Raw genomic sequence first — 570,724 nt, forward strand, 5'->3', positions numbered from 1 at the left:
TTAGTTTGAATATCCGAACACACTGAGGAACTTCCTCCTTTCTTAAGATCCCCTTTTTGCTCCATATGTCTTCCTCTTATCATATAAATAGCAGTTTTGAACATTTCTGTTGCTCAGAAGAGGGTTTGTCAAGATTCTGTTGACCTCTGACCTTTCCTAGTAGCACAAGAAGTGGTACAGCACTTTTTTGTTTGTTTTTCAAACGGGAAAAAACCAAATGTCATTATCTTAACTGAATGAAAAGACCGACGGCTTGTCCCTTCAGGGGTTCGTCACAGTGGAACATGTTCCGCACGTTGATTTTGCATGTGTGCCCTTCCTGTCCCAACGCTCACATTTTTTTGCGGGCTCGAGCTCAGGACCGGCACCAAGGTGTCCATGAGTGGCAGGGTGGGGCCACACCTGGTGGGGTGGGATTCGAACCAGCGGCCTTGTGCATCCCAACCCAATGCTCTACCACGGAGTCACCAGACCCCCATCATCTATCTGAACCTATTTAGATTTTTGCATGAAGATTTAACATATTGGTACAAATTTAACAGTTTCACTCTTAAAAGATCACAGTCATGCAGGTAAACACATGCAGCTTGAGCTTTGAGGCCAAAGCTCTGCCAGTGCAGGAGCTGCTCCCTGCATCCGTGAACAAATGAGGCCCAGCTGGGGAGGCAGGTGGCTGAGGACACAAGCAGTTAGGTGATCATCAGAGAACAGGGCTGGAGAATAACCCTGACCCCCCTAGAGACAGTAAAGACAATCTGCTATCAGCAGATAGGGGGAGGTGCAAACCACAAGTGGCATTAAAATCACCCTCCTTCTTATCATAACTCCATCAGATCTGAGGACACACACGACATACGTATGTTTCAGATTCAGTGTGACTCATTTTCTTTAACTGCACATATTCCTGTTTAAATCTTCATTCTTAAGGCTTTAACCCAAAGTTTTACCAAATCCCGTACAAGCACCACGTGTTTCAGAGTTTCTGCTTCACATCTAAATATTCCTGGAATCTCTCGAGTTTCAGTCACGTGACTTTAACAGCCTCTACAGTAACTGATTCGTGACTGACAGTGATGTGTTAATGAGTCACTTGTGTAAGTGACTCAGTGGGTGGAGACCAGGAAGCTCTGCAGTCCACAATCATAAACTATGACCTTTTCAAATAACTGGGATCATGCTGCACATACAAAATTGCATCCTATAGTTTGCCTTACATTGGTTTGTTAATATCTCTCTGTATCTATTAGCAACAGTAATAACATATTGTTCCTGCCATTATTATCCACGTTTACACTATGTGTGTCTTCTGTAACTCTTGCACTGAGACTGTTGTTGATTTAGTTTGGAACTGTCACCGATTCTGATTCTGAATGTAAAAGTTTATTATTTATTGACCTTTATTATTTCCAAAATTCAAAACACCCTCTTTCTAAAATGGGAAAATATTCTGTTTAGTCTTGTTTGGTTTTCTTGACCATTACAGAAATGACAAATTATATCTAACAAATTTTATTTTACTTATGGCCAAGTTATATCTTCTTACATGTAAAATATGAAACTCTAAACCTTTTTCTGCTTTAGTCAATAAAAATTAAAAACTATATATATAATATGATATATTTTCACTTTCGTTTGTAAGATTTCCCCAATAAAGATTCTTTTTTAAAAAGAAAGCATTGAATCATGGTGACATCAGCTGGACAGATCTTTGGTACAAGGTGTGAAAGGGCAAAATATATGAAACAGCTGGGAGGCAACTGTTGTGCTGTTGTCCAGCAAAGATATATGGTCTCTATTAACATCTGAAAATTACAATAAGCATTAAATAAAACAAATAATTTTCTGAAAATTATGAGCCACAAATTGTGTATTTTCCTATTTGTATATGCTTTTGTAAATGTGCGTTTAGTGAAGGGGTTTCCGAGAGCCCATATATCACACCTGTTGGTGACAGGTTCATTAATGCTGGTGAAAAGCTAAATGAACAATTAGGAAGCTATAGTTGAAGAATCACTGTTCTCAAATACTGACACAGTATTAATCTAAAAGTTACCGTCAACACGTGCAAATTAAAATTTAATTTTGTTAATAGATCACTATTCAGAGATCCTACATAACCATCTCTTGTGTCAGATTATTGCATTTAATCGACGTCTGATTGCACACTTCCCGACTCTGAAGGTCCCTGAATGATCCCTAAAAAGAGGCACCATCAGCTGAGAACACGACTCACAATTTCCACACTGGTTTATTCGATGAGAAAGTGTTGCTCACATAACAAAGGAGACAATGGGCAGGAGTTAAAACACGTTGTTTTGACACCGTTAGTACATGGAAATGCAGACACCTGTCGGCTGCGGTGTATTTACTCCACTGGTCTCAATTATAAGGAAAACATACATCAAGCAACAGTGCATTAAACATTTATGGCTGAATCCTATTTTGTCTCTTTGTATGTGTGCAGACTTTACAACAGAGGGAAACTGGTCGTCTACTCTTTTCTGGATTATTACAGATCTTTAGGTTTGCACATTTGCTGGATATATATGACACATTTCATTGATCCTGACTGATATAACGTGTGGTATGAAAGCATTTGCATCGGAACAAAAAAACAGCTTTATAAAAAATAAATATCCCTTTGTGAAGGTGAAAAATGTGATCTGGAAATATCGTCGTAAAGTGAGGAGGCTACAACTCAAGTGCTATGGGTTACAAATAAAATCAGTGGAAAGGAAAAACAGAACATTTTCCATATATAATAACTCAGTGCTCTCAGATGTCAACATATATTTTTGACTTAGATCACCAGATAATGGTAATTACTCTGATGAATGCTGTTTCTGAAAAGTTACTGCGATATTTAAAACACACGAAACCTTGATCTCATCAGTATTAACACTGCTTCTCAGGTACTCGAATTGCCGACGTTTTGTCATGATCAAGGAAAATAAGGGAAAAAAAAGAATGTCTCCTCAAAGTAGTTCAGATATATTTTCATGCACAATCACAGTGGTATCACAGATAAATTCAGTTGACTGAACCTTGTCATTTGCATTAAACATGTTTTATTGGCTGTTGTGCAGCAAAGCTTAGTTGTATTTAAAGTGTTAGTTCAACAACACGTTTTTGAGTAATTTGCGTGAACCGACCCTTTAAGTTCGCTTCATTAGCTTGCTTCTTTTTATTATATTATACATCATATTTATATCAATACTGCAGCCTCTACTAGCCAACAAGTCACGAACAGCAAAACAAATCTAGACAAATTTGCATCTCTGAAGTCACCTTTGCCTCAATACAAGCGTAAACATCCAATATGGCTGCCAGAGAATGTGTTGCTGTCCTGTATGTCACCTGAGCTTAAATTAGGTTCAACATGTGGGATAATCCTGTATAGCACCGTATAAGAGGAGATAACATATGTAACCTCGTTATTAATTAGAAAAATCCTATTTACAAAGCAACACACAAGGTACGAAGACTAAATGTGTGTGTGGAAAAAAGCCAAACTGACAGATTTGGAGTTTCCCTTTGTCCAGTGAGTGTGTCTATCTCTTGGACTGGCCTATGTAGCTGTTCTCGATGCACAGCACGACGTACGAGCTGGAACAGCTGCTGGAGTTCTGCTGGACCAGACTGCCGCTCTGCAGCGACGATGCCATGCCGCTCACCGCCCGGTCGCCCACGCGCCACGTCTCGCAGAAGCTGTCGACGTGGCGCTGACCGATGCTGGTGGAGCCGTGCCACACCATCTTCTCTGGCCTGGGAGACAACACAAAGGGTGGAATTTTAAAAAATTAAAAAAGTTTTTAATGCTTTTAATACGGAGTTGTATCATTCTTTTCTACTGTTTTTTGCTTTATTCTCAGAATATTAAGAAACGCTTCCATGCAGCTTGTTGTTGTTGTTGTTACTAAATAGACTAAAGAGTCAAAATGGACAAATAGTATTGTTTTTATTTCATTTACTACTCTAGCTGGTTTTTTTCTTACTTATTGATCAATAGTTTGTACCCGAACTTGTCTATTGTCTTGGTTTGGTGGAAGTTTCTTCCTTTCTTTTCTACTTTGTATGTGGAGAGCAGCAACACAATATCCCTATGGGATCAATAAAGTTGTCTGAACCTTTGAATCTTTGTTGGAGTATTGTTATGACATAATTTCAGCCTCACCATGTGCTGTCGGTGAGAATATTCTTGCCATCAAAGGAGTATACCGGCACGTTGTCCTTCATCGTGCCGCCATTGAAGATGGCCTCCCAGGTGTCAAACAGAACCTCATCCTGAAAAGAATCAGATGACAAAATTAGCTCAATAGACCTGGTAATTAATACATGCCTACAAACACACCAAAGAACTTCGACGAAGAACTTGGAGAAGGATCTTGAAAAAGGATCTTTCATCAAGGACATCCTTGATGAAAACCTGCTCCAGAGCGCTCTGGACCTCAGACTGGGGCGACATTTCATTTTCAGCAGGACAAGAACCCTAACCACACAGCCAAGATATCAAAGGATTGGGTACGGGACAACTAGGTGAATGTCCCTGAGTGGAGCAGCCAGAGCCCAGACTTGAACCCAATTGAACATTTCTGGAGAGATCTGAAAATGTTTGTGCACCAACGCTCCCCATCCAACCTGATGGAGCTTGAGAGGTACTGCAAAGAAGAAAGGGAGAAACTGCCCAAAAATAGTTTTTGCATCTTACTCAAAAAGACTTGAGACTGTAATTGGTGCTAAAGGTGCTTCAACAAAGTATTAAGCAAAGGCGTTGAATATTTATGTACATGTGATTCTTTCGTTTTTTGGTTTTTAATTTGCAAAGATTTCAAATAAACTTCTTTCATGTTGTCATTATGGGGTATTGCTTGTAGAATTTTGAGGAGAATAATGAATTTAATTCATCTTGGAATAAGACTGTAAGAAAGCAAAAGAAAGCAGATGAAATGGATGAAAAAATGCTGATAACTACCTTCAGGTTGATTATTGGCAAATGGTCCCTGTCAGCCCTGCGGACAATGCTGTAAAGGTCCTGGAGTTTAGCAGACAGGAAGGCCCGGAAGGTTCCCTTCATCCCGATTGCCTGAGCCTGGGTGAAGCACAGGAAATCTGCGCCGCGTATGCCCCGCATGGAGCCAGTCTGAGGGCTGTTCAGGGCGATCAGGTGGAGCTGGGGAAACGTCAATATGCTTGTCAGCTCCTTTATAATAATAATTTCAGTGTTAGAGGAATTAAGTGGACTGTCTTACCCCTGGACCTGAAGTGTGGTGATGGACTGGAACATGGGGCACTGGTGGAGGTGGTCTTCGTTGAGGAGTGACTGCATAGTGAGGGTTTAGGCGGTCAAAGAAACTGGGAAACCTCGGATCGGTCTGTGCTGGGTATCTCGGATCCGGCTGATACTGTGAGTCAGGGTAGTATCTGGGATCAGGGATTCGAGGGCCTGTGTGTGTTGCGTGATTTGGATCTTGCTGTTGGACTGAACTGTCGGCAGAACTTTGGGAGTTGTGTGTGAAGGTGCCAGTGTTGGACTGGTTTTCTGGGTAGTAAGGGACGACTGGTGGGGGCTCCACAGCTGCAACCTCATTACCCTGCAGATAATATGCATGATATGTTTTTAAACAAAGTGTGGGATGTGTTCTAGAGAAAAGACAAACTTACACTTACATCATCACCGGGCAAAGCGATGAAGGTCCCGAGCTGTAAGGACATGAGACAACTCCATGAATACACGTGGGAAAAACCGAGAAATTACCATTTTAATGTCTTTCCTGCTGATTAATCTTTAAATAAAAGGTGGGAATTATACTTGGACTTGGCGAACTCCATTTCGGACCCTAAGGTAGAGATCTGTTTGGTCTAGAATGTAGACCAGAGAGCCCTCGGGCTGTCTTCTGGCAGTGGCTGTCATTGTCTCATAAGACCTCAACACTGTCACCTGAAAACACAAAAACAAAAGTGAACCAAACTGATTAACGGAATGTTTATTTTGGATTTTGGTAACAATGTGTAGCTTAAATATATATTTTAACTAAATGATGATTCAAACTGTGTGAGTCACAGTATGGGGTAGTGTTAAACATAGGGTCCCCCAGATTTAATTCACAATGTGACTATCCCACCCTACCCACTGCTGAATACATGAATCAGGTGTGTTCAATTTGTCAAATGCCAGAAGATCCCATTTTACTTTGTCTGTCACAGGTCCATTCATCAAAGTTAGTATCGTCTAGCTTCTTATTATAATGTGGAATAATAAGAAAAATAATAGGTGATAAGGAAATAAAGCTGAAATTGATCAGTAAGATCTGTGTCAGATGTATTCTTACCCCTGAGTGTCCAGGTGGTCCAGGTAGTCCAGGTGGTCCCGGTGGTCCAGGGATTCTGATAGCTTACATTTAAAGGAATCACATAAACTCAGATGAGATAACAGACAGATATAAAATATATTAAATAGGGTTGTTCTTATTATTCTAACTCACTCTGTGTGCCTCTATATATCTCAGGTAAAGATGGTCCTGGGGGCCCAGGTGGCCCTGGTAGTCCAGGTTGGCCATCGTAGCCTCTTCCTGGTGCCCCAGGAGGCCCTGGTGGCCCCTGAGGACCTGATGGGCCGATGATAGAATCCCCTTTAGGGCCCTGAGAGGATAAGGATAGTTTGGTTTTACAGTATGTTAAATGTAAATTATAACGAAAAATAACATGCGGCCTTTGTCTTTGTCCCACATGTGGACGTTAAGTGGCCTTCCCAAAGACAACTGTGGGACAAATTTACTACAAAAGGAAGGTCTGTTAAAAAATGCCAAAACATGGAGGCAAATAATAGTGAAATAGCGTTATCATTTATACACTTTTGTCTCACCGGAGGGCCGGGCATTCCTGGGGCTCCAACTCCACTACCTCCATAGCGAGGATCGTAATATCCTCCCCCTGGCTCTCCTCTCTCTCCTTTTAAGCCCGGACTGCCTGGTTCACCTTTCAGCTCATTCTGGACACAGACACAGTAATAAACAGTCAAAGAATACAATCCAGTTCTATTTAAAAAAAAAAAAAAGTAACTAATGAACAGTTGAAAACAAAAAAGACCTCTAAAAAATCTTAAAATGTGGAAGGTTTAAAGATTTGACACTTGCCTTGAAAGCGTAAAGGTCAAAGTTGGACCCGACACCTGAATCAGAAACAAAATGGTTAGCGTTGACTTTGCCTATATACTGAAATCCTAATACAATGCATTTAATGTAATAGGTTTGTCTGTACCTGGAATCCCTGGTAGTCCACGGTCACCTTTTTCTCCTTTGAGACCTACAAATAAAAATAACAGCAACAATGTATTACGTTAAATACCCATAAAAATTATTTGCTATGCTACATGCTGCTGGCTATAGCTTCACGCTTTTCATCGGTTTTCTCTACTAACTGCTGGCACAAAGCAAAAAGGCGTTTTTCACAAAGTCTAAACGAATCCTTTCAATGTTCATTACACCTGTGGAACTTTAAAAATGAGGCGAACCTACCGGGGTGATACCTGGAGTAATCTTCATATCTCTGAAACAAAATAACAAATGATAATACAATTTAAAAAAAATTTATATTAATATCAAGATATGATATTTAGTTGTTAAAGCAGCAATATATACCCACAAATGTTCTCTTATGGACCCTTCTTGGTATTTCTACATGATGTCTGTATTACTTCTAGTGTTTGGAAAACAGCTTTCTTTAATAGTCACTGCCTTCATTAGACCATGACCTAAATTTCCAATTTAATTTATTAAAATGTTAATTTCAACTCACTCCAAGTCTTTCGAGAGCAGCAGTTGGCCCAGGAGGTCCAGGGGGCCCTGGTGGACCTGGAGGACCCTGGGACACGAAAACATTTGGATTCTTAACAGCTGCACACGTACAGGAACTACAATTCAGGCTCTGGTAAATCAACCCGAACGTAAACAAGCCAAAGTCTGTGACACTTACCGGGTAACCGTATCCAGATCCAGTCCCTGAATCTCCCTTTTCCCCTTTGATGCCGTTCAGACCCGGTCGACCCTACAAATAAACGTGCGCCGCATTCAGAATTGGAATTAAACCCTTTCAAGTAAAATGTTAACTTTAGAGACATCTAGTGGTACTATAGACTTGATATCTGCAGAAACCTACTTACTGGTCTACCTGGAAACCCAATTTCTCCTTTGAGGCCTGGAGGACCATACAGACCCTGAAAGAAAAATTCATTAATATAAGCTTACAATACTATTATGGTGCAGTAAGCTCGTTGCACATCTTTAAAAGCAGTAAGGTTTTAAAATGTGCTACATACTGGAGGACCCACTGGGCCGGGAGGACCCCTCTCACCCTAGAAATGAAAACATATGGACATTATAAATGTCACAGAGAGGTATGCAATTATTCACTTCTACTGAGAAATGCTAAATATCTTCTAAAATTAATGTAGTACAAAATAACTACATGTGGTAATTCATAAAGCTGTTTACCGGCTGTCCTGCCAGGCCACCCAGGTACAGAGGTGTCCCATCAGGCCCCAAGATGATACCAGGCTCTCCTTTCTCTCCCTGAACAAACAGTTTTAACACAAATGTTTGCAAATACCACTGCAGGAATGCTTTTGAGAAACCGATAAAAAACGGGAAGAGCCATCACTGCCCATCATCTATTACTGTGAACGTTTGAATGGAATTGACAGTACGGTGCTGTTAAGCTTGTAACGCTACTTTAGTGCTAACATACATTAAAACATTGTTTTCCCAAAAATCTATATCATAAAATCTGTGAAATTCTCATTTCAACATAAAAAGGTTTAGTCACAAGAGTGCAATTTATTGATGTGACTCCCTTTATCTGGTGAAATCATTTGCAAAACATTGAATTCATTAAATTAGGATGGTATCATATGTAAATTGTATAAGAAACAATGTTTGTGATGAAAAATTAATAAGTTTCAGGAATATCAGGAATATGAAGAACGTATGAGAAATCATGGCTGCTCTTAGTTTCCACTCACCAGGACAATAAAATAAGGATTTATTAAAACAAATTATTTCTGGATGTACAGTCTACAGAGAGAATGAATACATTTTGCAAGTAGACAAAGTTACACAAATACATAGAAAATGTATATTCTATCGTGTAAGTACATTTAAATGAATTCATTTAAATGCACTTATGTTACCTTAGGTGCATATCCTGGAGGTCCTGGGTCTCCTTTGTCTCCTTTTTGTCCTGTGGGCCCCTACATCAAAAAACATAACTGAATTCATTCAATAAATAATTGAGCATTTTCCAATTGGACTGTGTGACAATGACAGGGATACATACTGGAAGTTCTGCTCGACCTTGAAGACCAGATCCTCCCTGAAGAAGAGGAACAATAAAACATTTAAAAAACGATCAAATGTAATATTTCCCATGTTAAACATATTAGCACTGTGAGAGTAACAGTGAGGTTGGTTAGGGCCTCCACTCACCTGCAACCCTTCGTTCCCATTTAAGTCGTTATACTACAGCAAGACACAGTTAGGTCAGTTAGTGTTTTAGGTGAACATGCGATGAAATCAGCTGTGACCGTTGAGCAGTGAATATTAGTGTCTGAATGAGTGATTCAGTAGTGAGTTTTACATCAAAATATTAAAACGTGTGCAAGAAACAGCCTCTCTACGTGACTCACCTCGCCTGTTGTCCGGTAGATGATCTCCCCGGGTGGTCCAGGAGGGCCTGGAGGTCCAGGTGGTCCGCCATCTCGTCCAGGTGGACCCTGTGACTCGAGTATGCAGGAAAATTGCATGAGAGGAGCGAAGAATTTGAAATGATCTTGAATAGAGATTTTTATTTCATCAACATAATATCTAATCCACATTCAGCCAGTACAAATGATCCTGCATCAGAAATTAAAGGTCATTTTTTGGCATAGGATGCACACAGTACATATTGTGTAAAGAACTTAGGAGAAGATATTTTAAAAACATCATACAACATGAATATATACTAGCAACGTACAAAACAGCCTTCGTGTTTTGAACGTTACGTTTGTAGCTCACCATCTCTCCTTTCTCCCCTTGATATCCCTTTGGACCCTGAAAATTGAACACAAGAGTTTATTAGTGCAGTGGCACAATCAAACAGTCTAGTGGTGGCTTAGTTATATATTACTAGGCAACAAAACCCGATTCATGCAGCCACATACTGGTTTTCCAGGAAATCCTTCCACACCTGGAAGCCCAGGTGATCCTCTTGGTCCTTCCGCTCCTTTGTCTCCATGGTTACCTGGTAAACCTGGTTTACCCTGTAACAAAATAATGAAAACGTCACTAACACAAACATTCAGCACAGGAGGGAGTAAATAAAAGTAAGACATAAATTCACCGAACTTCACCAGGACATTGATGTTTCTTATGAACATAAACAAAATAATCGGAGGCTTATTGGATTTACCACATGCCATACTGTTATAACAGCTGCACTCAAACCCCACAGTACTTACGGGCAGACCTGCAATACCAGGTGGACCCTGGAAGACATAACAAAGGATCAAATTTGACACTGCGTGTACTGTGCAGAAAACGACAGAAATGTCACGAATTGTATGTGCAACTGGGTACCTGTGGTCCGGGTGGTCCAGGCAAGCCGTTGATCAACTCATATCCATCCTGGTTACTCTGAACAGAGAAGATTCAAAGTTAAGAAGATGATTCTAGGAACTAAACATCCCTACATGACAGCCAGGATTTTTTTTTGCCGAGAAATTTCTGACCTTCACTTTTGAATTGATTCGGGAGCTAATAAGATGAGTGCTGAACTGTAAATGTCACCGACTGAATGGGAGGTTTTTGCCTTTTGAAAGGTTATGATTGGCACTATGCACAATCTGTACCACTGGACCAGACTTTGAGTGGAACGAGTACGTTAAGGATGTGAGCTATTGTTGGTATTTTCAGTTCAGCCATGGATGTATTTGCCCTTTAGCCAATCTTTAATCTTAGAGATGAAAAAGGAGTTGTGTGCCCTTTTTAGGTGAAACACCGGGAGACTTAGCACTCGGTGCAAAAAGTATGTTACATTATCCACAAACTTTACATATGAGTGTTTATGACCTGTATTTGGTGGCATTGCATCAAATATTACTGCTGTCACCTGCACACACACACACACACACACACACAATCAATGGTATAAATGATCAGAGTTTTAAGAAGCCCCTACTCACAAAAATGTGGTTATTTGGACCTGGTGGTCCGGGAGGTCCTGGAGGTCCAACTGGTCCCATGGGACCAGGAAGCCCCGCCAGCCCAGTCTGTCCTGGTGCACCTGTCTGTCCTGGGTTACCCTGAGCACCCTGACGAAGGACAGAAAAATAAAAAGTCTATTTACTGAAAAAGGACAGTCAGTCGTGTTCAGTACCACTGTAGGAGAACAAGAAAAGCTGGGCAATACCAAAATAGATGACACACAGGAGACACAGGCAGACAGCTCAAAGACAGAGGACAAAGAGGTTAGAGTTATCCATCGCTGTATCAACAAAAATGCAGAAATGTGGAAAAAAGGAAAGAAAATCTCCAAAAGCAGAGACCCATCAGACACCGTAGAGGTTGAAGCAAAGTGAGAGAGCAGCGGAAAAAAAAGTCGGAGCATCAAGTATTTTGCTTGACTAAAAAAGTCAACAATACGAGTTTTATTGATATAAACTCAGCTCTAACTCACCTTTTCTCCGGCGGGTCCTGGAAGACCCAGCTCCCCAGAGTCGCCCTGCAAGAGAGAAACGAAAAAGACAAAAATAAAAGCATTAAACATAATTATCAGACAAGCTTGTAACGCAGTAGAAATATCTTATAAAGGATTATAATAAATATTTCACTGGTGGGCATGAGTTTGCTGATCATCTAAAGTTATAGTGGAAGAAATATCTCAACAACCTGTACAAAAGGAACTATGGTACAAAATAATCCTTTAACTTTAAAGTTTAAATACCTTTTAAATGATCACATTCACATCAGTCTTACTTAATAATTCTCACAGTAGTTAGGGATAATGTTAGCTCAAAGCACAGCGGTGAGCACAGCTGCTGCTGAGACTTAGCCTGGTTTAGTGCCACTAGAAAGATCCTGGCCAATTCTCAAGTGGGGTAAATCCATGTCTGACTACAACGCAGTCCACAAACAACATAAAAAAAGTTTCCATCAATCGTCGCAGCCTCACCTTTTCTCCTGTGGGTCCAGGTCGACCAAGAGCACCAGGAGGACCAGGAGGACCCTAAAGGAGCCAACAGGATATACAGTCAGTCATTTTTGGTCATCACAGTTCTGCCAATTACAGACAACAAAAGCACCAAATCTGCTCATTTAAGAGTCTGGAAACATCAGAAACTTGAGATTGTTTGTTTGTAGTTTTGAATTTTTTTAGTAAAGAAAAACATCTCTGCCTCATAAAACTGGAACTGTATCCGCCAAACAGGTAAAAAATACTCACTGGTAGACCAGGGGCTCCGTCTTGTCCAGGTGGTCCAGGAGGTCCAAATGCAATTGGACCATTGGCTCCCAGTGCCACTGAAGTACCAGGGATCCCAGGAGGGCCTGGAGGGCCTGGGGGACCTGGACGACCAGGAGGACCCTGAACATCAAATCACAAAACCTTAGTTAAAAACTCAACTTTATTATTGAATGTGTCAAATGTTAAATAATAATCAACAAACCTGAATTTTGTCCAAGTCAGGGAATCCTGAGCCCTCCATGTCAACAAATGTCTATTGAAACAAAAAGAATGCAGAAAAATACAGTCACAAGTATCTCTTAACAATTTAGAAATAAAAGTGTCCACAGTGTGGACTTACTGAGCCAGCGCCAGGTCCTGGAGGACCCGGAGGACCTGGTGGGCCTCTGGGTCCAGGTTGACCCTCTCCATGCTCACCCTGTGAGGATTTAAAGATGAAATATGTTTACACTCAATGAATGTATGATTTATCACGTCACAAAAAATGACTGATTCACTTTGTACCACACCTTTTGTCCTTTAGCTCCAGGAATTCCTGAACTTCCTGGGGCACCTGGTGGCCCAGCAGGGCCCTGTGAATAGAAAAAAACAAAACAAAACTACATTGGTACGTTTCCAAATTATGTAGATCATTCAGATTTCAGTGTGCTCATTAAAAGCAAATGAACCTACAGCTTTTCCATCCTCTCCAGGGTCCCCCTGAAAGACAAAGACCAACCATTGAGTAATCTCTGAAAAACACAAAAATCTCCAGAATCAGGATTTTCCCACGACTCTCGTCACTTACGGGCTCCCCATCAGCTCCTGGAGGTCCTGCCGGCCCATCTACCCCTGGTGTTCCTGGAGGCCCGGGGGGTCCAGCCACCTGCTGCACGGCAGACCCATCTCCGAGCCGGACCACCTCAGCCGCTGGCCCTGGAGGACCAGGGGGCCCAGGAGGCCCCTGAGCTCCACGTTCACCTTTATTCCCAGGATATCCGAAGCCAGAACTGCCCTGGTGAGGAACAAGTAAAAAGGAAAAGGAAAAACTTCAAACAAAGTTGTAGTGATAATATAATAAATGAGATTATCTGACAGAAACACAAATTTGAAAAAAGACAAATGCTCAAAAATTGGAATGAAAATGTGATGCTTATGGCAAAATCGACAAATAAAAATAACGTTCTAGCTCCTCAGCTTCCTCCATCTTTATTTACCACAGTAAATGAGAGTGTGTCAAACGCCAGCAGGAAAACAGCTTTTCTCTAAAGTCAAATTGACTCTCAGACACTGAACATACCTTTGCTCCTTTTTCCCCCTGAGAAAACAAACACAATTTATTGAATAAATTGTGGCATTCATCTCTTATCTTTATATATAAATCTTGCCCACACGAATGTTTTACCTTCTCCCCACGTTCCACAGCCTTTGCAGAGACAGTAGAGCCAGAGACGGACATTGAGTCTCCCTTCGGTCCCGCTGGGCCTCTGTCCCCCTTTGAGCCTTTGTCTCCTCTGTCACCTTTGTCACCTTTAGCACCGCTGGGACCTGCAGGACCTGTTGCATGGAACAACTTATTCAGTGGCCCTTAAATACACCGTGCACAGGTTGCTGAACACCCCACCACTGCAGCTGCATGCTCAAAATGTCATTTATGAACACCAGTGATTCGCATAGCTGTAAACCACAAACTAGCCATTTCTGAAAAAGAAAGGGTAAAAAAGCAGAGTTTACAATTAATAATAGCAACAATGACAGCAAAAACATGAGGCAAACAAGAAGCTGCAAAGAGGGAAGACGAGGACGAGGACGAGTTCGTCTGACATTTATGTGGATGTAAACTGACTCTGTGTGAGTGATAGTTGGAGCTGTTTTTTCACAGCACTATTCCACCATCTAGTGGCGCTAATGTTGGTCGGTGCAAGCAGTGAAGCCATAACAGGAGATCTGCAGCAGTGGCTCTCGATTAACAACTGAGTGCAGTTGTACGTGTTTTTCTCTGTGTTTCACATTTCAGTTGAATGTAGGAGCTTTAAATGAATGTAAGACACAGTGAGACACAGGTAACTCTTCACTGTTTGTGTTTTAAACTCTTTGAAGGGAAATTTTGCTAAAGTTTGTTTTCAGAATGTCCCTTAACAACCTATAAGTTGCTCTTATTACCTTGTCTGTATAGTTTTTGGAAAATTTGACCATATTATTTGCTAAATCTCTAATTGTAGCAAATAATCTTGATATCAACTTTTTATTTGGTCTTTGTGGTTTTGCATATCACCTTTACACAACTAATTGTTCACATTAATGTCTCTGTGTGTGAGATTTGTAAATTCTAGCTGTGTAATCTGTCTGGCTAACTCATGCATATGTTTATTTTTTTTCAGAATTAACCTTTAAGTGTTTAAATACCATGCAATCCATCATTGCTGTACTTCTTTGCTGTTATGTCAGACACACTGTTGTCTCCCTTTAGAGCATGTCAGAGCTGAACTTTCTGCTGACATTTGCTGTCGCGCCAAATGCCGTCTGTTGCTGCACTTGCTGTTGCCTTGGTAACCACAATCGCAGACTGCAAAAGGAGCAAAAACCCCATGCCCCGCTCCTAAAATGAGAGACGGGTTGCTCATTCTATACCGGGATAGAATGGCCATATGCGTTTCAGAAAAAGCCTAATCGGGCTCCTTTTGCCCCCAGATACCCACCTCTTGGATCTGGTGATCCATGGAGGCTGTAGTCCAGTGACGGCTGCTGATACTTGACATCTGGGGGCAACATAAACAACTTTACCTGCAGCTCAGCAGCTGGAACACAGCCTCACTCATGTCTGTGTGAACTCTTTAAAAGAGGCGATGGAAGCACAACTTTAATGTGGTCACACCAACTCTTTAAAACGAGATTACAGAGGCAAAAAAACTCAGTTTCCTTTGACTTATGAGACACTGAAGTGACAGAATAAACCAAAACGCACTGAGTTCTTAACGTTCCACAAGGGGGAGCTAATTCATTTCACTACATCAACATGCTAAAACCCTGCAGCAACCCTCCACACAGGTTCAGGTCCAGACAAGTGCCCTTCTGTACATATTTCTGATAACAGCACGAGACATTTCTTTGGCAGCAGCTGCTGTATGATTAAAAACTTCCATTACACCTTTATGCAGCAGTGTATTCACTGCGTTGAGCGACTTGACAGCTGCACGCTGAACATTTGCCACTGGTGTAGGGAAAAGCTGTTACCGAATTCTTTGAGCGTGGCTCCTTGGGAGGATCCCAGCGGGGGTTCAGGTACTGGACGGGAGGGTGCAGGAGTCACCTGAAGACAAACGGGATCCAAATGTATTTTTAGTTTTTAATTGCCAGCATGAATGAGCTAAATTTAAGATTATTTCTTAATCACGTGACACATTAAATAACGGTGTGTTCACACTGCAGAGTCATGAGCCTGAGGCATGAAACATGAAATTCCCTCTTCATTAATTCCAATAATTAATAAATCTGTCTGTTATCAAAACTAAATGTTTTCTTTTATTCAAGCTACAAGAGAATACAGCTGGAATGAAATCCTTCTTCATGAATTAAAGATTAAAAACTGACAAAGTGCCAGATGATCTTCATGGTAAATGTACCATGATTGCATCAAAACCTGAGCGTATGAGGTTGGGATGAACTGTGCCAACAAAAGCCTGAGTTAAAAAAACTAGATAAAACTCAAAGATAAAACTTGAAGTTACTTGATTGTATTTGAAACGTTACCAGAACAGTTTAGTTGTTGCAGCTCTGGAGCAAATTTAGTTCGTTGATACTGACTTTGCAAAAACCACAAAATGCAGCAAACATTAAACATTTCTCTAGAAATGTAATATACTACAGGAGGCTGTGAGGTTTGTTCAGCAGTATGTATCAAACACACAAAAAGGTGGATCCTTCAATTCCCTCGTCTTCCTCAATGCTCACTTTATTAAAACGCTACACTTATATTTATGTTTTTAAATCTCCTCCAGAAGTTCAAAAAATAACACGTGACTGTTCCACATGTTGTGAAGTACTTGCACACATCTGCATCCTCATGCTCGGTCCCACCCATCAACTTCTAACCATGTACTGTAAAGCAGTTGTCTGTGCAAAAAAAACAACAACAACAATAACAACAAACAAAAAACAACAACAAGAAGCTGACGTTTACCATCCTGCTGTCATCGTCACCGCTGCCAAAGTCACCAGAGGCACCAGAGGCCTGAGAGACAAAAGTTAAGATGTTTACTGAGCGGCATCAGACGCCATGGCTCATCTTGCACTCACATATTCACACACAAACACTCACAGCATCGGCGTCGTCCTCGTCGTCACACAAGCGCTCAGCTGCCCGAGGGTTCGCCACCACTTTCAGCTCTTTGAACTCACCCTGAAAACACACACAAACACAACATTTTATTTCATCTTGATGAAATTAGTTTCCCCCTGAAACCTCCAAGGTGAAGAAATGCCCTTTCAACATTCCAAATGATCTTAATGGGCTGGATGATCTTAATGGGTTGGATGATCTTAATGGGTTGAAAAGTGCATCTTGCACAACTGAGACCAGTTTGTGCATGTAAAGATGCATCTGAATGATTTTGGCAGAAAGAGTGAAAGAAGGTGATAAAAATGGAATGAATGACTCATTTAGTGTAAATATATAATTTCCTTCTCAACATTTTTCCATGAGAAGGTGTGTGACTGCCACATTCAATTCCCTGAAAGGTCAAAGGTCATATAATAAATGTACAAGAAAGTGCAGGGACACATCTGCCCTCCTTCACCCAGGGACCCATGGAGATTTTAAAGCGTGATTCCGACCCGATGATGAGGTCAGACTTCCACACACACCTGCTCCTTAAGCACAAACTGTATTATTCTGACTTTCCCCAAGTCTCCTGAGTGACATCTGGATGAGGACTCGCTGCTGTTTTTCATTACTTCCTGTCAGAAACGTGATGAGCATGAGCCTCTCTTCAGCACTTTAGCATTTCCTCTGCTGGTACTCTGGAGTTTAATGTGAGAATATGAACCTTTCTTCCAAATGTTAGAATGTAAAAAGAATATAATATATTTGTTTCTATAAAGAAAAACCCAAACAAAAAGGCCGAATCCTATGTTCTTCAGTGAATCCGTTTGTATAACAGGAAACATATACTTTTAAATACAGTTGATTTCAGCATATTTGAATATGTTGAATATGCACCACTTCTGATCATGGAACCTCCAAAGTCCCTCTGACTTAGTTACTGTCTAAATTAGACCAATAAAAAAAATATTTTAGGATGTAATGAATGGAGGCTAGACATTAAATTAGCTTTTCGGTTCCTTTTTATTTTAAAATATTACTAATAATGTGCATGTATAAAAGTATTATTGTTTAAATGTTCCAGGTAAGATTCAAATCCATGAATCTTCCTTCAGGTAAAAAGGGAAAGAGTGAAAACTGTACTGTCATCAAGGTAAAAAGATGATATTTTGAAGGTAAATGTTAAAAAACAAACAAAACATGATTGAGCTAATTCCGCTGTAGTCAGATTAAAGGGCAATTCAACATTACCTGGAACTTATCAGGATCAGCTTTTCCTGCCTGACCCACAAAGATCCCCGCTGCCTTGTCAAACTCCATTGGGTCCGGCGAGCGCTCAAACTTCACCACCTGCGGCTCAGAGTCACAGCCCTGGTAGAAAGTCACCTGCTCCTCGTAGATGGCCAACGAGAAGCGACTCCAGGTGTCCACCAGACTGGGCACGTCAAAGCTGGCTGCCTCGTATGAAGCCTCGGAGTCGGGCTCGGTGTAAAAGAACTGCACCTTCTGACGGCCAGACTGCACCTTGCTGAGTTTGACGCCGATGTTCATGAGCTTCTGGGAGCCGTCGACGATGGAGAAGAGGACGGAGGCGTCAGGAGTCGACGGCTTGATGTTGAAGAGCAGGGAGAAGTGGCGGTAGAAAGGACTAGGGACGTAGGCCAGAGCCAGCTGGCCTACAACTGCAGCGGAGGAGAAGCCGTAGACGGGCTCACCTCTCTGCCCGTAATTCACGGTGACCTCTTCAGGTAGAGGGCGGCCGATCAGGTGGATCAGAGAGACGATGCTGTCCTCTGCAGGAAGAGGGAAGACAGGATGCAAGCCAACGGGTCACAAACGTAAAGAACATACCATACAGTACGAGCCCTGCCTTCAAGTGCAAAACAAACTTGATTACAAGATGTTTCTTGTCATAACGGTATGTCCCCGTAAAATGTGAGACGTGCACAGGAAAAAAGCCAGTTTGAAGCACAGAAATGATCAGCAAATGACAAGTTCTTTAGAAAGGTAAGCACAGTACTGTTAATCGTTTAGTGCAGCAGAGCATATTGTTAGGAACGATAGCAATAGTGCGAGAAAACAGTAAATTAGCAGAAAGTGAGATAAATATTTAGTTGTGATTACTTCAAAAAGTTTCTTTTGATTTAAGAGTAATTTTATAGGTTAGGATGTATTAAAACTTTTAAAAGTGTGAACATTTCACTGCAAAAAGGGGAACAAAGCCAGGTATTTCTGTTCAAAGGCCTCGATGTGCTTCATACTGCGTACAAACCTCCACTCACACCTTTCTGACATCGGAACCAGGAGCAGATCAACAATCAGAGAGTAGAGACGAAAATGTATCACTTTGGGACTTTTGAGTGTACAAATCATATCTTGGTGAATTTGAACGATTTTCCATTAGAAGATTGATGATCTGCCACTTTTACAGGCTGATGATGTATCAATTTTTATTTCTACTAGTTTTTCTACTATGTGTTTATTATAGAGGCCATAGTGGGTGGTGGAGTCATCCTGGAGTGCTTTAAATTAACATGCACTCATTATCAGCCCTTAAATGTATAATATATAAGTGGGTTATAATGCTTCTACTTTTACGCTACAGTGCGACACTGAGGGAATTGGTCAAGTTAATGGAAAAACCTGCTGATGCTTCAGTTCCCACGGACTGAAATAACCCAAAGACAAGCGATAGCCTGCTCATAAATCCCCACCATAGGGGAGAAAATGCTGTGGCCTGGTGGACACTCCTAAGGGATGTCCCGTGGGCGGCGTGTCCTTTCAGGGTCACAAAGGAAAAAAGTAGCTAAAAAGTATATTGTGTGCATTAAAGGGTCACAGAGGTCAGCAGCTGTTGAGTTTTCCCAAAGCCTTTAAAATTATGTGAAAGTATCAAATGCAGCAAAGAGGCCCTTTAGAAAACTAACATCAAAATCAGCTTAGCATTAACGTAGCCGACTAACTGCTTGGGTTGTCTGACCATTAGTGGAAAGCCGCATGTAAATAGCCACTAACCCAACACTGTGTCCATGTGACACAGGTGGTGTTGGCATTAGGTTGCCCCAACCTGCACTGCCACTAGAACGTGCAACCATGAGGATTACGTGCACCTGGAGCTCTAATGGGACCAGCCGGGTGGTCAGCTTCCCACTGAGGCCACCTGCTGTTGGTTAATCTCACGTGGGGACAGCTGCTGCAGCTGTTCCACAAATCAGACGGGCAGCATCACGTGTATACAGTCGAAATAAACAACAAGCATCTTCCTGTGCATTTCTTCTGTAAAGCTGTTTCTTGCTCTCATTCAAGGACACTCTGATGATTATGATTTTTTCAAGCCCAGTCCTGTTTTGACTTATTCACATCTGGAAGCTGTTCAGTCCAAGCACATGTTTAGCTCACCCACTAAACAGGCAACAGTTAAAGCTCCCATGAACATGAACACTATCTTTGCCAAAACTTCTGTAAAACTAGCCACAACATTGCATAACAGTCACACAACTTTTCAATTTCTTTATCAGAGCTGCGATCTCAGTCTCAGGCTCTGAATTTAGTTTGGTGTTTCTGGTAAACCAAAATAAGCTGAGTTTGGGCCAAAAGTGATCAGAAAATTAGAAAAACCCAGACAAATGCAGGAAGGTGCTTTTCTATTAAAAAAGCTTAATTGGTTACAATATGAAAAATAAATTCTTATTATAGGGCTCAAACGTACGTTATGCAAATTACACTGTGACACAAACATACTTTCAATTTATGTAGGTTTCAGTTTTTACACCTTGAGAATAGCTTGAAGCAATATTTATGGCTGCTTTCCATTAAACTTTCAGAGCTCTGGTTTTACTAACTGACACTGTTGACATTTGTTATATGAAAGGAAAACACTTGCAAAATGCATCAGTCACAGCCGACACCTCTGCTCCAATTTGACAGAGTTTTTTAGGTTAGACGTCATGTGACTTGTTTAGCGATGCAGTACCTACTGAACATTTTTGGAGATGTGAGTCTTTTTGGAAAGCAAGTGGAATAAATGGGAGACTGGAGATGGAGATATAAGATCAGCTACTCGGCATTCTTTATTTAGTTTATTCTATATTTGTGAGGCTTTTTAATCTTTTGCCTAATTGCCTAATACTTTGTGCACATTTGGTTCTTTGAATAAAACTCAAAATAGAGTTGGTGAAACAGGAGGGTGGAGCTACAGAGTCTGGCTTTGTGGACATATAGAGTAGTGTATCATCTGCATAACAGTGAAAGTGTGTAGTGTATAGACAGCTTGACGAATGTTTTAGAGTCATGTGCTGAATCTGATCTTAGATTAGATTCACAATCTGACCTTTGAGACTTTGACTTAATTCTGATGTTTCCCACTGACTCAATGCTACACACCACAGCTATGGGGCGACTGTGGCGCAGGAAGGTAGAGCGGTTGTCCACCAATCTCACAGTTGCTGGTTCAATCCCCGGCTCCTCTGGTCACATGTCGAAGTGTCCTTGAGCAAGACACTGAACCCCAACTTAGTTGCTCCTGGTGAGTGTGGCCAGCTGCATAGCAGCTCCCCCATCGGTGTATGAATGTATGTGTGATTGTGAGTGTGAATGGGTGAATAAGAAGCAGTGTAAAGCGCTTTCAGTGCCAATAGGTAGAAAAGCGCTATATAAGTGCAGACCATTTACTTAGTAATATTCAGCTGAAAACGTAATGTGTGGCCATATTTATGAAACTCAATCTGTAATCTGAACATGTGAATAAAACTCCTAAAATAGTGCAGAATTTCAGTGTATTTCTAAGGTTTGATAAAATACATCACAGATTTTCCAAGTGCTGTCACTTTATGTGGATACAGCAACGCAGCGATTTTCTCCTGTTCACTTCTTCCACTCAGCTGTTTAGCTCGGCTGACAGATGGAAGCTGGCATGGGACCCAAACATGGGAAACCATCCTCATGTTAAACCCGATGTCTGCTCACAGGATCTCGTCGTCCTGCTTTTGTCTCCGTGCACGAACAACATACAGCTACGTCTCACAGCCCTGAAGGGACCAACAAGTAAAGCAATGACCTCATGTATTCTTGTTACAGAGGACCGTGTGTGCATTTTCCAACAAGTCACCCAGAAGAAATTCAATGCCTGTTTTACCGTGTGAAGAAAAACATTTCTGCCAGTGGAGTGAGGCACACAGAGGCAGGAAGGAAATGAGTGTCAAATGTCCATGGGAAAGTGGACCATGTGGGATTCTATCAGAAGGAAATACAGACCCAAAAGCCTGTACGGACTCAACATGCGAGTGTAAGCAGGCTGAAATATCACTGTGAAAGTAATGGACTCTTCCAGAGAATAAGTGACTCGTAGTTTAGACAACAGAAATAGATGAAGGAATAAGATACTGTGTGATGTATTATAGTTATGTTCGGTCTTTTTTTAACCCGGGTTTATTACAGTTAAATCAAGTTGGACTCCAACACATAAATTAACTGACTCAACATTAAATTGCATTAATATGATGGACATTTAGTGTTTGAAACACTGGAAATAGAAAAAAATAGCTGTTACACACTGTTATTACCACCCAACGAGCGATTTCAGGATCTCAGGTGGAAAAACGACAAAGAAACTATTTGCAAAGCTGTGAAAGACCCGGAAAGATGTGACGGTGTTCAGCGTAAAAAATTAGAGATTAGCAAAGGAGCAGGACAGTACCCCCCTCAACTCTAAATATTTGGTGACTTTGTCCATAATAGACCCCTGCAGCTGTTTTTATGGCAACATTGAAGAGTTTAAGAACAACCAGCGCGAAAGCGTTACCAGTATGAAGTCTTGAATTGGTCTGTTGGATGATAAAGCGACAGAAATGTCCTGTGGTTCTATATGAAGGAATCGCCCACACAAAATCTGCAGCACAAGGACTCCAAAAGGATTTGTTATATTCTGGAAAGCTTGCACTTAGCTCTCCTTCCAGCTCCAGTAACCCTCCTTTTCTGCTTCACCCACTCATTCCTCGTCTTTAATTAACACAAAACTCCCATCTGACCTCATGTCTGTGTGAGTGAGCTTAGTCATTTTAGTCTGCTGCAGGAAAAGCTTTTGAGAACATTACACCCTTGTCAAAGTATGCTTCAACAATCTTCACCTCCGTCTGAAAGCCGTGGTCCTTATTTGGAAATAAACAGCAGCAACAATTTATCTGTGCACCGATACATCATCAGGAATCTGAGGCATTTACACAGCTCGAACAGTCTGCTCCTTTACCTTCAAACAACACCGACATTCAGAATTCTGCAAAGCCAAACACGTTCACACATCAGCCAGCTGGACTTCACATGTCTGTGAAGCATCCGTTCACAGCTGTGACGGCGTCTGTCTCCTCCTCAGTCAGGCCTCAATCCATCTTTGAACAAGCTGAGAGTCAATTAAACTGGAGTGATGGGGGATTTGAAGTGTCTGGGTTCAAATGACATCAGCTAGATTCATTTGGTTTGTTCTCATGGAGGATCGGGATCTGTAACGGTCAGCGTCCTTGGCAAATATTGTCCCGTAAAAAGCTTTGTGTTGGTCGAGAGCTGCAAGCAGCACCACTGACTTTTATTCGCTTTTTGTTTTTAAGCCTACAAGTTGACAAGACAACAACTATTTTAATACACGTGAGGCTGATGGAAGTTAATATTTCATTGACACGTACTGCTTAAACTACTAAACTAGGAAGCAAATTGGAAATCCATGGAGTCGCCCTACTCCCACCAAAAAAGCTGTGTTACAGATAATGTTGAACTTACATCTCAACTGCTTTTACTGCTTGGAAAACACTGTGATCCAAAGCGGCTCATGAGGATACTGTATTTGTGTTTTGTATTGACTACACACAGTAAGTCTACATCAGCAAACCGATTTTACTGTAATTTACTGTGAAAATCTCATAGCCACTAATTTACTGTAAACCTGGAGTGAAATATTTTACAGTGTGGAGATGACTTCATTAAACTGGCAAATGTGCCAGTTTTTCTTTTTTCTCTCTCACACACTGTTTTCCACCTTTGTTTCTGTTGCCATGGGCTCAACCAGCTCATCGCTTGGTGAAAAATGCTGATTTCACTCAAACAGGAAAGTAATCAGGGTCAATTTTAGGCTCTGATAATTATATGTAATTGGGAACATTTAAACCGGCCTCACTGTGTTTTTGAAGATGACTGTGTTTCATTTAGCCTGAAATAGCGGGTAATTCCCAGCATGCATAGAAGTCTCTCTCAGACTTTGTCCTGCTCTGCTCATTTTCTGACTGGTCGACCACACATTGAACTACCACCGCTCGAGTGTTAATGGTTTTGGGGGGGTGGGCGACTGCCCCTGCCCTTTGACCCCTGGCACGGAGTAAGAGCCGCCCCGTCTTGCCCGAATCACAAGGCTCTCTTGTTACCGATTGTGACACTGCTGCCCTTTTTCCCAAACCGAGCACACAATCGCCACACTCTTTCTCCAGGGCAGACCGTTTTCCAAACCCACAAATTCGCCTTGAAAAAAAAATAAATGAATAAAATACACAACAATCGACACCAGCTGATCAGAGTTTGTGACTTGGAGATAACCCAGAACAGAAATGTGTGAACGGCACGCAGAAGTAGGATGTGATGACAGCTACAGGGGGACTATTGCTCAACCAGAGTTGTGCTGAAGGTGGGAAACCAACAATTCTCTTGTCCAACCAAGAGAAAAGAGCTCACAGACAATGAGAATGAGGCCATTTTAAATGCAAAACACAGATTCAGTAAATCTGCCATTTACATTAAATATTCCTGTGGGAACACGTGTGATAAAGATGGTTTTAAGTCCAGACTGAAGAACACACAAGATTTATGAAGCCACAAAAAGGCTCCAAGAGGGTCTCTGGAGAATTCCCTGTCCTAAGGATTTATGCTTCAGAGAGAAACTGCATGTATTGTATACATTACATGCACTTTGTATGTTTTATAAATGGCCTGATCTGAATTATGTTTGAGTGTTTGCTCCAACCAGAATAACTGGGGACATATAGTGAATGGAATATTTTGTATTTCTAAACACTAACTACCACTTTTTCAGAAGGACCTGATGCTGACTTGCCAAGCACAAAAAACAATTATGCTTTTGCAAATGCAGTTCTGCCCTGTGACAAGACAAACACATCACTGCGGCATGCAGTCTATAGGACGGTGACGTGAACTGCATGCATCACTGTGCCCAAAAACCCGCTCTGGACACGTGCAGCAGACAAGTGAAGTGACACCACAACGAGACCCACAATGACTGCAAAGCTAAACACACACACACACACACAAACACATATGTTTTGCATGTTTTAACCCATTGAGTGCAGATTGACTGTATTTTAAATTACTCACAAGCCGAACATCCTTTGGTTTCTGCTGATGTTAGTATGTGATGCAGAAACTTGATACCAGCTCGAGCGAAGACATTCATCACAGCGAGCATCAGTTTGCTTTTATTTCTTGTGGTATATACACATTGATGCATCAATAGTTATAATGCCGCCGTATTAATTGTATAGAACAAAGGCCATTTGGGGCTTTGTTGCACAACTTTTAGACAGTGCATGGGAGGAGAGGAGGCTCCAGTCCATCCTCATTAAGAGAAAACACAGATTCCGTGATGGCATCTTGCACTGCATGATGTGCACTGACCTGCACCCGTTTTTGTGTAGGTTTAATAGTAAATCACTCAGTCCGGTGGTCTGAATCTGCACTTACTAACAAAAGCAGGACCTGATGTTCGCTGTGATGCATAACCCCACACGACTGCCTGGGTAGATGTAAAGACCATTTTGAGGCTGTAAAACAGTGCAACACTGTTTGAATGACCAAGTCTGTGTTTGCATTACAAATGGCAAAAACATGCAAAATGCTTAAAGTGTATCAGGGGTGGTGGGCAAAGATATCCAGAGCGGCAAAACTCTGCTTGTTTGTGTGTAAACTAAACAGACACAACTGCACAAACACACTAGAGCGGAGACATCAGTGACGTGACATCGGATTCAAAATGTATCGCCACACAGGATACATTCTAACCCGCCGGGGTTACCTTTCCGGTTACTAACTGACACGCACGCAGGACGCCCGGGCTCCTGCGCACTTTCAGGTAGGAGGTGACACTCCACCGGGAGACGCCCATTTTCCAGGGACGCCCAGCAGCTGTCCTGCAGCATGTGGCAGAAGCTGCGACATGGCAGGTGCAGGGGCAAGGCAGCTGAGGGGCAACCGGGCACCAGCAGGAGACAGAGGAACCACTCTACACCGTTGTGACACCCCGCCCTCGTGAGCCATGCCCACTCCTGTAGGACCACTCCCACTTCCTCCACAGATGTGTGGTTGAAGAAGTTGGGCAGCGAGAAAACTTTGGACTGTTTGCTGGAGCAAATGGACCAATCAGAGGGCACGGGGACACAAGGTGAGTCTGGGCTGGATTCCAAAGCACTCTCAAGGGTCCCACTGAGTTTAGGGACTTTGTCAACTCTCACGACTGTTCCTACATCTGACCCAACATAAGACCAATCCCGTGCCCTAACCTCAGATCCCGCCTCCTCCCACTCCCCTCTAAACCTGTCTGATGTAGTAGTTGTGTTAGTCTTCTCTGTCAGGCCTCCGTTAGTAGTCTCAATGGTTGGGGTCGAGTCCCAAGACTCGACAAACTTACGAATTCCTGGGCTCACAGTGAAGGTTTCTTTCTCAAGCCGAGACAAATAGTCATCTTTATCTACTTCCTCTGTCTTTGTTGCACTGGGCTTTGTGGTAGTACCTGTTGTGATTGTTGATAATATGACTGTTGGCTTGGTTCCGGTTGGCATCATCTCAGTTGGTGTTGCTTCAGTTGGCAATGTCTTTGTGGACACTGTCCATGTTGGCTTGACCTCCGTTGGCGATGTCCCTGTTTGGTTTGCCTCTGCTAGCCTTTTGTCCGCTAGTGTTGCCTCCGTTAGCGTTACATATTCGGAAGTTGTCTCCGTTTGCATCTCCTCTGCTAGCGTTGTCTCTGCTAGCGTTGCATCTTTTGGGGTTGAGTCTGTTTGAACTTCTTCTGCCAGCTTCATCTCTGCTGGTGTTGTATTTGCCGTTGTTGCATTTGTAGTTGTTGCCTCTGTTGACACTGTCTCTGAAGTTGTTTCAACTGTTGGCATATTCTCTACTAGTCTTGTTTCTGCTGGTGTCTCCATTGTTGGCATTGCATCTTTTAGAGTTGTCTCTGTTTGCATGACCTTTGCTAGAATTGTCTCTGCTGATGTTGCATTTGATGTTGCATTTGTTGCTGTTGCCTCTGTTAGCATTGTATCTTCTGTCATTGCCACTGTTGCTGTTTCATTTGTTGGCATATGCTCTGCTGGTGTTGCATTTGCAGTTGTTGCCTCTGTTGTTGTTTCACCTGTTTGCATATCCTCTGCTAGCCTTGTTTCTGTTGGTGTTACATTTATGGTTGTTACATTTGCCGTTGTTGCCTCTGTTACCAATGCATCTTCTGACATTGCCACCGTTGTTGTTTTATTTCTTGGCATATGTTCTGCTAGTGTTGCCTCTGTTGGCATTGCATCTTTTAGAGTTAACTGTGTTTGCATATGCTCTGCTAGTGTTGTTTCTGCTGGTGTTGCTTTTGACATTGTTGCATTTGTTGTTGTTGCCTCTGTTAGCATTGCATCTTCTGTCATTGCCACTGTTGCTGTTTCATTTGTTGGCATGTCCTCTGCTAGCGTTGTTTCGGCTGGTGTTGGATTTGCAGTTGTTGCCTCTAGTAGCGTTGTTTCGGTTGGTGTTGCATTTGCAGTTGTTAACTCTAGTAGCGTTGTTTCGGTTGGTGTTGCATTTGCAGTTGTTGCCTCTAGTAGCGTTGTTTCGGTTGGTGTTGCATTTGCAGTTGTTAACTCTAGTAGCGTTGTTTCGGCTGGTGTTGCATTTGCAGTTGTTGCCTCTGCTGGTGTTGCATCTGTTGGCTTATCCTCTGCTAGCAGGTTTGCAGTTGCATTTGCAATTGTTGCATTGCTTGGCGTTTTCTCTGCTAGAGTTGACGCTGTTGGTGTTACACGTGTCTGCCTTGATTCTGTTAGCGCTGTCCCTGCTGGCATTCCCTCTGTTGCTGTTTTCTCTGTGGGCCTTGTCACTGTTACCACTGTCTCCACTATCGTTGTCTTTGTTGTCAAAATCGGTGTTGTCCCTGATGCTGTTGTGTTTGTCAGACTTTTGGTTGTGGGCTTTGTTTGTGATGACCCAAACCAGGCCTCCAAGCTCCCGGCACAGAGAACCATGAGCAGCAACCTTGTCTCCATCCTCAGCATCCTGCTGGCTCTGTCAAATGTCCTCGTAGTGTCTCAGCGTGCAGCAGTAATCCATGCAGTGCTCAGACGCACCACCTGTCAGCCAGCCGGTCAGCACCTAAATCCAAGCTGTTCGAGGGCCACTGAGCATCCACTAAATGAAAGCAAGGAATAAAAACTCACACTCTCGGACCCTCCCTCTGCAGCTCCCAGTGCAAAGCTGCTGAAAACTCTCTCATGAAATAGCATTTACAGGGACAGGGGGAGACCCAAGTATGGAGGCAGGCTCGTTGTACTGATGATGGAAGTGACTGGGTCCTCTAAAATGAAGGCTCCACCCATGTGTGACTTGATGAGTGGGTCCCCGAAGACCTTTTCTGGAGCACGGAGAAAAAGCTGTGCAAGGGTGGCTGTTACCGCAACGACACACCCATTCTGCACAGAAATAACCCCAGAAAAACACGGAGGTTTAAAACGTCTTTGACCATAATAAAAAGGTTTTGTTCACATTATGTTTAAAGTCCAGGCTTTCGTTTATCTGAGCTGCAGGAGCCCAGTCCACAGTGTAGAAGTGTCGTTTTAGCAACAGATAACAAGACACGACGGGTTAATTATTGAGATTCAAAGGTATCTGTGGTCATATGTTTGGAATTTTTGAAGAGTTATTTGCACACTGCTAAAACTAACTAACTAACCAGCTTGATAATTAACAGACATAAAAGCATTATCAGCAATATGCATAATTTACTAAATGTTAAAGTAATTCCTTATCAGTTTAGAATATTTTAGGAGATTCTCCGCATGTCACATCAGTCAGTTTAAGTGCAGAACAAGCCTTTAGAAAATTATGCAGGAGATGCAGGAAGTTTTCCTGATGGTTTTGTATAGATTATAAAAATTGCAAATAACGAAAACAGTAGAGCTGTGTTTCCCTATCTGAGGCTGGATTCGTGCATCTTGCAGAAAGTGAAAAAAGGTAAAGTGCAGTAGAACTGAGCAGCTGTGCTGTTACGTATAAAGTTCTGACAGAGTCAGGGAGCAGCCTGCTGTTGTTTTGCATTAACAAGAAGATGGAGTTTGTGCATGGTACCCTGCAGGGTATATGTACACTGTAAAGGGGTTTTCTGCAGAGGTTTAACTGAGACCTGAAGGCAGGCATGGGAAGGGAAGGGGGGCTTTGTCGAAAACATGGGTTCAGTTACACAACAACACGAAATTGTTGGTCTGATTTACTGTCCTGTTTCAAAGAGTGGAAAAACCAAAACTATGACGAGCTCTCTGTGTTTTCCTGGTGATTAATAGCTCGGTGGTGAAGCAGAAAAGCTGTATGGTCAAAAGAAGTGGGAAGAGACGAACATGAGCGAGCGGTGAATGAGATCCAGCAGCTGAGTGAGTCGAGCTGCCAGGGAGGCTGGATCTGATTGGATCCGAACTCTTAAGCTGCTCTCCCCGGTGGGGACCGGCTCCATTGCCTCATCGAAGAAAATCCTCGGAAATCACGCCACTTCCAGGTTCTCACAGACGGGTGATAAGGGAAGCAGGGATCTCCCACGCGGCCGCGAGTGCCCCCCATCATCCAGCTGTTCCACATTCCAGCGCTCAGACCTCCCACGCCTACGCTGCATGACATTTGGAAACTGTCACATCTTGATAATCCGGGCATTCATCCACGCTGCTCCTGCTGCAAACGATTCTCCTGGACACGGAGTGGGAAGACAGAAAAAGAGGAGCTTTTGTCTGTTTGGAAAGGGACAGGATGCTTCAGGGACCGTGTGGAAACCAGCTGTCACTGAGTTTTGCCTCGTCGCTCAGATGCCAAACCTTTCTTCAAAGCCTGTCACCCACTGTTCAAATGAATCTTGGCTTTCACAAAGAGTCTGAACTCCGACTCCTACGAAAAGACATTTTCTCATAATGCATCAATGAATTTACATTTTATTTATTTTTGTCCTTTCAGCTTGTCCTGTGAGTCCACGGTCGCCACAGCGGATCATTGGTCCGCATGTGGATTTGGCACAGTTTTTACCCCTGATGACCTTCCTGACGCAACCCTCCCCAGTTTCTACCGGGCTTAGGACCGCCACTGCACGGCTGGGGATGGGGATGGGCTGTCAGGGGGGTTCAGTGTCTTGCCCAGACATGTGGTCGGGAAGGCGGCCACTCTACCAACTGAGCCACTGCCGCCTCCCCACAAATGATTTTACATAAATGGCAAATTGTTAATATGTTAAAGAAAAGGGGGAAACTTTCCTGACCATGTCTTACTTTTCCTTTCCTGCTTGACACCATCAATTTTGTGTGACAGCAGCTGGTCTGGGTTAGAGAGAGATTAAAATCTGGTTTAATGCGTCAGACTGTGATACGTCACATAATGTCAACACCTAAACTGCCGTTAAACTGAGACACAGCAGGCACAAAGTATCATCTACTACATTTTAACAAAAGTGCAACAAATCTTTCCGACTCCTCATATCAACTAATATGTGACATCTGCATCAAGGTTTAGAGTTTTTTTCTTCTTTCACAGCAACGTAATGAAAAGTTGCGTTAGAAACTGTTGCATGAATCCCAAACAGGAAAAACATGTGGAAATAAAAAAACACAACACAATTTGTTCATGATCATTGCGGACGGTGTCTGAATACTTTCCCTCACTCTTTCCTCAGGGCAGCACACTCCCACAACACGCAGCTTGTTCATGTTCAACACCTTTCATCGCTGTCAGCCGCTCCAACCTGCACGGGGCCACGAGTGGGTTGAGCAAACACAGCAGCATTATGCTTCACCGAGTCCATCACTTTTCGATTTATGAAGACACCTGGAGTGTCATGCACGCACACACACACACACACACACACACACAGCACATATGCATGCACTTACACATGTACAGCACATTCCAGAGGTTTTTAGTTCACTGCAGCTGCTGCAGTGTAACGTCTACTTAAAGACTGCACCAATTTTACTGCATTTTCCCCAGTAATTCCTAAAATATGTGCAGGTGCTGAACATGCATGAGTTCCTTTAGCGATATTGGAGAGATCCAGCTGTTTTTGACTGGTTTTTCTTAACGATTATTTGCTGAAAGCCTCACGTTGGACCAACAGAATGTGCTACGTTTAAAGGAATAGTTCAAAGTCTTGGGGACCACGCGTGCACCCATATTCTCGCAGAAATAAATGTAATCACTTTGTAATTAGTCAGATTTATAGGTCCCGATATTACAGCTATGTGCAACATTCAGTGACATTCCAGGCTTGTGTTTCCCATATGCTAAGCTAAGCTAAGCCTGATGCTGACTGTTTACATTCATGTTAATCTACAGATGATGAGCTGCATCTATTGTTTTCACTCAAAAAAACAGAAAAAGAAAAAAAGAAACTTGTAACGTAGCCATTGTTGAGTGTAGGATCCAGGACTCGTTCAGCTTGACCCAAACTATCTTTATTAATTATGTTTTAAAAGAATGTACTTGTTAAAATGTTTGTCTCAGGGAAAACCAACAACAATAAACTTGCTACATTTAAATATGATGCAAATATTCAAGTTTAAAAAGCTGGAACCTGTTAGTTTTTGGCATTTTCATCTCTTGCTTCATCTAACTTAAGGTAAAGGAACAAACTCGGGCTCAAATCCACATTAGAAATTTGCAACAATAAAATACTTAAATGAAACTCTCGTTTTGACTCGTATCATAATAATATTACACATACTGTACATACATTATAGTTTGCAATACTTGATGTATACTGCTTGTATACATTGTTTATGAAGTTTCATTTTTACATTGTGTCTGAAATTAAGATTTATAGGATAAGAGTGAGGAGGTCTCTGATGAGGAGAAGGAAGAGACAAATGTTTCTATGACGACCGCCACTACACATAAGTTCCCCATAAGTGTTGGTGGTCTGTGCAGTTACAGCTGTTGTAAAGATGTAAATGCAGCTAATCTGTGCAACTATCTGTCTGGTGACAGATATGAACTCGGTACCTCCTCCTCCTCCTCCTCCACGAGTTGGACAGAAACACAATACCAAATATGGAAATGTTATCGATTAAGAACTAAAATCTTATCAGGAAACCTCAGATGTTACTTAATCACTTATTTCACCTGTTTCTAGACGAGTATCCTAAAATGTAGCATGTAGCCTAACACACTCTTTGTCTACCAATTATACAGCACGGCCACAAGTATGTGGACACCCCAGTGCAACTGTGAGTGTAGGAAATTATAAAGAAAACATCAGAAAAATATGCTTTTTCTTGTTGATTGTTACAAAAAAAAGTTTAAAGAGTGACCCTGGCTGTGTCAGAGTCATGTGCAAGGCTTAATGTCACGAAACCTGCTTATCACATATGGGTGTAATGTTCTGCTGTCCACTTACTTATGGACACTGTATGTGCTGAAAATTCTTCTGTGAACCAGCAGATGGCAGCAGCAGCAGCATCAACAGAGGATTCGGGGATCAGATCGCAGCTTTCAGTCATAAGTTAAAGGAATTCATTCAGTTCAATGTCACATGCTCACAGCAGACTGATGCTTTGTTGGACACTTTGTTTATGCTCCTCTGCACTAAATACAAACATACAAACTATGGTCCGCAGTGTTCTCCTGCCCATAAAAACATTGGCAATGTGCAGACACACAATATGAAAAAACAGCGGATGTGAATTACGAGCCAAGATTATTATGAGCGAAAGCAAAATCCGTAATGCTATTCAATGCTCTTTCTTGGGAGTCAAAAAACTGCACCAAAGTTATTGCCCAAGTGAAAAACTGTGCTAAACTGACGATTCCGTTTATAAAAGATGTTCTCGATGCAGTGCATTACAAAATAAATGCTGCCACCAGTTGTCTGAAGTCTGTATTACTACGCACACAACAAAAAGTCTCTTTGCATCAAATGTGTGTTCCAGTCACAGCAATACAAACCCAGAAATGTCTCACACACTCTGTCATGAAATAACTCAAATGACTCAAAGCCAAGCAGTAAAAAGTTCCCTGCAGGGCATCTTGGCAGAGAATGATTAGAAACCCACCCCCATGACTCCTCCGTTACACCCTGCGGTATGTCGGAGTGGGTTTCTGGCACAGACAAAGGCGAGACATTTTTCAGACAAGGGGCTGTGAGACGTTGTCGAGCTTGAATGCGCGATTCACTGAGCAACACGGGAGCCCGAAGACGAGACAGGAGACCCCTTGTGTGGACAGTCCTCGCCGTTGAATGAGGACGTTTGTTGTGCGGTGGTGAGCACGACACCCAAAAAGCCAGAATAATAAGATGACGAGGAACAGAAGCGTGTGATTGACAGCAGAGAATGAAAAGTACTCAAAGCCAGTTTTACTTCTGTGCACACAAATTTAAACTTGTTCGGCTTTAGTTTAGGATGTAAATGGGCACAAATGCTTGTAAACCTCCCTCTGATGTTAAAATATGTCTCTGCTTGTCATCATGAGGGGTGCAAATGATGTCATCTGGGGCAGGTCGACCCGATTACAAACTCCAAAGTATGAGCAGCGAGATGACATAAATCTGAACTAAAGGTTCCTCCCGGTGATGTCATCTGGAGGCAGTTTTCAACTAGAAGGAAAAGAAACTCCTTTGAAACAGCTTCACACACACGCGCCTCCGTGTTATCTTAGCACAGCCTCGTTTTGGCAGCTCTCACCTGTCAGGTGGACATTTTTGCAGCATGAGACTAAAGAGACGTGACACTCGTTTTCAGAGCAAAAGCCTGGAGGCGAAGCTTAAATTCCTGCAGCTCCCAGATTTTGTTGTCAAGGCCAAGTTCTGTTCATTACCCCAGTCATGCTTCGAGCAAGACGTCACACACAGTCTCAAACCAAAAACCACAAAAACTCCAGAGCGGCTACTGCATGAGGGAGGAAACTGAAGTCACCAGCGTGAACTTTTCATTTTTAGAGCACGAAAACAAAGAAATAAAAATGATTTACAAGTTCCCTTTCAGCCTGACTGTGAAAACTCTTCTTTCCTAACGAGTCATTTATTTCCACTTTCAAGCAGCTGAATTAGTGAAAGTGTCCCACGAGTCTCACTGCTCTTTTTGCTTTATGCGACACAGTCAATAATAGCGTGATGATGACGATACAACCTTAACATCAGATATGTCTTCATTAATATGAACTTTTTGAACAGGAAAGCTACTTGCTGCGTATTTCTGAGGTGGATTTTGGGTGTGTGGGCAAAAAAACACTTGTGTCGTCAAAATGATGAGACGGTCGTGTCGGGACATCGCATCCGTGCAGGACAAGCTGCAGGTTGGACAGCTGCCTTAACAGCTTCACTGTTATGGGTTTTAACTGCCCTCTAGAGAAACAGGAGCCACGACTGGCTAAAAATGTAATGAAAGGTGAAGCAGATGCAATTCTTTGTTAAGTTCTTGCAACAAAAAGTGCAACTGATTAACGTCTCTGCACAAAACAAGGTTTGTGATTTGTTTGTTTTTTTTTTTATTCCCGAGTCACGATATGAATTCATCTTTTAAAAGCCAGTGGAAACGGAAGTAGAATTAAACCCAGATGGGGAAAAAATTCAGTTTGAGTGTCGATGTGTGTTTTCAAACGGTTGATTTAAATCCACCTTTAAACACCAGGATGCTCCAAAACACGCACATTTCACACACACGTCTAATAAAATCTCCCTGATGTGACCCGAACCTGCAAACTGACTTCACCGCAGCTACTTTTCCCTCTGCACCTCCTCTTGGCTCTTTGACAGCTGCATGAATCACAGCTCTGTGGCTCCCTGCGTTGGCTGCTCACCAGCCCCTTGTGCACGACCGTGGAGCATGTTTGGCCTCTGCGGCGGAAGAAAGAGCAAATCAATAAAAACATGAAAACATGTCGGTGCCTGGGTGGAAAAGACGACAGTGGATCTGCAGGTTGCGTCGGGGTTGAGCTCGGTTCAGTATCGCGGAAACAGCTTCAGGCCCACATTTGTAAACAATGAGCAGCGCACCAACCTGGTAAAGCAGCTGGAAACAGTTCATTCTGAGAGTAAAAAAGTTATTTCGAAACTTCACTGACAACATCTGCAGGGTCTCAGTCATGTAAACACAGCTCTGCAAGCTGTCGATTCATCTTTATTTTACAGTTGTAGTTACTTTTTTGAAGACATGGATTCTTATCAAATCGAATAATCTAATAAATGATGATGTACACTCACTGGCCACTTTATTAGGTACAGCTGTGCAGTCTAATGCAAGCTGGAGTTCATTAGAAGAAGAGGTGGTTCTAATGTTTTGGCCAACGTATATAAAATGAATGAGTGCTGTAACAAGTTAATTTAAAGGGCACCAGTATGACTCCACTACCCACTTTCACGTCAGTTATAAAGATTTATAACTACAATTATCACCTTTCTGACAGAAAGGAAATTGTACAGGTGTTCCTAATAAAATGGCCAGTGAGTGTTTCATTATGGTTTCACCAGCCGTCAGCCGAGAAAGTGATTCAAATCAGCTCCACCCTTATCAGCTGCAGCACTTTTTACACTTTAATGCATCAATAATATGCATCATTCTGAATAACAAGTACTTTTACTTCAAGTATATTTTGATACCAGAAATCACAGGAGGCATCAAGTTCAACAGTGTTTGAATACTATTCAATACTTTTAGCTGATGAAGCAGCTTTAACTTTCCCAGGAAGCAGATATTAGTTATTATTATAATCTTAACTAATATAATGTTTTCTTCATAATCATTTAGCTGACGTCAAACAACGAGCAAATAGATTTCAGGCGTCACGTGAAGCTGGAAAAATTATGTGAATGACTGCTAATTGGATCCTCAAGAGCAGAGCAGGTGGAGGAAGCGGAGCGCAGCCTCCATTATCACCATCATCACCAGTATCACCAGTATGGGCAGCGCTGCAGCTGGGACAACAAAGCATTCCCCGGTAACACATCAGATAGGCTGCACGGAAAGATGGAAGATGGAAAGCAAAACATCCTCTCGCCCCCTCAGCCGCCGTCTGGAAAGGCTTTGATGTTCAATTGGTTAGGAGGCGGAAGTGCAGCGCTGCTGTACCTATGCGGCTTTTCTCATTATTCCACTGCGACGCCCTTTGGTTTTCATTACGCCAACTTCTTAACAAGTCAAGACACTTGGCAACGAAAGTCGCGAGATTCTTTTGGTTCTATTGTTTATTTTGCGTTTAATCAAAGCAAACTGCTCCGTTGTTTTCTTAAATCTACAGTAGAAGAGGTTCCCGCTTTCTCAGTGCGAGTCAAAGCTAAAGCTGCTGATCCAGACACGTTTTTTCCTGCCAAACAACGAGTTTAACATCATCCAGCAGCTTCACGCCATAATTAGTGGTTAAACTGCAAAGGAACCGCAGCGTGATGTTTCCACAGATTAGAATTAAAGGCAGCCGCTGACATGAAGTAATAATCTGCTTTGATTGGATGTAAATAAATGTCTCATCCCGCCTGATAACAATCAAACACGGAATTAACTTTGTCTTTTGACGACGATTTCATTTAATAAAACATGTACGAGATATTCACTTTAAAGTGCCACATATTATTTGATTATTTTCCTTATTTACATAAATCCTGAATTATCCTCTTCCTCAGTTAATGAAGAAACCATCAATTTTGATCATCATCATCAATACAGATCATCGGTGTCTCTGTCTTCTCCTTTTGTCCTCTGTACTATTGGAACAGGGTTCTTCATACACTTATAATTTTTTTTTTTAATTGACCGTTTTCTCCACCTCTGACAGACCAAAACCTGGCGTTTATTTGCCTTTGTTCTCGTTCTCACTACAAATACTTGATGTCAGAGTTGTGTCAACTTGTTCCACAGCCAGTCGACCACAGACCTGAAAAATTCAACAAAATAAAAGGTCTTTTCAACAGTTTTTAACACATGGCCCAAGCCTGAATTCTTGTGTTTGTCGAAGCACTTCTGCATTGGCAGAACTATGTCTCTACATGAACGTGTGGACATGCCCATATGATGAGTGCACGCTGTTTTGTGTATTTGTGTGCACTTTTTTGTGTGTGTCATGTAAAGGTAGGCTGAAGATGAAGTGTGTCTGTTCATCTGGGAGGGAGTGACGAGCCCTGAAGAAGGGAAAATCTGAGCTAATCACTGCAGAGGGACCACAAACAAGCTTACGATGAATCCCACAAATGTGCAGAAATGAACCACAGAGACAAAGTGAGTGTGAAGTGACACAAAACACGCACATAAAGATAAAAAAGGAGCAGGACGGGACACAAAATAATAATAATCACAAGGAGACAATCTCAGATGCAATACGAAGCAAAAGATGCAAACAAACAAACAAAAAAAGCGGCAGTGACATTTGTAGTAATTTGGCGTATTAATATGTGGGCTCTGTGTCTCTGAGGGGGTCTGGGGGCTTTCGTCCCCACGTCGTCTCCATCCTCAAACACCAGCAGGGAGGAGGCAGAAAACGAAGGAGCATGAGGGAGGAGAACAGATCGCTGCAGAACGGGACGAACGCAGAGGTTTGGACTCATCTCATTTAAACCCACTTTTACAAACGCAACAAAGACCACCGTCAAAGCACAAAGCTGTGACGCTGTGAGCTATTCATGAGCCCCAACAGACAAGTCCAGACATCCACACTGGAGCGCAACCTCATTCCTGCTTGCAGAAAAACCACGCGTTCAGATCAAGTGTCAGCACATAACAGGCGCGTTATTCACACTCAGGGGAGCGGGGTGGGGGGTGGGGGGGATAAAGTCAGAATTTACATTTACTAATTAAAAGTGTGGACAAACATGTGCTGCAAACATGGTGCTTTTACAGCAGTTTGGAGCGTTTTTATAACAGAGTTTCTTTTCTGCACGTTCAATTTTCAAAGTGGATTAAACATGCAGCATCCGTTTACCTCTTTTCTGCGACTGCGTCTGTGCGACCACCAGCAGGATGAAGATGCAGCTCTGCAGGCTCAACATCGACCACCTGCCGCGCACAGGCATCCTCCACGCGCCTGTTAGTTATGCCTTTACAGAAATAAAAAGAAAGGAAAAAAAAACAGCACAATAAAATCCTTTCAGAGGCTCCTCGGGCGAGTTTTCATTTCCAGCAGAAGCTCCCCGCGACTTGCAGATTCACACCCACCTCTCGTCCACCTGTGGAGGATGTGAGCACCTTTACACACAGCGCTCTGCGAAACGAGCGCCGGGCGTCAAGCTGGAGGGAGCACTAAGCTACTTCCTGTGTAGGGTGTTGTATTTTCCACAATAAAAGCTCAATTACAGAACTTTTTGCACCTTCAACTTAAAGTTCTGACAAGTACTAAACGCCATATACAAAATACAGAGTAGAAGTATTAAAGCAAAGTATGAAAGTAATTTTAATTCACTAATTTTATAAATTCATTCTGTTGATTAACACCATTGTTTGAAACAAACAAACAAAGGGCTTTAATTTACTTTAGTTACCTTTTTTCCTCAGTAGTATTCAGCCTCATCTCCAACCAGCTGAGAAAAAACAAACAATGTGTGCTCGCTCACTCAAGGCTGAGATGGTATTTTAATGAATTAAATCAAACCAGGAATCATCTGACAAGCATTAACTGCAGATGCACACAAACACACCCTTTTACAGATGTGAGTCAAGCACTCACATGTGCGTGACTTGTATCGTTCTTAATTTTCCCCTTCTTCATTGTGCAATGTTGTTCATCATGTTTATACCACTAACAAAGTTTAATCTGATGAATCACATTGATGATGAGTGTGTACTGCTAACAGCAACCAAAAGGATGTAAAGGAGAATCTAAGTGGATGTAAAGTGATTTAATATGTGTTCTGTAAGTGAAAGCACTCAAACACACAATGAGCGTAAGCAAAAGTCACAGTAGTGGAAGGGGCCTGTGGGGCTAAACTAGTCCTGACACATGGACGTTTCTCTGAGCTCTGCTTAAAACTTGTAGACAGATACCCAACATAAACACGACCAACATATCATAAAAGAATTAGGAGCAATATTAACGGGTCAGTGGAAAAAATGTGGTTGTTAAAGCATCACAAGAAAGAGAATAGACGGTGTGTAACTATACATGGTTTCTAGATCCCACTGACTTTTGCAAAGTGCACTTTAAAATGCTAATATCAATGCCACTGCTATTAAATAATAATCCCAGTATTCTGAATCTGTTTTGTGTATTTTGTTACAACTTTTTGCTGGCAGGCTCAGCTGAAATTGCACAATATCCCCACCAGATGTCCCCGTTTGTCCAAGTTTACTGCTGAGTATGTGTTGAGAACTCAAAATGAATTAAGCTCATTTAAGTTTATTGCAAAGGCCACATTTTGCGCGTTCTGTTGATGTGGAGAATGTATCAATATCAGGCAACATTCTCCTTGTTTTTCAGTTAATAATTCGAGACATCTATTCACATGTCCCCGTAGCACGTGCACTTCTTTATGTATTACTCGGGGTTTTTCATTTGTCTTCGCAAACATGAAATATTGTTTTACCCAGAATTTCCCTCTTATGTGGAGAAGTGTCAAAATAAAATAAGAAACATGTTTATGAAACTTTACCAAATGTTTGCTAGTTCACATCTGGATGCATAGTGTACTGAGCGTGTTTTATAACAAAGGCAAAACTATTTCTATTGTTAATGTTTTAATTTTTCAAAGTGATGATACTAAACACACGCACACACGCACCCTCCATGAAAGAGTGCACCACAAACACTAGGTCCTGTTTTTGTAATCTTAAAGACAGGACTTAACGGAAGTAACGCAGTCCAACAGTCAGGACAATGACACCAGCCGCAGCAGCAGCAACACCAACGGGCACAGCTTTGGAAAACCAGCCCGATGGACTGTCTCGCCCCTGCCAGGGAGACCCAGCAGCATCTGTCTCCGCTTCTCTGCCGTCAACAGAAGTCACTGGTCCTTCTGTGACGTCCTCGGTGTCTGCTGGCGCGTTTTCCTCCACCGACAGATTCTCAGTCTGCGCCAACAGAGGTCGGTTCTCAGGTGTGGAGCTGGTCTGCAGAACAACCTCCTCTCTCTCTGCTGTCCCTCGTCCCACCTCTGTGGAAGCCGCTGCCTTCCTCTTTGAGCGGCCCATCATCATATCTGCCAACTTGGTCGTCATCCCTAACGCCAGACTTTCCATCACTAACGCCTGATATTCCGTGTCTGCCAGCGGGGGGTCGTCACCTGGAAAACTGTCCTGACCGGATGTTACGTCAGCGCACAAGGACCGTCGCTTCCCCTCGTTCAACAGTTGTCTAAATTTAACATCAACAATCAGAGACAGTTGTCCAAAGTTTTCAACTAGTGCCCTTTCATATATTAACTGCACCTTAAGCATATTTAGCTTTGAGTGGAGGTAGTTAATCCTGTCATCCAACCTCCACTGCCTCTTTTTACGGTGCTGTCCCAAACAACTGGGCGCGCAAAGGAAATTGCAGTCCGAGTGTTTAATGCTTTTGGCTACTTCCTGTTCGACCTTCCCTATGACGGCCGCCACCTTACGCCCCGCGTCCCTTTCGATCAACGCGCGGCAGCTCTTTGTCTCGGTCAAACAATGTTCCAGCTCCGTCAGCAGGTGCTCGTCGTCCCGTGTACAGTCCACGTTACACTCGAGACGGTGCCGAACCGGTCTAACGTCGGGGTCGCACCTACACGAGCTTGGACGCCGCTTGAGCTTGTTTATCGTTTCCTCGAATTTATCCACGACCTTCAGAAATAGTTGCTCATATTTGTCCGTGTCGCATTTTTCATATTCTAAGATGATCTCGAGCATCGCTAGCTTCGATTGAAGCTGAGCTATGGTTTTCTGGGACTCCGTGGGACTGGACGTCCTCTTCTCGCAGACTGTTGCTGAACTGGGCTTCTTCCCCCTCTGTGCCAACAGGGTTTCCCCCTTTGGCGACCGGGGGTCGTATTTAAACGCCAATTCCACGTTAACCTCGCGCATTCGGTCATTCAAATTGTAGATCACCTGATTACATTCGTCTACGATTAGTGTAAATATTTTTTTGTAATCTGCCGATTTGACTCGCTCGCATTTTATGAGCATGTCAAGGAACCTTATGTTTATTTGGAGGTAATTCGTAGTTTCTCTGTCCCCCTCCGCCACCAGGTTTGCGGTCTGCGCCAACAGCTCGGTCCTCTTTGCCGACAGCTTTTCCACCGCTGCCAACAGGAAGTGGTTTTCGCCGCACTCACCTGTGTCCCGGCTCGCGGTAACGCCGGCGTCCAGCGACAGTCCTTTCGAGTATTCTTCGAATTCCTTGTTAGCGTCCAGATATGGCTCTTTAAAGAGTGTAACCCTTTTTCTGGCAAATTCTATCTCGAGCTCAAAAAATTCTATGCCTCTTTTGAGGCAGCGAATTTCGCGCCGCGAATCCATTGTACTGGGTCAGTACGACGCTTCACACTTCCAACAAATCCGCGGATAAATGCGCGTACAACGCTAAATAATAAGAAATTAAACTGACCTGTGTAATTAGGCTAAGTTGCTTCCTAAAAGGCCTTTGATGCCAGGTGACGTCACCTGACATCAAAGGTAACATGGTTTTCGAGTCTGGCCCAGGTTTAGTTTTTTCCTTTCAAATGAATCAAGCAACGACTGTTTTGTGAATTTTATGTGGCTATGTTGTGAATATAATGCCGATTTCGTCTCCTTTCAACTTTAGGAACCACAGACTGCATGTATCCTACTGTGGTGACGTCTCTGTGCGGCTACGAAAGTCTCTTCTCGCCCAGAAACGTCCAGTTTTCTTTCTTTCTTTCTCTCTTCTACCTGCAGATCATCTGTGTTTTCTTGCAAATGTTCTGTCAGGTTCTCATAGAATCGTATTAAAATGTATATAACTAAATCAAACGCAAAGCAAGAGACCAAATTAATCCAAAAATAAGAAACATTATTGTGTAATAAGGGTTATTGGCTAAAATAAGATTTTCTAATAAAATAACAAATAAATATAAGTCACTAATAGCCTAAAAATTAGAACATGGAGCTGCTGGATTTCACACTATTAATGAGACAAAAGATGGGATTAGAATTTTTATTTCATATAGAAAAGTAACAAGCAGAATAGAAAAAAGCCCACATAAGCCAGAGATGGAAACTGTGTCATGGTCCAAATATTTATGGACCTGCCTGCAGTCTCTGCTCAGACATGTTGGGCTGCAGTGTGACACCTGGCTCTGGTCTGGACTAACAACTGCATTCCTCACACACACGGAGAGAGAACGTCTTCTCATGAGGACAGATGCTCCACATCAACACACACACACACGTCAGTTCACTCATGGACGGATTGTGAGACAGTGGACACAGGCAGGGGAAAGTCCCACTACCCACACAGCCCCACCACACCTTCAGCTGAAAGGGCGTCAAGAAGTGGAGATAATTTTATGCATTTCATTGCTCTTTTTCTGTTTCCTTGTGATAATTTGTGGCTCATTTCTGTGCATCCTTTCCACTTTTCATGTATTTTACGAGGAGCAGAAGTTGCTGTTTTGAACAGCTCACTAGGCCAAATTAAAGTGAATGAGAGAACTGTAGAGGGGTTTGAAACAACATGTACCCCCCATGTCCTGAACCTCATGAGTGCACAGAAAAACCCCTTTGACAAATCCCTTTGGTGGTCTGAACCTCATTATAGTGTCAAAAGCTGTCTGCACATGTAAAGTTCTGCAGTGCTCTCAGGGCATGTATTGTTGTTATTAGGACCCCCCCGCCCCCCCTCTTTCTCCACTACCTCTCCTTCTCGAAGCTGTTAAAGCTCAGTTAGAGACATTCTGAAGGTGAATGAGACCAATGTGCACCAACATCTGTCATTTATGTCCAAACACTCAATGTGAGAGTTTATCTTCTGGACACAGAAAAGGGTTGTTCACCAACAGCTGCCAGGTGATAGAAATCTGAACTGCTCATGACAACTATTTTAGACAGGCAGTCATTAGGACTTATGAACAAACTTTACATTAAATGTAATAAAAACCAACTGCATATTTTATACACATGGTTTACAACAATTTTTGAAGAGAAGCATAATGTATCTGCACAGGAAAACACAATTTTACCAGGGTCTAATCTGGTGTCCAGCCAGTTTCCCAAATTTGACAGCACCGTAACATTAGCTTAGATTGCGTGTACAGGGAGAACAGGTGCAGTCATTTCCAGGTGCACTTTCATCATTTCATATATTCATAAGAAATAAATCAAATGTGTCAAAAGCAAAGGCCCAATAAAGTCTTAAGTCTGTGGCACATGAGGTGGTGTCATCAGCATATAAATGAACATTACACACTAGCCCAGTTGGTAAGGCATGTCCATGGACCACAGGGTCAGTGGTTTAATCCCCTGTCCCGGGTATATGTCGAAGTGTCTCTGGGCAAGACAATGAAGCTTTTTACCCTCCGTCCTGCTGAGTTTACAGAACATTTTACACACCTGCTTCATTCGTAGCGTCTGTCAGGACCTGGTCTGGTGATGCTCCAATGTCTGAAATCAGTGATGACATCACTGTCAAAAGACCCAAGAACTGTTCTCTGTTTCCACACAAACCGTCCCCAGGTTTTACCGTCCTAGTTTGTCCAGGATATGTAACAGTTCACTCACCGGTTTCACTGCTGGATTCTGGAGCAGCATCCGATGTCGGGTCCTGATTGGATCCTCCAGGAACCTCTGAATTCATGAACAACATGTAAGTATACAGCACTAACCCAGTGACCATAATGCGTCTTCCAGTGGAAGGTGTAGTTCTGTGCTTTCAAAACTTCAAAATCTAACAGTATCTAAAAATCTGGGATTGATGTGTGGGGTCTAAGCAATGCAGCAAACCATCTTCAGAAAACAGCCTTAACATTTCTGTGTGACCGGTATTCTAGATTCTGTCATTCAAACATTTTTATAATCGAAAATAATAAAAATATAACTCACCTGTTTCGTTGGCCGTATCCTCGGACGCAGTCTGGTTTGTGTGGACCTGGAAGGATGGTACCTCTAAAATTGTCTCTGAAACTGCAAATGATGAAAGAACCGTCATGGTGAAAATGTTCTTCTTTCTTTTATATCAGTGGTCTCAAACTCAAATTACCTGGGGGCCACAGGAGGCAGAGTCTGGGTGTTACTGGGCCGCATCATGTATTCCACAAAAAAACTAACAATTCTTTAACTTCAATGAATTCTTCTGAACATGGCTTCTCTTGCCTACGTCTTGCTGCCAGAGACCTGTCAGCACTTCCTCTCACATAGGTGAGCCACATTTGGCTTGAGGGAGGAAGCAGTCTAGGCCCTCAGTATGGCTTGAAGATGATCGTCAGTAAGTCTGGACCTGTCCTTGGACTTATTGAAGTTTGAGAAAAACTTTTTGCAAAAATATGGGCTCACAAAAAGGCACATGGTCCGCTTGAACATTCTGGAAAGCCCAGGGGAAGCGGGGGTCAATTCTCTCAAAAATTGCCCAAGCTTGTCTGCTTTTCTACTCTCCTCCCTGAACTTGGCTTTGAGGTCAGAGTTGCACTGCAGGTCAATGAGCTCCATTTGAAGCACAGGAGGGGCATCTTGCACATTAAAGAAGAAGGGGTCATGTCTTATGATGACATGAACATCATAACATTTGTAGATGGTAGAAAGTACCAGGATAGCGAGCGCAAAAAAATGGATTGCTCCCAGGCTGTTCATTATCAGCTGGGACAGTGGGTCACCATTATTTATTTATTATATACAAACAATGGGATGCAGCCACGGAGGTGTTATTTACTGGCTTTTATTTCTTATAATAACCCCTTGGATTCAGCGGTACGTCCTAGCCAACACTAATGTTCTGTTGACTATATAACGGAGGCGAGTAAGAACCCGATGAGGCTGCAGCCTGACTCCGAAGGGTGACGGCGGGCGGGAGCAGGCCCCATCGGAGTTCCATTCCACTCGGTGACATCGTCAACGGAATATCGGTGTTGGCCGTTAATTTGCAGATTTGTCACGATAACAAATTGTCCATACGGAGAGTGGCGGTCATATCGTCATCAACTTTCAAACAAATCAGCCCATTTCAAATGATGAAAAACCAAAATACTTTAACGGCCTGGCTAGTGGGTTAGTTTGGGGGCTGGCACAGTGAGCCCCGGGGAATTATGAGTAATAGGCATGTTAATAGTTCTATGTGTTTAAAGTGTTTAATGCGCATTATTTGTGTCAAGATTAGTGTTATTAGGTGTGTTCAGACGTTCTGGTTTTGTTATTTGTGATGTTTGTGTTGGCCATGAGGGAAAGTGCTGTGTATAGGAGTAGCATTCACGGTGACCGGCCACTGTTGGAGTGTTCAAAAATAAATAAAGAGACAATAATTGTCCTATTATTGCTTCCTGTAAAGCAGCTTGAGACACTTGGAGTCGTGCGGTGTATGGGGCACAAGTGCTCTCCCTTCTTCCTGCCATTTAGACAAGTTGCTCTCGTATTAGCCTGCTAGCTCCCATGCTAGCCGATTAGCTAGTTAGCTAAGTCAGTTAGGGTTAGCCTTAGCTTCCGCTTCGTCGCCTCCCACAGTTGCTCCCATAAGCCGTGGGGCGCTACAGTACAATCTGCATTACGGCGAATCCAATCCCTGGTAACACTGACTTCGTCCAGCTCAAGCCAAACATGCTCGTTTAACACACAGTAAAAAGTAAAAATTCTATGAGGGTTATGTGATGTTACACAGGCGCCTGCATAGCTGTGCAAAGTTTCTCTGCTTGCATCAAGTGTGGCCGATGGCCCCGCCCCCAGGAGCAATATACTCCACTGTGATTGGTAGGTTAGTTCAGCTCCAGCTGGCACAAAAACGGAACCTTCCACCCACACGTGCTAGAGTGCCATTTATATAAAACTAGCGGGCCGTACAAACATTAAACTTTCATATCATCACAAAATATTGTCTCGCGGGCAGCAATTGGCCCCTGGGCCGCGAGTTTGAGACCCCTGTTTTAAATGGTTTTAATAGCTTCCACCTTTTACACCCATTTCCTCTCATCAGAGTTGTCTGTGAGCACTGTCACTTACAAACTGCAGATGAATTTGTGTTTTTATCAGACTAAACTAAATACTTAGAAATTCCCATTTAGTAAAAATGAGAAAGAAAAACACAGTGGGACTCACTTCCTCATTTTCCTCATTTTCCTCTTAGATCTGATAACATCACACTCACCATCTTTACGGCCGGTTTCTGAGGGAACATCAGATTCTGGGTCCCGGCTGGATCCCATCAGAGACTCTGACATCAGTTAAATAATCAGTCAAATAATGCAGTAAAACAGGTCAACAAAATGTGTGTGTGACAACTAAAACAATCAAACTGAAAAATCCTTCACCTGATCCCCATCAGTTCTTCATAATCCACTCACCTCTTTCCTCGCTGTTCTCCAGGGGGGCAGTAGGTGTCAGCACGTGGTTCATGGATACTTCAACCTCTGAAACTAGTAATGAAATCACAGTCAGATGTCCTATTCAACATTCTTCTTCTCTGCTTTTAAAATCTCACAACTTTTATCATAATGTCCTGAACACAAAACATTTCACTCACCATTTTCAGGTCTGGTCTCTGAGGGACCATTAGTTGCAGGACCATGGTTGGATCCTTCAGGAGGCTCTGAATTGATAAATAGCAAATGGTCTGTACTTAAATATCACTTATCTATTTCATCAATACCTAAATCACAGACACCACAGCTGTAGAAAGCACTCACCTGACCCGGGAGCTGGGTTATCAGCGTCACGTTGACAGCAGATGTGGCTCAAACTGCCAAACAAGCTCTGTGTGATCACTCGCCGTACTTCATATCAGTGACAAAACAAGTCAGATGAGTTACCCATTTCTCTACAATACATCTGGTATGTAACATGTTATTCTAGCTGATACAGACTGATGGACATCTTTTAAATATTTAAGTTAAATTATAACTATTATTATTTATAATTAAATGTTCTTGACAAAAGTACAGAGCAGACTGGACATAATATTAACTGATGTGGAAAATATGCAAAAAAAAAAGTGACTAATGAAAACTGTGTTTACAAAGTATGTAGTTCTTACATTCTGCTGTTACTTGTTTTTTTCTGTATTAAAAATAAATAAATGTATAAAACATAAAGTTCAGAAGGTTTCAGTTTTCTAATGTTGAACAATAGAAAGTTCCTACAGTCTTCACAGTGAATCTAAATCACTGTCATTTTATAAAATAAAGTAACTCCTAATAACCTCAAGGTGCTCAGACGTCCAGATATTGGGGGACAGACTGTCACTGTGGGTTCTGGACACTTTAGTAGTGAACTTGTAACCTGCATAACCTGCGTCTTTGTTTAGGACTGATACTTATGGTAAACAGAACATGGACACACATGATCCACAACTAGATTCTCAGTGTAATTGACATCATTTTGTGGCTTCTTACCTCTTTCATTACTTTTGTAGGAGATGAAAAGGATGAGACCAACATTCAACACCATAGATCCATAGATGAGCACATCATAATACCAGTCATCTTCAAAAAAGTGAAAAAATAAAAAAACAACAAATGACTTTTGTGGACACTGTGTTCCAATGTTGACAACTGGTCCTATGTGTGATAATGTAGGTTAGTACTGTAGAAAACAAACTCAAAGCAGGTAGAAGGTGCTTTACTACATTCACATGTTGTTGAAGAGGATTTGTGAAAACTCACAAGTGCTGAAAACTGTGTTTACAAAGTATGTAGTTCTTACATTCTGCTGTAACTTGTTTTTTTCTGTATTAAAAATAAATAAATGTATAAAACATAAAGTTCAGAAAGTTTCAGTTTTCTAATGTTGAACAATAGAAAGTTCCTACAGTCTTCACAGTGAATCTAAATCACTGTCATTTTATAAAATAAAGTAACTCCTAATAACCTCAAGGTGCTCAGACGTCCAGATATTGGGGGACAGACTGTCACTGTGGGTTCTGGACACTTTAGTAGTGAACTTGTAACCTGCATAACCTGCGTCTTTGTTTAGGACTGATACTTATGGTAAACAGAACATGGACACACATGATCCACAACTAGATTCTCAATGTAATTTACATCATTTTGTGGCTTCTTACCTTTTATTCTGTTGCTTTTGTAGAAGATGAAATAGATGAGAAGACAAATCAACAGCAAAGATTCGAAGGTGAGCATTACATAACGCAATTTCCCTTCAAAAAAGTGAAAAAATAAAAAAACAACAAATGACTTATGTGGACACTTTGTTCCAATGTTGACAACTGGTCCTATGTGTGATAATGTAGGTTAGTACTGTAGAAAACAAACTCAAAGCAGGTAGAAGGTGCTTTACTACATTCACATGTTGGTAAAGATGATTTGTGAAAACTTACAAGTTCTGAAAATGGTGTTTACAAAGTATGTAGTTCTTACATTCTGCTGTAACTTGTTTTTTCTGTATTTAAAATAAATAAATGTATAAAACATAAAGTTCAGAAGGTTTCAGTTTTCTAATGTTGAACAGTAGAAAGTTCCTACAGTCTTCACAGTGAATCTAAATCACTGTCATTTTATAAAATAACTCCTAATAACCTCATGGTGCTCAGACGTCCAGATATTGGAGGACAGACTGTCACTGTGGGTTCTGGACACTTTAGTAGTGAACTTGTAACCTGCATAACCTGCGTCTTTGTTTAGGACTGATACTTATGGTAAACAGAACATGGACACACATGATCCACAACTAGATTCTCAGTGTAATTTACATCATTTTGTGGCTTCTTACCTTTTATTCTGTTCTTTATGTACAAGATGATAAAGATGAATAAGATGAGAACATCAGTCACCAGTATAAATCCATAGAGGAGCGCTGTATAATACAACTCGTCTTCAAAAAAGTGAAAAAATAAAAAAAACAACAAATAACTTATGTGGACACTTTGTTTCAATGTTGACAACTGGTCCTATGTGTGATAATGTAGGTTAGTACTGTAGAAAACAAACTCAAAGCAGGTACAAGGTGCTTTACTACATTCACATGTTGGTAAAGATGATTTGTGAAAACTCACGAGTCCTGAAAACTGTGATTACAAAGTATGTAGTTCTTACATTCTGCTGTAACTTGTTTTTTTCTGTATTAAAAATAAATAAATGTATAAAACATAAAGTTCAGAAGGTCTCAGTTTTCTAATGTTGAACAATAGAAAGTTCCTACAGTCTTCACAGTGAATCTAAATCACTGTCATTTTATAAAATAAAGTAACTCCTAATAACCTCATGGTGCTCAGACGTCCAGATATTGGGGGACAGACTGTCACTGTGGGTTCTGGACACTTTAGTACTGAACTTGTAACCTGCATAACCTGCATCTTTGTTTAGGACTGATACTTATGGTAAACAGAACATGGACACACATGATCCACAACTAGATTCTCAGTGTAATTTACATCATTTTGTGGCTTCTTACCTTTAAATCTGTCCCTTATTAAAAAGATGATAAAGATGATAAAGATGAGAAAGATGAAACACCCAATCAACAGTGCAGGGCAGGTGATGAGCACTGTATTATACCATTTCCCTTCAAAAAGTGAAAAAATAAAAAACAACAACAACTTAGTGAGCTTTCTTTCACATTACCTGAGTTTCCTCAAACACTGTCAGATACAAAAACTCTTATTCTCCTCTAAGCTGAACTATGGAAACAGGCAACTCACCAGCTGTTGCCTCTGTAGCATTAACACGTCATCTAGTCCAAAATGAGCCACTACAATCAAACACTACAGTTTTATGCTAAGTTGACACCATTCATCATTTTATGCAGCTAATAAAAAATGAGAGCAAACCACTAACTGATCCAGGAGCTTCATTGTGTCACAAGGTATTTGAATGATGATTCAAACTTCATCAACTTTATACACAAGTGTTTTTGCGTTTGCTTTGCCAGCACCTGGCATCCTGACTGTGTCTTTGTTTAGGACATCAGAACATGGACACACATGATCCACAACTAGATTCTCAATATAATTTACATCATTTTGTGGCTTCTTACCTCTTTCATTACTTTTGTAGAAGATGAAAAGGATGTAAATAACATTTAACACCATAGATCCATAGATGAGCGCATCATAATACCAGTCGTCTTCTAAAAAGTGAAAAAACAAAAGAACAACAAATGACTTTTGTGGGCACTTTGTTCCAATGTTGACAACTGGTCCTATGTGTGATAATGTAGGTTAGTACTGTAGAAAACAAACTCAAAGCAGGTACAAGGTGCTTTACTACATTCACATGTTGGTAAAGATGATTTGTGAAAACTTACAAGTTCTGAAAATGGTGTTTACAAAGTATGTAGTTCTTACATTCTGCTGTAACTTGTTTTTTCTGTATTAAAAATAAATAAATGTATAAAACAAAGTTCGGAAGGTTTCAGTTTTCTAATGTTGAACAATAGAAAGTTCCTACAGTCTTCACAGTGAATCTAAATCACTGTCATTTTATTAAATAAAGTAACTCCTAATAACCTCAAGGTGCTCAGACGTCCAGATATTGGGGGACAGACTGTCACTGTGGGTTCTGGACACTTTAGTAGTGAACTTGTAACCTGCATAACCTGCGTCTTTGTTTAGGACTGATACTTATGGTAAACAGAACATGGACACACATGATCCACAACTAGATTCTCAGTGTAATTTACATCATTTTGTGGCTTCTTACCTTTTATTCTGTATCTTTTGTAGAAGATGAAACAGATGAGAAGACATATCAACAGCAAAGATTCGAAGGTGAGCATTACATAACGCAATTTCCCTTCAAAAAAGTGAAAAAATAAAAAAACAACAAATGACTTATGTGGACACTTTGTTCCAATGTTGACAACTGGTCCTATGTGTGATAATGTAGGTTAGAACTGTAGAAAACAAACTCAAAGCAGGTAGAAGGTGCTTTACTACATTCACATGTTGGTAAAGATGATTTGTGAAAACTTACAAGTTCTGAAAATGGTGTTTACAAAGTATGTAGTTCTTACATTCTGCTGTAACTTGTTTTTTTCTGTATTAAAAATAAATAAATGTATAAAACATAAAGTTCAGAAAGTTTCAGTTTTCTAATGTTGAACAATAGAAAGTTCCTACAGTCTTCACAGTGAATCTAAATCACTGTCATTTTATAAAATAAAGTAACTCCTAATAACCTCATGGTGCTCAGACGTCCAGATATTGGGGGACAGACTGTCACTGTGGGTTCTGGACACTTTAGTACTGAACTTGTAACCTGCATAACCTGCATCTTTGTTTAGGACTGATACTTATGGTAAACAGAACATGGACACACATGATCCACAACTAGATTCTCAATCTAATTTACATCATTTTGTGGCTTCTTACCTTTTATTCTGTTCCTTTTGTAGAAGATGAAAACGATGACAAAGATGAGAACATCAGTCACCAGTATAAATCCATAGATGAGCGCTGTATAATACCACTCCTCTTCAAAAAAGTGAAAAAAAACCAAAAAAAAACAAATGACTTTTGTGGACACTTTGTTCCAATGTTGACAACTGGTCCTATGTGTGATAATGTAGGTTAGTACTGTAGAAAACAAACTCAAAGCAGGTACAAGGTGCTTTACTACATTCACATGTTGGTAAAGATGATTTGTGAAAACTTACAAGTTCTGAAAATGGTGTTTACAAAGTATGTAGTTCTTACATTCTGCTGTAACTTGTTTTTTCTGTATTAAAAATAAATAAATGTATAAAACAAAGTTCGGAAGGTTTCAGTTTTCTAATGTTGAACAATAGAAAGTTCCTACAGTCTTCACAGTGAATCTAAATCACTGTCATTTTATAAAATAAAGTAACTCCTAATAACCTCACAGTGCTCAGACGTCCAGATATTGGGGGACAGACTGTCACTGTGGGTTCTGGACACTTTAGTAGTGAACTTGTAACCTGCATAACCTGCGTCTTTGTTTAGGACTGATACTTATGGTAAACAGAACATGGACACACATGATCCACAACTAGATTCTCAGTGTAATTTACATCATTTTGTGGCTTCTTACCTTTAAATCTGTCCCTTATTAAAAAGATGATAAAGATGAGAAAGATGAGAAAGATGAAACACCCAATCAACAGTTCAAGGCAGGTGATGAGCACTGTATTATACCATTTCCCTTCAAAAAGTGAAAAAATAAAAAACAACAACAACTTAGTGAGCTTTCTTTCACATTACCTGAGTTTCCTCAAACACTGTCAGATACAAAAACTCTAATTCTCCTCTAAGCTGAACTATGGAAACAGGCAACTCACCAGCTGTTGCCTCTGTAGCATTAACACGTCATCTAGTCCAAAATGAGCCACTACAATCAAACACTACAGTTTTATGCTATGTTGAAGTTGACACCATTCATCATTTTATGCAGCTAATAAAAAATGAGAGCAAACCACTAACTGATCCAGGAGCTTCATTCTGTCATAAGGTATTTGAATGATGATTCAAACTTCATCAAGTGTTTTTGCGTTTGCTTTGCCAGCACCTGGCATCCTGACTGCGTCTTTGTTTAGGACATCAGAACATGGACACACATGATCCACAACTAGATTCTCAATCTAATTTACATCATTCAGTGGCTTCTTACCTTTTCTTTTCTTCCTTTTGTAGAAGATGAAACCGATGAAAAAGATGAGACCACCAATCACCAGTGTAGAACAGATGATGAGCACTGTATTATACCATTTCCCTTTAAAAAAGTGAAAAAACAAAAAAACATTAATTGACTTATGTGGACACTTTGTTTCAATGTTGACAACTGGTCCTATGTGTGATAATGTAGGTTAGTACTGTAGAAAACAAACTCAAAGCAGGTAGAAGGTGCTTTACTACATTCACATGTTGGTAAAGATGATTTGTGAAAACTCACAATTGCTTAAAGGGTTGTGGACCGATTCACTCATCTCGGTGCTGACTGGATTCCTCAGCTCACAGTGGAACAGCTTCTCTGACTCGTCCTGGAAATTGGTAGATAATTTGTTTAGAAGCTAATAAACCAAACGTTCATCTCACATTTTTATTACGTTACATGAAACATTTCAAATTCCAAACCAATACAGTTATGCAAATATTAGGAGTGAACTGCATTGAGATAAACAATTGTCCATCTGGATGCATTGAAACCATCACAGAAGTAAGAATAAAAATACAAAAAAACTCAAGCCACATTATATAAGAAACAAAATTATAGACAGGACACGTCCAACTGCAAATAAAGTGAAAAAATGCACAGACAAAGTAAATATAGTAAATATACTATGTGTAAAAGTTGGCTTATATCATTTCTTTTGAAGGCATTTGGACACAAGTATCACAATTCTGAGCTGATGGTGACAAATGTGTGAAACATCTACTAAGACATTTAGAAACCAGTGCAGTATGAACATGCACATCACAAGAAAGGCTCTAAATCAATATGTATGAAAGTACTTTATCTAGCTGTATGTTAGTACGTTCATCAATCCATTTACTGTACACAAAGAGCTGAACTTGTTCCTGATGAATGAATCCACATTCTAGTGGGGTTCTTGCAATGCAACCTATCATTTGTGGATGTGATTCACACATTAACATTATCATCATGTTTGTACCTTTGTTATACTGATTTCCTTTGTTGAAGTCCATGACTTGTCCTCTGCCATCCATGAATAGGTGACTGGTTCAGCAGTGGTGTCGTTGCTTTCACAGGTGAAAACACAGTGGTCAGCGTCACACTGTGTGGAGACGGTGGGTTTAGAGACACGTGCTGAGGAATAAGGAGGAAAAAAAGACAGTTTTCATTTGATTTCAGGAGGAAAACAACCGTTATGTTACTCAAAGTTCATTCAGGGTCACGGTACTGACAGATAACCAGGAGCTGAGTCGTGCCGGTGACTTTGTTGTTGATCTCTGCTGTGTAGCTGCCGCTTTCACCTGGAGTCAGTCCAGTGATTGTTAGTGCTCCGGTTGTAACATTGAGGCTCCCGCGTTCTGAAAATACACACAATTATGGTTAGTTTCAAAACCGAAGAAACAATTCTTTAATAGTGAGCCATAATAGTAAAAACCCATTAGAAAAAAAACATTATTTCATCTTTTCATCTGTACTATTGTGTCTGAAAAAAAAAAAAAAAGAAAGTGGGCTCAGACACAATCTGCTCTAAATGGATCAGTTTTTCATGAGGATAAAGTGTAAGAGATGGCATCAAGAGAACTAGATGCATTTTGACCCCATAACATCCTTAATGTACCTCACTTCATAAACTGATCCATAATGGGAAACCTAGTTTACACATATTATCCAAACAAAACAATGATTTCCAAGATAAATAAACATAATTACATTACGGTTTTGTTGGCATATGATATTAAAGCAGGTGATTCTCTTCCATCAAAGTTCTTATAGATTTTATTTATTCATTTTTGTTAAATTGATTAGATTCCATACTTCATAGGAATTAAAAAGCTTTAGACCTTAATTCTTAGGATTCCTACCTCTAAAACACTGATCCTTACGGGGAAATCGTCAATCAGTTCCACACGGCGAGTCACAGTTCTGCGTGACAAACTGATTTTTTCTAACTTGCCTTGGCTCTCCGGACACAAGACACCATGCATTCTTTTAAAAACTCACCTTCAGAGAAAGGCTTGCTAGCTTTTGCTAATTTGAATGCCAACTTGCCAAACTTGCCTTGGTACTTGACTCTGGTGAACAAAATGTTGCTGAGTCTGTAAATTGGCTGCCAAACTCTGAGCCGTAGACGCCCGTTCCTGCATTGACTGCTTGCTAGCGTAGTTACCATGCTTCATAGCAAAGTGACGGCTGATATTATCTTTAAAAACCGCGACAGTTTCTTTGCATATTAGGCAAACAGCCCTTGATCGGACTTCAGTGAATAAATATTTTGTTTTCCGCTCTGTATTAAACACTCGGCGCTCACTATCCACTTTTCTTTTCTTTGATAAGCTCATTTTTCCAGAAAAGCTCATAAGAGAAGAAGAGAGTAATGAAGTTGGCAAGTTTTACGACTGGATTCACAACATGATTAAGCTGCAATACAGACTTGCAAAGCGATTCCTGATGGATGATGCGGTGAAGGAAAGTAACATCTTGCTCAGGGTTTTTCTCTTTCACTTTATCCTGGATTCTTTTCAGCAGCCCAACGTTTTTTCCAGTTAAATTTGGTGATTCATCCGTCGTGACATTGGCAAGTTTACTCCAAGTTAGCTTATGACAGACACCGTGTTATATAAATCCTTTTTCCGAGTTGTTCCCTTCAGGGACTCCATGCTCAAAAACTCTTCCGTGATCTCAAAACTACCATTAATCCCTCGGATGAAAATTAGGAGCTGAGCAGTGTCTTTTAAGTTGTTGCTTTCATCCAGTACTAGTGAATATAACTTGACGAACTCCGCTTTTTTGCTTATTTGGCAACAAACTAAAACTACTACTACTACTTTCAGGGTTAAACCAAGGATTAGTCTGTTTTATAATGAGAGTAAGATGCTATTTTACACAGACAATCTTCTCTGAAGTTGCCTGAATGTACCTTTAAATTGTCTGTAGCCTTCAACAGGTCCCTGATACCACTCTATGGCAATGTCCTGTCCATGCTTCCACGTTATGCCGGTGATGGGACCCTGCACAGGGCCCGGTTTGAGGACAACTTCATCTCCCACTGCGCTGTAAACAAGTTCATCTGCAAAATAATATATAAAAAAAATGTTAAAGTTAAAAATAATATATATATTTTTTAAAACTTGGCTTTTAAAATGACTAATTTAGTAAAATTACTAAACAGTAGGACGGGATTGTACTGTTACAGATATCAGTTCCTGGTTTCCTGGTAGCTACAGCTAACGTAGCTGTGGCCTAGTTGTACGGTCACATTAAAAAGTAAAAGAAATCTCACAAACTGCAGGACAAAACATTCCTAACAAAGCTCATAGACATTAATAACAAGGACATGTTACACCTGTATATTCTAGATTCAGACAATATATAAATAGGAATAGATTCCTACATACAGAAGTAGCTACGTACCAGACTTCACAGTCCTCAGTGACAGAGCAATAAAGAAAACACAGATCGATGTAAACATCCTTTTGCCATTAAATCAAAAATGGCGACATTGAAAACAAAAGTGGGTCAGGTCTTGTTTAGAAGTTTACAAGCATTTAGTACAAGCTCTCGATGAAAAGGAGCAAATCTAGCAAACTGACTGGGAAAGTCAAAGTCACAGTACAGTACAAAGTTCGAGGAGGTGTGTGTGAAGAAGGTGTGGCTGGAATAACAAGGGGTTAGAGTTAAACCTTTATGTATAAAAGTACTTTAATGTCTTCAGTGTAAATACATAAAGACCCCAGACATACTGCACCATAAATCTTTATCATTTTATTCTTTGTTCTCATGATTTTACAAATATGATACTTCTGCAATTCAACTTTTAACTGTGCAACACAATGGCATTATGGACTGTTGAACGGGACGTCCTGAGAGACGTCTGAGACTCCAGGGACCTGTGAATCCTGCAGATCAAGAGTTAAGCTATGAGTGTTGTGAGACTAACTTTGCAATTAATAGGCCGCCCACTGGGTCTCTGTCTGCAGGATTCACTAGCAGCACACACTCACAATTTGTCACCACAATGACGGCTACTGTCGGGGGGTGTGGGGGGGGGTTGGAGGAAGCCAGGTCCCTCTCGTACCCCTACAGGTCAGAGTGTCTCCTTGGACGTGGGGTTGAAGTAAAGTAGTAGTCTCTTTGGATGAGGCAGGTGGTACCTGTTCAGAGCTGCAGGGCTGCCTGCCTTTTTAGAATGGGGGATCTCGCCACATGGGTTTCTGGGACACCAGTATAGAGAATAACAATGGCATGCAAGACTCACATACAGACCCACTTGTTATTATTATTTTTTAATAGAAAATAAAGATTTTGACATAAGTAGAAGCACTGAGCCCTCGCAAACACCCAACAGCCAAACATTTTGGAAATGGTACAGAGTTAAAAAAGTTAATAATAATCTTTAATAAATCTTCCTGAATTCACATAAACACTACAAACGATTAGCCGCGACATTTGAGCTAATGCACTTTATGACAAGACCTACAGAGTAAGACTTCAAAATCCGGGTCATTGTGCGGTTGAAGACCTCTCATCTCCTCTTATTTGAGGGCTGGATGACGATTCCTTCACCTGAAAAACGCACACTGGCCAGCAAAGTGAAGCATGTAGTGATTAAATTCATCCCTTCGACTTCAAACTCACCCTCACACGGCGCAAAACATTTCAAATAATCAAATTACTATTTTTTTGTCCTTTCGGCTCATCGCGTGAGTTCAGGATCGTGGCCGCATGTTGATTTGGCACAATTTTACGCCCGATACCCTTCCTGATGCAACCTTCCCCAATTTCTACCGGGCTTGGACCAGCACTGCACAGCTGGGGAAGGGAATGGGCTGTTAGGGATTCAGTGTCTTGCCCAGAGACACTTTGACATACAGCCGCGACCGGGGATCAAACCACTGACCCTGTGGTCCATGGATGACTGCCTTACCAACTGAGCTACAGTACTTTCAGGTGCAGTTTTATCAGAATTTAACATATGAAAAAAAATGTGTCAAAAGCAAACCTGCAAAGGCCCAATAAATAATCAAGTCTGTGGCACATGAGGTGGTGTCATCAGCATAGAGATGAACATTACACTTTGGAGTGGCAGAGATAATATTATTACTTCATATATATATAGAGAGAGAGAAAATAAGGGAGGTCTATGAACGGACCCTTGTGGACCACCCAAAAGTAAGACCACCTGCTTTTAAACAGAACTAGCTGTACTCTGCCAAAGAGATGATGGTCACACACATTTAATGGACTGTTCCCCTGATCCTAAACTAGTGTAGCTGGTGTAGAAAAAATGGTTTTGACAGAATCAAGTATTTCACATTGTTCTTTAAAAAAAGTGCAGCTACACATTTATTTTCCAGGACATCAACAGCATCATTTAGAATATTATAGTTATTCAAGTCACAATGATGAACACTTCACCCAAAGAGGAACAAAACATTCATATCTTTCGCATTGTTATCTTTCATTATCAATAATTGTACAGTTAAATTTGAAAGACAGCAGCCATTTGGTCAAAATTAAGTCCACTTGTTACCTCTGGTTCTGACTAAGCATTAAAAATCCTATCGTGAACATGTAAGCAGGGAATCCTTTGCAAAGTCAGTTTTTTCCAAATTCTAAACAGCTATGATGCAGCTTCAGCAACAGTCTTCAAAGTCACCAAATCTTAAACACCAGCAGCTTAAAGACTGTAGGAGGACATGTAGTGGTCAAATAAGTAACAGCAAGCAATGGACACCAAATCTAACGCAGAATACTGATAAATAACTGCTTAATAAAATAAGAGGTCACAGAATAAATTACAGCTTAAAAATATATGAAATCTTTGGCCACATCTCCGCATGGAGCATGTCAGGTCATAGAAGTCAAAAGCCCCTTTGGTGAAGTCGTTAAGGAGACAGGAATACTTCAGGGTTTCAGGTTTAGGTCTGGTTTTGTCCATCAGCTGCCTGCTCCTGCACTGGTGAGTCTTGGACACTTGGGATGAACGTTGATTCTTCTGTCAAACAAAACAAGAGGGTTTTTTTAGCCACCGACACAGATCTGCCAACAAGGTGCCAACTTCCTGTTCACTGTGCACAAACACTCACATCCTCACTCTGATTCAGTATGAAAACACTTTACTCACCTGTTCTGTTGGTGCTTTCTGTGAGTGCAGAGGTTTCCTGGTTGTGAGTGGATATTCCTTGGTCCTTTAAACAGTCACTTAACTTCCCTACAGAAAAATAACTCCCAATAATGGTTTTTAGCCATTTCTGTTTGTCCATCATCTACATGTTCCCAAATTTTTCTTTATCATTCTAACCAAAACATGCAGCTCCCAGGAAAAAGGACAATGGAAAAACATAGTGGACACTGCTCAACAAAGCTGCACCTGAATAACTACTGCAGTTTTTACCTTCACTCCCACTGAGTTTGATGAACATTTTACACACCTGCTTCATTCGTAGCGTCTGTCAGGACCTGGTCTGGTGATGCTTCGATGTCTGAAATCAGTGATGACATCACAGTCAAAAGACCCAAGAACTATTCTCTGTTTCTACACAAACAGACCCCAGGTTTTACCGTCCTAGTTTGTCCAGGATATGTAACAGTTCACTCACCGGTTTCACTGCTGGATCCTGGAGCAGCATCCGATGTCGGGTCCTGATTGGATCCTCCAGGCACCTCTGAATTCATGAATAACATGTAAGTATACAGCACTAACCCAGTGACCATTTTTTATAATCGAAAATAATACAAATCTAACTCACCCATTTCATTGACTGTATCCTTGGACGCAGTCTGGTTTGTGGGGACCTGGACTGGTGGTATCTCTAAAATCGTCTCTGAAAAGTCAAATGATGAGAGAACTGTCAAGGTGAAAATTGTTCTTCTTTCTTTTAAATGGTTTTAATAGCTTCCACCTTTTACACCCATTTCCTCCATCAGAGTTGTCTGTGAGCACTGTCACTTACAAACTGCAGATGAATTTGTGGGTTTTGTAATTGTTGTATGTTTTTATCAGACTAAACTAAATACTTAGAAATTCCCATTTAGTAAAAATGAGAAAGAAAAACACAGTGGGACTCACTTCCTCATTTTCCTCATTTTCCTCATTTTCCTCTTAGATCTGATAACATCACACTCACCATCTTTACGGCCAGTTTCTGAGGGAACATCGGATTCTGGGTCCCGGCTTGATCCCATCAGAGGCTCTGACATCAGTTAAATAATCAGTCAAATAATGCAGTAAAACAGGTCAACAAAATGTGTGTGTGACAACTAAAACAATCAAACTGAAAAATCCTTCACCTGATCACCATCAGTTCTTCATAATCCACTCACCTCTTTCCTCGCTGTTGTTCAGGGGGGCAGTAGGTGTCAGCACGTGGTTCATGGATCCTTCAACCTCTGAAACTACTGATGAAATCACAGTCAAATATCATATTCAACGTTCTTCACTGCTTTTAAAATCTCACAACCTCATAATCTCCTACACACAATAACATCTCACTCACCATTTTCAGGTCTGGTCTCTGAGGGACCATTAGTTGCAGGACCATGGTTGGATCCTTCAGGAGGCTCTGAATTGATAAATAGCAAATGGTCTGTACTTAAATATTACTTATCTATCTCATCAATACCCAAATCACAGACATCACAGCTGTACAAAGCTCTCACCTGACCCGGGAGCTGGGTTATTAGCGACACGTCGATAGCAGATGGGGCTCGAACTGCCAACCGAGCTCTGTGTGGTCGGTCGCCATTCTTCAAATCAGTTACAAAGAAGTCAGATGAGTTACCCATTTCTCTACAATACATCTGGTATGTAACATGTTATTGTAGCTGATGAAGACGGATGGACATCTGTTAAATATCGAAGTTATAATTTAACTATAATTATTATGTTTTTCATAATTGAAAATTAATTTTATTTCTACACTGAACTATTGAAACAGGCAACTCACCAGCTGTTGCCTCTGTAGCATTAACACGTCATCTAATCCAAAATGAGCCACTACAATCAAACAGTTTTATGCTATGTTGAAGTTGACACCATTTATCATTTTATGCAGGTAATAAAAAATGAGAGCGAACCACTAACTGATCCAGGAGCTTCATTGTGTCACAAGGTATTTGAATGATCATCAAGTGTTTTTGCGTTTGCTTTGCCAGCACCTGGCATCCTGACTGTGTCTTTGTTTAGGACATCAGAACATGGACACACATGATCCAAAACTAGATAATTAATGTAATTTACATCATTTTGTGGCTTCTTACCTTTTCTTTTTTTCCTTTTGTATAAGATTAAAATGATAAAACCGATGAGACCACAAATCAACAGTGTAGATCCATAGATGAGCACATCATAATACCATTTCCCTTCAAAAAGTGAAAAAAACAAAAAAACAACAAATGGCTTATGTGGACATTTTGTTCCAATGTTGACAACTGGTCCTATGTGTGATAATGTAGGTTAGTACTGTAGAAAACAAACTCTGACTCTGATGATTTGTGAAAACTCACAAGTTCTGAAAGGGTTGTGGACCAATTCACTCATTTCAGTGCTGACTGGATTCCTCAGCTCACAGTGGAACTGCTTCTCTGACTCGTCCTGGAAATTGGTAGATAATTTGTTTAGAAGCTAATAAACCAAACGTGCAACAATTTTCCATTTGGATGCATTTAAACCATCGCAGAACATGTAAGAATAACAAGATTGGAAAGACAAAGAAAACTCCGGCCACATTAAATAAAAAGAAATTATAGACAGGACACGTCCAACTACAAATAATTAAAAAAAAATGCACAAATATAATATAGTATGTATATGTACATAGTATAATATAGTAAATATACTGTGTATAAAAGTTGGCTTATATCATTTCTTTTGAAGATATTTGGACACAAGTCTCACAATTCTGAGCTGATGGCGACAAATGTGTGAAACATCTTCTAAGACATTTAGAAACCAGTGCAGTATGAACATGCACATCACAAGAAAGGCTCTAAATCAATATGTATTAAAATACTTTATCTAGCTGTATGTTAGTACGTTCATCAATCCATTTACTGTACACAAAGAGCTGAACTTGTTCCTGATGAATGAATCCACATTCTAGTGGGGTTCTTGCAATGCAACCTATCATTTGTGGATGTGATTCACACATTAACATTATCATCATGTTTGTACCTTTGTTATTCTGAGTTCATTTGATGAATTCAGTAACTTGTCCTCTGCCATCCATGAATAGGTGACTGGTTCAGCAGTGGTGTCGTTGCTTTCACAGGTGAAAACACAGTGGTCAGCGTCACACTGTGAGGAGACGGTGGGTTTAGAGACACGGGCTGATGGATAAGGAGGAAAAAACGGCAGTTTTCATTTGATTTCAGGAGGAAAACAACCGTTATGTTACTCAAAGTTCATTCAGGGTCACGGTACTGACAGATAACCAGGAGCTGAGTCGTGCCGGTGACTTTGTCGTTGATCTCTGCTGTGTAGCTGCCGCTTTCACCTGGAGTCAGTCCAGTGATTGTTAGTGCTCCGGTTGTAACATTGAGGCTCCCGCGTTCTGAAAATACACACAATTATGGTTAGTTTCAAAACCGAGGAAACAGTTCTTTACTAGTGGGCCAAAATAATAAAAGGCCATTAGAAAAAAACTGATTTCATCTTTTAACCTTAATTTCATGTTATAGCCATTAATGGGATGTTAAGGGTCTAATTACTCCTTAAATCCATTTATTGTGATATATTAGGGATTTAAGTGGTAAAAAAAAAACTGAGCGTGAGCTGAGACACAATCTGCTCTAAATGGATCAGTTTTTCATGAGGATAAAGTGTAAGAGATGCAGACTAGCATCAAGAGAACTAGATGCATTTTGACCCCATAACATCCTTAATGTACCTCACTTCATAAACTGATCCATAATGGGAAACCTAGTTTACACATATTATCCAAACAAAACAATGATTTCCAAGATAAATAAACATAATTACATTAAGGTTTTGTTGACATATGATATTAAAGCAGGTGATTCTCTTCCATCAAAGTTCTTATAAATTTTATTTATTCATTTTTGTTAAATTGATTAGATTCCATACTTGATAGGAATTTAAAAGCTTTAACCCTTATTATTAGGGTTAAATTATTAATTATATTAATAATTATTAGTCTGTTTTATAATGAGAGTAAGATGCTATTTTACACAGACAATCTTCTCTGAAGTTGCCTGAATGTACCTTTAAATTGTCTGTAGCCATCAACAGGTCCCTGATACCACTCTATGGCAATGTCCTTCCCATGCTTCCACGTTATGTCGGTGATGGGACCCTGCACAGGGCCCGGTTTGAGGACAACTTCATCTCCCACTGCGCTGTAAACAGGTTCATCTGCAAAATAATATTAAAAACTAAAGTTAAAGTAAAATTACTAAACAGTAGGACGGGATTGTACTTTACTGTTGCAGATATCATTTCCTGGTTTCCTGGTAGCTACAGCTAAACTAGCTGTGGCCTAGTTGTACGCTCACATTAAAAGTTAAAAAATCTCACAAACTGCAGGACAAAACATTCATAACAAAGCTCATAGACATTAATAACAAGGACATGTTACACCTGTATATTCTAAATACAGACAATATATAAATAGGAATAGATTCCTACATACAGATGTAGCTACGTACCAGACTTCACAGTCCTCAGTGACAGAGCAATAAAGAAAACATGGACAAATCTAAACATCCTTTTGTCAAGACGCAAAAATGACATTGAAAATAAAAGTGGGTCAGGTCGTTTAGAAGCATTTGAAGGATATAAAAGCTGTGAAATACAAGCTCTCGATTAAAAGGAGCAAATCTAGCAAACTGACTGCGAAAGTGAAAATAAAAGACCCTTTCAGAGTTTGAGGAAGCTTGTGAGGAAGGTGTGGCTATAAGAAGCCAGGTCCCTCTCGTACCCCTACAGGTCAGAGTGTCTCCTTGGACGTGGGGTTGAAGTAAAGTAGTACAGTCTCTTTGGATGAGGCTGGTGGTACCTGTTCAGAGCTGCAGGGCTGCCTGCCTTTTTAGAATGGGGGATCTCGCCACATGGGTTTCTGGGACACCAGAATGCACATAAACACTACAAACGATTAGCCGCGACATTTGAGCTAATGCACTTCATGACAAGACCTGCAGAGTAAGACTTCAAAATCCGGGTCATTGTGCGGTTGAAGACCTCTCATCTCTTCTTATTTGAAGGCTGGATGACGATTCCTTCACCTGAAAAAATTCATCTAAATTAAGTAACTAAATTCATCCCTTCGAGTTCAAACTCACCTTCACATGGTGCAAAACATTTCAGATAATCAAATTCACTTTGGAAAAAAAAAACCCTTAATTTGGATGTAGTGGGAGTCAGAGTAGTACATTTCTGTAAAATGTCTCTGGAGTGTTGAGGAGAAAAATGCAGCCCCTTCATCTGAGGCTGTGACACAGAAATCCAGACCAAATCCTTCTCAACAGCCACATCTACCTGCTCATCACATTTCCCACTACAAAGTCCAAATAAATAGTGTTTAAAGTAAGAGCAAAATGGTGAAAGAAAAATTAATAAAATTAAATTAAATAAAAAAATTAAAAAAACTTCAAAGTACAATAAATCTACAACCATCCAGTTCTCAGGCAAATAATGAACCCGGAAAAAAATATATTTATAGTTATTCAAGTCACAGGGATGTGCAGGTCTCCTAAAGAGGAACATTCATATCTTTCCCATTATCAACTTTCATTAATAACAATAATAATACAGTTAAATGTGAAGGACAGCAGCCATGGGGTCACAATAAAATCCACTTGTTACCTCGGGTTCTGACTCTTTAAACATCCCATCGTGAACCTCTTAGCAGGAATCCTTTGCAAAGTCAGTTTTTTCAACACAGTGATTCAGTTTTCTAGTCAGCTAATGCAGAGTGCTAATGCTAAAGTTAATGTTTTGTATATTAAATACAGGATTTCTATGATGCAGCTTCAGCAAAGGTCCTCAAAGTCCCATCAGCAGCTTAGAAAGTGTGGGAGGACATCTAGTGGACAAAAAAGTAACAGCAAGCAATAGGAACCAAATCAAAATTAAAATACTTGTAAACAATTGTGTCTTAATAAAATAACAGGTCAAAGAATAAATTGCAGCTTTAAAATATGTGAATCTCAATCTTTGGCCACATCTCTGCATAGAGCATGTCAGGTCATAGAAGTCACAAGCCCCTTTGGTGAAGTCAGTAAGGAGACAGAAATACTTCAGGGTTTCAGGTTTAGCTCTGGTTTTGTCCATCAGCGTCCTGCTCCTGCACTGGTGAGTCTTGGACACTTGGGATGAACGTTGATTCTTCTGTCAAACAAAACAAGAGGTTTTTTTTAGCCACCAACACAGATCTGCCAACAAGGTGCCAACTTCCTGTTCACTGTGCACAAACACTCACATCCTCACTCTGATTCAGTATGAAAACACTTTACTCACCTGTTCTGTTGGTGCTTTTTGTTGAACAGTAGAAAGTTCCTACAGTCTTCACAGTGAATCTAAATCACTGTCATTTTATAAAGTAACTCCTAATAACCTCAAGGTGCTCAGACGTCCAGATATTGGGGGACAGACTGTCACTGTGGGTTCTGGACACTTTAGTAGTAAACTTGTAACCTGCATAACCTGCGTCTTTGTTCAGGACGGATACTTATGGTAAACAGAACATGGACACACATGATCCACAACTAGATTCTCAATGTAATTTACATTATTTTGTGGCTTCTTACCTTTTCATTACTTCCTTTTGTATAAGATGAAAAAGATGAGACCACCAATAAACATTATAGAGCAGATGATGAGCACTCCATAATACCATTTCCCTTCAAAAAAGTGAAAAAAACAACAAATGACTTATGTGGACACTTTGTTCCAATGTTGACAACTGGTCCTATGTGTGATAATGTAGGTTAGTACTGTAAAAAACAAACTCAAAGCAGGTAGAAGGTGCTTTACTAGATTCACATGTTGGTAAAGATGATTTGTGAAAACTAAAAAGTTGTGAAAGGGTTGTGGACCGATTCACTCATCTCGGTGCTGACTGGATTCCTCAGCTCACAGTGGAACAGCTTCTCTGACTCGTCCTGGAAATTGGTAGATAATTTGTTTAGAAGCTAATAAACAAAACGTGCATCTCACATTTGTAATAGGTTAAATGAAGCATTTCAAATTCCAAACCAATACAGTTATGCAAATATTAGGAGTGAACTGCATCGAGATAAACAATTGTCCATCTGGATGCATTGAAACCATCACAGAAGTAAGAATAAAAATACAAAAAAACTCAAGCCACATTATATAAGAAACAAAATTATAGACAGGACACGTCCAACTGCAAATAAAGTGAAAAAATGCACAGACAAAGTAAATATAGTAAATATACTATGTGTAAAAGTTGGCTTATATCATTTCTTTTGAATGTATTTGGACACAAGTATCACAATTCTGAGCTGATGGTGACAAATGTGTGAAACATCTACTAAGACATTTAGAAACCAGTGCAGTATGAACATGCACATCACAAGAAAGGCTCTAAATCAATATGTATGAAAGTACTTTATCTAGCTGTATGTTAGTACGTTCATCAATCCATTTACTGTACACAAAGAGCTGAACTTGTTCCGGATGAATGAATCCACATTCTAGTGGGGTTCTTGCAATGCAACCTATCATTTGTGGATGTGATTCACACATTAACATTATCATCATGTTTGTACCTTTGTTATTCTGAGTTCATTTGATGAATTCAGTAACTTGTCCTCTGCCATCCATGAATAGGTGACTGGTTCAGCAGTGGTGTCGTTGCTTTCACAGGTAAAAACACAGTGGTCAGCGTCACACTGTGTGGAGACGGTGGGTTTAGAGACACGGGCTGATGGATAAGGAGGAAAAAACGGCAGTTTTCATTTGATTTCAGGAGGAAAACAACCGTTATGTTACTCAAAGTTCATTCAGGGTCACGGTACTGACAGATAACCAGGAGCTGAGTCGTGCCGGTGACTTTGTTGTTGATCTCTGCTGTGTAGCTGCCGCTTTCACCTGGAGTCAGTCCAGTGATTGTTAGTGCTCCGGTTGTAACATTGAGGCTCCCGCGTTCTGAAAATACACACAATTATGGTTAGTTTCAAAACTGAGACGGCTGTAGCTCAGTTGGTAAGGCATTTGACTATGGACCACAAGGTCAGTGGTTCAATCCTCCTGGCTAAATGTTGAAGTGTCCTTGGGCAAGACACTGAATCCCAAGTTGCTCCTGGCAGGCACTGCCATCTGTGTGTGTGTGTGTGTGTGAATGGGAATCAACATTGTGAAGAGCTTTAGATAAAAGTGCTGTATAAGTGACAATTTTTTTTACCCTTTAAAACCGAGGAAACAATTCTTTACTAGTGAGCCATAATAATAAAAGGCCATTAGAAAAACACAGATTTCATCTTTTACCTTAATTTCATTATCCCATCATCCCATTTATGGGATGTTAAGGTTCTAATTACTCCTTAAATCCATTTATTGCAATATACAGTCATGGCCAAAATATCAACACTCTTGCAGTTCTGTCAGAAAATTGTTCCAATTGCAAATGTGTTGGTATTCATGTGCTTATTGTGTTTGTTTGCCCTGGATCGACACAAAAAACAGAGAACAAAAGTCAAACTTGTGTGTCACACTGAGCATGAAGAAAAGACAGAAGTGTAAAGAGAAGTCTGTGGATTTGAAAGAAAGAATTGTGGAAAAATATGGACAATCTCAAGGCTGCAAGTCCATCAACTTCCAAACAAATAAAATCTGATCTGCAAACAACTGAAAGTGATCTCAAACACAGTTTGCTCTAAATGGATCAGTTTTTCATGAGGATAAAGTGTAAGAGATGCAGACTAGTATCTTCTTCTGCGGGGCGGCGGGAACTTAGTTGCTCCTGGTGTTGACTAGTTGCATAGCAGCTCCCCCATCAGTGAGTGTGAACAGGTTAATAAAAAGCAGTGTAAAGCACTTTGAGTGCCAATAGGTAGAAAAGTGCTATATAAGAGCAGAACATTTACCATTTCTTCTTCTTCTTTTCCTTTCAGCTGTTCAGGTGTCGCCACAGCGAATCATGTGCCTCCATCTAACTCTGTCCTCTGCATCCTCTTCTCTCACACCAACTAACTCCACCTCAATCTGGCCTCCCTGACTTTATCTCCAACACATCTAACATGAGCTGTCCCTCTGATGTCCTCATTCCTGATCCTGTCCATCCTCGTCCCTCCCAAAGAGAACCTCAACATCTTAAGCTCTGCTACCTCCAGCTCTGCCTCCTGTCTTTTCTTCAGTGCCACTGTCTCTAAGCTGAAAAACATCTCTGGTCTCACCACCGTCTTCAACAACTTTCCTTTCATTCTCGCTGATACTCTTTTATCACACAAGACACCTGACACTTTTCTCCACCCGTTCCAACCTGCCTGCACTCGCCTCTTCACCTCTTTTCCACACTCACCTTTGGTCTGAACCGTTGACCCTAAGTACTTAAAGTCCTGCACCTTCTTCACCTCTGCTGCCTGTAACCTCACTGTTCCACCTGGGTCCCTCTCATTGACACACATGTATTCTGTCTTGCTGCGGCTAAGCTTCATTCCTCTGTTTTCCAGAGCAGACCTCCACCTCTCTAGATTTTCCTCCACCTGCTCCCTGCTCTCACTACAAATAACAATGTCATCTGCAAACATCATAGTCCAGGGAGATTCTTGTCTAACCTCATCTGTCAGTCTGTCCATCACCAGAGCAAACAAGAAGGGGCTCAAAGCCGATCCTTGATGCAGACCCACCCCCACCTTGAACTCCTCTGTCACACCTACAGCACCTCACCACTGTCCTACAGCTCTCATACATGTCCTGCACCACTCTAACATACTTCTCTGCCACTCCAGACGTCCTCATACAATACCACAGCTCCTCTCTCTGCACCCTGTCATACGCTTTCTCTAAACCTACGAAGACACAATGCAACTCCCTCTGACCTTCTCTGTACTTCTCCATCAGCGTCCTCAAAACAAATACTGCATCAGTTGTTCTCTTTCTAGGCATGAAACCATATTGCTGCTCACAAATGTTCACCTCTGCCCTTAGCCGAGCTTCCACTACTCTTTCCCACAACTTCATTGTTTGGCTCATCAGCTTTATTCCTCTGTAGTTGCCACAGCTCTGCTCATCTCCCTTGTTCTTAAAAACAGGCCCCAGTACACTTCTCCTCCAGTCCTCAGCATCCTCTCACTCTCCAAGATCTTGTTAAACAAGCTAGTCAGAAACTCCCACTGCCACCTCTCCTAGACACTTCCATACCTCCACAGGTTTGTCATCAGGACCAACTGCCTTTCCGCTCTTCATCCTCTTCAACGTCCTCCTCACTTCACTCTTACTAATCTTTGCTACTTCCTGCTCATCCATCAACTCTTCAGAGTTTTCCTTCCAACTTCCCATCACACCTGTCAATATATTTCCATCCTTATCTTTAATCACAATAACCTGCTGCACATCCTTCCCATCTCTATCTCTTTGTCTGGCCAACCTGTACAAATCCATCTCTCCCTCTTTAGTGTCCAACCTAACATACAAGTCCTCATATGCTCTTTGTTTGGCCTTTGCCACCTCTACCTTCACCTTACGCTGCATCTCCCTGTACTCCTGTCTACTCTCTTCAGTCCTCTCAGTGTCCCACTTCTTCTTAGCTAACCTCTTTCTCTGTATACACTCCTGAACTTCCTCTTCCACCACCAAGTCTCCTTGTCCACTTTCCTCTTTCCAAATGACACACCGAGTACCCTCCTACCTGTCTCCCTGATCACATTAGCTGTAGTAGTCCAGTCACCTGGAAGCACCTCCAAACCACCTAGAGTCTGTCTCAGCTCCTCCCTGAAAACTACACGACATTCTTCCTTTTTCAACTTCCACCACTTGGTCCTCTGCTCTGTCTTTGTCCTCTTCATCCTCCTCACCACCAGCATCATTTTACACACCACCATCCTGTGTTGTCTGGCTACTCTCTGCCCTACCAATACTTTACAGTCACTGATCTCTTTCAGATTACAACATCTACACAAGATGTCGTCCACCTGAGTGCTTCTACCTCCGCTCTTATACATCACCCTATGTTCCTGCCTCTTCTGGAAGAAAGTGTTCACTACAGCCATTCCTATCCTCTTTGCAAAGTCTACCACCATCTGTCCTTCTGTGTTCCTGTCCTGAAGACCAAATCTGCCCATCACATTCTCATCACCCCTGTTCACTTCACCTACACGTCCATTGAAATCTGCACCAACCACCACTCTCTCACCTCTGGTGATGCTCTGCATCACTTCATCTAACTCACTCCAGAATTTCTCCTTCTCTTCTAACTCACATCCTACCTGTGGTTCATAACCACTAACAACATTGAACATCACTCCTTCAAGTTCCATCAACCTGTCTGATACTCTTTTCACCTTTAGAACATTCCTCACCAACTCCTCTTTCAGGATAACTCCTACTCCATTTCTCTTCCTATCTGACCCATGGTAAAACAACTTGAACCCTGCTCCTAAGCTTCTAGCCTTGCTACCTCTCCACCTGGTCTCATGGACACAAAATGTCCACCTTCCTTGACTGCATCATGTCAGTCAACTCTCTAGTCTTTCCTGTCATAGTCCCAACATTCAAAGTCCCTACTGTCAGTCCTACATTCTTAGCTTTCCTCTTCTCTCTCTGCCTACGAACACACCTTCCTCCTCTTCTTCTTCGTCTTCAACCAACAGTAGTCCAATTTCCACCGCTACCCTGTAGGTCAACAGCACCGTCGTTGATAACGTGGGCCCCGACCGATCCGGCACTGAAGTCTTTGTCACAGACTTGGGACTGGCACAAGAAGACACTGGCTTGTGCCCCCTTGTGGTTGCATTAGATTGCAGACTAGTATCAAGAGAACTATATGCATTTTGATCCCATAACATCCTCAGTGTACCTCACTTCTGTGGAACATTTTACTTGAGTGTGCATTAATATTTTCACTTTATTTGTGTTAATAACTCATATGAAACATGTGTTATTATAGCTAAGAGAAGTGTACAGAACATGACTAGAATATTGTACAAGCGATAGTAAAACTGAGCATAGTGAGTGTGTGCGTGTGAGATATAGGGTGAAGAATGAATGTGGGTTGTTTTGCAGAAGGCAGAGGGGGGTGGCAGCTGAAGAACAGGAACCAGCCTCAACGTATATGTCTCCAAATAGGGAAGAAAACATTGAAAGGGGCACTTCCGGAAGAAGCTGCAGCAGCAATAAAACAGACTGACTATATAAGATTGGGTCAAGGGAGAGACAGGCTGTCAGGCTTTGTGCCCTGACACTCTTTGTGTTGTTGCAAGGGACAAACTCTGACTCAGAGCTCCGATTATATTTTCTCATCTGTTTATATATTTCATATTCAGATGAATTGTAACCAGGATTGAACTAAAATAATAAAATCTCGTTCTGAGAATAAAGTCGTAGTCCTTCTCATCTACTTTGGACACGCTACAATTCATAAACTGATCTATAATGGGAAACCTAGTTTAAAAATATTATCCAAACAAAACAATGATTTCCAAGATAAATAAACATAATTACATTAAGGTTTTGTTGGCATATGATATTAAAGCAGGTGATTCTCTTCCATCAAAGTTCTTGTAGATTTTATTTATTCATTTTTGTTAAATTGATTAGATTCCATACTTCATAGGAATTTAAAAGCTTTAACCCTTAATTCTTAGGATTCCTACCTCTTAAACACTAATCCAGACGGGAAACACACTAAAAACCCATTAATATGTTGTGATTCATTGAAATTAGCTTATTAAGGGTTTTTATGTTTTGATCTGTGCCACACACAACAAACTAAAACTACTACTACTACTTTCAGGGTTAAACCAAGAATTAGGCTGTTTTATAATGAGAGTAAGATGCTATTTTACACAGACAATCTTCTCTGAAGTTGCCTGAATGTACCTTTAAATTGTCTGTAGCCTTCAACAGATCCCTGATACAACTCTATGGCAATGTCCGGTCCATGCTTCCACATTATGTCGGTGATGGGACCCTGCACAGGGTCCAGTTTGAGGACAACTTCATCTCCCACTGCGCTGTACACAGGTTCATCTGCAAAATAATATTAAAAACTAAAGTTAAAGTAAAATTACTAAACAGTAGGACGATTGTACTTTACTTTTACAGATATCAATTCCTGACTAAAGTAGCTGTGGGCTACTTGTACGTCACAATAAAACTTCTCACAAACTGCAGGACAAAACATTCATAACAAAGCTCATAGACATTAACAACAAGAACATGTTACACCTGTATATTCTAGATTCAGACAATATATAAATAGGAATAGATTCCTACATACAGATGTAGCTACGTACCAGACTTCACAGTCCTCAGTGACAGAGCAATAAAGAAAACACTGACAGATGTAAACATCCTTTTGCTAACTAACAGAAAATTTGTCATTAAAAACAAAAGTGGGTCAGGTCTTAAAGTTTAGAAGCATTTGAAGGATATAAAAGCTGTAAAATAAGAGCTCTAGATGAAAAGGAGCAAATCTAGCAAACTGACTGGGAAAGTGTAAGTAAAAGACCCTTTCAGAGTTTGAGGAAGCTTGTGAGGAAGGTGTGGCTATAAGAAGCCAGGTCCCTCTCGTACCCCTACAGGTCAGAGTGTCTCCTTGGACGTGGGGTTGAAGTAAAGTAGTACAGTCTCTTTGGATGAGGCAGGTGGTACCTGTTCAGAGCTGCAGGGCTGCCTGCCTTTTTAGAATGGGGGATCTCGCCACATGGGTTTCTGGGACACCAGTATAGAGAATAACAATGGCATGCAAGACTCACATACAGACCCACTTGTTATTATTATTTTTTAATAGAAAATAAAGATTTTGACATAAGTATAAGCACTGAGCCCTCGCAGTTAAAAAAGTTAATAATAATCTTTAATAAATCTTCCTGAATGCACATAAACACTACAAGCAATTAGCTGCGACATTTGAGCAAATGCACTTTGAAGCATGTAGTGACTAAATTCATCCCTTCAAGTTCAAACTCACCCTCACGCAAACATTTCAGATAATCAAATTCACTTTGGAAAAAAAAAAACTCTTAATATGGATGTAGTGGGAGTCAGAGTAGTACATTTCTGTAAAATGTCTCTGGAGTGTTGAGGAGAAAAATGCAGCCCCTTCATCTGAGGCTGTGACACAGAAATCCAGACCAAATCCTTCTCAACAGCCACATCTACCTGCTCATCACATTTCCCACTACAAAGTCCTAATAAATAGTGTTTAAAGTAAGAGCAAAATGGTGAAAGAAAAATTAATAAAATTAAATTAAATAAAAAAATTAAAAAAACTTCAAAGTACAATAAATCTACAACCATCCAGTTCTCAGGCAAATAATGAACCCGGAAAAAAATATATTTATAGCTATTCAAGTCACAGGGATGTGCAGGTCTCCTAAAGAGGAACATTCATATCTTTCCCATTATCAACTTTCATTAATAACAATAATAATACAGTTAAATGTGAAGGACAGCAGCCATGGGGTCACAATAAAATCCACTTGTTACCTCGGGTTCTGACTCTTTAAACATCCCATCGTGAACCTCTTAGCAGGAATCCTTTGCAAAGTCAGTTTTTTCAACACAGTGATTCAGTTTTCTAGTCAGCTAATGCAGAGTGCTAATGCTAAAGCTAATGTTTTGTATATTAAATACAGGATTTCTATGATGCAGCTTCAGCAAAGGTCCTCAAAGTCCCATCAGCAGCTTAGAAAGTGTGGGAGGACATCTAGTGGACAAATAAGTAACAGCAAGCAATAGGAACCAAATCTAAATTAAAATACTTGTAAACAATTGTGTCTAAAATCTTTGGCCACATCTCTGCATAGAGCATGTCAGGTCATAGAAGTCAAAAGCCCCTTTGATGAAGTCGGTAAGGAGACAGAAATACTTCAGGTCTTCAGGTTTAGGTCTGGTTTTGTCCATCAGCTGCCTGCTCCTGCACTGGTGAGTCTTGGACACTTGGGATGAACGTTGATTCTTCTGTCAAACAAAACAAGAGGTTTTTTTTATCCACCAACACAGATCTGCCAACAAGGTGCCAACTTCCTGTTCACTGTGCACAAACACTCACATCCTCACTTACCTATCTCATCAATACCCAAATCACAGACACCACAGCTGTACAAAGCCACTCACCTGATCTGGGAGCTGGTTTATCACTGACACGTCGACAGAAGATGGTGCTCAAACTGCCAACCAAGCTCTGTGCGGTCACTCGCTGTACTTCATATCAGTTACAAAGAGGTCAGATGAGTTACCCATTTCTCTACAATACATCTGGTATGTAACAAGACTGATAGACATCTTTAAATATTTAAGTTAAATTATCACTATTATAATTTATAATTAAACATTCTTGACTAAAGTACAGAACAGACTGGACATAATATTAACTGATTTGTAAAATATGCAAAAAAAAGTGACCAATCTCATGAAAACTGTGATTACAAAGTATGTAGTTCTTACATTCTGCTGTAACTTGTTTTTTCTTTATTAAAAATAAATAAATGTATAAAACATAAAGTTCAGAAGGTTTCAGTTTTAAACAGAACATGGACACACATGATCCACAACTAGATTCTCGGTGTAATTTACATCATTTTGTGGCTTCTTACCTTTTATTCTGTTCTTTATGTACAAGATGAGAAAGATGAAAAAGATGAAACACATGAAACCACCAATCAACAGTTCAGGGCAGGTGATGAGCACTGTATTATACCATTTCCCTTCAAAAAATGATAAAACAAAAGAACAACAAATGACTTTTGTGGACACTTTGTTCCAATGTTGACAACTGGTCCTATGTGTGATAATGTAGGTTAGTACTGTAGAAAACAAACTCAAAGCAGTTAAACTCCTAATAACCTCAAGATGCTCAGACGTCCAGATATTGGGGGACAGACTGTCACTGTGGGTTCTGGACACTTTAGTAGTGAACTTGTAACCTGCATATCCAGCTCTAATTAAGCCAGTCTCTGATGCTGCCACTAAAATACTTAGTGAGCTTTCTTTCACATTACCTGAGTTTCCTCAAACACTGTCAGATACAAAAACTCTAATTCTCCTCTAAGCTGAACTATGGAAACAGGCAACTCACCAGCTGTTGCCTCTGTAGCATTAACAGGTCATCTAGTCCAAAATGAGCCACTACAATCAAACACTACAGTTTTATACTATGTTGAAGTTGACACCATTCATCATTTTATGCAGCTAATAAAAAATGAACCACTAACTGATCCAGGAGCTTCATTGTGTCATAAGGTATTTGAATGATGATTCAAACTTCATCACCTTTATCCACAAGTGTTTTTGCGTTTGCTTTGCCAGCACCTGGCATCCTGACTGTGTCTTTGTTTAGGACTGATACTGATGGTAAACAGAACATGGACACACATTTTGTGGCTTCTTACCTTTTCTTTTTTTCCTCTTGTATAAAATGAAACCGATGAAAAAGATGAGACCACCAATCAACAGTACAGGGCAGATGATGTGCATTCTATTATTCAGTTTCCCTTCAAAAAAGTGCAAAAAAAAAAGCTCATAGACATATTAATAACAAGAACATGATAAACATGTATATTCTCCTTTATACATAGATAAATAGGAATAAATTGGGAGGCAGCTACGTACCAGACTTCACAGTCCTCAGTGACAGAGCAATAAAGAAAACACTGAAAGATGTAAACATCCTTTTGTCAAGACGCAAACATGACATTGAAAACAAAAGTGGGTCAGGTCTTAAAGTTTAGAAGCATTTGAAGGATATAAAAGCTGTGAAATACAAGCTCTTAATGAAAAGGAGCAAATCTAGCAAACTGACTGGGAAAGTGAAAGTAAAAGTCCGTTACAAAGTTCTAGGAGGTGTGTGTGAGGAAGGTGTGGCTGGAATAACAAGGGGTTAGAGTTAAACCTTTATGTAGAAAAGTACTTTAATATCTTCGATGTAAATACATAAAGACCCCAGAGATACTGCATCATAAATCTTTATCATTTTATACTTTGTTCTCATGATTTTACAAATGCAGCTGGATGACGATTCCTTCACCTGAAAAACGCACTCTGACCAGTAAAGTGAAGCGTGTAGTGACTAAATTCATCCCTGCGAGTTCAAACTCATTTCAGATAATCAAATTCACTTTGGAAAAAGAAAAGCTCTTAATTTAAAGAGCTCTTCTCCTCTTAGTCACTACTCTCTAGCTTTGTAGTAGGTTGTAGTGGGAGTCAGAGTAGTACATTTCTGTAAAATGTCTCTGGAGTGTTGAGGAGAAAAATGCAGCCCTTCATCTGAGGCTGTGACACGGAAATCCAGACCAAATCCTTCTCAACAGCCACATCTACCTGCTCATCACATTTCCCACTACAAAGTCCAAATAAATAAAGTTTAAAGTAAGAAAAAAAATACAAAAAGAAGCAAATCAATGTAGTGTTTTTTTAATGTACCCATAAACCCATAAAATTAAATAAAATAAAAATACAAAAACAAAACTTCAAATTACAATAAATCTACAACCATCCAGTAACAAACGTGCACATTTCCCAAAAATGAACATAACATTCATATCTTTCTTATTATCAATTTTCAATAATAATAATACAGTTAAATGTGAAGGACAGCAGTCATGGGCTCACAATAAAGCACCTTGTTACCTCTGGTTCTGACTAAGATTTATAAAATCCCATCGTGACCCTGTTAGCAGGAATCCTTTGCAAATACAGTTTTTTCAACACAGTGATTCAGTTTTTGTCACAGCTGTGAGGCTGATTCTTGTTGCCCTGGTGATCAGCACTCTCTCGTCTCTCCTCTGTTCTCTTGGTCTCTCCTGGTCCCCAATCAGCCTCACTCCGTCCACCTGTTGGTCCTCTTGGCCAGAGAGTGTCTTGTTGCTCGGGAGAGACGAAAGACGATCAAATCTGTCAAGTCAAGTCGTCTGTTTTTCTGTGATGTTTTTGGGGATTTTGTGTTTTTCTCTGAGTTTCTGTCTTTTTTTTCCCACCCAGTAAGTGACTTTTTTACTCTCTGCATGCAGATCAGAACGTAGTGGATTATTATTCAAGAAGAGGATTTTGTGCAACTCTGAGGGTTTGAGTTTCCTTCTCCCCTGCACATCTTCAGTTTAGCGTATTTTAGCTAATGCACAGTGCTAATGCTAAAGCTAATGTTTTCTACGTTAGAAACAGGATTTCTATGATGCAGCTTCAGCAACAGTCTTCAAAGTCACCAAATCTTAAACACCAGCAGCTTAAAGTGTGTGGGAGGAAATGTAGTGTTACAGCAAGTAACAGCAAGCACAGAGCCCCAGATCTAACGTAGAACACTAGCACTAGTAAAAGTCACCAACAATCTTCTCTTTGCTTCAGATAATGGACTTGTGTCCATACTTGTCTTACTAGACCTTAGTGCCGCATTTGACACCATTGTCCACAACATTTTATTACAAAGACTGGAACTTGGATTTGGAATTAAAGGAACCACACTGCATTGGTGTAAATCTTATCTGTCAGACAGATTCCAACTTGTTCGTGTTAAGGATGAATCTTCTTTCTGCACAAAGGTTAGTTATGGAGTTCCACAGGGCTCTGTGCTAGGACCAATACTTTTCAATCTTTATATGTCACCTTTAGGCAAAACTATTAGGACACATTCCATAAACTTCCACTGCTATGCAGATGATACCCAGCTCTATTTATCTGTGAAACCAGAAGATACTAACCAATTAGTCAAACTTAAAGGATGTCTAAAAGACATAAAGACCTGGATGTCCTACAATTTCCTTCTTCTAAATTCAGACAAAACTGAAATTATTCTATTTGGGCCTAAAAACATGAGAAATATGCTTTCTAACTATGTATGCTTTGGATGGCATAAGTCTGGCCTCCAGTACTGCGGTGAGGAACCTTGGAGTTATTTTTGACCAGGATTTGTCCTTTATCTCACATATAAAACAAATCTCTAGAAAAGCCTTCTTCCACCTACGGAACATTTCTAAGATTAGGAGCATCCTGTCTCAAAGTGATGCCGAAAAACTGGTCCATGCATTTGTTACTTCTAGGTTGGACTACTGTAATTCCCTACTTTCAGGATGCCCCAGTAACTTCCTAAAGACCCTGCAATTAATCCAAAATGCTGCAGTTAGAGTGCTGACTGGAACTAGCAAGAGAGATCATATTTCACTTTCACTAGCTTCTCTCCATTGGCTTCCCATTAAATCTAGAATAGAATTTAAAACCCTGCTCCATCATATTTAAAAGATCTCATAGTACTGTATCGCCCGATTACAGGCCTACTTGTGGTTCCCAGAATTTCCAAAAGTAGAATGGGAGGCAGAGCCTTTAGCTATCAAGCTCCTCTCTGTGGAACCAGCTTCCAATCCAGATTCGTGGGGCAGACACCCTCTCTACTTTTAAGACTTAAATTGAATTGGTAAATAACGGTGCCTTAATGACCTAAGAGGTCACAGAATAAATTACAGCTTTAAAATATGTGAATCTAAATCTTTGGCCACATCTCTGCATGGAGCATGTCAGGTCATAGAAGTCACAAGCCCCTTTGGTGAAGTCGGTAAGGAGACAGAAATACTTCAGGGTTTCAGGTTTAGGTCTGGTTTTGTCCATCAGTGTCCTGCTCCTGCACTGGTGAGTCTTGGACACTTGGGATGAACGTTGATTCTTCTGTCAAACAAAACAAGAGTTTTTTTTTAGCCACCAACACAGATCAGCCAACAAGGTGCCAACTTCCTGTTCACTGTGCACAAACACTCACATCCTCACTCTGATTCAGTATGAAAACACTTTACTCACCTGTTCTGTTGGTGCTTTCTGTGAGTGCAGAGGTTTCCTGGTTGTGAGTGGATATTCCTTGGTCCTTTAAACAGTCACTGACTGATGTCAGGTCCTGATTGGATCCTCCAGGCACCTCTGAATTCATGAATAACATGTAAGTATACAGCACTAACCCAGTGACCATAATGTGTCTTTCAGTCTCTAAAATCGTCTCTGAAACGTCAAATGATGAAAGAACTGTCAAGGTGAAAATTGCTCTTCCTTCTTTTAAATGGTTTTAATAGCTTCCATCTTTTACACCCATTTCCTTTCATCAGAGACTCTGACATCAGTTAAATAATCAGTCAAATAATGCAGTAAAAACGGTCAACAAAATGTGTGTGTGACAACTAAAACAATCAATCTGAAAAATCCTTCACCTGATCAACCATCAGTTCTTCATAATCCACTCACCTCTTTCCTTGCTGTTCTCCAGGGGGGCAGTAGGTGTCAGCACGTGGTTCATGGATACTTCAACCGCTGAAACTACTGATAAAATTACAGTCAAATATCATATTCAACGTTCTTCACTACTTTTAAAATCTCACAACCTCATAATCTCCTACACACAATAACATCTCACTCACCATTTTCAGGTCTGGTCTCTAAAGGACCATTATCTATCTCATCAATACCCAAATCACAGACACCACAGCTAGAAGCCAGAGCTCTGCTCGCCATTTTCATATCAGTTACAAAGAAGTCAGATGAGTTAATCATTTGTCTACAATACATCTGGTATGTAACAAGACTGATAGACATCTTTTAAATATCTGACTTAAATTATCAGTATTATTTTTTATAATTAAACATTCTTGACAAAAGTACAGAACAGACTGGATATAATATTAACTGATGTGTAAAATATGCAAAAAAAAGTGACCAATCTAATGAAAATTCTGTTTACAAAGTATGTAGTTCTTACATTCTACTGTAACTTGTAAAGAACTAGTTTGTCCAGGATATGTAACAGTTCACTCACCGGTTTCACTGCTGGATTCTGGAGCAGCATCTGATGTCGGGTCCTGATTGGATCCTCCAGGAACCTCTGAATTCATCAATAACATGTAAGTATACAGCACTAACCCAGTGACCATTTTTTATAATCGAAAATAATAAAAATCTAACTCACCTTTTTCGTTGACTGCATCCTCGGACGCAGTCTGGTTTGTGGGGACCTGGACTGGTGGTATCTCTAAAATCGTCTCTGAAGCTTCAAATGAAGAGAGAACAGTCAAGGTGACAAATTGTTCTTCTTTCTTTTAAATGGTTTTAATAGGTTCCACCTTTTACACCCATTTCCTCCATCAGAGTTGTCTGTGAGCACTGTCACTTACAAACTGCAGATGAATTTGTAGGTTTTGTAATTGTTGTATGTTTTTATCAGACTAAACTAAATACTTAGAAATTCCCATTTAGTAAAAATGAGAAAGAAAAACACAGTGGGACTCACTTCCTCATTTTCCTCTTAGATCTGATAACATCACACTCACCATCTTTACGGCCGGTTTCTGAGGGACCATTAGTTGCAGGACCATGGTTGGATCCTTCAGGAGGCTCTGAATTGATAAATAGCAAATGCTCTGTAATTAAATATCACTTATCTATCTCATTAATACCCAAATCACAGACACCACAGCTGTACAAAGCTCTCACCTGATCCGGTAGCTGGGTTATCAGCGACACGTCCGGTGTAGGTAAAACTGCCAACCGAGCTCTGTGTGATCACTCGCCGTACTTCACATCAGTTACAAAGAAGTCAGATGAGTTACCCATTTCTCTACAATACATCTGGTATGTAACATGTTACTCTAGCTGATACAGACTGATGGACATCTTTTAAATATTGAAAGTAAATGATCACTATTATTATTTATATTTAAATGTTCTTAACAAAAGTACAGAACAGACTGGACATAATATTAACTGATGTGTAAAATATGCAACAAAAAATGACCAATCTAATGAAAATGGTGTTTACAAAGTATGTAGTTCTTACATTCTACTGTAACTTGTTTTTTTCTGTATTAAAAATAAATAAATGTATAAAACAAAGTTCAGAAGGTTTCAGTTTTCTAATGTTGAACGATAGAAAGTTCCTACATTCTTCACAGTGAATCTAAATTACTGTCATTTTATAAAATCATCATCTATACGTGGAAAAATTTTTCTTTATCATTCTAACCAAAACATGCAGCTCCCAGGAAAAAGGACAATGGAAAAACATAGTGGACACTGCTCAACAAAGCTGCACCTGAATAACTACTGCAGTTTTTACCTTCACTCCCACTGAGTTTGATGAACATTTTACACACCTGCTTCATTTGTAGCGTCTGTCAGGACCTGGTCTGGTGATGCTCCGACGTCTGAAATCAGTGATGACATCACAGTCAAAAGACCCGAGAACTGTTCTCTGTTTCTACACAAACAGACCCCAGGTTTTACCGTCCTAGTTGGTCCAGGATATGTAACAGTTCACTCACCAGGTTCACTGCTGGATCCTGGAGCAGCATCCGATGTCAGGTCCTGATTGGATCCTCCAGGCACCTCTGAATTCATGAACAACATGTAAGTATACAGCACTAACCCAGTGACCATAATGCGTCTTCCAGTGGAAAGTGTAGTTCTGTGCTTTCAAAACTGTTCAAAAAGTCTAAAAAGACACTGGGATTGATGTGTAGGGACTAAGCAATGCAGCAAACCAGCTTGAGAAAGCAGCCTGAACATTTCTGTGGCCTTATTGTAGATTCATCATCATTCATTCATCCATTTTTTATAATCGCAAATAATAAAAATCTAACTCACCTGTTTCATTGACTGTATCCTCGGACGCAGTCTGGTTTGTGTGGACCTGGACTGGTGGTATCTCTAAAATCGTCTCTGAAACGTCAAATGATGAGAGAACTGTCAAGGTGACAAATTGTTCTTCTTTCTTTTAAATGGTTTTAATAGCTTCCACCTTTTACACCCATTTCCTCCATCAGAGTTGTCTGTGAGCACTGTCACTTACAAACTGCAGATGAATTTGTAGGTTTTGTAATTGTTGTATGTTTTTATCAGACTAAACTAAATACTTAGAAATTCCCATTTAGTAAAAATGAGAAAGAAAAACACAGTGGGACTCACTTCCTCATTTTCCTCATTTTCCTCTTAGATCTGATAACATCACACTCACCATCTTTACGGCCGGTTTCTGAGGACACATAGGATTCTGGGTCCCCGCTGGATCCCATCAGAGGCTCTGACATCAGTTAAATAATCAGTCAAATAATGCAGTAAAACAGGTCAACAAAATGTGTGTGTGACAACTAAAACAATCAAACTGAAAAATCCTTCACCTGATCACCATCAGTTCTTCATAATCCACTCACCTCTTTCCTCGCTGTTGTCCAGGGGGGCAGTAGGTGTCGGCACGTGGTTCATGGATCCTTCAACCTCTGAAACTACTGATGAAATCACAGTCAAATATCATGTTCAACGTTCTTCACTGCTTTTAAAATCTCACAACCTTCATCATAATCTCCTACACACAATAACATTTCACTCACCATTGTTATGTCTGGTCTCTGAGGGACCATTAGTTGCAGGAACATTGTTGGATCCTTCAGGAGGCTCTGAATTGACAAATAGCAAATGGTCTGTACTTAAATATTACTTATCTATCTCATCAATACACAAATCACAGACACCACAGCTGCAGAAAGCACTCAGCTGACCCGAGAGCTGGGTTATCAGCGACACGTCGATAGCAGATGGGGCTCGAACTGCCAACAAAGCTCTGTGTGGTCGGTCGCCATTCTTCAAATCAGTTACAAATAAGTCAGATTAGTTACCCATTTCTCTACAATACATCTGGTATGTAACATGTTATTGTAGCTGATGACGACTGATGGACATCTGTTAAATACTAAAGTTATAATTTAACTATTATTATTTTTCATAATTAAAATTTGATTTTATTTCTACACTGAACTATGGAAACAGGCAACTCACCAGCTGTTGCCTCTGTAGCATTAACACGTCATCTAGTCCAAAATGAGCCACTACAATCAAACACTACAGTTTTATGCTAAGTTGAAGTTGACACCATTCATCATTTTATGCAGCTAATAAAAAATGAGAGCGAACCACTAACTGATCCAGGAGCTTCATTGTGTCACAAGGTATTTGAATGATGATTCAAACTTCATCAACTTTATCCACAAGTGTTGTTGCGTTTGCTTTGCCAGCACCTGGCATCCTGACTGTGTCTTTGTTTAGGACATCAGAACATGGACACACATGATCCACAACTAGATAATTAATATAATTTACATCATTTAGTGGCTTCTTACCTTTTTTATTCCTTTTGTAGAAGATGAAAATCATGAGAGAGAAGATACCACCAATCAACAGTACAAGACAGATGATGAGCACTCTGCTATACAGTTTACCTTCAAAAAAGTGCAAAAAATAAAAAAATCAACAAATGACTTATGTGGACACTTTGTTCCAATGTTGACAACTGGTCCTATGTGTGATAATGTAGGTTAGTACTGTAGAAAACAAACTCAAAGCAGGTAGAAGGTGCTTTACTACATTCACATGTTGGTAAAGATGATTTGTGAAAACTCACGAGTTCTACCAGTTTTGAAAGGGTTGTGGACCAATTCACTCATTTCAGTGCTGACTGGATTCCTCAGCTCACAGTGGAACTGCTTCTCTGACTCGTCCTGGAAATTGGTAGATAATTTGTTTAGAAGATAATGAACCAAACGTGCAACAATTGTCCATTTGGATGCATTTAAACCATCGCAGAAGAAGTAAGAATAACAAGATTGAAAAAGACAAAGAAAACTCCGGCCACATTAAATAAAAAGAAATTATAGACAGGACAGGTCCAACTACAAATAATTAAAAAAAAATGCACAAATATAATATAGTATGTATATGTACATAGTATAATATAGTAAATATACTGTGTATAAAAGTTGGCTTATATCATTTCTTTTGAAGATATTTGGACACAAGTATCACAATTCTGAGCTGATGGTGACAAATGTGTGAAACATCTACTAAGACATTTAGAAACCAGTGCAGTATGAACATGCACATCACAAGAAAGGCTCTAAATCAATATGTATGAAAGTACTTTATCTAGCTGTATGTTAGTACGTTCATCAATCCATTTACTGTACACAAAGAGCTGAACTTGTTCCTGATGAATGAATCCACATTCTAGTGGGGTTCTTGCAATGCAACCTATCATTTGTGGATGTGATTCACACATTAACATTATCACCATGTTTGTACCTTTGTTATTCTTATTTCCTTTGATGAATTCAGTAACTTGTCCCCTGCCATCCATGAATAGGTGACTGGTTCAGCAGTGGTGTCGTTGCTTTCACAGGTGAAAACACAGTGGTCAGCATCACACTGTGAGGAGACGGTGGGTTTAGAGACACGTGCTGAGGAATAAGGAGGAAAAAAAGACAGTTTTCATTTGATTTCAGGGGGAAAACAACCGATATGTTACTCAAAGTTCATTCAGGGTCACGGTACTGACAGATAACCAGGAGCTGAGTCGTGCCGGTGACTTTGTTGTTGATCTCTGCTGTGTAGCTGCCGCTTTCACCTGGAGTCAGTCCAGTGATTGTTAGTGCTCCGGTTGTAACATTGAGGCTCCCGCGTTCTGAAAATACACACAATTATGGCTAGTTTCAAAACCGAGGAAACAATTCTTTACTAGTGGGCCAAAATAATAAAAGGCCATTAGAAAAAAACAGATTAAGTGGTTGTTACTTACTATTATGTCTGAAAAAAAAACTGAGCGTTAGCTCAGACACAGTTTGCTCTAAATGGATCAGTTTTTCATGAGGATAAAGTGTAAGAGATGCAGACTAGTATCAAGAGAACTAGATGCATTTTGACCCCATAACATCCTTAATGTACCTCACTTCATAAACTGATCCATAATGGGAAACCTAGTTTAAAAATATTATCCAAACAAAACAATGATTTCCAAGATAAATAAACATAATTACATTAAGGTTTTGTTGACATATGATATTAAAGCAGGTGATTCTCTTCCATCAAAGTTCTTATAAATTTTATTTATTCATTTTTGTTAAATTGATTAGATTCCATACTTCATAGGAATTTAAAAGCTTTAACCCTTAATTCTTAGAATTCCTACCTCTTAAACACTAATCCAGACGGGAAACACACTAAAAACCCATGAACATGTTGTGATTCATTGAAATGAGCTTATTAAGGTTTTTTTTGGTTTGATCTCTGTCACACACAACAAACTAAAACTACTACTACTACTTTCAGGGTTAAACCAAGGATTAGTCTGTTTTATAATGAGAGTAAGATGCTATTTTACACAGACAATTTCTCTGAAGTTGCCTGAATGTACCTTTAAATTGTCTGTAGCCTTCAACAGGTCCCTGATACCACTCTATGGCAATGTCCTTCCCATGCTTCCACGTTATGCCGGTGATGGGACCCTGCACAGGGTCCGGTTTGAGGACAACTTCATCTCCCACTGCCCTGTAAACGGGTTCATCTGAAAAATAGTATTTTAAAAAAAAATATTTAAGTAAAATTACTAAACAGTAGGACGGGATTTTACAGATATCAGTTCCTGGTTTCCTGGTAGCTACAGCTAAACTAGCTGTGGCCTAGTTGTACGGTCACATTAAAAGTTAAAAAATCTCACAAACTGCAGGACAAAACATTCATAACAAAGCTCATAGACATTAATAACAAGATGTTACACCTGTATATTCTAGATTCAGACAATATATAAATAGGAATAGATTCCTACATACAGATGTAGCTACGTACCAGACTTCACAGTCCTCAGTGACAGAGCAATAAAGAAAACACAGATCGATGGAAACATCCTTTTGCCATTAAACCAAAAAATATGTCATTGAATACGAAAGTGGGTCAGGTCTTAGGTTTAGAAGCATTTGAAGAATATAAAAGCTGTGAAATACAAGCTCTCGATGAAAAGGAGCTAATCTAGCAAACTGACTGGGGAAGTGAAACTGAAAGTATGTTACAGTTTGAGGAAGGAGTGGCTGTAATAACAAATGGTTAGTTAACCCTTTGTGTATAAAAGTACTTTAATGTCTTCAGTGTAAATACATAAAGACCCCAGACATACTGCACCATAAATCTTTATCATTTTATTCTTTGTTCTCATGATTTTACAAATATGATACTTCTGCAATTCAACTTTTAACTGTGCAACACAATGGCATTATGGACTGTTGAACGGGACGTCCTGAGAGACGTCTGAGACTCCAAGGACCTGTGAATCCTGCAGATCAAGAGTTAAGCTATGAGTGTTGTGAGACTAACTTTGCAATTAATAGGCCGCCCACTGGGTCTCTGTCTGCAGGATTCACTAGCAGCACACACTCACAATTTGTCACCACAATGACGGCTACTGTCGGGGGGTGTGGGGGGGGGGGTTGGAGGAAGCCAGGTCCCTCTCGTACCCCTACAGGTCAGAGTGTCTCCTTGGACGTGGGGTTGAAGTAAAGTAGTACAGTCTCTTTGGATGAGGCTGGTGGTACCTGTTCAGAGCTGCAGGGCTGCCTGCCTTTTTAGAATGGGGGATCTCGCCACATGGGTTTCTGGGACACCAGTATAGAGAATAACAATGGCATGCAAGACTCACATACAGACCCACTTGTTATTATTATTTTTTAATAGAAAATAAAGATTTTGACATAAGTAGAAGCACTGAGCCCTCGCAAACACCCAAACATTGTGGAAATTGTACGGAGGACAAAAGGCGCCTAAACTGATGGCGCTCATTAGTGTTGGGGGCTTGCGACGGTTAAAACCCATTTCAACACAACAGCTGGCTTCTTCTCGTGTTCAGTAAGTCCCGTTTTTTACGACGTAATATCTCACATTTATATTAATTCTTCTTCTACACCGTTTTATTACAAATGTATGTGCTTTTGATTTAAAACAACTTGGGAAAACTGAAAAAAAAAAAAAGAACTAAAGGGAAAATAAAGATTTGAAGTTTAAAGACAATCCAACCCACTCTGGCCAATTTATTGCAAATGAAGTGATTAACCTCTGAACAGCAACACACACTTCAACATGGCACAAGCATCTTAGAAATGACCTAAATGCATTGTCATTGTGGGCGAATATCAAAACCAAACCACAACATATCTAAAAATATTAAGACATTAATCATCAGTACAGCAGAAAAAAAAAGATTATCCTCATTGAGTAAGACTTCAAAATCCAGGTCACTGTGCGGTTGAAGACCTCTCATCTCCTCTTATTTGAGGGCTGGATGACGATTCCTTCACCTGAAAAACGCACACTGGCCAGCAAAGTGAAGCATGTAGTGACTAAATTCATCCCTTCGAGTTCAAACTCACCCTCACACGGCGCAAAACATTTCAGATAATCAAATTCACTTTGGAAAAAAAAAAAAAAGCTCTTAATTTAAAGCACTCGTCCTCTTACTCACTACCATCTAGCTTTGTGTGTCACGTTAAGACATATGATGTGCTTATTTTAGTGAATGTCAGCTTTGGCACACTCCCTGCCGAGGTACCTAATGCAAAGTTTTGTCAAGTACGGAAACTAACATTTGTTCCCTCCGAGGATACTGTTGTTATATAGAGTAGTAATTTTCTGTCAAACGTCTCTGGAGTGTTGAGGAAAAACAAAAAAAATACAGCCCTTCATCTGAGGCTGTGACACGGAAATCCAGACCAAATCCTTCTCAACAGCCACATCTACCTGCTCATCACATTTCCCACAACAAAATCCAAATAAATAGTGTTTAAAGTAAGAGCAAAATGGTAAAAGAAAAAAATAAGAAGCAAATAAGTGTAGTGGCTTCTTAATGTAACCAAAAAAACAAAAACTTCAAAGTACAATAAATCCACAGCCATCCAGTCGTCAGTAAAATAATGAACCCAGAAAAAAAAAATCACAGGGAAAATATCTAGAGTAGTGGTTGGTTTACAATGTCGACTATTTCGAGAGAATGACTGGACTTCAGTTTGTCATGTTGCGACTTCTCCTAAGAAATGAGTCCTCTTCACCCTCGTCTCGCTTTCCTCTCTTCGCCCGGAGGCGATTATGCTGTCTTATCAACATTTTTTTGACCTTCAACACACAGTTCCCCTCCCTCCCCGTTCCTTTTCCCATCTAAACGCTCCTCCCAGCTCCTCCGCTCAGAGTGGTTGGGGTTGGGATTGTTCAGTCGGCGTAGTGCATGATGGACTCGACGTAGTTGCCGGGGAAGAGGCCCGTGGTTCCGTTCATCACGCCCTCAAACCAGCCGTCGTCGTTCTTCTTGATCACGTAGATGATGGCCCCCTCCTGGAAGGAAAGCTCGTCGTCTTTGTCGCGAGCGTAGTCGTAGATGGCCACCACTGCGAGAAAACAGGAGGTGGTGAGCGCCGGCAAAACAAGCAAACAAAAGTGCATTTACACCTCTAAGAAGTATTTAATCTGAAGTAATCATGATGGTGTCACAAACACTCTTGGGACTGTGCTCTACTTCTGTCTGGTTTTCTCTAACTGGGATTCCTTAAAATCTCAACTCCTTAATGCTTCGGTATTTTCTGGTGGACTTTTCTTTTATAAAACTGGCAGTAAAGTCAGACCTTTCTCCAGGTAGCTGCGTGGGGCCCAAGGTGGGTCTTCCTCGGCATAGGGGTCACTGTACTCCACCACCGCGGACTCTTCTTCGTCCTCATCGTCCTCGTAGTCCTCGGGCGGCGGCGGAGGTGGCGTAGGCTCCTCAAACACCGGCTCGTCGGCAGGTGGAGGTGGGGGCGGCACGTCTGAGACTTTAAGTAGTTTCGGGCCGATGGAAGGAAAAAGGAGAATGAGTTAAACGACACTAAAAACGCCTGCAGTTTTTAGTGACTCATGTCTGACTGGTGTTTCCATGCGTTTAAGAAGCAGCAGAAACAATCCATGGTGGGTTTAGTATTCACTTGATAGTACTTTGTTTTATCCATTGACATTGAATTTGTTTTTTTAAAAATAACACAGATTATTGTACATGCTGCTTCAACATGCATTTAGAGGCAATAGTTTAGAGAAAACACTGAACACACACACACACAAAAACATGCCTCGTTGTTCAGATCATACTTTACATGTTTACAAGCGGTCAAACACCAACATTTGCTGCAAAAGGGACCTGGAATTACCTCCCACCCCACTGCATTTATTAGAACAGTCTCACTAACACCTCTTTTCATAATGCAGCAGCACAAACTACAATCTTCCTGACAGGTCTTAAAGACAGTTCGGAAAAAGATCTTGACAGCTTCATTCAGCTTTGTGTGTAAAAAACTGACAGCTGAGCGTAAGCAGGTAATATTATAGCTTCTCCATCACTGACATATTTACACAGATAATTCAAGATGAGGGTACATAAAGATTGAAGATAGCGACAGCAGATCCCTGACTGAGCTGATGTTGGCAGTTGATCACTTGTTTTGTCCAATAAGGAAATGTTACTCCCCAAGAGGATGTTTTCCTGACTTTAAAATGAACGGCGGTCATGCAGGGGGGGGGGGGGGGGGAGCTAAAAGCCACTTACTAGTCTCCTGAACTCGGGCCACAAAGCCCATCAGAGGCAGCTGAGGAGTGATCTGCATGGAGGGGGGAGGGGGCGCGAGTGGGCCTGCTATCACCAAACATTGTCAATACACAGAGACGGAGGTCGGGTCCACAGAGAGCGACAGATACAGGAACAGCAGAGACATGAAGATGAGACAATAAGGTTAGAATAAAGAACAAAAGCAACAAAAGAAGAGTTAAACGACAGGAAGAGTGTTGAATAAATGCAACAGTTGTAGTGTGTGGAGCACGATTTTAGCAAAGCACAGAACCAATAACACTTTCTTATTTTTCCTTCCCACCTGTGGCAGTGGGGGAATAACACATAAAACTTGTAGGACAGTAGCCCCACACAAGGCTGCAATAAATGTTTCTTCAGAAAAAGTGTGAAAATCGTCAGAAATCCATCAAAATTTTGAACTTTTATCTGCTGACTAATAAAAATAAAAAAATCACTTGCAATCATTTAAGTGATCAACTGACATAATTGCATGTTTACACATACCCTGGTTCTGGGCGAAGTGTGGTCCACCATTGAGCTGGCTCTGGTTGTGGGCCACGTTGGGCTGACCGGTGACGGACGAGGGCCGGCGGTACGGCAGGGAACCTCCCACCTGTGGGTTTGGTGGTGGCTGCACAGGGCGGTTCATGCTGTAGAACTGGGAAGCACCTGAGGAGACACCACCAGGGGGCAGCAAAGACTAGATTAACAGGGGTTTGGAGGGGAACAGGTTTGATTTTCCCCTCTGGAGTCTTAAAGTATATGATCGAGTGACTTTAGCTTGGGGAGTTTTCTTTTCATTTTTTTAATACAAGTAAAGCCACAGAAATTTGGTTGCACACAATAAAGAAAAAAATAACAAGAAATAAAGAATTCACTGAGTAACAAATTCTCCACACGGCTCATGCAAAGCACATCATCCTCACAAAAACAGGAAGCTGATGAGATGCTGTGACGAATGAAAAGTGCAGGATCCAGCAGCATTGGAAAATGAAAAACGTCGGTAGAAGGCAGAGAAGCTGCACAGAAGCCAAACATGTTGCTTTACTGAGAGTTTAACTAAACCCAGATACAAAGTCACATTTCTAGTAGAATTTATTTTTCAGGACTCCAAATTTAGTTGTTCACGGTTTTCAATGCTCTGCAAAAAGGATCACAGTATTTTGTTAACCTGCATTTTCTGCAGCGACTACTGTGTTGTTTTATTGCTCGATTAAATGTGCAGCTGTTCAGATGCAAACATGCCTTAGTATGAAGCGAAGAGCCCCCAGTTTAAATCAGAGCAGGAAGAATCTACTGCTCAGAACTGCTCAGAAAATAAAAAAAAAAACAAAAAAAAAACTAAATACAATGAATTCAGTAGATGCGACGTGGTTTCTACTGTTAAATCTACTACTAAATACTTTTTACACAGTAAAACTGTTTTTCTTCAACAGAGACACGCTGGGTATCTATGGTTTATTAAACCTGTTCAAACCAGATTTATCACCGACCTTCAACCAGAGGATACAGACTAAACTGTGACTGAGCCATAAAATCTTTAGTAGGCCTTTAATCTTTCTCCAATTACAGCTTTTTGGACTATAACCTCTTTTGCTATTTTTGTTTAATACCGATAGAAATTCAACAACTTTGCGTTTGGGTTCATGACTTATAAAATAAAAAAATATTTGCCACGTACATTGAACATTTGATGTTTTCTAACCAACCGATAATCAAGAAAGTAACAGCTCTAAGGTTTCACATATTTTGTTTTATTTAAGACTTAACATTGGAATCAAATATCATTCGTTTTGCTGATTTGATCAACAAGACAGTTTAGTATTCTGGATTCACACAGTTTTTACTTGAGGCTGATGTGGGAGTTAAGAACATCTGTCTCATGTCTGGCTCAATGCAAATGTGCCCTTAGAGCGTGTTTCCAGGAGAAATGTAAAAACTTTATGAGCAAGTACAGTGGATATGAGTTGCACGCTGTCAGAATATCCCAGGCGATGACATGCCAGCAGAAAACAAGCAGGAGGATGAATGCAAGGGGAGGCAGGATACAGGGTGTGCAGAGGAAACACTCACCTTGTGCAGAGTTGCCATAAGCGGCAGGGCCTGTGCCAGTGGGGGCTGCAGAGGCGGGGAGTTGGGGAGGGGGCGGGGGTACAGGCGGGATCTCTACAGGGGGATTAGGGGCCTGCGGTGGTCCATCCAGGGCAGAAGTGGGGGGACCAGGGGTTGTGGCAGAGGTGGTAGCATTGGGGAGAGGTTTAGTAGGGTTGGACGGGGCGGGGGCTGAACCCGAGGGGCGTAGGTTAAGGTTTTGAAAAGGTCAAAAAGGTGAGGAAGGAGAAAACAGTCAAGGAGGTTAAGACAAGATAAAAGTGAGAAGGGAAGAAAAAGGACTGCAGAAGATCCAGGCTTCCTACACACTTTTACTTTGGGTTTGACACTGTTCACTGAAGTGTGTAGAAATCCTGGACATTAAGCAAATGTTAGTCAAGTTAATTCACCCAGAGACGCTGCAGTCATCAGCTTAGAGCAGAAACAGGAAGCAAGGATTACCTGGAAAGGCCGAGGGCGGGGCCGGGGTCGGCACGGCGATGGGGACGCCCACGCTGCCACTGCCGCTGTTCTCCCTGCTGCTGCTACGACTGCTGCTGGGGTGGCTGCCTCCGCTGCTCCCACTGCTGGTGGTAGGGTGGCAAAACACGTCAGACCAAAGACAGACATGCTGTCCCAGATGTACGCTCACCTAACTAGTGGGTCCCCCAAGCTAAAACTCGCCTTTCTTTTAGTAGAATATCAGTACAGTTTCAGAAACTACAGAGCCACAGGTACAAAACTCAGCAACTTAAGTAGCATCTAGAAAAACACTGAGTGTCAGTGGAAATATCAAAAGGCCGTAATGGTGAGAAAAATGTAAGTGAAAGCAGCAGATTCTGTGTTCGTCTTTCGTTTGGGAACTGGATGCAAAGTAGAGTGAAAGGTCCACAATATCACACAATCTGCTGCTTTGTTTTACATGGCTTTTTTTTCTGCTTTAGTGTGTAATCGTGTCAACAACATTTGTTTTGTTTTTTTAACCTTGTCCACACTGTCAGCTTATTTGTAATCTCTCATTATCTTTCAATATATAGACTTGTCAAAAAAAATCAAACATAGCAATGTTCTAGCAGACTTTCATGGTATCAGAATCTATGGTAGAACACAAAAATGTACATCAAAAACCATGTGCTCAAAAGGTGTTTTTTGCATTTGTTTCATACACAAGTACCAGAAATACTTTTATGACAGATATTTGCTCAGATCGGTTTGTCAGTTTCAAAAATGTACAGATATCTTCTGAACCAACTTCTCAAAACAAAGTTCTATAGAAAGCTTTTTAAAGCCTTTGTTTGAACCACACAGACAGATTAACACAGGAAAGGGAAGCAGGGACATGAAGTTATTCCTGGCCTCTGCTGATAGGAGCAAATCACACAGCAATGGATAAAAAGTTCCTTCTGTCACGTAACTTTGTACCCAGTCTAACTCTCGCGGTGGATGTGCAACACGTTTAGAGAAGCACAGTTAAAATACACTAATCGGGTCAGAGACTGTTCGTAGCTTTTCGTGAGCACTGAGGTGTTATCATGAGCTGTTATGCCTTTGAAATGACTATGTGACAGTAATAAAGAAAAAAAAAAAAGAGCAGCTGGAAGCCTCAAAGACATGACACAGGTGATGCAGTAGCGAGACGAGACAAAGACACATGACGCGCCGTGAAAGCAGGAAGCATCCACACACATTGGGCAGACTGTTTAGACAACAGAGGACAGAGTGCCTGGCTGAGTGATGATGGGAAATGAGCTGAGGATGGAGTGGTGGAGATCAAGACTAGTGCTGAGAGGAGAGCTGGGGAGAGATGTCTAAAACTGCAGACCAGGAGAACATTTGGCCAACAGATGGGGCGCGCTGACGAAGCGTTCCATGTCGATCCCCCACGTGCTTTTACTTCTCTCACGGTAGACGGGGGGAACCTATGAATATCTCTGTGTTAGGGATGAAAGAGTCTTTGGAGACAAGCAGATGCTGGGTTGACAGGACTGCGGGGGCGTCGCTGCCTTTTTAATGACTATTGCCATAGAAACCTGCATCTGGCTGTGGTAAATAGAACTGTTAATCTCTACATCGTCCTCATTTTACTGTCCTTCTCTGTGGACCAAGTGTACAAGTGAAGGATTTTGTAAATGGATCTGTCAACCTGTGCTGCTGCAACTGTCGCACAAAAAAAAAGGTTAATGTTGGTTAATTCTGCAAGTTCAGCTGAAATAAAAAGGGCCATTTTAGAGATGTTCAGAAGATGGCTTGAAGCATTTAGAGTAAGGGGAAGAGAAGAAGAAAAGGGGAGGAAGTAGAGGAGAAAGGGGACGTGTTTGACAAGTGTAGCGAGGCATGCTGGGGAGGGGGAGGGGGGGTACCTGTACGTGCGGTTCCTCTGATTAACCGATGCAGTGCGTGCAGGGCTCTGCTGGGGGTGCGCCAAGTTGCGCGTCGGGCTCGAGACGTAGTCGTTAGGGACAACGGGTGGACGCACCGGCTCAAGCGTCCTATAGGGGGAGTGGCGCCTGCGAGAGGGTCAGGAGGACAGGAGTCGAGGGGAGGGAGGGGGGGGCATCCACAGAGAAGTGTGGGGGGGAGAGGGAGGAAGAGGAGAGGAGCAAGAAAGAAACAAGTGCAAACTTAAAAAATGGGGCATGACAGGCAATGAACACTGGGATTGGCTGGGGTCCACAGGTGGCATCAGGAAGAGAGGAGGGGGAGTCGGGACAGAACGCTGCCGTCTCTTAAAACCCGCACAAGATGCAGGCTTGTCTAGTAAAAACACACACACTAGAGAACAGGCTCACATTAATTACTAACATTACAACTGACCTGCACAGGTTCAGTTGAGATATCAGCAGTAATCTAGTCACATGTCTTTTCTAACTAACAACCAAATTTCATGCAAAACTATTTGCATCACCAGCTGGATTTCAGGGATTAAATGTTCAGATAAAAGCAGAGCTAAAATAAAAGCCGTGGTTGCAGGTCTTTCACTTTAAGTTGCACATTTACAAATGGATTTTTGACGCTGTTCAGCAGCAGCTGTAAAATTACCTGCAAACTGAAGTTTCATTCCTTTTTGAAAGCAAAGAACTCAAATACTCACTCGATTTGGCTTCTCAAATTGGAATATTTGAAGGATTTCTCTTCTGTCATCCTTTTCTACTGCTGCCTGGACAATTAAGTGTATGAAAAATGTCAAATAAAGAAAACTCTCTTCCACACATTATAGTGTCCTGTGAGTCTAACACCTGATGCTCAAAGAGGCTTTAAATTGGGGTTTAAATTTAATTTTTCACCTGAGGACAATCTTGTTCAAAGCTGGATCAGTATGTACAATTTTAGGTTGAAGCACGGTCATTTTTTTCCAGCAAATTCACTTGTTTTGTACCAAATCTTTTTTTTTTTTTTAACACTGACATTTCTCTGTTTTCAGAAGTAAGCTGCGTCCAATGAGATTCTTTAAGGAGATTAAAGTAATAAAAAAAAGGGAGTCTGTTGTGTCAAAGTGCCCTGAACAACTTTATACTATACTCTGTGCTAAAAGCTGTAAATTAATTAGATAAAAAGACAATTTGTTTTTTAAACTGACAGCAGCGAAATGCTTATGACACCCTTAGTCTTTCAAAACAGGGGGAAGAAAACTATAATCCTGAAAGGTCTTGACCTGGGCCTACAAAGATGTACTGGCATGTAAATCTCCCAGCTGACACGCTGGTGTGACCCATCTGAGTGCTGTTGCTATGGTGAAACGTTGCTATGAGGAATATGGGGCAGCCAGGAGTGGGCGGGCTGGGTCACAAAAACACAACGGAAAGTAAATTGGAAAACAAAAACAAAACAAGGAAGTTGAACAACAGAGCAGAAACAATGAATTAAAAATCACAAAGAAGATGTCCGCACATAGCCACAGGCTGCGGCTGAAGGTGCATCATGGAGGGTTGGCGCTGTGGTTGATCGACATGCGTCTTGAAGGGACAGAGACACAAACCCACACACAGACACACACCTCTGACACCAAAATGAAGTCAGAGACAGACAGTTCCAAAGGATATAGGTTATATTACTCACACACACACACACACACACACCTTAACACCCAGGAAGGTTCCAAGGGTGTCAAGAACCCAACATTTATGTGCTGCACTAGCATTAGTCCCTGTGGGATAAGAGACACCTTAAACAGTCAGGACACAGAACAGAAAACATTAAACACCTCTGCATCTTTGGCTTCATGAGCACTGACAGACTAAAATATAAAATGTAACAGAACTGTCTGGAAGCAACAGAGAATAAAACCGGGCGACAAATGATCACTGGAGTCTTGTCTAACGACTCCATCACCCAGTTAAGTAAGGCAACAACGTCGTATCAGGCTTCCTTCCTGATAATATATTAATAATTAGTGGATATTTAATGACATAAATATATATATATATAATATTAGGGCAGCAACCTACAGATTATTTTTTGCTGATTAATCTATCGGTTTTCCTATTAAGCTTTTTTATTTTCCAATTAATATAAATATTTATTAAAAATACAAATTGAAATTCATCAAATATTTATATTCCAATGTTTTGTTCAATCATCTTTTTAAAATAAATATGTCCAAGTATGCACAGCCGGACATAATTCAAACCTTCTGATTGACATAGTGTGATGGAAATACACAGTACACAGTCCCGTTTACTTTAAATACTATTAACAGCTAAAAATATAACTTTTTTTAAAACTTATATTAATCAGCAGATTTCTAGATCACTTTGTAGACACAATTATGTCTCAATCTTTACCCACTTCCAACTTTAACCTGTGTCTGCATCTACATCTGCAGAGCTGGAAAGTGAGTAATCAAGAGCACGAATGGTTACAGCTACAGAAGAATCTGATTCTTCTAAGTTCTCGCTCAATCTCCATAGGGTCTTGTAAAACTCATATCCCGCACTTTGAGAACACAAATATATATTTTCACGCTCTATTTAACCTTTAACAACTTAATGTGAGCACTATGAGGAAATTTTCTTTGTCCCAAAATTGTCCGAATCTTTCTGTCTTAACCCTGTTAAGTTCGAGTCCTGCTTGCGACGCATAGATGCACGTTATATAAAAGCAGCGTATTTTCGTAATCGTTGCTTCAACGCGTTGCCCCAGCCCTACATGATATAAACGTTAAGTTTATGTGAGCTAAATGAATTCATTGTTCCATTATTGTTTTGTGGTTTTATTCTATAAAGCATCTTTGAGTTTCCTAATTAGAGCCGATTGTTGTCGTGGCAAAACCAGACTTTGAGATCAACTGTTTGTTTTCATTTTCACTATTTTTTAACCGTCTTTTACCATTTTCACCAATATTCATCATCCACAGGTTTAACACAAACAGAAAAAACACCTTTTCAAATATTAAATATTAAAATTCACACAGCACAGAATACATAACTCCAGTTTCATGCTGACTAACAATATTTCAGCTGAAATGAGTCATAGCAAGGAACTGGCTGGACAGGCTTTCCCTATAACTGCACACGTTTCAAGGCTCGGACTGTAACCACTTCTCTTAACATCACTCATTCATTCAGCTGCTTGTAGTTTTACAATCTGATGATAACTGCTGCCATTAAAATCCAATTGAATTTTTGACATATAATGTTCCTTAGGCAAATCTTGGGGGATTTCCACAACTAACCGAATGAATTTTATTTAGTAAAACCTGCTTGCTGAAGACATTAAATGTGTTTGTGATTTTCTACAGAAGCTTTCACACTGCATTTGATGCTCGGACAGGGCTGGAACCGGAGAGTTTTGCATCTTCGTGTGTAATCAAGACACTTCCTGTGCCTCCTGTAAATAAATAAACGAGGAAGTCACCCTGGAAGGGCAACAGAGGAAAAGTTTCTCATTTTAGAGGGTGTGCAACTCCACCCAGAGAGTGGACATTAAAACTAGGCCAAGTTACCTATGTGTGACCGCTGATGCATTAGGACAAAGTTACATATTTAGGTGCAAAGAAAGTCTTGATTAGGAGAATTTTCCTGTCACAGCAGAAGAGAATCAGGCCTGTATAGGTAGTGAGTTAATTCATGAAATCAGTTGTTTATGGTGCTAACACCACTGACTTGTCAAGCACCTAAAAATGTCTTTAAATAAGTATGTTGGCAAAAAGAGACTAAAGTGAAGTTTCAGCACAAATCTCTCCTGCGTATCCACAGAAAGGGAGAAGCTTCCTTAACAATACAAAAAGGAGACACTTACGGCCAAGTCTCACCAGCACAGATGAAAAGCCAAAGCAAAGTTACCAGTGTGATGTGAACTGGCCCTGAAACGCATTTAACCCACCCCCCCCCTGGGGTTAATTAAACACAGAGGTAAAGGGGTGATGATGAAACTGGGAGCAACAAGGCCCATCTGAGGGGCTTGTGGCTGCTTTCCCAAAGCCACAAAGGCCGTTTTAGCCTCTGACGGACATCGCTCTGCTTCCTTCTGTCCATCTGAACAAGGCGCCAGTGCAGTTTACATACCCAAGGGTCCCTTTCCCTGTCAAAGGCGGGCTGGGGGGCTTCTGTGTCGGGGGGTTAGTGCGAGGGAGCCCGCCTCCTCCTGCCTTCATGTTCTGAGCGCTGGCCTGTGAGGGGGGAGGACATGGACGAGAAATGCTTATTACTTAACCACAGAACATTTGAAAAAGGACCATTTACAGCAGTTCCAAGTGGATAAAAGGAAGAATTATACTCATTTACTTTCCCTCGAGTTTATTGAGATACTGTCATATGTATTTAATGTGCCGCTGGAGTCGGGACGGCTAGATCAGTTTAGCCAATTTAAACAAAGACTGATATTCTATATTCAACAAGAAATAATTGTTGAACTACTCCTTTAGCAGCAACCACACACACACACACACACACGGGCAAACGACAAAAAAAAAAAAAAAAAAAAAAAAAAAAGGTCACAGCAAAACAAAAAGGATTCATACAGAAATCACAGAACAAGCTCTTGTGTTTGAGGCTCTCATTTTAAAAGTCTTACCTTAAACCTTTGCAACCACTATGGTTGGCAAAAGAGACAAAATTAGGCAAGCAGAAAGGGAAAGAGGAAATCAGACGATTAGTGCGTGAAGGAGAAAACAAAGCAGAGCAACAACCGCCCAGTGTTAAGACATGAAGATTTTTTTTTCTTTTTTCTTTGGGATCTGGAAAACAGGCTTGTCTTTGTTTGAAGGGTCAAAGTTAAGGAAGCTTTAGAAATTCAGCAACTTTGACCCGTGAATGAAATGATTCAAAGGATGTGAAGTTGTTAGCAGCTGCAGCAGCAGGTGACAGATTTACATTAACAGGGAACATATTTAGCAGAAATCCCACCCTTTGTGACATATTGGTTTCCCACCCTTGTGGAAAGACAGACTCATTGATTTTTTTCTAACATTACTCATCAGCGAAACCCATCGGCAATTGTTTGACCTCTAAAAGTCCTTTTCATCGGATTTATGTGAAGTAAAAAGTCGATGTTAATCACACTATAAAACAGATCCTCTGAACATGACAACAGACTCAATTTTGAACACTTTGAGGTCAGATTAAGGGAATTGTTCCTAAACCCTTTAATTATAAAATCCCAATGCAAGAAGCATTTATGAATTTTATGCATTTATGAAGCATCGAACTCCAACAATCTTGTGAAATAAGGAAAGAGGCTAAATATACAGTCTTGGGCAGAAATATTTAGATTCATTCTAGCACATCATTCACGGTTTTTCCCTGTCTAGACAATTACAAGGGGCCACCTCCATTAAATTTCATGCCACCTCCACCTCAGCACGACTGTCATGTCTGGCCTTAGTTCTCATCCACATGCGAGTGGGGATGTAAAAGCTTCGCCTGTGTTAATGGTTCAGTTAAGCTTTGCGAAAAGATTACAACAAATCAATAAGATCAATGTTTAGCTCTGGACCAGGACCATCAGTATTTGGTGAAAAGAGCTGTTGGAATAAAAGACGTCCCAAAGTCAGTGGGCTGTGAGCATCTATGGCTCAAACAATCCTTTGGGATTGTTCTTATGTCCAAACATATTTTATTTGTAAAAACAACTTGATTAAACATGTATTTACAGCCTACAGGGTACAGTACACGTGTGTTGCATGATGAGGATAGTACCACATTTGCCTCATTGTTTACCAAGAAAAACCCTTTTATAGCAACAGTCTTACAAACCTTAATTTTATGTGCTACAGGTTGTTGTTTTTAATGTCTTCACCCATGTGCCTTTACAGAAAACCATAAATATGCTGCTAGTGCACACAGAGCTTAATTAGGACCTTTGGGACTGGTATTACTGATTCTCTTACACAATTAAGTGTAATTGCTTAAATTAAGGGGGAAAAGAACAAAATCACCACCTTGACTCCGTGGCCCATGTCGTCCAGCAGGCCGTAATCAATGGGCTTGCGAATGTAGCGCACAGGCCTCTCTGGGTTGGCGGGGGCGATGATCTTGTGTGTGCGGGATGTGTTCTTATTGGTAGTGAGGATGCCAATCTCCCGCCGGGCCACCTTCTCTTTGTGGATGTCCACTGTCTGCAGAGAAGCGGCACAGGACAAGATTTTATTTTGTTCATAACTCACTGTATCCCTCAAATCTTAAGAGCTTGCCCTGCTTTTTTGTGAGGACAATGTTCAATGAGGCCAAATGTATGTGAATACATACAAGCACCCGTTGTCTGTTTTATTCACTGATTTTATTGAGAAAGTGTGGAGGGATCATTACTGAACCTGTGAGATGTGGTTGATGGAGGACTCCATGCGGCGGAGCTGCGAGGCCTGTATGTCCAGCATCTGCAGGACATTGTTGGCCAGCGTGTTGATCAGGTAAGCTACGCTGGCCAGAGACTGGGTAGTGTAGTTCTTGGTCTCCTCCAGCGCCCTCTGCTTGTCCGGAGACTGAAAGAAACCATACATTTTAAAATGTACAGACAAACCTGCTGATATGTTCACATTGTGCTTATATCCCGTGCACCCTTCATTATTTAAGATATTGAAAGGTTTTTTAAAAAGTTTTTAAAGTCACCCATGTCCTTCTGTTCAGTGATACAGCGGCAAATAATAATTTAAAATGACCGAATGAAATATTTTCTAGATAAACTGATGAAGATGGGATGTTAGTTGTGTTGTCTGATCAGATGGTAAGTCAGTAGGCAGCAGTTTAAAACCCATCGATTATCAAAAATGTAATTTTTCTCCTTAAAAATGTGATAATCAAATGTCTGTTACAGCTTGGTGTGTAATGATTTCTGATATGACAAATGTCAACAGAAACAGAAATTTCTGGCTTTTTGCCTTTTACTACTTATGCAAATGGATGATTTGCTCTCAACTGTGGAAAAGAATGAGGTTAACGCCAGTGTTGCACTTTGCTATGAGACTGAGAAATCAGGTGCTCAATGTAAATATAAGTCACAGAAACTGCACTATATATAGCCAACGCAGAAAGAACGATTGAGGAGCAGAGTGTAATTAATTCAGTAGCCTGGATGAGACTTATGTTATGGCAGAAGGATGCAGGGAAAGTGCTGCTTTAAAGGTTTCAGTGCCAAGAGGTAAATTCTTAGTGAAGTAAAAGGTAAAAACATAATTGTCAGGAAGGTGAGTAGAAGGTAATGCAGCTGCAGCCAGTGTAGGAGGGGTCTTCTGAGGCAGGTGGATGGGCTGTGGGCTCAGCGTAGGCGCTTCATCAGGAACCTCACAGGGCACACGGGTCTGCTAATGTTTCTGCTGGGAAACGCTTTCTCACCGACTCTGCACGTAAGGCCACGCTGTTAGATCCTAACAGAACACTGCATGTGCACACTCAACACGACTTCTTTGATGCTCACATTACTGTCAAAGTCGTTTTTTGAGTGACCAAAAAACAACAACAAACTAATACCTGCTTGTTTTGCCTTCTCAACTGTAAAAAAAAAAAAAAAAAAAAAAAAAAAATACTGAAAACAACTTTTTCCAGCCCTACTATTGACAACACGGACATTAAGAATGTAGAAATAGTATTCAGTACAGGTTAGTATTTCTACTGGACAGAATACTTTTTTGGTCGCCACTGTGGGACGTGATCCGCATGCTGACATGACATGAGCGTCCTTCTTGCTGCAACCCTCCCGTTTTATCCGACTTGGGACCAGCACCAAGGTAAACCTTGATGGCTGGGCAGGGCCACAACACCTGGTGGTGGGGGATTCAATCCCAAGGCCTTCTGCATCCCACCCCAAGGCTCTACCCATTGAGCCACCAGGCCCCTTTTCACTGAACAGAATACCTCAGTTTTAATGTGATATATTACTTATAGTGTTAACACATGACAGCTGAATATTTTATATTATTGTTTATCAAAAACTAAATTTCTTCCTCATTATTCAAACCGACCAAACACTTTATGATTCCAGCTTCTCAAATTCTGCATTTCCTTTTTTTTCGGTATTTTATTGCAGCACTAAAGCAAAGCCATTATCTATTTTCACACCAGCATACATTTCATTCTGCGAGCACAGCAACAGATCAATTGCCAGACGGACAGTAAACATACTCTGAGGTCACAGCAGCTGCCTGACCATGATTAGATATTGACGGATTGATTTTATTTGTTTCAATTTCATACTACAGCTGTGCTGCTAACAGTGTTACAGGGTCAAAGTGCTCCAGTGATTCCTTCCTTTCTCTGTCTTAAGATAAAACCTGTTAAACGTTTGATTCAGAATGAACATCAACCTGAAATTTTTGGCTAAGATTCTACAAAAGACGAGGGAGCACCATCCCGCTACAAGCAGGGTTTCCCCCTACTAGTTGAAACCGCAGCATCTTCGGGGGCAACGTGCCTGTGATGCCAAGACGCATGTCTGTGGAATTGTAAAGTGCAATCCAATCCAACAAATCATGTCTGCAAACAAACAGCATCACTGTAGAAGAGCGTGGAGGGTGCAGTGCTGCCGGAGTATGAGGACAAACAGGTTATGTGGCGAAAATGGAGGAGAAATTTCTGTACTATTGCAGTGGTAGCTGGAGAGGGTGGATAAATGTACCCGTAACTACGAGCACCACAATATAATATTTGGCTTAGGGTTGTACCAGATTATGAAATCACATTTACGCAGGGTATTACGATCCCAGTGATTAATGGGGTCTGCAACCTGCTGTGACCAAAATCAATGTAGCTGACAGTGGAAGCAAGGGATGTTTAAGATTTTCATTACTGAAGAAATTGGACTGGTTGGTCACATCCAGTCCTCTAAATATGGCCCAGATACAGATCCAGTGAAGCTCAATAAGCCTCCCGTCAGACATGGGTGATAGGATGTTAGATCACGTTTCTTTTAGGTTTGTTTAATAGTAGAAGATGCTCCCGGAATAATTTCAGGGAGAAATCCATCACACCATGCTGCGAGGACATAACTACAGTCAACGACGATGACTCAGACAAGCTTTGCAATCGTGAACGCTCTTCCTACACCTGAATGAAGGAAGCCCACCTCACTCATCAGGTGGCTGTCAGATGCACGTGAAGCAACAATGCATCATGAAGGGCGGAATTTATTCCTCTATGACTAATGCGACAAGACACCTGGCTTAGAGAAAGACACGGCAGGACAAAGACGTGAAATATCTGATCAAACATCCCAACAAATGTATCAGCCTAACTAATCTATGGAGCGGCAGTCGTCATCTGACAGCAGCTGGGAAAACTCTGCATGGAGAGAGTTAAATATATAACTCAAATAAATAAATAAAGAGAGCAGAGAGCCAGACAGCAAGATGCCAACATCCTAGAGCCACAACCACCCCCTCCTTCACAGGACAACCTGCCAGACCTGATCAGCCGTGTTCAACAAGGATGGCAGATTTCAGTATCACACCTTGTCAAAACCCATCTTCCTATTAAAAGGGAATTTTCTCACCCATCAAAGCAGGACTTTTGGGGATCACAGATCACGATCAGGTTCCAAAAAAAACCCAAAAAGCTCACATCTGCAGTTGATCATAAATCTATTTATTTTTTTTGAATGGGGCAGATTGCAATCACACAGACACACAAGCGCAACAATGTGCAAATCAACAGCCATTTTTAAAGATGTTGCTCGCACAGAGATGCAACATCAGCCGCAGCTTTCCACCTGAAGCTCGAGACGTGAATGGAAATAAGTCATGTAAAGTAAACGTACTTTCGAGATGTGTCTGAAGTCAAAAACAAGTCGCCCTGCATCAGTCGGATATTATCCATCCGACATTGTTGGGAACATTGTCACGGAGGTTTAGATTCTGTCAACCAAAGCTCGCCGGAGATTGATCTGTCTTAATATCGCCCCCCACATCTCCGGACGGTGCATGATTATTCGGCCACTACTGCGGCACTGATTGATCCCACTGGGGGCACGGAAATTGATTATTTATTTATTTTTCACTGAACCAGTTTGGTTTTTTTTTTTGTTGTTGTTTTTTTCCCAGGACCGTGGGTGATGCCGAGCGGCTGACTAGCAGGCTAACTGGCTAACGCGCTACAGCACGATGAATGCCACAAGTGACCCCCACACACACTCATACCGAGGGGGATTTAAACCTCAAAGAGCCACTAATGCGTGTTTGCATATACAGAGCAACAACATGACAAATTATGCGGTTGTTTTGTGCTAAAAAAAAAAAAAAAAAGCCCAGACAGCGGGTTGTTTTGCGTTAGCCGAGGCTAGCTAACACGGCTGCATCACATTAGCATGCGCTAGCCTAGCGCCAGTTCGCCCCACCGAAGTGTCGCCAGCGAACCAACGACACCGCGGTTTCTTCCACACCTGTGGCCGCCTACCTGGACATAGTTGCTCTCGCAATATTCCGCGACTCTCTCCAAATTGGTGAAACTGTCTAGTAGTGCGCTTCGTCCAGCTGGAATCTCCTCTTCCAGAAGCATTTGTAGCTCCGCCATTTTCACATCTTTAGCGGAGCGGCGTGTGTGTATGTGGACTCGCGGGCGGCACCGCGGCCGAGTGCGGTACTACAACGACTCTCCCCCCGCAGCCGGAGCGGGAGCTCCCGCAATTAATGAGCTTTCAAGCAGAAACGCTTTTAAACGGATTTCCCGCTGGAAAAATGCGTTTGTGGTGATGCGGTTTGCAAAATAATAATGTAACTGCACGTATCAGGTCTCTTTCAGTCATTTTTGTATTAATTTTCAAATTGGAAGTGTTGCACTTTTATGCTTCGTGAATAAAATACTCGTAATAAAAATCCGACTTCATTTCTTTTCCTTGGATGATCGCTCCTTTATTAAGAATCCCTCTTTACAGGCTCAGTTACGGAGGAGCAGAAGTTTTGTCAAAACTTATTTTTATTAAATTTTATTGGTTGAGTTTCTTCAAGCTCGCAAATATTAAAAGTGTGTTTTACCAGTGTGTTTGTCATTCTATTCCTTGTAACAATTATACTATCAATAAATGTCATCATTGTTCATAATTGTACGAGAGAAATTCGCTGCGGGCTAATTTGACACGTGCCGATTCAACAATGGAAATAATTTGCACACACGGTTGAAACACTGCAGTCAGGTTCTTACCCGTCTGGCCTAAGGCAGGTTTTTGGCAGAGGGAGCAGCGTCAGAGCAGGCGTTAAACAAACAGTGACAACGGCCTTCATCCTGTTCTGACACCTTCCTGGTGACTATGGAGCTTTTCTGCAGTCCAGCAGTTTGACTCTGCACTTGACCAAAGGATTTGTGGGAAGGTCCACAATTCTTCTCCTCCTCTGGTAAAAGGATCTGTCATGTCACCTGTAGAACATCCTTAGGTTGCATGAAACGACATGAAATTAGGACTTAAACACATGTAACATAGTTTGACAACTATTCATGCTGTTACACATTTTTTAAAACCATCCCTGGGTTGTTGACGGGTGTAGATCCCCTGCTGCACACACCTGTGTGCTGACCAGGTGTCGCGCTTCTGTCCTAGAAACGTGTTGCAAAAGATTTTTTTGCTTCTATCTCCCTCTCAAAAAAAATAATTTTAGGTTGGAGGTCCTGAATTATGTCTTGTGGAACAATTGTAAAGAATCAGTGTATTTCCTCACGCAGGTTTTGTAAACAAGAGATCTTTAGCAACATTCCTGTGATTTCAAGTGACGTCAACTGGCATCACAGCCGTAACATGCCTTTGATAAGTCTGACGTCATAACAAATGGCCCACGTTATTGCAGGGGCGAAGTCAAACGTTATAAACATTCGGGGCTTAGTCCAACCCCCCAGCCTAAACCAAATAGAACCCTCGCTGAACATCCAACCTGGATGCTGTTGTCATGGAAACCAGAGAGCCGACAGCTGACAGAGACTGTGTTGGTGTTGGTGACACTGAGTGTTGTAGTGTGAGAATCAGGGTCTCGTTGTGCTGTGTGATGCAATTCGACACTGGGATTCATTTGCACACATAGGAAAGAGAATTATGGTCGAAAAACTGCCTACGGGTTCTCATCATATGGTTTGAGGCAAGTTGTGGCAGCGAGAGACGCTTCAGATCAGGTGTTACACACAGTGACAGGCGGCCTGGTCGTGTTCTGTCACCTTCCTGGTGACTATGGAGCTGTGCTGCAGTCCAGCAGTTTGAATCTGCACTTTAGCCCCGAAGTCACGAGTCACGCTTAGTGTTTGCATCCCTGATCTCTTTAACCAAAACTTTAATGCGTTTAATGTTTGATATCGGCACAACGAGGGTCAGATATTTTAACTAACGTTGGACTGAAGATTGTTGCTTTACAGTTTTTTTTTTTTTTTTACCTTATAGCTCTGTGTAGACTATAAAGCCAGTATTGTCTGGGCTTCTCCATCCAGAGTTTCATCCTAAATCTGTGCTTCGTTTGTCTTTTTCCCTTTTCACTTAAAGTTACTCTATGTATTTGTGTTTGGCGGAAGAACGCGATTCATAGTTTAAGACTGACGATTTACTGTTGAGCAACTCATACTAGAAGCAAAACACTTCAGTACTTGCATCAGTACTCGGTGTCAGCCAGTACTAATATATACGTAGTTGTACTCAAGACTGGGAAAAACTGATATGGGGACCTCCCTACTTAATACTGTACCCTCATACATAATCAGTGCAATATGTCACAAACGTCCCAAATGATGCCCTGGTCTGTAACGTGACACCTTTTATTGTGATATACAAAACACAACACGTTCATCAACAATTCAGTTCTTAATTGATAATCCAACATCTTGACGTCATAACTCATTTCACTCCAGCTGAAAGACGCTTCCTCGAGCTTCCACTGACGTGCTGCAGCCGGTGTTTCAGATTTGCTCGTCACCACGTTAGCAGGTGACCAACTTCCGCATACGTCGGCGGTCGCTCATAGTTACGGCAGCCGCTGAAACCCGGAAGACAACACATTTCAGCCGTCCTCTTCCATGTGTCCGCTGTCCATTGCATCACCAAAACGCTTGTATTGAATGGTGGTTTTGAGATTTGTATTTTTCCGAGTACATTTTACAATTAACATCCGGACGGAGTTCAGGTTGATTTTGAGGTTGAACTCCAGCGTTAATGACAAAATAAAACACTAGACAATATTCACATTTAAGGACTACAACAACTCAATGAATGAATGAATCAGCAGAGAATTACTCAGTAACACTTTTCATAATGAGATAACAATTTACGGTGTAAGTCACACACATCTACCAAACAATTGATGGTTCCTAATTTTCAAATGTGAGAGATTATGATGAGTATGTTACTGTCGTTGGCAAACTAATCGAAAGGGACAATAACACCATTAGCCGCAAGTAGGATTTCATTGAAATATTTCCATTTCCGTATTTCAATGTTATTATTTTAGGTGTACTTGGTGGGTAAGCAATGACACATATACACAATTAATCTTTATACATATTTTATTAAGATCTTTAAAAAAGGAACAAAATGTCTAAATTACATGTTTATCTGTTAACGTCATTAAAAGTTATGACTCAAGGCAGTTCAATGAATTTTGGAATAACTATTGGCAACATAAGTTGTTCTCTACATTGTAGAGTCCTAAACCACAGATTTTCCTCTTTTTTTTTTTAAAGAGCCAGTCTTTACAGTCTCTGTGGACCAAGAATCTGCTCAAGGTGTCAGCAGAAAGTCAACAAAGGGAACATGCTGGTATATGCCAAAACTCAGAACAGTCAACATTCAAAAATACTTAGCTGGTAATTTCTTAAATTAAGATGTTACATATATTTCCAGCTCCCCTTCCCAAAGACCACTTCTAGCTTCTCTTGCTGACAGTGACCCAGGTTTCATCCTTAGGCGTGGCCACCAGCTCAGATCTGACCTCCATGACCTGTCCCTTCAGCTGGTGAAGCTTCAGCTGCTGCACCAAGGTGCTGAGCAGGACAGTGGCTACAGTGTAGGCAAACCTGTGAGACACATGAATGTAATGAATGGAAAAGCCCTAAAACTGCATCTAATGCTATTAATTTCTTATTTTATTTATTTTTTTCACATCTATAATGGTCCCATGGTTTTATCAGTCTTCATTCAGAGTGAAATAATACAGATTAGGCTATTTTTGTGTTTTTTTAGTGTTCACCTGAGCTCTGGGCACGTTTGATTCCCTGAGAATCCCAGCAGACAGAAGCTCTTCCTGGCTGATTCCTCCTCAAACCGATCTGGGTCAAACCTGAGGGATGTCAGAGTGAACGCTGCATTAAAAAAAACCCAAAACTGGACAGCGATGGATATTTGAACTGGCCACCACTGGTTCCAGATGTTGCTGTCAAATCTAAATGTCACATGTACTGAGCATGAACCTGTATGGGGTGCTCCAGGTGTCCGAATCTTGCAGGACCACTCCTAAAGCATAGATCACCAAAGTCTGAAATTAAAAAAGGGACAAGGTGGTTATATATAATTTTCAATTTCTTTGAGCTCTAACCCCCAGAAAACTGTACAACTATTTAGTTTTGACACATAAATAAATCCCTTGATTAAAAAGGTTACATACCAACAAAAGCATACAACCTTTCCATTGCACTTATTCTATCTTTAATTTAATAAACAGACTCTTGGTAGTTCGACCCACATTTTGGCCAAAACCAACTGGGAACAACTAAATACAGATCTGTAATTTGCTTTACTCGTGGCTTTTCTACAAGAAATATAACAAAAAACAAACTGGAAAAAAAAAAAAAAAACATACAGCAGGAAACCAGATACCTCTTTGGGGATGACATGCTGATCGACTTTGCCCTCCACTTCCTGAAGCCGAGCCGCGACAGGGGTCAGCTTGGCAGTCCTCACTGTCTCGTTGAGGACCTGCTGGCAGTATCTGTCCTCGGACAGAAACGTGAGAAGATCAAACGTGTGGGTCTAAGAAGCTCGGATTTAAGGGTTTTTACATTTGTGGGCTCAGGCTAAAGCCAGGACTAAAGGTCTTACCTGAGCTGAGGTATCTTGTCAAAGGAAACTTTATCAGAGCCTAAAACATCCTGGAGCTCCTGGTACAACTTGTCCTGGACTTCCTCTGAGGTGGACAGGAAGTGAAGAGCCCAGGTACACACTGCCAAGTCCCAGAGTTTTACATTTAAGTTAAAGGGATTTGTAGACTAGACAACTGACACTGGATACGTACGGACATGCTGATTCCAACATGTCAGGTTTAAAAAAATTATTAAATATCAGTTTAAATTACTTATTGCTTTAAAAGTCCATAAAAAGAAAATGGTTATAACTTACAGTTGGCAGTGATGATGCAACCAGCCAAAGTAAAAACCATACAGTCCTCCATGATCTGAAAAAAAAAAAAAAAAATCATAATAGTAAAAAATATATAATAACTGCTACTTTTGTGGGACCCGTCAAAGTTTTGGGCTTTAAAGCGAAAGATCATCAGTATTCACCTGTCGCTCTGTGAGGCTGGACTGAAGCAGCGTGTCCACAAACACTGTCTGCTTCCCCTGAGCTTTTCTCTCCTTCGCCACTGACAACAGCATGGACTCCATCTCTGCCAGAGCTGAACAGAAGGCAACACAAACAGTGACCGTCAGCTGATTTCAGTTTCGTAAACATCAACACGAAGCAGCCTGGCAGAGTAAAAGATGCATCTTAAGGCTCCATCTTGCTTCCTAGAATCCAAAATAGACCCACTGACGAGTGTCTGTGGCAGATCATGCAATAAAAGTTCCAGAAAAAGTGGCTGTTCAGTGATTAGCGTGACAACACTGGCTAGTTATGTCCAGTCTTTGTTGTCCCACAAATAAAACCTGAGCCTCTGCAAATGTTTCCTCCTGCTTCTCCACTGCTGAAAAATAGAAGCAGCCCGACACTAGCGAAGCAAACCAGACTCACCCTTCTCATAATGTCCTTTTCTGCTGGGGCTCTTCTCCAAGGATCCGTCCAAGTAGCCCTTCCCGATCTCAGACCAGATCTGGTGCCATCAACATAAGTCAGAAGACAAAAAAACCCAAAACAAACAAAAACAAACAGCCCATTTCTGTACATTCCTGGTTTATTGGACACTTCTACACCCCAGGGAAAACACAAATACAGCCCACTTTGAGTATGTTAAGTAGTATAAAAGTAATTAATAACCAACATGCTTCAGATGTCCATTCTAATTTTGCTTAGGACTTATGTAGACACAGATACAAAAGAACATGTTTTAAGACCCACAGGAGTCTAGCCTACATAAATCCACTAGAAAGAGTCTTGCTGCGCTGTCACTATGGCTCCCTTGCTACAGACACATGATATCTGAGGCGTTTTATGTCTCACCGCGTCGTGGTTCTTGCGAAAGGAAATGACCTCTGTGTCGCCTCCGAAGCCCTCACCCAGAGCCAGCTGGGTGACGGTCTTCATGGACAATCCCAGCAGGTGGGCGCATAGTGGGATGTGCTGAGCGTCTGGGAAGGACTTCCACTTTCCCACCAGCTCCTCCACCACCTGGTTAGCAAAAGAATCACAGTTAAGTATCTTAGTTAATGCTTACTGCCTTCACACTGCATATGTCGATGTTCATGCAGAAAGGGTTTTGGCATTTCAAACCTTGAGCATAATAGGAAAGTTGTTTTTCAGAGTGTCATTGATGGCACTCTCGTACACCTTCTTCCTCCTCACAGTCTCGATAGCCCCACCTCCCATCCCTGACTGGTAGCCTAGCAACGACTTCAGCATCGTCTCAAAGGAGTCAGCTAAAAAGAGCCAAAGAAGAGTCATAGTTTGCATTGCGTGGAGCTTTAAAATGTACTGTAGCATTATTATTTTCCCATGTTGCTGCACTGACTGGTGTGGTTGGGGTTGATGTGTTGTCGTAGCTGGTTCACAGAGCCCAAGCTGACCACCGGACGCCTGCCGAACCAGAAAGACGCCACAGACCCGAAATCCTCATGCAGGCTGACGAGGAACTCGTGCAGACTGCCTTTGTTCACAATGTCCTGCAGGTTCCCATCTCTGAGAGAGCAAAAAAGTCAGGTTGTGCCATTTGCCACACACTGCTCTAGGTATGTGATGTGGCGCTTGATAATATTTTGACACAAGTTAAGTTTAACACAACTTAACATGTGATTAGTGCTGACAAAAGAGAGCACATTCATCAGCAAGTTAATTCATTTGAGTTTAATTTTAACTTGACTCATAGGGTGCCAAGTGTAAATTGCGTAAATACTTTTTTGCAAAATCCTTTCAGTGTATTAAAGTTAAAAGCTGCTGCAAAAAAGTAGAAATAAACATGACCACTTACTTCTCATCTGCAGGGTTTAGACCTGGGATGCCAGAGGCCCTTCTGGATGACTGAAGGATTTAAAGGATTTCAATTAATCCCGGTGAAGTGATAAGTGATTTGCTGTTTATATGATTTTATATATATCACACACACAAAGTTGATAGATCGGCTATGCTTTTTTTTACAGTCGTATTGACTCCCATTGAACTTATGTTGATTTTAACATTCATAGCTTAATGGCAACTACACCGATTCAAAATCACCAACTAAGGTCGTTTGATGAATTATTCGACCCTTGGGATATAATCGGCACAAAACAGGTCAACTTTGCAGCGCTTTATTTAAAAATGTAACGGTATTAGATAATCTTGACACATAGAGCCCTGCTGACTGCGAGTTCTTAAAGCTGTGCAAACCTGAACCAGATTCCTGACTGGTCCATTTAATCATAGCCGAAATTACAGAGCCACAGTAGGAATATTAGATGTTTACGAGTATCCATAAGGGAAAAAGCCTGAAATGAACACTACTTGAGGAGGAAACTGGGATAACAACAGCCTGCTACGTAGCCAACTTTAAGCTAACTTCAAACTTGCAGTGACTTACCGGGTACAAATAGAGAACAGCGCCGAGCAAAATGATGACAAACGTGACTGCAAAGATGGCAAAGTCCAGCATGACTGCTCGCTTTGAAGAGTGCAATTTCTGCAGAGTTTTACTTATGAATATCTGGAGAGTTCAAGCCAAACTGAGGACAGTCCCCGTTACCACGTCAACATGAGCTGCTGGGGGAGAGATGGCCGCTTCTCTGTGCTCGACTACACAGTCTAGGTAACAGGCAGGAGAACTAATCAAAATATCGATTCTTTTACTAGACAGTTCAGCCGCGTCAGAATGTTTTTATTGTTTACAGACCAATAACACACTAATTTATTTGGACTCTTGTGGTGTTTTAATTCAGACATTTTAACCGTTATTATTGCATTTTTGTGCATCCAAATAAACTGAACAACAAATATTGTCACTTAACCCATTAATCAGTTGACAAACTATTTCTCAAAGAAAGAAGCACTTCGGCGAATATGCTGGATAAAATCCTTTATTCAAAAACAGACGAGCGCATCCATTATTCAAAAATACAAAAATAATCTACAGTACAACACATTCACTGTCTGCTGCTAAAATTCAGTAAAAAAAAAGGTGCAAAATGACAACAAAGCTGTAGTGTCGAGCATAAGTAGTTATGGTTTTTCAGGCATTCATTTTCAATTTGTCCTCTCGATTTGGAGGCTCAATCTCAATGGCTCTGAGATAATCTGAGGAAAAACAAAAGCACACGTTTTTACTGTTTTTTTTGTTGTTGTTGCTGTTTTCAGGCCTTCATATGTGATTTTCCCCAAAATGGATCTTAGCGTAGTATTTTACACAGCGTATTCTCGCTTACCCTCAGTATAGTCTTTATTAGGTTGGGTGGAGATGAAGATCCAGGCCAGGCCCACCAGCAGCGCCACCACCAAGTTAACTGTCACCCATGGGTGGAGAATCTGGTGCTCCCTCCCTGGAGGCCTAATAAGGACCAAAGGTTTACTTCAGGTTTCATATCCAGGCTTTGTAACCTCACTGAAGCACAACACGACTTCGGTTCACTCACCATAATGTTGTGTTGACGGATGAGTAGAGGTTGATTCGATCACTGGTCATCTGCTGGCTCAAACATAGGACCAGCGCTGAGAAATACACTGTGGTGGCAGGTGAAACCAGATGAGAGGAAAATAAGCAACAAGTGTAAGTTGAACCCAACCAGACAAAAAACAAACAAGTTGTTACGCCTTTAACAACAGGGTGGACTCACAGAATGAGGCCAGAGCTACAGGGTCCAGTGTGATGAACTCCCGCAGAGCAATGGCACCTTTGGCCAGATTCAGTCTGAGAACACAGGATAGTTTTTACAGAATGATGTTAAGATCTTCCTCTACGTGTTTGCGTGCATTCTCTGCCGTGTTCTCTACCTGTCAAAGGTGGCCACGGTGCTGATGGCCAGCTGCATGTAGAGCAGAGACTGGGAGGGGTAAGCCAGCCTCTGGTACTGCTGCAGCAGGTTGGTCAATGTGGTGAGTTGCTGCCCAGCTAACATGTAGACCACCACCATGTTCCACACGGCGTAGCCGGCCAGGAAGCCGTGACAATACAGGCCGAACACCCTGAGCCAGAGAGAGGAGGGAGACATGTTGAGAGGAGAAACACACGCCCGGTTGAATCTTTAGCTTTGTAGAAAGGGACACTTTGTCGCACCTGAATCCTTCGTGCACCCTGATAGAAAGGTCTCTGGCGGTCCAGAGCATCTCCATGTGCTGGATGTCTGTCATGCTGTCCCCCTGGTCGCTGGCCTTCCGCCAGTCTGAGCGATCTGCTGCCTGGAAACGACCTGCACATAAACGCACACGTTGGGACGACCATTTAACGCCACTCAGGACAGGAGCCCGCAACTAGATCTTCTTCTTTGGTTACTCACTGTTCCCCTCTACAAAGACCTTCCTGACGGTCTGGCTCTGACCCAGCGGAGCTGCAAACAGGGCATGTTGAGAGAATGGAGGTGGGGTGTCTGTGATGATGTCATCCTCGTCTACGTCCAAATCATCAGGAAGTTGCGATTCAATGACTTTTGACTTTCTAAAGAGAGAAAATAGTTGGTGAATTAATTTATAATTTAAATACTTGCAACTTTTGCTGATGTTTCACTTTTTGTTGTTTCTTTGAATTTCTTACTTTTTCTTTCTGGGCTTTTTGACAACTTCTTCTGCAGCTGTGCTGTAATCTGCTGCATCTCCATTTGCCGCGTCGGCTCGGTCACCTTCGAAATCTGATACCCAGACACAGTCATGAATTTACACAACTTCACGTCATGATAAACAGGTGGGCTACCAACAGTGAAGTTTAAAACTAGTTACCAATCCACAGATCAGACAAAAAGTACATTTCACTTTCACAGAGCAGAGTTTTGAGAGTCTATGTTGTCTGACTTCACCTATAGTGGCGGCTTTCTTCTTCTTCTTCCTTCTCTGTGGGGGTGCTTCCGTTGGTTCCAGGTGAAGCTGCTCCACGATCTCAGATGGCCTCGGGCTGCTGAGAACTCCCATCTCCATCCCCTGATCTGAACAGGAAACGGCAGAAGAATTTGAGGGGTAAAACAGAAATGACTCCCTCACAGCAGTAGACCGCTGTGCTGTCTGCACTGATGCATTAGAATGTAGTTTTTTGTTGTAGTTTTTGAGATAGGGGTCAGGTACCCTTTGAATTTCAGGCCAATGAGAGAATTATTGGGAGACAATTAAGGATTGACAGGAGAAGGTTGTCAGTGCAAAGACATCGGACATGTTCGTGTATTATGTACCGTGCATGTCTTCAACTTCATTTGTCTCTTTTTTCACTCTTTTCTTCTTGTGTTTTGGGGTCGATGCATCTCCTGCACAAAATGAAAATTAAAAGCTTCAGCACGAATAAAATAAGTTTTCAACTTCACAAAATATAATTTTTTTTAAAATCCTGACTCACCATTTGGGTCGTGACTTCATGTGTCAGTGCGTATGAAGCGAAAGAGAACACAAAAACGTGTTGATTGTTTGACTCTGTGCTCTCGAAATAAGACATTATATCACAGTAACTGCTCTGTATAAACACATTTACTACCTTGGCATAGTGGGAAGTGTTCGCTGCCCTCGCTTCAGAGACAAAGAGAAACACAATTTAGTTCATTTTAAACTTTAGGTAGCTTCAAACCCAAGCAGATTCCATTTTAAAATATTTTTGTGCTTTTTCATTTTGCTCCTGCAGGGTTCACCAAGTTAAATCAAAAGCCATTTCAGATATTTTAAAGACCACATTCATTTCAAGTGCACAAATATTTATTAACATAATATTTACTTTTTTGCCAATACGTCCTACAGGCATCGATAATGAATCATTAAACACGACCTGATCCGACCGGCAGCAGAAAATGAATGAACAACAACAACAACAACGATTAACAATTAGAAGTTTGCATATGTTTTAACATAAAGTTAGACGTCAAAGGAAATGTACTGGTCTTTTCAAGCCAGTTTTGTGCTGAAGTTATAAGCAAAAACTAATGTCATTACATATTTAATACATTGTACAATTTTAGAAAATTTCAATGGCATCTAAGACTTGTTTTTCTAATTGAAGCCTTTTTAAAACCTGTCCTGTTTTATAGGCCGTTTTCTATAATATAATCTTAGTAATCTTTTAACATTTTGTAATATGCTTATTGGAATTAAACAAGGCAAAATCAGCAGCAAATTCTCTTAAGAATCACGTTGAAAAATGTAAACACCTGCTCTCACAAAATTGCCGATAACAATCAAGATCAGAATCAGAGAATAAAACTACTATATTTTAAATAAGCCTTTTAAAATCTCTACATCTTTATACAGTAAATTCAAATATGAAAGACAAGACAAAATCTTACCATTGTTTTTCTGGCTACTCAAAAATCTAGTAAGAGTTGAAGTGCATCCATACATAACATTCTGTCTGTTAAATCCACAGCTAAATCTGTGTTCACTGAGGATTAAGTCAGAGCGGAGGTCAAACCTTTTTCAGACTCTTAGAGCAGCGACAGGGTTTATGTTTCCATGAAGTAAGTGCATCTTTGTATCCTGCTTTAATCTGACGTGGTACATAAACACCAACATTGTGTAATGTGTTTATTGTCTCACTTTGACAACTTTGAAAGCTTTAATCCAGCAAATTTTCATCACATTTGAATTGTGATAACTTGCTACTCTTATGTTACAAATTAATAACTCAAATAAACTTAGTGTTGAAGACTTTTGCCCATTTCCGTTGAGTCGACTACACTTTTTGAATACTACAAAACCTGGTTAGTAAGTAATGTTCAGCATTTATTAAGTAAAAATACTGATTGTCGGCTTCATGTGCATCAAGAGTTCCTTGACTTCATATAATTATTAATGGTGTGGTGTTACATACTATTATCATACTAATCTGTGGTGGAGGAGGTAAGTAATCAGATCTCCTACTTAGGTAAAAGTATTATTACTACAGTGTAATTCAACTCTACTCAAGTGAAAGTCCTATATTGAAAACAGTTTTTCCATCAAAACATTGCTGAAGTACTTTGGTACATTCATGGGATGTTTTGGAAAAGGTGGATCAATTTTAATTACTTTACATAATAACAGGTGATCTAATTTATAACATTAGCTCATAATACTAAATATTATAACCTCATAAATTAAGTATGTGCATCTGCAATTTAATTAAAAGCTGTAGAGTACAAATGAATACACTGTGGCAGGAAGTAAGATATTTAAAAATAAAATAAATAAATACAATAAAAAGGTATGAGAATAATAGAACCACAGTATCTGCTGTCGAAGCAAAAACAGCCTAGAACACCTGGATTTGATTTACTCACCTGTGGAAGCGGCGGAAGCTCCCTGGGCCGTATTTTCTATAACGGAATAAAAACATGAAAGATTTACACATATAAAAGGAAAAAAAAAATAACACAGCTTTCACATTACGCTCAATTACATAAAACATGCAGTAAAAATATATTTAGCGTCAGTTAGCCGGCTAACAGTTCACGCGAGTGTAACGTTACCTTTATGTGAGAAAAGAGCACAAGTTAGCTAACGTTACCTTTGAGCCTCCCGCCTCCATATTTCCAAATATCTCCTGAAGTCACGTCTTTTGTTATGCGTCCATTTAAATAGGATATGAAATCCGTGAATATGAACGTTTAAACCGTTTAAGAACCAGAGGCAAGTTACTGGTTTGCGTTATTTACCCATCGCATAGCAGCAAGTCGTTACCCGGGCGTGTTCACGTGCGCGACTTCCTGGGTTTTCAAAATAAAAGAAATAGTACACTTCTTCAAAATAAAAGACAAAAACAACAACAAACAAAAACATACTAGCAGATCTGGTTTATTAAGCTCACAAATATGCACAAAGAATAAAATCTTATTGCTTTGCTTGCACACATTGAAAAACATGATTCTCGTCACACAGCTTCAATGAAACGACACACAATCATATTTTTTGCCATGCAACGAGCCATTAAATGCTAACAAGTGACAGAAATGGCAAAACATTTCATAACGTATTTATGTTATCCTCCTAGTATGTAAACATCTTTTTTTTTTTTAAATGGATAAAAAACATAAACAAAAAAAAGTCCTTATAGGACTTTAAACACCCCTCAGTTCCTATTTCGAATCTATTAAAGAAGGCGCCTCTGGCTTTAGGGTCACTACTATTGTTTAAAAATGGTTAATCACACTTCTATAGTTAGAGAAGGAAATGAAAACTGACAATGTTTCAGGGATTTCTCGTGGCTGGAGTTCATTTTCCATCTCCTCTTTGGGGATTTGATGTGACCAGATCGAGCATGCTGCACACAACTAGATCGAGCCATTTATATTTCTATGACTCGGCTCTGGGTCTTATCCAGGTGGCAGGGAGCCACTGCGGCTCATCCTGGGCTTTCCTCACCGCCATCAGCAGCTGGATGCAGGAGTCCTGCAGCTCGTCGTTAACAATCACGTGGTCAAAAAGCTGCCAGTACTGAGACTCAATCTTTCGGGCGGATTCTTCCATCTCCAGGAAATCTTCATCCTGTTGGACAAAATAAATAAATAAATAAATTCCATCTTTAGTCTGATGTGATATTATAAATCATATACATCATAAATGTACATTTAAAGTGAATAGGTGCACATCACTGAAACACTCAAGAGACAATGTTCACTGTAATGTATTGAGAAACACACTGGCAGAACTTACTGTGAACGGCCGGTTGTCGTAGTAGTTGGTGGTGATGTAGGAGTCTTGTCTAGTTTCCCTGAGGCGCTGCAGAGGTGGAGGCTTCACATAAATAATGTAGGCCCTCAGTTCATGAGTCCTCACTGCCTGAATGGCCTAAATGAAGCAAGGAAACACAAATATCACGATCTAATATTGCAATATACAAAAGTGACATGAGGCCACTCATGTTAGAGGTACTTTGATTTCTGTTCTACGTTAATTTGAACATTTATTTCTCTCCGTGTTGTACGTGCATTTGGCTCGATGTCAAGGACACAGATCTTTCCGCTGTTTAAAACCTCCCTCGCAGACTCGACGCTGGTGCCGTACAGATTTCCTTTGTGTTCCCCGTACTCCAAAAACCTGCAGGACATCACGGAGTAAACGCCAAACAAACAGACGGAAACTAGCAGCAAATCGATGTGTCCAGATTTAAATGAATTTTGTGAATAAACTTATAAGTTTGGTTAAAAAAAAAACACCTTTCTACAGATGCAGTTGCTTTTCACACTGCACAGCGACACAAATGACTAAATGTGAAAAGAGCTGTGATACGTGCAGACAGAACTTTTTGATATTTAAGTGGGTGTAACGGGTAACACAACTTATTCAGAGATTCACGTCACAGACAACAGTCGCACCTGTTGTTATAAACCATGTTGTCAAAGATTTCTCGGCCGATGAAGAAATATTCTCGTCCAGACTCCTCATATGCTTTGGGTGCTCTTGTGGTATCTGGTTAAATGAAAGAGAACATCAGGTTTGATCAAAATATGCCTACATGTTTCATCATTTAACAATGGAACAAACAATAATCATATAAAATCCATAAAACAAACGAAAGAAAAAATTGTTATGTGTTTTTTATGCGGTAAAACTAAATTGAATATTTAGTTAATTGCAAATTCATGGTATTCCAGAAATGTGTACAAACGAGCTATGGCTCCCTGGAAGATGCTGGGGTTCATGCCAATCAAGTGCCTCCGAAGTTCATTCACACCAACACCAGACGGACCTGAGAAAGACAAGATCTTCAGGTTTTATCTTTTTTTATGTATGTTTGCATAATGAATGCTACAAAGCCCGGTTTTATACAATAAGCCACAAGAAGACTAACGTACGTCTAAAAGATCTCCTGTACCTGTTAGTGCGATGAGGCGGTGGGGGTCCTGCGGGAGGCGCAGGTGGCGCACCACCTCCTCGTAGGGGCAGTTGAGGGCACTGTAGCAGCTGCTGGGGCAACGGGTGTGACAGGAGGGCTGGGTGGTGCTGTGAGCCCGCCGCCTGCACAGACGCATGCTGCGCCTGAATCCCGCTGGGGGAAATGAAAAAGAAAAGAGAAATGATTCATTTAACTAAACCTTGAGGATGATTAATACCAATACTGTATATAAATCTTAACTTATTGACTTCAATGTGAGTGCAGGTCAGAGGAGATGCTATTTTACCCATGTAGATTCCTTTAATATTGCTGTCGAAATCATCGTCCTCTGGTTCGTCACGAAGAGAAGCCAAGTCAAATATATAAACGGAGGAGAAAATGGGGGTAAAATGACCAAATATTCAAGATACTTAGGCAGCACGAGTCATTGAATAATGAATCTAAATCACAGCAACTCAGTGCACAGAAATTCACAATAAACCACAAAAGAGAAATCATCTATGAACTGCAACTATCAGGAAAATCTTTTGTGACAAGAGTCTAAGAATTCACCAACTGGAGCTAGAAATATATGCAGAAACTAATACCGCAATGTCTTGGACTTGATATAAATAGTATAAACATATTTTGGTTAACAGTACAATGAATAAATAGCAAACTGTCATAGAGAAAAAAGTTTGTTGATGCACAATTACATAAAATTTGACAGCAAAAATATAAATTAATCGTGTATAATGAGTGGAGCAAGTTGAGAAAATACACATTAGTTTGGTCATGTTTTGTCCTCTGTAGTTTTAAAGCATGTTTTTAGTTGATCAGTTGGCTTCGAAGGCGGGTGAATATTTCTCACCTTCTTTTAGCTCCTCTGACATTTCCCCGTCAGACAGCACAAAGAATTGGAAAAGAAATGGCGACAATAGCTTCAGAAGAACTGGAAAAGATAAAAATCACGCTGTGCACTTGTAATAACAAATTCAGACTTACCTACCGGATTCAAATGCCTCCTCGTCTGCCAGGGAATAAAAAAAAATAAAAAAAAGCCCACCCGGGGAATTTAATCACAAAGCAGCAAAAAGGGAAGCAGAGCAGGTAAGAAAGCAGGAAGTGAGAGGTGAAGCTTTACCTGCTTCGGTGCATTTCTCATCGATGGCCATCAAATCCTCCTCTGTGGGAGAACAAGGACCATAAAGAGGTTTATCTGCAGCAGAGCATGTGAAAAGCGCGTGTGTGGTTTTGCCTAAAATACCAGACGTCCACATACCTTCATCTACTGTGCTCACTTCAGCAAGCATGGGGTCAAACACAACAAACGCTTAACATTTGTACCAAGACGGTTTGCTCTTTTATACAAGTTGCAGAGGCTGGACTTACAGGTCTGCATGCAGATGTGTGGCTGATAGGGCTGAGACCACCAGGAGTCCCTCTGCTTCCTGTCACAAACAAACAGCACTTTTATCTGCACGACAATTAGGAAGTCAGAAGAAAAAAATATTTTTTTAAATTACCAAATGTCACATTTTAACCAAATGACACCACAAATATTCCACAACTAGATCGAAAACTAACAATTAAACTGTCATTGAATTAGTAATGTATTAAACTTGTTTTTGGATCCGGGCTTTAATCTAGTTTGATCAGTGTTTGTCTGTTTTTGCAGATGATCATGCTTCAAGTTCCTTAAAGTAAAATATAATAAACAAAAAATATTGAGAGTAGGAGAGTGATGCATTACTGTACTTTGCCTCTAAGAAAGCATGAATCAATTCCCCCTGCAGCCAACCTAAGAATACTTTTCTAAGTAAAGTAGCAGGGGGGAAAAACCCCTCTCTGACCGTTTCAGCAGGTTGGTGGAGGGGATGAGGCCGGCGCAGGCCGTGGTGCAGGGCAGCTTCTTGGCCTGCCACCAGAGAGCGTCCGTCTGGTCCACAATCTCCAGGATGTCGCCTTTCCTGAAGCTCATGCCGGCGTCGGCACAGGGGATGGCTGGGTCCTGCTGAGGGCTGTAGTCGGCCATGGCCCGGACGTACAGCTGGCACATGGAAAGGGAGTTAATAACAGTAACACGCAGGCGATTTCACGTGTATAGAACACGAGGGAACATCACCATTTACCATCGTCTGGTTGTGGACCGGCCTTTCTGTAATGGGAACCACCTTGAACATGACGGTGCCTTGTGTCCTTGCTTGCTGATTGTAGAGAACAACAGTATTTTTCCTCATATGTACATGACAGAAATTACAACCAGTTGTGCTTCGTTTACTTCATTAATCATATTTATTACAGGAGGAGCCATCAAACAACGGCCGTACCACAACTTGAATAACTTGCTCGGGCTCCATCCCGTCCACAGGAAAACCGTTCACTTCTAAGATCCGGTCCCCTGCATGCAACAAACCTACAAACAGGGACACGCAGAAATAAAAACAAAATGCAACAGCACATATTCTCAACTTACTTCCAATGGCTTTAAATTGAGTACAATCATTTTCATTACGTCGAAACTTCCTCCTTTTTTTTTACAATATGCCTCTGCATCTAGGTGAAAAACTCCAATGACATCATCAGAAGGGGTTTACAGATCAGATGAGGGTAGAAGCAGATAGATGTTTTAAAGCAAGGAAGGCAGAGGGTGAAAGTCAACTGTACCACTTCGATCAGCGAGGCCTCCGTGAATCACCCGAGCAACAAAAATCTCCCCTGTGAGCTCGTTTCTCTTTATCGTCGCTCCCTAGAAGAGTATGCAAACACAGAATAAATAAAGCTGCCACCATGTGGAGGAGACACATGTTGGTCAAATGAAGACAAATCAAACTGATGTAGACTGTAGGAAATCATGAAAGGATGCAAACACACAGGTTAGCTCCAGACGAGCACTGAGGAAGGAAGAAAACGGAGGCGGCGAGGCAGAGAAATGAAATGGTCATTGGCAGAGAAATGAAATGGTTGTTCTCCCCAAAGGTGGAAAACGGTGAGAAACGCACCAAAACAAACATTAACTACCGCTGTGGGAGTTTGCAGGACATCTGCTTCAAAGGACACAAGAAGCCCACTCTTTGGAGTCGTTCATGTCGCCTTCTTCCTCCTCTTCTTCTGACCTCCTTTCACAGCCTTGCTCGCCTCCTTTGGCACATCCAACAGGCCGTTCGTCAGAGGAGGCTTAGAGGATTGGAAATCAGCGCGCTCCATCTGCGGCAAAGGGGCATTTTTGGTTTTTGGGCTCGTTCGCGGTGACACAGGGCAGGAAATGGACAGAAAGCTGGTCCCCTGAGAGGTGGAGGGAGCGTCTATGAAGCTGCTGAGGGCGCTGGAGGAAGAGGAGGTGGAGGAAGGAAGTGAGGGGAAGAAACATCTGGATTGATGTGTTAAAGACGGACGCTCCCTTTGTGTCTTCTGGCTTTTCTGACATGTGCCGTCTTGCTCAGGTTTAGGGACGTTGAGTTCAGTCCTGGTGGTGGCAAGAAGCATCTGCAGCCGCTCCACCACCTGAGTGAGGAGGACCAACGCCTGCGAGTTGTCCTGCACCACCTCTGTCATGCGTTTCGTCGCGGTTGCCATCTTCTCCCCGAGCAGCTTGATGTCCCTGGTGCTGTTGTCCATGGAGCTGGCGGCCAGCTGCACGGTCGTCTTCAGCTCGTCCAGACTCACCTGCTTGGCGAGCTCCGCCGGGGGGGTCTCCATCACGCGGCGGGGACGCACGGGGCTTGGGGGAGCTGTGCGGATGCGAGGGCTTTGGCTTCGGAGATGGGAAGGCAGGTTTAGCTGGAGGTAGTCATCTGGGTTGGAGCAGCAGGGTACAGTGAGGCATGGAGGCGACGTGGTCCAGCGTTGACAGGATGCAGGAAGAGGAACGGAGTCGCCAGACTCTCCCGCCTCATCATCATTTCCACTGTCTACTCCTTTTTTGACCTCATCTCCAACAATAAAACAGACATTGTTAATCCATGGAAAGTCATTGTTAAAAGTTATAGTAGACATGAAACAACGAGGCCTTAAAGCCATTTAAAAGTCTTTCAAATCCCTCAGTTCTTCTAAAGCTAAAAAAAGTTCCTAGTGTTCACTCAGAAGATGCTACCAGCATTTTAAGCAGCTGCAGGAGGAGGTAAACAGTTTCTGTTTGTGTTGTGGCTGAGGCCGGAAAGACCGACCACAAAAATGGTCAACATGGGGGTCGAACAGCTGACTGATGTGGTGAGACCCACTTTAAGGCTTTATAAAGTTAACACTGGCAGCTAACTCATTGTTATTAGAAGAATATTTGTTAAAAGTGCTTAAATATATTAAGTTACTGTCTTCAGCGTCACCCCTAGACCCAGAAAACACATTTATTAACACTTCAAGTACTTTAATGCTTTAAGAACTAAGATGGATGACTTTTGGGAAAATGAGGCCCATATCTTCTCTTACCAATGAGAACAGAGCTGGAGAGTGAAGATGCAGAGTGGTTCAGACTTTGCTTGCAGAGCAGGTTGGTGTAGCAAATTCTACATTGGCTCCTCGACGTGCCGCAGCAAACCTGACAGTTACTCGTCGGCAGATACCGGCAGCACAGAGGCTCAGTTTGAGGGCAACTGCCTGTGCGGAGGCTACACCACAATGAATCTGTGACATCTGAGCTTCCAGCAGTGGGACTCTGGACCTCGAACGCACCGCCTTGGCGAAGCCTCTGCTGTGTCCGATAATTTGGGGGGTCCCACCTATTGCACACCTCTTTTCTGGAGTTTTTCACGCAGGGAGGGGAGGCACTGGGCGACAGCAGCCTGACTGTGTGGCAGTCGCACAGCTGTGAGACGACAGAGTCACTCAAAGGAAGAGGAAAAATGCAATGTTCAAACGCTCGAGAACCGGGAACGTAGCTTCACTATCTGGCAGAGCAGATAACAAACGTGTATTATCTCCAAACTGTTTCGTCATGGTGGAAAAGGGTTCTCCTTTGATGCTATCAGGAAATCATATGCAACAATCACAGTAATGAGAGATTATAAAGTCAAACATCTGCTCTCTGCTGGATCCAATCAGCTGGTTGTTTGAGGTTTGGCCTAAAAGCCTCCTGTACACATTAACATATTTACCAGCACCGGTTTACACAGCTCTGGAATAACAACTGCATTATAGTACAGCTGCTTATGGACTAAAAACTATATTATCCCTGCTAAAAACTTGGACCACTTTTGTGTGGGAGGTATGGACACACGTCCCCCAGACTCACAGGTACACAAAGGGACTAGAAACCATGCAGTCATGCTGTGTTTTGGAGATGTACGTTTTATTCTGTTCATCTTTATGACTTTGTGCTGGTTTTGGATTGGTTTGCATCTATTTGCGGTCGTGTTGCATCTCGAGCTTTTCCCTTCTTCCCACATCCTCCTATGCACAGTAAAAACAATTCAGGGACACAGTAAAATCCGAAACGTTCGTGTCATTTGGTAAATTAAGCCACAGAAACCGTTTCATGCTTATCGACTTCTGTTTGAAACCAGGTTGAATTTACCAGTTGCTACTTCATGTACTACGCCGGTTTACTACCCAGCCCTGTGAGTACTGAGTACAGCTGATGCATTTGGGTCTCACTGTCACGCATGCGTACAAAGAAATAGCTGCAGCACGGACACATAATGGCCTTGAATCCGAACTTCCTGCATACTGTGCTTTGCCTCAGTCACATTAGTAACAGCAGTATTTTCATAGCATGGCTTCATGGTCTGAAGTCTTTTCTGTTGAGGATCCCTATAACCCCAGTACGACCCAACAGTTTTCTGTCAAAAAGGACTAAAAAGTACATTTCACAACCTCATACTTACAAGTGGCAAATGCGACTTAATCTTCAGATCAGAAAGTGCCTAAATACTTAGTGTATCTGCCTTGAAGAGAGCATAGAAATAGATCTGCAGACCGAAGTTCATTAGAATGTTTTGTATCTGAAATATTCTTCAAGCTTGAGAGAAGCATCGGCAGTGTAGCTCACCAGAGGCTGTTTGTTTTTGACCAGACAGACGATCCGGGTGGCCTCCTCGTCGTCCGGCAGGTCCTCGGGCATCGGCGGCAGCACTGGGTCGTAGTCCTTCTGGGCCACCGTATCATGAGCTGAGAGAAGAGCCTAGAAAACAATGCTCAGACTGAATTAAAAGGCATGTTAACGAAAATGTGGGGGGGGGGGAAGATTTATTTTAGATTTTAAGTTGATGCATATAAATCAAATTCGGTTAAGCACCCTCTCATCTCTCATCTTTCCTTATCATTGATGCATGCAGGGATTATGTTTCAGCACGAGCTCGGCCAAATTTCTCAATTTAACAAAGTAAATGATTAAAGCATTCAAAGTTTTAAAACCTTTATACGTGAAATAGGCACAAACATGTTAGATGTGGTTTCTTACCTGCAGGTGCGGCTGCTGCAGGAGATAGTGGAGCTCTCTGGCCTCTGCTGAGCAGCCCGGCAAAGATCTGATGTCGATCAGCAGCTGCACACACAAGAAACCACATCTGCACCGTTAAAAAAAAAAAGACTTTTACAAAATCTCTACAACCAACATGCTGTTAAAACAAACAACCTGCAGAGAAAGTCCTGAAGCGTAGTCCAGAGCAGGTGCTGGAGAATCTCTCAGGAACCTCTGGAGACATTCGTAAACCTGAAAACAATTTTTGCAAATTAGTTTGACATACAGATAAAAGCTAAAAGTTTGGTGGAACAAACGTGATATTTTTGCTGCTATATTTCCTGGTAACTACAGGTCAAATATTTTCATCGCTCAAAATAAATGTGGAACACTGCTAAGAAACGTAGCAGATGATGCACAGTGCAGAAGTGGACTGTTATCAACTGCAGAACAACAACAGAGGGTCTTCTTTCAGACCCCGAGCAGCGACTGCAGCCAGGAGGCCTTCAGGAGACTGTGGAGAATCTCTGCGCCGTCGATGTCCTGGTTTACCGACTGCCTCACCTCCTCGATCACGTCGGTCAGGATCTGATGCAGGCCTATGACATACACACACACACACACACCAAAGGCTTATTAGGCTGTATACAGAGTGGAAGTGATACAATAGTGATGCAACAGTAAACTGACCGTGTTCTCCGAGTTCACTGAGGGGGTTTGACACCTGAGCCTCCACCGCCTGCCTCATGGTCAGTATAATTGACCCTCGACCTCTTACTCCAACCTCTGAGATCAAACGACAAACAAAAGGAACGTATGTAAACCCTGATCTCGCCATTGGAAAAAAACTGCTAATACAACAGTGTAATACTGCAATCTTCTTTGTTCATAAAATTTTTTTATTTTTTATTTTTTTAAACTGACAAGAAGCTTTAAGACATCTGAGCCTCCCCAGTTTGGCCAGTCTGTAATCCACCAGGCTGTGATGGTGCAGCGGGATCACAGAGAGAGTGGCAGTCAAAGCAGCATCAGTTGTTACTGTGAATGGGGTCAGGGGTTAATGGCACACACTTCACGGCAGCTTGTAGCAACGGAGACATGTGCACCACATATCTCTGTGGACAGGACAGCCAACAAATGCTTACGCTTACAAAACCGTCGCTGTATTTTCACATAATAGCGTATGTGAGATGGTACTTTGCCCCACATTAGTTTTAGTGCCTTTACATCCTTGATTGTAACTGTAGATAATCCATCAAAGGCTAATTCAAAACGGAGGAATCAAACGAGAGGAGCTGCTCAGGATGCATCTGGGAAATTTGTGTAATTAAAGACAAGAAAGAGGATGATGCTCCTGGCCTTCCTCAAGCCCCTTCTTTCTACACCATCAATTAGATGCACCTTACCTTCACGTCTGAATCGTTGCAGATGGTGCAAGTCTTTATCATCCAGCTCCTGCAGGCTTTGGCACTAGTATTCCTGCACAGAAGCTAAATATATGATGGGAAAATATTCTCGGGCGACTGGACGGAGCAATACGCTTTCATCGAGCTACACGTAGAGACACAGAGGGCTGTAATCTCTCCCGATCCCACTTAATCCCGAGCAAGTGAGCTGCCTGCTTCTGGTCACTGGGCGCCAGGTCCTCCCTCACCGGCTGGCTGGTTACTGCGAGGCTGCCAAATCTTCTTAACTCTTTCAGCTTTTAGTGGCATGCAGGAGGAAGAGGAGTGATGAAAAGGGAAGAAAATGTAGGCGTCAACTCACAGAGTTCAAAGAAAACAGAGTTCAGCATGTTAAATTTGGGAGAATCTTTTGAGATTCCAGCTCTCAGTGGATGGAAATGTGTAGTGGCAGTGCAGAGATGCAAAAAACAAAAGATAAAAATATAAATGATTAAAAGAAAAGATATTAAAAGATGTGCTAATCTTCCTCAAAAGCTGGAGTTAAGGGGGAGTGGAGATTTATGTAGAATAATCAGTTGGGAGCGGGGGTAATCTCCGGATTGTAATCTAATTCCTAAGAAAATTCCCCCCCCAAAAAATCTGCCCTCCCTCCTTCTGACAGTCCTAAACATTGAACCCAAAACACTGAGATCATCCCTTCTGTCTTGCCAAAAAAGGCTCAAGGCTCCGAACACAAGACGTTTGTGTTTGCTGGTTCATTCTCACCCGCCCTCAAGAGCGAAAAGAGCAACGCTTAGAGGATTAGTACCCACCACCTCTGACATGTGAATGAACGGCTGCTAATGACCTATAAAAAAAAACAAAAAAAAACAGTGAAAAGTCAATTGAGGGGCATTTATCACATAAGCGTTAAGTGTTGTTGTACTTAAATGAAGGGCTGCAAATAATAATCCTAAAAAGGGATTGTTTAGTACACATCAATCAATATCCAGTTTACAGTGACAGGAAACCGCAAAAGTCCACAACTGAGAAGCTAAAACCGGTCAAATTTGGTTCGATTGTTTTGTATAATACCTCACAAAAACTATTCTGAAATAGATTTTTTTTCTCCATAAATTTGACTGACTGGTTGTTGCAGCCCTACTCAGCCCTTTGTGTAATTTCATGGCAATCCAAACAATAAATGCCTTATTTGTCCAACTAACAGTTGAAATACATGAAAATACTTACTTCACACAGATATTAGGGGAAAAAATGAGCATTTGAGAAATTTTAATACAGCATCGTTTCACCAGAAACCACAAGGAAACGTCAGGACTGATTAGTTAGCAGTGTCCATTACATGGGTTTATTGCCCAGTGCATTTGACAGCAGGTAAAAGAAACACAGGTGGGCGTCATGTCAGCCAGCTGAAAGACCGAACTTCGTTGACAAAACAGGTATTTTTACATAGAACAGTATCTGCAAGTCTGGGGCATTTTCATAATAAAGATGTGCTGCGGTCACCAAATGGACCAGTCAACTGAAACATGAGTTTATGTACAGTATCTTCAGTTTTATTATGTCCAGAACCATTTAGTACAGTTTCATGTAAGGAAGTCAGTTAAAATAAATGTCCCGGGCTTTGCAAGTTAGTTTCTTTATGAATTAGAAGAGTTGAAGTTGTTGTTACCGTTGCTTTAAATCATGAAAACCGTAAGAATTTACCAGAAAGAGAATTTCTGGTAAATGTATTAGCAAACCCTGAAGCCTAAGAGTAATAATGACTTTGTGTCATTATTGTCACAACATTTCATCTCACATCGGTTGAGGGAAACTTTTAGTTCTAGTTAACAGCAGCTTTAAAACTTCTTAAATTCAAACCATTTGAAAATCTTGGAAATGCTGCAGCTTCACCCACGTTCCCTCCTTCCGTCTGAGGAACTATAGCCATGTGTACTCTGAATGAACTCTTAAGCCTTTTTACACACACACACACACACACACACACACACACGATGTAACTTATGCCTCTGATAATTCAAGAAGTGTTTTTAAAGGGGGGGTGGGTTTATGGAGGAATGAGGCCTGTAAAATAATAGTTTTAGTTTCATTATACTCAAAGAAACACTCGATCCTTCATGCAGACCTGTGCGGGCATCCATTAATACTGAAGTCGGAGGTCAGATAACATGTCAGTGTCGCTTCGATTGTCTAAAAAGTCTCTTTGCTTCATTCGTTTAGGCAGTTTAAAGACTGTGCCGCTCCTACAAAAGGTCCAAAGGGAAAAACCAAACAAAAACAAGTCACTTTCACAGGGTGGGTTCATGTGCTCTCGAGTCAGTTGTAAGTCAAGTAAAAGACATTTTTGCAGCTGGATCCTTAGGAACACGTCATGGTGAACGTCTTAAAATGGACATCTGGAGCGGAGGGACATTTTCAACCACCATCCACGTTTCTTAGTATTCTTCTGTAGGTGGCGCATCACAGGAATAATCCTTTAATTTAGTCAGTGTGTGTTTGTCCACAACATGCTGCACAGAATGTCTCTTTACTTTTCTTGTTTTTTTTTTTTTTCACACCTTCTAAAAACAGCTGCTTCCCTGAGCTTTTCACACTCATAGCTGCAAGACCCAATGCAGTGGAAGAGACAGAGTGGACCTCGCTGTAAACATACAAGACATAAAATATTTTCATGAAGTTCACGAAGAGTCCTTTAGGAAATAAGTTCCTAAAGGACTGTTTTGGAAGGAAAGGTTTAAACCACACTTTATGTTTCTGCAATCGATCCTGCTGCTGACGATGTTGATGTTCACTGGGTTTTCCCCAAAAATGACCACACCAGGATTTCCAGTGTGGCACATCCCATACAGACGTGCACATATCCCGTCATGATCCAAGTGTTTGTCCTCATCAGAGAACGGGGAGGTTGTCTCCGGGGCAACCTACTCATATGATCCTACGCTTCCCGCCGGCCGCTGCACACATCAGTGATCCTGAAGCACTGCGGATCCTGGCCCTGTGATTGGCTGTGAGGGGTGGGAGGGGGGGGTGAGGTGAGCCAGCAGCATGCAGATCACAGAGGGTGGGACGGCGAGCTCGTCTTAGGTGATCTTTTCATGCTGAATCTGGTAGTAACATGCCTGCAGGAGGACAGGAAGCAAAGCTTTTAAGGTCCATGTAGAAACTTACGATTCCCCGCATCAGTCGAAACAGCACAAATAATGATCGAACCAATAGACACACGTTCTTGTGCAAATTCCAAACATTTCCAGCCTATTATTCTCTATGGGAAGTTTGTTCTCCATTCTCCTATAATCAGGACAGCTTTATGTGAATCTTCCCGCTAATTCACTGCCACCTTCTAGGAAAATAAAGCGCATTTAAAGTAATGAGCTGCTGTTTTACCTTGAGTGTAGTGAACATGATTCCGTGCTCTCCGTGCTGCACACAGGGGTCCATGAGGTCTTCAATCAGGCTGACCTCTGACCCCAGGTTTCTGATTCTGGAGCGGGGGAAATAAGAGCTGATCAGTGTCATCATAGTGTGAACCAGTTATTAAATGACACAGAAAAATGTTTAGTTATTTGACAATCAATTACTTAGTTTCCCTTTTCAAGCAAAAAAACCTGCTTGTTTCAGCTTTTTTAAATGTGAGGAATTGATACTTTTCCAGTAGTAATTTAACTATTTTGAATGGATTTCCTCCAGCTTCACTTCTACTTTTGTGATGCTATAACCAACAGAATTGTCCTTTTTTCTTCTCAACACAACACTACGCTCTCTGTCTGTTCTGTCTGAATGTTGTCCGGGTGGTCTTTTTTTTTTTCGTTCTGCAGCTGACCTAGCTCGCAGCACCACGTAGAGAAAGACAGGGAACAGATCATCCATCGACCACAAGAAATCCTGCTTCAGCAGCGACTGGACTTCCTGTGTGATCTCCTCAAAGGTGAGCTGGATCACCTGCAGCTTGTCCGATGGCGTGAACGTCGTGCTGCAAAACAAAAGAGAAAAATTGATCGTGTGCAAATACAAATCTGGAAAAAGAAAACACTGTACAGTTTAATCAAGATGAAAATGCAGAAAAACACTCGACGCTAGTTTTTAAATAGAGCTGAACCTGATCTGCTGTAGTGTTTCCACTGCAGAGGCAAAGCAGGCATCCTTGGTGCTGGAGAGAACCTGGAGTCACAAAACCAGTGCAGCTTACATGCTTTATTCTAATAATTGAGCAAACTCTTTACACGGTTCTGCTCTCAGCAGAAAAAAACAATATTATGATATTTTAAGTCTGTATCTGCATAAATATTACATAAATGTCATAAACCTAGACAAAGCTTTCAAACACAATTCAACAAAGGGGACAAATAAATCCCACTTGTTCAATCATTTACTAGGAAAAATGATCTTGCAAAAGTGAACCACTTTATAGATTATAAATTATTCTGATGGGGAAATTAGACTCAGCTGTTTCACTTGTTGGCACAGCAATTAGTTTTTAAGTTTAACCATAGAATCGATGCCGTGCATTCATTCTTGTTATTCCTGTTGGGCTATTATCTAATCGCTGACAAACATACACACCTGCTGTTTCTCCCCCAGCACAGGAACTGAAACAGGCCAAAATTTCCTAAACACAAAACACACAACAGGTCACAGATTTGCACAAAAACGAAAGAAATAAGGTGGATTCTGTTCAGGTACATACTCCTGGACGCCCAGGAAGGCGAGCAGGGCAAGATCGGTCTGCTTATTGAGGCGGAGGACACACTCCCAGTAGACGTCGTCCTCCTTCTCTTTGTCCAGGGCGTACAGGGTGAAGAGCGGCGGGTAGAGTCGAGGCAGCAGGACCGGAAGCAGCAGAGCCGAGCTGCTCACCACATGGCTGAGGAGAAAAGACACACAGACAGGAGTCAGCGTGGTCTGATGACGTGTGGCCATTCAAGGCGACATCGCCCTAGTTTGTACCCAGGTTTCGGTGACTCCGGTGGGGCATCACTGGAGTCTTGCTCCTTTCTGTCCTGCAGGCTGGTGGTTGGCTCTGGAATTAGACCGCCCTCTTCTGGCAGGTCTGGGAAAAGAAACCTAGACACACAAGCAAAACTTTAAAAAAACAAACAAACACACACACGGAAAAAAGAACTTATTCATGTGACTGTTACTACCTGACGGTCTGAAAGATGCGGTTCAGGTAGGATTTGATCTCGCTAACAGCCTGATGCAGGAGACGGCGGTTGGCACCCACACCCACGTAGGTCATCCTGTAGACTGCCACCAAGGTCTCCACCAGCCGGCCCAGAGGGTGAAGAGGGGTGTCACACGCCTCAAAGAATAAATATGGAAAGAATATCTTTTACCTAAACCCATAGGGTGATAATTATGGTAGACTGTGTATGTGTGTGTTACAATTTTGGACTGAGATATGCTTAAACCAAGTAGTAGTAATGTCGTCGTAGTAGTAAAGCAAATAAGTTAAGATGATTTAAAAAGGAAAACGCGTGTTCGCTAAGAAGAACCCATGAAGACCGGGAGTTGAGGAGTGCTGGGTGAGCTCACCTTGATGAGGTAGAGGTGGATGGTGTGATATCGCTCCATGGTCATCGGCCCTGTGTTCTGGGGGATGACCTCCAGACCCTCCAAGGTTCTGCTGTGACTTCGAGACAACTGCTCTGGACTGAGAAAATACACCAAGCGCACGAGGGATTCGAAAATTGCAGTAAAAACAAAGTAAAAATGTGACCTACAGTATTTTGAGGCAACTATTATATTTTCCATTACCTTTACTTGCAAAGGCTGAACATTTCAAGAAAACCACAGAAATCCCACCTCAGAACTGTTAAATTGCGAGTACCTGTCCAGTATTTGTCTTCTGGTGTTGGCGAGTGCAACTGCAATGTTCTCCCAGGCCTTCCAGTTCTCCCCTTGACCCGGTTCCTCACAGCCCAGCTGTCTCCAGCACTCCTCAAACACTGCCTGCCACTTATCCTCAGCACACACGCACAGACGCCCGAGCTTCCTGCACCATCACAAACACACACACACTGTAATTACAGTACATCATAACAGAAACCTAGGACTCCACACTCTTTGGTAACTTACACAGCGCGGGTCTTCTCCTTGTCAGTGTCAAACAGGTGTGGTTTGAAGTAGGAGCCGGTCACTTTGAGGCCGGAGCCCCATTCACCACTAAAGGAGCCTTCCAGGTAGTCGCCATTCGCCATGGTCAGCACACCCTGAGGAAATTCCCCATTGGCACAATAAAGTATTTTTTTACTGCAAATACTTAAATATATGTGAAAATGTTGCCTTTATCTTTTTGCAATCCATTTTAGTAATTCATCGGCATATTTATAGCTAAAAAATCCTGACTTTAATTTAAAATGCACCACTGAAATTAAACGCCCCTTGGCGAGAATCTGTGTGCTGCATTGTTTATACCTTTCCACTGAGGGTCCAGTCGTCAGAGAATTCCCCCTCATATGTTGTGTCGTCCTCGGACAGGAGGATCCCAGTGCCCTAAAGGAGAGAGGAAAAAGAATTCAGTTTTTCCTCATCATTTCTCTCCAAGCTTGATCGGGAAGTGAAGCTTTTAAATCGCGTATAGCTGGAAACAGTAAATAGAAGGCGTAGAAGTAAAAACAGCTTTAAAAAGGCCACTGTTTCTTTGGAGCCTCCCTGGTAAGATGAGTTAAGACTCTAAAGAGGCTTTGAAATCCAAACTGAAAAATAGTTTATGTGCCTTTACATTTTTTATTGTTATCCAGACACCGCTGTTTATTGGATATATTCTTCACTTCCTGTACCTATATAACTGTATTTACACTTTGTCCCACTTCCACCATATAAAAACTTGATACATGGCTTAAGCAACTTTTTTTGTACCTGCCGAATCTATCAAACCTAGTATTACAATGTAAGTCCATGATCATAGCGCTTCCTTCTCCTGCTTCCTCTCATCTGTCCTCTGGTGAGAACTTCACAGAGAACAGGGGAACTGTAGAAGACGTTGTCCTGTCTCTGGTCACCCTCTCTGATCATATTCTTTGTATAATTAGTTTATAATCAATAATGCTGTCATTCTGATAAGATGCTTGCTCTGTTCATCGTGAAAGAAGGATCAAAAGGATCAGAAGTTGGTGTTGGGAAATTACCAAATCCTGCTAAATGTGTTGAAACGTAACAATGTTTGCGCCTTTACGCGGCATCTTGACTTTTACCCGATGTGGACGTGAAATGTTCAGGGTGATTTTACAGTCAAAGAGTTTCCAATCCAGTTCATCTTCCGTCACAACTTTGTAATGTACCAGACTCATCTGGCCTCTCTCTCTCTCTCTCTCTCTCTCTCTCTCTCTCTCTCTCTCTCTCATGTGCTCACCATCATTTTATTGTCTTTAAAGGTTCCTTCGTAGTACAGGCCAAACTGTGTGACGACGACCCCGGTGCCTTGCCGTAGGTGGTCCTGCCACATGCCCATGTACTTCTCCCCTCTGTGCCAAAAACAGAAAACAGCTCTCACCACAGCAGACAAATGTGTCATACATGCCCTGCAGATCTGAGACTAGGAAATATTCGTCTGACATGAGAAAAAAGGTTGATTCAAAGCATTCAAACTAAATCCTCCTAACATGACTGTACTGACGTCACACTCATGCCGTGTGGAAAAGGTGCGTAATTGTTCCCATTTTTAGCGAGACTGTTGTTGCAACCTGAGGCGGGTGATGGAAGTGGACGTACTTTGTGATATCGTCGAAGACTCCGTAGCCGGTCTTCTTGTCCTGCAGCCACTGGCCGATGAAGACGCTGGGGGAGGAGGTGTTGAGCTTGCCGCTGCGCAGCACGCCGTGGCCGTGTCGCATGCCGTCCTGGAAAAATCCATCGTAGACCTCTCCGCTGGCATACCTGCAGAAAAATGTTGGATGTGTCTTTCTCTTCTCCTTCTCTCAGTGCTAATTCATGACTAAGTACTTTTCTCCATATTTCTCATACACAAGCACAACACCTCATTTGAGAAAATTGGGCTGAAATAAAAGACCTAAAAAGGATGACAATCACTTGATTACCTGCAGACTTCAAATGTAATGTTTATTAGCAATCAATCTGCCAAGCACTTCCTGGATTTATGGATTATTATGTGGATAAGCTGCTGATATTAGCTCACACTCACCTATATTTCCCGAGGCCGTGCATCTTCCCATCTTTCCACTGTCCCTGATAGTAATCGTTCTTGTTGAGCATCTTATTTGGAGCCTCAATTTCACCAAAGCTACATAAACAAGAACACGAGAAGGACAAATATTTAAACTCATTCATATTTATGAACCAACTACACAGTAATTTTCAAGCGTTCAGCTCTCACCCGTCCTCTAATCCATTCTTGAACTCCCCTGTGTAAATTCTCCCATCGGGCCATTTTAACAGTCCCCTGAAAATCACAGCCTACATCAATATCAATATTTAAAAAGCTCCATCAACAATCAAAAACAGACAGTGTTGGTGTCCAACCTGCCGTGAGGTTTGCCGGCAAGCCACTGCCCTTCGTACGTCGCGTCTTTCAGACGCCCTTCCTTATAGAACGTGTAGGAGGCCGTCCTGGAGATGGGAGGCTCCAGCTTCTGGCCCGACGCTGAGCTAAGTGACACCGTTTCCTGCCCGGCTCCACTTAGAGCCTGATCCACCGCCTGGTTGATGGCACGAAGCCACTTGGTCTAGGAATGAATACACACTGTCCTGAAGAGCTCCGCCACATGAACATTTAGTTTTAAGGTTAGGATAACATGTTTTGTCAGTCAGGATAAGTTAAACATAGTCTACCTTCTCCATGGGAGAAGAGGCCAGCAGGGTGAACGTCTCCTCTGGTGTGATCACCTTTAATCCATATCTACGCACAAAAAAATACATTTCATACTTACTTCATATTGTGCAAAATATTGTTGGAATTTATTTTGCTCACTGTGGTGTGATTTCATAATTGTGTTCGCAATAAAACAACAAGAATGTGTGCATGGATGTGGCCGCTGAGACTCACATGCCAGTGTTCTCCTCCGGGATGGGCTCCACCCACAGCGTAGCCAGACGGAAGACGTGATGGGTGGAGAACTGAAGACGAGGGAAGAGGAGGAGGAGAGGAAGAAAGAAGAGAGAAGTTGAGTGTTTAGAAAAGAGACAGAAAAGAAAAAGATCAATGATTTATACAATTGTACCTTCTGCTACACTAAACGGGGAAAGACCTACTTCTACGAGGGTATGAATGTCATGTTCTTAATGCATTTTGAGCAGGTTTCCAGTAAAAAACCTTTTAGAACGTTGCCCTCATTGAATCTTTTTTCCTGACATGTTCCGGCAGTGGTTTGTGGAACTGGGTGTTTTGTCAAATATGATATGAGGCTAAACATCACAGATCAGACTCAACTTGACACCGTATTTATGAATATATGAAAATCTGAAATCTTGAATTTTAGTAAAAACCTTGTGCTCTAGGCATCATCAGGAACAAGGTGCAGCTGCTGCTTGTTTGTCATCATCTGTTACAGGACTTTTCCCATATTCAGTGGTGCAAATGACAAAATGAAAGATAATTCTCTTCGCAGCCCTTGTGGATGCATCATTTTGTCTGCACCTGTTATTACAGATCATTTGATATATTATAGGCCAATTAGAGAATCAAAACAAATGTATATTTTTAGTTGGAAAGGCTAAATAAAGAAGTAGATTAACACTCAGGTTGGTTCCACACTTTTACATTGTAGAAAGATGATAAAAATTACCAATATGTCTTATTGTGCACTTTCTGCACATTAGTTGGTTTGTTTGAAGCCTTTTTTCATCATTTTAGGCGTAAAATGCTCAAGAAACCTGGTGGAACAATGCATCTTCTTTCTCGTTAATGATGCCAGAGGCAGTCATGCAGGACAACATACAGTACTTGCCACTTTTGTTTTTCACAGCTCATTTGCACACACTCACATCACAAGACACTAAGCTGCCACTGAGTTTACTGCAGTAAACCAGATATTAGCAGCTGCTGCAGAAATAGCAAGCTTGAATTTCTCACACACACCCCCTTTTTAAAAGAGACCAGACTGTTTGGCATTGACAGAGTCGCGCAGTCAGGGAGGAAGGGAGGCCAAAATGTGCATGTGGGCGAGAGACAGGGATGCAAAAAGGAAAGATAGTGTACTACAGTGGAGGGGGAAAAGAAAGCGAACAGGGAAAGAGAAAAGGGAACTGCTTTGGAGAAATGAACCAGAAACTGATAACATTTATAGAATTTGGTAGAAAGGGGAATTTCGGCTAAAGCAGACTTTCAAATCCTCCGGTCACATGTCTGTGTACATGTGAACCAACAGCTAGAACCCAAGGCTTTAACAGGGCAAACAAAGATTTTCTACTAAACAGAAGAATACTTAAGAGTAAAAAGAGCCAACAAGCCATTCAATCTGCAGAGCCTCAGTCAGAGTCAGTTCACGCTCCAGTGCAGTGTCCCACAGGTAGAGAGCATGCAGAGTCAAAGGGCTGAAGATCAGTGAAAATCCTTTTGAAAGTCCACCAAGTACATGGGCAGTGCTGGGACTGTGGTTTTCTTTGAGCAGAGCTACGCAACCAATAACGAGTCAAATGATGAATAACCCAAATTACATAGCTGCCGGGGGATCATACATTATGTACACTCTCCAGCAGAGTCAGTGGAGAACTTGCATCTTTTTATGTACACTTTTTACCAGTTTCTGGAAACTTTGGAATCTTTATTATAATAAATTGGTGCGAGTGTGAAGTTTGAATTCTTTAGGACAATATGAACTTAGATCAAACAAAAACACTTAAACCAATAAACCACACTGCTGCTATAATTAATTCTTTCACCTGATACAGACAGAATTGTTTGGGCTTCGGTCATCTATGGTCTCACTTTTTAATCTCTACGTGGTCATTTTACATCTTTCAGGTCATTCTTTATTCCATTTTGCTTGTTCTGTCTGCATTTGTGGCCATTTTTTTGCTCCTTTAAGTCTGGTTTTCTCTTTTACCTAACACTGACCATGGGCCCGGGCCCATTCAGTAATCCACTCATGGTGTTTGTCATGTATTTAAATGCAATTCAGCTCCATCGTGACTGATCTTATGACACACAACCCTAAGCCCTGACTGTCACACATAAGGAAGAAGAAGAAGAAGAAGAAGAAGAAGAAGAGTGAAATGGGGGAGAATTGGGGATGTGTTGACATTTGCTGCTGGCTGCATACTTACGAGATTTTTATAAGGCGCCACGCCCTGACAGCACGGAGGCAAGCACACACAAACGCTTGAAACACACCAGGTTACAGTGTCGGAAATATGGACGGCTTTTAAAAAAATTAAAAATAAAAGTGCGACAGCTGAAGGAGTGAAAAGAGTTTGTGTGTGGGGCTGACCTGTGCATGGACCAAAGCATCGTTGAAGAGGATGAACCAGTTGACGGAGAACCTCCCGGCGTTCTGCAGGGTCAGAGCTTTGTTGCTGCTCTCACAGATAAGCCGGCGTTGAGGCTTCCTCAAGGAGTCCTGGCGACACAAAACGCCACTGTTCAGCCCTACGTGACACATCGAACGATGCCTTAATGGAAAAACAAACTGGGTTTACCGTCATTTTGCCGGGGAAGCTCTTCCAGAAGTGAAGGGTGTACTCAGCCTCTTTCCTTTTTCTCTTGAGCTGCCGCTCCAAATCGTCAAATTTGGAGGAGTTGTAATGCAGCTTCTGGTAATCACTGGAGCTCTGACAGAAACAGATGCAGTGACACGTTCAACACGGTTTTCGAAAGGGCGTCAATTTTATGTTAATCCAGTCATTAAAAGAGCTGAACATTTTTAAGACTTAATTGTTAATTTTACAGGTTTTCTAATAATTTCCTAAACAGACAAAGGGATGTAACTGGTAATTATTACAATTAGTTCCTGAACATATAGATTGCATTGACTCCTATCGTCTATACATGTCTGTTTGCCCTACCACTTCAAAGCAGGTGGCCAGTTTGAGCAGCAGCCGACTGTACTCGTGAACGTGCCGAGTCGGGAGGTAGAAGAGTGCCGCCAGGAGGTCAGCCATGGGGGGGTTGTCTTCACTGCACTCCGACAGCCTCTGGAGCAGCTCGGGACTCTTCCCGAAAAAATCTCTTTAAAAAGAAATTTTAATTAATACACACCAAATCGTCTGATTTACATTTAAAACTTGCGTTGGATGAGTGTGCACTCACAGCGAGGGCTTGGTGAGTGCCTGGAAGCCCCCCATCACCTGGAAGTTGCAGAGAGAGCTGCAGTACCTTCACAAAGATAAAAAGCGAGAACAGTAATCAGTGTTTTATACATTGCTCTTGCAGCTATAATATATCGTTTAAAGTAGTAGGGGCGTAATAGGGGCGTACTCCTTATGACAGTCGAGGAAGATTCCTGTGTGGTCGAGTACAACCAGGCTGTTCACGTCGCGGCCACGGCGCAGGTTGGCAGTGAGGCTGACAGCATGCTGCCCTGTCAGGTGACAGAGGTAGCAGAATCGGCCTGCAAGTTTCTGCAGGAGCCCAAGGGCCACCTGGCCAAGAGCTGAGCTTAGAGACTCTGGAGGAGAACGAAATAAATAAATGAAAACCAACATAAAAATGACCTAAAGCTAAAGTTTATCTCGCTCTTACCCAGCTCCAGCAGAGGGGATATTATCTGGGACTTGATGTTGCACAGCTTGCAGTAGAACTTCCTCTCCGCTGAGGCGAGCTCGTGGAGGCTGGCGATGAAGCCCATCACATTCCTATCCGAGAGCGCCATGCACCGACGGCCACCCGCGTACACGCCGCTCACGTAACCCAGCTGGAACACACATTAAACGGAATGAGGACGTGCACGCAACCTAAAATGACGTGTTCATAAAACTTCAGTGGGGTGTGAATAAAATGAGGGACTGAATTTATACTGCGTTAACTAATGTTTCCAATAAAGTTATTACAATGTTTTTATGACTTGTATGTACGTATGAAAGCATCAGCTAGCAAAATGTCTGACACCTGCAATAAACCAAACTCCCTTTTTCCTTCATTAATGTTTGTAAATGACTGAATATAGGCTCTAATGTGTGATCTTGTTTTTTGATTAATGTTCCTTCATTTCCTGTTTATTTATATAGAGATTTTGACTTGTTTGAAGTATTTAAAATAAATAATGTGTTCGTATGGCATTTTGCTTTTGGCTTCATTTCTAAATAAAAAAAATTTATGAATCAAATATTTATATTATATACAAATTGTAGAGGTGATCTTACTCGAATCTGACACTTCAGCACATGCTTCACTCCGGAAATCGTTGTTAGACAAACATTGCACATTTATTGTACTTGCTTCTCAACTTAGCGGATGACAGATCAATTGTGCAAACAACTTTAAGCACATTGATCTCACAAGCATGTTCACTAGCAGTTTCATCAAACAAGTTTCTCAAAGTATGTGCGAACTCACAGAACACGGTAAGACACCGTGTGTCTACAGCTACACACAGAACCTTTTCCTTCTACCTTGTTGCGACCTTGCAGCCAGTTCCTCTGCTCCAGCTACCGTGTCACGTCTGCATCCTTCAGTAGCTGAACCGAACAACATCTCTCTTTAACAAACCCTTAGCATTGTTTCCTTGACCACTGCTCAGCAAACTACAAAGGCAACTATCAAAGCTATATGGCGTCACTAATGACATCATCAGTACACAGACACATCACATAAAACAAATAACTAAACTGTGGACCCCTGGTTGGCTCATACATAATTACTTTTCGAATTAGCATAGATTTTTTTAAAATTAATTAATTAATTTAATTAATTAATTAATTTAATTATCGAAATTGACTAAGTAAATATTTCTACATACTTTCTACACAAATCTACAAATCCACAAATCTTATTTGTCCTTACGTTCATGCAGAAGGGTAGCAGAACAGGCTGTGGGGTGTAGCCCCCTCCCCGCTCCCCCTCGTCTTCTGCTTTATCCTGCTGACACATCTCCTTGGCCTGGCCTGCCTCTTTCTCCTCCTCCTCCTTAACCTGCTGTCCACTGTAATAAATGATGGGCTGGATGCAGTCTCCATCTGCGAGCAGGAGGGTGTGTCTCTTCCCAGCACTGATGTCCCACACACGGATGCCCTCTGACAGCTGGAAGAGGAGGAGGAGACAATAAACATAAATCTCATGGATTTGTGTGTTTTTGTGGATGGTTACTGTACAGTACTGTATATACTGTATGAGGTGGCATCCTCACCTTGGCAAGACGAGGAACGGTGCTGGGTGTCTCCATGTGTCCGAGCTGACCAGAGCTGTTACTGCCCCATGAAAATACCTGCGGGATACAAACAAAGATGCCTACACGTTTTATATTCTAATAGGCAGATAACAGAACTTATTTTTAATAAATAAAACTCTGACTGACCTGAGACTGAGCGGTCAGAGCGAGGGAGTGATGACTGCCAGCTGCCACCAGCACTACTTCCTTATTGTTGAGACTCTTGATGCACATTGGCTGTAATCTGCAAACCAAAACAATGTCTCTGGGTTCTCACAACGCTGCATTAAACAACAGCAACACATCAACATTATCATTACATTTCTTAGCGGGACTACAAATAAAATAACCTTTACATTTTAGCAGTGCAAGTTCTTTACATTGGCACCTTGGCTGTGGGCAAATAGAGGTTTCTGCTCCTTAGCCCTGTACAAACATCTTCCCTCGAACAAACACAAGCTACTACCTGGCTAGGTTGTCTCCTTGCCCCAGCTGTCCGTGTTCACCGTGACCCCAGCTCCACACCTCCGTCTGCATGGTGGGCAGCACCTCCTGGGCTTCGGGGATGTCTCCTCTTAGAGGCGTGAGAGCAAACGCACGCATTCTGGGACGACCGGCTTTCCTCAGCAGCCGTGGGGACACTGTAGTTGCACAGAGAGAAAACAACATCTCCTGAAAGTCTTACCACTACTACTTACATGAATGAAAGAAGTTTAAGTGAAAGTTATGGAAAGTGCCTTTAAATCCAACACAAAAAAAATAAAATAAAAAAGAAAGAGAACAAAAGTGCGCCTGCACAGAGATGGTAGCACCATTGAGATCAGATCACAACCTGGTCATGCGGTCGGTCACGCAGCAGACAAACGATGACAAAAAGCCTGTAGGCAGCAGACACAACAAACACTGAGTCTTTATGTAATCATCTTTGTAAATAAAGTTAAAAGTGAGGGCGGGTGCAATTTTGGTGCTTTTTGCCTTTGTTTTAGTATCGGTTACACCAGTAATACTGCAACTGGGGGCAATGGTCATAGTTTCATGTGGCTGCGTGGAAAATGTGGAGCCGAGCTTAAATGACGTGCTTTTTGTCATAAAAGTCATGTAAAGCAAAAAAAAATAATAATTAAATGTGCATCATATCCTTGAATGTGCCGTTTCCAAAAACCTTGTTTTAATAACCACAGAATTTCAAGTAACTCAGACAGTTACTACTTTCGTAACAAACCAGGGTCAATGGTTGTCAGTAATAATAGTATTGTTTTAGTAAAATATTTCGCTTGTGTCAGTTTTAGCCTTGTGGACAAAAAAAAGGAGCCACTGCTAAAAGGTAAAGGACTAAAAGTACCCACACACACGTCTGTGGCCTCCAGCAGTGATCTGGTCGCCCAAAGGACACAGACCAGCTGGCCGACCGAGTCAAGTCCACCCACCTATCCACAGTACCTGTTCATTCTGGGTAACAGCCACAATATTGTATCTGCTGTTCAACCTTTAGATTAGATTAGTGTAGATTCAACTTTATTGTCATTACACATGTACAAGTACAATGCAACGAAATGCATCCTTCTTGTGAAAAACAGGCAGAGAAAAGGCAAACTTCCACCACAGCCCTGTCTTTGTCACCTCTGACAGCTCGGCTAGAGGCATAATAAGAAGGCCAAACACTGATCTGCATTCCTTACTGCATTCCTCAGTGTTTTAATCACACAAAGGGAACCATTCAGAAAGGCTAAGGTCGCTCAAACTACACCTACACGTAACTGTCAAAGCAGGGCGCACAGACTAATGCTTGACCTGCCATGTTGTGTGAAAGCACAGGTTTCATCCAAACATTTTTTTTTTTTTTGGGTGCATTGTCTTGACACAAGCAAAGTCACTGTAGCTGCATGCAGGACTGTAATCAGAAGCAAGGTTCAGCTGCATTTAGAAATAAGTTCTGAAACTGTGCGCTGGACACGAGATGTGCAAAATGTTTACAGACTAAATTTGCATAAACCACAATGACAAGCGTCTGCATTGAATAAAGCCTAAAGCAAAAACAAACACGGACAACAAGCTGACAATGACCTGCACACGAGCAAGCCGTACTTACGCAGCAGGGAATAGGAGGAGGATAAGAGGTGAACAGCGTATCTACCCTGTGAGAGGAGTCCTGGCAGCGAGAGGCGGCGCCGCAGACATTCCGCCTCCTCCTCGCGGATGTCGCCCGTGCTGGAGCTCTTCTTCCCCTGCATGGAGTCCTCCTGGCGGACACGTTCAGCCGTGTTGTCCCCCACTGCGGGGATGGCACCGGTGAGCCCCGCTGCTCCTCCTGACCTCAACACTCCTGACGGCAAGTATGAGTTCATGATCTTTTTGAGGGACAATGCCTCGTAGGTAGAGGCGACCCGCTCGCTCACCGCTGAGGCGCAGGAGGCCACCAGGTTGTTGAGTGTGGAGCTTGGGGTGGTGGTAGTTCCACCTGCTGAAGGCTGGAGGAGAAACAGAAAAAAAGTCTGTGGAGTTTCCTGAAGTATTTAAGCATTCTGCGTTTCACATCAGAGAGTTTCTCTTATCCTGCAGATCTCATATCTGATGCAGTCAGACTTACCAGCAGAGAGTGAAGCCCCCCAGCTGTCAACTTAGCGTCCCCCTGTGCGCTGTCTGACAGTTTCTTTAGGTAGTCTTTCACAGCCTGCTCATCCGGATAGGGTGAATTTTTAACCCCGGCCACAGCGCCGTCGTTCCACTGAGCCGCGGCGTCAGAGGACGAGAGCACTCCATTAGCTAAGGCCGATTCTCCTTTCTCTGAGTTGTGGAAGGGGGCGGGCTCACCAGGGGCATCAGAGTTATAGATGGAGGTTTGGGAGGGGAGGACGGGTTCAGACGGGGATGTTTTGAGTCTTGGCGTGGCGGCAGGCGCCTCCAGCCTGCTTTCATCCTCAGTTAGCTCGACACCGACTGGGCAGTAGTGACTGTCAGAGATGATGACATGGTCCTCTTTGTCTGTCATGGTGAACAGCAGCTGGTTACACTGTTTGCATTTGTCCACTGGGGGCCGATGAACGTCTTGAGGGCCCAGGCAGCGCACCAGAGCCAGACTGTGAGACGCCCCGCAGGCCACCTGCAAGACATACCTCCCTACTAAGTGTTCAACCTTTTGTGGTTTCCAGACAGGAAACACGAGGGCGTTGACGCCCAGCTGGCAACCACTGCCCCACGTCCACACCTCCCGCTGCACGGACAGCGCCAGCGTGTGCTTCTCCCCACAGGCAAGCTCCAGCACTGCTACCGTCTGTGGAGGACTGGTGGCAGAGTCCAGGACACCCACTGGAGTCGGGTTCGGGACGGAACTGAGGCCAAACAGCCCACATTGTCCCGCGCCGTTGTCCCCCCACATGTGGACACCGCCGTCTTCTGTCACCGCACCGCTGTGGAAACTTCCAGCTGCCACAGTGACCACCTGCTGCCCACTGAGTGCGCTCTCCAGTGTGGGCGCCGCAACCTCGGGTCCTTGACTCTGCTTCCATGGCAGCTCCCCAAAACTGTACACCTGTCCTCCTGAGTCCAACACAGACACAACGCAGTTAAAGAGGAACAGTTTTCTCATCACAAGGCTGGGCTTCAGTTCTGTCCAGAGAATAAGCTTCAACTAAATAAATGAACGTTAACGGTCAATAAATGTCAGTTCAAAATGTCCAAAGTATTATTTGCATATATATTTGCATTGATTTAAGCGTAATCAAGCACTGATTAGCTCCACTGAGGAATGTTATTGGATTTCTTTGTCACCTCACTGTTTTCCTGCCTGTTTAAAGGACACTAAAAAGGGCGAAAAGGTTTACCTTCCACCAGCAGAACTCCGTGTCTTTCCCCAAGGGCGACCTGAAGGACCGGCCGGGGCAGAAGCAGCCTCTCTGGGGTTAAACTACAGGAGTAGCCTTTCCAGGTGTGGAGCAGGCCTCGCTGTCCAACACCGTCATCCCCAGAGCTGCGAGATCAATCCGAAACATAATGATTAGAGGTGTAAAGGTTACAAAAAAAGTTATCTCAAGTGCCACACAGTATGTTAGTCGATCACACTTCACATTTGTTTATATGTTTATTTTGGTTAGGGAAACGCACCTCAAAGCACAGGAATATTACATGTGTAAGACTAATGCACAATTGAGGGGGATCTTAAAGCACAAAGAGACGGTGAAGGTGTGTGGGCGGCAGAAAAAGCAGAAGCAGCATTTCTCCCCCCTTCGATGGTAGCAGCATTACAATTAAATAACAGCAGTGTTGTGAGTGAAAGCAGAAGTGAGCACAACTCCATCTGCAGGCGATGTCACATGGTTGATCACATCTGGGCAGCCAGCCAGCCTGGAAAAAAAAAACAGTAATCCCCTTCAGAAGAAGCGTGGAAAGACCCACCTTGTCCTCTGGGTTTCCATGAGAGGGGCTTATTTCTTCATGGCCGTGTCATGCTGAAGGCTGGGGTCACTCCTGAATTGACACCTGCAACACATTTCTCGCTGGCTCACATCTTGCGGTCAGTGCAAACAAAAGCGTGTCTGGCTCCGTTATAGGGGGAAACCCGTCAGTTAGCAAGGTGAGAGGTCAACTGGGTATTACTTTCATTTTCTCCTGTTAAAACATATTATCTTCACGTTCAAACTCCTTTCCCCCTCCTCGACTACTTGACGCCCAAACAGAACCCAAACATAGTCGGTATACGGTGCACGGAAGATCTGTCAGGTGTTTCCATCAGTTTCTGCAGGTGAACAGTCCCACTGCTAACGTAGCTAACATTAGCTTCCCGTTCAGGCTAGCTACCTAGCCAAAGCGCTAGCTCAAAGCCCTATTTCTTATTCATTTCTAAGGATAAAGAGCTCTTATTTCCTACCAGCCGGTCCTTGTCACTTCTCCTTAAGCTGCTCACACAGACAGACACGCGACACAAACGTCCTTTTGCTCGTCAGGACACTAAACGACGCTTCTCGTTAAGCATTATCTTTCAATGTTGACACAGTGCCGCGGACGCCAGAGATCGTCTACGCACAGAGACACTCACTCCGCACCGAGACCGAGGCACGACAATGGGGGCGTGCATTAAAGTGATATCACACTTTTCTTTTTTCTAAACATGGTGAAAGTTCGAAATATGAGATACTACAGTAGATAACAGTTAGCAACTGAATCAATAGTGAATTACTCAAAACATATACAATGCATTGATAAAATTAGTCAGACATATTTTGTAAACCATGTATCAAATGCTACTTTGCTATGAGAGACTTTCCCCACATTTTTGTCCATGTGAAAAATACTTTTAAATGACTTTAACTTTTTAAATAATCCCATTGAGTAAAATAAGTTTTAATGGAATTCTCTTCCGTATATAGACTGTGCTCTACCGCCAAGACAACACACAATATTATAAGAGTTAAGTGGTATGTTAAACCTTAGTGATGACACAAATGCAGTTTACAGAGGTTGAATGAAGATAATTAATCACATGTAGGATTTTCACTAATTAGTCGGAGTCATGGTTTCTCATATCTAACGAGGGAACCAGTTTAACAAGCTGCTGTGTGACATCACAGGTCAAACCATTCACTGTGATTTAATAAAAATAAAAAAACAGCCAACCCTTATTTATAGGGCACCTTTCTTCCAAGATCCATGGGGAACAAAAAAAACCAAACCATCTAAAATGTGTTGGATATGATGCATTTGTACAGAGAAAAGATTTCAAAGGTGCCAAAATTATTAAAAAAAAAAATGTAAACTGTCCCCAACGGGAAAACACTGTGTTTAATAGCAGCAGGCTGTGAAACATATACAATGGTTGGCGTCATTTTCAGTCACCAGGCGCGAGACGGGAGCCATAAAATCCCCGCGATGATGCTCCATCCGCAGACGCACACAGAGCCGGGCGCAGCTCACAGCACCTGAGCCAAAGCGCACCGGGGCTTCGTGCTGTTTCCAATGGAGCAGAAACGAGGTTTGATGGCGCTTTGCTGTTGCTGGATCCTCCTCATCAGCTCCGGTGAGTGAATCCACTAAAATACAGTTTCTCAGAGTGTATAATTTAAAAAACAAACAAAACAACAAAAACACGTGTGTGATTTGGTAGGAACGTGTTAAAATATTTATAAACACCAACTTTATTCACCTTATTAACTTTAATATAAAGTATATTAAAACACACTTTTAATAATTTGGACTTTTAATAGCTATTTTTATAATAGCTATCAGTTACTTCCTCTGGTGTTTTTTTCAGGCTTGTATAACAAAAAGGAATCAAAGACATTTTTTTGCATGTCTTTGATATGTTTGGGACACAGACAGTGACTGCAAAGACACACGAATTGACTGACAAGACACAAAATGACTGCAAAGACAAAAAGCTGTGGTCTCTTCACGGCCAGTTGGATTTTACACCTGTTCGAAACCAGACGTCCACATCTTCAGAGACTCTGGTGATTCCACCAACATCCAGCCACGTACAAGCAAAATTAATCAAAACGTCATGTCAACACTATAATTACATTTACGGAACCACAGAATGGTTCGTTTTCACGTCATTTACTTTGCATTTCGAATTTCTTGTCATTTTTAACACATTTTTATCACATTCATTCATTCATCATTTATGGTTGTTGTTCTGTCTCCTTATTTGCAATTTTCTTGGTCATTTTCTGTCTTTTATTCTCTCCACTGTTGTTTTAAGTGTCTTTGTTTTCATTTTGCATCTGTTTTTTGTGTTTGGGTTGATTTCTGTTTGGGTGCATTTAGTCTTTTAGTAATTTTTCAAATATTTGTAGTAATTTTCATTACTTCGGGCTCATGGTTTTGACTATTTTGTCTCACTTTTGATGTTCTGACATCATTTTGTGTCTTTTTTTTGGTTATTCTCTTTTCCCATATGGTCCCTTTTTTGTGTCTTTGTGATACAACCAAAAAAACAGCTACCATCACACAACATGGGCATCCTCGCACGTTTGCACAGCTTGGGCTCTTGGCTCGTCGTTTCTTGCTCAGGATAATCCTAAATTGCTTAGTCGCCAAACCAAACCTCTGAGACAAATAAAAACACAAAAGGATTTAAACTGCGAGCAAGAAATGATGTGTCAGACAGAAAACTTGAATGTTGACTTCTTGCCCAAAAAGATCAGCCTGTAATGGAGCAGATTTCAAAGGGCAGAATTGTCCCTTGAAACAACCTTTGGAGAAGCAGAGGGTTTAACAGAGGGTGAGTTACTTCCATCAGACTCATGAGGACTTCTTCTCCTCTTTGTCTGTGTGTCTGTGTCAGTGCTGACTGAGGACTGGACTCGTGTCCACACTGAGGACGAGCTATTCAGGAGCTTGTTTGGACGCTACAGCAAGTGGACCCGTCCTGCACGCAACGTCACCGACATGGTCATCGTCAAGTTTGGCCTCGCCATTGCTCAGCTGATAGACGTGGTGTGAACATGTGACTGCACACACAGGCACACACACACACACACACGCGCACACACACACACACACACACACACACACACACACACACACACACACACACACACACACACACACTCACACACTAACTGCTCGTTTTTGTCCATCTCTGTTTCTGAGGATGAGAAAAACCAGATGATGACAACCAACGTGTGGCTGAAGCAGGTGGGAAACAGACTGAACCTGATTTAACTTTAAATCTTGTCGCAGAAACAAATCTAAATGAAAAGTGTTTGTGTGTGTGTGTGTGTGTGTTGACAGGAGTGGACAGACTATAAGCTGCAGTGGCGTCCCTCTGACTTTGACAACGTGACGTCCATCAGAGTCCCTTCTGAGCTCATCTGGGTGCCTGACATCGTGTTGTACAACAAGTGATCACACACACACACACACACACACACACACACACGAAAATACTGCTTCAGCTTCAGAATTGTGCCTTTGTTAATCCATCCATGGATATTAACATTAAAACACAAAACACAAAATCATCAGGAGAAAAGGTTTTTTAATGTTTGGCAAAGCAAAGAGGATTTCAAGGCATTATTTTAACTTTGCATTAAAGAAAAGGCTGTTTTTCTCAGTCCGTAAAAGGCAAAGAACTCATTGCAACCTGTGAAAAGGCCTGTCAGTGTTAGGTCTTCTATGCACAGACGCCTAAACAAAGTCAGTTATGAGTTTGTGTAGGTGGAGCTGGAAATTATCTGTAGAGATCAATTACGTGCTTGATCCATAACAATGTCCTCATCTGCTGAAGAGTGAACAAGGAGGGGAGGTCACGCGCTGAGCCGAGCGTCTCGACGGTAACCCTCCCGCAAACCGCTTTGGTGAAGCGTGCGGATTTTCCTGTTGAATAACTGACCCCGATCCCGTTGTAGCTGCACAGCGTTGTTGCATCATGCAGCTTTAGTCTGGTTTCCTCCGCTCGGGGCTCCAGGAAGCTGTAAAAGTACAATTTTATTCTGGGCTGAGATGAAACGTTCACGTCCTCCAGTGTTTGTCTAAAGGAGCTTTCATCAGAAACAGTGTGGTTAATATTCAGCCATCAATTATTAAAGAGGGTGTCTGCAAACGGGCGCAGCTCCAAGTTTGTTGGTTCACTTTTTGAGTTTGAAACATCACAAGAGGGAAACAATCCATTTCCCCTCTTGGTATCTTCTTGCAGTGCAGATGGAGAGTTCACCGTCACCCACATGACCAAGGCTCAGCTGTTTCACACCGGCCGTGTGCGCTGGGTGCCTCCGGCCATCTACAAGTCGTCCTGCTCCATCGACGTCACCTTCTTCCCCTTCGACCAGCAGAGCTGCAAGATGAAGTTCGGCTCCTGGACGTACGACCGCGCCAAGATTGACCTGGAGCCCTTTGAGAACAGCGTGGACCTGAAGGTGGGAACGGGTTGTGCCACGGGTTGTGAGGCCGAGCACAACCTGACAGTATTTAAAGACGAGGACGTGAGTGGAAGCAGGAAAGAGGACACTTACCGAATTAAAAGGACTTTTTTTGTTTCCAGGATTACTGGGAGAGCGGAGAGTGGGCCATCGTCAAGGCAGTGGGCACCTACAACACCAAGAAGTACGACTGCTGCCACGAGATCTACCCCGACATCACCTACTACTTCGTCATCCGCCGCCTCCCGCTGTTCTACACCATCAACCTCATCATCCCCTGCCTGCTCATCTCCTGCCTCACCGTGCTGGTTTTCTACCTGCCGTCTGACTGCGGCGAGAAGATCACGCTGTGCATCTCCGTGCTGCTGTCGCTCACCGTCTTCCTGCTGCTCATCACGGAGATCATCCCGTCCACGTCGCTGGTCATCCCGCTGATCGGGGAGTACCTGCTCTTCACCATGATCTTCGTCACGCTGTCCATCGTCATCACGGTGTTCGTGCTCAACGTGCACCACCGGTCGTCGGCGACCCACTCCATGCCTCGGTGGGTCCGGAGGCTTTTCCTGGGCGCGGTCCCGCGGTGGCTGTGCATGAAGCGGCCCCCTCACGGCTTCAGGCCTGTCAGGTGGGACACAAAACTTCAATAATTTCTCACAAATATTTTTAAAAAATCTGCTGAATTTTGTGCTTTTGTTCCTCAGGCGGCAGCACCTGACTCCCCATCTCTCCCACATCACATCCACCTGGACCACGCAGGAGCCTGACATCCATCTCCATGGTTACCGGGAGGATAACAGTTGCCACAGCAGCCAGCATCTTAAATCTTTGCACACCGGAGATGGAGTCCACTTCTGTGACACGTTCCCGTCCCTCGGCTACACCCTCTTGGACTGGAAGACCCCTCCCGTGCAGCAAAGCGTTCTGTCTCCTGCTGTTCTGTCAGCCCTGGAGGGGGTCACGTACATTGCAGAGCATCTGAGGACAGAGGACGCAGATTTTTCAGTAAGTGTCACGACCATTTTGTAATCAGCTGTTGGGACATTCTCAGTCTCTTCTTGTTCTGTCCACAGGTGAAGGAGGACTGGAAGTATGTAGCCATGGTTGTGGACCGGATCTTCCTGTGGATGTTCATTATCGTGTGTCTGCTGGGCACAGTGGGACTCTTCCTGCCTCCGTGGCTCTCTGGGATGATTTAGATGTGCGTTTAATGTCCACAGACCCTAAAGAAAAGTTACAATCGTATGAGGACGGAAAGAGAGACAGAAAGACAAACCGATGAAGATACTGCCCAAAGTGGATCTGAGCATTTTCAAAGTGACTAGAAAAGCACAAATGAATGTGACTCCATTGCACATTCTTGTCTAATTACGTAAAGAGAGACATGAGGAGGAAAGAACAATGAGAATGAATGAGTTATTTAAGGTCTGTATTGGCTAATTGTGCTGCTTTTCTTCAGTTCTCACTGTGATGTCTTTTTATTACCAAGGTGACACATTCAGGTCAAAGCAAAGAACTTTTTAAAAACTGCAAATAGTCACAAACGACCCTAATTAGTCTGAACTGATCACATTCAGCGGGTTTATGATGGGCGTGACAATAAGTTGGTGAAAGCTAGTTGGGTGCAGCAGCGTCACATTTTACTAAAAAACCATGTCGTCACACTGACACTGGGTTGTTTTTACTCACATCGGCGCTGATGTAACTCATTAATTCAAAGAAGGACAAATTTGTTGCTGCTACAGATTTGTTGCCTTTTTGCCAAATGCCTCCCACAGGCGTCACCAACTGAGCACACACACACACACACACACACACACACACACACACGTGTACATGAAAGCATTTCTAGCCTCACTCTCAGAAGTCAGCGTGGTAATTAAAGACATTCACAGCAGTAGAATTTGTAATTACAGATGTCTATAACTTTGATTTTTAGTAGATTACATTTATGTGGTACTGTACAGACAACAACGGTGTAACCAGAGGGATCCAGGAAGAGCTTGGTGATCCTGCTGAGACGAGCAAGACTCAGCTTACGTACCGGCTAAAAAGTCACGTCTTACGTAGCAACGCTGAAGAATTTACACCGTGAGAATTAGTGTTGACTGGATGGAAAAACGAATCCTTTTTTTTTTACCAATTCTAATGGTACAGCACTGGTAATAGCATGGGAACAAACAAGGCCCCTTTTTAAAGTCCAGCTTCATCGAATTGAATAGCTATGAATGTTCTCAGTATTTGAGATGCACAGTGACACAGGCGGAGTTTGTTACTAGAGATAGCTTAAATAAATGATTAACTAAACCCTTTATGATGATCAATAACTGTAATTTATTCCAAAGTACTACTCTAATCTCTTGATAGTACATATTTAAACGCATTATGTACATAATCAATTTTTACTTCAACTACTGAGTAATAAAGCAGGTTGCACACTTTACTAGGAAGCTCCATGTTACCATCAACCTCAAAGGCTCAAAGTAGAGGTTCTTCTTAGTATTTCAGCTGTAGTTTCTAAATACTTACCTACTTATTACATGTGGTGATTACAGAGTTTGTACTGCATGTATTTACAGGGTAGCTGTTTTATTTGTGGAGTAAATTGAAATCATGAATGTCATTGCAGGCAGTATCCTCACTTCTACAGTCCCACGGCTGAAAATCAACTGGATTCCAATGATCTACTCTTAATTGTCTACTTCAACAAATGCAGCCAGTTTGGATGTTGTGCATGTTGTGGCTCATTTTACCACAGGCAAAATCGTTGTACAGCATGTGTTGAGAGTGTGTTGAGAGTTTGTGTGGGACATCTGGACACATAACGTTACTGTGAACACTTCTAGAACAGAGATGTGGGAAACATGGCCACCAGGTCAAACAAAGGAGGCTTTTTGTTCATCTGAGGCACGAGATGTATTTTCTGTCTCTGGCAAAATCAGTTAGTGAAGCGTGTCGAAGCATGAGAGACTGGGTTGTGGTTTGGTTTTATGAAATAAGTCAAACTGAGAAAATGTTTTGGGACTAATTGTTGTAAGAGTCTCTTGGAAACAACATAATGGCTTCAAAGACAGACATAACATCAAAATCCAAACTTCAACCATCTTTAAAACCCATCTTCAGAAGTTTTACTTTTGAAACTTCTACTTGAATCAAGAATCAACTGAATACATGTTACACAAAAGAACCACTGTTTTCTAAGAAATGGCAGATTACGCCACCAAAGCCCGAGACAACTCAGCCATTTCCAATTTTTGCAAATTGACCTTTTCCAGTTTTGCATCTGGAAAATAAACATGACTGATGCTTGAACTAAGGACATTGCCTGACACATTTATGTCTATATTATATAAATAAGTTTTCTCCCTTTGCTTTTTTTAAAATTTTTGTTAAAAATAACAATTTGAAATTATTATTCTTATGTATTATCTTATGGTCACAGGGTGACAGTGTTAACATGTTCATTAAAAACACAAATAAAAATACTATTAAATAAAGTATTCTTACGTTAAATTTTATTAAATTTTTATGGTATTTATTTTATGCATGTTATGTACTTACAAATGTAAAAAGAAAACTACTTAGGGACTGTATTTATTTATTAATATTAATTTTTTATAATTTTCTCTGATGAAAGTTACATAAACACAGATAAAGGCTTATGTATGTATGTATGTTCACACTATTATCATTACATGTATAAATGATTAGAAATAAACAGAGAGACATGCAGGTCGAACTTTTCACACAGTTATATTCACTTGAATGATTCTAACTTTACAAAATATGCAGAAAAGGGCAAAACACAAAGATTCTGACGGCAGTTTAACAACAAAACATTTGTTCCTATTTGGCGTAGAGCATTTCTGTTCTCGTTGCGTAGATGGAGCTCAGAGAAAACGCAGCGTCCGTGATGAAGGTGGGCAGAAAAGCAAAGAGGTGAAAGAAAAATGTCTCCATCGCAGAGACCAGGAGGTATCTGTGTTTGGGCTGAGTGGACGTGACTGCGTGCAGCATGGCGTTAACGACTGGGTTGGCGTCCTTGAAGCCCGCCGTGCACGCTGACAGGAAGTGCTCAGTGGCCAGCTCAATGTACTGACGGTTGAAGATCTGCTTGCGCTCGTCGTCAAGTTTCTCCCAAATGTCCAAACCGCTTTTCAGCTTTAGGATGTTGGTGGCTTGGCAGAAATTACCAGGCTGAATGATACTGACCTAAAAGTAGAAAAACATTTATTTATACATTGAATCAGTCTGTATATAGTCAAAGCGTTACGTTTTAGCTTTGGTTGGCCATTTTCTTTCTTGGTGAGATTTAGATTATCTGGCTTCTGCTAAATGACTTCTAGTAATTCTACTGTACCAATCACACAAAAAAAGTTACAGCGACTGTTTCATTTAACATTTCAAATGAAACCGTAAAATAAAATGTGGTCTTATGAGGACAAATAGTACAAAAATTAAATAAATATATATATTTTGGATATTATAGTTAATTGTTTCATTCAACATAAGTTGACCTTCCTATTTTCCCACAGGCCTCGTTCTTTGCAGCGTTTCACCCTCATGTTTCAGTTTCAGTTTCCACTCTTACCTTCACCCCAAAACTGGCCATTTCAACCCTCAAGCAATCTGCAAACGCCTCCAGTCCTCTCTTTGAGACACTGTACGCTCCCAAGTTCAAGCAGTTGAAGAAGGCAAAGATACTGGACACGTAAACAACCCGACCTGTAGCAGTCAGGACACATAAAACATTGGGTTTTAACCACATGATCGCTGCAATGAGAAAGTTAGCAAGTACATTACTGTACCTTTGGAGGCACGAACCAACGGCAGAAATGCGATCGAAGTCCTAATGCTGCCAAACAGGTTGATGTCGGCCACTTTGCGGAAATCTTCAATGGTGCTCCATTCAATCTCTGCCCAGTGCGAAATCCCAGCGTTGTTCACAACGGCCCACAGACCTGACAAATTCAAGTAGTCCCAAAAAGAAAGACATTTCTGGTTGTGGAAATTGGGTGTGACCAATGACTAATTGCATCACTGTGTGTGATCTAGCAGCTGGTAAACCGAGAAAGTAAAACATTTCCTTTACGTGGCAAACGATGACTCCATCTTTTCCAAGAGACTTAAGACGTAAATTTGGGATTATTACAAATCAAACTTATTATGCAGTTAATCCGAATTTTAGCATCTAACAGAACTTTAACGAGACAACGTGTTGACTTCTTAAAGTCAAGTATATTATTTACTATTTTACGATCTCAAAAACAGAATTCATTGCTTTTTAAAAATATTTTAATTATAAAAAGTATTAACATTAGACCTTAAACTTCACATATATATCAGTTTAGAATAAAGGTATATACATATCCTGGTAAATCAAATTATAGGACGGTAAATCAGTCTTTTGACTTTTCATTTTATCTTATGTGAAATGTATGGACTATTTTTCTAAACTGATTATTTGACTTTAAGTGTAACAAAGTAATTTTTACTTAAAATTGAAAGAGGAAGTAAACATTTACCACTTATTAGGACCTTACTAATAAATCCTATTCAGAATATTTAAATAAAAAGGAACAATTTTGACTTGCATTACTTTTTGGCATAAAGGAGCTTCCATACACATTAAAGCTGCATTGTGTCACCCTCTTACCTTTCTCTGGCAGGTTCTCCTGGACCGTCTCCTTTGCCTGCTGGACGTCTTCATCACTGGTGACGTCCAGTTTGAGGATTTTGAGATTACTGGAGCTTTGCAGGATCAGACTCTGGGCTCCGGCTCCTTCTGGAGACAGACACCCGGCAAAGACCACAAACCCTCTGAGGTCCAAACATCGAGCCAGGTGGTGTCCGAAGCCACTGTCACAGCCGGTTATGAGCACGGCATAGCCATGACTATGCTCCACCTGGCTGCGGCGGTGGCGAGTGAGCAGCTTGGCAAGGACGAAGATTACGATGGCAGAGATGGAGGCAGTGCCAATGATTTGGCTGACAAGGCAAAAGGTGTTCATGCTGACAAAGCGTCTCTGAAACACTCTCTGAGGACTGTCTGCCCACTCTCAGCCCAGAGACAGTTCACTGTGAGCGCCGCTCGATTCTAATTCACACCATTTCTTTGTGGGGAAAAACCAAAGTCAGCCTCAGGCAATTGTCTTGCTTCGAGAAATCCACACCGAATTCCAAGAATAATGACATTTTTCCTCATTGGCATTTTCAAAGCTACCGGTTGTAAATAGGGTTTGACTCATTCTAGGCCTGAACATTACTCAGTCCCAAAAGAAACCAGTATTATAAAACAGAGAACTCACAATTCGGGAACATTTTAAGGCTAAAGAAACTCATATATCTATCACAGTACATGTTTTCTCTTAAGCATACAAAGCCAAGAGGCGTCTAAAAAACATAAAAAGCAAAAAAACTTTTTGATAAGACTCTGCCAACTTGTTTGCAGGCAGCTTCTTTTGGACCAACAAACACGGTTTATTCAGCAAGTTTAATATAAATTCGACAACAAAATACAAACCAACTCGATTTCAGTATCAGATATTAACAAGTTACAGTATAAGACACAGCGACTTTAAAATATTATTCTATCTATTCTGAGAACCCAAAAAAATTTAACTTCAAATAAAATGGCAAATACACATATTAAGAACAAAGAATGTTTGGATGGAAATAAAACACTTTCTGACATCCAACTAAAAGATGTATAAATGTACTTTTAAGCTGACAGGCGCTGGATCGGCGTCACTGAGTCTGACAGTGCGCTTTATGTTACACTAAGATGAATTTCACATGGGCTGAACTGTGGAAATGTACAGGAAGTGAAGAGCAGTGACTGGCCTGTGTGGTACAGATGGATCAACGGCGGTAAATGTCGCAGTGTTACACACATGACAGCATGGGAACAACAACAAGTAAGAAATTGCACACGATGTTCATTTTCTGTAGTGGGAAACGATCGAAATGCGGTTTAGCTGCAAAAATGGTCCTAAAATACGCAACTCATACAATCGGTCGCTTTAAACAGAAATGAACTACAACAATGCAGAGTTGCTTTAATCATGAGTAAAAAAAAATTAAAAAAAAAGCATCTAAACAAAGTGTTGAATAAAGAGTTTCAGTCTGTGAAGTCAGATATATAATTTGTTCAGCTGTGCATGTACATTGTCAACTGTTCCTTGCTGCCTCGGCCTACGCTTGAACAATATTTTGAATTCATTTTAAATCTGAGTTCTTTTCACCGTCGTAAACTTGCCCCCAAACGGTTAAAATTATACGGTTGCTATGAAGAACTGAAGAAGAAGAAGATATTTGCTAAAACAAAAGTGTCCGGGTCTCATTGGGCTGAGTACAATAGAGATCAACACAATGTTTTGGTCTTTTTATGGGATTTGACAGTAATTAAAATACGGAATAAGCTCAATGTTATTCTTTGATTGCAGTTGGTCTTTGCCACAATAGAAACATTACAGACCGTTTAATACAAGTCTTAATGTCATCTAACCTCAGTCAATCATTTCCTGTGTAGTACAAAAAACAAGTGTGTGTCCAGAGTGACAGTCCTGGCCTGCTCGTGTACATTTTGGTGATAAAAAAATAAAACCCAGAGCTCCTGAGAGTTTTGCTAACAAAGAAAATTCTTGTAATCAGTGTGTTGGACCTATTACTACAAAAGCAACTAATACAGTACTTAAAACTGGGATTATACTAAGGTGGCAGAAGGCTGCAGGTTTTTCTGGAAGGTACTATTGGTTTTTTTAGCACCTACGTCTACTCGAATCCCTCTGAAACCCGGCGACATGATGGTCACTTTACACAGTGTGTTGACTGCACTCAGTCTGATTGTGGCCTTCACAAAAGTCCAACAAAATAAAGTGTCTGCGGTCCAATCAGGTTTCGACTTTGCCATAGGTGCCGTCTGGTGGTCGGTAGTGTTTAGGGAAGGCCTTGAGTTGCAGCGAGTTAAACGCGTATTTTCGGCTTCCAACGTTCTTCACAGTGTTTTCTCGTCTGCAGCCCTCGCTGAGGAGACACAGGGGAAGGAGGTGACAGAAAAAGGAGACATGATGCTTGGTGTGAATGTGATTTGTGTATTGCTGCGTTTCAAAGACCAGCAGACTGTTGACTTCTTCATACAGGAGGAACACAACAAATGCAAGCATGGAAAAACACACAATTTACACACACAAGACAAAAACACACGTTGGACACATGGGGGGGGGGGATACAAAATGTACTGACAGAGGACAGGTCCCTAACGTTTGGAGCCACCTGGTTAGTTTCTATAAAACATAGCTAAGCTGACGTTGTTTAAATCTTCTCAGCTAGAAGTGAAACCACGTAAAATAAGATTATCATGCTGACATATAACGAGTGCATGACATCACAACATATCACTGGAGTCTGTTAGATAATCTGCAGGTGGAGGGAGAAACCATTTATTATAGCAGGACAGTGACAGTGGCTGGCGGTTCTTTGATGGTCTGTGGTACAACAGATGGAGCGGGACACAGCGAGGCTAAAGCTTTTAGACAATAAAGTAGGAAAGTGTGCGGGGAAAAGGACCTTTTAACGTTAGAACCATGATCCCATTTATACTATTTACTTTCATCTAACATTACCTTAAAAATAATTGGGGTTTAAAATTTCCTGGAACCCGTTTCGTCTACATTTTAATGAGAGAAAACCCTTAAGCCTTTTTCATAAAGTAATAAATAAAATCCCACATTGAGTTATGATATAAAGTGACAACAGCATGACCATCATGGCACTAGCATAGTTGGTGTGTTTTGTAGATTATTTATACTGTATATATATATATATATATACACAAACACTCTGGCTTAGAATAATACATATAACAAAACCTAAGCATTTAGACAATAGAAGCATTTAAATACAATCCATGTCCAGCAGTATAGAATATATCCTCTCATACATCTGTAAGAATTAAGAAAAAGAAACAATTGGCAACACTGAGCTGTTTAAGGTCAATGATATAATAGTGTTAAATCAATACTGGAGGAAGCACTTAGTATAATTACACATTTAAATATTGTGAATTAATGAAATTGAAAATATAACCTCCCTTTAACTTTCTCATCGTCATGAATTTACAAAAAACCCCAAATCATTTCATCCCATCCCTGCTGCTCAGCAATTATATATTTCTTTTTAAAAAATTAATTTATATATGACAAAGCAGCTCAACACATAGCTTTTGTTTCACAGAGGTAGTTTTCAATGGGAGAGAACAGATAAAGATACTCAAAATGAAAAGTTGTGAATACTAACATAAAGTAACAGGTTGATAGTTTGGGAAACATATGTTTTCATTTCTTGTTTTCAGAATAAAATGAAAAGATTCATATAACTTTGATGTCTGCGTGCTGAAATTGAAGCTACTACCAGTGGCTGTTACCTACTGTAGCTAGTTGTCCATTTCTAAATGTTAAATCAGTAAAGCACACAATTTGTGGTTTTACAAGATGAACAGCTGCAGGACAAATATGTTCAGAGTGATAAACTTTTCATGTAACTCTCAAAATATCAACCCATTCCTTTGAACAACAAGCCCACTAGAATCAAATGCATTTCTACGGAACTTATTCTACTACATTTCATGGAAGGTCTTCTGCAGCAGCCTGAAACAGTGCTTCTCAGCTGGTTGTTGTTGCCCCACCCACTGCTGATCACCTGGATCAGGTGTGCTCAGCCAACCAGAAGCTGGAAGATACAAATTCCCCTTGTCCTCCTCCACTCCACCTTCATCGGACATGGCATCTTCCAGCTGCTGATCAACTTTCAGTTGGCACCTGATGCAGTGGGTAGTTGGAAAACAAGCTCCCCTTTTACTCGAGGACCAGGATTGAAAAACACTGGACTACAACACGCCTCTCTTCAAGTTTTAATCACTTTACCTACACAGAGTTTTTAACAGAGGAATTTATAAAGCAACACATATATAGAAGCGTATGCGAGAACATGGAGAGAGGATCAATATTTTCAGGTTCCAAAGGAGCTTAGGAGTGACTGTATGTGGAACGTGTTTGTGGCTATAGGGACCCTCAGAGCGGGGTAACATCCCAGTGGAGGCTATTTTGGTCTGATCCATTTCCTTACTGGGTCGATCCTAATGAGATGGAGCCTCAAAACACTGTAAATGTTAAGGTCACGTTCATTTCGCTTCATGGGCTAAAGTATTGATTTTTCTTTCAATCCAGGTTTCCAATGTGTAAAGCAACCTGACAACTGCTGCTTTCCTAAACTACGTACACACTTTTTTTTAAAATTTAACACAGCTTAACACCTTTAATGAACCACCTCCAGTATCTACCAAATAACAATAGAAATGTGTTTAAAGAACAACTTTCTGAGGGAACAGCAATAATCTTTTTGGCTTTGCCCACTTGCCTGGGCTGCCCAGCAACAAATCCACTACCTTAACAATGATGTCCACCTTTACACCACCGTATACTACTTTATAAATAAGGCAAACATGGGCGTATCACAATCTAACACTTTTTTTCCATGGAAGCGCAATGTAAACTGCATAATTAAAACAAATAAAAAAACTAAGTTAGCAAGTTAGGCTGAGCTTAGAAATAATACTAAATACTTTTGGATTTGGATACATAGTTGAACCTAAATCCGAATACGTCACAGATTCTGCTGAATTAAAATCGCTACGTTTAACTTGTCCAACATTTTATAGAGACGAGAATGAATGGATTGACAACACGCAATTAATCTAATTATATTGTTATAAAGCAACTTGAAATCACATGTACTGTGGCTCCATCTATTCACAAGCACAGATCCTGCAAACCTGAAATCACCTGACGCAAACCTGAATAAAGGATTTGGCACAAGCATAAATATAGTCCTCATTCCTTCATCCATCTGAGTTACAGAGTCAACTAATCACGTCATCCATCACATCTAAGTAGACCCGTCACTCTGAGTAACTTGATAAAGCTAATAGCTGCAATCACTTTTACTACAAAGTGTTTGAATCCTCTAATCGATCACTGCATAATCAAACACAAGTTCCCTGAAAATCCTACAGTCATACATTCCAAAATCAGCCAATTTAGGAGCTGCATCCTGAAAAAAACAAAACCAAACACAGATTTAACTGTGTTGGTCGGCGAGACAGAGCAAATCCTCACTGCACTGGCGTGAAAGCTGAAGACAACTGCCCTTCACTGTCAGGTCCGGCCTTTAGGGCAGGTGAAAGCACATTACATGAACGATGCTACTGCCTTCACAAATGAACTCAACACATAAATGACACATCAGCCAGGGTAACACAACTCGAGGGCACGTAGGAGGTAAAACACCGTACACAGTACGCAACTGTAAGACTAACAGGGGGTATTTGTGGTTTCTGCTACAACTTGCTGCACAGGAAAATGCACATTCTGCCCCTCAATCACACAGCTCCTTAGCTTTAAGAGAAATGTCATGCATGTTGTCACCGCGCTTGAACGCTGTTCATTTGCCTATGTGAGGTAAGCAAGGTGTTTAACGGGACAACAGAATCAGGGTAAAGAAGACTTCATGTGAGCAGCATGTTTTCATTGAACTGGACGTGTTAAAATCAACTGAGCCCGGCTGATGCTTCACTTCATTCATCTCTGAGGTTTATCCATCGTTGAATGAAGTGACTATACATGATCTGTTAACTGCTAATCATTTTAAAATAAAGGCTGGTGTCAATAAAAAAAGTAAAGGCAGGAAGACTTAAAGAAAAAAATAGTATACATACTGCAGCAAATGCATATCAGCCAATGTGTGCTTGTTTTTTTTTGTTTTTTTTTAAAGCTTTTCTCCATCTCAATCTGAAATGTAAGTGCAAAGGTACATGGAAGACAATGATAAATGAAGCTTAATGCATTGCACAGATAAAACAAGCCAGCTGTGCAAAGCTTAAAGTACAGATGTTGTCATTCTCATAGCTACTATCAACAATGCCTCTTTTCAGAAAGCAAAAATCTATAATCTGCATATTTTTATACGTATCACAACTCAGTAGTGATTTTTGGCCTGTGTTTCACACGTGTACAAACTGTTTGAGGCAGAAGACTCGCAGACAGTCACACAGATCATAAAGGGTGGAACACAATCGGTCCATTAGAGGGCGCTATCCACTAAAAAGTAAAAATCATCATGAGCCATATGGGCATACAGGGCTCTGGGAGGCTGTAATATCATCCACACTTTTCCTGCGGCTTCCCAGGGTTTGAACATTTCTGTCAGATTCATCCCGACAGCAGATGTGTAAAACAGCTGTTAGCGAGCTATTAGTGACAGGCAGTGGCTCAGACTACGTTCACGCTGAGCTGGCTGAAGTGGAATCTATCTTTAGGACTCTGACCGACAATGTGATCAACTTTGCAGCACAGAAAGTGTAGTTAAATAAATTTAGTAGTTTTCTTTGTTAGTGGTGGAGTCGTCCTACAGAAAGCAGTATGAGGAACCTGAGGAACCTCTCCCTGAGATCAGGAACCTTTTGTGGAACTTTAGGCCTCTACCTGCAATTTCACAGCAGAACTGAATTTAGTTTCTGGCCTGGAGTCCTAGCCACCAAAAAAGTCCCTGATTTGGGGGTAGTACTTTGTGAAGGTTCAGACTGTCGGGGTGGGGTCTGCAGTGCTGAGTGTCACTGATTAGTCAGATACCACCCAGCAAATTTGTGGCATTCTTTAAAGCTGTCTGAGCAAAGAACATGTCTGAATTCAAACCCTGGGGGTGTGAAACCATAATTAAAGTAACCTGTGACTTTTAGATAATTGTAGTAAAAAGTACAAGACTTGCAAATAAAAAGTAGTGAAGGAAAAGTATTAAGTTGCATAAAATATTAATAATAAACTACAAGCGCCTCAGAACTTTGAGGGGACTTTGAGTAGAGGGCAGTACAGAAATAGACTCAGTACAGTGAACAGAGGCTTGTTCTTTTCAGACCAGCATAAGAAGAAGTTAAAGGAGGGAGTTTGTGGATTTCCTGTAAATTCTACAAGTCCAAGTTTACAAATCCAACCTGAAATTTAGAGCCAACACAACTTTAGCCAGCTCAGTGTGAACTGTGTCTTGAGTTCAAGTGCATGCGGTCTTGGACCTTAAATAAGACACAACATTTTTCCATCTGTGGGCAGGTGTTTGAAGCCGGATGAAGAAAATAAAAAAAGGTAGTGAAGTGTCCGTAGAGGATGGGGCGTTGGTTGATTAAAGCCCTTGGTCGGGGAGGGTGTACATGCTGTACAGTAACACGGCAGTGGCACAGTTTCAGGAAAACACCACAGGAGTGAACGTGGAGTCTCCCCACCCCTCCTCAAAACGATGGCGGTGCGCTATGTTTCGGACCCAGTCCAGTTCAGCTGCAGCGGATTTTGGCCAGGAAATAGGCCACGCTAAGGAAGATCCACACTACCAGGAGGTTGGGGCTAAGAGCCAGCAGGGGCAGTGAGTACAGGAGGCTGGGATCCAGCCGGAAGTCACGCACAGGCAGCAAGCCGCTCAGGTTCTTCTGGATCACCCCCTCCCTCGTCCCAATGCTGCCGAGTCACGGACATAGTGGGGAGGAGGAAGAGGAGGAGGAGGAGGAGGAGGAGGAGGAGGAGGTGTGGAGCAGTGAAAAAAAATGCAGGGGAGGGGAACGTTTGAGGGAGAAGAAGAGAGATGGTAGAGCGAGGGAAAGTTGGAAAAAGGAAATGGAACAGGCAGGAGAGAGTTAGAAAGAAAACAAAAGACAGAAAGAACCAAAGGGAAGGAGATTCATAGCAAAGGAGCGCAACAAAGCCAGAATGAACAGATGGCATGCACAGAGGTGAGAAGGGCGAGAAAACACAGCATCGATGAAGAGGCCATGGCCGTGATGAAGATGATAAAGAAAACGAATCACAACAGTCGAACGTAACAAAAATCATGTTGAGCTCACAGCAAACCAGAATAAAACAATCCAGCAAAAAGTGAGCCAAATAAATAAAGAAATAAAGAAATCATAAATCATGTCACAGGAAACAGAGGACAAGGAAGAAGAGAAGAGAGAGAGAAAAAGATAAATTAAGGCAGATGTTTTTGTCAGAAAAGGAAAGAAGATAAGAAAACACAGCAATGGCTCTCCATGTTTATATAGTCTAAGACATGGGGTAAAAAAAAGAGGGAGGAACAGAGGGAGCACCCTTTGAAGTAGGTTCATTCTGGATCAGTGAGCTAACGAAAGCTACCCAGCTGTTGCCTTTGTCATAGAGAAATGACAAAAATGCAGACTTAATTTAAAAATGTATTTCAAGGGTGTATTTTCCATTGTCATCTTAGTATGGATATGAGGTAAATTTCAAATTAAAATAAAAAAAAAAATAAAGGTAATGCAGGGAAAATTCAGGAGAGAGGGGGTAAAAGACCTCCAAGCATTTAGCATGACAACTCAAAACGGGGATTAATTTCAAATGGTCCAAAAGCCATTTTCATGCTTGTCGGCTGTTGAGGCAGAGGAGAGGAAAACAGGGAGAGATGTGAGGAGATACAGGGGGAGGAAAAGGTGGAGAGACATCGTATCATGCGAGTATCTGCAGGACTGCAACTTTTATTGAGCACATGTACAGGCAGACAGGCGGGATTACATACTTGTACAAGGGTTTAAACAGCAAAATAGTCACAACAGAAAAGAAATCACAAAAATTTGAACACACAACATTTTAACAGAATAACGTTAAAAACTCCCATGTTGTTCCTGAGAGTTTCTGATACTTGTAAAGATTCAATAAATTCTGTGACTGTCCTCTGGCAAGAAACCACATTTATAGGAGTCAGTAACACTGTAGATCAATACCAATAATGCTCTGCTCAGGGACATAAATTCCCTGCACGCATCTGTCACTTTGTCTCCTGCCATGGCCTTCAGTGTTTTATGTCGTTTCTAATGTGGTTTGTGTTAGTAGACAAATTGCACTGTGTACGAGAAACGCGCGGGAACGGCGACATTTTCTGACGCCGGTTTGTTTCCTTTTCTTTTGTGAAGTTTGGCACGTTTGAAAACTACAAAGCCTGAACTGAATTTACGCAGCCTGAAAAGGTAACAAGCGCTAACAACGCTCTGAACTGAAGTGTTTCTTCATCTTCTTCCAACAGGTGGGGGTCAGACGTAAAATGAATGAAAGACTGGACAGGCCTATGAGAAACTCACACTGTGACACAGGGGACAAGCAGACAGAAAAGACAGACAGACAATGTTGTACGGACAAGAGAGACAAGCACCCACATGGTCCTTCCACCTAAATAACGGTCAGGAACTCTTCTCCAGACCCTTGTCATGTCTGAGTCTCCGAAAAAGAAGGAGTATTGATTATTAACAAAAATGGGACCTTTTTCCAACAAGAGTCTGTTGAAGTAAGTAACTAACTGGACTTGAAAACATTTAAGTTTCCCCACTGGGAAGAAGGAAGGACATTTAAAAAAAATCACACATGGGCAAAACCTCTTCGGTGTTTCATTTTCTCTCTTTGACCTGCTCAATATCTATTACAGACCATAATATCCTGTAATATCCCTGTTGTCCTTGGACAACATTGGACCCCACTCGAGTAAAGCAGAAGGGAAAGAACGAGGAGGTCAAAGTCTCCACTCTTCTGCCCAGGTGTGATTTGTAGCCATGTGTTTTTCATTCGGGCAGTGTTAGAGCCTCCCTACCTGCGCATGCAGTCGAGGGCCTGGGTGAAGACCTGCGGCGCCATGCCGTGTTCGTGCTGCAGGATCAGGCACTGCTCCAGGGTCACCGACATGGCCGTGCGGTCTTTGGCGCTTTTGCAGCTGGTGAAGCGAACCCCGTTCAGCCGGCGACAGACCTGCGAGACGCGTGTTTAAAGACGTCAATTTTAAAGGCGAAATTTTTAATTAGTCATCGTATTTTATGTGCAACGGATACGTCACCTCGGCAGCCTGCCAAAGGATGTCCACGTTCTTGTTTTTCCTGGCGTGGACGTTCTGCCCCAAAAACCTAAGCAGCTCAGGGAGACAGGTCTGAGAACGAGACCTGGGGAGGCCTGAGGGAAGGACGGAAATATAGGTGAGGTGAAAATCATTTAAAAAGAGGGCAAAGATGCTGTTCTGTAGCATTCTTCGGTACTTACAGTCCTCAGGGAGGACTTCTTTGAACTGTTCGTAGTACGAGCTCAGCCTGGATAAACTCTCCAAGTTAATGATCTCTTGCAGGGATGTGTCTCCAAACCTGAACAAGAGAGAGGTTTTACAACATTTACATTTATTCATCCTGACAGCAGCTGCAATCAGTTACTTATCCGGCACACTCACTTCTCGGCCAGCGTCTGCTGCTCATTGATGCCGACGTTGAAGTGCACCGGCTGGACCCGTAGCAGCATGCCGCTCTGGATCTCCCGAGGCAAAGCGTCGAACATGGTTCCCGGCAGTGGGATTCGGACGTTGAATCCGTCTCGGTTGCCGGTGATGATGGGCAGCATATCGGGAGCGGAGGTGCCTGTGGCCTGCGTCACCTTAAGGGGACGTAGAGTATAAACCTGCTTAATAATTCCTGAGCAGGATGTGCTGCTACACATTCAGCAGCTTCAGTTTTTTATATGTCTGAACCTTCTTTAATATCCGTTTGCACCGATACAGATACTCTGATTCTCCCGTCTGCAACACAGCCAGCAAAAATAACTAACTTTATAACAATGCCAATGAAAGTGCTTTCTAAATATTATCTGTACCTTAAAGGTGACATTACGCAGATCCATGACTCCCACACTCATGTCCTCCAACATGGCCAGCTCCTCTCCTAAAATACACACATGTATACTGGTCAGGAGGAATAATCCACAACATTCAAATAAGAGTGTTTTGTAGTACGGGTGATATACCTAGTGAGTATTTATCATAATTGCTTTCATTAGCAGCTGTTCCTAAGAATATTTTGCTAATAGAATAAAATAAATGATAATGACCTGGACCCAAGTAGGCGGCAGAAAATAGACAGATGGATTAACCAAACAACAGTAATTTGTTCAGTCAAGACTTTACTCATCTAAAACCTTTAAGCGAAAATAGTAAGTATTTAATGTAAGTATTTGTGTTAAATATAAGAAGTTTAGTCCCCTTTAAGGCAAGTGGAATAATAAAAAAAAATAAATGCAAATATTCTTATCATTTCTAAAGGATCTAAAATTGAGAAGACGAGACTTTACTAATGAGGTACAGTAAGAACCTTTGTATGCAAGTGTGTGTGTGTTTGTACCGTAGGTGCTGAGCAGAGACTCAAACTGGGCGAGGAGGCCGATGGTGTAGAGCTGTCGGAGGAATCCGTTGTCACGGAGACAGTTTCTCAGTTTGATAATGAAGCCACAGATGAGAGCAGTGAGCTGTAACACACACACACACACACACACACACACGTCATAACACAGGGAAACTGCTTTTGATCATCAGATGTTTCTGTGTGTGTACATAGATCAATCATGCAGTTAATTCAAAAACCTTTTTCTTAAATCATACACTGCATCCAATCCATTCCTTATTTCAAAGTCATGTCAAAAAAACCCCCACAAAAAACACATCAGCATCAGATTATGTAGAAATCACTCTTAAATTCACAGCTAATCTTTCACAGTAGTTATAGATTATATCAATTTCAGTCTAGAAATAAAAAAAATTACCCCAAATTCAGTATCTCAGAAAATTTGAATATTACTTAAGACCAATACAAAGAAAGGATTTTTAGAAATATTGGCCAACTGAAAAGTATGAACATGAAAGGTATGAGCATGTACAGCACTCAATACTTAGTTGGGCTCCTTTTGCCTGAAGTACTGCAGCAATGCGGCGTGTGGCACTGCTCAGGTGTTATGAGGCCCAGGTTGCTCTGATAGTGGAACTTCAGCTCTTCTGCATTGTTGGGTCTGTCATATCGCATCTTCCTCTTCACAATGCCACAATTAAGGTCAGGTGAGTTTGCTGGCCGATCAAGAACAGGGATACGATTGACCTTGGACCCCAGAAAACACAGTGGAGCAACACTGGGTTGCTGTAGCTCAGTTGGTAAGGCAGTCAACCATGGACCACAAGTGGATCGATCCCTGCTCCTGGCCACAGGTCGAAGTGTCCTTGGGCAAGACACTGAACCCCAAGATGCTCCTGGTGGGTCAGGTGAGCACGTTGCATGGCAGCCACCGCCATAGATGTGTGTGAATAAGTGAATAGGAATCAACATTGTAAAGTGCTTTGGATAAAAGCGACTATTTACCAGCAGATGACACGGCACCAAACCATCACTGACTGTGGAAACTTTACACTGGACCTCAACGAACGTGGATTCTGTGCCTTCTTCTCTCTTCCTCCAGACTCTGGGAGCCTGATTTCCACAGGAAATGCAAAATGGACTTTCCTCAGAGAACATAACTTTGGACCACTCAGCAGCAGTCCAGTCCTTTTTGTCTTTAGCCCAGGTGAGACACTTCTGATGCTGTCTGTTGTTCAAGAGCAGCTTGACCTGAGGAATGCGACAGCTGAAACCCATGTCCTGCATACGTCTGTGGTTCTTGAAGCACTGACTCCAGCTCCAGTCCACAATGTGAATCTCCCCCACATTGTTGAATGGGTTTCGTTTCACAATTCTTTGAAATTGTTTTCCTTCCCTTCGCCTCTCTATTAATGTGCTTGGACACAGAGCTCTGTGAACAGTCAGCCTCTTTTGCAATGACCGTTTGTGTCTTGTCCTCCTTGTGCAAGGTTTCAATGGTCGTCTTTTGGACAACTGTCAAATCAGCAGTCTTCCCCATGATTGTGTAGCCTACAGAACTAGACCGAGAGACCATTTAAAGGCCTTTGCAGGTGTTTTAAAGTAATTAGCTGATTAGAGTGTGGAAAAATCCTTTCTTTGTAATTTTCTGAGCTAGTGAATTTGGGGTTTTCACTACTTGTCAGTTATAAAAAAAAATCATCAAAATTACAAGAAATAAGCACTTAAAATATATCAGCCTGTGTGAAATGAATGTATACATTATACAAGTTTCACTTCTTGAATGGAATTAGTGAAGATATTCAACTTTGTGAAGATATTCTAATTATTTGACCAGCATATAACTCTCTCTCTCTCTCTCTCTCTCTCTCTCTCTCTCTCTATATATATATATATATATATATATATATATATATATACACACACACACACACACACACACACACACACACACACACACACACACAGAGGCCCAAGTTTGCACTGGATTCAAGCCTGCATGCAAGTTTTATATTTAAACACATGCTGCTAATGAGATTATGTAAGCAGATGCATGTTGTTAAGTTTATGTGCATCCATGTGTACAGGAAATCCTGTGCAGCTTAGTGTTCGTTTCTACTTGACAGACTCTTTATTAGATTTTTTTTTTTTTATTAGACTGGCCTTCCTGTGGCTGAGTCCACCTGCTTAAAGCAGATTATTTGAAGTTAATTTGGTTCATGACAGCGGAGTCAGATGATCAGACATGTAAATAATTCAGTCATCAGTATCAGTCATTTAAACTATGGGAAACTTATTTTCATCAGACCACTTCTTGTGATTAATCACCTTGTTTACAAAATGTCGCAAAATACTGATAACTGTCCACAGGTCATCAGACTCCTTTTAAATGTTATGTAATTTCTTATTTTGTCCTAAAGATTTTCAGTTTACAATAATAGAAGTGATGTTTAGAGGTTTGCCTTACAAAACACAATGAATTAATTTGTCAATTAGGAAAACAGTTACAGTTAGATTATTTTTTGATTAGCTGACTAATAATTGTAGCTCTTTTTACCTTTCTCTGCTGATATCTTTATGTTTATTCATTAAATGTTTGGCCTAAAAACTCCAAGTGAAGCCTTTGTTTGAACCAAACTCAACAGATAAGCAGATCAGCTGCCAATTGCTTACCTGTCTTTTACCAGTTGATCTAGACAGATCTGACTGAACAAACTCCTTTTGTTATCACTGGACCCTGACTCTTACATACATCCATTCAAGACCTTTTTGGGCTCTTAGAAACAATGTATTTCTTTTTCTTATTTGGTATTTGTCAATTGTATTATTGCTGTTCACCGTGCTTCCCTTTGTAAAGTAAAAATGGGACAAATCCACTACCTCTGGACACAGAGGTAGTGGATTCTGTCCGATTCTGTCCGTGCCCTTCCTCTTTACTTAAGTCTTTATTAATAGTTATATAAATATGGTAAATCCACTAAGTGCTGACCTTTTCATGCCCATGTCTTCAACATTTACAGATTTATGCACTTGTTGCTTACTCCCTCGCTGTGAGTCACAGAACAAGCACATTATCTTACAGCCAATTGTGTACATTTATGTAAATGCTGTTTTAAATGTGTGTGGGTGAGAGCAAGTTAAGTTGTGTGTGTGTGTGTGTGCGTGCGCATGCATGTGCGTACACTGACCGTCTGGCAGAAGACGACGTCACGGCGGAACTGCAGCGACAGATCCATGGCTATAGTCGGGGCGCTGTCCTGCATCAGCAGGAACACCATCGACTTTTTGGCCTTGTCGCTCATCATGGCAACACACTCAGTGAGCGTGGTGAGGAGGGGGTACAGCGCCTCGCTCCACTCGCCTGGGAAACACACACACACGTGTAGAGTGCAGGTAGAAACATACATTAGCTCATTTAGGGTGTTATTTTATAAGGAATAATGTCATTATAAGTGAATTTATTCAAGTTTCATTTAATCTTAGAAGACGTCTAAGAACAGAAACAGGGACCAGATGGAACAAGAGGACAACAGAGAAAGCAGAAGCGCTGATAGAAACTCCAAGACGAGACATGTCGTATTTTGACTCTTTTTTTTTTTTTTTTTGGCATTTCAGAAGATACCTCCAGGAATAAAAAGTGGATATTTTCTACACGATGCACTACATTGCTCTATATTAGTTACTTCCTGATAAGCAAATCTAGCCTTACCTCCAATAACTATTAGTGGTGATGGCCATTTTCCAGACTTTTAGATACTTAACTACCGTTGTATAAGTACTGTAAATCTTTACAGCTGTAATCTGAGTTGGGTAAAGGAGAGAAGCATGGGCAGCGAGGCAGCTCTTACCTGGATATGCCTCCTCAGCACTGGGGCTTCCATCTGGAAGAGGGGATGGAGGTGCAACATGCATGATTAGCAAGCGCTATAAGCCACACAAGGCAGAAGAGACAAACATAGAAAACACTGAACTGCTTTACTGATCAATATAAAAAGGTGCATAGCGGATTTTCCCACTTGTTGGAATTTACACAGAAAGAGCGGGTTGCAGATTCCACTAATTAACGCTACTCGTGCAAAGGTCCACCCTGAGATACAGGTATTGGTTTTAAGATTTCCAGCTAAAGAAAACAGAGCACTGTTGTTTTTTTTCCCTCTCTCACTGCCAAGTGCGTCTGTTTTTCCTGCAACATGGTCGATCAGCTGGGTCAGTTACAGATTTCAGGGCAGAAAAAAACTATACTTCAGAGTCTCAGTGGCCATTAGCCATTGTAAATGTCCACACCGAAACCTTTCTGAAATCCCAGCTGTATGCACCATTTTGCAAAATAAAAGTTCCGATAAAATTTGCAACATGGTCCAAAGCAAGATGTACAGCAAGCACAGAATCTCGGTAAAAGGGCTGGCTGCGTTCCTATCCACACAGCCATTAAAGGGTGACGGCGACACTTAAAAGCAACAGAGAAAAACAAGGTTGCGTCTAATTTTTTTGGCTCATACCTACACTGATGCTGCAATGCGGGGAACTTTGGACAAACAACAAAGACACAAACTAACTGCTGAACATGTTGGCCAACAGAGAAGGATGAGGCTTTGAAGAACTTTGTTACTGATGTACATAGTGAGCACTCAAATTCACCCCAATATAATAATAACAACGGATAAAACAGAATAGGAACTCAAACAAAACAAAACAAAAAACTCATTCAAGTAGAACTAAAATAATAATAATAATAATAATAAATGATAATAAAAAATGTAAAATAAACATACAGGGATCTTGATCAGGGCTGGGGGGATGTGCAGCAGAGAGGGTGGTTGGAGAAGAAGAAGTGGATGGCAGAGATGATGTTGATGAGGCTGATGATGGTAAAGATGGAGATTCCTGTGACGTACTTCCTGGATTGATCCAGAAAGCTTGTCTTTTTCCTTCAGCTTTTTAACACAGCAGTGTTAGTTCACTACATGTCCCATGTCTATTTATGTTATGTCCATGTTACCAGTTTAAATCGGAAAATCTTAAACTGAAATGTATCTATTCAAACATCAAATTACTGTAAAATAAATGATTAGGGTTCTGGATAAATGGTAGGACTAATGTTTTCATGATTAAAGTGAAAAAGGAAACAAAAGGAAATGAATCAGGAAAATTCTGGCTGACTGATGCTGTACATGTGCAAATATCCTCAGACACTGTACAAATACATTCCTCTTTCACTGTATGTAACAGAAATCACAATATTATTCACATTAACCACATCATCAGCACTTGCTTAAAGTCTAGTATTATGCAGAAAACAAGCTGACAGGCTGCAATTACTTTGTAGTTATATAATACAGCTGTAAAACTAAGAAATGAAACAAAGAGAAATTGCAGTTTGTGCATGTGTGCGTTACCTTTTTTACTGCTGGTGCCCTGCAGATCACTGTGGAAACTGTCCTGACTGCCATTGCTGGGTCTTCGCTCTTTCTGAAGCAGTTTGTCAACACGCTCGATGATGCACTCCAGGGACTTATCCACATTTAGCCAAACCTTCTCCTGAGGGGGGCAAAAGAGGCAAACATATGCAGAACGTCTCAGTGTTCTGTTTTGTGATATGGTTTCATTAAGAATAAAAAGCATTAGCAACAAAAAATAGGCAACACTGGCCAAAATACAAAAATGAATCATGTTAGAAAGGCTAAATAGCTATTAAAAGAAATCAGAATATAGAATAAAGCCAGAGGACAGATGAGATGAATCCCATTAGTATACAAATAAGGGAGCAGGCCACAATTTTGCCAGACAAAGATTTATGTAATCGCAGCTCTGATTCCATTACATAATTACAAACTCTGGTCTTTAGACTAATGTTTAACTACAGTTTTAACTTACTAAATAAAATCACTGGAAAATAAAATAGAAACTAAGCAAGAGGTTTAACGGTTTGCTTGAGTGAATCACATCAGATTTTAACATCAAGCTATTTCTGCTTTAGTTAGCTCACCCATTCCTCCTCATGCCAGTCGACATGCAGCGAGGATCGGCTGTTGCGACCGCTCCACTTGGCCAGCAGCGTGTCCTGGTCGTTTCGGAGGACTACTTGCTCTGAGTCAGCAGAAGGGGACGCTTTGGAGGCGATGTACTCAGGCCGTGCTGCGTTCAGGGCCTGAATAGCTGAACCCAGCAGTTTACAGTCGCATACTGTCACCAGCTGACGAGTCTGAGAGTAGGAGGGATAAGTATTAGGGGTTTGACACATGTCAAAGTGGAAAACAATTTTAGCTCTTCCGGTGATATGTCTTTCTGTGTACCGAGATAAAAACAATAAAGATAATTTCCACTATTAGGCAATTCCCGGTTACTCCACATCCTCACCTTGTCAGCCAGAATAGCAAGCGTCCTCTCTAGTCCGCTTGCGGATCTGTCCTTGGCGGCTCGAGAAAGCCTCTCTGCGTAGTAGCTGACCTGAGTTTTCAGCGTTTTGATGTGAGCAATAATCTCTTTGGCTCGCACGATGTCCTGGGGTATGTAGACAATGGACTGTGAGCTGGAGAGGGCACTGCTGCAGAGACAAAGAAAAGACACATGGTCTTTACAATTAGTTGTTTTCTGACTGTATGCTGATGACACTCTTGTATTCTCAAAATCTAAAAGGCTGACAGTTTTGTAGTAAAAGCTCCTTATAAAATGAAAATCCCTTATGCCTGCTAAGGTGGAAAATATTGAAATGGCCTCTTTTGTCATTCGAATCATATTTTGTCAGTTTAATAGAGTTACAGACAAACATTTACATGCACATGCCTGTTCTTATTGGCCTTACCTGGTCTGCCACAGCTAAACACAAAGACAATGTCAAACTTACTTCAATTAAAGAAGTGGTGACAATACCACTCATTTTGAAATTCAGATACAGCTTTATGGGAAGTAAAGAAATTCAAATCAGTGATTCAATATCAGCTTTGTTTATAGAGGGAAGCTTAGATGTTTTACAATATTAATGACTGAATTAACAAAATGAGTGGAATTTCACACACACTATTTACTTTCACACTTAGCACTGCAATGCATCATGTGTCACCTGCAAACAAGTCATATCTGAGGTGCGTGAAGATCTGATTCATTGACCCTAAACCGGCTGGCTTGGTTATGTACTTTGCAATTAAGTGATAACATGTTGATTCGCATACTGACAGTAAAAGTCAACTGATATGGTGCTGCAAGGCAGTGAGAGGCAAACAATGTACAAACTAATAAAATCAAGCAAAGCAATGCAACAACTCACCATCCCTCCTCATATACGCTGAACCAAAAAAAGTAACACAAACAAAATTAAAAAGGCAGCCATAGAAATGTACTGCAAAGTTAAGGCAAAACAAATACTGCATTCGTTTTATATGTACAACAAAGTAAAAATGTATTTCTTGACTCAAATGAATCACCTGTCTCGGATCTGAATATCTGATTTGAAATGATAAAAGTCAAAGAATGAATGAAGCAAAGAATAAATTCAAGACAGCGGACATCACTGCAGCTCAGGAGAAAAACTGGCAAAAAGGTTGTTTTTTTTCCTTTTAATTTCCAATTACATGGTCATTTTTGCATATTTTTTCCAAGCCGACCGCTCTGGACTTACTGTTTCTTTGCCTCCTCAAACTTCTGGATGAGTTTCCTCAAACCATTATTCTTAAAACCCTGGCAATGAGCCGCCGGCGCTCCAACGGTCACCACGTCGTAGGTGTGTTCTGCAGGGGACGTGCACACAGAACCAGAGGTGTTTGTCAGAACAAATACAACAAGAGCCATGAGTTGTTTCTTGTTTGTGTCCGCTTGTCTCACCAAAGCCCAGCTCGTCCTGCACCCTCATCCTCTGCACATGTAGGTTGGTTGGCATGAACTCCAGCTTCCTTTCTGCCTTTAGGTTACTGGCTTTGAATGATGGTCCTACCGTGGAGTTTGCAGGATGTGGCAAATAAAAGACAGGTTTAGGGCTTTGCCAATTAATAACAAAGATGTAAATCTCAGCAGAACACTAACCTCTGTAGTTGTTGAGATCAGACAGTGTATCCTGGTATGCGAGTATTATGTTTTGGTACTGAGAAATGATTTGTTTCCGTAGATTCTCCCAGCAGGGGGATAACTCTCCTAGTTCCTCCAGCTCACACACCCTAGAGAAATAACTGAGAATGTCATTTTTTTGTTGTCTGCTACGATACATGTTAAAATATCCCAGTAACTAGTTTCATAAATAAATAAATACACATTTCAAGTTCTTGGTCGGATGTAAACGTGTTTGGTTTGGCCAGCAAACAAATGCATTTGAAGATAATATTTAAAAACTGGAGACATCAAGAGATTTTACGAAGACGAGAAACTAAACTAAGACACGTTTTAACTAGAGTAAATGTACAGATGTATGCACCTGGCTGTGTCCTCTTCCAGCAGCAGTTTCACAAACTGTCTGGGTATGTTGAGAGACAGGACGCTCTCAGCCATCTGCTCCAGCACCCGTAGGTGGTTCCCATCAGTAGTGGGGAAGCGATACATTCTCGACATCGTGCCACCAAACACTGAAACCGGAGAAGATTCAATTAGCCTTTGCTGATATCATACTGCTCATCTAAGCAAGTTCATCTTGAGAGTTTAGTGTAATCTTCAAATAGATTTGAACTAGACAGATTTAGGTGTTTCAGGCTAATGTTAGTTTAGTTTCCACTTTATGTACCAAACAAATCCAACAGTTATTTTTGGACCTGCCCCGGGGTAAACAAATACCTCCCCCTCCAGTGCCAATCAATATATTCCTACATGATAATAAGATTCTCGTCCTGATGTATCGGTAAACATGGAGCCGTGTGGGCAACAGAGATGGAGGATGGCGAGACGGGAGAAAGCAAAGAGGGAGGAGAAGAAAAAACGTGGGCAGTGACGTGCAGTTTGAAATTCATTTTGTCAAAAGACAGTTTGACCAAGCTGAAGATTAGCAATTTTCTTGAAAAAAAAAAAAGGAGCATCAAAGCATTGGGATGCTGCTGAAATAATCCTATTGGAGATGATGATTTATACATTTCTTTTTCAGTATGACTTTAAAAATATATTTAAGAAAACACGGCCTTTTCACCTAACTAAGATCTATTTAACATCTATGTACAGTGCATACACATGTTTATAGTACTGTACAACTGAGGAAGGCTGTTAAGATCTAACAACTGCAGTAATGAATATAAAGTACACCGGCAGTGTACATGACCGCAAGGTGGATTTTTTCCACTCTAACATATAACAGTAACATGTGGAAAAACATGTGAAAACATGTGGAATTTGATGTTGGACTTTCTGTAGAAATCCCTTCAATCTGCAGGTAAATGGATGTTTCAAATTGAAGAAATGTCACCAAACTGAGTAAGAATCTACGGTTAGTCTCATTTGTAGTTACAAACTCAGTGCATTTTTATATTACGTTTTTTTTTTTTTTTGGATTATTTCAATATTTAAAGGTAGGGTGTGTGTGACAATAAGTAGAGTAATACCTGAGCGCAGCAGGGGGTCTTTGCATAGCGAGGCATATTTTATTCGGGCTCCCATGGACTCTGTGAGGCTCTCGTCAACAGGCAGCACCGTCTGCAGGATACAGGAGAGCAAAAAGTCTACTTTCTGCCAACATCAACAGCCGCCTCCACCTATCGGTCCACTCTCACCTACACCACACTCCAACCACGCTGACAGTGCTCCTACACAAAGCCACATCCACTGAGATAAACCATTTCACTACCAGGTGACATGTTTACTAGGACGTAAAGCAGATTAACTGAGTTTTGTTGAAATTTTAAAGGGCTAAACATATACATGGATAAACAGCGAGGACTCTGGGAAACACGTTTTCATACTAGGCAACAACTAGAAATCAAATACAAAAAAAGACGACACTGACATTCACATGCAAATCTAGACTGGGACAATAATGTTAAAAAAATAGGATTTTTCCCACCAAAATACTAAAATGTAATCTCCACATCCCCCCACCAGCCTCTCACCCGGCCGTTGATGCTATCTGGCAGGCGGCTGACAGACATCCTCTGATCTGCTTTTTCCTCCATTTGCCACGCTGCTATGACAATGTTCCCCACCTGCACGTTCTCAGCCGACCTGTCGGTTAAAGCAGAGTTTACAAATAACTGCATTCGGATGGAAATTAACGGGCATTTTAATCACCAGACAGTATCTCAGTTGCGTTTCGGACAATCAGCATAAAATGAAAGCAGAAAGCAGCATAACATCATCTGTAAAGTAAAGGGCCAAATACAGAGAAACTTCTGTTTCCACACCAATATGCATATTTTATTCCTACAAAACAGCTCCTATCAAACACCTCTCACTACACTACATGCTACTTCCTTTGCACATTTTAATGCTGATTCTTTTTGCAGGAAATATACAGAAAAAAGAACTGAGATTTTCAAAATAAGCATTACATATGCATGTAAATCTACATTGGTCATTAGCATCTTTCCATCCAAAACCCTCTCAGATGTTGATTCATTTCTAAATACAAACTGAATTTCTTTCAGACCATCAGGATAAAGTGAGAACAATGGGTGTGAGTGTGTGTTACCTCAGTGTGAGCTCTAATTTGTGGCTCTTCTCCTGCAGCAACTCCTTTACAGGAAAAAGCGCTGATCCTAACATATACATCTACAGACACACAGACACAGACAGACGACGGTTTACACTAAGGCTCATATACATATATTTCTTCTCCAAAAAACAGTTAATGTGCTAAAGTTACAGTAAGTGCATTCAGATTTATTTCGTATAACAAAACCGGTGAGTTCAATTGAAAGCTGGATGATTGCTAATAACAGTGTAAATGCATCAGGGTTTCTAAAAATGTATCAAATCACAACAACAACTTTAAAACCTTTTACAAGTTGTTTAAAACTTGTAAACAGCTACAAAACTATAATAACAGTCATTTTTAAGACTTTTCAAGACCTGCAGAAGCAGTAATGCAAACTTTTCCTCCCTATTTCAAGACAAAGTTATGAAGTTTGCACAAACACAGAAGTAGATTAATTGCAGTGCAACACAGCGTGTGTAAAAGGTATCTGAACGAAAAGCCGCTCGTACCGTGCCCTGCGAGCGGTCCTTGACATCGTAGACGGCCAGTTTCACCTGCGTCTGCTGGTTGATGTTGGACTCCTGGAAAAAGGCGATGCTGCTGAGGAAGATGGGATTACTGGTGCCCTGTGGACAGAAGCAGGGAATTAGGGTTTACAATTAACACCTCAGCTTTCTACTATTATTAAAAATATTGTGCTACTGCACTGTGTACTTCCCTATTATTGCAGCAACAACACTAACAACTCTACACTCGCTAAGTCCCACCTGCTTTTGAGTGATAAAGTCATCTGAACTGAATCTGTAAAAGCAACGTGCGCTGGCACATTGTGGAAGCTTTAGATGCTCTGAGTGCTGCTGCACTGTGAGTTTGAGACAGAGGATCGACTGGGAGGACAAAGAGTCTGACCTCTATGACTTCGGTCTGGGCGTGTTTGGTCCAGAAGGCCTGTGGTGGTGTCGTGCAGCTCACTGCTACGAAGCTGCTGGGTTTTCGGTCCAGAGAAGGAGTCACCAGGTCAGTGCAGACTGGATGACACACACACACACACACACACACACACACACACACACACACACACAGTTTTACAGTCAATACTTAAAGAGCCTACAGGCATGCAAACACTTCAAATCCATCTTGCCACTTGTGTTACTCACTGACACTGAACTCCAGCACAGGTTCATCCGGGTCCTGACTATTTCCTGGAAAGCAATCAACAAGTGAACATTAGGCTTCCAAAAGCAACATTTGTGGCTTAAAGCAGCTTTACAATCATATGATTCTCAGTGAGATATGCTGACAGGTGAAGAGCAACCGTCTGGCCTCATAGAGAGAGATCGCAGAGGCGATCGACTCTTGATTGACTTGTTTAGTGCTACAAGCGGCCACAGTTCCAACATTAACCACGTGCTGAAGTTGGTCGTAGGTTATGCGTTTACCTACGTATGCCAGGAAAACCAGGACTTTTTTAATTTCACAAATTTCCATGGAACAAACTCCAATTCTTCAACATTAAAAACCTTTCAGAGCCAGACTTTTCATATGAAAAACCACAACTTTATATCTTCATCATAAAAATGATATTGAGTTTGATTAAATTGTTCATAATAATAGCGCATATTTTTAGACCATTTTTTTGTTGTGCTGTACTCACCTGCGAGGGCCAAGCCAATCATCTCATCGGATAGCTCAAACGTATTGGCCCGGTACACTGACCACGGCCTCTGTGTTCGTGAGCCGCGCTCTCTGCCCCCCGCCATGACTGTTTGGGAAGAGCTGGCGGCGGCAGGAGGCCTGAACACACACGCTCACACACACGGTCACACACTCCCATGTGATGTGCCCCTTTTTCGAAGTCGATTCACAGCTGCTCTAGAAATATGTTTGCCGCTAAATGAAAAGAGACACAAGAGACAGGAAGGAAATCTGTTTATATTACTATTTCATACCTGTTAGTTTTATTCTCCAATATCACAAATTACATACATTTAAAAGACAAACGCAAATGAAGTAGGTTCAAGCTGACACATGTTCCAGTAGACAATGACCTTTTACCTTCGCTTGTTTATCATGCTATTTGATCTAGCATGAAAAAGCATAAAAGCGTGTCCTGCACTGAGTCAACATTAGTACGGTATTAGTAATTCACGCAGTTACACGCCTATGTGTTGCTGTTAAAACAAAAAGAGGAAATTCCTCAACACCACACTGCACACAAGATTTGAAATGCATGTTGCATTGATGAGGATGCTCTTGCGTCTTGTGGACGACCACGGCAGCGAGAAAGGAAAGCATGAGGAGAACAGAAATAAGGAACAGGCTACAGAAAGTAAAATGGTTACAAAAAGAGTCACAAGTCAAAGCAGATATGAGATATAGAGAGAGACAGAAAAACTGAAAATGTATAAAGTGCCCACCACTTGTAACACGTCAAAGTACAAAATGTAAGAAGCAAACTTACAAAGTCAACAAATTCAGTCTTTGTTCACATTTGCACATTACCCTCATAGTCAAATCAATCTTAGCTTAATAAACCAGTTAGAAATTAGGAAAACAAGCTCATGATCATGTTTACATGAGAGACACGACGGCAGTGTCACTGAGTCGGACAAAAAAACATTCCTGTGAAGCATCTGGATGAAAGCGAAGATAAACGCTCACTTTGTTTCCCCTTCACTGTATTAAATATAATATCATTACCTCCTATGCAGACAGAAAAAGAACTAGGAAACACTGTGATAAGCTTCTCTCTTCCTGTATTTTTCCCTTTATGAATGCAACTGGAAGGAAAAACACTAATATCTGAGCAAATGTGAAGCGAATGAAGTCTTTCAATGAGTTTTTCACGTTCTGGCTCTTACACAACAGGCAGAAGAACTTACTGTCCAATAAATCCAAAGAAGCGTATGTATCAGTATACTGACAGGAGAGTGGGCGAGTGTCTGTTGCACTCAGAGCTGACAATAATTAAGGTTTGACTTATACAGTGTACAATATGTATATATTTATATTCTATAAAAAAAAAAAGAGAGAGAGGAAAAACTAACTGAGAGACGTGTCTGTCTGCATGTGACTGAGCATCATCTGGCAGCCTCCTGAGGGCTCCACACATCTGCATGTGTCTTTTGGTCTGCAGCAGCAAAATGCGGCTAGTATGATTAAATGAAGGTGTTATTACAGTTATATATGAGGTTAAATTGTTTTCGTGAGTGGCGATTGTGGTTGCAGAACATTATATTGACTCACTATTTTTTTTGAAGTTATTAGAGAACATCGTTCAGATGTTTTAAAGAGGTGTTATAACTGTATGAGCTTTTTAGAAAATATTTGCACTGCATTAAACTGACAGAAATAAAAGCATGGTGTCAGTGGGTGCTGTTGCTTGCTTCTACATTTATTTGCATGTGTGTGTATATGTGTCTTCACACTCATGACCTTTGCATTTCATGTGCCTCTATGTGCAAACGTATTAGCATATGTTGATGTTGCTAAGAAACTGTAGGTTTTTCCTACAGTTTTCTATCTTGTCTTTTATCGTCCCCCTCTCAATTCTTTGCCTCCTCTCAAAATGTCCATTCTACATTCTGCTCCCTTCCTAGTTTTGGGATTAAATCTACTAGTTCTGTGCTCCATTTCCTCCCCCAGCCAAATCTTAGGGGAGCCGTTTCCCTAACGATTTCAGCCTGTGGATGAGTGACTGTCCCACTCTTGCAGTGCTTCCGCTTTCCTTCCCTCTGTCCCAATTTGTTGAAGAGCAATTAGCCTATTTGCAGCAACACAGTTAACGCAAGGGACAATGACTGACTCCGATGGAGAAGCACCGTGGTCTAGTTAGACAATATGGCGATGGACATCTCAGCTGCCTCTTTTGGAAGAATTGTCTGTTTATCAAAGACAAATGTGATTCGTTGATAGAGGTTTGGGTCACAGTTACAGTAAGTAACAACGTCACCTGGTCAGTATCATACCAGCTTCACCTGCTTTTTCTAATACATATAATTTAAAAACTATTTTAACTTTTAATCTAATCTAACGCTAACGTGTTGAAACTGTAAAATGAACCTTTCTTCAGAGCGAGCTCACACTCGAAACAATACATCTCTTACACAGGCCCAAAGAGGGATCTGATTTTAACTGTGCTTCTGGGTTAATAGTTGATGGCCTACTTCTTGATATATGGTCCACCGCAGATCTCCTGGCAGTGCGTGATATGCCCCATTTTGGCCAGCTCAGATACACGTACCCTACATCTGTCAATGGCAACATCTGGAGCACTGATCAAAGGATTTCTGGGAGGGGGAGAATCTGCACGATTTTATGTACAGTTGAGTTTAGTTTTTGAGTTTTAATGTTTGCAGGTTCTGGGGGATGTATTTTCCACTAATATCTACTATAACCATACCATCACTATCGACTGGTGTCCAGTCCAAATAACAAAAGCAATTTCTTTAACTGTCATGTCAAACCACATCGCAAAGTTTGGTTATTTTTGCTTGGAAAAAAGTGATCAGATTGTGTCGGTTGTCTTTTTATTCTGTCACAAATATCTCTCCAGTAACTGCCGATACGTAGCTGTAGCCAGAATGTGAGAGAATATGCAATATTCATTAGGTTGTGGTCCCATGGGTTGGGGGACAACGTAGAGGCCACACCTTCAGCCGATCAGAGTATCGGCTCATGAGTAACTCAAACTTTTGATTGTAAGGTCCAATAGTGACAGCAATTGAATTCATTTTCAAAGCAAAAATCCAGTTTTCCAAATGTGACTGTGTGGTTGTCTCTTGTCACACATGGACACAAAGGTACACAGAGGTACAGGATGTCCTCTGGCAGCAGTAAGGACCACAATGCAAATGTGGAGCAGAGAGAGAGAAAAAAAAAGGGGACACAGTTTTAAAATGTACAGCAGGATGAATATGTAAGAATAAATACATGTGACTGGAATTTCTTACAAATCTGCCACATCTTTGGCGAGAGCATCGAGTCGTTCCTAAATGAATTCATTATTAATGTAACAACATGAGGTTTGACAGAAGCCTGGGAGGCAAAGGCAAACAACAAGTGTACTCTGCTCTGGTTGGATGGAGCCGGGGTGAACGCAGCTCAGCTCATAAGACGTGTTTTCACGTCAGCTCTGCTTCACGTACGCATCTCATCAGCCTGTGAGGGAAACAGTTGTGGTGATGGACAGAGTTGCCAGCAAGTAAACAGGAAGAATTAAAAGAAAAAAATAATTAACAAGAAAAGAAAATCACTGTGTGTGTGAAACAGGGACGACTAGAATTGGGTAAGAGTTTACAAGCTTCACGTGTGTTTTGCTGAAAAGAGATCAAGAGAGACAGTGTTCACGCTGTCAAAATCAGGACAGAAGTTGGGTAAGGATGAGGTTAAAGTAATACTATGACCGGTTACTTTGGCCTCGGTTTAATAAAGCCACTGTATGAATATAAGAAATGATTTTGCAATGATACTTGTTTAAACGTTTGCCCTTTTGTCTGCGTTTCTCTGCAGAACTATATTCCTCCAGATATGTGTAATCAGGTAAAAGGCTGGAGAGGATCTACGACCACTCAAATGCAAGCTGAGCAAAATAACAACCCCAGCTAAGAAAACAGATCTGATGAATCAGGAGTCTACAGTGAACATAGAACATACAGGAAACACATTAATGTAACCGAAACAGGAAACACAAACTCCCCGTCTCTCTCACTTACACACACACACACTTAAAAAGCTGTCTGTGTGAGTATTTCTATAGCTGTGAAGCAGTCAGTATGGCTCCAGCGGTGTCTCGTTATAGATTCAGATTTGCTGACTCTCTCCCAATATTCAAAAAACTGCTGAAAACTAAACTCTTCCGCATCTTCCTATGCACTTAAATCTCTTGGGGAAAAAATAAAAAATAAAAATCCTTTCTGCTCTCTTGCAGTTGTATCTCGTGAACTGTGAACACTTTTCTGATAAGACTTTGCTTTGATGTTTTCTCCTTGACTTAGATTTTTGCTGCCTTGTACCTCACTTGTAAGTCGCTTTGGATAAAAGCATCTGCTAAATGACTAAATGTAAATGTAAATTTACTTATATGGTGTTTTGATAGATACACAGGAATCAAGTTTGTGATAAGCTACAACTTCTTAGGTCAAATTATGAAGATGTCAGAGGAAACAGGTGCACAAACTGACATATTAAACATAAAACTGTTTAAATGCAGCATTTAAGCTCCAGCTAATTAACTGTTTCGCCTTCCAATGAGTCAGTTCCAATTTTTTTTCCCCAGTAGTACAGTAGAACTGTAGAGTGCAGATTAATTTAAACTAGGTGGTCAGGAATCAACTTTTAAACTGATATGGAAAAAAAAAAAAAAACATTCTTTCTTAGCAAGATGAAAAATAAACAAGCCATACATCTTAGCCGTTCACTGACACACAGTGAAACCAGTGCACTTCCTTTTATCTCGAGCTTTCCAATTGCTTATAAGAAAATGACCAGACTCAATTCTTCTCTGCTCTTTGTTCCCAAACCTGGCTGGAGGAAATTTCCAGTCTCTTAGCCAACTGGAGTCACATTTTCCACTCACAAAGCCAGAAAAACACCATAGTTTGCGAGGGCTTTAAGATGTGCACTTGCTTCCAACTTTCCTTTTCATGAATGGGTTCATACACACCATCCATTCCAAGCCTACAAAGATGCTATCTATAAACATAGGTAGCACATTTTGTCTGTTATCTCCCAAAAAAACACAACAACAACAAAAAAAAAAAAACAGTACCGAACAACTTCACCTCACATTCTGTGCAAATCCCTCCGCATTTAACCTGTAACTGGTAACAGATTTAACACTTCAAATCAATTAACAGTTTCAGCAGGGCCAGATTTACTATCTTGCCAAACCAAGTCCCGTGCTGCAAAAATAAATAAATAAAAATACCACAAGCAGCAATGACAACATGAAGTTTTCAAATTCTTCTCCAGATCCATTGCTGAACAGAAACTTCACCAAGGGGGGGAAAGCACCATATAAGGGAGCTCCAAATTTAGCTTGCATGGCTGTGTGAGTGTATGTGTGTAGGTTTGTGAGTCACACACACACACACACACACACTCTGCAGGCCATGGTTAATCCAAGAGCATGCTCCTCAAACACAAAAGCCCATTCCAGGAGTCACAAAGTGGGATTTTGGTTTAATAATGGTAAAAAAACAGTTCTGAAAATGTAAAATCGACAGCAGCTATGAGAGGACTTACAACGAATTCTATTCTCAAAAAACAACAACAAACAAAAAAACAACCCCATGATCCTCTTATTCTGTTCTTTCAGTCTGATCTGATAACTGCATTAAACTTAACGCTGTTACACATTTAAACACAACTAATGCCAAGAGTGCAAAGATTCAACAGGTCGTTTGTCCTTAAATCTGATCACATGAAACAAAAATTATAAACATTTGCTGTTTCCAACTACTCAAATGTGAATATTTCTTGCTTTTCTTTATCTTAAAAGGTAGGTTAATACTTATCTTTGGGCCTTTAATATGACTTATCAAAACCATATTTTTGGCCATGTGACTAGTTTTTGACACCTTATAGACTAAACGATCCATGAATTCATTTAGATAATTCCTGGCAAACTAGGTAAAAACAGAATTAAGTGAACGTGTTAATAATGACTGTTATTATGATAATTGTAGCCAGATAGGATGCATCTGGAGAAGCACAAGTGCTACGTTCAAATTATCTGTCCTCACAGTGCGCACAGACACCCCCCCTCCCAACTTCAAAATATTTAGCCAATTAAGCTCCCGCTGCCTTTCAAGGTCAAGAATCAACTTTTAATCCCACATCACATGAGCTGCTTTGCAAGGTCAAGGACACATAATCTGGCTAACGTGTTGGAAAAGCAGCACCACTAAAGTATGAGCTTTTCAACGTATGCAGCCTGCAGATGCATGTTGTGAAATCGGACGTTTAAAGACAAGCGTGAAAAAAAAGAGCGGTGATTAAAAGCACAGGGGGAAATCAAAACAAGATCCCTCATGAGCTTCAATATAGTATGAAGAAGAGCACAGAATAAGTGAGAGTGCAGTAGAGACTCAGTCCAGTTGACCATACATGGAAAAACCTGATTTTAAAGGGTCCTCTTTGCCAAGAGGCCTTTCGCAGACTAAAGACGATGCATCACACAAAAGTTCATGTGTGAAAATGTCATTGCTTCCAGTCACTTCCAAATGTGGCTCTTCCTCGACTCTTCTCACACAACAGCAAACACCAGAAACTGGAACAAAATAAACACTCCAGACATCTATCTATTTACCGAGGACAAAGCAGAGACAAGACATCCAGAAAACCTGGAAAGTCAGAAGAGATATATAATATCCAACATGATACCACACTTTATACGTCACTGGTTTTCACAGACGTTTCACTGCACGAATCTCACAAGCATCCCGACCTCACGTATGAAGTGTAGAACGGTTGCAAAGTGCTCACAACACACAAGCATTATTTGAAAAACTGGTGCGACAACAAAAAGTTACATATCAACCCTGCATACAGCAAGAGCTGACGGTTGTAAAACACTTGACGGTACACAAAACACTTGGGTTATAGGGAAACTTGATTTCTAGCGTTACTAACAACAATAAGTCGTGTGACTTACTCTACCTTGCTTTTTTTAGCCATATGGTAGTTTTTTGAATGTTCTAATATTGTATAAAAAAAAATTCCAAACATACCTGACTAACACCCGAAGGGCTGTGCAGAGTCTAGTGTCATGCTACTGTCACGACTACCAAAAGCTTCAGATTCAGCCTCATCCCTACTTTAAGTAATGACACTGCAGAAGGTGACTGATCTCTCTGTCCTTTAGCTCGTCACCTGCAGACGCATCACTGTGAAGATATTATCTGAATTCTGGCCTAACTGGTTTACAAAGCATTTTTTTTTTTTTTTTTTTTTTTTTTACATATAGAGAATCTAACTGAAATGTTTTCTGTGAACACAAGGTGCTTATTGCTGTGGCAAATATGATGGCATATCACGAGGGTGATATTTGTTCTATGATAATAATGTTTGTTTTACACAGTCCATTGATGGGATCAGGCAAAAAGGAACTCAGCTGACAATTTTGAATTTGAAAACAGCAACTTTTCATTTGGTCTGCAGATTGTATAATACCCGTCGGTTCTACATTTTATATTTCCAACAAAAAACCTTCGCTGATTTATCAAATGCTTGATGTTTGTTTATCCATAGAATTTTACATTTCTAAGACTGAACTGGGGCAAGTATTGCTTCACAACCTGGACATTTTGTATTGCTCACTTTATGTCACAAACACATTTTCTCGATCGAGCCAATACCAAAGGTGTTCCTTGTGTGTGTGTGTGTGTGTGTGTGTGTGTGTGTGTGTGTGTGTGTGTGTGTGTGTGTGTCAGCGCACCTGTATGAGCACTGGGATCTGCATTAGAATAAAGCATGAATAATTTTTGTGTGGAACGGAGCAGCTGTTGCCCTTTCACATGAAAATGAGCATGGCCAACACCCCAAAACCCACATCACACACACACACACACACACGGCTATACTGAGCTCCTCTTTGCTCACTCTCAGCCATGTTATTATCACCACACCACTTCTTTATTATATTTGTATTACCAACTTGTAGATATGATTATCTTCAAAATTGCTGGCAGCAGTTTCCAGCACTACCTTTCTAGATAAGTGTAAAAAAAATAAATAAAAAAACATTTTATCACCAAATCGCAGAATAGTTATGACATCCATTCCCAGTCCAGCTAAGCCAAACCACCCAGATGAACCAGTTTGGAGCATGTTGTTTCCTGGTGTTAGAATATTTCATTTAATTTTCACTATTTTATCTAGAAGCAGCTGACTAGTTTACAGTTCACTCTGACAAAGTTAAGGTGTGAACCATGTTATGCTCCTACTTCACATTATAACTGGACAAACACTGGGCGGAATTACACAAATGTTGGTCACAGAAGTCACTGTGTGTTAATAATTGGTAAATTTAAAACAGCTCTATGTTTGGAGCAGTTTATGGGTGTAACCTGTTTAAGTTAATGATGCATTAAACTTGGTCATCAGGTGTGTTTGCATGCATGGATGTGTATTACTTCTTTTGCTTTATAAGGAAGTGTCTTAAAACAGTCTTTACACAATTTACATACATTTGCATAAAATGAAGAAGGAAAGGCCACTAACCTCCTCCCTCACCTCCTTTAAGAGCTGGTGTAAGAGTCAGAACCACACCACTAACTAAACCTCAATAATCCACAAGCAGCCTTTTAAAGAGGTGATGCCAACAGAAAATATATCCATATTCAGTAATCGAGGTAACAGCTGCCACCATCACACCACTAAAAATGTTCCAAGTATAATAAACATAAATGTGGAGGATGTCATAAAAGATGGGTGGATAATTACACTCTCTGACCACATTAACCACATCTAACAACACCTGTCAGAGATGGAGAGGATAAGCCTCTGCTGCGTTCACACATGACGCAGGAGAAAAAAAATGTCTCGTGTGTAAACTCGTTACTGAAAGCAGAAGTGAGCTGGACATGTCAATGTCTCTCTTTGACTGGCTTCGAGTGCCCCAGCTCCCACAAAATGTAGGAAGTGGCTCGTCAAGACTTGCTGATGATTAGGCAAAAGCTTCAGCCACCGCTTTACCCAGAACCATGTGACTAAAAGTGTTTTGTTTTGGATCCACGGCAACAAAATATCTTTTTCGATAAAGTGTGTGTCTGCTCTTATCCTTAAGCTTTAGGTTTCGTAATTCCCAAACAAATTTTACCTTCAGATACAACGATGGTAATTATTGGTTATGCGTAAGTGAAAACCTGTTGTAAACTAACAGACATGAGCGGGTGAATGTATTTACAGGTGAAAGCTGAAGGAACTCATTTTCCATTTGGATCAGTTAGTTAAGACTGGTGTTAACACACAAAGACTTCATTTCAAGCTCTAACTGTAAAGTATGATTTTATGGCTACATGAGTTGCCAAACTGCATTTTTTGATAGTGCTTGTTCAAAGAGAAAATACAATTAAGCGGATCCACATAATAGTACCTGCCCTGAGGAGCTGTGGGCAAAAGCCAACAAATCATAATCAAATCAAAAGTAACTCCATGCAATGACTTGCCTCACTGAAGTCATAGATTAGTGAGAACTGGATCCGTTTTCCTGGAATCGTTTATGACTAGTGTGAAATACTGTGGAATACTGTGGAATTGTTTGTGTCAGTAACATCACAGGGCTACAGGTAATTCTGACTAAAAGGACACGTAACACATTAACATAGTTTGAATCAAGGATGTAATATGGCCACAACTTTCTGTTCCGATTAATTTCTCATATAACAGATTAGTCATTTGTCTGAGCCAACAGCCCCAATCACTAAAATAGTGTTGTTTTTAAAAAAAAAGGCATCTTTAAGGTGTGGCGCTGCAGTTTTAACAATATATTTACGGAGAAAATTCAGATGAATTAACATTAAACTATTCATTAATTACTGCCTTAATCATAATGGCATCTTACTGAAGTCGCTCTTTCTATAAAATAGTTTCAGCTCTAACATTTATCTTTATTAATAACACATTCAGCAGGCTGATGTCCTCCTCCTCGGTCTGCCTGCAGCCTTTTAATCTAAAAAACTGGGCAGCATTTCCCAGAAGTCGGAGTCACGGTGGAAGTCATTCACCTGCATCCACCGGCGACGACACTGCATTTAGCTACACCCAGTATTCTGCTGTAGCACTTACTATCTGCATCTCTGTTTTGCAATTACTTGGAGCAGACGACCAAAAATGAATGTCATGATTGGTTAAAATCTAACAGCATGATGGTGCATTTTGTCCCCAACTCACAGCTCAGATCCTTATGACATAAAAGCAGCATAACAGATAAGCATCTGTGGTTTTTTTATGGCGGCCGTTTCACGGAGACCGCGGTCAATATGCAGCTACACAGATGGCAGCCTGAGTTCACACACGTACCGACGGACGTCTGCTCCGCTTCGTCCGCTGCCGATGGATGTAAACAAAGTCACGCTGCAGACGCCGTCACGAGGCAAAGAGTCTGCAGCAAGCCCTCACCCTGTCCTCTTCCTCCTGGTCTCCCCATCTCTCTGTCCTCCTCACCCTTTTACTTTCTCACTCGCTCTCTCTCTCTCCCCCCTAACAGCTTGCTGCTTCCCAAAACAGACGAGCCAATTAACTGTTTCTTTACCTGGTCTGCAACAAAAACACTGTATCAATCCCTAATGAAAGAGGTGACGTATTTGCTAGTTAGCCTACAGTTCAGGGGTGGACAAAATAATAGAAATAACTAAACAGAAGTTCCAAAAAATTATATATTTATTTTGTAGGCGTACAATGCTTGATGATATCAATATTTCTTACAGTGTGGAGACGGCTTGTACAAAAACCACAGGGAGACAAATCAGATTTTTTTATACATGCTCTGTGTGGTGGTCCCATCTTTGGCACCACACGCAACCACACTACACGCACCCTTCGCTCCTCCTGTTGATGCTTCTCCGTTTCCCCCCAGTGCTCATCAATAATTAAATAGACAGTTGCATGAGAGCACCCATTATCTGCCGACCAGTGAGGATACTGTATATGCTGCAGGTCAGTCCACCATGGCTGGATATTTGTACACCTTAGTGAGATGTGTATGCGGTTGTGAATCTGTGTGACTGTGTAAATAATATCGCGTTACGCATGAGAAAACAAAAAGCTCTAAATATAAACTGATTGTGCAATCAGTTGATATTATTGAGAACAATTGTTTTCATGTCTCATAACTGTATTGCTTAAAAAGGTGACAAATTTACAGATTTCAGCTTCTCAAATATTAATATTTAGTAGATTTTTGTAGGTGCCGTAGGTTTTAAGAGGAGACCTTGTGGGGTCAGTGGTGAGCATTGGGTTTGGGTGCAGAAGGTTGCGGGTTTGAATCCCACCCCACCAGGTGTAGCCCCGCCCAGCCGTTAAGGGCCACCTTGGTGCCGGTCCCGAGCCTGGATAAAAATGGGAGGGTTGTGGCAGGAAATCATTGCCCACACCAAACGCACTCATGCAGCCCCATATCATCAGAGATGCAGGCTTTTGGACTGTCCACTGATAACAAGCTGGATGCTCGCTCTCCTTTTTAGTCCACAGGACACGGCGTCCATGGTTTCCAAAAACAATTTCTAATTATAAACTCGTCTGACCACAGACCAGATTTACCTCAGCACCATATTTATTTTCCAAACTGTTTCATATTTCTAGGTAGTGTGTGTACTAGTAATTACCTAATCTGGTTACATATTTGTACTTTCACAGAATGTTTTCTGAATAAATATGACCTAATGGGGGGTAAAAGGCTGTGCAAAAACCAAGCAAGTGTTTATCCTTATGTAAACTATATGCTTCTTTTTCTCCTCCTCCTCCATCTTTTAAAAACAGAAGAGCAATAAGACATCTGTAACGTCTCTCACACAAACACACACAGGCTGTACAGTTGTCGCTTGACGTGAACAAGAAAGGCAGAAGCAGTAGAATCAACAGGCTTCAGCTCGACCCTCTGGAGCTGAGTGGGAGTTTGATGAGTCACCGCGCGTGCACACACACTCTCTCTCTCTCTCTCTCACTCACACAGACACACACACACAACAAAGACAGAGGAAAACAATAATCATGAGATTTCAAATTGACAAAAACAAACGTCGCCATGTGAGAATCGGCTGCTTTTTCAGCTTCTTACATGTTAGAGGCGGCTGCTTCTCTGTATGATTTAGTATTTATGTATCAGCTCTTAGTACAAAAAAGCCATCTAAACCACATTAGATATTATCTGAAATTTGAGCAATCACACCAACTCATTGGCAGATTAATTACCACTGAAACTGTTATTTGCATCCGTTAAAGTCACCCTAAATACCTCATTTGCACCTAATGCTCAACACCTAGACATGGAAGTACAGACTGTTTTGTATCTAAATGCAATTAATCTGGTGAATTGCTACTGATCTTGTTATGTGCAAATATAGTCAGCAAAATCAATTCATAATCAGATGAAACAATATAAAGGGGAACATCCTTTTATTTGAGAAACTGGAACCTGCTAATGTTGCTTGATAAATAAGTAACTAATGGATGTCATGCTGGCAGCAATAGTAAGACAGAGAAACAAAAATACCCTGACACTTTGAAAATACTATTGTTGTCAGAGTTGGAAAAGCCTCTTATTTTATTCACCTCGTCTCCCAAAGCGCGAGATCCCACGTCAAATCTGTTACGATAATTTCTCGACTTGTTAAAATCACTCTGTGCCAGCAGCTTTGAGCCAGGAAAAGATGGATGTTTGTGCTGTCGAGACAGGGAAGGTGACAGGCAAACATTTATTTGCAAATTCAAGAGAAAATTTGGAACGGTGGGGTTTTCCGAGACCATGAGGAGTATTAAACCAACACTGGGTAAAACTGCTATTGACTGCACAAACTTAAGATGCAGAACAACTTTTGAACAGTTGGTTTCAGATGAACAAATTTAAACCAAGCTGACATTTTGTGCAGTTCCTTGATTCAATTTTTTTTTGAACTGCTAAATATTTTATTTCAATCAGGAAGGACCTGATTAACAAAGACTATAAATGGCCTGTGGCATGCAATGTCAAAAGCTGCACAGAAACAGGATACAGTTTACCACATATCTACAGTATTAAGCATCTATTATGATACAACCAATCTGTCACGCTTCCTATGAGATGTGGTTACAGCACCACCGAAGACACATTATACTGTGAGACAAACATTTTAGGCTCTAGAAAAATGTTTCAACAGAAGAGAATGTGAATTTATTTTAGGATGGTTGTTAGGTTTTTGCTAGGTGTACCTAATAAACTGGCCACTATGTGCATTTCCTGGTGCAATAAAATGTAGGTTAACTAAATTGGGTAGATTAACTGACAAAGGAACTAACCCCTGGTTCCTTAAGGTTTAATGTATATGTTAATCTAACAAATATTAAAATGCCTTTTGCATTAAACAGACTTTTAACCAGTAGCTCTCTTATCATTACTATTACTAAACAAGATTACAACTTTAAGTTGAGCCAGCTGTCAGTATTTAATAGCTCAAAACGTGGAGTCATTTTGGTTGGGAGTGAAAAGGTAACAATCCTTAAACCTACCAATGCCCATCACTTTTTGAAACTATTAAATGCCAGTGTCCCTCACTGATATTTATTTCTGCAAAATATCTAAAAAGGTAACGTATGATTAATTATGTTTTACGAATGCAAAACTAAGTAAGGAATAATTTGAATTATTGTTTAAATACACAGTTTAAGTCCTTGAGGAAATGGTTAAAGCCATTAAAGATACATTAAGTGCTTACTAACAGTTATAACAACTTAAACCATAACGTACCAACTTGCTTATAGCAAGTAAGTTATTGACTAAGCTCCAATGTCCATCATATCACATCAACAGCCCAGCAAAGGCCTTTTTCTCAAACAGGTCCCTCTCATCCTCACATAGAGCATCATCAGCTCTTCGTGGAAAAGAAACCCGCACCCAGCTGACCTTGACTCCTGCACGAGTGAAACTCAAAACCAGCGGACAGGCAGCCAGCAGAAAAGACTGCAGTGAGCCTGTGTGCACCACATGCAAACTCACGCAGAGGCTGATCAGCAGCAGCAGCAGCAGCACATGTGTGCAGCCACAGTCAGCATGCAGCAGCACACAGAAACAATCTGTGATTACACACTGCGCATTTGTGTGTGTGTGTGTGACAACTGCAACATACCATAACGCCAGACAGCCCAGTCATGACATAGCAAGAAATAGTGGGGGTCTTGAAGGAAAATGCAGTTTCCTAACTAAGTTACGTAACACCGGCGGCCGCTGGGTTTCTCCAGGCTGTGACCCGCCTGCCACCCTCAAACAACCGCTTACGCATTTTTAACACGTCTTGCCAAAGAGTGTGGTTCGAATTTAAGGGCACTTTGCTGCTACTAGTTTTAGCTGCGCGTTCTGTCCTTACTGCTGCCCCTTTGATTCTCGTCCCTTCTTGGCGTCGGTCTGCTGTGGTCTCACGCTCTCTGCTTCCCCTTGTTTTCACGTTATGTGGCCAAACACGAGCCCACGGTGTCTTGGTTACTTAGCTTAAGTACTTCGCTTCCGTTTACCAACTTATCGCTAAGAATATAACTAAACACCGACAAAGCCGCAGCCGTTAGCTCTCTTTAGCCGACAAACACGTCATTATGCGACATATTCACAATAACAATTGAGCGTAAATGACTCAAACCTACCGATTCGGCTGCGCGTTGTGAGGAATTGTCCTTTTCTTTAATAAAAGATAACTGTTATAACGAGTGCGCCGCTCTCACTGACGCACTGTTTCACTGTCGTTCTCCCTGTAGCCGCAACAGCGTCAACCGCAGGCCACGCCCCCAGCGCACGAAGCAGGCTACGTCATTACGCATGCACGCACGAGTCACGTAGAGCTGTTTAAATAAATTCCGGTCCCAAATAAAACCAGTCAGTGACACTTTTCTAAACATTAATATCACTATAATTATTTTTTAGTAGTAGTAGTATTAATAAAATAGCACTTTTCAATAGTAGCTTAACATGCTTTACATTGTTGAAGCAGGATTATTACATTTCAAGGCTGCAATAAATCGAATGCAATGAATTAAAAAGACAGATAAAATATATTTTGCATTTTAAGACTTTTTAATGCTAGATAGAAACTTACTCCTTACACACACGGGTGTGATGTAAGTAGGTAGAAAAAATATGATGCTAACAAAAAACTAAAGAGAGAGATCAATTGTCCAATTAAAATACATTTGGTAGCAATGTAAGTAAATCTGTTGTCTGGCAAGTTAATAAGAAGGATTGGAACAGACTGTGTTACTAAACCCTCTTAAGATTTATTGGATTTGGTCAAAATGTTGGTCAATACATTCAATTAAACAAGAAACAATTTTTCCCTAATAACCACCTGATGATTTAATTAATGAGTACAGTGAAATATTTACACAATATGGAAAATCTGGGGTGTTCTAAAGCTTTGCAATGACAGTGTTGAAAGTAAGCCTTAAATTATTACTAAAATATTAATAATATTTTCACCATAAAAACTGGTATTACTATCAGACCAAAGATAACGATGTCGTCACAATGACTTCAGCATCACACTTGCCTCGACATTAGCTGTAGGTGTGTAAAGTGTGAGAGAAAATTTTCCTTCAAATGCAAAATGCCTGTTGACGGTGACCAAATGCTACATTCGCACCTCAGCAGACCTTCTGTCTGCACTGTCTTTAGACAAGAGCTTCATCAGGAAGCTGTCCCAGCAGGGAACTCATAGGAGACGAGTGGTCTCAGATACTTGCTACTTAGATTCCCGAGCACTGTGTGTATGTTCTGTAAGGTTGATTTGCATTGAGTCATTCCTTTGTGCTTTTATGTAAATTCAGCTGCTGAGCCGAGTGGTTAAAAGACACCATAACCTGTAAAACTTTGTCAATCTGACTGACCCACTCATGAGTGTAGTTCTGTTCTGCTCTGCATGTTTCTCTGTCTTGCTGATTAAAGTCACCATAACCACGACTGTGAGCTGCCTTTTGCCTCCTTAACTTTCCTTACAGTTTTTGCCACGACATAAAGCATTTCCATCAGTGTGTCTGTTTGTTTTACATCAGCTAAATATGTTTTCAAATCTATTAATAAAGACTTTGTTTGACTTAAAACGTATGATATGCCCCGTAGCTACAGCCACTGCTCCTGATTAACACTGTCATCTGCCTCCATCATGTGGGAAATATCTGGTATTACAAGTTCCAACACAAACACTCAAAACTGCAGAGTTAATCCCAAAATCTAAGGAAATCCTTCAAACACTCTCTTCAGTCCAGGAGAACATGGTTTGCCTCCATCACCTCAGCTGTGGATCCAGTGGCTGCTCTGAGATTTAGTGAGAATTTTCACTTTGCCAAAAAAACAAAGCCTAATGAGAAGAAATTCAACTTACTGAGCTGCGTTTTAAAGCCTAAATTTGTACCTGCTTTGTAAACTTGGCATCCTTAAAGTGACGCCAACATCAATATTAGCGCTTCCTATATTTTCTCTTCTTTCCTGGTTTAAAATCTTTTACTAAATGACGACTCCTGTTCCAGGTGCTACTGTAAAACACATGTCTTTCTCTATTGCACCTAGGTGATAAAGCATGTTAGTGGCGTTGCGGACGATGGAGTCACTATGACAGGAAACATTAGTCATTGCCTGTTTGATGATGTATTTTAAAATAATTAGGATAGAATTTCTTTTGCCATCTTTCCTCCTCTAATGTGAACTGATTCTTCCTGCAGCTTTAAACTAATGTGCCCATCAATGTAGATCTAGATAAATAACACCAAGCCTGACTCCTGATGATCCCTATTCCATTGGTATCAGGGTTAAGTTAAGTCTAGTGTTTTATCTCTGTACAAGAAACAGTAGCTGCAGAACATCACTGGGTAACTGCATTACATTATAATTAGTGGCACAGTGACACAGTTTTGTTATTTTGTGTAAATCACCACATTTTAAAATGAAACAATGAAAATATGCTTAAAGCTTTAATTTAAGGGTTTTATTAAAATAATTGTATAAACTATGCAGGAATGTGTGGCCATTTTTACACATACTGTTCAAATACTCATGAATGGGAGAAAAAGGTGGAAGGAAGCTTTATTAATGATAACTAAAGTCTATATTAGTTGTTAGTGGTCATTACTCTGCAAACAAAGAGCTTTACAACCTGGCAACCTCAAAAAAGCTGCATTAGTGATGAGACAATGTTCTACGCAGCAAAATGTCTTTAACTAAGTCTCTGAAACTGTATCTGCTCATTTACTAACAGCATGAGTACATCGGCTAAATGCACGAAACATTTATACTAAATCTAATTTCGCAGGCTGTCTCGATGTCTTAAAGTCATAAGTAAACATTATAGTTGATTAATATCTCTTATTTGCTGTTAACATCCTGTCAGTGATGAGAGGAAGATGGGATCTCAATCAGAGAAAAGGTTCCTGGCTGCTGATGTGAGACAATACAGAGAAAGATTATTTCCAAGAAGATACACCATGCAAGATCAGCCAGAAGTTCAATCAATGCCAAACCTGCAGCGAAACCTCCAAGAGCTAACGGGGCCCTGTGGCTAGATTTGGAAGACAGAAAAGGACCATAAAGAGACGTAAATGACCAAAAAGATACAGCAAATTATCAAAAAGTGATGAAACAATAAAAAAAAAACACAACAAATGACTGCAAAGAGACAAAAAGGACAGAGACAAGGAGATAAACATTTTCTCTGAAGAAACAAACAAACAAACAAAAAAGACCACAGTGAGATAAAATGAGAATAAGAATTACCAAAAAGGCCCATTAAATAGTCTCCTTCCTTTTATTAGTCCATCTGATTCTCTGATGAGCTCCCACACCAAGCCTCATCTTCCTTTCTTCATATTTATATATCTGCCAGGCACAGAGAGCAAAAGCCATAAATTTTAATTTAATTTCTGTTGAGATTTGAGTTGAAATTCAGCGAAAAAAGATTGGAAGATCTCTCTCTCACACACACACACACACACACACACACACACACACACATCAAAGTGTTCAAAGTCCAACTAAAACATTTGGAAACAACTTTTCTGCTGACACGAGAGAAAAGGCATTAAATTTAATTTGACATCAATGCAGGAGTGGAGGGATGTGAATCTTCAAATATGAGTAGATTTTGTTTAATCCTGCTAAAAAAGTCACTGTACTTTTTAATAAGTTGAACTTTGAGTTTTATATTTCTTTTGTGGAGTGAAGAAATGCAGTTAAAATGCATTTTTATTCATAAGGATACTGTAGAGAGCCTACTCTACTGTTTGCAGATGACATTGTGATTTGTAGTGAGAGCAGAGAGCAGGTGGAGAAACATCTAGAGAGATGGAGGTCTGCTCTGGAAAACTTATGTACGAGGACCCTAAGTTAAGTACTTAGGGTCAACGGCTCAGAGCAACGGTGAGTGTGGAAAAGAGGTGAAGAGGCGAGTGCAGGTAGGTTGCAACGGGTGGAGAAAAGTGTCAGGTGTGTTGTGTGATAAAAGAGTATCAGCGAGAATGAAAGGAAAGTTGTTGAAGACGGTGGTGAGACCAGCAATGTTGTTCGGCTTAGAGACAGTGGCACTGAAGAAAAGACAGGAGGCAGAGCTGGAGGTAGCAGAGCTTAAGATGTTGAGGTTCTCTTTGGGAGGGACGAGGATGGACAGGATCAGGAATGAGGACATCAGAGGGACAGCTCATGTTAGATGTGTTGGAGATAAAGTCAGGGAGGCCAGATTGAGGTGGAGTTAGTTGGTGTGAGAGAAGAGGATGCAGAGGACAGAGTTAGATGGAGGCACATGAATCGCTGTGACGACTCCTTAAAGGAAACAGCCCAAAGGAAAAGAAGAAGAGAAAGCCTACTCTACAGTATGAGAGCCAAGAGTTCACGAGGCCCCAGGTTGAGAATGTCAGTTTGAAATGACTGTGAAATAGTTTTGTTGGAAATAAAAACACTGTAAGAAGAAACAAAAAGCCAAATGTGATACAAAGTAGTAACAAAAGACATTCAAAACAACCACCAAGACACACACACACAAATACACAACTGACCACAAATGTACACAAAATGGCTGCAAAGAGAAACACAGTGACTGTAAATAGATTTATAAGAGACCACAATGAGACCAATGAGATGCAAATTGGCCATGAAGAGACAGAAAACAACAACAAAGAGACACAGAATGACCACAAATTGTTGCAAAAACCCAACAGGCGCAAAATGAATACAACAGCAAGCCACCCACAGACAAGAAAACCCACCATAAAAGATAAAAATAGACGGCACACATACACAAAACATCTACAAAGAGATACAGCCCAGAGATACAGCCCAGAGATACGGCCCAGCTAATGACGAAACTGATAAAAACTGATGAAAAATGCTAAAACGGATCCAAAATGACCACAGTCAGATGCAAAATGCACACAAAAAGACACAATATTGATTACAAAGAGACACAAAATGACGGAAAACACAGCATGGGGCACAGCGTGACCTCATGATCTGTGGTCCTGGGTTTTGTGTGGGTTCCAAATTTGGGACGAGAGGCCTCACATGTCTGTACTTAAGAAAAAAAATGAGGTGTCCTCTGCAGAAAAACAAAAGTTGGCTTAAAGTTACAAAGTACATTTCTATCAGCTAAACCCGGCTTTAGTGGGTGATATCTGAGATGAAAAACCACCACAGCTGTTATAAATATGTTGGCAATTAAATATGAAATTGTGCAATTTTTCACACACAGTTCTCTGTGTTTGTCCCGCTCAGCTCCTCTGGTTCCAGATATTTCACTGTGATTGGTGAGATTTTAATGTTTACTAAAAATCACTGCAGTATGAAATTAGCAATTTTCATACGTGGGTCAAGAGAAACATAAATAACACTGGAAATATTGTGAGTAGTGGGTAAAATATGAAGACAAATCACATCGAGCTAAAATTATGCACATTATTAGTCTTCGTTGGGTTCAGAACGGGATGTTACAGTGGTCCCTGTGGTTCAAGACAAGGCTGGAAAGGCCACAGCTTCTTTTTATTTATTGTCTTATTATAACATGCGAAAACAAATCTAGTGGCATTTCAATAAATATCTACGCTATTTATCAATTGTGTCAGATTGCTTAGCATGGAAAAAAAAGCTTTGCACACACTGTTCTGCAGACTCAGTGATGTTTCAGTGAGCCTCAGTGAGGCTTTTCGCACACATTCCAACATGGTTTTGTGAGATAGTTTTCAAGCAAATATGAATAATTATAAGGCTGTATTCGAATAAGAATTGTGCTGTAGATAATGAGCATTATCACGATCACATACCGACCGTGTGGTGTAAATGCTTCTTGTATTGCCTGGAAACTCATATCTGTTAAAGCCTGACCAGAAGGCGTCTGTGTTCAGATGCCATTTCCTCAGGCAAACAGTCAATCGATAAAGAGCACGAGCTGGAAGCTGGAAGAACCTCCAGTGTGGATGAAGCACTTTATAACCTTTGACTTTTTTATGCAACACGAGCAAAAATCCAATAAGAAACAGAGCTGGAGAGAGCTGGTCATGATAAAAGCTGCACATGTTCCATGAAACCTGACAATGAGTAGGATTAGTGGCATGGATGCATCAAATATGCATCATGGACATGCATTTTTCATTATGAAAACAGTTGTAATGTGTAACAGCATCTCCGGTAGAGGCATGTAGCTTTAACATACTATGGATGGATGGATGAGCGGATAAGGGGCTTATTTCAGTGTTCATAAATCTTGTATGGGAGTTTTACAAAAAAAAGAGATGGCAATTTAAAAAAAGAAAAAAGTAAAGGAGTAAAGAAGTATCTTAACAGCATGTTTAATGACCAATCTTCTTTTCTGATCATTAGATCCATGGCTCCACCGGCAGGTTTCCTAAAAGCTGGCCAATCAGGGAAGAGACAAGGTGGGTAAGAAGAGCCTTAAAGAGAAAGGAGCTAAAACCAGCCATTTCACACAGAGCTAAAGAGGAAGTGCTGCATAAAGGCCTGAGCGGTTTTTGGAATTGTAATTAGTCCAAAACTGCAGAATAGTAAAATGAACTTGAAGTTATTCACAAAAAAAGTAGCTTTTGAACCTTAATCCTGATGTTTGGAATTGCATGTTTGTGATTGTTTGCATGATGAGAAAGCTCCTGTATGCAAGCTACAACATGGGACACTGCCTTAAGAGACGTCTTCATAAACCTCCTGGTTCTTTGGTCGAAGGACTGCACAGCTCGTCCCAATTCCTTCAAATGGTCACAAAAGTCCACAGCGACTCAAGGATGAACTGGTTAGATTTTGGTGAACAAAGGTCAAAGGTCAAGGCCACTGGGATCATGACAGCCGCTCATGTCCCGCATTTGGCTCAATCTGCTAAAGATGACAGTGACCTCATGTCTGACTCATTCTCGCCCGTTCTGGTCGTGGACTTAAGTCTGATGAGTTTAAATACACATGCATGCAAACTGCAACTTTGGCCCAGTCAAAATCTGAGCAGTGTGCATTTGTCACCAAGCAAAAAACGGCACATCTTTGTTTTTTGTTTTAATGGAACGAAGAGCAGCGGGTTCCTGAAGGCTCAAAGTTTTAGCTCAACATGAATTTAGCAGTGTGAGGTGGAAAAGAGGCTTTCATCCAAACACTAAACCCCTCTGCCATAAGACACTTTGAAAACCAGCGTCAGGCAAAGGCTTTTAAATGTAAAAGCTCCCACCGAACGCCTGCGATATCTTTGCCACGGAGCAAATTTGCATTCTGATCAAGAAACGTCTTGGTATGTGGGAGGCACTGGCAAACATCCTGGTTTATGAACTGTCTGTCAGCTGCACGCTCGCTATAGAGGGAAAGAGAAGAAGAAGAGGGGGATGATCACAGAGGGAGGGACCGTGTTTAAATGTGGCACTGAGACCATTTGCTGCCAGAGAGAGATACAAAGGACGGGAAGCAGATTGTGCATTTGTTGCCTCTGGTGATACAACGAAGAGAAAGAACATTTCTCGGTGTCATTAGTGGAGCGTCAGTTCGGGAGCTGCGAAGCGGCAGGGGGGGAAACTTCAGAACTGAGCTGCCGGGAATCCCTGACTGACGGCCGTGTTTGGGGGGGGGGTTTTATTTTGGTTTCACGTCAAGAAGCGGCGTGAAGCCGAGCGGCAACCATGAACCAAACTGCATCTGTTTCTCATCAGATTGACTGTCAGCCAATCAAGGACACCAAGGTAGGATGGATCAGTTACCGTGTTTGATCTTTGTTTCATCCTGACAATACTGTGTTTTCTTACACACTGCACCACTGACCGATAAATGAACCGACAGCATATTATACTTGAAATATGCCAATATTTACCTTTACTTTAAGGCAGCGAGAGCCTTTTTAGAGCTTTCACACTATCAACAAGTGCTGATTCGTGTTTCTAACACTGCACAGCGTCTATGAGCGTCTGCTCATATCCAGCTTTATTTTTTAAAAGTGAGTTTTAATTAACATTTGTGGACCTTCTTCTTTAGACTAACACACAGTTTGACAAAATCTAATCAGCCATTATCTGACACTGGGAGCCTATCCCATCTGTCGTTGTGGGCGGGAGGCGGTGTGCACCTCTCACACCTTTGAATTCTAAATTGTATTAAACTTAATTCAGACGAATTGTGAGTAATTTGTTTTCAGGTATTTTTGGAAGAACATACACTCTTAGAGTGTGTGAGCATCATCAGAAAGTACAATAAACCACAGAAATAGGCTGAAAAATAGAATGAGGATGCAATATTTCTTTGGTGATATGTTGTGTCTTTGACGTCTGATTTGCTTGCTGAGCCATTTCCAAATCACAGAAAAAGACTTAACTCTTCCTTAGACTTTTGCAACATGCACACTCGACATTCATGACATGCATTTAGGTGCAACAAACCTCAAAACTATGCAGAGACAATATGGTGTGACACAGGCCTAATTACATATTTCCATTAGTTTAATGTGGACAGTTTAAATGACAATGAGAATATGAATTTTGTATCAGATCATTCAGAGGCAGAGTTGGAGCAGAGCAGAGAACAGGAAGTGGTTGCAATGGTCACAACACAGTAAGTGTGATTTGAGTCACACACTTTGAACATTCTGCACTTACTGATGCTAGTGATGAAGCAGTGTGACTGAAACCAAATGTCTTAAAACCTAGTGTGAAAGTAAATGTCAACTGTGCCCATTTGTAGCTCAACGAAACTGTGGTTATTTGTCTTTTTAGAGTTTTAGCGTTTGCTTATAGACAATTTTGAATCTGAATAAACTATCTTAATGCCAAAAATGAAACATCCATTAGGTTCAGAAGTAAACTTTATATGCTAAACTGCACTTTATCTAATGACGAAATCATGTGGTGCAGGTTACTACCAATTAAAGCTCATATTGCAGCGTCAAAATACATTATATTGCAGACAAAGCTTCAGAGTAGGAATTTGAATTATCCCAAATAAGAGGAACATCACGTCATATTTTCACGCTCACTTAGTCTACTAAGTGACAGCCATAGTGGAAGATCCAATTGCACGGTGTGTTTATGACTCGTGTTTTATAGCTGATAACCACAGTACAATAGAGGGCGAAGGCATGAAGACGCCGACATTCATTATGGATCGAAGTGTATGCAGAGCGCCACTGCTGAACTGTGCTGCTGTAACAAAGGACATAGTTTCAGTTGCTTTTTTACTTATCGGACACGGAAAATCAACAAAATGTAGGGGTAGGAAAAATGAAAGCCTCGTGAAGCATTGCACCAGCAGCTGTGTTGAAGGTGGTGCAACGACACATTTAAACATGACCACATCTGCTGGCCAATTTGTTGGTATTACATGTGAATGGGAGTCATTGAGAATTCAAGCTCTTCAGACAAATCAAAGTGAAACTAAACAATAATGTTAATATTATATATTAAATGATGACTTTTCAACTTGCTTTCTACGGCTATTGTTTAGGGTGTTAATGTACATTAATGCTTTGAAACGTATTAAAATAATTCTATGCTTCTAGCTGAAAAACTCTTCCCGATGACATCGTCATGAGGAGTTTCTCAACGTTAGGAGTTCAGATGATGTAATCCGGAGGAGTTGACGGTGATTACAAACTTTAGAGTATGAGCAACGAGATGACATGACATGAACCCCTAATGTTGAGAAACTCCTCTGGGTGATGTCATCTGCAGGAGTTTTTTCAGTTAGACGTAGAGAGATATGTTAATATAGTAAAATCAGAGGGAAGGTAAATGGTATTTATTTACATTTACTACTCAAACGAGGTCCAAAAGAAGCAAGTTAAATATCAGTGAAGGTACCATTCGGTGTGTTTAGACCTATAGAGGATCCTGCTAGAAACACTCTGCATGTATCTCAAATGGCTTTTCTATAAAATGTAAATAAGTTTGTATAATATTCTATTAGTGAATGAGAAAGACGCATTCAAGTTTCTGTTGCCCACACTGAACCAGCTCTCAGATGCAAAATGACCCAAGTGGTTTAAATTGAGCAAAGGGTGTAAAATGTGCATAAATAAACTGCTAGCATCTTATCAAACAGAAGCTCAGTTTGAAGTTTTCTGTGTTTCCAAGTTTGTGAGTTCATTTTTCCGCACGTCACTGTCTCTAAATGTTGTGCATGTTGAATCTGTTAAATCCTAGAGGGCAGCTGGTAGTAAACGCCCCCATATTACGTTCATCAGTCTTTTTTTTGCTTAAGGCCTGGTCTTACAGGTCTTCTTTTACATCTGAGTGAATGAAACAGATGTTGTTGCCTCTGTCCTGCTTGATTCCAGTTGTGGTTTGGGATAAACAAAAAGTTTACAGCTGCCTTCAGAAAGTCCTGTTGGATCATCCTAAATAGTTTTTTAATGTATTCCAGCAGCACTGGTGGCAACACATTGGACAAAAAGTAAAAAGAACTAAATTGAAAATATGTGGAATATCCCGATTCAAATTTAGATACTTAATTTATTTTTCAATTCAATTGGTCTTTTAGTGAACAAAATGTCAGAAAATTGTGTCAATTGGGGAAAAACAGGATTCCCAGGGTCCAACATGGTGTCTTCAAATGTGTCTGAATCAGCAGAAAAGTGGCAGTTTCCACAACTACAATTATGTTCAAGCTAAATAACTTCATAACTTCTATTTCCTAATTGATTAATCTATCAATTGTTGCAGCCCTGCTGTTATGGGAGATACTTGGATATTTCTCCCAGGGGCTGTAGTTTCTAATTGAACAAATCAAATTTTATCTCATGTCATAATTCATTATTATTTCCAAAAGATTGGTTGTGTATAATAAACTTTACACATTATGTTGCAGTTAAGCAGCATCTAAGCTCATTTGACTTTATCTTATATTATATTATATACTGTTATACTTCAGTTCAGAAATGTTTGTCTCCTCATTTTCCACTGGTTGTTGCTAAGTAACTTGTTCTTCCTGCACATTTTTATCATATAGTATATGTATCAGTCAGATCCCATTTTGTAGGGTTGAGGTCAGAGGAGTGGGAGTGTGTGTTCATGCACCCGTGTTGCAGTGAATCAGTTGAAGAAGTACTGAGCGAAATGGTTTTGTCTTTAGATCTGTGTGTTGACATCCGTCTTCAGTGATCTCTTACCACTGAGGTGTACACTTCTTCTTCATGTAGTGAATTACTGAAAAAAATGTGCCTTCTAAAACTGCCAGACTTGATGTATTTTGAAAACTTGTTTACCTCCTGGTGGCAATTACATATATAGCAAGCAGCAGTAATTATATTCAGTTTGAAGGTATTAGGCAACGTTGTCTGGGAATTAATAACCTTAGCAGTTTCAATTTGTCATCTACTTAAGGGATTTTAGAAGTTTTAATTTGCTGTAATTTTTCCATTGCAAATAGTTTACTTCGAGTTTACTTTCGAGTTTCCTTCCAGTTTACTTCGATTCGATTTGCTCCGACACGTATTGACTTTGTTTATCTTTATCAGATTTATCTGTTCACCTATGCTGGAGGTCACAAGAGGTTTAAAGTGATACAAACATAGGAAAAAAATACTTTTTTTTATTTTTGTGTTAAACTAATGCACAAATGAATCTTCCATAATGGGCAGCTACACCGGTTTTGAACTTGGAGGTGTATTTATAGATTTCAAATATTTAATATACTTTCTTAAATTTAACACACCACATTGCTTCTAGCTGAAAAGCTCCTCCAGATGACATCATCTTTTGAATTTCAGATAAAGTCACCTGGAGTTTTGGAGGTGCAGCTCAAGCAAGATTGCAGCTTTTGTAGTGTTATTGGTCGAGATGACATCTGAAATGAAAAAAAATTAATAAATAAAACTCCTCCCGATGATATCATCCAGATTTCACCTGCTGAGGAAGCAGACAGATCTGATCATATGGGGAAAGGAGAGGGAGGTTTAATGCCATTTTTAAAACAAAAATGTTGAGGAAAACCTGGAACCTTTCCAGTTATTATTGTTTCTTTCATTTCATTGTTTGATTTAAAAGGCCAAAAAATGAGCAGCTGTTATGAGGAAACACAGAAAAAAACACAAAAAAACAGTACATATTACTTAGAGGTGTTTTGTTACTTTTTACCAAAGCTCCACTAACTATTTACCTTAATTTATTTTAGTCTTTGTGTTAAAGCTAAGTTAAGCAGCTTTTAATTATTGTGTGGATTTTTGTTGTACATAAAACAACTTTCTCACTAATTACCTGCAGAAAAACACATTTTTCTAAATTGCCAAAACTACATTTTCTTTCATTTATAAACTCAAAAAAAAAAAAAAAAAGATACTGAAATGAAAGCTACTTCACCTAAAAGCCAGAAGTTGAGAGTGAATTGAAAAAACGCGCATCCGTCAAACTGAACAGAACCCAACAGGGTTTAATCAAGCTGCTTAATATTCACGTTAGCCTGTGTCGTCACGGTCATCTGTTACCGTGGAGACAGGCGAGGAGTAAAGAAGCTCGTTAGGGTGCGAGCGTGAGTGGAGGAAGATGACTCAACCATCCTCATCATCACTGACCTCACTGCACCGAAGATGTTCATAGACCTGTGATTAGCATGTTGCCCTTTGGCCGCTGTTATGCTTCACTGGCTCATTTTAACACTTCCCACTCGCTCATACTTGAACATGCTGTACGGTAAAGATAAAAACAAGAATTTATGAGTTATTGCTGCTCCAACAGAATCACAGTTTGGCTTTACAGAACATTTGTTGTGTAGAAATCCAAAAGCACGGAGCAGAGCTGTTGGCACGTTCACGGCCTGCACTGTTATTGTGTGAAAGCCTGGAAGAGTCACTCTGCCAAATTTCTGATGCAGTGCACAAGATACTAACACTGCAAATCACAAAACACAGATTGTTACAATTTTTTTTAAAAAATAGTTTAAATTCTAAATTTCTTTAGTCAGTGAAGCTATTTGTTTCTCACCTTCTGATTTGTTTTTATTTTGTACTGTGTGTGAAATAGCTGCTTCTTTTACAGCCTTTATCGACATATTCACATCAAGTCAACTTCTTCCACTGCCAGCATAAAAAGTCACACAAATTAAACTACAATGATACCTACAATAACAAAAACAGGGTCCTAGTATGTTCCAGTGGCTGAAATTTAGCCATGTGTGATGTACAATCTACAGTACTATTACTATTCATTGAAATAACTGCATTGGTTCAGATTGAGAGCAGTATATACATGAGTGCAGGTCTGTTTTTCTGTCAATAGAGGACAGTGTTACTCCAGATGGTTCAGCACTAACTGTCAGGGAATTTCTACTGGCATGTGATGTAATGAAATGCTGGTGAGTGAGGGATCACTTGTCACACTCAATAGAAAGAAATGGTGAAAAGGTACAGGGAGGAAAGGGGGGTTTCCTTTTAAAAATGACTTCTGCAGCAGACCTCATTGTGGCACAATTGCATTTCTGCTGCACGGCATTTGCATCATTTTTGTCACATGTACAAAGTGAGCAGGGACCCATTAACCTTTACCTTCAAATCGTACAAACCAAATCATCAAGATTTTACTTTGGCACATCTGCTGAAGGATTTTCACTCTTGAGGAAATCACACACATGTAAAAGTTGTTTTCTTTCCCCCCTCCCCGATATGCTCTCACCTGTTTTGCATATGCCTGTTTTTTACCATGACAGGTTATTTTTAAGGTCAGTGAGTCAGACTGGGGCTCATACATTGCTGAGCAGCACAAAGAATTCGTCCCAGGTTGGACTGCTTCGAAATATAATTGCACAAACCAAGGTCAGTCCAGAGGCTCCACATGCGCTCGCATTGCTGTACGAGGGAAACTAATGTGTTTCTCCTGGGCTGCAGCTGCTGAACTTATAATATGACACCGGGTTTGAAGCCTTGGTGGTGTGTACATCGGTTTCTCCCCCTTGGATGCTTATTACAGTTTCATGTGAATGTGGCATAATTACATTTAACAATTTACTCCATATTGAGGAGTCATCTGCAATTTGCCATCAATGCCATCGGCCGTTTTTCCATTGACTCTGAGTTGCTGCGGAAAGTTAGCTCCGTGCAGCCCATTTTCATGACTTCTGGAGCCAAAACGCAATCACCAGAAGCAAAAGAGCTATTGAAAGGACGTAAATAGCTCCAGGATTTAAATGCTGGTCCTCCAGCCAACTTTAGTGAAGCTAGAAGGATGAGTGCCAGAACGCTTCCAACTCACCCGTCACTGCACCGAGGTAATCTGAGCTTTACCTCCACGCCACCACCTGTAAACTTCAAGCTTGTAATTTGATGTAGCACAGTATTGTAGGGTGGAGAACCACACAAAGAGAGTCGATTGCCGCTAATAATGCTGACAACCTTCAGACAAATTTTGGCAAAGTTTGGTATAAAAAAATAACCTGACGTCAGGTATTTAAATAAGAAAAAAAGCAAATTTATTGTCAGGTCTCAGGACTCTCGTGTCAAGAGTTTGTTAAATGCATTAATAAACACAGCTGGATATTACAACTACAGTATATTTCCTATGAGTTCCCAGCTGTTTCTGCATCTTTGTCTTCGCCAGACTTGTGATTCATGTTTTTTTGCAAAGTGTGAAGACAGAGACAGAGAAATACGCAGATGTGCAGTTAATTGCTGCTGGCTTCTGGTCCAGTATGGAGCTGAGCAGGACAGACTGAGATAAGGACGGTGCTGAGCAGCTCCGTCACACCTCTGACCCGTAAAAGCTTTTCTCTTAATCAGTAATGAACACTGTTATCCGTGGCTTCTCTTCAGGTGGTGAGTGTGTGTGTGTGTGAAGATGTCAAAGCCCTAATAAACTCTAGGGCTTTTAAATTCTTTAAAAGTATTATTTTGTATTTTTTTTTATCTTTAGCTTGGACATAGCCAGCTTTTCTTCATGTAAAAGTTTGAACTTTTTTTTTTTTTGTGCCTTCTTTGGTTTGTTTGTTTGTTTGTTTTTGCTGTTGCTAAATTAGCTTAAGGCTAAAGTCTGGAGAAAGTACTAGTACTAGCTAGTTAGCTTAGCATAGTTGTTAGCTTCCTTTATTTAGCACTGCACCGCTGGGGATGGAAATGGGCTGTTAGGGCTTCAGTGTCTTGCCCAGACACACTTTGACATACAGCCAGGCCCGGGGATCGAACCACTGCCCCAGTGGTCCGTGGACAACTGCCTTTACCGACTGATCTTGTAGATTGAGATTGTACACAAGAAACTGCCTATAAAACCCAGTTTTTATGTCCTACTTAAACCTTAAAGCTAGTTAGCTTAGCATAGTTGTTAGCTTACCTTAACCGGGACCTGGATGATGACACAGAAAGAAAAAAAAAAAAGAGTCTCCTAATGTTACAAAGTTTGTCTCCCAGCAGCAAAATCCACAAATTCACACTCTTGTTTGTTTGATGCGCTGGCATTTTTCCGAACACAGAAACTGACAAGTTGTGCTGGTGTTCTTCAGTCTTTACAGCAGCCATATCAAATAGGCTAACAAACTAAGCTAACAGGTGGCTGACTGTTGCTTTATTTTTATGATATAGTCCTGATTTAAGTCCTGCTTTTAAAGTTATTTTAGTTCATGTCTTTTTTTTTTTTCCTGATTTAATTGAGATTTTAGAAGAAAGCACCGCGGCAAACGTCAAGGCAAATTAATTAAGGAGTTATCTTTGCTCACAGCTCCGCCACAAAGCGTGTAAACAATCGGGGCTTTTCATTTAGATGGTGTCTCACTCGGTAACATTGCTGTGAAGTCGGCATCAGGCAAACGCAAGCTCACCATTTTCTCCTCCAGTACAGCAGCAGCCGTCCTTACTTTAATTTCTATAATCTGTCTAAGCAGGTTGGGTTGACTTTGGGCTCCTGCTGTGCAGCAGAGCCGGTTGTCGCGGTTTGAATCCCTCCCTCTGGGCTGAAAGCCCCAGCAGGCTTTTTCTTCCCGGCCGGCCGCCTTCCTGCCGCCTTCGATACCTTGATTTATAGATGTTTTTAATCTCCTCTGAAGAGAAAGCTCACGCAGCATCATGGGTCTGGTCTATCAAAGTTACTAAACATCAGGTCCAGATATTTACACACTACAGCAGTGTTTTATATCAGAAATATAACATTACACGTTATGCACAATACATCAGGCTCTGTGGACCAGAATGCTTTGCTTCCCCATCACACAGGTTGCAGTGTTTATTAAGCCTTCGTTAGCTGCTCTTTTTATGGCACAGAAGCTTTGTCTAATTGCTTCCACTGAAATGCACAGAATCACCAAGCGAATGAGACTTGGCTCGCACACGGCGCAGACACCACCGCCGTGTAAATTAAAGGATAATACCGGTGTGTTGCAACGCTGGGCCTTTTGTAGGGTGATGGGGCCTCAAGCAAGCTGTGGGGGTACAGTCTCAATCTGAAGTACTGTTCTGAAGTAATCAGCTTTTACAATTAGATTATTTGCCGACTTGGACACAGAGTTTTATAAGTGTGGACATTGTATGAGCTCAGAACTGGATCCAAAATGGAACCAGCTTCATAGGACTCCGTTACCAATTATTGGTGGATTGATTCAATGAGTAATTGAAAAGAAAATGGAGAAACTGACAGGAAGGCACATGAAGAGGGCAATAAGACATAAAAATATAGGACACTGAGACTAGTGGACACAAACAAAGAAGATACATAAAATACATTTTTATATAACCAATGAAATAAATGATTAGAACAAAACAAAAGAAAGTAGAAGATAAAATAAACGATCCAGTATGTACAGAAATACAATAAATGAATGGTGCACATAAAATATTTTAATCAAAAGACTAAAAAGGTGAGTTTTTGTTGTTCTGATCACAATATTAAACCCCCTTTAAACTCACAGCTGTACACAAAATGTGTCAACCCTAAAGCAATAACTGTTAGTGGATTTTCTGCACCGTGTCGTCATCGTGTCTCACGTACGAATCGCTGACCTGTTTTCAACAATAAGGAAGTGATTATGGCCTCGTTGCCCTGGAAAATAATGACAAAAATTGATATTTGTTTTTAGGCTTTTTTAAAACGGCATGCAGCCTGATCGTGCGTTTGACACAGAAACCGAATCAACTGAGCTCGTCGGGCCTCAGTTTAACAACCACCAGGCACAGAATCACATTATCAGACTAACGATGCCAAGTGAAACTGGGTTGGCTGATTTCACTTATGAATGACACCATTTTTGAGTAAAATCAGAACAGAGGGGTTTTGTGTGTATCTGTGTGTGTGTGTGTGTGTGTGTGTGTGTGTGGCAGTCGTCTGTTTACTCTGAAGAGAAAAGCCAGACAGACACGCTGTCGGCAAGAGGAGGAGAGGAAACCAGTTTTTCCCAGCTTGCTGTTGTTTCTCTCTCCATTGCATTGCAGAACAAATGCATTTTTTATTGGGTTTTCTTTTTTTTTTTGGCCAACCTGTCTCCACCCTTGAGCTTGTGAAACACTTGTGGAGGGACGCTGCTTGAGTTTGATGTTCATGGTACAGTGTTTTGACTGGAGAGGCGTCAACATGATGGACCCAGAGCTCAGGTTCTTGGAGGTGAGGCATCGAAATGCTCCTATTTATAGAGACCACCATGCTTTTCTCCTAACGGGAAGGTAGGGAGGGGGTGTTGGGATGTGTGGGCCTTAAGCAGTGGCTGAATATTTCAACCGAAGGACTCCTGAAGTTGGAGAATCAAGTCTGACGTAGGACTGTTTGAGAAAATGTGATGGACATTCTTTACCAAGAGTGGTGTGTTTGTTGTGAATTCCCAGCGGTGCCTGCTGCCTCCAGGGAGAGTTGGGGCTCTAAGAAACAGGAACATGTCCTCAGGGACTTGAAGTGTGTCGGGACTGATGAATGGGGCTGTGGAGTTTGTCTCTGTGTGATTTGAACATATAGGGTGTTGAAGTTTCATGCTTTAGACTTCAGTCGCTGGAAAAACCAAATACCAGTCGTCTCAACTGGCTTTTGTTTCGAGCAGACACGAGACTTTGTTGAGGAGGATGCTTTATTCATGTTTTTGCTTTATATTTTTGGATGCTCGTCCCACTGAAGCCCACCCAGGGCCTCAGCTGGTCAGTGAGTGCTGCACATGTGGTCAAGTCCTAAACGTTGACCTAATTTCTTCTAGGTCTTGGGTAGTGGATCCAGTTTTCCTTGCACATCCGTCACTGGTTTTCTCGTGGCACGTTCGTGTTCAGTGGATCGTTCACCGGTGTGCATTTGTTTGTGTCTCTTTTTTTTTATTGGTGGTAGTTACAATACAGATCAGACGAGTTTATTTCAACTTCAGATTTATATAAAATGCCACAGTTTGCTTCAAGGCGAACACGAATAAGAAGAGCACATTTTTAGGAACGCAGCTCTACAACATTACAGCATTTTCAAGGTGGCTGATTGATTCAGGTTTTGTTTAAATTTTTCTACGAAAAAAAAAGCTACGAAAACTAATTTTTGGTGATTTATTCTTGGTGTGAAAAGCATACTCCGCCATTTATGTGCAGCGTTTGATGGACACCTTATAAAAAAAATAGTTGTACTATGATGGAAAATCAAGTAGGAATAATTTCAATGCTTATGTTTTGTCTAGTTGTAGTGATAAAATGTACTCATTGTACTTATGCAGGATGTTGTGACACTTGGTTTGATATACAGGTTTTTGGAAATGTCTGCAGAAGTGCTCAAGGTCAGATATATGGTAGACTGTCCACACGGAGACGTCTCCGAGTTACACCGGATTCCTAAGTGCTTAACGTATGTTGGAAAAGTTACCATAAAAGGAGAAAAGCTGGAGGCAGCAGCCTGGGGGGTACAGAGTATTATGCCCTGCAACAGAAGGATATAAATTCATGTTTGACATGTTAAGTCCTTAGAACTGCACTGGATGGAGGCTTGAAAGTCTGTTGGTGCACTTCTCACTTGCAAGAAAATAAAGCCCTTAAAGACATCCTGGACGTGGAAGCTTCTTTACTGATTACACTCGAGGGGTCTGTCACCAGTAATCGTCAAATATTTCGCCACGACACGTACAGATTCAAATATTCATGTGCACTATGTTGGCGATGACTAATATGTCTTTGCAGGTACATGGCTGTGTTCCACTCCCACTCACAGCTTATTGTCATTGCGCCTTTGCTGTTTGCAATTTAACATTTCTATAAATGGACAGTCAGACCACAGGGAGATTTGAAGCATTCCTGCAGTTCAGTGTTTAAGGCAGCTCTCTGCCATTGTGAAAATTGTGAAATTAAAGTATTTATCAAGTATATTATGTTTAAAGAATTTGTGTAACAAGTTGATTCTTCAATGATGATTATTCACACATTGTTTTAAAGTAAGTTCTGCATCTTTGCATGACAGTTGGTCCGAGAAAAGAGACTTGTTCACATTTAGGAGAAGACCCCACTAACCAGACCTCACCATGTCAAAAAAAAAACCTACAAAAACCTTTGTTTCTCTCCAAATCTGAAGTCAAGGACAATTAGGAGGTAAAAATCTATCATTAGGCTACTTACCACTTTCCTTTAGCTTACAGCTTTTTGTCTTTCCTAAAGAGGGAGGGGGAAAGAAGCACCGAAGCAGTGTTCCATCAGGGCTCTGCCTCGGACTCTTCAGGGTCAATGCCAACCCACTTGGGAACCTTCCTTATCAAAAGAACACTGTCCCGCCAAACCTCGGTTGTTCCCAGCTCAGCCCTGCAGGTTTCCATCCTGGCATCAGGTTAATTACATTCACCTGGTGTCCCAGATGTAAATCGGTCCCTGTTAGAGTGAGACCCAGACAGGAGGAGGAAGCTCAGCTGTGTGGCAGTGGTAGTTGGAACTTTGGGCTTAATATATGTAAAGACTGTTGTGAGTATGAATAGTTTGTGTAAATATATGCATTCTGATTTAATGCAAACATGAAAACACTAGTAGAATTATTCAGTGAGACACAATTGTGGATTGAAGATTTCTGCCTTTGGGACATTAGCAAACTTCTTAAAGTAGCAAAGGTCAGGGAGAAAGCAGGAGCTCGTTTTAATGTCGTCTCTGATTCCACTTGTTAAATATTTAATGGGAAGAGAAGAGTGTCGAGGCTTTGACGATGTTTTCCTCCTGCTCCTTTTGCCATTTTTCATCTGCATCCTCATCTCCTAAGTTTTCCTCAGAATCATCAATCTGCAGCCACTCTTCCCTTGTTCCCTGCTTGTTGAACTGTTCCTCTTGTCTGAGCACTAATGCTGCCTACACTGCACTTGTACAGATTTTTACTCCATACACTTTCTCAACTTTTGAATTTTACTCCAAGTGATCTGAATTTTAAGATGCACTGGAGTCTGGCCCACTGGCAGGCAGAGAATTCAAGTATTTTCTCAAATTGTGTAGTTTAGATGTTTATAGGATCAGTGTTTCTCTTTTTAGAACCTCCCAAATTTTGACTTCTGCTATCTTTCTGCTATCAAGTCAGACTTGATGTCAAAATGTGATCTGTCTTTGGCTGTGTACAGTTTGCAAATGGTCCTTGTGAGCATGTTAGGTTTATTGGTGACTCTAAATTGACTGCAGATGTGGATGTGAGTGTGAATATTTGTCCGTGACATTTACAGTAGATCGTCTAAGTGCATATTTAAGACCATCTTTTGAGGCTAGTTGGCTAGAATCCTTACAAAAACAGTCAGAAATGGCCTTTTTTAGCCAACGCATTGGAGCTAATTTTAACTTCATTTACTAGCAACAGCAGCTGGTGAAGTCTTCCATTACCATTTGTTATTTGAGCTGGAAAATTTTGATAATTGCCAGGTAGAAATGAGGGGCGTGCATCTGCTGACTACAGATTTGGAGTGGTAAATTTTAGCAGCATTCACATGTTAAACTGCATTAATTTCGGGTTTGGACTGGGAAGACTGTTGTCTCGAAAGGAAAGATCGGGTTCTGCAACGGAATGACTGGTTTCTGGATGTGACCCTTGGCCAGCGAAGTTGTCAGAGTTCCAATATGGAAGTGGCAAGCGGATCCCAGTTTTTTCCTGACATTATGGGAGCATTTGGTCCTCAGAAATATAAACACAAACACAAGGAGACAAATATCCCCAGGCTGGTGTGTCTATTATGTCTACTCCATCTTTATTTGTTGCCTTTTTTTTTCTTTTCCCTCCTGTTGTCTTCTCTATTTTTAGATTGTGAGTGTGTTTTTTATGTTGGGGAATGTGTGTGTGTTTGTGTGTGTGTGTGTGTGTGTGTGTGTGGGGGGGGGGGGGGGGGGGGGTGTCTTCAGGGCTTTCTCTATGACACCTATCAGTTTGCATCCACTCATTTGGCAGCAGGAAAGGCCAGCTGGTTACTGATCTGCCCGATTGTCTCGCTTCATTCTCCTCTGAAGGGATTTTGAGATGAAGCCTCAGCCCGGTCCGTTCTTCGATGACACGCAGAACTATAATCCTATAACTCATTTCTGAGGGATATTTTAATACTAGATATCACAGAAGGGCTCTCAGTCCCTGAAGTGAAACTGTAAGAATAGTAAGGTGACGTCATCGGGGAGAAAAAAAACACTGCAAAGTCCTCACAGATGCACTTTAAGTCTCTATGGGAGGTTTACACTGTGCAGTAGAAATACTAATCCATAAGAAAACTGAAGCTATCAATAGAAATCCGACCTGGTTGTAAAAGGTACAGTGCCCTCTAGTTACATCATCAAAATTGTTTTCACCCTTCCAGCAAATTAAAGGCATGTTTTATTTTTTTAATGTGAAAAATGTATACATTTATTTCCCAATGTACAAAAACATTATTTTGATGATGATGATGATTTTTTAGGGGCCCCCATATAAAAGTGCCATACAGAAATTTACTCTAAACTTTAACTTAAACGATACACTTTACAGAAGTTCTGTTAACAACTTGATGGGATTAAACTCAATTACTGGAAGCAAAACAGATGAATTTAACCAGTTAAATTACTGACTTAAACTTTAATTCCAAACTGCCAATTCCAGCTCTGTAACAAAGTGGGATCATCACAGGACGGATGTGGATTCTGGACTATGGGCAGCACTACCCGGATTCGATTTTTACAACTAGAATAAACGTTTCAGCACCATGGACAGTGAAATAGCTAAAAAATAAGAAATACACATGAAAGTAAAAAAGCGAAGCGGGATGTAATCCAATGATTACCAAAATAAAAGCCTCTGCAAAATCAAATTCCACTGTTGCTAAAGCTTTCGCCTAATAACAATGTTAACATATATAGTTTGTTTATATTCAGCACAAAGTAGATAAATTAAAATAAACAATAGTAGTGACAGAAAATTAATTGGCAATGGTTTTGATTATCTGTTAATTGTTCAAGTTAGTTTTTTAAAAGTTTGTATCATTGTAACCTGAATCTTTGTGAGTGTGACGTTGTTGGACAGTCAGAAACCAGACATTTGAAATTGTCACTTTATTCTTCAGGAAATAATGAGCAGTAGTTGCCCGTTTGTGTTTGGAGACTGAAAAAAAAGTTACTTATAAACAAAATAAATTTAAACATCTTCAGCAGAAGAATGAATAACAGCATCCAAATAAAGTAAGCAACGGGTTTTTCGAGAACAAAAATCACGCTACACGATAAGAAGCCTTTATTTTGAAAGTCATTCAAGGAAGTGGCGGCTGCCCTCGTGGCGACGAACCTGACGCACCTGTCTGCTAAAGGGACGCGCCGACAAGCTCTGCACGTTCTTACCGGGAGAGCGCGTGGCTGCGGCGCAATGACGGCGTCCAAAGATCCGACCAAGAAGAAGCCGAAAGAGGCGCAGCAGGACGAGGTAGCGCGCGGAAACCTTCGCAATAAATGTGTGTTTGGGAGATACTTGTGTGCGCGTGCGTGCGGACAGGACAGACGCTGGAAGGACGCTGTTGGGGAAACTGGTTGATAGATGCTTGTCGCCTGTGCTGTTTACAAGCCCCGGGTCTTTCACAGAAGATGGACATGTCCTCCGTCTCTGTGTTGTAGTAGCAAACTGAGTTTTGTCTCCTGAGGTAGTGTCCGGTCTGCAGAGCGATTTCTGTCTTTGAAATGATCGAGCAGGTAACTTCACTCTCACATTGTGTGAAGCGAGTGACCGATGGTGGCACAATGCAAGTTCAGTACACTTCACTGCGTCCACAGGAAGCTCATAATCTTCAAATATTGTTGTGAGCGTGCACGTGCGATATGTGTTTATCGCGGAGGTTTATGTTACACTGCAGTAATACTTTGTCCTCCCGGTTTACACGGGTGAACAGGAGCAGGGAGGTAGAAATACACCATGTCTAATTCCATGTCTAAAGCTGAGATGTACTTTTAATAAAATGTCAAAATCTATTAAAATGATGTCAAATCTAACAAATTATGTATAAATATCTGCCAAAAGTATTAAGAAAATGCCTGTCTCAATCTCTAAAATGACTGGTATCATAGAAAGATTAGGACAAATCTGTTGATAATGTCTCTTAAAAAATCTGAAAAAACTCTTTGTGGAAAACGTTTTTTTTTTTTTTTGAAGTGATAGAACACAAATGAAGTGTAAAAAACACAGGAACAACATAAAAATAAATTAATTTGCAGGGAAATATGAGCCTCTTTGAGAAAACGTCCAGAAAGTGTTTTGATACTGACAGGCATCATGAAGCCTTCAGGGCAGAGCATCTGTGTAGGTCTGCATTGGAGTGCAAATTAAAAAAAAATCTTGGTAAATTTTCACCAAAATTAGGTTTTAAGTCTTTTTCTTAATATATATAATCTTTATATTGTTGTGTTTTCATCATATTGTCTTGCCATTGCCGGCGTCCACAGACTCTTGCAGTTAGTTGGGCAGTGAAGGAGCCGGTTGGAGCCTTTGTAGCCAGTTTTGAAACGGGGCCGCTTTGTTTCGACCTACTGGTCTTCAAATGCATCCTTCAAAGGATGCAGCCCTTTGCCGTGGACGTCCACGCTTTGATTTAATTTCTCTTTGGCTTTGATTCGCTCGAGTCCAGACTGTGTGGCGGCTTCGCTGCGGCTGTTAGAACGGATGCCATTGCTTGGTGTGTATCTGTGGACTGCGAGGATGTTTATCAGTCTCAGGCTTTCAATAGAAATCACTTCCAGTATATTTGCGTCTTCCCGGCATCGATGAACAAGTTAAAAAATGCTTCTCAAGGTCTCTGTTACTCCTAATTATTTTCTCCATCTCCTTTTAAGTATGGGCTGTTTGTGGAAGTTCAATATCCTGTTCTTTGCCAGGTTCAGTATGTCGATTCATTTCTGAGTTTTTATCCCCTATTGTCTCTTTCTCAAATACAACACACACACACACACACACACACACACACACACACACACACACACACTTTCTACTCGCTTGCTTTTCTGTCTACTGAAGTGAGTCAGATCAGCAGACTGTTGCAATGAACTGTTTCTGCTAAAGCATGCACACACACACGCACACACACACTGAGCATGCAGAGAATTAGCTCGGAGATGTTGAACTAATACTCGGAGAGGAGTCGAGTGTGGAGTGGTGTGCAGAGACGCCACTGATGAGCGCGCGTGAATCAGTTTTTCCTGCTTCATTAATTAAACAGCTTCCATGCACCACAGAGTGCTGCACACACATTTGTGCCTCTTATCTTCAGTGTGTCCCATTCGTAATGCATTCATCACCACAAACCATGAGACATCCACTGGAGTCATTTTTTGAGCAGAGACGTTAAGAATTCTGCAGTTTCTCTTGGGTTTGGACTCCTGACTCCTGACTCGGGCTGTTTGTAAAGACGTTTATACACATTAAGGCGTTGTCATTGTTACGGTATTATAGAAATTTTGTGCTACATTCCTTAGTACTAAATGTTTTTCTTTTAATAAAAGTTGCAAATTCCACAAGACTTATTTCCGCAAACAACCCATCAATTATCTGTAACCCTTTCTGGTCATGGGGGGTGGGGGGAGTCTGTCCCAGCTGTCCTGGGGGTAGAGTTGGAGTTAACTGAACAGTCTCCAGTCTGTCTCAGGGCCAACACCGAGAGACATACACAGACAGACAACCATTCACACCCACATTCACACCTATGGGCAGTTTAGAGTCACCAGTTAACCTAACATGCATGACTTTGGGCTGTGGGAGGGGGCTGGAGAACATGCAAACTCCGCGCAGAGAGGCCGCAGCCAGCCAGGGATTCAAGCTGGGGACCTTCTAGTTGTGAGGCAGTTGACAGTGACTGAAGACCGCAAGAGATGAAGATCATTGTGCTACTTCTCAACCATTTCTCTACGGGCATAATGCATCACACACGCCGAGCAAGGCGTGTTTGTCGCTCGGCTGTTCGGTGTTTTACGGGAACAGGATCCACGCGTATGTTTCACAGAGGAACAGTGCTGCTGGAAACTGCCACGTTTGATGTGTGAAGGAGGCTTCACACTGTCTTCCTTGATGTTTTTCTCTTTGTCTCTCTCTCTCAAGCCCTAAAGAAGGTGAATTAAACCCCACATGTCAGCTTCCTATTTCAATTCCCTGCAGTGTCGCCGCTGGAAGCTCGCGAGCACACGTCGGCGCCCGTTTTCTGGCCAACATGGAGGTTGAACTAAAAACCCTTCCTTGCATCATTTTCTTCTTCCCTTTTCTTGTTTTTTTTTTTTTTTTTTTTTTGGTGTCACTAACTTTCATCATTCGCGCCTAAAGTAAGAGTGAAAAGATCAGTCCGGAGAAATGATGTAATCCTTCTCCCCCATCTGGTCAGAGGTGTCATCACATGAGAAAACAGTTTGTGCCGTCCACCCCCAATTGAAGTAAACTGCTGAAGCATTATCTGTGCTGAAGGGAAAAGCATTGTCCAAAAGTCGGGAAATGAAAAACATAAATCTCAAATTACATTTTTTTTTGTATTTATAATACAAAAAAGCTTCAATCTGATGGCTGTTTCGGGAGGATAATCGCCGCTCTGTCTAGACAGGATGAGTGTAAGCTGCACAAGTCTCCCCTCACTGTCCAGTCAGAGGAGCCAGACTGCTAAATTCCAAAATCAATTCATGTAGTAGTGGGATACTAGACATGAATGCTAATAACTCTGCTTGAATTATTGATAAAAATACACTCACTATCTTCTGTGTTTTTATAGCTGCTTCTTCATCAAAATGTCTGGGCAACAATGGACAACAGGAGTTGAAGCAATCAATAGTTTTCTGATTTGTGTTGCTGTTGTCAGCTTTACTTAAATTAGTTTATGATCAACAAAATTTGGCAAACAAAGATGAAAATGCTCTCTTAATGTGCAGACCCAGTGCCCCCTCCCCCCGAAACATCAGCAGCCGGTCCCACGTTGAAGTGCAGCTTGTTAACCGCCTTTTTTGGATCGTTTTCCATGTGTGTTTGCAGGAGTTTGTAGATGTCAGCCCCCCGCAGAGGAACTGGAAGGGCATCGCCATCTCTCTGCTGGTGATCGTGGTGGTCTGCTCGCTCATCACCATGTCTGTGGTCGTCCTCACACCCGGTATGTCGACGTGTGTGTGTGTGTGTGTGTGTGTGTGTGTGTGTGTGTGTGTGTGTGTGTGTATTAAGAAGCAAAAGTAACTAAAAAAATGTGGGGAAAAAATAAGCAGAAACACCTTTGACCGTGTTATACATAGAAACTTCTGCATGGAACCATCTAATTACTATCTAGTTGTTTTTCTGTCGTGTTCTTGTTTGATTATTGTTGCTACTGTTTGTTTCCACTGAGGTGGAAACACTGCACGTTGCACCGAAACCCCTTTTCATATAAAATGAAACGTGAAACGCATTCTACTCAAGTGTGACTGAATAAACAAACAAAAAAAACATTTCTTTGCGTATCTATGCTGTGGTGAAGCTGTGAACATAAACTGCGTTTGATTGTGACATTTCTGTGCCCCCCCCCCCCCCCCCCCCCAGTGGAGCTTCCTGGAAGCAGCAGATCCAGGCTGACCGTGGCAGATCTGTTCAAACCCGAGTTCAGTGTTCATGATCCAGAGGCCACATGGATCAGTGGTGAGTGTAACGTGTCTTGTCATTTGCTGTTAAAGTAGCTTTTTATGGAGCGAGACACCACCCACCTACATAACGTTTCCAGCTTTATGGATGCAGTGCGGATCAGTGTCATAGCTACGAGTTTGCATCAAGGTCATGCAGAAATTCCATTAGTGTGCTCTGCGGAGAAAACCATGTACAGTAGTTTAGGAGGAGAAAGACGGCGTGAGGACACTGTGACATTGTGAGGACAAAGGGTGATGTGATGCAACAGAGAGTCGTTGGGTATTTTTATCTTCTAGAAATTGAACATGAGTGAGAACAGCTGCACATGTTGAGGTTAATTTTTATTTGCTCCCAACTTGAATTTTTTTGAGCAGTCTGAATCCAAGTGGCAAAACAAACAAACAAACAAAAAAAGACTACCTAGTCTTCAGTGGCTTTCAATACAACTGAGTTTCAGTTTTTCAATGTGTCTCACAGGCATTTAATAAATGCACTTACACCTACTCTAAAACTCACACAGCTTGTAGGGAAGCTGGAAGTAGAAACAAGCCATGAACAGGATCATCACCTTTAAAGAGTTGCTCATTTTCACCAGTTAACTGTTTTAACGAGCACAATGGGCATTTGTGTGTGTCCACCTGATGAAATAAGTCCAACTATTAGTCTCTTTTAGTTCTGTTTTGGGTCTCTACCAACGCCTGAGGGGAATGTCTACATCTTTAGCTGCTAAATATCACAAGGAAAAGTGATGAAATGCACTGACAGTGAAGGTTTGGCTCACTTCTGTGCGATGTTATGTTAGAAAAATACGAAAATGGGTGACGTGATCCGTGATAAAACAAATTCGATGGAAATAATATATAAACATGTCTGGAGACATATAGATACTTCGGAGAATGGTGGGAAGTGCATTAGCAGAAAATGAGAATCTGTCCACCTGAGATTTCATTACAGGCTCCAAACATTTGTCAGTGACGAGAGGTGGCCAGTGATAATTCACTTTATATTAAAGCCATTTATTTCCCAAGTTTCTAGTGTGTTTGAGGAACTGTGAGCCATGTGCAAAGTTGCACTCCTGATAATCCCATAAAGTGCAGGAGGCCTTTTCTAGACAGGTTGGGAAACTCACAGACGTCTGACTGTGTCTTTTCCACAAATGAATGTCTTTATTTGACTTCTGACAAACGCATCAATGAAACATCCACACAGCTGAGACGCCTTCTTGGGAATCCATAATGCAGCGTGCGTGCAGTAGAAATACCGAGAACATTAATCCATATTTCCCCAGCAGAACCTCATCCACCCGTGAAACCTTGGACTATGTAATTTAATGCTTACTGAAAAATTCAAAAAATGTTTAATTTATTAAATAAGAAACTATTTTTAGATAAAAAGAATAGAAATTAAAGAAGCTAATTTGTATAAAATCGTACCTTAGGACAGAAACATCAAATAAAATATTCATGAATTGTTAAGGTGAAATAAGAAAATATCAAATACAAATGATCATATTTAAATTTAACATGAAATAAGAATAATCTAATAAATAAACTGGGCATTAAACAATACATAAAAATGAAATGGAACAGCATAAACACAGAAAGTAACTCCTGCTGACCCAAACACAGATGGTCTCGCAGTGTCTCGTTGAACCAAGAGCATAACAGCCTACAGTGACGGAGGGTCAAATATCATAACCTCAACCCGAGATAAAGCAGATTTTAATATTGATAATAATAATATTGCTACGTTACATGTGAACCTGCAAACTTGGTTGCACCTTGGTTCAGATGGTTCAGATGTTGAGAGGAAATGTTTCACGATGCCTGCTTGGTTTGTCTGCAGCCCCATTTCGATGTTGCTTGAGATGTTTTACACACCGAATACGCGTTTGCAGCTCGTTTCCACGTGGCACCATATGCTTTGTGGCTCTGCTTTGAACACCATCAGCACATTAATTGTAAGAGGGGAAAAAAAAGGCTCTCTTGGTTTCGAAAAATGAAGACAATTGTGCACTTTTAGATGGATGTTTAGTGTCAATGCCGGAGGCAGTGGGCTATAAATAATGAGAAGGGAAAGAAGTTTTCCAAGGTTTTTACCATTTATTGTATTTCAGTACAGGTGATTTTTGCACTTCCAAAAGTATATTTAAGGCTTCAAGGATGCAACAGGCTCTGCTAACAATAAATGTAAAGAGCCGGGTTTCTTAAGTTGGTAGATGTGGTAGCAGTGGTGTATAAAGTACTCAGACCATTTAAAGTAAAGGTATCAATACCACAGTGTACCACATTAGAAGTAAAAGTCCTGCATTAAAACTGTTACTTTTGTAAAAGTACAAAAGTGTTGCCTCAAAAATACTTGGTTCACTCTCAATCAGAGGGATGTTATTGTATTAGGATGATTAATGTGTTCACTGTTTTGATGGTAGCATGTTTGGAGAGTAATAATGATAATGTTTAATAACTTTATGTGCTGTGGGGATGAATAAAATCTTAGAATTAAGCTGCATTTGGTTTTATTAATCTGGTTCTTAAAAGTAACTACGGTTATCAAATAAAGGCAGATAAGTAAAAGTACGATATTTGCCTTTGAATCATAGTGAAAGTCAAAGGATTAAGTACAGTAGGACAAATGGACAAGCTCAAGTAAAGAAAAACTGTAATTTAGTACAATACTAAGAAAACATACTTGGTTTTCAACACTGTGTACTAGTAGTAGTGATAGTAATAGCTGTTAGTTTTAGTTAGCAGAGTTAGTGACAACAGTGGTAATAGTGGTCATTGTAATAATAGTACTGTAGCTGTGATAGTCGGGGTATCAGAGGTAGTGTTACTGGAAGTAGTGGTGGTAGTGGGACACTCTCAGAAAATAAGGGCAACAACGGCTTGTCCCTGGAGCTGTACTCTGTGCGAGGCCATATTTGTAGCCTTCACACTGGGCTGTTCTTTGTGCCCTCGTGGTAACAACTGTGCTCGTTATTCATCGTGCCAGTTGAGTGCACGTGTCATTTGCTTCTCATTTAACTTGGTCAACGATAATTGCATTACTTAAAATTTTCACATTCACAAATCAACTTAATAATTAGACACTGTCTGCTTGCATTGTACCTCAACTGAATAAATACACATATACATATACTCTTCCCTCTAAAAGTATTGGAACAGTGAGGCCGATTCCTTTATTTTTGGCTGTAGACTGAAAACATTTCGGTTTGACATCAAAACATGAATATTAAACGAGAGTTCAACATTTCAGCTCTTATTTACATCTGGATCTGATACACAACTTAAAAGACCTAAAATGGACTGAAACCCGGTGAAGGCAGCTCAGGTCCCCAACCTATTTTCATTTGTATTTTTGTACTATTCCATCGTTCCGCTTGAGTTCTTTGCTTCTTTCTCCAACACCTACACATGACACTGACTTCCCACGTTATATGAGACACTCTGCTAGAGGCACTGCAACCTTGACCTTTGACCAAGGGCTTTACGGGGTCACAGAGAACAGGGAGCAGACCGTTCCTCCACATGCTCTCGTGCTCTACTCCCAAATGTGACGAATTCGAAATGTCTGTCCAGATTGTGTTTGCGTCTGAGGAGGACAGAGAGGAAGGGTAAATGGCAGCTGTAGAACTGAACGGGCGACAGCTAAATGACTACTTTAACGACACATTCAGGAGGTTAGGCGGCTAAATACATCTGTAACACCTTTCTGGAGACTAGCTGGGAGACAGAGAAGGCTTTAGGAGAGGGAATGACGACATAAGGACAGAGGTGGAGGGAAACGGTGAAGTGGCCTTCATGCTCTGGATTTGTAACAGAGATTCGCTGCCTGCTGCGTCCTTCACATCCACAGGGAGATAATACTAATGACTTGTCCCGCGGCCTGTGGCTTCCCATTACAGGCTCTGGTGGGAATGTCTGTGACACAATAAAGTGTGAGATGAACCCGTTCAGGTCGTCCATTGTTCTCAGTCTGCACAGCAACTTATAAAGCATGTGGAGCGTCAAAGCTGCTATATGTAATATTTTTATATTGATGACAATCATATGTATGCGAACGGGTTTGCTGAGAGTGTAAATCACCCAGTTCCTCACTGAGATATTTAGCCTCCTGAAGCTTATTGTTTTGGTTTTAGCCACACTCGTTCCCTCTCGCTCACAGCGTCATTTTCACCTACGCCTACCGTTTTCTGCAGAAACAAAATCCTTTGTCGGACATTTTCCAGCGTGCAAAGTGAGCCACTGGGACGGACGCATTAACCGCTTTGCTAAATTTCATCTCAAACCTTCGATATGTGTGAATCCAATTACCTAATGTTTGTTTTTCTATCTGGACACAACAAAAATCACAGGGGAAAACTGCAAAACAAATTGTTGTTTTTTAGAATCGAGAGAGGTCACATCCATTCAATTGATGATTGTACATTTCACCCACGTGTTTCTTTCATTTTTGCAATGTTGTTATGTCCCGTTAATGCAACATCCCCGATTCAGGTTCCAGGAGACGTGTCAAACATCTCTACAGTTTTGCTCTCTAGTGTAATGTGCATTATTATCATGTGGGGTTCAGCGTTACGTCCCCCTACATTGGAATTGCATTTAGGGGACTGCAAACTTGTATGGTAATCACCAACTGATGACAGCGCAACTGAAGGAGACCTACAGCAATTACAGCTTTTCTCTGTTTTTCTTCTCAAAAGTTTATTTTTACATGTGATTACATGACCTTTTTGTTAGAAGTGAAGTGCATATTTCCGAATCTGAGGTGCAGAATTTACTGGGTTTACCCGACATCTAGTTCAACAGCTGTACCTGACCGTGGCTTCAGTTTCTGAAGTTGTTTTACCTTTATTTCTCTACGTAGGCTCTGTAGTCTGTGATCTCGCTGCTTTTTTCATCTTTTCTTCTGTTATGTCCAAGCTGTGCTGTTGTTAAAAAGGTGTCAGGTGTGTGAATCAAAATGAAATGATGGATTGTATATTATTAGCTTTAAACCCAGTTAGGTGTGACGGATGCTACATTACATCATCCTGGAGAGGGAGAAGTATTTTATGCTGTTGTGCTACAATAATGATTTTTTTCAGCCCAACAGGGTCAGCCATCCCATTAGCTGTTTGCTTGAGATTGATGATGAAGCTGGGAAATTACCGTCTGACATGCAGTGCGGTGGAAATCTAATGTTAGACCCGGTGTGATGAGAGCTGATGGCCCAGGTTGCCGAGCATGGTCTGGATCTGAATTTACTGCTGGGCCTCCTGGAGGTGCTGTGGGTATAATTCAAACATAATGGAAATTACTTCCTTGACAGCCCCCAACTCATTTCCTCTTCCCACCTTTAACATCCAAGTCGGGCTTCAATAGCAGCTGGCCCTAGTTTAATAACCGCGGGGACACTTACATCTTATTTCTTTCTTATATAGTACTTCAAGAAGCAACAGACTCACTAAATAACTCCCAAAAAAATAAAAAAATGGGACGTGAGATTGCATTCCCTAGAAATCTGTGGCTGCTACAAACAACAACAGCTGAATCTCCTCCAGATAATATGTCATCTCCACCCCATCAGACAACCGGAGCAAAACAATCAGAGAAATCTTTTTCCTGACCGCGCAGAGCACGTTCCTTCACAGTAAATTACACCGCAAACACAAATGAAGGATGACTGTCATCAAGCTCGTAGATGGATTAGATCCTTGGTGGCATTAAGTAGGAGATCATCATAGTTTATAGTGTGATCAAAGTACTCATCCAGGTGTTTTTTAATGCCGGGTAGAGTGTGTATTTCTGTGTCTGGTGCATCTATTATCGTGAAAAGTTCTCATGCCCTTAAGCAACATGGGCACAGGGCTCTTCAGTGCAAGTTTATCAGCACGTCAAATTAGAGCTATAACACGTGTCTAAACATTTAAAACGCTTCCTTACTTTCTGCCTGAACACGAGCCGAACCCTCTGGAACCGACAGATGCGGTTCGGTTTGGCTGCACCAAGGTTTTATGAGCATGAGCATGAGCTTCAAGAGCACAGGTGAACTCCCACTTTTTGTTGAATCTTGTTTTTGCACAAAACTGGTCACTTCCTCACACGCTCTTGTCCTTCAGTTCAGGTGCTGCTCTGAACCTCTATCGTTCGCTCTTCTCCCTTTTTTTGTCTTTCTCAGACTCGGAGGTGGTTTACCGGAACAGAGATGGCCACGTCATCAAGTTCAACTTTGTCTTGAACGAGACGGAGGTCATTGTGAGCAACAGCACATTCGTAAGTGTTGGCCTGTTTTTATTGGCTGCGGCTTCAATGTGAAAGGGAAATATTATTTTAAATAATTCATAAGCTATTTAACTCTCCTATTGGTTTCTTTTTGATTTTCAAAGATTTGTTTTTGAAAGGAACCGGTCCCACAGTCAAGCTTCCTCAACACTGCTCACAAAATTCAACAAGAGATTTTCGGATAAATTGAACAGCTAATAGACAAAGAGTTTATTCATAGTTAGTAATTTGTGCAGCAAAATCTAAATGCTAAACGTCTAAAATGTGACATTTCCTTATGACATATGGTATATAAATACCTTTGGGCTTTAGAGTATTGGATGGATAAAACCAACCGTTTAAATGTGTCAACTAGGCTCTTGAGATATTTTTTCAACTTCTAACATTGTACTGACAATTACTAATTAAATAATTGAGGCTTATGCAGGTGAATCATAAATGAGAATATTTGCAAACGCTTTTAACATAACATAACTGCTAGATGGAAATAAGAAATTCATACCAATTTGCAGTTAAATTGACCTCTTCTTATTCTAACCGCTAAAATTCTGTCTTTTGGGAAAAACATTTGGACGAATGGTATAAAACTTTTGCAAAACTAAATATGCCTCCGGATGACATCATCGAGAGGAGCTTTTCAATTCAGATGATGTCAACTCGTTTCGCCTAGTAGTGAGGTTGTAGTCTTAGTTGACCCGATCCTTCAGAACATCTTGAGATGACATCATCTGAACTATTGATGATGGAAAAAACTTTGTCAGCTTACGGTATCTGGAGTCTGAATGCTGTAGTATTTACAGTATGTTCTCCCCAAACTGGAACCATTGGGAGCAGGTTGATAGTTGGAGAGGGTGTCATGTCCAAAACTGTTACAGGTCAACATTAAAAGTTTGGTTTAAGCAAAGCTTCATTGTCCCTGAGGGAAATTCTGTCTTGCACACATAAAGCTTAATCAAATATATAAAATGTGTTTCACAAGCTCACACATGTGATCTGACACTCCACCTTTCAGAACAGAATCGAAATCCAGAGGTGCCCCTTGAAGTCCAGAACTCATCCAAAATTGCAAATGATACCAGCTGCAGCATCCAAACCAAGTGCACTATATAGATGAGGGAAGAGCTTTTCTTAGAAGGGTTTATTCAGTTGCAGTTTTTTGGCATTGTCGTGGGATGGAAGCCAAATTTACCGCTGAAACAATGTTAGTGGACAATCATAGCCCGTCAATAATGAAAAATGTGTCACGTAACTTATGTTTGTCTTCTATTAGGAAGTGTGTGTTTGGTCAGCGCTTTGCAGTTTGCGGAACATTTCTACGTAGTTTGGGTGTCGAGCTGTATTTCGGAACTTACCAGAGTAAAATGCCGCTGTTCCAGTCAAACGTTCCACAGGAATGTGATTTTTGTCATGAACTCATTGATCGCATGACATTAAGCTTTGTGACATTTACAGTAACACTTCAGCTTCTTCAGTGGCTCTGCATGTGTCCAGCTGTCTTAAGAGGACAACTGTTTCTTTTTCCCTCAGGTGTCTTTCAAGGTGGCGAAGTACTCGCTCTCAGCTGATCTGAAGTACGCCCTCTTCGCTTACGATGTCAAGCCAGTGAGTTTTCAAATTTAAATTCATCCCGAATCCAGGAACAAAAATCAATCTTCCGAACAAACACACACACACACACACTCAAACCAGCTGGTGTTTTCTTCATCTGCATCCTTCTCACAACCACACAAGCCGGGGTTGGAGTTGCAGGATCATCGTCAACGTTACCAGCCTTTGTTTGTTTTCCTGCGGGCTGTCATTTGCACGGTGGTCCTGTGCTACACCCGAGGGTGCTGACTCATCTGCATGTGTACGCACACACACACACACACAAACACACACACACAGTTTTTAGCCCTTCAGCTTTAGATTTGTGATGCTTTTTCCAGGTTTTATGCTCTTTAGTTTTGTGAATAGCTTCTGTCTCTTTTAAAGTGGTAAAATTGGAATTGACTTGAATTAAAAACATGACCTTTTTTGGGGAGGATAGTTTGGATCCTGCATGTTTCCCTTTAAACAACAAATTCCAGCTCTTCAGTTTTGTCAGCCTTTACGTGGTTTTTACTTCTCATTAATACTTTTTTTTTTCTCCTGCTTGTTACCCTTCAGCCACCCTTAACGAGGCTTTGTTCTCTCCCTCACAGTCAAGGTTTTTCCCATGGATTTTTAGATTTGTCTGCAAACAGAAATCACTGCAGCGCCTGAAAAAGCAGTATGATCTGTAATGACTGCCCGGTCAGAGGCACTTCTCGCTTTAATGGCCGCTCAGTGGGACAGATGCCAGTTTGACACAAAGAAAGAAACAAGTGTGCACCTTTTATTTTTATTTTTTTTATTTTTTTTTAAAAACAACAACATGAGAGCCCCTCGGGGTAGGATGTAACACCCCGGAGAGAGATTTTTAGTTGCTCTCAATTGAAGTTAGTGCGGCAGGCTCTGCTGTGCAGGACATTCATTGCACAGTGCATCTCATCTGGCTGTGAGGAAAGAGAGTTAAAGTTTCAAGGAGTTCAGGCCCAAAACTTTCAACTTCTATAAAAACGAAACCCGTCAAGCTGAATTTAGCGGTTTTCATGTGTGATGCTATCAGACGGTGTATGAGATGATTTCTCAAACTTTGCAACTTCCAGCTGTTCGGGGAGGTTGACGAATACTAGCAACTGAGAAATGAGCACGTTCTTTCTTTGATCTTCATCTTTTCGGGAGTTTAGCACAAACTAAACCACAGGCGGCTCGTTTTCTGCATTTAAACTTGAGGCTTTGACACTGCACACATGGCATAAAGTAAAGCATTTAATTGCCGCTGTGCACCATGAACACAAAGTACGCTGTACATGAAAATATCTGAAAGTTAGAGGATGCTTATGTGTAGAAATGTTTGGATGCTTCTTGCCTGCGTTTGAGTTGAATGGCACTTTGAACTCTCGTTGCAGCTGTACAGATGTTCATACAGGGCGTCTTACATCATTTACAACATCTACACGAGGTGAGTGTGCTCTTTCCTGCTGCTCATAGATTGAAGGCAGTTATGCATCCATTAAGAGATGGTGATTGTTAGTGTGTGTGTGTGTGTGTGTGTGTGTGTCAGGGAGGTTTGGGAGCTGAATCCACCCGAGGTTCAGAACGCAGTGCTCCAATTTGCAGCTTGGGGACGACAAGGACAACAGCTGGTAAGGCTGAGTGTGTGCGATCCATCTCTCTTTTTTTTGTTTTTCATCTTCCTCTCTGCTCTCTCTGTTTTTATGAATTCACGCTGCCTCGTCTCTCCAGACGAAATTGATCCCAGCCGTGATCTGCTGCTCTGCTGTGATTGTTTTTGCTGTATAGCCTGTGTTTACATACACGCTGTGTCTTTCTCCCTCCTCTGCTGCTGACCTGATTCTGCTATGAGACGATGTGACATTATGGTTTTTCCACCAGTTAGGACTCCAATTGGTTGAGCGGACTTTTCTATCTTTGTAGTTTCCTAGAAACAATCTGTACTTTGGTGTAACTGCAGCTAATGTCCTGTGTACTTCTGTGAACTAAATAATTATTCCCAGTGGTTAGGATGGTTCTTCAAATGTCGTTTTGGATTTTAAATCCTTGGTGCTTTGTTTGAAATGTCCAGTCCTAAGAATTTCTCCAGGAATGTGATGTTAAAATCCAAAAGTAGTTACTTCCTTATAAACTTCCTTTTTAAATTTTCTCCAATTGTATTTGTATTCTACTTTCAATTACTCGTTACTTACTCGTTTATTACCAATAAGTACGAATAAAAGAGCCGCACTTGCTCAGACTTGACTGTCCCAATGTGAATGTGACAATTGAAAATGGCTGTTTTTTGAGGAAGGACAAATAAAATATGCAAGCAGCAGCAGAACTGGAGAAAAAACGCAAATAAAGGATGTACGTGAGATTGTTTTTCTGAATTTTTTATTATTTTTTTTTTCTCCTCAGATCTACATATTTGAGAACAACATCTACTACCAGTCAGATGTGAGGAGTAACTCTCTGAGGATCACGTCCTCTGGGATGGAGGGAGTCATCTTCAACGGACTCTCGGACTGGTTGTACGAAGGTCTGCGCCGTTCCGCACCGAGCCTCTACGTACTATTGCAGACAGTGAGGTCGTGTTCTCTGTGTCGTTTGCGAGTTTGTGGGATTTTTAAGACCTAGAGGAGCAGTTTTCAAACTTACTAAAACAGTCAAGGTACAGCGTAGTTGTCTTGGACATACTCTCAGTGAGGTGAAGAGACATCAGAAACATGGACCCAACCACTATTGAGGCCACTGAAGTCCAGGTGTGGTTTTTCATAAGAGCATTTGGTTAATCACATTTGGTTCTCTGCTATTTGCCGACGATCTAGTTCTGTTGGTTTCATCATGCCAGAACCTTCAGCATGTCCAAAGCGGCTCGGTTCTCTGGTGGAAAACAGGGGCTTGCTCCCTTCCTAGCTGGGGTTAAGGAAGTCTTGTTCATGAGTGATGTCGATGTGGGTGTTGGACGAGACTAGTTCCTGAATAGTCCCCACTTAAGAGGCTGGTTTTCTCACACTTCAGGATCCCTCATTGTGCTCATCTTCAGTTGGTGCACAAAAAAAAAGACCAAGGCTGTGACATGTTTTTAATGAGTCGCATTTCCATCGTGTTTTCTGCGTTGATATTTGTATATTTTTCCTCCACCAGAGGAGATTCTGCGCTCGCACTTGGCTCACTGGTGGTCTCCCGACGGAGAGAGACTGGCTTTCCTCACTATCAATGACACCATGGTGCCAAACATGGTGCTGCCCCAGTTCACTGGCAGCACATACCCCCGAGGACTACAGTACCCTTACCCCATGGTAACACTACAGCCATTCGGCAGTTTTTTTTCTTGCCAAATGTAATGTTTTTGCAGGATTTGTATGAGTAAAACATGAGGAAATACCCTGAAGGTCATTGCACTCAGCAGACAGCAGCATAGACTTCATTCAGAACTCTGTGTGTGTGTGTGTGTGTGTGTGTGTGTGTGTGTGTGTGTGTGTGTGTGTGTGTGTGTGTGTGTGTGGATTATCAGGTTACAGACAAACTGAACCATCTTCGTTCCTTCTTCCTCCTTCTCCTGCTGCTGAAAAAGAAATGTGATGCGTTTCTGATCTTTTCCGGTCCATTTATGCCTTTTGCAGTGTCTCTTTGTCTCCACAATGAGACATCTGTGCTGTTTATGAGAAAATCAACAACTGTATATGAAACCATTTACGTAAAATTATCATAAATTTTATTATCTTATTATTTCTGGGGACAGATTTGCCGTTATCACACTCGCACTCAAATCCCGCAGAGGTTAATTTTTCAATCCACCTCTCGTGTCTTGTTTCCGTTTTGCTCCTTCAGGCCGGTCAAACAAACCCCGGAGTCAAGTTGTCGGTGGTCAACCTGTTCGGAGCGACCCACACTCAGGAGCTGGAGCCCCCGGATCAGCTCAGGCTCCGGTAACAAACAGGAACACGCATTAATACACATTAGATACACAGCACTGGCAGCGAATGGCCAGCTTGATTCTCCTCTGCAGGGACTTCTACATCACCATGGTGAAGTGGATCAGTAACTCTCACCTGGCAGTGCGGTGGCTCAACAGGCCGCAGAATGCATCACTGCTCACAGTGTGTGACTCCACCATAGGGGTGTGTGCACAGGTGGGTGTTTTGTATTTGAGATGAGGCTGTCTGAAGTTGGCTACGGGTGCGCTACATCTTTTTGTTTTGTCTTCAGAGACACGAGGACTCATCAGAGACGTGGCTGTCCAGACAGGTAAGTCTGACGTGTCCCCCTACAATCTAAGCACGACACACAAAATGACTTTGCCGCCACCCACACACCGTGTACCCCCCCTCGCAGCAGCTCCACTGAGGCAGAATGCACCTGAACTCATTCATGCATAAAGTGTGTCACCTCCAAAGTGTGTGTTCCTCTCTACAGAGACAGGAGCCTCTGTTCTCCAAGGACAGGAGCAGGTTTTTCCTCACTCTGCCCGTGAAACAAGGAGGTCAGGGAGATTTCCACCACATTGCCATGTTCACCAAAAAGGTGACTCTTTTTGTATAATTCACATTACTACATAAAAACAGTTTTTTGTGTATTTTCCTGCATCTTCAACCCTTCAAACTGGTTCTCCTTCAGTTACATCATGAACAAGTCGAGGTTCGCCACCTAACGTCAGGAGATTGGGAAGTGACAAAAATCGTAGCTTACGATGAAAACAACCAAATCATGTAAGTTTCACTAAGGCTTGAATTCATGTATTGTGTGTCTTGCGTTCTGAGCTTCATGAGCGTATGAATGTGTGTTTAGCTGCCATATGCAGAGCCAGGTGAAGGCAGATGTTCAATGGATCAATGACCTTGTCCTACTTTAGCTGCTGTGCTTCTCTTCACAGATACTTTCTGAGCACAGAGGAATCTGCACAACAGAGACACTTATACAGGTACAACCCACTCACACGCGGAAGAAGAATAATAATAACAAGAAGAAGAAGAAGAAGCACCATATTAAACACGTTTGTTACTTTTCATGACAGCGTTTCGACCCTCGGCCTGTTTCCACGGCAATGTCTCACCTGTGGACTAAAGGAGGAGTGCACGTTTTTTGACACGGACGTCAGCCCCGATGCACAGCGTGCCATCCTGCACTGTAAAGGTCAGACAGAGTCCATGCGTTATGGCTGCAATTATGTATGTGGGATACAGAATAATTTTTTTGCTAGAAGGACTCATTATTTTTTGTTGACACTTTGATTCAGCTCTATGATACATTATATACCTCCATACCTACAGGACCATATACACTAAATGCTGCTTCTCCAGCTTGTAATGCTACATTTGCCACTTTATTGTCAACAGTGTGTAAAATCTGCCTGCGGTTCACCAGACATTTAGAAACATCACAATACACCAATGTGAAACAGAAAAATGCAGGACTTTACCTTAAAGCTACAATATGCAATTTAATCATGAGAATCACAATATATCCACTGTGCTCTGCCTGCACCTGGTGCAACTCTGCTAGCGTTTTCTAAGGAAGGAGGGAGGAAACCTGCACCGCTGCAAGTGCAACTATATTTCCCACTCATGCAGCACATGTTAAACAAACCATGACTAAAAACAATGTGACCAAATGTCATGTATGACAGATGTTGGATATATTAGTTACACAAGTAGTTATTACATGGTCATTTTTAAGGTGTGCTTGGTTTTGAAGTGGCCTTAAATGTCACATTAATTGGTCCAACTGTTGACAAAACCTCTCCATAATATAATATGATAGGTTTTGGGACATATTTCTACCAAAGTATCCACAAAAGTGGCTTACTGCAGCTTCAATTTGCATAGGCTTAACTGCACAGTGAGACTGAACCACTCTTCTGTTCTACATCCTTATCTTGGACAATGAACTGATGAAGTTCAGGTTTCAATCTCAAATGTTTAACACACGGCTGTGTGTTAGGATGTTTAGAATGTTTAGAATGCAAACGAAATCATTTCCACTTCATTGCAGGTCCTGGAGTTCCCACTGTGTTGCTTCTAAGTTTGGATGACGTGGACTGTGAGTATGAAACCATTTATCTGTTGATGTGACGTTTGATCTGGGAAATAATTGGATGAGGCGATGGCACCTATTTGCAGCAAACATGGGCAGATGTTTGGGGCAAATTCTTGATTTATTTGACAAACTATTTTAGCGATAAGTGAAAAATAGTACAAATAAACTTGCTGTACTACAGTACGTGGATCAGTGGTTATAGTTTAAAAATGCAGGCATATCCTTCCATTACTGTGTTTTTTTTTTAGAGGAAGCGCTGAATATTTTATGTGTTGTCTGTTGTTGAACTCAAGCTTCAACTTTGCATCTACACAGGAGAAACATGATATGGGAGAAAGAGTTGGTTGGTATTTTGTAACTGAGGAAACAGGATGGTGTGTGGATTGATGGATTTTGAGCAGCTTGTCCACAGAGCAACTGACTAATTGAAAATCAACCCGACAGATAAATAATGAAGAGAATGCACCTGAATCTGGTCTATGACCTGGAACCCGGCGCAAGTTAATACAAAATTTCCAACTTGACCTTCAGCGAGCTTCATAGCTGGGTCGTTTTGGTCTTTAGTTTAGCAGAAAGTCGGCTTTTGGGCAAATAAACGATTGTTCTACTTTCCTCCAAACCTGTCAAATGTGTCATTTCACAGCGTATTTCATCTTGGAGGACAACCTTCCTCTACGGTCTGCGCTGGAGACCAAAAGGATGATTCAGACTGGTTTCCGGATGATCACCAATGACAACTTTGGTACAGATTACACAAGTGTGTGTGTGTGTGTGTTTGCACCTGTCTTCCTGTTGGTGTCTTCTGTCTACTTTATGCCTGTCGTCTCCTTGGCTGATTTTCTCGCCTCGCTCTGACTCCTCTCTCACAGAGCTGCCTCTGAAGCTCATCTATCCTCCTGACTTCTCAGAGTCCTACCTCTATGGCCTCCTCCTCATTGTGTAAGCACATTCCACCTTGATTACATTTACATTTTTTTCATTTACGCTCCCTGCAGCCCTGTGAGCTTCAAAGGCCAAATTCAGTAAGGAGAGCAGAAAGTGAAACACTTCCCTCCTCTGCAGCTGCAGGCTTCTGGTGCAGTCAACAGCAGGAATAAGCTGCAAGCGACCAGTGCTTTTTACATCACGCATGGATTCATGAGCGGATCCGCCAGGCACAGAGCCAGGACCCCAAGGGGTCAGGTAGCTCCTGGTTCAGAGCATCTGGATGAAGGCAGCGTCTGAAAGTCACAGAGCTCAGTTAAAACATAAAAAAACAGGCAATCAATGACCACAAAGACAGAAAAACCATGACATCACAAACTGATACGCTGTCGGAAAATGACCAGGGAGAGACAAACAAAATGATACAGCTACTAAATATGTATGTAAAATGACAGAGAAGCGACCAAACAAGGCTCTTTGTGGTCACTGTTTGTCTTTTTGGTATCGATTTCCGTTCATTCGTGGTGATTCTGTGCAGACTTTTACTTGTACAGTGTCTCTTTTTTGGTCTTTTTTTCCCCTGTGATTTGTGGAACGTTGTGTTTTTGTGGGTGGTTTTTTCCTCTTTATGATTTTTAATTACTCTTTAGGTTGTTTTGAATATGGTGGTCATTTTGTGAATGCGTTGGGTCTTCTAGTGTTTCTATTCGGTCATTTTCTAATTTGTAGAGGCTCTTGTTTGTGTTGTGGTCATTATGCGCATACATTTGGTCCTCAATGTGTCTTTTCGGTCATTTTTTACGTTTTTGTTGGCTGTTTATGATCATTCGTCAACATTTTGTGGTCATTTTTTTTTTCAGCTTTTTCCATGACTTAACAGAGCTTTGTGACTTTCAACAACACGCATTAACACTCGCTTCATCCAGAGGAACAGGACCCTTGGCCTCCCAGAGCCCTGGGCCTGTCTGTGCTTGGTAAACCCCCCTTCAGTAATCCATTCATGGTGCAAAGCCTGTAAGATCTGGATTTGACAGTGGGAGTGAAAGCTACTGTACACAGCACAAGAAAACAAATTGAAAAACTGTGGACAGGAGCAAAAAAACTGTTGTTAAATGTTAGCAAAATAAGATTTGGGGTTTTCCATGGCAGTGGCAGTTCTCCAGGCGAACAGACGGTGACAGAAGAGTTCAAGTTGGACTGGGACCGAGTTCTGGTGGGAACGGAGCAGCTCATTGTGGCACGACTGGATGGCAGAGGATCAGGCTTCAGAGGTCAAAGGTACTGTAGCTACATACAGATAAATATTCAACGTACACAACCAGCTCTGAGCTTCACTGTGCACTTAAAATGAAACCGCAGCACTTCAAACAGCCCAGTTAATCATCTTCATGATGTTTGTCTCTGTCACAGGGTTTTAGAGCAGGTCCATCAGAGGCTTGGCACCGTGGATGCAGAGGACCAGATCGCAGCTCTGGTGTATGTAACACGTCTGCAGACTTTTGTGCAGTGTGTGTGTGTGTGTGTCTGTGCGCATAATTTTAAGTACTGTGAGAGTGAGAAACACAGTGGAGCTAAGGGAGCCGTGTTGAAACGAGGTTTTATTAACTCTGCAGACGTAATGAAAGGACATCAAACTTTAAAATGCAGACTAACTGTAGCTTTGCAGGCACAAATTCGGTTTCCTGCTTCTAACATTCGAATATGTGCTCAACTTCAGGGTTTTCTATGTCAAAGGCAACTTTTGGGGTTAATTAGGAACAAAACGAGACATTCGAAGATGTTTATCCAAAGCTCCAAAGAGCAAAGGATTAATCAAGAACATTATTCAGTCACTGAAAATAGCTGTTAGTTGCAGCTTCAATGCTTCCAGTGCTCATTTGAAGGTAATTTAAGGTAAAGTGTACAGATATTAGAGATTAGCGTAAAGATTACATTACCGCAGGGGGTCGGAAAGAAGTACTGTTTGTGTGTTTAACTGGGTCATGAATTATAACGAGCTGCTGTGGGATAAAGAGCTCAGAACTTGAGCAACAAATCTACTTTGGAATAAAAAAGCAGCAGTATTTGAAGACAGTTTTTTGACATGAACTGTGTGTGTGGGGGGGGGGGGATGGATTTAGCTTGGCACAACTGTACAGGAAACCATTTTTGTCTCATTCGCACTGTCACGGTGAGAATAATAGATGATTATCCTGTCGCCACTTGGTTGACATGACAACAGTTTCCTGTCTGTTACGCAGTGGGGGCTGATGTGCTGCAGCAATCCTCTCCACGGTTTTCCAGCTCATGCAGTATCGTCAGGATTTCCCTGCAGCTGTGACCTTTTCACCCCCACAGTCGCACATGTGTGAATTGAAGCTGAATTGAAGTTGCTTTAGCTGAGATTCAGGCGAGCGTGTGACGCGTTTCTGCTTCTGCTGTGTTTCAGCCACCTGACGAAGCTGCCGTTCATCGATCGCACTCGTGTCGGAGTCTTTGGAGAGGTTCGTGAACGAATCACAGCTTCCGCTCCCGTGTTTTCCTGAATGAGTGAACGTGTGTGAACGTCTGTGAGGTTGAAAACAGGGTTTTACTACTGAACATAATCACATTGGTATGAAACTGTCGGTGTCTTTCCATGAAAAATATTCTCTGAATTAACTGGCAAAGGTAATGAAACATTCTAAGAAATGTAAGAAATAAAAGAAATAAAAATCTGACAGTGACTGTAATTTCCTCTAACTAGCATCGTGTCTTAAATCTTCATTTAAACCATTATAAAGTAGTCATTGTTGTTTAGTTTGGGTTGTAATATTTAAACTATTCAAACTATAACAAAGTCCATTTTTTATTTCATTTCTTTATTTAATTGTTCTTTTCCACATATTTGAGAGAAAATGTTTCTGTTTTCTTGCACGAGTACCAACAGTTTTGTCCACGTCTGTGAGCACTTCACAGTTTCAGCCTTGTAATACTGTGAGAGTCATAACTTGAGATGCTCATATTAACGGTGAATAATCGATTCTGATGAAAATGTTAATTTAGTTTAATGTGAAGTTACTGCGATACCATGGAAACACATTTACTGTGCATGTTGTGTGCCTCTCTATCAGGATTACGGCGGCTTCCTCGCGCTGACGATGCTGAAATCGACAGAGGGGCTGATCCGATGTGCTGCAGCTCAGGCTCCCGTCATCGACTGGACCACGTACGGTGAGCAGGGGTCCAACACTCACTGCTGGGACCTGGAAGTAGCTTTTACCGACTCTCATTCCCTCATTCACAGCCTCTGAATCCGACATCATCTTTTCCATAAGTTCTCTCTTTAATTATCCTCGGCTTCTGCTTTTGGGAATTCAGGCTTATTGGATTTTAGGATGAAAAGTTCTTCCTTGTGTCTATGAGCTGCTGCTGTGTGTGTGTGTGTGTGTGTGTGTGTGTGTGTGTGTGTGTGTGTCTGTGATGAGAGTTTAATAGAGGTGTGTGTGTGTGTGTGAGAGAGAGTGTGTCTGCTTCAACACTCCACTGTGCAAAGCTTGCAGGAATATTTTCCAACATGCTTAAAATGTTGAGTGTGGCTGCAGTTTACCTTTAACAATATAGTGGGAATTAAGCAGAAAGGTCGTGATTGTAGTATATCATGTGCAGCAGATGAGGAAAAGCCTGAACTCATTAACAAATCATTCAGAGCTACTTCAGCTAACACCCAACACAAGCTGCAGGGCAGTCGCACACAGTAAACCATACACCTGCCTCCCAAAGTTTCCTGGTGGGCTTCAAGTAGCTGTAGCTGACAGAGCCCTTGAGGTGATCAGCATCCATGTGCACTGCAGACCTCCACCAAAACCTTTTTAGCCACATGGTGTGTTTTTGGTTTTTTTTGTTTTGTTTTTTTGGAGGGCAAATAGACTTAAATTTCTCCCCTTAAAGCTTCACTGTTTCCTGACTTGCAGAGCCTGTGTGTCTTCTTCCCTGTGTTTCTTCCAGCCTCTGCCTTTTCGGAGAGGTACTTCGGCTCGCCTTCGACTGAGAGCAACAGATACCAAGTGAGCAGCTTTTTCCACTTGTCCGTCTGTTGCTAACCTGTTATCTCATTGTATCCATTTAGAGACGCAAGAGCAAAAATGGAAAATGTGTCATTTAGAGGATAAATCAGCCAAAGACCTAATACGTTCTGAATCCATAGCTTAAAATCCTGCAGGCCCGGTGTAATTTTCCATCCTTTTAACCTATTTTGAAAAAAATCTGCTTGCATCTGTATTTTGGCTGCCTCAGAAACTGCCATTAAACTGCAGTTGTATTATTTCAAAAGCCAATTACATAATTACAATCACTTTTTATGTTGCATTTAAGTATCAAGATTTTTATTTTTTATTTTTTCAGAACTTTGTCAGTTTTCTAAAGCAGGGCACACACGTCTTAATGAGACCCTCCTCTGTTGTGGTCCACTTCACAAACCAAACAGTCCTCTTGTGTTAAAAAGAAAAGAGAGAAAATGGCCGCCAGTGTTTCAGGCAACGCTTCAAAACGAGGAAAAGGAAAACATCCACCTCCAAGTGAAGGTTGCAGTCGCTGTGTTTTCCTGCTAAGTGGGTTGTCTCTAAATGGGCCAGAGGACTCTATTTTTACGTGTGTCGCAGAAGGAGGGGACGTGTGCCTCAATGACACCTGAAGGAAGGAACTGTGGCTCGTTCGGATCAGACAATAGTCAGCAGGACATCCTCACTCGCTACGTCCTCCGAGACACGGACGCGCAGTGAGAAATGGGATAGCAAATGTCCAGCTTGTTGACATGGGGACGGGGAATTGTGTGAATCCCAGCTGGAGAAACCGAACGACGGCTGTGACAGGTCGAGACATTATGTTATTTAGGTGCTTCAGCAAAATCTAAACACAATTTCTCATTTCAGAGAAAACACAAGACACTCACGAGTTTGCTTCTGGCTTTGTGGCGATTTTTCAATCACGTTTTTTAATCTCTTTATGACTTTGAAGTTGCTTTTTTCGAGGGAGGGGGGTATTTTGGTCTTTTTATTCTCTCCAATCATCATTACTTTTGGTTGTTTACTGTCTTGTTTCGGTCATTATTTACATTTCTTAAACCAGAAGTTATAAGTAATAAAAGTTCAGGGTCTCAGGATTGCAGAATGTACAAAGTTCCCCCTGCTACCCAAAAAATGTCATTTACAGCAACTGAACTCTGGTTGAATTGAAGCATTTCAGTGTTAATGTTTCCTCTTTGCCTGTGTGTCCAGGCCGCCAACGTTGTGTCCAACATGAAAGGTCTGCAGGGAGGGACTCTGCTCCTAGCTCACGGCACTGCTGACGGTACACTCTGTTTCTCTGACAGCTTTTACTGCGAGCCGCTGAATAGAACTAAATGTTTTCAGCTGGTGCTCGTGTCCCTTCCCGTATGAACCCCTCTGTGACGCAGAGCTTGAAAACTTGGCTTTGACAACACCCAGCGCCTTTATGCAGCGGTGAAATTAACCCCGCTGACACTTGTTTCCATGCTTTGATTTTGTCTGCAGCAAACATTCACTTCCAGCACTCGGCCGAGCTCATCAAACACTTTATAAAGATTGGAGCCAACTATACTATGCAGGTAAACGCCACACGTGGTTGATTTTAAATGGGCGAAAACAAGTGACTTTTGAGGTTTACACATATCTTATTGATTATTTTTACACGTTCTTTTGTTTTTATGGCACAGATTTATCCAGATGAGGGACACTTCCTGTCGAGACGCAGCCAGATTCAGCTGACTCACTCCCTAATTGGATATTTTAGAGGATGTCTGCTTGACTCGTCATCTTTGGTCGACCACCGATGGGATGACGAGTGAAAGAACCATCACTGGACGATGCTGGACAACTGTGTGTGCTTCAGAGCGAATGTGCTGCTCTTAGACTGTGTGTGTCTGTGTTTTTACCCGTAGCACAAAGTTTGACGGACAAAACGAGCTTTTCCCTAACGTGCCGTATCTGATCTCGTCTGCAGTGATAGTGAATGTCCTGATGCAGGTCCAGCTGTGGGGGGGGCGCTACGTAGCAGTGTGGTGGACGACTGTCAGGGGCTGACTAACAGATGGGTTTTGCTTCTTTCTCCTTGACAGCAGAGAAAACTTCACAAGATGTTTATTCGATTCAGTCCTCTCTGTTTTTGTCCCCGTCATACTAGTTGTTTTCTCACTGTCTAGTCGCGGAAAGTGTTTTAGCCGTCACTCTTGCTTCTTAGGCTACTCGCAGGCTGCTGTTCCCTTTTCCAGGGACGCTATGTTGTAGCCTGAAACGAGTACTTAGAGTACATGTACTCACATTAGCCAGTAGCACACCCTGCAAACTACATTTTTTTATTTTGAAAATCTTGAAACAGCAAGTGGAACATCTACTGTAAATAATCAAAGCTGTAATGGATAAAATCCGGTTCTCTACAGGTGGTAGGAAAGAGACACAAAAGTGATGACGTAAATTAAAGGTCATTTTAATCAGGTTCACACAGCCTTTCTGTTCTATTACCTAAGAAAAAAATGGAAATAAAATTTCTACTTTAACAAAATCCTCACCTCTTAGCTCAAATATCCTCAAAATAAACCTTTTATTGGTAACAAAAAGCAAAGACCACAATGGAATAAGAACTTTATATGTAGATAAATAAAAGATGATGTGTAATTTCTGCTGTAACGTCCTTATTCTTCATGTGCAATGTTTTATGCGTTAAGTACAGTTAACAAATGGGACATTATGCTTTTTAAATAATATTAAAATCACTGGATCACAAAACCGTGGATTCTCTTTTAGTATTATTTTTGTTCTATAAACTTCTATTTAAAGCCTAAATTAAAAGTTGGTTTAAAATGTATCCAGCTGTTGCTCTGGTGATTTAAAAACTCAGCTGCACTTTAATTAACTCTCCAGCTGCATAAAATGTGTGTTTTTGCAGCACAGCTTGGAAATTCTCCCAGGTTGCAATGTTCTCCATAAAGCACTGCAATAAAAAGCATCGCAAGTGTTGTAGCAACACGAGGGTGTTGTTCACGATGGCTGTCAGCTGCACAAAAAATGCCCATTAATCACAGTGATGAATCCTGCGCAGCTTGAATCGAGGGGAGACGATGCGTTCAATGTCTGCAGTTTAATTTTCAAAACTGTTATGAACTTCTAAGACGATCGGGAAAATTATACCCCGGGAGATGAGTCGTGATAATGCCCTGAAGTGTGGCTATAGCAATTGGTTGCCATGCCAACGGCTGTTGTAGCCGTGGATACAGATATGCTGTGATAATATAATGATGAAAGACGCCAATGCGACCCGCTGGCGTCCTCCACATCGACCAATGTTAAGAAACGCGAATGAAAAGTTTTTATATGCTCCTGCTCTTTGGTTTTCACTTGTTGCTGTGGCCACAGATGTAGGTTCACTTGTCCCTCCTCCACCTCCTAGTTATATCTTCATCGCCATGGTTACACGTGGAGGGATAACTACTGTATACGGGCTACAAAGCACCGAGCATCACACAAAGTGATCCCAGACACGCAAAACATAGACGAAAAGAGACTCAAAATTAACCCAAAGGCCCAAAGGGCGACAACAAGTAGACACCGGTTAACTCTAAAGACACCAAATGACTAAAACGATTCCAAACCGCAGTAACGGCCTGATCTGTAGTCGTTATCCGATTCCTCACCTAATCACTTTGGTCCCTGTCATAACTACTCCAGCTGCTAAACGCTGCTTAATTATGACACACGTCAGTGATAAGCACCTTCTAGGCGGCTGCTGTTTGCAGTTTGAGAACTGCCACCTAATGCTGCTCTAAGCCCGGGAATCAGCTCCTCCAGCATCTCACCTGGCTGCCTGCTTGTTTCCTTTTTTAACTGATCACGGTGCTGCGTTGCCAGGTTTGACTCATTAGTTCGGGCAGACACTGAACAGGAAGCTCTCCCTCAGGTGTCCCACAGCCGACGTGCACAACACCAGGACCCAGAATCTTGTCCGCCTGCATGGAATCTTTATGTAATAGTAGCACACAGAGCCCCGAAATGTGATGTGATGAGCAGCTCATAATTTATTGAGGCAGCACAGGTAGAATCCAGTGTACAGTTCCTCCTGTTTGGAAGTGTCGCTTGTGCGATCAGAGGGGGAGAGTTGGCAGCCTTTGATCCTCACAGTGTGTTTAGGGTGTTTGGTGTTTAGTTTGTGTGAATCCAGTGATGCCTGTGCCATCTGATGGAGCTGTGGAGGAGAGGAGGGAGGGCGCAGCCTCTTCTGTCAAGATGTGAGTTATCCAGAGCAGCTGGGAGACCCTGATTTGGAGGAGCTCTGGCATCCTTTGCTTTTTCCTTTCACGCATTTATTAAACCCTGACAATGTCGTGGCTGTGTCAAGCTAAAGGTGCTGTTGTTACAGACTGCGGACGTCTCAAAAAATACCACGTCACAGGCGTCAAATCCTGTACTTACTGATTTCACGAGGCCTTGCAGGCTCAGTGGGAGCATGCATCAAAGTGTGGGAGTGCAAACAGGAGGAGGTTTAAGGTCTCTCAGACTCGACAAATGTTTTAGTTTTGCAGCCAAGGTGAGGACAAAACCGAAAAACGTTCTTTCTTTCCGTCTTTCGTGACCTTTGCTAAATCCCCTGTCCACACCGCCTGCTCCAACTGAGCCTTAATTACATAAAAGCAATTACAGAGCCAAAATGAAGGCCTCATCCGCCGAGGCAGGGGGTTCGGGAAAGTCTGCAGGTCTTTGGTGGCTCTTCACAGAAAACCTACAAAGAGGAAAGTGCTTTGTAGATTTTCTGCAGTCCCAAAATCCACCTTAGTTTAAAACACGAGTTCACACTAATTAGTCCATGCAACAAAACTCCAGCTGCTCTGTGGGACGACCATGACCTGGATGACTCTCACGTCTGGTTCCAGTGCATTTCCTTTGATGGTTCAGATTCTTCTGACAGTAACACCGCACTGCCACCGTGTGGTGGAGCAGCCACAGATCATCTAAGTAGCCTAAAATCAGCCCCACTGATCACATTGGATCAGGTCTCATCATAACCTTTGACTGCATCATCACCTGCCCTCCAAATATATAGAGCCGATCGGTGGGTGTTGATTGATATTATCTTTGATATTTACTTTTGCAAGTTAAATCTGGAGCAGTTTCAGACTGTTTATTGGCCCTGACAAATTAACTAATGGAGAAAATACAGGGTAAAAGCACCAAACTGGTTAGTTGGTGTGATGTTGGACGTCCACGTCTCCCAAATCTCTAAGCTCAGTGTGTCCTGCAGTTTGTCCTCTGCTTTATCTCTGGGGTTGATTCAGTATGTTTGTTGCCCCTGATGAAATTAAATCAAACACTTAAAACATGTGTGTTTATATTGAAGAAGAGTGTAAAGACAGAAAACCACTGCGAGTAAAGTTTTGATCACAAAAGACGAAGCACTGTAGCTTTATTTAGAAAAGAAGGTGGAGAAACATCCTCTCATACATCATTTTCGAAAAAAAACCTGGGACAGAGCTTCGACAAACTGCTGATCAGCAGTAATATTGTGTTTATTAGTAGTTTACATCCCATCAGCTAAACTGGACATTAACACTCTTTGCACTGTCTCCGGAGGACACAGTGAGAAAATCATTTACTTTTTAATACTCTTCGCCATTTTCATCCTCCTCCTGTGAGTCCATGCCGACCTCTTCGTAATCTTTCTCCAGGGCGGCCATGTCCTCCCTGGCCTCTGAGAACTCTCCCTCCTCCATCCCCTCGCCGACGTACCAGTGGACGAAGGCCCTCTTTGCGTACATCAGGTCAAACTTGTGGTCGAGTCGGGCCCAGGCTTCGGCGATGGCCGTGGTGTTGCTCAGCATGCACAAGGCCCTCTGGACCTTAGCCAGGTCTCCTCCGGGGACCACAGTGGGAGGCTGGTAGTTGATGCCTACCTTAAACCCAGTTGGGCACCAGTCCACAAACTGGATACTGCGCTTGGTTTTTATGTTGCTGATTGCCACGTTGACGTCTTTGGGAACCACGTCGCCACGGTACAGCAGGCAGCAGGCCATGTACTTGCCGCGCCGAGGGTCACATTTGACCATCTGATTGGCTGGCTCGAAGCAGGAGTTGGTGATGTCGGCCACAGTCAGCTGCTCGTGATAGGCCTTCTCTGCTGAGATTACGGGAGCGTAGGAGGCCAACGGGAAGTGGATACGTGGGTAAGGCACCAGGTTGGTCTGGAACTCTGTCAAGTCCACGTTCAAGGCCCCGTCAAAGCGCAAGGAAGCGGTGATGGAGGAGACAAGCTGGCTAATGAGACGATTCAGGTTGCTGTAAGATGGGCGCTCGATGTCCAGGTTCCTGTGACAGATATCATAGATGGCCTCGTTGTCCACCATGAAGGCGCAGTCTGAGTGCTCCAGGGTGGTGTGGGTAGTCAGGATGGAGTTGTAGGGCTCCACCACAGCTGTGGACACCTGAGGAGCCGGGTAAATGGCAAACTCCAGTTTGGACTTCTTTCCAAAGTCTACTGAGAGACGCTCCATAAGCAGAGAAGTGAAACCGGAGCCGGTTCCACCCCCAAAAGAGTGGAAGACCAGGAAACCCTGGAGCCCCGTGCACTGGTCAGACTGAACGAGAAAGGAACAAATTAGCAATGTAGCAAGAATTCTGAATGAAACTGTTTGGTGTAAGAATAGAAACATCTCTCGGTCATCTTGCCCCTCGTTGCAAAAGACGGTTCCTTGCAGCTCTTCTTACCAGTTTCCGGACTCTGTCGAGGACAGCGTCGATGTGCTCCTTTCCAATGGTGTAGTGCCCGCGAGCGTAGTTGTTGGCAGCATCCTCCTTCCCCGATATCAGCTGCTCGGGGTGGAAAAGCTGGCGGTACATGCCTGTACGAACTTCATCTAAAGAAAAAGGGAGATGGCATGTTACATTCCAAAGAAGCCGATTCACTTTTAGTTAAGGTGTCAAAATATCGTCCTCAGCTATCGCATCCATTGTCTTTGGACTAGCAGTTATTATGTGGAATGATCAGCCAGTTTATCTTTTATCTTTGTAGACTTTGTCACTTCCTACCCTGAAATTTTGTATCTTCAAAGACTTCGCCAGAGAGCTGGTTCTCCTTAGTGAAGTTACAACATCAGCTGCCGCCAATCTGGCAACAACACCCCAAAGAAATTGCTTACCAATGACAGTTGGTTCCAGGTCAACAAAGATGGCTCTGGGGACGTACTTCCCAGCACCAGTCTCACTGAAGAAGGTGGTGAAGGAGTCTTCGTATCCTTTTTTGGTCTTGTTGGGCGGCATTTGACCATCAGGCTGGATGCCGTGCTCCAGGCAGTAGAGCTCCCAGCAGGTGTTGCCCATCTGGACCCCGGCTTGGCCAACGTGTATGGAGATGCATTCGCGCTGCAGCGGGAAAACAAATATGACATAATTATTTCAACCCTCTACACTTTTTATCACTGAATTCATCGTGCACAAGCAAAAAACCATATTGATTTCACTAAAAACATGCCTTAACCTGCTGTAGGTAACAGTTGAGAGCTATGAAAACTGGGTGTAACCAACTTGTCGAGATTACTTTCCAACTCTCTTTTTTTTTTTTTTTTTTTTAAATCGTTTGCATCACAATCTGATTCTGCAGACGGGACAAATAGACAGTCACTGGCCTAGATTACAAAGTTGTGTTGATTAAAGAAGTCATGTCAGAATGTCTGTAGGTGCCAAAGGGTTGCCACACCCTGCACAAGTATTTCTAGTCCTTTGCAAATGATACGGGTGGTGCCGGTGGGAAGCAAAGGGTGCATGCACGCTGCGGACTAAAACAGGTTTGGTCTCTGAAAGGAAACTTTGGCCAGGGGGGAGTTTAGGATGCAATGCAGTTCTGTTTGGTTAACTGGTCTTTGAGGAGGAGATGGATGTGATAGGAATGCAAATATGTGAGACATAAGGTAGAAGGACAGCTATTCCAGCCCACACAGGGTCTCTTTTAACATATCTAAGTATAAAACCATCTTGACGAGGCAGGTGGTCGTGTATTTCCAGTGTGACGTCTTTAGTAATACTTACAACCAGATTCCAACAGAACATGTCTGAACACCGCAGTTCAGAATCATGTTGGTTTGATTCGAGTGACTGGTTTTGTTTGAAGACAGTCACACTCTATGAAAATGTATGCCTTGCCGCATGGGAGGATATTATCCTAAAAAAGAATACAAAATGTTACCCTTAAAAAGTGGCTAAACCATTGAAATATTTTGCTAAACTGAATAAATGTTTAAAATCAAAATGGCTGAAATAACAAAATAATTTGAATAATGTTAAAAATGGTTAAAACTGATTTCATGGGCTGGTTAAAAAAATAAAGGATACACTGCTTTAAAAAAAAAAAAGTAAGTGGACAAATGTTTAAAATAGCTGAAACTGGATAAATAGCTTAATACAATGTGCTGGCTAAAAAAATAGCTCACATTGCGGAAATATTAGTAAAAAATGATGGCAAATAAAAAAAATGGATACATGATTGAAACTATGGTTTAATCTAATGGGTAGATTAATAAAATTACTACCCAAAAGAAATTAATAAAAAATATTAAGCTAATGGCTAAAAGTAATGGATACATGGCTGAAATATTTGCAGTAACTAGCTGTAATAAGTAGTTAGCCTACAGTTTAAATGCAAAAAAACCCCAAAGAAACTAAATGTAACAGAAAATAGATACTTAAACAAAAAGAAAAAGTTCTTAAATAGCGTAAAATTATGCTTAAATAAAATACATACTGCCAAGTAATGTTGAAATAGCAAACCGAACTTAATATAATGGAAGCTATAAGTTATCAAACAGTTGATATTGTTAAAGCAAAAAGTCATTAAACCTTCATTTATGTAATAAAAATGTAATTACACTAAACAAATTCACTCTGTAAATCAGACAAAAATCTAAGACTTTCAACTTTTTCCATTTTTTAAATCCTTTGACCCCTGCTCCCCCCCCCCCGGTGACATGTGATATGTCGAGCATGGCCGTGTGAGCCAGCAGCTATTCTGAGTAAAGTGTCGATACATGTGACGCACACAGACACACACCCATGCAGCTTGTTTTGGTGAACAAGGTACAAGTACTCACTAAGGTGGGTCCCATGCAGTATAATAGTAACCCACAGATTGTTTCTATAGTCACCAGCACGAGCTTCTTTATAGTTTGGACATGTGTTGGCCAGATCTGAGCAAAGTAGGAGTGGTGGCCTGTTTCCTCCGGGAGTTGCAACACACCACCGTGGCTCGTGTTTACGAGACACACAGCTGGTGAAAGTGACCATACTTCCCGCTAAAGTGTGGCTCTGCATGTGTGTGTGTCGTTGTCTGTGTGTGAGATCTGTATCGACTTGTGTATCCCAACACTGGGGAGCACACAAAGTGCAGCACTGCGTTGAAAGTTTTGAGGAGTTTCAAGGATTTGCGTGTGGGGACAAAAAAAAAAAAAAAAGTAACTCCAAAAGCAAAACGCACTTCCTCAGCTCTGGTCGTACGTTGTGCAAAAGACGGACACGCAAATGCAGGAAATGTCAAAACTTTCAAACTGTCAAAATTGTTTTTACACTCCTGCTATAAAAGTGTCCAATCACTGTCCCACAGGGGACAAGGTCTGCAGCTCTTATTAGGTTGTGTAAATGTTGATCAAAGGTTGTAAAATGCTCATGTGCCCGGCCTCGTGTTTACCATCAGAAATATGCGCGTCGCAGGAATTCAGCAGCGTATCTGCACGGTGGTGAAAGTGGCGGCGGGAAACCACATCACCGGTCCCAACCGGCTTGACAGACAGCCAGTGCCCAGGCCCCCAGATGGAACCAGTTAACCTCCACATGCCGAATAGCATGTTTCCAACTCAGTCACTTGATGTTTTCCACCATTTGAAACATATACCAGCTTTTTTTTTTATGACCTGTGGCTGTGGTCCAATCAAAGAAAAAACCCAAAAAGTCACATTTTAGAAGAAAGTACTAGGAAAGTAATGACCATTACAGTTTTTCAAATACACACAAAAGAATAGAATCACTTACAATGACACAGAGGGACAGAATACTCACCATTTTGTCCTTTTTTTCGGCTGGATGTTCTCACAGGGCACCTATAATGAGATCTCCGTGAGTGAAGTCCTATCTGCGTGTGACACCCACACCCTCTTTTATAGCTAGTACAGGCGGGGGCGGTTGGAGGAGAGGTGGAGCTCCTGGAACAGTCGCAGTTTAAATTCTTTTGAAAGCCACTTCCTGTCTGTTTCACAATAAAAGCTGAAGCTCTCATGTAAAATGATCACAACATACAAGTGAACACATTTTCTCACTGCACCTTGACAAGTGGGAAATATGAAGCCGTCAAACCGACACTTTTGACATGTTTAAGCCTTAAAGTATCAAATATATGTACACAGTACTGGCAGCCATGGGAGGCCGTGACCTCACGGGGATAAGCCGAAAGGACTGGAGGCACCGGGAGGAATTAGGCTTATGATGTAACTTGGAACTTTGTTCCGTGTACACAGCTCGACTGAACAGAGCCTCAGCGCTCTGGTTCCTTTGTTGTGGATCGTCTGAACCGGCAGTGCAGATCACAGCCACTAGATCACGTCCTCCTCATTTACATTTTGTCTCCAGCAGTAACAGTGGGACCTGCACCTGTTTCCTGCAGCTACACACAGACTTGAGTCTAGATTCTGAGAAGTGTTTTTTAGGGCACAAGGTACAAGTACTTACTAAAGTGGGCTACATGCAGTATAATGTAACCCACTGACCCGTTTGGACTCCAGATTGTTCTATAAAATCATGTCAAACACCACTACGAGCTTCTTTTGTTGTTCAGAGTGAACTACTTGCTCTTGTGAGCAGGATAGTTTGGACATGTGTTGGCCAGATCTGAGAAAAGTAGGAGTGGTGGCCTGTTTCCTCCGGGAGTTGCAACACACCACAGTGGCTCGTGTTTACGAGACACACAGCTGGTGAAAGTGACCATACTTCCCGCTAAAGTGTGGCTCTATATGTGTGTGTGTGTGATCTGCATCGACTTGTGTATCTCTACATTAGGAAGCGCACAAAGTGGAGCATCGTGCTGAAAGTTTTGAGGAGCTTCAAGGAGGGAAAAACAAAAGCAACTCAAAAAGTAGGACAAAGCTCCTCGGCTCTTTTTTATTAGGTTGTGCACAAAATGGACACGCAAATGCAGGAAATGTAAAAAAAAACATCAGACGTTTCTTACCCTCCTGCTATGAAAGCGTAACCTGTGAACAGGGCACAATCACTGTGTGCATCCATGTTCCCACAGGGGACAAGGTCTGCAGCTCTTATTAGTTTGTCTAAATGTTGATCAAAGGTTGTAAAATGGCCGTGTGCCCGGCCTCGTGTTTACCAGCAGAAATACGCGCGTCGCAGGAATTCAGCTGCGTGTCCGCACGGTGGAGAAATGCAAAAAAAAAAAAAAAACACAAGTGGCTGCCGGAAACCACATTACCAGTCCCAACGGGCTGGACAGACAGCCAGTGCCCAGCCTCCCAGATGGAACCAGTTAACCACCACATGCCATGTTTTCCACCATTTGAAACAGATACATGCTTTTTTTTTTAAGAGCTGTGGCTGTGGTCCAGGCAAAGCAAAGAAAAAACCAAAAATCACATTTTGAGAAGAAAGTACTAGGAAAGAAATAACCATTACAGTTTTTAAAACACACACAAAACAACAGAGTCACTTACAATGACACAGAGGGACAGAATACTCACCATTTTGTCTTTTTATTTTTTTCGGCTGGATGTTCTCACAGGGCACCTATAATGAGATCTCCGTGAGTGAAGTCCTATCTGCGTGTGACACCCACACCCTCTTTTATAGCTAGTACAGGCGGGGGCGGTTGGAGGAGAGGTGGAGCTCCTGGAACAGTCGCAGTTTAAATTCTTTTGAAAGCCACTTCCTGTCTGTTTCACAATAAAAGCTGAAGCTCTCATGTAAAATGATCACAACATACAAGTGAACACATTTTCTCACTGCACCTTGACAAGTGGGAAATGTGAAGCCTTCAAACCGACACTTTTGACATGTTTAAGCCTGAAAGTATCAAATATATGTACACAGTACTGGCAGCCATGGGAGGCCGTGACCTCACGGGGATAAGCCGAAAGCACTGGCAGCAACGGGAGGAATTAGGCTTATGATGTAACTTGGAACTTTGTTCCGTGTACACAGCTCGACTCTGTGCAGTGCAGTTCACAGCCACTAGATGACGTCCTCCTCATTTGGATCTGGTCTCCAGCAGTGAGAGCCGGCCTGCACCTGTTTCCTGCATCTGCTCACAGTCCAGAATCTGAGAAGTTGTTTTTAGGGCACAAGGTACAAGTACTTACTAAAGTGGGTTACATGCAGTATAATGGTAATATGGTTTAGAGGGCATGTGTAAAATTACTTTGGTATTTTATTGAGGGCACCATTTCCCAGTCGGTGGATGTTGTATTGTGTTGTGCTTATTGTACTCAGACATTTCTAATTTTACCAAGTTGTGCTATTGTAAAGGTTTTAACCCTGCTTTGTATTTCTGCTCAATTAAAGTTGGATTATTGTTAACGCGAGAACTGTTTACGATCACATTTGTGCTTCTATACCCGCATCCTGTCAATCACTCTTTGCAGAAATGCGGAGCTGTCAGAGGCCTTCAGCTATGGATGCATACGTCCTCATAATCCTCAAACAAGCCCCTGAGTCCCCCAGAACACAAAGCTTCTTCCCCTGAGCAGCTCGGTCCTCTTCAAATGCTCCCCTGAGCGTCTTTTTGGAAAGGTGAGATGGAGACGGATAGTGGAGATCTTTTTCAAGTGTTCGTCCTCCTCCCCGCAGAGGTCTGCAGATTATTTTTCCATCATATCTTCCTTGATGGTGAAAGTGTTTCTTTCTATGATTTCTATAAATAAAAACCGGTTAAATTAAAGTTAAATTCTGACCGGTTTGAGCACAACAGCATTTGCTGTAGACATTTACATTTACACACTTTTATCCAAAGCGACTTACAAGTGAGGTACAAGGCAGCAAAAGTCGAAGTCAAGGAGAAAACAACAAAGCAAAGTCCTATCAGAAAAGTGTTCACATGTACTTTTAGTTGCTCCCACAGCCATTGGGAGCAAACTGTCAAGAAATAATTACAAAATAAGACACAAAATGTCCAGAAACAAAATGTTTTCATGCCACAGTGTCCCTCTGTCCATGAGACGAATGCTCGATGCACAGCAGCAGCCACGGGTTCCTCTGGGTGTCGTTTCAGGAGTTGTGCTTTGTGCGTACAGATGTGTCCACTGTTCACTGTGGTCTCAGTCCATCACACACACACACACACACACTAACACACACAGACCTGTAATTGCTCAAGAAACCATGTTTGATCTGTCTGTGAAGCACGCGGAGAATCAAACACAGACGCTCTTTGTGTCCTCTAATTCCTGAAGTGGCTTCTTGCAGAGAACCGACCAGTGATGTTTGCACCTCTGGCTCAAGTCCCCATTTCAACAAACCAAAAACACGACTAAACTTTCGTCTCTAACTGTGCAGCAACACAACAAATATTACAGGGACCAGTTCAGGGTTTTCTGAACGCGTCACGTGGGATCGAGTGTGTGTTTTGTCTGCAATAATCCAATCTTGGGATTCAAGTGTTTAGACGACTGTTTGCCGTGTTAGCACAGAATGCTAATGTGATTTCTTGCAGACTCCCTGAAGGATTTACCCGCAGAAATCAAGAACTCTAATCCCTTCCAATTATGATCTGTCGATGACACGAAGACTTAGGGTTGCTAAGTGGTCTCTTCGTCTCGATAATCTCCTCTTTCTTCGCTGGGTGCCCGAACAAATGAAGCTCTCAGGAAAAGAGCCCATTTAAAGAATTTGTACCAGTCATGTCAGTGTAGTACTGATCGGACCGAACCGGATCAGGATGTTGGTTTGAGCTTTGTTAATGTTAATAGCAGACAGCATGGATGCACCAATGGTTTGAGGAATTTTCAGTTGTTTTGTAAATGTTTTGTCTATTATTTTATTATTGGTCATTTTGTGTTTTTTTTCTTTTTTTTGTGTGTGTTTTTCAGTCATTTTCTGTCGTTTTGTATCTGGGTTTGTTCTTTGTGTTGTCTTTTTTGCTCATTTTGGTCATTTTGAGTCTGTTTTTTGTGTCTGTTTCATGTTTATTTTGTGTCCGTTCTTTTGTGTCCATTTTGGTCATATTTTATCATGGTTTGAACAGATTTTTTGTTTGTTTGTATGTTTGTTTGTTTTTTCATTTTATGCTTTTTTGGTCATCCTGTGTCTGGGTTTTTTGTCCTTTTGTGTCTGTTTTTTGATTATTTTCTATATCATTATTGATGATGATCATTTTTCATGTGTTTCTTTTTTTTGCATTTTGTTTGTTTTAAAGGATTTTTCATATAAGAAATATGAACAGTAACTCCAGACACTCTGGTCCATGGGCCTGTTAGGCCTTTTCAGTGACTCACCCATAGCATAAGTTTCTATTTGTATTCATTCATACGTGGTTAAAAAGGCTGATTGGATGATGATTAAAACAATGTGCATCTAATAGAGAACAACTATCTAAACGTTAGTATTTAAAAAAAAAAAGAAATTAGTCTCATACAAATGAGTGCAGATTGGAGGAGCTGCCTGACGGGGATTATTTCAAATGGAAATCTAGAAAAAGGTTACTATCCCATTCGTAAAATAATGAAATAAGAAACGCAAAAGGTTTAGCTGTTTAGCAGATGTATTAGCCAGGCTGGCTGCTACCAAATTCATTTATAATTAGAAATTATTGAAGAATCTGACCAATCCTCTGCAATAATCTATAAGAGATTACATGTTGAAAGTAAGAGGGGGGGGGGGGGTCCCTGTCTGTAAATCTGCTCGTAGTCTCTGGGCTGGCAGCGATAAGGGTTAAGCTGTATTGAAGCTGGATGGATGCAGAGACCAAAGTCGGTGGTCAGAGCCTCAAAATCCCACAAATCGTGCTCGGGAGATAAAACATTTGCTTCTCCTGTATGGTGACATGCAGCCTGACGGCTGAGAGGCCGAAAAAAATGACAAGCCCACCTGTTTAAGACAATCACACACCACTAAAGAGTTTTTTGGATTTTTTTCAATTTGCATCTGTAAGAACGTGGCTCATACATTTCTCTTTGCACATAAGACATGACACTAATTGGCATTTTGTATGTTTAATGGCCCAGAATGAACCTTGGCCCCAAATGTTGAACTTGGCTGCAGCGACTTTCTCTCATTCAGCCACGTGGGGTTAATGAAGTCCGGCACTGACGTTGGGTGATAAGGTCAGGCTCACAGTCGGTGTTCCAGTGCATCTGAAAGGTGTTGGACGGGGCTGAGGTCAGCGATCTGTGTGGACGACTTGAGTTCCTTCACACCAAGCTGTGCAAAGCACTTGGATATGGAGCAAATTCTGTGCGCGGCAACAAAAACTTAAATTTATGGTGCTCAAAAGTGACTTTATTTTCACATTTATCCCCAGAAAATGCTCTATGAGCTACAGCAGAGCTGCAGCTTTAATGTCTCTATCTGTCAATCACCATCATCGTCTGAATAAATTGGACGGTCATCGATTCGTTTCTATCTCTGCCTGCCACGCTGGAGCATTGAACACCCTTCGCGATTGATCTGCTGGCCTATTAAAACCCCCCTTGTTGTTTTATTTTATTTTTTCAGACCTTAAACCATAAAATCCATTTTTTTTGTGCAAGCAGAAGAGGAAACACGTCACATTGATGTAGACGAGGACAAACCAGCCCCTTGTTTAGTTTCTCCACTACAACCTGATTAGGATTTACTATTTAAAGTACTCAAATGTTTCTGGAGCAGCATCAGGAGCGCAAACGGTTTTATATCCCACAGTAATCAGCAGCTTTGTGTTCGTTTATTTCCCATTTATTATTATTATTTTTCCGGTGCTGAAATTGGGGGTTAGATGGTTAATGTCAGATATCAACCAAAGGGCTGCAGAAATGTCAGGCAGCCAACGGCCATAAAAGACACACACACACACAAAGACACACACTTAATTTGTTCAGGATTTGGAAGATTATGTATGAACTTTATCAGCTGTTCTGTCTTAGAAAAAACAGCCGATTCTTCTGTCTAACTTCTCACTGTGTGATTGTATTTTAGTTTTTGCACGGATTCTGAAGAGAATCATTTATAATAATGCATATGGTAGTTTTCTACAGGTATTCTTAATGTTAGTTTGATAAATAGGTAATATAATGAACTTAGGTACCAAACAGTGAATGTCAGTAATAGGTTATTTAAATGTAAAAAATAATCTCTATACATTATTATGAAAAACCACTGTTGGTCTATATTTGCAGACAAACAATATACACCACACCTCAATATGACAGTAAGGTAAAGAGCAGATAACTATAGGTAAAGCTTTCTTCAAATAAAAGTAATTAATTGCAAAATAACCTTTGTAGTGTACAAACCATATTTACCAAAATGTGACACATGACTGTATGATTTTAAAATGTGTTTGTACAGTATAAACTCGGTGCAAAGTTTATTTACTTATAACTAATCTACTTGTATTAGGTTTTCCTGTCAGTGAATGAACATCGGTGAAATCAAGATTTGGAAAAACATTTTAAACTCAAGTGGTTGGATTCATACATACAAGAAATAATAATAACTGAGACATTGCAAAAGTTGCCTAAAAGACTTCCTCACATTTCCTCAAGTCACCCACAAGCACACCAACAATATTAATTAAGCAAAATCATAAGGCTCAATAAAAAGGCTTTTATACTTAAATAAAGGTCCAGCAGTTCAGCAGCAACGTTCTTTATTTATTAAAGCATGGACAATGACAAATTACTCTGAAAACACAACAGACCATTATAAAGTCTACCAAGTATTATTATAGGATATATGTTAAACCTAAATATGATGAGTCACACCTGTATCAAAATGTCTCTGTACAAGCTGAAAAGGAGTAAATCACAGCTCCTGGCACCGTTTTGGTCCCGGCACGTGAAATCACATTTAAATAAATAAAATAAGACAAAAGTTCAAATTTGGGGAATTTATTTAAGTGGCCCTTTGTTGCTCTGAGGGGGAAGCCAGCAGGCTGCAGTTTCTTTATGCATGAGAGCGTTTGAAATGACTCCAGACCACACGACCCAAAAACAAAAGTTACTAAGTGGTTGTAATTGTTTCATCGGGTTTTTGTCCACAATGGTTTGACTCGTTGTCAGGACATTGGGATTTAGCAGCTTCTAATTAGATGTTAAAGTGTCACAGAGGTCAAACTGTCCGGAGTGACAAAACGTAATGTACCAGTGCCGTCTCTGGCAAAATAAACACATCTCTTATGTCTCTAAAATGGCAACGTGTCGAGGAATAACTTATCTATTATGGCAGGCGGTGGCACCAGATCCTCCAGCTTCAAATAGAAAATCCTCTGCAGGCCCTGAATGCACAAAGTGCGAAGTTCGGGCAGCTTTTCCAAAAGTCTGGACAAATGGTTGGACCAGCAGCTTGAGGCTCCATCCGTCCCCGTCCCTCCTCCGTCCTTCAAGCACCCGATGATGTTGTTCTGCAGCTCCTCCACTTTCTGTGGCTCCTTCAGCCCGTGTCGCTCTGCAGGTCCGTAGGTCACAGGTCAAACAAAAGTGTAGGTGCATTTTTTTAAATGAGGTAACATATAAGCAAACCTGCATCCATTTCAGGTCACGTTAAAAAGTGCAGTAACGTCACAGTAATCTCAGATTCTTAAAGGCTTTATTTTCAAATAGATCGAACCATAACAGGCTACTTATTTATATGGAGATTTCAACCATTTATTCATAATGTTTAGATAACTTCTATTAGCCTTAGTGCAACTGTTCAACGTGTTGCTGACTTCAACTTAACCACTGCTTTTAGCCTATTGCTTGGTGACGTCAGCTGCCTCAATTCTTCATCTGTTAACCTACTTTTAACGTTCACCAACACTTTTATCATTACTTGCAATCTATTTTATTCATTATCCTTCATTTCTAAATATTTTGAGTTTTTTTTTTAATGTATCTATTTATTTGTATATTTAAGCTGTTTTGAGTTTTATTGCTAACTGCTAACTGTCCCTACCACTTATCAATTAGCGAACTTTTAGCTCTGTCAGCTACGCATTACATCTGCCTTAAGTCTAACTTATTTCAATGACTATAATCCACTATTTCAAGCATTTAGCATCACTATTAACTATTTCAAGTTTATCTATAAATCAAAAATAGGCCTAATAGTTTCAACCAAATTCAACTCAATTCCTCCAGCCATTTGTCCCTTTCACTTAAATATTTTAATGAGTTACTCATTATTCAACCAGTTCCTTCCGTTTTTATTCCTTTAATCTAGTTGAAACAATCTATAATATATTCCTTGCACCACTGACCTGAGGCACACACTCCCACTTGGAAAGTAAAGTAAAATTTTGACTCAAACTAAATTCAATACAGTATTTCTGAGAATTTCCGATATATCCTATATATCCCATAAAAATATTTCTTTCTATTTAAAGTTGCTCACTGTGTATGAACTGAATCTACTTCTTCTGCATAATTCATGTTGTTGCACTTGAATGCAGCATTAATTGTTGGATGGAAATTATGTGGAGGGACTAAAATGCAAAGTGATTGTTCAGTGTCTCACCAGTGATGAGGGCGAGGCTGCAGATGCACGAGAAGGTGGAGACGTCCAGGTTCATCCTCTGCAGGTTGGCGGAGAATTCGACGATGCTGTCGATCCACTCGCCGAAGCCCCGCAGGCACTGGAGCCGGTGCCACACGGACCCGTCGCAGAAGATCAGCTTCCCTTCCTCTGGGTTGGATCTGAAACAGTTTGACAGTCTGCGATAAAAGACACAAAGCTGAAAAGTTGGGGTGAATTTAATGGCTGGTTGCTCCGGTGCAATGGCCTTTGCAAGCATCCATTATTGATTCCGTGTTTCAAAACAGGGGCACAGCTTCAAATGTCATCTCTGATGATAGAATGCTGTGTATTGTCGTTACGATAAGACTGCTGGAAAATGTAGTTCCGAGTCCAAATTAAGAATGAAGTCAGCAGACTGACTGAAAACTTGCATTTGCTTTTTTACCTGTATGACAACCGTAAAACAAAGAGCTCCAGAAAAGCTGAATAAAAGAGAAGTTCCTGATCATGTCTGGGCAGGGAGCCAAAGCCGGGGATCTTCTGCGCCCAACCTCGAATCACCTCCATTGATCTGGACAGGAGGTCGTAGAACTGCCGGACGTGCTGTGCGTCGTCGCCCAGTGGACTTCCGGGATTCTCCTTGAACTACAGTGAAAGGTCACCAGTGGGGTCAGGTAGGAAAACCCACAAATTACAGCTCCACTGAGCGTCTTTAAACTAACAACGGAATATTTGCTGAGAACCAACACCAGCTCAACTTACTTTGGAGTAATCGAGGCGAGAAGGCGCAGGGTTTGACTCTACGTGTGCCCTGATGAGGGCGCTCAGGAGGGAGCTAACAGGTGAAGATGAGTCTGGAAGCGCCTTAGGTTTGGAGGGCAGACGACCCCTTCGACCCTTCAGACTGTCTGTCCTCACCACTGCAGAGCAGGAAGAGCAAAGGAGCTGAGCTGGAATTATGTTTCCCCAAGTGTTGGACGGGAAAACGGGGTTTTAAGGGTTTACCTTCTTTGACCATTCCCACTGCAAGGCACTTCTGGAAGCGACAATATTGGCACCGGTTCCTCCTCCGCTTGTCCACAGGGCAGCTTTTGGCAGCCAAACACACGTATTTGGCGTTTTTTTGCACAGTGCGCTGTGGGCAAAGACACAAAATATTCACATTTTTTCCAGAAAATAAAGCTTAAAGCGAAATACAGTACCTGCACCTGAGACACCTGATAAGATAACACCCGCATTTCCAGTTCGCTCCAGTAGTTCGCTCCCTGTCTGTTTGACAACACCACCAATCAGTTTTCAACATGCAGTGTTCATAGAGGATTGTGTCTAATACCTAAAATACTGTTTCACTGTGCAACAAGCCCAAATTACACACATAGGAAACATAAAACTGCACACAGAACCATCTGAGTTTGCTGTACTGTTCTTGAAACCATTGGAATGAAAGACCAGCATCCTGGTGTTGAAGTTGCATTAAAAAGTTCACTATTTGGAAACCAAAACTTGTGAGAGATGATCGAGTCTTTTCTGCACCAGAATATGGGACAGCAATGTCTTTACCAAAGAAAACATCAAGAACAAACCCAAAGAAAAGTTGCACTTTAACAAATAAGGGGGTTTAAATGGTCCAGCGTAAAGAATCTATTTCCTTGGTTGAGACATTAACAGGCTTAAATGGTCTTTTTAAAATGAACAGCTGAACTCTTGCTCCTTTGGGCCATCCGGGGCACTATAAGGCATTCAGCAGGCGGACAGCGCAGTCTGGGTAAATACAGGGTCGTGGTCACTCATAATTTGCAGAACAACCCCCGCGGGAACCCCCTTCAGAGAGAAGAGGGGTCCGTTTTTATTCATGGCACGCTAGTGGCCATTTTCATACAGGACATTTGGCCCTGAAACGCACGGGTCAAGAGATTGAAAACGTGCGTGAGAACTATAATGTCCAATTCAGGGTCCCCCAGGGTGTGGGATTTTTACATGGTGGCCTGTTAGCAGAGGTTTCATCGGGTACAAGTGATTATGTTAAATGTATGGTATTTTCAGGTTTCGCTATATTGAAAGGGGAGACAGGTGCATTCTAAAGAATAATCTCGACAGAATTTTTTTTTTTTTTTTTAAATTCCAATTTATACCCGGCAGCATCGGCCGTTTGCAGCTTCCCCGCTTAAAAGTGCACTTTTTCAAGCAGCTTTAAGAGGCAAAAAAGCGGCGCGGAGAACCAACCTTGAAGAAGCCCTTGCAGCCCTCGCAGGTGCGCACTCCGTAGTGCTGGCAGGCTGCGTTGTCCCCGCACACCGCGCACAGCCCTTCCGTGCTCAGCTGTCCTCGGCCGGGAGCGGCAGAGGTCTGGTAGTCCATAAAGTGGTGACCGTGTCCGAGGTGCAGCGGGTGAGGGAATCCCACACCGTGCTGCTTTGCCACGCTAGCGGAGCCCCAGACCGCGGGGCTGTCCGGCGCCTGGCGCGTTCCAGCTGCGTCCAGGTTCATGGACACGTGGAGAGATCCGTCAAATTTCATCTGACAGCTGGACAAGTTCTGAGCGCCGTGTTGCGCGTGTTTAATAGAGAACACTGAGAATCTGGATAGTGTGTTTTTCCTGTGCGCCGCCGCCAAATAGTCTTGACGGAAACTATACAGACACCCAGAGTCCTCCCACGGGTGTCCCGAAGCAGTCTGGAAGCTGGATGTGACGGGGGTGTGCGGCGACGGAGAACGGTAATAGTAGACGGAGCCAGGGGAGGAGAGCAGCTCGTCGGACTGGTGTGGGTGATATGGATTTGGCTGATAGCGCGGACACCCATGCGCGTCTTCCAGCTTGACGCACGGGAGCTCCCCCTGCACCGGCACTTGGAAGAGACACGGGGGCTTCACGTCGTGCCCGGAGCTATAAGTGTCCGCCAAGGGGCCAAACGATGTTGCAGCTGATATTTCACTGTTGGTTAAGTCCATGCTGAACTTGACAAACTCCGGAGTGAGGAAGTCGCAGCTGCGCTCTCTGCCGGAGCTCTGAGAAGCCGGACTGGCTCCTTGTGGAGAGGTGCCGCACTGGGTCTGGACGCACGGCATGGCCACTGCAAGCATGAACACACAGTAATGTCAGTCTAAAGTAGAAACGGTAGGAAACATCTTCCAAGGTGCCAAGAGTCTCTTGAATTCTTGTCAGTAACAATGCGTTTCGTTTCACATCAAGTCAAACAAGGCGCCTTGTGTCCAATATTAAACAATAGTTTCATTGCTGTTTCTTCATCATTTTCAGTGAAAGTCCACTGAAAATTGCGCCCCTCCGGAGATTTTCACTTGTTGATAGAGAGATACTGTACAACTTTATGACAGTGCGTGTTTTGCAGTATGGAGCCCGGAAACATGCAGACCACATTATAGTATTATATTATGTTACCTTAAGGCGTATGTTTTCTTATTTTCCAGAGGGTGTTATTGTCCGCTAGAAATACTCTAGTATGAAACAAACAAACATTAGAGCATCATTTGAGAGTTGATTTATTTTTGAAGATCAGCAGAGAGAAGGAAAAACATGCAATACCTCAAACCTCCATCCAGCGCAAGAGGACAGTGATCATTAATCCCATCTCTGCTTCGTTCGCTGTAGCTGCAACCACAAAAGTCCATTCGCTGTCTGCGGGGCACAGGAAATGACTGTTCACTCCTCCCACTCTTGGCTTCCCGACTGGCTGCCCGTGACACCGACAATGTGCTTTTGTTTACGTGGTGCGCGCCCGTGTGCCAAACCCTATTACGCACAAGTCACAGCGGGGCGGAGTGGTGTTGGGGACTCTGCGTGCGTCTGCGTGGGCACAGAAAGTGGCTCGCATAATTTGTTTGGGGCCCACTTTCTGGCAGCTCGCAGCTCATCTTTGTCATTTATGTGCAAATCCGAAACAAGACTGTTATGCAATGATGTATTTTGGCATTATTGGGAAACGAAATAGATTAAAAGAGCCGATATGTTTAAGATAGAGAATTAAAACGTATCTTTTTGGCTCATCTTCGTACTTGTTTTTCGTCTTTACATGATATTCTTGAGTCTCACGTTTGTTTTGCATGTAGTTGTGGATAAGTTTTTTGTAATCTCTCCTCATTCTATGTGTTTTAATGGTGGTTCTCGCCTCCTTTGCTGCGGTTTGGGTTAATTTTGCATGTCTGTTAGCTTTGCAGGTCATAATGCTCGTTTCGGTGGATTTTCGGCGGTTTTGCATCTTTTTGTGTTCCTTTCGCATCTCTGTGGAAGTTTTACTTTATGACAGTCTTGTTGTAGCTCTTATTTCTTCATTGGACTGTTGAGCATCTTTTAATGGTAATTTACATCTCTTTATGACCCATATGTGTCTTCTTTAAGATCTTTTAAGTCGTTTTGCAGCTCTCTGTGTTTCATGTGAAACCCAGGTCACCTTTGCCCTTTATCAGCGGTTAGTAATCCATGGCAGAGGGGGAAGATGACAGCTGGTGGGACTTCTCTGTCTTTAAGACCTTCCTCCTTAGCGGAGACAATGCAGCGTTGCGCAAGATCGCCCTCGCTGACGTCGACAACGTGGCACCGCCTTCACTCGAACGCCATTGCGCCTGCGCGGCAGAGCGCTGCGCTCCGATTGGCTCTGCGCGACGCCAGTCGGCGACATCTCCGTTTCCTGGTCGTAGCTGTCAACACAGCTAACGTTACCGCGTAGTTACCAACCGATGTCTTCGGTCGCCGCCCTGCGTCGCCCCGAGCGAGATTTATTCAACCACCCAACAAGAAGTCCTGTAAGTGGGGAAGCCTGTCGTTCCACCCGCTGGTTGTAGGACAATTCAAAGCTGACGAAGTAGCAATTGTGGTTTGTGTTGTTTGGTACGGAGCCAAATATCGGAGCAGCATCTGTGAGTTCTCCTTTGCTAGCGACTGTCTGACAGTGATTGGATAACGTTTAATACCCAGTTGTTGTAGAAACGGGAAAGTCGCGCATTTTCTGTGTTTTGTTAAAAAAAAAGACACAAACAGAAACTAGTCTTTGCCGGTAAGGTTAGCCCTCACTCTTCCTGCCGCTAAACCAGATGTTTAGATCTACCATCAAAGAGTGTCGGTTAAGATGAACTTGAGCTTAATTACAGATGTTCTAATCAAGAACAAGATGTCAGCTTACAAAACACCCAGATTTCCTCAGGTGTAATGTGTCGCGACCTGGCACCACAAGTTAATGTGCCATGGACCACCCGCTGTTAAAGGCAAAGCTTTTGGCCGAGTTGGCCATGTGTTTCTCACGTCACAGTCAGGAAGAACCCCCCCCCGGACTCATAATGAGTCCGCAGTCCGATGTGTGAATGAGGTGGGGGAGTCCCAGTAATCTTATACTGAGAGAATTGAAATTGAACCTTAAATGTCTCCTCTAGAGATCTAACTGTGATTATGTCTTATTAATGATCAATTCATACATGATTATTATGATTAAAGCAAGTTCATCTCAGAATCCAGTGCAGTGCCCTCGAATGGTTAAGTTTGTCTAACCAACCCCCCCACACACACACATTTGAATTTACAGTAATAGAAGATGAAGATGAGCGACACATTCTCGCATTTAAAAGCCTTAAACATGCAAAAAATTTTGAATTGTCTTCTTGAAGAATAGCTTAAAATAAAATCCAGATAATTATTAGATATTTTATTATTATTATTACTGATTTGTCATCTAAATGAAAAGTTTGTTAGCTGTTGATGGTTTTATCCAGGTAAAGATTTCACATTTGACAACTTGTTACTGATTAATTAGGCAATAGCTTGCTTACTGCAGCTGTCTGCAAATTGACAGATGGGACTAGAATAGTTCCTGAAACTCTTTTATGAGCATCACTGAGCAATAGTTCGTCTGTTGCCACACTTACAGTCAGTAGAGGGACGTAATTGTGTTTCACTTCACAGCTTTACCATCCAATGTTAGAGGTTGCAGTTTTCCTGGCATAGTTGAGTGTTTCTGGCTGAACCAAGATAAGCCAGATGTTTGCATTTGGATGAGCCGGACACTCTAAAATCCTGCCGTGCATTCTTAAGTCCTTTATGAACAAAACACGTCAGCCATTTGTCGGTTTTCCGAAAATGTGAGGCAAATGAAGGCTGTTTAACACTAATATTAAGTGATACACATTTTACAATTTGGCTAAAAGTGGGCATTCGGTTGTGACTGGGATATTGGTGCTAATGGTGGTGCTCGTAGCTCATTTGTTAGACCACACTGGTTATTGACATTTGTGCCATCTGTAGCTGTGTTTTATGAAAATGCATTAGAATCTGCTTCAGTGTATGCTGCTCCCTGTGGAAGCCTGTATTCACAGTGCACTGACTGCGGTGGGGATGCATTCACTGTCTGGGCAGCCCCCTAGTTGGAACTGGTATCATGTTCTGCTCATTATGGCACATAGGGAATATTGTTTATTATTTTTATTATAAACAACAACAGAGATGAGATGTTATATCTGTTCATGTTGTCAGATTGACAATGTAGTGCATTTTGCACTCATTACCCTTTGCCCTTTATCAGTAGATTCATTTGTGTATTAAATAGAAATGAACCAATATGATAGAAAAGGTATCTTGATAACGCTTTGCTATATTAAGGTATTTTTATGCAAAAATGCCTGTGTGTTTTGGAGATTTGCTGCTGTTTGTTGTTTTATATAATTGGAAAATATATATATATATTTTTTTTTTTACCACAGATTTTGATTTGCCAGAAAAAAAAATATGTTCACTGATCACATCTAGTTGACACCTGTCACCTTAATAAGTATTGACTCTGATACCAGTCCAGCAGATTGGGTCGATGCAAATGTATTTTTTTTTTTTTTAATGAGGTTTGAAGTAAAATATACAATTAAGGATGTGAATGAGAGTAAGTTATATGATACAACAGTGAATGAAATGAGTAAATTCTGCACTGCTGGACATACATTGTGCAACAAAAAATCATTTTCCTTATGGATTAACATGTCAATTAGTGTTTTCAAATAATCAATGCGTCTGATGATGTAGTGTTTTAAATGTCAGCACCTGGTAACAGAGCAAACAAGCGTCCCAGAGTAGTAAAAAGAAGAAAAACAAACATAAAAGTGACACTGAAACTGAAAAACTTTTAATTGCATAATCATAAGACACAATAAAGTCAAAACATAAAGTTGTTGATAAAAGTGTCCTCTCTGTACTTGTACTTCTCGCAGGGCCAATGGCGTTCAGGAAGGTTCTGAGGCGGACGGCGATCGTAGGCGGTGGGGCGGTCGCCGCAGCTTTCAGCCTGTCACAGCTGCTCGAGTACAGAAAGAAGCAGGTGAGTTTGTAATTGAAGTCTCCTGTCAGCTTGTGAATGTCGTGGCCCAAGTGTGTGCAAAAATTCCAGGGTGCAAGCAGGATTTTACTGAATACTTTTAGACTTCTCTCTTATTCCCCCAGCAGGAACCTTTTGAGAATTGTATTTCTTTTGGGCTGAAACAAAGCAGGGAGGGACTGCGTTTCCAGACACGTCCTGTCTAGAGTTTGGAATGTTTCCTTTTTGTTCCCCCGTTTGTGTGCAAGATTCTGAGAGGCTTAGAAATGATGACAGAATGAAAATGTTTTGTTGTACCACGACTCTTTTCTTTATGATCTTATAGCTAATCTTCTCCTGGTGTTTGTTTTCTCCTTTTTAAACCAATACATTTTATTATTTTCATAAAATACGACTGCTAAACAAGCAGAAAATATAACCTAAAATAACCTCCTCAGTCCATTTGGTGAAACATAAAGTAACATAACAACATAGAGGAACTGAAGAAACTACTTCAGGCTGTGAGGTTTGACTGCTTTCCTATTTGTCCTTTTAGAACAAAGTAATAAAGTCAAGTGTTCATCTTGTGGTTTGGCAACTCAGTCACCATGCACTTGGACAGATTCGCTTGTTTCGAGTTTACGAGTATGGGAAATAATTTAACTGCACCCTAATGTGAAGTAACATGTTAAGAAACAAGTGGTGGCAATTTTGCAGACTTTGCTTTCAAAGTCTTAAAAGATTTCTGGCCTTAGAAGTCTGAAATTATCTCATTTCATATCACTAGCCAATTAATATTACCTGGGTAATACTCACAGCAGCTGTATACAAATCTTAATTAATGTACTTTAGAGATGCTTCTTGACAGCATCGCCTATTGTGTTTCCTAACGGTTATTAAATTGCATTACTTGCGGCGGATCTGGTGCACCCTGGAGTTTTAGTCAAAGTCTGAATCATTCAGTGACTGCAGACACAGTCAAGCAGCTGTGTCTCCCCTGACCTCTGACCTGATGTAGGCTCATTTCGGTGACGCCACATAGCAACAAACCATAGATTATTTGACTGTACAACCTAACGTGTACTCTTGTTTTGTGTCCCGACACGAAAACGTCCTCTCTTGCCCATCGTCACCCTCTCGCCCAAGCGTGGATCGGTAAGCAAGAAGTCAACCCTGATGAAATATAATCATTTTCACAATAGTTTGTAATCACGCATGCCTCTAATCCCAGTAATTGCACTGCTGATGAGATGAATGTCCGTCTTGTCTCCTTTAGCAAGGGCGCATGGCTTGGAGAAGACACCGGCCGATTGGCTATTAGCATGGGCCTTGCTGTGCCTTTCACTGACTTAACTTGATTACTTGGGGGGGGCTGGCACTTAATTCTGTGGTGCTGTTTGTCTGGATCCATCATCAAAAGCAGACAATGATTATATCATCGTCTTGTTCGCCGTTGCAGGCCTAAATTACAAGCGCCTGCTACAATTTGCAAGTCAAATGCAGCGTTTGCCTCAAAGCAGTTTGATGCAATCATTTAGCTTGAGCTGCTAAGTAGGAAAAAAAATGAATAAATATTTCATTAGAAGTGAAATCCAGCATCCACGTATCAGAGGGGAGCTGTTCTGTTTTTAAATTAATTATTTTTCTAATCAGACTGTGGGTGTAAAGGTGTTCACAGGCTGGAATGTGGTTTATGTTCTGGGGTTTTTAAAGCCGAGCATCACGTGGCAGCAGGTAGTAACCCTTAGCACATTTACTATGCTTCTACTCAGGAATACGTTATTTTTATGCTTTGCTTTTGGTAACTAAAGGTGAAAATGAGACATTACAAGCACATTATATTCTCACTTTCCACGTGCAGACAACAACAGGTGGTGCCACATTCAGTTTGTCACATTAATACTTGTAGTAAATTAGGCGGCAGTGGCACCTTGAACTTACAGTAAGTGAAAGGAGTATTAAAATATTAAAAACATAAAAACATGTGTCAGGAGATTTTCCTAGTGTAACTGTCGGGTAGTTTATTCAATAACACTGCAGTAGAAGTGGAAAAGGTTTCTGCATTTTATCTACATTTCCGTTTTTCCAGAGGTGGTAGAAGTACACAAACTCAGTACTGAAGTATATATGAGCAAGTGCACATTCCTAGAAAAAAAAAAGTACTTCAATACAAGTACCACTTCAAGTTCTCTACACAACTAGATGCATTAAGCACATGCTCTAAATTGTACTTAAAAATATTTTAAACACTAATGAAGTTGATGCAGCTGACAAGATAAATAAACATGTCTAGTCCAGATTTCAAGGAAAAACATTGCAGAAACATTTTATCTTAAAAAATATTTACTATTAAAAATGTAAGACAAAGCTCTGTGTTAACATAGAGACCAAAATATGATTTTATTAATGGGTCATTACTTTATGTACTGGCAGCTGATTCATTCATAATAGTACATCGGCATTTATTTGTATAATAATCTATGTGTTTAAAGCTGTAAAATAAGTGTAGCTGAGTAAAACGTACTACTTCTTATTGTACGTTAATTGTTCTGGAAGTACAGTAACAGTTACAGTACCATAAAATGGACATAACCGGTACACGTACCTGAAAAGTACAGTAGTTGATTGAATGCTACTTTTCACCTCTACAAGAAAAACGCATCAGCACATGACGTGCGAAAGTGTTTGCGTTGTGCTTATAGTCTTTCACAATGCACCTTATTTACGCTCTGACGTGGACAGGAATTTTCAAATGTACTTCTTCTAACCTTGTGTTTCTTGCATGCCTTGCTGTCTCTAGTTGGTGGACACTGCTGGAATTAGTACATTTCCCATTGGGACGAATTAATGTAACGTCGCGTTGGTGGAAGAATTACCTTCTACTGTTTTGCTCACTTTCGGGATTCAAAATGAGCCTTTAAGTCTTCAAATGCTTTGTGATGCTCGTGTTTGTGTGCAGGCCCGTTTAGCCGAGGTGGCAGCAGAAGGCGAGCTGCAGGTTCCCTTCGCGGATGAGCTTCCCTCTCGGCAGGCCCAGCTCGCTGCGCTAAAAAACACCGAGGAGTTTGACGTCCTGGTTGTTGGCGGAGGGGCCACGGGGGCAGGATGTGCCTTAGACGCTGTCACACGCAGTAAGCGCTCCGTCAACAGGTCCTCTCTGCGTTCACCAGCTGGGAACACTTTGTTGTGGTAGTGTTCCAGAATCGGCTGATGCTTTGTCAGGCCCAGAAGTCAATGTTGGTCTTCACCTGTGCTCATTCTAACCTGTCAGAGCTGCCTGACAGACACTGCACAGGGCTATGAACTTCCAAGTCAGCAATTACCAAGTGTAGAGCAGCGAGAGGAGTATTTTTGAAATCTCTTACTTTTTGTGCTTGGCGTCTAGAGATCTCATTTCAAACTTAGATCTCCGACTAAACCAAGCGAAACTGGACCTAAATGTAATTTGAAGTAGTGCAGGAATAACATAGAAGCGGAGGATGAGGTGTTTAACAATTCCTTAATGATAACAAGCTTTTCAGACTCAGCAGGTGTATCAGCTTATATTCTTATTGTCCTCCCCAGATCTCAAGACTGCTCTCGTGGAAAGAAGCGACTTCTCGTCGGGCACGAGCAGCCGCAGCACCAAGCTCATCCACGGCGGAGTGCGCTACCTCCAGAAGGCCATCATGCAGTTAGACTATGAACAGGTTCCTCTTCAGGTTTTGTATTTACCATCTTCCTCTCGTCTTGTTGCTGCTTCTGTCACCATCTTTTCATGCTACGTCTCCAACAGTACCTGATGGTGAAGGAGGCCCTGCATGAGCGAGCCAACCTGCTGGAGATTGCACCTCATCTGTCTGCGCCGCTGCCCATCATGCTTCCTGTTTACAAGTGAGTGTTACGGATTTCCTCATGCTAACATAACGCCTATACTTTTGAACAAAAATGGAAAATTCTAATGACATTTAGTTAACTTGAGTCACTTTTCCAAGATGGTGGCAGTTGCCTTACTACTGGGCAGGCATCAAGATGTACGACTTGGTGGCTGGGATCCAGTGCCTGAAGAGCAGCTACGTCCTCAGTAAGACCAAGGCCTTGGAGTTTTTCCCCATGCTGAAGAAGGACAAGCTGGTGGGGGCCATCGTGTACTATGATGGTGAGTTAATATGACCACAAAACCCAATTTCTTATTACCTTCAGAATTCTATACTCAACGGTCCCTCGTTTTGCAGAAAAAACCCCTTGCTGCGTGTTCTGAATGCAGTAAATTGTAATATTGAAGCGACCGTGTCAAACTGTAAAATTAAACTTCAGACACTCAGACGAGATGAAAGGTTGAACACTGTTACAACAGGCCTTGGATGTAGATGTAGCCCGTGGCCTTCGCGTCTCCACTGGTCCCTACCAAAATGTGTTGACAAGCTGCTAGATGCCCTCTCCTCCCTGTGGCAGTGAAGGTGACGTGTTCTGTGGATGGGAACTGAGGAGAACCAGGACATATGCCGAGCGTCCAGCTGTGTGTGAGCAGCTTCGAGCCGCCGGCGTCTTTTCCTTTCCACCAACCAAAATAACAACTTTGTCTCTGCGGGCAAAGTGTGTGTTAGTGTAGGCTTGACTGAGCATCAGCTGCTGTTTCTGCAGAAATAAGACAATTTACAGAGGATCCAATGTCTCTTATTCATAATACTCAACGTAATTATTCTTTAGACTCTGCATGAAAACACTTTTTACTCTCCAAACGTTAAATAGAATCGCAGTTACATCTGAGTGTACTGTAGGGAAGCAGCATATGTTTGAATTCCACCTCCCCTCACCCACCATCATCTGCTCTGAGGTGGAGGCAGCAGCGGGATGGTGGAGGGGTGGGCCGTCTTTTCTCCAATTATGCCGTCTGGAACAATCACGCCTGTGACATTTTGAAATCTGACCTTCTCTCCCGGCGGTGTGGAGCGTCGTCATCGGTCAGAGCGGCTGAGCAGCAGCTATTCCTCCCTCTGTCTCCTGCTGCCACCAACAACAGCACAGGCTCTGTTTTTCCCACTAACTTCATCTTTTTTTTGTTTTGCCTGCGCTGGCTGCTATATAATTTGTTTATCTGCCTCCAACGCTTTGAGAAATGAAACTACAGTATGTGTGTAGATTCAAAATCAACAGAGGCTTCACCAGAAAAATACCATCAGTTTTTCACACTTGGGTTTACAACCAGTTGCCATATCATATGCACAACTGTATAATTTAAAACAGTCCATTAACTGGCTTCATGATACCTAATAATGTTCAGTTTTCGTGAACACTTTCATAGAGGTGTAATTATGTTTTTCTGCTCATCAGCATCTAAGCAGTGTCAGCTTTGCTGTTGTGTTGAATTGGATTATATTGTACAGGTGTACTTAATAATCCGGCCCTATATCACCCACATGCAATAACCTCAAAATGTAAAAACAGACGAAAAGTATTCGGACCCCAAATTTATTACTGTATAGAAGCAGCGATTAGAGCTTCAAGTCTTACTTGTCAAAACATGTCCAAAAGGAGTAAAAAGGCAGTCAAACAAAAACTTTTCAAAAAGGCACAAAAAAAAGACTAGATATACACACAACTCAACCAAAACACAACCACAAAAAGACTCATAATAGAAACAGTAATTGTGACATGAAAAAAAGACACACAACTAATCTCAAATACGTAGGAACTCGAACACAAACATGAGCAAAAAGATGGAACGATGATAAAAAGTGGACACAAAATGACAGAGACAAATGTCATTTTAAATGCAATAAATGATCCCAAAGACGCCACACTTGGGTGTTGCCAAAAGGAACTATATACTACAGAGCCAAAAGAGAATCAAAAATGGACACGCAATTGCCCAAAGGACACACAAAGTTGACCGAGAAGAGGCGGAAAAAACATTACAAAGACACGATAAAGTTGCGATGCGTCTTGATGTTGGACGTGTTCGATCTCTGTGTCTGACCTGATGAGGTTTTGTAACGCAAGTGATCACGTCCAGGTCGACTCCTAGAACCGTCTCCCCTCTGTCCTCAACAGGGCAGCACAACGACGCCCGTATGAACCTGGCCATCGCCCTTAGTGCCGCGCGTTACGGCGCCGCCATCGCCAACTACACCGAGGTGGTTCACCTGCTGAAGACAAACGACCCGCAGACGGGCAAGGAGAAGGTGTGCGGCGCTCGCTGCAGGGACGTCGTCACAGGTGAGACACGCGGGCGTAACCGTGAAATACCTACCTTTACCCTTGTTTCTGTCCTCCCACGTTTTACTTTTTCCTCTTCTGCAAACAGGACAGGAGTTTGACGTGAGGGCCAAGTGTGTGATCAATGCCACGGGGCCTTTCACAGACTCCCTAAGGAAGATGGACAACCAGGAGACACAGAACATCTGCCAACCCAGCGCCGGTGTTCACATCGTCATCCCCGGCTACTACAGGTACTGCAGTGACATAGTACCTCACATTTTCCGCCCAAACCCACATGAAGCCGTTCGTGACGTCTGCTACAGCAAATGCATTAACTTGTAAATATTTCCTGCCTGTTTTCTCATTCTCATGTGTAAACACTAATGCTGCTAAACTACCGTCTGACCTATACCTGCATGCATACAGCCGACCCCTCTGGTTAAGATACCAGCGCAGAAGCAATAGAGTGGTTTTGTCGAAGTTGGGGGGGGCGGGCGGGTGGAGGGGGGTTTTAAAGTTCAGCGGAGCTTATTGAGCAGAAACCCGAGGGAGTTCGAGCCCTTTGAACAGCGGCAGAAATGCCAACCGCCTAATTCTCCTCCCCCCTTTCTCTCGTCTTCCTCCTGCCGCTATCTGCCACCCCCCCCCTCCCCACACGCACACACACACACACTCACAGACACACTAACACTCGCACTCCTCTTCCACCCACAGTCTTTTTCTCCTCTTCCCCTCATCACCTACTCAATTAGTCTCTCTCTTCCACACTTGTTCTGTCCTTTTCTTTATTCCACACTACTCTTCCTCCTCCTGCTGCTCTCCATTGTTTCTCCCGTCACTTCCTTCTTCTCTTACACACAAATCAACTCATTTAGACACTAATTACTATCACTTATATGAAGGCCACAAATAAACACAGTGGGAGTGATAACCATTTCCCTTTCTACTCACCTTTATTTGTCTGAATCGTGTTTTTTGTGTCTCTCTTGAACACAGCCCTGACAACATGGGCCTGCTCGATCCGGCCACCAGCGACGGACGTGTCATCTTTTTCCTGCCGTGGGAGAAGGTGACCATTGCGGGAACGACCGACACGCCCACCAACGTGACGGCCCACCCCATCCCCGGGGAAGACGACATCAACTTCATCCTAAGGGAGGTTCGCAACTACCTCAGCCCTGACGTAGAAGGTACAGTAGTGTCCTCTCGGGGACGCAACACGTTGAGCTCTTTCAAAGGTAAAACATGAGCAGTACCGTCAGAGGCTCTTAGCTGATTGGGACCCCTGAGCTCTTGGGCCCCTGGGTGGGCTTGTTTCAGTTCATGTAAACAAAATACCAAACTGTATTTATGAAGACTATGTCCCTGTGTCTCCAGTACGTCGAGGAGATGTGTTGGCAGCGTGGAGCGGCATCCGTCCCCTGGTGACCGACCCCAGCTCCAAAGACACTCAGTCCATCTGCAGAAATCACATTGTCAGCATCAGTGACAGTGGACTGGTCACCATCGCTGGTCAGCTGCTTTAAAAGACATGTCTTCTTAAATGACTGCACTGAAAATCGGTGTTGACCCCACACTAATTGTCTTTCTCCAGGTGGGAAGTGGACTACCTACAGGGCTATGGCTGAAGAAACACTGGACGCAGCCATCGGAGCTCACGGCCTCTCGGCTGACCCCTGCAGGACTGTTGGCCTGATGCTGGAGGGGGCCAAGGGCTGGACACCGACTCTCTACATCCGCCTGGTGCAGGACTACGGCCTGGAGAATGAGGTAAGACACACATCAGCTCTACGTGGATAAACGCATCAGTAGGCCGACTTCTGTAAAGTCATTGCACCAACCTCCTTGTGACAAACTTCAGGATGCTGCACAACAAATCTCCAGTCTCCGTCCAGCACAGACTCGCTATGATCACGTGTCATTTACTTTGTTCTTTATTTTTCACATATTCAGAGGTTTTTTTTTTTTTTTACTTTACTTTTTTGGCCAACAATTTCTTGTCACATTGTGTCTAGTTTTGCCATTTTTTCTGTCTTAGGGTTCATATAGTGTCTAGTTTCTGTCTTTAATCTACAAGCTGTCCAGTTCGGTACTTACACTACACTGTACACAGATCCCTAAAAAGTTCCTAAAACTCTTTCTTTCCTAGCACCAAACAGTTTGACATAGATTTCCAGCACGGCGTGCTGCAGACCTTTAAACTGCCTACTGTACACGGGACCAGACACACACACACAGACAGAGAGCGATCTACAAACAAACCTGCAGAAGAAGTTCCCTCCTCACTCCTTCCTCCACGTTCTCTGTCTCCTTCACCAGCAGCAGCAGCAGCAGCAGCAGAGCTGACATTAAAGTCGCTGCTGTAACAACGCTGACATTTCTACTACACAAAAGACTGGACACATGCACCGCGTGCTGTACAATGTATCAATGGCATTAAGTAAGGGCACATTGATTTACATCAGCGACATGCCATCTTTCCAATAATTAGCCTAAGCGTTTTCATTAAATCCAATAGGACACGGTTTCAGGAAGAAAAAGTACTTGCGCACCGACTGGCTGCAGTATACTTACTCCTCATTAGAGACGTTCGACAGCGACTCTGGTGTTCTCTTGAATATTTCGAAAAGGTCACTGTTGATATTTGGACAGCGTTTGCCCTTTCGCATGATTGGCAAGCCAACGATCTGAATAGCAAATAGCCCTCTTGTGTTCGGTAAACACATGACACCTCATTGACAAAGTGGCGCCAACACTTATCGTTTAAGTGCGCGGAGGTGAAATCGATCACGTGAATACCAGGAGCTAGAATCCGCCTTGTTTGAACCCATCATTTTTATACTGCGCAGGACAAACCGGAAACCTTCACTGAGACAGATATTATAAGAATGAAGCATAGTAGAGAGCAGTATAACTGCTAGTTTGATTAGAACTTATTCCAGACAGCAATAAATAGAAAATAAAATTGTATTTCATAAAAGAATACAAAAGAGATAAACATATTTGATATGTGTGTATTGTGGGATTAATGTCTATTTATAATGTACTGTTGTACTGTGAACAATAATAATAATAATAATAATAGTAAAAATAAAAATAATACTATTTTATTATTATTTTTTATTTTTGCAGACTTTTGGGATGTTAGATTGGGCTATTCGTGAATAGCTTGAATTAATTCCTTGTTTTTATATTCAGACTTGTTACTAATATGTTGACATGTTAATAAAATTTTTAGATATTTTAACATGTTAAATTATTTATGATGAGATTTTATGAAGTTTATTATAAATATTCTATAATATAATAAATATTTTAATGTACGTATGTACGGATATATGTGTGTGTGTGTGTGTGTGTGTGTGTGTGTATATGTATATCTCGATTGTTTTAACATTCTGTTGCAGGCTGGTTTCTGTGCAGGGTGAATCTTTCTTTGTACTTTATACCTTGTATTCTCAGGTAGCCCAGCACCTGGCCTCTACATACGGTGGGAAGGCGTTTGACGTTGCAAAGATGGCTCAGGTCACAGGGAAACGTTGGCCCATTGTGGGAAAAAGATTGGTGTCCGAGTTTCCTTACATCGAGAGCGAGGTACAGTGGCATCTCATCGACTGGTCGTTGTAAGTATTTCAGGGGCGTAGCTTTGGCAGTGTGTGTCTTCTCTCTCAGGTCTTGTATGCCATTAAGGAGTACGCCTGCACGGCTATTGACGTCATCGCCCGACGCACGCGTCTGGGCTTCTTGAACGTGCAGGCGGCCGACGAAGCCCTGCCTCGCATCGTCCAGATCATGGGAAAAGAGCTGGACTGGAGTCAGGAAAAGAGAACGGTACAATTATACGACAACGCCACATTTGACATAACTAAGGAGAAAAGGTTTGAAAGGTTTTCGCCATTTGTGTCACTGGTTTGTGGGATATTTGTCCCCTCCCAGGAACCCACTTTGGTTGGACATAATGCTTTAATCCATGCAGTGTTTCTTTTTTTGACCTGTGCACAATGGAGAGGTCCACACCCTCTTTGCCTTCAGAGGGAACCCACTGTGTGTGTGGCACAGATTAAGTGATAACCTACTGTTAACATCAAACTGAAGTATTTCAAGGTTCTATTGTAAACTAGCAGAGCAAATCTGCATGTGCAAGTACTTCAGAATTACTTCAAAACTAATCACATAAATATTACAATACAAATAGAAGCACAGATGGCAGATGTAGTTATTTATAAATCACAAAATCATGAATTTGTCTTTCTCCAGATAAGTGGTGGCCTACAGTAAAGCAGCAGGAGCACTGGGACCACGAGGAGATGTAGAAATAATTTGATGCATTTATCAACCAAACATTACAGTAAATGTGCTGTTTACCTTGAATTGTATGTGATTTTAAATAAAACATCTTGGAGTTTGTGGCTCCTGGTTGGATAGTATCTTGAATTTGGAGACACTGGGATGGGACACTTTTGCAAATTCTGCAATTAAAGAGCCTTAAAAGACAACAGTTACACACATTCAGAGAAAAGTGACAGTTACCGTAATCTACAACCAGGATTATTACCATATGTATTTAGATTTCATGTGATGAAAAGTCACGCAACAAGCTCAACCCCTCTCCTCTCTAAAACCCAGGCGGAGCTCGAGGCCGCCAAGAAGTTCTTGTACCACGAAATGGGCTACAGGTCTCGTTCTGAACAGCTGACCAAGACATCAGAGATCAACCTGGACTACCAGGAAGTAGTGAGGTGAGTATTTCCCCCTCTTTTTACTAGCAAACACTTCCCAGGCGTTTTGGCAGAGTTTGTCTAACTAAAGTCTCATGTGTCTGACAGGTACAAGAAACGCTTCTACAAGTTTGACAAAGAAAGCAAAGGATTCATCACCACTGTTGATGTCCAGCAAGTTCTGGAAGTGAGTTTCATTCTCTCTTTTTTTTTTTCTTTACACATCTGTCGTCACTGCGCCGTGTCGATCACCGGCCTGGTTTTTCTCCTCTGCAGAGCATCAATGTCCACATCGATGAAAATGCGCTCCATGAAATCCTTAATGAGGTTGACCTCAACAAGAACGGACAAGTCGAAATTGATGAATTCCTGCAGGTAGGCAGCAAACACGATACGTCCCCATATTTAACATTCACAAGCTGTGTAGAGACATTTCATAATTAACCTACAATATAATATGTGTTTAAGCATATTTTGTGTTCATTTATGTCCAATATTTCTCAGCAATTACATCTGATGCCTTCGATAGAACATTATTTATTCAATTGTCCTTCTTTAACTGTGTATAGTTGGACATTGTCGCACGTATAGTGGTAATAAAGTAATAATAATAAAAAGTGGTATAGTGTAATTGGACAGTGGCAGCATCAAAAGTTGCTCAGTTGACTAAATTTCACACTTATCAGCTACATAAATCAACACATTCCTCCTTGGACTTGTAGCGCAGACTATCCCGTCCTTACACCGTGGGGACGGTTGATATTCGTTCCTCCAAACAGGAGGTGCGAGGCCTCAGCTCCGATGGCCGTAACCAGCAGGTTTGAGCAGATGAAGCTAATTACAGGGGAGAACGTCTGCGAGCGGGTTGAGTAATGAGGCCTGAAGAGTGTCCGGAGCTCCTGCGTCCGTCCGCCGCTAAATTACTTTCTCACTTGACAACAAAAAGAGTCATTACAGGGGAGCTTGATGACACTCAGTGCTTTAGTCTTCATTAGTTTCTCCACTGCGCTGCGAGTCTGCCAGGCCTGAAGAGCCAAGTTAACATCTCTTTGAACCAGGCCTCTTATTTTTGCCCGTCTTCTAGTAGACAGTCGCTGAATGTTTGTCCTGCTGACAGTTTATAAAGGGCGTCATCTGACATTTCAACATCTGAAGGGACAAAAAGTGTCAAAATAGGCTCAAAAGAATTAAGGGTCTACGTTGCAGTACATTAAACATCAATCGACAAGAAAATGACACCTTATGTCCATGCAGTTGCACAGGATAACAACCTTTACTAAACATAGGAAGCTGATATAAAGACTATACTACTACAACTCGACTGAGAAGTGTATTCATCCACTGCTGAAAATAGTCCCACCTCAGTTGTGTAAAGTCGTAAGCAGGACTTGAAATTCTCTCCTCTGTCCATTTAGACCTTTCCAGATGTTAGGGTTCACTCTCTGCTGTTTCCTCTCTAGCTGATGAGCGCCGTGAAGAAGGGCCAAGTGTCGGACAGCCGCCTGGCCATCCTGATGAAAGCGGCGGAGGAAACTCTGGACATGAGGGGCCCGGTGACGGTGGACCGCAGTGGGGGTGGAGTCTAAGAAAACACTGAGAGCTACACTGCTAAAAGGGGGTAACGACATCAGAAAGGAAGGGAAGAGACGGAAGGGGTCCCACACGAACTGAGTTATTTGAATGACGATATTGCAGTCGAGCCCACGGTTGCATGAATTTAGCCAAATCAAGTGAAGCCTGGCAGCACTTCAGTGCGTTTCAGGTGAGACGGTATCTAATGATCGAAGCTGTCAGAGAGCCGATCTGTTTGCGTCTGACATGTCACAGCACGCAGTTTTATAACGTCTTTTAAACAAGCTTTTGATATTTAAACCATGACATTAACACTGCTGCATTTTTAACAGGACACTGATTGTTTATGTGTAAATACTGCACGAGAAGCTTTGCCTTATCGGCTCCTGAGCTTTAGATGGTGCTTCATTCTACAGGTGCATGATTTCCTAATTAGTCCCTGAATGTTTCCTGGAAAGAGATTCGATTCCTGGAAAGAATCATTCCTAAAGAGGAACCTGGACTTGATGCTGGTGTTTGACAAGAAGGCCAATAAATGCCCAAATTTAAAAAGATTTTAACCAGACCAGATGACAAGCTCAGTAATTCACACTTTTTATGTTTGGGTAAAAAATATTGCAGTGCGGCTTGTAATCATTCATACAACCGTCAGAGGGATCAAACACTGAGCTTCGCACCGAGCCAGATTCGCTTGTTTCCAGTCTGTGTGTGCTAAGCTAAGCTAAGCTAACGGCCTCACGTTTAGATCATAAATCTGGACATATTTCAGTTTTTGGTCTTTCTGTGCAAAAAAGACAAAAAAACAAAACAAAAAACCCAAACACATCCATCTGCTCAATGAAGAAGCTCTGTGCTTCCTGTGATGCTTTTTAAAGTTTCCAGTGGTTCCAGTACTTTAGTGGAAGGCAGCGTTTGTCTTTCCAGGAAACGTGCTGTTGGGAAATAATGTACCTCCGAACTTAAAGCCTCACCGATCATTTCTGGATTGTTTCTGCTCTTAGTTTACTACAAGCACTAGCTTATTGTGAAGCACAGCTGCCCACAGCAGCTTTTCAAAGGCGCCTTCTTGTCTGATTGATGCGAAGCAAAGTCCGTTTTAAGGCGCACACAGTCTGTCTGATGGCAGCATAGTCCTGCATGCTGTTAGCTTTGAAACCTGTAATGTAAGCGTGGGATGGTTTGTCCTTTGAGGTGGATGGAGAGACTGTATGAGTGTGTGATCGATGCCCTGATGTGCCTCAGATTTAACCGCGTTTACCCGTTTTCTACAGTCCCTGTTAAACCAACACAGGGACTGAGGTTGAGAATGTAAAGATATTTATATCAGTAACTGTAAAGTAAATGTAAAGCAGAGTATTGAACCTTACTGTTTAGTATTTGTAAGAGCGGAGGCTTGTTGCTGGAGGCAGGAGGGAAGTTTTCACTATCGCACTTCACTAAGATCACTGCATCTGTGTGGTGGCTTTTCGCACACACTCAGTCGTCACACACTTCTGAGCACGGACAGTCCAGTTATGGGCATTAATAACTTTGCAGAATTGCTCGCCACCGTTTTTAAACGCGTTTTTCTTCGTACTGTTTCACTTTTTAACCCTTTGACCATCATAAACACTAGAAGTTATGGTCTGACTTCACTATTGAATTATTAGATTTTTGTGGTTGACATTCCTCCAACATGGGACCAACGCTTTCTTACCTCTGTTAAAGGTTTTATATTGTGAAAGGAGTGTGTGTGTGTGTGTGTGTCTGTGCCTTTGTTGCCTTTTATGTAATGATTTATGATGTTGAGATTTTTCCTCTCAGTAAACAGATTCGTGCTTAAACGCTGAAGTTGTGTGTGTATCGGTGTGTGTGTGTGTGCTACAAAAACCTCCACAATGACGAAGCGGCAAGCTGCCGATTGGCTTCCCGGGCAGCACGACATCAGTCCTGATGTTTGAGCGTCTTCTTTGGATGAAATTACAGCTTCATCCAGACTCAGAGAATCATGTTCCATCTTCTTTATTTCCTCCACCAGTACTGTAAGAACACTGTGAGTCAGTCTAAAAAAAACAACATCACAAAGCAGTTATCTAATTAAATGTATCTGGTTGCTTGCAAAGCTTAGTGTGTGTTTGTGTGTATATGTGTGTGTGTGTGTGTGTGTGTGTGTGTCTTGTGAACATCATTCATAACTGTCATAACACTGTTTTACTGTATGAGTCTTAGTTTTTTGGTTTTCTTCCTAATAATGTTTGAATTTGAGGCACAAATATTAATTGTTTAATATCCAGACAACAACAAGGCAGCACTGAAATTAATAAACACAGAAACTGAGAATGTAAATAATTGTTCCTTTTCTCTGTTTTATAACTCTGTAAATGTGGGTACTTTGTTTTTTTAAATGCTTTATTTATATATATATATATATATATATATATAATAGAAATATATAAAATCTATATCACACACACATTTGATAACCAACAATTAACGCCCCCTTACTCCTAAATACTTATATACTATGTAGCATTTTTTAAAGGTTTTAAATTCAAGCTCGGAAAATTTCACTGGCAGCAGTAAACTGTTCATACTGTGACATGATGACTCGAGATTATCTTTCTCAAATTATCTTAATTTCCACCTAATCTGGATGCATTTTATTATAAGAACTCCACCGTAATTTTACATAGCTGTGCTTTGTGTCACAATGAAGGACGTGAGGTTCGAAGGGATTTGGTTTCCTATGAAGTGTTACCTTAGTGCGATTGTAAAAACACTGGCTCAGATTGCATCCGCTCAATAAATCCTCCTTCAGATCAGTTCACACACACACACACACACACACACACACACACACACACACACACACACACTCTGAACTTCATCACTGCGAACTGGGTGAAAAACAGCCTTTCCTCCCTAAAGGTCAGTGTGAGATTTGAATGGCAGCTTTAAGTCCTGCGCTCATATTGCAATCTGCAGTGGAGACACTTCCTGGAAAAGGCTGCGAGAACAGGGAAGCAATTAATTGTAATGAATAATGGGACAAATCTGGTTGGCATATGAGCTCTGAAGCTGCTGTTTTTTTGGTCCCTGGAGGATTAGGACGGTGATGCCAGTCGCACCGAGGTGTCTGCTGCACACTAATTGAAAAGTGTGAGCACGACACTGTTGTCTTACTATTGTCCTCTGACTTGTCTTTTCCTTAATTCCAACGGGATCCAAAATGCCTCCGGTCCATCTGATTCTCAGCAGCTGTTCGGCTCCTAATGCTGCGAAAAGAATCTCAGACAAGACTGTGGAAAAACTCTGGAGCTCCCGACTTTATCACTGGCCTTTCTGACTGGTTAAACGAGTTAGAAGGTTTTACGCACCTATAATTAAGTGGAAATTGTTAATAACGCGTTCGTGTGATTGTTCGGTGTAAGAAATGCCAAACGCTGGCAAACAAACTTTGTGTTTTACCATTTTTTTAGAGTTGAACCACCTTCAGCGTGCACTATCCAGCTGTTTTGGAAATTCTTTGTGATGTTTTAAACGGACACTGTTTAGTCGGGAGCTGTTTTTAAGCATTTGAGAGTCATAGAGAGCAGGAACAATGGAAAGTCGAAAGCTTAATGTGAGATTAGCGTTAGCGCCTTCCCCAACCCATGAGCTCGAGTGTCAGCGTTAGTAATTAGAATTTTTAGAAGTGGAAGTTATCAGCCATTTCCCCCCTGGCTTCCATCAACAAGTTGCCACGAAATAATGACGGTTAGATGGGCTTTAATTAGAGCTGTGAGGAAGAGCACTGGGACCACGCGGCCCCACAACAACTCGGCAAACCCGCGCTTGTTCGGCCAATAATTATGGTAAATAAGTTCATAATTAACTGACAACTCGGGAAATTAATCACATCGACCTCTTGCAAGGAAGGAAGAGTTCAAATATTGATATGGGAGAGTGCAGGTTGGGAGCTGCTTGGACTGGTGCATTATTATTATTCGGTGCTGTTTGTAGCTTTAATTGCAGGTGAAAATCGTTAAGTAAGGCGGCTGTTTTTTTAAAGAAATACATTCGAATGACCCACAGCTTTAAATGGAATCTCCAGAGTTCTCTCTGAGACTTTGACAGGACTGAGGAAGACTGCGTTAAGTGGAAATAAATGGCTGGTGAACCCATAAAAAAAAAAAAAAACCCTCCTCATTGTGGGGTGAAATAATGGTTCAGACCTTTCGGGGCCACTCTTCAACCTCCTTTGGCCGCACAAAAAAAAAAAAAAAAACCCATTCTGCAAAGGTGTTCTGACATTTACCTGGGTCATTCGCAGGCTTTGTGCCCATCTTTGTCTGGACAGGAAGCTCTTTCAGCTGCATTTCAATGGAAACCTGCCAATCAACCCAAACACACAGGGAAACATGCCACAACGCGTGCGATGTAAAATGAATAGCAATATTACATTATTTTAACCCATCTCACAAAACAATAGAATTATGAGACAGAAAACCAGAAACAAGTCGAAACATCAACTGTTGACGCAACTTTTTGTTTCACAACTACAGTATAAATAGAACAGCAACAGAACGTTTCCTATCGTGAGTAAAAAATAGCCACATTACCATTTGCTGACTGACTTGACTTGAGACTCGTGACCACACTTGGACTTGGAGGTGATTTGCTCTCCTCCTCCTGCCCAAACAGCAAAAGACGTGCAGAGAATTCATTTAAATGACACGAGACAGTAGAAGACGTCTTTGTGCTTCTTGTTACGCGTCTTTCAAAGGCCCCACAGTTTCCTTAATGCCAGGTTAATGTTTTGAGCTGCAGATGTTAAAAAGCCTTGGATTCACATTTAACCAGCATTTTCTTTTCTCTGCTCTTTGTCTCATTCTCTGGTTGATGACTTGTTTATGTAGGAGACCTAACGCTCAGGAGTTGGATTTCGTGTGGAACTTGCTGGTCTTGACTTATGTCTTGATTTAGGACTTTGTATTCAAGACTTCAAGACAAACCACTATGAAATACAGATTTAGGTTGTTATCAGAACCTTGTCAGCTGTGATGTCAGTCACATAGCCAGTTGTTTGCTGCAGGTCAAAGCTCAAATGGGCGAAATGCTCATTAGTATGAAATCAGTCTTAACCTGTGCAACACTGCACGTTCTTACGCTGGTCTGAAACCTCCTCCTTCGAGCTACAGTGTGCACCAAACTACATTTTTGTAGAGCATTCAGACAAAAAGCAAAGACATAATTTACTGGCATTGCGGCCCCCTCGTTCTCACCCATCACCACTTAATGACTTCTTTAAATGTCACCGTGGAGGGGCCCGTTATATACGGATTAAAATCTCATTAACTCGGAATGAGATCCTCCAGTACCTGCAGGACTTTGGGCCGACATTGGCAGCTTGGTGTCGTTCAAAGGGGCCCCGACATTAAAGAGGGGAATTTACCCGCAGTCAGTGATTCACTCAAAAGCACTTGATCGATCTTGTTCCCCGGTGACGCTTTCCTTCAGTGTCCCTCCCCCACCCACCACGAATTGTCACAAACTCCCTCGAAGCATCAGAGATGATGACAAGGCCCCGAGCAAGCTGTGATATTTCAGTGTGTCGGCGAGGGCGACCTGCCCTTTCCCTCACCCCTCGCTGAGGATTCCTCCACTCCCCACTTCCATCCTTTTGTTTTCCCCACGAAAGAGGGAAGAAAGAACCGGACTGGGAATAAAAAGCGTGAAGGAAGAAGCAAGAAAAGCCCGGGACTGAGGCGGAAAACAAAGAAAAAATACGGCAGCAACATGTTTCAGTGGTAACTCTGAAGGTCAGCGAAAGCCTGCAGGCTCTTCCTCTCTGCTCCTGCAGCTGCAGCTCGTGTTCACTGTGGGTCGACACTGACATTTGCCTCGGTTTAAACGGGCCACAAATATATTCGCCGCATTAAAAATACACGTATACGTACACATGCAAAGTCCACACAAAAATGATCTTCTCTTGCAGAGAATGTTCTGCTTTGCTTTCCTTTCTGCTCAGTATTAAAAGCTGACAAGCTGAGCTCCACTCTTTTGATAGAGGTCAGGTGCCATCTGTTGTCCAACCCACACATTGTATCTAACGTCACACAAAATCTTGACGGTTGTGTGATTTCGGGTGAACGGCCCCTTTTTAATTAACTCGCCTCAGTTGCTTTGGGTGCAGCCTGGATGTACAGAGGAGGAAAATATGGCCGTTGTGCGGTGGGGAAATTACAATTTGTGAGGATAAAACTTATTTCTTTGCATGTACATGTGGATTTTCTCATATTTACATGTCCACACTTTGTTCTGGTGCACAGTTTAGGCGTTGGGTGCTTCACACAAAAAAACCAACACTGTCCAACTGATACACAACTTATTTTATTATCATCATCATCACACATCCACATGTTTACATCAGGCTTCCTTCAGTGTCAGTGCATTTCATACATCAGCAATACATCCAGCAGAATTCACGATCAGGAAAACGTCAAAACCCAGAATAAAAAGTGCTCAGCCGACTTCTCTCAACATCAAGCACCGAGTCTTTAAAAAACAAAAAAAAAAACAAATCAAAACACTCAAACAAGAGTAATACGTCCGCCACTGCGTCAGTTGGGTGAATAGCTGAATAAAACGATGTGCTCCTCAACTGGAAGACGCACAGAAAGAGTTTGCATAAGGCACCAAAGACTTGGAGGGAGTAGCTCATCAATGGCAGGGTGGATTTCCTCTCGCTGGGGAAAGCAGATGCTGGGATGTCTTCAAATGTGTTAAAATTTAGTTTGGGGAGAAAAATCACCAGGAAAAAGGTTTATTACATGTACAATACATTATTGTCAGCTGGAATAATATCCAAAAGCAAAACACTGTTAATATTTCTATAGGGGGAAAAAAAAAAACAAAGGCTCTGAAAATAAGAGCAGTTAAAGCACATGATTGGGGTTAAACACACGTTCCAAAAAATAATCATTTTTATTTGCATTACAAAACGAGCAGGTTTGGTTAAAAGCTCTTTAGTACACTTGCTGCAATCAGCGTGAGCAAAGAGTTATTGGATTATTTAAAATTTGGTTAACATGCTTATTCCAGCCTCGTTTAATACAGTGGAGCGTCCGACGGAAATGAAATAAATGAAATTTATTGTTAATCTGCACCGACTTCACACCAATCACAAATGTATCGCAATGCACACAACTGACTTGAGATTAAAGGATCGTGCCACCAATTCTGCTGCGTGATCCCTTCCAAGCTTCCAGTGGCGCCGGAGGAGCTTTGCCGGGTCATCTCAGCACAATGCGTTACGGGAATTGTAGCCTCCGCGGCTCCTAGAGGTTAAATCTTTCTAAGAACTGAAAGTAAAGTCATGTCCGTCCCTGAAGGATCCTGGGATATTTAACAGAAACTAGACGCCATTTTGGGAATAATGCGAGAAACCCCTTGTTTGACAGGGTCATTGAGTCATATTAGACCATTTCTTCAGCTGAGAAACAGGCACAAAACTCCCTGTAAAATTGCAACTTGGTGCTTTTTAACCGGCAAAATCTGGGACTATCGTGTGCATGTAAACAGTACAAAGGGCTCCGGTTTTAGTGTTGGAAACTGTTGGAATTCAAGATGGAAAACAGCAACTTGACGTGTAAATACAGAGAATCACACAGTGGCGTGAACCAGGCGGGTTTCTAATTATTTAGGGTTTGGAAGTTGGATCCAATTTTAGTAAAAGCTCAATCACAGCTTAAGAAGGAAAGAAAAATCCAGATGAATCAGCAGAACCCAAACAATGTTAAGGCGGTGTACATACAGTATTATTACCTGTACAAGTATATCTCATTGGAGTATATTTAAAAAAAAAAAAAGCAGTACAAGAGCTTGTACTTCGAGGCTTCGTGAAGACCTTCGGTCATGCTGTCGCTCGGCCCTTCTCCCCATTCATCTGTACGTCAGTGCAGGTCATGCTCTCATTTCAGAACCGTGTGTGTGTGTGTGTGTGTGTGTGTGTGTGTGTGTTTCACACAGACACGCACATTCCTGATTCTACAAGTCCCCAAAAAATCCAAGATGCAGATTGAAGAAACTAGGACTTGAACCCAGAGGTTTTCCAAAGGGGTTTGTGATAAACCCAGCCCTCGCCCTGCAGGGGGAGAGACAACTGAGGTCATTATACATTTTTCTGAGTGGAACTGTTGAAATTAAAGACACCAGTATCCAAGTCAGGGAGCTTTTGTAAAAATGATGTATGTTACTATGTTAACAGAAGTGTGTTTTTTTTTGTTTTTTTTTCTACTCAAGGTTTTCAAGTTTATTTAGAGTCAGCACAGACAGATGACTTTTCGCAGACTGTGCTGCTTTGTTCCGACTTCCTCATTAGTGTCCTGCGTTGCCGTTTCTCAGCAGGAACGTGCTCCAACCTGACAGTTTTACTGTAATACATGTGTCACCAAAGTCCGTGGCGCTAAATGGGGCAGCAGAGCTGTAAATATGTTGTGCTCACCTCTCTGTCAAAGTATCTGGTCCTCCAGGGAGTTTCCGTCTCGGCGCGGTGCCTCTCCTCTGTCCGCTGCCTCTCCTCCAGAATCCTCTTGTGCTCTGTGGCTTTGTCAATGTCCTTCTGCCTCAGGGACTCGGTCACGTGCTGCCACAGGCGCCTGAAACCCAACAGACATAAACTTAACTCGGACCCAAAGTCTGCAACTACTTTGGTCGCTGCTTTCGACTTTACAGAGACCAGAGAGTGGAGCTGCAGTGCATTTGATAAAACTCACACCAGCACTGAACTAAGCCAAGCGCTACGACAGATCATAGAAATTCAGCTTCTTCACACCTGGATTCTGTTGGCCCCTGCTTCTCGATCGGCCTGACGTGCTTCCTCGTAACAGGCAGCTTGGTGACGTCGACCGCTCTCGTCTCTCCGCTGGTGTAGCTGAACTCCAAGACGCCGTTCCACTCGCCCTGCACACGACACACCACCGCGTTGGTAGGGTTGTGCTTCACCTCCGCTGTTACCCTGCATTTGGATCAGGACATTTTCGTAAAAAACAAAACAAAACAAATCACAGAATTTCCTTCCCAGTCATTTTACTAAGACTAACTTAAAATTAAAAAGACAAAAACGTTGTGGAAAAACAACAATACTCATTGTACCACACGAGGAACTTACTTGTGTAGTTTGCCACCATAAAACGGTTTCGTCTGGAAAGTGATGGCTGCTGAATAACCGGATTTGGCGCAGGCGATGTTGATTTTGCCGCCCAGTTCCACCCAGGGAACAGTGAGGATGGAGCGCGCATAGGCGCAGGGCAACGTGAAGGTGTACTCCTCTTCATGCTCCAGCAAGTGTAAGCAACCTGGGAGAAGATTCAAGCAGAAATATGAGGTGCAAATACAAAAACAAAAACAAACTGTCACTACTTTCTGTGATCTTTGCACGACAAAGGCTTGTGAGCATTGGGAACAGTGTTTTGACATGTGAGCACAGAAATCTCACTGACTTACCTTCGCCTATCATGGAGACACCAATGGACATGCCCATGAACTTGCTCTTGGTCCACACATGCGTGTTCACACACATCCGCCTCTCCTGGCACTCAGCGTAGAAACCAGACACAGGCGGGTGATGGGACACCTGCTCTGCCACAAAGCGCACTTGGTAGGGCTCCTGGGTGGAGGCTGGCTCGGGGTTTCCCTGTGGGGACTCCCCGGAGGCCTCTACATTCCTGGGCACCTTCCAGGAGCAGTGGAAGGTCTCACCGATGATGGGGTTGTAGGGCTTCTTGGCGATGGCCCCCTTGCGGCCTTCGTGGAAGGAGGTGAGGTAGTACTCCACAAACCGCACCATGCGGTCCTCTGGGCTGCTGCCGTCGGCGATGGCCACAAACAGATCTGGATGTGACATAAAGTCGGCATACATCTCCAGCAGAGAGCGCTTCTCCAGGATGAAGGTGGGGAGGACCACCTGGGGGGGAAACAAAAAACCAAAGGTATTATAAATCGTACTATTGTGGGGTTTTTTAAGCATCATGTTTTACTGTAGTACACTGATCTGTTTTACCAACTTGGTGCTTACTTCAGTGTTTATCACCAGTAAACCGAGAAACTAAAGATCTGACGTTAATGACCCCAGGGTCACAGCCTCCACCAGATCTGAGTTAAGCAGATGGATCAATGTAATGAATCAGAAACCCAAGAGGCCTGGCAGATAGGATGTCCACCCAGGGTTTGACTTTGGGTGTTTAGGCGTGTGTGTGTGTGTGTGTGTGTTCACAGCTAGAACTTCAGCCTCCATGATCAGATGATTAAACCCAAACCTTGAGAACGATGCCTGATCCAACCAGTGCTGTTCTTTAACGCAGGGTCACTGCACACGTTCCCCATTAAGAAACATCCGTAGTCTTTCTGTCCTGATTTTGTCATACGATGCCATAGTCTGCAGCAACCAACTTATTTCAACACTTACCAACTGCAAGTTGAGGCTTGTTTTGATCAATGCACCGTCCAAATCACACATGCCAAAGAAAAGCAGCGAAGAGATGTAGATACAGTTCAAGGTTTTGAGTGTTAAAAAAAAAAAAAAAAAAAAAAAACTGGACTGGGGACAAAAGAGGGGACTCTTTTTGCTACTCAGCAGCACGTGGAACTCCACCTACCCGCGTGAGGTCCATGCCCAGCTTCAGCTGGGACAGTAGGTGTAGGATGATGCTACGCTCCTCCTCCACAACACCCAGGTCCTCCTCCCTGTCTGTGAAGGAGTCCTCCAGTTCATCCTCTGCATCTATGTCCTCTCGTTCCTGAGAGAGGGAACAGAGGAGAATGTTATTGAACAAGCTCCTTAAAAGAATTGAAGTAGTAAGTGTGTTACTGTTTACACGGTTTGAAGGGAAAAAAAAAAAATGCAAAAACTGGAAATAAAACTCAACCTAGAGACTGACTTTAGGAAAATACTGTAAATCAACCAGCTGGTTAATGCGACTTTCTCCTGTAGGAGGTGTCCAGCCCTCGGTCTTACCCCAGAGAAGCTGCAGGACTCGGGGCTGCTGAGCTCCAGTTGACTACCCTGCAGCAGGCCCTCTTCAGTGGCGAAGTTTCCCAGGGAGCTGCTGCCATTCTTCAGGATGTCGGGCAGCTTGGGCTCCAGCCACTCGATGGTTGGTCCTGCTGTGGATGGGAAACGCACCGTAGCAGGTTCAAAGGTGCTCATGGTAATATCCCCCCCTCCCTCCCAAGACCCTTTGACACACACTCTCTACCTCGACCTTTGTTCTACCATTCACCACAGAACATCTCACGCATCTGCTCACAGAACATTTGACTACTCCTTTGACAGCTGCCCTGGACCAAAGTGTAACCCTATGCTGCAGACGAGCAGAGTATCGGGATACTCTGGCCCCACCGACAGCAAGCCTCCCCAAACTCTGGTTGGCTACAGCCTCTCGGCATTTTTCTGTGTATGTTTGAAGGTGGGCAGCACTCATTTAAATTCACCTTGTCGGACAGCTGAATCCGATTGGCTCCGGCGATTAGCCTGGCCCAATGAAATATACATCAAGTAATGAGATCTGCTGTAAAACAGTTGGCCGTTATCTGGATGTCTTCCAATTTCCAATCATCCTTAATAGACATAGTTGAAACAACAGTGATTCCAACACTCTACTCTGAGTTTCTGCTGACACTTTACTGTACGTTTGTCTGTAATGAAGGTGAATCATGCCCTCAAAGTGTCACTGATGGATATTTTAACCGTCTGAGATCTAATTACCTTCGAGACACGTGGTAAGAATAGGCACAGTTCCCCTATTAATAATGCAAAATAATTCCACTGTCCAGCCAGTGCTAACTGCTGGTCTAGACTGGGTGCACAACTGCATGTGCACGACTATGATTTGAGGAGCTGTGGTGAACAGACAGTCTGTCATTTGAAACACTCAGGGGTCAAAGAAACGTAATCCAAGTCTCAGATAAGAAATGCTTATCTAATGTAAAGTAAAATCAGACATGCATTTGTCTTTTTGTGCTAGATTAACCATCAGCCGCTGAAAAACATCCCCCATCCCCCATCCACTCACCTCCCAGGGAGCTTCTCTGCCTGGCCACCTGCTGCAAATGGAGGATGTGCAGGCACTCGTTGAGGCAGTTCATGGTGGCCATGGAAGTGGCCTTGAGCATCAGCACGTCTGGGTCTAAAGAGGAGAGGCCCGGGACAGCAGACAGTCCCTCGATACTCTGAATCAGGTCTCGGTGCTGGCCCTGGGCCTGGCTCATCATCTGGAAAGAGTTCACGAGCGCGATGTGGTTACTTGGGCTTTAATTAGCTGCATGTTTGCATGTGCTGTTGTTGATTTTGGTCAAGCTCAGTGGAAACCGTTAACCTGGTCTCCTTTTTGTGTGCACAACATCCATGTTATAAAAAGATGAATACGATTAAAATGTGACTGCCTGATGGTTTCCTTCCATCTTTGGAAAACTAGAACATTAGGGGGTGAAACATCCAAATCCAAATGACAGCATGACCAAAACAAACTATATAGTAGCTTATAAGTCCTTAATAGAAAAGACACTAATTGAAGACAACTGTGCAGTTGCACTGATGAGAGACACTGGCCCCCTCTTGTGGACAAGCTGCATCACTCGAATTCACAACTTGAATCTAAATCAACTTACAAAAAAAGTCACACGTTTCTAATATTTACCACTGGGTGTTCTGTACCTTTAAGTAGCCATTTAAGAGGTTGACATTGACGGATTATTTTTTTTATCCATCAATCACATCATTTTATTCTATAAAATGTCTCTTTGGAGAATAGGTCAGTATAATTTGCAGCTAGCTTTTATATTTCCTTTGTATTTTTCTTCCAAACAGCTGTTCACAAAATGGATTTTAGCCACCTTCCAAGCTGTCAGCATTTTGACTGGGTCAGATCCAGATTTTCTGCCCAACAAATGAATGTGCAGAAAGTGCCTAGTCTAATTTTGCTTGCGTAAATCTTTTATCCTGCAACATCCGGAGCAGGCAGAGTTTGGTCGTTAACAGGAAGTGTAGAAATGCAAGCTCAAAGATGTTGCACTTGTTCTCCAGGGCGTAGCAAGTTGATAGATATCTACAACTACAAACACTGTTCCAAGCAGCAACTCAAAGTTGTGAGTCAGCCTAGCCTGAGTCATTGCAGCAGTGCATCCATGGCTTGTTGTACCTCTCTGGCATCCATCAGGTGGTCTGGCAGAAGAGACCTCTTGCTGGAATACAGCGCGGAGCCTTTGTGGACCTGCGACCAAGTGAATAAGGAGGCAGGGTTTTGGCTGGGCCGGCGCAGGGACATGGGCGAGCTGCCACTGCCTTGAGATGCCACAGAGTATGTTCTGGACTTTGGCGGGGGATTACTCTGCATGGTGTAAAACAACAGTTCGAACAAATATATGTTGTTAGATTAAAACTTGCAAAAAAAACCTGCCCCTAAGCTCAGTCTTTAAAAAAAAATTAGTTTCACTGAAGGAGTAGAAACATAAGGAGAAAAATTCTACTTTAAGAGATGGCGAAGAGCATTTGCCATTCTTCCAAATTGTAGTCAAGGAGCAAATGTTCAACTTTTAAGATTAGCGACTGCAAATCAATACCACAATCAAGATCAACAGCAACTATACTACCGTGAGAATACTTTGCTTACGCACAGAGCCTCATACATTTTTACATAAACGATAATATTTCAGACCGCTACAGATTTCAGATTTGTTGAAATTCTATCATGTGAGAAGAGAAAACAAGAAACCCAACAATGTCAAGCTCACATTTGAATTCATTATATGTAATGTGATTTAACTTAATAATTTAATTTGATATATCTTCATCAACTGAATGAATCCTCCTAAATTTTACTTATTTAAATTAAATGGAGTTCAAGTAATTTAACACCTAACAATGATAGTGTTAACACATTTATTTTTGTTTTTAAATTTGGTCATTTCTTTTCTATTTCTTCACAAAAGGTCTATGCTGAACCAGAACAATGCGTGAATAATTATTAACAGGCGCTTAAATGCCGGCCAGACACACTTGTCTCACCTTTCCCATGGCCTCTGTGTGATGCTGCGTGCAGATCTGGAGTCTGCTCACCCAGTGCTGCCGCTCCTTAGCATCGGTGGCTGAGATAGACACAAGGAAGAAAAACAAGACAGCGAGGAAATGTTACGGTTACTTTAGCATGATCTTGCTCGGCATCAATTTCCTGCAAGCCTCTGCCTCACCGGCAGCAGATAATGGAAAGCATCCAGATCAATACTTGATGATCTCAGTAAATATGGAGTTAAAAATGGGCCTGACAGGAATTATTAAGGTGGAAGATGAGCACACAACTGGAGCTGTATAAAGCTGAGGTAGTTACTTATTCCAGTTACAATTATAATAAAGTATTTCTGATTCATTTGTAAATGTCAGTGTATTGTGGACAGAGACCCACCCCTTAACTTGTACTGCTCCCCACTGATGGCGTTGACAGTGAAGGTATGGGAGTCCTCATCGCTCGGAGAGATTACGGCTCCTGCCAGGGGGAGCATACCACGGGGCTTCTGGGGCCGCGACTGCTCATTGACGAAGTACTCTAACAAGCCCGCCTCATTGTTTAAGACAAAGAACCTGAAAGCAACAGAGACACCACAGTGGTTTGTCTGCTGAATGAATGGACATGGGGTTACTTGAGGGGGATTAAACAGGACTACAATAATGAACGTGGCCAAACATTGCTTGCGAATTCTGATACCCCGGTTCCCCGTTTTCCACCTTTGAGCGGGACACACACAGATATAGTACTCACCTGTATTGCCAACCGGTCACGAGGTTGGTGTATTTCATCAAGTAGCCATCAATATTCTCCATGTGGTCACTGCCATCAGACATTAAACAAATTGAGTTAAAGAGCACCTGTTAAAATCCTCGGACAGGGTGCACACCAATACACACACACACACGTAAAGACGTTTCAATCATAGTGGACAGATTTGTTCAAGACTCAAAGGGCAGTATGATTGAACAGTGTGTCAGAATATTAGCTACCCAGTTTATTCTTAAACGTGAGAGCATTCTTGTCAATCACTGAACATTTCACACACACGATCAAACAGATTTTTTAAAACAGCCTAACTTGCTCATTAAAGGCATCTTATATTAATAAACGAGATCAAACGTTTGAGCCCTAGCAGGCTAAGCAGCCACCCACCTATACTGCCAGCTTTTGGCACCTGCTCTCCCCGAGCCTGGGGTCCTGTTCTGGGGAATTGCATCCAGTTTGCCCTCGTTTTCCGTGATTCGTATAGTCGTGGCTTCCCCTTGCATAGTCACAGTCAACGAAACGCACTTTAGATGCTAACTTAGCCTACTAGCCTTCAGCTAACCAGGGAAGCTGGCTAAGCTAACTCCCCAAAAGATTCGATGGAAGTGGAAGTGGACTTAAAACACAGAGTGAAGCCGCCGTTTCATGTCTTATCGAAACACGGCCCCCACACACGCTGGACTGTTAACCACCTAAGCTAAATAACACACGATAAAACATTGTTTCCAACGCTGACACGGGGACTACAGCTCCATAGCGTGTTGCTGCTAGCTCGCCTGGTATTTACTGCTTTGGGAGAAACACAGTCATGTGACTCGCTCACGCTACAGTGGGCTTCCGTGCTCGATTATTAATTTTAAAAAAGGAAAAAGGAAAAATGTCTACCAACGCTGATTCCCGATTCCAGTACGAAAAAAATAAAGAATTGGTTTAACAAATATATATTACCGCCGTACAAAATGTTAAGTCAAATTTAGGCGCAGGCACCTTTTGTATTGTTTAGTTTTCTGTGTTATGTGATTAGTTCTCGCTGTGTCTTGAAAGCAGGTAAATTGACAAGGGTACGTATGAGCGTGCCGATGACGTCACCAACGACGTCTCACAAATCACAGTCTTTGAAGTTTGCCTTAGCCAGTTGCCAGGGAAACGAGGCTTTATTTGGGCAGCTAAATTCGACATATTCAGCTTAATCAATTTTCACATATTTCGGCATTACCATTATTAAATTTTCATTAAGATTATTAATTTTTATTGCATCCCTATGGGCTTATTGTAACGTGTTGTCAGAAGAAGAAAGTAAAGAAAAGCAAAAAAAATGTAGACATCTGTTTTTCTATATCTGTTTTGTGTGTGTGGTTAACAGGGAGGGTTATAGAACTACAAAATGCTTGACCCTTATTGTGAAAAATAAAAAAAACACGCTGACCGGAAACGTCACTGGGCGCGCTCCCTGTTTTTTGTCTGTGGCACCTGATAAGTAGCGTGACCGGTTGGTTCTTTTATGTCTATCCACATTTAAATATTGAATGACAAATAAGACATTTATGCACTCTACTTTAGCATTTCCATTTTTTTTATTTGGACGTTAATTATGATTTATAAAATAAAGTAACATATTGCACATCGATGTGAATAAATGTGAAAAACGAATAATACAAGTGTCGCAGATGATATTTTGTTATAGATTTCCACCTTCGTGAACAAAGACGTGTGTCCGCAGGCAGCGAGCGAGGGGTGGGGTAAACCTGAAGTTGTAATGAAAATTTAGGGCGTATGAGGAAGTTATTTTATACGGGCGGAGAAAGAACGGGATCAGATCCACCGAGCAGAGATCGCTTTCAAAATGCCTGGAAAGAAGGTCTGCATCGTTGGATCTGGAAACTGGTAACGTCTCATTTGGTTTCGACGCATCTTTTAGGAAAAAAACGCCTTTTTTCTCTTTTCAGTTTTGCATAATGCACCGACGATTGGTACTAGTGCGTTTCCAACTTAGCAGCTTTAGACTTATTCGCACCGACAGCGTGTCGGTTTGCAGTATTTGTGAGTTAAAGTGTCGACAAAGGCGGTTTCGAAACACAAAGCCGCTGCACAACGTGTTCAAACCCGCCTTTATTTTGACAGGGCAACAGGCTGCAACGTGAACGCGATTTATTTCAGCTCCTATAAGGAGCCAGTGAACGTCTGGTTATTATTGAGCATCCAAGTCATAAATAGTTTGTGGTCAAACCCCATTACTGATTTATCAGTATGCTCATATCCACAATAATACCCCACTGTGCATTAATTGTTTTCCAATTTCCTAATTTTGTTAATCTTTATACAAACTAATGCTTATTAAGTTCTACAGAAGCTTCTCGTGGTTCCGTCCGATTCAATAAAAGTGCGGATCGGCTGTGTTTTGGGTGCACTGTGGTGAATATGACACTGATTTGTCTCTGCAGGGGTTCATCCATTGCCAAAATCATCGGGCACAATGTCAAAGCAAACAACCGCTTCGACCCAATCGTCAACATGTGGGTGTACGAAGAAATGATCGACGGGAGGAAACTGACAGAGATCATCAACACCGAGCATGAAAATGTCAAATATCTACCAGGTCACAAGCTGCCCAAGAATGTGGTGCGTTTTTAATAAGCAGCCTTATCGTTTGAATTCACATCTTGTGTCAACAGGCACTTCACTGACATTATGCTGATAGGATGACTCAACTTTGACCCCTTTGTCTTGTGTGTCCTCGGCTACACCTATAAAAGTCACTCATGAGACAAGTCCGATCCCCTTAACTCAAGCTACACAATAGCAGGAAGCATGAAGAATAAAAGCAACCAAGTTCATTGTAAATCACTATACCACAAAGTTTAGAGCTAAATCCTCTTTGGAGCATTGAAAAACATTTTTTTTTTAAATTTATAATAATGATGAGTTTGTACTATGTGTTGCATTTATAAGCATTTACTTTGTCGTTGTGTAATTGTGTTTCTCACATCTTCTTAAGTAAAATGTGGTTTGTGTTGCTTTTTCGGTAAAAGCTCAGCGGCTTAAGTCAGCTGCATTGTTTTATGGTTTTTAATTTTAAATTTAAATTCCTAGAAAATTAGCTGTACCTGCTGTAAAATATGTTGCCAGTAATAGTTCTATGACATAACATTTCTATGAGCTCACACAGGTTAAGGACTAGCTTTGTCGTCTTTTGCGTCATTAGATTGCCGTCCCAGACATCACGGAGGCCGTGAAGGGAGCGAAGATCCTCGTCTTCGTGATCCCACACCAGTTCATCGGCAGTCTCTCCGATCAGATGAAGCCTCACGTCACCGAGAGGGCCATTGGGATATCGCTCATCAAAGTATGATCCTGGCTTTGGTCGTTTCATCGTGTCAGATTTCCTGCCTGCGAAAATTGGGAAACTTGTCAGCAGACTTGGTTCTTATTTTTCTGCGGTTACAGCATCACGAGCCGTTGTAGTTGAGCAACACAGATAAACTCTGACACATGTCTGTTTCCTAAACATAGTATAGAATCTCAGAAACTCTCTCTCATCGCGCAGGGTGTCGATGAGGGACCAGACGGACTGAAGCTCATCTCGGACATCATCCGAGAAAAACTTGAGATCGATGTCAGCGTCCTGATGGGGGCCAACATTGCCAACGAGGTTGCGGATGAGAAGTTCTGTGAAACCACCATTGGTAAGACACGTTTTTTCATCACCGTCACGATTGCTTTCACTTAGCTTTTTGACATTGAGCTGCTAAAGCAAAATGACCGCAGAGACGGCAGTTTGGATGTTGAATGATGTCCGCAGCTTTGCTTCTTTGTCATTCTAATAAACTGCATTGACCGCAGGGGCCAAAAATGATGCAAACGGCCACATCTTCAAAGAGCTGCTGCAGACTCCCAACTTTCGCATCACTATTGTACATGAGAGTGACACGGTGGAGCTGTGCGGAGCCTTAAAGGTAACGTAACCAGCCACCCACTGCGAGATTTAAGCCCTTAACTCAAGACTCACGATTCTCATTTGGGGTTCTGTGTCCGAAACCAAACGCTGGCCTCTCTGTTGCACAGAACATCGTGGCAGTAGGTGCTGGATTCTGTGACGGCCTCAGTTGTGGCGACAACACCAAAGCGGCGGTGATCAGGCTCGGTCTGATGGAAATGATCGCCTTCGCCAAGTTGTTCTGCAAAGGCCCCGTGAGCTCCCCCACATTCCTGGAGAGCTGCGGCGTGGCCGACCTCATCACCACCTGCTATGGGGGACGAAACCGCAAAGTGGCAGAGGCCTTTGTCACAACGTCCAAAGTGAGTCGGACGTGATCAGCATGTCCAGTCAGTTATTATGTATATGTGAGTGTTTTCTTTAACTGTTATAAGTGATGAAGTGAAGGTGTGTAAGACAAACTTTATTAAAACTGTTTGTTCCTTCAGTCCATTGCTGAGTTGGAGGCAGAAATGCTGAACGGACAGAAACTTCAGGGGCCTCAGACTTCAGCTGAGGTCTACAAGATCCTACAAAAGAAAAACATAGTCAACAAGTGAGTCCAGTTTGGTTAAAAAGCTAAGCTTTATTACATATGGATCTTTAAACAAGTGGTCACATTATTAGGTACGCCAACATAAATCTATTGCATGTTCATATTCTTCTTCATATTTTCTCTGCACTATTTACGTGCACAAGGAGGGACACGTTTTAGAAACACCTCCCCTGTGACCTCAGTGCTAAAACAAATAAATCTAATTGCTACCTCTATAACAGAACGTGAACACTATAGGCATCGAACGGTTAGTGTGATCAACACAATCAACCACAATTTACAGTCTGACACTAGGTGACTATGAGGCATCTTAGAATCAAAATGCTATTAGGGTGATACAGCTTACACGTCATTTGGGGCTTTTGAAATATACCGTACGGTGACACTGAGTATTTCCGAGCACAGAGTTCACCCTGAGTAGAGGTTTAATCAGCCAGTGAAAGGAGTGAAAACGCCTGTGTGGGGGCGAGAAGCCACGGCCCGAACAACCTGAATCGCACTACAATGATGCAATGTCACCTCACGCACACATTTTAAGATGAGATGAGAACATCCACAGTTGGCAAGTTCACCATCACCAAACAGGTTTGCTCAAAAGCTGCAGAACAACTATAATATACAGAGGCCGTGTATTTTAAACCACAAATGCTGTGAACATGCTGCAGCGAAGTCAGCATCGGTGTCAGCGTGACCGTCGCCCCTTTTGTGTCTCTAGTTAAAAAACAGAATTTTTGTTTGTGTACATGGTTCAGGAGATTTTTGAACATGTGTTATTAATCAAATGAAACAAAATTGATTTGTTTATACATCTCAAAATCACAAATTTGCCCTCAAATCAGATAAGAAAATGATGCAAAAGGACGTCCACGGTACAAAGGTCCAATCCATGCTGAACATTAGAGGCTAATACTTAATATTTCGCTTGAATGCAGTCAGACTCTCCTCTCGTTCTTTCCTGCAGGTTTCCTTTGTTTGCAGCCGTCTACCAGATCTGCTTTGAGGGCAAAGCGGTGAAAGAGTTCATCACCTGTCTGCAGAACCACCCGGAGCACATGTAATATGACCGGGATGTGCAGTGGGGGTGGGGGGTCCCCTGCTGCTGCTGCTGCTTCTTCGCCAATAACAATTCACTACCACCAGAGGGTGAAAGAGATTCATCATATAAACGCACAATACAACAAAGCAGAAACAACCCAGGGCACTTTGTACTGGTAACTGTACTGTACTTGTAATTTTGTAACGGTTACACGTCATAGGAGAATCTATATTTTAATAGCTTTAAAGGTGATTTATAGTATTATATTGTTTTTTGCGAAATGTCGTTCATTTGGCTTTTGTGTATTAAAGTTCTAAACATTAACGAAATGACACTTAATTGACTGTAAGCAACCTTTCTGATCACTGGCAGATATCAAACCGTAAAGCTCTTTCTACAGGCGACACCTCCACTTGAATGAAAGGCAACTCAATGGTTCTGATTTTCACTGGTGGAAACATCGTTTCACTACATGACTTTCATCCTTTTCTAACTTTATGTGCAGTCGTTTTCTCAATAAAATCACAAGAAACTCGAGACTAAAGAATATTTGTGCAGTTATTTGTTAAGCAATCACACTTTGTCTTTCCCCACTTAACCCTCATCTAAGATGGTAGGTTCCAGCTTCCGATTGGCTGAACACACCTGCTTCAGGTAGTCAGCAGTGCTTGGCTATGAAAATAAGTAGGAGAGGAGGCGGATGTTGACCAGGATCGGGAACCGCTGCAGGTCAGAGCATTGAAACCTTCAGGTACAGGTCCACTGTCGTTCTGTGGTGTTACCGTAAAACATCATCATCATCATCATCATGATCATCATCATCATCATCATCATCGCTGTAAGCTAAATGCTAACATGCTAATGCAGAGCAATCATGAATGTGAATATAAAGGGTTTTTGTGTCTTTTAGTTTAGGCTTTCAGTTTTCCAGACCACATGTGTACTGTTGAGTTTAATTCCTGCAGGAGCCAAATGACAGTTAGCAGCTAGCCGGTAAGTGTGTAAACACACTGTGTTTATTAATATTTTGTAAATATTTCCTTTGGGAAATATTTGGCGAACAACAGAACAGAGCTAATAGACCACCTGAAGGCAGGTTTAAATCCTGTTGGAGCTAAAGGCCGACCTAACCATGCAAACACTGGCTACTCCTGATGACGCTGCTAACGTACGTGTTTGCTTGTTAGCATTTCAACATTTATATTCAACCCTGTTGTTTGGTTAAATGCGTAATTTTTTTTTTATTGACCGAGTGATGGTGCAAAAAAGGCAGGAGATTGTGTTAAAATGCAACATGGGCGACATAGAGTTCGGTGCCAAAGGTCAGGGGAAGCTTTCAAAATGCCATCAAGACATTTCCCTGAAAACCACAAATGGACGTCTTAATCTAAAAGTGTCATCCACTAGCATGGCTAAACCTCTGGATCCCTTGCCACTTGTTTTTTTTTTTTGTTTGCGCCTTTTCAAACATTGTTGAGGTCATAGTGGGTGGTGGACTGGTGGATGCTGGAGTGCGATGAAGAAAGAGGTGGTTCTAACGTTTTACCCCCCGCAGTCATATTCATAATCCTGTGATTTTGGCTTACTGTGAACCTTCATCAGTTAAATCTGGGATGCAGTACCTCTCTCCTGTGTTTGAGTCGCTTTGTTTCTGTTTTTTCATTGGTGGGTAACTTTCCAAGCTATCTCTCCCTTCAGGCCAACAGACCTCCGTGTCCGCGGCTGTCCAGAGGACATCAAAGGCTTTATTGGAAAGCGTAGACAGGGTGATGGAAGAGGCACCGGTTTCACCGTTTTTTGGGGGGTCACATGGGGCTTCCCAGGGGAGAGCTGGGGTCTCGCAGGTCTATGTCCTCTGCAACGGGATGCTCTACCAACAGCATCTGTCATCGGTGGGCTTTTGAGCGAGCGGTAAGACCCTTGTGGTGGTTTGACACAAGTCCAGATCCTCCGTTTCAAAGAGAAAGGCCCACCTTCAGATGAGCTTGAAAGAGGAGCTTAATCACCACGGTAACTTGTCTGTTGGTATCCCTTAACCTCACACACACACTGTCCTCCAGTAAAAGAGCCTCTGGACAGCAGAGAATAATAGCATAACAGTATGGATTGATTTACAGTACATGCAGTAGCTTCAGTATATTTATTCTCGGTGGAGCTGTCGCTTTTAAAGCGGCTGTAAAGGGGATTTCTCACCTATTCCTAAAGTACGAGTTCACATGTTTTGGAAATATTCTTATTTGCTTTTCTTTGGAAGAGTGACATAAGAAGATCGGTATCAATCGCCTTCTGCAAAGCCTGGAAGCAAACCTGTCTCCGTCCAAAGTGGTAAAAATACACCTGTCAACACCCCTTAATAAGACCGATTAACACGTTGTGTTTCTTTTGTTTAACGTGTGTGGAAAGAAAACCCTTGAAACAACAATCTGCGGTTTTAGAGGGATTTACATGTTGAAGTTACATTACAAAGGGGGCACATTTTTACAGAAGAACAAGTCTCTATGCAGTTAAAGGTGTTGACAGTAAAGTCTCCCAGAGTAACAGGACACTTTGGAAATGGAATTCGTCCATTTTGTAGGCGCCACAAACATTCAAACATTCACAGATATCTAAAAGCTGCTCTAATAAATACTTTTTAAATGACTAATATTTGGTTTCTTTCGGGCACACGTTTGCCTCACAGGGTCCTGTTTTCAAAAGCCAGTGATAATTCAACTGTATGTTACCAAAACTAGCGAGTTAGTAGCTTATTGGCGAACGAGGTCAAGCGTTTAGTAACTAAGGAGCCTGGTATTTCCCTCAGGACTTGGTGAAGCTAAAACATGCTACACAGGCTCTTAAAGAAGCCACTTGACTGACATTTAACTGTTCGGAAAACACATTAGAATCTTGCTGAAAATTTGAATGAAACGACTCATTTTATCTCCCGTGTCTTTAGGACCCGCCTCACCTTGCGTGCGTTCGGTTTCGGATTGGCGAGCTTCAGGAAGTGTGCTGGAGGGAGTGAGCCATGGATTCAGTGTGAGAGCAGGTGTGTACTTTGTAGGCGCACTGACCCAGAAGCAGCATCCATGTTTGGACTTAAGACGTGCCCATATATCTTAGGGTCCTGGGAGGGTCCAGAGAGGGAGCTGCTGGAAAGCCTTGGGAAAGTCGACAAAAGATTTTAGTTCCATGTGATTTCTTTCAAATACAGAATGCTCAAAAAAGCACAACATCAAAATGTGCGATTCCCGCTTTCTTACGTCTCTCAAAGTGCCTCTAAAAGACAAGAATCGGCCTGTAATACGAATCTGCCTAAAACTCTCTTCACGTGTATTTTCTCTATCTATTGAAAAAATATGAACAGGCTCTTCAGTGTGTTCAGTCCTAGTTCAGTCCACTTGTGATTTATGACATGTGATAAGACCGGGCTGTTATTCACACTTGGCTTATCACACCTGTGTCTTCCATAGATGAATGTCACAGTCGTGCCTCCAAACTTTTCCCCTGAGCACTTGAGGGTTTTATTATTTATTTTTTTAATAAATATGTGGGCCACCCCAGGCCGGACCACATGCTTTGCACCTTCAGATTTATTGCACCCAGAGAAGCTTTGCATCAGTGTGAAACCTCACACGTTGGCTAATAGATGACTTCTATTACCTACAGGCAAACAAGTCTTGGCAAATTGGTGTTGTGTTTATAGTGCTGCGCCATTTGTATCTGTCCTTTTTATTCCTTCATTTATGGATACTCATCTGTTTTTGCATGTGTGTTTGTCTCACAAAGCTGAGTATGAGTCTATGTTACATCCTCAGCTAATTACAGGCCACTGATCTCGTCAGCTGTCACGGCCACACTCTTTTTACATGTCAATGACAGCCAAATGGGACCTCATATCCTTCCTCCAGCTCGTACAATGCTTTCATTGAAAACAGAAGAGATGAAAAGAAAACCAAAAGAGAGAACGCAAAGGATGCCACTCCTCATCCCAGCTGGCGTTGCCTCAGCGGCAGAGGCCACAGAGTCTCGTCCGTGAAATAACAGCCACTCCTCAAATCCTCCTCCTCAGCCTTCACCTCTGCCCGGTTGTCTTCGTCGTGGCCTCGGCCTAATCTGGGCGCATTCATCGGGACTCGGCCCTCTCGGCCTCCTTTTGTGTTTGCCAGTGAACCGATGAGGGGAGAAAGAGGAACAGGAGGGAACAGGAGGAGAAGGGGTGGTGGGTAAAAGCAGCGGTGGTAGTGGTGGTTGCTCCGGTTTTACGGTCTGGGGGGGGAAGAGGAGGAGAACTTGGCAGGAAGCCTGGCTGTGGCACTGCATATAAACATGGGGCGAAAACACAAGGGCTATTTGTTTGACTCCCCCATCCTCGTACCTCAGGGAGAGTGGAAAACATTGCATGAGGCAGCCATAAGGCAGAGTCCGTCCCTCACTTTCAATGGATGGATATCTAGTCTGTGAAAATAACCGGGGGTTGGATGGAGATGAGCGGCGTAGGAGACAGTCCATGTAAGGAAATTGTTCACCATAATTAAATTAAGTCAGTTTGTACTGTAAAGATTTGGCAGGATGCCCAGGCGTGAGCCACGTTTGCTGCTTTATGAAAACTGAAAAAGCATAAATATAAAATACTATCAGCTCCGAAGCACAGCTACGAAAAAAGCAATTTATTACTACAATACATCACAGACTAGACAAAAGGCTGACGGTCAAACCTGCATAATGTCTCTTCCCTTTTTTTCTACTCCGCATTACATCCATTTCATCTAAATCTCCGTAGCTTGATCTCCTGCAGACTCAGAGTAGCTGACATCAGCGCAAAGTGCACATTCGGCCTGATTTGTGGGAGATGAAATCTTTACCGCATTTACTGTACTGTGCTCGTCTCCAGCGAGTCCATGCCGAAGATGCTTTCTGGGGCTGTTGGTGTGAAAAAAGGGGGGGGGGGCACCGCTGGTTTCCCAGAGCGGCTGTAAATAACACGGACGTAGCATTCCAACATGTCAGTGTAGCGTGGGCCATGCGGAAAGCCAATACTTGCTCCTTGGAGCTTATATTCACGAAGGAGACTCAAACCAGCTGCTTCTGCAACGTAATCTGGGCAAAAACAACGATTTATAAAGTCTGATCAGCAGTTGAGCTCGGGGCCACACTATTGCTAGAGTGACATTACACCTGCAGATATCAAAGAGTTTCACGTTGTTGGCCGGGCTTGTTTCCTCCAGTAATCTGAGTATCGTTGCTACAGACAGTGCTGTGGTGCACTGGATTTTCTGGTGTTACAGTTAAAGACGCCTGTGCTAGTCGAACATTCAGATTGTCCTGCTGATAGGGGACAGTGTGTGCTATGGAGATTCCGTAAAACAGGTCCGCTAAGGAGCTGTAGGTATTTCAGCAAGCGGCAGAGTTGACTGTTTTACAACTGCCCTGGTCTCGACGGCAGTAGAAGCGAGCAACCCAAAAGCAGGCACCATGGATGAATGGAAAACAGGCTTAAAATGTTTAAAGACCAGGGCCCTACTGCAGAGAAGTAGTTAGTTTCTGTGTTTTGATGCAAGTCTCCTCACATTTGACCTGTTTTATCGTTGACGTTTTAATGCACATTAATCTAGTACAAATGTCCCAGTGGGATCAGGAAAACAGTTTTCAGACAACGTGAAAATGAGACTGTTAAACCTTCTGGAACGAGAGCGTGTGGCTTGATGAGACCAAATAGAATGAATGACCTGGTTACAATCGAAGAGTCCGACCTGGTAGCTCAGTGGGGTACAGCAGCAGGATGGGATGAACTCCAAGTTGCCCCCGGTGGGTCAGGTGAGCACCTTGCATGGCAGCCACCGCCATCGGTGTGTGAATGGGAATCAGGGCTGTGAAGCGCTTTGGAGAAAAGCACTATATAAGTGGCCATTAACCATTTGTGGGCTCGAGCCCAGGCTACCCACAGGTGTCTTCCTGAGCGAGGCGCACACCCACACACACACCCCCGTGGCTGTCCACTGGTCCCCCCCCAGGGGGATGGGTTACATGCAGAGAAAGAATTTCATTGTAACATGTACAGCATGTGCAATATGTATGTGCTCAATGATAAAGGTTGTTGTTCTTCTTGATCGGTTTTATTCGATTTACAGGAGCCAGCTGTTGATATGGCTTTTTTTTCCTTGGAAAAAGTGACAGACTCCTCTGTTAAACAGACAGTTGGGATGGTTGGAATGTGGAGGGCCATAACTTTCACTGCATGCTTTGACCTTTCTGCTCACATCCTTTCTGGCCTGCTGGCACAATACACACAGCATTTGTGTTTCCACTAGACCCTCTGACCTTTTTTCTCTGTACTGGAAATCCCAGGAAAACAAATAGTTTGTGCAAATAAACTCTGAAACACTCCGCTGAATTGTTTTCCCCCAATGCCAAAATGACAAGAAAAAAAAATAAGAAGGGAGACAGAGAAACTAGATGAAGTGGTTTTCTTTCCTCACTTCAGGATAAGAGCATATCAGAGAGTGTAGCAGGAACATTTGGAAGTCAGGATGTGATTGAGGAAGGAGAGGGGATTAAACTTCTTATTGTTTTATAAGGTGAGCATGCACACAAGAAGACGTGCACGTGCTCGCAAGACAAACACAGTTGCAGCTTCTACATAACCGATGTGTTAAACTTTTTAGATTAGGAGCAGTGAGAACGAGGGCATTTACAGTGTCGCCAGAAACACGAGCAGTGACTGTGTTTGGTGTTTATTCCTTTTGCGTGTGATTCACTTTGCAAACCGTTATGCCTGATAAATGGTGTCATATTTTAAATTTCAGTCACGCAAAAGCAAGCCCTCGAATCAGCACATGTCCCATTTCCCCGTCAGATTAAAGGAACACAAAACAAGCTTCTAATTAAACCATCAAAGATTTCCATTATCAAATGCTAACTGAAAATGACACGGTCACTCTTCTCATATTATTACCCTTCTCCTTCATAGCATTTGAAGCCAATGAGCATAACACGGTGCTGCTCTTTATCAAAATGAGCTCCTGACATTTAAGTAAAATCGAATGCCTCTGATAAAAGAATTAACTGGGCAGAGATTCCTTTGAAAAAAAAAAAAAGATCTTTGTCAATGCGATTGAATGAAATCCTCTTCTTTTCAACTCTCCGCCGCCCAATCTTGCAATGTCGTCAGCCTACGCCGTCTGCCTCCGCGAGTGAACAGTGTTGCAATGCAGTGAGCTTAGAAGGGAAGAATGCGACAACAGAAATGGAGTTAGAGGGGAAATCATTGCATTTGAGGCCGCAAGGAATGCAGCGGAGATGGGGCTGAAGCAGAGCATTTGTTCGCAGTGGTTAAGGATGATAATCAGTGGGTGGCTGATACTTTGGCTGAGGGGCTCTAGAACCCAGGGAGCAGGCCAGACACATGCAATGCGCTTTTAATTTGGATGCATTGTGCCAAAAATGAAATGAAATGCACACTAAATGAAATCGGTGCCTATGGTTGACTTGACATGGTTTGGCTTTGTGGGCTACAAAGACGGACGGCAGAGAGGAAGCCTGACCTGCAGAGAGCCCAGTGAAAAGCAGAGCGCCGGTGGCTCCTGGTCGGCGTAAAGAAGACGACTTGGCAGCGACGCTGAGAATCATGTGCCTCCATTTGAATGAGGAGGCAACAAGTAAAAGAGACAGACGGGGAGAGAGAGAGAGCTAAGAGGTTGGGGACTCTGCCAAGCCAAGACACTTGAGGAATGCAGCAGCAGCTCTCTCTTTACAATAAAACCATTACTGTTACTGGTATGTGAGTCAGGAAAACAGCCCTTCTAGTCCAGTCAGCAAGTCTAACAGCCAGCGTAAACAGATGTCATTTAAAAAAAGAAAAGAGAGAGATTCCAAGCGTAGCCCTGTTTAAAATCTAAAAACAGCAAGCGTCCACGTGTTTAAAAAAAAAACAAAAACTAAACAATTCTTGCACATAGCCGCATGTCTGTCAGCCGAATGTTTTAGATAGAACTAAGCTTGTGTTGTTCCTGCAGGTGTTTTGTGTGTGTGTGTGTGTGTGAGAGGCATGTGCTGTGACTCCTCCAGCCCTGGCGGTTAGTTAATAAACACAGGCCTGTCAACAGCTGCTGCTGATGTAATGCGAAACTTCTCCTCACTCTCCTTATCCTCCCTCCTCACCCCTCCTCACCCCTCCTCACCCCGCCTCTCTAGCTCCTTCCACCAACTCCAGCACCTCTCTCACGTCTGTTTACAAGTCTCCCGACTTCCAGCGCTGGCAGCACAGATAGTGAGTGTGTGTTTGATAGGGCGTGTTGTGCGTGCTCCCACCGCCCCCCCCTTGCAACACTTCTGGAGGAATTTACAACAGCATGTTTTCAGCTGCCATCAGAGGAAATTCCACATCATCACGTTGTCGTCCCAACCGAAACACCTCTGGACTGTCTGCCAACCTGTTGAGTGGACGGGACCCTGCCGGTGCACAGTAAGTTACGATTCCTGCTCGTTTTCTGCCTTTCAGAGTCGCTGAAAAGTGCAGAGCATGACGGGACATACGGCCTGTACGCTGCAACAGACTGACAGTTCAGGAAGCTCACAAAGCTGAGTGACTGGGACTTTGAATGGGCTTCCTAGTTGTTGGCCCAACTGTAGCCATTGTGTGTGACTTGAGGAGTTTAAGCAAGCCATGTTTTTATGGCTCTGTTCAATCATAGGAAATTTGTTAATAAATGGCAACACTGCATAAAGACTCGTGAGCCGTTCGCCAATTAAAGTGTGGCATCTTCAGCTGATTGCGACCATTTTCCCATTACAAATCGTTCTTTACATAAGCAATGTGCAAATCAATTTTGATCCTGTTTGTTTCTTGACAGCTAAAAATGGAGCTGCTTATCCTATTAGCTAATTTACTGATATAAATGCAACTAGTAAATACAGATACAGATTAGATACAAACAACATATTGTTAGCCAGCTAGTTTTAGCCATTGTGCTAATGGGCTGAGTACAACGAAGAGATAACATGCAAACTTAGATATATAAATGCAATATCTCTAATGTAATAGAGAACAAATTTAGCCAAAGTATAATGTTGGCTAATTATACATTTTAAAAAACATAATAAAGACACATTGAAATGTAGTTAATTGGCCTAAAGTGTTAGCTGACATAAGCTAATAAGCTACATTGCGCCTAGCATTAGATTAAATTGCTAGTAGTTTGTAAAAGCCCAGAATAGTGTTTACAGTGTGAATTTCTTAACATGACACTATATCTGTAACTGATCGGGAGCTGATTATATTCGCTGTTAATTACAATTTATTAAAAAACAACTAAAAGGAGTTGTACAAAATCGTTCACACCCAAAAATGGAGCCACTTAGCTAATTGACTAGATGCAGTAGAGTAATATTAAAATGCTCCTAAATATGTTTTTGTCTGAAATACTTTCAGCAGCCTGCTGATGAAATGTGTCTGTTCAGTGTTTTGGTGAACTGCCCATTGCATGATGCTCGCATACCAAAGTGTGTGTGTGTGTGTGTGTGTGTGTGTGTGTGTGTGTGTGTGTGGGGGGGGGGTGTTATGCTTAGTTGTGTATTTTGATAACAGTTGGAAAATTCCTCTGCCCTCTCTTGGCCGCATCACCCCCGAGACTCTGGACTATATTTTTCCGCCTTTTTTTTTTTTTCTTCTACCTGACGAGCTTTCATGAGAAAGTTCAGCGGAGAGTCACACTGCTGGCTGAAAGCTCGCTGGGGTGCAGTTGAGGGTCCCTCGACAGGAAGCTCAGTTCATTTTTTTTTTTTTTCCAGGATGTATATTAAAGCATCCAACGCATCTGGTGGGATTAAGCCCAGGGGATTGCAGGGACTCCCCTCACGAACAGGATGACGACATTGTATTCATTGTTTTCCTTTTTTTCCACCAGATCTCCGACCCTACCCTCCTCTTTTTTTTTTTTTTGGTTTTAAACCCCCCACATTAAATTGTCTGCTAAGTACTGCTGACTAAACAAGATTAAAAGCTGCTCAGACAAGTCCTGGCGCAATCTTTATCATTAGAAGTGTCAGAGAAACACATTTTTTGCACTAGCTGATTGTGTCTGCTTTATCTTGTTTCACATGATCTCAGTTAGGAAGTCATTTGGGTGTTTGCATAGAACCGGTACATCTGAGAATGTTTTTTACGTCCTCCCAGCCAATGCTGATTAAATGGAGCATCACTTATGTTTGACAAGCTGTAATGAACAAATAGGCTAAGTCAAATATTGAAACTCTTAAGTGACGGCACGGCTGAGGAAACATCATGCAAATTATGTATCGCTAAAGAAAAATATCTAGGATTTCAGAGTGGGGAACGTTTGGGAAGACAGAACTGGAGCAATTGTTAGTGAGTGTGAATATACTCTAAGCAGGGTTGATTAAAAATTCAGGACTGGGTGTCACATATCTGTCTGCTTATTGCGAACGTGGTCCTCATGTCTTACAGCCTTCTGACTGTAAAAACATAATGAGAAGCGCCATTTGTTCCATATAATGATTAAAAATGAAGGATCATCATCACTCATTTAGACATCCGGGCAACAATAGCAAATTAAAGTAATAAATCAAGCAAAATTGTCGACATTTGCCACTTTTATTTGTTTCAGATCAATAATGTGCGGCTTTATTCACATTATGGTGACTTACATACATTTGGAATTTGGACTATTGATCACAGAAAACAAGCAGCTGAAAATGTCAGGAATGTGTGTGTGGACATAAATCTTTTTTTTTTTTTTTTAAGTAATACACAATAAAAATGAGTAGGTTCAGCTCTAAAATGGTTTATCTACATTAAAGTCTAAGCCACTTAACAACTGCACTCGATCTCGTTGCGTTCAAAGCACCTTGTTGTTGGTTCATGAGCATTCAACTACATGTGTGGAGACCAAAGTATGCGCACAAAGCCTTTACCTGTGCACAACAACGACATATTTGTTTTGCAGTCTCAAAGAACTCAAAACCAGCCGGCCTAAATGATTTTCACCCTGTGGCCCTCACAGCAAGTCTAACAGGTTGGTAAAGATCACGGCACAGAGAGGGAGAGGGTCGGCAGCGTTAGGTTCCTAGGTGTGCACCTCGCTGACGACCTGTCCTTTTTCAGTCAACCCCACGGCCGACATCAAAAAAAGCACAAAAAGCATCTCCACTCCCTCCGGAGACTCAGAAAGGCAGGACTTCCTGCATCTTACCTCATCGCATTTTCCAGGGGCACCACCGAAAACATCCTGACGCACAGCTTCACGGCCTGGTTATGCAGCTGCAGGGCCCAGGACCAACAACAGCTCAACGGAATTGTTAAGACTGCCAGGACAAATTGTTGGTGCCCCTCTCCCATTTCTGAATGAGATCTATCAGCAGCGCTGCATACGCAGAGCAATCGTCATCATTAAGGACCCTCACCACCCCTCTGCTGGCCTGTCTTCCCTCCTGCCGTCTGGCAAGAGGTACAGGAGTATCAGCTGCAGATCCAGCAGGATGCTGAACAGCTTCTTTGCACAAGCGGTGAGACTGATAATTTGACTGTACCCCCCCCCCCCCCCCCCTCCATAAGAGGACTGCTTTGATTGTTACAATTTGGAATACCGTCATTTTAAGCTCACACGCCACTTTAAACTACTGTATGTTGTTTCCTTTATTAATTAATCTCCTTTAAATTGCAACTAGTTTTGGGGGTTTTGTTTGTGCACTGTCACAAGCTGGTGAGAAACATTTCATTTCAGCCTGTGTATTTTATAAATACCATGAAATACCATGATTGAAATGCCAATAAAGGGTCTTGAATAGTGTTGACATGGATCCTGCCTTCCTTGCAGCATTAACTTTCATTTTAAAGGGACTGTTAAAAGGACCTATTAGTCTTGTCGGTAAGCTGCTCTTTTTCACGCCCACGTGGTAAATGCTTCAATGTTGGACATGTTATAAATGCCAGCATGGCTATGGCAGCAGCTGTGAGTACATACTGTAAAAATTCAGGCATAACATTCAGCTTAATGATTGGTTTGCTGACAGTATAAAAACAACAACGGGGGCAGTGTAAAGTATGGCTTATTGTTCGAGGGCTCTCAGACACAGTAATTCCACGTTGGGCTGTGCCAGGCTACAGTTGTTGGTGCCAACTGTACCCGGACACATGCAGAGGCAGGATCAGACAGGCTGGCCAGCAGAGGGACTCAAAACATCCGATCAGCACAGACCATCTGTGCTGCCACAGTGCAGATGGACCTCTATCCCCACACATTAAACCCCACATCAGACACTTGCATGCTTCAATTTTCTCCTCAATGAATGGAAAGTAATAGCACCCCCCCCCTCCTCCATTCGTGTAGCGGGGTGAATTAAAAGCGAGACTCCAATGTATAATCTTCTCGGTCATTCATTCTTCACTCCACGGACATGGCAATCTGGATGAATCATTCAGAAGAAAAATAAAGAGAGAGCTGGGCTCTGGGCCATAGGGGGATGCTTCTGTGCTGACCCCGTTTCAGGCTCCCCCCCTCATTTAGGGCCAAGGCAGGACATTGACACAAAATGAATTGGTTCCTGGGGCAAAAGGGGGTGCACCGATCAATGTCCAATCCCATCTAGCATCCATTTTCAGGCTGTGGCACTTCCTGGCACTTCCTCTTTTTAGAGGGGTGGTGGGGTACTGATCACATACAGTAGGCCTGAGTCATTATTTGGCCAAGGGGCTTTTCTCTCCAAGATGTTTATAATAGATGCGAGCGCTAATTGGAAACTGATGCAAAACACAGGCCTTTGCATCCCCTTCTCGCAACTCGTCGGCACCACGTGGACGTTTAAATATTTGCTTATTTAATCTATCAGATGGTTTAATGTATAGCCCATGACTAAATCGCTTCATGAAGAAACAAGTGCAGCCTATTCACCAGAGGAAATGCTTTTATTGCAAATTCCACGGCAATTATGTCTGAGTTAAAGGTTGTGTTTCATGGGAAAAGGCCCAAAGTTCAGCCGCACACTTGATGTGTGTTTTGAACGCAACTTGACAAAGATTTGTGACTTGCGGTGGCTCTTTGCAAAGTGTGAAACAACAACATGCGTGGGTGAATGCCTGACTGTACTGGCTACAAAGGGGAGTATTGTCGCTCGTGGCCGATTCGATTGTGGTAGCACGGTGGCGTCAGAAGCCACAGGGTGGAGCAACAGTGTTTCCCCAGCAGACTCTTACTGTATGTGTAGGATTACTGCAGCTCTACCTTTAGAAAACATTCAGATAAGAGCGGCAGTAAAATGCTGCTGATTGCAAATGGCACACAGCTGCCGACTTCTCAGCTTACAAAAGAACAGTATCAATTCAGAGCCATGACAATCCATATTCATGGACAATCTGGGCTTATTATCACCACCTATCCGTGAGGCGCACTCTCTGTTTTCAGTACAGCGATCTCTCAATGGGTTTAAGTGTTATCATTAAGCTGTTATCCCTTCACATTATCCCTGGTGTAGTTTGGAGCAGTCTGGGGCTCTGTGACCTCAGCTGGGTCCTCCCTTGTTCCTGGAGCAGATGTTAAAAAGAGAGTTCCCCCCCCCCCCCCCCCCCCTTTACCTCAAACAACACACACACCATCCTGCCGCACCTCCTCCCTTCACTCTGGTATCTAATTAGGCCTACAGCACAAAGACTCCCAGATGTCAGCGTCCTCCTGGCCTCCTTTGATTATATCCTTTCCACCCCACTGGCTGTCTTGCTGACTGGCTGGATGGCCGGCTGGGAGCCGTGCGGACTGTAGGCGTCGACGCGTGTCACTCTGCGTAGGTCAACATCGGACCACGTTAACATATCAGCAATTGCTTTTTGTGTAAATCATGGAGAGTCAGGAGGGGGAGGGGGGGGGGGGGGAGACAGTCCTCAAGAGGCTGGAGTTGCAGGAAGGCCCTTAGAACGTAACAAACGTAGGCAAGGAGGCATTTATTTTGTAATATGTACTTTGCATAACTTGGCCCTGTGGGCCACTGTTAGTCACCCAACCAGTGTCACTGCATATTTAAAATCGCATTTGTGATGGCTAACAGTCACTAAGTCTTTCATTTCCTTTAAAACCAAGCAACATTACCAACGCCTGGTCAGTCAACAAGTTTGTCAGCTTGTGACAGCCATTCAGAGTTCCACGCTTCCGTGAACACTAGTTCTGCCCAGTAAAATGCTTAATGGAGGGGATTGATGCCAGTTGTGTGAAACATATTTGATCGCATAGGAATAAATGTCTGAATCCTGCTAATAGCCTCAAACAAGTGTCTAACATTGAAACACTAAGAAAATTTGTTTTGTCTTTTTAAGGGGGGTGGAAACGCAGTCGTTAAACAAAATAAATGATACCATGGAATTCCAGACAATCTAAAGGAAGATTCTGTTTTATTCAATTTCAGGTTTTTAGTGAGTCATAATAATAATAATAATAATAATAATAACAATAATAATAATAATTCATTTTATTTATAAAGCACTTTACATTTGCTAACAAACCTCAAAGTGCTACACAAGCGGATTAAGACCAGGAATAAAACATAAAACATGTAAAGCCTACAAAACATATAAAACATAGAATAGCACAGCATTAAAGTAAAAAGTAATGATCACTTTAAAATGCTTTTCTAAACAAAAAGTCTTTAACTGTTTTTTGAAACAGTCCACAGTCTGTGGTGCCCTCAGGTTCTCAGGCAGAGCGTTCCATAGCTGTGGAGCAGCTGCTGAGAAAGCTCGGTCCCCCATTGTATGGAGTTTGGGTCTGGGGGGTAGAGGCGATAGGTGTTGGTGGAACGGAGGTGTCTAGTTGTAGATTGCAGTGTGAGGAGTTCCTTTAGATACTGTGGGGCATTTCCATGGATGCACTGGTGGGTGAGTAGACAGACTTTATAATCAATGCGAAGGTGGATGGGAAGCCAGTGAAGTGTCCGGAGGACAGGAGTGATGTGTTTGTGTTTCCGCACTCTCAATAATTATTTAATAAGTACTACTAACAGCTGAAGACAGCTTAACCACATATCAGAAATAGAAAAAGCATTTAATCTCTGGTAAAGCTTGATCACGCCGGCAGTTAAAATAGTAACACCTGTACAACGAAAGATCAGTGGTCTTTCTCAGTTATTGTGTGACCAGGGCTCTAATCACGTTGTCTGTTTGATGCGAAGAGTCCCGTTTTCCGAAAACGCGCTTTTATTTTACTGTCATCTGAGCTCTGAATTAATATTTACAACGCTTTTATCTCAGTCTATCCAACAAATTAACAGAACATTGCTCGCATTTCTGTTAATACTGTCACATGTGGGAGTTTTCTTGTACCTTTATCTAACACGACTTTTATAGTGTTTGCTTAATCTTTATCACTTCCGATTCAGCCATTGGGCATTTTATACCCAAAGAAAAGTGGTGTCAGTGTTTCCTACAGTATGTTGAGTCTGAGCAATCAGAAACAGTGCTATAATGCTTTTTAATTGTTTAAAAACAAACACACACACACACACACACACACACACACACTGGAACAAAGGGAAGCTGTGGGCTTAACTTCCTCTCTTAATCTCTAGCGGAAAAGGGACCAAAACTGAAATGTAATCTAAACATTGACCAGACTATTTCATCTGATGCAATTCACTTGCACAATTAGTCACCACAAAGCCGAAGAGAGAGGCAGCAGTCAGATTTTTCTGTGTTTTAAAGACTTTCACATCCTGCTCACTGATTAGGCAACTTCTTTTTGCTCTAAACAGCCTTGGGTGGGGTGGGGTGGGGGTTAAATGGGGCAGAATGACACTGTGTCATTTAATACAAAAAAAAAAAAAAAGGCAACATCAGTTCTGGGTGAAAACGTAGCAGCCGATCCTGCGTGCGGTCTGCTGTTTGCGGCTTCGCGTCGATAAGTTTGCACTTAGCTGATTGGCAGCGGATGGAACATGTCATGTTGATGTCTGGGGATGTTGGACAAGCGCAGTCACACTGCTGAGGCTTCAGACAGAGTGTAACAGATACAGCCTAGAGCAGATGCAGAGGGGAGTTGGGAAGTGTGTCTGCATGAGTAGGTCTGTCAGCCAACTACTAAAAGCGTAACCCGAAAAATGAGATAAAGATGTTTCAGTTTATTTCTGAACCTAACAAGTAGTTGCATTTTGCAGACTTGTTGTTATCACAGGCTGATTGGTAAAATTAATTAAATCTTATCTAGTCTAACTCTCATCATTTATATACATGTGCACGATTCATCCACCCACACACACCTGCGCGTAGCAATACAAGTTATTTTGCACAGACAAGGTCCCTGACCTGAGGTTTCCATCAGCTGACCCTATCCTCACCAGTGAGGAAGTGGTGTGCTTACTCTGTGCACAACCCACAGCAAAGCCCCGGGGCTCTTTGTAAAGGAGTAGTATGCGTGAAGTGAAATGTTTATCTTCAGCTGTGGCCTCAGCCGGGCCAAGTTGAACTGGTTCCCAGCGTTGTTTGGAGAAGCCTAGAACAACAAAAGAGCAGAGGCATGGGGGCTTTGGTTGGAGGATGGGTGACGCTGAGGAGCGAGATGTGGCGGGAGCTTCACGACCCTCAAAGGCCTGTTGAGAAGCCCAAACTTCCAAGCCTTTTCTAGCAATAGAAGCAAAATGGGAGAGAAGGAAAGTAGAAGGGATGGTTTTTGTTGACTCTGACTGCTGCGTCTGCTGCTTTTCATTTGGACTCTGAACTCATCTGAAAGGTGAAATGCCTTCTAACACCAGAAATGTGGACTGTTGGACAAGAGGCGTTTCTTGTTGACTCTCTCTCTCCCTCTCTCTCTCTCTGTCATCCACTCCTCCCCTTTCCCCTCCCTCCCTCCCTCCAGGCTTTCCCAGGTATGTGGATCACTGCAGGGCAAAGGGACCATGAACAGACACCTGGAGAGGAGAGAGAAGTTAAAGAGATTGGCTCTTGACAGCGGCTTGCCGGTAAGTTGACAGCATCCGACTGTTTAGTCACTGAGACAGGAAATAGACGTGGTGGAATGTCCTTCTTTGGGCTTGAGAAAGCAGACTATCACACTTGCTTACATTTTTTTAAAACCCAGTTTAAAATGAGTCAGAAGCTTAAAGGATATGCGAATTTTCTCAAGGTTTTATCTTTGGGGCCATGCTACTGTATCAGTGCTTTGCTTTGTGCCTTCTTGAAGTTCTGCAGGTTGCACTCTGTTGTCTCATCACACATGATGGGCAACGTAGCACACGCTAACTACCCACGTTGTCTTTTGTTTATTCTACATGCTGGGGATGAAAAATGCTTCACTTCCTGTGTTTGAGCGAATCCGTCCCTAACAAAGCTCCATTTATGGATGTACAATGGGAGAGCTCTTTAGATCTGAATGTATGAATGACTTTTGTCACCTGTCAAGCAAAGGAAACACTGTAAAGAAAATGCACGTTAATGGCAATGTCACGTGCGCCCTAAGATTCGAGTGTTAAGACTCTAAAGTGCGAGCATCCACGTGTCAAGCAGCCCAGAGAAAGAACAGCCTCCTATGACTGTGTTTGTGAAACACACAGTGGCCGGCAGCCGGCAGCGGATGAGTGACGGGCTTATCTCTACGCTGTGTCCCGTCTTGCGAATCACAGGAGTGGAAACTTGTTTGGGCTCAGGGTTAACTGAAGGTGAATCTGCTCACAAGTGCCTCTTTGGAATGTCAAGTGCAGCCATACAGTCGACGGCTATGTTGTGTCTGCACGGGAGTAAAGGAGCTTAAATCCCCCCCCCAGACCCCACCCCCCTTACTGCATAGAGTACAGTCACTGGACAGGAAATAATAAATCAAGAGGCTTTAAATAGCATTTTGATGTAGGAAATGCTGAAATCATCAAGGACAAGTTTGGTGCAGATTAAACGGCAACTGTTTGAGACTTCAGTGTATTCGTCTTCAAAGTGAAAATACACCCTAAACATCATAAAACTATCAAGTAATACGCGGCTATAAAGTGCATCAGCAGGGCAGTTTGGTTGTTTATGATTCGGGTGCACATTACTGATGAGGCTTTAATGAAGCCGACACGCTTTATTGACCTGACTTTATGACATGCTGTTGACCTAAGCTAACCCACTGCTCACATGCTTACAGGAAAATCCAGTGCCGTCTTAGAGACCGTGCTGCTTTTTTTTTTTTTTTTTTTTTTTGAGGATTTTAAAAATGTGTGGCGATATTTTAAAAAAATAAATAACAATTCACCATCTGCAGGAGCATTGAAAATACAGTTAACTTTTAAAAGATGACTAAAGTTATCCATTCAAATTGTTGGTTAATAATTGAACTCAGGGTTCAACGTGTTGTTTTCAGACACGCAGTTTTCTCCATCTCCAAACAAATTTAGTTTTTTGTGCAAATTTAGCAATAAAAAATGATTTTAACATTTAAATTATTACAAGGATATTTCCTGTTTCTCTTGGTTGACTAGTCGATTTACCATTGCAACCTTACCGTGAATAACCATGAGTTCATGTGACATGACATTACATAACATTTACTAACTAACTCGCCCAAAGCGGTGCCTACATTTTCGCTTCACCCAGATGTCCACAGTCATTTCTTCTCACTGACTTCCCAATGCATTCTGGGAAATGTAGGAGAACCTCTGAGTAGAGGAATGTAACCTAGATCCACTGAATTCCAAATCAACATCAGTAAGTAACAAATTTAACATCACACACTGATCCACCATGACAAAAAAAAAAAGGTTTGCTTTAATTCGGGGCACAAACTTCAAACCGCGACATGAGAGCTCAGTCAGAGTGACACACTTGGATCCCCTTGTCGAAACAAGACGCTCTCTGATTTATAATTTATTCAACAGCGCTTTAGCTTTGTGAATGTGTAACTTCCTTTTAGTTGATGATTACTCGCTGATTTCTTATTCAGTGACTGAGTGATGCATAAAGGCTTCCCAAATATTATTACTGCCGCTAATAGTTATTGGACGGAATGAGAGACACTGTAGCTTTAATTGCTTTAATTGGACACATGGTGACCTGATTTAAACGTGAGGCTGTAAGTAGGTCATATTTGTGATATGGTTTATGATTCAACATGCTCACATTTGTCCACTCAACTATCCATGCGTGCATTTCCCTCCTCTTTTTTTGCCTTATCCTTCTTTTTGCCTCATCTGTTTTTCTTTGCGTTCACAACTCACCTCTTTCCCTCTCTCACCCTTACTCATGACTTCCTTCTTTGCCTTTCATTCTCTTTTCTCTCCTTAACTCGTCCCATGGTGATTTATTCTCACTCGGGGCAGCAGGAGCATGAGGGTGCTGGGTTGTGTTAATAGTGGGACATGAGGAACCCCAGAGCGTTTTGGTGAAGGTCCAGCGTGGATCTGGTGGCACTGTGCGTATTTGATTCCACTGGGTAAGCATGACAGGAACAAACAAGAAGTTTGCTACCTGACTGGACTCAAGTTAAATAAACATAATTGCTTGAAATATGTGCATTTTCAGTATAAGCAGCTGGAAATATCACTTTGATTATTAAGCGGGTTGTTGGCATATCGTGAGAAACAAATTTCCTGTCCTAACCGATGTGATTTTCTGACAATTATAATAAACATTTACTGATTATTGCCCATGCTCTTATCTGTGCGGTCATATCAGCGTTCGTTCTGCAATCAGGCCAGTAGTTGAAGTTTGCGTCTAGCTCCACATGGCCCCACTTGCTGTGCTGGTCCCTGACACGTTGATAAAGCTACTAAGTCTTGTAAACACTCCTTTTCCTGGGAGGATATGAGCCTCTGATACCTTTAAGCATCTGAGAAAACACAAGAGTCGATCTCTGACATTCCTTCAAACAACAGGAATGAGCGTCCATGTTCTGGTTTTCCTCTCCTGTGTCACCCGTGATCCAGTTTTGGCCACTGCTTGCGATGCACTCGAAAGAATAGGCCACATTTTCACTGGGGGGGGGGGTGGGCGCCCTTGACTGATTTTCAATTCACACTGGGGCAAAACTACCATATGTCAACTGAGAACTAGGTAAAATATTTAGATCTGCTCGTCTATGGATCAATCGTCTGATGGTAATGTGGTGAACATAGGACTTGAATGTCAGTCACCTTGCACATCTATAATGCACTGAGCCAGCATATGTTTTCTGTGTGAATGCAGGCTACCAGATTTTTCCCGGGTGCATTTGCTATAAAGCTGTGTTAAAGCTCCAAGCACCATGAAAACAGGTAACGGACGTTATGTCTTTGTGTACACTCGTGTCTGTGATGCATTTGCCAGGAGTGGAGTGGATTCTTATTAGTGTTATCAGCATTTTATTGGTTTGTTTCATCATAGCGCTCAGCTCCTGTGACCGAAAATAGGTTGGGTAGGATTGTGTGAGCTGTCAGGGATGCCCCAGAGTTGCAGCAGATACCAAAATTCATGTAAGTAACTGGGGCACCATTTGCATTACATAACTGCCATGTTGCTGGGATGATTCTGTGCCTCTATTTATTTTTATCATTTGATGCCCGCCTGCGGATGAGGCTCTCTTCATCACGCAGGGACGTGCACGGTGAGCCTGATGGCCGTGGACGCTCTCTGTTGCTAACTGCTGCCAGCCAGCTTTAACTAGGTCACCACAGACGCTCTGCCAGGGGTGTGTCCTATACAGTGAAGCCTATCACATGTGTTTGTTTCAAAAATTACTTTAGAGGGAGCTGAAAATTTTTTCAATGCAAAAGCCGGATTTGTGAATGTCAGGACTATGGAGGGTAGTTTCTGATTTCTCTTGTTAGATTGATAATACTTGTGGGAGCCTAAGAACACATGAGGAAAAATTCATCTAGTGACATCGTGCAGATGTTTCTGGAGCATTGTCTGTATCATCATCAGCTGTTAGGCCCAAGCAGTCAAAGTGTGGCCAGACTTTAAACTAGTTTCTGTCATGCCCTTTGTGAAAGCACCTTGCCAGAACGGAACAGAACAGAGCAGGGCGCAGGAATGTGGAGAAAATAATTCGCCGAGTATTTGGAGCTTTGCCTATTTTAACACCTATGTGCACCTGGCCTGGCTGTTGGCTTGTGGTTTTTGGAAAGCGTGGGGCAACTCAGACCTCCCTCCCTGAGATGAAAGGCCCTCAGCACATCTGACGTAGTGCGTAAACACCTTGAGGCATTTCTGCATTGGCATGGTGCTCATTGGTATGGATATGGTGGGTTGTCTGAGCAGACCGGACTGGATGTCTTATCACCGCCGAGTCCCAGCACTTCGCTTTGTCTTCTTAGCTTTATTTTCACCATTTGCTTAATGTTTTTCCCGGTCAGATCTCGTGTCTAATGCATTTCCTCCAACCGTGAATTGTCATCAACCTTAGATTGGGGAGACCATGTCCCTATTTTCTCCTCCACATCCTCTTCCTTGCCAGCATTTATGTTGTGTGCAGCAGTGCAATCATACTCAGAGATAATTGATCACAAAAGGCCAAATTGAAAACACTCCGCAGGGGAGGGTTAATAATCAAGTGCTCCACATTACTGATTAAACGCCTGCTGCATAGTTGTGAGTTGTATTGAATAAACAGCATGTGGTACTGCTTTCCTGTTCATCTCCAAAGCATTTTAGGTTTAACTAAATCCCCTTGGCTTTTGTCAAGCCTCCTCCTCAGATAAACTTTTTTTTTTTTTTATGTGCCGATTTGCAGCCGTGCTGTTATATCAGGCTGCAACTTGTTTCGCTGGCCCATTCACCGCCCGAGAAAGTGAGACAATAAAGTTGTCCCAGAAACAAGCCCCAAAACAGACACATTAGCATGCTAAATTTAAGTGCAATTGAATGAGATGGCGAGCCAGCATGGAGTCTTGTTTTGCAAGACTGGATTTCCTCCGTCTTCTCCCCCCCACAGCCCATTACAGCTGGTGGTTACAATGCAAAATGTAGACATAAAACTAAGCAGGGGAGCGAGCACACAGTCTAATGTGATTGGCTCCGGTGTCGTCAGACAGACAAATGGAGAAGTTTTGATATTATTACTAAGCAGCTCAAACTGATTGAGCGTATTTCTACAGTGGAAATCCACCGAGAATACCGTCCTCAGCGTGGGCCCCGTTCTCACGCCATGTCGGTGTTACAGGACGCCAGGCTCAGGGGATCCGCTCGACCTCTGCGTAACGGGTGTAAAGTGTGCATCCAAGGCCGAAGCTGACTGGACAGTCTGGGTGGGAACCAGTTACATAAAACGGTGACTTTTCATGGAGGAGCCTCTGCTTTTTCAGCCCCACACATTTCACCCCTCGTGTTTAAATGAAGTTTTTCAGCGGGCGGCGTGCCAGCCTCCAGCCGAGGCTCTGACAGCTCCCTCAGTGTGCAGGTGACATACCACACATACCTGGGCTCACCGCGTGTGTAGCCACGGGGCCGCAGGGTGTGGGAACCCAGCAAACTCTGGGACACTCGCTGACTCTGACGAGACGGGAGAAGAGGAGGTGGTGTTTTTCCTCCCCGCGTCTCATGGGAACCGTTTTCTCTCTCATGAGCACGAAGAGGACCAATTACAACGTTGGCTTTTCCTTAGACTCCAGTCTGAAACGCAGCGGCTTCCCCCATAGCCAACCACACGCTGTGGATAAGACTGAGAGGCCTCCATCCGCCTGTAAAATTGTTTTAATAATTGTTGAGGCTGTTTTGATATAAGCCACTCATCACTTTTTCCAACCTCCAAGTAATTAGATTTGGCAGCCGCTGGATAATACCTAGCTTGTGTTTTTATTAGGCCAATTAAATCATATTTTATGGATCTTTGCCTCACGTGTAGTGAAGTTAAACGGCTCTTTCATTTTTTATTTTTATTTTTTTATTTTTTACAAGACATAATGCTGGACAATTAGTTTATTGGTATTTGCAGGAATATGAGTTGGCCCTGGGCCAAAGCCTCTAAACCTTCCTGTTTATATTTCTTGTTTAAAGGAGCAATGCAAAAAAAAAAAAAAAACCACACAAAGTGACTGACCACGAGATGCACAATAAACTCAAAAAGATGCAAGACAACAAAAAAGTTTTGGGTCTGGTCCCGTCTGAATGAGGGGACACTGAGTTTGAGCCTTGTGCCAGCTCTTATAATTGGACCTCCATTTTCCCTTGTCCAATGAGGCCATCCTTTGTGCCCTTTGAGTTGCAGGGCCATTTACGGACTCTTCTTCCAGTCATGACAGAGATCAAAGTTGATGCCGCGGCCGCGTGCGATCAGCTTCACATGCGCGGCTCCTCAAACATTAGCGCTTTGCACCAAACTCTATTCACCCTGTGGTTTTCCTTCAAAAGAGCCCGCAGGCAAGGAACACAGAGGCCCTTTGAGAAGCCTGAAATCTGCACATACAGGAGGAAGACAGTCGCTCTCTATCTCCCCACAGGATCAAACACTTGGACCCTTTCAGTGTGTCCTCAAGTGGTGGTTCATCGAGATAGAGTCACACAGTTAGGGAATAAATTTGTTGTAGCTCAGATTGATTGCAACAAGATTGATGTTGTTTCTGTAACATGTGCTTACATTACACTGAAGCAGGTGATTAGATCAGATGTTCACATTTGCCCCGAAGGAGTTATGCACTTCCTCTTCTTGTGATTCTTTTACAAAGTTGTTTTAAAATTGTTTTTTTGCACTTGTCTTTACTGATTGCGTGTCTGTTTTTGGTCATTTTACACCTTTTTTGGATCGTTGTAGGTTCACTGCCTAGAAGCAAAAACCCGAAACATGAGCAGCATCTTAACAGGTTCTGGTCCATGGGTTCCCTGTGCCCAGCAGGCCTGGTAAAGAGTTTGGAAACCCAAATTCACAGAAATGTCCCTGATTGCATTTTAAGATTAACTGTGAGCACATTCTTGAGTGTGTACTAGTAATTGTGAAATAAATACAAGAACATTCCTTTGGATTTGGGTGCGTGAACCTTTTTTATATGCACTTCGATTGGACGGCCCCTGGAGCCCGATGTTCTTTACCTTTACAGCTTATTTAATTTATGCCCGGACATGATCAGGTATGTAGAAATGAACAAATCTGGCCTCGTTTGTCTTTAAGGCACCATGGCCTGTCATTTTGAGAACCACTAATTCCTGCTATGTGGACGTTCGACCACATAAGGAACATTGGGTCGTGTATGAAATCGGTAAAATGAACAGTGATTTCTATTCCTTTGCTGTTCGGCTCATTGACATGCTGTTCCCGAGCTGTTGAAGTCATTTTCATGAACAACTAATCCTACATATAAAGTTTATGGAGGCACATGTTATTGTTATGTATTGTGTGGTGTATATTGCTACTGTATGCACGGTTACCATGCCTGCATTTTGCAGGTTCAGTCTCTCTGCACAGAAACTCGCTCTACGCACAGTAGCCAGCTCTTATTCCATAGTGTTAACCCCGTCCACTTGGCGTGGAAGCTTCATCTCCAGGGACGTTTGATTATCACATGCAGATGAGCCACTGTGTTCGGGTCCATCGCTGCAGGTTTGGGCTCGACCAAAGCAAAACTGGCAGAGGGTGTCTAAGAAAAAGGGAGGCTGCATCTGTCAGCAAAGGGAAGCCCACCTCCTCACCTTACAGCTGGGGACGGTGGGCAGGTCTGCTCTGCGCCCTGCTGGCAGACCGTGTGTGGGCGTGAGAGGCAGAAGGTGGCGCGACGGTGTGCACAGCGCGTCCTGTCTATTCTTTAGCATCAAGGCCGCCCTGTGATCATATCCTCCTCATCAGGCACACAGCCAAACTCTCAGCTGGGGTCTTAGGGAGCTCTTTCATGCTGGGCTTTCTAAAACCAAGGCTGAAGATCTGAGGGAACCAGGCCAGAATCTTTTTCTTTCTCTTTTTTGGAGTTGAAATACTGATAATTTGTAGATAAAATTATACAGCATTCAAACCTGTTTTTAAGCACAGCTTAATTAAAATATCCAGGAACAATGAGCAAACAGTCACTTGTTGAACAGTACTGTGGGAAGCACATTTCCTAATCCACAATACAGGTTTTAATGAATTAATAATTAATTAATTAATTTTGGCAACTTTGCCTGCAATGCAAAACAAAACAATACAAATGTTTATGCATTAACTCCAGTCATTAAAGTAAATACACACCATATATCAAACGATAGTTTAAGTAAGTGGGGATTTTTCTTATGCATGTTGATTTTGTGTGTGTGTGAAAAATGCAGATGGGTGCTAATGCTAATTAGCTTTTACATGAGTATTAGGCTAGTGTCATTTCCTTAAGCGTCCACGCCTGAGAGCAGCGAGACTCGTTATGGGTGGAAAATAGATGCCTTCCAGCCCAGTTGTGTCACCCAGCAGAGGCTGCACTGGTCGAGCTAGTACGGTAAGTGCGAAACCAGGTGTTCACATAAAGGAGTGGTGCTTCCTCACGCGTTTTTGTTCTCTGTTTGCCTTAAAAGGGTTTAGGAGGTAAAACTAAAAGGTTTGGGGGTTTAGAGCCTGCTTTAAATTCTTACACCACTGATGCAGCTATCGTGGAATTTCTGTGCCTTGTAATTTTCAGTGGACTTTCTAACTTGACAAATGATGTAAATTATTTAGAAATTCCAACCTCCGTATAGTCTTACACCCATTCTAAACCACAATACTTAGGGTTAATTTATTATATGTTTGTTATTTTACCATCAATCTCATTTAGGTTTTGACAAATGCAACGTCTCGTTTGCTGAAGATTTATTGCCAAAGTAGTCATTCATTTCTACGCAGATTCAGTTCCGCACTCATGATATGGGCACTAATTCCTTCTCGCTGACAAATGAAGCAGCTTTAAATTGCCAAAGGATGCATTCTGAAAATCTCTGTCTTTATTATACAGACGTGGCCACTCATTATGTCTTCTGCATGGGCTGCTTGGCTGAGACAGAAAAATGGTTTACACTGGTTTGATGCGCAGATGACTGGTGGCTTCAGCCTCAGTCAAACTGTTCATCTTCAAGCTCATAACACAGCTCGCGCACACAATAGATGTAAAAAACATTTTCAGTTTAATAAATATCTCACGACTAGGTGCGACCTGCTTTGATGGAAAACAATTAGTCACTTAGAGGAATGCATTCCAGCAGGCCGCCGATCTTTACACCTGCATCGCCTCAGCTTGCTTCCCACAACCCGACCGGTGTGACGCGACCGTGCTTGATGTCATAAATTCCTCGGCGAGGCTCGCCCAGGCCCCGCTGACTGATGAGTTTGTAATCTGCGTTTGAGCAGGAGCACCACCTGCCACTCACCTCCCATCAATCACGGTGACAGCCGCAGGTCATGAGCTCGAACCTCTGTGGGAGAAAACGCACTTTAAACAGGTCAGTGGGAGCTGATGTTCAAATCTTGTCTGAATCTTACATTTCTACTTGTCTGCAGAGTGTGAATGTGGTCTAAGTTGCTATAGTGGGAGCTTGCGACGCTCGCTTTACGACCAAGAACATTTTTGAGGTAATCTTGGCTAAAATACTTCTGCTAGTAGATGATATCATGACGCCTCAAAAAGCCAAGCTTTGTAGGGATTTAGCCCCCTTTTAGTTACATTGCGTCTCTTTGTATTTATACGATACCTCTTTGGGATAATTTAGCATCTCCTTGTGGTCTTGTTGGGTCTCTAAACTATATGGCTTTTAGAGACACTAAAAATGCACAGCCTCTTCATACTACTATAAAATAATTACCTTGTTTTACCAGGAGTAGTAGTTAGCTCAAGATCCCTTTCTTTCTCTGCAGAGTCTAACATTTTGACGTTGAACCGAGGCAGAGTGCTCATGATGAGATGGGGGGGAAAATACTCCTGGGGCAAATGTCAAGCAGTTCTTTCAGTGCCTGTTTGAACACTATTTGTCTCTACATTGCTTTACATCTCTGCAAGCGGCAGCGGCAGCAGCCAGTGTTGCAAATCATGACACAGTGTGAGAACTGGACTAAAGCTACTGTCGTGTCACAGAAAACGGAGAAACAGCCGACCCGGAATGTGAAATAGCCCACACATTAATGTTTTACATCTTTACACACACGAACAGCTACTAGTAATTTACTACTTCACACACACACACATACACAAATTCACACAAAAACCAAACCTTCCACAAACCAGAGTCAGTCTTGCCCAGGTGATTTAATCTGACTTGACTTACTGGTTAAATATTGACAAGAAGTGATGCTGAAGAGACAAGAAATCAGACGTGGCACCTTACTGCCAAAGCTGCACGAACGCCTGCTGCATCATCGTTCCAATACACACACACACACACACACACACACAGTGGCTGGCAGCAGCTGAGACTCAGTGAGGGCAGAAGTGGGGAACGAAGCGGATAGAAGAGGAAGGCGAACAGACGAGAACAAGCGGACGCAGGATGAGTCAGTTTTCGGACCATGCCGTCGTGTCGGTCTGCGGGAGGATCCAAAACGTCCCCTTGCTGGAACTGCTGGCGGTGAGTCTCGGTCCATACATTACTCCTCCATGCCTCTCAGCCTTCCATCCATTGAGGGTGTATCTGGGGCAGGCTGTCTGGAGCTGGACGTAGGTCTGACTGGGTCATCGTCAGGCTAACATCCTGCCCCTCAGTCTGCCGCAATTCACAACCACCTACATCGTTTTGATGCCCCAGACAGGAGACAGGAATTGCCTTGGGTTAGAGGAGTAGGGCATGGTGTGGGGGGGGGGGAGGCGTTGCAGGGAAATTCATCAGAAAGTAAGTTTGTGATTGGACTTTCTCTGTTGCAATTGTATATTATTATGAAAAGTAGAACATTTCCAGTGAGCAAGGTGCCAAAACTACACTATTAATTGTTGAAGTCGAAGCAAAAATGTCAAACATTTGCTAGTTCCAGCTTCTAAAATATGAGAAGTCGCTGCTTTTCTTCTCTGTAAATTGACAATGTTTTGTGTTTCCAGTTATTATACAAGCACTTTAGGATATGAGACTTTTGAAAGAAAAAAACCATTCATTTGCTAATTAAAAAAGAAATAAAACCTTTTTGGAGTGCTGATGTGCTTTTGGGACTCGGTCAACATGTCTGTCCGTAGCTCCCCAAACGTATGGGAATGTTTGGCTCCTTGACGGTGTGTGGTGCATTTAAAGCGCGGCAATCCTGCCGTGTTTCATATGTAGGTCACTAGCTGACAAGCTGCGTCTGCCGCTAATTACGTGCGAGAATGGAGCTTGTTTCCAAATACATTTCCAGAAGGTCCAAATCAGGGGGACCCACTCGCCAGCTGTACATCATTACCCCAAGTGGCTCAGATGACTTGTAATATTTGACAGTTTATTAGGAGGCTGCTATAATGTGTGTGTGTGTGTGTGTGTGTGTTGGAGGAGGCATTTAAATGACTGTCAACCGCCAGCTCTAAAAATATCAGTTTTTGAGAGACTTCATTTCTTCATTTTGGTTTGCTATTGGTTTTTTGGAACAAGAACGTGAGATTCTGAAGTGCTGTGACTTTTCATTGGCTAAAAAAAAAAAAAAAAAAATGGATTTGTGCTCTTCTAGAAACACACCGCAAGATAAATAAAGTGGAAGAAATGTGATTATTTCATGGGGGGATTTTGTTTTTCATCTCTTTCTCTTTCATCTCTTTCCGTCTTTATCTGAATATCTGAGCCAGAGGTGTTATGTGGAAATCCAGGGCTTCTTACCCTCTGCCACAGCGTGGACACAATTATGCAGACAAATGTCTCCAGCGAGCTCCGAGACTCCATATATCCTTTATCTAATTACATTAACAGGAGCCGGATAGTGACTAATGGCTCATGGAGGAGAAGAAGGAAGAGGAGGAGGAGGAGGAGGTGGGGAGGGAAGAAACACACGATGAGGAGCTGGAGAGGCCCGGGATGCATGATTGCATTTTTCCATCCTATTTCACTCTCTCACTCCTCCCCATGCCCATATCACTCCCTGTGCTTGGTTTAGAAATCCCCCCTTACCCCCCCACCCCCAAACAAACCCCAATCCTACGCACACACACTCACACACTGACCCAGTGAGCCTTTTTCCAGCCTGACCGACTTCTAAGTAGCAAAAACACACCATGCGATTTCTTTTTCTCTATTGCTTTTGAACTGTGAGGCATTGTGGCGTGAATGTTGGCTTTATGGCCGATGTTCTGCAATCGTATTTCTGAGGCTCAATCAAAATAAAGCTTGGTGAGGGCCACAGGAGACTTGTCCCTGTTACCATTGCTTTTACTGTTTATTGAATAGAAGCTCTGCATAAGCCAATGTGGGCTGCTGTGTTTGCAAACCACCTTAGATGTCTTTAGCATCCTGTGCCGCCAAAATAAAAGCCTTTTTTAACCTGCCCACGGTAAGAGTGAAGGCCAAAGTCCTCTTATGCAGCTGATCTCTTTTTATAGATTACTTCATTCACTTACTTCCACTCAGTCTTAATATGATATGACAATTATGAAATGTTGATGACATACTTGGCCTGCAAAATAGATCTATAGTGCTGATAACCGATAACACCTGGAGTGGGTGGCTGCAGCAAATTGTTTGGAGTGTTTGAGTGCCAGGATGTGACACCTGGTGACACTTGCTCCCACCCAATGCGTCACCTTTACCAGAAACGATAAATAACAAAAAGTACAGCCGTGTGACAGTACGTCTGTTTGTGATGAGACAACACGATGATTCATAAGTGTCTGTAATGCTGTGAGTAGTGACTTAACAAAGGAGCGGATTGTTTTTTGTTTTTTTTTTTTGTGCTATATTGCACTGCGCAAAAAAACAACAGCAAACAAACAAAAAAAAGCGATGAGCTACTCACATCTGCAAAAAATTTTAAGTAATTCAGAGGGTGGCGAGACGGCTTAAAAAAGGATTTTGGGAATACAAAACAAAAATAAAGTATTAAATCTTGAAGGACGCATTCTGCTTTGTGTCTGTGCTGTTTAATTTGCTGTTGGATTACTGGCTGTCTGTGCACGTAGTGTATAATGTCTGTGTACCAGAAAACGACTAATAATCCTCATAGCAATTCAGTCATTGTTGTTCCAGTTCATTGTTGCTGCAGATGATATAGTTCCATCTCTCTTTCAGGCGACTGCAAATTTTCAGTGGTCACTGAATAAAGCAGGTGCTCTTTCCTGAGGCGTCCACCGGGTTTGCAGGAGCTCAGCAGTCTTCTGGCTCCTGTTACTTTATGCTAATATCCCCCAGCTGCAACCTGCAATTCCCTGCTGCTTCCCTGCTTTTCCTTCTCTGTCTCGCACCAACTCGCACACGCACACACTCACGCAGAAGCCCCCGGGACAGTCACGGGAGGGCCCTGGAAAAAAAAGGAAGCCGGAATGATTAATTAACTCTGCCCTCATTTTGATACAGCCTTATTGGCTTTCAACAGCCTAAATTCGGCTTCAGAGCTTTGCATAGATTATCCTCCCACCAAAACCAACGCAACAGCTCCCTCCCAAAACACACACACGTTTCCAAAATATTGAGGTCATGTTGTTACTCATGCTACGGTGAATGCGCAAACATCGGTTTCTGGGCAGGTTGTGTTGCTCAGCACAGTGAAGTGTCAGTTTTGTTGAACGTTGATTTTGCAATAATGGGAGAGACGCTGCCCTTAAAGGGAACTGGCTGAAAGATACTGGCAGATATTGGCCTGAGAATGGCTGCTGTCACTGTTGCGGCTAAAGCTGGTTTGGATTTCAGAATGATTCTGCTTTGATGGTCTTTCGCATGTTGTGCAGTGTTCATCGCTTTCCAACAGCAACACCAAACACTTGGGCAAACTGTCCGATCGTGGTTGCATCTGGGTCACGTTTGCACACAAGCACACGGGTCGATATGACAAACTGATAGAGACTTTACGTAGAAAATCAGACATCGTAAAAGACCTGTTTTTACAGTGCCAGTAGTTGATAGTTGATAAAACGTAGCATCAAGAAACAGTGAAATGAAGTAGTTTAAATAATATAGAATCCTGACTAAGCCTCTGCTTTATTACAGGTATTCATTCATTCACAGTTCAGTGTGTGTTTGTGTGCACACTGGACACAGTGTGCGTTCCTGTGGCCCTGCGTGGTCAACGTCCCATATGTGTAGGTGTGATGTGTGACTTTTCACACTGTGTGTGTGTGTGTTTGCTGTGAACACCAGGTGCTCCAGCTGGGCTGTGTCCCTGCACTGGCCTGGCCCTCACCGACCGTGCTCTGGACCCCCGTGCTTCTCTACTGACGACAGCCTCTGAGTGCAGGCAGCCTCTTCGGCTTTAAAGGGCCTGTCAGCTTCCGGCTACCGAGCTTGACAATATAGCAGTGCTCCTGTATATCGACAGTACGCTGGGGAAAATGCCTGCGGCGCAGTTGTCTTTCTTTTTGTTTTGTTTTGGACTCTCATTCATCCGTTTATCTCTTCTGCTTTCCACTGTTTTGTTCTCTTTCTGTATTATTGTGCACACACTGGGAGGCAATGAGTGCATGTTTCATCATCTTCTCCCTCCCAAACAAAAGATCACCTGCCTGGCTGTGTGTTGTGTTACAGGGTGGGAGCCCCAGGGGAAAGCCTGCAGCCGCCTGCACAAGTTTCTAATGACTGTGTCATGACGGGCTGCTATTATCCCCCAGAATGCACTGTTTGGGCAATTTTACCCACTTGATGCGAGCCTGCTCTTGCATGTGTTTGAACTTGTGTACTGCAGAAACGCAGCTTGGAAATGGCTATGTGTCTGATGTATGTGAAGAAAATCAAATGACTAGTCGTTATTTGGATAACCATAAGCCATTCCCCCCAAATTTCCCTCCACGGCATCCCTGCAGAGGAAGCTGCTCATACGCAAACAGCGCCAGAGGGGATGCAACCAATCGGCCTGCTGCACTGCGTTGTATTACAATACGGTGCTGTTCGCAGCGAACCTGATTTCCTCCGACGTGGCTAATGCGCTCTGTCAGAAGCCTCTGTGGCTGACGTGAGCCTCGTCTCTGCTCTGCAAAAAGTCCGAGAGAAGGAAGAGGGAGCTGAGTACAGTTCAGTTCACCACATCTGCCTTCTGGCCACAGTTACACCTCTACCTAGCAGTCAGGAGCCAGTGACCTTCACACAGATCTTACTATTTGAGGAGCTGAATTCTTCCCTGCCTGCAACAGCATAGGCTGGGAATGTTCTCCAATGATCATTTTTAAAGCCATTTCTAATCAGTCTTTATCTTTTTGTTCTTATTGTTTTAAAGTGTTCATCATAATAGAGGGATTATAAGATATTAGGCCCCTGTGCTTTGTTTTTTTTTATATTTTAGGTCCATTTTCAAATGTTTTTGGTGATTTTCTGCACCTTTCGAGTGCTTTTATACATCTATATTTGGTTGTTTTTCCTTGACATCATTTTTGACAAACTCCTCTTGTTTGCTGCTGTTGTAGGGCTATTTTGCTATTTTAGCATTTTTAAAAAATCTTTACATCTGACTTTTTGGTTGCTTTTGTCTCTTTGCAGCTTTCAACAGAGCCCTACGAATTTGAAGTAACAAATATTAACACGCTCTTCATAAGGAGGCTCATCGTCATGCAACAGATGTTGTCACATTATCTCAAATGCCAAATATCAATATGCGGTGCAGAGCACAAAGAAGGAAATTCACGCAGAAGCAAAAGATTTTTACAACACTGTGTCATTCTGTGTTCTTCCTCAGACGATTGCCCTTATTATAATCTCGTGAAGCTTCGAGCTGCACACGTGAAATGCGCACGTTCTCCAGTGCGTTTACAGCCTTTGATATCAGTCATTGATTGTTGAGATTGGATGGCTTTCTGGCATTAGTAAGACAGAAAGAGAAGGATCAATAGCATCTGCATGTAGTAACATTTGTCTGTGTGAGTCATCCGGCTAGCTGGAGCCATTCACATTATTGACTCTCAGTCAGTTTCTAAAGACATAATAAGATCTGGATGCCTTTCATGAGTCCATAACTCAACTTTATGGTGATGTGCCTGTGGCGTTGGCTGATTTTCCGGGATCCTCTCTCTCGGCCAGACATCAGAGCAGTGATCGGGGTTTTATGAGGCGCTACTGAGCCTCAGGTGAGCAGGACTGGATGAAAGATGCTTTGACCCCCGGGGCTGATTGTCTGCGTTGTCAGTGGTCAGTGATTGCCTTTGTGTGTGGTCGTGGCGGTCACTTAGAGGCTATTGTGGGAACCCACGGCAGCCAGCGGGCTTTCGAGCCATGACCCAACATCCATCTGCCACAACAGCTGTAGGAGCCAATAAATGCAGCAAGCACAATTCCTGTGATTCCTCACTTACGTTCACTTAATTGGAATTGTCTTTGCAGGAAATGCTGAGTACTCCTAAAGTTCAAGCCAGCTTTATTTTTGCGGCATTTCCTGGTTGGAATTTCTTCTAACGAGGGGGCTGAACCAGATTAATTGTTAGATTATTAAGCCTTTCTCTTCTGACCCACTTCCCGTTACTGGTTGCATGGCTTGACACCAGCACAGGATCTGTGTGTGTGTGTGTGTGTGTGTGTGTGTGTGTACACTGGGAACCTGGAAAGCTTCTGAATGGTCTCAGGATGGGTTTCACTGTTAATGGACCTCTTATTGCACAAAGTACTCTGAGAGGATGCTGAAATGAGGCGATGGTGAAAGCTCCTCATTGTCCCATCAGGCTTCCATTCAGAGCGATTTACTCAGGCCCATTCACGCGACGGGGCAGTGTGATCAGGCACCGGCCTCCGACATGCAACACAGCAATGCAGAAAACTGCAAGTCTAATTCAAGTTCAATTCAGTTCAATTCATAAACAAATCAAATACATTATGATATTTGAGCTTAGCTTCAAAGGGACTGTAGGTCTATTATTTTACCTTTTATTTTACAGAACTAAGTTATTTTTTCTGCTTTTGTCCAGAACTTCAAGAATAAGGCTTGTCAGTGGCCTCTACTCACCATTATGTGCAACAGTTTGGATTTAGCACATTAGTTTGTCTGTGTTATAGACCTTCATTGTTGTCTGAAAAAAATTAAAAATACATCAGTGAGATACACTGGTGCACTGCTGGACTCTTGCATTCCTGAGTTACACATAACAAATTACTGTCTTTAATTTATACTTAGCTTCTGTAAAACAAACAGTATCCTGCACCTGACAATCTGCAGGGAGAACCAGCTTGCTCAGTTCTAGCTCAGTAGCTTTACATTCAACCTTGGCTCCTAGAAATTAGGTTTCCCATGCAATTAAACTGCAAAAACAATAATGTTTTTGTAGGGAACATATTTAATGGAGGATATTTCAAACGAATGAAGCAGATTTAAACCACGTCACAGAGAGGTCGTTGGGGTGGATGGCGAGCATACAAAGCACAGGGCCTGAATTTAACTCCAGAGTCCTGTGTGTGATTAACAAACAGCAGCACTTTGCTTAAACTTGCTCCGGATTGAAATATAAGATGTTTTTTAACGCTTTGGACATTTTCGATAAATGCCAACACATTCTCAACATGTTGCCCAACGTAATCAGCCCGCATTTTTGTTCAACACAAAAGCTTATTGTGATGTTGCAGTTGACTTGTAGCAGTTGAGCTTTTGAGCTTTGCCATTTTATTGGTGCTAATATGCAATGTGACTACATTCCTTTTGGCTACAATTTGAAACTTCCTAGAAGGCCCAACTCCCCGACTCCCGTTAACAAACACTATCCTGTTAATTAGTGAGCTTAAGAGGAGCTGTTACGTGGCTTTTGTTTTGGTTGGATCGGACCTGCTGCTTAATCTAACTAGCTGCTAATATTTACTGGCCAGACACAAGCGCAGTATCGATCGTTTCATATAAGTGGGACGTGCATTTCTTTGCACGTCCCTTCTTTTTTTTTTTCTGCCAAACGACCCCTTGTAAAATGCATAACTGAATTTCATATGTGGTGTGAATAACAAAGGCAAGTCAGTCCGCTCCTGACCTACAAGGGGAACAATGCAGAACACTCCGGCATGGGCTGTATAATATCATGGTAAACAGCTCCTGCTGAGAGCAATGCTTTCAGGGGTAGAAGGCATCTGATGGGTGAGCTATTGTAACCCTTCAGAATAAAGCCGCTACCTCCTTTCAATCGGCCTGTCGCAGGCGTCCGGTTGAGAAATGGCTTCTCGAGGGCTCAGAGATTGTGGCAGCTTTGGCTAAAAGAGGGGGGGGGGGGGCTGGCCCAGATAGAGAGGGTTAGCTGAGTAAACAAATAATAATGATAGAACAGTGTTGTTATTGTAGTACAGGTCCAGCACTGCAGCATTTTCCCACAGTAGCTGAACTATCATATTCTGCTCCTAAAACATCTCAAAGAGCGTCTCGGCAAACGGAGCCCAGAAAGCTACATTTGAGCGCAAACAAACAATTTTCCAACCCGAGTTCCTGTCAGGAAGCTGGGCTGTGATAGTAACATATTCAATTTATTTATCAGATGGATCTTTGACGCTCCGTTTCCTGGGACAAGAGTGCTCGTGTACACGCTGATGTCACTCGTCTGAGAGTCCTAATGAGAAACAGTGCTGATGTCAAATTCTCCTTCAGCTCCCATCTGGAAAAGATAAAACAAATATGGCTGCTAAAAATAAGACTGCACTTGAGATGATAACAAGGATTTAGTGCCATTAGCTGTGTAAATACAGTGTGTGGTTGGCCCCGGATTCATATTGAAATTCCTTGCCGACCTGGATGAGCTCTGACTGTAAAAAGCCCTTGGAAATAGGCTGAGATAATGCCTTTCAGAAGTCGATGATGGTCGATTTAAATATTTTATGCTGTTGAAATATTGGACTCGGTCCTCTTTCAAATCACTTGACGGAGTGCGATGAGCCGCTGCAGGGAGAGGTCTTTGTTCACATTAACCCATGAAATAAATGCAGCCACAGTAGTGTGGAGATGATCTTTTCAAGTCCCGATGACTGCCTGACATTGAAGCTACAGAACAAAACAAACTTTGTCCACTGTGCTTTCCAGTCGTGTGATTGGTGAGCACTGCTGTTTGCATCAGTACTTCTTTATATACTTTTTTAATTCTATTTCAAGCTTTGAGTTAATGATTCAGAATGATGCTACGGACTTGGAGGACTGGGCCCCAGGTTTGTGTCTGTATAAGGATTTATATCGTTTCCTGGAAGCTGATTTATCAAACCTAAAAATTTGAGCTACGTTGTGTTTTGGTCGCACAGTAAAGCTTGATTCTGTGCCGATTCTACGCCCTGGGTATGTATTCCAAAATGCCTTAAAGCAAAGACACAGTTTCATAGAAACCCCACCACCAACTAGCGGCTTGGTTAGTGTCATTGCAGAGTGGCACAGACACAAGTGCACAAATGTAAGTATCGACGCAGAGGCATAAATCTAGCTTAGGTGTTCACTTCACAAAGGAAAGGTGAGGCTTCTGTGACTGGTGTAGACAATTAAGCTCTGAGCACTTCCGAACTGCAACTAATCTAAACCCTGTACAGTTCCTGAAGGCCTCGCAGACACAAAGAAAGGCCGGATGAGGAAGTCTGGTGGCTCACAGTGCAGGGAAGAAGCCTTCGCCCTTCGGTTTCTTGTGTATGGACAGTGCTTTAGTAGAGAAACGATACATTCAGGTCGCCGTTCACTAAAAATGTAGTTTGTTTAAAGATGGATGATAATGATGCTCTTATTTACATCGAAGCCTGGGGGCCTGGGTTTACCTACATTTACACCACCCACGTCTGTGCTGCTGCTGTTTTGTATTTCTGGCCACTGGGAACCTGCGTTTGCGTTGGTCAGTTTAGGCAAATGTGTGCATTCATTTTCCCCCATGCACATTTTCACTAGTTAGCGTTCACATTCAGACCTTTTGGCCACAAGCCTGTTTTGTTAACCCTGAGGCTACTGCCACCCCCACAGTCTGTCTGGAAAGATGCGCCAAGAAAAAACATGGAAATCACCCCCCCCCCCCCACTGCATCGCCACAGAGATAATTCATGACCACGGGAATAATCTTTGGACTGAGTCCTGCACTGGAGGTCAAAAGTCACCACAACCCATCTCTTTTTACATGTCTCATCAGTATTCTTCTGCTATACCCCCCCCCACCACCACCTCACTCTATCTTGATCCACTTTCCATCACTGCCAAGTTAGGTAGGAAATGTGAATCTGATAAGCGTGAGTGACAGAGGTTGGTTTGGGGATGACAGGAGCACAAACAAACAGCGTCTTCTTGTCACATTACCATTTCCCCCCGGTTCTGCTTGCCTGCATGCCTGTAGGGGCAATCAACATTCCCTCGTCCCGAGGCGCGTGGACGATGAGAAAAAGAAATCAGAAGTTGACATTAATGCTGTCTGCGGCAGGAACGCATCGCTTTGCCTGCTCGCTTGCCTCAACGTCTGCCAGGCACCTGGCGAGTCAGTTGACTCGGGGGGGGGTCCTTGTCAATAAATCAGCTTCTGGATTAAACAAAGGAGAAGCTGTGATAATGCTGCGCACTGAAGCTGATGCAAGTAAAATGTCAGGGAACCTGATAGTGTCTTGGGCGAGGCCTGTCTCTGCGAAACTGCCTGCTTGGAGGTCATGAGGTTGTTGCTGAAGAGGCTTTGTTTGTGGTTTTTGATTTCGTCTCTTATACTCTTTCTTTCATTCCGACTTAACAGTATCTCAGCATAATTCTTACTCTGTGCTACCACTAAAATGCTGTTTGACACAATGATGTAGAGAACACGGCCGTACTGTACCAAGGAGAGGCAGCTTTAAACTGCAGATATTGCTGAATCGATCATCTTCAGTCTTTAATGTGGCTAATTTTCCATGAAGGAACACGGGCACCGCTGCTTCATCAAGACTCCTGCCGCTGCTTCAGCCACAGTGCCCCTCGATGAGGTGGGGCACCTGTCCATCACAGCCTGAGTAAACAGAAGCTCAACTTCCCCTCATGAATTGACCAACATATGTTTAGCATCAGCCCTCTGCTCTGACGTGCCGCTTCCTCATCGCTTTCCAAATGGTGTCTCTCGTTTTATCTTTGTCTGCTTTCAAAGTGTTTTCTGTTTCTCCCTCGGTTTCGGGCTTTGCGATGTTTGGATTCGACGACAGTAATGTGGATGCAGAGGCATAATTATTTAGAGCTGCTGTCATCTGATCCTACCCTCAAGTATGCACACAATCCTACTTATTGTTTGTGAGTTAAAGGGGGAAGTCGGGATGGAAAACAGAGATTTGAAAGCAGGAATGACCAGACAGTCATTCAAATACTGTATTGGTGTTATCGACCCTCATGGAAACTATAGATTTACTTTTCAATATAAGAAATAATTAAAGGGCCGACTTCCTCATTTCATTACATCCATTAGTTTACTCTTTCTTTTAGAAACGAATCAACATGTATTTGTTTGTGATGTCTCTGTATAGTCTGCCTTCACCATCTGAGGATTCATCTTTCAGCTTTTTGACACCCTCCTCTTTCTGCTGCCGTTATAACCTCTCTGATCTTTTCTGCTCTTCTGGGTTGCCAGGTCCACGTTTACATTTCATTTCTGTCATCGGCACTCTCCCTCCCGCTCCAAGTACACCTGGCTGAATATTGGCCCCCAGATGATAATAAAATCTAGCAAAAAACCCCCCAACCTCCACCTCCCAGCCTTGTAAAATCTGGGCAACAGTCACTCCACAGACTTCTACCCCCTCTTGTGCTCAGTATTTCTTAGATTCCCATCCTGTCTGGAAACAGCAGTACTAACATATACACACTGTGTATTTGTTTTTATTTCTAAAAGCTGCATTCCTCCAGTGCTCCTCCCTAATGTGAGTTTTGGGGGATTTAAATGGAGGCTGAGAACAAATGAGAAAGGACAAGAGAGGGATGGAAAAAAGAAAACACGGTGAGAAACATTTGTGTATATAAAAAGTACTTGAATTTGGACTATGCACTATGTAGATGTGTAGCTTAGAAAAACATTACAGTCCTTACAGATATCTGGATAAAAGATACTTGTGAAACACTTGCGACACTTGTATTTAAAGTAAGTCACAATCACTTTAGGGTTTTGCACTTGTCTTAGCAGTTTCTGATGTTACCAGAAAAGATCAGTTGCTTTATTATTTGACATTTTGGCACATATGATCAGAACCGATTCATAATCTAGATTCTTCTAACAGGTCAAAATAAACTAACTGAAGAACTGCTGCACTGGATAACCTCTAATGTTTTTCATTCGTTCACATCTTTATGGTGTTTAATTTTGAAAGGCATGTTTCTGTAGTGAAGTTTTTCCGGCTTTGGGTGGTTATAAACCTGGTTTGTCTTGATTCAGAGATTTAATACTTACTCACAAACTCATGCAAACATGCAAATGTGTGTAGTCATGTAGTCATATATATACCTTCAGCTGCTGCTCTACACAGGTAGCTCTGTGGAAGTGATCATATAGCAATGTCAAAACCGATGCGTTTCATTCCTCAGCTACTTTTTCAGCCCAGTCCAGTGAGATTTGTGCTGTGAACAGTTTTGCCACTGTTCCCAACTGGGATGAATGGCCCACTCTGTCAAACCCAAACAGTGCACGAAGAGCCCAAACAGACTGGGGGTTATTCGAGCGTTGGATGTATCTTAATGTTTGGAAAGATAATCCGTGGGAATTTAGATTCGTGATGACGGTGAGGTGTTGATGTTTGGGCTGGGCCGGACCATAGGCGGTGCTGGAGGAAGAACATCAGATAACCCGAACTGCTGAAACTCGCCATAGATGGTGAACAGGCTCCCTTTTGTATCTCGAGTAATCCATATTCCCTGAGACTCTTCCATTTGGGGCAGGTAGGCAGATGAAGAACATCCTGCTCACTGGAGGCATTTGTTGCACAAATGTCCTCTGGTCAATGAGGCCACTGTGTGAGGCTCCACATAACTTTACAGTCAATGAGGTTTCTGGTACAATTAAGTGGTGAAGTGCGCAACTCAGTTACAGCATCATTAGTTGAGCTATTAACTGTAAGAAAGTAAGAGCTCGATTTGATTATTATTATTTAAACGTTAAAGGCAGATATCACGTAAAACAGGTGAGGATTCTGCATGACCCTGGACAACATTTTGTCCACACCAAGAAAAAAAAAACCACAACAGACAAATGTAAATTACCACAAACTCAATCCAATACAATTAAAAAAGAAAGGGTGGGGGAAACTTCCCCTGTCCACATCCAAGGGCCCATTTCTCCTATCTCTGTCCATGTTCCGCCATGATGACATAATGCGGGATCACGTCCATCTTTGATGGCAAATCATCACTTACAGATTAGGTTGACAGGGCACCGAGCTGAGGAGCTTTTCCCCATGTGAAAAATAAAATGTATTGCCTGATGAGCTGCCCTCTCCACCGATAAAAAGCAGGGCTATCGGCTGAGTTATCAGAGTCTGAGGATTTGAGACCCTGATGGCCGAGCTGATAGTATGACACCAGGTCGTTGGGATATGAGTAATGACCTCTGAGCGAACGCTGATTAGCCCAGACCTCCATGACATGGTGATAAGACTAATGCATGTTCCCAAAGCTGATATTCAGAGAACTGATAGAGGCAGAAGCAGGGTCTTAGACTTTGCACAGAAAGAATTAGTCATCCAGATTAGTTCATTACCTTGGAACGATAGGATCACAGTCATTATGAATTATATTGGCATTGGGGAATACGTTTGCTTTGATGCTGATTAAATTTGCCCTGTTTACATCTTTGCTAACGAAACACGTAAACTTTGGAGCATTGGATGGCAGATGTATCTGGCAGCAAACCCAGCTGTATGTTTGGCAGGAGGCCAAGACTAACAGCCGTATCAGATTGTGGTGCGCTGTATCTCCCACACTTTGAAAAATCACTGTCATAACTCATTCTCAAGTGTGCTATAAAAAATACGCCCAGAAAGGGTTTTTGCATTCTATTGGCATAACCTTTGACTTGCAGTAGCTCACGTGGGAACTCCACTGTCTTTCAAACCTGCAGCTCAGGGTCTGCGTTCGGTTTCACGGTCCCAGAGGCCGAGCTGGTGTGTCATCAGTCTAGGGGAAAACTCGTGGCAAGCAGACAGGTTGGAATGCGTTCATCGTAGAGACCTGAAGCGTAGAGGTTGTGACTTTGTCTTTGGCGTGCAGAGGCTGCAGTCGCCTGCAAAGTGTTATCTGTAACACCACGCAGAGCCTCTAATGTGCGGGCGCATCGAGGTGATGCAGGGAACTCATCATGGCAAGGACTTCAGGGGATGCTTGCTCTCCTCAGAGGCTCTTGGGTCAAAGTTTTATCTAGATTAAGGTTTGAGTATTTATTCCAGTCTTCTCCAAAGCAGCGTGTATAAGAACCAGACGCTTGTCTAGGATGTGGTTCCGCATTTCCTAATCGTTAAGAATGTGTGAAAGAACAGCTAGCAGGGCCCATGAAGATGAATAATTCTTCTGATGTTTTATTACTGAAAACTCTTGACCATTAATATAAAACAGATTGCTTTGGGTCTGTGTGTCAGTCTGGCTGTTGGCATGTTTTTGTGGCTTTACCCAGAAATGTCTTTTCTTTTTCCCTTTTAAATTCCCCTCCCTGTGACTCAGGAGCACACCAGCGGGGGGGTCTGGGGGCACTCCGATTTTAAAATTTCATAAAGGCACACGAGTATTTGGAGGGGGACTGGGTGTGGAACAAGGCGGGGAGGCTCTTCGCTCAGCTGCTACTGTGCGCTCCTTCTTCAGAAGGTCTCTCAAGAGCCAGGAGTAAACATGCCTGGATCAACATTTCTGTTGGTGTAGAGCAGTAATGCCAGGTTAACCTGAGCTTAGCCCCTGCCCACATCATAGCAGCAAAAATCAATATCCAGTGCTGACCTTTGTTGAAATATTAAGTTTCTTTTACAGCTCTACACATAGGGACTGAGTATTCTCACCTTAAACCCAACAAAACTAAAACAAGCGTTTTCACATGCAAATCTTGCAGTGCCTGCAGACTGGTTCCAGGCCCTCGTCCTTTGCACAAAAACTAGGACATTTAAAGACACTGAATACAAGCAAAACATATCGTGGATTTGTGACCTTAATATAAAAATTATATGTGCAAGTGAATCAAACACCTCTCTGCAAAGTTTCCCAGTCTGTAAAAGTATGTCTACTTCATTTCAAGGAAAGTATATTAGGATTTCGTTAAAGCCTCTTCATGATTTAATATACTTTGGAGGCGATTATGCACTCCACGGGAGCTTACACCTCTTAGGACACTTTAACCCCTGTAAGGAATTGCTGAGCTGCATGAGCGCTGACGCTGAGAAATATGCCTCCGATAAAGTCTCAGGTCAGGAAATTTATTGTTTCTTCAGGCTACACGTGAGTACCTGGGCCTCTTGGGAGCACTGCAGCTTTCACTCGCGCCATAAAGCCATCTGAAATAATGCCTGGCTGAAGATGTAACACGCGGCACTACGTGCATGAGTCACGCTTTAAATCTCCGTTTTAAATACCCCTCCTGTTTCACGTGACAACAGCCATGCCACATTCTCTGCATTCCCTCAAGTGCGCTGAGGATTATTTCAGTCCGCCATCATTAGGAGAGGCCTACGCGATGACAACACAGACTTAGGCAGCTTTACTTCATGTTTGATGTGGCCTGGAAATATTTCCCCTGACGTGGGGCTTTCACGAAGAAAGGTCCCCCTTTGAGCAGCAGCCGTAATTATTATAGGGTCTTGTTGCTAATGGTCTTCAAGAGTTTTGCCCCAGACAGTCACACGTTTTAGCTGATGAGCTGGGAGCTGGTAAAAATTAGCTGTCTTGCATTTTTTTTTTTTTTTTTTTGTGAACATCTGTTCTGCTTCTACACAACACCACGTCTCCTAACATTTTACTGAGAATTGACAGCTTCCTCTGACGGCATCTGCCCGCCCAGCTTAGATGGCTCCAAAAGAGCAACGTGAATCCAATCGTTGGGAGGATTTTTGCTATTGATTAACAGTAAATGTAACTTTGGGAACTTAGCTGAGCGCCAATGGCCTTTGAGCTTGGGTGTGAGTGGCATTCTGGCTGCGTGCTGTGGCACTTTGAAACTAACAGATGGCTCTGGGGCACTGTTGTTAGACAGTGTAATTGGTTGCTATCCAAACATGAAAGGCTTGCCACGCTGATGAAGTCAAAATTAAGGGCCACGACAATGAAAACGATGATGACCAGAACAGGATTTCTTTTTCTTTTGTCATGTCATCATTGTGCAAAACCCGCACAACTATGAGAGAAAATGGAAAATGTGGCACCACGCTGTTAAGCATTGATGTGTTGTCATGCTTTGGTGTTGGCCCCATTTGCCTAACGGTCACCCAGAGTGCCCTTGACTGGTGACTCGACGGGAAGCCTGGGCCTTTGCCATGCTTTGCTGGCATTGGGAAAAGCCGGTGGCGCTGGGTGTGTTGGAGTAACCATCTCAGATGATTGCTTCAGAAGCGGCAGTGGGAGAGGGGCAACCCAGGAAGCGGAAAGACATGAAACAACCGCACTCACTATGCTTAGACCAGAAGCTTGTGCTTCTGAACATCTGGCCCATTGCGAGTTGACTCTCAAGGCCATGGGTTAAAAAAAGCCCATGCAGCGATTGCAGACATACTTGAAGTCTGGCCCCAAAGATGGTTCACAGGGAGGTCAGAATTAGCTCCAGCATTATTCCGGGCAAATTACTGAAAGTTCTTGGTTTGTGTTTGGTAGCTCTCGAGCTTTCCTGTTGTTTTTCCAAGTACTACTGTAAAACGATCAGTTAAAGTTTCGCAGAGAGGCTTTATTTTTGCCAGTGAATGTGTTGCAACAGGCGTAAATATACCCAAAATAAGAAGGTTTATGGTCAAAAAATAAATGGCTCACAGACACTGCTGCCTTTTTTTTTTTTCCTCCTGGAGACATGGAGATTCCTGGCCTAGTAACCTCTTCATGGGAATCCCCATTATTCAATTGCACTCTGCACGCACATGACCAGAGAGTCTAGAAATCAATGGAGAGCATCTGTCCCACAGAGATAAACGTTTACCCAGGAGACACGTCATGAGCTGTCAGGCTAACATCTATTTAATTAGTCTTAAACCTAGACCACACGGAACTGACGGCGTCAAGTCACAACTGGCCGTGTGATGTACTGTAGGTCTGAACCAGATGGTTGAAGTATGGTGCCTATGTGGCCTATTTCTTACAGTTGCTCCCCCCACTTCTGCTTTATGTAGTCAGACCACTAAGAGGCAAATCATTAGGCCAAAGCCAAGAAATTCTGACATCTGTTTTTTTCATTCTCCTCTAGCTTTAGCTCATTTCACCCGTGCTGTAACTCAGTAGCGCACGTTTTGTGAGTGCGGGCTATTCCCAGCTGACATTGCACAGCTGGGCTCGCTTCTGGGCCAGCCGTTAGAAGCTACGCCGAGGTGCTTCTGGAGTTACACATAGAGAGAAGAGAGGGAGAAAGAGCTGCTAAGCTGATGAATCACACCTTTTGAAAAGTACTTTTTGTCTGTGTCTCACACTGCATGACAGCAAAGTGGAGCAAATACACAGCATCACATGCAGTTGATCAGTGCTTGATGTTTTTTTGGCTCAGTTGATGATGTTTACGATGAAGACCTCGGTTTAAATATGCTCGTGTTTCCAATTAGCTTATATTCAGAGCGAGTCTTTGCACACTGACTCCATTGTTTACTTTTGGCTTTTCTCATCCCTTCTTGGCAGGAATACATGGACGCCAACAAATGCATCGACGAGCTCCTCAAACAGCTTGAAGAGGAGCGCCGAAATGTACGAAGGTAAGAGCCGCTCAAGGCTTTTTGGGCAGATGTTTTATCTGCAGCTGCCCGCAATCCATTTCCCAACCAGAGGCAGCAGAACAATGTTGTTTAGTTTTGAGTGTGAGGCAAGCTTTGTATGCTCCTCTGGAGAAATGCTTTTTGTGCTGCAGTCGCACTAAAAAGTGGCAGACAAAGGGGAGACTCTGGGCTCAGTGTGGGGTTGACTGGGGGCATTTCTCATGGAGGTCCTTTGGAACAGATTTGCCCAGACAATGGGAATGAGGAGCTTGCGGAGATGCCAATCTAATGACCTTGTCCCCTCCGTGCTCCTATCACCCTAGCCCTTCCAGCGATGCACCGCCCCCATTGAAAAGAGAGACAATTTTTTAAACTTCACTCTCTTTTGTACAGCCCTCTCTCCATCTCAATGGAGTAATTTTCCCCATGGGTGAGCAAAGAGGAGCTGGGGGGATGGACACAGGGGGATAGAGGTCTCAGGGTGCGTGGCTGGGGGAATGAATGACCACTGACCGTCCTCTTTACTTGGAGGCCAGGGCAGCCCCTTCACAAAGGAAGTAATGTGTAAAGGAATGATCCTACCGTCTAACCTCTTCCCACTTCTCTTTATAAGACGAGGCGACGCCTTCAGTGACAACCGGATTGACCTGATAGCCAATTAAAGTGACCAGTGTTTGGGCCTGAGGACAAACCAGTTTCAGAGACATGGACTTTTACTGACTCCATTTGACTGGAATTATAAGTCCATGATCAGCACTGTACTTATAAATACCTTGGTGTTAGTACAGGTGTTCAGATCGAAGGTACAGAGGCACATTGCCATCGCTACTTTCTATAAATTTCACCACTGGATGTTCTGTGTTTGAACTAAACTCAAAGGCATCAGTACCAGTAGCTCTTCCTGTGAGCTCCTCTGCTTTTGTTCTCACCTTTCAGTGTTTGTTAAAAGAAATTATAAAATGAAGTTTCTAGTCATTTTGACTGATGGCACTCATGCCCCGTCCACAGTACACAATACAGTAATGAGCTGTATAAATGGCCTTTACTAAACCAAACTTTAAGTAGGATTAGCCCTCTTAAGTACATCTTTCCGTTGAGGATCAGGTAACAGGTAATTTGAGCCCAGGGTTTGTGGTTGAGTTTGTCTGAGGGAAGTGCTATTTACAAAGTCACCTGCTTCCAGCGAGCATAAGGCTTCCTTTTGTCTTACACAGAGTAATAACAGCTTCTACAGCTTCTAGAAGGTCTGCGTAGTTGAGATGCTACCATCCAGACGTTGTAAACAAACACGCCAGAGCGATGCTTGTAAAAATTTCTGAAGCTTGGCTTGGTGGAACAACACACCGCCAGGCCACCATTTGTTCCCCTTTCTTCTGCAGTGTGGTTGGATTCATAGTGGCAGTGGTGATAAATGACTTCACACAGACCTTTGTTCCGCTAAAACAAGTCAAAAACCGCCTCCGTCCCCCTTATTAGGTAGCGTCTCACGACGCTGTGGATGTGTCCCTCCACGCCTCCGAATATGGGGCCCGTCAATCTGTCACGAAGAGAAAGACAAGTCCTTACATTCCTGTAGTTCTTTGTGACCCAGTGACCTACGGCGTTTATGTCTCTCATTGTACCATATTAGTGGGTTGTTTAACACTGGTAGCGTACACAGATTGGACAATTATGACTTTTTCAACTCCCCTGCCTAAATTTCAAATATTGAATATGTAGCTATTTCAAATAATTTTACAGTTGTGTTGAATATACAAAAACATACAATATGCATTTCTCTGTAGTTTCATTTCCCTTTTTTTTTTGTACCTTAGCAGGGAGATTATGAGTTGCATTGTCTTGTTTTGGTGTCATTCAAACACGCAGGCAAATGAATCAAGAGAAACTATAGAACATTTTGAACTTGTTTATGATTGTGTCACGGGCATCTGCTGTATCCTCATCATGCTTAAAGCCTCATGCACACACTGCCTCTCACACTCTGCGGCAGCATTATTGCTTGACGGAGCACAAAGCCCCAGTGGGATGCTGGCCCGGGCTTTCCTACTCCCTCTATTCATTGTGATCACATCCTTGACAGACGGAAACAAAAGCTCCACGGCACAGTGTCAACATCAGATGGCGCTAATCCAAATTTGGTAACATCAGACACAGGGTACAGTGGGACACTAACCCCTGGGCTTCACGTTATTCATGATCTGTTTGCAGAGTGCTTTTGTTAAATACGATCGCGTCTTGTTAAAGGTTTACGGTATCATCAGTGGCCGCTGCGTTGTGCATGTGCTGGATGTGTCGAGGAAGATTGGGTTTATTAAAGATTTCTCCTGAATGACAGACGTGTGGGAGGGACATGTGGATGCTCTTCAGTGCTAAAAAGCATGACGGGTGGGGAGTTTGCGTGACCTCTTTCTGACAAGCTGCTGTGTCAAGGCACCGTGATTGTGCAATCTTCCCTGTGGATTAAAACAATGTAGATTAGTCTCTCTCTGCTTCCACTTATTTTCCCGGACGTAATTTGTCACTGTGCTGAGCAGGGTTTTTTTTGCCAAACCGTTTTTTTTGTGTTTTGTTTTTTTTTTTTTTGTTGTTGTTTTTTTTGGTGTGTCTTAAGTGGGTCGGCCATTCTCAGGCCAGTGTTGGGTCACACAGCCCAATGCTCGCCTCACCTGCCATTTTCTGCCAGAGCAGATGGTGTTTGTCCGTGACCCTTTCCACACCTTGGAGGACAAGGAGGGGGCAAGGAGGGGTGTGGAGGTTGGCTGGCAACTGGGAGAAGGGGAGGTGTGGAGAGGACTCAGCAGGAGATCCGCAGAGCTTAGGACAGGTTGCACGGAGCAGGCAACTGCAGCTGCAGGACGTCAATAAGCTATTTGTAATGTTGAAAGAGTCGCTTTAAATACGGCACCAATGGAAAATGGAGGTCAGTTCAGATGTGCAGCGAGCTGAGGGATTATAGGTAATGGGACTTTCTTTGTGTAACTAAATTTGCCTGTAGGAGAAATTGAAAATCTTTCAGTTTGGCTGCGCAACTTTTCATCATGTCGGCCCATTCGTCCTCGTCCAATCACATAAAGATAGATCTGCGATACTGGATTGTGGATTTGAAAGCAGCAAGCAAAAACAGAGAGGTTGTTGGTTTTTAAATTGTAGTCTATAAAGTCCGCCCTTAATCACTGTATATCCCTCAGTGTCATTTGGTTCAGCTTATTCAAAACACTCGTAATTGCTTCAGAGTTTTAACCCACAAATCACTGTTTCTGAAGTCAAAGAGCTCAAAAGTGGCTCAAGAACACTGAGGGAGACTCTTGGTGTCCTTTAAATTTGCCACGAAGTGTATGCTTTTGGAAGAGAATGTCCTCGTGCTCCTATGAGGGTAGCAAGGGAGAGAAAAAAATGTGTGAGTGTATGAGTGTATACACACACACACACACACACGAGAGAGAGAGAAAAAGACCACAGGCTGGGAAACCGCTTTACAAATCTGGACCTTGCTGATGTTACTACAAGGAATATCTGGCCTCAAAGACGCCTGTGTGCTGCCGGCGGTCTGAGCCAGATGAAAGGCAGTAATCCTCAGCTGAAGTATGTGGTGAGGCTGTTCTGTCGATGAGGAGGTGGACAGGGTTCAGCCTCCCGCAAACCATCCAACGCCCCAAGGATCTGCCGTCTCGCTTGGGTGAGAGCCATGCGTTTTACAACTTTAATTGGATAAGTTGACCGGTCTAATGCAATAATTTGATCATGCTAAGCTCCAAAGAGATCTAATAGTATATTTGTGTGCCCTCTGATGTGAATGACTTAGTCTAATCCATCCATTAGAGGTCACTTTACAACCCAGGAGTCCAGACTCCAAAATATCTCAAAGCAGACATCACTGGTTAAATAACTCAAACCGTGAAACCTTCTTTGGGACCCTCAGGCACTGGTGGAATTTCTTTTTTGGGACCTTTTTAACCTATCAGTGTTGTTGTTGAGATTGTCTTTGTGTGTTTTTTCTCATCACGAAAGGCTTGATTAAAGCTTGTGGGGTGCAAACCGCAAACGATCCGAGACTAAAATAGAATGTAATCACAGCGAGTGGGCTTCCCTTTTCATGTGCTGCTATCTATAATTAGCAAAAGGCTGCTCACATCTACCAGAGTGTGATCGCTAACAAGCGGCCGGTCTGAATGCTGTTACTGCTAGTGACGTGTTAACTGTGAACACGATGACGAACCCCCTGAAGCAGGTACTCAAGGAAGTGACATCAAATTTACTGTCACGTGCACCAGTCTGATTGGGATTTGATGGCTGCGCAGTTGCTTTACAGCTCAAAATAAAAAAAAAAAATACTGTTTTTAAATACCAGTAACTGCATCTGTAATGAGACCCCATAAAGTGTAGAGACCCCAAGATGGCTACTGGAAGGCGCACAGTTGTCATCATGTCTTTCAATGCATCCTAACTGTAGCATGAGTTGAAGTACACAGAGAATGTTTGCGTGAATTGTTTAAAATGATCCATTAACACACCTTTGATCATCAGTTAGTTAACTGATCAAGTGAGGTTCTCTACACCTGCAAATGCGATGATAAACCCCCTAAAGCGAATAGGTAAGGTGGGACCCCTGGTGCCCTGGAACAAAAGTCAACTCCTGCTCGTTTATCTCAGCGAGGACCCACGGGGTCAGTCTGTCTGGAGACACGCTGGGTCTCCGCAGACCCGTAAATGCCAAAGCTCACGTCCGATTCGTGCGCAAAGCCCACGCCCGGCTAAAATGCATGCATCAGTTTTATGGAAGCTTATGAGAAAGAAGAGGTTAATCGAATGGATTAATGAAGCCTTTTATTGATGCTCCCTCAAGGTCGTTTCATAGCTGGCTGCAGTGGAACATTCCAATGCAAACAGGGTAAGACCACTTAAGCAGTGATATGTTATGCCTACTTCCCTCACCACATATCATTTGCCATAAGCTCCCATGTTTCTTTTCTGGTGCGTTCAAGCATAAAGCTAAAAGCATCTGTCTGGTGCACTTAATCTTTGGAAAAAAAAACTACACTAAGCATAATGGATACATCTTCTCAATAAATATATATATATATATATATATATATATATAATATATATACAGTCGCAATAAACCTCTCTTTTCGTTGTCAGTTGGAATGTAGCGCTTTCACAACGTGGATATGCAGTGTGTATTCTTGGCATTTGGATTGAATAGGGCATTATCTGCATTCTTCGAGCAATTAGCTGTGTTTGAGTCTTTTTTAATGGGATCTTGCATAATAGCTAATTACCACTGTTGTTTGTCTAAGTGAATTCTCAGACAGTAATTTAAATGTCGTGTACTGTTAGAAAAGGCCCTTTAATTATGCATTGGTTCCAAAGATAAATGTATAAATCTGTTTTCAGTCACTGTGGCATTGTTAGCTATGTATTTAATTGCACTAAGGTCATTACAGCGTTCGGATTCATTAACTTCAATTGAGTTGCTCTCCATTGTGCTCTGACTTTAAAAAAAAAATAAAAAATCAAAATGAGCTTTAGGAGAATGTGATATGACTCCTTATGTGTTCAGTTAGTTTGAATAATCGGCATTCTCACTTTAAGATAAGAAAAGCAATAGATCCTGTGGTTTTTGGTTTTTACTGTTGATAGATCACGTGTGGTTTTGGCTGGTGGAAGTCACAGTGCTTGCGTCCACGGTATTTACTTCCAGAATCATCCTCTGATCTCTGTGGGAAACAGGAAGGAGTGAAAATCTGATATTCACAACATCTCCATCTTAGGAAGTTGTGTCCTATGAGAGTTTGTTGATTTCTTTAAAAGAGTGATGCAAACCCACTGCTCAACGGATGTTCTTCATATCCAGTGGAGAAAAAAATAACAATAATTCCGAAATTCACAACAATACATACTGCAAAAGAGGAATATACTACTGGATATTGGATTGCAATAGTAAAAATAATCATCTCACCCCACTGCACCGCACAGCAGACTACAACTGTTCCGTCAGATTTTTAAACAGTTGAGTTGATGTAAATATTTTACATCAATAAACTACATCGATTTTGATATTTTGACCATTTCCGCATGGTGGCTTTAAGGCATCAAACAACAGTCTTGGTAAAAGTTTTGCATTTAAACTTTAATAAGCTACCATCACTGCCTCCATCAGTGTGTTCAGCACATTTTTTTTTTTTTTTTTTTTTGTGCACAGTGTCAGATTTAGCATCGCTTACTCCTTTACGTCACAAAGTTGGAAACTTATTGCAATTTCATAGCACTAAACTGTTATGGAATAGTAGTTTTAACACACTGTAATAATGATACTGCATATTTGCAGCATTATACTGACAGTGAAATGTGCTTAATTGAACAGAAAAAAGACAACGTCATCATTGGTTTATTGCAGGAAACAACATACTGACACTGTAATAACGTGGTGGTAATTTTCAGAAGCGCTACCACTAATTACTAACAGTACCACTGCTAGGATTTCGACATGGTAGCCGAAGTTTACTGTATCCACACAAGGAATGGCAACATCTTCTAAGATTTACTCGAGATTAATTAAAGATTATGTTTATCAGTGTTAATCCTGCTTCCAGGCTCGATGACTTAAAGCATTTCCCGGAGAAGGAGAAAATCTCACTGGCTGATGAAGTCTCGCCGGACCACCATCCCTGCCTGCCGTTCCGCCCCCATCCCCCTGCTTAATGAAACACGACGGAGGTGCATTATCGGTTTCATTGTGTTACACACTTCGTCTCGCCACACAGAAGTTAAACTACACTCACTGGAGCTCACAGCCTATGCGGGGGCTTTTGCTGTGTGACCCATCATGTGATTTGCATCTGTCTGGACGCTTGCTGTTTCGAGCCATGCAGCCCCACAGTGGGCTTGTGTGGTGTAAACAAATACGCTCCTTGTCTACAGCTTGGCATTTCCTTTGCTTGTCTTGATCCAGAGAAGGCTCCCACCCCCCGTTTTCAAAAGAAAAAAACAGTCTGGCCATGTTGACAGCTAAAAATCTCCTGGATGGATTTTAACCGCCCACACCTCTGATCTGTTTCCAAATGATTGTAGACCCTTTGCTTTTCCACAGTTATCAAAAGCACGTCTAACCTTAACCCCTGCGTGCATGCTAATTGTCCTCAGGGCACGAGAGGGACAGGAAGGAAACAAAGTTTCTCTTTTTGTCTGCCTCTGTAGGCTCTGACTCACCACACACACCTAGACGGCGGGTAATGAGCTGAAGTGACGCACACCGGCCTCCCCTGGCCGCTTCTGGTCACTCATCTGTGATCAAGCTGCAAGACATTAAAAACGACTGGCCAGCGAGCGGCTGATTGCTGGGCCCCTAGATATTTAACTGACTGGACAGGATTGTTTTTACTTTCATATACACAGAGTAACTAAATACTCCTGCATGAGTAAACCTTTGAGGGACTAGCAGTATACTTTCTGTGGGTATTTCCCCTTTTTCTGCAGCTATACTTTATTACAAATTAGAATAATAAATCTACATTGATTGAATTACTGTGACACATATGATGATATGAAACATGTGACGTGATTTAGTAAAGCCGAGCTCCATTTGGACCAGTGCATCAATAATCTAAGACTCAGAGTTATGACTTTGACGCCAACTTCTAACTAAAGATAGTGCTGCTGCCCCTGAGCCCATTACTGTTTAACTTTTCCACAAATTTGATCTGCACTTTGTACTGTGCCTTGCACTTTGTCAGCCTCACCAAAGCTGCTGATGAGACTTTGCTAACGCCACATGCTTTTTCCTCGTTGAAGTATTAACTATCGTGAATAAAGTTCGCACTTAAAGTTGCCTTTGATTTTAATAAATTCTACATAACAAGACCAAGAACCTTTACTTTTTAGAAGTAGACATCCTTAAGAACAATGCTTTCATTTGCTACAACGTACACCTCAGAAACTTCAAAGCAAATAAAGCAACTGGCAGGAATAGTACTTGTATTATAGTATTTTTACTTCAGTAAAGGATCTAAATACTTCTTCCACCGCTGCACACATTCTGCAGCAACCACTAGCATCTCTCTAAGCCAGGCCACACTGCAGTTCAAAGGTGCTCACACTCACATGTCCCCTATTGTGTGTAAGTGTGTGCACAGACTGGCACTTCACACATGTGCAGCCACAACCACGAGCATCCCTTTCCCTTAGACCACCCTGCACCCCATTACAAATCCATATCGAACCGCGGTCCCTGCAGCCACTGTCCCAGCACCTTCCTGTCTCCTTCCCTACACCCACCCCTCCCCCCCTCCTCCCTGTGGAATGCTACCCTAGCCCGTGTGTGTGTGTGTGTGTGTGTGACAGTGGTGGAGCCAGGCTGGCTGTGTGGGCGGCTGAGTGTTTCCAAACAGTGGAATCTGTCACTGACACCCCTGGCAGAGTAATAAGCGGCGCCTTAATGAGCTCAGCAGATCACTCAGCACACAGAGTGGACACACACACACACTCATATGCACGTGAATATGACAAATGCAGACACATCATCTTATACAGTATACACACACACACACACACACACACACAATGTATTAAATGGACATAATTATAGTTGTGAGATCTTGCATATTCATATACACACACACACCTTATTGTGTAGGCATTGACAAACCCACACACACAGTTAGAGAAAAACACACCCTAAGACGCTGTGGCCTGTTTCCTCATTAGTGCAAGGGCTTCTTAGAAATAAGCGCCCCACACCAAATGCCACCAAGCTTAACAGCCTGTGCTGTGTATTTGCCACCCCGCTGACTTGAGCCATCACTCAACAATTTGCCGCTCGCCGTCGATCTGATTACAATAGAACGCCACCTTCAATATTTCTTGATTACAACGCATATGCATGTTTTAGTGCTGAATCAGCTGTCCACTTGTCTGTTTTACCCAAGCAGGACAATAGTGTCTAATTGGTGACCACCTGCTCTGAGAATCAAATCACGCTTAGTCTACATTCAGATTTGCCAGCGAGACAGCTGCTCTTATGATAAACACAATTACCCCCTCTGTGTGACATTTTGGTCATGTACGCAATAATCAGGCCATCATGAATCTTTCTGAGTTTTATGATGACAAATGGGACCATGGCTGCCAGCTTTACCAGACGTCCAATAACGAGGATGTGACAGGACGTGTCAATTTTTTTATGATCAGATTTTCCCAGCATGAAATAATCTCCCCGGCGAGGGCACGTTGATCGTCAGTGTTTTTCGACGTTTCCTCCTCTTGAATTGTCCAGCACCTCCTCCTTCACTCTCCTGCACACCGATTTCCTCACACAGTTGATGTCATTGTCCATTTAGGACATTAAATGTGGGGCAAAGTGGCAATGATGGCCCAGGCTCCAAGTCAGCCCCTTCCTTTCTTTTCCTTCTTTAACTGAGCGCTCTTGTCACCGGGACCCTTTTAATTCCCCTTTTCACCCCTTCAGTACCCGCCCCCTCTCGCACTGGTCCTATTGGGAAGAAGACAATAGAAAGTGCCCCCCCTGCCTTCTATGCCTCTTAACCCCCCCCCCCACCCCCCCTTCAACTCCCTAGGTTTTTGCAGGCGTCCGGCCTGGATGAGGCTGTGGGCTCCGGGCTGCAGTTTGTCACAGCCATTCAGCTGAGACTGATTGTGATTGCGGCAGATGGGCTGGAGCCTGGTCCGTCACCGGGCCCAGTCAGGCCCGAGCACCGCTCCCTTTCTTTCTTTCCCAACCCTTTTTTCCTCCATTCTGGCTCTCTCTAGCTCTCTGTCCTTCGCTCTCTTGATCTTGATCTCTTCCTCAGTTGTCACTTTTTGTGTTTTGTCAGTGGCTTTGCATTTTTCTAGCGTTGTTTTCTGAAAGCTCACTTTTCTCCATGCACTTCAACGTGCTGCCAAATGGCCTCATTCTTAGGATTTTGAAGCACTGACTTAGTGTGGACAGAGAAGCAAAACAATGGCTCAAACATGCACCTTTGGATCTTTACTGTGCTTCAAATGAAACGTGTGCTGAATGTCATTGCCAAAATGTGTTGCAACTTTTCAAGCAGGACCCCCTAAGACGCCTGCTTACTTACAGTGGGTCAGGTGTGGATAATCTGAACCTTTCTCACACACTCCCTTCAGATACTGACCTCCACGCTCTCCAGGCAACCGCAATTAATATTTTCAAAGAGACCTTACACAAAAGTGGGCGCTCTTGTCCCGGTTGGTACGATTCATTGTGTCTAGGCCCTTTCTGCGATGGCAGGATCTTTGCGCCAGTTTGACATTTAGAACTTCTGTCTTTACACGTGGTTTCCTGCTCTTTGGGACCTTTGCTGTAAACATCACAAGCCAAGTGTGTTCACGTCCCCCTCGTTTGGGTTAAACCCCCCCCTCGACACTGTTGTAACCCCCCAAAAACTCCTCCTCCTCCTCCTTCGTACAAACCCCCACCCCAACCTTGCTTTCCCCTCCCTTGAGGAAAGAGCCACCTTCAGAGAGGCAGCAGAGCAGGCGTCTCCAGGAACACATAATAAACGTTCCACAAACCTGGGGAGGAGGGACGCAGTCAGGGGAGAGAAACAGAATGAGAGAGAAAGAGATAGAGACAGAAGCAGAAATATACAGAGGGAACATAAAGCCAAGAGGTGGGGTGGGTGGGGAGAGGCACACAGGGTTTTGTGTTAGTGAGAGCAAGCACAGAAAGGGAGCGCTTATGTAGCGTGAGGCAGGAGGAGAGTAGAGGGAAGAGCAGCGACGGGAGAGTCAGCGCATGTTGCCAGATTGAGAGAGACAGAGGAGGACGGACGCGACGAGGAGTAGGAGAAAGAAAGGATTTTGGAGTGCTTGAGGCACTGTGGGAAAGAGGAAGACAGAGAGAGAGAGAGACAGAGAGAGAGAGACAAGGAGAGGCAGTGTGGTCTACGTCAAGTACAGAGGCAGGCAGAGAGCAACGGAGAGCCGGCAGTGCTGCATTGTGGATGTAAACTTTATCATCTGCAGGATCACTGGGTAGCAGCTGCGGAGCAGAAGGGACGGGTGCTGGTGGATTACCATGTGTGTCCTCTGAATGCACCAGGATGCTGCATCTTCACCGGGGTAAGAAGCAGCGGACAGTCGGCGGTTGTCATCAATAACTGAAGTTCTTTCGTTCCTGTTCGTGTCATGCCTGTCTGTTGTTAGAAAGAAATGTGCACTCTGTTTTGCTTGTGCCCGATTCTATGATTGTGTTTGTCCCTCCACGTCTGCACCGCTTTCTGATGTCCTTACTTTGTCCCGAGCTGCATTATTTCTAATAATACACAGAGCCGGGAACATATTTTATGTAGCAATGCAATATACATGTGCAGGGGATGCTCTCTGATTTGCAGTGAGCCAACTTAGCCAGTTGAGGGGGTGGGGGGCGGCTGGGGGGGATTTGCGTGTCCTGTTGCTAGTGGCAACAGCACGAAGCCTAGGAGCTTCGTAAACCACTCTGATTCTGATTGATAACAGAAGGAAATGGTTACAAGTCGTTGAAGACTAAGTGAAACAGTCTAGCATTGGAGGGGATTTACTGTACAGGAATGCATGTTCCCCTCCTTCTGCTCATTTTCTTTCCTTTCACTCCCTCTCAGGCAGATTAGGATTTTCTATCTGGCCCACTAATCCCACACCGAAATAAATGGCGTTGAACCGAGTGTGGATACAGCTAAATGGTGGGGTATGTGGATTATCTGGATATGGCCTGTCTGGTATGGTTTGCTTCTCTGCGACCAGGGGTCTTCGTCATAGTCAGCCATACTTACAGTAGACATAAAGATACGATGCTTGCAACAAACACACCGAGGACGCCAAAAGTAAGACTCTGGACACTGGCGTTGTATTTTTAGTTGGATTTGTTATCTCTAAAAACAGAACTGCAAGGGAAAATGGAAATGAGAGCATGGGAGAGTATGGGAGGTATCCTTACTCTCTTGGTGTTGTCAAAGTGCCAGAGAGAAATGCCCTGGGAACTGGTGCTTCCCAACATCGTGGCAAAATATAGCATCCGCCGTGCAGTGGGTAGTAGTTTTAAAACTGGTAATTCCACTCAAGGATGGCAATCTGAAGGCCACCTCATGGTTTCTGCTTGCCCTCAGATGAATATGGGTAACAGATGAGCATCTATTCATAAGACGGCTGACGATTTGTTCGACACAGCAGAAACCATGCTGATGGCCAACTGGAAGCGGGTTCCGAGAATTTTGAGCATAAATAGCTTGGTTTATAACCTGGAATTCAGGTTGCCCCGCAAATACAGATCCAAATGAGAACGAGAACATTAGCGTCGTGAGTGCACTAAACCCACAATGGTTAAATCCCAAGAAAATGGAGCTCTCGTTGAATATATAACATGTGATCCATCATCTTGCCATCTTGTTCTTCTACGTCACATCCATTGAGATGTCACTGCAGTCCAGCTGAACTGGATCTCTGCTGGTCATAAAGAACGGGCCTTAAGTGATGGACAATACACAGCAACAGTCTTAATTTCCTAGCACTACTTCTAGAATTTAACCATGATTTATACTAAAATGAATTGTCATTATTGTTATTATTCTTATTAAAAGCTTGTATTTGGAGCAGAGCAGCAGCTGGTGGTATCATCCCACCACTAGGGCAGATGTGTTGAAGCACTGGGCAGTTTGAGCCTTCTGCCCTCTGAAACCTACCTGGGGATTAGCAAATAAGAGGATTTGCCAAGTGGAGGGATTTGATTTTATAGAATTAAAACTGTAATTCTCTCCATCCCAACCAATGCCACAGCTCAACAATTTCCCCATTATTATTATTTCCCCACCCCACCCCCCACCCCCCCGTGCTGCTGCCACGTTCTTACTTGACCAACACATTCTCTTAGCGCGTAGCCGTCCTACATTTGAAATGGTCGGATTTAAAAGACACGAGACGGGGACAATGTTTGGGTGTAACGGCAGAATTTGGCTGTGTGAAACCAATGTGAAGAGTTCATCAATTACAACAAAGTGCGTACTGGGACATGTCGGCAGCCACTTGCTGTGCCAGCTGGCATTATTAGAGTGATAATTGTTACCCGAAACAGCAGCCTGGAAACAAGTCTGACGAAGAATACAACAACTGACAGGTCATCACTTTTCCTCTCACTCGTCTACATCCGATTTGACCAACTTTCCCTCCTCCCCTTTTCGTCTCCTCCCTGTAATGCAGTGCTCTGTTGTCGATGACCCTCAGCTACCATATTGGGTTCAGGTCAAACTGAATTACTGAGGAATGTTCCTGCGTTCAATGGCCGACCCAGTGGGCCTCAGCATGGGAGCACTTCCCCTTAGTTGACATCCAGGGGACTTTGAAGTGGGGGGGGGCTTCCAGACAAGTTTCCCATGTAATTCCCACTGTCTCTGCACTGTTCATCAGCACTGTGGAGCCGTGAGCCAACGCAGCCGGTTTAATGATGTGTACGTGTGAGGCACGTCTCAGAATCTCGCCAGCCTGAGCCTTGTTGAGACACTCAGCTTCTGTGACTGCAGGCCATCCAGCTCAATTAAGGGTGCTTTGAATGCATTCCTCCCCTTAGCCTGCTCTACATTTATCTTCCCCCACAAGCAGCACGTGGGAACTCTAAAAACAGTTTGGGTTCTGCTGAGCTCTCTGAGGCTGGAACCTGTTTTTGCAAATACAGCATCTAAACGAGAAAGGGAAAAAGCTAAGTTCAATAAAGGATTTTGACATTTTGCCAGGCTGTTTGTATTCGATGCAGAGTACAAGAACACATTGTGTGGCAGCTGAAGTCTCATGCTTTGTGTTTTAACTGAATGCTAAGTTGGAAATGCAGAAAAATGGGACTATCAGATGTTTTCTTCTCAAAGTCTCCAGTTGGCTTAACTTAGAGTAATGTCACTCAGAAAAAAAGCATAAAGTTTAATGGTCCGACAAAATTTATAACCAATAAAAGGGGGTTTTATTTTGCTAGCCACCAATGGCTTATTGCGTGCACCGACTGTTGTGCCTGGAAACAAAGCTTTGCCCAGACACCCACACTGACTGTTAAGTGATGTCAGTAGAGCCGGAGGATTTCTGTGGTTTCTAACTGGATGAACTCACCAAAGTGTGAAAACTCGTCTCCCGTCACAACTGGCATTCAAAATTATTTCTCTTTCAAACACAAACTTCTGTTTTCCTCTTTATGAGATCTTTTTTTTTTTTCCTGGGTGTCTGTGTGTGTGTGTGTCTTGTAAAATGCGAGAAAAATCCCCAGATTGGATTAAAGATTGTGGGTCACAGTCCTGCATGCCAACAGTTTACAAGATAATATGGTGTTGTCCTTGTTGATTGTACAAAGCTTTCCTGCTGACACACTTTCACAGTTCTGTCGCATCTAAAGCAGTCGCTCTGTGAGCCTTCACTCTTGTTTCATATTTTAACGGAGCAGGCCGTTTTTACGAGGTTGGAAAAAGGGGTCAACCTCGTATTTGAGGTGGTGTGGGGTGGGGAATGTCAACAAACTTCAGCCCTGCACTATCTTGGCAGTAAATCACCATATAATAGTTGGAGAAACATGCGGGATGTGTTGGCGCAGCTGGAAAGGAAGTGGATGGAGGTGGCTGAAAAAGCTTCACCTTCATGCAGTAAAACTCCTCTCCAAACACCTCCCTCGTACTGTTGACAGTCTTTACTCAGAGTGAATTACAGTGAGGGCACTGGCTTTTAATTACTTGATTGCCATCATGCCAGAGCGCTAGCATGCTATGGAAATGCTCACATGGGAGACAACGGCTAGAACAAACACGTTTTTCTCTTTAACTCTCTCTCTCTCTCCTACAGCAGCTAGACTTGTTTTGACAACGCAACAATAAAACTCAATGCACGACTTCTGCAGAAACGAATGACAAGAGGACACCGTTCAACAGCTGCCCAGCAACTTCAGTGCACACACATGCACCCAGGGGTGCGTAGCTGTAGAGGTGGCAGAAATTGGCTTGAGAGCCCCTGTTTATCGAACCTTTGTCTCTATTGTATGTGGGGAGGCCATTTGTCTGCCTCTGTAAAGGGCGACTGTTTGTTTGCCTCTCTGAAAGCGATGTGTGGACAGCTACTGTAAAACACCCTGTGGCTTTTGCACGGCCCGCATGAGTCAGCAGAACCTTCTGGTATTACGGCACATTGGGACAGTTATTTTAAATCAGGCCCACCAGGGTGTGAAATACAGAACAAAGCGGCTCTTTTTCAGCATGTTATTGTCGTCATCGATCATTCTGGTTTTAGCAGATAATAGCTTTAATAAATGTGTTCAAAGAGTTTCCGACGGCAGCTTGAGTGAAAACCTTTACACTGGAGTACTTCAAATCAGCAAAAGCTGGATAATACTCTTTCATCTGCAAACAGGCAAGAGTGATGTTCAGAGATGTTCATGTAGTTGCTCCACCGGTGTAGGAGGCCATTGGGTACAGATGTGTAAGGATTAGCATTGCTGCAGTCCTCAGTAATTAGTAAAGTGTAAAGCTTTGTTTATCCTCTCTCATCGGTAAAGTGCTAAATCGTTGGGTTAATTGTAGTCAAGTGAGCTTTACTTAAACTCAGTTATACGTCGGAGCGTGTGACACAAGCTCGACAACCGTCCATCCATTATCGTAACTGCTTGTCTCGTTCAGAGTCGCATCGGGGAACCGGGGTACACCTTAGATGGGTCGCCAGTCCATGTCAGGGCCAACACAGAGCCAAATGCACAGATAAAACTACAATTCACGCTTGACATCCAATAGTGGAAAAATGTAGACACTTGTTTTTTTACCTGCAGCGAGCGTGTAGACCGGAAGGTTCGGCTTTGTTTTTTTTTTTATAAACACGTCTCAAATTTCTTCCTCTTCATATCTGTGCTCAATTCAGGTCCAGCAGCAGTACATGTAGTCGGCTTGCGGCCATCTCTCTTTTACGATTTGGACATGAGACTCAAAATTGTGTGTGTGTGAGTGTATGTTTCTGTATATCTTTGCCAGTGTGTTTGTACATGTGTATTCACCCATGCGTTTATGAGTGCCCCTTGTGTGTTTGCGTCTAGCCTTGAATTCTGTTTCATCATGAGTAAACCCTTCTGACAGACAGACAGACTGGCGAGCGGGTGCTGCGGCCATTTTTAAAGCACATCTGCTCATGCACAAGTGTTTTGTTTCGTCTGGACAGGAATGCGTCTGTGGCTTGGAAACAATTGAGGGCAGGCTTTGCTTGCAGAGCAAGAAAACATTTAAGGAGACAGGCAGGCAGGCGGGCAGGGGTAATCCACGCTTGGTGAGCACATTCCTGACTTCAGGAGGAGTCTCAGAGGAATCCTCCAGCCTCATTTTTGCTGCTTCAAAAGTTTAGAGATGAAGTCACCGCACTCGATCATATCTCGCCCTACACAATGATGCATTTAAATCATTGCCCTTACTCCGAGTTGAGAGATAATTCCCACAAGTTGTTTACGGTCCGTCTTCGCAGTCTTGTGATTGCAGCTATCAATCATGTGCTTGGAGATAACGTCAATGCCTCCTGTCAAAAATGCTTACAGTAAGGTTCCCCGGTGCTTTCATGCCGCACTGTAATTAAGCTATCCAGCACTGAGACGCTCGTAAAGCGCTGAGGGCTTGATGTTATCACAGAGGGAACGCATAAACAACTCAGAGCACTTCGCATAGTGTTGACTTTGGATAAATCTTGCTAATCACGATCATCTCAACTCGTTTGACTGCATTACCCAACAGTGGGGCACACATGTCCAAACAACTCCCAGAACTCCCCACGTTAATAGGAAGAGTTAAAATAACTCACGGTTACTTTCTGGTGGCCAAATTGACACCTTTTGGAATTTGGAAAGAAAATATCCATTTCACGGCCCCACATTCGGACCGAATGGTGGTCAAGTAGTAAGGGCATCACATGGCGGTATGATAAAGTGCGTGTTCTTTGTGTGCTCATAGCAGAACCTCATCACATTTCACCTCGTCAATAATTGATGGTCTGCCGTGGTGGGGTAAGGCTCATTGTGCCTGTCTGGCTGGCTGGGTGAGTGGGTGGGTCAGTGTGTGAGGTGCTGACATGTGGCTCCTGTTTTTTCCGCTGCCCTCTGGTGCAGACGAGGTCCACAATGGGGGACAGGAGGTCAGGAACCAGCTGTGGGCACAGGCCACCGTTCGGTATTCTACAACAGCGCCTCTCAGTGATTGATTGGACCTGCCTAATGCACTGGGACCCGTTGAGCGGCCACAGATGTGCCAGCCCCACCCCCTGTTTGAAGTGAGGCTAATGAAAATGTTTACACTAGGGGTCCACGGTGATTTTAATACCGAGTTTAACTCCTAAAGAAACAACACTGGGACATAGTTTAGTGACTTTCGTGTATTTTGTACATTCACGTCACAGCCCTACGTCTCCTGACACCCCAAAAAGCAGTAGACGGCAACGCTTCAGTCCTGGTTTCCCAAATCCTTATTAGCTGTTGGAGGTCTCCAGACTAAAACCTGTCATGTAATTTTAGGGATTGTCCACAAAAACAAACATGGCGACAGAAAAAAAAAAAGGTTGTCTGGCTGACTTTCATCCACAGTAGAGTCTTTTTGAAAGAGAAATGTTTAAACATGGAGAAAGCGATAGACTTGAGACTACGAGGATTTGGAAAATACCTTCAAACTAGTCTAAATACTTAGAACCAATCGCCGTGTTCCGCCTTTTGGGTAGAAAGTCACCCGGTGAATTGAATTCATGAAATACACGAGGCGCTTGATCTGGGGCTCGATGAAGCCACGCAAATGTGAGACATTAGAGCTGAATATTAAGCCACAGTTCTTCAGCCGTAAAATTGAATTTGTACATATTTTCACACCACCTCAACTTCAACCTTCCCCAGCTTCTGTGACGCTGCTTTCCTGTCAGGCCGGCTTGGATGTTATAACTTACCAAATGCCTCGTTAAACCCATTGTCCATCACTGGTGGTGTGAAAGTTTGGATGGGTGCAGCAGGTTACATAACGCGGCCGTAGCAGGATTAAGAATGTGAGCGACCTGTCCGGAGCCAAAAACGCAGCTGAAACGCTCCGTGCTGTCTGTGAGGGTTGCGTGCGTGTCAGGGCTCTTAACCCAGCGGGAGCGCAGACGCTAATGCATAAATGCATGGCAGCTCTGCACTCATCCAAACATTTACACATCCCTTTTGGCCACTCTGTGTACACTGGACTGAAATGTTTTGCTCTCGCTGAATTTAATGACAATCTTTGAAAGCTGGTGGATATTTATGCATCTTTTACGGTCGGTCGGTATGAGAAACTGCTGCGGGGAGAAGCTGAAACATGATGCGCGGTTTAATCTGTTAACATCTATCCAACAGCGGAGAGATCAACCACACTTGATGATAAAACGGTGTACAGCACGGTGAGGGAAATAGGAAGCCAAAACGCAAGAGGCAGCACCTTTTTCTCTTTCATTATGTGCTTAACAGCTAAACAATGTACAATGGATTAAACCACCTGTATGGAGGAGCTAAACATCTGCCTCCCACAATGCAGTTCAAAGCACCCGTTGATCTGCTGTGAATGCAACATGTCAGCTCAGGTTGGCAAATGTTCTCGGTGTGATTGATCCCTCCCTCAGTCCTGACAGCTCGTGCCTTTGCATGCCGTCGCCGCGACGCTCTGAAGCAAACAGTCGGCGCGCTGTCTGAGCTGGAGGCAAATAGAGCGAGGCAGAGGAAGAGGAGGAGGAAGAAGAGGAGGGCTTACACCTCGTCTGAGTGGGTGAGAGCGTGTGGATGGAACACGGTTGGTTTGCTGTTAACGCAACAAGGCTTGTGTCGTTATCGCTGTGTTGTCTATCTTTTCCAGAAAGGAGGGGATGTCTAGCTTTTGATGCTGCTGATCCTGCATGTAAATGGGACGGAAATGGTCTGTGGGCCACGTGTGGATGTGGAATATGAATATGAGTGAAAAAAGTGTGCGTCTGTGTGTGTGTGGATGAGATGCACAAACAAATATAAAGTATGTTAAACAATTGTGAAATGTGTCTCCTCAGCAAAACCAGCCACATTATTTGTAGTGATTTTCTTTCTCTGTCATCTCTTATTGTATTTGTCAGTTTTTGCTGATAATCTCTTTTTGTGTCTTTTAACTGTGCGTTGTGACTAGTATTAACACTATGAAGCCCTCGCCCAGTAGACCTTTGACCTCTAGCGCCGCGGGCTTTAGCTGTGCTTTAAGGGCAACAATCAGTACATTTGCAGCTGAGCGCTGCTTTGGCCTCCTTACACCCCTGGGATCTCCAGTGCTATCAGGTGATTCCAGGTCACTGGGAACTGCTGGAGGTCCATGTTGGCACTGTTAGCGATTGGCTGCAGTAGTCCACCCAGCCGAGCAAATAGCAGGAGGAATGTATGCTCGGTTAACTGTCAGCTTGTGCTTTCATCACATGCTTGGATGTGCTGGAGAAAGGTGTCGACTTTCGGGTGAAATCATTCCCATTTAGTAACAGTGTGCGTTGCCTATATGCAGGAACATGTGGAAACATCTCTCTTTTTTTTTTTTTTTTGAATAAGAATTATGATTTATTACAGCCACTTTTGTGTGTTTTCATGTTGGTACAAGGATTATTTCGACGTTTTCTGTAACAGCTCGGCCACAGTTGGGATAAAGTCAGACTGGGCAAGAAACACCAGCGGTCTGACCCTCTGACAGGTTGTAAACATACCCCACATTAGGCAGACTTGTTTGACAAAAGGAGCTTTGACCTGAAATACTTGCCGTAGTTTGGTTTCTCTTTTGCACTGAGGGCTTCTTAGACACACCGCGTGTGCTCGGCCTTTAGTTTGACTCCACGAGAAAGCGGTTGTTGACCGATTGTCTGCCTGCTCTCGATTCTTACCCTATTAAAGTTGTTTCGTGTTTTTATAACCGCTCGCTGCAATGGCCATAACTGGAAAAACAAGACTCCAAGTCGCCATAAACTACATGCATTTCTGCGCGCTAACCCATGTTCTCATGATACTCATGGGAACGTGTTTGTGTTCACGTTAAATGGAAACATCTACAATTAACCTGCTAGAGCAGACGTTTACAGAGAGGCTGATCGGGAAAAACCTGGATTTTGAGGAGAATGCAAAACTCAGAGAAGAGTACGTCAAACACACACGCAGGCCAAACATATGTGTGCTTGAACGCTGTTGGAATATCATACGGTATAATTCCATGGCAGCGCCAGTTGAGCGTTTAGCACTTGAATACTGTTTTGACTACTGCTTGTGCCAATTACTGTAATTATGTTTAACACAGAATGTCAAATTGCTCTATATTTGGCGATGATTTTCTCGGGGTGCAGTTGGCTCACGCTCCATTGCTCCTGGAACATGCCTGTGCATAAGTGGCCTGAAACTTAACCCCTTACAGGGCTGACGCTCAGCCATAACACAGACTGGAGGAATGCCAGGCCAATCCTGTTTAACAAAACAATATCTGCGGTGAGAAGTTCCAGGGACCTCTTTGTCGTTTTCTTTTCTTTCTCAGGGCAGTGCGATAGTGCCAGGATCCAGCGTGCGGTAATGGGAAGAGACACATTGTGTAACTGGAACATGAGTGTATTAGTCAGACTCAGGTGTGGAGCACGCAGTCACACACGCATGTATTTGTTTGCAGCCTCACACACTTCACTCACAGCACTTTACTCCCTGACCCAAATTTGTGAATGCACCGTGTCTCGCACGCTGCAAACACAAACTAATATAACACACACCCAAACACACCCCTTTGCCTCATAGCCTCCCTACCGGATTTGTCACCACCGCGACGTGCGTTTCACAATCGGCGTGCCAGGCTCGACTATTACAGGTTGGCCCCATTAGATGCAACACAGTTGTGGTGGAATGTCTTCCACCAGCGGCGGCGTTCGTTTGTAGCTCAGCACACTCTCTCTCAGTCCAGACAGTGGATTTATCCATCAACCATACATCCCCAGCTGCCTCTTAATCACCAGGGGCTTTTCCCGACAGGTAAGCCACGCAGAAACAATGATTTCTTGTCAAAGGCGACAAGGAGACGTTAGTCATGAGTTATTTTGGGGCGGCTGGGTATGTTTGCAAGGGGTTTGGGCGTCTGCTTCACTGCAGAAATGAGAAAAATGTGCAGGTGAGGGTGATTACTTGTGGCTGTCCGCTTGTATACACTTCTTTATTAGGTCCCGTGGCCCCGTATTAGGTGGGTGTGAGTGTGTGATGTTGTTGTGATCACAGGAAGTCGAGACAGAAACCTCTCCTCTCTCATAGTAGGTGTCCGGATTTTATTTCAAAGCATGGTTGGGCAACACAGTTTATTAGGCTTTTATTTTGTTTAGCAATTTAGCAGAAAAGTTCTTGTGGGGGATTTTTATTTTGGGGTTTGTTTTGTGGGCGGGTTATGTCAAATATCCTTTAGGGCGATAAAGTGAGTCGCTGCCTATGTTAAACGTTTGCTAATTAACGCATAATTAGCTTAATTAAGGGCTTGATTAGCATACGTGGCTATGTATGAGTGCTGGTAATTGGAGGACGTCGGGCAGCATACTCTTTGTGGACACCACTGTGTTTACATTTCTGAAATATTAATGCACCATTTGGCATTTGAATTCATTACTTTGGGGTTAAAGCCGTCTGATTATGAAGAACACATGTTCCACTGGCAGAGCCGGGCTTTCCTTATCAACACATTTGTTGGGAAGGGTGACCGTGGCGCAGGAGGTAGAGCGGTCGTCCACAAGTCCCACAGTTGTTAGTTCGATCCCTGGCTCCTCTGGTCACGTGCCGCACGGGGAGTGTTTGCCAGCTGCACCCACAGAGCATCTGTACCAATAGGTAGGAAGCTATACATTTACATTTACATTTAGTCATTTAGCAGACGCTTTTATCCAAAGCGACTTACAAGTGAGGTACAAGGCAGCAAAAATCTAAGTCAAGGAGAAAACATCAAAGCAAAGTCCTATCAGAATCGCCATGAGCTATACAGGTGCCGAACATTTACCATGTGTTGCACTTTGGATAAAAACCCTGAGAGAAGGTTTAACAAACAGCGTGTATACTGTACATGTGCTCTCTGCATGTCGGTTTCAGCATGTGTTGCCTTGGAGCGGTGTTTCGCTTGTGTTCCAATTGTTGTGATACCTCAGGAGCAGCAATAAAACAGGGCTCTTTATTATCCATGCTAGTGTGCCAAGATTTATCCCATTAAAGTTTGGAATGCCCTCACGTGGGAAACGGATTGGATGTGCACAGTCAATTTCTTTGTTTAGCCCAGTTTACGGTGTGTGTGTGCGCGTGTGTGTGTGTGAGTGTGTGTGTGTAAGGTCTGCTGTGAGGATGCCCTGCTTTTTGTTTCCCCTGAGCTATTTTTGTCTGGACAGAACGGCAAGCTCTCTGTTTTGAGCGATTACCAGACGTCTCGTGTGTATGTATCTGCTGGTTTGCTGGAAGGCCTGCGTGGTTTCTGCTGTTAAACAAAAGAGAGACATGTATTATATTATATTAAAGAGAATTTTGCTTAATTCTGAGTGTTACATAGGCCTTTTTCCCCTTTGGAGAAAAATAAACCTCATGGCGATTTTATGCAAAAAAGTGCCAATTCATGCAACTGAAATGCAGAGACATCGCTGAACTATGATCACAGGTTGACTCACCCGTCATTTCTCTCTCCCCTCTTTCCCTTCCTCTCATCTCCTTTGTGTTTAGGGAGAAGCTGGCTGTGGCTCGCCTGCAGAGGGAAGTTGCACGGAGCAAGAGCGAAGGAACAATGGTAAAGTACAGTGCAGCTCATCACCCCTGTAATCTGGGCAAAGCCAAGGAAGCCACAGTGTGCTCCATTCTCACACACACACACACACACACACACACACACACACACACACACACACACACACACACACGCCGTCAAACCCACCAAAGTCAGTCTTAATTGTCTCAATGCTTCATCAGATGACCTCAAAGCACACAAAAATAGGCTGTTATTTTACAGTGCTTCAGCACAAAACTATAAAAACCTTATAAAAGCACTTTATTCATTTTTAGTCGAGTTTTCATGTTGGTACTCAAATAGTATTGATGCCCTATTTATTGTTCTGCGGGAACAACAGGTGCGAGGTCAGGGGTCAGGTGTGTTGCTGGTGTCACATTGCATTGTGCTGGGCTTCACTAGAAACTGCTGATGTCGCACTTTCTCTTCTTTCTGAAGAGAACTTAAAAGCAGTCGAAGAAGTGCAGCTCTCTTTAAATACGTCTACGTAGGTGCATCGTGTGAACACAATGAGGTGTGTCTACTGTAAGAAAGGTCAGAAACCGAAGTTGCAACGCTTGGTGAAGGAGCTGATTGCAGCCTCCAAGCAGAAGCTTTTACCGCAGTCCCAGGTGTTTCACTGCACCCCAGCGACGCCTCCGATTCTCTTCATGGCCGTCGGCCTCGAGCTAAAGCACACGGGGGCTGATACAGTCTGAGATTTTGCACGCTGTAATTCTCTATTCATCCCTGAAGGAGGAATGCTTGTTTTTTTTTTCTTGTTTTTTTTTTCCCCGTCACGGGGTCAGATTGAGAACAGAACCCCAGCAGCTGCAGCACAGAGTTGGTATGTTGCTCAAGGGCACTCCAGCGCAGCAGATTCTTACTGTCATAGAGACTTGAATTTATTTCAGATGGCAGATTCATGCTGAGCTTTATGCACTGTGGTGACAGGATTTGGGAAACAAACTGTATATACTGATTCATTTGCTGCAAAGGCAGCAAGTGCAGACAAGGATGATCATGAGTTCCAGGACTTGCTTGAACATACCATTCTTCAAACAGCAACATGAAGGAGTAGGCCCATCAAGTCAGCCCCACTCACCCCAGACCTACATGTGAAAGCAATATAATCACTATTGATTTCCACCATACTGTGTACTGCATCCTCCAATGAACCCTGCATGACCTTCAGAATCATGTTGGCAGCACTTACTGTGGACTACTGGGTACATTCAGCACCTAAGTGGACGTCACCTAGTTTATTCCGACCTCTCTAGAGGACACAGAGATCTCACAGAGACGGTTATGAGCATGGATGCAACATGTATGATTACAGAAACGAGACATACGAACACATGCAGCACGTAGAAGATCTCAGGTTGTGCCGCTCGTTACATATGTCTACGTAATGTCATTTGGTTTATGTGTCTCCACCTCAAGGTTCCTCTGTGTGTCAGCACCTTCTCTTGTAACACTGACCTTACAGCTCAGCCCAGGAAAAATATGTCACGCTGCCTGCTGAAGGCCCAGCTCGCAGACTCAACTGGATGACATACCAATTATGACTAAAGAAAGGTGTGTGAGTGGGAGTCTGAGCATGCACACTGTCGAGAGAGGGAGAGAGAGAGAAGGATGAGTTATCTGTGCCAGACAGGAGGAGGATGAGGGAGACTGGAGGAAGAAAGAGAGAGGAGGAGGAGGGGGGATCTCACTAAGCTCCATTTGAAATTGGGATTATCCCCGTCGGAGTCCCCCTTGCACTTTCTCTCTGTCATTCCTGGGAGGCTTCGGAGCTCAGGCACAGTTCTTCAATAGAAGCTGGGCGGGGGGAGAGGAGACACTGCTGCATCAAGGAGATAATTGTGAAAAGTGCGTGAAGTGGCTCAGCAGCTACACAGCAGCCGATGTGCCCCACAGACCCCTGCACCCTGACGCCCATTTCCGTGCCCACTCACGTCCCCCGTCTTCGCCTGCCAAGGCACTAACCCAGAGAGGCAGATTAAAACAGCCGCAGACTATTGAAGTGGATCCCCCCCCCCTCTTCTGCATCTGATGCCTCTCCGCTCGTCTCTCTCTACATCCATTAGTGTCCTCTGTGTAACGTGATCAGAGGGAGAGAAAGCGGCAGGGCCACCCATTGGCGTCCAGCGCTGCTCTTTCCTGCTGACTAGCTCTGCGGGGACAAGGTGTCATGCTGCACCGTTATTACAGCGCGGCGGAGGAAAAGAATGCGAGCTGCGTCTTTATTATTGTGGAAGGAGCTAGAACGTGGTGCCACAAGCCTCAAGTCTCCCAGTTAAACAGCTGTAAATGGAACAGCGTTACCACCAGAGTTTACTGAGGACCGTGTGCTCTTGTTGGAGCTCCTGTTGTGCAACGCGAAGGCTACTGGCTGTGCAGTACAACAACAAGTACAACACTGTTCTGTTATGAATCATTTGGGGGAATGCGGGAGACCTTTAGAATAATTTGCACTGGATTTAACCACAAACATGGCCACACAGGATGTGTTGTTATAAGTCTGAGGTAATACAGTCTGACAGCCACCAGATCCGTCTGTCTTAGACCGCTGGACATGGTGATTTTGGCCTGCGCTGTGCAACACAAACTCTAAAACCGTCACAAGAAAAACAGTGGGTTTCCCGTTAGTTGTTTGATAGAGCACAGGTCGTGGTTTGCACTGCGAGGGCCTCCGTCTCTTTCCAACCAGCCTGCCCTCTTTTCAAACCGCTCATTCACAGCCTCATCACTGCTGTAGGTTTTCTCTGGAACTCTTCACACCGCGGCCAAAGGCGTGTTGCAGGCAGGGCTCCCACCTCCCTTTTGATGCCGCTCCGAAAGTGCAGTCTCAGTCCATCAGGGGCAGGATGTTGGGCTTCCTGCAGAAAACAGAGCTCCACATGTTTGGCTTGTAAAGGCAGCACTGCCTGCTCTGCAGCAGGGGCCTGTCCCCCTATTAAAAAAAGGCGTTTTAAACTGTTAGCTAAGATTACGACCACGGGAAACGGCTGTCCAAATAACACGTGAAAACAAACCTCATCTGGCTTTGAGTGAAACTACGGGGGGGTGGGGGGTAGTTTGTGGACGGTCTGTGCTACCTGAGCTTAAACAGACATGAGCCTCGCGCACACAACACGTTCACGCAGCCGAGTGAAGCATACAAGCGTCACTCAATAAAAGGAGTCACTTTTACTTGAACTTGGCTTAATTGTGTAACTTGCTCATTTAAAAAAAAAAAAAATCCCCCCAGAGAATTTTTATGAAGAAAATTAAGAAAAGATAAGGAGGAAACTGCTGCATTTGTGAATATTAAGTGGGAAACTGGGTGCACAGCGTGGTTGAATAGACCCTAGAGCCATGATAGGAATTGGCTATTTCCGTCCATGAAAACAGATTTCTTGTGCACTGCATTAAGTAAAATTCACTTTAAAATTGGCTTCATGCATTTTTTTTGGTCATTTATACTGTTTGGTAAAGAGTCTTTCTCTAATTTTGCTAATTTAGATATAATATTCCTAAGAATTGTTGGTCAAATCAGCACTTTGAGGTTTATGTTTAGTGGTCATGATAGTAAAAAGGAACGTGTTGCAGTTTGCAGCTTATAGCATGGACCCTTGCTTTAGGTGTGAAAATGTCCTTACTCAGCAATTAATTTAGTACTGAGTAACTCAGGTAGTGCCGAAGACTAGAAGCTTCTAAGCCACATCAGATTTTAGCGGAAATTCAAGAAAGAAAAGCAATTTCAGTGCCACTCAGAAAATGTTCTGTTTTGTACAGACTGAGCTGAGCTGGAGCTTCCATTCTGCACGGTTTAATTAGTTTGTGGTGATTGGGCAGAAGCATGACAGTTTATTTGACAGTGATTTATTAATGTGTGAAGTCGCATAAAAAGCACCTTTAAGTTCTTTTGTAGCGTGCTTTCAGTAGATAAAGGAGGGTTTCAAGGGGCTCCCCACCTGAAGCGACAGGGACAACGGCTCCGTCCTCATGGACGTTCGTCGCAGAGGGACCTTCAGAGTGTTTCTGACAGCTGTTTGGAGGATGCGTGACAGCGTGGAGGTTTGGGGACTCGAGCGAGGGAGGTGGGAGGTGGACTCAGGTGCTTTCACAGGAGATTGGCCTTATCAGGCACGTACAGCGGCCAGGGCCGTGATGGGGTACCCCCGGCGCCTCGCACATTCACCGGGTGACGAGCGCTGACAGCCAGGCTCAAATCGCATCTCCACACCGTCCCTTTCAGCCAGCGTATTTCTGTGTGTGACTGAATGACTTGGTGTGTGTGGGTGGGGTGGTGGGGGAGCTCCCTTGGCAATGATAAACGGGCCACTCGGATTATTTAGCATATTCCTGGGGTGTGTGTATTATTTGCTGTAGTGCTGGCGGCAGTCTAAGAGAGAAGTGGTAAAGTCTAATGTAGTGGCTCTCCGTGATAATTGAATTGATGGAGCCCTTGGGGACATAGGGGGCAGATTGTTACTGAATAAAGTGTGTTTAGACTTATCCTATAACACGTCATCTGATCTTCTCCTCATCTAGAAACACCTTTATTTTTCCCCTTTTTAATGGATACTTTAAAGTATATCTCCTTTTATCTTTTTAAACTTTTAATTTATTTGTTATATATTTTTTAACTTATTTATTTGTTTATTTATTTAACTTTTCCCTTAATGATTTGTGGTGCAGCAGACACACACACACACACACACACACACACAGAGGGAGCCTGGCAGCATGTTTTATTTATGAATGAAGAACCTGCGTCGTGCATTGTGTCCCTGATGTTTGCTTTAGCAGCGAGCCAGAGATCCACTCCCGGCCCCTTGATTAGGCAAAGAGCTCCAACCGAGGGGGGTTTCTGTTTAATGAAGAGATTATTGAGTACACCCCCCACCGCCCCACCCCATCCCTTGAACTGTACCCCAAAGTCCTGCATGGACACACATATACAGTTGCAGGTGGACATCATATAGAACTAGAGACACAGTTGTGTACAAATGCACTTAACCTGATAACATCGCACTGCTGGTTTATGGGAGACAGCATTGCAGGAACAACAAGGAGAGGCAGTAGTCTTTAATTAATTTAGAATCCTCTGTGGATCTTGGCGGGTAATGGGGGGATCGAGCCTTCTAGTAATTTGGCTCAGATGAATAACATTATTATCTAATGCTGTCCAATTACAGAGGAAGGCATCATTCTTCATGCAGTTTCAGAAGGAGCAGGGAGGATGCACTCTGAGCTGTAGCGGATGCTAGTGTTTGTGACAAAGCTGCACTGCCGAGTTGTTGGCTGTCGGCTTCGTTTCATTTATTTTTGTACATTTATTGGCTGCAAATCAATGGCCTCTCCCAGCGTCAAGCTTTACCCCTTTCGTGGTGATGAATTCTCATATCTAGATGGATGCGTGGTTTTATCAACAAGGAAATGAAACCTGCTTCATCCGTTTGAGAGGTCAAATTTAATCCTGAAACACCCAATCTGGGCTTGTTGCAGATATATGGCTCTGTGGACCCGTATAAAATCCAACCTGGGCCATTTTATAGATTACTTGGCTTGTTCCATTCAGGGTAAAGCTTGTCACTGTATTGTTTGACAGAGCCGGGGTTTCATGGAGCCGCCACGTCAAGTTTTATCCCAGGAAAACGTTGCCCTCCACAGGTGACAGCCAGTAGTGCACCTCATCCTGCCAGTGCAATGACAGACTTGTCAAGTGAAAGGATTATCTCCTCAGTCGCTGGATTAACTAAAGTAAATGTTCTCACAGAAAGTTGCCAAGCGTGTTTTCATCACGGCCGCACTCGGTGTTGACTCAGAGATATCTTCCCAGGCCGCTTTTCTAAAGGCGTGTTAGCTTTGTAGCTCTTATTAAAGAACATGCTTTCAATTAGCATAACCTTACCACAGGAAAAAGCAAAAAAACAAAACACGGAGTTGCCGCAGACAATAAACATTTCAACTGAGAAAACTGTAATGTATTGCTTGGGATTTCTCGTAATGTTTGATTTAATGGCCTCAGGCCTTGTTAAATTGATGAAATTATATATTGAACCAAAGCAATAGAGCCCGTTTTACTACAGCGTAGAATATAAATCCCGTGTTGTTATTGAGGTTGTTGGCAAGAGTTTGTCGGCAGACACGTAGTGTTCAGCGGCTTATGCCCTGGGGGCGTTAGTTAGGCCAAAAACCAGGACTAGAGCTACTGTGCTTTTGTGAGAATCCAGGCCAACCTGCAGAACAATGCTAGTCAGTGCTGCAAAGAAAAGTCCTTTGTACTTGGTTGCAGCGAGGTAAAATTCAGCAAAGCTACAAGATGCTGGAGGTTCCACTTGTAATTACCAGCTTTTTAGTGCTTTTAGTCCCTGTTTGCGTCACGAAAGCATCGTTTTCCTCCTTACTGCTAAGGGTACAATGTTTTCTTGGTGCTTTGCAACATGAGTAAATATTAGTAATATGCTTCCAGCATGATAAAGTTTTGCTTTGTTGCCTTTTTTGCAGCTCTTAAACTATTTTCCTTAAAGAGAGACGAGCCTGAACAGCATTCGTTGCTGCCCAGACATATACGTCCAGCTTTATGCTTCTGTACAGCTGGATTTACGGCAACCATTACTACTGACAGGAGGAGGCTCCCTGTTGTGCAAAGACCCCCTCAACATAGTAGTAGCCATGGATTTATGGCCACAGCGAACAGCAGAACCAGTTTTAAGGGGGACTGGGGTTTAATATTCTTTCGCCATGACCGATTCACCCAGTAAAAATAGTCTTTTGTGACAGAATTCCTGCCAAGTAACGATACGGTGAAATATGGTTGTTTATGGGTTTCACTCAAGACAGTATGGCCACAGTAAAAATGCCTATTCTCTAAAATGTTAGGTCATTTCCAGGAGTGCTTTCCAGTTGTTTGGACATTTTTCTTTCCAGTTTGGTTTTATGGTGTGCAGATGTTGATGATACACTTGGGGAAAAAGTCAAACATCTTAAGGGTGTTTTGTCTCTGCCCCCCCCCCCCCCCCAAAAAAAAAAAATCGAATAGATTTTTACAAAGGCCATTTGAATGCATTCCCCAGTCGATATGCTTTGTGACCACTAGATGTCCCCACGATGCTGGAAATTTAATCTAAAGACACAATCTTTTACCAAGGAGTTACAGGATAATCCTCCATTGGTCTTCCTGCCTGGAGATCATGGGCTTTGTAGATAATAACGCAACCTTAAAAACCTTTTTTGAGGACGTGTCTGCACTTTAATCCAGAAAAATAGGATGAATTCCCATGCATGTCTTATTAAGCACAAGCTGCACCTTTGTTTGCAGAAAAAACAAACGTCACTTCACTTCAACACAAATGGTTGATCACTTAAACGTTCAGCAAAGAAAAAGTGAACCAATCAGCAGCAGTGAATCTTCTGCATAGAGGGAATGACCACAGAAAGTAAAAGGGAGGGGACTGGGATGACAAACCCTGCTCATTTCCTCTGTCAGCTACAAAAAAAATCTAGCAGTTCCTCAAAGCACTTCTGCAGTTTTGTCACTAAAACATCTTTGTTGCGGTGCCTGGGTGTATGCCAGCACACGACCATTCGGCTGTTTGAAGGTTGAGGAGAGGACAGTTGGTCTCTGTCGGCAGCAGCTGGGGCCATCAAAAGGAGAGAAATCAAATTAAGAAAAGAAAAAAAACTCGAATTTGATGTTGTAAACAGAGATGTGTGGAGAACTTGCAGAATTTGACAGTTCCTCGTGGGAAAGATGGCATCGACCTGCATTTAACTGAAAAGGAAGGTGGAGGCTTTACACTTAAAAGCCGTAGAGGTGGGGGAGAAAATCACTGTTACCACCTGATGAGTATGGCTTCTGAATTCACAATCTTTCACTAGTGGCATCAACTGAAGTCATATTTGGTCGTTTTGTGCAAAGTTACTAAGCCACAACAGTGTCAAAGCAAATAACAGAAGAGAACGCACTTTGGCTCTTCCCAGCTACACTTCCCTTTTCTAGGTACAGGCTGATTGCAGTGAAGGTGCAAATGGCTCAGGGGCCTCAGGGCCCTCAACTGAAAGTGAAGGAAACGTAAGAGAGGAGGGACAGATTGAGGCCTGAGAGCCGCAACTTAGTGATGCTTTATGACATTCAGTCTGGGCTTCGTTGGGAACTTTTCAAAGGAGGCTATGTGGAGGCTTAAATGTCATCGTGCCCTTGTTCCGTCTGTCTTAAATATAAGAAATATGTTTGGGCACCTTTATCTGTCTGTTTTCACTTAGTATTTTCTAAGTAGAGTCAGAGGTCAGTGTCAGCAGCAAAGAACCTTCCTTGGTGGGGTCAGAGTGTTAGGGATTTATAGCCAAGAGACGGTAAGTTTGACCTATGACCCTTTGAGCGTTTTGGGCCACGGGGTAACTGTTCTTCTTTGTTGTGTCTGCAGCGTGAAAAGCTGATCCACGAGCTAGAGGAAGAGCGACGCCTGCGACTGGAGAGCGAGAAGCGTCTCCGGGAAGTGACGGAGGAGTCCGAGCTGGGACGGGCGCAGATGGTTTCGCTGCAGCAGCAGTTCTCCAGGTAACAGCGGCGCCTGAAAGCCAAGTCCTTTCCCTTTAACCTGCAGTGTATCACCTGTGTGTGGAAGTTAGAGGAACAGCAGATTTTGGCAATGAAACACTGGAAACCAACACCCACATTCCCACTATCAACTATGACTTCATAACCTACAATATCTCGTTCTGTTTGTCTCTTGTTCGCTTGCCATCAGCCAAAGACGGGCCGATACTTCGGCTAATAAAATAACCTCTGTTTCACAAATTTGCATTGCGCCTCGCGACTGCTGGGGTGTGCAGTGAGAGGGACAGCCGAATCAAGAGCGGGACGCCATAATTAGGCGATAGGCATTTAGTGCTTTACTTATGCAAGAACAGGATTTTTCATTGGCTGCTTATCTTCTCATTAAGTTGCTGGAGAAAATCCTGTACATTTTAATGGCCCCAGTGTTACAGTGAGGGTGGGGGCAAAGACGCCGCTAGGGGACGAATCAAATATTTAAGAGCTGTTCCAAAGAATTATCTTGTGTTTAAAATGTTCTAGTGATGTGTCGGAATTAGGCTCAGTGGGCTTTTTCTCATGTTGAGCTTCTTCATATCCGTTTTGTGAAAGAAACACTCTTACGTTTGGAGCATTACACCTTGTGGCTCCCGGATAGCTTTAGGTTAAGGTGCTCATTTCGAGCCGTTTGTCAATGATGGCCTGTAGGCAAGTTTCCAGTTGGTATAGTTTGACTTTCTTGCAGGTTGAGCTAGAAATCATAACAAAACCCTGCATAAATCTGTCAGAACACAGTTTATAGCACCAGAATAGTTGCCTGCACCTGTCCGCGCAAGTGTTCCCTTGCCCGGCCCGTGTGTGTGTGTGTGTGTGTGTGTGTGTGTGGACTTATTGTATTCTTTGCACACGTCGCCAGGAAACCATACCATGTGGGGGTGACACGGTTCTGTAGTGGCGGTGAATTAACAGATAGGAAAGCAGCAACGTGAGCAGCCCCAGTAAGAGAAGGTGCTGCGATTCTGTTAGGAGGGAAATGTATAAAGTTTATCCCTGATTGGGTCTTGCACAGGTCGCCGCGGAGACAGATTAATTTGCGGCTACGCCAGAGGCCACCTAGATGGATGGTGCTCATTGGAAGCTAGGCGGCAACTGCTGCTGCGGTGAAATATATTGACAAAGATTCTATTATGTCCTTTCAAGTCGCTTATGGAAGCAGGGATGGGCCTTTGTCGTCATGCCGGATTCTTGTAATGTCTACACATTCAATGATGGTTTTTTTTTTTAATGACCTTTGGGAGAAAATAAGGTTTAGTAACGCGGGATATCTCCTTCACCTCTACACAAACAGGCTACCATGATCCCAGGCTCCCTGTCAAAGTGTTAATCTTTAAGTACTGCTGAGAGCTTATCTGAATGTGAATGAGTGTACAGCTGCCTGTGTTTGTGTGCACCGAGTGCGTTTGCTCATACCTGGCTCTTCAGTGGATTAACACGCTTACGTGGCCAATAATCGGTGGCTCTGTGCCCCAGTGGCAGATGGGACATCAGTGTAGTCACTTTAATTAAGGACTTGCAAGGCAGCAAAAAAATAAATAAAAAATCTCGGTCACCAGGCTACTGACAAGTGTCTTCCCATGAACTTTTGCCCCCCGTTACACCTCAGCTCCGCTGTTTTCAGGATTATATGCTGCTCTGTTTCTGCAAGGCCTCCATCCTGCGCATCCTGATTGATTTGGATTTGTTTCACATTAGGGGAATAGAAACCTCAGTCTGTCAATGTGTCTTTTAAGATAACAGCCGCAAATCATGTTAAGTGGACATCCAATCTTTTTAAACAGAGTGGAATCGGTTTGACCTTGGGCAGCAATTGATTTGCGTATTGCTAATTAATTGAGTTGGTGCTTTGAATCATGAACACGGAGGTAGAATGAGGCCAGTAACCGGTGTAGGAATCCAGCCAAATGTTATCAAAGGTAAGCGCCAAATTATATCAAAGGTATCAAACACTATGCAAATGAGTGTTTTTTTTAAATGGATTTTTTTAAACTGTCACAAAAATAGTGCCCGAGTTTAGCTAAATGCCCTTTTTTTTTCTTTGCTTCTTTTTTTTATGGGTCTACTTTTATGATTTGTTGCAGCAGGAGATAGAGGGGTTCTGTGATGATATGACACAAAGGAAATGAGACGCTTGTATCACAGGCAGAAAACACACTCACAGGTGCAAACAGAGATCAGACGCTCACTCCTGCAGCCAGACGAACTCCCGGGGATTCTCAGCTTCTCGCAGCCGTTCTTTGTGTGTGTGTGTGTTTGCCCCCTATAATGCATACACTTTTTGGGGAGGATTGAATCTAAGGCAGTAATTGCCAAAGCTCAAACCAGTGGCTTTTCTCTCCTAGTTCGCCAACAAAAGAAGCTAAATTTGCCTGTGTGTCAGAAACTCTGCAACCCTCAAGTGACTTAGATGTGCACACAAACGCTTGTATCCTCCTCCCCCCAGCTAGTTGGGCTCCTAGCTTGCTGTGGGTCACATGCCCAGCCCCTCCTGACTTGGGTCAACCCCCCAGGGCTTCACCACCACTAGCGTGGCCTGCCGTCATTAAACTCCCACGGATTAGTGGGGGTAACCGCAGCCCTCCTCAGCCCACCCTGGACGTCCCGCGACTCAATGTGGGCATTTGAGATCGAGGACAGGACACGGTGGGAATGGGGGAGAGAAAAGATGAGGACGCCGCCAGGAGAACCACTTCTTGTCCTTCAGTAAATGAGACAAGACTAAATGAACTGTAGAGGCAGAAAAGAGCATTTACTCATCTATCCTGCAAGGACAGTTTTGTGGTCTTGTCCACAGGCCCTCTGCTTCCTGTGTTAGCCCGCTGAGACAGGATGACGGGTGAGCAGACAGGAATGTGTGGGCCACTGGTGGCCCTACGTTAACATCTGGCCTGGGGGATGAGGGAAGCAGTCAGGTAATTTCCATTGTGTGTGAGTGTGCGTGGAACAAAGCTAGACTCCATTGGTTGGTTTTACTTGTTTATCCTCCTAAAACCTTGATTGTAGTCGTTCGTCTGCTGGCTGCCAAGATTCGACAGTTCTGGAAAAGAAGGGGCTTTTTGTCGCTTGCGACTGTCAAGGCAGATTTATCTATCTGGTCCTTTTTATGCGTGTTTCTTACTGTATGTTCTGCATCTGTCGTGTCTCTCTTTTTTTTTTTTTTTTCTGAATTTGTTCTCCGAAATAAAAGTCCTCTCGACTCACCTTCACCCTTAACGTATGGGTGCTTGTGTTGTAAACCGGGGCCCGTTTACAGCCGACCTGCTCCACTTGAATGAATCCTTGCCATGTTCTGTTCTTCTGTGGCTAACAACAGCAGACAATGACTGACCCCTGAGGGTGAGCACATGCATGTACTGTACAGTGTGTGTGTGTGTGTGTGTGTGTGTGTGTGTGTGTGTGTGTGTGTTGAAGGCTGATGATGGGAACAGGTAGGAACGGCCATGCTTTTCAACTCTGGTCTTGTTGTTTGGACAGTCACGCTCAGGTTGAGACCCCCTCCACAGTACGGTTTCCGAAACGTCTTCATGTGCTCCTCTCATTACCGCTGCGATACAGCTGGACCGGCAGTGGCCACTGCATTCAGAGAGGGGGCTGAGTGATTGCGCTCTGTTTACAGATCAATGCCCTCTCTTCTAATCATCCAAGCATCCAGCCACGTGTGGCCCAAGTGTTTTAATTTGCTGCGTTCAAAATGGCCCCCTCGGATTCCTTGGCGGCTGCAGGGTTTAGCCAGATCAATCAGGCCCCTGTTCAAGACGGCACATCTGGGGTCATTAACAGGAAGAAGTGTGGTGGGGGTTCTGGGCGCCTTCTTGAAGTTCTTACTCCAGCCCAATGGGGATGAGGCCTATTAAATAGATAATGGGTGTCTGGACTATTTTGGGAGCACCTCATATTTAGTGGATTTATTGGTCCGTTTCAGCCCTGCTATTTAGCTTCCTAATTTGAGCAGAGAATTCCGTGTGATTGAACCTAATTTGGACTATTCTACTCTATCATTGGCTCTAAATTACCCTCCCATAAGAGTCCTTTGGTACCAACACTCCGCACACTCGCCCACTAATCACCACGCTAGGTTTCCGTGCCAAAGTCTGACCTTTCTGCTCGGCCTGCAAACCATGTCAGACAATCTCTCCGTGCCGCTTAGCTTCCGCGTCGGATTAAATACGCTGGTTATGATGTCTATAGGCATGAGGAAACGGGTCAGATTACAAGCTTCTGCAGAAGTAGGGCATCTGTCCTCACATCACGATGGCTCGCCTGTTCTCTCTGGCGCTTGCAGATTGTCGTCTAAAGCCATAGAGCATGTAATTTAAACACATCTTGTGGCTGTTCAGCAGCTGCTCTGTTTGAAACACACACGCAGCAGCTGCTGGTATAATTTATGTATCTGTATGTTATGTGAGCAACTCACAACAACACCGTTCTGACTGAAAATGCAACTTAGTCATTTGATGTCTGGTTGTGGTCATTTTCCCTTTGTTTTTATTCAGACTGTATTATGGTTATGATCTCTTTTTGTGGGTTTTTGGTCCTTTCACTCTGTATTGGGTGCTTTCACATCCTTGTTCAACATTCTTGAGTCCTTTTGACTCAATTTTGTAATGTTTTTTTTTTTTTTTTATTATTTATGCTCAGTTTAGGTCTTAACTGAGCTCTTTTGAAGAAGATATATGGACACTTGGCACACAGGCTCCAGCCAGTGGGCCCCCTGGGGTCCTTGGCCCCTGGGTTTGTACCCAGTAGACCTGTCCAGTAATCCATCCAAGCAGTGGATTGTAAAATACAGTGTCTAATCTGTACCTCACTATGAATAGTTTGAACTGAAACTTTTTTTTTTTGCAGGATATAGTCTCCTTAAAATTTTATTTTCATTGCGTGGATTTCCCCAAATAACCAGGATAGTGTTTTTTGGGAAGTGCTGTTGCTACAAACTTAACCCTTTGACCTCTGCTCCACTGGGAACAAAGCAGACGAATGCCATTTTCCATTTTCCAATCATAGAACAGTTTACTGTGCCATTTACACCAGGGTAGATATCCTTCATTATTATATTCATTGTAGTGTTGCAAAAATATAAAGCCAATTATATTTCATTGGAAAATATAGTATATAACATATAAAATTATAATAAGACATATAATAAGAGATGCGGCCACTAATAATATTTTGATAAAAACAACCTTATTTATTTCACTCAATCAGTCAGTTGTTTCAGATCTACATATAACATGACGTACATCTCTAACTAGTCCAACGTCTGTCTTCGTGTCCCACCCGGCCCTGCATAGAATTAGTTGTAAGTAATGGACTCTATGCTGTCAAGAGGACTAAAGTGTCCCACCAAGTCTTCCTCAGTGTGTATCGCTGTCTCACATGTGGCGCACACATGCCTCCCGTTCACTGGGTAGATATATGCAAAGGCTCCCATGAGATGCTCTTGAGGCGTCCTCATTGCTAACTGCTTCCTTTGGCCAGAGGTGAACATGTGGAGCCCCCATGGTGAATTTGCACTCTAGGTCCTTACAAGTACAGCGCAACTGCTGGAGGGACGAAGCAAGCACCCACATACGTCCCCTTTAATTCACACTCTCTACAAATGTGTCCCCACTGGCACCCAGTCAGCACTGTGCTTACAGTACATGTTAATTGTTGCTCAGTGTCTAGCAAGGATCAGCCTTAAGGGAAGCAATGTAATTCTGCTTAGCTAAAACATTTAAATGAACCATTTAAACTCCTCTTTCACAGCAGCTGTTCAACAAATATTGGCAAGAAATACTGTCAGGCCATACTAAATGCTCCGGCCTCTTGATCGTTTTTCCTTTGGCATGTTTGTCTGTGTCGACGAGGTTAAAGGCCATTGGCCATGAGGGTGAACACCTTTGTAATGCTGCGCCGCTGTAACATGCATGACTGACGTGCATGGCTTTTGCAGCTCTGAGAGGTCCTCGGTCCTCCACGCTGCACCACACCTTTCACCAACAGTGTCAAGTTTAGTCCCAGGGTGTTTGTTCCTTCCCCTCATTTAGGTCAAGAGAGGGTCTCCTTGCATGTTTCCTGCAAAAACAGCTCTAAGCGGATAAGAGTGGCTTAATGTTTGGTTAAGCTAGGCAATCACCTGGTGGGCGTCCATAAGTGATTTGCTGGAAAGGAGTCTGGGAGGAAGAATGGAATGTCCTTGTGCCAAAACGGACAGTTTTGCAGGGGCTGGTGTGGGTCACGCGAGGGCCCCTCGATGGCCTCGATTCAGTGGCACAACCAGGTGATTGTGCTCCCTATCATTTCAGCAGCTTTAGGATTTTTCAATTGTTCACCAGTCAAAGCTGATTCGGGGGTCTCGGTCAACCTGAGCCTCTTGACAGCACTGATAACGAGAGAGAGTGTGTGTCCAGAAACCGACGGAGATAAGCTTAAGCGTCTCTGCTGATATATGAGTTTCCATCATTTGGCAGATTAGAGCAGGTGAAATGGGAAGAGTTTTGTTTATCCAAGTCTATGACTATGATCTTCATAATCCTTAGTGTTTAACTCACATTATACTCTGCATTTATGTGGGCTGAAGCTAAAATCACGGGTTTTATGATGTTATACTTCTAAAATCTTTGTCTTAATGGAAAAATGACAAAAGCCAGTGATTTTATGTGTAATTCAAAACACTAAGGGAGTGTAGTCCAACAAATGCTTGCAGCCCAGCTCCTGCTCGATCTGAGCTATCAAACGTGCAAACATGCAGGAGATGGCAGGAGAGCGATGACTAAAATAAACAAACGAGCATCTAAGAAGTGTGCGTTGATGAAAAGTGGTGCATTCAGAGAGAAGACTGTGGGAAATAATAGGCCAGAAATTCTAAGACCGCCTGCATAGATCTGTAATCCTGTAGCAAGTGCCCCTGGCATGCAGTCTCCTGTGTTTCTCGCACGGAAAGTGTCGATTCTATTGTAGCCAAAGCCTCTTAATCACCAAAGACGACTCACACATCCACAAACACACATTGGCTGACAAAACAGTTGGGGATTCCTGTTCTTAGCCGTGCTTCATCCCTACAAACCCATCCCCGATTCCCGGCTGAATACCGGCCTGCTTGCCTCTCAGCAGGGGCACTTTGCCTTTGGTGAGGGCTTAACGTGGGACATATGGGAAAGTCTTTGCTGCCAGATCACTGCCTTTGCACGTGGCCAGTGTCACATAGTGACACAATGGAGGCGTAGCGAGTCGAAAATGAGAACAGGGCTATGCGGTAACCCGGTCACAGGACTGACCATGCTGTCTGTCGATTGAGCGAAAAGCACTCAAGCTTATGTGATGGCTGCATGGCCTAGTTTAGCCCAGAGACCCACATTTCAGCGAGGGCATCAGGAAGGCTGTGAGAGCAAAGTGCTGTGCATGCATTCAGATGTCTCTGCATACTGAACTCAGGGATATCTGCGCTGTATTTCTGGCGTTTTTCAGGAAAAGTGGCGGCGTTAAAAATGGAGAAAGACTCAAGATGGGGTAAGTTTGCATCTGTCAGCTTAGTGAGAGACAAGCTGCTGGACTTTGGAATGAAACACACCGTCTTTTAAAGTCTTGACATCATTGTGACTTTTGATGGTTAAACTGTAAAGAAGACGAAGACAGGGGGCGTTTTGCGTTTGACCTCTAATTACCTTGGTGTGTCCTGTTGACGCATTACTTTGTTCCCAGGCAAATCTTCAAACAGCCCACATATCGCCTGTGTGTGTGTGTGAGAGAGAGAGAGAGAGAGAAGAAGAAAGGTGTGTTGGCAGATCCACGTCAGAGCTTAAGGCTGAAAATTGATTGCACCCTTAATTGTAATTCCAGGACTGTTGACTCGCGCTGTGTTAGAAATTCAGCTCATTCCACACGAGGGGGTCAGGAAAGTCAGACTTTGCTTTCACCTCCACATACGGCCCCTTCAAAACGCTCATTTGTCCTTCGTTTCCTTGCCCCTTCCCTGAATGATGTTTTCAATAGGTGGTTGGCGAGCACTCTAAGCAAGACTAGTATGTCTTTTCTGTAAGTAATGCGCTGTCATGTGATGGTTATAATCCATCCATCATAAGCACTGAGCACACTCCCTCATATGTAAATAGGTTTTCTGTGGCTGGATTTACAGTAATGACAAATTGCATTGTTGATCATGTTTGATATTTTGCTGGACACTTGCTCCATTCTGTTCTTGGCTGGATTGGCTGCTTTAGAGACACACATTTGTTTGTTTAAATGCACTTTTTCATGCATTTGAAAATACACTACTTTATGAAAAGCACCGTCATAACTACATTCTAATAAGTTATTATGGCTCGGATTCCAGCGAAGTGCTGTTAAATGGCATTTTGTAGTCAGTGCAACATCAATACTGATTACAGGGAGATAATAAGCTGCTCACTCAACTCCAATTAGATTAATTCAAGAAGAGTTCTGTGTTTGTTTTCCATATTTTGCCCAAAACTGAAGACACATTTCTTTCACATCGTCCACATATTTCCAGTCCCCTCGGCACCATCTGTGTACTTCAAAGTCCTTCAGTTGTCCGTCCCTGCAAAGGTCCATCGAGTGAGATGCCACACAATTGTGCCTTCGGTGACGGGAAGCTTTGAAATGGAAGCGGTCTGGAAGGAGAGTCATGGCTCTAGAGCCGGTACCTCATTCAGCTCAGAAACACAAAGGGTCTCTTTCAGGTGTGCGGGAATGCCATCAACCCCCTTTAAAACAACCTCAGCTGAAACATTGTGTTCACCCTGCTATTCTCACACGGAAGGAGGGATCCAAGTGTTTCTCACCGTCCTGCCGCTCTCTGACGTGAAGGCCACAGAGGCAAGCATGCGGCAAAGTTTCTGAAAGTTTTGCAGGTACGGCCACAGCAGCAACAAATGTCGAAATAATTCAATTCCAAATTCATTGCTATTCGGGCTTATTTGGCACGTTTTTATGCACAGACTAATTCTGACTCCATCTGTTGGCTCGCCTAATGATATTTCCACTATTTCCCATTTCAGGTTTAATTTTAAAACTCCCACCTATACACAATTATCGCGCATCTATTTCTCATTACCTCAGCTGTCAGCTCGCTCCAAATCAAAAAAGTTTGCAGTCAAGTTCACAGTGTTACTTTCTGAAACAAAGGACAGAGCCACAATGCACGATTCAAACACCCTTTGTAATGTTTTTGTTCTTCACTGGTAAAAATGCATTGCCATCATTCATTCAGTTTGAAGGAGCTAGGAGCTGCTGTATGTCACTTCCTTATAGCGTCAGTAGATGAATAGATGAAAACCTTGAGAACGGAATCTTTAATATTGCACAGAGGACAGAATATAGGTTTGTACATACAAACTGTGATAGATCTGTTGGTGGTCACCTTTCCAAATCCCCTCAGTCCAAGAACTACCCCTGCTTGCCATGCTGATCATGCCTGTTGGCTCGTCCTTGACCTGGTGTCAGCGACTCCAAAGCCATCTATGCCACGTCCTCTTTGCTCTGTAGGTTGTGCTGATTAAGGCCAGCATTTAAAGCAGGAACTGAAGCAATCTGCCACCAGCGCTGTCCACCTATTTGACCGTGCAGTCAGCAGCAAGCCGCCTGATTACAGCCGGCTTTATGGCTCAGCCTGGACAGATGGTGAGGCTAGCACCGTCCTTCCCTTTCCTGTCCGCCTGTGCTCCTTAACAACCACTGCTATACAATGCCACTGGACAACAAAGCTACATCTACAACACATAGTGTACATGCATACTCAAGTCTAGTGTGTGTGTGTGTGTGTGTGTGTGTGTGTGTGTGTGCCTGTGCGTGTGTGTATGCAGATATTTAATTCCAAAAAAGCTGTAGCTCATGGTTTTCTTGAATGTGAAAGTTAAAATTACCTAAAGCAACTCAAGCTTTTTGTAATTAATCAAAATAGGTCCTAGTTAAAATGCTAAACCTAAATATACTGTTTATAATATAATTTCATTAACTGCAAATGTATTGGAATGCACCTTCTTGCAAAGCAAGGCTAACAGTTTCCCCCTATTTCCAGTCTTTATTAGACTAGATTAGATTTAATTCAACTTTATTGTCATTACACATGTACAAGTACAATGCAACGAAATGCGGTTTTGGTCTAACCAAGAGTGCAATAGCAGCAAAAGCAGGATATCCAGTTATTGCATAAATAAATAAGTTAGTATTGTACAATATTGTAAATGGATGTGTACAATGATATGTAAGGCTGTGGTGAGCTATAAACAGAAGTAAGAACATAATAATATTAAATAAATAAGAATATGGTGGACAGTGGTGCATTGGATATAGTGCAAGTAAATTATGAACAGAGGCTTTAAAGTGATAGTAGTGCAGTGTTTTAACGTGCTGTAGTGACTGTAAATGAACAGTTTGCAGTGCAAATGAGCAGTTTTGTGGTAACATAACATAAACGTTATGTGTAAATAGTCTAGTAGTGCAAATGACATTGGGAAGCGGGGGGGTTATAATGGGGGGGCCAGTACATGAGGGGCAGAGGGATCAGCGGGCTGCAGAGTTCAGTAAAGAGACAGCTCTAGGGAAAAAGCTGTTCTTCAGTCTGCTAGTCCTGGTTTTGAGGCACCTGAAGCGCCTGCCGGAGGGTAAGAGAGTGATCAGTCTATGGGCGGGATGAGAGGAGTCCTTATAGATGCTGCGAGCTCGACGCAGGGCCTCTGGACGTCCTCCATGGCTGGAAGGGTGGTCCCTGTGATGCGCTGGGCGGTTTTCACCACCCGCTGCAGTTGCCTTGTGCTCTGCAACAGTGCAGCTCCCACACCAGACTGTGACACAGTTGGTCAGGATGCTTTCTATTGCACAACAATAGAAGTTCACCAGTATATCTGAGGACAGCCGATTCTTCTTTAGTGTCCTCAAGAAGAAGAGGCGCTAGTGGGCCTTCTTAACTAGACTGGAGGTGTTTATAGTCCACGACAGGTCCTCAGATATGTGGATCCCTAGGAACTGGAGACACGCTCAACAGCCGTTCCATGAATGTGGATGGTGTCATGTGTATTGTATGACCTGAAGTCCACAATGAGCTCCTTCGTCTTGGAGTTGTTTTATGCTAAGCTAACAGCTCGAAATGTAATAACCAGACTTGAGTGAGTGGTAATAGTTGAGAAGCAAAATCAGCAAATTTCCACAAACATCAATTTGTTTAGGATTAATGATGAAGTTTAGTTTGAAATCAACTTGTGTGTGTTTGTGATCATTTTGTATCCATTTTTGTTCATTTGGGGATTTAAAAGCAAATGTTTTTCCTCATTTTTGTGTGTGCTTCGGGGTATTTGCACATCTTTTGCGTAGCTTGAGGTTGTTCATCATTCCTAAGTCATTTTACTTTGTCGTTTTAAAAGTAGCTATTTCAAACACAAAACATGCACAGTGACTTCACAGGTTCTTGCCCATGGGCCCTATGAGCTCTCGGGATGCTGGGCCTGTGCTTTTTCTACAATTTAGGCGCCTTTGTTTTGGCTTAACGAGCCATGGGTTTGCGTCACGGCTAGACGACGTAACTGATGTGCAACAGATTAGGAGAACCACTCTCTAATGCCAACATTTGCATTTGTAACCACAAGTTTCAACTCTGTTGTTTAAACCCTTTTTCATTTTCAACTATCACCGTGAATCAATGCAGATAAAGCATCATGAAATTCAAATGAGTCCCACCTGACAATGTCAAAGCCTCTCTTTTGTCAGGATGTTCTTTATTTATTTTTTTCTATTTAACAATGGCTGACTGTCACTCACCATACAACGCTTCTCCTGAATGTCTGTTTTATCTTATCATTTTCATTTACAAGATCCCTGCTTGGTCCAAGATCATCTCACGTAGTTTATCTAGCGCTGTGGTACCCTGCCATTTTTTTGGCCGAAAACAAATGCACGTAGGGTCAAAGTTCGTCGTACAGCTCGCTGGCATGTGGCTGTTATTCAGATGGAAATAGGTGGAGGCATTTTCACATGCACTCTGTGTTTTGCATGCAGCTTGCAGTGCGAGCAGCACGAAATAGAAGCGCAGATTGTTTCGAGCAGGCCGTGTCTCATAGTCTAAGGTCACTCGCTCACTGGTTGCCTCTGTGATTGCACTTAATTCACACCGTCCGACACACACGACGACAAAATCACACACAATAAGGTAATAAATGCTATGTTTGCAGGTTTTGCGCTCAATCTGGTCATTTGGACAAAGTGTTCCCCAAATAGTGAACCGAACAGAAGTTAGGATTCAGTCCAAAAATAAAATTACCACTCATCCATCTTGTGTCCCTGGCTCAGTCCCATTCTCTTTTCATTTTCCCTCTGTGTGTGTGTGTGCATGCTTCTGGAAAGTGTGGAAAAATCACAATTGAAAGATGCAACGATCCATTTCAAACAGCAAGCATCTTACACAATCCTAAAACACCTTTAAAAACAAATCCCACTTTGAGTGTGGTGCCTTTCATCCTTCTCATCACCCTGACGCTCCTCATGGACACTTTTTAATCCAATAAAACTGTGGGGTACTCAGGCGGGTTCATGCTGGTTCTTCCGCAGTCGGAATGAAAAACTAGGATCATTGTCAGGTGTCAGTGTTGTTGTAGCACCAGCCGCGTTCCTTACAGGAGCTCTGGCTTCCCGAAGCGGCTGCTGGTTGTTGAGAATAATCCGCAGCTTGTGCTTGATTATTTGAACACATCATATGAGGAATTTGGGATTTTAGATAGTGGTAGAGTTACTTTCTATGTACTATGAGTAGCACGGAAAAATGCTGTCTAAATGATCTCAAGGACACAATGTGCAAAAATGCAACCGAAAGTTTAGTTCTAACCACCAAAATCTGCAAAACTGAGGAAGCTATTGTCACACCGCGATCTCATTATTCACATGTGACACATAACTTAAGAAGACAATGTGTTTTCTGTGTGCAGGATGGAAGAGACGGTGCGGTCGCTGCTGCAGAATCAGGGCATCCTGGAGCAAACGGCTGTGGACACGGTGGACATCATGAAGGCCTGCAAGGTAAACTTACCATCCTGTAGTCACAACTGTGAGACTGAGGGTGACTGTAAATGATGCTATAGGTGATCTGAGAGAGAAACTGCAGCTTTATTTTGTTTTTCCAGCTAATTTTCTTGAAACTAGCAGCTTTGTGACTGTTATTTGCAAGTATTTTTTAGACCACGCTGTGCAATTTGGTAATTATAAATAAAGGGAAATGGAGAACGTGTTAGCTGCTACAGTAATTAAGCTCCGTCTACTGGAGTGTAGAAATTGGTATATCCATCTGAGTTTCCTAGAAAATCAAGCTAAAGCTAATTGTTGAGCTTGTGTTTAGTAGAAGTACTTGAATTACAAGGCAAACACATCAGTTCACCGATGAAACAGAACTACACTCTCTATTTAGTCACTGAAACTCGGAGCTGTGTTTGCGCCTCACTCGTCCTATTTCCAGCTCAGAGACCCACACTGTTGAGTAAAGCTAGGCTGAGCCAAGGTGAAAGCACTCATTGCTGACTGCATTACATAAGAGAGATAGCTGCCGGGATTCAGCAGAGAGGCATAGAGAATAAGCAATACTGTATATTTCTGAAGCACAGTGTCACCTTTGGGGTCATGCCTCACAGTTCAGTGCTCAACATGTTTACTCGATGCTGCAGCATTGAAATGCTGTTGCCTCAGTCTGTCTATCATCAGTGTGATGGCAAAAGAAAAGGTTATTTGGCTTCAAACTATGTGTAGACTCTGCAAAAGTACCTCGGGATGTACATATTCAACTTTTCTACAGTGTGCAAATCTTTCTACTCAGTATATGAAAAAGTACAGATGCGACAACTACAGTGTTCATAAAGCAGTTTTCTTTATTGGCTAAAATGAGAGAAAAGTGCCTCCAGGGAGAGAAGAAGCAGGCAAATCTAGTTTAGCAAGTATGCAATAAAAAGACTGCATGTGCTCGTCACTTTGAATAAAAGAAACTCTTTAGTGCAAATAAAAGTGGCCAGAATAATGCTAAATGTCAGTCGAGTGCAAGTGAAACATGGCGTTAGCAGCTACGATAATAGACTGATATCCTGCAGTTTGTCCTGAGGTGCAAAAGCTTCATCATAAAAATGTGTCTAGACAGCCTGGGCTCCTGAAATCTATGTGGAAGAAATACGGTGTGTTCATATGCAAATGCTGTTCTCTGGGGACACGGAGTAATCCTTTCCTGGGTTCCTCACCACAAATGGATTATGTTGAGGAGAAACTCTTTGACAAAGGTGATAGAAAGGGAAGCGTTGGGTGGATGCAAGCGTTTCATATTTTCAGCTCTGCTGACCTGAGCTCTGTCCAAACTAACTTGGCCCAGTGAAACTTACATTGAGCCTTTTTTCTCATTCGTCACTTGGTGTTTAGTTCATAAAAGAATTTTGTCTGAAATGACTGAAACCTGTTTAAAACCCTATAAAACATACAGAGCTTGTTCAAGCCTGTTCTGTGTCCAGTGTTAATTCGAACCTTCAGTTCAGATTGTGTCATCTCGTGGCTCACACTTTGGAGGTTGTGATTTTCCAGAGCTCCTCTAGATGATAGTATCTGAACTCCTAGAACTCCTCCGGGTGATGTCGTCTGGGGGCCAGAAGAAGAGAAATATTTTCGAATGGGGACGTCAGAGAGAAATTAAAAAGAAATAATGTCTATTTTCACCCTAAACTAAAGCCGCGGGGAGCAGGTTGAAAATTGGTGACGTTGCCCTTTAAAATCTCTCCCACACTGATGCCCAGTGTGTACAGTACTGCATGCAGATAGGCTTTGCTCCCGTGTTCAGCAGGGATGGCCACTGTCAAAGAGAATAAACTTGGAGGGTTATTACGCTATTCCCAGCTGTGGTTCACCTGAACTGTTCCTACGCAGTCATGTGCTCTTGCTGCAGCTGTATTCTGTGTATTCAGCAGACAAACTCAATAACTTGAAAGGGCAGCATGACAGACAAGGTTCCCTCCACTCTCCCACTCCACACTCTCTCTGTGGAGATTATTACTGAGCCCTTTAACGCCGTCTGATGAGCAGTCTCTCAAAGCAAGCCGCAGACTTCACGAGCTGGACCCGGCGCACAGAAGCACAACTTACAACCGTGACTATAAAGTATCACCTCGAAAACAATTGTCTGATGAAATCGAACAAGATTGAAAACCTAATAAATGTTGGGTGGAGATTGGATCAAGCTGGAAACAGGGTGGTCTGAAGGATGTTATTTCCAGTTTCTATTAGAAAAGAGTAGCTTGTTCTCTGCTGCATTTGGGTGCATGGTGCAGCCATCCATCAGCTCTGCTAACCTCAACTTTGTCCTGCACATTAAGCAAAGGTATCTTCGGGTTTGACTGCACGTCAGAGCTAAGTTACGAATAAACAATATGTCGGTGATATATCACCTTTTAAGCAGATCATTTCGAGAAAAGCTACTGTTGCGCGACGCCACTATATCACTGGAGAGAAGTTGTCTATGGAGTCCATCCATTTAGTGCTGCAACTGTGTAGATTGTCTCAATTATGTTTATGATAAACTGTTTCGTCTGTTGCTGCCCAATTAAAAGATAGAGACACTGTGAGGAAGTCACCAGGTAAAAGCTGAGGCGTCACATGATGATTAATGACACAGGAAATAAAAACCATGTTGACCTGTACTGTCAAGCTTTATGGTTTAAAGTAGCATTGAAAACTACTTCTACTAACTGCTACTACTTCAACGTCAACTGAAAGATGTTCAACTTTCAGTGCGAGGAGAACATTCGTACTTTGAGAAGGGGGAAGCTGCAAATTTGCTTGAAAACCAGCAATTTCTTCATTAATCCATTCGTTTTTTCAGCACTAATTCTATTTATTTGTTTAATCGTTTTTTTCACGACACATTATTACAGTGGATAGCCGTTCATGCAGCAAGTTCGCACTCTGAAGCTTTAACGGCTTCTTGAATAAAGATGAATCATCTCTTGAGTGCGACAGAGAGCTCATTGTGTTCTCCTTTGCAGTTCAAGCCGCAGCCAGAAAAGGCCTAATTAGTGGCTAATTATTAGCAGCACTTAATTATCGCAGATGCCAGGAAGCCAAGAAAAACAAGCGAAAAAGACACAGACAAAAACGATAGCTGGCAAAGAGTCTGAGAGAGACAGAAACGCAGTGGGAGCGAGGGAGGATGTAGGATCTACATATACAGACGAGACGAGAGTCCTCAAGGTCACTGTCGCTCTTTGGAAAACAAGTGAAACATGATTGGGGATTAGGGGATGTTTTGGAGCTCTGTTGTCGAAGCGGCCTCCCTCTTGTCCCATCTGCCATCTCTTTCCACATCTTTCACTGTTTTTTTTTTCCCTCTGATTTGTGCCTTCACGGCTCCTTAGCTGTGTTTCATCTGGCCCTGAAACATTTGTCATACCTCTCTTTTGAATGGTTTCCTCCCATCTGCTCAGGTTTTTACGTGCCAAATTTCCCCCGTCCTTCCCTTCTCCCTGTTTTGTTGTTTAGTTTTGTTTTGTTTCAGTTTTTTTTTTTTCCTCTCGCTCTAACCTCGTCTTGTTGTCTCTGTGTCAGGATAAACTCTCAGAGGAAGTGCAGAAACAGCACGATGGCCCCAAAGAGAATGGCTCCCCAATGGCGACTCAAGCGGAGCTGGACCCCAGGCTGCCGGCAAATGCCGATCCTGATGCCAGCCAAGCAGAAGAGGACAAAGACAAAACCAAGCTCCTTCTGGAGCGCCTCAAGACCCTGGAGGTACTCCTGTTTTTTCTGTCGGTCTTTGCTGCCTTTCCCTTTCTCTCCCCTCTCTACCTCTTTCCTGCTTTGTTCTCCTTCATTGCTGCCTCTTCTTTTTTTTCTTCACATGCACACTTTGCAGCCACCCCTGGCTATGCTTTGTGGCCAGCCCGTCTGCCAGTTGTCAAAGTCCTTGCTCAGTCGTGTCTGAAAGCATGACAGCTCATCAAATTCTCCGGTCTTCTTCATTTGGAGAGCAAAGTCATCCTGTGATAGTCAGTGCAGGGGCCTCGGGCTGTGCTCCAGCTTTGGTTTGTTTTACTCCGCGCCCGGGGATTTGATCTGCACCCTGCCCCAAACAGCAGCCGAGGCGGCCACAGCAATCCATGCGTGTCGTTTTTTTCCTATTGAAGCCACTGGACACATCTCACATCGCTTCAGCAATTAAAGGCTTCAGACTTAATTAAATTAGGCCTCCAGTAGCCTTACTGACGTATTCTTCTGTTGCTCCGCATGGCTTCTTGACGTTGATGTGCCGGACGGAAAGTCACATCGAGTGTTTGCCTTATCTCAAAACATGTACATTTGGTCAGACAATTGGTAAAACAGAGGTTATCCTGCCAGTATCCGCAGTAGATGACAGAATCCAACGTCGAGCTAAAACCCGAAACAAAGCTGTATGAATTCAGAATCATCCAAGTCTTTCCGTGCACACACGAAAGAAAGAACATCCACATCAGGTTGCGATGAAAAAAGTAAAAAGAACACAAGTCCCTAGGATGTATTCTGTCTCCATTGCCAGCATCACTGACAGAAAATAGACCTTAATTACAGCAAAGTGGGACATAATTGCCTGTTGCAGCTCAGCTGTAAGTTATCTACAGAGACTGGCCGAAAGTACGGCCAACGTGTCCCAGTGATCCATCTGATGAAGCACATTACCAAAACATTACGTCCTAAATGGCTTTATCAAAAGTTATCCGCCATTTTCTTCCATTCCGCTGTGTGGGTGATGGATGCACCGCCAGCTAAAGCAGCAAGAACAAGGCAGGGGCAATACATCACTGCCCCGCGTTGTGCACGAACTCCACTGACACTAAGTAAGCACTGCCCAGCTCTTATTCCTCCAGCTCAGCTGATACCGTTCGTTAACTAGGCAGGCACATGCTGCTTGTAACTGAACTTTAGATGAATAGTCCAATATTTCAGGAGAAATATTGGTTGCGAATGCTAAAATTACCTGTGTGTACAGGTGCAGTGTACAGTTTTTAGTAGCATGCATCGTTATGAGCATTTAGTGGTACGGCCTAAATGATTATTGATAGAAAATCATGCATTCAATCTAAAAGCTCTGACAAGGACAATTTTTTGGTGAGTGCTCATCAACAATAGGAGACAAATTGGGCTTTTGGCAAGAAGAAGATGCAGCATTTGGGAGCTGAAGTAACAGCTACTTTTGTCGAGTGTTGGTGGAAGCTAACAGAGCTAAAATTATAAGGTGAATATTGGACAAATATTATCAGGCAGACGAAACTATAATTCTAAATGAAAGAATTGTATTGTTCCATGACAGCCGTGTGCGTCACTTTGAACCGTTTTGCGACAGCAGCGTTTGGCTTGTTTTATTCCCTAGAGCATCATTTACAAACATGTATGTGCACGTGCATGGTGTCGGACAGTCAGTAATACTGACAAGCTTCTTATACATCGGGTCATTTGCCACAAATTCCCCTCTGTCTCGGTTTTAGAGACAACAGGGAGTCAATTTCTTTCCTCTTCAGTTCACTACAACTTCCACAAGCTTTGAAACCTCCGGAGTGACATAATCCAAGCTTTCTTTCCTTGTGCCCACTCATATCTGTCTGTGTCTGCATTACATTGCTCACTGTCAGGTCTCAGACAGGCGGCATAGGGAAGACAAGGAAACAATCTGTCCAAACTATCTTTTTTTTTATAGTGTTAGCCAACTTTATGTCAAGGGTTTTTATCTAAATAGCTATAGAACGTTAATAGAAAAAAAGCATTGCAGTAAATTGGCTGCATTCGAAAGATCTAATGCAAGTTATTAAAAGCGGTGACCTTTGTTTGCCTGAAGTGAAAACGGTATTTCCTCTTGACTTTTATGCAGTTCGTAACAGGAGTATGGTTGCCAGTCACTTATTATAAATAAAGGAACTTCCCTTATAACAATGATATGCAATAAACAATATTTATTTATAACTAAGCCAATAGAAACACAGGAACTTCTTAATTGGGTTATTCATCACGTCTGCGCGTGCAACAGTGTTCTTAAGCTTTAATTAGCCAGGCTTTCTTTGTAGATGGAAAACTTTGAAAATGCTTTCAATTGTAATTATGTTCCCCGTGTTCTCATGAAATTGAATAGAAATTGGTAATTTCTAGTAAAGGGCAGCAGGCCAGCTGACAGTTCCTAACACGGCGCCTGCCTCGGACAAATTGGAAACTCCTGGAGAGATCAATAGGGTGCCGCCTCATCGATCGGCAAGTGGAGGAGATATTCTTATTAGGTCCACGCTCCAAATGGCCGGCAGCCGCCCCAAAGTTCAGCATCATAACTTCCATCCCCTTGACCTTTTTTCTCTTTGGTTCTTTGTGAATTTTTTTTATCGGCCATCTTAGTTCTGCGTTGACATATGACCTTTAGCGAAGCAAGTCTCCTCTTAGCGTCAGCTCAGCTTGATTGCAACCTCTGTCTCCTTCACTGAGGTCCTGTGCTGCGCTCGACGCTCACCGTGTCTGCGTGTTGTTTGCAGGAGCGGAACTCTGCCTTGGCCCTGGAAAACGAGAGCCAGCGGGACCAGTACGAGCGCTGTCTGGATGAGGTGAGTGTGCACGACATGTTTATCCTGCTTCACTCCAAGGTGCGTTCAAAGGGTGTTGTGCAACTCGCCAGATGTCGCACTTACACGTGTTTGTTGCACTTGTTTTGACTCCATATGAACATGATTAGTAGCATTGTGAACCTCAAGATTAGGGTTTTAATGAGGGCCTGCATGGTTCACCGTGTTCCCCACAGGCTGGCAATTTACTTGAACCGCAGCAGGAGAGAGGTGGGGGTTGAAAACGTTGATTTAAACAATTAGTTTAGAAAGCGGTCGCATTTTTCATCATTTTTCACGAACTTGATCACTCATCTCACTTCATTAAAGAAGAAGCGTCTATTTTTCAGCTAAGCTTAAGCTCCCTGAAGTCCAAATTATTAAAAAAAAGAAAAAAAAAACAGGATGTGAGTTATTTTTCAAGCTTTTTACACTTTTCTGTTCAGTCAAGAGGCCTTTAATGTCACGAGGTTTTTAGTTGAAATGCGAGACGCGGTCTTCATGCAGGTATATTGCTCAGAACATCTTATGTGCCACCATCATAAATATATTCAATGCTCAGTGTTTGTGCTCAGTATTAATGTTGTAATAAACAGTCGAAAATGGGAGCTATTAAATGTCCTTAACCTGATGTGAACCGGTGTTGCTGAAGCAATAGTTTACATAACAATGGTACTTCTGTGGCCTCTGGTTATTTATGAGAGCTTGGTAAGTGCTGTTTAGGAAGCCACATGAGGGGAATAAACCAGCGCTGCTCTCGGCCGTGCCCGCCTGCTGAATCACTCCACGAAGGGGGAGAGGGACACTGCTACAGAGAAGTATGTCCAGCAGGGACAAGTTGTCCAATTTGTCCTGGAACCAACAGGCTCAGCAGACTGAGCGGATCTGCTGCTGGAGGGTGGGCAATGAAGGAGTAAAGGATAGAGGGAGGGTGAGGAGGAGGAGGAAGATTGAAAGGGAGCGATAAAAGGGGGGAGAGGGAGGGAGGGGGAAGAATTGTGTGATATATCTGTTTGCATCCTCTGCGGACTGAATTTGTGGTAGATTTGTCTTATTTCCGCTTCCTTGCTCCTACCAAGATGGCTCAACTTTACTTTGTTGTGTTTACTGTGGAGGTTATGCGGAGGCAGGGCGTCTTTAATGATGGAGGCTGTGTGCCACTGCACAGAGCAACAGTGGAAAGCCCAAAGTTTGCTTTGCAACAGATGGGGCGATATTTTTTTTATGTCAGACCAGCTGCCTGTTGAAATTTTAGTGTAGGCAAACTCATTTAATTACGCGCATCAAACAGTCACTGATAGAGTTCAAACTCTCTGTCCACGACCACTAAGTCAGGTTTTGTTTTACAGGGCCGCTAGAAGTGGCGGCTGCGGAAGCAGGGCTCATTTCACCGTATTTACTCCCATCGCTGCCATTCAATAAACGACAATGAGTGCACTCAAAAGATCCAATGTGGCTTCACGCGGTATTAATGAGCAATCAATGAGCGGTAATCGGAGCCACTCCTCCGTTGGCGCTGTGCAGGCGAGTGTGAGCCGCTGTGAGACCGAGGCCTAGTCACAACAGCACTTAAAACTGCGAACACCTCTGTTCCCACAACAGCCCACCGCTGTCAATAATGGGAGATATCAGCTATATATTGCAGCATTGTGTTCATTTAAGCTCATGGTAATTTATCTTATGCGTAAATTGGCTGAGGAAGTCCTGCAAAGTGCAGCGTTGGCAGCGCGGCGTCTACAGAGGCCTACGCGGGATCACACAGGGTCAGGACTTTATTACTGTGCCACGACAGCCGAATTGCTTTTTAATGATGCCTCTATCTTTCTGTTTTCTTGTTTTTTTTTTTTGCAGGTTGCCAATCAAGTTGTGCAGGCGCTTCTCACACAGAAGGTTTGTCAAATTTGTTCCCATGGAAACAAATGTGCTTCTCATCTTGGAGATCACTCTTAAAAGCAGTTCCTTTATTGACTGAAGCAATAAAATCATCAGATTATTGATGCAATGACAACAGTGACATATATATATATATATATATATATATATATATATATATATATATATATATGTGTGTGTGTGTGTATATATATATATATATATATATATATATATATATATATATATATATATATATATATATATATATATATATATATATATATATATATATATATATATATATATATATATATATATATATATATATATATATATATATATATATATATATATATATATATGTGATCTTTCTACTTGTTAATTTTTTACAAAGTTGCCACAACTTTTTTTTCTGAACCCAGGATCTGAGAGAGGAATGTCTGAAGCTGCGAACCAGAGTTTTTGACCTCGAGCAGCAGAACCGGGCGCTGAGTGTTTTATTCCAGCAGAAGATCAAACCCGCCTCAGACCTGCTTCTGCAGGTAGGCATCACACTCAGGTGTTCACACCTTCGTCGTGATTAGAACTACTGAAATTCAGGATTCACAAAGCTTTCACAAAGTTATATATCCTGGATAGTTTGTACTTTAAACGATGCTAAACCACACTGCACTGCTAGACCTAAGATATTACATATTGTTGGGGGTTTAGTTGCTGTAATATCTTCACTGCTCGGAGTTGTAAACCTTCTTGCAAACTCTGTTCTGCCCTCTGAGCTGGTTTCTAAAGTAAGCAGCAGCTCCCTTTGTAAAGAAGTCAGTGCTTATTCTCATCAATTTCAAATAGTTTTTCATTTGGGTCGTTATTAAAGCGTTCAGGGTCTCAGCTGCAGACGGAACTTACTGTGACGGGGAATACACTTTCATGATAGTGTTGGTCGTGCAACACGGACCTGTCTGGGGTTGTATGTGTTTCCTTTGTGTTCTCAGGTTCAGGTCCCGTGCATGTTCTGAGCGCAAATTAACAAAAGCAATATTATCTAGAAATATCATCCGGAACCGCCAAAATCATGCAATAACCCACATACCTTAAATGACTTTCTGACTTCTCGGGAAAGTTTTCCGCACTAAAACTCTAATTCGCTACATGGCAGCATACTACATATCTCTGTAAACTGTATATTTGAACCAGCAACAATCCAGCCTTTTTTTTCTGCAACCATTAGACAGCAACCACTGCACTTATATCCTCCACAAACCCTATATTCACACCTCTGAAGTGCCTGGAAATTGCCTCAGTTCATCTTGTTGGTCCCTTGGTAAACATCAATTGACTGAAAAGCGTCTGTGTGTGCATTCCGGCTAGATTTTTAAGGTGTAATTATGAAACTGACAAACCTGCCAATACATACTTTACCTATCTATTGTCCGCTGTGATATAACATTGCAAGGCACTTAGGTCAGTTTGGAAAGTAGCATTTCATATAATTTTCACAAATTGCAGACGAGCTTCCCTGCTGTCAATATGAAAATAGCGAGATGCCAAAAAAAAGACAGAAAAGAAGCTGTCAGTCCGTCTAGACACGAAGGGAAGAGAGACAGAGGAGAGACGAAAAGAGATGAGGCAAGCAAGGTTAGATAAGGGGGAAGGACAGACTGGTGAAAATGGTGAGAGATGAGATAGCTGGGAGACACCACGACGGCGAGGAGGTAGAAGTGAAAAACTAAGGGCACGATAGGAAGCGGCAGAAATGGAGTAAATCGAAAGAGGAAAAAGAGATAATATGGCTCCGGGTGTGTGGTGTAAAGATCTGTCAGTTTCAGCTACTTCCAGCAGCATTATTGGACAGGCAGGAATGTGCGGAGTAAAACTGAAAAGGCTTGAGGAGGGATATTGATGATGCCGCTGTGGGGACCAAAGAGGTGCAATCTAGCTGGAGATGTGAATTAAGGTGCTTGGAAATACGATACAACTGTATTACAGCCGCATTCAGTGGAGTCTGTGCAAGATGTGTTGTTGTTTTTTTCCCCCTTTGCAGTGTGATTCAGCTGAAAACACAAAAAATAAAAGACACAAATGCAACGGTGAAATGATGTATCAGTTGGTAATGAGGCCGAAAGATGATAAATCATGCAATGTTTGAACGTTGCAGATGAGCGTGTGTGGGCAAAAAAAAATACAATGAGTCATCCTCTGTTCGTGCGTCCATGTGCTGAAACATCTCAGCGGTGAATTAGCAGCAGTCTTTAATTGTGTGGGTTTTACCCCTGTAAAGGTATTGCTCGTTATTTAATAATGACATTTTCACCGCTAGTGATTCATTGTTACTCGTAATGCAATCAAAGATCTCTGCATCAGTGAATGTTTTATGAGCTCTACGGTCACGTGGGAGGGCTGTTAAAAATATCTGCAAGGGATTCTATCTGTCCAACTAGTTATTAAATCCTTTTTAATTAAGTGTACTAACATTTTTATTTTTAAAAAAAACTTTTTTTTACTACTTTTACATGTTTGTTAAGTAAGTGTTTGTAAAGTAATTAGCTGATGTTTGTTTGTTTTGTTCGCTACAATCGGCTCCATAGCATCAGTCGGCTTCAGTGTAATAGTTTGTGCTAAGCTAACACTAGCGGCTGACTTTTTATAGAACTGTTGAGTGGTATAGCCATTAACTAAACCATATGACAATGACCAGGCTGAGATTTCATTCTTTTCTCGCTCGGAGCCTGAAGCCAACAGGGGCTTATTCACACATCTGAGTGTACTGTTTCCCATGTACCCCCCGGACCTTTTGCTTATCGGTAATTAAATGTTCTGCGGTTCCCTGCGGGGACCTTGAGTTGCTCTGATAAAGAACCATAATGCATTGATGGTGACTGCACCAGTCACTGCCCTCAGCTGAATTGGTTTGTTTTAAAAAAAAAAAAAAAAAAAAAAAAAAAAAAAATGAAATGCATTTATTTGAGGGAAAAAAAAAAAAAAAGTCAGACACAAACCTAAAAAAATGACGGTCGTTTTCTCAACCCATGCACCGTTTGAAAGCCGAGGGAAAATAACTGGTGTGCAGTCCCATCCACGTATGCTGCTTATCAAATATGACAGGCGAGTGGCAATTGAGACGCCCATTACTGGGACAAATGCCTGGCGTCTCCTAAGCTTCCGTCAGGCCCCAAGGACACAGCACGAACTCCATGACCTCATTACTGCCCATGGAATTTTGCAGTTTAGATGGTCATGCATGCTGCTGCTGGAAGGGAAAAAAAAAATTGCAAATTTAAACAAACGACTGCGTTTGAGCTATGGCTTGTCTGAGCCTCTGTCTCATTTTCTGGGGCTGTGTGTAGCTACATAGCACTGGCTAAAAAAGGCTTTTGTGATGAGTTAGTCGTATAGATCAGACCACGCAGGTGAGCATACGTGGGTGTGTCGCAAGAAGGTTAGTCCAGTCCAGCAGCGGGTGCCAATACTGACGCATCTTTTTTTGGAAGCTGCCTATTGCTGCTATTCTGAGCAATTTATTATCTTGACCAGCGTCAAGCTAAAAGCAAAGAACAAAAGCAGGAAGATTGTACTTTTTCTGCAATAGGACACACAAAACATCTTAATCATTGGAGACGTTAAAAGGCCAACATTAGCATGATGTATGATCTAATGGTTGCATGATATATCACACAATAAACCTCACATAAACCTCCAAAATTTCAAGAAGTATCCACCCAGCCTTATCTTCTAGCGTTTCCCTCAACTATCTTCAGTCGTGACCCCGTGACACTATTGACTGAATCCTTGATGAGGATGCTGAGGAGGTGAAACTCAGCACCCTCTGATAAGATCAGAGCCTCCTGTGACACCTCAGCCACTCCCATCCCATGTGGACCGCGGGCAGGCCCAGGGATGCAGCAGCAGAGCGGCACAAATTTTAACTTTATGACTCTAACACTGGGGTGAGATGCCATTGGGAACTTTGAGTAAAACTACAATTTTTAATTGTAATTAAATTAATAATTTAGCTAAGAATTTTTAAAAATACAAGAGAGAAATTACAGTTTCTAAACCTTTAAACCAAATCAAACCAGTTTGCAAAAGGCACCGCACACCAATGCAAGGATATTTTTTACATTTTGAAATCTATCTACGTTTTGAAAAACACTGCAAGTGCGCATTGATCTGTTTCCATGGCACCATGACCACCGTCTCTCTCTGAAAGCTTATTCACAATCTCACATTAATAGAGAAAGAAGCTTTTTGCTTTGGATGTTTTTGCTCAGAGTCGGAGAAAAAAAAACAAAAAAAAAACGTAGGATGGTTGTGTTTTGGCCACAGGCGTAGTGATGCAGGTTGTTTGTTCTTGGGAGACAAAAGAAGCAGTTAAGTTTTGGTATCATTAAGAGCTGTTTTCTTTCTTTTTCGCCATCAGTGTGTTCAGAGGACATTTTTCACAGCCCACAAAAAAGAAAGTCAATACAACGTGTCAGCAAAGAGTTTTGCAGAATGCCGTGAAATTGAGGTTTTTATTTTAAAATGTTTATGGCATTGATGGAAAATTAGAGCTGTTGGTTTACCGAGCTGAGTTTTCCATTTGCTGAAGGTGACTTTTACTTTTATATCACGCAATTTTCTTGATTGGTGTCTTTCGGCCGCAGGTGCACAGCACGAGAAGTGTATTTCATTTTAAGGGCGAAAACGAACTTGCTATAACTAACTTTTATCACATTACTGCGCAGGGCAATGCAATAGTTTTCATTAGTTTTTGCCTTGGCAGGAAATGCAGCATATGATCAAGTGTTTTGTTCCAGCGTATCTCCAGTTTAAGTTAATTTGAGCACAGGGACCCAGAGTAATTAAGTTCTGAGATTAATGTGTGGAAATGTATTTGGTTTTGTATCCATTCCTCTTAAGCACAAGAGTTAAATAACAGAGGCTGCGGACCAGCATATGAAAAAAAAAAAAAAAAATTAAAGGAATCCCTTACTCCCTGATGCAATTATTTCCTATTCACATTAGTTTGATGACATTAATGACTTTGAGCAGAGGCTATGAATCTGGGCTCTGCATGGCTCCAGTGGAGGGAATCTGATCTGCACTATAGCAAAATATTGCTCTGCCTCAGTGTACGGTGCAGTTTTATGGGATTTTTGGAAAACAAAAAAACAATCAAAAAATATTTTCAAGTTGTTATTTAAAATTGAATGGATTTTTGTTGTGTAATTAAAACGATTTGAGTAGTTAAACGATCGCCGGGTAGTAAAATAAAATGAATAAAGATGCATCATGTAAAAGGTTCCCTACCGTTTATGCTGCTTCACAAATCATACACCGAGGTTATTGTAATATTTTAGGTTCAGTGATGTCAAAATTCACACTTTTGTTCTTTCTTCGGCCTTTTAGAAACTTCACTCTCGGATCATGGATCTGTCCACGGCCGACTTGCTTCTCGAGCCAGAGAGAAGCAAGGCCTTCTTGCTTACCAGGACTGCAGACTCTCCCTCCAACGTAAGTCTAGTGGAAAACCTGCAGAAGGATGTGTGTGTTTGTTTTTTTGTCTATATAATTCAGCCAGGTATCATAACTGCACTCCCGCCCCTTTCAAGAAATCATTACAAGATATTAAAATACAGACCCACCAATCTGAAGCCGTGACCCCTCTCCTGCTCTCGGCAGGAAGAGCTGGCAGTATCACTTGGCACTAAGAGGAATAAATCCTTGTCATATTACCAGAAATGCATCGATTGAGACCTGCAGTCAGTAAAAATGACTCCATAGGACACTGTGGTACATTAGTCATCTTATGTATTATGCATTAAGCACTGAAGATGAGTTTGCTTCATTCTTTTCCCCTTTTCCCCCTCAGAGAATGCTACCTGATAAACTCAAATGTGGGCTGAGAGGGTGAAAGAAGAGCAAGCAGATTAAATAATAATACCCCCATTGTGAATTATGAACCTTCTAGTTCCGCATATCTTTAAATAGTGGCACATATATGAATAAACAGAAAGTTGAATATATTCTATATTTGGTCTTGACCTCGTCAAAATTTCTTCTGGTTTTATAATTTATTTGCATAGTGAAATTCAGTAAGAACCTAACTGGAGAAACATCTGCTGTGCTGTGGTGCCTGCACATAAAACTTTGATCGATTTTTGGGTTTTGTTTTTTTTTGTTTTTTTTTTTTCTACTTTGCAAAGTACATTGCCTTAGCAGTTAGAGAAACTTTGCCTGAATATCTGTATGGTCTGTCAAGCTTTTCCTCAATATCTTTCATCACAGAATTAACAGCAAGGTAGCAATTAGATATGCATTGCTACCCAGCAACTTGGACATCAAACACTCTCGATGCTTACTAACAGCAGCTAAAGAAAAGGCTGCACACATTGAGGAAGGAGTATATCGGAATGAATGCACGTGTACGTTTTTCCCTCGTTATGAATGTGTTACAGCCGTGCGACCTTGCTCGCACTGGGCATCTCTGAAATCTCCACTCAACCGTGTCCAGTAAATGATGCTGCGCACGTTATTCCACCATAATGTCACGTCTCTCTCTACTCTCTGTCTCACAGGAGGCTCAGTTGAACGGAAAGGCCGGTCTCCCCGTGGCCAAATGTCTGAGCCAGCTTAGTCTGACAGTGGCAGCACCTGCATACCCACGCAGCAGCTGCAGCAGCAGCGAGTTGTCTCTGTCAAGTGCGTGCAGTGAATTCTCCAGCGGCTCGTACACGTGGAACGATGGACGCTCCTGTGGGAAAATGGTAAACCTTTCTACTCTGTAAACCCTGACACCAGCTCCACAAAACGGTAGCTCTTTAAGATCCCTGTTAGGAGGCCCTTAAGAACTGTTAGGATTTTTATTGAGACTTTGGAGACTCTTATTAATCCCTCGTTTTAATATAAGGCCATGCTGATAACTCCAAGGAGAGGTTAAACGCCTCCTTGGAAATTTTAGAACAAAATATTTTTAAAAATAGCTTTTCAGCAGTTTAAAATAAAAACATGTGGCTTCAACATTTATGAGCGCGCCACGACCAATAGCTGGGCAAAAGTGGGATTTTCATTGCCTCTTCAAGTCAAAACCTTTTTAAAGGTAATTCTAGTAGTGAACACGAAGCACATACTTCAGTATAATTTGTGAGATTAACACACTCTTTGTTTTTGTTCTGTAGTCGTCTCTGACATGGGAGAAAAGGCTGAGTTTGGGTTCGTCAGCCCCGAGTAATATCTGTGCCCCCCCGGAGGAGCAGCTGCCCACAAGGCGCAAGGAGAGCCACATATTAGAGGGACTGAGAAAACTCCAGAGGAGGAAACACAGGAGCTCTTCGTGTTCATCCAAAGTCTCCAAGTCTGGCTACAAAGACTGCATGAACTCAAATGAGGGAATCTACTCCCTGGGTATAAAGAGCAGCAGTAAAGGGGTGTCCAAACCTACCCATGTCAGCAGAACTCCAGCTGCTGGGCGCAGGAAGTTCTCTTATGATTCTGATGATGCCGATGATGAATTGGCACATTCCAGTCATGGAGATAACATCCCCACCAAGGACAGCTGGGTTTATTGTAAGAGACGCTCACACAGCATCTCAGAAAGTTTATGTAGCTGGGAGGGGATTCAGGACAGTGGAGGTGGAGGTGATGTTAGCTCAGATCCTGTGGCTACCAAACACCCAGCTGGCTATGACTCTAAAGAGCGCCCTGAGAAACTCTTGAGCTTCATCAACAGTTTTCTCCCAGAGGCGGGGCAGACATCAGCTTTTACCAAGCCATCCAAACTGCACACCCCCCCTACTGACCCCACAGGTCCCAATCACCTGTCCGATCTGGATGATCCGAAGGGACTTAACTCTGAGTTTAGTGACATTCGAACGTCCTCACGCCAGCCCCCAGAGCAAGCCGAGAGGGACTCCAAGAGGCTGTCAAGGGACGCCGCCAAGCTGCTTGCAGAACACTGCTTGCGAAGGGATCAGGGACGCACCCAGTCTGCAGATGGGAGGCCCCGGCCATTCAGCCTAATTAAGGAACCCCAGGGGGCCAAATGTACTCAGTCTGAGGAGAGCATTTTGGCTATTTTTGATGCCGAAGGAGAGCCTATTGAACTTTGTGCAGAGACGCTTGCAGCAGCCACTCAAGGTAGTAAAATAGGTACAGAATACACTGGGTCAGCACCCCAGGAGAGGCCAACGAGGCAAAAGTCAGCAAATGCACGAAACTACGCCATTCTTGAATCCCCAGAAAAGCCGTCTGAGTATCAGATTAGGATTAACAAAACAAGCAGCAGCAAGGAAGGCAGCGCGGAGAGGCTGTCAATGCAGCTGACTCCACAGAGGAAACTAATCAAACCGCCAAACAGCAGAGCTAATAGAGGACATTCTATTCCTCCCATGAATGATTGTGCTGCTCCCAAATCCAGTGGTTCAAAGATACCTGGTCTAAACAAACCTTTAGCATCCCCACTGAGATTGTCAAAGTGCTCGACCGTTGAACCAAGTAACAGCGGAAACTCTGCATCCTCTGGTCAGGAAAAATACCCCTCCTCTCCCACAGTTAAAATGTCCAGGTTCATCAAGGCTCCGGGAATCTGCTCACAGAGCCCAAAGGCAGTAAACTCCAAGCTCCCCAGCAAGGCAGAATCCAGTAAGGGTTCCTCTTCCAATTCACCCCACCTCTCAAGGAGACACCTGGAGCATGCTGACAATGGCGAACAGCCGACTAGAGACAAACACTGTGAAACCAGCAAAAATAAACTCAGGTCCCCTTCTCCTCCCCCTCCCCCAGGCCGCACCACCTCTTTACTTATCAGACCAAATTACGAAGGGTCACCTCAGGCACATAAAACGGCGGTGGCTCAACCATCCACGCCAACCACTATGAGGGGACCTCCCCCAAGTTACCACACCTCACTTTTACCAAATATGCAAAGTACACTACCCATCAAGGATAAAGACTGTTTAGACTTGGACGCAGGCTACGGGACTGCACTTGCACCTCAAAAACTGGTTGATAAAACCAGTCAGCACCTTCAAAAGTCCCCTGCTGTGACTCAGACACCTACTAAAGGCACTTCCAAGCAGATGATCACAAAAGACTACCTCCCTTCTGCCAACTCAGGGTGTGCTCCAGAACCTGAAAATGCACCTAAAAGCTCAAAGAATGTCCCTCCTCCCTACAGTGCCCTCAGAGGCTCCTCACTCCAGAACTCATTTGCAAACAAGAGGGGAACGACAAACGAAATTGTCCATCAGACAGGGCAGAAGACCTCAATTAGTTTGCCTCTATCGCCTCAGGACACCACTCAAGGTAAAACAGAGCCACAAAGTGGTAAAACTGTAGTTAGCCCACCCAGCTCAGCTATGATGTCCCCCAGCTCAGTGGAAAAAGCCTCAAAGACTCGCATCCCGATGGGATTCAAAGCATTTTTAAAATCTCCCCCTAGCCACAAAAATAGCCCTTCTATACCAGGCAAGCAAGAGAAAGATCATATCAACTCAGTCTCCAAGGAGACTGTGACTTCGAATGCTTCTACCCAATGTGACAGCTTGCAGTCAGTGTACAGTATTGATTCACCGCCCAAGATGTCCGTTACAGAGGGTAAAGGTGAGGCCCAGTGTAGGTTATTGGAAGAGGAAGTACACACTGCTGAACTACCAGAGGAGGGGGATGGTTGCGATAAGAGGAAAAGGAGTAGTCAACTCTTTTCTAGATCCATATCTGTTACTACTAAACCTCATCTAAAGCCGGCCTTGGGGATGAATGGAGCCAAAGCCCGTAGCCAGAGTTTCAGCACCCATTACATAGAAAAACCTAACGTTAATGCTCTAGATGGACCGGGCAAAATTAGAACGCAGATCATCACCAACTCAGCAGAAAGGGGGAGCTCTCTGTCGAGACAGAGTTCCTTGGAGGTACCCAGCGTTGGTTTAGCTGAGAGCCCTGTCCACTCCCCTAGGACCAGGCTTAGCCACTATGGAGGCATGACAGGATCATATAGTCACAATATCCTCCCTGAGAGAACCTCGAAATCAGGCCTAAAAGGAGAGGGCACAGTGAAGGGGGAGACGGTCACCTCACCTTCTCAAAAAGTGGTGCGAAGCTTACCGATCAGCGATAGGTCTGGTATGAACGACATCCGCAGGCCAACAAAAGTTGCCTCTCATCCACAGTTTCAGCCTCCATCCTCTTGTGTCTATAACACGGAAAACCCAGCACGAGAGACAGGAGGCATAGCAACCACAGCTAATGAGCCAGACTTCAGCAGTGAAACCCAGACAGGCTCACCAAACAAAACCCCAGATGCAGAGGAGAAAAAAATCAGCCCCACAGCCTGCACTATTGAAGAGAAGGTGATGATGGGAATCGAAGAAAATGTGCAGAAATGTCAAGAACAGGAGAAGGTCGCTGCCTGCGAGGCCAAACAGAAGACAGGCCCCTCTCTGGCAAACTGGTTTGGCCTCCGTAAGAGCAAACTCCCAGCCATGAGTGGAAAGAAAGCCGATTCCCCCAGGGGAAAGGAGGAGAAGAAGGAGCTGAAGATCGGATCAGTTCTTGGTGGCAAACAGATAAAGTCTGACAAGAAGAAAGATAAGAAGAAAAATGATAACCAGCAGAGAGACAGTCAGGAGGTGCAGAATCTGTCTGAAATGAACAACAAGCTGAGCTCCATCATGGACCATTGCAACAATCAGATGGGTCAGATTGCCAGCCAGATCCAGTGTACGACAGCCTTTATCAGCAAAGACCAGTTTGTCAAAGAGCTTCTTGGCAGGTGGGTAACGCAACATTCTTGTCATTAGAGAAAATCAAGAATGATTTTTCCTTAATTTATTGCGCGCTCTGCTGACTGTTTCTTGTCGCCGAGCCTTCTCAGAGTTGGCGTCTTGTCAAGTGAGCGGACACTTGAAAACAAATTGGCTGTTGCATTAAATTAAACATGAGTCATTACTGCATTAAACCCGTGTGTTCAGAGGAACTGATAAACAAACAGCACAAACAGCAGCTGTCGGTTTGAGTTATGAGTCTGCTTCGGTGAGCACAGGCAGTTCTTGGACACACAATCCAGACACATAGTCAGCAGCACTCAAGGTAGAGTCTCTCTCAAGGAAGGCTCCACACCTCATAGCCCTCACATCATCGATTTGCCACTTTAAATCACAGCCACACAGATTTTTGTCCCGCACATACTTGCGAACAATCACATGGGGGGGGGGAGCACTTCATAGAGGTTGTTGAGATGGCATTTCGGTGTGTGCCCGTTGCTGTTTGAGTGTACATAACAATTCAATTTATCAGCAGTCTCCCTTTGCGCCCGCTAAACTGATAAAAGGGGAAGTCGGCGCACAGATGTAAAAACAGATCAATTCTCATTTTCCTCGCAGGACTGCACTGAAGAGCAACTCCGTGGCCGCATCGCCCCCTGCGATCTCCATACCCAAGAAGCATAGCGAAATGAAGGGGAGCGTGGAGATCTGCGCCGATACTGCTGTAAGTGAGCAAACACGCCGCCATAACACAGTAGAAACTCCACTGACTTCATCATAGCGGAGTCTGTGTGCAGCTCAGATTGTTGGGCTCTAACTGTGTTCGGACGGGCTGCTGCCACTCACACGTTCATGCATATTCCCACAGGTTTTCACACTTGTACAGTATGTACATGTTCACAAACACATCCTCAACACCGCCGCCTCTTCAGCATCATATCCCCCGAGGGCTTGGTATTGATTCACATTGTGTTCTCGCTCGGCCTACAATTCATTGCCTACTTTTTTTTTTTTTTTTATTGTTATTATCCACCTTGGTTGATGTTGTTGTTTTCAAGGCTTCATCTCATACAGAGACACCCATCGGACCATGCATGTAATACGAGCTCAAATTAGGCCTCTCAGCAGCCGCGATTCTTTCAATCCTATCACTGCGCTCTGTAAGCAAAAGGCTAAAATCGTGACCTTCTTCGGTGCCTGTCAGTCAGACAAAAAAAAAAATTAAAAAAAAGGCGATGAAGAGGCTGAGTGCCTGAGAAAGCCTAGGAAAAAAAAAAAAACCTATGAAAAAGAAAGTAAAAGCAGCGAGCTGAATTGAGGACGAGAACGAAAAAAAAACTGAGTTCGCTGCATAATGTAAGAAATTTAATCCAGATGATGTGGAATTTTGATAGCATGGAGGAGCCCCTTATCGCAGGCACTCAATTTGACAAAAGGCCATTTAATACCGTGCTCTAAGCCTTTCCTCTATCTCCTCCCCGCAGAAATACAACAAAAGACTGACACTTTTTGACCTACAAGCTTCTCTCGCACCCTTTTTAAAATAACACAATTAAAGTGAAGCAGAAAAGTGGGACAATTACCCTAATTGTGAACAGAACTTTGAACATATTTCACCATGCCAGGTGCTCGTCTGTTCATTTGGAAATATGCGAATCTGTACGTCCTGTGACTAATGTTATTCTTCTGCAAACTGCCACCAAAGGAAGCTTTATACATGAATACGTCGTCCACTACGTCGCAGTATATAATGTCATTTGCACGCTATAGTACACTTGCTTCTAATGTCTCGGCTGCCTTTTTAGGTTTGTGCCTCTAACATGCTTTATTTGTTCACCTTGCAGACTCTTATAATGACTCATAAGATCCACCTGCGGGCAGAAAATGAAGAGGGACACATCCCAGACTCAGCTTGCCAAGACCACATGATAGGTAACATTACCGTATTTGTGACGGTCCCTAAAGAAAGATTTCACCAAAAAACTCCTCACGTGGAAATCCTGAATTCCAAGTCTGGCATTTAAAACTAACTGCTAGCAGTAGTCATAGTTGAAATATTTCACAAACATAATATCCTTGATTTCAGTTATCTAGTGTGAAATATTCCGCTTCTTTCACGTTGCCCAAATGTTCATGGTATCTAAGTTGCTGAGCGTTTACCTCATCCAGTACAGTTTCTTTTTTTTTTTTAAGCGGCTTCTGAAAACCTGTCACTAACCATCACGAATCAGCCAGTGCAACAGAGCATTAACACATTTTATAGCTGTGATTTCCTGATGTGATTGACAACTCAGTTCCTTCGCCAACCGATTCTCCTCGCCGCCAGACTTGCCATTACTGTGGGGAATTCGCAGCAGCGGCAAACACCGTGTCAAACCATCTAGTCAGGTGATTGATGTGCAACCGGGTGATGTTTCACAATGCCTGAGCAGCTAAGGAAGTGAAAAAATAGGATGCATCTAACTGTGAGACGGGACGATGATTGTTATTATTGCAGTGTAACAAATTTATATTGTAGTATGCAATTCAGCACGGGGGGGTGAAAGGGTGTAACTTCTGTTTACTGGATGTGGAGCATTCGATAAAACCCGTCTCCGTGATCCATCCCAAAAGTCTTAAAGACAGACTTTTTTGCAGCACCATGGCCCGTGTATTTAAATGAGCTGAAACAGATGCTTTTTGTGACAAATACATTTGCCATGTTGTCAGTGTTTCCAAACTGTTCCAGTGTACGAAGCCACATTTTGAAAGTAAATTGTTGTAATTCTTGTCTTCTAAGGCCTACAAGCCTTTGCACAGTCCTTCACGTGTTATGAACAAGCTGCAAAACGTTCTGAAGTCAGTGATCGATTAGCAAGCTCCGAAACATTTGCAGACTCATATCTGATGTATTTGAAGAATGTATTTTTACTTTACATTACTAATTAGAACTGTCCATAAACGTTGTTTAATGTATTGTAGGTTTGTGTTCACAAGATTTGGATCACAGCATCCATATGGACTGTTGGTGGAAATAACCTAGGATCCAGCAATTAATCAAATAATTTCAAGAAACACTTGGCTCGAGCTATTTTAAACGAACCCTTGAAGGGTCAGGGCTGTATGCCAAAAAAAAAAAAAACGTTTAATTGTTTCTGTATTCTGATTAACAAGCTGGCTTTTTAATATTCTGCCAACTAAGCACTTCCACACTCTCCGAATTAAATATTTCATAAAGGCTTCGGCTGTGGCTGCTCAGTGCTCTTCAGCTCCCCTTTAATGTCACTCCTTTCCAAAGTGCAGCGTTCACAGGCTCGATGCCAGACAAACACATCAATCATACAACGATTCATATCCAGCTTTATGATGGTTTATGATGCAAGCAGCTCCAGAGATATCCGTGCTCGAATTATGATCGTGGACTTCACCCTACGCTGGTCAGTTATTGTAAATTAGAAAAACCTCCCTTGAGGCAGTATTTTTTTCTTGTTAAGGGACAATAAATAACATTTTGTCTTGCCCATAGCCCAGAATGACCTCAATATATCTGTCTGGATTTGATGGTACTGATGATCAGCACCAGTGATTCCGCGATTACTTCACTGAGTCCTGTCCAGTTTGGGGATATTTAATAAGCAACAAGCTGCAAAACGATTTTGAAACCTTGGACTTACAAGCAAATACTTTATTGGAGTTGTTTTGATTTTTTTTTTTTAATTACTTACCCAGGACTGATAGTGCTATAGTTGTGAGCGATGACACCATCTTGGTATCAGAGTGAAAGCATCGAAAAAAGGAACTTTCACTCTCAAACCCCGGAGATTGTGTACAGAACGGATAGAGAGCTTTTAAAAAAACTAGATTATGTGCAGTTGTTGTTGCCCTAGGATAGAATTACTGTGGACCTTGTTATACTCGGGTTACAGAGGGCATTTTGAACTGCCAGGCTTGTCACTTCATTATACAGCTGGGCAAATCTGTGGCTCTGTCCGACTTGCTTCTTCACGCGTGCCATTCTTTGCTTATGTCAACCACGTCATGCATTTTCAAACCTTCGATCGGGATCTTCGTTTGCCTTTTTGTTCTTCGCAGCAACTGTCCTCGGGTGAGTCAGAGCACGTACTGTACGTGCGGACATAATGAGCCACCTGTCAAACGGATACAGGGTGGATGTGTAAGTTCTGAATGCTGTATGTGATTCTTTTAAATTCCTTATCTATGAAGTTGTTGACAACGAGACAATGCAGATTGGTCCCCGGAGACATAATCTTGGTGAACAAAGTCTATCCAAAGGGAAAATGGATCAATAGTTTTAGCTTCCAGCCCGAGTATAAATGCATTTAGCCCCTTTCCCTCCTTGCAAACTCTATATAAACTCATCTGTACTGCCTAACAGTGTGACTACAGGAGCATAGGGCTTGGGAGCGGACTGTGTTTGTGCTCCTGCGTCCCATCAAGACAAAGGCTACACAGTTGAGAAGCAGAGCCTGTTGATATCGATCCAGCTCCCAAAAATAAAAAATAAAAAATAAATCCGCTGCGAGAGTTTTTTTTACCAATATTTTGAGAGACGAGACTGATGGCTGCGGTAGATTTATTATCTCCAAGGCCAAGAGTCGAAAGTCTAAAGCACTTGAATCAAACCTACATTTGCCCACGGCAGAGCAGGAAAAAAAGGAACAACGTATAGTTTTATAGAGCTTGTTACAAATTCAAGTCTCAGCATAAAAGGCACTAACAACTGTTGGCCGTGAGCGTTCACCGTTACGAGGTCCTGGGCCGTGCTGAATGGCCATCCATCTGTTGCAGCCGGAGTGAAGGCTCCGCTAAACCCGGCTTCTAAACAACATCCATCTGTTGCGACTTGCTGTCATTTCTCCTGAGTGCAACACAGTGTGCATTCTGAAGAATCTGACGTCCCCAACTCAATTGTGTATTTATGTACAAATTGCTGGCATCAGGTGTCTTCTCGTGTCATATTGTATTAGGGTGTTTTCTACCAATTAGTGACGGCGACATATGTTTCTGACGGGAGGTTCTAATTTGTAGATTAATCTAAAGGTGTGTCGAGCTGAAAGTCACCAATTATTCACTGGAATAATTTTTAATCCCCAGTTGTCGCTTCATGAAATAAAAGTATTGTCTTTTTTCTCCTTTTCTACTGGCTACATGTTACCGAACCTGCTACAGACGCCCTCTTTACGCACAACCCCTTCCCGTGCATGTAAATCCAAAGCCCTCCTTTCTTTTCCTGTTGTCGATCCCTGCTTCTCCCAGTCATCACACTCCTGTCCCCGTCTTTAGGGTCTGGCTGTCAGATGAGAACCCTGGACAGCGGCATCGGCACCTTCCCTCTCCCCGATTCTGTCACCCGGGCCAGCGGTCGCCACATGCCTAAATCCGAATCCAGCCCAGACGGGGTGGCCGCCGGCTCCTCTGAGCTCGATCGGGACCCTCCTCCTTCTCACCTTCATCCCTCACAACCCAATGTGAAAGTGCCTTCCCTCCCGAAATCCTGCCTGTATGATCCTACCAGCATGGGTCACTCCCTGTCCGACCCCACTGTGACCTACAGCAGCAGTGCCCAGGACACCCAGAGCCGGCTGCCCAAATTAGCAACCTCAGGTGAGTGGAGAACCTCCCGATAAGTGTATTCAAATGTAATGAAAGTACATTTTATACTGTAGAGCTAGTTTTATATTGAGAGAAAACTTCAGCATTATGAGTTGCAGTACAACGATGCCCTGAGCTAAATGCTGAGATCAGCCAACACACAGACACAATGATGCAGCGCACACTATGTGGTGATACATTTCTTTCATAATTAGTTTATGTCATCCCATTTAAGCGCGCAGGGAGTCACTGGCCATGGCCGGAACGGAGCACGAGTTTTATTTTTACACCATGTGCCACTGAGAAACTTTCACAGCTAACGGGCGCCATGTTGTTACCGAGGTCGTGATGGGATCAACCAAAGCAACCGCACCACAAAATGTTTACCTCGTGCTGCTAGCATGCTTACAACCAAGAACCATTGTTATTGTCGTCAATTATGCATAATTTGAGAATCATTAAGAAGCATTAACATTATCTACATTATCTGTATGATAAAAAAGTATTCGTAATACAGTGTAGTTTCACTTTACTCATTTTTACCAAAACATTAACCCACAATTACATGCAAAGCTTCCTTCATTTATATATATATATATATATATATAAACATAATTAATCAATATCCTACAGACAAGACAAGGAGAAACATCATTTCTAGCAACCAGGAGGAGAGTTTCAACTGTTGAGAGTTTTTATTGCTGTAATATATAAAATAATAATAAAAGCTGCTATTATGATGAAAAAGCCTATAAAGCCTAACACAGTTGTTTTCACCTTTCAAGACTTAAGTGAAATGTGGGATGTCGGTGTACTTCACGGTTACACCTCTGAAGCACTCAAAGCCCCCAGACAAGCAGACAAGAGGAAATTGTTTGGCTCATTATACTCTGATTAAAGGAGGAACCTTGTTTGCTCCGCTAATTCTGAAGCTAATGCATCAGCCCCAACACTGGACAGAGCGTTTCCGAGGAAAAGTAACAAATGCACAAATAGATATGTATGTCAGCACAGCCATTGGTCACAAAATGACTTCTGCCTTGGTGGTCGCTGTGATGCACAGACCATTCACAGACAGAATGGTGGTGGGTAGGATGCAATCAGATGGCTGATTAAAGCTGCAATAAAACACTGGGATGAGTGCTCGCACCCGGGGATTTATGCTTACAGGACATTAGCCTGCATCTATTTCACCTCAGTGCTGCGGTGGCAATGCAGAGGCAGCAATTTGAGTCACAACTGTCGGCGCAAATAGAGAGGAGCTCCTGTTGAGGCTTCCCTGTGGATCAAGTTGATTAGAAGAGCCTTAGCATATTCTGTGCATCTTTATCACATGTTTATCCTTCTGTGCTTTCGATCATCATTATGTGGAATCACAAAGGAGGCCACAAAGTAGCTGCGTCTGCCACATTGTTTGCTTCCTAATAGGCGAAAGAAAAGACTTTTATGATCCCGATGCAGATTTTTCAGACGGAGACGGAGCGTCGGCCAAAAAGCGCTCTGTTATTGTATTGCGGCTCAGCGTTAAGAGACAATTAAATTGGTGTCTGCCCAAGACAGCAGTAGGCAGAGTAATAATAAGGCAGCCCTCCGTCGTTCAGAGTCGCCAGCTGATAGCTGTTCTTGCCAGGAGTCATGGCTGGGAACAATTGCAGGTTGGACACCATTAATTTTTGATGGGTCGAATATTGTGCAGCTCCATTCATACATGCAGAAAAATGAATGTGTCTCGTCTGCCCAAGGAAAGACTTTTCACATCCGAGGAATTGAAAGCATGTTTTGCTCTCTCTCCGGCTCTCGCATGAACGCATTACACGAGATGCTCCAGTAGTGAGACAGATGCTGTCTTTTGCTGTACAACTCATTTCTCTTTTGCCTCCTCTCGGCTTGTAGATGCAATCAGGACTAAGAGGTTGAGTCTTTGTAACCCACACAACATCTCCACAGAGGACAAAGACGAAGAAACGGAGAGGAAGGGGAAAACCACGGACCACGATATGCCCGGTGTAAGTCATATATACATGTATGTGAATACTGCACAACCACGTTGGTGTTAAAAGTCACTGAGTATGGACATAAATCAAGGAGTATAGATAGATCACAGCAGGTTGGTGCTCTCACCTACGAACAGGGCAGAACAAGGCACAATAGTAACTGACAAAGTAAAGACCAGGTCCAACGTAAGGATCTCCTGGTTCTAATTTTGGCGTCACAGTACTATGTCAACTGGCACAGTACAGGCTGTGTCCCTTGTCAATCACTCTCCTTTTCACTTCCCGTGCTCCATCTGAATTCCATGCATCAGTAGTCATGTGATTGCAAAGAAGCGATTCATGCATATGTAAACGCGTTTAGTACAAAAGCAATTATAAGAGATTTTATAACGTATTTCTTACAATGATTATTTTTTATTTGATTGCATTAGGTAATAGATACACAAGATAATCAAACCATGTTGTTGACATACACTATATTGCCAAAAGTATTTGCTCACCCATCCAAATAAATAAATTCAGGTGAGTTTGGTGTGGAAGAACTTGACTATAAAGAAATTACAGCTAAGAGCAAACTAATGCGAAGGGGAGGACGTACACAGTGTCAGCGAATGTGTCTGTGTCCTAATGGCACATGGAAACGTTTGCACTGGTATAATTTTCATAATTTTATGATGAAGGAACATTTGTGCTAGCAGAATATGCATTAAATATTATGTCGATGGAATAAAGTGGTCGACATCTCAAAGTAATGTGATGCAAAGTTTTTGGCTCAGCTGCAAATATAGTTGGGAACTGCAAGAGCTCTCTCTCAAACATTGTTATTTGCCCGCACAAAAACAGCCCCGTTCCAATTAATTTCGCTCAAAGCTGCATTTAAAGATTTCTCTTGTCCCTCTTCTTTATTTTCTCCTCCGCTTCCAACACAATGGCCCTTGTCTGTGTCTTTTTAATAATGCTTCGTGTTATTATTATAATCAAATGTCTTTTTAACTGTGAATAGGAAAGAGCCCTGAAAGTTTGCACGTATTCAGGCAGCAGCAGCGACACCGAGACTGAACCCGAGGGGACAGGAAGCACTCTGGTCTCCCCGCAAAGGACCCTGATCAACAGAACTAAAAAGAGTGATTCAGGTGTGGATGAAAATTCCCTTTTCTAAGACGTTTCCAGTTGAGACTCTAGTTTATTCTGATTTGAACCACACATTTCTATCTGTGGGATAATTTATTCCTCCATCCACAGTTGACCAGGATGAGGAGACCCTGAAGAGAAGCAGTGTGGAGAAATCATTGTCCATTATGGACTACTACCAGCATGATATGTTCTCCCACCTGGGGAAGGAGAGCCGGAGGATTTCCCAGTACAACTTGCTGCACAAAGAGTCGTCCCTCGATGGCAAAGCAGGAGACAGGCTCAGCGTGAGTTTACAGCCCCTCATAAAACGTGCTTTACCGTCACGCTGCTCCTTCCCGTCAAGCCTTTTACTGGCCTTCGTGATCTCGAGGAAGCTGCGAAGGCTGTGATATTTCTTAATTTACTCAGTTTTTGAAGACAGATATCCGAGTATTTATTACACTGCCAGTCAACAAGTTTTTGTTATGTTACACGGGCTCCTACCGATTATCACGTTATCGTAAATCAGCTTCCTCATTTCATGGAGCCCAGTGAAGCCGGTTTAAAGTGATTAAACCTCCCAGGTGCAAGAGTATGCAACTTTGTACAGTTAGAAAAATGGGCCTGAGCCCTCAGTGAAACGCTTCCCAGGATAGAGACACGCACTGTCACACGGTTTGCAGGATTTCTTTTCCCTTCAGCAAAGGTACAAAGGTGAATAGTTGAATTTCCACCATACCTGGGTGCTATGCTAAGCACTCTGGGCGAGCAGACTGCTTGTTGAGTTGCAGCTCAGGAAGGTCAACTTTACCTTCAAAGTCCTTCCCGAGGCGCGAACCAATTCACTAAACTCAAAGGTTTTCTTTTCTACGGCGAAATTGTTTGCAGATTTTTCGTAGACAAAAAAAAGAACAAAGCCACCTAATTGGTTTCGATCGCCTTGCCCTCTTGTGTCAGCGGGTATTTGCCCACCAGTATTTAACGCTGCTGGATGACGAATGAGGATCAGCGACCATGAAATGGCCTCCAGCCTTCACGGGCCGCCTTTGTGGGCCGGCCAAACGCTGCTCCCTTACACTGCCCCAACACCCACCCTGACATAAAAATCCATATTTCGGAATAAGAAATCTGACTCGTGAACAACTGTGCATGAGAGGTGGGAGAACAATCCAAACGTATTCCGTGTTGTGGGTTCTTGACCTCTGGTGTCATTCGGGCATTTAACATCGAGATCAGAGCTGCACCGTTTGTACTGCATTTGCACCCATAAATTAGAATAATGATGCAGTATTTCTGGGTGATACATGTCTTTTAAACACTGTTTGTTTTAGAGGACTGCAGCCAGAACCGTGGCACACTAAGCAACATTGCACGGGTGTATAAATACATAGGTTGTACCAATGTCCACATTGACCACAGGGTGGTTCAGCTTGTAAAACCACGGCTGAAGGGTCGTTGAGGAACATGCCTGAAGCCTCCGATCTCCGAGGAGCTGTAGCGGACTCTGGCCTCACCCAAGCAAACGGAGAATTTCAATCGAGTGTCCCATTGTTGGAAGAGGAGGCGTCTCCGTTGGACAAAGCAAAGTTTGGCGGAAAGGGGGCTTTTTCACTCCGATCCGAGTCCCGGCAGAGAGGCGACGCATCGAGCGAGACACTACACGTCTCCATTAGCTGAAGTGCCAGAGACAAAACGGTTTGTCTCATCCTCAAACCTGTCTGTCATTTCATTGGATGCGTTAGGCCTCATTTTGGAGGGTGGCGTGGGGGGAAGTCCTGTGCTCAGGGGGTCTCCGTTAAAAACGAGAGCTCAAGAATTCCCAAAACAACTGGACATCACGTCCTGTCCTGTAAAAAGAGATTTGTACTCAAGTTTTGAGGTCATTTATCTTAATAAACAGCTAAAGATGATTCAGCTGCAACACTACAAGATTCTAAAAAACATGGTATTATGATTAAAGGTAGGTGGGAAATCCTGGTCCCTGTTGATCTAAATGCCTGTTCCACCAAAATGCTGCAAACACAGTACTGGATGCTTTAATTAGACACTTTGTGCATTGCCCTCGAGTGCTGCCAAATCAAGCCATTTCTCTCCATTAGCGAGTTCTGAAAGTGAGCAAATCTGTCTTTATTTCAACCTGCTCCCAGCAGCGTCTGATTTCAATTAAGAACATTTGAGAGGCGGACGTCTTTCGCTCGAGACTAGAAAGGCCGGAGCAGGTTGCAGCTTTCGAAGCAAAGAAAGTCGAGCCAGGTTTTTTAAAAATAATCTAATAATTAACTACAAGGCGCACAGATAGTTATTTTCTACTTTTATTTGTCAGAGGCATTATGCTTTTCTGCAAAACCAAACCTGATATTAATTGTGGCAGTAACTTTATTCCTAAGCTGTGAACCAGCTGTGATGATGGATGACTGCTGCTGAACCCGCTTACCCCACATTATCCTCCTGCTAAAACGCCAATTCATCTGCGTGTCATCACCCCCTCGCCTCTCTCGGCGCACGTCCACGCCTGCGCGGCCGCTTTCCTTTTGTGGTGGCTCGGGAACTTTGGAATTCGGAGACGTTGTCAGCGGTGGCAGTTTGGGGGAAGTTTGGTGGCTGGTAGCGGGTCTGTGTCAGAGCCCGGTGATTTAAGCGCCTTTAATAACCTTTCACAAACACTCAGGAGAGTGATGTAAAGCTCCGCGGCTCCCATCAGAGCCCTCACAGCCCGCGCTGGCCTCCCATTCATCATCCTGACAGTACCTGACAGCCCTGCTAACGGCGGCCCCCGCCCCCCCTTCTCCCTCTATCCCCTGCTTCCTCCGAGCCTCTGTTTCTCCAACGTGCCATCTTTCCAGTTTTGCCTCTCTCCTGGTTCCTGCCTCTCGTGTACAACTCTTTTCATCTGCTCTGTCCACATTTGTTTCCTAGAATTCCCTTCCCAAAGCTGAACTTTTCTGGCTCCTTCATTCCCTTCCTGCTGCTTGCTCACCCTCACTCCCTTCTCCTTTTTCCATCCTTTGTTTTTGTCACGAAGGAAGACAGAAGTTGCTGCAGTAAAATAACAGTAGAAGTTAGGGAGATTCCTCGGGTGGATGTGACCCGTATCCAAAACTAGCCTGCAACAATTGTGCAGGCACGGCATGTCCCGGTGTTTGGAACAGCTTGTTACCCTGAGCGATGATTGCGTGGCGAAGGGAAGGAAACATTTCGGCTGACATGTAATTTAAAATAAGGCTAGCAGATAACCAAAAGTATAACAGGGCACAAATAAATATCAACAGCAGGAATACGCCCCTTGTGTTGCTGTCATTGCTAGCCAGCGTGATGGAGGAGTCAGATGGAAGAGATACTGAAATAGAAAGCGAGAAACTGCCACCGCACTTCCCCACATCGGCGCCGCCATCAAATTATTAGCACAGTAACAACAGCGACGTGAACAACAAACATCTAGTTTTCATGCTTTTTTTCTCCCCGTCGCTCACTAGAACGTAAATTCACCATCATGTAGATGCAGCGAGTGTTTTGCGGCCTTCCTCTTGACTTGGTTGTGATCAAAAGAAACTTAAGACACATTCCATAGAACACACTGTGATCTGCCTACGAATTATTAATAGTGAAATCTAACAGCGTTTTCTATTACGCATCAGATTCACGCGCGGAATCCTCGGTCCTGCAGCCGCAGGTGGTGCAGACACCTGCACCCGGGAAGGTTCGATCCGCTGGTAATTGCGTTCCTCCAAAATCCAATCCAATCAGCGAGGAGACAGGCGTTGCTTTTTATTCTTCCTCGACTCTTCCTCACCGTCGCTGGGCTCTGCTCATCACACATCCTCCTCACGTCATGCCGCGCTCTGTTCCCTGAGGCCATATAACCTCCATTTTTATGGCTGCCTATATTGTCGGCTATAAAAATAGTGATGTTACCAACAGCGCTGTGTGGGTGTCAAACTCAAATTAAGCGAGTCCAATCTGCATTCGACACTTGTGCTTAATTTGTGTTCAACCTCTGCACCTGCACAACCTCTGCCCGACATCTCACACCGTGTGTGAGTCAGACGCCACCTTCGGGCACATCGTCATGTAATATTTCTTTTGATTCTGTCTTCTTTACTAACTTAGTGTGATCAGTGCACATTAATGGGGCTCTGTGGGATTTTGGGGTGTAAGGTTGAATCAGCATCACAATATAGAATCATTAGTTGGGGTTTGTTTTTTTTTTCATGCTTAGCTTTTGAAACCAAACACTGAAGTTTTGAAGGGAATGTAAATAATTTCACGCTTGCACACAAATGTACCTAACTTACGCCTAATTTTAATGCTACTTTCTGTGTTCTCCTTCGAAAAGTCCCAAATGGTTGAGAACTACGTTCCTCTCTTCCGAGTGAGGCAGGCCTTGGGAAACCAGAATTCTGCAAGACAAAGCTGTCCCACCTTTACCAACATTTCAAAAACTCGACCCTCTGGGAACAGACTCCTGGTGGTTTCACTCCAGCCCCCTAATCACAGAATATTTCACACCTGAGTTGGCAGGTGAATGCAGTTAACTAGCCGGGTGCAGAAGAAACCAACAAGGCTCCAGGCCTATTAGGACCAGGACAGAGGACAGCTATCGGTGTCATTTTCACTCCCTCCACCCAAACGTGCAGCCTAACAAACAGCTGAGTGCAAAAATGTCATTGTGCATCGGTAAAACCTGCAGCTGAACTCGGTGGAATGTTGTTGAACCAGAAGTGCATGATGGTATTTTTACACGAATAGTTGGAATAGTTTATTTTTGACAGTGGTAAAATGTCCCACTGGAAAAAAGACGCACATCGACAGTGGTGTAAAAAATGCATAGGTTTTCCATGTACTGCGATATTATCCCCACAACAAATATGGGATTTATTGTTGTATTGTTTATTGTCACAATATTTCTCGTGGTAAAGGAGAACGTGGATCCAAATGCGTCGCACGTTCTTCTGAATATTGCATGTAGTCATCAGGCACATGATGATTTCAGTCGAGCTTCTTTGGCATTCAGAGCTTGGCAAAGGTCAACAAGTGCCTGCAGGTTCCATTACCAGCATGTGGAGCTTTTTACAGCACCTCAGATCTATATTACAGATGCAGGCATGTTTATGTTTTCGTGCTTCCTGTGCGGAGTAGCTCTGGGTTTAGGTCCGGGGGGAGATACACCTCACAGCAAAATGCAAAACGGTCCAGTTTAGGAGCGTCTCCAGAGGTTGCTTGAACCCTCCAGCTATTCCTCTGTGTACTTACCTCTGAAAAAAACACCTACGTCGAGAACTGCTCCCCTCTTGGGGAAGATTTGCTGAAGTAAAAAGAGCAGAGATTTTGGTTTGTAGCCTCTCGGGGGATGTTTGGTGCTGATTGCCACAGTAAACAGCTGGTTAAAGTGTGTTATGTGACCTCGGAATTGTGAAGAACACTCAAATAGTTGGCACATCATTAACCACTTGTGACTGTTTTTAGGTTCATGGGATGTTTTGTTTCCCTCTGTGGGGACGGGGGTTGTGATTAGTAATGATCTGGCATGAGGTCATGTGACAAGGAACGTGAGCGTAAACTTTTGTTGTACAGACTAATAGCTCTTGCGTTTCCTACGAGCGGGTTCCCCTGAAACGCCAATGAGCTCCGATGTGGTGACCCAATCGGACATAGTGATGAGACCCAGGATAGCATCATATCTCAGTTTTAATACCTTTGTGGACTGTCATGGCTCGCAGCACATGTAGTCATCAGTGTCATCAGTTATGTGCTTTCTGTTAATCTGTGTTTCTTCTGTCCCTCTGCAGAAGGAGATGGGTCTGGAGAAGATGCCCGTAAGCCCGAACCAGTCGGGCTCCTTTGACTTCTCCTTAGAGTCCCTGAACAAGCTGAATCACAGTGGCGGCAGCCTCTATCCGGACGGACGCAGAAGCGACAGCGCCGGTGGGAGCGTGGAAGACTGCTGCAAGGTGGACGAGCCCCCCTCCTCCAGCTTCTCTAGCAGGCCCGTGGCAGATCCCGTGGGTTCCTTGAGCGACTCTCTGTACGACAGCTTCTCCTCCTGCACCAGTCACGGCTCCAACGACGCGTAGGGTCACGGGCGAGACGCTCGAATTACACCTTGGCCTTTACCTTTCCTCTGCTTGGAATTCAATGCATCGATTGGTTGGATGTCGAAGGGCACAACAGGCCTCTGGACTTCTCTGGACCACACCCCCGCCCCATCATAAGAAGCCCTGTCCTCTCTGCATACAACAAGGAGCACTTAGTGGAGCTGGACACGCGAGGATGAACCTCACCTCAAACACCCAACCAGGACTTTGGATGTGGTGGACCGGACGGCAATAGGCAATGTTATCTCTTTGCAATTTGTAATTCGCTTTCCTCCCTTCTGGGGGAAATTTCTTATCATTGCACTGCAACAAATACTGTACAAAGTGTGTGAGGAGTGTAAAGTGAACAAATATTCAAGCAGTGATCAGCAGAGCGTCTCCTCGGGGCAACACTGGCGTCGAGTTGCATTCCCGAAACTAGACTTAAACCCATGATGTCATTTTATGTTTTTGCTGCTAACTACGTTGCTTATTGAAGTTTCCAAAAAAACCTAAAAAAAAAAAAACTGCCCATATGGAATCACAGCCCATAATGATGCATCTAGTTAATCTGTATCTACAGCTTTTTTGAAGCTTTGTTTTTTCATTTGGGATATTTTTACAGGATTTTTACGAGGGGGGGAAAAAAAAAACACGTTGCCAGCTTTGCGTTTGTGTGCGATCATCGAGTGCTCAACGGCAAACAAAGCAGAAAATACAAAAAAAAAAAAAACTCCACAAATCCCTTTTCGACTGGAGCAAAGCTCATTGTGTAACAGTGTGGTACGTGAACTAATGAGACGTTTCAGTGTCTGGCTGACACGCAGGTACAGCAAAACCACCGACTTCCTTGGCCTGAAGGCCCCCAGTGTCATTGTTGGTAGCTCAGGGAACACACTGGACTCAATGGAGACTGTAAGAATGAAAATGCAGCCATCAGGAAAAAGCTCGGTAACCTTTCGCTTTTATGTTAAGACCCTGCAACTCCATCATCCAAACAATCTCTCCGAACCTCAGTTTTCCTTTCATACCTGTGTGTTAAGTTGTATATAAAATTTCTTCCACGTTGATATCAGAATGGGCATTGCTGATTGAGATGTGCATCAGAGGAAAAACAAGCAAAACGCGTGTAAATTCTTTTGCCAATCATTCAACCAAGGTTTTAAGTCTGCTGTTTGAAAATGTCTCGTCTTCTCTTGTGGAACTCTTTTAAGGTTCTTGTTTCAAATTTGGAAAAAAAAGAAAAAAAGTTTATTTTGGTCATTAAGAGCTAGAAAAATAAATGTAAATATGTTATCACTTTATTTTAAAGACATGTTTGAACTTTGGGGTGAAGTTATGCCAAATTTCTCTCTGGAATTTGACCAGCTGGTGCTAATCAACAGAGCCGACTGTGTTTTCAAATTTTTTTTTCTATGAAACTGTTAATATTGTATGAATAGAGTCTAAAGAGGACCTGTGTATTTTTCTAGATGTCCAGTATTTATACCCACATTTTGTACTGTAGTGTGATTGTCATGCTTCACCTCGCTTCTTAAATGTTCCTGCTTCCTTTGTAAAGAGAAATGGTTACCAGCAGTGTTACTTTGGTAATTATTAATATTATTGTTATTATTATTATTATTACTGTGTGCAATTTCGTCTGTTACACTAGACTTTAATGCTATATTTTATGTAACTATTTCCTAATTAAATATGAGAAATCCTATTTCAAAGTGAGCTGCAGTCTGTGTGCGTGTTTTTCATTCGTGCGAGTGTGAGGAAACAAGTCGTGCGTCAGCAGGCGATGCGCTCATTCATTCTTTGAATGAACGAAGCGAAGATTTGGGAGGAAAACCCGAAGCCCTTCGCCCCCGAGGGCATCGCGTGTAATCACGGCTGCCCACTCACACTCTGTCAGCAAGTGTCGAGGCTCGGAGCCGGCGACAGTGCGCTCACTGCAGAGGGATCTCTAACCATCAGCCCCTTGATGGGTAATTACGCTCTCAGAAATAAACGCAGTTGTGCGTGGTCGGATGGTGTGTGTGTGTGTGTGTGTGTGTGGCTCAGTTCATAACACACTCGAACAGCAGCAGAATCACATTGAAATCTACTGTAAAGCCTGGATTATGGAATGAATTCCAGCTTGACAAACACGAGTCATATAAACCATTTAACCACATGGAAAAATGACAAAGTGAGCGGACATATAACGTGCGTGCCTCCAAAATTATTAATAATGTGAATGACATGATTGTGTTTGATGTGGGCATTAAAAACAATTAAAACGACCTAATGCAGAACGTCAAGAACAATCAAGTGGCAAAAAATGAATTTTTATAGCGCCAGAAGCCTCCACCACAATTTTATCCTAATTTGGTTCTCATCAGCGCGTGACAAACTGACAGAGGGCTGGAAACACCGGCTGTGAGCCCCCCGTCACGTGGTGCGCGTTATAATTTCTTCGCTCCGGATTTGTCTCCACTTCGGCTGCGGGAGATCTCTCTCACTTCGCGCGGAGCGTTTCGCTCTCACCTCATTCAGCGGAAAGGATGCGCGCATCCCTGTGCGGGCTTTCTCCGCGGCGCTGCGTCCTCCGTGCCTCCGTCTGAACTAGTTGGTTTGGTCTGATGGTTCCCCGCAGAGCGTCATTTGGGAGAGAATGCGTCTTCTCGTTTTTGCGACTTTATTTGGAGTCCTTCTCGACGCAGGTAGGTGCAACTTGGGGGGAGACGCAACAAAAACAGGTTCTTATTTTGGACTAATTCACACATTTCCTTTCATTCCGAATTGGTGCGCAACAGAGGGGAACATACAATATTACAAACAGATTTGATCATGTGGTACTGACGTTTTTTAAAAATATATTTCAGTTCGAAAATGATTACAACTTTATTTTGACCCAATAACGTGAAAGAAACATCATTTCTTTCCCCCACATATTTCTTTAAATCAAATCCCTATGTGGGCAAGGGTGCTGCGCTTTTTGGTGAGGTTTTTACGCGCCGATGGAGCTGAGTTGGCACAGAATGGAGAATACACTGACACCGTTTCAAGGCACTGTAACACTCTTAAACTATTAAAAACAGTTATGCAGATGCCCACGAGCTGTTCCTGTCTGTTTCATGGCTGCGTGCCTTTACTTTAAACGAGGGACTTGCTTCCTTTGCGCATGAGACCTTTGCGCGCTCCTTGGAGTAGCTGGTGTCCGTGTGTGAGAATTAAACGCTGCCTCTTGGAGCACGTCCTGCACCTGTGTCTGATTTCTTTTACCTTACTGTTTCAAAGTCTCTCACATTGTTTGCAAACCGAACAGAAATATTGTAATTGGTGTAAAGGATTTGTTTCTGTTGTGAGACCTGGATTTAGATTAACCCCCCCCCCCCAAATTGATAAGCTGAGTCTGTTGTTTGTTGTTGTGAGTCTCCTTCCAGATGATGGATGGAGGTTTCACTCATGTGTTCGGCTTTAAGTAATTAAGCTGGGGTTGTGATGTTGTGATGTGGACCTTTATCAGTCGGGTTTGATGGCGCTGTCTGAGCTGAGATTAATGATTGGTGCCATGCCAATAATTACACCAGTAATATCAGCAGTCAGTGGGGACGGATAGCCTGTCTGTGGGATTTCTAGAAGACAAAGGGCAGGCGTGTTTGCAGGAACTTTGCGTTTTGAGTTTTTGACTGGGACACAGTGTGATGCTGCCACGATGAAGACGCCCTGGAGAAATACTAATTGAAGCAGGCAGGCGTATCAGTTCAAGGAGTCGTCCAGCACCACTTAGCAAAAACAAAAAGAACAGTTTGGTAGCAAATGTAGCGTAAAGATTGACATTTTCCTGCGGGTGTCTGTTGAAATATGGTCCGATGTTCAATAAAATGGAGCACGTTCACCATTTTAACCTTGAAGCGACCAGCTACCATTGGAAATAAGTGATGCATTACACTGTGGGCACATTATCTGTGGCATTTACAGCCCTTTAAATAGCACTAGAGGTCAGTTTTAACACTGACACAATAAGACTGACTGTAAGCGCTTGCAATTTATTCTCCTACAGCTTGATTTCAGCGAGCTTCTTCTCCTTTTGGCCACTCGGGTTCATGAGGTTTTTGGGTCTTGCGGGCACAATTAAAAGCATCCGATTGAACCACTGCATGTTACCTTTTAAGAGAAGGTGTGGTAGCAGAAAGACACGATTCTTTAGAGAGACGTCACGTCATTCTCCCTGCCTGTTTGTATTGAAGGGGAAAGTAAAGAGCGTTTCATCGTTAATCCACTTTCCTGACACTCAGACAAGCACTAAAAACAGGTGCAACACAACAAAGATGAGACGAATTGAAGGAATCGAGTCATTAGGAAATTAGGCTGGTAGTAGTGGACAACACAGGGGAAATAATTGACACTGGGTGTCAAAAACGTGAGTGAATTTTAGAAATGCAGAGGTTGCATGTGGTTGCCCTTGGACAAACTCAGGCCTTATGCTAAGCTAGGCTAAGCTAGGCTAAGCGAGCTTGCGGACGGATTCCCTTCATGTACCATTATGGGCACAAGTAAGGTATCAATCTCCTCAGCTTATTCTCAGCAGCACCGCAAACACGAGCGCTTCCTACGATGCCTCATTGTACCTGAACTTCACACAGGCAAACACGCATGCTGTGAAATGTCATCACATGCACGACGAACCAAAATGCCACGAAAAGATTAACTGATCTCTGTCCGTTTCATGTGCTCATGTCGCTTCCATGTCGTCCTCCACGGGACAGGAGACGCCCTTCAGATCCAGTGCTACCAGTGCGAGGAGCACAATGACTGCTCTACGCCGGAGTACATCGTCAACTGCACGGTCAACGTGCAGGACATGTGCCAGAAGGAGGTGCTGGTCAAACCCGACGGTAAGGCCGACGTGCGCTGATGTGCAACTTTGTTTTCCATGTGCTGTAATCACATCAAACGCTGCTACTGTTTGTGAAACACAGCTTCAAACCCTAGTGATTACTGGACATGCAGAAGATGCAAGTTGGAGTTATAGGCCTACCTGTGCATCTTTTCCTTTAAAGTCCACCACTTATGGAAAAAAAAAGGTTTTTATCTGATTGAAAAGGAGTTATGTTAATGGTGGTGGGTGGTCATAAAGAAAAACAAGTACTTAATGGATTGTGGGAAAACACTTCACTGGTGCTCATGAAATGCTGCACTCGCTTGAATGAACACAGAGGAAATATGACGCACACGTCCCATTGTTGTCAGTCATGTCCTGGGGAGGCTATTATGATGCTGATGTGGATCTAAATTTGGGTTTTTTCTTATTATAAAAAACTCATTTAGAGGATTATGCAACAGTGGCAGCACAGCCTTCTTAAGCAGGTTTCATTTTTTTTTTTGTCTTTGCTAGTTTTCAAGATGGACTCGCTGATGATTGATAGCTGAGGCTGGCGATGCACAGGCCAAAGTGTCCAAGTAGAACGGTTCGGTTGGTATTTATCTGTGGGAGAAAGGTGACCGTCTGGAAAGCGCAGACAACAGCTCAGAGGACGCTCGACCTACTGTCGTCCTGACCAGAACGTAGGCAATTAACGTAGACACTGATGCCTCAACTGCGAGCGAGCTGAGAGGCGTCGTAAATAAGGTCGTCTGGACGGCAGTAGGTCAAAATGTCAGGCCTTTCACCGTGATGCCGTTTGCGAGCACAAGCTATGAAGCTGGTATAAAAACACGAAGCCAGCAGGGACGTTCTTTCTTTAAATAAGACGGAAAGCGCTTCCTGCCGCCAAAACCCTTTTAATCCTCATTAGCTGGACTTCCTGAGACAGCGCAAGAGGCCGAGGACGTCCAAACCATCTCGTGTGATTTTCACTGTGACGTACATTGTTCCCTGTTATTTTTGTCCTCTGCTCAGGTTCTGAGAAAGACAGAGACGTGATCAGACCTCGTCTCTCTGCAACACTTTATTCAGCTCGTTTGTCAGAGAGGACGGACTTTTTGTCCTACGGACACAACTTTAGATTAGATCTCCACTGCTGTGCACAAAATCAAATGGTTCCTGCTGCTGGGTGGTGGTGTCTCTTTATTATAAGCCACAAGAAAGAAAACTCACGTATAAAACAGTGTTTACTGCCCTACGTCAGGTGCAATGGAAATTTGACCTTTGACCCCAGCTAGTTAATGTGGATCCGCTTAAAAGCCTGATCTCTACTTCCTGTTAAAACAAAATACTGATAATAATATGTGAGCTCGGGGCTGTGTTTGAATCAATTAACAGTTAATTTACAGTTTTCTCCTCGTGTTACTGGAACTCAATCACATCTTTGTCTTTATCTATTTTATATCTGTGTAAATCACGTGTGCAGTGGTTTGTCTGTACACTCACATTTGGTTGCAAACGCTTACATCCCTTTATTTTATAATGTCAAAGAGTAAAACAAACTTTTTTCTCATCAATGCAATATTTATTTGAACATTCAGCTTAATTCTTTTAAGGGGGTGCAAATTATTTCCTCCAATAAAATGTTTATTATTTTAAATAATGTTTTAATGACATTTTCTTTTTACTTGAGGGAAGAACATTTAAAAGATTAAAATGTAAAAACTAGCTTTGCTCTTTTTGACTTTTCAAAATAAAAGGATTAATCCTCAATATTTTGTTTTGCAAAATAATTTCAATAACTAATAGCAGATCAAATCTTCCTACAAAAGTTGTAATTTAGCATCAAGTCAACTGTTTCCAGTTGGAAATGAGAATTTAGCTTTTGCATACACAGGTGAAATCATGACTGACTGGCTTCTACACAAGCTAAATGATTTAAGAGGTTTTAAACTCAAATTCCAAAACCTTTTAAGAAATAATAAACTAACGAACAATATCAGTGTGTTTAAAACGTTTTCAATGTAAGAAATGCCAAACATGTAACTTACATGATTTATGTATTCTGGTATTTGTAACTCCAAAAAATTATAAACAAATACTTGTTTATAATTATAAAAAAACAGCCGGGAGGAGATAAAAACCCTCCTGGGGTCTGGCCCCGCCCCTGCATCTCATTATAATGAGACAATGAGCATAAGTGTCCAACAAATGCCCATTTACATTCAAACTGTGAAGCAAAGCAGCAGCTTGAGGTCGAGGTGAATATGGTTGCGTTGCGAAGGCTGTTTTAGACGCACGTGTGGAATTTCCGAGTTTGCAGGTGCAGTTCCTGACACCGTAGCAGTGCGTGACGTCCTTGCTGGAGACAGTGAACGTGGACGGAGGCGTTCAGTCGTGCTTTCGACACAAGAGACCACCGCGGAGGAAAAGACGCTCAGTTGTGTTTCTTCTCCGGCTTCATCAATAAAACCCCAGATAATGGACCGTCCTGCCTGCCAAGACTGAATTTATCTGGATTTGATTTCATCAGAAGTTTTTCCTGTCCGGTAAAGGGGAAATTTCATTTGCAGACGAGATAAACAACGCAATAAAAATGCCACATAAATGATAAAATGCCTGCCAGAACACACAATAGATACAAATAACAGCAATATGTTCCACTTGAGTCGCCGGCTCTGGAGTGTAACAAAGTTACAGAATACACGTTTTTATTTCCCTCATACGATCATGGCAAACAAACAGCGGGTCAGAAGAGCAGACAGGAAGTCAATAGTTCCAAAGGCTCCTAGAATGTGTGTTACTTCTTCACATCACTGGTTATGTTTTTGTGCTGTCTGGACACCTTTCAGTCCCAAAACCCAAACCTCCCTTCTTTTATTTTGGCAGGGATCCATTACAGGAAGTCCTGTGCCTCGTCTGGCGCCTGCCTCATCGCCTCCTCCGGCTACCAGCAGTTCTGCACGGGCAGGCTGAACTCGGTCTGCATCTCCTGCTGCAACACGCCGCTTTGCAACGGGCCCAAGAGGAAGCGGCCCGTGCCCTCGGCGGCGGGGTCGCACGCGAGGTCGAGTCGGCCTCTCGTCGCCCTCCTGACCTTCCTCCTGCCTCCACGGCTGCTCCTCCCGCTGACGTAGATCCCTCCCAACACACCTCCAGTGTGCTTGTTGTTTCCTTTAGTAGAAACCAGAGAAACAATTCAAATCTGACTTTGTTGCTCGTGTTTTTTTGGGGGTTTCAGGCCAGAACTACTTTAAAACTTGTAACCAAGAATAACAACAATCTCATAGACCAGATCAACTGTCAGAAGAACCAGCTGCATACGAACATCTGTTGCAGCACATTTAGTGGAAATGAGTCGCTAAAATATTGTGAGCATTGAGAAGTTAAAGGCAGAGGGAGATTTGGAACATTTAGATTTAGAAACTGGGGGCTTTAAGGCTCAGACGGTCAAATGAAGAGATTATTTCTAAACCACTGCTGTAGAGTCTATTGAAGTATTTACTCCTTTTAGGTATTGTAGTATTCAACCAACTAAAAGTTTGTCCTCAGTAAAATGTGAAATACATTTGTTTATTATAGTGACTTATTCAGAAGATGTCCAGATGTTTTAAATAGGTTGGATGGATACATGATAGGAAAATAGAGCATGTTTATTATAATAACCATGATCTGAATCACACACAACATGACCAAAAGTGATCGAAAGCTGTAAGAATTTACTACAGATGGAGAGAAGAAAAAAACAAAAATTGAAATGGAAAAATGGAAACTGAACGGAAATGACTAGAGACAGACACAAAATGGCCAAAACGCAGACACAAGGTTACGTAATAACTAGAATAATTACTATTACAATCATAATTATAAGCAGACAGAAAATGACCAAAATTGAAAAAGTTACTAAAAACAAAACGAGTGACGTCAGACATCAAAGGCCCAAATGAATTCGCCGGTAAAGTCAGCGACGAGTGACGTCACAGCACTTCGTCTCTGACGTGCAGCCGTTTGAATGTACCGTGGTGAATGTCCTGGTTTCTTTTCCTTTAAGTTTTTTTTATTTTATTTGATTTTTTTTTGCCCCAGCTTCAGTCTGGAGCCCTGCGGTCCCTGGATGAAAAACTGTTGATCCGAGCGACAGCACGTCGCACACCTGGCAGGTGGGAGCACGCGGAGCCTTCTGCTCGGACCACGTGGAGGACGCACTCCGACGCTGTGCAGACACTGTAGATGTTCTTGTAGAAAAGTATATTTATACGCTTTATATATAGTCATATATTTCAATATACTGTGGGCTTATTTTGGATGCACGGTTTAAAATGTACCCACTTATCATTTGCTGTCCAGTATTTCTTTCTTTCTTTTTTGGGGCCATTGTTGCTGCAGGGAGCATTTTGTGTTATTGCTAACTCATGAGGGGGACCCCCCCCTCTAAATGCGTGTTAGATAGTGTCAGTGTAACAGGCCACAAGCACAAGTACATTTGCATCCGAGATTTGCTTCAGGATCATAGCAACCACTTCTTCTTCCTTCAATAATTATTGTTATTATATAGTTTTCATAGTAAAAAGACTGTTGTACATTGGTAAATATTACAGAGTATTACTTTTCAGACAGATCCCATCAATGTTCATTGCCGTTTTCTGACTGTGACACTGTAACGTGCTGACGTGTTATGTAAATAAATGTTGCAGAGACGACATGTTTCCACTGTCCAACAATGGGAATCTGAGAGTTACAAACTTTTTTTTAAATGATTTGACCCAAAACTCATTTCTCATTTCATAATGATTTATAATACAAAACAGAACAAGGAAACTGTCCCATTTCAACCTAATAACTGTGTTTTATTAGTAATCTCAATATAAATTGATTTGCTTTCTTATTTTCCACCATATTCTGGATTTACAGCGTGCACATGGTGACAGAAAGTCTCGTTTTCAACTTGTCGACATTAATTTTTTACGTGATCAGAAATAAGAATGAGCTGCGGGACCTGCAAAGCCTGCACACGTTATTGTTATTGCATGAATTGTTATTGCAGCAATCTCCACCTTTAACCTCTAGTCTGATGCATGAACTCAACTTAAAACACTCTTCTGTGATGAGGCGGTGTTGTTTCTGGGAGACACAATCCAGACGGTCCAGTTGTGGCCATGACTGACAACCCATGATTGACAGAGCAGTCGGTGCCATTACAGCGTTTCCGAGTAGCCGTTTTCACGTGGCACAAGGTGAATCCCACAGGCCACAGTGGCTTTCGCAGCGAATTTTGCACAGATTACAGAAAGCATGCAAACGATTAGAATCATTAAAAAAAAAAAAGTAATCACCGTGTTAAAGCTCGGCTGCAGGTTAAACTTTGGGCCTATTAGCAGCCGCAGTATCCTGCAGTGTGAAGGGCGCCGCCTGTGCAACAGAGCATCATTAAGCCTGAACACAGAGATGGAGGTGGAAGAAGCCAGGACTGACGATCGCAGAGGGGAAGTGCCGACTGCGGCTCTCCCGGGGTTAAGAAGCAGCAAAAACAGGAGATTATTAAAAATAATAAGGCCCACCTCTGCCTCGCGCGCACACGCACACACACACACACACACGCACACTCCTATCGGGGCGGTGGTAGTGGAAATACTTCAGTTGATGGGGGACCTCAGCTCATCTACTCTGTTTACTGTGCAGGCTAAGTGTTTGGGAAACGAGAGGGGGGGGGATTATGAAGTGGGCGAGGATCCTTTCAGGTACAGATCGCAGGACTAAGAAAGGGCAGGTATCAGGTATGAAAATGCCTACATGTTGCACTTCAATCATAACTGGATCCGATGGCTTAGTAGTGAAAGTTGATGCAGTAAATACAGTAAAAATAGATCCGTGCAAAGCAGGAAATTAATTAATTCATTAACAGACTAGTGTGACATGCATTGCAACTCTGCAAAAATAAAGCAAAAACCCCCCTGTTACAATGAAGCGGTGGCAGGGGTCGTATACTGCAAGAAAGAAATCACTTTGTTTTGTAGTTTTACAGTAAGTGGACAACTGGATCATGGTGTGTCCCATAAATGAGAGCACTGGTGCCCTCTAGTATTCAGAAGAGTGACACACACACACAGACACACACACACACACACAAATGCGAGGCACTTTCAGAAGCTGGCAGCTGATTATATAATCGCAGGGGAGTTAAAATACAAAACCACGTTAGAGCTCCGGTGACATAAAGGTACAGCGGATAAACCATTTTCTGCGCAGACCAGAGGACAAAACACGGGGCTTTTGGGGTCATTTGTCTCGGTGATGTACAAGGAAAGCCCCTCATTGATCGTGGGCCAGCGCTGACAATGATGTGACAAATTGTTTCGCCTATAGTTCCTGATGGAGAACTTCCATCACGAGTCCAGGACGAGTTTCTGCAGGAGCAGCGGCGCCAAGGGCTTTTCCTAGGAGACGGCACGCTGAAGAGACTCTTGTGTGAGTGATGAGTCTGCCTGAGGACAAAAGGACTTTGGGATTGACTCTGGTGATATAAGTTGCTCTGGAGCCACAATCAGGCCCCTAAAGCTCCTTCCTGCTCATACGTCGTTGTTATCAGTGGCCCACCACGCAGGCGTGAGGGGGTGGTGGAGCGTTTGGTCCAGTGTTTGATGCCCCCTAAATCACTGATATCATCGAGCTGCTTCTATTTTTGTCCATGCAATCACAGATGTACTTGTAAAATTAATTTTCCCACTGGAACGTTTCCAAAATGACTGCAGTTGTATTTTATAAAACACAATGCATAGAATAGAAATGAGAGAAATTGATATCTACTGTAAATAAATGATGATATTTTCTGTTATGTATGTGTGCAACCTGCATGGACTTCTTATTAGGAAAAAATATGCACTAACATGTGTAACCTTTATTATTATGTTAAAGAATATATTGCCTTTATTTTCAATATGGTGCATATTTCTTGCAAAAGACAAAACCAAATTAGCCTGTATGTATGACACGTGTGCAGTAACAGTCTCCGACCGCTCGGGGGCGTCGCGAAGCTGCTGACTCCGCACTAGAAGAAAACTCCGCGAAACCCGGAAGCTTTCCCGAGTCGCCCGTCGCTGCTGTTCGCTCAGGCTGCTGCGGTGTGAATCACTCACTGTTGATATATCGCTTCAGAACGGACGCATTCGGCAGCTGGGAAACTAAAGAAGAGCAAGCATGGCGGGGCGGCTACCGGCTTGTGTTGTTGACTGCGGCACAGGGTGAGAAAATAGGATGCTAATATTAGCGTTAGCCTGGTTTTCAATGGGCACATAAGCGGCTGTCAAACTTCCAGCTAACGCCCTGCTCTTAGCCTCTGCGGTGCTAACGCCAGTTAGCTGCACTTGTTTACCTATTTATTCCTTTATTGTTTGTAATAAACCAGTCATCACACCGAAGTGTCCCACTCGTTTATTCCGATTGCTTCTATATCCTGTACTGCTTTAGCTTTGCAATTAGCCACTGCAGCTAATGCTACTTCCTGGACAATCCTTCCAGTACAGAGCATTTTATGGGCTGTTAACCATCTGTGATTTCCAGCAAACACTTTTTGCAAGTTGGCAATTATCCTTATTTTGTTCATTTTTAGGTACACAAAGCTTGGCTATGCAGGCAACACAGAACCACAGTTCATCATGCCTTCATGTAAGTGAAATAGAAAATGCCTGTCTGCAACTTGTCGTATGTAGTATTTTAATAGAAACGCATTACACATCCATGTAAACCTTTTAATGACCGGAATGATGATAAGAGATTAGTCTGTTTTAACCGTTCGAACTTTAATCTTTACCTCCGAGTTTACATATGGAGCTGCAAAAATCAATCCACTAGTAAATTATTTTATTCACCTGTTGAATCTGTTTTTAACTGATCAAATAAGAGCATTAGATGGTTTTCTTTGTGACACACACAGCAAGACATTTGAGGATTTGACATCAATCTGGAGGAAACTAAAGCACACATTTTCCGCATTTTCTGGCATGTTGAAGACGAAAACCATTAGGTTTAGCAGGTTAAACGATGATGAAAACGATAGTAAAGTGCAGCCCCATAACAAATGCTGTGACATTGTACCATTGGCTGTTCACGTACAGCGGATATAACGTCTCCTAAGAAAAAAACCACCAAGTCAAATATATGCATGAATGTTTTCAGTTACATTACCACTGACTTCATTTCTGTTCTGTTTTCGGAGTTGTTTTGGTTACTGTTGAACTGGCAAATATTTTTGTGTGTATTAATCCACAACTGAAAATAATCTGTCATCAGTGCCTTTTTATTCCTTTTTGACCCACATTTATTAAAAACTACACTGCCCATCTGTTTCAGGAAATTACAGAACTTTAAAAAAAAATGAACCCATACGTTTTAAAGTACTATGTTTGGTTTGGCCTGTACATGGAAAGTAGTATAAATATGAAAGAAGTACCAAACTTTTTTTTTTTTAACCCATTCTCTACTATGCTTTACTTATGATTAAATTCAGGTATTGCCATAAAAGAATCGGCCAAGGTTGGAGACCAGGCCCAGCGCCGGATGATGAAGGGCGTTGACGACCTGGACTTTTTCATCGGGGACGAAGCCATTGACAAACCATCATATGCAACAAAGGTACAAAGTCAGATTTGAAATGAGTCATGGTGGATGTAGGCTTCAGGGAAGGTACTGATTTTTTCCCTCTTGATTTATAGTGGCCCATTCGTCACGGAATAGTCGAAGACTGGGACCTGATGGAGAGATTTATGGAGCAGATCATCTTCAAGTATCTGCGGGCAGAACCTGAAGATCATTATTTCCTTTTGGTAAGACCAGAACGTTCATACTATACAACTTTTATCACCTAGATGATTTTCTCCATTGTCTTATGCAGTAGCTCAGACTTTCGCTTTAGTAGTGGAAGTAGTGCAACATTTTTTTTTTAATCTTGATAAAATGTGAGTAATAATGGAAATAATCATAACCTGCAAACCATTTTTTTTACTTATTAATTGAGCTCAGTTTATTGTGTCTCTCTAAATCCAGACAGAGCCTCCTCTCAACACACCAGAAAATAGAGAGTACACAGCCGAGATCATGTTTGAGTCCTTCAACGTGCCCGGTCTGTACATCGCTGTTCAGGTAAGTTCTTGGTTGCTAAAAACACAAACTTAGTCCAAATAAGGAAATTGAACAAAGGCCTCAGATTTCACAGTGCTCGCAACTAGTCGAAGCACATTTGGAAACAGCATTATCGGCTGTGCGCAGTATTCAATTTTGGTTCGCTCGGCCAGGCTATAATGAGATTCTGAGGATGCTCTAAAAGGAAATACCCCTTTTCACTTCTGCCTTAGGAGTTTCACACCCTGCCTGTGTTCTTAAAATGTGGTCAATGAGTAATCTCTGCAGAAAGGAAGTGATCATTGTATCCACTCTGTTAAATGAGGCCTGAAATAATGCAGTTTAGTCATTTACACCATGACGGTATTTGCTTCCTGACTTGCTCGACCCACTTGATTTCATTTTGCCCTATAAACCCACGTATTTTATTGTAATTAAAGTGTGCATTTCCTGCATCAGGCTGTCCTGGCGCTGGCTGCCTCCTGGACATCCAGACAGGTGGGAGAACGAACACTGACAGGCACAGTGATTGACAGCGGAGACGGAGTCACGCACGTCATCCCGGTGGTTAGTGTCACTATTGTTGTTGTCGTTGTGGCGCTCTCTTCGTGCTTCTTCCTCGTTCTCGACCCTAAATTGTCTACCGTTGTGTTCAAGGCTGAAGGCTACGTCATCGGCAGCTGCATTAAGCACATCCCCATCGCTGGTCGAGACATCACGTACTTCACCCAACAGCTGCTGAGGGAGCGAGAGGTGGGAATACCTCCAGAACAGTCTCTGGAAACGGCCAAAGCTGTCAAGGTCAGTTCGGTTTACAGCCATAAAAATGCTGTTTGCCAATTACAACCCACAAAGTTTATGAACTGTACAGAACGATGTGTAAAACTCTCTGCTCTTTGCAGCATCAGAGGGTGGATTGCATTTTGAGTCAATCTCTGTTCCCATACTGAAATCTCTAAAAACCAGGCCCCAGATGAGGAAGTGATACCCGTCAATAGTTAATACATGTTTACTGCCACTGCATATTTATGTTTAAATGTGAGCTAGGAATCAATATAATATACAAGGAATTTATAATGTCAGTAAAGTAAACTTTTTTTTAATTAACGGTCCACCTCTAAAAACATTTCAGTCACAGAAATCAGAAATGTTCTTTGCTTTAATAAAGCCCCGTCACTGATGTGCATTTATCATATTGGCCACTAGAGGTAAGTGTAGCTAACAGAAGGTTTTAACAGAAAAACACTGACTGACTACTTCTACTACTTTTTTTTGAAGGAGCGGTTCAGCTACGTCTGTCCCGACCTTGTGAAGGAGTTTAACAAATATGACACAGACGGCTCCAAGTGGATCAAACAGTACACAGGCATCAATGCCATCAGCAAAAAAGAGTTCACCATCGATGTTGGCTACGAACGTTTCCTTGGCCCTGAGATCTTCTTCCATCCTGAGGTACAACACGTTGTTTTTAAGAGGCATTGTGCCCATGCCGCCGCAGCTGATATGTGATGTAATTCAAAACGTCATTTCTCTGCCCTGCAGACCTCTGATAGCAAACGGTCTCACACACAGATTTAGATCATTTGTTCTCCTGTTTGGTCACAGTGACAGTGGCAATGAAGAAAAGACAGGAGGCAGAGATGTAGGTAGCATAGCTTAAGATGTTGAGGTTTTCTTTGGGAGAGGCGAGGATGGACAGGTCCTCAGGAATGAGGACATCAGAGGGACAGCTCATGTTAGATGTTTCAGAGATAAAGTCAGAGAGGCCAGATTGAGGAGATTTATGGATGTAGTGAGGGAGGACATGAAGGTAGTTGGTGTGAGAGAACAGGATGCAGAGGACAGGGTTAGATGGAGGCACATGATTCGCTGTGGTGACCCCTGAAAATGAACAGCCCAAAGGAAAAGAAGAAGTTCTCCTGTTTGGTCTTTTGCAGTTTGCCAACCCGGACTTCACCCAGCCGATCTCAGAGGTGGTGGATGAGGTCATTCAAAACTGCCCCATTGATGTCAGACGCCCCCTGTACAAGGTACAGAGACAAATCCCTCTTCCACAAATAACGGTAAAAAACATACGAAACATTTAAACGGTTTTTGTTTTTGTTCCCTTTATTACAGAACATTGTGCTCTCTGGAGGCTCCACCATGTTCAGGGACTTTGGCAGACGCCTGCAGAGGGACCTCAAGAGGACTGTTGACGCACGACTGAAGTTGAGTGAAGAGCTGAGTGGTGGCAAGTTAAAGGTGAGCAGGAACAGGAAGGAGGATGAAGGTTATTCCATCACCCACTGTTTTTTAAGTTGGGAGAACGCGTAAAAATTTTGTATTATAATTGTTATTCCAACATCTTTTAGAAATAAGAATATTTATGCAGTTGTAGTCTTTTATTTAGGTATTTTGAAGTTTTTTTTTTTTTTATTGTTCCTGAAGCTTTAGTCTGTACAGGATTTGGATGCTGTAGAAGTAGCTTCTATTGTCTTTTATCTAAAATACTGAGGCTGAATAGTTTTTCTTTGCAGCCCAAGCCCATTGATGTGCAAGTCATCACTCATCACATGCAGAGGTACGCTGTCTGGTTCGGAGGATCAATGCTGGCATCTACTGTGAGTATTAAAACAGTGTTTTCAGCTTCTCTAACAACACATAATCACACGTCCCCCCCGCAGCCTTTTATATATACTTTTAACATGAACAAAGAGAGTTTCTATATGCCAAGCCTTTTACAATGTTGTTCAATGAGCCCTGTACAGAGGAACTGAACGATTTTTAAAAAATGCATTTTGCAGCCCGAGTTTTACCAAGTGTGCCACACCAAGAAAGACTACGAGGAGATCGGGCCGAGCATCTGCCGCCACAACCCTGTATTCGGAGTCATGTCTTAGGTGTCTTACGCAGAGTCGGTGGAGGCCGAGGACAACGCAGGACACGCCCCGAGACCTCACATGCTGTGGAAGTCCCACAAGCCTTTGCACGGATGCTCCGACAGACCTGACTATTCACATCGAGCGACAGTGGACCAAACAAACTGCCAAAAAAGTGTGGCAACATCCTCACAAATTCGAGGAAAGATGTGACTCATCCCAAAGGATCCTCAAATAAAAGTTTACTGCAAGTAGGTTAATAATAGGTGATCGAATCGTTAATTTCTGCGTGCCTCATATATGTACTTAATATATCCTCACAAGTTTGTAATATGTAATTAATCATCATGAGTCCTGTATAAATGCTCTTGTGTACATGGGTTGGGTTCTTGCTATGCTAAATACTCTAAATACAAAACCTTGTAGTTGTTTCAAGAACCAGGACGGAGCTACATCATCTCCTACAAACCTCACCTCTTTGATCATTATGTCATCAAATGGGTGCATTCGCCCATCGGACAACAGTCACTGACCATTCCTGATTTCTTTCTTTCTTTCTGTTTGTCTCTGTTTTAAACTGCCTGGGAGAAATATTTAACTGAAAACGTACACGGTGTAAACCTGTTCAAATATTTTTCTCCAGGTCTCTTCTGTTCTCCTGCAGCATCACTTTAATTTTTATTTGTATTAATCATCTCTGGAACCCATCATGAGGTGGTGGGGGGGAAGTGGTATTAATATATGAACATGCAGTTTGGTTGACTGTTGTTGGACCGTCACTGTTGCCTAGATCAGTTTTACTGGACAGCCTTGTACTGTACCAAATCCGGATTTCAAATCTGGCATTTCAATAAATGCCAAGGAGACATTTCTACAGTTGTGATTTTTGTTATTATAGCCTAAGTTTAATGTGCTGTCTAAGATAACAGCTATTTTTGGTAATGACCCCCCCCCCCCCTGTAACTGTAGCCCTTCAAACTGACCAACACATGATACAAGTGTTTATTTTTGTTCATGTACTTCACGCACCTGATTGGTCAGCATGAGCAGGAAACGCTGGCAGACGGTGAAAAATGAATAAAGAATCAGGAGAGCGCAGACTTTCCCTGCAAAACAAATGACATGGCTCCTGCAGACAGGCTGAAGGTGCTCCTCTTCTTGGCTTTGTTCTTTGGAGCGGCGGGGTTTTTGTTCACGCTGCTGTCCTGCGGGACCGAGTACTGGCTCCTGGCTGCAGAGTCCTGCAGTCGTGTGGGGGACAGACGTGGGGTAAGTGGGGTTTGAGGGATCGAAGAGCGCAACTGTAGTTTGATTTTTATAATTCTCCTTCACGAAGGAGGAGAAGTTGGACACAAATGCCCATTCAATTGAATGAGAACGTGTCCAAACTTTTGACTCGCGCTGTACAAAAATAATATAATGATATGTCACAGTTCTAATAAAGGCAACACGATGCTCGCTTAGCAACACATTACTGCATTCATGAACTGATCGGGAGCGACTATGACTGCGCAGGCGCAGAAGCGGAACTAAGGGGAAAAAAAGTAATTGCCCATTGATTGTTGTGTCGCGATAAGTTTCATTTAGATTCTGGTTCTAACGTTAGCTAAATAGGCAGGAGGACGCCAATTTCTGACTGATGTGGCGGCAGCTTGCTAATTCGCACATGGTCCTAGAAAATCTAAAGTCAGTGACTCAGTGAAATATCGAGAGCGAAAGGTTTTTAGAAAGCTAACGCTGGCGAGCTAGCTAGTCTGAAATCTGCTCATTACGAAGTCACGAAGGGCACTAATCATCAATGGGAGGAGCGTTGTTTAAATATTTGTAGCCGACTTCTGTTAAAATAAACACACACACACTGCCAGAATACCGTTACCCGTCTGCTGCTAGCATTAGCTAATTAGATGGGACTCCGGACGCTGAGCTTTTATTGTGAAAGGTCCTCAATTGACCCGGATGTGTACGTGAAATCACAGTCAGTTCTTCTGTTGTGTGTTTTTACTTTAACGTCTTCACATCACCTGTCGACACAACGGTGCATTATGGGAAAGGTGTCCCACGGACAGAAACAGACACAAGAAAACTACAAATGTGTCTAATTTTAAGGATTTTTTAGGACAATTGTGTCTCGTTGTTCTTTTTCATTTCCTTGCTTTTAGGTGTTAGGGTTAGGATTTTTTTTTTTAACTGCCGTTTTTTTTTTTGGCTTTGTTTTATTCTCTAGACTGATTGCGTTTTCTTGGTCATTTTTGTCTGGCTTTGGTCACCTTGAGCCCCTGGGCTTGTGCCTGATGGGCACATTAACATGCTTTAGAGGTTGTAGTTTCATCTTGAAAAATGCAAACAGTTATAAACCTCGACTGAATCAATGGAGACAACAGGCCTCCTTTTTAAACCTGACCAGATGTTTTCTTCTGATCCACCAGGAGGCTGGCGATGTGAGGGTCTTCCACGAGGGTCTGTTTTGGCGCTGCTCGTTCATGGCAGTTTCCCATGAATACTCTATATGGGACCTGTGGATCTGTAAGCAAACCCTAACTGTGCATGAAATTTGCCAGTTGACGCAACCTAAAGGTTTCTTTACTCCAATTAGCAAAACAGCCATCTTCAACGGTCTGTCAGGCTGCCTTCCTCTTCCCGTTTCCTCTTAATGAGCCACGTCAACCATGGCTGGAGATGCAAAGTTTGGCCACAGAACCCTATGAACCTCACTCTGCTATTGGTTGGTAGAGCCTATACTCACTGTTCTCATACATTAAAGCACAGATTTTAATGGTTTTTTAAATCCAAGCATCGCTTTCGTCACAGTTTTTAGGACCTTCTGGAGCATCTTCCTCGTCACAGGTATCGCAGCTGTTGTCACAGGCGGCCTGGTCGTCATTTGTGCCGGGCCCCTGGTCAACCACAAACTCTACAAAGTGGGCGGGGCCCTTCAGCTTTGTGGCGGTAAGAATACATCAGCTAAAAAAGGAGATAATAGGCCTCACCACAAACAGATCCCACTCAAATTTTCATGCCCAGTTCTCAGTAAAACACAGAATTTACTAGTTAAGGGTGACGTCTTATTGCTGAGCTTAATGGGTTTTATTTGCTGACAGCATCAGATTTTGCGCCAGCCTGTTGCAAATCTGTTTTTTTGTACATTTATTTCTACACGATTCACCTTAGTTTAAAACGTGCGGAAAAAAAGCATAAAGTGTTTGTTTCTTCTACAAATATAGTTTTTTTTAATTTGTTAACGATTTATTTTGAGTTCAAATATTCTTAAACACAGGAAAATGTATTATTTAATGTAAAAACAGATCTATTTTTTTTTTTTTTTGTACTTGGTTGCTGAAGCTCTTTTGTAAAGTCACGTTTCCTAAAGCTTGGCATAGTTCTTACAAAGCCTAAGTTTGTTAGACCATGATTGCATCAATCTGTTGAGTCAAAGGTCTCTTTGAAAAACCGTTGTTTTCTTTTAGTTTCCTTGTTACAGCTCACCCCCCCCCCCCCCCCTTTTCCCTGTGTGCTTTCCCTTACAAAGATTTTCCCTGAATCGTTCTCTGTCGAGTGCATGGAAAGTACTGAGACCAATAATCTTTTGGAAAGTCACAAACCTCAAAACATCCCATCACCCATAATCAATATCTGCTGCTTAACGGCTGCCAAACCATTAGAATGTCTCCATTCAATGTCTCAGACTGTAAATCAAACTTAATGGTTTATGTCCACACAGAGAGGGCATTGTTTGTGAGCCAACGTTTGCTTTTAAAAAACTTACGCCCTCTCTACGGCCAGAAATATATTCTAAGGCCCGTGTTATAAAGCGACTTGCTGTACATGATTCGTTTAAACATTTTCACCGTATTGGTTTTCTGTTTGTATGAGCCAACACACAGAAAAAGTTGCTGCTGTGGGTTTGACTTTGTTAAAAACAGGTCTCCAGCTGCCCCACAGAGGAATAAATAATATAATAACATGATGGAGGAAGAAGACAAACCATGAGCAAATGGTTCAATTAAAGGTCATTACATTATAACATTAAGAAAAGCACAAAATAATTTAGAAAAAGTACAAACACAGGAAACATCAGCACAAGTTATCTAGACATTTGTGTTTAGCCTTTATAAAACCAATATCGTTTAGAATATGAATTTGCATCTATATTATGTTTTGCATTACTGTAAACGCTCTCTTTGTGTGTGTGTGTGTGTGTGTGTGTGTGTTGGGTCCAGGCTTTTGCCTGCTGGCAGTGGTGGTGATGTTTGTGATGTGGTTCCACGTGCTGGACATTCTGGAGCAGTTTGCCCTCCGCCAGCGAGTCCTCAGCTGCCCGTCCTTTCACCTCAGCGCCCAGCACGGCCCTTCCTTCCTGATGGCTCCGGTCGCCGTCTTTTTCTGTCTGCTGGCCGGACTGCTCTTCATCCTGGTGGGCCGACGTGTGCAGGGGATACAGGTGGATAAAAGAAACAAAGCCCCTGAACTTTCAGCACCTGATATTTATCTGTGACGTCTGCTGAAATAAAGGATCCAGTATAACCAAGCAGATTCTTATTATAATAAAGAGATGTTTTTGCTGTAGTTTTTTGTTTCCCGTATAATCTAATATTTACGCTGCTGCTTTCACCTTCACTCATATTGATCTCGGCTCTTTTCCATCTAGTTTGGGTAGTACATGTAAATAAATGCCATTAATCCTCCCTATATAAAAATATCTCTCTACTTCTAGCTAACAAACTCCTCCAGATGACATCACTTGGAAGAACCTTCAGTGCACATTATATTATCGTGTAGAGTTTGTAGTCATGGTCAACTTACTTTTCCAGAGCTCCTCCAGATGACATCATCTGAACTCGTAATAATTAAAAACTTCTCTGAGTGATGTCATCTGGAAGAGTTTTTCAGCGAAAAGCATAGAAATACTTTAATATAGGGAAGTTTAAAAGCATTAATGTACATTCACACCTTAAAATAAAGCCATAGAGAGCAAGTTGGTGGAAATTGGTGAAGTGTCCCTTTAAAATGTCTCAGTTTCTTAAAACAGCAGGGTACTGTCAAACGCAATACAGTATTTACAGTGTTTGCAGTGGCGGTTTGATCCAAAAATGGAGCTCAAAGGCACAAAAGAATAATGTATCAAGCTTGTTGTGGGATTAATTTATTGTTGCTTTGGGTCTTTTCATGGTTGACAATAGAGGGAAAAATAAAGAATATGCCGCTGTGCAGAGGAAAACTTACAATAGCATAAAATAAAATATTAAAATAAAACAAAACTTCCACATGGCATAAAATAAGCCAAAATGTTGCTTTTGCAAATTGTGCTGTGATTCACATTCAGGCTGTAATCAGTTTAAAAAGCGGTTCCACTCGCTGTTGGGTGTCATTCCTTTGACAAAAAAAAAAAAGAGTGAAAATAAGGATTTATTTTTTGAAACCAAGTGAAACTAAGAAATGCCACCTAATGAAAGTGGAAAATCTGGGACAAGAAGCCGAAGTAGCCACGCGACACGGCTGACAGGTGCTCACTCAGTGATGACCTAAGATGAAGAACAGAATCACACACGTGGATCTTTCCAATTTCTTCCATCAGCGAGGATAATTGGAATCCTTCATTTGAAGTTTGAACATTTATATAAATTCTTCAAATCCATTTAACAGATCCCAGTGTGATTAAAACTCCGGTACTCGCGCTCTGCTTTTATTATGACGGATAAATTAACGTTGACAAAAGTGGAAAGAAGAAGGCCGCGTGGCTCGGTGCGCGTGCACGCTGAAGGCTTGACTAGATTGAGTGTGACCAGGCCTGTCTGTCACTGGGCCGTCAGCTTGAAGCTCCGAAATATTGGGTCAAAGGGATGCGATAATAATAAATTAGACTGTCATAATCCATTTTCTGACAGCAGAGCCACTTCCCAGTGTGTGTGTGAAACACGCAGCAGACACTAGAGGACAGTGTTGTCCCAGCTTGGTGGCGTCGAGGGGCCGTCTCCAGTCTCGTTTTTCAAAAGTCCTAACACGAGGATGTCCAACAAACATTACAGGAAAACACAAAGTTCGCATCAGATTAGGCCGTCAGAGGATGGAGCCAGGTGGGAAATTTATAAGTGATAATTCATTCAGTTTTTCTGACCAACAAAGGAAAATTATGTTTTGTGTCTTCGGGTTGAGTCTAGTTAACATTATGTATTTGCAGGAGGAAGCCAGCACTCACACCTTGATAATTGGAAAAGCCAAACACAAGAGAGACCTTGAGATGATGCAGTGACAAAAGGGGAGACGGGGGTGGGGGGTGGGTGGGAGCGACTTGACACTCATGTCTGACGCTCCCGTGCCTCTCCATCCCCTCTCCTTCATCTCCGCTGTGAACTAGGTGAGTATAATTACACCCGAGCCTGTCACTGTTCACTTCCTCGGCCCCTCAGCGCCTTTAAACATGGGTTTTAAAACGGGGGTCCACATTTTCTAACAACTACAGGAAGAACCAGTCCAATTGCTTGGTTTCAGTCTCTGAGAGCAGGGTCGTGGCGCGTTGGAGCTGTCAGTACACTCCAGCACCACCACCGGTGGTCCTTCACATCACAGCATCACAGTGGCTCTTTGTCCCCAGTAGACAGAGCTGTCCACAGGTGCGACAATGTGAGAAAACACAGCATTTTACAAGACAGTTTAAATGGCCTCTTCACTTTGGAATTTATTTTGAATGTACATTTAGTTAGAACAGAAATGGGCTTTTTTTCTATCTATGCCAAAAATACATAAGCAAAATGATTGATTAATTAGGATTAAAGATCATACTGGTCTTGGCAACTCAAAGTCTAGAAGACAGATGACATCATCAGGTAGTATTTTTACTTCTGATGATGTCACCTTGGTGCTCATACTACAGAGGTTATTTCTTGGTCAACTTGCCTTTGTGAAAATTTTTTTGAACCCCCTGATGATGTAATACTCCTCCGGATGATGTCATAAGGACGTGATATTTTCATGGAGGGAGGGAACGTGGAGTTTTTAAGCCATTCGTATACATGTACTCCCAAACAACATCACGTGTTTAATTGAAAATTGACAATCTTGAAGCTGCTATTCTCCATATTTATGAAACAAAGAAGTCACTAGTCGTGTCCAAGCCACTGAATTCGTGCAGACCAAAGCTGACCTCAAAAATTCAAATTCTGTGCTCCAGAAGGCTGTTGAATGTCTCAAAATCAAAGCTCACACACTGCAGATTTTTCTAAATCCTTTTCAATCTGCCAACCTCCACTACTACGAACTACACTTTTTTCTTTGTGTGTAACTAAACCATCTGGATAACTGATGTCTAGATTGCACCTGCTGTGCTGTAAGTGATACTAACTCCTATGTGAGGCTATTGATGTTGTTTGTGTACAACTACAGAGGATCCAGGCAGGTTAATGTGTGCATATATGCCACAGAATAAAGCAGGCCACACAGCGTAAGGCACAAATAAGGATGTTTCTACTTCTGTAACATAAAGGCAAATGCATTGAGCAACCATTAAAAGCTGGACACAACGTTCTGTGACCCCATTGCCTTCGTCTAAGTCTGCTCTCCTTGATAGTGTGCTCTGCCTCCACATTACCCAGAAGCCAACCCAGGTCATGCAACTATTCAGGCCAAACTGAGACCTTCTAACCTGTTCCATGACCTTAGGCTGCCTCCATGACCCCCTGTGACTTTCCCTTCCAGACCTTGTGTTTTCCGTACATACGAGCCCGAGCCGGCTAAAGCCAGGCCTGGCTGCGATATGTTTTGCCTGGCAACAGCAAAAGTGGGGCTGTGGACTATATGACGTACAACACCCCCACAGCTCCACCACCACCCCTCCAGGGAAGATGCTGGTGTCCTCGGGCTGATAATGTGCTTTTACAACAAGTCAACAACAAGTGTGGTGGAAAAAAACATTATGTTATATGTAAAATTGACAACATTATGGATAATTGGTTAAACTTTAAAGCTAACAACCTTCACTCTTTTGTAAAATGTGGTTCTGAAAAGTTTATAAATCACTGTCCCACCTCAGGTCAAACACTTATGATTTCAAGTCATGTCCTATCATTTATTTATTTATTTATATTAATTCCCACACCGCGTTTTATTAAAAATAAATATAATTTAATTCCACAACTTATTTATTTTTTATTTTTTTATTTTTTTGTAGTATTTCTTCTCAAACGTTACAGAGATGAACGCATGCTGGGTAACGTGCACTCGTTCGACCAACCAGCTTCTTCCTGTTTGTGACACACCAACCTGTTCGGATGTCGAGAGGTCAGTGTTTTCCAACAGCTCAAGCTTTAGCCGAACAAATACACCGTAAATAATGTTGGGCGAGCCTTGACTTAAAAGCGGCAGGCGGGCGGAAGAGGAAGGAAAACGGACAACGGGATGAGTTTATTCATAAATATACGGAACTTTTTTTTTAATCCGTTCGTTAGCAAATGCTAACGTTAGCATTGTTGTCGCACTCGGAGGCCGAGCTAATGTGAGCTCATCATTGGCTCCGCAAGAGAAGCTGAGAGTTTTACCTCAAGGTTATAAAGTTTAATTTATTGAGCAGAATGGGACAAGAAAGACAAAGGATGAGCAGAACCAAGAATTTTGGACTTGGAGCAGTGTTTTTCATGACTTTGCTGAGCGCTGGGCCCATATATGCTGATGAGCTTCTAAAGGGTGAGCACAGGTGTCTTATAATATTTGGGATCTATGATATAAACCATTAGCGCTGTAATTGTTGTCATATGATGAAACACATTTAGCCTGTGGCCTTAATGATGAATAGGTGCTTATTTTAAAGTGATCACTCTGTGGCTTACTGCCTTGACCAGTGGCCTTCCTTAACCCTAACCATTCAACCTTATTGCCTACCGCTAACTATCTCGAGGTCTGTGCCGAAATGTATTTCATTTTTGGCATATGCACCTATGTAAGGAAAGGATTAGGAAGAACTTCTCACGAGTCTAATTCTGAGTGAATCTTTATATTAAAAACTCACAAACTCACCATGGCTGGCACATGAGGGACTTGAGGTGGATTCTATTTCTGCAGTTAATTCTTTGTCTTATTTTATATATGTGGTGAGTGAATAAACCTCTTACAGCCTGTTTTCCCTGCGTTCATTCCTCTTCCATCTGTGCCTCCCCATAGCTCCTCAAAGTCCATTCTGTAGTCTCTGTATCTCTCCTTTATGACAAGCCTCTTACCTTGTGACTACAGATATCTCAGAGCTGAAGGTCTTATCGTGGTGAGGGCCAAATGAGGCACAGGAGGAAACAATGGCTTTTCTTTATCTGTGGCCTCTCTCCCTCCCCAGGCCACCATTTCATCAGGTCACCGTGTGTACATTTGGAAGGGTAAACTGATTCTATGGAAGTCGTCCGCAGCCTCGCCTCACTTGGGCCTCCAAATCAGCTCACCCCGTTTCGATTTTGAATTCACATTTCCATCCATTTTTCTTTCTCCGGTTTGTCTTTTGCGTCTCCCTCATTCCTCGCCCCTGTCCTAAAAAGGAAAAAAAAAACAAAAAAACGATGAACACAGTGTACTGGAAGAGAGCGCGAAAGACGGTGCAAGATTAAATCCAAATTTCTTTTCATACATGAATGCTTTCATCTCTCTCTTTTTTTTTTTTTTTTTCCCCAAACAGATGGAATTATCGGCACTGCAACCGACACAGGCTTTTGACGAGGGCGATGGCTGGGAAAGGAGGTGGGGGGGGGGGAAGTTAGCGGTTGTCGATGAGAGCGGGAATCCACTTTCTGTGCCTTCCCTGTTTATCTGCTGAGGCCCAGGGTGCTCCTTTTTGTCTCGTCTCACCATTTCACACTTTAAGAGCATTTAAAATTGAATTACCACTCATTGCGCACACATTTAAAAACACCTTAAGGAAAGCCAGTGCACTCCTTAATATCTGGCTTATAGATGGAATGTAAAATAGTCAAAACAAGCGAGAAAAAGGTAAACCAAGTTAACTGTGCTAATCCACTCTTCCAAAAATGTAACCAAAACTAACTAGATGATTTTTTTTCTCCTTCCCTCCCCCACTTCTGCGATACTTGGCATGGCGTCTAATCTCCACTGTTCCAAGTGTTTTTTTTTTTTTTTTTTTTCATTAAATTTGAGTCAGGACTAATTTCGAAAGGAATGAATACAGATGTCAGGATGCCATCGGATCCCATCGTGGGGCCTTTAATGAGATAACAGGCTTTAGTCAAAGAATTAGCACTATTGAAAATAAAAATGAATGAGATTAGCTCAATGGGATGTGGATAGAGAGAGGAACAGGGACTTTGGCTGGTGTTTGTGTGTGTGTGTGTGTGTGTGTGTGTGTGTGTGTGTGTGTGTGTGTGTGTGTGTGTGTGTGTGAGAGAGAGAGGAAGAGAGAGGGGATACCAGAATCATATCAGACCTGCCCTGCCAGATCACAAATCTATTTCCGACACTTGTATTAATTATCAAACTAAAGCTGCTGTTGCACATTGATTCATCAGGGTGCGCACTTGTATTATCTCCTATTAAGCAGGAAAAAAGGAAAGATTATATGAAGCCTTTGGGGGCGTTTTATGGATCCTGTGAGACTGTTAAACCATGTCACAGACTGCAGAGCAACAACACGAGCTCCTTTTTTTTTGTGTGTGCGTGCCCCGATGTTGCTTCGTATGTGGGCTTGAATGCATTCTTATGCTTTAAATTTGATTATTTTGCTGAGCATTTTTCAATTAGCTCTACAATTGGCAATATGTTTCTGTGCACACAAATGTGTCTGCGTGCAAAAATGCCTCTGTGTGTTTGAGACACGGGAGTAGATGGAGATATTTAAAGCTCAGTGGCATCTCTGTGCGTGCGTGTGTCCAAATTGCAAGAAGTTGCAACTTCAGCAATTCTCATGTAGAGTAATCAAACTAACTGTTTTCTCTCAAGACGCTGAGTTGCCAAAGTTGAGTGAGGGTTGAGTCAATGAAACCTTTCTCATGCTTTTCATCCAATGAAGTCGCCTTCTTGCTTAGATTTGGACAGCTTATGCCACTGGCTGCAAATTACGTCACTGATTCCACTTTGAGTTTAGCGGCAGATCTGATTTTTATTTTTACATTTCAGTTTTCAGAGCCTTTAAAGTTGTTTCTCATATTGAATAAGCACAGTTGAATATCCCAAATGACCACAAAGACTCATAAAATGACTCCGAAATGATGTACAAGGCTTTCAGCTGTCAATCAAGTCACGCAAAATGACCAGAAGCCGATGCAAAATGACCAAAAACAGACACAACACTCATGCTGATCTTACTTCTAATCTTGACGAAGCAATGTCCACACCTGACATCCAACAGAGTGTATATCCATTTGCGCTGACAAACAGGGGAAACTTTATTTTAGATTGAAGATTGAGTTTAGTTTTAATCTCTAAAATATGATGGGTGATTATGACTGAGACCAAAAGGGAGAGAAGTGGGATACCTGTGTCCACCACTAACTATCTCATTGTCATTTATGTCTTGTCAGGAGACAAGTGTAGCACCTGCAAGGTGTGGGTGTGGGAAAAAACAATGAACAGCTTATCTGCTGCTGTCCAGTGGAACGATAAATCTGTCCACACTGACCAGCACATTCCCAGAGGACGGAGGGATTTGTTTCGCACGCTGCGTTCAACAAGGATTGGTGGAAATAGAATTCGGTGTACAGTATGCTCAGCATGCAAAACCCCTGCCTGAGATTATCAACAGATGAGGTGTATTACATAGTCACTGTGACCTGTGTGGGTGGTAGCCAGTGTGTCGAAACACACATGCGCATGCACTTGACAAATAATGAGACCTCCAGTGGTGTGACACCCATTTCACACATGGATGACATCTGTGATTGGGGAAACATATGTTTGTATTGATGTATAATTATGAGCATTGAGTTCCTCTACTTACTTTAGTTTGTTGGAAATGACTCTGTGGTGTGTATGATTGTGTGATATAGAAGACAAAGCGAGCAAGGGGGAGAATGTGTGATGGAAAAAGAGCATTAACACCCCGCTGACTGCACTCGATCACTTTCTCAATTATACAGCGAGAACACAAGTCGCTGTCTGTCCGGAACCAAAGTTGCAAATACGTCGTGAGATATCATCTATATCACTTCCTTCCAATTTTTTTTTTTCTGTCTGCTGTTCAGGTGTCGCGCAGGTAGCACAGCTGGAAAGACAGTGATTAAACAAGAGGGGTGAGGATTGCGTGCTTGTGTGCGTGCGACTCTGTAGTTGTGGGGGTCCCTGTTTCGCCAGGAAGACGAAGGTGTGAGAGAAACAATAAAAAAGGAGGAGCAGAGGAGGAAACCTGAAAGACTGACAAACTTAGGAGCAAAGTGGGATGGAAATGGAGAGAGGAACAGAGCCATTGGAAAGGGGGAAGGGGGCGCCAGTTAGAAAGGGAGGAAGGGGGTGAGGCGGAGGAATTGAGGAGGACGAAATGAGAGCAAATTTTCTTTGGCAATCTCCGTGTTCCTGCTGCAGGTGCTGGGGCCATTTCACTAAAGCAGGGCCAGACGCGAATGTCATTAGTTCCTGAGCCCCAGGTGAATTTGCCACAGTTCCACATGATTAACCCAGATAATTGTGTGTTGATAGCGAGCATGGTCGATGGAATACAATTTTCGGGCCCAGATTCCTAAACAAACAGCTCAGCATCAGCCGCTGTGGCGAGCCTGGGAGACGGGATAATGTCGGCATTGGCGGCTGTGTACATGTAGCGAGGTTTACAAAGAGACAGAGGGACTAAGCTTCTTGAAGGGAGAGGGGGGGGTGGGGGGGTGAGCCAGGTCAGCCATGGATGACACTGAGAAGGAGTGACCACAAACGCCGTCAATTCATTCAGTTTCATTCAATTCGCTCCTGTCATTTTATCCATCACATGTATCATTAGTGTGCAGAATTGCAGCAGGTATACATGGTTTGAGGTCTAGATATTTGGGCCTAGTACATTTTCAGCGACGATGCAACGATGTTATCACCCGCAAAGGTGATATTGTCATATCTAGCAGAGCCAGACCCACATGACCATTATTTTTAATGTGTGTTTGAGATGATCTCATAAACGAAAAACTTTTGCTGTAGATCTGTTTTTGGTCTCAGTTCAGATGCTGCGTCCTTCATAAGATGTGGTCAACCCAACATGAAATCAATGATCTGGAGGATTCCTTGTCTGTTTCCCAGTTGGTCATCATACTGCTCAGGGTCTCCATCTGCCGTGTACTTTTTTTTCATTGCTAGTGTGCAAAGGGTCTCGGCATGTGTTGGGCCGCGAAGGATCCACCCGTTGGAGTCTCCAGCTAGTGCAGCCTTTGAAACATCCTGCCCCTTTTATCAGCTTGTTTCTGGCTCTTACTGTAGTTTTTAGAGCTATGTGAACTAAACAGTTCCTTGTTGAGGCCAAAAATGGCTATTAAGGGGGGTGAAAAGTGGGCCACAACTGTACCTCGGTCGGTCGGAAAGCTAAAAAACGACCCAAAGGATGCTATAAACATCTGTGTAGTTAAAGGTAACTGCACACTCAGTGATAATTCTCTTCAGGTTCATCACTATAGTGACCCCCTTCTCATGCAGGTAGTCTTATGATTTATCCTTTATACAAATATTGGTTACAGCAGCTGTCATGTATTACTTTTTAGTCATATATTTTTTATATTACCTCCCTAATGCTTTAGTGGCAGTTATTATGTCTTGTTCTAGCTTCAGCCTGTAATCTCAGGTACAGTATAGCTTTTGCACAAATACAATCAAATATATTCTTCCCATTGTGTGACTTTATAAATATCTATATTTTTGCTGTCTGCACTCATCCTTGCAAGTTGCTTCCGAAGAAAAACTTGCTGAGCAGGCATGAAACCCGTGATCCCTACTATGTATTCTTGGGCTTATGTGATTTTTCTTTTTTATAGCCTGGCATTCTGCACAATGGAATTCATCAGCAGGGTGTGAGAATTAGCCAGAGGTGAGAGACTAACTCGATCCGCTGAGTAAACACAGATACAGAGATACAATCTGCGAAGTGAAGAAACGATATAAAAGTAATGGTGTGAACACGCAGTATAATGCTGGGACTTTTTTTTTGCTTGTAGCTATTAGACCAACTGTTTCCTGTTTGTAGTTTTTAAGTTATGCTACAAACTGCTCCCTTCACAAACAAAGCAGGATGTATTTTTCTGTCCAAAGATATAAAGTGTTTTTTTTTGTGTGTGTGTTTTTTTTTTAAAACAGTAAAAGTGAATAATGCTCCTTTTTAAGTCGTATCAAACACTGATCAGCCACAATGCGCCTGGTCTTTCTGCCCAGTCTGCAGCCTCATAGCCCCTTGGTGTTTGTGGTATGTCATGTGTTCTGACACCTTTCGGTAATGAACACCATTACGTTTTCAAGTATATCATGCTCCTCTGCGGGACTGGATCACACGAAGCCACACTTTGCTCTCCAAGCACAGCCACGACCTTCTCACTTGTTCACACGTTCTCCTTTTGTTGAACGCTGCACAGTGGGCGAACTCCAGAAGGCCTGTTGTTTTGGAGATGCTGTGACATCTCCAAACTGTCCAGTCACTACTGTTTGGCCCCTTGTCACTCAGATTTCCAACACATCAAGTTATAGCACTGACTGTTCATTTGCTGCCTTAGGTATCCAGCCCCTTTGCAGGTGCGACTGTAACAAGATGATAATGTTTTGGCAGATATTACATCGTTAACAAAATGGTTCAAATGGGTGCAAAAGTTTGCATCCCCTTATTTTGAAATGCAAAAAGTAGTAAAAAAATTAGTTATTTTCTTACCTAGAATTTAATGCATATTTAGTTTTTTGAAAGTAAATTTTCTGAGTAAATTTATCAAGAGGGATGCGGAACTTCTGCTTTTTAAAATTTCTCTTATTTTACTATAACTTTTTGCACATTCCACGAGCAGTTTTTCTACTTCTACTAGATGATGGTGCATTATTATTATTATGTTAGGTATTATTTTAGTTTAGGATTAAGTTTGCATCACTTTACATTGAAATCTCATGTAGGGTGATGCAAACTTGATAATGATATACTATGTACAATGGAATAACATAAAGTAAAGTAGGTCTTTTTATATCCTTTTTTCTTGGTAATTGTGCTTATTATTCATTTGTGAACCTTTACCTGTAACCTGTTACCTGTAAATTCATCTGTTACCTAATCGCTGTAGCTGATTAAATGTGCTTAGTTCACCACTTATAACCTTAAATAACTCTCTGTGTTGCCAGGAGGAACCAGTTCAACTTTATTGGGTGCACATGCATGGAAAATATTGTAGAAGCTCTCTGTAATGGGTTTGTTAGTTTTTTTTTTTTTTTTCCAGTTTTGCACTGGTGCTCCAGATCAATCCTTTTTTTACCCCGGTGTTTTTCAGCCAGCAATGAAATGGTACCAGAGGTTTAGCAAGCATGTGGAAATAAATCAGACCTCCACAGCTGATGCATCGTTATAAATATTAGACTCTGTGCTTAGCTTGTTCTCGAAGACTTATCATGAGAGGAGTAAAATGAATAAATGTTTCCGTGAACAAAAGCCACTGCTCAGTCTCATTGGTGCTAAATACCTGCTGTCTTATGAGGCAAAAAAAGGAGGATTGCACCAAATAAGGAAAAAAATTCAACCTGTTAGAAGCTGACAACACCTGTTTTACAAGAGGTATGCACCTTAATCTTGTTTTGAGGCGCATGTGTGCAGCCTTGAGTCCCAGGAATGTGGTTCTGTAGTCTGCCAAGCGAATTTGTAAAACACCATCAAAGAAGATGAGGAGAAAGAAACACTGGGGTTTGTGTTCCCAACAGCAGAGAGATAAAACAAGCCGGGGAGCCAGGTATAGAGGGAATGAGAACAAGTAAAAGAGAGACTGGCAACAAGGAGAGGAGAGAAAAAAAAGGAGTAGAGACAGCCAATCTCCCCAGTGCATTCTGGGAGTTGAACCTGGCAGCAGAAATTAGCAGCGTGCCGCTAAGTGAAAGGGATAATCCCTCGCTGATGGGGCGAGGAGGGGAGTGTGGTGTAGTGCAGCAATGATCCCTCCTGTGTTCCTGTGATTTTAGGTTCCAGGTTTTTTTATTAAGAGGATAAACCCTTCTTCTGTATGCAAACCTCAGAGGCAAGAGGGTCGCTGTCACTCTGATGGTATGGCACGGTGCTGATCTGACGCTCGGTCTGATACTGGTTGCAGGCTCAGACAACATAAAGCTGTAAGTGGGATTCACTTCAGTTCAATTTAAACTCGTGACAGACCTGAACTAGAACAATGAAGCCACTCGATGACTGCGGTTTTTCTGTTGATGTTTCAGTGCCTCCAGGAATTCAACAATAAATTCAACCAATCCCCCTGTGAATTCTGCCCAGCCTTGCAAGAAAACATCCCAACATATTGTCAAATTGCTGAAAAATGTGAAGTTTAGTCTGAATGGGAAAATGCTATAAAAAGATCAGCGGCTGCACCAAAGTACATAAAGGAATGACTCACGAAGTTTGACCCGGTCAAACCAGTACACGCAGAGGGCTGAGACCAACGCCATCCATTTTTGGGATGAAGTTAATGTTTGGTTCTCCACATACTTTGACCTCGGTTGTTGACTGCGCTCTGTTGTTTAGTGGCAGACCAACGAATAAATAGTGTAGGTTTACCCTTAAATTAAAACTGTGCTTTTATAGGGGATAATTAACTATAAATTAATAATAAGAAAAAACATTTGTGCACTGTTACAGATTCTGCACAAAAAACCTAATCTACTATGTCTAATCAACTACTCCAACTATTTAAAAAAAAATATATGAATATGGCTTGAATTTGAATAATGCTTTATTTTTTGGAACAATGATAAATAATTACAGACTAACTACATTGTTTCTGAACACAGGTGAGCAGACTACTTGGGAGGCTTGTGCCACCTCTGGTCCACCTGTGACCCCAACTGTTCGCGTTTTGCCCTCAGGAAATGAGGAAGTAGGGTAACACAGCAACTCCCAGCACGTCATGAACGGTTTTATAATTTATTATTGTTGTAAAAATCACATATTACTACTTGATTACTATGGTTACCGAACCAATTCTAGGTCCACCAGGGTCTCTGTTCAGTTTATCACAGCAGGAGTACTGCAGTTACTTTACGTCCACCTCCACACTGGCTCACGTCGTAGAAATGTTTCTCTCTTCCTGATTCCAGTGCTACTCTCTTACATTAAAAGATGCGAAGTTGCCACAAAAGCAGTGCATCAGGAAGAAGCCCACTAAGAGCAACTGTATTCACACATGGTGAGAAGAGCATCAGTAAAAGGCAGAGGACAACCAGCTGTTCTCTACCTCCTTGAACGCCCCAAAATGTCCTATTTGAACAGGCTTAAAAGATGAGTGTGAATAAACAATCCACTTACTCAGTGTTGATTGAATGATATCAAAGGCCAACAAAACAAGATCAACCCTCCTACACATATTTCATAAGCACATTTTGCTCTCCAAGTGTTGTTTTTTTTGTTTTTTCTTGCTGTATAGTACATAAGATATTGCAAGCCACTGTATAAATTATGTGACAAGAGGGAAGAGCTAATGAAAAATGAATGCACTGCTTGGCAAACTTAATCTATTGAAACTGAAAGAGCGTGTCAATTGCATAAATGTGTTTACCACATAGTCATTCTGTTAAGAAAGAAATGTCTCAGTGTCTCGTGTCTATCTGTCCATGGCTGCTCCAGCTACTACTAAAGGCACCGAGATCAGTTGTGTACGTTTCGAAAGTTTGAGAAAGTGATTATCTCCCCAAATGGAGCCATTATTCAGTGGAAATTCTGTAGAAATAGCAAATCATTCTAAAAACCGCGACACCTCCCCCTCCTTCAACTTGAAATACATATTCATGCTCTGAATGCCTCTTTGTCCCCCTGTGGATGAGAATGATTTTATTTGTATGAAAACCAGCAAGCCAGCTCCACTCATGTGAAATGGCGAGTGAGTGAAATAACACTGTTTCTAATGAGATATGACAGAAATGCTTCGAAACAAAGTGCCACCTTCTTTTCATCCGCAGAAAAATATCCCCAAAACACTACTCACATGTCAACCCGGTCTCCTAAAAATGACCCTTCCATGCGAGCTAAACTGTAATCGCCAACTGTTTTACAGGGGCAGCTAATCGTCCTGCACTTTATACGACGGCCCTCCATCCCCACCCCGTCCTTTTGAAGCCATCGTTCCTGAACGTCTAAGTTCCGCGTTAGAAACACAACCCGTGTTACATGTTTGGTTCCGGATGAAAACATCTCGCCAACAATTGCGTGTCATTAAAATTCCACATTGACATTTTGGCCCCCTTCTGTGTTCCCTGACTTTTCGTCCATGTTAGCACCATCATCAAGTCAACATTTTCATTTATCAAACATGTTCCCTTGTCCAAATGCTTGCAAAACTAATCACGTTGGCATTCTCCTGAGCCACCAGGCCCCCCAGCATTCCTGCTAATGAAAAGGGTAATAAAAAGGGCTGATGTTCTGCTCTGCTGAGATGTAGAGCTACAGTACATAATATTAATCTGATGCAGTTGAAATCTACGTATGGCCGTAGACCGTTTTTATTTTCGTTTTTTGTATTGCAATTTTATTCTGGCAAAGTCTTTCCAATCCTTTGCAAGTCTTGTCTTTTTGTGTGCAAAGCTCCAAACACCAAAAGGCCATTCAGTTTAAGAATTGGAGCTTAAACTTTAATCTTGCGAACAATTTACATTATTTTAATTAAGGTAACAGATAGTTTGGGGGACTGGTGACTCAATGGTGGAGCGTCGGGTTGGGATAAAGAAAGATCAAATCCCACCCCAGTTGGGGCCCCGCCCAGGCCACCAGGGTGGCTTAGTGCCGGTTCTGAGCCGGGATAAAAATGGAAGGGTGGCGGCAGGAAGGGCATCCGGTGTAAAAACTCCAAACTGCCAAATCCACGTGCGGAACATGTTCTGCTGTGACGACCCCTGAAGGGACAAGCCAAAAGCCGAAAGCTGCTAATAGGGCTAAAGATCCATCTCAGCATGACAGTTTAAAGACCTACAAGGTGTTTAAGATTTTACATGCATTGCTATTCATCTGTGTTCAAGTGTTTTAAGTGCATAGCGAGCCTTAGTTTGCCCCATCTACACATTTTGTCCCCCCCCCCCCCCCCGTTGCAGGATAATCTCTTCTCTTAGCAAGCACTTGCCGATGAACATCCCTGGGCTAACGAGCGCCTCATCGATTCGTTCAGGACAGGGAGAGATAAGAGAACAAACAGTTTGGTGGGGGGGGTTATGTGGAGAGAAAGGGAGACTGAGCCAAGAAGCAAAGCGGCAAGAAACAGGAATTCATACAGGCTTTACCTTCACCATGTTGTAGAAACTAAAAGTTCTTAGGTTCATTCCACCTGCAAATTGCGAAGGAGATCCGGATGAAACACCTCATTATGTGTTAAATGTCAGGGCTGTATCATTAACAGGCTGCTCACTTGTATGAGTGAACACCGATGCACCCGGCTGGAACTGTTCCTGGTGACACCAAGGTGTTCATGTCACATTACCACTGAACCTGTGAGGAGCATTCATGATGCTGATAAGTTCTTAATGATTTCATCTTTCGTTTAATCTGCAGGGAAGACGCTGACAGTGAGCTGAAAGATACTAAGTGACAACTTTTTCTCTCAACTGCGGGCACAAGAAAAACGATTACATCGAAGGCAAGTTTAACTACAGTATCAACTTTAACGGTGGTAGAACTGTAGTTTTATCAGGCAAAAAAAAAAATCCAACCAAAATATTGGAGCCAGAAAGTGGGCTTGTACACAAACGTTTGTGCTATATGAAGCTCTTTACTTTAAGGTAACAGGTTGTCCAACTCGTGCCAATATCTGCAAATCCTTCTGTTGGTCAATTTAATTCTAACTGATGTCCTGGGCACAGGTTTGGTTTCAAAAGTGAGTCAGAAGTATATATACAGTTCAGCTATTCTGCTATTATCCTGTATATAAATGAACATTATTTAGTAAACAATACGTTATTAAGTCATCATGCAGTATAATGATAGTAAGTGACACATAATGCTGCATTATATTTGACCTAACCATTAGTTTCTGTAATTGTGGCTTATGTTTTATAATAAAAATGTTTTTTACGAAAAGTAAATACTCTATATTAGTCTTCATAGTGCAGTTCTGTTCTTTGTGATTAATCAAAATTTGTGATTAAGCACAAGTACAGCAGGTAGCATGTTACAGTGTGAATGCATATTAAAACTAGACTGGAATACAAACAATACTTTTTTCAAAAATAGTTTTTTTTTTTTAAATCAGAAATTCAAGCTAAACATATATAGACCAACACAAAATGACACATGCAACGCAAATGATCAAGATGAACCTGAAAATCCTAAATAAACAATAACAATATGAGCAAATGAATCCAACTCAAAAAAATCTCCAAAGGATTTGTTTGGTCCTTTCCCATTTAGACTGATGTCAATTAATTAGTGCAGTGCCTTGTTGGAACATGTCAAGCCTGATCCTTTCCATTATGCCACACAGATCCAGAAAAGGGAATTAGATCCTTTTGTAAATATCAAACCAAGACCTCCCAGTCACAACAAGCACTCTGCCTGATAGCTGTCTCACAAGCTATCAAATGAGGCGGGTTGCTTGTTTGGGGGTGGTGAAGGGAGGGACTAGGATGAGAGCCAATTCTTCATAGTTTCAGCGATAAAAATCCATTTGATTGAAATTGCAGGCCATTATGATATGAGAAGTAGAGTCCTAGAGAGATAGGTAGAGACGGGGAGAAAGAGAGAGTGGCTGCACAATTGCTGAGGTGCTCCTTTCTTTTCATTTTCAGATGAAAGCTAATTACGCGGCGTGGCGAGGCGAAGATGGGGCGGTGTGCACGATGCAGGAAACGGGAAGCCAAGGTGGTTAATTGGGGTATGTGATTACACAGGGCTGTAGTTAGAGGGAATTAAGCAACAACACACTCGGCAGCACAGCTCATCACGGGGAGAGTGAAAGGAGCAGGCGATAATGCTGATATTCTCTGCGTTCAGCAGGCCTCGCCCTCAGCAGGCACTTTATGAGACCTGTAGACTCAGATGTGACTTTTAGATTTCAAGTAAGTCCTTGCCCTTTTTTTTTTTTTTTTAGTGTGGTCTGTGCTTTTAATTTCACTTTCAGCAATACACTTCCCAAAGATCATTTGGCATTAGCGTCACCAGCTCTTTGTCACATCCTCTGGATTTTCTGTTGTTGTGGGTGGCGCGTTTTTGCTGACTAGTGCTGCTCAAGTTCTTAATCCTTCCAACTGTAAACAAACCAGTGTTGCTGCTGCAGCAAATGGGAAATGCACCACTGTTTCTACAGATAATTGAATCAGTTTTTTTATGTCACTGGGAAAGACCTTTAGGGCACACAGCCAGCTACATCTGTAAGGTAGTAGAATGAATAATAGATTAAGATGAGTTTAAAAAAGAAAAAAAACACCAACAGTTATAAGGGTTTTGACAAGCAGTGTTAGGGTTTGGATCCATCACAGTTGAAGAGGCCAAAGTGTCACAGTGCCTCTAGAAATATAACCAACTAAGAGGTTTCACTGAAAGAACATTACAAAGTAACTAAAAAGAGATGCAAAACTACCACAAAGATGCACTGAACAACTAAAAATAGGCTCTAAGTAAATAAAAACTGCCCCTTCGCTCTTGTATGGTTGTAGCAGCCGGAGCAGCAGATGACCTACAGCACAAACCCTTTCTCTCTACGAGCACTATCAGTGACACTTGAACGACCTGCGCTCTAAATTTCCCAACATGATCCCCACGCTGGATGGTCTTCATTGATCACCATGCTATTCAAAGTGTCCGCCTGCCTCACCGTGTAGAGCTTTTGCCTTTTATGCCAAAGAACAAAGCGACCGGCCGTGAAAAGACACTGTAAGGCTGAGTTAAGGGTTGTTAGCACTCTGCTAGAAAACTTAAGCAGGTGTTCGACTGGCTGTCAATTGTTATAAGCACAAGTTTTGCCAAAGACGTATTTATGAGTTCAAATAGAAAGGAATAGTAACAGCAGGAACATCAGTCTTCCTGCATTGTTATATCTTACCTTTAAGTACTGGCATCACTCAGCCCAGGTCATAGATCACCTGTGAATGCTTTAGGACAGGTTCCATTCAGATGGGCCCTGCGTCTGAAATGAAAAGGCTCGCATAAAGCCAAGCTTAGCTTTTTGTCGAATGCATGGCGAGTGAAAATGCAACACCTCAAAATGGAGTTTTTATTGCCAGACTCAACATTGAGATGTACTGTATTGCAAATGATCAAGAAGAGTTCTTACAAACTTAGGCTTGTATGTTTAGAGAAACTGGGTTCTCCATTGAGGTTCCTAAGCGGCGTTAAGACACCTAAAAAAAAAAAAGGTTGTGTGCAAAACCTTAGGTGCTATGAGATGATGAGAATGTTTAAAAGGAGGAGAATAGTGAACATTTATAGGATCTTTAGTCTAACCAGGTAAAGAGAGGCCATGCTATGCTTTTGGGTATTTTTAGTTGTAAGCTAACAGATGTGATGGAGGGCGTTCACAAGAAACATCAAAGTTCCAGAACATGAACACATGTAGAAGAAATCACAAAGAGCAACATCACGTGTCTCCATCTGCTCTGTGGACTCTGTCACCAGACGTTCAGGCTGCCAGAGACTTTCTTTGGACCCTTCTAAAACGTTGCGTTCTGCTTAGGAATGTTGTATGTCCATAAACAGACCTCCATTTTGGCTCTCCTCCGACGCAACATACACAGTTTGCGCCCACGTTCACACATGACATCCAATGGCCCCTTCATTATTATCACTACCAAAGCATCATCTTAAATCCCCAACTTCTTTGGCTGAACAACACATGAAACTTCGGTCCCTTTAGTGTAAACACTAAATGTACTAATGAACTATTTTAATAAGGTCAAGTTGTACAAGTCTAATCTATCCATGTTGTGTGATCTTTGCATGAATGCGAGTTTCGGCCACTTGAGCGCTCTAGTGTCCGGTTCTCTCACTCATTTTCCCAGAGGCCCCGTTGTGACCTCTTGTATCAAAGCCGGCATGGGCAGAAGAAGTAGCGCACATCAAAGCCGGCGAGCCTCCTGAATCAAAAGCGTGTGTTGTTGCCGGACGGCCGTTTTCGCCTTTGAACCTCCCCCGCCCCAATCTGCGTGACAAAGCTTCAATTAGCCGACATCAGAACGCTTGGCAACATAGGAAGTGGCGGTTTCCCCCCTCTTTCTGTCTCTCTCATCACCGGCCTTCTTGATTCACAGACGCTTTGTTTCTTGGTGAATTATTCCTGTCCAGTCAGCTGCTGTTATTGTTAATCAATCTTAACCACCCACACAGCGATGATGCTAACTCACAGATGAGAGCAAACATAGGCAGATTAGACAGCACGTTGAGCGGCTGTGTGAAAGAGCAATAAGCCCGGTGCTTAGGTGCTGAAGTTGGGGGCTGTTTTTAGCTATTTTAGAAGGTATGAGTTCCAACTCAGTAGAGACACGCAGTAAGGAAAGAACCTAGCAATAGTGTGCCACAAGGAAACTGCATACATGAAGAAACAAAACACACAGGAAAGAGCACGAGTAATAAATAGTAAGAGTAGGAATTTAGTGTAGAACATAGGAAGATATCAAATATTTATAGCATATGGTGGGTAATTGTTGCACGTACCGTATAAGATGCGGCAAAGTGCTCAGATAATTTAAGCAATACTGTCAAGTAGAAATACTTTAACAAGTAAAAGCCATGTATTGAAAATATAATATCCGGTGAAGTACAAGTGTATTAGCTTCAAAAAGTAAAAGTACTGTTTATGTAGCGTGAGCGTAACTGACCCTAAGTCAGTTAACATGAACTAATATGATATTACTGCATTACAATAGTTGATGCATTTCTGTACTCATCACTTAATGTTGCAGCTGGTAACGATGGAGCTGATTTTAAAGAGCTTATATGCTTTTTCGATGATCGTATTTTGAATCTAGCAGTTAGGATTTGAATTAGTCTACACGCTGAGTGGTTTCTAAATTTCATTCCTGGGGTTGATAAGTTGTGATGATTATTCTGTATTTTGTTTCATGAAAATGCTATTCAATAAATGTAGTTGATTAAAAGTACAATATTTGCCTACGAAATAAAGTGAGGTTGAAGTATGAAGTAGGAGAAAATGGATATACTAGAGTAAAAATATTTCAGTTTGCACAACCGTGTAAAAACGTCCACACTGGCATTTTTCCATTGGTTGCTGCTTTGTTGTCCTACAGTAATAGAAATTTCTCAAAGAGAAGGCCCCATAAACATTAACAATAATCTTCATGTGTCGCAAATTCAGTGTGTCTGCTGGTAGGATTTGTAATTTTTGTTCTAAGAAGAAGAAACAATAAGATGGCAGACTGGCAGAAAAATGGGTGTTAGTTGGAATTTCAAAACATTAAAAGACGCCTTCATGTAGGCTGTGGTGTCATGAGATAAACGGCCACTAGATGTCACTCTAAGACGTGCTAAAAATCTAAAGCTGGGCTCAGTGTGCAAGGCTTTGCCTCTAGAATTGAGTTAATAGAACATTGGTTCTCTAATGAAATATTAGCAAGTTGCAGGTGCAAAATAGTAATAAAAATTTAATCAATTGTAATATTTATCAAACACTTCTGATTGCAAGCATTTAATACTCCCGAGTTAAATGTTTAAAAAGCTAGTATATGAATGAGCACAAACTATGAATTAAGCATTGTTTTTTATTTTTATTCTCGTTTTGCGTTAATGCTGCCGTTTCAACACCTGCCAGTTTGACCGACATCACTTTTGCGGGTGAAACTGAGCAGCACGTTCCAATCTATGCTAATAATAATAATAATATTTAAAATACTGTAAATGTTTGTGGTTATTACTTAACATTTAGACAAGAAAAGTAAACAATCTGTTATTGTTTGCTATTCCTAGATGCACAATTTTGAATTTTAGCCGTTTGATCATTTTCCAGGCAATGGCTGTCTCATTTAGGACCCAAACATAGTCATTTTGTATTGGTGACTATAATAAATGCCTATAAGAACAGATGCCTTTATTATCCATTTTTACTCCTCAACAGATTGCCATTCAACCTAATTTATGCAGGGTAACCTTTTGTAAAATGTCCATATGCTTGATATGCCTCCCTTCACAGAGGCGTGTGCTAAGCAGCTCACTGTAAACACAGATGGACCAAACTGCTGCAGAAATTGAGGTGAACATCTGTATGGAAGAGATCTAATGTACCCTATTGCTATTATATTGCTGTCCCATATGGAAACAATTCTCTGCGCGCGTATGAAATACAGGGCGGGCGGAGTGTTGTGCTAATGCAAATGCATTGGGCAGGGGAAATGTTATTTGCTTGTATGCAGTCAAAAAATGTGATGTTTGATTACTGTATTTGTAATAGGTTTATATTTAGGGTTCATTCATAGAATGGGAGAATTTTTACCCAACGCTTTTATTTACTCCTGAATACAGGTGACATGCATTGGGAATTTTACTGCCTTTAGTACCTAAATGTATATTTGAATGACAAGGGACTACTTTGTCTCCCCACACACACAGGCAGTGATGATTGAGTTCAAACATCTTCCCCTCAGAAGGCTGACTCAAGACATACAAAGGCCACTGATGAGGTAAACGAGTTTCCCTCTCCCCTATAATCTCCTTGTTTTGCTGCCATTATGAGAAAGACATTCGAGGGGCTCTCTCCCTCTCCATTCACTGTTGCATTCACACTTTCTACCTCGCTCAATGAGGATTCCTGTATTATAATTTGGCCAGAAAATTATTAGGCAATAGATTGCTGGCTATCAGGAAACACTGGGCTACTGTGAATGGCAGGAACGGTATTATCTCAGCCTTTTTCAAGGAGCTGCAGGTTTCAAACTGCCAGCTAATGATTAGATTAATTCAACAAAAGCAAATGATGTTTCTCTCAGTTTTAGCGGCAGCCTCGCTAGAAAAAAAAAAAATTCAAAGAGCAATTCTTCAGGTGCCCTGTCATCGTTGGGGAGAGAACGGCGGGTAAATAAAACGGAGAGGAAGGAAGCGTTTACAATTTAAATAGGCATTAGTAAGTCATAACCCTCGGAGCACGTCTCTCATTCTAGCTCCCGCAATCCATGTTTAGGATTCACCGAATTTAATATAATAAATGCACTGTTTATACATTTAGATAAACCCATGTGACATTTAAGTGTAATTCTCATTTAAATGGGACACTTTGCCTCCAAGTAAGCAAATGTGTTGGAATAACATGAAATCTGCATTCTATTACACACACCGAGTGCCATTGAGAGCGTGTTTTACATAATTTCACTGACTGTCTGAGAAAATGAATAAACAAAGAATTATGTAAAATGTTGTGATCTGAATTACTGAAATAATGCACATGATTAAGATGCGTGTAAGGGGGGGTGGTTGTGTGAGTGTTGGTGGAAGTAAAAAAAGCAGGGCAACGGCAACTCGGGTGCAAATTCGTATTTATAGAAATTGCTATTTTCCATCAACTTCCAAAAGACGAGCACTGTTTATTTTTTCGTAAACTATAAATGTTCACAACCGCGTCGACCGTAATTTCAGTAATTCTTTTGACCACGAATCGTCATCATAGCAGTTGTTTTTGTAATAATTCGAATTCCGTAGAGTTCACTTTATCACAACGTTGCGTCTTATTGTGACGGCCGCCTAAGTCTTTCTGTTATTTGTCATGTCGATATGAAATGGGACACTACCTGTCTATAGTAAGCGTAAGTCCTACGTGGCAGCTGGACTCGTGCTAAACTTGTTGTACTACATCAAGGTGATATCCAAAACAGGATGAACTTTGCCATTGGCCCCACTGTTCTTTTAATGATGATGCATGGATTTTCTTTAACATGCTGCCAAGGGACTCGCATTAGCATGCCATTTAGAACCGGCATTCTTGCTTGAAATAACACTTATTGCCTAATATCCCGGTGAACAATCCGCCGTAATACACCACAATTAAGCTGGAAAGGCTTTTGCATCTGCCAAACCATCCACTAGCTGCGATTATTTGGCAGTAGGTACACAAAGGGTTATGGGCTGTCGTTTGATGGACACACAGGCCTTTTGATTTTTAATTGTAATTGTAATCCCCTCCACTTCAGGACTTGGAAATGCATCGTTTGAACTCCCCTCCACCTCTTCCTCCCCATCTCCACACACATGCACCACCTCCCTCTGTCGCCCCTTCTCCTCCTCCTGTGGCTGGAGATGTGGAGTATTCAGCGGCTGCCCACTTCTCGCCCGCGTGTAGCATTAAAAGGTGTAATCCCACTGAAATGTAAATCACAGTTCTTGAAAACAAATTACGCACAAAGATAACAGGGCCAGCTCTCCATCAATAAGGCATCAGAACGGGCCTGAGCAGTTTCTCCATGTGTGGCTGTTTGTCTGCTCTTTTTAAATATATATTTTCTTTCGGGAGGCCAAATTGCAGCAGGCCTGTTATCAGGGGTAATGGTGAGCTGTCAACCAGGCCAGGTTGATTACAAGGTTATAGTAAACAATCCCGTCTAACTGCCGTGGACAGACTGAACGACGGGGACAGACGAGGAGTGCACATCACATTCATCAAGCAGATTTAAAAGAACGCTCAGGGGTTCAATGGTTGCCATCACTGGCTCCCCTGTCTCTCTAACTCATGATAATTGCCCCCATTTCTGCTGCTCCTCTGGTGATTTTTCTCTGCAGACCTTCACTTAGTTATCCCATCTCTCCATCAAGCTGGTTGTGATATTAGGAGAAATGAAATCTGCAGAAGTGGCTGTCGATTTGTCAGCTGCTAGGTTTCAGAAAGGATGTTGAATATTGGAAAAGGCTCCGTAAAAGCTGCTGAGATAGAAAGGTGTTGGTAACTGATAGGCATGCCAAGCAGAGGGAACACTGGTAAAGTGTAACATCTGTAGGAAGAGTGATTGATTTGACATCTCATTCTGCTCCACATTTCTCTTTTAACAGCCACAGATACATATAGTGCCAGGACAACATGTCTTTTCTTCGGAGCTGTCTAGCCCGTTTTGGGAGACTGGGAGAGGGGAAGCAGCCTAGGCCTCTGCTCTGGCATTTCTGCCTTCAACAGTGTCATTATTTTTGCTCAATCGGCTCCTTGTTAGTGCCAAATTCGTTCAATTAAAGCGAGCTGGAGAAACAAATTTGCTACAAATGCAGCTCACTGATGTCCCGTGAGGTTGTGCGAAGGACGCCGAGTGAGAGGTGGGGAGGGTGGGGCAGTCGGATGGGTTTAGGAGCGGCGAGGATTAATTTCGTTGAGGTTGCCCCCTGTCCCGAGCCTGAGTCCTGATAGTAGAGATACACAAGCAGCCAGGGGGAAGAGGCCAGGCTTTCTTGGGCCTTCTCCATTAAGGGGTGGGTGGAACAATTGGCTCCGTTGTTCGAGCCGGGAAAGTGATGAGGTTGCAAATGAAATCCCGCAGAGGGAAACAAAAGATGAGGAGATCGTTTAGTGCAACCGGACTCTCAGGTAGGTGCCCCTCTTGGACACGTTAATTGATCTCATTTGTTACCAATACCTGCCCGATCAAGCTGCTATCATTGCTGGGTAGCTGAGCCTCACTTGCGGTGTCATGTCCTGTTAGGAATGAGAGGTAGGAAAGGATTATGAAGACGTGGCAAAGCAGTAAGAATGACTGGAATGGGAACAAGGTGACGCTCGAGACAGAAAATAAGCAAAGAAAAGAGGTAAGTAAGGTAGGTTATGTAAGAGAAAGGGGAATACAGTAAAAGTGAGACAGACAGACAGACAGAGAGAGAGGACAGGCAAGTGAGAGGGCAGCGTCTCCTGCCAGTCTAATGCTCTAGTCTTACAGGCTTCATTTCACTGGGGCTCCGATGGGCCCTGAAACTAGACGCTCCCAAATATCCCAATTACACCTGCACTTCTTGTCCTTTTGTAATGGGAATTCTGCCTCCCCCCGTGTCCTCCCGGAATCTCAGCAAACACAAAGTGGACAATTGTGCAGCATGGAGCTGAGACGACCTGCTCAAGCATCCATGTCTGTTTTACTGGAGGCAGGCGGATCGGATGTGCTTTTAATGGCCCTGATTGGACACTGTATTAGTCTGCAGTTATCTAAACTGTGTCCTCTTTCTCCCGTCTCCGCAAAGGAAGTATTTAATTCACATTTCACAATTTGGGTGCAAATACCTCAGTGAGTGCGTGCGATCCCAGTGTCGTATGTCCTTTTTATTACGTGGTGGAAGAGCGTGCGTGCAAATTATTGTAAGAAGCCACATGACACCGTGGGACCGATAGTGAAAAATAAAGCCGCAAAGGTCAAAAATAGTGAGTAACTGCAGATTGTGACGTGAAAATGTGAATGGTTGCACGGATACATAAGCTGCCAAGATCGGATTTGTGGCAGCATTGCTATTCTTTCCGCATTCCCATTCGCTTACGTTGCTATTTGTGTTCAATTCAGCCTTTTTATTACCCATTGAGCGTGATATACTGACCGTGCACAGGCTAAGGAGGCAGAGGAAGTCTCCGAGGACTTTGTTCCCTGTGTGTTTGTGAGCTGATTCTCTACCTTCTGCTTGAGTGATGATGTGCGTATCCTCTTGCCCTCAGCGAGACAAAGTGGAAGTTTGTTTGTTCAAGGTCTCTGAAAAGTGAGCATGCAATCTCTAGCTGTGCTCTTTTGTCTCAGCGTGTCTTTTGCAACTTCGCCCCCCTCCTGCCGGCATGCCTTCTGAGCTGGCATGGCAGGGTGAGAGCTCTCCAAGCTGCCCGCAGCTTCTCATGCATCCTGCTTGGCTGTCACAAGACGAGATGGGCGCCATTCAACCCAATTAGTGAAATCCACTCTGATGTTGGGAAGAGGGGAGAAAAAAGAGAAAGAAATCACATTTTTATTTCGCCCCCTGTCCGTCATCTGCCAATTTTACTGGAAGTAAGAGAGTGGCACCAATTAATGACTGTGGGCCGGAGGCGGCACAAGCACTGGCACAAGAACAACATGTTTCAAGCGTCGGGTGGCATCATGCAAGGTCTGCTTCTCTACCGACGCTAAAGCAAATGAAATGAGACTAATAGGGAGCTCGTTTCCAGCCACTGATTAAAAGGCCTGGGAGCTCCTGAGGCATCGCCCATGTCCAGGTCTAGGCCTGGCATCACGGGGCCTTCACAATGTTCCTGTAATGTCATTTTGGACATCAGCACGTCTGTCTCCCCGAGGTCATCCTTCTTCAGACTCTCTCGTTTTGTTTGTTCTGCAGCAAAGCCACGCTAGGAAATCTACACTTTCCTTTGGGGTGTTAATTAAGGGGAGCATCCAAAATTAATCAGCAAATTCACTAGGGCGAAGGGCGATGTGTCTGAAGGCCTGGAAACGAAGTCCGCGAAGCGCCCGTAGAGAAGGAAGCCCTCGGCTATGGCCAGGGAGATAAACAAGTGCACAGACGGTGATCTGACACAAAAATTCATGTAAGTATAAAATTTTACACTCATTTTCCTTGTCAGCTTGTCACAATGAATTATAAAGGTTGATTTGCTTATCTGGTGAGAGCACACACGCCCGGTCATCTGAACACCATCATATGGTCAGCGTCTGCCGGTGGAGGCCTGTGCTAACCACTGAGCTAAAGCTACATCAGCGGGACTTCAGGAGGCCCGTCATACGTGGCGTTTGTAGCGACCATTCTCATTGAAGAGCACGCAGACCCTCCCTACACTGTGCAGCAGTTGCGAATTGCTTCTCCCCTCGGTGAAGAATTTCTCTTTGCAGGTTCCAGCCACTTCCTTTCCCCTTTCATTCACCTTATCCCCACTTTCATTACACCAGCATACTTAGATAACTCTCCATTTTTGTCTTTCAATTTATCTTTGGAGTTTTTTTTTTTTTTTTTTGCCACATTCTCTAATTAGCACAGTGCCTTCGGGCTATTTGTGACCTTTCCATATGTAAATAGATGGATGCTTCCCTCCCTCTCCCCTCTTTCTTTTCTTCTCCCTCTCTCTGACTTGCAGTGACAGGATGAGTGCAGTCAGAGTGAGCCAGTGCTCATGTGTGGATGGATGACACCACTCTAGGCATGTTTGGCAGCGGCTTCCGCAGTATCAGGGAGCGAGGTGTTTGGGAATGGTGATTGACAGCTGCCAGGTGTGACACTGGCAGCATGACACAGTGTGTAGCAACTGTCTCCTGTCACTTCCTGTCTCCTCATTGCCCCTCATGCCGCCGAGGCACCGCATCACTCATCCCGTCCTTTTAGCCCTCTCGCACAAGGTGCTTCAGCTACCGTGCAGCTGAAGTGCGCTGAACAGGAAAGTGCACTTTGGAGAGACCTTGCAACTCAGCAGCTACAGTTTCTTGGCCCAGCCGAGCAGCTAGTTTTCTCAACTTGGTGCAGAGGCCTGAACTTAAAATGTGTTTAAAACTTTGTTCTGTAGACAAAGCTGGCACCTCCAATGTGCATGCTGAGAGGAACTTCTTCTCATTTACCCATGTGCACTGCTATGCGCCTGGCCTACATTCACCGGGAGCAGCTAACTTGGGGCTCAGGGTCTTGCTCAAGGACACCTTGACATGTGACAGGAGGAGACAGGAATCTAATCAACAACCCTGGGATTGGTGGATGACAGCTCACAGTTTGGAAGCACATCGGCAAATTCAGTGGTCGTACTGTTGCATGACGAGATCTTTTTTTGTACTTGTAGTAAATACATCTGTAATTTTTATTTGACATTTTTACGCTGTTGCATCACCTAAAAATGATGAAATTATGATGAAAAGATGAAATTGTATATCTGCTGAAGGCCAGATGACAGATTTACCAATTGATCTTTGCTGCTAATACAATATATTCAGTTTAGTAAATTGCTACAAGCAACGGTGAACTAAAAAGGCAAAAACTATATATGATGACCAGCCACAGATATTCAAAAACGGCCCAATTTTAGCCCAACTATGACGAACAGTAGTCACTGAAGTGACGCTTTAAAACAGCAGCAAAAAGCAGCTCGGCTTCCGGTTCTGGATTACGGGAAGGTCCTGTTTTTCTAAAGCTGATATCTTTACTGTGCTTCTAGTGTTGCTAGGTGAATGATTTCGTTTGAGGGGGAAAAAAAAAAAAAATCAAAGATATCAGTAGGGGGTTGTGGGTAGCAAACCTAGGCAGAGGCCCCTTGCTGCGTTTGGGGTGAGTATTAACATTTCCTTCTCCCTGCTGAAGTGAAGTTTCACACAAATTAATGTAATTCAGCCATAAACTGGTGTCAGGACCCCAGTTTGAATAATGGGCTCTCTGGCTACTCACCAGGCTTCGCTCACAGAGACTACTTTGGGGAAACAATATGAAAAGAATACATTTGAAATTGGTGAGACACCCTGGCCGCTGAAGAACTTTTCTCGACGCCAGAAATGGAACATGCTGCTGGTATGAGTTCCAATATGGATTCTTATTCCTCAGAGACAATCCTAAGTGTTTTTACTCGCATTAGCATATATTATAGAAGATGCGGCTAGATTGCCAAACCAGATCACTTTAAAAGACAAATGCATACAGCGAATATGAAAGAGACCACAGTTATTATGGCATATTAATTGATGATAATCTTTTGTGCCAGTTCAACACTTAGAAATGGATGATCTCTGACCGATGCTGATGTTAAATATAGATTAACGGCGGTAGAGGCAGCTGGTAAACACAAACGAGTGCACGCACACACACACAGCAAATAACTTAGGAGGGTTGTCATCCTCTGTGCACACATGCTGCCGCGCAGATGAGACAAGACGCAGCAAGTAAATAAAGCGGAAATCTGTGCGACATAATTGTTTTACCCAGGCATTATACTTAATGCATGAATAATGTCTACAAATGGCAGGTCTCTTCCTTTCATTTTCTGTAGAGAAGTGTATTTACGGTCTGCTGGTGGTCCCCGGAGGCCCCCCTTTCCCCCTCAGCAGTATTTAATACCTCTAAAGTGCATAATTGCTGATCAGAGAGTCTGCAATGCTGTGTTTTGTGTGTAAAAGACTCCTTTCAACAAGAAATGGAGACGGGAAGGGGGAAGGAATACTACACCTCTGGTATCATGTGCCATATTTGTTCACAGTGTCTGGTAGTGGCAGGGGTAAAACACAACAGCAGAGTAGCTGTCTCAACAGCAGGCAGGTATCTCTTTACTGGGTTGTTTTTGTGTGAGGGAACAGGGTTGGTTGTCGTGTAGTGCTGGCTAACCACCGTGTGCACAGAAAGCCACTTAATAAGTAAAGGCTCACAGTGTGATTCTGATCTGGCACGATGACCTCTGGAGAGGCGCACCCACAGGCTCTCTGTGTCCCTTGGTGTCCATGCCCCCCCCCTACCACCACCACAATGGGTGGCGGGGACATGACATCAACATTATTTCCCCTTGCTCCCTAACTGAGCACCTGCTCAGCCGCCAACCACCACCAGCCCCCTCCCTCCAACCCCCAGAGTTGTGTCCACAGCCAGGGCCACGGCACATTCCAGCCCGACACTGATGCGAGGTGACCGGACTGGCCGGTTCACACGGCCCCTCCAGTGGCGCTGGGGCCACAGCCAGACTCGCACGCAGACAGCTGGAGGAGACGGGAGAAGAGGAGGAGGAGGAGGAGGAGGATGCAGGGCACCAACAGCCATAAAAAGAGTAGAGTGGAGTGAAAGTTGACAGGTTCAACAGAGCAGCTGAATGTCAGGGACAGCAGCCAACTCAGTGCTTGAAAATGAGCAGACAAACTTGTTAAAGTGATCATCCGCAAGGTTTTTAGTGTTTTCTTTGGGGTTTAGTTTCTGTTTATTGGATTTTTTTTTTTATAATGGAGAGTACGTGCAGCATGAAATACACCTATTTCTGGTCAAACCAGTGTCAAAGTAATTAATAAAAAACAAGAATTAGCAGAACCCTCAGTGAATTTGCAGGTAGTCAACCGTTGCTTTACATTTAAATAAAGTCAAACTTTACTCTTAAATGTAGCTTTGCTTCTTTTGGTTTTACCTTGCAACACTTGGTTTTTGGAACAGCTCTAATAAATCCACTAATAAATCCAATAAGTCCCGATAAATGTGGAAAAATTCAGATTGTTCACAAAAAGACGCCATTTAGTTTAGAATTTAAACACCTGCATGTCGTAAATAGCTATTGTTAATTAGTTTGCTATTGATGAAAAGAACAATTTAGCTTTTGGGTGTTTTTTTTTTTTTTTTGTCAATATCTCCATAAGACTTTTTGAACACTAATATGTTAAATACCAAACTCATATTGTTTATATGTTTTATGGTTGAATAAAGTTTTAAAGGAAATAATCTGTTAAATGTCAAACTCTTACTTTTAATGTGATTGAAAAAATATGATAGGGCCATAAAGTGGAAAGGTTGAGTGAATTTTTCTAATGTAAGGTTAGAGATAAAATAATAATATTATTCATAATTGGTAATTAGAATTTCAAAGCTAAAGACTTAGCTTATCTGGCCCCAAAATAAAGCTAAAATGTCAAACTTTAAACTCTCCCTGTGTCATTGTTCTCCGTCCACTCCAGAAAAAATAGCAAGAGGACAACCCGATTTTTTTATTTTTATTTTAAAGTCGATTCACTTGAATCTTGAAAGTATCACGCTCATAAAGTTGCTTCACTATTGAGTAATAGAGTTGTTGACTGAAGAGGATAATCTTGAGAAGAGGATAAAACATGGAGAAGGTGACACGCAAAGTAGCGCTTCACAGTGTTTCATTGGCCACTTAAATATTTTAAATTGAAGGGGTCTATTAATTATTTATTAAACACCCGCGTTTTCTTTTTTTTTTTCATTGAACAGAACATTTTTACATTTCACATTGCAAGAAAAAAAGTACACAAAACGACCATTTGTTGTCCTAATTGAATACTGAATTAATAACGACGGGCATCGAAAAGATGCACAAAATCTATGAGTTAATTAAATACAACTGCTCACAGGCAAATTCTGTCACCCCGACAAATATTTCGCTAGCTTTCAAATGTGAAGATGGGTAGCTTGTGTTATCCGGAAAGTGTTAATGAATGAAAGACAAACTTTCTCCAGCTTGGCGAACATATGCAGGCACGACTTATACAGCTACACATGTACACACAGACCTCATTAGCCACGTCCATGGGTGGGATCACATTGTGTAAGTCAGCTGTTGCTCCATTTGTTTTTTTTTTCAGGAGGAAAAAACATAATAAAAAAAAAAAGAGAGAGAGGGGCTAGAAATTGTTTAATTTGGAGCTGCTCCCAACTCAGCAGGTAAAGTTGGGGGGGGGGGTTTCAATAGCAGATCAGGGTCTCACTTCACTTGCCCCAGCTGCAGACCCTCGGTTTGTTAGTTTAGGTCATGATGACATGTGGAACTCCCTCCACTGCCGCCCTGCACCCAGCGCCACCTCCTACCTCGCCCTTCCCTTGAAGCAGCACCCCCTTCCCCTGCGTGACCCCCGCCCCAACACAAGCCCAACTCCTAATTATCTCTGAATAGCAATTTTATTGAACCCTAATTTGTAGTAATGAATTGTGATAGGTGGCTACGCAGAAAGAAAGAATAGAAAAACTTCACTCCCCCCCCCCCCACTTTAGTCACACACACATGCACACTCACTTCCCTAATTGTTAGGGCACTCACTTTCACCCAGGGCTAGTGCAGATAATCAGTATTATTTCGTGTGTGTGTGTGTGTGTGTGTGTGTGTGAGAGAGAGAGAGAGACCCTTGCTCACTAGATAAGCTCTTCATCTGAGCAATGTAGATTTAGTTACACAAGAACAAATGCAATCGATGGAAGACACAGAATAGGCATAACGGCGAGAAACTGGAAGCTGGACCTTGCATCGAAACTCCTTCAAGAAATATATTTCTCTGCAGCTTGATGACAATCTGCACCCAACAACAAACAGACAGTAAACACAGATGTGTGGCTTTCTCATCTGAGGGCCCTCTGGAGCCCGGGTCTCTCTCTTTTGGGATCAGTCGGTCGCCTAAAAAGCAGCGAGCGAGTGGCTGAAGGGCACTCGAGCCGCGGCTGCGGCAGAGGATGAGACAATGATTCGGTGAGAGTTCTCATCAGACAGACCGGTGTCACGGGGTCAAAGGGCCCGGCCCCCCCATACAGATGAGCCTCTGTCTGTATTCTTACTCTCTTTCTCTGAGGGAGACTAACAGGACCCAGCGTGTGATCACCAGTTTGTGGGCCTTGTTTTAATGTGCGCAGTTTAAACATGTGGATGTACCAAAATAAAGGGGTAATCGTGTATAAATGTAATTTTGGATCTTTACATAAAGATATTGTGAAATGTGATTCTTGTTCGAAAGATTTGATTCAAACAATGCAATTTGGTGCTTTAGTGTTCGTACAGCTCACCAATTGTGTTAATAAGGTTGTGACCTATTGCAACAAGCAAGTTTCTTGTCCAGGGGCCCCTCACGTGCCACCTTGAATCCCACTTTTCGAATTTTCCAATTAGTAGTATTAACACAGGTTGACTCGGCTGATCCTGTTTCGTTCAAAAGAATATTGCTTTAGCTAAAACCCATTTATTTGCACCTCAAAGCACATTATCTCAAGCTATATGATAACTATACTGGGTGAGCTATAAAAAAAAAAAAAAACCACCCAAGAATTTAAAGCTTTGTTTCTTTTTTCTTGCTTTTTGTACCGGGAACCAACAAAGCCCGGCGTCGCCCAACTTTCTCCTCGTGATTGCGAGGGATCTTCAGCCTATATCTGGTCACACAAACACTGTTTGCTCTGGGCTTCCTGTCTGTGGACTTACATTACAATGTGTAGATTTAGAGATTGGGAAACTAAAGTCACCAGGCTTTTCAGTTGGATAACGGCTTCCTCTCTCCCTCTCAGACCCCCCACCACCCCCCCACCCCTTCTCCAGCCCTCTGTCTGTCACACTGTCCTCCAATACCAGATGGTAGGCGTTCAACACGGAGACCAGCACAGCTAAGCTAAAATACCTGATTACAATTCCCCAATACAATTCAAATATCATGGGCAGGCTTAAGGATAATACCTCAGTAACAATATCATTTATTTTTTCCCCCTGTTCCCTTTATCCTTGTTTTATTGGGAGAGGAGACTGCAAAGCCCTTTCTCAAACAGATAAAAGAAAAGATAACCTTCCTTTTTTTTTTTTTTAAATTTCTCTCTGCTCTTCCTCTGTTCCTGTGAGGATTATGCATTTCTTCCACCTCCTTGTGATCTGATGCGTGTCAATAAAAATGAAACAAAAAAGATAATATTTCAGATTTACTTTTAGCTAAATAGTTTTAGGGAAATAAATAATCAAGTTGAAAATATTTATAGGATGTAAATTGTGCCCTGGCTGACATTTTAGAGCCACGACAATAATGAATGAAAATTTCATTCCAAATTCATATTTATTCTGTTTATTCATATTTGACGAATACATTCAGCTGCAGCACAGTCATACATATACATTGTGTTCTTCAAAATGCATGAAGTACACTAATAATTAAGGCCCACATTAATGGTGGCATATTAAACAAACCTAAGGGCAGTTTGACTTTTTGTACAAATAATAATAAATACAGCTGTAATATGATTTAACATAATAATCTAATATAACCTGATGAGGCACAGCACAGCCTGATGGAAATTCACATTTCACAAGGATGTTTTATTCATCAGTTACTTTTTGGCTTGAACATAAATATTTATTTCATTTTACTTATAATTCTTACCTTGAAATTAATAACATTTTCCCTTTTTTTTTTTTTTTTTAGTATTGTGCACTATTTTCTCTATCCATCTATTTAATGATCTTTACTCCTTTTGATATTATTTGCATTTAGCTTCTGCAAAAAGGGCTGAGGTGTAGTTTCTTTTTTTGTTTTTTGTTTTTTTTTTACTGACAAAATAATTTGCGCATTTCACTCATGCAGTAGTAGTTTCCACCCATCAATCTTATCCATATCGAATACTTAAAACCCGGCTTAATGATCAATTAATTACTGTGTGTAATATTTGCATGTATTATTTGGTACGATTTGTGCTACAGTGAGCATGGAAAGCAGCTGTATGCTTTGCAGTATATTTCATAATGAATAGTAATGTGGAATTGTGTAAGTTACAGTTTCTGCACTGACGGTGTTGCTTGGCGTCATGATACAACACTTTGTGTAAAGGCCACGGACAAATTGTCAAAACAGACAATAGCGATGACAGTGACGACATTTGTGTTGATATATTTAGACCGCAAATGTGTTTCAGGTGGATAAAGTGCTCAACGAACTTCTCTAATCTTCTACATTTTAGGCGTTTACTATTTGCAAGTGTTGTATAATTAGCATGAAATATAAAAATCATTACTTTTTTTTTGTTTTAAGGTGAACAGTTGAGTCAATTTTTTCAAGGCTTTGGGATATTAAGTTATTCTCACAAAAGAAATAATGGTGCTTTTTGTCTAAACCGCATTCATTTCTTCACCTTTATGCCCAGACCTAACTTTAAATAGAAAGGATTAAAAATAACCAGGACTAAAATCCTAAGCAGTGAGACCTGCAACCTTTTTAGTGCCTTTCAGCTTTAAGGAAACAACATTTGCATAATATCCATGCACGTCTGTACAACAATTTGCTGCATGTGTCGCTGTTGTTGTAATGTGGAAAACCTTGTGTCTTTTCAGCCTGACCCTGAACATGCGCGTTTTTAAGTTTATCCAGCTGGTTTGGAAAGTGTTACACAAATTGAAGGGTTGCAGGAATTTCCCATCACCCAGAGGAGCATGTTAGGCTTCAAATGAACACACGAACCCCCTCATATCCAAACTGGAGTTGGGAGGGATTTTTTCTTTTTTTTTCTTTTTTTTTTTTCAACTGCAATGGTTGCTCACTCTTTGGAGGCGAGCATGTTATTCTTCCATGGCCAGAGTGTGTTTTTCTGTGAGTGTGATCTCTGTTATGAGCAGAGGTGCGTCTAGCCGCCCACACCACTGGCACTCCTGCCCATGTAGCACCCATAACACCGAACCATTAGTGGCATGGCAGTCTACCCACATCTCCACCACCTTCATTAGTCATTCAGCTCCTTATTTTTGTTTGGTTTCCCCTCTGGCTCCTAATTAATGCTTAATCGAAACTGCTGAACTGAGCTGGTAGAAAATTCATGAATATTAAAATCGACCCTGACGGTTTTTCTCGCTTTCTCCATTTTTTTTCCTTTTTTTTTCTTTTCTTTTTTTTTTTTTCCTGTGTGTGTGTTTGGCTTGTCGACAGTAGTAGCCAGGCGCCATTTATTTTTGTTGCTGTCAGAGACTTAAGGCGTCATGTTTCTTTCGCACTTTCCACTGTTGTAACAATGATGGAGAATAGTAGGCATCATAGTTGTACTTTGCCAAGTTGACATGAAGTGAGAGAGTTTATTGTGCTACTTTGATGTATGTTTTTTTTTTTTTTTCCTATCAATTCGAGGACACTTGAACATAGTTGCACTTTGATAGAGGACTGTAAGTGGAGCAGACAGAAAAATCATCTGGGTTTGAGAGCTTCAGGATTGCTCTGGATGTAAATAGATAAACATGGTAACACTGTAAAGTCAAATCCCTTGCTGCCTGCTGGAAAAATCCTAAATGCACAGAGGAAACTTCCTAAAGAAGTTTTCTTTCAAATTGCATCTCAGAAAATAGATTTCTATTGACCTTTATATTTATTTCTATTGACTGGAAACCGTGCAACATCCTACAAGCCAGTATTTGCAGTTTTAAACTGCAGGCTCAGCATTAGCTCTATTATATGACCAAGGTTACTAAGTTAATTTCCTCCCAAATCTCCTACATATTAGTTTTTTGATTGATCACATTCTGAAGATGACTTGCAGACTGTTTTTGTGTTGAAGGATTAAAGGATTAAAAGAGGGTTCCAAGCTCGAAATGACATTCAAACAACACTTTATATGATGAAAAAGGCATGTTAAATATTTAATGTTGCAGTATATTTGAAAAGTTAGAAAGCGGTTTGTTTGGGAAACACTGCAGAGCACAGGAGCTTCTCGCTTTCTCCAAAGTTCTGATTTGGTTTTTATTTATAAGTCATAAACTTTATGGTTATCTTGCAGCCATCGGAGCGAGGAGCCTTTAGTTTAAAGGAAATTTACAAATTAAATATGTCAACGAATTTACAATCATCAAGTTATTCATGCAGCTTACCGGAGATCACTTCTAAATGTGTTTTCTTGTTACGTCTAATGGAACATGATTATTAATGTTTCCTGTGAGGATACCCTGTCAACTCTTTTCAAGGGGAGTGAGTTTGTGTGCAGAAAATCGGTTAAAATATACACTAACCACTGCTGTTTATCATATTTTATTAGAAAATATGAATCCGAAATGAATTTATTGTGCGGCAAAACTTTTTTGCCCTTTCATTATTCAAAGTCGTGCGCACCGTGTACTTACTGTATATGTAATAGTACGTGATTGTGCAAAAAGCATCCCACAAAACCAATATTATGTTCGTCTTTGTAAAGAAATAAACATATGTCTATATTTGTTCTGACTAAATTGATGGTGGCATTGCAGGCAAACTAAATTGAAATCTTAGTGACAATTTCTCTGAAGTTACTCAAATACAATTTGACTTCTGACAAGGGGATGCAATTTATAAAACAGAACATGCCATCAGTGGAACCCAGCATTTGCATAATGAGGATACTTCCATTTCCACCAGCAATGTTTTTGACAGCCTCTAACTAAAAGCAGCGGTGGAGAGGAGTGAGAAATGTCGATACAAATAATCCAGAAGAGGCAGAGAGAGGGGCGATCGGGGCAGCTACCGGATCCATCAAAAAGCCGGCAAACAAAACAAATGTAATTTGGCAAAAAAACAACCGCCTGTGCTCAAGCTGCAGTGATGCTAGGTGACCCTGGCAGAAAAGGGACGGAGGGGCCTTCTGCCCTGAGCTACAGCCTTGACTTTGAGCGCACCGGAGAGGAGTTGGACCGTAGGAGAAACTACTCCAGAGGTTCCTCGGATAGGTTGACAAATATGACTGAACTGACGCTAATGCCATGTAGCTCTTTTGCTCTAATTGTTGATTCAATTTGCTAATGACTAATTTGATTTAAGTGGCAGGCACATCTCCATGTGAGCAGGACATGGAGAGGAGGAACGGGGGGAAAAAAAAAAAATGGACTGGAGGTGGCGTGATGGCTTGTCATGCAAAGCCTGCTCGCCTATGAATATTCCATGAGAGTTCACACTTAATTGTTTCTGATTTGTTTATTTTTTTCAATACAGTGCTTTAGCGCACACTCCATCACTCCCTGTGTTGACACCCCGTGTACCCCCCCCCCCCACACCACCACCACCACCACAACCACCACCACCCAACCCGTCTCTCCCCTCCCGCTCATGCCACCCTCTCCTCACCATCCCCCACATTTTCACAAGTGGTGCTCAGATGTCCATCAAAAGCAGCAATAAAGGATCACTATAAGTTGTTGGAGGCTGTCAACAAAACCACTCTACCACTTTGTTTCACTTTGTTCTCCCTCATTGAGCCCGATTGGAGATCTCTGATGAGAAGGAGCAGATGAATTTCTAACCAGACGTTTCCAGGGCCCCATTGAGCACCGCTACCTGTTGCCAATGCAAATGGATTCCAACTCCAACGGATCCAAAAAGGAAGCCCATTGTTCCGCCGCTGAGTGTTTTGAGTCCGCGTGCATGTCGTTTGCCACCTCGGGGAGTGGACGTGTTACTTTACAGCCAGATCGAGAATAAAGTCTGACCCCGTGGTTGCACTCCGGTGGTGTGTTTGGGTGCATTCAAAGCAGTTCACCGAGTTTTCCCTTTTCCAGCGGCGCAGACCGTAGTCAATGCTTCGGCAGCGAAAACAGTTTATGCAAACATTGCCATAAAAATGTTCCAATAACTGTAACTTGAGGAGAGTATGAGAACAGAAGTACTTACCCTCACGAAGGCCATGAGGGATGACCTCAGACTGAGCTCTACTCCTCTTGCTTACTGCACTGGCGTCCGTCGGTTTGTAAGGGCTCCAAGCTTTTTGAGCACTCTCCTGCAGATTTTTTAAAAATCCTCCTCTGCCCTGGCTCTACTACACCTTTGTACTCGCCTTGTTCTGGCCAGACTTGCACAGAAGTGAATCTCTTTCCTTTTTGCCTTTTATCCTCTCCCTTGATGGGCCTTCTGAGCTGCATGACTTGCAAATCATGCCCATGATGTTGAATGGCATTGACATTTTCAAATGTAAATACATAGAATATTTCATATTTGGTAATGGGCAATGGAAAGTGGATGGAAGTCTAATTATTGTATAATGATATTTTTCCCTCTCTGCCGGAGCAGCTGAATGTGTTGCTATGGAGATTATGAATAAATACGACCATGTATTTATGTATTAATTCATCTGTGTGGATACTTATTTGGTGTTTGCTCATGTATTCATGTATTAATTTATACATTTGGGTCGTTGTGTTGTCTGGACAAACAAGGCCGGAGCTTCGAATTACCGGAAGCGGAAGGGAAACAACCAATTAGATGAGATGCCACGCGTTTTAGGACTTTGCAGAAAAAAAAAGGAACCAAAGAAAACTTTGCTAATTTCACTTAAGTTTTCCTTTCCACCCTGGAATGTGAGTTACTGATGCAGAGCCTGGAGAAATCAAGGCGGGTCACAGGAGAGTGACAGTTTAGGGCAGTTTATATTAGTATTGATAAATAAACATTATTTAAAACATCTGTCAGGCCTAGTTAAATATCCTCTGTGTGGTTCAGTAGATTTAGCAAACCCAGGGCATCGAATATTTAATTATTGTAGTAACTGAATAATGAAAAAGTCAATTTCCAGACCGACGCCCCGTATGCAGGAGACAATTGCATTTCTAATATCAGCATCTGAAATCTTCCCGGCGCACCCTCCCCACCCCACGTCCCGACCCGATGCCTCGCAGGCTGCGAAGTCCCCCGCATAACCGTAGCTCTCTTCCTGACTAAGTCTGTTCTTCATATTCACTTGTCGTGGCTAATTACGTGTTTAACCCTGTGCTGGTGAGCTTGTTTTACATTCAAATTTATGGGGATCTCACTGATCTAAAGAAGCAGGAATGAAGGGGGGGAGGGGGGGGGGTGGCATGACAGCAAAGATCAGTCTTCTGGTAATTGATTATCCTCTTAGAAAAATAGGACAGCTTTCAGAGGACTGCCATCTTGAGGTTGTTGACCTTTGACCTCTGACCGGTTGAAAACAAAATGCAGAGGTCACAGGTGGATAGCGGAAGGGGAGGTACATGTAAATATGGTTCAATTATTATTTTTGAAATTACTATTAGCATTATTATTCTGTAATATGATCTGTGTTTTTATTACCAGCAAATGCAAATATTTATGTTTTCATATTAACGTGATGCTGTAGCAATAATTTTCTAATCTTGTTGCTTGTGGAATAAATAATTATGCATATGTTGTCAATATTTACATTTCCACTGTTTAATTTAATTCTAATGGAAGTCCCTGGGCAATACGAGCAGCAGCTAATAGAAGAGAAATGATTAAAGCTTTCTCCATAATAACTCTGCAGAAACACAACCTGCTGTACTGTAACCTAATGCAGTATTTCAGTGTTTACACAGTAGTGAAACTTTGATCACTTCTGGTGTTGATTTAATTTCCTGATGTACATTTTCTCTGATAGGTTTTATTAGTTTTGGAGCCAAATAAAAAGAAAACAATTGTGTGTGTTTGTGAGTAACAATTTGTAATAATTATTAATAACACACCCTTTCCCTCTGTGCAGTGGTTCCATTGTGCAGCGTGGTGTGTTGGTGTGTGCGTTTAGCATGCGGTACCAGGCCGGGTCAAAGCGGCTTAGTTCCGATCTGTTGGGTGGCCTCCCCAGTCCTCGCAGGCCTCACTGACCCGCATGATTTCATTATAGGGAGGTGAGGTGCATGTCGTTTACACACACACACACACACACACACACACACACACACGGTAAGCATATACTGTATACAGAGACTCAGGTGAACACCCACCATACAGTATCTGCTCATACGTATTGTATGAAAGAAGTCACTGACTTATCGGTTATTGGTCTTTTTAAGTAAAAAGTTTCTTTTTTTTGATGATTTCTATGTTTTTTAGCTTAATTAAGATCAAAAGAAAAATCACACAATGCTCTGTGCAGAACTGAATTGGCAAAAAGCTGAAATTGAACTTGTGTTTAAGATCTTAAAACACTTTGCAGATACAGAATAGTTACAGCATGATGCAAAACCTTAAGCTGCAAAGCCACAATTTGAAATTTAAACAATTCAGAACTTCATCAACATTATCCAATGACTTATTTTTAACTGTTATATGATTAAAAACAAAGCTACAGTATTGGACCCATCAAAAACTTCACCGAGATAAAGCAAAAAATAAGTTTGTAGTTCTGAAATCCTACATATTCACAATACAGAACTGTGGTAACATACACCAGAAACAAAGCTACTGCACACAATGTGTGCTATTCAAAATTGAATTGACAAAAAAATCTCATTTTGCCGATAGACACTGACGGCATAATGCAATGCCAAAACAAAGCTACAATAACTTGTTTATTCAAAAGCCAAAAGTCGTTCTGAAATCTCAAATACTGAAAGTGCAAGGCAGTGACTTTACGCTAATTTGTGCCATTCAGAACTGCATTAACTTAAAGACAAAAACATGGTTGCATTTGTGAATTCTTTGGCAGATGCAAGACACTAGCAACATGCTGCTCAAAACAATGTTGTTTGTCTTAAACCAAAAATACTTTTCAAAGTACGAGTCACAAATAACACCAAGAAAGCGCTACAGAATCCGTGTTAAGTTTTGAAGCTTGTATTAGAGCAATACAAAACCAAAAATAAGCTATTAGGAAGCAGACAAGCTGCGTGCAAGTTGCAACTAACGTGTCATTGTTCATTTCCTCGTAAACCATCCTTAGAAATGAGCTATTTAACTGTCAGGAGAAGCAACGGGCAGGTATTGATCCTCAGTCTAAGAGCAGGTCAACTTTACACGTTGGGATCAACGTATAAATACCCATTCGAAAAACCCATTTGATTGGTTGCTGATTGCAAGAAATGTCAGAACAGAACAAAACAACACAAAAACCGATTCCTGCAATTAAGCTTAGAGACACTGAAGCGTACACTTAAATGCAAAATGCCTGAAAGCCTATGCAGACATCCTGCTGGTAGCAAACATTTCTTCAATCTGTAACGAGATAGGAAGTTGTGTATGTGCTTTGGTCGGTGTCAGGAGCTGTACTGAATGTGTTCACTAGATGGCGATCCAGGTTAAAGGCATGTACTAAATGTCAGGATCACACAGCCTGTCAGCAGTCTACTGTTCTGTGGCAAGTGATCCTCCGTGCTGAAGTGTACACACTCATAGCATGTAGAGCTGTGGAATATGGAATAGGATTTAGTTTCACTCTTGCTGGGATTGAGGATTTTCTTTCATGCTTGTGAGGGATGCATGTTCAGAGCCCGAAAGCACAAAAAAAAAAAAAGAAAAAACAACACAGCCCGGAGTATCAGAACAAATTTATCACCCTGGGGTGAGATCACACCACAGCTAATATTTGATTCTTAATTAGGTGAGATTGTATTTTGACCTCCGCTCGCCCAATTAAGCTTTAGCAAGATGAGGCTGACAAATATATGCCTACATTGGAGTTTCATTTGTTTGTTTATGAGAAAATATAAAGAGGAGCGGCGATTAAAATATTGGGATAAAAGACGTGGTTTCAAAATAAAATTGTGTCGAAAAGATGGGGAATGATAATAAATCTTGTCTGGAGTGCGTGAGTGTAAAGAAAAGTTGTATTAATGCTGAAGATTGCACATATCGTATTTTCCTTGACATAACAAGGTGTTTCCCCATAAGTCGCTGTTTCTCTACAATCTCATTTTTCAATCGAAGTCAATGCACCTGACCAAGCGACTGTGTATCATCTGGGAATATCGTGAGGCTTGAACTGATACTTTTTCTCAAATCATTTGCATAATGTTGCTAATGTTACTTACAAGCACAATCAGATTTGATGTGCAGTGGACACAAGAACCATCTTGTTATAAACAGGATAAAAGCACGTGATTATGACATGTTGCATAGATCGGATATTCCTGCATTCAAAATTAAGAGCACAGAGTAAAATCGGAACAAACCCAAACCCACCTGAGTGGATGGAGCTACAGGGTCAGATGGCAATGTCCAGCAGCTTATAGTAGATATAATAAGTCATCCAAAGCAAGATGCTGAGTACAGAGTACTATGATAAGTGAGATGCTTATTGGAATGGAATGGAATTGGAATCCATTGTAAATTGGTCACAAAGTCGGCTGTGAACATGTTTAGAAGTTAGACAAATCCAAATTAATGAGCCCAGCAACAGCGGGCAGTGGCAGTTTTTGGTCACCGCGGCGTAACCCGCCTCACAGCTTCGTAAAACCTCCGTGTTTTTTTTTTTTTTTGCTAGGTTTTGGTTGGTGAGAAGTGAATCATCCCAATCAAGTGCAGTCTTGCCAAAGAAAGATGGATATCGACTTTTTTTTTAATCGCTTTTGAAAAGCTTATAAAGGCTTAAAGAAAAACTTCAGGTTTGCATAACCGAACGAAAGCTATGTGCAACCACAGCTATAAATTATTTACACGCAGACCCAAAGGTGAACATGGCTTTGCTTACCTTTGTAAATAGGCCAATAGCTAACCCAGAAAGCTTGTTCACCTGGTTTCTTTACTCTTGGCCTTTCTTTCTGTATTTTTTTGTTTGCAGAAAAACACAGTTTGTGATGCCATAACTGAACAAAAATATCATTGTGACATCAGGCTTCGCCCTTTAGCTTGATTGTAGCTACTTTGCATCCACACCTACTGCTTAACGTGCTAATTAGCATATACTCAAAACGTGGCAAAAGCCGAATCCAGATATTGTTAATAAGAGCGCCATATGGGAGCAGACGTCACTATCGCACTGGTTCACTCGAAAATGGAAATCCCATTGCCTTTTGGATTGCTGCAGAAAATACCCTTGTCTACAGTCCACAGTGAGCATGAGAGTAAACACAACAGGGCTATAAAGGCAGACTAGAGTCGATGAGTTTCCATATTTAGTGTGATCACATTTAATGCTCCCACAACCTCTGTAGTCTCATTTAGGTACTTTAAAATCATGTAAAAGTTTAAAAAAATTACAAGTGGTATATTTACCGATTAACTTTTTTTTTTTTTTTTTTAAATATAGAATAAAATGTTTGAAATCCAATAACCTTTTGACCATGGACGTTGTTTCAGGCATCCAATCAACATTTGGGGCAATATTTGTTCAGGCATCGTCATTGCGTCGTGCACATGTGCAATATTCACATCAGGAAGTGTAAAGTCAAGCGAGGCAAATTAATGAGGCCATATGTAAATAACAATAGAGACGAGTTTGACCGAAACTGTTACGTCGTTGATGGTGCTTTAGCGGTGAGCTAACAAATAGATTAAACGTTCCTCCTCCAAAACCACTCGAAAAGTTGCCCCAGCGCTCACCTGCTTCTGTGCTCGGTGCACTGAAATCACTTGTGTAACCAGTGTTGTGCATGGACACGCTCCAAAAGTGCCGTTCACCGAAAACACGCGTCTTTCTTTGACCGGTCGATTGGACATTTCTGCTGGCAACTAAAGAAAGTGAGCGTGACGCTTGTTAACAAACGCCGTGAACGTGGGCACGTGTAATACTCCCTGTGTGTCCCTTCCTTAGTTAGGCGTTCAAGGACTGTGCAGAGCGTGGGCTATGAGTGTTTCAGCTACAAACGTCGGTTCTTTCCAACTTGAGCTATTCCAGTCAATCTAGTGAAAATTCCTGTATAAATATAGAAAAACCGAAAGGAAAAACATTGCAATCTCAGTGTTTTCCAATATCGTGTAGCCCATGCTGCCTATTCATAATCATTCTAATTTCTCATACTAGACCTGTCGAAACTCTTTCAATTCACTCACATTAAAGCATTTATGTTTTCCTCGTTTTAGTGAGATTGTGGAATCTGCGCAAATGCTCAAGCCATATTTAGTCGCGATTGGCTGGCAAATAAAAAAAACCCCAAAAAACAGTTTATGTAGTTTCTTCTGGGAAAAACAAGTTTGACGAGGTTTTGAAAGTGCTCTTGCATTAGTTGAGTCTTGAGCACTTTGCGGCCACCCCGTATGATTACATATCATAGATGAAAACACCCCACGTGCATTGTTAGATTGCTTGTGCAGAGACAAACTCTTTCGGGCTCTGTCTGATGTTCCAAGCTTAGCTGAAACACTTGTCTGAACAAAAACACGGGCGACACACAAAACCCGAGAGGGAGAGCGAATTGAAAAGAAAAACAATAAGAGGGAGACTATGTTTAAGGCGAGAGAATCAAAGTGCTTTCATTTGCATAACCTGCATGCATTGCATTTACAATACAAACACGCATACATCGCATCGTTGTAATATCTCATCACTTCTATCTCTGCCGCTTTCCAATCTTCCAGCTTCCTTTACATCAACTCGTTTTTTTTTCCCCACTCAACCTTTCCTTGGTTTTGCTCCTTCTCTTTCTGCTCTCTGCCTATGCAAGTTGTCATTCTCTCACCATAATAGCGCTGCCTTTGCCTTCATGTTGCTGGTTGTTTGCTTGAAACGTAATCTGCAGATGTAACAGAGGAAGAAATTGAGTCTAACAAATGGCTTGAAAGGCTCACACGGCATATCAAGCCCAAACCAACAAAGGCAGACAAAACGCCCGTCTTTTTTCCTCCCCTCAACATCTGAAGTTGATATTTTCAACAGAATAGTGCTCGGCTGACGTTCCCTGAATAAAGAGCGCCGCGTTTGCCGCTGTTGTGTTGTGCTACGCTGTCATTCTGACTTGAATGGGAAAGTTGAGGCCCGTTTGTTTGCTTTAGCTGTTGAGGAGAAATGGGTTTGTTTGATTAACATTTTGCTTGCGCATGTCAGTTGCGGTAGAGTCATTTCTGTGGGGAAATGAAAAAGAGCTGAGGTTGTGTAAACTGTAGCAGTGCATCTGTCTTTCTGTCTGTCTGTCTGTCTTGTAAAATAAAATGGCTTTTTGGTTCCAGTGGGCACATAAAATCTATGTGAAATTAGCCTAACAGCAACCGTGATTATGGTTATTACTGCACACCATGACCTGCACATTACCTTAATGTGTGTGTGTGTGTGTGTGTGTGCGTGTGCGTGTAAACTGGACCAGAGGTTCTATACTGCAGCGACCGTAATCTCCTGGTTTCACTAATGTGCAGTGATAACATTGTTTTTGAAATCTCCAAATTGCCTCCCAGTTCACAAAAATCACATTACACATCCAACGTCGTGTCCCATGCTGCCGGCTTTGCAGCTCGGGCGAGTGTTGCCTTGTATCTCTTGTAATGCACTGTAATTTAGGTCACCGTAAAAGGGCTTTTTTTTTTTTTTTTTGTGATGAAAAATGGTAAATGACTCATTGTTAAGAAATGAGTGCAATGCTTGGACGTAATATGGACTGTACGAAAACAAAGATGTAACAATATCAACTGTAGAAAAAGTGCGACTGACAATTTCCCTCTTTACGTCACAGCTTGCGTCTCGCTGTCACCTCCATACATTGAACTCACAGAGTTTAGTGTTACTGAAATATCACTTGTCTTGTGAACTGCTTGTTAACCGTAGATAAGCTTATTCGCTCACGTGTCGCATCTCTAAAGGCAAATTTACACAAGCACCTCTTCCATTTTTCTCTCATGCCTAACTGATTAATTTGCTGCATCTTTAATAGCGAGCAGCGTCACATGCTGCAAGTTGCGCTGGTGTTGTTGATTTTTAATTTTTTAAATTTTTTTTTTTCAAACTGCTGTTGTTAACAAGATTTCTTTTTCTATTATCTTCATTTCTCATCTTTCTTTTTTACCTTCCCATGAGGATGTGATACTTTCGGATTCACTGGGGATGTCCACTTCCCAGCTCTTTGTAACCTAAAAGTGATTACACCACAGAATTATTGCTTGATAAATAATTAAACTAACCTAATTACTGTTCTTGATCTAATACAAATGCTCTACTTTCACTGAAGTCACTTTATTATGTGAGGTAACGTGAAGCCCAGGGTTGTAGTTGCACTGCACAAATCTACTCGTCTTCCTCCAGCCTGGTATAACCTCTAGTGCCAATAGTGCATCATAAGAAACTACATATTAACTGTTAATTTTAGCATAATTTTTAGTTTTCATTCATAAATTACAGGTACAGGGGCCCGGGAGGTTAGAGGGTCCCCAGCACCAATGTGATTATTAATATGATTTGTTAAAATATACAAAATAACTAAGTAGACTCAAACTTGGCAAAATATGACCCAGTAATGATCAAAAATGAGAAAAGATGAAACTGACAAACAATCCACATAAACTAAGTAAAACCCCATGAAAAAAATGATCATAAAAGATGTGAATGCTTCCATTGTAGTGAATTTGTGTCTCTCTCTTGCTTCTCTTGCACTTTGGAGGGCAAAATCCAAAATCCAAAGTCCTGAGCAAATCCAGCTACGACGTGGCAACACACACTGACGAAATACCGCTACAGGTGCAAGTGTTGCCTAAGTGCTATTGAATTACAATTATTTATGCATCAGTGTGTACACATCGCTTCAGCCTTGCAGCTGGTAAAGGTGGGGCTGAAGTCAGCTACTTTATATTCTGCTGGGCAGCTAATTTGTAATGAGCTAACTTTATTTGTGGATTATATTTCCTGTTAAATGTAATATTAGACAAATACGTGACAAAAAAAACTATTTTGTATATCTTTACACATAATACTAATCAGCATTTAATCAAAGATATTAGAATCAGCTTTTCCAACTGGTAACATTTTTGTGAGCTGCTCCTTTGTCCCATGAATTTCAATAGCCAGTGTGATGCTGGATGCTGGATGCAGCCTTTAATGACTGACCGACTGTGCCACAAGCTGAGTCTTAAAGGGTTTTACTTAAAGCTACAGTGCTGCAGCGACAACCAATTGACTTTATTCTCGGCGCTGACGTTTGTGTTTTAAAAACGGGACCAGCGTGATGCACACGGACGCACATGGAAATAACTTGGCTCTGATCGACCGGTGTCTTTTTTTAAGATGCGGATTCAGTAATTCTGAGCGATTTCAGTGGAGTAACATTGGACTTTTGACTTCAGTCAAATCCCGCACCTCAACTTTCCTTTCAAGTTTCAAGGAACTTAGATAAAGTTAATCTTTATTGTGTTTTAGATCCAGATTACACCCCTTCTTATCCTACACGTGTCACGACTGTAACTCCGCTCCGTGTTGTCCTGGTGAGCATCTCCACCTCTCCCCTCCACTCTGCTCTTCCTGTCTCCCCCTCCCTGCTGCGCCGCCTAATCAGCCTCTATCCTCGACACCTGTTACCTCCCCTTTATAAGCCCTGGGTACCTGTGTCTCTCCCTGCCAGATTGTCCTCCCTTTTCCACTTGAGAGGGTGTTTTTTACTGCTACTCCTGATTCCAGAGTTAGCTGTTTCCTTAGCGTAACTCTGGGCGTGATTTCCGGGGAGTTTTCCGTTGTGGGCTGCTTCGCCTGCCTGCAAACCTTTTTGAGTAAGTGACCGTTGCTGTTTATTGTTCCCGTGGACTGAGTTATCTTGGATCTCCTTGTTAGTAGAGGATCATCGGGAACGCTGAGGATTACCGGATTTTCCTGGTCCGCTTCCTCGGACACTTTTAGTTGGTACTTGCTGGCTTTGTGTTCTCTTTTCTCCTGATTCTTCAGCCGCCCTCGGTACCCCTTTTTTCCTCACACCCCTCTTGGCTCCTCTCCTCCGGGCGCGCGGACTTCACTAGTGGTGGATCACTCGTCACCAACCCATCATAAAAATCTGAATATCTCAGAATAGAATATACTGAATTTTGCCATAGCTCACTCTCTCTCTCTCTCTCTCCTCCCTACATATTCCTACGCCAGCTCCTGCTCCTCCGGTTGCGTCTCCCGCAGTCCTGTCTGTCTACCTGTCCCACCATTACTTCCCACTCACAATAAACTGTTTGCTTTCCGCTCCTTTTGTTGTCCTGCACATTTTGGGACTATTCCATACTTACCTCTAAAATCCCGATAACACTGTACCTTGTTTCCTCTTCAAATATGCAGTAATCTGTCTGATGGCTCTAAAGTGACCCTCCCCTCTCACCCTCTGGACCCCTTGACCACCTCCCCTGCCCGTGACACAGCGTGCACGGTGAGGATCAGCCGTGGCCCTCCACTCCTCAATAACCTCATCTAATTAGATGGCAGCAAAGTCTATTGTTCCCCCTAATGAAGCCTCAATAGAAAGACAGGGCCTCGGCTGACACTGCTGTGAAATTGCAGTCCCCTTTCCTCACCCTCCCCTGCCCTCCTCCAACCTTGTCGGCTCTATTTCTCCTCCTCCCTTCTCTCTCTGTGGAGTTTGGGATTCTTGAAGAGCCACTGTTGAAGCTAAAAAGATGGAAAGATTGAGAGACAGTCAGTCAGATAATGATAGCTCTACACATTCCCATACTGCTAATTTTGCTCCAGCAGCAGAGCCCAGGGTAGATTTAGCTTCTTAGCACCCCCACTATGTATCCCGTCTACTAATTACTTGAGCTGCCGTGGTTCGCTGAGATTTAAGTACCACCTCTATCCCATTATCTTCCATCCCTACAGCTAGCCTCTGTCACTTGGGCCCTTTGTAGTAGAGGAGCAGAGGCTGCAGGGTTACTGATACAGGCCTTCCTTGCAGATAAGATCCACAGCAGTCTGAAGGAGCATTGCTGCTGCACCGATTGGATGGCGAGGGAGGTGAATGGCCTTGGATCAGCACCGGAAGGGGAAACAAAGGCCGCTGAAGGGCCGAGGGAGCGCGTTCGTACACCTAAGTTAGGAAATCAAAGGCGGTGACAGCAGCACAAGGTGGTGACTGGGGTGTTAAAATTAGATGGGGTAGTTGGAAAAATGATTTGCCCTCCAGTGTTTTTCCCTTTTCGGTTCTTTTCTCTTTTTGGGGTGGGGGTGGGGGTGGAGGTTTCGCTCTTTGCTCACCCCAGAGCGACTAATTACAATTCACATGTCACACACTCCACACATAATAAGAGTTAGGAAACAGAATTAGAATATTCCAAAGGCCTGCAGGGGGTGTCATCTCAGGAGAAAGAGGGGAAGTGTGTCTCTCTCTTTTTTTTTTCCAAAAGGGGGGAGGAAACAGAACAGGGTGAGGAGTGGCGAGATAGAATAGGCTGTGCATGTGTTTATGTGCATGTGGCGTGTGCGTAGTAGTGGTGGTGGTGTTTGTGGGGATGAGGTGGGTGGCTCGAGGGCAGAGGGTGGTGGGAGGCGGTGTAGGGAGTGTGAAAACTCTACAACGCACCCACGCTGTGGATTCCTGCCTGCCACCCACCTCCTCCCCCTTCCCCATCCTCTCCTCCCTGGCCTCGCCGTCCTGTCGACATGCCCGCCACCCCTTCTCACTTCACACGTCGGGTGTCGCCTGCTTGGCACGCCGGCGAGGCTGCCTGTTAAGGGTGGCGGCTGAGCGCTGGTGGTGGTGGTGATGGAGTTTTCGAAAGGAGGTGGAGGGCAATTGAGTGACATCTGCTCTGCTGAGATGAGGGGCAGGCGGGCTCCTGGCATTGGCGGCTGCCGTGTCAGAGGCGTTGGCACGAGGCTGGCCGGCTACAGCAGGGGTGGCGGCTCCGGCAGCAGGCGGTGGATGGCCTTAACGGAGAACCGTTTGCTCAAACAGCATGACATCTCCTGGAATGAAAGCGCCCATACACACGCAAATACACACTCCTGGCAACGCACAGCCGTCTATGCTTTCTTGTGTGCACACTGGCACTCTGTCCTGTTTCTCCTGCTCTGTCTCCTCGCTCTACTTGACTATTTCTCACCTCGCACTTCAGGTTTCCTCAAAGCCGCCATGTCCAGCACAGAAATGCCATTCAAAGGCGTTTTCATCTGCAGTCTACAAACGTGGACAGTGTCAGCGCGACACCGGGGTTCATTTGTGCTGCCAATTACTTTCCCTGCCGCCGAGTCCCTTCCATCGCTACCTGTCTTTTCGTCTTTTATCCTCCATCTCTTCAGGTTTCCCGAAACCAAACCGCGTTAATGAACCGTGAAGCTGACATCTGCAAGAAAGCAACAACTACATTAATGTGAGCGGTGGCAACATCCTAAATCTCTGCCTTGTCACCTGCCACCACCCAAAGGGAATACATAAGTAAAACGGGACAAGAAAGGGGCTGGGAAAGTGGGAGCACGTTGAAGGAATGAGGTTTAGTCATTTACAGTGGGATGAGGATAAACATGCTGATAACTAGCTAGCGCTGTGCTTTGGTTGCTACTAAAGCTAAGCTATTTTTTTTCAAAGTGCATATAAAAGTTATTAGCAAATAGTAATTTCCCTGGGAGGACAATAGATTCAGGTAACCCAGAGGTGACGGAAGAGGAAAAAAAACCAAGATGAGTGACGTTTATTAGATTGTATCTAAACGAATCTACCACTCTCCTCCGTCTTCCTCTCAGAAGTTGTTTCCCTCCTCTTTCATATCACTGCTGTTGTCGAGCCACTGTGACGCTGATGCGGTGTAAATTGATTTCCCGGAAGATGTGATGGATGAATAGAGAATGAACATCTTCATCGCTGACCCCGGCGCCGATTGCTTCTCCCCCTGCCCCGCTCCGATGATTGACAAGGCTGCTAACGAGTGCCGTCGCCGGTCGTGTTATAATTTCGCTGTGTTGAAAACAGCCGAGACTCGGTCCCAAGGTAATGAGCTTCTGGAAGAGAGGGAGGAGAAAGGAGAGGAGAGGCTCACCCTGGGAGAGGTGAAATAAAAGAGTGGGAGTAAATAAAAAAGGGAGACAAAGCACATGAAAGTAGATTAGAAAGAAGTTGGGGTTATCATCGACTTGAGAGGGGCCGTTTCATTGTTTATCCGCTGTCTTGATGGATGTCTTTCAAGCTGCCGTTTCTTCGCTGTATTCATTTCTCAATTGCTGAGAGGCACGAAATTTCAAAAGGCGCCATAAAACGCGTTATTTGCATTAAATCTATTTGATTTAAAAGTGCTGCGTCCTGCAGATCGCCCATCCGAGCGTGCACGCGTGCAGACAATTCAAGTTAGGGTGTGAGTTTTTGAGACAAAACCTGTGCGCGTGGGCATTTAATGTTGCATATGCATGGAGGCATGCGGGACACTCGTGCACGCCTGAGTGCGTGTGCGTGTAATTTATTCCTCCACGTGGGGGCTGAGGGCAGGTCTCTCTGTGTTTATTTGGATGATTAGGAGGTGACAATATGTTGCTGATGATCAGGTTTATAATCAGCTACCATCACAGATTATTCTAACCTTGATTAAAGACCTGCAGTCTCCCTATCATCTCCCAGCTCAGCCTAACAAGATAGGACGACGCTCTGATTAATGCCAGAGAGCGCCTAGTCATGACACAAAGGACAGGCCTGCATCACCGCGGGAGGACTCGGGGAAACTGTCACGCATCATACTTTGTTGTCTTTCTGATTTGTCTGCTTGATGCAGGACCTTTGTCTTAATTATTTTTCTTTTACAAATTAATCCGTGTGAGACTGACTCAGTTTTCATTATCGCAATAACGAGGACGACGTTGTTGACGTCTGCCATGATTAGATATCAAAAGCAACGTTGCGGCAGAATGTTACTGCTGTGCATCCATCTGCTTACGCCATCTCTCCCCTTTCAGAATAAGTCATAAACTCGTCAGCAAACTTTCCTTTTGTCTTAGCTGACAATCATTAGCGTGACGTGTGTGTGTGTGTGTGTGTGTTTATGCGGGGGTTTGTTTTTTTTTTTTTTCCTGGCGCAGCATTTGATTCATTATGCTGCGAGGTGTTGTTGAGGTCCCGGAGGTGTGTAGGAGAGGATTGAATGAATGAGTCGCTCTCACAGGTTGTCAGATGATGGAGGCACTGATCCAGGGTCTCTGGCAAACAACCGGCTGGAGGCAGACGCAGCAGCCTCTGGCCTTTGATTCGGTTTAGCACTGAATAGCGTGGCCCGGCCTCTCTTTTTCTCTCCAGCCCTCCTCCGCCACAGTGGGATCATCACATACTGTTGGCGAAAACAAACCTCCAGCTTAGCAGCACTGTCATGTTGAGGAGGAGGTTCACTGATCCACTGTTATTACTAAGTTGCTTGTTCTTCTCTTCTTTTCCCGAATTACAATAAAGGTCAAGAGTTTAATCTAGCTGCTTGACTTTGGGAAGAATCCCCATCCTTGTAAAACCAAACATAATGAATATTTTGCAATGATTCTTGTAAATACATCAAATCTGTGTTTGATTTATAATACATATTGCTGGATTTTGACATCACAAAGGGTGTCATCGGTGAATCGGTCCAGAATGCTTTACCTTAATGCTTTGTTCGGTAAACGACAGAGCATAGAAAACTTCCCTGGAGCTACAGTATGTGAGTATCTTTTGTAAACATATGCTGCATCTTATAGTGGAGACTTGCTGCTGAATACAGCGATGCAAATTTTCTTTTGACCAAGCCTCACCTTCGAAGCAATCAGATCATTTTAACACCTTTGGCTTTACAGGAAAGTTTTACAAATTACTTTGTTTTGTAATTTGAAAATGACTAAAAGTTAAATGGCTGTGCAGAGCGTGCTGGATTGTGTAGTAGAGGGTAGAAGAGCATTATAAAGCCTAGCGAGGGAGAGCTGGCTGGAGCAGAGTGGGCTGAATCTCACCCCAGCTTGATTTGCACATTGTACATTTAACATTATACATCATGATGCATGGATTCTTTGATAACGTGATTTCAGAAGTGCTTGGCGCAAACTACACTTACCTGTGAACTACAGTAAGTCAGTGGTGTTCTAGGTTTGTTCATAAGAGCTGAAACTCTCTGGAAGTCGCTCTGTAGGAGTTAATGATCCCCCAATAGTTTTTCTGAAAAAAAAAAAGCTCTTTGTGGTCAAATAGTACCAACTCCTGTATATATTAACAAAGAAAGTAACCTTGAGTGCAGTGCAGTGTAGTGTGATAAATAAACCCTGTTTGTTTGAAATGTTCTCGTGTCCAGGTGCTCTTTGGACAAGGTGCTTTATGTGGCGCCACACTGAGCTGCGGGACAGTCTAAGCGGAGGTGGTCCAGCCACTCATTGGCCCTTTTCCTCTTTGATATTAAAGGCATTCTTGTGAGAATAATTTGTGTTTAGTGCCCTGCTGTGGATAGAATCGTCCTGTTTGACCAACGAAGCTGACCTAATCCGTCCTCTCCAAGACAGTGTGTGCGCGTACTTGTATTTGTGCTAAATGCAGAGTAGCTGTTGTGACTAGCCGGCTGCACACAGAGCCTTGTTGTTGTTGCTGAGAGAGCCTGTGTGTGTGTGTTTGAGGGCCACTGAGTACGTGACCTCTCCTCCAGCATCCCCAAAGCAGCGGCTCAGCGGGCGGGTAATTCATGCCAAAGCTAGGCTGCCCCGCTGCTCAGATGCACGCGCCCTCCGTCAGCGCCCTCCCCCGCATGTCCCCTGACCTGTGTCTCCGTAGCGATGGGGTGTCCCATCACAGTGAGCACCTGGCACCTTGCCACCCCCTCAACTCTTCTTCTCTCCTTTCTCTATCCATCTCCCCCTCATTCGGTGGTTGTGGTGGGGGACCCCGTAATGAAGTTTCACATCTTCATTCAGGGCGCAGCAGGAAGTGGTCCAGGCCTGGAGCGTGGTCAAGCCGTTTTAAGGGATTCAGTTCTGGGACTCTGGGAGACAAATGCTGCAGTTATTGCTGCAGGACAGTTGAAAGTATGAGTTGTTGTTTTGTGTTCTTGTTCAGCCTACACAGCTCTATTTAAAATGATTTTTTTTTTTAAATAAACGATTAGCGGCCTTTTTCCCACATCTGTAGTTGCAGGATAGCAACAATATGACACTTGCCAAAAGCTGAAAGAGAAGCTCAATAGCAACGTTAGAGAAAACCACAGTCATTTTTCCAATGGTTTTCCCCACTTCAGAGCCGCTTGGTGGACAGAGCCGGGTGTTTCCTCCTGTTTTCAGTGTCTTTTCCACTCCGTCCCTTCTTTAGCTTGAATTCCTCCTATTTGTTCTTTCTAACCTCCACCTCCAGATAGAACATCACACGGCCACTGACTCAGCCAATCACTCTGCTCCCGTCTCTTCTTTCTCCTTATTACATGCCAATTAGCTGCACAAAGTGGTATAAAAAGGTGTCTAATGCAATTACCCTAGTTAGGATGTTTTAATAGTGTGCTGTGCCTCAGAGATGTATGTGCCAGCTAGCTGCTGACATTAAATCAATAATCAGCCTGTCACGCCTGCTTGTTAATTCAGCGCTTTGCATTTTATTCCCCAACATGGTAAGATTGATTATTGGTAGCAGGGGTTTTGAAGTGGGGCAGGGGTTTATAATGATATGTGTAATGGAGTATGGGCTGCGTTGCTTTAATATGCATGGTAGGTACTAACTGAGATTTCATCTGTGGGATACTCGCAGCCTCTAATTTGTTCAGATAAATTGCTTTATGAAAGAACAGTAGTTTTATTGAGTGTGTGATTGTGTCTTTGTGCAGAAATGTGTGTGCGAAGGATAAAGGGTGAGTCATGACTGAGTGGCAGCACTTCCTTTGATTCTGTGTCTATTTTCAAGTCTCCACCACAGTCATAATGCATCACTCAGCACTTATTAACATAAAAAAAAAAAGCCTAATTAATCCTTAGAAGTACAAACTTATCACTTTTCTATTGTATCCCCCACACAGCCCCTTTGCTTTTGGTGCATCTTTCCTCAGTAGATCACCATTCAGTTCTCCCCCCCCCCCCTCCCCTTCCAGAGGAGGTGTATGTCGCAGGGTGGCCTCAGAAGACCTGCATCATTGTGTTTTAGTAGCTTTAATTAGGCCTCTCTTAAGAAGGGGGAAATCTCTCTACCAACACATATTAGCGAGCCGCTGGGAACACATGATCCCTGACCTCCGCTTAAGGGACCCTGTGATACGCATCTTCATTACAGTAAACTCCATTTTAATGAAATTCTTGCACAGGCACACCCCTCGCTTCAGCTCCAAAAGTCGTGCTTCTCCCTATCAAAAGCTGAACGTTGAGAAAAACGTGCAAATGCACACTCCTCATTTATCACATTATAACTCAGATGGAGGGTGCAAAACGTACAGTACGTGCTCAACCTTGGAGCCACAGCGTGGAAATCGAGATCGGGCTTTCATGAATGTGACAAAGTTTCAACACTTTCCTCTGATGCATAAGGTATAAGTTTTTGCCCGTGCAATTCAAGGTTGTGAATAATGTGTTTTCACTAAACATTTTAATTAAAAAACATCCGTATATGGCGATTCAAAGAATTATGGCACTGCTTTCCCACCACCCCTCAGTGTTTCCCTCCTCCCTTCTAAGCCAAAGTAATTCTACTGAGATGCAATGATGCCTCTGTTTCCTTCAAGGAGATTGCTGAGAGCAGTATTAATCATTGTCTGGTGCTGGCCCACCTTCTCTTAGTGTTTTGCATCCTGCGACATAACTTTCAAAGTGTACCTCCAAACTGGGGAGCATGACAAAGTGGTTCCAAAAGACAAGCGGCGCCAAACATATGGCAGATCGGGGGGGATGGGGGGGGGGGTCCACACTCCAAAGCCAATTCTGCAAAAAAAGAAGAAATGGAGAGTATGGGGGTGGGGAAGTAAAAGATGCAGAAATGAAGATTATTATTTAGAGTTTTTTTTTTTTTTTTCAGTCTTTACTTTTTGCCCTTTGCAAACAAGTCTACACACTAACTTTTTAAAAATCTGAAGGTGATTCACATTTGCTGTGCACCTGACTAAAAATTTCTCTTAAAAAACAAGCTCGGTTTTGCAGAGGAGAAAAACAAAACAAAAGCAATTGCACCTAATAATTCTATTTTCCACAGCTTTTGTTGCAAGTGGGAGAATTGTCATAATAAAGCGCGGCACTCTGACCTGCATACACGCATTAATAAATCAAACACTGATTTGGTGCTAAGTACCTGGCGAGTGTTTACCTCGCAAACAAATGAACGCCGAGCCATGTTCTTGTTTTCCGGCTGCCTCTGATTGGTTCTGACAGATATTCAGGCTTTTTGGTGGAGTAATTAGAGAACCTCAGGGTGTGAGCTCAGGAGAGGCCTTCAGTGCTTGGTTGCTTCAGACTTTCCTCTCCCTCTCAGGTAATTGCTAGCAGCTGCACAGCCAGAACCTAAAAGAGCCTTGCATCGATCCCCCCCCACCCCTTCTTCCTCGCCATCACCGCCTCCCTGATGCCTCAGATCCCGCAGACCACTCAGATGTACCTGATCCTGCAACAAGCTGGAGCCACTGCTGACAAGTACCCGGGTGACTGCAACCAAGTAAACAGTACAAATTTGTTTACCTACAGCGTCCTAAAGGGGCAAAGCCTCAGTTCGAGAGCGACGAGGACGGAGAAGACGTGTTGTTTTTGCATGAAAGGAAAATGCGCTCCCATCTTTTCCTCTCTTGAGAAAAGAGAGAGGGAGTTAGAGAGCTCCCCAAATCCCCCTTTCAAAAAGAGGTTTTTAACTTCGCTGGAATTTCACCTGGTTTAAAAAAACATTTGTCTAACCGAGCGTTCATCGCCGCCTACAACGTCATCCAGCTCTGTGGAACTTTCGACCACATGTTCCCCTTCAAAATCTGGAATCTGACTTTATCGTACATTTTGTATCTTGCCCTTCAGGCTGCATTAGAGCAGCCAGAGCTGCCCGAACTGCAACGAGCATCGGAGTTTACGCTCCAAACTGCAAAAGTCCAGAAAATGAGCACAACTTTGTTAAAAGTGGTCAGGGTTAGATTGAAACTTTGGTTTACGATTTGGCAAATGTAACATCCAGTAGGGCTATATTGAGTTAAATGAGTTTTTTTTGTTTTTTTACTCTACTCTAAATTTAATAATTAAAAAAAAACTCTTTTGCATGTCTCTGGAGTTCAACCGAGGTCTCTGCCCTGCCTGAACCACTCACCCAATCCACCTCCTCACCCTGCTTTCCTCAGCAGTGCTTTAACGTCAAACAAAATATCTGTTTTTATTCACATCTTTTTCCATGTAGTTCTCTTCTGGTGGGTGCACATAATGTTTCACGCTCATTTCCGAGCACAGGATTGATCATTTTACTGGTGGGCACTTGTGTTTTGTAATGTGTCTATTTCCAGGCAGCGATTTCAGTTATTGTTCACTCTTTACTCAAGACAGGTCTCTTTTTGTAAAGAGGCATTGAGGAAGGGATATTTTGCGGCTGAAATACTAATTTTGAAGGTAGTAATTAGACACATGCACATTTAGACACCTCAGAAAATTCACCCCTCAAGGAACAGAATGCAGCTTGAGCTCTATTTGCAGATGAATACACTTTCCCCAACCTTCAGCCTCTAAGTTTAGAGAACCTGCCATTACTTTCCATCATCCTCGTTTTGATGTAATGTGTGCTTTTGGCTTGTTAGACAGGCAGTTAGCAGGCCTGCAATGTAATGAAAAGGGTCACTTTGAATGGTAACTTTTGAATACTATGTAGCATTTTGTTAACCATAGAACAAACATGTTCACATTGGATAACAGAACTGAAAGAAAGCCTACATTGAGGAAACGGCTACGAAGTAATGGTGCGCAGTTTGTGTGCTGCCGAGGCGTTCAGGGACAGTGCAGAGGGTAGGTGTTTTAGAAGCCTTCAGAGGCCGGTGTGTACTTACTTTGAGTAAGCAGTAGTACTTTTGTTGCGCAATGTTAGAAAAGCCTCGTTAGTGCTGCTTTTCTTTGTTTTGTTTTTTCACTAAAAATGTGGCCTGATTGACGGATTAGTGTGATTAAATCTTCAGGAAAGGTCTTCAGATGTGACTACAGCCGCTATTGTAGTGGTAAACGTGCAGGCAGATTTGTTTTTTTAGATGTGTTATCGACGCACTGTATGCGTAGCAATCGAGGAAGAAGTCCAGTGATTCCTCTCCATAGTGAAGTAATGGTCAAAGTATATGACTTGCACCCTATGGTGCAGGTGCTTTTCATTCATGAAGTTTCCATATTTCAACATGATAATGCCCCTTTTCACAACTTCATGTGGCTTCACACGCAGCGGGGGCAAGTCAAATACCTTACATGTGCCTGTGAATCACCATGTTCAAGCTTTACAGAATCAGATTTCTGACTCAAGTGAACTGGAATTTCGCCCTCAAAAAAAGGTTTAACATCCCTACACATTCAGGACTTCACCTGAGGACCTGATAGGTTTATAGACTGATGGGTGTTTCTTCCCCTGCTAATCCTCACTCTCACAGTGCAGTTTGCAGAGAGGAGAAGTAATGTGACAAAAGCATTGAAGAAGGAGATATTGAAGTCGGTTTTAATGCATTCATCCTGCCAATAAAAACAAGATAGAAAGTGACAGAATGCAAGCTTGACATTCACCAACACCCAAATACTTGAAGGCAAACGCACAGATTGGCTTGCAGTATTTACATGCTCAGTGATACAGCACATCAAAACTATAAATTTTCTTGACGGGAAGTAAAACAAACCCTAAGGGCCTTAAAAAAAAAAAACACACACACACATATCATCTCTTTCAAAAAAGATGACAGGCAAAGACAAAGCCGCATTGGATAACAGAGACTTAAATGACAACGAACAGAGAGGAGTGTGATATACAGTAGCAACAACAAAATGCTTAAATGACAAACAAAGGACATAAAATGAAACACAGTGTGATGCTTCACCTCACATGAGCCGGAATATTTGTAGAAAATTGCAGAAAAGTGACATTTCATCATAAAGCTTCTTGTTGAATGGGAACGACCGTCGCTGAGCTCGATGCAAACAGGGTTAGCATGGATTACAATCCTCGTCCTGCTCCTGAAGGTTTATTGTTTTGTGTCTGCGCAACATTGCTGAATGGACCCTTTCTCTAATTTTTAATTAGCATCACATGCGTGTCATAATGTCACCACCTTCACCTTTTGTCTCCCAAGTGGCATCGCTTCTCCCTTAAAACAAAAATAAAACATTTTTCCTCTTGGTGCGGATGCCTGTGAAAAGCAGACAGGGCATTATTGTCAGGAGGGAAATATTGTAGTAAAATAACAGCAGGGGCAGGTGTTTTGTTTGAGCAGAGCTATTTGGCATTTGTCAGCCGCTGAAGAATACCTCTGCAATTATAAGTGACAATAGCTGCACAGACACAGGTATGGATTCATTACCTTTAACAGCTTGGCCGAGTTGATCCTTTTGTTTTGGCCTTCTCCCCCTTTTTCTTCTTTATTCGTGTCCACCAATGTGTACGCAAACAGCAGAATAACTAAGAATAGATGGCACACGCGCACATTCCCGCCAGGCTCCCGTGCAACCAGATGCTCACATCTGCTAAGCTGCTATAAATCCATAAGAGGCAGGAAGTCATTTTCAGCGGCAGCTCACTGTGCAAGACGACGTCAGTGGCAACAAGTTCAACCCAAGTGAGGCAACAATTAGAGGAAAGTTGAGAACCCTCATCTTTATGCAAATGTGCCATGAAACAAAGAGAAAAAAAAAAATCACATAATCAGACTAATGTGTTTTTTAAAGGTTTTTTTGCAGTTGTTGAACACACTGAAAACTCAATAGTGTGAAAGCATATTAATGTGTTATAGCAGTGGCTTGCTCCTTCTTCTGGCTTGAGAAGCAAAAAAAAAAATCGAGGGAGAAGTTCCCATCTTTAACAGAGGCTCCATTGAAGGTATTAGGCATTCAAAATACAAAAATATCATTAGCAAAGTGAAAATATATCAAAGGTAAAAGAATATTAGCTGTTTTTAAATGTTGTTTTACATGTTGTCAGTTTGCTGACAACATGTAAAAATGTAAAATGGTTCTTCCATCAATAATCATTTACTGCTGTAGCTGATCAACGTGGAGCAGCGATTCGCAACCTCAACCTTAAAATTCTACGTCATTCCACTTTAATTCTATAATACTATTTTTTTGTAAACGCTTGTAGTGCATCATAATTACTGCAGAATAAAAGGGTCAAACAGTAAACGAAATCTGACTTGAGACAAGGCATCGACCGTACCCAAGACTGGAAGGGATAAGGATGTGGGACGCACTTGGTGTTTTCTGCCTTCCCAGGTGTAGGTTAACCAGTAATAGACTCAGTCAGATGACTTTGCCCAGCAGCCGTGGGTCCCAACATTAGTAGAGATAAGATTTGAATCTGTGGTCCAGCGTGGCTCTAGTGAGGATGTGACTTAGTTCAAATGCGGTCACCTGTAACTCTGCCTTGTAATGTCATTCATGAAGGGGTAGTCGTAGAAAAGTGCCATACTACTCTAGCACATGTGCCCAAGCAGGCACAAATAGGTTGCCATGTTTTAATATGTGGTCCACTGTTTAATATCTCCATGCTACGGTCATTTACTGTATCTCGAACGACCCCTTAAGAGTCACTGTGGCAGTGCATTGTGAGGAACAAAAAGCACTGAGCTGCAGAGCAGAAGCAGCCTGTAGATAGCTTCTTATCACATCCAACCTCACTTTTCATTGGCCTGCAGCTACCCGGGGGCACATATAAAGGTGAAACGAGTTAAAACCAAATTAATTTCCACTTGATTTCTTCAGTCTAAACACCGGAGGGGAAGTATTCAGAGATGGGGATTTTGGGGGGGCTGCATCGTTCAAATCAGCAGCCGTGTCGAGAGAGCGATCGCGGTGGAGAGATGGCGCGAATTTGAGGGCGGACGGAGCATTCTTAGGCCGCAGTCATTTAGCTGTTCACTCCGTTACTTCTCCTTTTGAAACCGCAGATCTCGGCCTTATCTGTGCCGATGTCACACGAGGAGAGCTTCTCCTGAGAGCGGGGGCCTCCGACAGTGCCGAGAACAGCAGATTCTGTTTCCGAGAACCAGTTTTTCCCTTTATCTCTGATGCTTGTTTACAGACTGTTTGATTGGCAGACGGCTCCATAGGACTGAATTCCAGCAGTTGATGTTACTGTGCTGCTATATTTGGCCTGTCAGACAGGAAGTGAGCACTACATGCAGGTGGTGTCAAATTTTATGTGCATATGTTGGGACCAGGTCAACAAGGGCTCACGAGAAGTTGCTGCTACAAATAAGGACGAAACTTAGGCTCCAAAATGCACCGTGTGCCTGCTACAGGTAGGAGTAAAATAAGATTCGTTTTAATGTTCGTTTGCATCTTAAGGTGTCGATCTCCACAGTGGTGGGCGGGTGCTTTGTGCAGCCCTGACGGAATTCGTCCACTGCGATAAATGACATTATGTATAGCAAGTAAAATACAAAGGTCTTGACAACAGTTACTGGCCTACTCAGTTTACTTAAAGCCACAATATGCTACTTTAATCTTGCTGCTATATTCGGCTATTCACCACCAGGCTCTGCACATCCCTTCAGGCATTGGCCATAAATAAGAGGCATCAAAACTTAACTGATCAGGGAGAAAAGTCTGGAAATTCTTTGATTGATTAGAAGGACTAGTGATGTCCGGCTGCCAGTGCTGTTCTGTGGGTCTGACTTTAAGGGAGGCGTCAACAGCAAGTCTCCACGATTAGAGGTTTGGAGCATATTTCAATACCAACAACAACAATTTAAAAAATGTGCATTATTAAGCTTTAGGTTCATTTAGAGAGAGCGAACCTTAACTATAATTAAACTATCAAACAAACAAAAGAAAAACACCCAAAAACTAGAATACAATTATATAGGCTGTTAAATGAATCCGCAACATAACGTAGTCAGCTAGAATCCATAATGATTCATTACTGAATGTAATGGATGAAAACAACCAAACCTTAATAAAACATGCAACAAAAAAGCTGCTTTGCAGAAAACAGTGTGATGCATTTGATTCGGAAGATTACAGTTTACAGTGCAGTACAAACAGTGAAGATCCATTTATTATGAGTTTATTAGTGATGATGATATGAAGTCTTCCCACTGCTTAAAGTGCAAATTGAAACGAAAGAAAGCAGAGCATCAGGTGGACAGACAGACAGCCTTCTGTCTGTTTACCCTGGAAAGGCAACAAGACAATTGGAAGGTCAGAGGTCGGAGAGCTGTCTGGGGGTCAACCCTGTGTCTGGGCTGGGGCTTTATTGTTAACACCCGCTTAGGGAAAAATGATAACTGCCGAGAATGCTCAGCTGCCTCTGGGGCCTGAAAATGTACGTGGCAGGTAATTACACTATCCTGAAGTACACACACGGAAGATAGAATAAGAAAAAACCTAAGCAATTAACATAGATGTTTAAATAGCTCTTTAACACAAGCCGCCACCTCCGAGAGATTTTTTCGAATTAAATGTTTACAGCAATTAGTAGCTAAGCCCTGTACAATAGGACAGTTGTAATTTATTCCCCCTTAGCCAAACAATACCTTAATGATTGCCACAGGTTTTCTCCAGCCTTCATCCTCAAAAACAAATGATCACAATGTGAATAATCACACATTATGGTGTAATGTTTCGGGTTTTTGTTTTCTACTTTCTTTTGGTGTTGTTTTAAACCTGCTTTGCTTACATCTTAATGCCGTGATGCAAAGGAGCAGAAACTGGATTGGAAGCCAAAAGTTAGGGGTCATTATTCGAGTGTGTTTCCAATAATGCATTTGTACTTTGATGATCCAAGCCGACTTAAAATGAGTGTATTAATCCTACTGTGGCAATATTCCCGTGACCCTGAAAGGATCATATACTGCATGTGACTGAGAACAGTTAAGTACAGCACTAGATGATCAGACTTGAAGATCACAAGGTCCATGGCGGTATAGAGAGGAGGAAAAGGTGCCAAACGTCTTCAGCACACTGGTTACCTCATTCCTGAGCTTTTTCCCAAAATAAAAACCACTTCGACTTCTCGCTGGTTTAAGTGTGTGAATCGTTGAAGTAGTGCTGCTGCCATGTTTCACCAGACTGCACTTCTGCATGCAGCTGGGCTGTGATGGCACATGGAGTAAAGTGTCACTCCAACCGTTTTGAAGGTTGATCTTTTTCCGCCACGTCCTACATTGTATTCCCGCTCCATCAATCTGACTCAATCTGCCCTTTAACACAAACACACACATACAAGCCCCTAAACGAACTAGTTATACTTGTCTTATCCAAAATAGAATCGAAAATTAAATATACACATCAGGCTGTAACGAAGGCCGGAGTGTTATGTGTGTTTTGGATGCAGATTTCTGAAGTGTGCACTTTGTGTGGGAGAGCACACTGGAAAGCAGAATGTGATTAACTGAAATAATATTCCATCAGAGGTAATTAGTGTGATTGACAAAAGGTTCTAGGTCAAACATAAAGCTTGGAGTTATGTTTTCAGAGGCACTGGTTGAGCATGGTGAAGCCTGAGGGGGAGATGAACAAGAAAAAACTCTTAAGCTAATGTTACCAGTTCCCAACTGTAGCCAGCTTTTCATTCAAACAGGTTCTTCCTAAAAATCTACAAAATAAAATGCTAATTAACAGGTATTTCCATCCACTGTTTTATTAGAAATGTCGTGGAAAGGAGTCGTGTCATCGAGATAAAAACTTGATGGCACGTGTCGTTGGAAGTGCCTGTCAAACCCGAGGAAAACAGTTCACATACAGTCAGACATTTTTATTTTCTTCACTTCAGCTGAAGCGTAACAACCTTTCTACTTTAGCCACGAACAGATTATGAGAACAAATCTGCCCCTGGGCACAGCCAGGGGAAGCCCCCCCCCCCACTCTTTCATTTTAATAATTTTGATTCTGTTTGTTATCATTTTACATTTGTTTGTTTTTTTTAAAAAAACTTTTGTGTCTGATTATTTATTTTTTTGAAAAACGTTTTGCTCGGTTTAATTCTATTTTAAGTCATTTTGTCTCTGTGGTTGGTAGATTTGGGTCTTAGGTTGTTTGGTGTCCCTTTTTGGACTTTTGCACATCTTTTGGATAGTTTTAAATCATATTTTTCTTGCATATGTGGTTGTTCTGCGTATCTCTGGTCATTGTGTGTCTACAACTTAAGCTCTTTCAAACAAATAATAACAGTAAGTTTGGAGTCTCTGGCCCATTGGTCTTCTGACCTTTTGTTCCCTGGACCTATGGCCTATCCAGCAATTCATCCGTAGCCTTAGCAAAGCATAACATCATCTTGGTAGGGATTTGGAGTTTTTCAATGTCAAATTAAAAACATTTCCCCCACATTTTAACAAAGCCATCTCAACCATGTGACGTAAACGCGATAAATAATGCTTTTCAGAATATTCACATTCTATAACTACCCCTGTAGAGAAGTTCAGTACAGGAGAGACACGTAAAGTGGGTGTAATGTACTGATGCAGCTTACAGAATAATTTGCACAAACACGTGGCTCTAAAACTTTTAAAGAGCGGAGGTTGTTTTCAAAGGTCAGTTGGGATCAGTGGAGTGACTTGAGTTGGGCTCAGTGTAAGCTGTGTGTGTTTATGTCCTCTCTGCAGCTCAGCACAGTGGGGGAAAAAAAATCACTCCCTGTGAGCACTTACTGCACAAAAAAAAAAAATACAGTATTTGTTCTCCCAATGATTCCCACTGAATGCAGCACAGGCAGTGCAAACAGCCCTGCTTGTTACCCAGTTGTGCCTCTGCCAGGTACATCAGGCAGAGTAGTGTTTGCAGAGCAGACTCCAAGTCCCGAAAAGCAGCCTCTCTGTGACAAGCTGTCAGTCATCACCTACTGTACATGTATGGCTGCTTTCCCGGTGCAGTGCTCTTACACACTCCATGCTTCAAACGGTCATGTGCTGTTAGTTTGCCCTCGCAGACATATCTCTCATTTTGCTCACAACCTGCCCCTGTTGAACTTTTACTTTCAGCCTCCTGTTTATTAGCCCCTGCTGCACTGTAACTCTCTCTCTATCTTCCTCCCAGACAGTTTCCCGCTGCCGAACACCTTCTCGACTAACAACTCCGCAACACCAAGCGAACCATTCCTATCAATTACTATCAATCTTCGCTGGCCAATTATAACCCAGTGACGCCATTATCACTTCAAAAACAGACAAACAGAGAAGGAGAAAGGAAGGGATGGAGGGACGGAGGGAGGGAAGTAGAGGGGAGAGATCCAGCCTGTAATTAGTGGTCCTAACTGGAAGAGAGAACAGGGGGCCACATGGTTGGGGCATCTGTGGCCGAGCACACACACACACACACACTCGCACACATGGTCCCGTTGGCGTCTGGGGGTCCGATGGTGTCAGCCCTACACTGGGCCAGTGGCCAGCGCCTCTGTCCCTGTCATGTGGTCCCGTTAATGAGGAAGTCACATATGGACTAGGGACCCTCGTTAGGCAGGCGGGCAGGGAAACACACACACACGCACAATGTGGGAGGAAACACGCACACGCACAAACACACACAAACAGGTGCAGGTGAGGGGCGCACACACAACTTGATGGACATGAGGCAATGCGAGCAAGCTGGGGCCAGAGAAGGAACATGCTGTCATTGACTACATGAGGGCAGCACCAGACGGCCCTCATGCACACGCACGCACGCACACAAACACACACACACTTCTCCACATCTATCTTGTCAATGCTCTCTCAAACACACACAGTACTACAGGCCTTAGAGCAACACACGCTCCCCCTTGTTAATGAACCGGGCTGAGTCGAGCACTGTGCTAAAAGCGGACCAACTACTGTACTTTAGGGAGGGCAGTTGGATCAAGTAGTTGGATACTGTGGAGCCTTGTTGAAAGGCACCAAGCAAGTTAAGCTGAGTCCAAGTTGCTGTAAATGATGGTTAAATTCCTAATCCTTGACATCTTTGTACAGATAAATGTCTTTTAGTGCTTTAGTGCTTGCAACAAGCAAAATTCGTTATAATTATGATACAAAGGGTGAATACTAAAGAATTTGGTACAAACAAACTATAATTGTGTTGCTTTCCAAAAAAAACAGATTTACAAATCCTACTTCATATATTCATAGATTGTATATTCAACAATCATGTCTGTGATATACTGTGACAGTTGCTGAACAATCACCTTTAGAAAGTCTCTGAAAATATAATTTTGCCTTTGATTAAAGACCGAATGTGCAATTTCCTCTCTCAACAACTACAAGTCTTGCTTCGGCATAAGCCACATAACTCAGCAGACGCTGCACTGCCCATGTGGTTTGACTGACAGGTGATGTCTGTGTAGAACTGCTGCAGGGCGGATGACCACGAAGCACCACAGATGCCACCGAAACCAAAGAAAGAGTCCGAGCTTGACACTTTTAACGGCAGCTACCTGTTTTGCTTGTTCTCGGGGCCATTCTTGGACTCAAAGTGAGGAAAGGACACAGGGGGGGGGGGGGGACGACGGGGCAGAGACTCAGCTGCTGCCCATCCCTTTCGGCCCCTGCCTTTGCTGTGTGCACGGCAAAGGGGAGGGGTGGTGGAGGCATCATGGGGGCATCGCTCTTTCACACGGGCCTCTCACCAGCTGTCACCCCCAGCACACCGTTGAATAGGGCCTGTCACTCTGCCGGCTCCTTCGGGATTTAGCTGGTCAAGAGAGAGAGAGCGAGGGAGAGAGGAGAGGAGAGAGGGAATCGAGGAGAGAAAGGAAGCTGAGGGGAGAGGAGGGGAGGGTGCAGGGAGAGAAAGATGAAATACAAAAGCAGCTCAGAAAAAGCTGGAGAGCAGGGATTAGGGCGCACATGTGTAGAAGACACTAATGCATCTTACACCAACTTCAACCTCAGCCCCTTCCCCTTGTGCCCCCCTCTCAAAGCAAAGGATTAAAGATCCCGGGTGGGCAACGGAGAAACATATAGACCCAGGTCTCCACGTCTCCTACTCTGGGGTTATTATCCTCGTGATGTAGCCCCTTTAGCTTATTGCTTCATCCTGCTATTTCTCATTCCTTTGTGTCATATTTTCTTTTTCTGTCTTTGGAATAAATTATAGTTTCCTTAAGTTAAGATCAGGCGGGTTTAGGAGACTGGCGGTGTGTGATGGGCCACATCTGCTTACCCCCACCACTAAGGGCTAAGAAGGAAAACACGGGGGTCACGTGAAAATCCGTCTCTTCCCTCTGTTCTCTCTCCGCTTCACTTTGTCTTTCTGCGGCTCTGTCTACTTTTTGGACGTTGGAACGAGAGCAGCAGGTCTCGGCCCCAGGCTCCTCTCTCTCCGACCCGAGGGAGGGGAAGGAGAAGGGGATGTGGGTGCTGTTCACTGCTGATACTGCTGCTGTCATAGTCTTTACTCGCAATCATATACACACTCCCATTCAAATTCAAATGAGTTTTATTGGCATAAGGAAGTACAGTATTTCCAAACAAGGTTGTTCGAGGGTTAATGTGTAATTATAATACATCAGATTGCACCTAGCAAACGCAATGAAAGTGTTTTTGTTAGGCTTCAAAAAATACAGAATGAAGAAATTCCTTTAAACATATTCTAATCTGGGATATAATTGATTGTTATGTTTATTATTTACCGTCTTCACACAGTCTCTACATCTTGTTACTGGATCTCTGTTTTCACCTTGGTTGCCAGGTTTGACTTTGTGCTGCACCTCAGCTCGGTGGCCACTCTTGGTGTAGTTTGGTCCGTTCTGAGTCACACGGAAGTTTAATTTGATGTACGTAATAAGGGGCTGGTTCACTTTTCTGCTTGTGTGGATGTAAATCAGTTGGTCCGTCGACACTCTTTAAAAGATAAAAGGCCACTACTGTACGTCATGCTAAGAGAACCACTTTGAATTTCTGCATGCTACTGTTGTAAGGTTCTATCCCTAAAATCCTCAAAGTGGACCGTGTGTGTTTGGAGGCGGGGAAGTTAAATCAGAAAGAAATTTTAAAATATTTGCTCCACTTGCAGGAGTATTTGTGCTGTTGTAAATCAGAAAGGTTTTACATGGCATGTGCATGTTTTTTTTTTTTTTTCTCAGTGGGTTAGTGCAAATTCAGCCATGCACATCATGAATAGCCAAAAATCACAGCATCTTGCCCATAGGGGTCACTAGCACTTCACCAAATGACTGAGGATTTGCAATGGAAAAGAGCTGCTGGTGGATTGTCAGAGCGTAGCTGTGTGCACGCTCCTGGCCTTTCCACTCACACACACACACACACAGACACACACACACATGAAACCGCCCCAATTGCTGAACTTCTAGCTATTCACCATCCGCTCTCACCCTTACATATATGTAGCATTTTCCCAGCATGCCTCTCTCTCCACGGTGTTCGCCATTATCTGCATTTCTTCACATGGGGAGCCTCAGCTAGTTGGCCGTGGCTCAAGCCGGCCCTGATTAGCGGGGGCTACATGGATGTGACACGTCCTCTTTGCCAGCACAATCCCCCCCTCCCCTTTCCACGATGCCACACACACACACACACACACACACCAGTCTACTGCCTGGAAGAGTAGACAGGCCTCGAGCGAAATCCAAACCCGCACCACACCACCCCCTCCACAACCCCCTCCCCAAACACACACATGCACACACACACACACACACATCGCTAATGCAAATGAGCTCTCTGGTCAGCCAGGCTGAAAAGGCAAGAGAAGGCAGGAGCGTATGGCCAAACAGCAGGGCTACCACCCAAAACCCCCTCCTCCTCCACCACCACCACCTCCTCCTCCTCCTCACCCCTCTCCATCACTTACCCCCACAGTGCACACACACTTGCACGAACAACACAAACCAATACACAATATCTTCCTTGTCGACACACACCCAAGTTCACCCTCTTCTCTCACTCCCCCCCCCAACACCACCACCACCTCTCAGCCTCTCAGCTAGAAACACACACTCACTTACTCACACACACACACACACACACACACACACCTCAAATCTTTCTCTCTGCTGCCTCACACTCACATATTTATCATGCGTGGTATTGCACTTAGATTCCCTCTTAAAGTATGAAACTGCATCTCAGTGGGACTGAGGTCTGTGATGAGGAGAAAGTTTAGTTTGTCATGTGTTAGTGGTTAGAGAAATCAATGAGATGTGGGTATATGTTCATCGCTAAAACAAAATATGGACGTTCTTTATTGTGTGCAGTGGATTTTAAAAAATGTGAAACATAATGCTGAGTGAGGAACACACATTTCAATGCTATATATTATTTTTTTATTCTCTAATAAATAAACAAATAATGAGAATGACAATATACTGTAATCAAATTATATTTCCTTGGCTAGTTTCTAAAGCAATCACACACTCTAATAATTGTCACTATAATAGGGAAATGACACGTGATCATTGGTGGGAGACTTTGCGACCCATTAATTGAGGTTTAGAAAAAAATGGAAATTTTGAAGCACATAAAGAAAAAAATGATTTTTCTACATGTATGTGAGTTTATGGATGCACTTTTCCACGTGTTAGTTGATAGTTTGTGTCATTCCATCATTACAATGGCGACCTGATGTCGTTGTTAAAACAGAATAATTGTGACAACGGCAACATAAAATAAAATGCAGGTCTTTAATTTCAGCAATTTAATTTCAGCAAAATAGTTGCCATTCATGCAACAACAACAACATTTTAAATTTATTTGTGCATCTTTTATTCAAAACAGCATTTAAAAAGCAAATGTTGTTCACAATCAGTAAAACATTGTGGATTTAGGATGTAAGTTTGCATTAGTTTGGGCTAATTATTTGAATAGTATGGGTGGTCTTCTCTCATTGGGAAGTAGTTACATTAACCCAGTTTTGCTAAGGTGTTACGTTGCTGTATTTTGACCCATTGGTAGCATATAGATATTAAAATAAGTGACTCGTGCCTCTAATATTTTAGAACTGAGTGACTACTCAAAAAATGTACTGTAAGCTCCATTGCAGGAACATGGTGTTTAAATGTTCAGCAGGCTAAAAGAGTCAGTCCTTACTGTTCAGGTAATTGTCCCAGTCATAATATATTTATCGTTTATCATCCGTCATGAAAATGTAGATGGAGTGGATGGCCTACTTCTTATTCTGCACCCTTCCTCCCTTCCTCTATTAGTCCTCACAGCAAGTGTAGCGAAGGCGCCTTGCAGCTTGAAAAGTTGCTCAGATGTTTGTTGCCATAATCACAGCTGATTGACATTCACCGACTTTTCTTGGATAAAGCTCTTGATTATCGATTCGAAAGGTTATAAAATGTGCATGTTACCGATGACATGAAACAGATTGTAGAGCAGCAGAAGTGCTGAGTGTCTTGCATGCATCCCCACATGGCAGTTAGCACGACATGTGAGCTCATGCACTAGCTAATAAAGCAAGTGGCCTAATTTTCACTCTCCTTCGCTCTTTAGATTCATTTGCAGCATCAATTTCTGCCTCTAATTCTGAATCCCGACAGAGAGACTTTCATTCTTTCATCACACTGGGATTGTCTTCAGCTCTCATTAGGCGGCCTCGCTCTCTCTCCCCCTCTCTCTCCCTCACTCACTCTCTCTCTCTCTCACCTCCTTAGGAAACACCCATTCTGTTGACTACACAGTCAGGTCTGCTCTCATCAATCAGTGAGAGAGAGAGAGAGAGAGACTAAGTCCGGAGATGAAGGGGAGAGAGTTGTTTTTTTGTTTTTGTTATTTGGGTGTGTTCTCTGTAGTCAGTCTTTCCCGACCAGACTTCATAGATTAAATTCTAACCTGTGCTGTATCTGTGGAGACTTTCCTTTTCATTTTGGAAACATTTGACTTTAGGGTGGGTTTATTCAAGATGCAAAATGCTGTTGTGGGTTTTTGCACCTTTTGTGAGATATATTTGATTCATAAATGTGTGTTAATTCAGGTAAATACATACGTCCACTAATAGCAACAATAAGAGAGTAAATATTCTCGTCCATCAAGAACTATAATATTTAATAGTAAATGAATAGTGACGTAGTAGTACTTGACCCCAAGTCCATGCAATTTTTTTAACTTTTTTTTTAGACATGCATTCTATCATGTCTCCTCTGATGTAGATTTAGATTTCGCAATAAAGTGCTATGTTTTGGCAATTAAATGTAAAAATCCGTCCGATTGATTAATAGTCAGAAAAAGCATGAGCAGTGATTAAAGTGAACAAACCCTTCCCTGAAATTACATATCGCATGTTATTCAGCCTGACTCCACAGGCATTTAATGTGTTTGAAAATGCAAATATTTTCACTTGCATTCAACAAAAACAATCTCAAAGTCAAGACTAGAGCTGCACACACGCTAATGACAGTAAACAGGAGACGTGTTACACCTACTGCACCAGCTCTTCAATATTATGACAAAGCTATAGATCAAAACAAGAACACATGCTGTTTATTGTAAGGCATACAAGCTGCTGTTCAATCATCCTTTATATCGTTGAAGGGAAGAAATATATATCATTTCAACCAGGTCAGGGTCGACAATCAAACATCTTAACCAGGTTGTGAACTTGACCCGAAGCCGGTCCCAGGGAAAGTCTGGAACATTGCTTAGCGAGCACTTACACTCAATCTTTCCCCCTGGTTTCGTCCCACGAGCTGCAGAACGCGCTCCGTCCTGCTCAGCTTCTAGGTGTGCAGCCTGCCCCGGTGATAAAAATGTTACAGCAACATCAGGGGTTTACAGGGAAGCAAGAGAGGGAGATACAGGAGGGGAGGGGGGGGGTGTTGGGGTCGGAGGGGGGCGGGATGGGAGCTTTTCACTCAGCGGAGGAAAGAAAGAGGGCAGAAAAGAGGGAAAAAAAACACAATAACAGATGAAAAGATGAGATGTGAAGAGGGAAAAATGTTACTTCTGGAGGCATTTTTCTCAAACCAATGAGAACAGAGCATTTCACCTTTGTGGTGCAAAGGTCAGGTTTCGCCTCAGGCCAAGTCAGCCCAGACTTAGAGAAGCAACTTTCCCTTTTTTTTCCCTCCACAGAGGGATAAAAGTGAGAGAGAGAGAGTGTGTGTGTGCGTGTGTGGGCGAGAGTCTGTGTGTGTCTGTGTGTGTGTGTGTGTGTGTGTGATAGAGAAAGTCCAGTTCGGGCTCCCACAAAACAGACCCTGTACATTATCCCGCTGTTAATGTGGCTGTTTAATGGCCACAGGGGGGTGTTAGCTCAAAGTGCCACCCACCCCTTCGCTCTTTGTCTCTGGAACCATCTCTTCTTCATGTCCTTTTTTTAAAAAAAAGAAAATGTTTTAAACCAGTAGACTTGTAAGGCTGGAAAAACAAGTGCACCTATGGTGGAAAAAGGGGAGGAAGAAGTGTGAGAAACATGTTCCCCATTCAAAGCTCCAATAGAAAACCCCGTATTCCAAACATATAAGAACTTTCCCATTTGTACATAGAAATCGATACATTAAAGCTCCTTTATTTTGCTTGCTTGCCTAAACACATTCATGTACTTAATCAGCTGTGAAGCACAAAGTTGCTTCTCAGTCACTAGTATGCACTAAAACACAGACAGTATGAATGATAATTGGCAAGATATATCTTTAAAAACCTTCTATCTGACCATTACCTTTTCACAAAATAATAGAAACAGGCTTGTTCAAAAAATATATAAAGGATTATACATAGATTTACACAATTTTAGTTAAACAATTTCTAATCTGTGAAATTTTGACACACATAACAAGCTATATGTTAATTACTTAGTTGTGTTCTGCACAGGCCACCACCACACGCTACACATGGTTTAACAAAACGTAATGTAATCAGCCATTAGCATGTTGACCTGCAGTATATGTGCTGTGTCCATAATAGGATTTTAGGCAGAAATTAAAAGGAAAAGCAATTTTTAGGTTTAGATGTTGAAAAACCAAAATTCAAGATAATCACATTGGCTAAAAATATAAAAGTTCTCTGTATTAAAAACAAGAACTAAATATGTGATAAAAAAAAAAAAGAAAGAAAACAGGTTCACTACAGGTGAAGCTGACAATTATAAAAGCATTGAAATCTTGTTTTAACAAAAATAAGTAGTGTATTCGGTGTTAAACAATGACATTATATAACACTGGATTTGACAGTGCAGTCTGTTCAATGGAAGCCAGTTTTACCTTCTTTTTTGTTTTTAATCTTCCATTTAATGACAAATCTTAATAAACTTTTAACTCCAAAAAGTGAGAATATACCTTGTACAGCAGCAGTGACGATATAGATACACATTGTTTGCATGCATGATGGAGTCCAGAGGAAAACTGTCACTTTAATCACTTTCACACACCGGCTCTTCTATATTTGATGTAAGCTTTTCTAAGGCACCTCTCCCTCCAGTTTAAAGATGAGAGACCTGCGGCCTTTTTTGTGATAGCACTTTTAAAATCTTTTTCTCTCTCTCCTTTTTTTTTTTTTTTTTTTTTTTTTTTTCAAACTAATAGATTTCTGTGTGTAGTGCTACAAAGAGCAGTGTTCCAGCGAAAAAGAGGCAGAGAGGCAGAAAGGAGGGAACACTTTGACTAAGTGATGAATAGAGAGTGAGTGAAAAGAGAGAAGTCTGATTAATAATTGCATGGCTGCTAGGTGCCGATCTTCTGGCTTCTCACTTCAGTGGGCCGGCGCGGGGATCTCGCCTTCGGCCGTTTCGGTGGGGCTCATTAAGGAACCTCTAGGGACCTGACAGAAATTGTTAGCGGGATGTGATGGCCGAATCAGAGGCCCCCCCCCCGCCTCCTCCTCCCCACTCCCTCTTGCTCCACCACCACCACCGCTGCTACTCCTTCCACCCATGCTTCCTCCCTAATTCCCTGCACCCACCCACCAACATGCCCCTCATCCAGACAGGAAAAAGGAGTAAAAGAAGAAAAAGGGGGACCACTATTCCATCCCGGACACCCCCTCCATCCACTGGGCTATAACAAGGCTACACCTGTAATCAAACTGCACCCCATTCCCCTCTCTCTCCCCCCCCCCCCCCAGAAAAAGAGCACCAGAGGAGTGTGACCAGCTACAGGCCCCGCTCTGATTGGAGCTGGTGGAGGATGAGGCGAGGAGTATCAGAGCCTCGATCCATAATTGATGTGTGTGCACAATTACAGGCCTCCAGACATCAGCAAAGTGTTGCACAAGCGCGCCTCAAGGAGAGTTGAATTTTGAACAGGCATTGCATAAAAATCAAGGATCACTCTTTTTCTTTTTCCTTTTTTCCCTCTCTGACTGCCCACCACCACCACCCGCACCTCCACCTCTCTCCTTGCAGAATTTTTATACCAACGATCTGTCCAGTTTGTGTGCGCGTGTGTGTCTAAAATGTGCCAAGCTAGTATAATGGATGAGTGAATGTGGGCTCACTTCACTGGATATGCATACGATTTCTTTGTCTGCTGGATTCTCTTTATTTTATTTATTTTTTTTTACTTTGAGGGTTTTCATTTGCACTTGTCTGCCATGAGCTCCACACAGAGTTGATCTATTTATTTTCTGTAGACCCTTGTTTGCCTAAAACTATGAACGAAATGAGGAGAGGATTCGGGTTAAAGCCATGTTTTGTTTGTTAAAAACATTTAATTTTCCCATCCTAAAAGGGCATCCAAATTAAATTCTCCCTCATTTGTCATTGTCATTGAGATTTAGAAGTCTTTAAAATAATTATTTAGGCTGCACAAATGTATTTAGCACACACCACATAGCCGCAATTTTAAAGCAGCATGACTTGAAACAACACACGCACAAGTTCTTAACCTAGTTTCATTCATTTTTCTCCCAGTTTTATGTTTATTTTAATAGCAACTAATGATCAATGCAAAGACCCATTATAGTTCAAAATTGAACATGACATTGTGCATATTTAAACTTATGGTGCTTTAAATGGGCTAATTAAAAAAAAAAAGAATATTTTAATTAGACACCATAGTTCACTGAAAATGATCAAAAGTCTATATTTTTCTATCAATGAGAGCTGCATTTATTTTAACTCAAGAGAAAAAAAAAGTGTATTTTTCTTAATGTGCAGCACATTCACCAAAAAGGCCCTGACAAATAATTCCTTGCAGCAGCGAATAACGATTATTGATGATTAAGTCTCTGTACGCATGGGTGCTTAAGAACTCATTTTGCAATTCATCAAAAATTACGAGAAAAAAAAAAGAGGAGGTGGATGTGAGAACGTGTGTTTGTAAACTATCAAAAATATCAGCGTCATTTTTGAAATAAAATCTTGAAATCTGTTGTGAGCATAACCGGATGTGTGTACTGAATAAAATACACAGCAACATTTAACTGCACAATTAACAGCTTGATAGACATATTGAATAATTTTACCTGCAGCTGCATCTGTTTTTATTGTGCCGCCAACTTTTTTACCGAAAGATAACAAATCTGATTGTATGACGGCCGAGAATATGTTATCATTTTCGTAGCTCTGTGCTGGTAAAGAATAAAGTTATAAAGAATTAATAAGTTAAACTCCTGTGTTGTAAATAAAAGTGTTGGAATTCAGTAGGTGAAGTTGCTTAGTAATCAGCTGATGACCTTATGAGTGTATTTTTTATTTTTTCACTTGCACAAAGAAGTAAAATCTTTTAGCTCAACTGTGCCTCTGTGTGGGAGTAGGGTGGGAGAAAAAATATTCTAATGATACAAACGCTCATATGCACAACAGGCTGACCTCTGAGTTCAGGTGAAAAAGCTGTAGCATTTATTTATTAATTTATTTTTCAAAATGTATCTTTTTTTTTTTTTTTTTTTTTTTTGGAATTAAACCAAATAACTTCCAATCATCCCGGCCGAACAAAACCAATCTGCATCTCCGCATCCTCGGTGGAGATCTTTCCGTACCACAATGAAGAGAGAGAGACAGGGAGAGAGACAACGAAGAACGTGCAGCTCGCTCACAGCGCTGAATCTAGTGTCTTCACCCTTGAGTGTCAACAGGTGAAAGTGGGCGATAACGCTGTTTGATGTTGCCAGACAGAATTTCTACCACCCAACTTCAGTACTTCTTCTTCTGCTAGACCTCTCAGCAGACTTCAAAGCCCCCCCCCCCCCCCCCCCCCCCCCAGCTCCCTCCTCTATCTCTCTCTTCTCACTTTAATCCACTGCAGCAGAACCCTTCAGTTCAAAGCGCTCAGGAACACCCCCTCTGCACTCAAAAAAACTGCAACCCAAACTTTTTCTTCAACCCCCTCCGCCCTCCCCTTCCTCCTCCCTCTGCTGAGTAGCAATTACAGCTCTGCTAGTGCGCTGACCAGCTCCTGCTATTAATTAATCCCACAAAGAGCGTTCATTTCCTGGCTTTCTCAGATTGACAAGAGATGAAGGGGAGAGAGGAGGAGGAGGAGGAGGAAGGCTGAGCAGAGATGCCTGTTTCAAAGGCAATTCAGTCTGACCAAGCCAGAGAGAGTAAAAAAGAGAGACGAGAAGAAAGACCTGCACTCCTAAAGTAGGTGGAGGTGGAGGGCGCATTTGATACAGGGGCCTACTTGAATGTGATTGAATGCTTTGTTGCCGAGGGCTCTTTGCTAATCTTTACCTGCACAAAAATTCACAGCGCTAGAAAAATGCCTGTTGAAGGGCTTGTGTGTTGAGAGGCTTTGGCCTGGGTGGGCGAAACGGTTGGGAAGAGGTTTCATGTCCTTCCTGCGCACTCTCTCTCCCTCTCTCTGTTCCTATCATCCGGTGGACTTTCTTCTCCCAAAAAAAAAGAAAGGGAACTCCTTTTGCTCCAACAGACAGTCCATTGGGCGGGTGGTGTTTGAAGGATGAAACCACGCTGTATGAAAAAGCAGATAAAAAAACAAACCAAAAAAAAAAAAACCTAAACGCAGATTTAGAGGGGGAGAAGCAGAGTAGAAGGCGTGGAGCTGGAGAAGTATGTGGCCACGAAGGAGGAAGCAAATGACAGCGAAGGGATTCAGAGCTTTCATTCATGGCCTTATGTGCTGTGACGTTTGAATGGTGTGACGCAATCTAGCCGTTGGATTAATCTTGTCGTGCAATGTGGCTCCTTTTGATTGGGTTGAACGTAACCTTTAAAGCGTTTTCTCTCGGCACATATTGCTGCACATTAGACCACTTTAGACCACAGCTGAAAAGAGTACTTATCAGCCCATACTGATGCTTCAGTAGGCTGCCTACTGCCTTCCAGACATGTGATAGAATTGACTTCTAGTTGCAGAAAAGAAGAACATACATCAATGTAGAAGTTTGCCTACTGAAGCATAATTCTATTGACTTTCTGGCAAATATATATCACTTCATGTCTCAGAACAGAATCTGACAAACCCACAGGTCTTTGATTATGCAGAAGCACATTGTCAACCACCAATGCACCGTGACAGGTGCATGATGAGATAATTCTGTCAATCTCAACTGTAATCTCAGCATCCTTTTTGCAGTGCCATTGGACTTTTCTTAATATATGCGAGTGGCGTTGAAGGACTTTGAAAGAAAGGTTCATATCCTGCTGATGCAGCATCACTAAAGCCTTCACCCACCTGATGAAGCATCAATATTTCATATAATCAATTTCTTTGAAGGCGATTGACTGAGGGCCCAAAATGCATTTGAGACGTCGTCGCAGTCAATACAGTTTAAAATATTAAAGCGCGATCAGCTTCTCTTTGTTTCATCCATGATGGATGCTCACCAAAAGTGTCAAAAACGGCTAATTCTCATGCAAGTTTGAATGCGTTGGAGAGAATCCAGTCCTTATCTGGCATTAACCATTTACACAAATAGAGCAAGTGACTTCCTAATTCCTAGTAAAGCTAAACTTTTCACCCAGAATTTACATGTGAACAGTATCTGATTGCGGCTTTGATGCTCACAAGAAAAGAAGGGAGGATAAAAAGGTTAATTCCCGGTGAATTTGCCCTTGTTCGCCGAACAGAAATCCCGTTAGCAGTAGATCAGGTTTTTTGCATCCATGCGGGAAAAGGCTGGCAGGTGCACTGGCAGTAAAACCCTTCAACGGAGGAAGTCAAATTTTAATATTCACAAAGAGGGTGGAGCAAAACGGGTGGGGACCAAAGGCCATTTTCAGTGACCTTAAATGTCCGCTCCTTCTTTGCCAGATGTTCTCATACACATGTTGGTGTGAGCGAACACACACCGGAAGGTGATCGCACAAAGGTGCCTAAGCTGGAGACACTGCTTGTTTTCCCACCATTCATCACCCTGATGTCAAAAGTCATTATTTAGCAGTTGTTTTCATAAAGGAAGGGCAGTGAAAAGCTCGAAAATGAATAGCCTCACCTAATTGGATGTGATCTCCACTTCCTGGTGTATGTGTGGCCAGACATCGGAGTTTGTTTTTCTTTTATTAGGGTTAAGACATTTTCTAATTTCGACTGGGATTTCTGCACCTCACCAACGTCTATTTGTGAGTCAGACAATGACAAAGATGGATTCCACCCGCGGTTGGAGCTGCCAATTTACCAATAGCAAAACCGTTTTCAAAGCTACAGACTGAGTGGGTGTTTGCCCCTTGTGCAAAATGTGAGCTGGCACTCTACAAACAGAGAGCTTCCTTCAGGATAATTTGGTCCTCAGGGATGGACTTACGAGCCATTAACAAACTTCCCTCTGCTGTTCCAACGGGCCGTGATTGCAAGAAAAACTAACACTTTAAAAACTTAATTTTCCCTCCTTGTTTGGTCGACCTGATTAGCAGACTGCTAATTCTCCTCCCTGGTGCAATTAATCACATTGACACCTGTACTCCTGGCTTCGTCGGAGTCTTCGCTCTCACTCTCTGCGCCGAGCAACGCGTCTGTGCTGTAGGCACATCAGAAAGTGTTATTTTTGTCATCTCATTACAAGAGTTCAGAAAATGGCAAAACAAAAGTCCAGGATGTTATTTCTGAGATGAGTTCATTAGCAAGTGAGTTGTGCGGTTTTTCAGGAATCCAGTGAGGCATCTCGACGGGGTTTGAGAGATAAAGGAGCCAAAAGGTTGCCCTCCACCTAAACTACAGTGCACTATGCATTTCTGCTTTCAAACGTAAACCTTTATGAGAGCATGTAAGCCTGCTCCAGGCTATCTCAATATACCCATTAAATCTCGTTAGAATGAAGATGGAGTGTTGCGTTTTTGCTTCTCGCCAGTTGTTAGAATACCCAGTAGAAACTGACTTGGAGCGTTGGAGTGATCTCATTTACTTCATGTTATTGGGCTTAAATGAGGTGAAACTGAGTAAAGAAAAATCATATTCAATTATCTCGCGTTGATTTTTAGAAAAATAAGAGTTTTAAACCTCGTGTGGAACCCAGGAAGATCAGTAACAAGCTAAGGGGATCTACATACATAATAATGTAAAATTATATTAGATTCAATTTCTTTTCTTTGTTTTTTTTTTTCTTTCAATAATTGCACGCATACATTGATAATAATAGTACTGGATACATTTTAGTTGTTGAAACAGTAAAAGTTGGAAATTCCGAACATCATATTTCCAAGTCATCATAACATGGTTTCATCCACACTCCTCAAACTCACCAGATCTCTCTGCTAAAGTCAAAGTCTTTCAGTGTTGTAGCTGTGAGTCTGGTGAAGTGAAGTCCTCCGTCCTGATGCCTGAGCTCACTGTGACTCATATGGACTCGATCATAGACTGGCCATTTCTGTCGAGCTACTTCCCAGAGCTCATAGGAAAGAGAGAAACAATAATCTTTTAATCGTCCACCCAAGTTTGATGTCTGACGTGAGCAGTAAGTGGTCAAGCGGAGGCACTATTTAAAAAGAAGTTCTGAGGAGTTTCACAAAACTACACAAATCCCAACTGGCATTGTACGATCCAGTCGTCAACGAAAGTCAGTGTGAACGTTCGCTCCTTAAAGTACATTTTTGGTCCTAGATAGTCATCCTGTCACCAATGTCATCTCTCATATTTGTGGTTGCACTCTCAATACCCACAATGCTAATCTAGTCACTGTGGGAACAACTAGTTCAGTGATATCACAGTTGTCGTTTTGGAGGATTTTGCTGAGAGCTCATTTAAAGGTCTGTATCCAGGAGTTGAAATTGTATTTTGTGGCTTCTGGATTCTCACTGAGGTTTTTTCCTTTCTGAACTTATTGTCACAGTACAGTACTCCAAGTTGCGGGCTGGCTGTTGTTTGAGGGGGTCATGGGGCCGATCTGGGCATCAGAATGTCCTGGAAGCCCAATGCGACAGAGCACCTGCCTTGCGTTGCCATCCTTGCACCCCAAACCTCGCACCAGACCTCGTCCACAAAGAGCTCGGCCCGCGCTGACTCACATGCAGCAACAGCCAGGACATCTGTGGAGCTTTGGCAGCTCGCACGTGTGTGTGTGTGTGTGTGTGTGTGTGTGTGTGTGTGTGCATGTCCGCTTGTGTAAGTGTGCGTGTGTCTTTGTATCCAGACAGTGTGTGAGACCTCATATTCCAGCCAACACCGACTCTTGCTCAGGCTGTGTTTGGCCAGCGAGAGCCGCACTGCGTGTACGAGCTGCGGCCTGCGGCTGCATCCTGGGAGTCTACCGGGGAATCACTTTTACAGGATCCCGCGAAAAAGAAAAAAAAAAACTCTCAAAAACTGACAGTGTGCACACACACACACATACTCGTAGTTTTTTCCTCTTTATTGCACTTAAAACACGCACACACGTAAATACTTTACACACAGGCGCCCTCCACCGCATGAATATTCATTTGCAACTGTGGTGAGCTGTGACATGCTTTCCTGGCAGGGCCTTGGACCACATGGCCGGGGTGTTAGAGGAAGAGAGAGGCCGTGTCGGAGCGTGTTACTCAGGCCTGCCTCATTCAATTGAGTCCAACCATGATGGTCGGATTTCTCAATCTCAGATGGGTTCCAGACGTTCCCTTAGAGCCGCTCCTCCTTTTCCTTTGCTCTTTGATTTCAAAAGAGAGACTCGGGGCTGGTTAAGGCTGCAGGGTGGTGGTGGTGGGGGTGACGTGCATATGTGTGGGTGCACATGCGGACGTTGAAGAGGTGAGAGAGGGGGAAATGGAAATCACATTGACGAAATAGTGCACCTTGCTCCGCATCTCGAGTGCATTTCTCAAATATGAACAAGAGCTTCTGTGTAAAGTTTCAGCCCGCTTTAACGAGTTGTTGCTTTTATGCGGCGTCGGCACGGGGAAGCTGGCATGGCCGATCACGGCCGAACAATGCCGCCTTTCCACGGCTGCCCATTGTGCACAGATCTTTGCATTGTTCTGTCCCTTCCCTCGCCCCCTTCGCCACTCACACCCGGCCAGCTGGCACGGAGATGGCAGCGCCGTTGACAAGGTTCACAATACCTCCTCTAGTCCATGCTACAAAAGAGGGACATGGACACAGGCACCTCTATGGCACACAAGAGGCTGAGGAGGGGAAACTGGGGCCTCACAGGCAGGTGGTGCTGCCAACGTCTCAGCGACGTGTTGGTGGCTTTGAGCGCTGACAAGAGGCTGGCAGAGAGGTTTCTTCTTTTAAAATCCACATTGTTCACAGGAGACTCTAGAGGATGAGTGTTTGTGTGCTGTTTTTTTTTTTCCTCTCAGAGAGATGGGGAGCTTAGTCTCCTCTCATTCTCACTGCACACACAGAGAAAGGTGTGCACACACACCATCGAAATCCAACTTCTTCCCGTCTCTGTCTTTCCGCTCTCTGTTTGCCTCAGCTTATTGCATTATTGCACTGACTTTAGACTTTTGTCAAAGCTTATCAACGAGAGGAAAGTGGCAGATTCACATGTTTTGGCAAACTGGAGGCGAAGAGATGGGGTTTTATTTTCTGAGAGAGGCAGGAGGCTGAGGTATTTCAAGTCTGAGTGACAGCTGGATGCCAGTGTGCTGTTCCTCAAGTCACGATACGGTGTCGCATTTGTTTGGGTGCTGTTGCTGGTGCCTGAGCTGCTGGTTTGTCATTTCATGAGAAGCTTTAGTGTCTCTGGGAAGCTGTGACTGGGTTACACTCAGATGATGGCTGCGTGACAGCAATGTGCAGGTCATGCTGAAAACGACAAAATGAATGTAACACACTGTATATAGAAATATGTGATTATGTGAGTATTTACTATTTCTCAAATTCAGGGTCTATTTCCCCCCAATGAGCATTACAATCTGATGTGATTACTGCTGATACACTTTGGTAATCTCTTACTGGATGTGGTTTTTCCAAATAAAACGCAGAGAATAACGCTCGCAAGGAGAAGTTTAGAGGGGACGGATGGGCCTCAAAGCCAAACCCAACTATCCTTATGTAGCACCTATAGCTAACCGCCACTCAGTAGCCACTTTTGCAGATTGTCATAAACAGCACATACACAACATCAGAAACAAAACAACAACTTTCTTACTGTTTGTTTCGTGGTATTTATACGTTTTGGCAGATGCCATTTAGAAGCTTTTCACCCATGGCCACATTATGTCAACACACGTTGGCTGTATGGGAATGTCTCTACTCTCTGGGAGGTGAACAACAGGCCAGTAGCAGATGTTCATATGTTCCACTGCTTTATGTCTTCCTGCATGGCCTTCTGGCTCCTGGGGCATCGAGGGACACCTATGTAACGAGAGAGACACACTGTCATCTTTAATCTAAACGAACAGTCAATTACAGTCTTTTTTTTTTTTTACCGCTTTGGATTTGTTGGTTGATTGAGTGGTCAGTTGACGGTCTGTCAAGATTGTCACAGCTTGAATCCCACTGACTTCTTTGTCATTCTCATATCCAATTGAAACCTCCATAACATTTGGATCCCGGGCTGCTGTGTTTAACACGTCTTACGGAATACGAATATGCAAACATGATAAAAGCATTTGCTCGATATTATCTTATTAGAACTGCTGTTGAATTAATTGAATGGTTAAATCACTCAATAGTAGAAAAAATGCTTTGTTGTTTGGATTGATTGAATACAGATTTGACAAATTCTTATTTTTATAATACAAAGAGGACAAAGGCAAATGCTAGCATGTTGGCTATAGCCAGTACCTCCTAAAAACGACCTGCTTGGTCTGGTCTCTCTTAAGTTATACTTTGAGTTTCCATCCCTGTAGACCCCCACCCACAACTCCTTGCCCCTTTTTTCTGCCAAACCCCTCCTGCTCCATCCCCAAGGTTCTCTCCTCCTTGCCGCTTTCCGTTCTGCACTTTTGGGGGAACTGGTGCTCTTTGAAATGCATATTCCAAAAGGCCTGACACTGGCATGTGTACACTGCTGAGTAATTGCGGAGGCCAAATGTTTAATTACACGTGGCAGGCCAAGCAGCAGGACGCCACACCTCAGCGGGGCTCAGAAACAACGGCCTAAGTTCCCTTCTCTTGATCAGACGCGCCAATATCAACCAGCCACCCCCCTTTGTCCAAAAAACATACTGGGAGTACAGATGGCAGGCCGGGAGGAAGTGAAGGGAGGGAGGGAAGTTTGTTTTATACGCTTTCTGTATGCAGATAAAGCAGATTGAACTAATAAATTTGATTGCACATTATGTTTAATCAGCTATAAGGTCGCACAATAAGCAATGTACAGTACAAGTACAAGGTAGTACAAGGTTTAAAACCACTTAACCTGAAAATGTTCTTCAGCCAAATGTGCTTAAGCTTTGCATTAGTCCTACGGTGGTCTTTGGTCTTCTCAGCAGGTCTGGGGTTTGCCCTGGTTCCGCTAATGGATCCAGACTGGTCCTGGGGAGCAGGGTGGAAGGGGTGGGGGTCGGAGAGGCAGTGAGACTGGGGCACAATGTCTGTGACCCCCGGGTTGTGGGGTCGGCAGGAGGAAATGCAGAGCAGCAGGGGAAGTGGGAGCACCTGTGCAGGTCAGTGGCAGCCCGTCAAGCTTAACTAATTTTGAAATTGACCTCCGACCTCCATTCCCACGGTGCGCTGGGGCACAGGCTAGGAAAGGTCTGCCCTTCTCCTCCAGTTTCACTCCTGCTTCTAACTACTGGCAAGAACAAAATTATTATCAGATTAAGCCTCCTTATAAAACCATATCATTGATTGTATCATTTGGTTGGTGTCGGTACAAATTATCCCATTAACGCACAACAGGAACGTGGTGAGCGATTTAATAAAATTAAACTAAAGCTGATAATGGCTGCAGTTCCTTGAGTGGTTGACCTACTGTGAAGGATTAGCCCAGGCTGCTCTCAGCTTTACACTGATGCCAGTGCGGCCTATGCACACATGCAGGTTCAATTAAGTCTACTTTGGTAGCTTGCATTAGGCTAAAACTACGGATTTTATTCACAGGTGTATTTCTTTCCAGAGAAAATGATTTAGTTGGAACCGCTTCCATATGGCTGCAGTAGATCGATGTAAAGCTTGTTCATTAATCTTGCGTGCCAAAATCAATGACGTGGTGAATCAGTCTAATCATTTTGAGCTGCCAACTTTCTACCACATGCAGAAGACCTTACATGCAGTACATACAGTATTGCGTGTCTGAAACCACCTGTGGACATGCATGTGTGGTCTGTGTGCCTACAAGCTGTAACATGCTCAAACAATCACATGGTGATTAAACTGCTGCAGCCCCACAATTTTCTGCGACAGTCAGAGTCACGGGAAGAACTTTCTATTGAAGGTAGCACTACCAGATGCTACGTACAGATAAAAGGAAGGGAAATGTTATTTAGTCCCGTACTTGGTGTTCAGTAATGTTGCTTAAGAGGGAAACATGCTCTTAAGATGTTATTTTTAAATTGTTTAGCATCGCGTGCCTCATGCTTCGTAAAAATGAAACATGGATTCATATTTGGCTTTTAAGGTATTAAGTGTAATTGTACATTGTAAAATTTAAACTTTAAAATTTGAAAAACTCATTTATTTGTTCAGATGATTTTACTTTAATTAAATACATACAATCTATTAAAATATGTTTGGTTTAACTGATTTGAATTTATTGAGTTCATATATTTATTCATATTTATTACACGTGTTTAAATGAAGGGATTTTTTAAAAATGTAATTCATAAGATATTAATTCAATGATTTTATTTATAGAAGTTATTCAATTAATTTAAATTAATTGTATTTATCAAAACTTTAAATGTCTTTAATTTTATTTCTTTCATGTGATCAATATTAGGCAATTTAATTTGATAGTATGCAGTTTATTGTATATATTTAAAATGAATAAACTATAATTAAATAATTAGGATTAATTCACTTCATTTATGTTTAATTGACTTAAATAAAGTTGATTTGACCTTATTAAAATGTACTTACTTTAATGTGTTTAGGGTTTTACAAAGGGGTAAAATATGAGAAGAAGCTTCTTTAAAAGCTTTACATTGCTTCCTATTCTCTGAAATGTTTTTCCTAAGCATGTTTAGGTCCAAAAACGTGTAAGAAGTTTGAAGAAGTGGCTGTGAGTCAACTCAGAAGTCAACGATAAAGAGATGTAAAAAAATGTTTAATGTGAAATTCTCAATTACCTTACGTGGATGTATCCCTGTTAAGGTTCAGTCCTCTTCAGTGGAAGGATTCATTTCAACATGTATTGGAAGGTGGACTGGCCAGAGAGCTAGTTTATTTATTTATTATTAGAATTTTTAATTTAATTTTTTGGAGAGCACCTGAAGGATGGCAACCAACGGACAGCAACATCCAACATCGGGGTTATTTTTCATCCTAATTGTCAGAGCTCTTTGTCAGGGTGCTGGGGCAGGCAGAACACTTGGCACCGTCGACTTCCTGCCAGCTCTGTCTGTCTCTCTCTCTCTCTCTCAGTATCTATCACCTTCACTCTCCCCTACACTAATGGAATTTCTCCGTGTTTGTTGTTGCCATGGTGAAGGCGTGTTGCGCGTTCACGTGTCTTCTGCAGTGCAATGTGGGAATCAAACGACATAAAAAAATCGGGGTGAGCGTTGGGAGGCGTGATGACCTGATGATGACCCCTGACCTCTGATATACACTTATGCAAACCTCAGCCATCTACTGCTCTCAGATGTAATCAGATCATGAAATTCCTCCTGAATTTAACAAATGCAACAATTTACTGCATTGTAAATTCTGAAGACATCGATTTTACTTGACTTTTTGTCAGCCACATATTTGTACTTCCGTGTAATACTTGCGATGACTTTTACTTGTATTAGAGTGTATCTACACTGGGCACCTTAAATTAGGCAGATATGAGATCTTTGTAGCTTTTCACAACGTCTGCGTTTTCAAGCATGGAAATACATTAAGTATATAAACTGCACATGTGGACCTATGAAAACTTAGATCGTACAATGATTTTAGTAGTAGGCCATATGTTTTTATTTTTCTTTAATCTAAAAATTGTATACAAATTTGAATTTACTCAGTTCCACAATAATTGAAATCAGTAACTGTTTGCCGTTTAATTCCCTTTTAGCAGCACCACTTGTTATCTCATGTGCCCACACAGATGTATTTGTTATTGAGTAAAAAAATAAACAAATTCAAATTCCAATGTCATCGGAAAAATTTTTTTAAAAAACTAATTTATCTTGGTTTTTAGAAAACATTTGTTCTGCCAAAAGCTGCAGCTGATGTTGGGAGGAGCTTGATTTCCGCAGCCTCCTTCGCAGCCTGCACAAGGCTGGTGCACTGGGTTTTTTTTTTCTTTTTTCAGTTTTTGACAAAACTGCACCCTTTAATGAACTCGTTCATTTCCAAAACAGGCCTTTTGCTTCCGTGTCGGTGCCTAACTTAACAGATTAGCACACCTGCAGTTATCCAAAAGATCATAAAAGTTGTCCCAGATTGAGTAAGCTTTCATTTGTGGAGCAGTTTAAACAAAGTTTGGACTACACCCAGGGTGTGTGTTAAATATGAGTCCTGAGTTTTCCCTTCTGACTCAAGGACATTTTTTGTTTTTGTAGTTTATGAACAATATTAAATTGTGTAGAAAATAAGTTACCAGCAAACTAAAGGCGAAGCTGTTTTTCCTTTTCTCTTTTGCTATTTGTTGACATTTTGCAGATATGAGGTTTTCACCCATCAGTGACGCACACTAACAGACATGCTCACCTCCTCCATTTCCCACAGCCTTAACCCCTGAATCCCTGCATTCTCTCCCCATTGTTCCTCCGCCGCTAGTCATTACCATCATAAAGACTTTGAGGATATGCATGGTTTCATTCACAAAATCATGTCCCAGTGTACGGGCGATGAAATCTAGGGAGGACTAGGGAGAGGGAAAGAGCTGCCCCAGGAGCAACAACTAAATGAAAACAGCAGTCTCAACCCAAAGCGTGTTCATTCAAGCAGGGACGCCCAGACAAAGGGGCTGTTGTGTGTTTTCAACAACCCCGGTGTTGTACGGGGGGCTTGACCTTAGCTGAGCTTGACCTTAACCTGTAAGAGAAGGGGTTGTTTGTTTGGAAATGACACATTACACCTCATGTGTTGGACGACAAAGCCGCTGTCAGTCACAGCTTGCGAGCTGGTACATTTTAACTTTGGTACTATGTGCGGATGTTTTACTTTATGGTAGTATTTCAGAAAACCTTCTGAGAAATGGGTGACCTGTAATAAATCATCAAAACTGATTTGCAGGGTGTGTATACAGGCAATATCCTGTTGTTAATCGAGATCCATTGAAAAAACGACACAAATTTATATGTTTGTCTTACAATATTTTGTGACAATTAAAAAGTAGAAACTGAACTACTTTCAGCTGCGGATGAATCCTCAGTGGGTGAAGCTTCATGCCAGCCTGACTTAAAATGAACTGCAGTGTATGGACGACACCTGTGGTTTTCTGAGCTGCCGTCCTCCTTACACCAGCGAACGCATGATCCCCCACTGCCCTGAAAGACTCTGAACATGAGGCGCCACTCACTGCATGCTGGGCCTTCAGGCCTGCTGGGAAAACGGAGCAAAGTTGAACAGCGCTTTAGCGGAGAAAGGAAGGGGAGCCAAACATGACCTCTTCACTTTCAGGGTAAAATAAACAGTTAACGGCTAAAGCTAACGTTACGTAACAAAATGCTTTTAAATCAAATTAGGTGTGAGAGAATAACAGTCAGAGGGTCCTGCAGGATATGTCCTCATTGTTCTCTGTGATAGCTATCAACATCCACCTTAAGGAGTTTCAGCATTGGGACATTTATATGGACAGGCTCCTGCAAGCACTTAGACAAATGCAATTTCAGTTTATCAGGCAGAGCATACTTTAGCAATTATCTCATTTTCCACTTGGTCTCACTCTCACGTTTCCAATCTATATTATTTTCACATGACAGTATGGTGATCATACAGCTCATCCACCGGAGGGGAGAGGGGCTTGCAAACTGGTTCTCACGATGAATGCCGGGCCTGAGCTTGCCCTGCACTGAGCCGATGCAGGGGAATGAAAAACAAATGCTTCTACTCGTTTGTCGTCTACATCCTTCACCTTCAGTGTAATGCAATTGCAAACATCAATTTTGACTTCAAATACATCGTTCGTGCCAGCAGCATAAAAAAGCATGAAGTGATGTGTGGCATAACCCTAAGACCGAACCCACTGTAACCATGTTTATTTTGTGTCTTAACCAACCAAACTTTTTGGTTTGCATAGTTGTAATCGAGCATTTCTGACTGTTTAGGACAAGAAAAGGTGCCATTTTGGTGCCCGTGTGCCGGATGGGTGCAATGTCAACAGATGCTTTTCTGGGTCATATGAGAGGCTGAGGCAAATTAAACATATGGTTGTTTGGTATTTTAGTAATGTGTATAATTAAAGGGACAATCCACCGTTTTTTTTTTTCATTCATGTGAACCTCTCAAGTTTCTGACTTTATTAAAAAAAATGTCCCCTGGATGTTTTCACAGCCTGCAACAGGGTCCACACAGGTACATTCCTTATTCACATGACATGAAAACACTCTTGAAATTGTTAATAGAGAAGTGCAGCTAATCGCCTTCCACTTGTCTCCCGGCAGCCTCAGTAGGTCCGACAATCAAGCCGGTCAGCTGATCGTTTCAATAGACACGCTGGTTTAAATATTTCATTTGTGATATGCAATATGCAGGGGGAGCACAGCAGTGAAACAGCCCCTCAGATGGTGAGCTTGATAATTGGTGGGTGCCTTTTCCTCTCCCACCCTTCCCTCGGTTTTGCACACCTTGCATACCCACATTTACTGCTGACTTCTGAATGCCTTTGTTAAACAGCCATTTACACCCGCGTCCTGTGAATACATTTCCTCGGGGTGAATTCCATAATTTTTCATGTGCCAACTTGATGGATCGTCCTGATTTTAGATCGCAACTTTGACAAGCAGAGGAGGGACCACACCACCATGGAGTGGCCTTTGTTTTGCATTGCAGCCCATTTACTGATAGACAATAAATCTTCCCCATGCAAATTTTTATCTCCCCTAAGTGTATGATGCTTCCTGAAGGTTAACATGGATTGTGAGGAAATTTAGCATTTCAACCACAAAATGGTGTCCGTGCTTGTCCTCACGAGGAAATAAGCCATGCAGATAAACTGGCAATACAGTCGGGGATTAGTGACAATGAGTGATTTTATGTTGGTTGTTACAATTTGATGGCTCTTCCGCTGTGAATGCTTGAAATAAAACCCATTAAAGTTTTTAGTGTACACTGTGTCTACACTCTCCTGTACTTTTACAAAACCGCCTAAAATTGCCCCTTCAGGATTCCTATGAGCCATTATGCGCTACGTGTGTGTAGCTATGTGTGCATGTGATTAAAATGAACCCACCGGCTTGAGTACCTGCAACCGGCGAGCCGGCACGCAGAAGGAGGCACAACAAAAGCGGGCGGGCCATTCTCCCTCTGATAAACAGACATAATTCAAATGTCAGCATTTGAATGTCATCCTCAAAGAGCCCTCTCCATCAGTGCTCGAGTCATTACAGATGATAGGGGGAGAAAAAAAGGAGGGGGACATTGTTTCATCTGTTTGAGCCTTCTACCCTTCTAATTATTAAAGCGCCTTTCTTCCTCTCCCCCCTTTTGAAAACGCACGGAGGGAGAAAGAGATTAGAAGTATTGTTGCCTTTTGACAATTCTATCCCCCCCCCCCCTTCTCCCGTCCATACAGGTTGAGTTTTAATTTGTGGCTGTTGAAGAAACAGAGCCCAGATGGCGAGGCACAACTCGTCATCCCTCTGTCTGTCTTCCCTCTCTACCTTTCTCTCCTTCAGAACCAGCATCGTTTAACAAAGATATGCAGATGAGGCCAAGGCGGCGAGCTCTGGATCGGCGCCAGAGAGAGATCGTCTCTCACAATAGCGGGGAACAAATTGATGTGTCCTGCTAAACTGTGCCACAGTAGCAGCGGGTAACTCTGCGGCCTGCCAAAAGCGTCAGTCTACAGTGCCAGGCGGCGTGCACCCGATGGCAAAGTGGGAGACATCAGCTGCTGAGCGATTGCCAGAGGCCCGTGACACAATATGTAGCATCGGTGTCAACGATGTCATTAGACACAGAACGGCGCTGCCAGCAAACTCATTAGCCCGAGTGGAAGTGACCCAACTTATCGTATAGCGACAGTACGAGCAACAAATGCACTTCAGGGGGACGCGCTGATAGTTTTCAAGGGCTGCGATTCTTCTCAGTTTGGGGGTCAGACTGATAAGATGAAGCGTGCATTACAAAACTATAGTGTGCCACATATTATGCCAAGTGGTGTGCCAACCAGTAGGTGCGGAAAAGGTCACAAAAAACATGGGAATGCATGTACATATGTAAAAAGTTCCAGTGAACGAGTTGTTGAATGACTACTCCAACTGCAAAATTGAGGTGCTGCACACTCGGCGGTGCCTTGTGATTGGTTAAAGCCGAATTTCGTGGTCTCGTAGCTGTAATACGAACAATACAAAGGGAGAATGCGGAAGAAAGAGACAAATGGTTTGAAGAAGAGATCAGAGTTTGACACCTTGTCGACTCTCCGTTCGTATCAGCGCATGCACAGCGAAAATGACTTGAAAAGTCTGCCAAAACTGAGGCCCCTTCCGTGTGGAAGTGCTCAAACTCAGACCGAACGTTTCCAAATCGAATTAAAAAGTAAAAAACTAACCTCCTAAATGCTGCTATTATAACTGCGCTGGTGTTTGGCTGCTGGCTTGCATCTTTGGTCCACCTTCAGCAGTGAATGGCACGGACAAAATAGATTTCTGTAATCACTTTTCAAGTAAATGGCCGACAGCCTTCAGAGTCGTTGGGATTTATCAACAACTTCATAATGGCCTCTTTCAGCTACGGGGCAGTGTAAATCATATTTATTGTCCTGTGAAAACAATTAGATTTTGGAGTAGATAAATAATTCCCTGTAGCACTGCTTGTTTCAGGGTTTTTGTTGTGATGTATCGTACTGTATGCTTTTTTGTTCAAATGCTCAAACTGGTCAAAAGAGACGGCAGGGAACTAACCAAAAGGCAATGACATGCATGTATCTCGCATGCATGTCTTTTGAGAGCATCCGTCCACAGAGGGGAGCTCTACTGACGGGTTTGTCCATGCAGAGGACACCAACAGGCCCCCGGTGGACCCTCTGTGTGTAATGACTCCTTCTCCCAATCAGCACAAATCAATGTACACGCAACAAACAGGACTCATCCCCTTCAGGATGGAATAACCAGGTTTGGTGGAGAGTGAGAGAATGTAGAGGATTGGGGGGGAGACGATGAGATAGGGGAGGGGAGGAGAGATAATCATATCTCCACCCTCAGTCAATAGGCCTACGCCTCATTACCAATGCATGAGGGAGGGATGTGAGGGGAGGCAGAGATGGAGACAGTATGCACTCACATACTCACACTGTCATTACCTTAAATTAGCAGTAGTACGTGATTATCGCTAACGTAATGCCACTCTGTTCATATGTGTAACCTGCCTGCTGTCATCTACGTTTTGCGTGAGGAGGAGAGAACGTGTTGGACCTGTATTCCGATTAAAGAGCACGTTGACAAATAAAATGGATGTGCTGATAAGAATGTTCATATTTCTATAACTCACATGTCAAAATTTTGGAGTCGGGCGTTTATTGCTGTTATTGCAAATATTTTCATTGGCCTGAACAGCACTTTATGAAGAGGGTTTCAAAACATGAGCAAGTCGTGGCAAATTAATGTTCTGTTAATCAGGGTTGTAAATCACAGCGTATAGAAGTCACAAGGATTTAATATGCTTTGTTGTGGCTTTAATTTATTGTTTTTGCATGAACATACGCGCTTGCTTTTTTTTTTAGGCCGAATCCAAGATGGCAGCTTACACTTTCAGACATTCCAACTTGAAAAATGCACTAAAAGTGAAAAGCAGCCAACGATGTGTAAAGCTTGTAATGTGTAAAGGGGAGCTCGTCAGCTTACGGCTATTGCCCCTGTGTAGATCTGCCTCCTGCTGCCCCCTGTCTTTTTCGTAGTGTTTATAATCTGTTTGGGACATTTATTTGGGATTCGTTAGCTCTCTGTTTGTGGTGTGTTAGATCAGTTACAGTAACTCTGTGTGCTTTTTATCAAAACCATAAGCCGCATTCCACTAAACCTCGTCTTGTCCGCAGCCTTCATCTTTTCTAGCCGCCCTTATTCTCTTTTTTTTCTTGAACCCCAGATATTCCACGATCAGGATTTTAGCTTCCGCAGCTTCCAGGGCCCTTCCCGTCCCTTCCGAGGTTTTACATGGGGCAGCCAAGGCCCCCCTCAGATGGCTACTGATCCTGAGGGTTCCCAAAGTTTGGCTCCTTCTGCCAGATACTAATAGCGTGAGTGCCTCTCGATCCATGGAGATGGCCTATTAGGGCAGAGAGCCGAGGGGAGACCAGGAAACTGGCCAACTAGCGTCTGACTTATGATCGAAACTGGCTAGTCTGTGCGCCACTGTGGGGTGCTGTGCCGATATGCATGTGTCACGTTGCCCTATTCTCCATTCGCTCTTCCATCCATCGTCTCCTGTCCCTCCCTTTGCTCCTTCCTATTCCCTCCCTTCATCACCTGCACCGCTCCTCTGCCTCACTTATACTCTCACCACTCCTTCTAGTCCCGTTCTCCTCCCTCCCTCCTTCTGAAGGGCAGGTCCTCTTCCTAATTGATCTGTGGAGATTTTGTCTAACCGTCTTCCTCTTGCAAAGAGAGATGAGAGTGCAGAGATTAGAGGTGAGAAAAGAGGAGGGGACAAAAAAAGATGGATGGGTGCTTTTTATGCCACCGCTGATATAGTAAGTCTAGGATGCAACAGATCCATTATGTAAAGAACATAGAAATGTTTTTTAATAAGTGGGCACCGTGCCCTTGTTTTTTTCTTTTAATATGCATTTGTTTCCTCGAATGTGGCTCACTGTGACTTGGATTATTAAAAGGAAGAGGATGATCTAAGCTCTGATGCACTAATGTTAATAAACAAAAGAGCATGGAAGGAGAGAAAGACACTGACGATTTCTGGCTTTTGCCCCTTTAGAAACCAGGGAGGTGATAAGCGGAACCATTATACAGGCGATCGATGAAGGGGGGAACATGATTAATGTCACCCCAAGCCTGCGCATTCCAAGGCTAGGCCACAGGGACTACTGCTGTCCCCTCTCTAGACACTGCTAGTGTCTCATAACAGGCTTTATGGACAAGACAATTACTGTGCCACTGCTCTCTTAGATCTCTTCACGTTGGTAACTTAATTTTTTTATAGGTTTTTTTTTTTACATTTTAAAACACTGGTTATTTAAACGGTAAAGACCCTAAACAGAGTTAACTGCAAAGACGTTCGCACATTATGTTGATTATGAGGAATTTCTTTGAATTTGTGAATCACTATTGAGCAAGTATGTGTTTTCTGACAATTTTTCCTACTGTGTATTAATGTAAATTCAAATTGGAATTTCACATTAAAAGCTATGACTTTACACTTTAATGTAGAGAACCTTACTTTATTTCAAATTAGTTGTGCAGTAGCAGAAACCCTGAAGAACCCCCCAAAAAAGTGTAATCGTCTATATTTACTGTTTGGACTAGAAGCAAAGCAAAGCAGATGGAAAGTGTTAAAGTCAGAATTGAATGTCAGAGCTTTATGCGAGAGAAATAAAAAAAATAGGTTGTTACAGTGAGTTACAGTAACTCTGATCTTAATTGAATCTTACATTACCTAACTCAGAAATTTTGCTCCAGATGACGTCACTTGGAGGAACCTTCGGTTCACATTATGTTATTTTATTCCCTCACAATATGAAGTTTGTAATCATGGTCAACTTACTATTCCAGAGCTCCCCCCTAGATGACGTTATCTGAACCCCTAATGATGGAAAACTCCTCCAGGTGATGTCATCTGGGGAAGTTTATATATAGGGAATTCAGAGGGGAATATAAAAGCATTAATGTACATTTAGACCTTAACAAGTTGAAAATTGGTAAAGTCGCCCTTCAACACGCATTTGGCCTAATATTACACATACTCATACTGTCCTGTTTTGCTTAAGCAGCAGAAAACAACAACGTGCCAACATGGCTCTCAGTACAGGATATCAAAAAGGATTTCCCCGTTTGTGCTATAGGGAGCAGGAAAGACATGGAAACGAATGCTTTCTTATTGCAAGACGTTATCCCATGGTTTTCTGATCAATATGTCAAAATACTGTGCAGAGACACTGCTTTTAAGTATGTTCATTTAGCATGAACCAACCCATTCATGTATCTGTCCATCCATCCATCCATCCATCTACTTTGCCTCCCTTCCACTCGGCTATCTTCAGTGTCACTCAGCCATCAGAGACCAGCTCTCTCCTCTCTCTTCTATGCAGCTATTATTTACAGGATTAGAGTGGTGGAGATCTTAGCACGAACACTCCTCTAGTGAGAGTGGAGAAAAAAGACAGGCAAATTACCAGCTAATGGACCACCGGGCACTAATATCTAAATCCCCAATCTGTCTGTAATTGCTGCAAAATGCTCCGGCTTGTGCTTTATAGGAGAGTTCTAAGCGACTCTCTCTCTCTCTCTTACCCCCTCTCTCATTCCTTTCCTTGCTTTATTAAAGCAACAAGGAACAGGGGAAAAAGAAGAAAAAAAAATGAGTAGTGCCCTCATTTTCCCTTTGAGTCCTTCCACTTTCCCCCGTGGAATCTCCAAGACATCATTAATGTCTCTCCTCTCTTTCATATCTCAACAGAAAGAGTGTGAAGTGACCGTCCCGCAGCTGGCTGCTTTCCTTCGCTGTCTTTTCCCTCCGTGGAGGAGCGAGTGATTAATTTCCTTGTAGGGAGAGATACGGAGCAGGAGAGCGAGAGGGAGAGCTCTGTTTGAAAGGTACTTTATTTGCATTAGCATTCATAATTACTTAATGACGAATCAGATATGGTTCATTGCGACTAAGTGCAGAAACAAGCTGTCAGAATCATGTATTTCAATTAGAATACCACTAAAACATGGTCCTCCATGACCGTCCAATATAAGGAGGACTTTATTTATTTAACTGGGGAATTATTAACGGGGGATGAGGAGGCCCTGTTTCATCCTTCGTCGTTGCACTAGAAGACAATGTTCTAATTAAAAGAGGACTGTAAAGCATTGAAGTCGTATTATAAGTGTAATAACTATAAATGAAGGGCACTGCGAGGCCCATCTGAAGAAGTCAGGATAACAGTTTATATTACAGTGCCCTTTTGGCTTTATCCTGATATTTTATATTTGATTAGCTCATAAATGTCCACTCATGCACATTGTAAAAAAACTGTATCTACAACAATTTTAGCATTGCGTTAGCCACAAATTTCCACACGATCATGTTGACAGAGCTTGTGTCAGGGGGCTCTGGTTGCAGATAAAGATGGCGGTTGCCGTAGATATTACCCAGAAGTGGTGGAAGATGGAGACAAAGTTGTTTGGGGTTAGGAAATAAGGTCCAGGAACATTCCTTTAAGACTGACGTCTGGGAAAAAAAGGTTAAAAAAGACCATCTTGCCAGAAACAAGTAAAATATTAGTTATGAGAGAAAAGAGTATTTACTTGAAGTTATCCGAATAGGCTTAATTATTCCAGCTTGATTCTCACCCTGTTGTGTGCTCACATATTACAATTATGTCCTTTGGAAACACTGTTCAGTTCTATCGTGACCTTCTGAGTGTGATCGTTGCTGCATTTCAATGACGAGGAGCTAAACTGATATTCTGTTTTGCAAACAAACAGGCAGTTTAGTCCGGTCTGCTACATCCCTGTACATGGAGAATATAAGTTAACTCGCTGACATGTCTATAAATACCTAATCATTGATCTGGATGCAGGCTCCAGATCAACACTGCTTTCTTGTCGTCCTAGAAGATGGACGACAGCGAGTAGGCTGGGTTTTAATACAGGACCCCATTTCAGATCTGTATCTTTTTAGCTGGTTCCAAGGAGCCTAAAAAACTTGCACTACTTCAAAAAAGAACAAGGAAAAGTCCTTCACAGCAAAGTAACTTCTCTTTCTTCTATTACAGTGTAAAAAAAAAAAAGTGCCTCCTATGCAATATCCCTTTTAATCAAGCCAAGCCACAATAGGAAACAGCGGGGAGTGTGTGTAAATAATGCATTAATAACCATCCCATCCACGCTCCCGGAGGCAGCGCCGGCATGTAGGGAGTTTAAATATCTCTAAGGGATACCTTCATCTGAAAAGTGCTCAGCTCTCAGCTCAGAGCCTCTGCTGGAAAGAAAGGGGAAAAAAAAAACCTCCTGCTAATTGTAAAGGGGTTCAATGGCAGTTCAACGTGGAGTGCACTTTCCAAGGCCTTGGCAGAGAGCGATGGCTGATGATGTCCGCGTCACCCTCTTTGACGGCTATTTTAGAGGGTTGCAACCTTTGATGATGAGCTATTGACAGTGGTTTTAAACTTTTTTCCCCTCCCTCTTGATACTGACATTAACAAAAAAACACCGTCACAGAGCAACTTCTCTTTATGTAGACATATGCACTGAAGTGTAAGTAACCTGAGGATCAACCTTCGATCCAATGATGCATCAAAATATACTCGTGAACAAATATCAAATTCAAACTGCACAATTTACCGTACTTTTTGATGCTTTTGATTTTTTTATCATACAGCTAACTCCATGGACAGGCCGACTTTGAATATTGAGTTTATAAACCACAAAATTATTTTGCCAAGTACGTTTTGGAGGAAGTGTAAATTTTGCTTGGAGATTTGGCCCCTAAAAAATGTTTAGCTATACAAGCATAGGTGGATAATAACAACTTAACCAGGCACAGTCTCAGGGGCACAAAAGATCGAGGGGCTCATGAGTCAGAGCCCCTTTAAAGCACATGCTGAGACCAAAAAAATGACCAAAAAAGGAACAGAATTAGGCAACACTTTGTCTTAAAAAAAGGTGTCCAAAAAGAGACAGAATCAGAATAAAGACAGAATAAAGCTAAAAATAAACACATGATCCCGGAGAGGGGTCTTCTTTGTCTTAGTCGGGGGTCACACTGTATGTAGGAGAAGCAGATGGGACCTTTTACCAGTCTGTCCCCAGGGACCCATTTTATCCTAATCTGTCCATGTATACAAGTAAATTCTAAATGCAAACAAACTTTTGCGGGGATGCGACTGTGTTACTAACACTCAGAAGCACCAGGCTCAAGGTGCTATCTTTGCCAGATCATTACATATATACTTTCTTTCTGCCTCGCTGTGTGAAGACCGAGCTACTTTTTGCACTGGACTCTCAGCATTGGACATAAATTATTTGGTGTAGCATTTGAGACCAGAGAGCAGGATTTGTGTTCTTGTTATTAACTGAAAAATCTTGCCTTAGCAGATAACTGGAACGCACCCCATTGATATCCAATGTGACCTAGGACCTCGGCTGTTTCTAAAATCTTACGTAGGCGCTTTGGGCTACATACGGCCTACGACATGTTGTGTGCTGTAAATAATGTACTTTAAATGTGCACATGCCACGCAACCCTTGTTGAATTCAGCGGGTTTTAAGTAGACATGGTATAAATATCTGCGATCAGCTTTGAAAATATAATAGCATCACTGTATTGGTTTACCTAATGAATGTTTCAGTACTGTTAACCATACTGTGCATACCAAACACACCCGTTTGGTGTTGAAAGTGCTCTGGCCTTGCCTTTGCTCCAGGAGCCTTGACGAGAAGTCCAATCAATTTGTTGAAACTTCCACCTGTGCTACATCTAATCCAATACTGTTTATGTCTGCTGCAAGTCGATAGCGTATAACCTTGGCCATCTCGCCTCCACATCACCACTGTCAACGTGCAGAAACCTCATAACTGTAGCTGTGCCTGCTTTTCATGTTTCCCTCCTCAGTCGAAGGGGTACTTGCTTTGCTGTGGGCTGGGAAAAATCTCCAGCGCCTTGAAAGTCGTTCTGCGCCAATCAGGCCGCGTCACAGACACACTGTCATCGCGCCGAAACCGAGGCTGTTCGTCAGGAGTTGCTGAAAAGTTGACATTATTGAAGTACAAGGTTTTTAGCCTGCAGCGATGATACAGTATCCTGCTGTGGGAGCCTGTTGTTTGAATGAGAACATCTGGTCGGAGAGGGAAAGTGTATGTGTGCGTGTTTGTGAGCAGATGCATGTTCAAGTGCACAATGACATAAACCCACTCAATCCCTGCTAAATCTTTGGTATATGAAACCCCCCATACAAGTCCCCCCAGTGGTCCTATTCAACACGGGGTGCAGCAGGCGCCTCGGCTCGCTACCAGAGGAGACCCTCTGCCAGTGTTAAGCCCTTTTAATGACTGGATTTCCTCCCGATTGCCAAGTTCCTGTGTAATTGCTTGATGGTCAGCCCAGTGCTGTGCCAAAGCTGGGGGGGTGGTGTTGTGTGCTTGGCAGTAGGTTTGGTGTTGGCTTGGACAAGGGTGAGCAGAAATAGCTGCAGCGGAAGCTTTCTGAGTCGCCGTTCAGACAGTCACAGCCCAGGGTTTTCACACTGAGGAGGACTGGAATGAAACAGCGCCTTGTAGTCAGAGAAAAGAGGGGATAATAGAGAGATTGTTGCTGTTTGCTGAACCCAATAAGGATTGCGTTACCCCAAAAGCATCACTTTACACACACACACACACATCCAAATCTCTCTCTGTGTTCCTTCTGAGCTCCTCCGATGGAGCTCCTTGTTCTGCAAAATCATTATCATCGCTCCTTTTAATCACCCCGCGTTTAGCTCCTCTGCGCGCAGTTCTTAAAATAGAAAAATGCAGGTCTGCAGAATCAGGATAGGTAAATAAAGCACCACAAGTAAAGGGTTTGTGCTACAAGCTTTCTGTGCAAAAAACGGAATCAACTTCACCCACCATGGCTGCAGGTTGGCACTCGCTTTCGAGCATGTCAACCAAAGGGAAAGGGAACTGCTGCCCTTTATGCACATATCAGTGACCTTATAGCCAGCACACTTAGACGCCTTTTGTCTTTGCACACAAAGATACCCAGGAGACTGTAGGTTTGAAACAGAGGGAGGGGAAAAAAGCAAACATGTATGGTAATGTCCTGTCCAGCTGCACTGGAGCTGCTGCTGTGGCGAACAAAACACTCTCTAAAAGACCCATAGAGGGAGAGATGTAAGGAGATACATCAATCAATTAACAATTACCCCTGCTGCTAATCAGCTGTCCCCGGCCTGCGCCGGCCAGCCCTTTTGTAATCCCGTTGGCAGCATCAATTAAATTCTTAAGGTTAGTCTATTGAATTTTCCAGATAGTGAGAGACGGGGGTGGAGAGGGTTTGAGGGGAAGGACAAACTACTGCCCAAATATTCACCTCATTCTGTTTTCCCGTTTCTCCTTTCGTTTTACTGTATGTGGCTTTTAAAGCGACACCCGAACTGAAAATACAGTACGACTATTGCTATCAGCTGCGTGAAAAGGACTGAAAGAGGACATGTACGTGATAGAGCAGCATACGAGAATCCAATCCAAAGTGTAATACAACAAGCAGAGCAGGACTTCAGAACAGGAGAGGTGATCCGGATCAGGTAGATCAGGTAATAAAACAGTTTTTGGAAAGCCCTAAAATAAGACCCCCTGGGCACAGGGTGGGTGTTTTTTGACATTTTGTGCATCTTTTGGCAGTTGTCGTGTGTCTCTTTGTGTCTTTTAACTAAATGTGAACAGTAACTTTAGAGGCTTCTGAAGTTACCGTTCATACTTCTTGTTGTTGATGGCCACAAAAAGAGAAAAGAGAAAAGACAGACAAAACAACAGAAAATGTCAAAAAAACACATTCCACGAGACCAAATATAGACACAAACTGAACGATAGGGCTCAACTGTCCTCATAACCACTTGAGTTGTTCATTTATTAAACGGGACATGACTGCATGCTCTCGCTAATAGTACATTGCTACGTGACCGAACATCTTTAGCCTAATGGTTTTTGGTTTTTTTTGCAGCGAGTGTGCAAGACATGTACTTTACATTTATCAGATGCCAGAAAGTAGCTCTGCGGAACAATGTGTCCTTTCACACGTCCTTGCTACCGTGCCATCCCCGGCTATAGGGCCTTTAAGGTTCACTTTGTGTTTTGGTGGTTTTGATTAGGGTTAGGTTGAGCAGAGGCACCAATGCACGTGTATCCCCTTTGGCAAAGTCAGCACAAACATGCAGAGATGCAGCAACACATGCAGCAAGCTAAAGGTGGGAAAAAGCCCATAATGAGGAAGCCCATGTCCCCTCTTCACACACATGTGCCAACCATACCAATTACCCATCATCTAATCAGTACATTATTTAATCCCCTCCCCAGTAGCACAGAGCTCTGTGGAAAAACAAATAAACACGTTCTTTTACTTTCCTGCTATTTCTCTGTTTATTGCTCACTTCCTCAAAAAGCTATTTGTAATTTAAGCCAGGATGAACCTGATCGGAGCAACGTCTCAGCCTCCTGGAGGATGAGAGCGGAGAATGCTGACAGCGCTCCTATTTCCTCAAATGAAACTTTAGCTGGGTGACCCTCGGCGGCCTCTGGCTCCTCGCTGAACCGCTGCCGCGTGCGATCGATTTATACGGTGAACTTATCATCGAGTGAGATGGGACGAAGGAAATGAGGAATCCTGCCCCCAGAAGTAGAAATATTCTCACCGGTGACTAAATTCAAACTTATTGGTAGAGGATGATTTAAAAGTAAGGTGGAAGAAAATGAAACGAGCAACTTTTTGGACTGTGATCACATGCTCTGTGATGACACTGCCACACAAGATAGCGTTCGAGCGTTTACTGTATTGCATGTTAAATATCAGACTTTGAAGTGTCTTCTTAATTAAATGAAGTTCATCACTCTTTATGGCATCTCCTGCCTTTTTACTTGGCAATATTTGAACAATCTGCAGGCCCTTCAATCATATGACAGTTTTTACTTTAACTTTTTTGGGGTTGTGACTACCCGAGGGTTGGGTAAGACAATCCCAAAGGCTCATTAGGTGGTTAGAAACGAAATGAGACGATTGACAAATGCTGGGAAAAAGCCACATGTAGTTTCTTAGTAAGTTGTTTGGATTGGGACAGTTTCATCTACACCTTTTCTGTTATGTATTTATGTCTGCTAAATCACAGTTTTCCCATGAAATACTGGATAATCTACGTCTTCAGGCTTTGTTCGACACAAAAAAGACAGTCATGCTATCTGCAAAAACCAATCAATTTGTGCAATAAAAAGCATTATTAAAATCAAGCTTACTGTAAAGTAATAATCAAACATTAGTCAGAACTCGTTGACCTATAAAAGACACAGTGACTAAAAAAGAAAACATGACCAGAGATTTCAAACTTGACGGCTGTATTTGTTGGGGTTTTGTTTCACTTTCAGACTAAGGGGTCCCATGCAGGACCATGAAGGGGCCCAGATTCTCATAATCCATCTATGAATGTAAGAGGCCAAAACCTAAACATCATGGGAGCAGCAGCTCTGTTTGGGTTAACATGTAGACTAAAATTCTAATTTGTTGTCCTGAAATCTCGCCCAAGTTAACCTAATCTTCACCGTTGCTCTTCATCTGGAGTTTACTTTTGTGCCCCTGTCCCTGAGAATTCAGTGGCTTTTGAAGCGTCTCCCGCCTTTTTAAAAACGAAGGAAACCACAGGTCAGTCTGGGTGAAGGAAAAACAATGAGGGAGCTCACTGTGTAGGTATTCGGATGCCACAGCTGTACTGTAGCTACTGTGATGAAAGGCTCCACCAAAACAAAAGCAGAGGGTGTGTATTCCTTCTGCAACATCTTCCCATCACGCGCTCTCCATCACTGCGTCTGGCTGCGCGTCGGAGCGTGAACGGGCAGATTTTCCGGTAGCACGAGCCTGAGATGGGCTCCTGTGTCTCGGTAAGCTCTTTTCGCCGGGCCTCCCACCGAGTCCCCCTACTGCCGCTGCACAGAGACGCGACTCTGCAGCCCCAGGACACAGTCACCACGGGGGGAAGAAGGGGTATATGGAGGTGGGTGGAGGGGGGGTGGGGGGTAAAACAGAGGGAGGGAAAGAAGAAAGATGGAGTGTGGGTAAAGAAAGGGGTAGAAGAAATAGATGCTAGTAGGGTGGGGGTGGGGGGTAATGAGAGGTGGAGAGGATGAAGGGACAGAGATGAGAAAGAAGGGGGGAGCAAAAAGACAGAGTAAGCAAGAGAAGTCGACAAACAGAGAGAGACACGGGGGTTTGGAAGGTGGGGGGGGGGAGACGAGGAGAGAATGATTGCTCGCGGCTCATTTCTCCACACATGAGCCCATCTGTACAGCGCCCAGGGTGGGACGGCACCACTGCTCTGTCTGAAATGACTGAGCGAGCCAAAGACACCCCGGCACCACAGGAAGCCAAATGCAATCCCATGAATCCTGGGTTCGCCTATTATTCTGCAGAAAGCCCTTTTAAAGTGGCCTTTTTTTTTTTTTTTTTCTCGCTGATGGCGCCTTGTTGATTTACTTTCTTTTCCATCAAGACCTAAGTTGACCATAAGAGCATCATGGCTGAATATCACGTTCGAGACACTTGCACAATTACATACCCACATATACTATACAGCATATAGTGTGTGATACAGTATAGGCAGGATTTCTCTCCGACTCGGTTCCATCAACATAGCAGCACCACAGGGGTAAAAAAGGAGAAATTGACTGGCAGAGAGCAAGAAATGGTGTTTGCAGTGAGCATCTTGTGGTATTGTAATATTTACTGTTAGCACCTCAGGCTACATGATACGCTCCACTGTCACCATCAAACAAGCCGCTCTCTGAAGGAGGGAGCACATCTGTTGTCACCCCTCCAACCCCCTCCCTTCCCCGCTCTCCTCTTCCCCATCTCTGTAGTGAGAAAATATAGAGTAAGAAGAGAAAAAAGAAAAAAGAAAGAGAACCCTGGAGTTGCAAAATACACAACTTTCAGACCCCCCTTCCCTCCGTGCGCACACAAATATGTGTATACATGCACGCGCCGTCCCCTTACTCTGCCTCTGACCATGGCTTAGGATGCAGCCGATTCCAACTGATCATTCCTCTGACCAATAATTCATTTTGATGGAGCAGACTTGGTATGTGCATGGTGAGCGCCAGCCACGCAATGGCACCTGCATACTAAACAGCCCCACTGGCCAATCGCGCCGCAGCGATCGCGGTCAGGTGACCCGCTATTTATCCTCTGATAAATGGCAGGTCAAGCCGGGTGGCGCTCACCGCCACATCCCTCAGTGCCGTGTCACCCGCACTCCCGACTGCTCATCAAATCCCCAAACCCCCTCTTGCTTCCCCTCCACCCCTTAAACACCTTCTGCAATCACAGCCCGCCCCGCCACCTCCGCCACCCCCCCTCGGGATTTGCCCTGCATGCATCCATTATTCTCCATGCTCGCTGCACCGTCAGCACAGTCATGATTGCTGACTTCTCCTTCCACCGTCGTCCTCCACTTTGAACACAATTAACTTAGTAATTGCATTTGTTTTAGGAGTATGGGAGTGATTATCAAAGCCACCTATGATCCTCCAAGCATACACACTCGGTGCCTTGCCTGTCTGTTGATGGGTGCTTATGCAGGCTAGACCACCAGTGGGGTACACAGATAGGACTGGGAGCACTTCAAAGCAAATCCTGCTCAACCTCATATACCCTATTAGAATCTGCTGATTGCTAAAATCGTCCGTTGCTTTTGTTTATCTGTTTGTTTCCTGAGCGCCCAAGCCATCGAGGCTTTTGAAACCCAGGGGGTCATTTTCAGCACTGCTGCCACTAACAATGCAAAATACAAAGACAGTGAGGGGAGGAAATACCGTACATCCACACCGCTGAATTCTTTTTCGATTTAAATTCAAGGAGGCTGATGTGAAAATGTATGTTTAGGTTGAAGTGTTTTCATTTAAAGTTGGCCTTCTCTTGCAATCAAAGGCAGGAATGGTCTGCGTGAGATGCAGATTGAACTTGTGGATTGGCTCCCGTCTTCACAAACCTCCTAAAGGTTTGATTTTTGTCAAAGAATTGAAATAATCTGCTAGTTATGTTCAAAGGTTTTAAGCTGTTTTTTTTTTTTTACCAGAATAAGGCAGATTGCAGTAAAGTAAAACAAAGTTCTGCATAAAAAAAAACAACTTTGGGTCACGACAGACCCAAACGCGTGTTTAATTTCTTTTGAAACATTAGCAAAACAGGCGTATTTTTCTATCAGTAATGACACTTTTTGAAAGAGATGTGAAAATATGGCCGTGCATTCTCCATCAGAGTCTTCGACAATACCGTTCACTTCAGTCGTTTTCTTCTACTGTGTAGTTAAAACTTCCACTGTTCAGCCTTTACATTAGAATAGCCGGCATTGTGAGTCCAAACGCAGGCTTGTGCGATGTCCCCGCATTATTACACACATACACAAAATACTCTATTCTGGCTGCATTTTGTGGATCCTTCTTACGACACTGACTTTGAATAAAAGACCAGTATTGCAGCCCTTTTTTAATTGAAATGCAAACTACATCAACGGCCAGGCGGCGGAATTGGCAATACTCTCCTGCCGGCGTGATAAAGGCTTTTTTGCTGTTTCTGTGGCTATCGACTTGGTCATGTGTGTAATTGCCTAAAGCGTTTCTGAAGCCTCCGATGCACCAATGTAAATATTAAAGGGAGCACTCAGCTTAATAAAATGCTGTTCAAACAATATGGGGCCTGAGTTATCTTCGCCTGTCCATTTTTTAGCAGGGCCCAGGAGTTGAGGGGTTCTGCACGGGAGACGACGGTCAGTATCAAGATGAGACCTGCTCCTTCATAAGCAATGTTGAAAACGAAAGCGTCGTGAGGCGACAGCCGATTAAATGAATTCACTAAAGAGCAAATAGGGTTGAGGGAAGGAAAAGAAGGTAAAATAGGACGTATTATAGCCCCGTAAAGGGAGAAAACAGAGGAGAGGGAAAGAGCGAGACAGCAGGAAGGTGGGGAGCGATAAATCAGACGGATTCTCTTATGGTATTGATCCTGTCCAAGGCCACCGTAGAGTGGAAGGCCTTGCCGCACAGATACCCTGCTGTCACCTTGACCTTGGGCCAGTCCCCGACCCCTGTGACCTCCCCAGCCTTGGCTTTGCTGACCTCCCATCACCCCCCTCGCTGGTCCTCCCGACTGCCACGCCAACCTGGCCTGATGAGAATTGACTTTGCCGCGCCGCGCAGGGTGGAAATGCGGGTTAAAGTGTGTCAATAACATTTCACAAGAACAATTTCTCTTGCTGGTTTTGTGCCCTGTATAACATTTTGACATTTGCTCGCCGTGTGAATGCCGTGGTGCGTCCTGTGGGGCATTTGAAAGGAGTTGTGAGGGCACTAACTGCCTTTAGCTATTGATCTGTCAGTTAAATTGCATGCATACAAAGCTAGCAGAGAGGGAGCATTGAGAGTCAGCCGCTAGGCCGATGCACACTTGGCTCACGATAGCCACCATCTAATGGTAATTGCTTTCGATCTTTCCCCACAGACATGCGATTTAGAGCTGCTCTTCTCCTGAATAGGTGACACCAAATATTTATTGTCTATGGTGTGTCTGAGTGTGTGAGTGTGTGTGTGAGTGTGCGGCAGAAGAAGAAAAGTGTTTCAGTTTGTTCTCACGCTCAGGTAGTTGAGGAACTGTACGAGAAAGAAAGAAGCCACAATGAAAAAGAGGAGTTCATCAACATCAGGAGGAAGTAAAAAAAAAAAAAAAAAGAAAAAAAAAAAGAACAACGGTTGTAAAAACATGATAGTTGATCATCTCTAAAAAGGACACTTGGCTTTCTCCTCACCCTGCACTTCCATCACTGTGTCACCGCTGAATGGTGTTTAGGGAGCAGAGGGAGGGGTGGGCGATGCGTCTCTCGCGGCCCCCAGGTGATTACACTGAATGGATTACACTAGGAAACGGCTGTCCTTCTTTCAAACTGCCAGGTGGCGTCCATTTTTCTCCCGGCCTCATTGTTCGCTCTGTGTACAGGACAGATTTAGACGGCCCAATAAAGTCCCAACTTTAGACGAGACAGCTTGATGCAGCACCTTCTGATCTCAATGGGGATACCGTAGATCAACTGCCTTGCTGTTAACTTAGGATGAGCAAAGACAAAGGTAAAGCCTGAAATGATGCTCTGTACTTGGGCACGCTTGGAAATCCTCCATAAGCTGTAAAAAAAAAAACTGACCCGCTGGATGTTTTCCAAACTAATCAATCTTGTGCCCATTCACTCGTCCCTCAACTTTTTTTTTTCCCCGGCTCATCCCTTTCCCCTGTTACAAACAGCAGCCGAGTTCATTAGCTGGTATTTGCATCCGTCTATTCCCTGCGGAGCAGGGAGCTGTTTGTATCCCTCGTAGGCTGTTACCTGCCAATGCTAATCCTGTTTACAGTAGCACTAAAACACAACTTAGTGGGCCATCCATCCCAAACATCCATTCCACCTGTCAATAGGCTCAGCACGTCTAGCATATTTACGTCAGAGTCCTGGTAGAGTATCATGTCAGCCATTTGTACCACTTATTCCACTGTTTACTGGTTGTTAACAAACAAATCACTGCTCATTCAAAGCCTCACGGTTCCACTTAGTGTTCGAAAGTTAAGGGAAAAGCCTTCAGGTACAGTAAATATCATTAGTGATGCAATTTACGCAGCTTGATAAACCTCCTCAACCCTTAGAATCCCTCACATGGGCTCCTGGACCTTTAAGACATAGTCACCGGCTCCAATCTGTTCTTACGAGAACATCTTATTCAATGTTCTTTAATGTTACAGCGTTACAAAATGTGTTCTTACCTCTACGTGAGAAATGTTGTAAAAGGAACCAATTCTTTTCCTGTTCTAACATGAACACGTTCTTTAGTTTTTTAATATGCATTTTTTGAAGTTCTCACTGGAACTTGCTCTTTGATGTTCCAACATGAACATGTTCTTCAGTGTTCTGTACAGACGGAGTTCTTTAACATGGTGAAAGGAACTTTTCCATTTACATTCTAAGTCAAACACATTTTTATATTACCAACTGAGATATGTTCTAAAAGGAACATGTTTGTTAATGTTCCCCCAGAAAGGTGTTCTTTGTCTATCATCATCTATTAACTGAGACACCCTAATAGTCAGATACGCATATTCTAATCTATTTGTAAGGTTTTTGACGTTCTACCTAGAACACGTTGAAGACTGGAAATATTTTCTTAATCACTGGGAAATTAATGTTTGTTTTGGAAATATATTTTTCAGTGTTCTGATACAGACTTAGTGAAGTGATACCATCAATGTTAAAGGTTGCCATTTAATAGTACAATGTTCTTTAGTGAGTGTTCTACCTGGAACGTGTTTTGGCCTTAATAGCAATATATACAGTAACATTCTACTGTCCTTTTAAAGTTCTAGCAGGAACATGTTCTATAGTGTTCTGGCACATGGTGAGTGAAGTGAGATCTGTACAAAAAGGGTGTCAACTGACAGGAACGTGTTCTTAAAACTCTACATAGAACATGTCTTGGTTTTAGCTAGACGTGCCTTTAATGTCACTGCATACATTACCAAAAAGTATTTATTACTACTGTCTGTTCCATGTTAAGGGAAATAGTAGAAAATATTTCCTAATCATTAAGTTTTGTAATCGTGGTTTAAATCCTTTCTCAGAGCTCCTGCATCATCTGAACTCGTAATGATGAAGGAGTTTTTCAGCTAGAAGCAGATAAATATTTGAATACAGGGAAGTCGTAGGGAAGCATTAATATACATTTACACCCTAAACTCAAGCCATAGAAAGCAAGTTGAAAATTGGCGAAGTCGCCCTTTAAAGTATAAAAACGAACACAAGTCAAGTTTAGAGATTTTCCACAGCAGCTCCTAAATAATGAGCCCGGCACTTAATCAGTGGCTCTGGGGGAGCCTGTTATCCATTATCCTTTTACACTCGGATGTGTGGCTGTAGTGGACCTCATTTACATCCACTTTGTCGGTGCAGAACATTATTTTACTGAGGTTCCATGAAATGGATGAAGTCCCACTTCTGTTGTGGGTTTCGCGAGAACCCATGTGTTTGATTCTCCGAGACATTGCGGAAAGTTTTCCAGCTGTTTTGTTCTCGGGCTTTGTTAGAACGCGAGTGTTGTGTATGATAGAGGGGCCTCTGGGACTGTTTGTTACGCTGATCCTCTTATCCCTTTCTTTAAAGCAACAATTAAAACTGTTAAGCTACTGACTGTTGTGTTTTGTTTTTTTTTGTCCTTCTAAAAGCAAATTTATATTACTTCAAAGAGTTTTAGCCTCAATAAAAATGCCATATTTTGAACAGCGCTCATTTTTATGTGAACAAATAATGTCACTTTTGATTATGAGTGAGGGGAGATTGGTGCTGTGGCTAGAAACGTGCAAAAGATATGTTGGTTTCTGCTTTTATTTTCGCCCGTACCTGAATTTCACGATCCAAAAAGAAGACTCACATTCACTTAAATTACCAAATTTGCTTGTTGTAACACGCTCATTTAAGACACATTCCAAGTCTCCTCCACTTGTGATGTTTAATGTTTTCCTTAGCTCAAAAGATTGTTCCAACTATCCAGCCAGTATTCAGTGATAATTCCCTCATAATGAAGTCATTTTCGTTTTTTGGAGTATCCTTGGCCTTTCTCCAGGTTTCTTCAGATGGCCACCAGATGTCGAGATGCATCTCTGAAGACTCCCAACACTTCAACATTTAATTTTTACAGGATTCTTTTCTCGACATGTGAGTCTGTCGTTCAAACGAGAGGGGGGAGGGGGGAGAGAAAAGTGTGGAATCGGTCTTAAGCTCAAGCTTATGTGCTGCTTTATTTTATTATTTATTTCCTCCTCAGCAAAATCCCTTTAGACTCCAAAAATTATTGATTGGCATCCATGAATCCTTTAAGTGAGAGGGTCTGATTGTTGGCAAAACATTTAAACATGCAATATGGTGGTATCTGCCTCTCTCATTAAGACACTGCACAAGGCTGAATTTAAAGTGATGACAAGTTAGTGGCGAGTGTAAACAGGCGGGATTTGCTCGCCAGCAGAAGCAAGCATGTTACTAAGAGGTCTAGGGAGCAAGAAATAGTCTTGAAATATTTATAGGGTTTGACTTGGATCCCTCCCCGAGGATCAAGCATTGAAAACTTGCAATCTGTGGATCGCCAAAGGCAAACTGACGCCGAGGTCAAGCCTATAGGTTTTTCTTTACATGAAAACAACTCGTAAAAGGGAAAGAGAAGGAGCGAAGGGAGAGAATAATATATTCTCTACCCGGGAGCAGGATTTTAGCTTTAGAGGGTTATGGAATTGTTTTTCTCTCCTAGTTCTCAGTTTTTTTTTGTTGTTGTTGTTGTTACAGACATCTCCCCTCATTTTCCCCGGATCAAAAATCCATTTTGGATCATCCATTCAATATTAAATCTGGCAGGTACTTGTATACACAACAAACTCAATTTGCCAAAGCCGTGTTGAGATCTTTCATGGAGGTGTCAATGACAGACAACAAAGATCCTTTATTTCATTTTTAATGCAACCGCAATAGGTTGAGTCACGTCTATTTTTCCTGAAGGCACTGAGGAAAACGGACAATGCTTTTGTTTTTACATCACTGATTCCTCAGTGCAGTGCAGATATTATGAATATTGATAATGCTTTTCATGTCATATCACCTATAAAATGCAAGCAAGTCTAGTTTTTGTGCATTTATCTGAAAGACACTCGCGTCGATTTCAAAACAGAGACCACTTCGCTGCCACCCGTGTCTCCCACAAGAACAGGGAGAGGTCAGCTTCTCATTTCCTCATGGTTACCCAGGCAATGAGGCCAGGAAATTGGACGGTAGGAGGCAGCCTCTCGGTGTACCATCGGACATGCCTCGAATCCCTCTAAGAGAAAGACAGAAAAATGCCCGATGACTTGTGCTGTCTTCATTCCAGATTCTCCCTCAAATCCCAAATATCACCTTCACTTTTTTCTCCCCCAGCTACAAGAACTCTGTCTGCGATTGCCTGTCCAGCGCAATCTCCTGAAACAAGGCCAGATTTGTGTCCTGTGGTCTCAAGTGCTCTCGTGCAATATTTGCACGGCAAAATGTGGACCCAAACACAACACGTGAAGTAATTACGAGGCAACAATTACCCCAGCGAGGCCAGACGTAATCGATAGGCCATCAGACAGACGGGTCAGGGGCCAAATGTCAGGGGTCAAGGTTCAGCTTCTCCTTAACTCTGCATATGTGTTGTTTTTTTCTGTCCTCTGGAGGAAGAGGATGCTGATTCATAAGTAGCAGGGGGATGGACATTGAGGTGGAGTCCAGCTGTAGCCCCGTGGTCTATTCATCTTGAGGCGATGGCGAGTATCGATTCAGATCTAGCGCATTGCTTTAGCCCTTAGGAGAGTCAATCCAAACAGCTGGGATAACACTCCAGGTCCCAACACACCTGGGGAATGATACAGTAAAACTTACACTATTACATGTGTGAAATAAGCGGCCGCACAGAGTGAATCCGTTTCCTTTTAGCTGATTTGTGCTGCAAAAGAAGCAAAACTGTAATAACGTTGGAATAAAAAAAACGAACAAAGGAAGAATAGCTAATGGCAGAGGTACGTTTGCTGCTCACAGCTTTTTTATTTACATTAAAACCATCATCAGGTGTTGGAAATCGCAGCTAATGTACAGCAGGTGTGCCAGTTTATTGCTCGGTAACATCAATTAAGCTAATGATGCCATGAAACCTCGGAAATTTATGGAAAATATACAGAAAAACCCCAAACTAGTACATCAGAGTCAACCTTCAGTATGAAAAAGCAAAAACAAAAACACATCATCGATTCTATTCTATATTAAAGCTTTTCAATAGAAGCAGAATTAGTGGAAAATCCAACTAAGCTTAACTTCAGAGGGTCGATAGAAAACCCATTAACAGCTTGAATACTGACCCATCATATCACTGAAAAACCCGACTCACCGCTCATACAGGATCCCGTATAAGATAATAAAGAGCAGTCTGTGTAATCATTTTGCAGGAGCATCTGCTTGCAGACAGAATTGCCGGACTACAAACGTCGGCATAACCGATGGACGTTGTTACAGATTTCTGATAGTGTCTAAACATTAACACTTACTCCATCGCTGCAGCTCCGGTCAGGAAGGATAATTATTGCGTTTAGACAAAAATAGCACATACCTGTACATATTTCTTGTGATTATACGTGAACGTACACATCTGCATCTAGTGAATCCGTGATGAATGGAAATTTCCTCGCCGCGGGGCCTGTGAAGGTGGGAGACAAGCTCTCTACACAGGCCTCCTCGTGCAGCCCTTTGCGTTCTAGGACGCCCCGTGTCAGTGAAGCCAAAAGGTCCCATATCATCCTCAAGCATGTCGCTTGCATCGCCAAACACCAAACTTTGCGGTGTTTGTGCATCAAGGATATGGTTTCTTGTTGACGACGGTGCTCACAGCTGCTCGGTCTGATCATAGCTCGAAAGCGACTGGAAGGAAAACAGCTGGATTCCGAGCTAAAGTGGCACTGCCTGCTGTAGTAGCAGATTTATCTGAGAGCTCTACACTTGGCCACAAGGACTCTTTGAGATACATTCAAGTTGTGAATTCTTCAGCCGTGACCCCCTGTGTCCCCCACATTTTAACAGTGCGTCCACTTAGGTGCCATCCAGAGCCATATGTTGTAAAGTGGATAACCTGCAATGCACAAGAGGAAGAGACACAGTCCATCGCCAGCGTTCTCCTGTGTGAGACCACCTCCCTTCTCTTCCTCCTCGCTCTACCAGGACGGTGTCCATGAAATATGTGCGACTTCCCATTGAAATTAGAGGGCCCTGAACCATGAAAGGCACCACAGGTAGTGGTGTGCGGCGGCAGCCCCGCTACACGCCCGGCCTCTGTCTTGTGAAGCTCCGACGGCAGAAAGACACACGACCACTCATCTGTAACATATTAAAACTGAGGGAAATAAATTACGCCCGCGCTCTGATGAATTATGAGTTGTGTCTCAAGAGCTAGAAACGCTTCATAACTTAGAAATCTTTGGAATATGGTGAGCATCGCCTGATTTTTCGTCCTCCCTCCCCAGACTCTTCAGATCCTCGTTAATAACAGCACATTTCCTCCCTATGTGTGGATCTTTATATTAACTTTAAAAAAAAAAAAGTAACTCATTGTAGTATTGCAGCAGTATGGTTTTTAATTCCTAAATACTCCAGCTTTCAACAGTAAACGTCAAGCTCGAGGTTCTCACAGGAATCCGGCTAATCCAGATGATTTTGCAAAGCAACAGGAGCTGGCTTTACTGCGTATGTTAAACATAAAGCAAAGCAATTTGTAAAACTTCCTTTGAGGAGTGATTCGTTTCAAGAAGCCAGATATTTAGAGCTGAGAGGCTCACATCTGCTCCCCCAAGGGTCAGCAACAAGGCTGCAGGTTTGAACTAATGCGGAATAAAGTGCACGGACGTCCACTTTGTGTTATTTACTCCTCAAAAAAAAGCCCTGTTTATAGAACAGGCTTATGAAATACACTGACACATTTGGATGCACTGTGTACTGATTGACAGCACAGTCACACATCCATGTTTGCACAGCCACACACAGTCCGTATTTTCCTGTCGGTAAATCAATGCAAATAGATCGAGGCTTATTTCCCCTCTCTGCATCATTAAGAGGTCTTCTTTTGGTGCATGGTAGCTCGTGAAAGTGGTTGTGAACCAGGCAAAGCAATGCAGATCGCAACATACAACAGTAAATGTGTAGGAGGAGAAATCCATAGGAGAGTAATGAGTCTAGAGCTGGCAACAAATAAATATTTGCGGAGTTAATAAAGCCAATCTATTGTCCGATTCAATTAAGAGAGAATCTTATTACACCACCCCTCGCATTAGTTCATCCGCTGTTTGTTAAACGGTACAGTGCAGCTTGAGGTGGTCGCTTAAAATCATCACCGAGCACTTTTTTTTTTCCTTTTTTTTCTTTCTTGAAATTAACAACTTCATCTTGCGCCACGTTTCAGAACATCAGCTCCGCGCAATCTTCCAAGATTGACACTGTCACAAGTGAAACTACGTTGAGCCACATGACTGATGGGCTGCTCAGAGGAAAACTAGAGCGCTTGATGAGATATTAATCAGGCGGCGGCGGTAGGGGTGGAGCAGCGCCTCTTGCGTGTGGATCCTAAATGCGAGATGAGATGGAGATGTTGGAGATCTGAGGTGTCTTCGGCGAGGCGGAGCTTGTTTCTGTGGAATAATGAATCGGCCCATTAGCATATTGTCACCGGTTGTCTTGTTTACTCCGAGGTGTTTGCCAAGCAGCTCTCCCCAAGGAGAAACGGGCGCTTCACAGTAACTTCTGGAGTAAACAGTGATATGCTAATGCGCATGCAAATGCACCCACATGCCCGCACACACATAGTGTACGCTCATAGACGGCAAACACACAATAAACTTTGCTTTTAACAACCTGTGACGGGGCGACGGCTCACGTTCTTTGTCAATATTTATTGCAAAGGGGGAGGATGGGAGGGCTCAACATGGAAACGCACGGCCTCATACTTCTCGTCTAATGCTGCTTGTTGTATGGAATCAAAGGGTACAAAACAGCCAAGTTTACCCATAGCAAACATCCGAGCCGCGCTTTCACGTGCTTGCGTTTACCCACGCAGGCGAAACAATCCAGCACAATAGTGTTTCTGAAGCTATTTTCAGTGACGCTTCCGTCACTTCTCCTGACCCGTACGCGCTCGTATCATCGCTTATGGTTGATTACGGTTGTATTTTCAAAAGGGGCTGGGATGTTCAGGATCAGCCGCAGCTTTGTCAGTCTATTCTGTCAGTTTTTTCCCCTCCATCTCCATTCCCACCTTTCTCTCCCTTTGTCTCCCTCCTAAACTCTCTGTCGGCGCTCACTCAGGCTCCCGTAATTGCTAGTAGTCTGCTTAACAGTCACAATGCCTTACTGTAATCAAAGAACTGACAAAAAAGCTCTTTCATTTCACTGTCTGCCTCTGTGTACAGTATAATAAGCTTCCATCTTGCTCACATGTCAAGAAGCCAAGGACCTCAGTGCAGTAATTTTGCATTGAATGAGATGCAGGTGATCAAAGTCCTCATAGTCTTTTTGATTCTCTAGAATAGCCAGGCCCTCCCTCTGCTGTGCCTTTTGAACATCTTAAGGTTCCTCTGGAAAATAAAAAAGGAGGACCAAAAAAAAAAAAAAAAAATGCTATTCCTGCATTCTTCTTGTAGATATTCCCACGACACGGCTGCCTGGGAAGTTGGCTCCCTGGCGCTTTTGGGTGAAAAGTTTGATAGAAAGGACAGGTAGCTTTTTGGGAGGACGAAACCCAGACTTTGATTGTACACAGGTTCAGCTGATGTTTAATATCATATGTAAAGCAGTGGTGAGAGGGCCGGAATTCACCTAGTGTTAATGTTACCAGTCTTAGTGTTAGTGTTTTGTGGCAAAGGAACGAGGGACTTTTCTGCTAAAGCAAAACACGTTCTGAATCTCATGTGAAATCCTCTGCTTTGCTACCTGCATGTTCATCAACAGCTCAAAATTGTCCTTCTTCCTTCTTAAAGCTTGTGGCCTAAGATGCCCCTCGAGACAAAAAAAACGCAGGTCTTCCTCTTGAGTCCACTGTGCACAAACCTCCCCGCTTCTCCATGTCTCGTATCATCCGTTCTCCAAGCAAATGTCAGGCTTGTGCGTGTGCTGTGTTGTGGCAGTAGGTGGTGTCTGGCAGCCAGCGCTGAGCCAACTTGGCGAATACCTGCAGAGCCGATCTCCGCGCTCCTACATTCAATTAGAGGATTTCTCAGGTGATAAGGCCAGCCAGCGGGGCAATATCCTGGGGATCCTAGGCGTCCCCTCTCCTCCTGTCCCTCCATCCGTCAGGGGCTCCAAATCCATTGTCAGAATTATGGCGAGCAGTTCAATAATTCAGATTAGAGCTCATGTTTATTAATGTCCTACATCTGTGCAAACAACGTGTCAAGCCGAGAGTTTATTGTAATTGCCTGAGCAAACAAAACCTGAAAGAAGCAATTTCCAGTTACAATGTGCTATGACAAGTAATGAGGCCATTGGCATTCCGCTCCCATCGTCGCCGCTGCTTCTTTTCATCGCCCCAGCATTGTGTGTGATAGATATTTTTATAAGGAATGAAGGTGCTGGATAATGTGGTGGCGCCACTAGAGGCAGGTTAGTGATTAAAGATAATCATCATTTTTCCCCCTCCTGCAAGATCTTATTAGGTTTCCCTTAGCATTACTTACTTTGACTTCCACGTGGGACTGAATGGCAGCACGGCCGTCCCCACAACAACCGCAGCTAGATGACAACTATTAATTTGCATTCTTGGAAGGAGAAAAAAAATAATAATATTGCCTTGTGCCACCTGAGGGACGCACGCTGCCTCACAGTCACGCTGTTTTGAAAATAGCTGTTGCATAATCTGCCAAAGCAGCTTTAAAGGAGAACTCTAAATAATTGGAATTGACACAGGATATCAACCCAGAGTTTCCTATCTGTGTCTAACATATTAGCCATCTCAGGAAATTAGCTATTATTGCCTAATTGAATTTTGGCTGCCAAATGTTTAATTAAATGGCAGTTGTAGGTTTATTGAATTCGCCCCGTATTTGTATAATGGCCAAGACCTGTGAGCAGATTATTGAAAGTGCTGCGGTTTGATACGTTTTCCCTTCCCTCTATGGCGTTTTAATGTGATCACAGTCTTTGTTTTCAGTCACAGATGGTTGAGAGCAACCAGGGGCTTGTTCTCCAGTAGACAGCCGTGCTGTTACACTGGAGCTGATGGACCCATGAGGACTCAGGATGCCAATTGACATCTCTACTTAGTGTTCTGTGATAACTCATCTCTTTTGAGTTAAACGCTTATATACTCATGCATCCATGATCAAATGGGCCTACAGGGCACAGGCCCAAGCTCAGCTTTGACCTCTCAGGCCCCTGGGCCCTGCTTTTTCCAAAAAAAAGCCACCAAAAGACCAAAAATAAAGGAACACTTGACCAATAAAACATAAAAAGGCAAATATACATAAAATAACATCAAAATGATGCACAAAATGACCAGTAAGAGTTTAAAAAGCCAACCAAAACAAAGACAAAGCTTATGTTAGAAAAATACAAAACAGAGACACAAAAGGACCAATGACACAATGAGAATTACCTAATATAGATGGACAGGTATCAAAAAGACATAGAAGATGACTAAAAAGTGAGCGATAACTCGCAGAAAACAACCACAAAACAATGACGAGAGATGAAAATAGATGAAATACAACCAAAGGACAAACGAGCTTCAAAAAGTGACTAAAGTGAAATGACAGTTTCTACAAACAGTAAAAAAAACCACAAAGACACAAAATTGCTACAAAAGACCAGATCGTTTTTTTTCCACGTTTTCATGGAATGAATAAAAATAAAGAAAATAAATATCCAAATTATTCTCACAATTTGTGTGTGTGGTCGCACAGCATCGTTATCATCATCATCATCATCATCACTGAGGCATAGCGGCTGTCATCCAGCTGCTAGTTTCAGAGAGGAAACATAAAAAACCATTTCCTCTTTACATTTTTCCATTGTTGAATTCCACTAATGACATTTCTTTGGATTTTGAGTTTCTGGGTTTAACGCAGCGATAACATCTTTTAAATAAATCTCTTTTGCAAACTACAGCACACCAGTCTGAATACGATTGCTCTTCTAGGTGTAGCAACCTGCCCGTCGCTCAAAGTGCTGCGTTAACTACACTCTAAGTGTGTGTTTGCATCGAACAGGGGCCTCTCGCTCCGTGACAAAGTGTTTAGGTTGCAACTCTGTCTGATGGCTCGGGGATTAGAAAATCCCTCTTATGATTGATAGATTTATTTGTTACTGCTGTCTGGATGCGAGCAGCTTACAACCTGCCAAAGCTGGGAACCATTAATCAGTGTAAATAACGCTCTTCTTATACACATATCAGGAGTCCGAACGTGGAGACATTTGACACGGGTGGGGGGGGGGGGCACTTTTCTGCAGTAAATAGGTGTGTGAGATCAGATGGTGAGGAGCTGACTCGCTGCTGACACTAACCAACAGGAAATTGGTGGGGTTTTTTTGTTGTTTTTTTTTTTGGTGTTTTTGCTTTTCGTTTTTTCTCTCTGTGAAGCTCAGGTTGAGGAGTTTGGAATTTGATTAATGGCTCAATCGGATGTCCCCGTGATGAGAACAGCATCTCGTTTTTGTTTTTTTTTTTGAAATATTGATGGATTCATAATTTTCGACCGCAGCCAAAATAGTTGTGGCGCCTTTTTTCGTGGAAAGTTGCAGATAAGTTTCCGACGTGAAATTCCAATCTGCTCCGAAAATACAATGAAACTCTTTTTAATTATCATTCCAAATACATTCAGGGCAAAAACACATTGTGATGATTATCACACGTTTAATGCACTGAATAACAATGGTCAAACATGTCTGCTGGATGCATTTAATCTCAGCCCATTGTCGTCTGAAGAAATGATCTGATTGGGCAACTTCTCCGGGGTATCGCCTCACCCAAGGTTTGCTATTATCTTTGCATAAACGCACACCTTGTCATTATTTATTGCTTAATTAGCTCGCTGCTTAATTAAATCGACATTAATCAAGGAGACAGAGGTGGCGCTTGGGGAACACTTTACACATGTTAGCGATACTGTACTTTGTTATCCAAGGAAACATAAATCAAGCATCCCTCGCTGGAATTAACTGATAACAGTTGTGCAGGTATCACCACAGTGTAACAGAGGTTCGGCATAAAAGTGTGCGGCGGGAAAGTGGGCAACAAAGGAAATGTTATCACCTAATTTCTTGCCAGTAATAGAAAGAAAATTAAGAGGTATGGGCCAGAGGACACAGAGAGGTGATAACAGCCAGGCTCTGACATCTGATCTGAAACATCATTCCCACGGACTACAGATCATAACCGGAATCCGTCCAACTTTCGCTGCAAAGTCCAAATACAAAAGTCCACACATACACCAGAGTGCTCAAACACATGAATCTTTTTTTTTTTTTAATTTGCTTCACGGATCAAAAATTTGTCGTCTACGGGAAAAAAGGAGAAATAAATAAAACCAAATCTGTGAAAAGACATTTGAAGCTGAAAATGGTATTTGCTCCCCGCTGCAAGCGTGGAAGTGGTAGACTCTGCAGGCTCCTCTCCCCTCACTCTCTCAATCTTAATGGAGAGGAGACAAGGAGTGCTCCCCTGTGGAGAGGAAGAGATAGGCGTTGGGAGGGGGAGTCGGAGGAGCAGCGGAGGGTGGGTAGGTGGGTGTGGGGAAGGGGGGGGGGGGGGGTTCTGGAGGAGCCATCTCTGTGTAATTAAAGCTGTCTTAATGGTTGGTGCCAGGCAGTGGAAGGGAGGTCAGTCCCGACGGAGATGAGCCCCAGAACAACCAACCCCATGCCCCCACCTGTCCCGCGAGGCGAGGTGGGCGCAAACTCCTCTTTTAGCCCGCTGCCACTAAGAGGATTTCACTGGCGGCCCTCGTGGGGAAGGGTGCTTTGCTTGAAGGGGAAGGAGGGTGGTAGTGGCGGCGGCGGTGGGGGGGCTGCTACGGCACCATGGAAAGCCCTGATTAACTCCCTCCACCAGCCCAAACCCCGCCATGCAAATGAAGTCAGCCCGGCGCTTTTATGAAGGGGGAAGCGCTTGTCAGTCAGGCTTGGCCGTCCCTTGATGTGCTTCCATTGTAATTCTAGGTGTGCTGGTTGTAGCGTCTCAGATAGGAGTGCAAGGTTGATTCATCCCCATAGGATTGTTAAAAGGTGGATCTGCTAAGTTTTCAAAGTGACTCAAACGGGGGAAGGAGCGGGGCGGCTAGCGCTCTCTTGTCAGCTCTTTCTTAGCCCATCACAGACATCGGTTTTGAAGATTTTGCTGTCTGACTTTGTGATAATACATAATGGGGATTCTTTGACAGTACGGGCGTCCCCTGAGGACAGGAGATATGTTTGCACCCTGAAGGTACGGTGCGCATTGTCTATGTGTTGTTCACAGTCATTTAAGTGCTCTATTGAGCGAAGCTTTTCCTTTTTCATTAAGTGCTTCCACTGCTGTTCGTAGGCAGATTCTTTACACTGTTTATTGCCACAGTGCAAAAGAGGTCACTTCAAATTGTGCACCTCACGGTTTTTACCAGAATACGAATAGAATATAGCAGGACCTTTAATAAAGAAGTGCACAGGAAGGGCTGCCAAAGAAATCTTTGGGGTCATGGTTTCATATTTCAAGCCAGATGTTGGTTCTGCATTAGTGTGCACCGACGTTCTCTGGCCTTAGCCGAGCAACATTTCTCATGAACCCTTTGGATGCCGGGAGAACTAATTTGGAGTTTTACTTAACCCTCTAAGTCGCCTACGAATCCAGTGTGGGAGAAAAAAAACCCAAGCCCTCTCTCTGTTAAGAAAGCAGTCAATCAGGACGGCGAGGTGTGTTGTAGCTTTCTGGGGTCACATCATTTCTCTCATCCTATTCTGGTTTCTCCGCCTGTCACAGACTATAGCATAGCTGGTTTTCTCGTGAGCCCTATGTGCCCCTGGACAGGGCTTTTCCTGCCGTTCCATCCGCCTCTTAACCGCTGCCAATTCTCTCTAAATGTGACCACCATTAGGAGAAATCTGGAAGCCAAATTTTATCTTGGATTTTCCCAAGCATGTCAGTAATTCGTCTGACCTGTTAGATGTGGTGGAGCTATATTTTCTGACATCTCATATCGGAGAAGCAAATCATTTGTGATACACATTTACTTTTAGTCATTTAGCCTTTTTCTTTCTTCATCTATTTTCTTATTCCATTTCCTGACTAACAGTCATTTGTAAGAGAGAATTAGTTCTAAAAAGAGAAATGTGTGCTGTGCCTCCCCCATAGTCCTCATTTCAGGAGAGGAAAAGGACTGACTTGAAAGGAATGGATGGCAACTCTCCCATCTCCCGCATTTGTCATTTGTTAACGCACTTGACCTCATAATCAGACTGCCGGCACAACAAGGCAGCAAACAAGTTATGTCATGTTATCAATTTATCCAACATGACAAAGTAATAACAGCAATAAATGAACATGTACTTTGGAACGGCGGCGTCGCAAATTGAAATGCCGGAGTGTGAGATGTGCCTCTCGCCAAAAAGAAGGAGCAATGAAGATGATGGAAAATCTAATATGAAGGAAGACAAGTGTTTACATTGCAGCTTTATGCGTTTTACATCCTAAGTACTCTCCATCTCTTTGTTAGCGGCTTCCACTGTTAGTGAAGCACATGCAACGGAATTGAAATACAGCTGCAGCTCTCCACGAGGAGAGCAGCACTGTGACTGCAGCAAATAAAACAAACATTTCTTGATACGGCGAAACAATAGTGCAAAATTGAGAAGCTCGATTGTTATCATTTTTTGGCTGCATTTGCTTGATTTTGCACGGGGGGGTGGGGGGTAGGGGGTTGGGCGTGCACGCAGAGTGGGGTTTTCCCTCGTGGGGCAGTTCAGTTGGTTCCAGTTTGAGAGTCTAAATCAATCCATCAATCAGAGAAAAAAAGAATTTTCCAAGACAGTTTGACTCAAGCTGGAATACATCTTGATACATATTTCATGCACTTGACCAACCTCTGAAGTCACTCTCATTTGACATCAATTCTCTGTGCAGCCCACAAAGGCCTTGGGCAGTTCACCTGCACACAGGACAGACTGGCCTCTGCATATACCGTCAGTCCGTCTTTATTTTCAATGCCCCAGGCTCTTCACAGTTCAGCAGCTCTGCACACCAAACAGCACATCAGCTTGACAAATACAGAAGAGTGAGAAAACACCGGGTTCTCTGCCGTGTTCTCTTCACACGCCGCAAGAGAGCAACAGGCCTGCAAGACCGCTTGGTGGAGTCATGAAAGGAGGCGTCGTGGGGGCTGACAGCAAGCTGGAGTCTCCTGCACACCTGCAGGCCCGGGATTACGAAATTAAGAAAGAAATCTCTCCTGCAAAACAATATGTCAGGGTGTGCCATAGTCCACCACTTTGACCATGTTCATAACATAACAAAGTACTGTTGGGGTTACTACTTTAGTTCAGTAATGTGATTGATTAAATCAACATTTTCGACTTTTTGTTATTAGCAGCTTGTGCTCGCTTCCTAAAGACAATTGAATTTGCTGACTTCAACCTGCTTCTACACTACGCCCAAGGAAGTTACTGTGTGAAATATCCAAGGGAGAAACTTAGAGATGATGCACGGGCATTAACTGTTACTCGTTGCAAAAAGCAGGGCTTTTTCACCCCCGTCTTTCCAATTTACACCAGATCTCAGTTCATTTTTCGTTGCTTCAGCCTCTCGGTGATGACTTTGACAGATGTGCAGCACCTTGGCAGATGTGGAGGGCACTGGCAGCAATCAGATTCTGCGTCCCCCCACCGCACCAAGAGCCTCTATTTGGGATATTTGTTTGGAATGTTCTGGTACGTTGCTCGCATTCTAGTTCTTTTGGTCACTGCTGTGCAATAAACTCTTGAGGAACAATTACGGGAAACAGACATATTCCCTCCGACTCGATGACAATAATAGGCCGTCATTGATCACCAATGACAATGACCAATAACGCTTTGCATTTTTTTTATGTTTAACACCTGCTCTCTCCCACTCGTGCCACTACCAGACCTCACCGATGGCGTCTCCTCCCAACTTTCATCCCAAGCGTCAAACAGGATCTGAAGCTAAAAGTATACCCTGTCATCTTTAGCTTGTAATTGCTCGACTTGCCGTTGCCCCTTCGTTCTCCCAGGCTCCGGCAATTACAGAAATACAATGAGGCTTGGCTTTTCTCGCAGGGTGTAGAATGTATATACTAATTTGCAATAAAGTGCTACAGCTGTCAGTGCATTTTCTGCTCGGTTACTTCGATAAATTGGAACTGGAATTGGAAAAAAGTGGGAATATCGTATTATGTGCTTCCCGGTACTAGATGTAGGGGCCTCACTTGGAAACAGAATCAGAACAAGTCCTTTTTTCCTGCGATGGGAAAATGAGACTGTCCTAATGGCTCAGCACTCGAATAATGGATTTCGGTTTTCAGGAAACAATTATCAGGGACTGGTATAATAAATAAAACAGGAAAAAAAAAAAGTATTTTCAACAGTTGGTAATCCTCCTTCATCCCTTGGAAGTGACCCGCCGCCTTATTGTTGATTCTCTGTGCTTTAGCTTGACCATCAGTCTCTCCATCTGTGTCCTTCTCCGAGCTGCTGTTGAGCCGCCCGGTACCTGAAAGCACCACGGCTCTGGTCCAGAAATTGCGGGTTCGGAAGCGTTTAAAATCAAGGCTCTAACTACGCCACTGCATAATGCAGGATCTGCAGGGCGATGATGATGATGCTGCAGGGAGGGAGCAAGGGAGATTGGAGGGAGGGCGGCGTGAGGAAAGAAGGGGAGTGGGGAGGGGAGGGGAGGGGTACCCGGCAACCGAACGAAAGCAGAAGGACTGAGAGGGAAGTGGAGCCAGAGTCTGTGTTAGCAGTGTTGTTCTGTAACTGCATGGCGTTAACAGCTGCCCCTGCCATTAACACAATGGGAGAGAGAAAGAGAGAGCTCCTTGTTAGGGATCATTTATTAACTGAGATCATCTTTTCGTTAGCCTTGGGGTAATGACTAATGTCAATGGCGAATTTCACAGTTGTCTAGAGAAATGAATTAGATTTGCAATAAAAGGCCCCTCGGCTTGTCGTACATGCTCATTTGCTAGTGTTGGTGAACTCGGAGAACTGTAAAGAAACCGAGGATCCTCGCTTAATACCCTCTGCCTTCTCCCCTCCTCCCCCCTCACCAGACACTGACCTTTTTCTCTCATTAGAAGAGGGAAAAGAAGCACAAAGGGATCTATAAAAAGAAACCTTACAGTATGTGCTGCGGCGCGTCGTTACAACGCATTCAGCGATGCAAATGAGACCTATGGATTGTAGTGTAAGCGCCGACGTGGACGGTTAGCGTAACGCGCACGATTTGCGTGGGATCCAGCGCTGACAGGCTCCGTTGAGCTGCGTGTGTTTGTGCATCTGTGTCTGTGCAGTTCAAAGATTAAGACTCGGGCGTTGTGTTTAATCCGCCCATTGAGCATTAGCAGAGTGTGGAGACAGAATGGAGTGGGCACAATTGCCCCCCGACAATGGCGACTCACGCCATCTCCCGACGCTCCCGACGGCACCACAAAATCAGCCCTCACCTACCATTCACCCCCCCCCCAACTGCCACTGCACCCACCTCTCTGGCACAGACCCCACCCTCTTTATGAAAGAACCTGTCAGGATGGGACCCCTCCTCCTCCTACCCACACACACACAGAAACAAACCCTCCACCCTACACTGCTGTCATCGCCCCCGGGGGTGCCCTGCTCAGAATAGTGGACCCCCCAAAAAACAGGACTCTTTCTCCCTCTCTGTGTCTCATTCTCCTTTCTCCCCACGCCTTTCTTTCCAGGACAGATGACACAATGCGTTGATTCACACCGGGCCGGGCACTCACATACTGTAGGCCGTCTCTATTGGCCCATGTGCGGCTGGCTCGCAGCGTGGGGTTAATTGCGAGCGAGGTTAACAAAATAGGAGACAAAAATCAGTTTCAGAAGAGGCTGGGGACGCAGGAGGCTGCACTAAGGTGAAGTGGAGCCCGAAACACACACACACGCACACACACTGTCAAACTGTGTGTGTGCGTGTGTGTGTGTGTGCACAAGCCTGGGTCAAATATTGTTTGCAAATCATTCTCATTGTTTGTGTTTATCTGCGCATCTTTGTAGAGATGAGGACTGTTGAAAGAAAGCAGCATGAAATTCAATTAAAAGTTCTATTCCTGAGATTTTATCAGCTGGCCCTGCTGGTCATACCATGAATACATATTGATGTGCTGTGTTGATCGGTCGGGCAATTCACAGGAAATTAATCAATAAAAACGGCTCTTTGCACCACTCACCTTTATGAATTGGCACTGTGCCAAACCGTTGCTTATTTCCAGACAGTCGTATTTGTGTCCATCTCAGCAAATCAAGCCCAATGTTTATTTCCCTTTTAGCTCTGTTTTTGGTTTCCACGCTGCTAAATCTGCCATTATGTTCACTATCAGTTAATATCAGTTTGCAATAAATAGGAAACTGTAAAGTGTAAAACTTCACAGGCTTCTCTGCACATTAACTTTTTTATGTGTTAAAACAACACCAGGAAACTGCTATAAGAGCCACTGCTTAATGAATAACACTATCCAATAAATTAGCTTTTATTCACTCGTTTTTCTTTCCATCTTTTTGTTGTACATTTGTCAGCTTCGTACTAATCTTAGCCAGATGTTCATGAGATGAGCCATTTTCACCTCTGGTCAACCTGGTTTGTCTTTGGACGTTCACTAGCGCATAAATAAAAATAAATGATTGACTGGATTCAATATACACTGTGTTACTATGAAATATTGGCAACATCAACATACCAGGCTGGATCGGTACAGTACATTGCTGTCAAGCCTCAGCTGTGGGTTATTAGGAGCACTGTAGCAGTCAGTCACTTACTGTACGGTTTCTCCACAATCGCATTTTTGAAAATGGATGTAACATTTAGCTGTTAATACCAGCTGCTGGAGTGTTCGTCTTCAGATGATTTAATTGCCCGGCAATTTTCTCCTGTCAAAAAAGCAATGTGCACCTCGGATGAAAACGAGCAAGCGCAAGTGGGAGAGTTAATTAGCGACCTCGTTAGGGACCTGGAAGTGTCTGGTGGGGCTTCTGTGTGCGTGTGTGTGTGCGTGTGTGTGTGTGTGTGTGCGCGTCTGTTTCTATCTATGTCATCTTTGTCTTGTATCTGTGTGTGTGTACGTGTGGTAGCTGATTACTAGGAAATCTGAGAAGGCCTGGAGTAAGGACCTAATCTCTTATTGTATGTATACATGACCGGTTTACACCGTGTGACTGACAGGATGTTCGCACTTGTGTGCCAATTGGTTGATGTGTGTATGTTGTGATGCATTGTTGGCGGCGGATGGCGGCCTACAGTTTGGAAATCATTTGAATTCATCCTCCAGTTAAGCCCAAATAGCCAGACCCTGATATTTTAGCCACCACTTTACCACTTTATCCAAATAAACACACACACTCAAGACCTGTTATCGTTTAATCTCTTAGTAGAAGTGCAAGTTAGTTAGAATGTTGAATCCAAAATCATCTGAGCGATAAAGTAAACATAGAGGAAAATGCTGTGATTCTCATTTTGGCCTCATTTTACTTTCTCATGTCTAATATGGTTGTGTTTCAGGTTAGACAGGTTCAACGGAAATGGCGTATTTTTTCTTATTAGATACACTTAAGTAAAGCTAATGTGCCATAATACAGCAGCCCTGCAATAAATGTTTCCATTCACAAGGATTATAATGTTCAGGGTTGTGTTTCACCTGCGAAACCTGCGATTTCGCTTGAATTCTACGATAAACAAATCAAACAAAATAAAAACTAAAAGGAGGCTGAAACAGGAATCACTATTTTGTCTTAGCTACGTAGACAAGTTTTAAGCAGTAACATTTTTTCTCTGGGGACCATTAAAGCTGGATAGTTCTAAATTCTGATTATTTTTGATCATAAACTGGTGAATTGGCCTGTGCATCATCCTTTAATTCTCTTTTTTGATACTCATACACCTGCTGGATCCTGATGATTGTCCATCTGCTACCACAGGTCAGTAATGCAGGATAACTTCATGGACTCACCGTAGAGAGGACACGTCTCGCTTTCAGAAGGAACAAATCGCGCCTCAGATTTAGAGCCTAGCAAAAACGTCGCCATCACATTCCAAGGGCGTGTTAGGGAGCGGATGAGCGGTGTGCGTGTGGCGCTCTGGCTGACTGAACTCTGTTGGTTTGGGGAGCGGTGCGGTAATTTGTTAAGACTGGGACCCTGAATTATTAAAGGCATATGAGTGTGAATAATTCACTGATCACCAAACAGCGTGACAGGCCATTCATCAGCATGTGCTGCGTCGCGTGTGCGAGCGCACGTGTTTGTGGAGCGACGGAGGTGGGCGGTGGCGAGTTAGCAATTGCAGGTAGGTGCTGATGTGCTGAGGAGGAAGCTCGGCTCCAAATAAGTGCGTGACACGTTTTTTTGTTCGCTCACCGTTCGTTTGGCGCCTGTTTTACTACGAGTATGAATCTCTGCTCCATTGTAGCTTAATTACACTCCATGAGCTAAAGCATCGCTAGCAGGAGAGGGTGAGCATAAAGGGAACTCAACATTATGTGAGTTTTCGCACTTGGTGGAATTATCTGAACGAAAGTGCTTCATCATAGCCTGTTTTGAATTTCTATTCCGGGGAATCGAGCCTTGCACTCCATGTGTCTTCTCAATGGCAAAGTGTTTGGTGACAAATTGCCATAAACGGGCGGCAAGCATGCAAATGCAGCAAAGAGACAAATGTCCAACCTTGTGTTTAGTCGGAAGCTAAGGTCATCCACCGTCCCATCTATCACTGTTCTAATCAGCACCACGCAGCCCCAGTGCATAGCTCAGTACCTGCTGCATAGATAACACCCAGAGAGGCAGAGGAGGAGGGAGATAAAAAACAAAACTGATAAAAGATTCAACAAGTAAACATTCATATTGCTCCGGAGCAACCTGTGTTTTGTTCAGGGTTTTTGCTCCGCTCCGTTTTTCCGTGTGTTCCTCACTCCATCAGCCGTCCCCTTCGTACAGCCGGGTGTTTGCGAGCTCCCGAACTGTTTGTTTTGCTTGTCAGGTGTAGACAGAGACAGGTTTGACCTGGGATCAGAGAGCTGTATTTGAAGGTGATTGGAGATGAGTTGTGTTGAAAAGCTTCTTCTTCTTTTTCTTTTTTTTTTTTCAGGGGTTCAGGGAGGGGGGACGAGGCAAATCCAGATGTCTGGCTTGGTGGTAATTGCGGTTGCACTTGTCGTTTCAGATTGCAACACCCGGGTGCATAATTGAACAGATAGGCCGTCTACCATTTTGGTAGATTTACTTGCCATCACTCCTTTTTTTGTTCTGTCTTTGAGTTCATTTTCACACAAATTGAAATCTACACTACTTGCCATTTGATATCCGTCCCTTTCTTCCCTTTTCTCTTTCGTTCCCCTTCTGTCTCCCGATGACTGTTTGTTTGCCCCCGTCAAACGATCCAGAGATAGTTGAATTAGAGCCTTGCCCCGCACAATTAAAATCTTATTATTACTCAAGTGTGACCCAGCCTAATTTAATTGCTGTACATCCTCAAAAATGATTAATAGACACAGTTTGTAAATAGCCGGGGCAATGATGATCACACCAAGAGATATGGTTAGTTGGGTGTATTATTTCTGGCTAAAATAAACGCGCTCGCCTCGGCGTGTTCGATTCCTGCAACGTTGCAGCCGCGGCGTCTGATCGTAATAACTCTAAAACGAAAGATCAAAGGACACAGCCGCCTCCCGAAGGGGAAAGTTTACTCAGACTTGAGGAAAAGGAGAGTTGTGTCTCATGCACATGAGCCTATTAATCATTCAGCTTGTCTACCATTACTGCTCGCACACTTGTCTTCCTCCATCACTGTGTTATTTTGCCTTGGCTGACACTGCAGAGGGATATTTGTGATGAGACATTTTGTCCCCTAGACAGAAGGCAAGGGTTGCCAAAACCTTGCTAGACGGCGTTGCAACGTGCACGTGCGCGGACGCATTTTGCGCGCGCACTTCTAGCTGTCAGGACTTGCAGGCTGCGCTTAAGAATAGTGTTTCTGAATAATTAATCAATAGTCATATAAATCTTAGAGTGTGTTTTTCCCCATGTGCGTGCGTCTATGTGCCTTTGTGCGTCCCGCTGTCCGGCAGGGCAAGGTAAATGGGTGTGTGCTCATTAATCTCGGAGTGTGTGATGGAGCAGAGTGGTCGGCCAAGCTGCTGAATGTCTAAGCAGGGCGCCGCGCGTGTGATTTATCGAGAGGCGCGTGCATTAAGGCCCATTCGTAGCCATTAGCCTGGACAGCTAAGGACGCCGCCACCTCTTGCTACAGCCACGGGGACGG

The 570,724-nt window shown here is 42.6% G+C and overlaps 22 protein-coding genes and 2 long non-coding RNA genes across 105 annotated transcripts; 10 read left to right on the top strand and 14 right to left on the bottom strand.

The window, feature by feature from the left end:
* Positions 1–2,229: 2,229 nt before the first annotated feature.
* On the bottom strand, positions 2,230–38,204 carry LOC137125873 (collagen alpha-1(XVIII) chain-like). 6 transcript variants are annotated; one of them, XM_067502022.1, is made up of 42 exons: positions 37,970–38,204; positions 18,047–18,588; positions 16,793–16,873; positions 16,655–16,705; positions 15,709–15,784; positions 15,174–15,233; positions 13,880–14,031; positions 13,775–13,792; positions 13,283–13,489; positions 13,168–13,194; positions 13,005–13,067; positions 12,836–12,913; positions 12,698–12,748; positions 12,475–12,615; positions 12,205–12,258; positions 11,710–11,754; positions 11,216–11,344; positions 10,611–10,667; positions 10,493–10,519; positions 10,196–10,294; positions 10,050–10,085; positions 9,680–9,766; positions 9,480–9,512; positions 9,331–9,366; positions 9,185–9,244; positions 8,490–8,567; positions 8,315–8,350; positions 8,159–8,212; positions 7,972–8,043; positions 7,795–7,860; positions 7,515–7,545; positions 7,258–7,302; positions 7,134–7,168; positions 6,863–6,988; positions 6,483–6,639; positions 6,330–6,391; positions 5,810–5,938; positions 5,668–5,700; positions 5,250–5,591; positions 4,973–5,170; positions 4,175–4,284; positions 2,230–3,765 (listed from the first exon to the last, which is right to left on the bottom strand). In XM_067502022.1, exons 1-42 carry the CDS (start codon positions 38,058–38,060, stop codon positions 3,552–3,554), a joined length of 4,089 nt encoding a protein of 1,362 aa, XP_067358123.1. In that variant the 5' UTR covers positions 38,061–38,204; the 3' UTR covers positions 2,230–3,551. The 6 variants fall into 6 exon arrangements, with proteins under 6 accessions (XP_067358123.1, XP_067358117.1, XP_067358120.1 ...); XM_067502016.1 differs by lacking the exon at positions 37,970–38,204 and adding an exon at positions 26,472–28,311; XM_067502019.1 differs by lacking the exon at positions 37,970–38,204 and adding an exon at positions 26,574–28,310.
* Positions 38,205–42,104: 3,900 nt separating this feature from the next.
* Positions 42,105–63,583, bottom strand: LOC137125876 (uncharacterized). Its single transcript, XM_067502043.1, has 22 exons — positions 63,489–63,583; positions 56,112–56,248; positions 55,618–55,767; positions 53,933–54,058; positions 53,680–53,834; positions 52,959–53,046; positions 52,677–52,778; positions 52,101–52,211; positions 51,422–51,523; positions 50,751–50,843; positions 50,086–50,178; positions 49,504–49,614; positions 48,823–48,924; positions 48,158–48,250; positions 47,490–47,579; positions 46,785–46,871; positions 46,622–46,687; positions 46,443–46,514; positions 46,247–46,312; positions 44,002–44,082; positions 43,681–43,746; positions 42,105–43,563 (listed from the first exon to the last, which is right to left on the bottom strand). Exons 2-22 carry the CDS (start codon positions 56,167–56,169, stop codon positions 43,505–43,507), a joined length of 1,971 nt encoding a protein of 656 aa, XP_067358144.1. The 5' UTR covers positions 56,170–56,248; positions 63,489–63,583; the 3' UTR covers positions 42,105–43,504.
* On the top strand, positions 53,094–53,679 carry LOC137125886 (uncharacterized). The gene is made up of 2 exons (XR_010914235.1): positions 53,094–53,147; positions 53,492–53,679. It is a non-coding gene; the product is annotated as an uncharacterized lncRNA (long non-coding RNA).
* On the bottom strand, positions 57,099–72,269 carry LOC137125882 (carcinoembryonic antigen-related cell adhesion molecule 1-like). Of its 3 annotated transcripts, XR_010914233.1 has the most exons (16): positions 72,138–72,216; positions 62,923–63,072; positions 62,126–62,251; positions 61,873–62,027; positions 61,206–61,293; positions 60,960–61,061; positions 60,360–60,446; positions 60,197–60,286; positions 60,024–60,098; positions 59,828–59,893; positions 59,450–59,524; positions 59,300–59,365; positions 59,132–59,182; positions 58,825–58,911; positions 58,371–58,695; positions 57,099–58,320 (listed from the first exon to the last, which is right to left on the bottom strand). XR_010914233.1 is itself a non-coding variant. In XM_067502079.1 (15 exons), exons 1-15 carry the CDS (start codon positions 72,193–72,195, stop codon positions 58,619–58,621), a joined length of 1,353 nt encoding a protein of 450 aa, XP_067358180.1. In that variant the 5' UTR covers positions 72,196–72,216; the 3' UTR covers positions 57,099–58,618. The 3 variants fall into 3 exon arrangements, 2 of the variants coding, with proteins under 2 accessions (XP_067358180.1, XP_067358182.1); XM_067502079.1 differs by having other exon boundaries at positions 57,099–58,695; XM_067502081.1 differs by lacking the exons at positions 57,099–58,320; positions 58,371–58,695 and having other exon boundaries at positions 59,095–59,182; positions 72,138–72,269.
* On the top strand, positions 63,638–87,141 carry LOC137125885 (uncharacterized). The gene is made up of 2 exons (XR_010914234.1): positions 63,638–63,877; positions 86,912–87,141. It is a non-coding gene; the product is annotated as an uncharacterized lncRNA (long non-coding RNA).
* On the bottom strand, positions 76,242–85,702 carry LOC137125877 (polycystin-1-like protein 3). 4 transcript variants are annotated; one of them, XM_067502045.1, is made up of 20 exons: positions 85,477–85,702; positions 85,046–85,195; positions 84,191–84,316; positions 83,938–84,092; positions 83,261–83,357; positions 82,980–83,078; positions 82,357–82,443; positions 82,194–82,259; positions 82,017–82,088; positions 81,821–81,886; positions 81,451–81,525; positions 81,129–81,194; positions 80,961–81,011; positions 80,302–80,382; positions 80,139–80,204; positions 79,778–79,858; positions 79,628–79,693; positions 79,060–79,134; positions 78,625–78,741; positions 76,242–78,495 (listed from the first exon to the last, which is right to left on the bottom strand). In XM_067502045.1, the coding sequence occupies exons 1-20, from the start codon at positions 85,532–85,534 to the stop codon at positions 78,419–78,421; spliced, it is 1,731 nt and encodes a 576-aa protein (XP_067358146.1). In that variant the 5' UTR covers positions 85,535–85,702; the 3' UTR covers positions 76,242–78,418. The 4 variants fall into 4 exon arrangements, with proteins under 4 accessions (XP_067358146.1, XP_067358145.1, XP_067358148.1 ...); XM_067502044.1 differs by having other exon boundaries at positions 82,017–82,091; XM_067502047.1 differs by lacking the exon at positions 82,357–82,443 and having other exon boundaries at positions 81,821–81,895.
* On the bottom strand, positions 86,333–104,336 carry LOC137125879 (abl interactor 2-like). Of its 24 annotated transcripts, none has more exons than XM_067502069.1 (12): positions 104,170–104,336; positions 100,101–100,268; positions 99,729–99,905; positions 98,363–98,380; positions 97,855–97,958; positions 93,712–93,858; positions 91,814–91,935; positions 91,334–91,543; positions 89,765–89,929; positions 89,240–89,323; positions 88,290–88,475; positions 86,333–88,055 (listed from the first exon to the last, which is right to left on the bottom strand). In XM_067502069.1, exons 1-12 carry the CDS (start codon positions 104,284–104,286, stop codon positions 87,880–87,882), a joined length of 1,674 nt encoding a protein of 557 aa, XP_067358170.1. In that variant the 5' UTR covers positions 104,287–104,336; the 3' UTR covers positions 86,333–87,879. The 24 variants fall into 24 exon arrangements, with proteins under 24 accessions (XP_067358170.1, XP_067358154.1, XP_067358153.1 ...); XM_067502053.1 differs by having other exon boundaries at positions 89,240–89,326; XM_067502052.1 differs by having other exon boundaries at positions 91,814–91,938; positions 104,170–104,335.
* A 2,890-nt stretch (positions 104,337–107,226) lies between these two features.
* On the bottom strand, positions 107,227–111,876 carry cyp20a1 (cytochrome P450, family 20, subfamily A, polypeptide 1). The gene is made up of 13 exons (XM_067502078.1): positions 111,663–111,876; positions 111,075–111,124; positions 110,619–110,785; positions 110,381–110,526; positions 110,111–110,278; positions 109,685–109,763; positions 109,237–109,349; positions 109,073–109,127; positions 108,776–108,896; positions 108,554–108,665; positions 108,148–108,212; positions 107,928–108,017; positions 107,227–107,754 (listed from the first exon to the last, which is right to left on the bottom strand). Exons 1-13 carry the CDS (start codon positions 111,732–111,734, stop codon positions 107,604–107,606), a joined length of 1,389 nt encoding a protein of 462 aa, XP_067358179.1. The 5' UTR covers positions 111,735–111,876; the 3' UTR covers positions 107,227–107,603.
* A 263-nt stretch (positions 111,877–112,139) lies between these two features.
* Positions 112,140–116,913, bottom strand: LOC137125883 (transmembrane protein 237A-like). 2 transcript variants are annotated; one of them, XM_067502082.1, is made up of 15 exons: positions 116,742–116,913; positions 116,515–116,550; positions 114,978–115,028; positions 114,744–114,775; positions 114,609–114,622; positions 114,448–114,519; positions 114,082–114,207; positions 113,823–113,916; positions 113,569–113,726; positions 113,349–113,481; positions 113,066–113,257; positions 112,909–112,982; positions 112,708–112,795; positions 112,501–112,622; positions 112,140–112,372 (listed from the first exon to the last, which is right to left on the bottom strand). In XM_067502082.1, the coding sequence occupies exons 1-15, from the start codon at positions 116,760–116,762 to the stop codon at positions 112,308–112,310; spliced, it is 1,278 nt and encodes a 425-aa protein (XP_067358183.1). In that variant the 5' UTR covers positions 116,763–116,913; the 3' UTR covers positions 112,140–112,307. The 2 variants fall into 2 exon arrangements, with proteins under 2 accessions (XP_067358183.1, XP_067358184.1); XM_067502083.1 differs by lacking the exon at positions 114,978–115,028 and having other exon boundaries at positions 116,742–116,911.
* Positions 116,914–117,016: 103 nt separating this feature from the next.
* Positions 117,017–127,961, bottom strand: LOC137125878 (MAGUK p55 subfamily member 4-like). 5 transcript variants are annotated; one of them, XM_067502050.1, is made up of 22 exons: positions 126,849–127,961; positions 126,133–126,228; positions 125,920–126,041; positions 125,617–125,694; positions 125,443–125,526; positions 125,032–125,163; positions 121,716–121,797; positions 121,379–121,464; positions 121,181–121,255; positions 120,902–121,098; positions 120,441–120,499; positions 120,331–120,348; positions 120,193–120,234; positions 120,058–120,078; positions 119,920–119,934; positions 119,356–119,397; positions 119,049–119,222; positions 118,842–118,922; positions 118,549–118,642; positions 118,162–118,270; positions 117,887–118,021; positions 117,017–117,718 (listed from the first exon to the last, which is right to left on the bottom strand). In XM_067502050.1, exons 2-22 carry the CDS (start codon positions 126,188–126,190, stop codon positions 117,527–117,529), a joined length of 1,896 nt encoding a protein of 631 aa, XP_067358151.1. In that variant the 5' UTR covers positions 126,191–126,228; positions 126,849–127,961; the 3' UTR covers positions 117,017–117,526. The 5 variants fall into 5 exon arrangements, 2 of the variants coding, with proteins under 2 accessions (XP_067358151.1, XP_067358149.1); XR_010914231.1 differs by lacking the exons at positions 117,017–117,718; positions 117,887–118,021; positions 118,162–118,270; ... (10 more) ...; positions 121,181–121,255; positions 121,379–121,464 and adding exons at positions 122,051–122,980; positions 123,474–123,849 and having other exon boundaries at positions 121,718–121,797; XR_010914230.1 differs by lacking the exons at positions 117,017–117,718; positions 117,887–118,021; positions 118,162–118,270; ... (10 more) ...; positions 121,181–121,255; positions 121,379–121,464 and adding exons at positions 122,070–122,980; positions 123,474–123,849 and having other exon boundaries at positions 121,721–121,797.
* An 865-nt stretch (positions 127,962–128,826) lies between these two features.
* als2b (alsin Rho guanine nucleotide exchange factor ALS2 b) lies at positions 128,827–146,105 on the bottom strand. 5 transcript variants are annotated; one of them, XM_067502023.1, is made up of 35 exons: positions 145,974–146,105; positions 145,502–145,585; positions 144,931–145,076; positions 143,697–144,646; positions 143,199–143,577; positions 141,576–141,750; positions 141,257–141,353; positions 141,089–141,166; positions 140,746–140,982; positions 139,486–139,657; positions 139,222–139,411; positions 139,054–139,119; positions 138,810–138,972; positions 138,444–138,575; positions 138,236–138,364; positions 138,072–138,095; positions 135,853–135,923; positions 135,639–135,705; positions 135,330–135,532; positions 135,184–135,249; positions 134,992–135,090; positions 134,562–134,726; positions 134,203–134,314; positions 133,266–133,343; positions 132,927–133,060; positions 132,679–132,843; positions 132,384–132,501; positions 131,993–132,150; positions 131,796–131,912; positions 131,536–131,712; positions 131,412–131,457; positions 130,948–131,009; positions 130,672–130,821; positions 130,236–130,332; positions 128,827–129,970 (listed from the first exon to the last, which is right to left on the bottom strand). In XM_067502023.1, exons 2-35 carry the CDS (start codon positions 145,519–145,521, stop codon positions 129,932–129,934), a joined length of 5,082 nt encoding a protein of 1,693 aa, XP_067358124.1. In that variant the 5' UTR covers positions 145,522–145,585; positions 145,974–146,105; the 3' UTR covers positions 128,827–129,931. The 5 variants fall into 5 exon arrangements, with proteins under 5 accessions (XP_067358124.1, XP_067358126.1, XP_067358125.1 ...); XM_067502025.1 differs by having other exon boundaries at positions 143,244–143,577; positions 145,502–146,100; XM_067502024.1 differs by lacking the exon at positions 138,072–138,095 and having other exon boundaries at positions 145,502–146,100.
* A 107-nt stretch (positions 146,106–146,212) lies between these two features.
* On the top strand, positions 146,213–153,468 carry LOC137125880 (neuronal acetylcholine receptor subunit alpha-2-like). Its single transcript, XM_067502077.1, has 8 exons — positions 146,213–147,119; positions 148,389–148,540; positions 148,697–148,741; positions 148,838–148,947; positions 149,742–149,961; positions 150,087–150,589; positions 150,666–150,966; positions 151,035–153,468. The coding sequence occupies exons 1-8, from the start codon at positions 147,059–147,061 to the stop codon at positions 151,158–151,160; spliced, it is 1,518 nt and encodes a 505-aa protein (XP_067358178.1). The 5' UTR covers positions 146,213–147,058; the 3' UTR covers positions 151,161–153,468.
* An 83-nt stretch (positions 153,469–153,551) lies between these two features.
* On the bottom strand, positions 153,552–156,290 carry zgc:113142 (uncharacterized protein LOC503524 homolog). Its single transcript, XM_067502084.1, has 4 exons — positions 155,618–156,290; positions 154,770–154,922; positions 154,553–154,686; positions 153,552–154,173 (listed from the first exon to the last, which is right to left on the bottom strand). The coding sequence occupies exons 1-4, from the start codon at positions 155,970–155,972 to the stop codon at positions 153,808–153,810; spliced, it is 1,008 nt and encodes a 335-aa protein (XP_067358185.1). The 5' UTR covers positions 155,973–156,290; the 3' UTR covers positions 153,552–153,807.
* Positions 156,291–156,435: 145 nt separating this feature from the next.
* LOC137125875 (inositol polyphosphate-4-phosphatase type I A-like) lies at positions 156,436–194,286 on the bottom strand. 13 transcript variants are annotated; one of them, XM_067502034.1, is made up of 26 exons: positions 194,145–194,286; positions 179,467–179,702; positions 178,970–179,014; positions 178,722–178,840; positions 178,322–178,438; positions 177,807–177,886; positions 177,229–177,340; positions 176,725–176,815; positions 175,617–175,764; positions 175,232–175,362; positions 175,034–175,138; positions 174,831–174,939; positions 174,480–174,497; positions 173,573–173,759; positions 173,202–173,417; positions 172,612–172,753; positions 171,988–172,149; positions 171,064–171,096; positions 170,404–170,576; positions 167,216–167,339; positions 166,692–166,759; positions 166,276–166,475; positions 166,095–166,192; positions 165,895–166,007; positions 165,655–165,809; positions 156,436–157,986 (listed from the first exon to the last, which is right to left on the bottom strand). In XM_067502034.1, the coding sequence occupies exons 2-26, from the start codon at positions 179,570–179,572 to the stop codon at positions 157,854–157,856; spliced, it is 2,985 nt and encodes a 994-aa protein (XP_067358135.1). In that variant the 5' UTR covers positions 179,573–179,702; positions 194,145–194,286; the 3' UTR covers positions 156,436–157,853. The 13 variants fall into 13 exon arrangements, with proteins under 13 accessions (XP_067358135.1, XP_067358140.1, XP_067358141.1 ...); XM_067502035.1 differs by lacking the exon at positions 156,436–157,986 and adding an exon at positions 158,381–163,520 and having other exon boundaries at positions 171,988–172,074; XM_067502028.1 differs by lacking the exon at positions 156,436–157,986 and adding an exon at positions 158,381–163,520.
* Positions 194,287–201,347: 7,061 nt separating this feature from the next.
* Positions 201,348–242,518, top strand: LOC137125109 (inactive dipeptidyl peptidase 10-like). 5 transcript variants are annotated; one of them, XM_067500069.1, is made up of 27 exons: positions 201,348–201,698; positions 220,314–220,428; positions 220,848–220,943; positions 227,088–227,182; positions 228,719–228,793; positions 230,164–230,216; positions 230,319–230,400; positions 231,170–231,290; positions 231,899–232,053; positions 232,586–232,683; positions 232,764–232,887; positions 232,964–233,002; positions 233,171–233,278; positions 233,372–233,463; positions 233,628–233,675; positions 233,769–233,887; positions 234,746–234,793; positions 235,434–235,532; positions 235,660–235,729; positions 236,864–236,992; positions 237,125–237,190; positions 238,143–238,197; positions 238,807–238,906; positions 239,681–239,739; positions 240,949–241,021; positions 241,225–241,298; positions 241,407–242,518. In XM_067500069.1, the coding sequence occupies exons 1-27, from the start codon at positions 201,639–201,641 to the stop codon at positions 241,536–241,538; spliced, it is 2,385 nt and encodes a 794-aa protein (XP_067356170.1). In that variant the 5' UTR covers positions 201,348–201,638; the 3' UTR covers positions 241,539–242,518. The 5 variants fall into 5 exon arrangements, with proteins under 5 accessions (XP_067356170.1, XP_067356173.1, XP_067356168.1 ...); XM_067500067.1 differs by lacking the exon at positions 201,348–201,698 and adding an exon at positions 211,283–211,511; XM_067500070.1 differs by lacking the exon at positions 201,348–201,698 and adding an exon at positions 216,588–216,746 and having other exon boundaries at positions 241,407–242,517.
* Positions 242,519–245,107: 2,589 nt separating this feature from the next.
* On the bottom strand, positions 245,108–251,701 carry LOC137125110 (tubulin alpha chain-like). Of its 5 annotated transcripts, XM_067500073.1 has the most exons (7): positions 251,460–251,701; positions 249,778–249,920; positions 249,410–249,638; positions 247,759–247,891; positions 246,873–247,095; positions 246,442–246,590; positions 245,108–246,311 (listed from the first exon to the last, which is right to left on the bottom strand). In XM_067500073.1, exons 4-7 carry the CDS (start codon positions 247,777–247,779, stop codon positions 245,337–245,339), a joined length of 1,368 nt encoding a protein of 455 aa, XP_067356174.1. In that variant the 5' UTR covers positions 247,780–247,891; positions 249,410–249,638; positions 249,778–249,920; positions 251,460–251,701; the 3' UTR covers positions 245,108–245,336. The 5 variants fall into 5 exon arrangements, with proteins under 5 accessions (XP_067356174.1, XP_067356175.1, XP_067356178.1 ...); XM_067500074.1 differs by lacking the exon at positions 249,410–249,638; XM_067500077.1 differs by lacking the exon at positions 247,759–247,891 and having other exon boundaries at positions 251,460–251,700.
* A 4,815-nt stretch (positions 251,702–256,516) lies between these two features.
* On the bottom strand, positions 256,517–262,873 carry LOC137126232 (nuclear receptor subfamily 4 group A member 2-like). Of its 4 annotated transcripts, XM_067502772.1 has the most exons (8): positions 261,947–262,873; positions 261,803–261,858; positions 260,629–261,476; positions 259,411–259,540; positions 259,168–259,325; positions 258,851–259,050; positions 258,406–258,584; positions 256,517–257,355 (listed from the first exon to the last, which is right to left on the bottom strand). In XM_067502772.1, the coding sequence occupies exons 3-8, from the start codon at positions 261,469–261,471 to the stop codon at positions 257,093–257,095; spliced, it is 1,773 nt and encodes a 590-aa protein (XP_067358873.1). In that variant the 5' UTR covers positions 261,472–261,476; positions 261,803–261,858; positions 261,947–262,873; the 3' UTR covers positions 256,517–257,092. The 4 variants fall into 4 exon arrangements, with proteins under 4 accessions (XP_067358873.1, XP_067358875.1, XP_067358874.1 ...); XM_067502774.1 differs by lacking the exon at positions 261,803–261,858; XM_067502773.1 differs by lacking the exon at positions 261,947–262,873 and having other exon boundaries at positions 261,803–261,932.
* A 153-nt stretch (positions 262,874–263,026) lies between these two features.
* Positions 263,027–284,706, top strand: gpd2 (glycerol-3-phosphate dehydrogenase 2 (mitochondrial)). Of its 4 annotated transcripts, none has more exons than XM_067502762.1 (18): positions 263,027–263,163; positions 265,606–265,712; positions 266,835–266,843; positions 268,648–268,819; positions 269,253–269,377; positions 269,464–269,561; positions 269,663–269,826; positions 271,722–271,886; positions 271,975–272,119; positions 272,865–273,058; positions 273,246–273,380; positions 273,463–273,638; positions 275,331–275,462; positions 275,541–275,699; positions 276,495–276,607; positions 276,695–276,773; positions 276,863–276,961; positions 278,047–284,706. In XM_067502762.1, exons 2-18 carry the CDS (start codon positions 265,611–265,613, stop codon positions 278,170–278,172), a joined length of 2,193 nt encoding a protein of 730 aa, XP_067358863.1. In that variant the 5' UTR covers positions 263,027–263,163; positions 265,606–265,610; the 3' UTR covers positions 278,173–284,706. The 4 variants fall into 4 exon arrangements, with proteins under 4 accessions (XP_067358863.1, XP_067358865.1, XP_067358864.1 ...); XM_067502763.1 differs by having other exon boundaries at positions 263,131–263,277; XM_067502764.1 differs by lacking the exon at positions 266,835–266,843 and having other exon boundaries at positions 263,028–263,163.
* Positions 284,491–296,232, bottom strand: LOC137126231 (oxysterol-binding protein-related protein 11-like). 4 transcript variants are annotated; one of them, XM_067502769.1, is made up of 13 exons: positions 296,107–296,232; positions 292,930–292,998; positions 292,576–292,751; positions 292,182–292,261; positions 291,316–291,504; positions 290,191–290,389; positions 289,134–289,282; positions 288,775–288,915; positions 287,624–288,083; positions 287,289–287,475; positions 286,953–287,135; positions 286,623–286,776; positions 284,491–286,262 (listed from the first exon to the last, which is right to left on the bottom strand). In XM_067502769.1, the coding sequence occupies exons 2-13, from the start codon at positions 292,989–292,991 to the stop codon at positions 286,206–286,208; spliced, it is 2,037 nt and encodes a 678-aa protein (XP_067358870.1). In that variant the 5' UTR covers positions 292,992–292,998; positions 296,107–296,232; the 3' UTR covers positions 284,491–286,205. The 4 variants fall into 4 exon arrangements, with proteins under 4 accessions (XP_067358870.1, XP_067358868.1, XP_067358869.1 ...); XM_067502767.1 differs by lacking the exon at positions 296,107–296,232 and adding an exon at positions 293,332–294,442; XM_067502768.1 differs by lacking the exon at positions 296,107–296,232 and adding an exon at positions 293,332–294,198 and having other exon boundaries at positions 289,134–289,279.
* On the top strand, positions 294,665–299,046 carry LOC137126233 (glycerol-3-phosphate dehydrogenase 1-like protein). 2 transcript variants are annotated; one of them, XM_067502775.1, is made up of 8 exons: positions 294,671–294,828; positions 295,386–295,563; positions 296,147–296,287; positions 296,489–296,627; positions 296,785–296,897; positions 297,007–297,240; positions 297,367–297,473; positions 298,435–299,046. In XM_067502775.1, the coding sequence occupies exons 1-8, from the start codon at positions 294,788–294,790 to the stop codon at positions 298,529–298,531; spliced, it is 1,050 nt and encodes a 349-aa protein (XP_067358876.1). In that variant the 5' UTR covers positions 294,671–294,787; the 3' UTR covers positions 298,532–299,046. The 2 variants fall into 2 exon arrangements, with proteins under 2 accessions (XP_067358877.1, XP_067358876.1); XM_067502776.1 differs by lacking the exon at positions 298,435–299,046 and having other exon boundaries at positions 294,665–294,828; positions 297,007–297,285.
* A 7,688-nt stretch (positions 299,047–306,734) lies between these two features.
* Positions 306,735–423,168, top strand: LOC137125361 (nck-associated protein 5-like). 9 transcript variants are annotated; one of them, XM_067500711.1, is made up of 20 exons: positions 306,754–306,952; positions 315,339–315,441; positions 343,122–343,195; positions 365,892–365,955; positions 374,349–374,482; positions 387,430–387,520; positions 391,067–391,246; positions 394,003–394,071; positions 395,920–395,958; positions 396,366–396,485; positions 401,329–401,433; positions 402,498–402,686; positions 403,098–406,687; positions 407,298–407,403; positions 408,524–408,611; positions 411,963–412,283; positions 414,165–414,277; positions 415,269–415,398; positions 415,508–415,683; positions 421,165–423,168. In XM_067500711.1, the coding sequence occupies exons 1-20, from the start codon at positions 306,840–306,842 to the stop codon at positions 421,447–421,449; spliced, it is 6,090 nt and encodes a 2,029-aa protein (XP_067356812.1). In that variant the 5' UTR covers positions 306,754–306,839; the 3' UTR covers positions 421,450–423,168. The 9 variants fall into 9 exon arrangements, with proteins under 9 accessions (XP_067356821.1, XP_067356812.1, XP_067356814.1 ...); XM_067500713.1 differs by lacking the exon at positions 391,067–391,246; XM_067500712.1 differs by lacking the exons at positions 306,754–306,952; positions 315,339–315,441 and adding an exon at positions 325,762–325,912.
* A 728-nt stretch (positions 423,169–423,896) lies between these two features.
* Positions 423,897–430,986, top strand: LOC137126235 (ly6/PLAUR domain-containing protein 1-like). 2 transcript variants are annotated; one of them, XM_067502778.1, is made up of 3 exons: positions 423,897–424,139; positions 426,189–426,317; positions 429,176–430,986. In XM_067502778.1, the coding sequence occupies exons 1-3, from the start codon at positions 424,091–424,093 to the stop codon at positions 429,421–429,423; spliced, it is 426 nt and encodes a 141-aa protein (XP_067358879.1). In that variant the 5' UTR covers positions 423,897–424,090; the 3' UTR covers positions 429,424–430,986. The 2 variants fall into 2 exon arrangements, with proteins under 2 accessions (XP_067358879.1, XP_067358878.1); XM_067502777.1 differs by having other exon boundaries at positions 423,898–424,175.
* A 2,367-nt stretch (positions 430,987–433,353) lies between these two features.
* Positions 433,354–438,636, top strand: LOC137125945 (actin-related protein 3). Its single transcript, XM_067502212.1, has 12 exons — positions 433,354–433,524; positions 433,893–433,948; positions 434,790–434,914; positions 434,995–435,105; positions 435,326–435,421; positions 435,860–435,967; positions 436,058–436,201; positions 436,679–436,852; positions 437,338–437,430; positions 437,519–437,644; positions 437,920–438,003; positions 438,187–438,636. The coding sequence occupies exons 1-12, from the start codon at positions 433,481–433,483 to the stop codon at positions 438,280–438,282; spliced, it is 1,257 nt and encodes a 418-aa protein (XP_067358313.1). The 5' UTR covers positions 433,354–433,480; the 3' UTR covers positions 438,283–438,636.
* A 654-nt stretch (positions 438,637–439,290) lies between these two features.
* LOC137125946 (transmembrane protein 182-like) lies at positions 439,291–442,824 on the top strand. Its single transcript, XM_067502213.1, has 5 exons — positions 439,291–439,530; positions 440,688–440,784; positions 440,855–440,983; positions 441,070–441,207; positions 442,479–442,824. The coding sequence occupies exons 1-5, from the start codon at positions 439,384–439,386 to the stop codon at positions 442,751–442,753; spliced, it is 786 nt and encodes a 261-aa protein (XP_067358314.1). The 5' UTR covers positions 439,291–439,383; the 3' UTR covers positions 442,754–442,824.
* The last annotated feature ends 127,900 nt before the right edge of the window (positions 442,825–570,724 follow it).

The sequence above is a fragment of the Channa argus genome, chromosome 4 (genome assembly GCF_033026475.1).
Source record: "Channa argus isolate prfri chromosome 4, Channa argus male v1.0, whole genome shotgun sequence".
In the NCBI taxonomy this organism is placed as follows: domain Eukaryota; kingdom Metazoa; phylum Chordata; class Actinopteri; order Anabantiformes; family Channidae; genus Channa; species Channa argus.

What these genes read in the sequence shown, in the direction of transcription:
- LOC137125875 (XM_067502028.1), bottom strand. Translation starts at nt 179,572, where the DNA reads ATGGCGGGGGGCAGAGAGCGCGGCTCACGAACACAGAGGCCGTGGTCA. An exon ending in GCAGGACGAGCTGGGCTTTG is followed by an intron (nt 174,940 to 175,033) that starts GTGAGACAAGCG and finishes CGTCCCCTGCAG; the next exon opens with AACACACCTACGACGTGGTG. An exon ending in TTGCTATTCTGGCTGACAAG is followed by an intron (nt 173,418 to 173,572) that starts GTGAGGATGTGG and finishes TCCTACTCTCAG; the next exon opens with ACTCGTCAGCTGGTGACAGT.
- LOC137125873 (XM_067502016.1), bottom strand. Translation starts at nt 28,098, where the DNA reads ATGCTGAGGATGGAGACAAGGTTGCTGCTCATGGTTCTCTGTGCCGGG. An exon ending in CTGGTATTGCAGGTCTGCCC is followed by an intron (nt 10,295 to 10,492) that starts GTAAGTACTGTG and finishes ATTTTGTTACAG; the next exon opens with GGTAAACCAGGTTTACCAGG. An exon ending in TGCCAATAATCAACCTGAAG is followed by an intron (nt 4,285 to 4,972) that starts GTAGTTATCAGC and finishes GATTCTTTTCAG; the next exon opens with GATGAGGTTCTGTTTGACAC.
- LOC137125883 (XM_067502082.1), bottom strand. Translation starts at nt 116,762, where the DNA reads ATGGAGGCGGGAGGCTCAAAG. An exon ending in TGGAGGCGGGAGGCTCAAAG is followed by an intron (nt 116,551 to 116,741) that starts GTAACGTTAGCT and finishes ATTCCGTTATAG; the next exon opens with AAAATACGGCCCAGGGAGCT. An exon ending in TAGGACGTATTGGCAAAAAA is followed by an intron (nt 114,776 to 114,977) that starts GTAAATATTATG and finishes TTGTCTCTGAAG; the next exon opens with CGAGGGCAGCGAACACTTCC.
- LOC137125945 (XM_067502212.1), top strand. Translation starts at nt 433,481, where the DNA reads ATGGCGGGGCGGCTACCGGCTTGTGTTGTTGACTGCGGCACAGG. An exon ending in ACAGTTCATCATGCCTTCAT is followed by an intron (nt 433,949 to 434,789) that starts GTAAGTGAAATA and finishes GATTAAATTCAG; the next exon opens with GTATTGCCATAAAAGAATCG. An exon ending in TCAGACGCCCCCTGTACAAG is followed by an intron (nt 437,431 to 437,518) that starts GTACAGAGACAA and finishes CCTTTATTACAG; the next exon opens with AACATTGTGCTCTCTGGAGG.
- LOC137125877 (XM_067502044.1), bottom strand. Translation starts at nt 85,534, where the DNA reads ATGTTTCCATCGATCTGTGTTTTCTTTATTGCTCTGTCACTGAGGACT. An exon ending in TTTCAAAACTGGTAGAACTC is followed by an intron (nt 83,079 to 83,260) that starts GTGAGTTTTCAC and finishes ACTTTTTTGAAG; the next exon opens with GTAAACTGTATAGCAGAGTG. An exon ending in AGACGCTACAAATGAAGCAG is followed by an intron (nt 80,383 to 80,960) that starts GTGTGTAAAATG and finishes ACTGATGTGAAG; the next exon opens with TACGGCGAGTGATCACACAG.
- LOC137125110 (XM_067500074.1), bottom strand. Translation starts at nt 247,779, where the DNA reads ATGTTCTGTTGGAATCTGGTT. An exon ending in TGTTCTGTTGGAATCTGGTT is followed by an intron (nt 247,096 to 247,758) that starts GTAAGTATTACT and finishes TTCCCGCTGCAG; the next exon opens with CGCGAATGCATCTCCATACA. An exon ending in CCTGGAACCAACTGTCATTG is followed by an intron (nt 246,591 to 246,872) that starts GTAAGCAATTTC and finishes CTTTTTCTTTAG; the next exon opens with ATGAAGTTCGTACAGGCATG.
- LOC137125946 (XM_067502213.1), top strand. Translation starts at nt 439,384, where the DNA reads ATGGCTCCTGCAGACAGGCTGAAGGTGCTCCTCTTCTTGGCTTTGTTC. An exon ending in GTGTGGGGGACAGACGTGGG is followed by an intron (nt 439,531 to 440,687) that starts GTAAGTGGGGTT and finishes CTGATCCACCAG; the next exon opens with GAGGCTGGCGATGTGAGGGT. An exon ending in TGAACCTCACTCTGCTATTG is followed by an intron (nt 440,984 to 441,069) that starts GTTGGTAGAGCC and finishes CTTTCGTCACAG; the next exon opens with TTTTTAGGACCTTCTGGAGC.
- LOC137126235 (XM_067502777.1), top strand. Translation starts at nt 424,091, where the DNA reads ATGCGTCTTCTCGTTTTTGCGACTTTATTTGGAGTCCTTCTCGACGCA. An exon ending in GGGAGACGCAACAAAAACAG is followed by an intron (nt 424,176 to 426,188) that starts GTTCTTATTTTG and finishes TCCACGGGACAG; the next exon opens with GAGACGCCCTTCAGATCCAG. An exon ending in GGTGCTGGTCAAACCCGACG is followed by an intron (nt 426,318 to 429,175) that starts GTAAGGCCGACG and finishes TTATTTTGGCAG; the next exon opens with GGATCCATTACAGGAAGTCC.
- LOC137126233 (XM_067502775.1), top strand. Translation starts at nt 294,788, where the DNA reads ATGCCTGGAAAGAAGGTCTGCATCGTTGGATCTGGAAACTG. An exon ending in CCTTTGTCACAACGTCCAAA is followed by an intron (nt 297,241 to 297,366) that starts GTGAGTCGGACG and finishes TTGTTCCTTCAG; the next exon opens with TCCATTGCTGAGTTGGAGGC. An exon ending in AAGAAAAACATAGTCAACAA is followed by an intron (nt 297,474 to 298,434) that starts GTGAGTCCAGTT and finishes TCTTTCCTGCAG; the next exon opens with GTTTCCTTTGTTTGCAGCCG.
- LOC137125880 (XM_067502077.1), top strand. Translation starts at nt 147,059, where the DNA reads ATGGAGCAGAAACGAGGTTTGATGGCGCTTTGCTGTTGCTGGATCCTC. An exon ending in GACATCGTGTTGTACAACAA is followed by an intron (nt 148,948 to 149,741) that starts GTGATCACACAC and finishes ATCTTCTTGCAG; the next exon opens with TGCAGATGGAGAGTTCACCG. An exon ending in AGAACAGCGTGGACCTGAAG is followed by an intron (nt 149,962 to 150,086) that starts GTGGGAACGGGT and finishes TTTTGTTTCCAG; the next exon opens with GATTACTGGGAGAGCGGAGA.
- LOC137125882 (XM_067502079.1), bottom strand. Translation starts at nt 72,195, where the DNA reads ATGTTTACATCTGTCAGTGTTTTCTTTATTGCTCTGTCACTGAGGACT. An exon ending in CAAAAGGAAAAAAAGAAAAG is followed by an intron (nt 60,447 to 60,959) that starts GTAAGAAGCCAC and finishes ACTGATTTGAAG; the next exon opens with AATGGCGACCGACCACACAG. An exon ending in TAACCCAGCTCCCGGGTCAG is followed by an intron (nt 60,287 to 60,359) that starts GTGAGAGCTTTG and finishes ATTTAAGTACAG; the next exon opens with ACCATTTGCTATTTATCAAT.
- LOC137125109 (XM_067500067.1), top strand. Translation starts at nt 211,443, where the DNA reads ATGTTCATGGTACAGTGTTTTGACTGGAGAGGCGTCAACATGATGGAC. An exon ending in ATTTACAACATCTACACGAG is followed by an intron (nt 230,217 to 230,318) that starts GTGAGTGTGCTC and finishes TGTGTGTGTCAG; the next exon opens with GGAGGTTTGGGAGCTGAATC. An exon ending in TTGCCATGTTCACCAAAAAG is followed by an intron (nt 233,279 to 233,371) that starts GTGACTCTTTTT and finishes GTTCTCCTTCAG; the next exon opens with TTACATCATGAACAAGTCGA.
- LOC137125361 (XM_067500711.1), top strand. Translation starts at nt 306,840, where the DNA reads ATGTTTTCAGCTGCCATCAGAGGAAATTCCACATCATCACGTTGTCGT. An exon ending in AGGCGCTTCTCACACAGAAG is followed by an intron (nt 395,959 to 396,365) that starts GTTTGTCAAATT and finishes TTCTGAACCCAG; the next exon opens with GATCTGAGAGAGGAATGTCT. An exon ending in CTGCAGACTCTCCCTCCAAC is followed by an intron (nt 401,434 to 402,497) that starts GTAAGTCTAGTG and finishes TCTGTCTCACAG; the next exon opens with GAGGCTCAGTTGAACGGAAA.
- LOC137125878 (XM_067502050.1), bottom strand. Translation starts at nt 126,190, where the DNA reads ATGAGGCAGGCGGTGGAGGCTCAGGTGTCAAACCCCCTCAGTGAACTC. An exon ending in CCGCCTCATCGCACTAACAG is followed by an intron (nt 118,923 to 119,048) that starts GTACAGGAGATC and finishes TGTCTTTCTCAG; the next exon opens with GTCCGTCTGGTGTTGGTGTG. An exon ending in AACATGGTTTATAACAACAG is followed by an intron (nt 118,271 to 118,548) that starts GTGCGACTGTTG and finishes GATGTCCTGCAG; the next exon opens with GTTTTTGGAGTACGGGGAAC.
- LOC137125879 (XM_067502051.1), bottom strand. Translation starts at nt 104,286, where the DNA reads ATGGCGGAGCTACAAATGCTTCTGGAAGAGGAGATTCCAGCTGGACGA. An exon ending in TTATGGCAACTCTGCACAAG is followed by an intron (nt 89,930 to 91,333) that starts GTGAGTGTTTCC and finishes GTGTCTCCTCAG; the next exon opens with GTGCTTCCCAGTTCTACAGC. An exon ending in ACACTTCGCCCAGAACCAGG is followed by an intron (nt 89,327 to 89,764) that starts GTATGTGTAAAC and finishes GTTTGGTGATAG; the next exon opens with CAGGCCCACTCGCGCCCCCT.
- LOC137126232 (XM_067502771.1), bottom strand. Translation starts at nt 261,486, where the DNA reads ATGCTTGCAGTGGCCATGCCGTGCGTCCAGACCCAGTGCGGCACCTCT. An exon ending in CTCGCCTCGATTACTCCAAA is followed by an intron (nt 259,051 to 259,167) that starts GTAAGTTGAGCT and finishes CTTTCACTGTAG; the next exon opens with TTCAAGGAGAATCCCGGAAG. An exon ending in GTTTTACGGTTGTCATACAG is followed by an intron (nt 258,585 to 258,850) that starts GTAAAAAAGCAA and finishes AAACTGTTTCAG; the next exon opens with ATCCAACCCAGAGGAAGGGA.
- cyp20a1 (XM_067502078.1), bottom strand. Translation starts at nt 111,734, where the DNA reads ATGCTGGACTTTGCCATCTTTGCAGTCACGTTTGTCATCATTTTGCTC. An exon ending in CATCAACCCCAACCACACCA is followed by an intron (nt 110,527 to 110,618) that starts GTCAGTGCAGCA and finishes GGCTCTTTTTAG; the next exon opens with CTGACTCCTTTGAGACGATG. An exon ending in AAAAGGACATTATGAGAAGG is followed by an intron (nt 109,350 to 109,684) that starts GTGAGTCTGGTT and finishes CCTTCTGTTCAG; the next exon opens with CTCTGGCAGAGATGGAGTCC.
- LOC137126231 (XM_067502767.1), bottom strand. Translation starts at nt 293,447, where the DNA reads ATGCAAGGGGAAGCCACGACTATACGAATCACGGAAAACGAGGGCAAA. An exon ending in GCCAAAAGCTGGCAGTATAG is followed by an intron (nt 292,999 to 293,331) that starts GTGGGTGGCTGC and finishes GTCTGATGGCAG; the next exon opens with TGACCACATGGAGAATATTG. An exon ending in ACACAGAGGCCATGGGAAAG is followed by an intron (nt 291,505 to 292,181) that starts GTGAGACAAGTG and finishes TACACCATGCAG; the next exon opens with AGTAATCCCCCGCCAAAGTC.
- zgc:113142 (XM_067502084.1), bottom strand. Translation starts at nt 155,972, where the DNA reads ATGAACACCTTTTGCCTTGTCAGCCAAATCATTGGCACTGCCTCCATC. An exon ending in GGAGAACCTGCCAGAGAAAG is followed by an intron (nt 154,923 to 155,617) that starts GTAAGAGGGTGA and finishes TGAATTTGTCAG; the next exon opens with GTCTGTGGGCCGTTGTGAAC. An exon ending in TGGCCAGTTTTGGGGTGAAG is followed by an intron (nt 154,174 to 154,552) that starts GTAAGAGTGGAA and finishes TTCTACTTTTAG; the next exon opens with GTCAGTATCATTCAGCCTGG.
- gpd2 (XM_067502762.1), top strand. Translation starts at nt 265,611, where the DNA reads ATGGCGTTCAGGAAGGTTCTGAGGCGGACGGCGATCGTAGGCGGTGGG. An exon ending in TTCCTTACATCGAGAGCGAG is followed by an intron (nt 275,463 to 275,540) that starts GTACAGTGGCAT and finishes CTTCTCTCTCAG; the next exon opens with GTCTTGTATGCCATTAAGGA. An exon ending in ATGTCCAGCAAGTTCTGGAA is followed by an intron (nt 276,774 to 276,862) that starts GTGAGTTTCATT and finishes TCTCCTCTGCAG; the next exon opens with AGCATCAATGTCCACATCGA.
- LOC137125876 (XM_067502043.1), bottom strand. Translation starts at nt 56,169, where the DNA reads ATGTTTACATCGATCTGTGTTTTCTTTATTGCTCTGTCACTGAGGACT. An exon ending in CCACAACCCTTTAAGCAATT is followed by an intron (nt 52,779 to 52,958) that starts GTGAGTTTTCAC and finishes ACTTTTTTAAAG; the next exon opens with GGAAATGGTATAATACAGTG. An exon ending in CAAAAGGAAGAAAAGAAAAG is followed by an intron (nt 52,212 to 52,676) that starts GTAAGAAGCCAC and finishes CACTTTTTGAAG; the next exon opens with GGAAATGGTATAATACAGTG.
- als2b (XM_067502023.1), bottom strand. Translation starts at nt 145,521, where the DNA reads ATGGAAACCCAGAGGACAAG. An exon ending in GGGGGCTTCACTCTCTGCTG is followed by an intron (nt 143,578 to 143,696) that starts GTAAGTCTGACT and finishes TTTCTCCTCCAG; the next exon opens with CCTTCAGCAGGTGGAACTAC. An exon ending in TCATGTTCACTACACTCAAG is followed by an intron (nt 129,971 to 130,235) that starts GTAAAACAGCAG and finishes GTCCTCCTGCAG; the next exon opens with GCATGTTACTACCAGATTCA.